The sequence below is a fragment of the Catharus ustulatus genome, chromosome 38 (assembly GCF_009819885.2).
Source record: "Catharus ustulatus isolate bCatUst1 chromosome 38, bCatUst1.pri.v2, whole genome shotgun sequence".
Classification (NCBI taxonomy): Eukaryota; Metazoa; Chordata; class Aves; order Passeriformes; family Turdidae; genus Catharus; species Catharus ustulatus.
Window position 1 is genome coordinate 458,392 of NC_046258.1, and position 497,455 is coordinate 955,846.

Here is a 497,455-nt window from a genome sequence, read left to right on the forward strand (position 1 = left end):
ATTTTTTCTAATTTTCCCCAATTTTCTCACCCCATTTTTCCCAATTTTTTTCCCAATTTTTCCCAATTTTCCCAGTTTTTTCTCTATTTTTCCCAATTTTTTCCATTTTTTTCCCAATTTTCCCAATTTCCCCCAATTTCCCCCATTTTTCCCAATTTTTTTTTCCATTTTTTTTCCCAATTTTTCCCATTTTTTTTCCCATTTTTTATGAATTTTTCCCAATTTCCCCCAATTTCCCCCCAATTCCCCCCGCCCCCCCCACCCCCCCAGGCCGCAGAAATCCCAATTTTGGTTAGAAAACCTTAAAAAAACGAGAATTTTATTGAACTTTTGGAAAAGAGCCGCGGGGGGAGGGGGGGGGGGGGAGGGGAAAACCCCAAAAAAGGGGAAAAAAAACCCCAAAATTTGGGGGGGGGGGAGGGGAATCCCCCCGGAAAAGCGGGGGGGACCCCCCCATAAATACAGAAATTAAAAAAAAAAAGAAAAAAAAGGGAAATTTTGGGGGATTTTGGGGTGAATTTTGGGGAATTTGGGGAAAAATCACAAATTTTGAGGAAAATTCCCCAAATTTTTAGGGGAAAACTCAAAATTTTGGGGAAAAAAACCCAAATTCTGAGGAAAAATTCCCAAAATCTGAGGAGAAAACCCCAAAATTTGGAGAAAAATCCCCAAAATCTGAGAGAAGAAACCCAAATTTTGGGGAAAAAAATCCAAAATTTTGAGGAAAAATCCCCAAAATCTGAGAGAAGAAACCCAAATTTTGGATAAAAAACCCCAAATTTTGGTGAAAATCCCCCAAAATCTGAGGGGCAAACCGAAAATTTTGGGGAAAAAATCCCAAATTTTGAGGAAAAATCCCCAAAATCTAAGAGAAGAAACCCAAATTTTGAGGAAAAATCCCCAAATTTTTAGGGGAAAACCCAAAATTTGAGGAAAAATCTCCAAAATTTGAGGGGAAAACTCAAAATTTTGGGGAAAAAATTCCAAATTTTGAGGAAAGTTCCCCAAATTTTTAGGGGAAAAATCAAAATTTTGAGGAAAAAATCCCCAAAATCTGAGGAAAAATCCCCAAAATCTGAGGGGAAAACTCAAATTTTGGGGAAAAAAATCCCAAATTTCAGGGAAAAATCCCCAAAATCTGAGGGGAAAACCCAAAATTTGGAGAGAAATCCCCAAAATCTGAGAGAAGAAACCCAAATTTTGGGGAAAAACCCAAATTTTGAGGAAAAATCTCCAAATTTTTAGGGGAAAACCCAAAATTTGGAGAAAAATCCCCAAAATCTGAGGAAAAATCCCCAAAATTTTGAGGAGAGACCCCAAATTTTGGATAAAAACCCCAAATTTTGGTGAAAATCCCCCAAATTCTGAGGAAAAATCTCCAAATTTTTAGGGGAAAACTCAAAATTTGGAGAAAAATCCCCAAAATCTGAGGGGAAAACCCAAAATTTCGGGGAAAAATCCCCAAAATCTGAGGAAAAATCCCCAAAATTTTGAGGGGAGACCCCGAAATCTGAGGGGAAATCCCAAATTTTGGGTAAAAACCCCCAAATTTTGGTGAAAATCCCCCCAAAATCAGTGAGAAAAACCCAAAAACCCCGAGGGGCCTCGCCCCCAAAATCCCAAAATTTTACCCCAAAAAAATAAAAACCAAAAAAACCCCAAAATTTTGGAAATCTCGGCGGGATCCCCCCCCATTCCCCCCCCCAAATCCCAAAATCCACGGGAATCACCCCAAAATTCCAAAAAAAAAAAAAAATAAAATTTGGGTGTTTCAGAAAAGGCAAAAAAAGGAAAAAAAAAAACCCCAAAAACACCAAAATTGGGGAAAACCCCCAAAATCCCCGCCCAAAATCCCAGAAAATTTGGGGGGAAAACCCCAAAATTCCCAAATTTGGGAATTTCCCCCCCTGGGTGCTGAAGAAAAGGAACAAAAATTGGGGTGAAAATCCCGGATTTGGGGATTTTTTGGGGATTTTTTTGGGATTTTTTGGGGATTTTTTTGGGGATTTTTTTGGGGATTTTGGGGTTTTTGGGGCGGGGTTTTTTTTTTGGGGTGAAAAAGGGGGGATTTGGGGGCGGGGGGAGGGGCGGCCCCGTCACTTCCTCTTCTTTTTGGGGGGGTGGGGGCGGCCCCGGCCGGGGGGACCCTTCCTCTTGCGGCCGCGCCCGCGCTCCTCCTCCTCCTCGTACTGGCTCTCGCGGTCGGCTGGGGGGAGAAAACGGGATTTGGGAAATTTATGGGTTTGGGGATTTTTTAAAATTTTTATGAGATTTTTTTCTGGTTTTTTTAGGGGTTTTTTGAGGGTTTTTGGGGATTTTTTTTGTGTTTTTTGGGGATTTTTTAGGGATTTTTGGGGATTTTTTTGGGTTTTTTGAGGGGGTTTTGGGGTTTTTTTCTGGATTTTTTTGGGGGGATTTTGGGGTTTTTTGGAATTTCTTTTGGTATTTTTTGGGGTTTTTTTCTGAATTTTTTTGGGATTTTTTCAGGTTTTTTGGGGGTTTTTCTTGGGATTGTTTTTGGGTTTTTAGGAATTTTTGAGGTTTTTTGGGGATTTTTTTTAGTTTTTTTGGGGGGATTTTTTTGGGTTTTTTTGGGGATTTTTTAGGATTTTTTGGGGGTTTTTTGGGAGATATTTTTGGGGATTTTTTTTGGGGGACTTGTTGGGATTTTTTGGGGGGGGATTTTTTTTGTTTTTTTGGGGCATTTTTAGGATTTTTTTTGGGATTTTTTTGGCATATTTTTGGGGATTTTTTTTGGTTTTTTGAGGATTTTTTGGGGGTTTTTTGGAGTGATTTTTTTTGGGTTTTTTTGGGGATTTTGTTTAGTTTTTTGGGGGGATTTTTTTTGGGTTTTTTTGGGGTTTTTTCGGTTTTTTGGGGGGATTTTTTGAGGGTTTTTTGAGGGTTTTCTTTGGGATTTTTTGGGTTTTTTCCAGTTTTTTTGAGGTTTTTTGGGGGTTGTTTTGGGGGTTTTTTTGCGTTTTTTGGGGATTTTTTGGGGTTTTTTTTTGGGCTGTTTTGGGGTTTTTTTGGAGGGCGTTTGTTTTTTATTTTTTGGGGATTTTGGGGGGTTTTTTTTGAGGGTTTTTTCTTTGGGGTTTTTTGGGGATTTTTTTGGTTTTTTTTGGTTTTTGGGGGCGGTTTTTTTGGGGAGTTTTGGGGTTTTTTTAGGGATTTTTGAGGGGTTCTTTTGGGGATTTTTTGGATGAGGTTTTCAGGTTTTTGGGGGTTTTTTTGGGGGGGGGGGTTGGGGTTTTTTGGAGAGGTTTTGGAGGGTTTTTCTTCTTATTTTTTGGTTTTTTTTGGGGGGATTTTCAGGGATTTTTTGGGGGTTTTTTTGGGTGTTTTTTTTGGTTTTTTTTTGGGGGGGGGTCTGGGGTTTTTTTGTGCTTTTTGGGGGGATTTTTAGGGGGATTTTGGGGGAGAGTTTGGGGGTTTTTTTTGGGTATTTTTTGGGTATTTTTGGGTGTTTTCTTTTGTGTTTTTCAGGGAATTTTTTTGGTATTTTTGGGTGGTTTTTTTGGGTGGTTTTTTTGGTTGTTTTTCAGGGATTTTTGGGTGGGATTTTTTGGTCTTTTTTTGGGTATTTTTGGGAGTTTTTTTGGGGTTTTTTTGTTTGTTTTTTGTGTGTTTTTTGGGGTGTTCTTTTGGGTTTTTTTGGGTGTTTTTGGGTATTTTTAGGTGTTTTTTGGGTGGAGTTTTTTTGGGTGTTTTTGGGGTTTTTGGGGTGTTTTTTTGGTTTTTTTGGTGTTTTTTTGGTGTTTTTCAGGGTTTTTTTTGGGTGTCATTTTTTGGTTTTTTTGGTGATTTTTTTTGGGCTGTTGGGGTGGTTTTTTGGGTGTTTTTTGGGGTGGTTTTCTGGTGTTTTTTGGGTGTTTTTTTGGCTATTTTTGGTGTTTTTTTGGTGTTTTTCAGGGGTTTTTTTGAGTGTCATTTTTTTGGTTTTTTTGGTGATTTTTTTTTTGGGTATTTTTGGGTGGTTTTTTGGGTGTTTTTTGGGTTTTTTGGTGTTTTTTTGGGTGTTTTTGGGGTGGTTTTTTTTGGGTTTTTTTGGGGTTTTTTTGGGTGTCATTTTTTGGTTTTTTGGGTGATTTTTTTTGGGCTGTTGGGGTGGTTTTTTGGTGTTTTTTTGGTGTTTATTTGGTGTTTTTTGGGGTGTTTTTGGTGTTTTTCAGGGGGTTTTTTTGGGTGTCATTTTTTGGTTTTTTTGGTGATTTTTTTTGGGCTGTTGGGGTGGTTTTTTGGTGTTTTTTGGGTGTTTTTTGGTATTTTTTGGTGTTTTTTTGGTGTTTTTCAGGGGGTTTTTTTGGGTGTCATTTTTTGGTTTTTTTGGTGATTTTTTTTGGCTATTTTTGGGTGTTTTTTGGGTTTGTTTTGGGTATTTTTTGGTGTTTTTGGTGTTTTTCAGTCCCCACCTTTCCGCGCCTCCTCCTCGAGCTCGTCCCAGTCCTTGCCGCTCTCCTCCTCACTGCCCAGAGAGTCCTTGGAGTACTCTGGGGGGAAAATGGGGAGAAAAAAATGGGGGGAAAAACGGGGAAATTGGGACAAAAAACGGGAATTGAGAAATGTGGGAAACATGGGGTGAAAAACGGGGAAATTGGGAAAATTGGGAATTGGGAAAAATGGGAAATGAGAAATAGGGGAAAAATGGGGGGAAAAATGGGGAAATTGGGGAAATTGGGAATTGGGAAATATGGGGGGAAAATGGGGTGAAAAATGGGGAAAACGGGAAAATTGGAAATTGAGAAATACAGGAAATGTGGGGGGAAAAACGGGGAAATTGGGAAAAGAGAAAAAATGGGGGGAAAATGGGGAAAGTGGGAAAAACAGAAAAAATGGGAATTCAGAAAAATGGGGTGAAAACGGGGAAATTGGGGAAAAGGGAAATAGAGAAAAATGGGGGGAAAAAAGGGAAAAAATGGAGGAAACCCAGGTGTGTCCCAGGTGTGTCCCAGATGTCTCCAGGTGTGTTCAGGTGTCCCCCAGGTGCACTCACCTGACTCCTCGGCCTCAGACGAATAATCTTCATCGCTGTCCCCAGGTGTGTCCCCAGGTATCCCCAGGTGTCCCCAGGTGTATCTCAGGTGTGTTCAGGTGTATCTCAGGTGTGTCCCAGGTGTCCCCAGGTGTGTCTCAGGTGTGTGGGTGTGTCCCAGGTGTCCCCAGGTGTCCCCAGGTGTATCTCAGATGTGTCCCAGGTGAGTTCAGGTGGGTCCCAGGTGTCCCCCAGATGTCCCCAGGTACCCCACGTGTCCCCCAGGTGTCCCCCAGGTGTGCCCAGGTGTTCCCCAGGTGTGTCTCACCTGACTCCTCAGCCTCAGATGAATAATCTTCATCGCTGTCCTCCTCCTCCTCCTCGTCCTCCTCCGAGGGGTTGAAGGTCTCGTCCTCCAGCTCCGACTCCGACTCACCTGGCTCCGCCTCCGAGCCCTGGCAGGTGACAGGGACAGGTGAGGGGACACAGGTGAGACAGGTGAGATGGGACAGGTGAGATACAGACAGGTGAGAGGGGACAGGTGAGAGGGACAGGTGAGACATGGACAGGTGAGACATGGACAGGTGAGATGGGACAGGTGAGATGGGACAGGTGACAGGGACAGGTGAGACAGGTGAGATGGGACAGGTGAGATACAGACAGGTGAGATGGGACAGGTGAGACATGGACAGGTGAGGGGACACAGGTGAGAACAGGTGGGACAGGTGAGACATGGACAGGTGAGATACAGACAGGTGAGACAGGTGAGATGGGACAGGTGAGACAGGTGAGACACAGGTGGGACAGGTGAGATGGGACAGGTGAGATGGGACAGGTGAGATGGGACAGGTGAGACAGGACAGGTGAGACAGGAACAGGTGAGGGAGGGAGGTGTCAGGTGTGACCTGGGTGTGCCCCAGGTGTGTGTGTGTACCCCCACGTGTGTCTCACCTGTCCCCAGGTGTGTCTCACCTGTCCCCAGGTGTGTGTGTGTACCCCCAGGTGTGTCTCACCTGTCCCCAGGTGTGCCTCACCTCTCCCTCGGGCTCCAGGAAGCTCCAGCCCCCCCGCTCGAAGAAGCCCAGGTGTGTCCCAGCTGTGTTCAGGTGTGTCCCAGCTATCCCAGGTGTGTCCCCAGGTGTGTTTAGGTGTACCCCAGCTGTATCCCAGCTGTACCCAGGTGTGTCCCAGGTGTACCCACCTGTCCCAGGTGTGCCTCACCTCTCCCTCGGGCTCCAGGAAGCTCCACCCCCCCTGCTCGAAGAAGCCCAGGTGTGTTCAGGTGTGTCCCAGGTGTGTTCAGGTGTATCCCAGCTGTACCCAGGTGTACCCAGGTGTGTCCCAGGTGTGCCCAGGTGTGCACAGGTGTGTCCCAGGTGTGCCTCACCTCTCCCTCAGGTTCCAGGAAGCTCCACCCCCCCTGCTCAAAGAAGCCCAGCTGTGTTCAGGTGTGTCCCAGGTGTACCCAGCTGTCCCCAGGTGTGTCCCAGGTGTGTCTCACCTGTCCCAGGTGTGTCCCCAGGTGTGTGGCTGTGTCCCAGGTGTATCACACCTGTCCCAGGTGTGTCCCCAGGTGTGTCTCACCTCTCCCTCGGGCTCCAGGAAGCTCCACCCCCCCTGCTCGAAGAAGCCCAGCTGTGTTCAGGTGTGTTCAGGTGTATCCCAGGTGTGTTTAGGTGTATCCCAGGTGTATCACACCTGTCCCAGGTGTACCCCAGGTGTGCCTCACCTCTCCCTCGGGCTCCAGGAAGCTCCACCCCCCCTGCTCGAAGAAGCCCTCGGGGTCGTCCACGATCGTTTTCATGATCTTGGTCCAGTTCAGCGACTGAACGCCCTCGGTGTACTTGAGGTCACACGAGCTGCAGGGGGGACAGGTGAGGGACAGGTGAGACATGGACAGGTGGGACAGGTGAGATATGGACAGGTGAGACAGGTGAGAGACAGGTGAGACACAGGTGGGACAGGTGAGGGATAAATGGGACAGGTGAGACAGGTGAGGGACAGGTGAGATGAGATACAGACAGGTGAGACAGGTGAGATACAGACAGGTGAGGGACAGGTGAGAGATAAATGGGACAGGTGAGACACAAATTGGACAGGTGAGACAGGTGAGACAGGTAAGACAGGTGAGAGACAGGTGAGAGATAAATGAGACAGGTGAGGGACAGGTGAGAGATGGGACAGGTGAGATACAGGTGAGACACGGACAGGTGAGACAGGTGAGACAGGTAAGACAGGTGAGAGACAGGTGAGAGATAAATGAGACAGGTGAGACACAGGTGAGAGATGAGATACAGGTGAGACAGGTGAGATGGGACAGGTGAGATGAGACAGGTGAGAGATGGACAGGTGAGACACAGGTGAGATAGGTGACAAAAAATTGGGACAGGTGAGACAGGTGAGACAGGTGAGATAAGAGTGAAATTTCAGAAAGTTAAAAAAAAGTCTTTAAAAAAATATAAAACCCCCCAAAATTAAAAACTTTAAAAAACCCCTTAAAAACCCTAAAAAATCCCCCAAAAATCCCCAAAAAAACCCCAAAAAATCCCCCAAAAAATCCCCCAAAAAATCCCCAAAAAAACCCCAAAAAAATCCTAAAAAAATCCCAAAAACATCCCCCCAAAAACCCAAAAGAAATCCCCAAAAATAAAAAAAAACTCCAAAAATTCCCAAAAAACCCCTAAAATACCCCAAAAAAATCCCCAAAAAATCCCCAAAAAATCCCCCCCCAAAAATCTTAAAAAATCCCCAAAAAACTCCAAAAAACTCCCCAAAAAAATCCCAAAAAATCCCCATAAAAATAAAAAAAAAATTCCCAAAAATCCCAAAAAACCCCGAAAAAAATCCTAAAAAATCCCCCAAAAAATCCTAAAAAATCCTAAAAAATAAAAAAAAAATCCTAAAAAAACCCCAAAAAATCCCTAAAAAAATCCCCCAAAACACCCCTAAAAAAACCCCAAAAAACCCCAAAAAAATCCCCAAAAAATCCCCCAAAAAATCCTAAAAAAATCCCAAAAAATCCCTAAAAAAACCCAAAAAATCCTAAAAAATCCCCCCAAAAAATCCCAAAAAAACCCCTAAAGAATCCTTAAAAAAATCCCCAAAAAATCCTAAAAAAATCCCCCCCAAAAATCCTAAAAAAATCCCAAAAAAATCCCCACAAATAAAAAAAAAATCTCAAAATTTTCCAAAAAATCCCCAAAAAATCATAAAAAATCCCCAAAAATCCCAAAAAAATCCCAAAAAACCCCCAAAAATCCTAAAAAAATCCCCAAAAAATCCCAAAAAATCCTTTAAAAAATCCTAAAAAAATCCCAAATAACCCCCCAAAAAATCCTAAAAAATCCCCGAAAATTAAAAAAAAAATCTCAAAAAATTCCCCCAAAAAATCCCGCAAAAAATCCTAAAAAATCCTTTAAAAATCCTAAAAAAAACCCCAAAAAATCCTACAAAAAACCCCAAAAAATCCTAAAAAAACCCCAAAAAAATCCCTAAAAAATCCTGAAAAATCCCAAAAAATTCCCAAAACCCCCCCAAAAAATCCCCCAAGAAACCCCTAAAAAATCCTAAAAAATTTCTAAAAAATAAAAAAAAATCCTAAAAAAACCCAAAAAAATTCCTAAAAAAATCCTAAAAAAATCCCCAAAAAATCCCAAAAATCCCCAAAAATTAAAATAAAGATCCCCAACCCCCCGTGCCGCGCTCACTTGAGCCACTCCTTGATGGGGTCGAGCGAGGCCACGGGGATGGCGTTGATCATGGTCACCTTGCGCGCGTAGTCCTTGTAGACGATCACCAGGTCGAAGTTCTTGAGGTGGAACTGCACGCGCTCAAAGTGGATCAGCTCCACCTCGTCCAGGGTCACCACAAACGGGGGCTGGAAACACACCTGGGGTTACCTGGGATACACCTGGATACACCTGAGTGCACCTGTGATACACCTGAGTTAACCTGGGTACACCTGAGTTACACCTGAGTTACACCTGGGGCAGGGGATCAGCTCCACCTCGTCCAGGGTCACCACGAATGGAGGCTAAAAACACACCTGGGGTCACCTGGGATACACCTGAGCACACCTGGATACACCTGAGTGCACCTGTGATACACCTGGGTACAGCTGAGTTACACCTGAGTTAACCTGGGTACACCTGAGTTACACCTGAGTTACACCTGGGGCAGGGGATCAGCTCCACCTCGTCCAGGGTCACCACAAATGGGGGCTGGGGGGACAGGGACACACCTGAGTTACACCTGAGCACACCTGGGCACACCTGAGCACACCTGGGCACACCTGAGATACACCTGAGTTACACCTGAGTTAACCTGGGTACACCTGAGTTACACCTGGGGCAGGGGATCAGCTCCACCTCGTCCAGGGTCACCACGAACGAGGGCTGGGGAGACACCTGGGTTACACCTGGGCACACCTGGGTACACCTGAGCACACCTGAGTGCACCTGGATATACCTGTGATACACCTGGGTACAGCTGAGTTACACCTGGGGCAGGGGATCAGCTCCACCTCGTCCAGGGTCACCACAAATGGAGGCTGGGGAGACACCTGAGTTACACCTGAGCACACCTGAGTGCACCTGAGCACACCTGGATACACCTGGGCACAGCTGAGTTACACCTGAGTGCACCTGGATATACCTGTGACACACCTGAGCACACCTGAGTTACACCTGAGTTACACCTGGGGCAGGGGATCAGCTCCACCTCGTCCAGGGTCACCACGAACGGGGGCTGGAAACACACCTGGGGTCACCTGAGATACACCTGGATACACCTGAGTGCACCTGGATACACCTGTGATACACCTGAGTTAACCTGTGATACACCTGGGTACACCTGAGTGCACCTGAGTTACACCTGGGGCAGGGGATCAGCTCCACCTCGTCCAGGGTCACCATGAACGGGGGCTGGGGAGACACCTGGGTTACACCTGAGCACACCTGGGTAACACCTGGATACACCTGAGTTACACCTGAGTTACACCTGGGGCCGGGGATCAGCTCCACCTCGTCCAGGGTCACCACGAATGGGGGCTGGAAACACACCTGGGGTCACCTGGGATACACCTGAGTATACCTGTGACACACCTGAGCACACCTGAGTAACACCTGAGTTAACCTGGGCACACCTGAGTTACACCTGAGTTACACCTGGGGCAGGGGATCAGCTCCACCTCGTCCAGGGTCACCACAAACGGGGGCTGAAACACACCTGGGGTCACCTGGGATACACTTGAGCACACCTGAGCACACCTGAGTGCACCTGAGTATACCTGTGATACACCTGGATACACCTGGGTACACCTGAGGTACACCTGAGTTACACCTGGGGCAGGGGATCAGCTCCACCTCGTCCAGGGTCACCACGAACGGGGGCTAAAAACACACCTGGGGTTACCTGGGATACACCTGAGTGCACCTGTGATACACCTGAGTGCACCTGAGTATACCTGTGATACACCTGGGTACACCTGAGTTACACCTGGGGCAGTGGATCAGCTCCACCTCGTCCAGGGTCACCACGAACGGGGGCTGGAAACACACCTGGGTTACACCTGAGTGCACCTGAGTATACCTGTGATACACCTGAGTGCACCTGAGTGCACCTGTGATACACCTGGATATACCTGAGTTACACCTGGGGCAGTGGATCAGCTCCACCTCGTCCAGGGTCACCACGAACGGAGGCTAAAAACACACCTGGGGTTACCTGGGATACACCTGAGCACACCTGAGCACACCTGAGTGCACCTGAGTGCACCTGGATATATCTGTGATACACCTGAGTGCACCTGAGTTACACCTGGGGCAGTGGATCAGCTCCACCTCGTCCAGGGTCACCACGAATGGGGGCTAAAAACACACCTGGGGTTACCTGGGATACACCTGAGTATACCTGTGACACACCTGAGCACACCTGAGTATACCTGAGTTAACCTGGGTACACCTGAGTTACACCTGGGGCCGGGGATCAGCTCCACCTCGTCCAGGGTCACCACGAACGGGGGCTGGGGAGACACCTGGGGTTACCTGGGATACACCTGGGGTCACCTGAGTGCACCTGGGCACACCTGGATACACCTGAGTGCACCTGGGTACACCTGTGATACACCTGGGGTCACCTGAGTGCACCTCTGATACACCTGAGTAACATCTGAGTGCACCAGGGCACACCTGTGGGTGTCTCAGGACACACCTGGGGGTCCCTATGACACACCTGAGCACACACCTGTGGGTACCTGTGACACACCTGGGGCTCTCTATGACACACCTGAGGGTACCTGTGACACACCTGAGCACACCTGAGCACACCTGTCCTATCACACCTGAGCACTCACCCACTCTGTGCAGTTGACCAGGACACACCTGTGGGTACCTGTGACACACCTGTCCCCACCTGAGCACACCTGAGCACTCACCCACTCGGTGCAGTTGACCAGGGCACACCTGTGAGTACCTGTCACACACCTGTGGGTGTCTCAGGACACACCTGTGGCTCTCTATGACACACCTGAGCACACACCTGTGACACACCTGAGCACACACCTGTCCTATCACACCTGTCCCCACCTGCACTCACCCACTCGGTGCAGTTGACCAGGGCGCTGCTGGTGGGTCCCTGTGACACACCTGAGCTCACCTGTGACACACCTGTCCCACACCTGTCCCCACCTGAGCACACCTGAGCACTCACCCACTCTGTGCAGTTGACCAGGGCACACCTGGGGGTGTCTCAGGACACACCTGTGGCTCTCTATGACACACCTGTGACACACCTGTCTCACCTGTCCCCACCTGCACTCACCCATTCCGTGCAGTTGACCAGGGCACACCTGAGCTCCCTGTGACACACCTGGGGGTACCTGTCCCACACCTGTCCCACACCTGAGGACACACCTGAGCACACCTGAGCACACCTGTCCTATCACACCTGCACTCACCCATTCCGTGCAGTTGACCAGGGCGCTGCTGGTGGCTCTCTATGACACACCTGGGGGTACCTGTGGCTCTCTCTATGACACACCTGAGCACACCTGAGGGTACCTGTCTCACACCTGTGACACACCTGTCCTATCACACCTGCACTCACCCATTCCGTGCAGTTGACCAGGGCGCTGCTGGTGGGCTGCAGCAGGCAGGTGCTGCGGTACGGGGCGCCGTTGAACCTGAGAGGAAACAAAAATTACACAAATTTTGGGGTGAAAAAACCAAAAATGGAGAAAAATCCCGAAAACACAGCAAAATCCCAAAAATCTGGGGGGAAAAAATCCCAAAAAATGGGGCAAAATCCCCCAAATGGAACAAAATTCCAAAAATGGAGAAAAATCCCCCAAAATTTGGAGGGAAAAATCCCCAAAATTGAGAAAAATCCCCCAAAATGGAACAAAACCCCCAAAATTTGGGGGAAAAAAATCCCAAAACTGGAGCAAAATCCCCCAAAATGGAGAAAAATCCCAAAAATGGAGCAAAATCCCCAAAATATTTGGGGGAGAAAAAAACCAAAAATGGAGAAAAATCCCCAAAACTGAGAAAAATCCCAAAAATTTGGGGGAAAAATCCCAAAAATGGAGAAAAATCCCAAAAAATGGAACAAAACCCCCAAAATTTGGGGGAGAAATCCCATTTTTCTCCCAGTTTTTTCCCATTTTCCTCCTCATTTTTTCCCCGTTTTTCCCATTTCTCCCCCATTTTTTTCCCCATTTTTTCCTGGTTTTTTTTCCCCATTTTTCTCCTTTATCCCCATTTTTCCCAATTTCCTGGTTTTTGGCCCCAAACTCACCCCAGCTCCCGGAAGGGCACCCCCTCATTTTTCCCACTTTCCCCTCATTTTTTCCCTATTTTTTCCCATTTTTCCTTGTTTTTTTCCCATTTTTTCCTGGTTTTTTCCCCCATTTTTGCAGTTTTTCTCCCCACTTTTCCCGATTTCCCCGTTTTTCCCCCCAAACTCACCCCAGCTCCCTGAAGGGCACCCCCCCAATTTCCCCTCATATTTCCCATTTTTCCCCCATTTTTTCCTGTCTTTTTTCCCCATTTTTAGCCCCATTTTCCCCATTTTTTCCCATTTTTTTCCCCATTTTTTCCCGTTTTTCTCCCCATTTTTTCCCTATTTTTTACCGTTTTCCCCGTTTTTCACCCCAAACTCACCCCAGCTCCCTGAAGGGCACCCCCCCCATTTTCCCCTCATTTTTCCCATTTTTCCCCATTTTTTCCTGTTTCTTTTCCCCATTTTTCTCTTTTTTCCCCATTTTTTCCCGTTTTTGCCATTTTTCTCCCCATTTTTACCGTTTTCCCGGTTTTTCCCCCCAAACTCACCCCAGCTCCCGGAAGGGCACCCCCACATTTCTCCCCATTTTTTCCCTCATTTTCCCATTTTTTTCCCCATTTTTTCCCCATTTTTTCTCATTTTTCCTGTTTTTTTTCCCCATTTTTTCCCCATTTTTTCCTGGTTTTTTCCCGTTTTTTTTTCCCGTTTTTCCCATTTTTCTCCCCATTTTTCCCAATTTCCCGGTTTTTCTCCCCAAACTCACCCCAGTTCTCTGAAGGGCACCTCGAACTCGAGCTCCTCCTTGGTCAGCGCCTCGACCTTCTCGATGAAATTCTTGAACGCGGTTTTCAGCTTGTGCCGCATCTCCCGCTCCATCTGGGACCCAAAATCCAGAGAATTTACCCCAAAAATTTAATGGGAATCATTGAAAAAAATCTCCTACTCCATCTGACCCAAAATCACGGGAATTTACCCCAAAAATTTAATGGGAATCATTGAAAAAATCTCCCGCTCCATCTGGGACCCAAAATCCACAGAATTTACCCCAAAAATTCATGGAAAACACACCAAAAAATCCAGGGATTCACCCCAAAAATTCCATGGAATTCACCTCAAAAAATCTCCCGCTCCATCTGACCCAAAATCACAGGAATTCAGCCCAAAAATTCATGGAAAAGGAACGGCAAAAAATCCCCATGGGAATGGCCCAAAAACCACGGAAATCGCCCCAAAAAATTCATGGAAATCACTCCAAAAATCTCCTGCTCCATCTGACCCAAAATCCCTGGAATTCACCCCAAAAATCCCGGGGATCCAGCCCAAAAAATCCCAGGAAATGACCCCAAAAAATCTGAGGAAGTGACCCCAAAAATCCCCCTGGAAATGACCCAAAATCCCCCCCCACCAAAAAAAACCCCAAAAATTTAAAACCTCTAAAAAAAACCTTAAAAAAACTTCAAAAAATTTAAAAAATTCCAAAAACCACCAGAATCACCAGAATGTGCTGCCCAGGAAGGTTCCAGAATGTTCCAAAATCCCCTTTTTCCCCAAAACCCCGATTTTTCCCAAAATCCCCATTTTTCCCCCCCAAAATCCCCATTTTTCCCCGAAATTTCCATTTTTCACCCCACAACCACACTCAGATTACCCAAAATCCCTGTTTTTCACCCCAAAAAATTCACCCCAAAATCCCATTTTTTACCCCAAAATCCCCTTTTTTTCCCAAAATCTCTGTTTTTCCCCCCAAATCCCCATTTTCCCCAAAACCCCGTTTTTCCCAAAATCCCGTTTTTCCCCCCAAACCCCTGTATTTCCCCAAACCCCCACATTTTCCCAAAATCCCATTTTTCCCAAAATCCCCGTTTTTCCCCCCAAACCCCATTTCCCCCAAATCCCCATTTTCCCCAAAACTGTGAATTTTCCCAAAATCCCCATTTTTCCCCCCAAACTCCCTGTATTTCCCCAAAACTGTGAATTTTCCCAAAACTGTGAATTTTCCCAAAATCCCGTTTTTTCCCAAAATCCCCATTTTTCCCCCCAAACCCCCACATTCCCCAAAACTGTGAATTTTCCCAAAATCTCCCTTTTTCCCCCCAAATCTCTGTATTTCCCAAAATCCCATTTTCCCCAAACTCCCGGTTTTTCCCCCCAAATCCCCATTTTTCCCCAAATCCCATTTTTCCCAAAATCCCATTTTTTTCCCAAAATCCCGTTTTTTCCCCCAAACTCCCATTTTCCCCAAAACTGTGAATTTTCCCAAAATCCCATTTTCCCCTCAAAATCCCATTTTTCCCAAAATCCCGTTTTTTCCCCCCAAACCCCCATTTTTCCCCAAACCCCCTGTTTTTTTCCCAAAATCCCGTTTTTCCCAAAATCCCGTTTTTTCCCCCCAAAATCCGCATTTTTCCCAAACTCCCTGTTTTTCCCCCAAACCCCCATTTTTCCCAAAATCCCCATTTTTTCCCAAAATCCCCATTTTTCCCAAAATCCCCATTTTTTCCCAAAATCCCCATTTTTTTTCCCAAATCCCCATTTTTTCCCAAAATCCCGGTTTTTCCCCCCAAATCCCCACATTCCCCAAAACTGTGAATTTTCCCAAAATCCCATTTTTCCCAAAATCCCCGTTTTTCCCTCCAAACCCCTGTATTTCCCAAACCCCTGTATTTCCCAAAATCCCGGTTTTTCCACCCATTTCTCCCAAATCCCCATTTTTCCCAAAATCCCCATTTCCCCCAAAACCCCACATTTCCCAAAATCCTGTTTTTCCCCCCAAAATCCCATTTTTTCCCAAACTCCCCATTTTTCCCCCCAAACTCCCACATTTTGCAAAATCCCATTTTTTACCCCAAAACCCCATTTTTCCCAAAATCCCCATTTTTCCCCCCAAATCCCCATTTTTCTCCCCAAAACCACACTCAGATTACCCAAAATCCCTGCTTTTCACCCCAAAAATCTCCATTTTCCCAAACCCCCATTTTCCCAAAATCCCCATTTTTCCCAAAATCTCCCTTTTTCCCCCCAAACCCCCACATTTCCCAAAATCCCCATATTTTCCCCAAAATCCCCATTTTTCCCAAAACCCCCATTTTTCCCCCCAAACTCCCACATTTCCCAAAATCCCCATTTTTCCCAAAATCCCCATTTTCCCCAAAACTGTGAATTTTCCCAAAATCCCGGTTTTTCCCCCCAAACCCCTGTATTTCCCCAAAACTGTGAATTTTCCCAAAACTGTGAATTTTCCCAATATCCCATTTTTCCCAAAATCCCCATTTTTCCCCCCAAACCTCCACATTTCCTGAAACCCCTGTATTTCCCCAAAATCCCATTTTTCCCAAAATCTCTGTTTTTCCCCCCAAACCCCCTGTATTTCCCCAAAACCCCATTTTTCCCAAAATCCCCATTTTTCCCCCCAAATCTCTGTATTTCCCCAAAATCCCCGTTTTTCCCCCCAAATCCCCACATTCCCCAAAATCCCCATTTTTCCCAAAATCCCATTTTTCCCCCCAAACCCCTGTATACTTCCCCAACTCCCCATTTTTTCCCAAAATCCCCATTTTATCCCCAAATCCCCACATTTCCCAAAATCCCGGTTTTTCCTCCCAAACCCCCCATTTTCCCCAATCCCCCATTTTTCCCAAAATCCCCGTTTTCCCCAAAACTGTGAATTTTCCCAAAATCCCCGTTTTTCCCCCCAAACCCCCACATTTCCCCAAATCCCTGTTTTCCCCCCAAATCCCCATTTTCCCCAAAATCCCTGTATTTTCCCAAAACTGTGAATTTTCCCAAAATCCCCGTTTTTCCCCCCAAATCCCTGTATTCCCCAAAATCCCCACATTTCCCAAAATCCCCGTTTTTCCCCCCAAAATTCCCATTTTTCTCCCCAAAACCACACTCAGATTACCCAAAATCCCTGTTTTTCACCCCAAATCCCCCATATTTCCAAAATCGCCATTTTTCGCCCCAAAATTTCCATTTTTCTCCCCAAAACCACAGATTACCCAAAACCCCCATTTTCCCCAAAACCGTGAATTTTCCCAAAATCCCCATTTTCACCCCAATCCCCCCATTTTCCCAAAATCCCCATTTTTCCCAAAATCCCGTTTTTTTCCCCCCAAAACTGTGAATTTTCCCAAAATCTCCGTTTTTCCCCCCAAAATCCCATTTTTCCCAAAATCCCCATTTTTCCCCCCAAACCCCCACATTCCCCAAAACTGTGAATTTTCCCAAAATCCCATGTTTTCCCCCCAACCCCGCACCTGCTCGGCGTAGAGGTCGTCGCGGTCGTGCATGTGCTGGTGCTTGCCCAGGTCCGTGGTGATCTCGCCCACCTCGGTGTAGAACTGCACGTCCGTGTGCCGCTTCTTGCCGAACATGATCGCGTTCTGGGCGGAAAAACCCGGATTTTGGGAAAATTCACAAGTTTGGGAAATTCAAAAATTTTGGGGAAATTCAAAAATTTGGGGAAATTCGCGATTTTGGGAGTGGGGTTTTTTGGGGGGGGGTTTGGGGAAATCTGGAAATTTGGGGTTGGAATTGTGGGGTTGGGCTCGAGGGGTTTGGGGTCAGGATTTTGGGTTTTGAACTGAGAGTTCTGACCCAAAATCGCCGAGTTTTCACCCAAAATTAATTTTGACACAAAACTGCTGAATTTTCACCCAAAACTTTCAAATTCTGACTCAAAACCTTCACATTTTTAACCCAAACCCACCAAGTTTTAACCCCAAATCAGTTCTGACCCAAACCCACCAATTTTCCGCCCAAAATGAGTTTTGACCCAAAATCGCCGGGTTTTCACCCAAAATCAGTTTTGACACAAAATCGCTAAATTTTCACCCAAAATTACCAAGTTTTTAGCCAAAACTTTCAAATTTTGACCCAAAACCATCAGATTTTCACCCAAACCTATCAAATTTTGAGGCCAAATCAGTTCTGACCCAAAATTGCCAAGTTTCCACCCAAAACTTCCAAGTTTCGACCCAAAATCGCCAAGTTTTCACCCAAAGTGAGTTTTCACCCAAAACTTTCAAATTTTGACCCAAACCCATCAGATTTCAAGCCAAACCTATCAACTTTAGATCCTGAATTTCAGGGTTTGACCCAAAACTTTTAAATTTTGACCCAAAATCGCCAAGTTTTCACCCAAAATGAGTTCTGACCCAAAACTTTCAAATTTCAACCCAAACCTACCAAATTTTGGAAATGGGGTTTTTTGGGGGGGTTTGACAAAAATCTGGAAATTTGGGCTCGGAGTTTTCATTGGGTTCAGGGGGTTTGGAGTTAAAATTTTGAGTTCTGAACTGAAATTGCCAAGTTTTGACCCAAAATCGCCAGGTTTTCACCCAAAATGAATTTTGATCCAAAACGGCCAAATTTTGACCCAAAAGCATCAATTCTTCACCGAAAACCATCAAATCTTGACCCAAAACTTTCAAATTTTGACCTAAAACTATCAGAATTGGACCCCAAATTTCAGGTTTGACCCAAAACTTTCAGATTTTGACCCAAAATCGCTGAGTTTTCACCCAAAATGAGTTTTGACACAAAATGGCCCAATTTTCACCCAAAACCATGAAAATTTCACTCAAAACTTTAAAATTCTGACCCAAAACTTTCAAATTTTGAACCCAAATGTCAGAGTCTGATCCAAAAGTTCGAAATTTTGACCCAAAATCACCAGGTTTTGACCCAAAATCAGTTTTGACCCAAAATGGCCAAATTTTGACCCAAAACCACCAATTTTTCACCCAAAACTTTCAAATTTTGACCCAAAACCATCAGATTTTCAACCCAGACCCACCAAGTTTTAACCCCAAATCAGTTCTGACCCAAAATTGTCAAATTTTGACCCAAAATTGCTGAGTTTTCACCCAAAATGAGTTTTGACACAAAATCGCTGAATTTTGACCCAAACCCATGGAAATTTCACCCAAAACTTTCAAATTTTGACCCAAAACTTTCAAATTTTGACCCAAAACTTTCAAATTTTGAACCCAAATGTCAGAGTCTGATCCAAAAGTTCGAAATTTTGACCCAAAATCGCCAGGTTTTGACCCAAAATCAGTTTTGACCCAAAACTGCTGAATTTTAACTCAAAACCACAAAAATTTCACTCCAAACTTTCAAATTTTGACCCAAAACCATCAGATTTTCACCCAAACCTATCAAATTTTGAGCCCAAATCAGTTCTGACCCAAAATTGCCGGGTTTTGACCCAAAATTAATTTTGATCCAAAACGGTCGAATTTTCAACCAAAACCATGAAAATTTCACCCAAAACTTTCAAATTCTGACTCAAACCCATCAGATTTTCACCCAAATCTATCAAATTTTGAGCCCAAATCAGTTCTGAACCAAAATCGCCGGGTTTTCACCCAAAATGAGTTTTGACCCAAAACTGCTGAATTTTGACCCAAAACTTTCAATTTTTCACCCAAAACCTTCAAATTTTAACCCAAACCCACCAAGATTTAACCCCTAAATCAATTCTTCCCCAAACCCATCCAATTCTGCCCCAACCCCCCCAAATTTCCCCCCAAAACTGAGAGGTTTTCACCCAAAACCCCAAACTTTACCAAAAACCCCAATTTTCCACCCAAAAAACTCCCCAAACCCGCAGAATCCCCCCCAAAATCCCACCCCAAACCCCAAACCCCAACCCCTGGTGTTCCACCCACCCCAAAATCACCGAGATTTTCCCCAAAATCGCCGGGATTTTCCCCGAAATCGCCGTTTTTTTGCGTTTTTTTAAGTTTTGCCCAAAATCGCCGTTTTTGGCCCCAAACCTTGAGGTGGAAGTGCAGCACGATGATCATCTCCCCGTCGCAGGGCTGGAACACGGCGTGCTTGATGTTGTTGTACAGGATGTCCACCTTGTCCCCCCGCACCGAGGTGAAGCGGAAACCTGGGGGGACCCGAAATCGGAGGGATTTCACCCAAAATGGGAACGGGATAAAAAACGGGGAATTCGCCCCAAAATTCACCCCAAAATCCAGCCCAAAATCCAAAATAAACCACACAGAAATCGGAGAGATTTCACCCAAAATGGGAATGGACAAAAAATGGGGAATTCACCCCAAAATTCACCCCAAAATCCAGCCCAAAATTCAAAATAAACCACACTGAAATCGGAGAGATTTCACCCAAAATGGGAATGGGACAAAAATCCAGAAAATCCAACCCAAAATCCACAAAAAACTGCCTTGAAATCGGAGAGAATTCACCCAAAATGGGAATGGGACAAAAAACAGGGAATTCGCCCCAAAATCCAGCCCAAAATTCAATTAAATTGCCTTGAAATCGGAGAGATTTCACCCAAAATGGGAATGGGACAAAAACCAGGAAATTCTCCCCAAAATTCACAAAAAATAACCCCAAAATCTGAGAGAATTGCCCCAAAATCCAGGAAATTCACCCCAAAATCCAGCCCAAAATCCACAAAAAACTGCCTTGAAATCGGAGGGAATTCACCCAAAATGGGAATGGGACAAAAAACGGGGAATTCACCCCAAAATCCAGCCCAAAATTCAATTAAACTGCCCTGAAATCTGAGAGAATTGACCCAAAATGGGAATGGAACAAAAAACAGGGAATTCACCCCAAAATTCGCCCCAAAATTCAAAATAAACCACACAGAAATCGGAGAGATTTCACCCAAAATGGGAATGGGATAAAAATCCAGAAAATCCACCCCAAAATCCACAAAAAACCGACCCAAAATCTGAGAGAATTGACCCAAAATGGGAATGGACCAAAAATCAGGGAATTCACCCCAAAATCCAGCCCAAAATTCAAAATAAACCACACTGAAATCGGAGAGATTTCACCCAAAATGGGAACGGGATAAAAAACGGGAAATTCGCCCCAAAATTCGCCCCAAAAAACATGGAATTCAGCCCAAAATCCACCCCAAAATTCACCCCAAAAACCAGGGAATTCAGCCCAAAATTCAAAATAAACCACACTGAAATCGGAGAGATTTCACCCAAAATGGGAATGGAACAAAAAACAGGGAATTCACCCCAAAATTCACAAAAACAACCCCAAAATCCAAAATAAACAACCCCAAAATACAGAAAATCCACCCCAAAATTCAAAATAAACCACACTGAAATAGGAGGGATTTCACCCAAAATGGGAACGGGATAAAAAACAGGGAATTCAGCCCAAAATTCGCCCCAAAATTCAAAATAAACCATCCTGAAATCGGAGCGATTTCACCCAAAATGGGAATGGAATAAAAAACAGGGAATTCAGCCCAAAATCCAGCCCAAAATTTAATTAAATTGCCTTAAAATTGGAGAGAATTCACTCAAAATGGGAATGGGATAAAAAACAGGGAATTCACCCCAAAATCCAAAATAAACCACCCTGAAATCGGAGAGATTTCACCCAAAATGGGAATGGGACAAAAATCAGGGAATTCACCCCAAAATCCAGCCCAAAATTCAAAATAAACCACACTGAAATCTGAGAGAATTCACCCAAAATGGGAATGGGCCAAAAAACAGGAAATTGGCCCCAAAATTCATCCCAGAATTCACAGAAAACTGCCCCTGCACACCCCCAATTTGGGGATTTTTTTTAGGATTTTTTAAATTTTTTTTTTTATTTTTAGGGATTATTTTTATGGGGTTTTTTTGCAGTTATTTTTTTGGGTTACATTCTGTAGATTTTGGGTTTTTTGCTGACCATTCACGTGCGCCTCGAGCGCCCCCTGCATGCACTGCACACACCCATTTTTTGGGGGATATTTCTGGGATTTTTTAGGATTTTTTTGGGATTTTTTTTTATTTTTTAGGGTTATTTTTATGGGATTTTTTTCAGGATTTTTTTTGGGTTAAATTCCGCAGATTTTGGTAAATTTCCCACCATTCACGTGCGCCTCGAGCGCCCCCTGCATGCACTGCACACCCCCATTTCTGGGGATTTTTCAGTGTATTTTTTAGGATTTTTTCAGGATTTTTTGTGGTTTTTTTCAGGGTTTTTTTGGGGATTTTTTTAAATAATTTTTTTGGGTTAAATTCTGTGTATTTTGGTAAATTTCTGACCGTTCACATGTGCCTCCAGCGCCCCCTGCATGCACTGCACACCCCCATTTTTGGGGATATTTCTGGGATTTTTTAGGATTTTTTTTAGATTTTTTGGGGTTATTTTTATGGGATTTTTTTGCAGTTATTTTTTTGGGTTGAAATCTGCAGATTTTGGTTAAATTTCCCACCATTCACATGCGCCTCGAGCGCCCCCTGCATGCACTGCACAGCCCCATTTCTGGGAATTTTTCAGTGGTTTTTTTAGGATTTTTTTAGGATTTTTTCGGATATTTTTATGGGATTTTTTTGCAGTAATTTTTTTGGGTTAAATTTTGCAGATTTTGGTTAAATTTCCCACCATTCACATGCGCCTCGAGCGCCCCCTGCATGCACTGTACACACCCATTTTTCACAGGATTTTTTAGTATTTTTTTTAGGATTTTTTCAGGATTTTTTGTGGTTTTTTCGGGTTTTTTTTGCAGATTTTTTTCGGGATTTTTTTTGGGTTAAATTCCTCAGATTTTGGTAAATTTCTGACCGTTCACATGTGCCTCGAGCGCCCCCTGCATTCTCTTCTGGGCGATGTTGGGGCGGATGTAGAGATCCTTCAGCTTGGGGTTGCTGCGGTTCAGGTTGATCACCAGCGAGTCCTGCTTCACTATGCCCTGCAGAGTGACCACAGAGTGACCAGAGTGACCACTGAGTGACCAGTGACCAGTGAGTGACCACTGACCACTGAGAGACCACAGAGAGACCAGTGACTGAATCCTGAGTGACCCTGAGAGAGCCCTGAGTGATCAACAATCACTGAGTGACCAGCGAGTCCTGCTTCACTATGCCCTGGGGAGTGACCACAGAGTGACCACTGAGTGACCACTGACCAGTGAGTGACCAGTGAGAGACCACTGAGTGATCAGCAATCCCTGAGTGACCACTGAGTGAGTCCTGAGTGAGCACTGATTGATTATCCGGCACTGAGTGACCAGAGAGTCCTGCTTCACTATGCCCTGGGGAGTGACCACAGAGTGACCACTGAGTGACCACTGACCACTGACTGACCAGTGACTGATCACTGAGTGATCAATGAGTGACCACAGAGTGACCCTGAGTGAGCACTGAGTGATCAACGATCACTGAGTGACCAGAGAGTCCTGCTTCACTATGCCCTGCAGAGTGACCAGAGTGACCACTGAGTGACCACTGAGTGACCACTGACCCCTGAGTGACCACTGAGTGACCACTGACCCCTGAGTGACCAGTGAGTGACCAGTGAGTGACCCCAGAGTGACCAGTGCCCACCTCCTTCTCCTTCTCCTCGGCCTCCCGGGTCTTGTAGCGCTTCTGCACCTCCCTGAGTGACCTCTGAATGACCACTGAATGACCCCTCCTGACACTCAGTGACCCCTCCTGACCTTTTAGTGATCCTGAGTGACCAGTGAGTGACCCCTGAGTGAACCCTGAGTGACCACAGAGTGACCAGTGAGTGACCAGTGCCCACCTCTTCTTCTCCTTGGTCTCGCGGGTCTTGTAGCGCTTCTGAGTGACCCGTCCTGACTCTGAATGACCACTAAGTGACCCCTCCTGATACAGAGTGACCAGTGAGTGACCAGTGAGTGACCACTGCCCACCTCTTTCTCCTTTTCCTTCGTCTCCCGGGTCTTGTAGCGCTTCTGCACCTCCTTGAGTGACCACTGAGTGACCATTTCTGACCTCCCCTGACCCTTCCAGCCCCTCAGTGACCCCAGAGTGACCCCAGAGTGACCAGTGAGTGACCAGTGCCCACCTCCTTCTCCTTCTCCTCGGCCTCCCGGGTCTTGTAGCACTTCCGAGTGACCCTTGAGTGACCATTCCTGACACTGAATGACCACTAAGTGACCTCCCCTGACTCTGAATGACCCCTGAGTGACCCCTCCTGATACAGAGTGACCCCTGAGTGACCCCAGAGTGACCCCAGAGTGACCCCTGAGTGACCAGTGAGTGACCAGTGACCACCTCTTTCTCCTTCTCCTCGGCCTCCCAGGTCTTGTAGCGCTTCTGCACCTCCTTGAGTGACCATTCCTGACTCTGAATGACCCCTGAGTGACCCCTCCTGACCTCCCCTGACCCTCAATGACCCCTGAGTGACCCTTCCTGACCCCTCCTGACCCTCAGTGACTCCTGAGTGACCCCTCAGTGACCACAGAGTGACCAGTGAGTGACCACTGCCCACCTCTTTCTCCTTTTCCTTGGTCTCGCGGGTCTTGTAGCGCTTCTGAGTGACCCGTCCTGACTCTGAATGACCACTAAGTGACCCCCCCAGACCCTCAGTGACCCCAGACTGACCAGTGAGTGACCCCAGAGTGACCAGTGCCCACCTCTTTCTCCTTCTCCTCGGCCTCCCGGGTCTTGTAGTGCTTCTGCACCTCCTTGAGTGACCCCTGAGTGACCATTCCTGACCTCCCCAGACCCTCAGTGACCCCAGACTGACCAGTGAGTGACCAGTGAGTGACCAGTGCCCACCTCCTTCTCCTTCTCCTCGGCCTCCCGGGTCTTGTAGTGCTTCTGCACCTCCTTGAGTGACCATTGAATGACCATTCCTGACCTCCCCTGACCCTCAGTGACATCTCCTGACCCCTGAGTGACCCCTCCTGACTCTGAGTGACCCCTCCTGACCCCTGAGTGACCAGTGAGTGACCACTGCCCACCTCTTTCTCCTTTTCCTTGGTCTCCCGGGTCTTGTAGCGCTTCTGATTGACCCCTCCTGACCACAGAGTAACCCCCCCTGACCCTGAATGACCACTGAGTGACCACAGAGTGACCCTTCCTGACCCCTCCTGACACTCAGTGACCCGACTGACCACAGAGTGAGCCCTGAGTGACCAGTGAGTGACCAGTGAGTAACCACTGCCCACCTCCTTCTCCTTCTCCTTGGTCTCGCAGGTCTTGAAGCGCTTCTGCACCTCCATGAATGACCAGTAAGTGACCCTTCCTGACCTTTAGTGACCTCTCCTGACCCCTGAGTGACCACAGAGTGACCCCTGAGTGACCAGTGCCCACCTCCTTCTCCTTCTCCTCGGCCTCCCGGGTCTTGTAGCGCTTCTGCACCTCCTTGATGATGCGGAAGGCGTTCTGCAGGTTGGACGCCGGCACCGTCTGCTCGCCCGGCGGCTTCAGGTTGGAGGCGCGGTACGTTCTGCGGGGAGTGACCGCCCTGAGTGACCACACTGACCGCTGGGTGACCGCACTGACCATCAGGGGGGTCACTCACATCTCCTTGACGAAGGTGGCCTCGGGGTTGGGGAAGATGTTGCCCTCGTTGCGGCCCAGGGCGCTGCCCGGGCAGAAGAAGTTGATGCGCAGGTAGGTGTAGTCGCCCTCCACGGACATGCTGATGTTCTGGGGTGAAATCCGGGGATTTTGGTAAATTTGGGGTGAAATCAGGGGATTTTGGGTGAGTTCTGGGGGTTTTGGGGTGAATTTTGGGGATTTTTGGGGGATTTCAGGGGGTTTTGGGGTGAGTTTTTTGGGGTTTGGGGCAGGTAGGTGTAGTCGCCCTCCACGGACATGCTGATGTTCTGGGGTGAAATCAGGAGATTTTGGTCAATTCGGGGTGAAATCCGGGGATTTTGGTCAATTTGAGAGAATTTTGGGGTGAATTCAGGGGATTTAGGGTGAGTTTGGGTGAGTTCAGGGGCTTTTTGGGGGATTTCAGGAGGTTTTGGGGTGAGTTTTTGGGGTTTGGGGCAGGTAGGTGTAGTCGCCCTCCACGGACATGCTGATGTTCTGGGGAGGAAATTTGGGGTGAATTCTGGGGATTTTGGTCAATTTGAGAAAATTCTTGGGGATTTTGGGGTGAGTTCTGGGGATTTCAGGGGTTTTTTTGGGGATTTCAGGGGGTTTTGGGGTGAGTTTCTGGGGTGTTTTTGGGGTTTGGGGCAGGTAGGTGCAGTCGCCCTCCATGGACATGCTGATGTTCTGGGGTGAAATCAGGGGATTTTGGTAAATTTGGGGTGAAATCAGGAGATTTTGGCTAATTTGAGAAAATTCTGGGGTGAATTTGGGGGATTCCCATTTTTTTGGGGCAGATCCTCATTTTTTTGGGTCGAATTCCCGGGGATTTTTTCAGGTCAAATTTCCTGGATTTCAGATCAAATTCCCAGGGTCTTTTTTGGGTCAAAATCCCGAATTTTTTTCAGCTCAAATCCCCATTTTTTCACCCCAAACCCCCTGGTTATTTTTCAGCCCAAATTCCCTGGATTTCACCCCAAACCCCAGGTCATTTTTTGGGCTGAATTCCCCTGATTTCAGTTCAAATTCCCAGTTTATTTTTTGGGCTGAATTCCCTGGATTTTGAGGCAGTTTCCCAGTTCACTTTTTGGGCCGAATTCCCCCATTTTCGGGTCCCCCCCCACCTTGATGGTGGCGATGTGGAAGGGCGTGGCGATGCCGAACACCGGCATGATGACGCTCTCGTACTTCTTGTCGATGTAGATCTTCATCTCGCGCACGTGCGGCTCCTTGGGCAGCAGCGCCGCGCTCTTGTACGACACGTTCGACTTGCGGGCCCTGGATTGGGGTGAGAAACCGGGATTTTGGGAAAAAATGGAAATTTGGGGAGTGGGGGAAAATCAGAGAAAAAATCTGGATGGGAATTGGGGTGGGAATTGGGGCAGGAATTGAGGATTTGGGGTAGGAATTTGGGGCAGCAGCGCCGCGCTCTTGTACGACACGTTGGATTTACGGGCCCTGGTTTGGGGGGAAAAACCGGGATTTTGGGAAAAAATGGAAATTTGAGAATTTGGGAAAAATCAGAGTGGGAATTGGAGTGAGAATTTAGGGAGGAATTTCGGATTGGGAATTGAGGAGTTGGGGCAGCAGCGCCGCGCTCTTGTACGACACGTTCGACTTGCGGGCCCTGGATTGGGGTAAAAACATGGGATTTTGGGAAAAAATGGGAATTTGGGGATTAGGGGAAAAATTCTGAATGGGATTTGGGGTGGGAATTGAGGCAGGGGTTTGGATTTGGGGCAGGAATTGAGGATTGGGGGATTGGGGATTGAGGAGTTGGGGCAGCAGTGCCGCGCTCTTGTACGACACATTCGACTTCCGGGCCCTGTTTGGGGGGAAAAACCGGGATTTTGGGAAAAAATGGGAATTTGGGACATTGGGGAAAAATTCTGAATGGGATTTGGGGTGGGAATTGGGGATTTAGGGAAGGAGTTGGGGCAGCAGCGCCGCGCTCTTGTACGACACGTTGGATTTACGGGTCCTGGATTGGGGGGAAAACACGGGATTTTGGGAAAAAATGGAAATTTGGGGATTTGGGGAAATTGGGAAAAAAATTGGGGAAAAAAATCTGAATGGGAATTGGGGCAGGAATTGGGGATTTGGGGCAGGAGTTGGGGCAGCAGCGCCGCGCTCTTGTACGACACGTTCGACTTCCGGGCCCTGTTTGGGGGGAAAAACCGGGATTTTGGGAAAAAATGGAAATTTGGGAATTGGGGGAAAATTCTGAGTGGGAATTGGGGTGGGAATTTGGGATTGGGGTGGGAATTGGGATGGGGGGATTGGGGAATTTGGGGATTGGGGCAGCAGCGCCGCGCTCTTGTACGACACGTTGGATTTACGGGCCCTGGGTTGGGGGGAAAAACCGGGATTTTGGGAAAAAATGGGAATTTGGGACATTGGGGAAATTGGGAAAAAAATCTGGGTGGGAATTCGGGTGGGAATTGGGGATTGGGAGTTTGGGATTGGGAATTGAGGAGTTGGGGCAGCAGCGCCGCGCTCTTGTACGACACGTTGGATTTACGGGCCCTGGATCGGGGGGAAAAAATGGGATTTTGGGAAAAAATGGAAATTTGGGACATTGGGGAAAAAATCTGAGTGGGATTTGGGGTGGGAGTTTGGGATTGGGGTGGGAATTTGGGGCTGGAATTGGGGCAGGAGTTGGGGCAGCAGCGCCGCGCTCTTGTACGACACGTTGGATTTACGGGCCCTGTTTGGGGGGAAAAACCGGGATTTTGGGAAAAAATGGAAATTTGGGAATTGGGGAAAATTCTGAATGGGAATTGGGGTGGGAATTTGGATTTGGGGTGGGATATTTGGGGTGGGGATTGGGGCAGCAGCGCCGCGCTCTTGTACGACACGTTGGATTTACGGGTCCTGTTTGGGGGGAAAACACGGGATTTTGGGAAAAAATGGAAATTTGGGACATTGGGGAAAAATTCTGAATGGGATTTGGGGTGGGAATTTGGGATTGGGGTGGGAATTGGGGTGGGAATTTGGGAATTGAGGGATTGGGGCAGCAGCGCCGCGCTCTTGTACGACACGTTGGATTTACGGGCCCTGTTTTGGGGGAAAAATCGGGATTTTGGGAAAAAATGGAAATTTGGGAACTGGGGAAAAATCAGAGAAAAATTCTGAGTGGGAATTGGGGATTGGGGTGGGAATTTGGGGCTGGAATTGGGGCTGGAGCTGGGGCAGCAGCGCCGCGCTCTTGTACGACACGTTGGATTTACGGGCCCTGAATCGGGGTAAAAACACGGGATTTTGGGAAAAAATGGAAATTTGGGACATTGGGGAGAAAAATCTGAGTGGGAATTGGGGTGGGAATTTGGGATTTGGGGCAGGAGTTGGGGCAGCAGCGCCGCGCTCTTGTACGACACGTTCGACTTACGGGCCCTGGATCGGGGGGAAAAACCGGGATTTTGGGAAAAAATGGAAATTTGGGGATTGGGGGAAAATCAGAGAAAAATTCTGGATGGGAATTGGGGTGGGAATTTGGGAATTGGGGCAGGAGTTGGGGCAGGAATTGGGAAGGAATTGCAGGACACGTTCGACTTGTGGGCCCTGGATTGGGGCGAGAAATCGGGATTTTGGGAAAAAATGGAAATTTGGGAAATGGGAGAAAAATCAGGGTTGGAATTGGGGCAGAAATTTGGGATTGGGGCAGGAATTTCTCCCCCAGACAATCCCAGACTGGGCCAGAGGAGCAGGACCGGGCACAAGACCCGGATTTGGGGTGAATTTGGGCAGTTTTGGGGTCAGATTTTGGGGTGAATTTGGGTACTCAGGACTCAGATTTTGGGGTGAATTCCTGCATTTTTGGGGTCAGATTTGGGGTGAATTTGGGTACTCAGGACTCAGATTTTGGGGTGAATTTGGTCATTTTTGGGGTGAATTCCCTCACTTTTGTGTCTGCTGCTCGCCCCGCTGCTCCGTCAGGCGCCGCCGCGCGTCCTCGTTGAGCTGCGTGGCCAATTCCTTCTGGTGCGCCCGGCGCTTCTCCTCGGCGGTCAGTTCATTCTGAAACGGACACTCAGGGGTCAGTGTGGTCACTCAGGGGTCAGTGTGGTCACTCAGGGGTCAGGGAATGGTCAGGGAACGGTCAGGGAATGGTCAGTGGGGTCAGTCAGGGAATGGTCAGTGCCCAGTTCCTTCTGGTGCGCCCGGCGCTTCTCCTCCGCGGTCAGCTCGTTCTGGAATGGACACTCAGGGGTCAGTGTGGTCAGTGTGGGGTCAGTGGGGTCAGTCAGGGGTCAGGGAATGGGCAGAGAATGGTCAGTGGGGTCAGGGAATGGTCAGTGGGGTCAGTCAGGGAATGGTCAGTGCCCAGTTCCTTCTGGTGCGCCCGGCGCTTCTCCTCCGCGGTCAGTTCATTCTGCAAGGACAGTGTGGTCACTCAGGGGTCAGTGGGGTCAGTGTGGTCACTCAGGGGTCACTCAGGGGTCAGGGAATGGTCAGTGGGGTCAGGGAATGGTCAGTGGCGATCAGGACAGGGTCAGCACTGGTCAGCAGCAGTCAGGGCAGGGTCAGTGATGGTCAGTGGTGGTCAGTACTCGTCAGCAGTGGTCAGTAGTGGTCAGCAATGGTCAGTGGTGGTCAGCAGTGGTGGTCAGTGACGCTCAGGACAGGTTTAGCACTGGTCAGCAGCAGTCAGGGCAAGGTCAGTGGTGGTCACTGCTGATCAGCAGTGGTCAGCACTGGTCAGCAGTGGGGGTCAGTGACGCTCAGGACAAGGTCAGCAGTGGTCAGTGGTGGTAAGCACTGGTCAGCAGCGGTCAGGGCAGGGTCAGTGGTGGTCACTGGTGGTCAGCACTGGTCAGTGACAGTCAGGGCAGGGTCAGCAGTGGTCAGCACTGGTCAGCAGCGGTCAGTGGCACTCAGGACAGGTTTAGCACTGGTCAGCAGTGGTCAGGGCAGGGTCACTGGTGGTCAGCACTGGTCAGTAGCGGTCAGCGCAGGGACCCACCCGCGTGCGCTCGGTCAGCAGGGCGGCGCGGGAGCTGCGCCCCAGGAGATCCTCGGCCGCGTCCTTGTCCGGCTCCTCCTCATCCTCGTCCTCGTTCTGGGGACAGAAACGGGGAATTTGGGAAAAAAACCTCGGGGAAAAACCCTCAGGGAATTTGGGGCAAAACCCTCAGGGAATTTGGGGTAAAACCCTCAGGGAATTCGGGGCAAAAACCCTCAGGGAATTTGGGGCAAAACCTCTGGGAATTTGGGTAAAAAACTGTGGGGAATTTGGGCAAAACCCTCAGGGAATTCAGGTCAGGAACGCCTGGAATCCCCAAACCCACCCAAAACCCCAGAGATCCCAAGCAATCCCGCCCCCAAACCCCCTCAAAACGCCCCAAAATGACCCAAAACCCCAAACCCTGAGGAGAAGCCCCCACCCAAATGGAGGAATTTCCCCAAATTTCGCCGTTTTGGCCCCAAACCCGGGCTCACCTTGAGGAAGATGCCGACGTTCTTCACCTTCTTCTTGACGGACGTCAGCACCACGGCCGGGCCGTCCTGCAGGGGGCGGCACCGAGCGACGCGATTGGCCGGCGGCGCGCCAAGGAGGGACGTGATTGGTGGAGGGGACGGGAGGGGAGAACGCGATTGGCTGAGGGGTGGGAGGGGAGGGGCCAATGCGTGAGGGGAGCAAGGACGTGATTGGCTGAGGGGAGGGAGGGGAGGGGCCACTGTGTGAGGGGAGCAAGGCTGTGATTGGCTGAGGAGCAGGAGGTCGTGATTGGCTGAGGTGCAGGAGGGGAGGAGCCATGGTGTGAGGGGAGCAAAGCCGTGACTGGCTGATGGGTGGGAGGGGAGGAGCCATGGTGTGAGGGGAGGGAGGCTGTGATTGGCTGAGGTGCAAGAGGGGAGGAGCCATGGTGTGAGGGGAGCAAAGCCGTGATTGGCTGATGGGTGGGAGGGGAGGAGCCATTTTCTGAGGGGAGCAAGAATGTGATTGGCTGAGGACAGTAAGGCCATGATTGGCTGAGGGAAGCAATGCCGTGATTGGCGGAGGGGTGGGAGGGGAGGAGCCATTTTCTGAGGGGAGCAAGATCGCGATTGGCTAAGGGCAGGAGGGGAGGAGCCATTTTGTGAGGGGAGCAAGGCCATGATTGTCTGAGGGGCGGAAATGGAGCCGCCATTTCCTGAGGGGAGCAAGATCGCGATTCACTGAGGGGCAGAAGCGGAGGAGCCATTTTCTGAGAGGAGCAAGGCCGTGATCGGCTGAGGAGAGCAAGGCCGTGATAGTCTGAGAGGTGGAAATGGAGCTGCCATTTCCTGAGGGGAGCAAGGCCGTGATTGGCTGACAGCAGGAGGGGAGGAGCCATTTTGTGAGGGGAGCAAGAATGTGATTGGCTGAGGCGCAGGAGGGGAGGAGCCACGGCCTGAGGGGAGCAAGGATGTGATTGGCTGACAGGAACAAGGCCGTGATTGGCTGACAGGAACAAGGCCGTGATTGGCTGAGAGGAGCAAGGCCGTGATTGGCTGAGGGCAGGAGGGGCGGAGCCAATGCGTGAGGGGAGGAAGGCCATGATTGGCTCAGGGCAGCAGAGGCGGAGCCATTTCCTGAGGAAAGCTGTGATTGGCTGAGGTGCACAAGGGGAGGAGCCATGGTGTGAGGGGAACAAGAATGTGATTGGCCGAGGGGAGCAGACGCAAGGCCACGATTGGTCGGCGCGCGCTCAGGGCCCCCCGCGATTGGCCGGCGCCGGCCCCGCCCACCTCGTCCACCATGACGGTGTCGCCGATGAAGAGCGCGTACGTCCGCTCCTCCGGCCGCTTGCCCTCCTTGTTGGGCAGGTCCGAGAGCCCCACGTTGATGCTGAAAACCATCCCTGGGCCGGGGAGAAAACGCGCGGTTTCGGTAAAAAATATTAAAAATTTAAAAAAAAAGGGGATTTTGGGGTGAAAAACGGGGATTTCGCGGCTCTCACCCTTCTTGAGGCGCTGCTGGTTCTTGCTGTTGATGACCAGGGAGCCCTCGCGGAACTCGATGCCCATGGCGAACCTGGGTGACCCCAGAGTGACCCCAAGTGACCACGCTGACCCCTGAGTGACCCCTGAGTGACCCCTGAGTGACCCCAGACCCAATCCCGGCCGTTCTCACCCCAAATTCTTGGTGATCTTGCCCAGCAGCTCCGGCCGCTGCTTCTTGACCACGTCCATGACGGCGGCGTAGACGTCGCAGAGCTTGGCACCTGGGGATTGGTCAGTCTGGTCACTCAGGGGTCACTCTGGGGTCAGTCTGGTCACTCAGGAGTCAGTCTGTTCACTCAGGAGTCAGCCTGGTCACTCAGGGGTCACTCTGGTCACTCAGGAGTCAGCCTGGTCACTCAGGGGTCACTCTGGTCACTCGGGTCACTTGGGGGGGATTGGGGTCACTCAGGGGTCAGTCTGGTCGCTCAGGGATCACTCTGGTCACTCGGTGGTCAGTCTGGTCACTCTGGAGTCAGTCTGGTCACTCAGGACACAGTCTGGTCACTAAGGGGTCACTTGGGGGGGATTGGGGTCACTCAGGGGTCACTGTAGTCACTCAGGAGTCAGTCTGGGGTCACTCTGGTCACTCAGGGGTCACTATGGTCACTCAGGGGTCACTATGGTCACTCAGGAGTCAGTCTGGTCACTCAGGAGTCACTGTGGTCACTCAGGGGTCAGTCTGGGGTCACTTGGGTCACTCAGGGGTCACTATGGTCACTCAGGGGTCACTGTGGTCACTCAGGGGTCAGTCTGGTCACTCTGGAGTCAGTCTGGTCACTAAGGGGTCACTTGGGGGGGATTGGGGTCACTCAGGGGTCACTCAGGGGTCACTCTGGTCACTCAGGAGTCAGTCTGGTCACTCTGGGGTCACTATGGTCACTCGGGGGTCACTCTGGTGTCACTCGGGGATCAGTCTGGTCGCTCGGGTCACTCAGGGGTCACTATGGTCACTCGGGGGTCACTCTGGTGTCACTCGGGGGTCAGTCTGGTCACTCTGGTCACTCAGGGGTCACTATGGTCACTCGGGGGTCACTCTGGTGTCACTTGGGGATCAGTCTGGTCGCTCGGGTCACTCAGGCGTCACTGTGGTCACTCTGGGGTCACTCTGGTCACTCAGGAATCAGTCTGATCACTCAGGGGTCAGTCTGGTCACTCAGGGGTCAGTCTGGTCACTCAGGGGTCACTCTGGTCACTCAGGAATCAGTCTGGTCACTCAGGGGTCAGTCTGGTCACTCAGGGGTCAGTCTGGTCACTCAGGGTCACTCGGGTCACTCAGGGGTCACTGTGGTCATTCAGGAGTCACTCTGGTCACTCAGGGGTCACTATGATCACTCAGGGGTCACTATGGTCACTTTGGGGTCACCGTGGGAGTTATTTTATGGGGTCGCTTAACGGTCATTGTGGTCACTCAGTGGTCATTGCCTCTGTAGTAATGGAGTCAGTATGGGATTGGTGACTGTGGTCACTGTGGTCACTCAGGAGTCACTCTGGTCACTCAGTGGTCACTGTGTGTGCAGTAATGGGCTCAGTGTGGGGTCAGTGTGGTGCGGTCAGTCTGTGGTCAGTCTGTGGTCACTCAGTGGTCACTCAGGGTCACTCACCGTGGCGCAGCTCGCGCAGCAGCGTCTCCTGCAGCTGCAGCAGGAAGCCGTGGGGGGGTCGGGGTGGGGTCAGTGTGGGGTCGGTGTGGTGTGGTCAGTCTGTGGTCACTCAGCGGTCACTGTGGTCACTCAGCGGTCACTCACCGTGGCGCAGCTCGCGCAGCAGCGTCTCCTGCAGCTGCAGCAGGAAGCCGTGGGGGGGTCGGGGTGGGGTCGGTGTGGTGTCAGTGTGGTGCGGTCAGTCCCTGGTCACTGTGGTCAGTCTGTGGTCACTCAGTGGTCACTCAGGGGTCACTCACCGTGTCGCAGCTCGCGCAGCAGCGTCTCCTGCAGCTGCAGCAGGAAGCCGTAGTGCTCCTGCATGTCCTGCGGCGGGTCCACCATCAGCGTGCGCACCAGGTTGGAGCAGTAGGATTTGTAGCGGATCCCCATGGAGCAGGTGATGGCCCCAAAGTGCATGTGGCTCTTGTCGCTGCGGGGAGGGGAAATTTGGGGTGAGAAATGGGGGAAATGGGAAAAATTGGGGTGAGAAATGGGGAAATTGGGAAAAAGGGGGTGAGGAATGGGTAAAATTGGAAAAAAAGCCAAAAATGGGTGAGAAATGGGGAAAAATGTGGGAGAAATGGGAAAAATGGGAAAAATGGGGTGAGAAATGGGGGAAATGGGAAAAAATGGGGTGTGAAATGGGGTGAGAAATGAGAAAAATGGGGTGAGAAATGGGGAAAATGGGGTGAGAAATGGGGAAAATGGGGTGAGAAATGGGGGAATTGGGAAAAAATGGGTGAGAAATAGGGTGAGAAATGGGGGAAATGGGGAAAAATGGAGAAAAATGGGGTGAGAAATGGGGTGAAAAATGGGTGAAAAATGAAAAAAACGGGGTGAGAAATGGGAAAAATGGGGTGAGAAATGGGGGAATGAAGAAAAATGGGAAATACAGGCAAAAAAGGGATTTAAGGTGCAGAAATAAAAAAAAAAGTCAAATTTTGGGATGGAAATTAAAATATCAAGGTGGCAAACACCAATTTTGGGTCCAACACCTCAATTTTGGGACGGAAAACCCCAATTCTGCACCAGAACCCCAAACTCTGGGTGAGAACAGAACCCAAACCCCAAATTTCCACCCTGAAAACACCAATTTCCATCACACAAACCCCATTTTTATTCATTTTTACCCACTCCAAGCAGGATTTTGGGTCAGTTTTGGTGTTTTTGGCTCACCTGACCACGCTGAATTTGAGGCTGTAGTTACCCCATCCCCCAGGCAGGATTTTGGGTCAGTTTTGGGGTTTTTATCTCACCTGACCACGCTGAATTTGAGGTTGTAGTTACCCCATTCCCAGCAGGATTTTGGGTCAGTTTTGGTGTTTTTATCTCACCTGACCACGCTGAATTTGAGGTTGTAGTTACCCCAGGCAGGATTTTGGGTCAGTTTTGGTGTTTTTATCTCACCTGACCACGCTGAATTTGAGGTTGTAGTTACCCCAGGCAGGATTTTGGGTCAGTTTTGGTGTTTTTGGCTCACCTGACCACGCTGAATTTGAGGCTGTAGTTACCCCAGGCAGGATTTTGGGTCAGTTTTGGTGTTTTTGGCTCACCTGACCACGCTGAATTTGAGGCTGTAGTTACCCCAGGCAGGACTTTGGGTCAGTTTTGGGGTTTCTATCTCACCTGACCACGCTGAATTTGAGGCTGTAGTTACCCCAGGCAGGATTTTGGGTCAGTTTTGGTGTTTTTGGCTCACCTGACCACGCTGAATTTGAGGCTGTAGTTACCCCACCCCAGGCAGGATTTTGGGTCAGTTTTGGTGTTTTTGGCTCCCCAAGCAGGATTTTGGGTCAGTTTTGGTGTTTCTATCTCACCTGACCACGCTGAATTTGAGGCTGTAGTTACCCCAGGCAGGATTTTGGGTCAGTTTTTGGGTTTTTGGCTCACCTGACCACGCTGAATTTGAGGCTGTAGTTACCCCATTCCCAGCAGGATTTTGGGTCAGTTTTGGTGGTTTTATCTCACCTGACCACGCTGAATTTGAGGCTGTAGTTACCCCAGGCAGGATTTTGGGTCAGTTTTGGTGTTTTTATCTCACCTGACCACGCTGAATTTGAGGCTGTAGTTACCCCATTCCCAGCAGGATTTTGGGTCAGTTTTGGTGTTTTTATCTCACCTGACCACGCTGAATTTGAGGCTGTAGTTACCCCAGGCAGGATTTTGGGTCAGTTTTGGTGTTTTTATCTCACCTGACCACGCTGAATTTGAGGCTGTAGTTACCCCATTCCCAGCAGGATTTTGGGTCAGTTTTGGTGTTTTTGGCTCACCTGACCACGCTGAATTTGAGGCTGTAGTTACCCCAGCAGGATTTTGGGTCAGTTTTGGTGTTTTTTCTCACCTGACCACGCTGAATTTGAGGCTGTAGTTACCCCAGGCAGGATTTTGGGTCAGTTTTGGTGTTTTTGGCTCCCCAAGCAGGATTTTGGGTCAGTTTTGGTGTTTTTATCTCACCTGACCACGCTGAATTTGAGGCTGTAGTTACCCCAGGCAGGATTTTGGGTCAGTTTTGGTGTTTTTGGCTCACCTGACCACGCTGAATTTGAGGCTGTAGTTACCCCAGGCAGGATTTTGGGTCAGTTTTGGTGTTTTTATCTCACCTGACCACGCTGAATTTGAGGCTGTAGTTACCCCAAGCAGGATTTTGGGTCAGTTTTGGTGTTTTTTATCTCACCTGACCACGCTGAATTTGAGGCTGTAGTTCCCCCATTCCCAGCAGGATTTTGGGTCAGTTTTGGTGTTTTTATCTCACCTGACCACGCTGAATTTGAGGCTGTAGTTACCCCAGGCAGGATTTTGGGTCAGTTTTGGTGTTTTTGGCTCCCCAGGCAGGATTTTGGGTCAGTTTTTGGGTTTTTACTCACCTGACCACGCTGAATTTGAGGCTGTAGTTACCCCAGGCAGGATTTTGGGTCAGTTTTGGTGTTTTTATCTCACCTGACCACGCTGAATTTGAGGCTGTAGTTACCCCAGGCAGGATTTTGGGTCAGTTTTGGGGTTTTTATCTCACCTGACCACGCTGAATTTGAGGCTGTAGTTACCCCATTCCCAGGCAGGATTTTGGGTCAGTTTTGGTGTTTCTATCTCACCTGACCACGCTGAATTTGAGGCTGTAGTTACCCCAGGCAGGATTTTGGGTCAGTTTTGGTGTTTCTATCTCACCTGACCACGCTGAATTTGAGGCTGTAGTTACCCCATTCCCAGCAGGATTTTGGGTCAGTTTTGGTGTTTTTATCTCACCTGACCACGCTGAATTTGAGGCTGTAGTTACCCCATTCCCAGCAGGATTTTGGGTCAGTTTTGGGGTTTTTTCTCACCTGACCACGCTGAATTTGAGGCTGTAGTTACCCCCATTCCCAGCAGGATTTTGGGTCAGTTTTGGTGTTTCTATCTCACCTGACCACGCTGAATTTGAGGCTGTAGTTACCCCATTCCAAGCAGGATTTTGGGTCAGTTTTGGTGTTTTTATCTCACCTGACCACGCTGAATTTGAGGTTGTAGTTGCCCCCACTCTGGATGATTGGAGGGTAGCACATCTCCACGGCCGAGGGGTCGGCGCCCGCCAGGAATTTCTTCTCCTCGATGGCTTTCTCCACCGCCTCGGCCAGCTTGCTGTGGCGCACCTTCTGCGTGGGGACGGCGCGGTGACGTCATTGTGATGTCATTGTGATGTCATTGTGACGTCATTGTGACGTCATGGTGACGTCATGGAAATGGGGACGGGGAAATCCGGCCCCAGAACGGCCGATTTTGGGAGAAAAACCCCCAAAAATGTGAGGGTTTGGGGTTCAAGTGGTCACATTTGGGCTTTATTTAGTCCATTTTTCAATTAAAAAAAATTATTAGGATTCTAATTGAATTTTTATTAAATTTTAAATCAAATTTGTATTAGATTTTTATCAGACTTCTATTAAATTTTTAAACAAATTTTTATATTTTTTTCAAATCTGTATTAAAATTCTTATTACCTTCTATTAAAATTTTTATGAATTTTTATCAGAATTTAAGTAAGTCAAGCTTTTATTAAATTTTTAATCAAAGTTTTATTAAATTTTAAATCTAATTTGTATTAAACTTATAATCAAACTTTTATCAAATTTTTTGCAAATCAAAATTAAAGTTATTATTACTTTATGTTAAATTTTTTATGAATTTTTATTGGAATTCAAATAAAGTTTTTATTAAAATTTTAATTGAACTTTTATTAGATTTTTATCAAATTTTTATTAATTTTTTTAAAATCTGTATTAAATTTTTTTCAAACCTGTATTAAAATTACCTTATATTAAAATTCTTTATGAATTTTTATTAGAACCTAAGTCAGATTTATATTAAAATTCTAACTGAATTTTTAATAAGCTTTTATTCTAATTTTTATTAGAGTTCAATCAAATTTTTATTAAATTTTTTTCAAGCCTGTATTAAAATTTTTATTCCTTTCTATTGAAATTTTTATGGTCTTTTACTAGAGTTTCAATCAAGGTTTTATTAAAACTTTAACTGAATTTTTATTAAAATTTGTATTAAAATTTTTATCTAATTCTTACTAAATTGTTAATCAAATTTTTATTAAAATCATCTTCTATTTTTTAATACAAATTGTTCTCAATTTTATATTAATTTTTTTATTGAATTGTTATGAAGATTTTTATCGCATCTGTATTAAAATTTTTCCATATTTTTACTAAAGTTTTCTTGAATTTTTATTAAATTTTTTATCGAATCCATATTAAAATTTTTATGGCATTTTTAACATAATTTTACCAAATTTTTATTAAAAAATTTAAACCAAATTTTTATCAGAATTTTATCAAATTTCTGTCAAAATTTTAATTGAAACTTTCGTATAAAGTTTAATTGAATTTTTATAGGAATTTAACCAAATTCCTATCAAATTTTTTATCAAAACTTTTGTAAAAAATTTAAATCAAAATCCTATCAGAAAACTTCCATTTTAACTCCAATCTAATGTCAAAAACTCCAATTTTTGGTCCAATTTTTAACCCAAAACTCCAATTTTTGACCCAACCCAACCCTAAACTGTGAATTTTGGCCCCGCCCCTTTCCCCGTGGCCCTGCCCCTTTCCCCGTGGCCCCGCCCCTTTCCCCGTGGCCCCGCCCCTTCCCCCGCGGCCCCGCCCCCACCTCGTCGGCGTCGACGATCTCCATGACGCGCTCCTTGAAGAACTTGGTGAAGACCTCGGAGGTGATGGCGGCCGCCTTGCGCATCAGCTGCAGCTCCCCCTCCTCCTTGGCCGCCATGGCCTGCGCCACGGCCGCGCTCACGTCCACCTGCGCCCCGCGGGGTGGGCGGCGGTCAGTGGTCAGCGCGGCGGGGCCGGAGCGGATCGGGCCCTTCCGACCCAACTCGGACCCTTCCGACCCAACTCGGACCCTTCCAACTCAACTCGAACCCTTCCAACCCAACATCAACTCTTCCAACACAACCCCAACTCTTCCAACCCAACTTGAACTCAACTTTGACTCTTCCAACCCAACTTAGACTCTTCCAAGCCAACTCCAACTCTTCCAACTCAACCCTGACCCTTCCAACCCAATTTTGACTCTTCCAACTCAACTCTAATTCTTCCAACCCAACTTTAATTCTTCCAACCCAACTTCAACCCTTCCAACCCAACTTTGACTCTTCCAACCCAACTTTGACTCTTCCAACCCAACTCTGACCCAACTGTGACCCTTTCAACTCAATGTCAACTCTTCCAACTCAACTTCAACCCTTCCAAAGCAACCCTGACCCTTCCAACCCAACTTTGACTCTTCCAACCCAACTTGCACTCAACTTTGACCTTTCCAACCCAACTTTGACTCTTCCAACTCAACTTTGACTCTTCCAACCCAACTTTGACTCTTCCAACCCAACTTTGACCCTTCCAACCCCACTTTGACTCTTCCAACCCAACTTGAACTCAACTTTGACTCTTCCAACCCAACTTTGACCCTTCCAACCCAACTTTGACCCTTCCAACCCAACTTGAACTCAACTTTGACTCTTCCAACCCAACTCTGACCCTTCCAACCCAACTTCAACTCTTCCAACCCAACTTTGACTCAACTTTGAGTCTTCCAACCAAACTCTGACTCTTCCAACCCAACTTCAACACTTCCAACTCAACTCCGACTCTTCCAACCCAACCCCAACTCTTCCAACCCAACTTTGACCCTTCCAACTCAACTTCAACTCTTCCAACCCAACTTCAACCCTTCCAACCCAACTTCAACTCAACTTTGCCAACGCAACTCCGACTCTTCCAACTCAACTCTGTCCCTTCCAACCCAACTTTGACTCTTCCAACCCAACTCCAGGTCTTCCAACCCAACTCCGACTCTTCCAAACCAACTTTGACCCTTCCAACACAACTTTGACTCTTCCAAGTCAACTCCAACTCTACCAACTCAACTTTGACTGTTCCAACCCAACTTTGACTCTTCCAACTCAACTCTGACCCTTCCAATCCAACTCTGACCCTTCCAACTCAACTTCAACTCTTCCAACCCAACTCTGACCCTTCCAACCCAACTCCAACTCTTCCAACCCAACCCTGACTCTTTCAACTCAACTCTGACCCTTCCAACCCAACTCTGACCCTTCCAACCCAACTTGAACTCAACTCTGACCCTTCCAAACCAACCCCAACTCTTCCAACCCAATCCCAACTCTTCCAACCCAACTTCAACCCAACTCCAACTCTTCCAACCCAACTCCAGCTCTCCCACCCCAACCCCAACCCAACTCTGACCCTCCCAACCCAACCCCAACCCAACTCTGCCCCTCCCAACCCCGCCCCACCCCTCCCCACCTTCTCGAAGCCCTCCTTGCTCAGCGCGTCGTTCCAGCTCTTCATGAACTCCCCGGGGAATTTGTCCTTGGCGAAGACGCCGAGGCGCCGCCCGCCCCGGCTGCCCTTGAGCGCCTCGATCAGCTTCTCGAAGTTGGCCTTGTTGCTCTCGTTCTGCGGGCGGGGAGGGGGGCGTGGCTGTGGGGGCGTGGCCGTGGGGGCGGGGCGGCCACGCCCAGCTCGGGGGTCCCAACCCAACTCCAGTCGCCCCAAATCCAATGAGGACCCCCCGAACCCAAACCCCAAAAAAATCTCCCTAAATCCAACCTTGACCCCAAAAGTGACCCCCAAAAACCCAACGAGGATCCCCCAAACCCAAATCCCAAATAAATCCCCTAAATCCAACCTTGACCCCAAAAGTGACCCCCAAAAACCCAACGAGGATCCCCCAAAAACCCAACGAGGATCCCCCAAAAACCCAACAAGGATCCCCCAAACCCAAATCCCAAAAAAACTCCCTAAATCCAACCCTGACCCCAAAAGTGACCCCCAGGACCCCCCAAAACCCAATGAGGATCCTCCAAACCCAAATAAATCCCCTAAATCCAACCCTGACCCCAAAAGTGACCCCCAAAAAACACAACGAGGATCTCACAAACCCAACTAGGATCCCCCAAACCCAAATCCCAAAAAAATCCCCCTAAATCCAATCCTGACCCCAAAAGTGACCCCCAAAAACCCAACGAGGATCCCCAAACCCAACCCCCAAAAAAATCTCCTTAAATCCAATCCTGACCCTAAAAGTCACCTCCAGGACCCCCTAAAACCCTAAAAGGACCCTAAATCCCACCCCCAGCACCCCAAAATCCCAAATCCCACACCAAATCCCACCCCAAATCCCACTCCCAGCACCCCAAATCCCAAATCCCACCCCAAATCCCCCATGGGACCCCCACCTTCTCCTGGACCAGAAGCCCCAGGACCCCCAAAACGACCCCAAATCCCATCCCAAATCCCAAATCCCACCTTCTCCCTGACGAGCAGCATGACTGCCAGCAGCCCCAGCACCCCAAAACCCCAAATCCCACCCCAAACCCCAAAAGGACCCCAAAAGGACCCCAAAGAATCCCCACCTTTTCCCTGACCAGCAGCGTGACCGCGGGCAGCCCCAGGGCCCCCAAAACCCCAAATCCCACCCCAAAACCCCAAATCCCACCCCAAATCCCACATGGGATCCCCACCTTTTCCCGGACCAGCAGCGTGACGGCCGGCAGCCCCAGCACCCCAAAACCCCAAACCCCAAATCCCAAACCCCACCTTTTCCCTGACGAGCAGCGTGACCGCCGGCAGCCCGTTGCCGCCGCCCTCGGCGCCCTTGCCCTGCGCCACCTGCTTGAGGAACTCGACCTTCTTGCGGCTGGCCAGGAAGAGCGCGCGCTCCTCGCAGAACAGCATCACCGTGTCGGTGAGCTCGTACCCGAACAGCCACGTCTGGGGGGACAGAGACCCCAAAATGGGACCCCAGAACCCAAAAATGGGATAGAGACCCCAAAAATGGGATATCCCACACGGGCGCGCTCCTCGCAGAACAGCATCACCGTGTCGGTGAGCTCGTACCCGAACAGCCACGTCTGGGGGGACAGGAACCCCAAAAATGGGACAGGGAACCCCAAAAATGGGATAGAGACCCCAAAAATGGGATATCCCACACGGGCGCGCTCCTCGCAGAACAGCATCACCGTGTCGGTGAGCTCGTACCCGAACAGCCACGTCTGGGGGGACAGGGACCCCAAAATGGGACAGGGACACCCCAAAAATGGGATAGAGACCCCAAAAATGGGATAGAGACCCCAAAAATGGGATATCCCACACGGGCGCGCTCCTCGCAGAACAGCATCACCGTGTCGGTGAGCTCGTACCCGAACAGCCACGTCTGGGGGGACAAAAACCCCAAAATGGGACAGGGACACCCCAAAATGGGACCCCAAAATGGGGACAGGGACCCCAAAAATGGGACAGGGGAACCCAAAATGGGACTGGGACACCCCAAAATGGGACAGAGGAACCCCAAAAATGGGACAGGGATCCCAAAATGGGACAGGGGAACCCAAAATGGGACATCCCAAAATGGGGCAGAGACACCCCAAAAATGGGACCCCAAAATGGGACATGGACACCAAAATGGGACAGGGGAACCCCAAAATGAGACCCCAAAGTGGGACAGAAACACCCCAAAATGGGACAGAAAACCCAAAATGGGGCATGGACACCCCAAAATGGGACAGGGGAACCCCAAAAATGGGACAGGGATCCCAAAACTGAGACCCCAAAACAGAAACACCCCAAAATGGGACAGGGACACCAAAATGGGGCACGGACACCCCAAAATGGGACAGGGGAACCCCAAAATGAAACCCCAAAATGGGACAGGGACACCCCAAAAATGGGACAGAGATCCCAAAACAGGACAGAGAACCCAAAATGGGACCCCAAAATGAGACAGGGGAACCCATTGTGGGACAGGGAAATCCAAAATGGGACCCCAAAATTGGGAAAAGGACACCAAAACTGAGACCCCAAAATGGGACACCCCAAAATGGGACAGGGACACCCCAAAATGGGACAGGGGAACCCCAAAATGGGACATCCCAAAATGGGACAGGGACCCCAAAACAGGAATACCCCAAAATGGGACTGGGACACCCCAAAATGGGACAGAGGAACCCCAAAAATGGGACAGGGATCCCAAAATGGGACAGGGGAACCCAAAATGAAACCCCAAAATGGGACAAAAACACCCCAAAATGAGACAGAGGAACCCAAAAATGGGACAGGGGAGCCCAAAATGAGACCCCAAAATAGGACAGAGACCCCAAAACAGGGACACCCCAAAATGGGACAGGGATCCCAAAATGAGACCCCAAAATGAGACAGAGGAACCCAAAATGGGGCAGGGACACCCAAAATGGGACCCCAAAATAGGACAGAGACCCCAAAACTGAGACCCCAAAACAGGGACACCCCAAAATGGGACAGGGACCCCCCAAAAGGAAATCCCAAAAGTGGAGGTGGTTGATAAAGGGGAGGGGGAGTTGCCTGGAAATGATGGGAATTGGTGGGAAGGGTCCCCAAAATCATGAGAATTCACCCCAAAAATGAGAAAATTAACTCAAAAAATGAGAGAATTCACCCCAAAAATGAGAGAATTAACTCCAAAAATGAGAGAAATCACCCCAAAAATAAAGAAAATTGATAAAAATTATGAGTGTTCCTGAAAGTAAAAAAAATGCACCCCAAAAACGAGAGAATTCACCCCAAAAAATCAGAATTTTCACCCCAAAAATGAGAGAATTCACCTCAAAAAATGAGAATTCACCTAAAAATAAGAACAATTTTTTTCATAAATGTTGAGACCCATCTAATAAAAACAAAGCAAATTCCCCTAAAAACAACACAAAAACATTAAAAACCTACAAAAAAACACTAAAAATTTATATAAATACATTTAAAAACCATGCAAAATCATAAAAATATAATGGAAATACATAAAAAAAAACTAAGGGAAAAAATTTAAAAACCACAGGAATGCATTAAAAAATTAAATGAGCATTTTAAAACCCTAAAAATATTCTGGGAACTCTCTCAAAATGACAAAAAATCCCCCAAATACGATGGGAGCCCCCCTAAAAATGGGGTTTCCCCTCAGGGATTAGGGATTTTCCTTCAGGAATTTTGGGATTTCCCCTCAGGAATTTTGGGGTTTTTCCCTCAGGAATTTTGGGGTCTCCCCTCAGGAATTTTGGGGGTTTCCCCTCAGGAATTTTGGGATTTTTCCCCTCAGGGATTTGGGTTTTCCCCTCAGGAATTTTGGGATTTTCCCTCAGAAATTTTGAGATTTTCCTTCAGGAATTTCGAGCTCTCCCTCAGGAATTTTGCGATTTTCCCCTCAGGAATTTTAGGATTTTCCCCTCAGGAATTTTGGGGTTTTCCCCTCAGGAATTTTGGGATTTCCCCTCAGGAATTTTGGGATTTCCCCTCAGGAATTTTGGGGTTTTCCCCTCAGGAATTTTGGGATTTTCCCCTCAGGGATTTTGGGATTTTTCTCTCAGAGATTTTGGGGTTCCCCCTCAGGAATTTTGAGCTCCCCCTCAGGAATTTTGGGGTTTTCCCCTCAGGAATTTTGGGATTTTTCCCCTCAGGAATTTTGGGATTTTCCCCTCAGGAATTTTGAGATTTCCACTCAGGAATTTTGGGGTTTCCCCTCAGGAATTTTGGGGTTCCCTCTCAGGTATTTTGGCACTCTCTCCTCATGGAATTTTGGGTTCCCCCTCAGGAATTTTGGGGTTTTCCCCTCAGGATTTTTGGGATTTCCCCTCAGGAATTTCGGGATTTTTTTTCCTTCAGGAATTTCGAGCTCTCCCTCAGGAATTTTGGAGTTTTCCCCTCAGGAATTCTGGGGTTTTCCCCTCAGGAATTTTGGAGTTTTTCCCTCAGGGATTTTGGGGTTTTTCCCCTCAGAGATTTTGGGGTTTTTCTCTCAGAGATTCTGGGGTTTCCCCTCAGGAATTTCAGGCTCCCCCTCAGGAATTTTGGGGTTTTTCCCTCAGGAATTTTGGGGTTTTCCCTCAGGATTTTTGTGCATTCCCCTCAGGAATTTTGGGGTTTTCCCCTCAGGAATATTGGGGTTTTTCCTTCAGGAATTTTGGGGTTTTCCCCTCAGGGATTTTGAGGTTTCCCCTCAGGAATTTTGGGATTTCCTCTCAGGAATTTTGGGGTCTCCCCTCAGGGATTTTTGGGGTCTCCCCTCAGGGATTTTTACCCCAGAGATTTTGAGATTTCCCCTCAGGAATTTTGGGATTTCCTCTCAGAAATTTTGGGGTCTCCCCTCAGGAATTGTGGGAATTTTGCCCTCAGGAGTTTTGGGATTTTCCCTCGGGAATTTCGGGGTCTCCCCTCAGGAATTTTGGGGTCTCCCCTCAGGGATTTTGGAATTTTTACCTCAGAAATTTTGGGGTCTCCCCTCAGGAATTTTGGGGTTTCCCCTCAGAAATTTCCCCCCCCTCACCTGCAGCGCCGTGGATTTGGCGTACACGATCTCCTCGTCCACCCCCACGGCCACCACGATGGCGTCGACGCCCCCGAACTCATCCTCGCCTTTCTGGGGGGTTACAGGGCAGGGTCAGACCCCTCCCCTCGAGGACCCCTCCCCAAATTACCCCCGATCCCCGCGGATAAACCCGAAACGGCCCCAAATTCCCCTCAGATTTATCCCGCACCCCGCCTCGAACTCGCCCTCCCCATCCTCCCCACGCCCCCTCCCCACATCCCCCCAAATTTACCTCAACTCCCAAAAAATGTCCCTCAGGCCCCTCCCCCACCGCGATCCCCCTCACAAACCCCCCCCCCTCCGCCCCCCCCCTACCTGCCAGCTCGCGTAGAGCCGCCGCAACCGCCGCGAAAAGGCCTCGCGGTCCAGGCTGAGCGCCATGAGGGGGCCCAGCCGGGGCGAGCGGCCCCCGGCACCCTCGGGCTCGTCCGGGATCCCCCGCCGGGACCCCCCCCCCGGGACCCCCCGAGTCGCCTCCGCCGCCGCCGCCGCCTCCTCCTCCTCCTCCCGCGCCGCGGCGTCCCCCCGGAAGTGCGGCCTGAGGGGAACTTCCGCTTCCGGGGCAGCGGAAAAAGGCGGGACGGGCGGGCTGAGGGGGGGCGCGCGTCACGTGATGCAAGGGGAGGCGGGAAACTGAGGGGGCGCTGTCACGTGACGGCGAGAGGCGGGAAACTGGGGAAGCGCCCGTGTGTGGGGAAGGGGGGAAAACGAGAAACAGAGGAAAGGAAAAACCGGGAAATAGCGGGGAGAAGGACGCCGAAACCGGGGGAGGAAACGGTTCCTTTCAAACGGGACGGCGGAGAGCCGGAAAAGTGGCGCTGAGGGGGCCGCGGTCACATGATACGGGAACACAGGAAAAAGGGAAAATGGCGCCGGTTCCCGCATCACGTGATCAAGAAGCGGAAGCCGTCGTCACATGACAGGAAAAGGCGGGGAAACCGTGAGGCGCCGGCATCACGTGAAGGAGGAAGGCCGGAAGTGGGGGGTAAAATGGCGCCGGTTCCCGCGTCACGTGATCAAGGAGCGGAAGTATCTGTCACATGACAGGAAAAGGCGGGGAAACAGTGAGGCGCCGGCATCACGTGAAGGAGGAAGGCCGGAAGTGGGGTAAAATGGCGCCGGTTCCTGCGTCACGTGATCAATGAGCGGAAGCATTCGTCACATGACAGGAAGAGGCGGGGAAACCGTGAGGCGCCGGCATCACGTGAAGGAGGAAGGCCGGAAGTGGGGGGGGTAAAATGGCGGCGTCCCTGATCCGCGGGACGGGAGAGGAGCGGGACTGCCGGGAAGGCGGAAAAATGATGGGGAGGAAGCGCAAGGATTCAGGAGAATGGGAGGAGAGGGAAATCACGGGGAAGAAGCGGTTCCGTTCTCCTGGCCCCGCGAAGGGAGGGAAAATAAAAAAGAACGGAGCGGGCCCGTCGTCACGTGATGCGGGAATGCAAAACAGAGGGGAAAAATGGCGCCGCTCCCGGGTCACGTGATGGGCGAGAGGCGGGAAAATCGTGAGGGGAGGGCACCACGTGACCAGAAAAGGGCGGGAAAAACAGGGGAGGGGTCACGTGATGGGCGAGAGGCGGGAAAATCGTGAGGGGAGGGCACCACGTGACCAAGAAAGGGCGGGAAAAACACGGGTGGGGTCACGTGATGGAGAAGAGGCGGGAAAATCGTGAGGGGAGGGCACCACGTGACCAGAAAAGGGCGGGAAAAACAGGGGAGGGGTCACGTGACGGGCGAGAGGCGGGAAAATCGTGAGGGGAGGAGATCACGTGACCAGGGAGAGGCGGGAAAACAAGGGGAAGGGTCACGTGATGGGCAAGAGGCGGGAAAATCGTGAGGGGAGGGCACCACGTGACCAGGAAAGGGCGGGAAAAACAGGGGAGGGGTCACGTGATGGGCGAGAGGCGGGAAAATCGTGAGGGGAGGGCACCACGTGACCAGGAAAGGGCGGGAAAAACAGGGGCGGAGTCACGTGACGGGCGAGAGGCGGGAAAATCGTGAGGGGAGATCACGTGACAGGAGGAGGCGGGAAAATCGTGAGGGGAGCTCGGCGGTGAGAGCGGGAAACGCGCGTGGGGATCGGTAATTAACAGCGGCCTTTAATTAACGTGTTTATTAGAGTGGGGGAGGCCCTTAATTAGCGCTCAATCACGGGAGAAAAAAAAAAAAAAAAAACCACTCTCAGCACTCCTCGCTCAGTTTGCAAACCTTTTATTAAAAAAAAAAAAACCCCCGCCGGGTCCCTCCCGTCCCGCCAGCCCTGCCCGCGCTCGGCCCCGCCCCGCTCGGCCCCGCCCCGCTCGGCCCCGCCCCTGCCCCGCCCCCCTATGACACAGAGACATTTTACATATTTATATAAATATGGGGAGGGGGCGTGGCCCCGCCAGGAGAGGGGGCGGGGCTCAATCCGAGTCGGAAGTGGGCGGCAACATGGGGTCGGCCAGCAGGGGGCAGCACCCACTTCCGGCTTCCGCCTCCTCCTCTTCCGCTTCCGGCCGGAAGCGCGGGGGCGGGGCCAGGGAGGGCGAGGCCCCGCCCCCCGCGCCGCCGGCTCCGCCCCCCATCAGCGCCACCATCTTGGAAAGGTCCAAACCTGAGGGGGGGGAGGGGAGGAACTGGGGGGAAAGAAAGAAAAAAAATTTAAATTTAGGGTGGGTGGGGCTTAAATGGGTGTGGTCAGCTCAAGCCACACCCCCACCCTTTAAAACTGCCCCAAAATTATGTTAAAAAATAAATAAATTTGAGGAGTGGGAGGAGCCAAGACCTCCCCCACACAAAATGAGGGGGACCCAGCCCCTCCCCCACCCCGATTTTGGGGAATTTTGGGGATTTTTGGGCCATTTTCGGTACCTTTTTCCGGTGCCACTTTTCTCGGCGCTGCTCCAGGAAGTGCGGGGGCGCGGGAGGCGAATTTGGGGCGAATCCCCGCGGGTTTGGGGCCGGGGTCGGGGTTGGGGCCGGCCCCGCGCTCTCGGGGCTCCCCGGGCGCAGCCGCGGCTCCAGCTCGGGGGGGGGCGGGGGAGGGGGAGGGGGTGGGGGAGGGGCCCCCACGGCGCCCTCGGGGTCCCCCCGGGGGTCCCGGAGCCCCTCGAGGCAGCGCAGCTCCAGCTTGGGGAGAGAAATGGGGAGATTGGGAAAAAGGGCAAAAATTGGGAAAAAAACCAAAAAAAACCACAAAAAAAAATCCTCGAAAATTGAGAGGAAAAACCCACAAAAAATCCCCAAAAAATCCCCAAAAAATCCCCAAAATTAGGGGGAAAACCCCCAAAAAAATCCCAAATAATTGGCGGAAAAAGCCCAAAAAAAAACCCAAAAAAACCCCACCAAAATATGGAAAAACAACCCCAAAAATTGGGAGAAAAAACCCCCAAAAAACCCCAAAAATCCCCCAAAAATCAGGGAAAATAACAAAAAAAAAATCCTCCATAATCCCCCAAAATCGGGGAAAAGAAACCCAGAAAATCCCCAAACATTGAAAGAAAAAGCCCAAAAAAATCCCTAAAAAATCCTCAATAATCAGGGAAAAAAACCCCAAAAATCGCCAAAAATTGGGGAAAAAAACCCCAAAAAAATACAAAAATACTGGGGGGAAAAACCCAAAAAAGCCCCCACCAAAAACCCTGCGAAAATACGGAAAAAAAACCCCAAAAATTGGGGGAAAAAACCCCAAAAAAACCCCAAAAAATCAGGGAAAAAGCCACCAAAAAAATGCCCAAACATTGAAGGAAAAAACAAAAAAAAATCCCCAAAAAATCCCCAAAAAATCAGGGAAAAAAACCAAAAAAATTCCCCAAAAATCAGGGAAAAAAACCAAAAAAATTCCCCAAACATTGAAGGAAAAAACAAAAAAAAAATCTCAAAAAAATCCAACCAAAATGGCGAAAAAAACCCTCAAAATTCCCTGAAAAAGTGGGGGAAAAACAAACAAAAAAACCCCAAAAAATAAGGGGGAAAAAACTCCAAAAAAATCCCAAAAATTGAGAAAACACCCCCCCAAAAAATCAGAAATTTTAACGGGGGAGGATCCAAAAATCCTAAAACCCCAAACCACCCAAAATTTGGAATTTTTTGCCCCAAACTCTGGGGGTTTTCCCCCAAAATTCAGAGCTTTTAACTCCAAAAATCAGATTTTTTGTCCCAAACTCTGGTGTTTTTACTTCAAAATTTGAGGATTTTAACTCCAAAAATCAGAATTTTTTTCCCAATCTCTGGCATTTTTCCCCCAAAATTCAGGGTTTTTAACCCCAAAAATCAGATTTTTTCCCCCAAACCCCAATCTTTTTTCCCAAAATCCCATTTTTCTGCCCCAAACTCTGGTGTTTTTCCCCCAAAATTCAGAGTTTTTAACCCCAAAAATCACATTTTTTTTCCCCAAAACCCTGAGGTTTTTCCCCCAAAATTCAGAGTTTTTAACTCCAAAAATCAATTTTTTTTTCCCAATCTCTGGCGTTTTTCCCCCAAAATTCTGGGTTTTTAACTCCAAAAATCAGATTTTTTGTCCCAAACTCTGGCATTTTTCCATAAAATTCAGAGATTTTAACTCCAAAAATCAGATTTTTTACCCCAAACTCTGGCATTTTTCCCCCAAAATTTGAGGATTTTAACCCCAAAAATCAGATTTTTTTTCCCCAAACCCCAGACTTTTCCTCCAAACTCCAAACTTCTGCCCAAAATCCCATTTTTTTTTCCCCAAACTCTGGTGTTTTTCCCCCAAAATTCATAGTTTTTAACCCCAAAAATCAGAATTTTTTACCCCAAACTCAGATTTTTCCCCCAAAAATTAAGGTTTTTAACCCCAAAAATCAGATTTTCCCCCCAAACCCCACACTTTTTCCCCAAATCCCATTTTTTCTCCCCAGAACTCCTCACCTCCACCAACTTTTTGCTGTTTTTCTTGCTGGGGGGCGACCCCCGCGCGGCGCCGTTGGGGCCCAGCCGATGTTTCTGGAAGGTCAGCTTGAGCCCCTCCTCCTGGGGGGGAAATTTTGGGGTGAAAAACGGTGAATTTGGTTAAAAACATCGATAAAAAATGGATAATTTAATATAAAACCCCCAAATTTGGGGTGAGAAATTCTGAATTTGGTTAAAAACATCAATAAAAAATGGATAATTTAATATAAAATCCCAAATTTGGGGTGAGAAATGGTGAATTTGGTTAAAAACATCAATAAAATATCGATAATTTAATATAAAATCCCAAATTTGGGGTGAGAAATGGTGAATTTGGTTAAAAACATCAATAAAAAATGGATAATTTAATATAAAATCCCAAATTTGGGGTGAGAAACGCTGAATTTGGTTAAAAACATCGATAAAAAATGGATAATTTAATATAAAATCCCAGATTTGGGGTGAGAAATTCTGAATTTGGTTAAAAACATCGATAAAATATCGATAATTTAATATAAAATCCCAAATTTGGGGTGAGAAATTCTGAATTTGGTTAAAAACATCAATAAAATATCGATAATTTAATATAAAATCCCAAATTTGGGGTGAGAAATGGTGAATTTGGTTAAAAACATCAATTAAAAATGGATAATTTAATATAAAATCCCCAAATTTGGGGTGAGAAATGGTGAATTGGGTTAAAAACATCAATAAAAAAATGGATAATTTAATATAAAACCCCAAATTGGGGTGAGAAATGGTGAATTTGGTCAAAAACATCGATAAAATATCAATAATTTAATATAAAGTCCCAAATTTGGGGTGAGAAATGGTGAATTTGGTTAAAAACATCAATAAAAAATCAATAATTTAATATAAAATCCCAAATTTGGGGTGAGAAATGGTGAATTTGGTTAAAAACATCGATAAAAAATGGATAATTTAATATAAAATCCCCAAATTTGGGGTGAGAAATTCTGAATTTGGTTAAAAACATCAATAAAAAATGGATAATTTAATATAAAATCCCCAATTTGGGGTGAGAAATTCTGAATTTGGTTAAAAACATCAATTAAAATATCGATAATTTAATATAAAATCCCCAAATTTGGGGTGAGAAATTCTGAATTTGGTTAAAAACATCAATAAAAATATCGATAATTTAATATAAAATCCCAAAATTGGGGTGAGAAATGGTGAATTTGGTCAAAAACATCGATAAAATATCGATAATTTAATATAAAACCCCCAAATTTGGGGTGAGAAACGGTGAATTTGGTTAAAAACATCGATAAAAAATGGATAATTTAATATAAAATCCCAAATTTGGGGTGAGAAATTCTGAATTTGGTTAAAAACATCAATAAAATATCGATAATTTAATATAAAATCCCAGATTTGGGGTGAGAAATGGTGAATTTGGTTAAAAACATCAATTAAAAATGGATAATTTAATATAAAATCACCAAATTTGGGGTGAGAAATTCTGAATTTGGTTAAAAACATCAATTAAAAATGGATAATTTAATATAAAATCCCCAAATTTGGGGTGAGAAATGGTGAATTTGGTTAAAAACATCAATTAAAAAATGGATAATTTAATATAAAATCCCAAATTTGGGGTGAGAAACGCTGAATTTGGTTAAAAACATCAATTAAAAATCAATAATTTAATATAAAATCCCAATTTTGGGGTGAAAAACGGTGAATTTGGTTAAAAACATCGATAAAAAATGGATATTTTAATATAAAATCCCCAAATTTGGGGTGAGAAACGCTGAATTTGGTTAAAAACATCGATAAAAAATCAATAATTTAATATAAAATCCCAGATTTGGGGTGAGAAACGGTGAATTTGGTTAAAAACATCAATTAAAAATGGATAATTTAATATAAAATCCCAGATTTGGGGTGAGAAATTCTGAATTTGGTTAAAAACATCGATAAAATATCGATAATTTAATATAAAATCCCCAAATTTGGGGTGAGAAATGGTGAATTTGGTTAAAAACATCGATAAAAAATGGATAATTTAATATAAAATCCCAAATTTGGGGTGAGAAATGGTGAATTTGGTTAAAAACATCAATTAAAAATGGATAATTTAATATAAAATCCCAAATTTGGGGTGAGAAATGGTGAATTTGGTTAAAAACATCGATAAAAAATGGATAATTTAATATAAAATCCCAAATTTGGGGTGAGAAATTCTGAATTTGGTTAAAAACATCAATAAAATATCGATAATTTAATATAAAATCCCAGATTTGGGGTGAGAAACGGTGAATTTGGTTAAAAACATCAATAAAAAATGGATAATTTAATATAAAACCCCAATTTGGGGTGAGAAATGGTGAATTTGGTTAAAAACATCAATTAAAATATCGATAATTTAATATAAAATCCCCAAATTTGGGGTGAGAAATTCTGAATTTGGTTAAAAACATCAATTAAAATATCGATAATTTAATATAAAATCCCCAAATTTGGGGTGAGAAATTCTGAATTTGGTTAAAAACATCAATAAAAAATGGATAATTTAATATAAAATCCCAAATTTGGGGTGAGAAACGCTGAATTTGGTTAAAAACATAAATAAAAAAATGGATAATTTAATATAAAATCCCAAATTTGGGGTGAGAAATGGTGAATTTGGTTAAAAACATCAATAAAATATCGATAATTTAATATAAAATCCCAAATTTGGGGTGAGAAATGGTGAATTTGGTTAAAAACATCAATAAAAAATGGATAATTTAATATAAAATCCCAAATTTGGGGTGAGAAACGCTGAATTTGGTTAAAAACATCGATAAAAAATGGATAATTTAATATAAAATCCCAGATTTGGGGTGAGAAATTCTGAATTTGGTTAAAAACATCGATAAAATATCGATAATTTAATATAAAATCCCAAATTTGGGGTGAGAAATTCTGAATTTGGTTAAAAACATCGATAAAATATCAATAATTTAATATAAAATCCCCAAATTTGGGGTGAGAAACGCTGAATTTGGTTAAAAACATCAATAAAAAAATGGATAATTTAATATAAAACCCCAAATTGGGGTGAGAAATGGTGAATTTGGTCAAAAACATCGATAAAATATCAATAATTTAATATAAAGTCCCAAATTTGGGGTGAGAAATGGTGAATTTGGTTAAAAACATCAATAAAAAATCAATAATTTAATATAAAATCCCAAATTTGGGGTGAGAAATGGTGAATTTGGTTAAAAACATCGATAAAAAATGGATAATTTAATATAAAATCCCCAAATTTGGGTGAGAAATTCTGAATTTGGTTAAAAACATCAATAAAATATCAATAATTTAATATAAAATCCCAAATTTGGGGTGAGAAATTCTGAATTTGGTTAAAAACATCAATAAAAAATGGATAATTTAATATAAAATCCCCAATTTGGGGTGAGAAATTCTGAATTTGGTTAAAAACATCAATTAAAATATCGATAATTTAATATAAAATCCCCAAATTTGGGGTGAGAAATTCTGAATTTGGTTAAAAACATCAATTAAAATATCGATAATTTAATATAAAATCCCCAAATTTGGGGTGAGAAATTCTGAATTTGGTTAAAAACATCAATAAAAAATGGATAATTTAATATAAAATCCCAAATTTGGGGTGAGAAACGCTGAATTTGGTTAAAAACATCAATAAAAAAATGGATAATTTAATATAAAATCCCAAATTTGGGGTGAGAAATGGTGAATTTGGTTAAAAACATCAATAAAATATCGATAATTTAATATAAAATCCCAAATTTGGGGTGAGAAATGGTGAATTTGGTTAAAAACATCAATAAAAAATGGATAATTTAATATAAAATCCCAAATTTGGGGTGAGAAACGCTGAATTTGGTTAAAAACATCGATAAAAAATGGATAATTTAATATAAAATCCCAGATTTGGGGTGAGAAATGGTGAATTTGGTTAAAAACATCGATAAAAAATGGATAATTTAATATAAAATCCCAAATTTGGGGTGAGAAATGGTGAATTTGGTTAAAAACATCGATAAAATATCGATAATTTAATATAAAATCCCAGATTTGGGGTGAGAAATGGTGAATTTGGTTAAAAACATCAATAAAATATCAATAATTTAATATAAAATCCCCAAATTTGGGGTGAGAAATGGTGAATTTGGTTAAAAACATCGATAAAATATCGATAATTTAATAAAAAATCCCAGATTTGGGGTGAGAAATTCTGAATTTGGTTAAAAACATCGATAAAAAATGGATAATTTAATATAAAATCCCCAAATTTGGGGTGAGAAGTGGTGAATTTGGTTAAAAACATCAATTAAAAAATGGATAATTTAATATAAAATCCCAGATTTGGGGTGAGAAATGGTGAATTTGGTTAAAAACATCAATTAAAAATGGATAATTTAATATAAAATCCCAAATTGGGGTGAGAAATGGTGAATTTGGTTAAAAACATCAATTAAAAAATGGATAATTTAATATAAAATCCCAAATTTGGGGTGAGAAATGGTGAATTTGGTTAAAAACATCGATAAAAAATGGATAATTTAATATAAAATCCCAGATTTGGGGTGAGAAATTCTGAATTTGGTTAAAAACATCAATTAAAAATGGATAATTTAATATAAAACCCCAAATTTGGGGTGAGAAATGGTGAATTTGGTTAAAAACATCAATAAAATATCGATAATTTAATATAAAATCCCCAAATTTGGGATGAGAAATTCTGAATTTGGTTAAAAACATCGATAAAAAATGGATAATTTAATATAAAATCCCAAATTTGGGGTGAGAAATTCTGAATTTGGTTAAAAACATGGATAAAAAATGGATAATTTAATATAAAATCCCAAATTTGGGGTGAGAAATGGTGAATTTGGTTAAAAACATCGATAAAATATCAATAATTTAATATAAAATCCCAGATTTGGGGTGAGAAATGGTGAATTTGGTTAAAAACATCAATAAAAAATCAATAATTTAATATAAAATCCCCAAATTTGGGGTGAGAAATGGTGAATTTGGTTAAAAACATCAATTAAAAATGGATAATTTAATATAAAACCCCAAATTTGGGGTGAGAAATGGTGAATTTGGTTAAAAACATCGATAAAAAATGGATAATTTAATATAAAATCCCAAATTTGGGGTGAGAAATGGTGAATTGGGTTAAAAACATCAATTAAAAATGGATAATTTAATATAAAATCCCCAAATTTGGGGTAAGAAATGCTGAATTTGGTTAAAAACATCAATTAAAAATGGATAATTTAATATAAAACCCCAAATTTGGGGTGAGAAATGGTGAATTTGGTTAAAAACATCGATAAAAAATGGATAATTTAATATAAAATCCCCAAATTTGGGGTGAGAAATGGTGAATTTGGTTAAAAACATCGATAAAAAATGGATAATTTAATATAAAATCCCCAAATTTGGGGTGAGAAATTCTGAATTTGGTTAAAAACATCAATAAAAAATGGATAATTTAATATAAAATCCCAAATTTGGGGTGAAAAACGCTGAATTTGGTTAAAAACATCGATAAAATATCAATAATTTAATATAAAATCCCAAATTTGGGGTGAGAAATGGTGAATTTGGTTAAAAACATCGATAAAATATCGATAATTTAATATAAAATCCCAAATTTGGGGTGAGAAATTCTGAATTTGGTTAAAAACATCGATAAAAAATGGATAATTTAATATAAAACCCCAAATTTGGGGTGAGAAATTCTGAATTTGGTTAAAAACATCAATAAAAAAATGGATAATTTAATATAAAATCCCCAATTTGGGGTGAGAAATTCTGAATTTGGTTAAAAACATCGATAAAAAATGGATAATTTAATATAAAACCCCAAATTTGGGGTGAGAAACGCTGAATTTGGTTAAAAACATCAATAAAAAATGGATAATTTAATATAAAATCCCAAATTTGGGGTGAGAAATTCTGAATTTGGTTAAAAACATCAATAAAAAATGGATAATTTAATATAAAACGCCAGATTTGGGGTGAGAAATGGTGAATTTGGTTAAAAACATCAATTAAAATATCAATAATTTAATATAAAATCCCAATTTTGGGCACTCACGTCCTTGATCTGCACCGTGAACTCCTTGTCCTGGTGGCGCCCGCGGGGGGGGGGGGAGGGGAAGGGGGGTGGGGGAGGGGCGGGCTCCGGGAGCCCCCCCCCGAAATCCTCCATGGGGGAGGGGAGAGGGCCCTGCCCCTCCCCCGCTGTCAGCACCGCCCGGCACAGCAGCTCCAGGCGCCGGATCAGCGCCCGCTCCTGGGGGGACAAAAAATGGGGGAATTTGGGGTTTTGGGGGTTTTTGGGATTTTTTGGGGTTTTTGGGATTTTTTTAGGGGATTTTTTTGGGGGATTTTTTGGGATTTTTTAGGATTTTTTTGGGGATTTTTTTGGGATTTTTTGGGGATTTTTTTGGGGATTTTTGGGGTTTTTTTGGGGGATTTTTTGGGGATTTTTTTGAGATTTTTTGGGATTTTTTAGGGGATTTTTTGGGATTTTTTGGGGATTTTTTTGGAATTTTTTTGGAGATTTTTTGGGATTTTTTTGGGGTTTTTTGCGGATTTTTTTTATTTTTTAGGGATTTTTTCAGGGTTTTTTGGGGATTTTTTGACAGTTTTTTAGGATTTTTTGGGGGGATTTTTGGGGATTTTTTGGGATTTTTTGGAGATTTTTTGAGGGTTTTTTGGATTTTTTGGGGTTTTTTTGGGGGTTTTTTTTGGGATTTTTTGAGGGATTATTGGAATTTTTGGCGGGATTTTTACAAGGATTTTTTCAGGGTTTTTTGGGGTATTTATTTCGGATTTTTGGGGATTTTTTTTGGGTTTTTTTCGATTTTTTGGGGATTTTTTTGGCGGTTTTTTGAGGGTTTTTTGGATTTTTTGGGGGTTTTTTTGGGGGATTTTTTGGGGTTTTTTGGGGGAATTTTTGGGTTTTTTTTGGGGATTATTTGGGGTTTTTTCAGGGATTTTTGGGGGGATTTTGGGGAATTTTTAGGGATTTTTTTGGTGGCTTTTTTGGGATTTCTTGGCGATTTTTCGAGAGATTTTTTTGGGGGTTTTTTGATTTTTTTGGGTTTTTTTTCCTGGACTTTTTGGGGAGTTTTTTGGGTTCTTTTTGTTTTTTGAGAAGAAGTTTTTGGGAAAATTATTTTGGTTTTTTGGGGATTTTCTTGCTTTTTTTCCGAGGTTTTTTGTGATTTTTTGGCGTGTTTTTGGGATTTTTTGGGTTTTTTTGGGATTTTTTTTTCGGGATTTTTTGGGGATTCTTTTGGGAATTTTTTTTGGTTTTTTTCAGGCAAGTTTTAAAATTTTTTTGGGCTTTTTTTGTTGGTTTTTTTTTCTATTTTTCTGTTGACTTTTTGGGGAATTTTTGGGGAATTTTTTAGGGGTTTTGGGGGGACTTTTTTGGGGTTTTTTTTTTGAGTTTTTTTGGGAAATTTTTTTTTGTTTTCTCGGGATTTTTTTTTGGTTTTTTGGGGGTATTTTTTTAGGGTTTTTGGAGAATTTTTTACGGGGATTTTTTGGGGATTTTTTTGGGGTTTTTTTGGGGATTTTTGTGAGAATTTTTAAATTATTTTGGGGTTTTCTGGTTTGTTGGGGTTACCTTGGGCCAGTACAGGAGATTTTGGATTTATTTTGGGTTTATTTTGGATATTTTTGGGTTTATTTTTTGTTTTTTTGGTTACCTTGGGCCAATAAAGGAGATTTTGGAATTTATTTTGGGTTTATTTTGGGAGATTTTGGGTTTATTTTGGGTATTTTTTGGTTACCTTGGGCCAGTACAGGAGATTTTGGGTTTAATTTGGGATATTTTGGATATTTTGGGTTTATTTTATGTTTTTTTGTTACCTTGGGCCAATAAGGGAGATTTTGGGATTTATTTTGGGTTTATTTTGGATATTTTGGGTTTATTTTGGATATTTTGGGTTTATTTTTGGGTATTTTGGGTTTATTTTGGGTTTATTTTGGGGTATTTTGGGTATTTTGGGTTTATTTTATGTTTTTTTGGTTACCTTGGGCCAATAAAGGAGATTTTGGGTTTATTTTGGATATTTTGGGTTCATTTTGGGTTTATTTTGGGTTCATTTTGGGTTTATTTTGGATATTTTTGGTTACCTTGGGCCAGTACAGGAGATTTTGGGATTTATTTTGGATATTTTGGGTTTATTTTGGGTTTATTTTGGGTTCATTTTGGGTTTATTTTGGATATTTTTGGTTACCTTGGGCCAGTACAGGAGATTTTGGGATTTATTTTGGGTTTATTTTGGGTTTATTTTGGGTATTTTGGGTTTATTTTTTGTTTTTTTGGTTACCTTGGGCCAGTACAGGAGATTTTGGATTTATTTTGGGTTTATTTTGGGTTTATTTTGGGTTTATTTTGGGTTTATTTTGGATATTTTGGGGTATTTTGGGTTTATTTTGGGTTTATTTTGGGTTTATTTTGGGTTCATTTTGGATATTTTTTGGTTACCTTGGGCCAATAAAGGAGATTTTGGGGCCCGGGGTGGGGGAGGGGCGCCTTGGGGGCGCCGCCCTCGCCGGGGGGGGGAGGGGAATCCTCGTCCTGCCCCTCCCCCTCCTCATCTTCCTCCTCCTCCTCATCCTCGTCCTCCACCCCCAGGGGCTCCGGGCCTGAGAGGGGGAAAAATCTGAATTTTCTCACCCAGAATTCCCATTTTTTACCCAGATTTTCTTACCCAAAATTCCCATTTTCTACCCAAATTTTCTCACCCAAAATTCCCATTTTTCACCCAAATTTTCTCACCCAAAATTCCCATTTTTTACCCAGATTTTCTCACCCAAAATTCCCATTTTTCACCCAAATTTTCTCACCCAAAATTCCCATTTTCCACCCAAATTTTCTCACCCAAAATTCCCATTTTTTACCCAAATTTTGTTACCCAAAATTCCCATTTTTTACCCAAATTTTCTTACCCAAAATTCCCATTTTTCACCCAGATTTCCTTACCCAAAATTCCCATTTTTTACCCAAATTTTCTTACCCAAAATTCCCATTTTTCACCCAGATTTTCTTACCCAAAATTCCCATTTTTCACCCAAATTTTCTCACCCAAAATTCCCATTTTTTACCCAGATTTTCTCACCCAAAATTCCCATTTTTCACCCAAATTTTCTCACCCAAAATTCCCATTTTCCACCCAAATTTTCTCACCCAAAATTCCCATTTTTTACCCAAATTTTGTTACCCAAAATTCCCATTTTTTACCCAAATTTTCTTACCCAAAATTCCCATTTTTCACCCAGATTTCCTTACCCAAAATTCCCATTTTTTACCCAAATTTTCTTACCCAAAATTCCCATTTTTCACCCAGATTTTCTTACCCAAAATTCCCATTTTTTACCCAAATTTTCTTTCCCAAAATTCCCATTTTTCACCCAAATTTTCTTACCCAAAATTCCCATTTTTAACCCGAATTTTCTCTCCCAAAATTCCCATTTTCCACCCAAATTTTCTCACCCAAAATTCCCATTTTTAACCCGAATTTTCTCTCCCAAAATTCCCATTTTCCACCCAGATTTTTTCACCCAAAATTCCCATTTTCACCCAAATTTTCTTACCCAAAATTCCCATTTTCCACCCAAATTTTCTCACCCAAAATTCCCATTTTTTCACCCAGATTTTGTTACCCAAAATTCCCATTTTTTACCCAGATTTTCTCACCCAAAATTCCCATTTTCCACCCAAATTTTCTCACCCAAAATTCCCATTTTCCACCCAAATTTTCTCACCCAAAATTCCCATTTTTTACCCAAATTTTCTCTCCCAAAATTCCCATTTTTTTACCCAAATTTTGTTACCCAAAATTCCCATTTTCCACCCAAATTTTCTCACCCAAAATTCCCATTTTTTTACCTGAATTTTCTCACCCAAAATTCCCATTTTCCACCCAGATTTTCTCACCCAAAATTCCCATTTTTTACCCAAATTTTCTCACCCAAAATTCCCATTTTTAACCCAAATTTTCTCACCCAAAATTCCCATTTTCCACCCAAATTTTCTCACCCAAAATTCCCATTTTTTACCCAAATTTTCTCACCCAAAATTCCCATTTTTTACTCAAATTTTCTCACCCAAAATTCCCATTTTTTACCCAGATTTTCTGACCCAAAATTCCCATTTTTCACCCAGATTTTCTCACCCAAAATTCCCATTTTCCACCCAGATTTTCTCACCCAAAATTCCCATTTTTCACCCAAATTTTGTTACCCAAAATTCCCATTTTCCACCCGAATTTTCTCACCCAAAATTCCCATTTTTTACCCAAATTTTCTCACCCAAAATTCCCATTTTCCACCCAAATTTTCTCACCCAAAATTCCCATTTTCCACCCAAATTTTGTTACCCAAAATTCCCATTTTCCACCCAGATTTTCTCACCCAAAATTCCCATTTTTCACCCAGATTTTCTTACCCAAAATTCCCATTTTCCACCCAGATTTTTGCTTTTTTCCCTCCAGTTTTTCCCATTTTTTTCCCCTTTTAAAATCAATTTTTTTCCCAAAAAATTTCCTGGTTTTTTCCTGATTTTTCCCAATTTTCCCCCTTTTTAAATCCAATTTTTTCCCCCCCAAATTTCCTATTCTTTTCCTGATTTTTCCCATTTTTCACCTCAATTTCCCCTGTTTTTCCCCACACAAAAATTCCACCATTTTTTTCAAAAATTCTCCCCATTTTCCCCCGAAAAATTTCTGTCATTTTTTCCCAAATCCCCATTTCCCCCCCCAAACTCACCTCCCTCCTCCTCCTCGCTCTCCCCTTCCCCTGAATTTTTAATTTTTTTTTCCCCCAATTTTTTACCCTTTTCCCCCCAAATTTTGGGATCACTTTTTCCCCAAAACCCCCAATTTTTAAGATCCCATTTTCCCATTTTTTTCCCCAAACCCCCATTTTTCCCCCCAAACTCACCTCCCTCCTCCTCCTCCTCTTCTTCCTCCCCTTCCTCCCCTTCCTCCTCCTCCTCCTCCTCTCCCAATTTTTTACCATTTCCCCCCAAATTTTTTACCTTTTCCCCCAAATTTTGGGACCCATTTTCCCCATTTTTTCCCCAAAACCCCAATTTTTTCACCCCAAAATCCCCATTTTTCCCCCAAACTCACCTCCCTCCTCCTCCTCCTCTTCCTCCCCTTCCCCTGAATTTTTGATTTTTTTTCTCCCAATTTTTTATCTTTTTCTCCCAATTTTTCAGCCTTTTCCCCCCAAATTTTGGGATCCATTTTTCCTTTTCCCCCAAATTTTGGGATCCATTTCCCCCCAAATCCCCCCCATTTTTCCCCCAAACTCACCTCCCTCCTCCTCCTCTTCTTCCTCCTTCTCCTCCTCCTCCTCTCCCAATTCTTTACCCTTTTTCCCTCAATTTTTAGGATCCATTTTCCCCCTTTTTTCCCAAATTTTTAATTCCCTTTTCCCACTCTCCCCCCGAATTTTAGGACCCATTTTCCCCATTTTTTCCCCCAAACTCACCTCCCTCCTCCTCCTCTTCACTCTCCCCTTCCTCCCCCTCCTCCTCCTCCTCCTCCTCTCCCCCCTGCCCGGCCCTGGGGGTGATGCCCCCGCGCAGCAGCGCCCCCCGCAGGCCGTGCCGGGCGGCCGCGCGCAGCAGCTCCGCGTCGTGCACCCCCCGCAGCCACCAGGGCGGCAGCAGCGCGCCGGGGGGCGGCGCCCGCGCCAGGAGCGAGCCCAGGGCCGGGTGGGGCAGGACGCGCTCGCGGAGGCAGCGCAGCAGCGCCAGGCGGCGCAGGCAGCGCAGGGCCAGGGACGGGGAGACAGGTAAGGGTGGAGGGGACAGCGGGGGTGGCACTGGAAGAGAGAAAAAACAGAAAAAACGGTTAAAAATGGTGAAAAAATGGTGAAAAATGGTGACAAAACGGTCAAAAACGGTATTAAAATGGGCTGGAAAGGGTTAAATTGGGGTAAATTGGATTAAATTGGGACAGGGACACTGGAAGGGGAGGTGGGAAGAGAGGTGGCGGCACTGGAAAAGAGAAAAAACAGAAAAAATGGTGAAAAAACGGTGAGAAACGGTGAAAAACGGTCAAAAATGGCATTAAAATGGGCTGGAAAGGGTTAAATTTGGGATAAATTTGGGTAAATTGGGGTTAAATTGGGTTGAACTGGGTTAAACTGGGACAGGGACACCGGTAATAGAGGGGAGTGGCACTGGAAAACAAAAAACAGTAAAAACAGTGAAAAAACGGTTAAAAAAGGTGAAAAAATGGTCAAAAACGGCATTAAAATGGGTTATAAAGGGTTAAATTTGGGTTAAATTGGGGTAAATTTGGGTGAAATTGGGACAGGGACACCAGGAGGGGACAGAGATGGTGGCAGTGGCACAGAGAATTTTCCCAAAATCCCAGGAATTCAGCCCGTTACTGTGCTGCTCACATTTTGGGTTAAAACCTCCCGAGTTTGGGTCAAAACCCCCAAATTTCCCCAAATTTTCCCAAAATCTGAAGAATTCTCCCCGTTACCGTCTGCAGGCATGGACATCAACTGCCACAGACCCCTGAACCTCTCTCAGTTTGGGTTCAAACCTCCAGATTTTGAGTTAAAACTACCCAATTTTGGGTTTAAATCCCCGATTTTGGGTCAAAACCTCCCAATCTTGGGTTAAAACCTCCTGATTTTGGGTTAAAACCTCCCCATTTTGGGTTAAAACCTCCCGATTTTAGGTTTAAATTTCCCGATTTTGGCTCAAACCACCCCAAAACCCCCAAATTTTCCCAAAATTTTTGGATTTCTCCCCGTTACCGTCTCCGGGCATGGACGTCAGCTGCCACAGACCCCTGAACCTCTCTCAGTTTGGGTTCAAACCACCCAATTTCGGGTTTAAATCCCCGATTTTGAGTTAAAACCTCCAAATTTTGGGTTAAAACCTTGCGATTTCGGCTCAAAATCCCCAAATTTCCCCAAATTTTCCCAAAATCTGAGGATTTCTCCCCGTTACCGTCTCCGGGCGCGGGCGGCAGCCGGCACAGACCCCTGAACCTCCTGAACCTCTCTTGGTTTGGGTTAAAACCCCCCTGATTTGGGTTAAAATCCCCAATTTTGGGCTAAACCCTCCCAATTTTGGGTTTAAATCCCTTATTTTGGGTTAAAACCTCCAAATTTTGAGTTAAAACCTCCCAATTTTGGGTTTAAATCCCCGATTTTGGGTTCAAACACCTCAATTTGAGTTAAAACCTCCCAATTTTGGGCTAAAACCTCCCAATTTCAGGTTTAAATTTCCCGATTTTGGCTCAAAACCCCCAAATTTCCCCAAATTTCCCCAAATTTTCCCCGAATTTTGGGATTTCTCCCTGTTACCGTCTCCGGGCATGGACATCAACTGCCACAGACCCCTGAACCTCTCTCAATTTGGGTTCAAACCTCCCAATTTTGAGTTAAAACCTCCCGATCTTAGGTTTAAATTTCCCGATTTCGGCTCAAACCGCCCCAAAACCCCCAAATTTCCCCAAATTTTCCCCAGATTTTGGGATAAAACCTCCAAATTTTGGATCAAAACCTCCCAATTTTGGGTTTAAATCCCTGATTTTGGGTTAAAACCTCCTGATTTCGGTTCAAACCGCCCCCAAACGCCCAAATTTCCCCAAATTTTCCCAAAATCTGAAGAATTGTCCCCGTTACCGTCTCCGGGCGCGGGCGGCAGCCGGCACAGACCCCTGAACCTCCTGAACCTCTCTCAGTTTGGGTTAAAACCTCCCAATTTTGGGCTAAAACCTCCCAATTTTGGGTTTAAATCCCCAATTTTGGGTTAAAACCTCCAAATTTTGGGTCAAAATCTCCCAATTTTGGGTTTAAATCCCTGATTTTGGGTTAAAACCTCCAAATTTTGGGTTTAAATCCCCGATTTTGGGTTCAAACACCTCAATTTGAGTTAAAACCTCCCAATTTTGGGCTAAAACCTCCCAATTTCAGGTTTAAATTTCCCGATTTTGGCTCAAAACCCCCAAATTTCCCCAAATTTCCCCAAATTTTCCCCGAATTTTGGGATTTCTCCCTGTTACCGTCTCCGGGCATGGACATCAACTGCCACAGACCCCTGAACCTCTCTCAATTTGGGTTCAAACCTCCCAATTTTGAGTTAAAACCTCCCGATCTTAGGTTTAAAATTTCCCGATTTCGGCTCAAACCGCCCCAAAACCCCCAAATTTCCCCAAATTTTTCCCCAGATTTTGGGATAAAAACCTCCAAATTTTGGATCAAAACCTCCCAATTTTGGGTTTAAATCCCTGATTTTGGGTTAAAACCTCCTGATTTCGGTTCAAACCGCCCCCAAACGCCCAAATTTCCCAAATTTTCCCAAAATCTGAAGAATTGTCCCCGTTACCGTCTCCGGGCGCGGGCGGCAGCCGGCACAGACCCCTGAACCTCCTGAACCTCTCTCAGTTTGGGTTAAAACCTCCCAATTTTGGGTTAAAATCCCCGATTTGGGCTTAAAACCTCCAAATTTTGAGTTAAAACCTCCCGATTTCGGATTTAAATTTCCCGATTTTGGCTCAAAACCCCCAAATTTCCCCAAATTTCCCCCAAATTTTAGAATTTCTCCCCGTTACCGTCTCCGGGCGCGGGCGGCAGCCGGCACACCTGCCGGCACATGGCCACGAAGCCGTGGTAGAAGCGCGTCAGCTCCTCGTCCGAGCGCCGCTCCAGGCTGGCCAAGGCCCGGAACCGCGCCCAGCGGAACCGGCCCGAGCCCGGCTCCAGCTCCACGCCGAAGGTGGAGGCCACGCGCAGGAAATCGGCCTGCTCCCGCCGGGTCCACCTGGGGTTGGGGGGAGAAACACAGAAATCAGGAAAAACTGTGAAAAAACGGGAAAAAACGGTGAAAAAACGGCTAAAAACGGTGAAAAAAATGGCGAAAAATGGTGAAAAAATGGCAAAAAAACACCCAAAATCACCCCAAAAGTGAGCTCATGATCAGGAATTCGGCCTGCTCATCCTGGGTCCAGCTGGGGTTGGGGTGAGAAACACAGATATTGGGAAAAAACGGTGAAAAAATGGGAAAAAACGGTGAAAAAAATGCAAAAAAACGAGGAAAAACCACCCAAAATCACCCAAAATCAACCCAAAAGTGAGGCCAGGAACAGGAAATCGGCCTGTTCATGCTGGGTCCAGCTGGGGTTGGGGAGAAAAACACAGATATTGGAAAAAACGGTGAAAAAACGGTGAAAAACCAGTAAAAAATGGTGAAAAATGGTTAAAAAATGGGAAAAAAATGGGAAAAATCGACCCAAAAACGCCCAAAATCAACCCAAAAGGGAGGGCACGAACAGGAAATCGACCTGTTCATGCTGGGTCCACCTGGATTTGGGGACAGAAGCGGAGAAATTTGGAAAAACGGTGAAAAAATGACAAAAAATGGCAAAAAAACGGTGAAAAAAACGGAGAAAAACAGTGATAAATGGGGAAAAACTACCCAGAAACACCCAAAACCACCCAAAATCAACCCAAAATAAACCCAAAAGTGAGGGCTCAAACAGGAAATCAACCTGTTCATGCTGGGTCCACCTGGATTGGGGAGAAAATCTGAGAAATTGGGAAAAAACACCAAAAAATGGTGAAAAATCAACCAAAAAACGCAAAAAAAAAAGGGTAAAAAATTACAAAAAATGACAAAAAAGGGGAAAAACCCCAAAGCGCTGCGGGAAAAGTCCTGACAGGACAAAACCCAAATTGTGACGGACCCAAAATTGTTTAAAATGAGAAATTTTGGGTGTCCCCAACCCCAAACTTTGACATTTTGGAACCCCAAACCGGCCGAATTTCAAAATTTAAAAATCCCAAAATTTCAATTTTTTCAACCCAAACTCCGCCAGGTCCTGGCAGCTCCATAAAAAAACAAAAAACCCAAAAAAAACCCCAAAATTTTCTCACCGCTGCTGCTTGTCCCGGCCCCGCCGCTGCCGCCGCCGCTCCCCGCTGGTTCTGCTTCCGCTTCCGGCGCCACTTCCGCTTCCGGCGCCACTTCCGGTTCCGGTTCTGTTCCCGGTTCCGGTTCCGGTCTCGGTGCCGGGGGGGTCCCGGGGCGGTTCCGGGGGGGGGTCCCGGCCCCCCTGGCAGGCCCCGAGCAGGCGGCGAAAGCGAGCGGTCAGTGCGGGCCCCGATGGCCACGGAGTGGACACTGAGCTGGACACTGAGCTGGACACTGAGCTGGACATCGGGCTGGACACTGGGGCTGAGGAGAGAATGGTCAGTGAGCGGTCAGTGAGGGGTCAGGGGTCACTCAGCGGTCAGTGCGGGCCCCGATGGCCACGGAGTGGACACTGAGCTGGACACTGAGCTGGACACTGGGGCTGGAGAGAGAGAATGGTCAGTGTGGGGTCAGTGAGGGGTCAGGGGTCACTCAGCGGTCAGTGCGGGCCCCGATGGCCACGGAGTGGACACTGAGCTGGACATCGGGCTGGACACTGGGGCTGGAGAGAGAGAATGGTCAGTGTGGGGTCAGTGAGGGGTCAGGGGTCACTCAGCGGTCAGTGCGGGCCCCGATGGCCACGGAGTGGACACTGAGCTGGACACTGAGCTGGACACTGAGCTGGACATCGGGCTGGACACTGGGGCTGGAGAGAGAATGGTCAGTGAGGGGTCAGAGGGGTCAGTGAGGGGTCAGGGGTCACTCAGGGGTCACTCAGGGGTCAGTGAGGGGTCAGCGCGGCCCCCGATGGCCACGGGATGGACACTGAGCTGGACACTGAGCTGGACACTGAGCTGGACACTGAGCTGGACACTGGGGCTGGAGAGAGAGAGTGGTCAGTGAGGGGTCAGTGAGGGGTCAGGGGTCACTCAGGGGAACTAAGGGATTTTTGGGATTTTTTGGGAATTTTTTTGAGAATTTTTTGGGTGAATTTTGAGAATTTCGAGGGATTTTAGGGGTAATTTCGGGTGGTTTTGGGGTGGGATTTTGGGGCAAATTTTGGGTGATTTTAGAAAATTTTTTTTGATTTTTCACTGATTTTTTAAATATATTTTTGGGGGTAATTTTCAGTGATTTTTCAGTGATTTTTCAGTGATTTTTCAGTGATTTTTGAGCGATTTTTAGTGATTTTTGGGGTAATTTTGAGGTGATTTTTGGGGGAATTTTTGGTGATTTTTGAGTGATTTTTTGATAATTTTTGGGATAATTTTTTGGTGATTTTTGGGTGATTTTGGGGTGAGATTCTTGGGATTTTTTTTGGTGATTTTGGGGCAATTTTGGGACGACTTTGTGTAATTTTTCAGGTGATTTTTGGGATGATTTTTTGTGATTTTTGGACGATTTTTAGGAATTTTTTTTGGGGTAATTTTGGGGGATTTTGGGATGAGATTTTTGGAACATTTTTAGGTGATTTTTGGGGATTTTTTTTGATGATTTTTAGGATTTTTTGGGGATTTTTTTGGGTTGATTTTGGGAGATTTTGGCTCCCCCTCCCCCTTACCTTCCTCCCCGTCCACCACCGAGATCTCCTCGTCCAGCCCGGCCAGGGGGTCACTCTGGGGGGGTCAAAGGTCAGAGGTCACACAGGTCACAGAGATAATTCCAGCATTATTTTTTGGGTTAAATTTGGGATATTTTGGGTTTTTTTTTTTTACCTCCTCTCCCCCCGGCTGCTCCTCGGCGTCCTCGGGGTCCCCGTCCAGCTCGGCCCTGGGGAGCCCAAAAACCCCAAAATTTACCCCAAAATTCACCCCAAAAATCCCAAAATTCACCCCAAAAACCCCAAATTCCTCTGAATTTACCCCAAAAATCCCAAATTCCCCCAAATTCAGCCCAAAATTCAGCCCCAAATCCCCCCCAGGTGCCTCAGCCCGGAGCTGAACTCAGCCCGGCCCGGGGCCGGTCGGTATTAGCATGGCTGGGTCATCAGGGGCACCAAAACGGGGTGAAAAAACGGGATTTTGGGTAAATAAACTGAATTTTGGGGGAAAAAATGGATTTTTGGGGGAAAAAACCCCAAATTTGGGGTAAAAAACTGAAATTTTGGGTAAAATAAATGGAATTTTGGGGGTGTTGGCATGGCTGGGTCATCAGGGGCACCTGAAATTGGGGTGAAAAAATGGGATTTTGGGTAAATAAATGGAATTTTGGGGAAAAAAAGCTGGATTTTGGGTAAAAAATAGAATTTTGGGAGGTGTTAGCATGGCTGGGTCATCAGGGGCACTAAAGTGGGGTGAAAAACCAAAATTTTGGGTAAAAATCCTGAATTTGGGGGAAGAAAACCTGGATTTGGGGGAAAAAAATCGGAATTTCTGGAGTTTGGGGTGTCCAGAGCTGCTCTGAACCCAAAATCCATCAAAGTGCCCCAAAACGGCTCAAAAATCCCCCCCAAAATCCAAAAAAATCCCCCCAAAAATCCCCTGCAAAAAATCCCAAAATAAAAAAAAATCCAACCAAAAAAATCCCCAAAAAACCACCCCAAAAATCTCCAATAAGCCCCCAAAAAATCCCCCCAAAAAATCTCCCCAAATAAATAAACCGCCAAAAATAAATCCCCAAAAGATCCCAAAAAATCCCCCAAAAATAAAACAAAAATCCCAAAATTAAATCCCCCAAAAAATCCCAAAAAAAATCCCCCCCCAAAAAAAATCCCCCAAAAAATCCCCCCAAAAAATCCTCCCAAGAAAACCCCAAAATCCCCCCAAAAAAAATCTCAAAAATCCCCCTAAAATAAAAAAAAACCTCCCCTAATACAAAAAAAAAATCCCCAAAAAAATCCCCCAAAATATCCCAAAAAATCTAAAAAAAATCCCAAAAAAATCTAAAAAAATCCCCAAAAACTCCTCCCAAGAAAACCCCAAAATCCCCAAAAAATCCCCAAAAAAATCCCAAAAAATCCCCCAAAAAACCCCCAAAAATCTAAAAAAAAATCTAAAAATATTAAAAAAAATCTCAAAAAAATCCCCAAAAAATCCCCAAAAAATCCTTCTAAGAAAACCTCAAAATCCCCCCAAAAATCTCAAAAAAATCCCCCAAAAAAATCCCAAAAAATCCCCCAAAAAATCCCCCAAAAAAATCCCCCAAACCCCCAAAAATAAATCCCCAATAAATCCCAAAAATCCCCCCAAAAATAAAAAAAAATACCAAAAATCCCCCTAAAAAATAAAAAAAAAAATCCAAAAAAATCCCCAAAAAATAAAAAAAATCCCCCCCCAAAAAAAAAATCCCCCAAAAAATCCTCCCTAGAAAAACCCAAAATCCCCCCAAAAATCTCAAAAAAAATCCAAAAAAATCCCCCAAAAAATAAAAAAAAAATCCCAAAAAATTCCAAAAAATCCCCAAAAAAATTCTAAAAAAAATCTAAAAAAAATCCCAAAAAAATCCCCAAAAATCCTCCCAAGAAAACCTCAAAATCCCCAAAAAATCCCCCAAAAAATCCCAAAAAATCCCCCAAAAAATCCCCCAAAAAATAAAAAAAAATCCCAAAAAAATAAAAAAAAATCCCCAAAAAAATCCCCAAAAAATCCCCAAAAAATCAAAAAAATTCCCAAAAAATCCCAAAAAAATCCCCAAACCCCCCAAAATTCCCCCAAACCCCCCCAGGCCCTCCCCGTGTCCCCTCTCACCCCTCGGCCGCCACGGCGGCGGCGTCGGGACCCCCGGCCCGGGCCAGGAAACACAGAGCGGGGTCAGCGCGCATCGTCTGGTACCATCTCGTACCCTGAAAATACAAAAATTAACCAAAAATATCATTAGTGAGCAAAAAAATATCAAAATACAGCAGAAATCAGCAAAAAACCAGAAAAAATCCCGGTTAAAATCACCCAAAATTCACTGAAATAACCCAAAATAACCCAAATTAACCCAAAATAACCCAAATTATCCCAAACTCAGGGCAGGGTTGGTGCCTCTCGTACCCTGAAACCAGAAAAATTAACCCAAAATATCATTAGTGAGCAAAAAAATATAAAAATACAGCAAAAATCAGCAAAAATACAGCAAAAATCCCGGTTAAAATAACCCAAAATTGACTGAAATAACCCAAAATAACCCAAAATAACCCAAATTATCCCAAACTCAGGGCAGGGTTGGTGCCTCTCGTACCCTGAAATCACAGAAATTAACCAAAAACATAATTAATGAGCAAAAAAAATACCAAAATACAGCAAAAAACAGCCAGAAAATAGAAAAAATCCCAGTTAAAATAACCCAAAATTGACTGAAATAACCCAAAATAAACCAAATTATCCCAAATTATCCCAAACTCAGGGCAGGGTTGGTGCCTCTCGTACCCTGAAAATACAAAATTCAACCCAAAATATCATTAATGAACAAAAATCAACAAAAATAAACACAGAAACAGCAAAAACCAGCAAAAATCCCCATTAAAATAACCCAAATTAAAGCTTAATAACCCAAAATAACCCAAAATAACCCAAATTATCCCAAATTATCCCAAACTCAGGGCAGGCTGTGCTACCTCTTGTACCCTAAAAACACAGAATTTAACCCAAACTATAATTAATGAACAAAAAACAGCAAAAATAAACAAGAAACAGCAAAAAAAATAGAAAAAAATCCCGGTTAAAATGACCCAAAATTGACTGAAATAACCCAAATTAACCCAAATTATCCCAAACTCAGGGCAGGCTGTGCTGCCTCTCGTACCCTAAAAACAGGAAATTTAACCCAAACTATAATTAATGAACAAAAAACAGCAAAAATAAACACAGAAACAACAAAAAAACCAGCAAAAATCCCGGTTAAAATAACCCAAAATTCACTGAAATAACCCAAAATAACCCAAAATAACCCAAATTATCCCAAATTATCCCAAACTCAGGGCAGGGCTGGTGCCTCTCGTACCCTGAAAATACAAAATTTAACCCAAAATATCATTAGTGAGCAAAAAATACCAAAATACAGCAAAAATCAGCAAAAAACAGCAAAAAAGCAGAAAAAATCCCGGTTAAAATCACCCAAAATTGACTGAAATAACCCAAAATAACCCAAATTATCCCAAACTCAGGGCAGGGTTGGTGCCTCTCGTACCCTGAAATCACAGAAATTAACCCAAAATATAATTAATGAACAAAAAAATATCAAAATACAGCAAAAATCAGCAAAAAAACAGAAAAAATCCCGGTTAAAATAACCCAAAATTGACTGAAATAACCCAAAATAACCCAAAATAACCCAAATTATCCCAAATTATCCCAAACTCAGGGCAGGGTTGGTGCCTCTCATACCCTAAAAACACAAAATTTAACCCAAAATGGGATTAGAGAACAAAAAATAACAAAAATAAACACAGAAACAGCAAAATATAGAAAAAATCCCGGTTAAAATACCCCAAAATTGACTGAAATAACCCAAAATAACCCAAATTATCCCAAATTATCCCAAACTCAGGGCAGGGCTGGTGCCTCTCGTACCCTGAAAACACAAAATTTAACCCAAACTATAATTAATGAACAAAAAACAACAAAAATAAACACAGAAACAGCAAAAAAATAGAAAAAATCCCGGTTAAAATAACCCAAAATTGACTGAAATAAACAAAATAACCCAAAATTACCCCCCAAAATCCCCAAATTTCCCCTTTTTTAACCCAAATTTTCCCCCATTTTTACCATGTTTGAAGACCCCCAGGAGCAGGAACTCCCCCCCAAATCCCTGAATTTCCATTTTTTAACCCAAATTTTCCCATTTTTGCCCGTTTTTAACCCATTTTTACCGTGTTTGAAGACCCCCAGGAGCAGGAACTCCCCCCCAGACCCCTCAATAACCCCAAATTTCCATTTTTTAACCCAAATTTCTCAGTTTTTAACCCAAATTTACCGTGTTTGAAGACCCCCAGGAGCAGAAACTCCCCCCCAAATCCCCATTTTTTATCATTTTTAACCCAAATTTTCCCATTTTTTACCGTGTTTGAAGACCCCCAGGAGCAGGAACTGCCCCCAATAACCCCAAATTTACCCAAATTTCCCCATTTTTTACCCCAAAATTTCATTTTTTACCATATTTGAAGACCCCCCACGAGCAGGAACCCCTCCCCAAATCCCCAAATTTCCATTTTTTAACCCAAATTTTCCCATTTTTTGTCAGTTTTTACCGTGTTTGAAGACCCCCAGGAGCAGGAACCCCTCCCCAAATTCCCATTTTTTATCATTTTTAACCAAATTTTCCCGAATTTCCCATGTTTGAAGACCCCCATGAGCAGGAACTGCCCCCCAGACCCCTCAATAACCCCAAATTTACCCAAATTTCCCGTTTTTACCCCAAATTTCCCATGTTTGAAGACCCCCAGGAGCAGGAACCCCTCCCCAAATCCCCATTTTTCCCATTTTTACCCTTTTTTAACCCATTTCTGTCAGTTTTTACCGTGTTTGAAGACCCCCAGGAGCAGGAACTCCCCCCCAAATCCCCATTTTTACCCAAATTTCCCCATTTTTACCCCAAAATTTGATTTTTTACCCTGTTTGAAGACCCCCAGGAGCAGGGACCCCTCCCCAAACCCCTGAATTTCCATTTTTTAACCCAAATTTCCCGTTTTTAACCCATTTTTACCGTGTTTGAAGACCCCCACGAGCAGGGACCCCTCCCCAAATCCCCATTTTTACCATTTTTTACCCAAATTTCCCCATTTTTACCCCAAATTTACCATGTTTGAAGACCCCCAGGAGCAGGAACTCCCCCCCAGACCCCTCAATAACCCCAAATTTCCCCATTTTTACCCCAAAATTTGATTTTTTACCGTGTTTGAAGACCCCCAGGAGCAGGAACCCCTCCCCAAACCCCTGAATTTCCATTTTTTAACCCAAATTTTCCCATTTTTTTACCATTTTTACCCCATTTTTACCGTGTTTGAAGACCCCCAGGAGCAGGAACTCCCCCCCAAATTCCCATTTTTACCATTTTTATCATTTTTTAACCCAAATTTCACTATTTTTACCGTGTTTGAAGACCCCCAGGAGCAGGCTCTTGTCGGCCTCGGGGTCCCACCACGGCGCCGGCGCCTCCGGCTGCTGCAGCAGCGGCACCAGGAGCTGCACGGAGCTGGGGAGGGGGGAAATACCAAAATTTTGGGGTCAGGGACACCAAAAATGGGATTGGGAACCCCAAAATGGGGTCAGGGACACAGAAATGGGGGAGAAAAATCCCAAAAATGGGATTGGAGACCCCAAAACTGGGCAAATCTGCCCCAAAACTGGGGGGAAAAATCCCAAAATTGGGGAGAAAAAAACCAAAATCAGCCAGAAAAATCCCGAAATCAGCGAGAAAAATCCCAAAATCAGCAAGAAAAATCCCAAAATCGGGGTCAGGGACACCAAAATGGGGGAGAAAAATCCCAAAAATGTGAACGGAGCTGGAGGGGGGAAAAAACCCCAAAATTGGGGAGAAAAATCCCCAAATCAGCCAGAAAAAAACCAAAATCAGCAAGAAAAATCCCCAAATTGGGGAGAAAAATCCCAAAATCAGCGAGAAAAATCCCAAAAATGGGGTCAGGAACACCAAAATGGGGGGAAAAACCCAAAATTGGGGAGAAAAAAACCAAAATTGGGGAGAAAAAAAACCAAAATGGGGGGAAAAACCCAAAATTGGGGAGAAAAAACCAAAATTGGGGAGAAAAAAACCAAAATTGGGGAGAAAAATCCCAAAATTGGGGAGAAAAAAACCAAAATTGGGGAGAAAAAACCAAAATCAGCCAGAAAAAACCAAAATTGGGGAGAAAAATCCCAAAATTGGGGAGAAAAATCCCAAAAATGGGGTCAGGGACACCAAAAATGGGATTGGAGACCCCAAAACTGGGGAAATCTGCCCCAAAATTGGAGGAAAAACCCAAAATCAGCGAGAAAAAAACCAAAATCAGCGAGAAAAATCCCAAAAACACCAAGAAAAATCCCAAAAACAGGGTCAGGGACACCAAAAATGGGGAAAATGACCCCAAAAATGGGATTGGAGACCCAAAACTGGGAAATCTGCCCCAAAATGGGGCAGAAAAACCCCAAAATCGGGGTCAGGGACCTCAAAATTGGGGTCAGGGACACCAAAATTGGGAACAAGGACACCAAAATTGGGGAAAAAAACCCAAAAATGGGATTGGGGACCCCGAAAATGGGATCAAGGGACACCGAAATAGGGGGAAAAAAACCAAAATCAGGGTCAGGAACTCCAAAAACGGGGAGAAAAACCCCCAAAATTGGGAGAATGACCCAAAAACAGGGTCAGGGACCCCAAAATGGGGAGAAAAACCCCAAAAATGGGGAAATCTGCCCCAAAATCAGGACCAGGGAACTCAAAATTGGGACTGGAGACCCCAAAAATGGGGAGAAAAACCCCAAAATCAGGGTCAGGGGACTCAGGGACCCCAAAATTGAAGAGAAAAAACCCAAAATCAGGGTCAGGGACCCAAAATTGGGGAGAAAAAACCTGAAAATGGGGAGAAAACCCCCCAAAATCTGGATTGGAGACCCCAAAATGGGGAGAATGACCCCAAAATCGGGGAGAAAAATCCCCAAAATGGGGAAAGCAGCCCCAAAATTGGGATTGAGGACACCAGAAATGGGGAAATCCCCCAAATTCCCCCAAATTTCATCTGAATCCCCCCAAATCTCCCCCAATTTCTGCCACAATTTCCCAAAATCCCCCAAATTTCCCTCAATTTCCCCCAAATTCCCCAAATCTCCCCCCAAATCCTCCCCAAATTTCCAAATTTCCCCAAATTTCCCCAAATTCTGCCCAATTTTCCAAATTTCCCCCCAAAATTCCCCAAAATTTCTCAGAATTTCCCCAAATTCCCCTCCAAATTTCCCCCAAAGTCACCAAATTTTGCCAAAAATCCCCCAAATTCCCCCCAAATTTCTCAGAATTTCCCCCAAATTTCCCCCAAAATCCCCAAATTTCCCCCAAATTTACCCAAATTTCTCAGAATTTCCCCAAATTCTCCCCAAATTCTCCCAAATTTCCTCACCTGGCGCTCGCCCCCCCCCAGGATTTTCTCGGCCTGGTCCCCGATGATTTCGTGGCGCAGGAAATAAAGAGTCCTGACCCTCAGGAGAATCCTAAAAACAGAGAATTTCACCCCAAAATTAACATCACAAAACTCTAAAAAAATTCTTAAAAAAAAAAAAAAAAAATCCTAAAAAGATCCCACGAAAATTCTAAAAAAATCCCCAAAAAATCCTTAAAAAATCCTAAAAAAATCTGCAAAAATCCCCAAAAATTCTAAAAAAATTCAAAAAAATCCTTAGAGAATCCCTAAAAAATTCTAAAAAACCCCTCCAAAAAAATTCTAAAAAAAATTTAAAAAAACCTAAAAAAATAAAAAAAAAATCCCTAAAAAATCCTAAAAAATTCTAAAAAATCCAAAAAAATTCCAAAAAAATTCTAAAAAATCTCAAAAAAATTCTAAAAAAAATCCAAAAAAATCCCAAAAAATCCCCAAACCCCCTGAGACCCCCCCAGCCCCCTCCCCCTGTCTCACTTGCTGGCCTGGTGCCGCAGGTGTTTCCTGTAGCCCTCGTCCTGCAGCAGCTCCCCAAAAAAACCCCAAAAAACCCCTGAAAAAATCCCCACAAAAATTCTGAAAAAATCCCCAAAAAATCCTTTAAAAATACCCAAAAAATCCCCCCAAAAAACCTGAAAAAAATCCTTAAAAAATCCCCAAAAATTCTAAAAAAATGCCTAAAAAATCCTAAAAAATCCTTTAAAATCTCAAAAAATATCCTTAAAAAATCCCCCAAAAATACTAAAAAAACCAAAAAAAATCCCAAAAAATAAAAAAAATCCAAAAAAAAATCAAAAAAATTCTAAAAAAAATCCCAAAAAATTATCAAAAGATCTTTAAAAAAATTAAAAGACATCCTTTAAAAATCTTTTAAAAATCCTTAAAACAATCCCAAAAAATTCTAAAAAAATCCCCAAAAAATCCTTAAAAATCCTTAAAAAAAACCCCAAAAACACTTAAAAAAATCCCTAAAAAATCCCAAAAAAATCCTAAAAAAATCCCAAAAAAATCCTAAAAAAATCCTAAAACAAACCTTAAAGAATCCCAAAAAAATCCTTTAAAAAAATCTCAAAAAGTCTAAAAAAAATTTTCAAAAAAATCCTAAAAAAATCCCTAAAAAATCCTAAAAAAAAAAAAAAAAAATCCTTAAAAAATACCTAAAAAATCCTTAAAAAAATCCCCAAAAATTCTAAAAAAATCCTAAAAAATCCCTCAAAAATTCTGAAAAAATCCTTAAAAAACCCCCCAAAAATCCTAAAAAAAATTTAAAAAAAAATTTTAAAAAAATCCCCAAAAAATCTGAAAAAATCCTAAAAAAATCCAAAAAAATTCTAAAAAAAATCCCAAAAAATCCCCAAAAAATCCCAAAAAAATTCTAAAAAAATCCCCAAAAAATCCCCAAAAATCCCAAACCCCCCAAATCCCCCAAATTGCCCAGCCCATCCTCACTTGCTGGCCTGGTGCCGCAGGTGTTTCCTGTAGCCCTCGTCCTGCAGCAGCTCCCAAAAAACTCCCAAAACCCCAAAAAACCTAAAAAAACCCTGAAAAAAATCCTCAAAACAACCCAGAAAAAACTCTCCCAAATATCCCCAAAAAAATCCTTTAAAAATACCAGAAAACCCCCCAAAACCCCTGAAAAAAATTCTAAAAAAATCCCAAAAAATCCTAAAAAATCCTAAAAAAATCCAAAAAAATTCTTAAATAATCTCTAAAAAATTAAAAAAATCCTTTAAAAATCCCAATAAATTCCCTTAAAAGTTACAAAAAATCCTTTAAAAATCCCCCAAAAATACTAAAAAAATACTTACAAAATCCTAAAAAAATCCCAAAAAATGCTAAAAAAATCCTAAAAAAATCCTACAAAAATTCCAAAAAAATCCCCAAAAAAATCCCAAAAAAATACCAAAAAATCCTAAAAAAAACCCTCAAAAAATCCCAAAAAATTCTTAAAAAATCCCTAAAAAATCCTAAAAAAATCCAAATAAATCCTAAAAAAATTCTTTAAAAATCCCCAAAAAATCTGAAAAAATTCTAAAAAAAATCCCAAAAATTTCTAAAAAAATCCCAAAAATTTCTAAAAAAATCCCAAAAACCCCAAAACCTCCCCAAATTCCCCTCCCCATCTCTCACTTGCTGGCCTGGTGCCGCAGGTGTTTCCTGTAGCCCTCGTCCTGCAGCAGCTCCCCAAAAAAACCCCAAAAAACCCCTGAAATAATCCCCACAAAAATTCTGAAAAAATCCCCAAAAAATCCTTTAAAAATACCCAAAAAAATCCCCCAAAAAACCTGAAAAAAATCCTAAAAAAATCCCCAAAAAATCCTTAAAAAATCCCAAAAAATTCTAAAAAAATGCCTAAAAAAACCTAAAAAAGTCCCAAAAAATTCTCAAAAAAATCCTTAAAAAATCCCAAAAAATTCTAAAAAAAATCCCAAAAAATTCTAAAAAAATCCCCAAAAAAATCTTCAAAGAATCCCACAAAAACTGTAAGAAAAATCCCACAAAAATTCTAAAAAAAAATCTCAAAAAATCCTAAAAAAATCCCTAAAAAATCCTAAAAAAATCCCCAAAAATTCTAAAAAAATCCCCAAAAAATCCTTTAAAAATCCCAAAGCAATCCTTAAAAAATCCCACAAAAATTCTAAAAAGATTCTCAAAAAAATCCTAAAAAAATCCCTAAAAAAATCCTAAAAGAATCAAAAAAAACTCAAAAAGTTCCAAAAAAAATCCCAAAAAATTCTAAAAAAAATCCTCAAAAATTCTAAAAAAATCTCCAAAAAATCATTTAAAAATCCTTAAAAAAACCCCCAAAAATACTTAAAAAAATCCCTAAAAAATCCCAAAAAAATCCTAAAAAAATCCAAAAAAATTCTAAAAAAATCCCCCAAAAATACTAAAAAATTTTTAAAAGAATCCTAAAAAGATCCCACAAAAATTCTAAAAAAACCCTCAAATTAGCCTAAAAAAATCCCAAAAGAATCCCGAAAAATTAATAAAAAATCCTAAAAAAAATCCAAAAAAATTCTAAAAAAAATCCCAAAAAATCCCAAAAAATCCCCAAACCCCCTGAGACCCCCCCAGCCCCCTCCCCATGTCTCACTTGCTGGCCTGGTGCCTGAGGTGTTTCCTGTAGCCCTCGTCCTGCAGCAACTCCCAAAAAAAACCCCAAAAAATCCCTGAAAAACCCAAAAAAATCCCAGAAAAAAACCCCAGAATTCCCAAAAATACCCTAAAAAATTGTTTTAATAATATGAAAAAAAATCCCTCAAATAACCTGAAGAAAACTCTAAAAAAATCATAAAAAATCACTAAAAAATCTAAAAAAATCCCCAAAAAAATTCTAAAAAAATCCCCCAAAATTCTCAAAAAATCTTTAAATATTGCCTAAGAAATCCTTTAAAAATCCCCCCAAAAAATCCTCCAAATATATGGAAAAAATCCTTGAAAAAACCTGAAAAAATCCTAAAAATATTCAAAAAAAATCCCCAAAAACTCTTAAAAAACCCCCAAAAAATACTAAAAAAATGCCCAAAAAAATAACTAAAAAATCCCAACAAAATCCTAAAAAGATCCCACGAAAATTCTAAAAAAAAGCCCCCAAAAATTCTAAAAAGATTTTAAAAAAATACTAAAAAAAATCCCCAAAAATCCTCAAAAAATCTTAAAAAATCCCAAAAAATCCAAAAAAATTCTAAAAAAAAATCCAAAAAAAATCCAAAAAAATTCTAAAAAAATCCCCAAAAATCCCCAAACCCCCTGAGACCCCCCCAGCCCCCTGCCCCTGTCTCACTTGCTGGCCTGGTGCCTGAGGTGTTTCCTGTAGCCCTCGTCCCGCAGCAGCTCCTCGGGGTTGTGGCGCCGCAGCCACTCGGCCCCGGGAGCTTCCGGAACCTTCGGCGGCTTCTTCCCCTTCCGGCCCCGGGGCAGAGCGGTCAGCGGGCCTGGGGACAAGGTCAGTGGTCACTCAGGGGTCACTGGGGTCACTAACAGGGGTTACAGGGGTCACAGGGGTCAGGGGCTCCTTCCCCTTCCGGCCCCGGGGCAGGGCGGCGGTCAGCGGGCCTGGGGACAAGGGCAGGGGTCAGTGGGGTCACTGGGGTCACTAACAGGGGTCACAGGGGTCAGGACAATGGTCACTGGGGTCAGGGGTCAGCAGCTTCTTCCCCTTCCGGCCCCGGGGCAGCGCAGCGGTCAGCGGGCCTGGGAACACGGACAATGGTCAGTGGGGTCACAGGGGTCACTAACAGGGGTCACAGGGGTCAGGACAATGGTCATTGGGGTCATTGGGGTCAGCAGCTCCTTCCCCTTCCGGCCCCGGGGCAGGGCGGTCAGCGGGCCTGGGGAGAGGTCAGGGGTCACTCAGGGGTCACTGGGGTCATTAACAGGGGTTACAGGGGTCAGGGGTCAGCAGCTTCTTCCCCTTCCGGCCCCGGGGCAGCGCGGTCAGCGGGCCTGGGGACACGGACAGTGGTCAGTGGGGACATTGGGGACAGCTCAGGGGTCACTGGGGTCACTGGGGTCACTAACAGGGGTCAGGGACAATGGTCATTAGGGTCAGGGGTCAGCGGCTTCTTCCCCTTCCGGCCCCGGGGCAGGGCGGTCAGCGGGCCTGGGGACAAGGTCAGGGGTCAGTGGGGTCACTGGGGTCACTGGGGTCATTAACAGGGGTCAGGGGTCAGCAGCTTCTTCCCCTTCCTGCCCCGGGGCAGCGCGGTCAGCGGGGCTGGGGACACGGACAGTGGTCACTGGGGTCATTGGGGACAGGTCAGGGGTCACTGGGGTCATTAACAGGGGTTACAGGGGTCAGGGACAATGGTCATTCGGGTCATTTGGTCACTGGGGACAGGTCAGGGGTCAGTGAGGTCACTGGGGTCACAAACAGGGGTCAGGGACAATGGTCAGTGAGGTCACTGGGGTCATGGGGACAGGGACAGGGGTCACTGGGGTCACTGGGGTCACAAACAGGGGTCAGGGACGATGGTCAGTGTGGCCAGGGGTCAGCAAGGTTTGGGGTCTCTGGGAGGGTCAGCGTGGTCAGTGTGGTCACTGACAATGGTCAGTGGGGTCAGAGATCAGTGGGGTCAGGGGTCAGCAGGGTTTGGTGATCCTGGGAGGGGTCAGCGTGGTCAGAGCGTGGATGGACAGCACCAGAATGACCCCAACTCCCCCTGGAGTGACCCCAACCCCCCAGAGTGACCCCAGGATGGGGCTGGACACTCCCAACCCCCCCCTGGAGTGACCCCAAACCTGTCAGGAGTGACCCCAACACCCCCAGGACACTCCCAACCCCCCTGGAGTGACCCCAACCCCCCTGGAGTGACCCCAACCCCTCAAAGTGACCCCAGGATGGGGCTGGACACTCCCAACCCCCCCTGGAGTGACCCCAACCCCCCTCCCCGTGCTGTGTCCGGCCCCAGGCCGTTCCCCTGCCCCTCACCGTGCTGTGTCCGGCCGTTGTCCACCCCGGGGGTCAGCAGGGCCCAGCCCAGCGCCCGGGCGCCCTCGTCCCCCCGGCAGTGCAGGAGGCAGAAGAGCAGGATGGCCCTGGCCAGGCCCTCCACGTCCCGCTCGGACAGGCGGCGCCTCGGCCGGCCCTGCGCGGTCAGCTCCCGCCACCGACCCCACCTGGGGGGGACACAGCGGTCAGTGCGGTCACTGAGGGATCAGTGTGCTCATTAAAGGGTTAACGGGGTCAGGAATGGTCACTAAAGGGTTAATAGGGTCACTGAATGGTCAGTGGGGTCACTGAAGGGTTAATGGGGTCATTAAAGGGTTAATGGGGTCAGTCAATGGTCACTGAATGGTCAGTGGGGTCAGGAATGGTCAGTGAATGGTCAGTGAGGGGTTAACGGGGTCACTAAAGGGTTAATGGGTCAGTCAATGGTCAGTGAATGGTCAATAGGGTCAGTGAATGGTCAGTGTGGTCACTTAAGGGTTAACGGGGTCAGGAATGGTCACTGAATGGTCAGTGGGGACAGGGAATGGTCAGAGCAGTCACTAAAGGGTTAATGTGGTCACTAAGAGGTCACTGAAGGGTTAATGGGGTCATTAAAGGGTTAACGGGTCAGGAATGGTCACTGAATGGTCAGTGGGGTCACTAAGGGGTCAGTGTGGTCACTAAAGGGTCACTCAGGGGTCACTGGCCCTGGCCAGCCCCTCCATGTCCCGCTCGGACAGGCGGCGCCTCGGCCGGCCCTGCGCGGTCAGCTCCCGCCAGCGACCCCACCTGGGGGGGGACACAGTGGTCAGTGGGGTCAGGAAATGGTCAGTGTGGTCACTGAAGGGTTAACGTGATCAGGGAATGGTCACTAAAGGGTTAACGGGGTCAGTCAATGGTCACTGAATGGTCACTGTGGTCACTGAAGGGTTAATGTGGTCACTAAAGGGTTAACGGGATCATTAAAGGGTTAATGGATTGGTCAATGGTCAGTGAATGGTCAGTGTGGTCACTGAAGGGTTAATGGGATCAGTGAATGGTCACTGAAGGGTCACTGGGGTCACTGAAGGGTCACTGGGGTCACTAAAGGGTCAGTGTGGTCACTGAAGGGTCACTGGGGTCACTCAGGGGTCACTGGGGTCACTGAAGGGTCACTGGCCCTGGCCAGCCCCTCCACGTCCCGCTCGGACAGGCGGCGCCTCGGCCGGCCCTGCGCGGTCAGCTCCCGCCAGCGACCCCACCTGGGCACAGGGGATGGACAGGGAATGGTCACTGAGCGGTCAGTGTGGTCATTGAAGGGTTAACGGGGTCATTAAAGGGTTAATGGGGTCATTAAAGGGTTAATGGGTTAGTCAATGGTCACTGAATGGTCAGTGTGGTCACTGAAGGGTCACTGGGGTCACTAAAGGGTCAGTGTGGTCACTGAAGGGTTAACGGGGTCAGGAATGGTCAGTGGGGCAGGGAATGGTCAGAGCAGTCACTAAAGGGTTAATGGGGTCATTAAAGGGTTAATGGGGTCACTCAATGGTCACTAAAGGGTTAATGGGATCAGGGAATGGTCACTAAAGGGTTAATGGGGTCACTGAAGGGTCAATTGGGTCACTAAAGGGTCACTAGGGTCAGTCAATGGTCACTGAAGGGTCAGTGTGGTCACTGAAGGGTTAATGGGGTCACTGAAGGGTCACTGGGGTCACTGAAGGGTCACTGGGGTCACTCAGGGGTCACTGGCCCTGGCCAGCCCCTCCACGTCCCGCTCAGACAGGCGGCGCCTCGGCCGGCCCTGCGCGGTCAGCTCCCGCCAGCGACCCCACCTGGGCACAGGGGATGGACAGGGAATGGTCACTGAGCGGTCAGTGTGGTCATTGAAGGGTTAACAGGGTCATTAAAGGGTTAACGGGATCAGGGATGGTCACTGAAGGGTTAACGGGGTCACTAAAGGGTCAATGGGGTCACTAAGGAGTCACTGAATGGTTAATGGGGTCAGGAATGGTCACTGAATGGTCAGTGTGGTCACTAAAGGGTTAATGGGATCACTGAACGGTCAGTGTGGTCACTGAAGGGTTAACATGATCAGGGAATGGTCACTGAAGGGTTAATGGGGTCAGGAATGGTCAGTGAATGGTCAGCGTGGTCACTGAAGGGTTAACGGGATCAGGGAATGGTCACTCAATGGTCAGTGTGGTCATTAAAGGGTTAATGTGGTCACTAAAGGGTTAATGGGGTCAGGAACGGTCACTGAAGGGTTAATGGGGTCATTACAGGGTTAACAGGTCAGTCAATGGTCACTGAATGGTCACTGTGGTCACTGAAGGGTTAATTGGTCACTAAAGGGTTAACGGGATCATTAAAGGGTTAATGGATTGGTCAATGGTCAGTGAATGGTCAGTCTGGTCACTGAAGGGTTAATGGGATCAGTGAATGGTCACTGAAGGGTCACTGGAGTCACTGAAGGGTCACTGGGGTCACTAAAGGGTCAGTGTGGTCACTGAAGGGTCACTGGGGTCACTAAAGGGTCACTCAGGGGTCACTGAAGGGTCACTGGCCCTGGCCAGGCCCTCCACGTCCCGCTCGGACAGGCGGCGCCTCGGCCGGCCCTGCGCGGTCAGCTCCCGCCAGCGACCCCACCTGGGCGGGACAGAGTGGTCAGTGCGGTCACTGAGGGGTCAGTGTGGTCACTAAAGGGTTAATGGGGGTCACTGAAGGGTCAGTGGGGTCAGGGAATGGTCAGTGTGGTCACTAAAGGGTTAATGGGGGTCACTGAAGGGTCAGTGGGGTCAGGGAATGGTCAGTGTGGTCACTGAAGGGTTAACGGGATCAGGGAATGGTCAGTGAAGGGTTAATGGGGTCACTGAAGGGTTAATGGGTCAGTCAATGGTCAGTGAATGGTCAGTGTGGTCACTGAAGGGTTAATGGGGTCAGGAATGGTCAGTGTGGTCACTGAAGGGTCACTGAATGGTCAGTGGCGTCACTCAGAGCTCAGGGAATGGTCACTGGGGTCACTGAAGGTCACTGAAGGGTCACTGCGGTCAGTGGGGTCACTCAGAGGTCACTAAAGGTCACTCAGTGGTCACTGAGGGGTCACTGTGGCCAGCAGAGCCGCTACGGCCAAGAGTGACCAATGAAAGCCCAAGGACAGGTGAGTGACCAACCCACGGCCAGGTGACCCCAGAGTGACCCCAGGTGCCCCCAGGTGTGCCCAGGTAACCCCCAGGTGTATCACAGGTGTGCCCAGGTGTGCCCAGGTGTGCCCAGGTGTGTCCCAGGTGTGCCCAGGTGTGCCCAGGTGTGCCCAGGTGTGTTCCCATCCCCCCCAGGTGACCCCAGGTGTGCCCAGGTGTGTCCCAGGTGTGTCCCTATCCCCCCCAGGTGTGCCCAGGTGTGCCCAGGTGTGTTCCCATCCCCCCCCAGGTGTGCCCAGGTGTGCCCCAGGTGTGTTCCCATCTCCCCCAGGTGTGTCCCAGGTGCCCCCAGGTGCCCCCAGGTGCCCCCAGGTGTCCCCAGGTGTGCCCAGGTGTGCCCAGGTGTGCCCAGGTGTTCCCAGGTGTGCCCAGGTGTGTTCCTATCCCCCCCAGATGTGCCCAGGTGCCCCCAGGTGAGCTCACCCAAACACCATCAGGTGTTTCTCCACCCTGCAGCACTCGCTCCTCCCGAAGGGCGGCGGCGTGGGCGGGGCCGGCTGACCGCCCTGCTGACCGCCCTGCTGACCGCCCTGGTGCTGACCGCCGTGGTGACCGCCGTGGTGACCGCCGTGGTGACCCCGGCGTGACCTCGTGGCGCGCTCCAGCCGCTCCAGGTCGTCGTCGCTGTCCAGGTCCGAGAAGTCCAGCAGGTCATCGTCCCTCAGCGTGGAGAAGTGGCGAGTCTGCTTCCGGACACGCGGCGTGTCGATGACCAGCGTGTTCTGGGGGAGTGGACAGTGGTCACTCAGTGGTCAGTGAGGTCAGTGAATGGTCAGTGTGGTCAGTGAATGGTCAGTGTGGTCACTGAGGTCACTGAGCACAGCCCAGTCTGCTTCCGGACACGCGGCGTGTCGATGACCAGTGTGTTCTGGGAGAGTGGACAGTGGTCAGTGTGGTCATTCAGTAATCACTTAAGGGTCAGTGGTCACTTAGGGGTCACTCAGTGCTCAATGAATGGTCAGTGGATGGTCAGTGAATGGTCAGTGTGGTCACTGAACGGTCACTCAATGGTCAGTGAGGTCACTCAGGAGACAGTGAATGGTCACTGAGATCACTCAGGGGTCACTCAAAAGTCACTGAATGGTCAGTGAGGTCACTCAGTGGTCACTCAGTGGTCAGTGAATGGTCAGTGAGGTCACTCAGTGGTCATTTAGTGGTCAGTGAATGGTCAGTGAGGTCACTCAGGGGTCACTCAAGGGTCACTGAATGGTCAGTGAGGTCACTGAATGGTCAGTCATCGACCAGTGTGGTCACTCAGTGGTCACTCAGTGGTCACTCAGCAGCGGGCACTGGTCAGTGACCCCACCCAGGTGTGTCACACCTGTGCCCAGGTGAGCTCACCTTGCTGCTGAGCAGCTCCAGGCCCAGGTAACCCCTCCCAGGTGTGTCACACCTGTCCAGGTGAGCTCACCTTGCTGTTGAGCAGCTCCAGGCCCAGGTAACCCCACCCAGGTGAGTGTCACACCTGTCCAGGTGAGCTCACCTTGCTGCTGAGCAGCTCCAGGCCCAGGTAACCCCACCCAGGTGTGTCACACCTGTGTCCAGGTGAGCTCACCTTGCTGTTGAGCAGCTCCAGGTCCAGGTGAGCTGTCCCCACCCCCACTCAGGTGTGTCACACCTGTCCAGGTGAGCTCACCTTGCTGTTGAGCAGCTCCAGGCCCAGGTGAGCTGTCCCCACCCCTCCCCAGGTGTGTCACACCTGTGTCCAGGTGAGCTCACCTTGCTGTTGAGCAGCTCCAGGCCCAGGTAACCCCTCCCAGGTGTGTCACACCTGTGCCCAGGTGAGCTCACCTTGCTGTTGAGCAGCTCCAGGTCCAGGTCCGCCTTCTTGGCCCACTTCTGCCAGAAGTTGGGGTCGTCCAGCGCGATGTCCGTGCGGTTCTCGGACGCCACGAAGCTGGCCTGGGGGGAGGGGACACAGGTGACACACCTGAGCACACCTGAGCTCACCTGAGCACACCTGAGCTCACCTGGAGCTGGATTTGGAAGCTGCACCTGAGCTGGGAAGGTTTGGAGTGAGCACTGAGCTCTACCTGAGCTCACCTGTGCCTCACCTGTCCTGCACCTGTCTCACCTGAGCGCACCTGAGCACACCTGAGTGCACCTGGAGCTGGATTTGGGGGCTACACCTGGGCTGAGAAGGTGTGGAGTGAGTGCTGAGCTCTACCTGAGCTCACCTGTCCCTCACCTGTCCTGTACCTGTCTCACCTGAGCTCACCTGAGCACACCTGAGCTCACCTGAGCACACCTGAGCACACCTGGAGCCTGTCCAGCCCCACCTGGAGCCGGGTTTGGGGGCTGCACCTGGGCTGGGAAGGTGTGGAGTGAGCGCTGAGCTCTACCTGGGCTCACCTGTGCCTCACCTGTCCTGTACCTGTCTCACCTGAGCACACCTGGAGCTGGATTTGGAGGCTGTACCTGGGCTGGGAAGGCCTGGAGTGAGCGCTGAGCTCTACCTGGGCTCACCTGTGCCTCACCTGTCCTGTACCTGTCTGTGCCTGTCTCACCTGAGCGCACCTGAGCTCACCTGGAGCTGGATTTGGGGGCTGCACCTGGGCTGGGAAGGTCTTGAGTGAGTGCTGAGCTCTACCTGAGCTCACCTGTGCCTCACCTGTCCTGTACCTGTCTGTACCTCTCTCACCTGAGCACACCTGGAGCCTGTCCAGCCCCACCTGGAGCCGGGTTTGGAGGTTGCACCTGGGCTGGGAAGGTGTGGAGTGAGTGCTGAGCTCTACCTGAGCTCACCTGTGCCTCACCTGTCCTGTACCTGTCTCACCTGAGCACACCTGAGGTTTTTACCTTTGCAAAGGTGGATCCCTTCCCCTCGCTCTCGATGGTTATTGTCGTGGTTCTCCTGAGCAGGATTTGCTCGATGTGGGGCTCACCTGTCCCTCACCTGTCTGTACCTGTCTGTACCTGTCTCACCTGAGCACACCTGTGGGTTTTACCTTTGCAAAGGTGGATCCTTTCCCTTCACTCTCGATGGTGATCGTGGTCGTTCTCCTGAGCAGGATTTGCTCGATGTGGGGCTCACCTGTCCCTCACCTGTCTGTACCTGTCTGTACCTGTCTCACCTGAGCACACCTGAGCTCACCTTTGCAAAGGTGGATCCCTTCCCCTCGCTCTCGATGGTGATCGTGGTCGTTCTCCTGAGCAGGATTTGCTCGATGTGGGGCTCACCTGTCCCTCACCTGTCTGTACCTGTCTGTACCTGTCTCACCTGAGCACACCTGAGCTCACCTTGGCGAAGGTGGATCCCTTCCCCTCGCTCTCGATGGTGATCGTGGTCGTTCTCCTGAGCAGGATTTGCTCGATGTGGGGCTCACCTGTCCCTCACTAACCCCTCACCTGTCTGTACCTGTCTCACCTGAGCACACCTGAGCACACCTGAGCTCACCTTTGCAAAGGTGGATCCCTTCCCCTCGCTCTCGATGGTGATGGTCGTGGTTCTCCTGAGCAGGATTTGCTCCATGTGGGGCTCACCTGTCCCTCACCTGTCTGTACCTGTCTCACCTGAGCACACCTGAGCACACCTGAGCTCACCTTGGCGAAGGTGGATCCCTTCCCCTCGCTCTCTATCGTGATTGTCGTGGTTCTCCTGAGCAGGATTTGCTCGATGTGGGGCTCACCTGTCCCTCACCTGTCTCACCTGTCTCACCTGAGCACACCTGAGCTCACCTTGGCGAAGGTGGATCCTTTCCCCTCGCTCTCGATGGTGATCGTGGTCGTTCTCCTGAGCAGGATTTGCTCGATGTGGGGCTCACCTGTCCCTCACCTGTCTGTACCTGTCTGTACCTGTCTCACCTGTCTGTACCTGTCTCACCTGAGCACACCTGAGCTCACCTTGGCGAAGGTGGATCCTTTCCCCTCGCTCTCTATCGTGATAGTCGTGGTTCTCCTGAGCAGGATTTGCTCGATGTGGGGCTCACCTGTCCCTCACCTGTCTCACCTGTCTCACCTGAGCACACCTGAGCACACCTGAGCTCACCTTGGCGAAGGTGGATCCCTTCCCCTCGCTCTCTATCGTGATCGTGGTCGTTCTCCTCAGCAGGATTTGCTCGATGTGGGGCTCACCTGTCCCTCACCTGTCCCTCACCTGTCTGTACCTGTCTGTACCTGTCTCACCTGAGCACACCTGAGCTCACCTTGGCGAAGGTGGATCCCTTCCCCTCGCTCTCGATGGTGATTGTCGTGGTTCTCCTGAGCAGGATTTGCTCGATGTGGGGCTCACCTGTCCCTCACCTGTCTGTACCTGTGTGTACCTGTCTCACCTGAGCACACCTGAGGTTTTTACCTTTGCAAAGGTGGATCCCTTCCCCTCGCTCTCTATCGTGATCGTCGTGGTTCTCCTGAGCAGGATTTGCTCGATGTCCTCCTCGCAGAACTTGGCGCCCTCGTCGTCCTCGTCCATGATGGCGGCGTAGGCGCCCTTGCGCAGCAGGTCCTCGATCTCCTTCTTGGAGAACTGCTGGATCTAGAACCCAAAAAAAACCTGATCTAGAACCTCAAAATGTGATCTAGAACCCCGACTGTCCTCGATCTCCTTCTTGGAGAACTGCTGGATCTAGAACCCAAAATACAGCCTAGAACCCTGAAACCTGATCTGGAACCTCAACTGTCCTCGATCTCCTTCTTAGAGAACTGCTGGATCTAGAACCCAAAACACAGCCTAGAACCTGAAATGTGACCTGGAACCCTAAAACACAACCTGGAACCCCAAAATGTGACCTGGGACCCCAAAATGTGATCTAGAACCCCGACTGTCCTCGATCTCCTTCTTGGAGAACTGCTGGATCTGGAACCCAAAAAATGGGATCCAGAACCCGGAAATGTGATCTAGAACCCAGAACAACAACCTGGAACCCCGAAATGTGATCTAGAACCCTGAAATGTGATCTGGAACCCCGACTGTCCTTGATCTCCTTCTTGGAGAACTGCTGGATCTAGAACAAAAAAAAAAAGTTATCTAGAGCCTCAGAACCTGATCTAGAACCTCAACATGTGACCTGGAACCCCGACTGTCCTCGATCTCCTTCCTGGAGAACTGCTGGATCTAGAACCCAAAAATCAGATCTAGAACCCAAAATGTGATCTGGAACCCCGAAATGTGACCTGGGACCCCAAAATGTGACCTAGAACCCCAACTGTCCTCGATCTCCTTCTTGGAGAACTGCTGGATCTGGAACCCAAAACAGGATCTAGAACCTCAAAAAATACAGCCCGGAACCCCAAAACTGTGATCTAGAACCCAAAACTACAGCCTAGAACCCAGCCTGGGCAACCCCCAGCTGTCCTCGATCTCCTTCTTGGAGAACTGCTAGAGCTAGAACTCGAAACCTGATCTAGAACCCCAAAACACAGCCTAGAACCCTGAAATGTGACCTGGAACCCCAACTGTCCTCGAGCTCCTTCTTGGAGAACTGCTGGATCTAGAACCCAAAAAAATCTGATCTAGAACCCAACACCCAGCCTAGAACCCAGCCTGAGAAACCCCCAACTGTCCTCGATCTCCTTCTTGGAGAACTGCTGGATCTAGAACCAAAATACAGTCTGGAACCCTGAAACCTGATCTAGAACCCTGAAATGTGACCTGAAACCCCAACATCTGATCTGGAACCCTGAAATGTTATCTAGAACCCCAGCTGTCCTCGATCTCCTTCTTGGAGAACTGCTGGATCTAGAACCAAAAAAATACAGCCTAGAACCTGAAATGTGATCTGGAACCCTAAAACACAACCTGGAACCCCAACATCTGATCTGGAACCCTGAAATGTTATCTAGAACCCCGACTGTCCTCGATCTCCTTCTTGGAGAACTGCTGGATCTGGAACCCAAAAAACCCGGATCTAGAACCCAAAATACAGTCTGGAAACCTGAAACCTGATCTGGAACCTCAAAACACAACCTGGAACCCCAAAATGTGATCTGGAACCCCGAGTGTCCTCGATCTCCTTCTTGGAGAACTGCTGGATCTGGAACCCCAAAATGTGATCTAGAACCCAACAGGGAGAACCCCAAGTCTGGAACTGAACTTGCAGAACCTCAACTTGGGGGTCTCCAAACCAAACCGGCTCCAGACTGACCAGTGCAGAACTGACCACACCCCAATGTCCACTCTGTGTCCATCCCACCCCAATGTCCACTCAGACTGACCCCAGCGATGTTCCCCTCGCGGCCGGACATCGACTGCAGCACGGCTTTGTCCAGCCCCAGTTTCAGGCTGACCAGTGCAGAACTGACCAAACCCCAATCCCAGTGATGTCCATCCCAGTGTCCATCCCACCCCAATGTCCACTCAGACTGACCCCAGCGATGCTCCCCTCGCGGCCGGACATCGACTGCAGCACGGCTTTGTCCAGCCCCAGTTTCAGACTCACCAGTGCAGCACTGACCATTCCCCAATCCCAGTGTCCATCCCAGTGTCCATCCCAGTGTCCATCCCACCCCAATGTCCACTCTGACTGACCCCAGCGATGTTCCCCTCGCGGCCGGACATCGACTGCAGCACGGCTTTGTCCAGCCCCAGTTTCAGGCTGACCAGTGCAGAACTGACCAAACCAAACCCCAATCCCAGTGATGTCCACCCCAGTGTCCACTCAGACTGACCCCAGCGATGTTCCCCTCGCGGCCGGACATCGACTGCAGCACGGCTTTGTCCAGCCCCAGTTTCAGGCTGGCCTTGTCGAACATTTCGCGCTCGTACGAGTTGCGGGTGATGAGCCGGTAAACCTTGACCGCCTTGCTCTGGCCGATGCGGTGACACCGGGCCTGGGCCTGGGGACAGAGATGGACAGGATGGACAGTGACCCCAGACCTCCCTGAGTGACCCCAGACCCACACTGTGACCCTAAACCCACACAGTGACCCCAAATCCATCCAGTGACCCCAAACCCCAATGACCCCCCTTGCTCTGGCCGATGCGGTGACACCGGGCCTGGGTCTGGCGACAGAGATGGACAATGACCCCAGACCTCCCTGAGTGACCCCAAACCCACAGCATGACCCCAAATCCCATCCCACTGACCACCCAAATCCATCCTGGGAGCCCAAATCCCACTGACCCCCCCTTGCTCTGGCCGATGCGGTGACAGCGGGCCTGGGCCTGGGGACAGAGATGGACAGGATGGACAATGACCCCAGACCTCCCTGAGTGACCCCAGACCACCTGAGTGACCCCAGACCCACACAGTGACCATAAACCCACACAGTGACCCCAAATCCCAGTGACCCCCCTTGCTCTGGTCGATGCGGTGACATCGGGCCTGGGCCTGGGGACAGGATGGACAGGATGGACAGTGACCCTAAAACCATCCAGTGACCCTAAATCCATCCCACTGACCACCCAAATCCATCACAGTGACCCCAAATCCCAATGACCCCCCTTGCTCTGGCCGATGCGGTGACACCGGGCCTGGGCCTGGGGACAGGATGGACAATGACCCCAGACCTCCCTGAGTGACCCCAGACCCACACTGTGACCATAAACCCACACAGTGACCCCAAACCCCAGTGCCCCCCTTGCTCTGACCGATGCGGTGACAGCGGGCCTGGGCCTGGGGACAGGATGGACAGGATGGACAATGACCCCAGACCTCCCTGAGTGACCCCAGACCCACCTGAGTGACCCCAGACCCACACAGTGACCATAAACCCACACAGTGACCCCAAATCCCAGTGACCCCCCTTGCTCTGGCCGATGCGGTGACACCGGGCCTGGGCCTGGGGACAGGATGGACAGGATGGACAATGACCCTAAAACCATCCAGTGACCCCACACCCCCCTGGCTGACCCCAGACCCACCTGTAAATCATTCTGGGGATTCCAGTCCGAGTCAAAGATGATGCATTCCTGACCCCAGACCCCAATAACTGACCCCAAACCCCATTCAAACCCCCTGACCCCATTTCCTGACTCACCTGGAGGTCATTCTGGGGGTTCCAATCCGAGTCAGAGATGATGCATTGCTGACCCCAGACCCCATTTAAACCCCCCAGAGTGACCCCAAACCCCTCTGACTGACCCCAAAGTCCATCCCAGTGACCCCAGACCCCCCTGGCTGACCCCAAACCCCTCTGACTGACCCCAGACCCACCTGTAGATCATTTTTGGGGTTCCAATCCGAGTCAAAGATGATGCATTCCTGACCCCACACCCCATTTAAACTCCCCAAACCCCATTTAAACCCCCCAGACCCCATTTAAACCCCTCTGACAGACCCCAGACCCACCTGTAAATCGTTTTGGGGGTTCCAGTCCGAGTCAAAGATGATGCATTCCTGACCCCAGACCCCATTAACTGACCCCAGACCCCATTTAAACCCCCCAGACCCCCCCATTTCTCACCTGTAAATCGTTTTGGGGGTTCCAATCCGAGTCAAAGATGATGCATTGCTGACCCCAGACCCCATTTAAACCCCCCAGACCCCATTTAAACCCCTCTCACTGACCCCAAACCCCTCTCACTGACCCTATATCTCACCTGTAGATCATTTTGAGGATTCCAATCCGAGTCAAAGATGATGCATTGCTGACCCCAGACCCCATTTAAACCCCCCAGACTCACCTGTAAATCATTTTGGGGGTTCCAGTCCGAATCAAAGATGATGCATTCCTGACCCCAGACCCCATTTAAACCCCCCAGACCCCATTTAAACCCCCCAAACTCACCTGTAGATCATTTTGTGGGTTCCAGTCCGAATCAAAGATGATGCATTCCTGCCCCCAGACCCCATTTCCTGACCCCAGACCCCTCTGGCTGACCCCAGACCCCTCTGACTGACCCCAGACCCACCTGTAGATCATTTTGTGGGTTCCAGTCCGAGTCGAAGATGATGCATTCCTGACCCCAGACCCCATTAACTGACCCCAGACCCCATTTAAACCCCCCTGGCTGACCCCAAACCCCTCTGACTGACCCCAAAGTCCATCCCAGTGACCCCAGACCCACCTGCAGGTCATTTTGTGGGTTCCAATCCGAATCGAAGATGATGCATTGCTGACCCCAGACCCCATTAACTGACCCCAGACCCCATTCAAACCCCCCAGACTCACCTGCAGGTCATTTTGTGGGTTCCAATCCGAGTCAAAGATGATGCATTGCTGACCCCAGACCCCATTTCCTGACCCCAGACCCCATTTAAACCCCCCAGACCCCAATAACTGACCCCAGACCCCATTTAAACCCCCCAGACCCCATTTAAACCCCCCATTTCTCACCTGTAAATCATTTTGAGGGTTCCAGTCCGAGTCAAAGATGATGCATTCCTGACCCCAGACCCCATTTAAACCCCCCAGACTCACCTGTAAATCATTTTGGGGGTTCCAATCCGAGTCAAAGATGATGCAGGTGTCGGCGGCCGTCAGGTTGATGCCCAGCCCCCCGGCGCGGGTGCAGAGCAGGAACACGAACCGGTCCGAGTCCGGCCGGCTGAAGCGGTCGATGGCGGCCTGGCGGAGATTGCCCCGCACCCGCCCGTCGATGCGCTCGTAGGGGTACCTGAAAACCCAAAATAAACCAATTTAAACCCAAAATTATAGAGATCTGACCCCAAAATTCACAGATTGCCGCGCACCCGCCCGTCGATGCGCTCGTAGGGGTACCTAAAAACCAAAATATCCCAATTTAAACCCAAAATTATAGAGATCTGACTCCAGAAATCCATGGGTTTAACCCCAAAATTCACAGATTGCCGCGCACCCGCCTGTCGATGCGCTCGTAGGGGTACCTGGAACCCCAAAATAAACCAATTTAACCCAAAATATCCATGAGTTTAATCCTAAAATCCTGAGATTTAACCCCAAAATTCACAGATTGCCGCGGACCCGCCCGTCGATGCGCTCGTACAGGTACCTGGAACCCAAAATAATTCAATTTAAACCCAAAATATCCATGAGTTTAACCCTAAAATTCACAGATTGCCCCGGACCCGCCCGTCGATGCGCTCGTAGGGGTACCTAAAAACCAAAATATCCCAATTTAAACCCAAAATATCCATGGGTTTAACCCCAAAATTACAGAGATCTGACCCTAAAAATCCTTGGGTTTGACCCTAAAATACCCAATAATTTAAGCCCAAAAATCCTGAGATTTAACCCCAAAAATACAGAGATCTGACCCCAAAAATCCACTGATTTAACCCCGAAATATCCATGGGTTTAACCCCAAAAATCCTGAGATTTAACCCCAAAAATCCTTTGGTTTGATCCTAAAATCCTGAGATTTAACCCCAAAAATCCCCAGGTTCCCCCGGACCCGCCCGTCGATGCGCTCGTAGGGGTACCTGAAAACCCCAAAACAGGTGAATTTAACCTCAAAAATCCACTGGTTTAACCTCAAAATATCCAGATATTTAACCCCAAAAATCCAGAGACCTGACCCCAAAAATTCACTGATTTGACCCTAAAAATCCTTGGGTTTGACCCTAAAATACCCAGTGATTTAACCCCAAAAATCCTGGGATTTAACCCCAAAATTACAGAGATCTGACCCCAAAAATCCAGGGGTTTAACCCCAAAATATCCATGGGTTTAACCCCAAAAATCCTGAGGTTTAACCTCAAAAATCCACTGATTTAACCCCAAAAATCCTCTGATTTAACCCCAAAATATCCATGGGTTTAATCACAAAATTCTGGGATTTAACCCCAAAATTCACAGATTGCCCCGCACCCGCCCGTCGATGCGCTCGTAGGGGTACCTGGAAACCCAAAACATCTCCATTTAAACCCAAAAATCCTGAGATTTAACCCCAAAAATCCGCAGGTTCCCGCGGACCCGCCCGTCGATGCGCTCGTAGGGGTACCTGAAACCCCAAAATATTTCAATTTAACCCCAAAAATACAGAGATCTGACCCCAAAATATCCATGGATTTAACCCCAAAAATCCACTGATTCAACCCCAAAATATCCATGGATTTAATCACAAAATCCTGGGATTTAACTCCAAAATTACAGAGATCTGACCCCAAAAATCCAGGGGTTTAATCACAAAAATTCCAGGAGTTAAACCCCAAAAATCCTGAGATTTAACACCGAAAATCCACTGATTTAACCCCAAAATATCCATGGGTTTAACCCTAAAATCCTGAGATTTAACCCCAAAATTCACAGATTGCCGCGGACCCGCCCGTCGATGCGCTCGTAGGGGTACCTGAAAACCCCAAAATATCCCAATTTAAACCCAAAATATCCAGGGGTTTAACCCCAAAATCCGCAGGTTCCCCCGCACCCGCCCGTCGATGCGCTCGTAGGGGTACCTGAAAACCAAAATAAACCAATTTAAACCCAAAATTACAGAGATCTGACCCCAAAATATCCATGGATTTAATCACAAAATTCTGGGATTTAAACCAAAAATCCCCAGGTTCCCCCGCACCCGCCCGTCGATGCGCTCGTAGGGGTACCTGGAAACCCAAAATCCAGGAGTTTAACCCCAAAATATCCATGGGTTTAACCCCAAAATTACAGAGATCTGACCCTAAAAATCCTTGGGTTTGACCCTAAAATACCCAATAATTTAACCCCAAAAGTCCTGAGATTTAACTCCAAAAATCCCGAGATCTGACCCCAGAAATCCACTGATTTAACCCCAAAATATCCATGGATTTAATCACAAAATTCTGGGATTTAACCCCAAAATCTCCAGGTTCCCCCGGACCCGCCCGTCGATGTGCTCATAGGGGTACCTGGAAACCCAAAATCCCAGAGTTTAACCCCAAAATTCCACTGATTTAAACCTAAAATATTCATGGGTTTAACCCCAAAATCCTGAGATTTAACCCCAAAATCCACAGATTGCCCCGGACCCGCCCGTCGATGCACTCGTAGGGGTACCTGGAACCCAAAATCCAGGGTTTAACCCCAAAAATCCAAGAGTATAATCCCAAAAATCCCAGGGTTTGACCCCAGAATTCCACTGGTTTAGCTCCAAAAATCCTGAGATCTGAACCCAAAAATTCCACTGATTTAACCCCAAAATGTCAAAGAGTTTAACCCCAAAATATCTAAGGGTTTAGACCCAAAATCCCACTTTTTTCCCCCAGAATCACCACTTCTGGATGACGTAATCCTCCAGGATGTCCCTGGATTTTCCTCCCATGTTTTTTTCATTTTTTCTCCATTTTTTTTCATTTTACCTCCATTTTTTTCCCATTTTTTTTCATTTTTTTTCATTTTTTCCCCGTTTTTTTCCCAAAACCCCATTTTTTGCCATTTTTTCCCCAGAATCACCATTTCTGTATGAGGTAATCCTCCAGGATGTCCTTGCCTTTTTCTTCCATTTTTTCTCTATTTTTCTCCATTTTTTTGTCATTTTTTTCCCAATTTTCGCACTTTTTAGCTCAAAATCCCATTTTTAAAAATTTTTTTTCCCAAAACTGCTGTTTTTCCCCCCAAATAACCGTTTCTGGATGAGGTAATCCTCCAGGATGTCCCTGGATTTTCCTCCCATTTTTCCCCATTTTAATCCATTTTTTTTTCATTTTTTTTCCAAAATTCCATTTTTTAACATTTTCTTTCCCCAAAACTCCATTTTTTTGCCGTTTTTTCCCCATTTTTCCCCCCAGAATCACCGTTTCTGTATGAGGTAGTCCTCCAGGATATCCTTTGTTTTTCCTCCCATTTTCCTCTATTTTTTTGGGTTTTTTTTCATTTTTCCTCCATTTTTTTGTCATTTTTTTCCCGATTTTTGCACTTTTTTCCCCTAAAACCCCATTTTTTTACAATTTTTTTCCCAAAATCCCATTTTTTCCCCCAGAATCACCGTTTCTGTATGAGGTAATCCTCCAGGATGTCCCTGGATTTCCCTCCCATTTTTCCCCATTTTAGTCCATTTTTTTCCCTATTTTTTTCATTTTTTCCCCATTTTTTTTCATTTTTTTTCCATTTTTTTCCCCAAAACTTCATTTTTTCGCAGTTTTTCCCCCAAAACCCTCATTCTTTCCCCATTTTCCCCCCCAACTGACCATTTCTGTATGAAGTAGTCCTCCAGGATGTCCCTAGCATTTAGTCCCATTTTTCCCCATTTTTGTCCATTTTTTTCTCTATTTTTTTTCATTTTTTTACAATTTTTTCCTATTTTTTTCCCAAAACCCCATTTTTTTACAGTTTTTTTCCCCAAAACTGCCTTTTTTCCCCCCAAATCACCGTTTCTGAATGAGGTAGTCCTCCAGGATGTCCCACTTTTTTTCTTCATTTTTACCTGATTTTCCTCATTTTTCCTCTGGTTTTTTTCACTTTTTTTTCATTTTTTTTCCATTTTTTCCCCCAAAACCCCATTTTTTTACAATTTTTTCCCCAAAACCCCATTTTTTCCCCCCAGAATCACCGTTTCTGTATGAGGTAGTCCTCCAGGATGTCTCTGGATTTCCCTCCCATTTTTCCTCTATTTTTTTTTATTTTTCCCCATTTTTTTCCCTATTTTTTTCATTTTTTTCCCAAAATTCCATTTTTTAACATTTTTTTTCCCAAAACCCCATTTTTTTGCCGTTTTTTTCCCCAGAATCACCGTTTCTGTATGAGGTAGTCCTCCAGGATGTCCAGGCACCGCACCATCTGCGAGAACACCAGCACCTTGTGGCCGCCGGCGCGCAGCCGCGGCAGCAGCTTGTCCAGCAGCACCAGCTTCCCTGCCGAGCGCACCAGGGCCTGCAGGGCCAGGTCTGGGGGCGGGGGGGACGGCAGGGAGTCACGGAGCTCGGCCACGATCTGTTCTTCTGCACCTGGGCAGGTAAAACAGGTGAGACAGGACAGGTGAGTATCGGTGATGTCATCAATAACCATCGCTGATCATCAATATCCATGGATATCCAGCACTGACCACTCACTGACCAGCACCACTGAACCCCCCCAGTGACCCCAGAGAGTCACAGAGCTCGGCCACGATCTGCTCCTCCGCACCTGGGCAGGTAAAACAGGTGAGATAGAACAGGTGAGCATCGCTGAGACCAGCACTGAGCGTCTCTGATCATCAATATCCATCCCTGATCATCAATATCCACTGATATTCAGCACTGACCACTCACTGACCACCCCTGACTGACCCCCCCAGTGACCCCAGGGAGTCACGGAGCTCGGCCACGATCTGCTCCTCTGCACCTGGGCAGGTAAAACAGGACAGGTGAGACAGGTGAGCATCACTGATAGCAGCTCTGAGCATCTCTGATCATCGATATCCATGGATATCCAGCACTGACCACTCACTGACCAGCACTACAGAACCCCCCCAGTGACCCCAGCGAGTCACGGAGCTCGGCCACGATCTGCTCCTCCGCACCTGGATGGACAGGTAACACAGGTGAGCATCGGTGACATCATCAATATCCATCACTGAGCACCACTGATCATCAATATCCAGCACTGACCACTCACTGACCATCACTACAGAACCCCCCCAGTGACCCCAGGGAGTCACGGAGCTCGGCCACGATCTGCTCCTCTGCACCTGGGCAGGTGAGACAGGTGAGATAGGACAGGTGAGCATCGCTGATACCAGTACTGAGCATCCCTGAGCAGCACTGACTGACACTGACCACTCACTGACCACTCACTGACCATCACTACTGAACCCCCCCAGTGACCCCAGGGAGTCACGGAGCTCGGCCACGATCTGCTCCTCTGCACCTGGGCAGGTGGGACAGGACAGGTAACACAGGTGAGCATCGCTGAGACCAGCACTGAGCATCTCTGATCATTGATATCCATTGATATTCAGCACTGACCAGCACTGACCACTCACTGACCAGCACTACTGAACCCCCCCAGTGACCCCAGGGAGTCACGGAGCTCGGCCACGATCTGCTCCTCTGCACCTGGGCAGGTAAAACAGGTGAGACAAGACAGGTGAGCATCGCTTACATCATCACTGACCATCACCGATCATCAATATCCATCGATATCCAGCACTGACCATCACTGACCACTGATAACCAGCACTGACCATCACTACTGAACCCCCCCAGTGACCCCAGCGAGTCACAGAGCTCGGCCACGATCTGCTCCTCCGCACCTGGGCAGGTGAGACAGGTGAGATGGGACAGGTGAGCATCAGTGACATCATCACTGATCATCAATATCCATTGATATCCAGCACTGACCACTCACTGACCATCACTGACCACTGATAACCAGCACTGACCAGCACTACAGAACCCCCCCAGTGACCCCAGCGAGTCACAGAGCTCGGCCACGATCTGCTCCTCTGCACCTGGGCAGGTGAGAGGGGACAGGTGAGACAGGTGAGCATCGGTGACATCATCAATATCCATCCCTGAGCACTGATAACCAGCACTGACCACTCACTGACCACTGATAACCAGCACTGACCACTCACTGACCACTGATAACCAGCACTGACCATCACTGACCAGCACTACAGAACCCCCCCAGTGACCCCAGGGAGTCACGGAGCTCGGCCACGATCTGCTCCTCCGCACCTGGGCAGGTGAGACAGGTGAGACAGGACAGGTGAGCATCAGTGACATCATCACTGACCATCACTGACCACCTGATGACCATCACTGACCATCACTGACCACCTGATGACCATCACTGACCACTCAGTGACCAGCACTGACCGTCGCTGAGCTCTGCAGGTGAGCACTGCGACCCTCCCATGGATCACAGGTGTGCTCAGGTGTGCACCCAAGTGTGTCTGTGTGTATCTGTGAGCGCCCAGGTGTGCTCAGGTGTGTCTGTGTCTATACAGGTGTGTCTGTGAGTGCTCAGGTGTGTTCCCAGGTGTGCCCAGGTGTGCCTGTGTGTATCTGCATGTACCCAGGTGTGTATGTATCTGTACTCAGGTGTGCTCAGGTGTGCTCAGGTGTGTCTCTAGGTGGTTCTATCTGTCTCTAGGTGTATCCAGGTGTACCCAGGTGCGTGTATCTGTACTCAGGTGTGCCCAGGTGTACCCACGTGTGCCCAGGTGTGTCTCTAGGTGTTCCCAGGTGCCCCCAGGTGCGCCCAGGTGCGCTCACTCACCGTTGATGAGGTAGGGGTGGTTGCAGCACTTGCGCAGCTCCATCATGGTGCTGAGCAGGTGTGGGTGTGCCCAGGTGTGCCCAGGTGTGCCCAGGTGCGTCTGTGAGTGCTCAGGTGTGTCTGTGAGTATCTGTATGTACCCAGGTGTGTCTGTATCTGTACTCAGGTGTGCTCAGGTGTGTGTGTGAGTGCCCAGGTGTGCCCAGGTGTGTCTGTGTGTATCTATGAGTGCCCAGGTGTGTGTGTACCTGTCCCCAGGTGTGCCCAGGTGCGCTCACTCACCGTTGATGAGGTAGGGGTGGTTGCAGCACTTGCGCAGCTCCATCATGGTGTTGAGCAGGTGTGGGTGTGCCCAGGTGTGCCCAGGTGTGTCTATACCTGCCCCCAGGTGTGCCCAGGTGTATCTGTATATATCTGTGAGTACCCAGGTGTGTCCCCAGGTGCCCCCAGCTGTGCCCAGGTGTGTCCCCAGGTGTACCTGTATGTACCCAGGTGTGTCTGTATCTATACTCAGGTGTGCTCAGGTGTGTCTGTGAGTGCTCAGGTGTGTCTGTATATACCCACGTGTGTCTGTATCTGTGCGCAGGTGTGCTCAGGTGTGCTCAGGTGTGTGTATCTGTACTGAGGTGTGTCTGTAGGTGTACACAGGTGTGCCCAGGTGCCCCCAGGTGTGTGTGTACCTGCCCCCAGGTGCGCTCACTCACCGTTGATGAGGTAGGGGTGGTTGCAGCACTTGCGCAGCTCCATCATGGTGTTGAGCAGGTGTGGGTGTGCCCAGGTGTGCCCAGGTGTGTCTGTACCTGTGCCCAGGTGCCCCCAGCAGCTCCATCATGGTGTTGAGCAGGTTGGGCACGTTGCCGTGCCCCGCCCCCCTGGCCAGGTAGGCGAAGTTGCGCTCCAGGATGGCGCGGTACAGGTGTGTGTGTGTGTGCTCAGGTGTGTCTGTACCTGTGCTCAGGTGTGTCTGTGAGCACTCAGGTGTGTCTGTATCTGTGCCCAGGTGTGTGTGTGTGTGCCCAGGTGTGTGTGTGTGCACTCAGGTGTGTCTGTGAGTGCTCAGGTGTGTCTGTGAGTGCTCAGGTGTGTCTCCAGGTGTATCTACGTGTCTGTAGGTGTATCCAGGTGGGCTCAGGTGTGTCTGTATGTACTCAGGTGTGTCTGTATCTATACTCAGGTGTGCTCAGGTGTACCCAGGTGTATCTGTGAGTGCTCAGGTGTGTCTGTGAGCGCTCAGGTGCGTCTCCAGGTGTATCTATGTGTCTGTAGGTGAATCCAGGTGTATCCAGGTGTGCCTAAGTGTGCTCAGGTGTGTCTCTAGGTGTACCCAGGTGTATCCAGGTGTGCCCAGGTGCGCCCAGGTGTGTCTGTGAGCGCTCAGGTGTGTTCCTAGGTGTATCCAGGTGTGCTCAGGTGTGTCTGTATGTGTCTCTATGTACCCAGGTGCGTCTGTATCTGTGCTCAGGTGTACCCAGGTGTACCCAGGTGTATCTCTATGTACTCAGGTGTGCCCAGGTGTGTGTGTATCTATACTCAGGTGTGCCCAGGTGTACTCAGGTGTGTGCCCAGGTGTGCCCAGGTGCGCCCAGGTGCGCTCACTCACCGTTGATGAGGTAGGGGTGGTTGCAGCACTTGCGCAGCTCCATCATGGTGTTGAGCAGGTGTGGGTGTGCCCAGGTGTGCCCAGGTGTGTCTGTGTGTATCTGTGAGTGCCCAGGTGTGTCTGTATCTGTACTCAGGTGTGTCTGTGTGTACCTGTATGTATCCAGGTGTGTCTCTATGTACTCAGGTGTGCTCAGGTGTGCCCAGGTGTGTCCCCAGGTGTGCCCAGGTGTCCCCAGGTGCGCTCGCTCACTGTTGATGAGGTAGGGGTGGTTGCAGCACTTGCGCAGCTCCATCATGGTGTTGAGCAGGTGTGGGTGTGCCCAGGTGTGCTCAGGTGTGTCTCTATGTGTCTGTATGTACCCAGGTGTTTCTGTATCTATACTCAGGTGTGCTCAGGTGTGCTCAGGTGTGTCTGTAGGTGCACACAGGTGCCCCCAGGTGTGCCCAGGTGCGCCCAGGTGCGCTCACTCACCGTTGATGAGGTAGGGGTGGTTGCAGCACTTGCGCAGCTCCATCATGGTGTTGAGCAGGTGTGGGTGTGCCCAGGTGTGCCCAGGTGTATCTCTGTGTACTGAGGTGCCCCCAGGTGTGTGTGTACCTGTGCCCAGGTGCGCTCACTCACCGTTGATGAGGTAGGGGTGGTTGCAGCACTTGCGCAGCTCCATCATGGTGTTGAGCAGGTTGGGCACGTTGCCGTGCCCCGCCCCCCTGGCCAGGTAGGCGAAGTTGCGCTCCAGGATGGCGCGGTAGAGCCGTTTCTGCGCGTTGGTCAGCTCCACCTCGATGATCGTCTCCTGTTTCGGGGCCAGGTTCTTCTCCACGTCCTCCTTGAGGCGCCGCAGCATCATCGGCTTCAGCAGCGCCTGCAGCTTCTGCACCTGGGCACGTGGGGGGGGGGGGGACAACACCTGTCACACCTGGGTACACCTGGGAGCACCCTGGGTGCACCTGGGTGTGCCCTGGATACATCCTGAGTGCACCTGGGAGCACCCTGGGTACACCTTGGTGTGCTCTGGATACACCTGGGTACACCTGGGTACACCTGGGTACACCTGGGTGTGCCCTGGATACACCCAGATACACCTGAGTATACCTAGGTACACCTGAATGTGCCCTGAGTACCCCTGGGTGCACCTGGGTACACCTGCATGAACCTAGGTGTACCCTGGGTACACCTGTGCATACCCTGGGTGCATCTGGGTGCACCCTGGATACACCTGGGTGTGCCCTGGATATACCTGGGTACACCTTGGTGTGCCCTGCATACACCTGTGTGCACCAGGGAACACCTGGATGTGCCCTGAGTACACTTCTGTACACGCTGTGTGTACCCATCGCACCTGGGCACACCTGGGCATGCCCTGGGTACACCTGGGTACACCTGGGATACACCTGGGTACACCTGGGCATGCCCTGGGTACACCTGGGTACACCTAGACACACCTGCAAGTACCTAGGTGTGCCCTGGATACACCTGGGAATGCCCTGGGTACACCTAGGTACACCTGGGTGCACCCTGGATGCACCTGGGTGTCTCCAGGTGTGCCCCAGACATTACCAGGTGTACCCCAGGTATATCCCAAGCACATCTCAGTGGTCCCAGGCATGCTCCCAGGTGTGCCCAGGTGCTCCCAGGTATACCCCAGGTGTGCTCAGGTGTTCCCAGATATATCCCAGTGCTGCCAGCTGTATCCCAGCACCCCCAGGTGTTCCCCCAGGTGTTCCCAGGTATACCCCAGTGGTCTCAGGTACATCCCAGTGTTCCCAGCTGTACCCCAGGTGTATCCCAGTGCTCCACATATATCCCAGGTGTGCCCAGGTGTTCCCAGGTACATCCCAGTGCCCCCAGGTGTATCCCAGATGTTCTCAGGTACATCCCAGTGCCCCCAGGTATGCCCAGGTATACCCCAGGTGTACCCCAGCAGCCCCAGGCGTATCCCAGGTGTGCCCAGGTGTTCCCACGTATACGCCAAGTATGTCACAGTGTTCACAGGTGTTCCCAGGTGTACCCCAGGTGTATCCCAGCAGTCCCAGGTGTCCCCCCAGGTGCGCCCAGGTCCCCCCAGGTGTACCCCAGGTACATCCCAGTAGTCCCAGGTATATCCCAGGTGTTCCCAGGTGTGCCCAGATGTCCCCCCAGGTACATCCCAGTAGTCCCAGGTATATCCCAGGTGTTCCCAGGTGCGCCCCAGGTGTATCCCAGCAGTCCCAACTGCCCCCCAGGTGTCCCCAGGTGTGCCCAGGTGTATCCCAGTGTTCCCAGCTGTACCCCAGGTGTATCCCAGGTGCCCCCAGGTGTATCCCAGCACCCCCAGGCGTATCCCAGCAACCCAAGGTGTATCCCAGCAGTCCCAGGTGTCCCCCCAGGTGCGCCCAGGTGCGCCCCTCACCTGCTCCTCGGTCTTGAGGTCTCCGAAGTCCTTGAGGAACTCGGCCTCGGACGGGAACTGCGACGGCTCCAGGAAGTGCAGGAGGCTGAAGAGCTCCTCGACGGTGTTCTGCAAAGGTGTGCCCGTCAGCAGCACCTTGTGCTCCTGCAGGTGAGACACAGGTGAGACAGGTGAGACAGGTGAGACAGGTGAGACAGGTGAGACAGGTGAGACAGGGACAGGTGAGACATGGACAGGTGAGGCTGAAGAGCTCCTCGACCGTGTTCTGCAAAGGTGTGCCCGTCAGCAGCACCTTGTGCTCCTGCAGGTGAGGTACAGACAGGTGAGACAGGTGAGACAGGTGAGATACAGACAGGTGAGATACAGACAGGTGAGACAGGTGAGACAGGTGAGACAGGTGAGACAGGGACAGGTGAGGCTGAAGAGCTCCTCGACCGTGTTCTGCAAAGGTGTGCCCGTCAGCAGCACCTTGTGCTCCTGCAGGTGAGACAGGTGAGACAGGTGAGACAGGTGAGGTACAGACAGGTGAGACAGGGACAGGTGAGGCTGAAGAGCTCCTCGACCGTGTTCTGCAAAGGTGTGCCCGTCAGCAGCACCTTGTGCTCCTGCAGGTGAGACAGGTGAGACAGGTGAGACAGGTGAGACAAGTGAGACAGGTGAGACAGGTGAGATACAGACAGGTGAGACAGGGACAGGTGAGGCTGAAGAGCTCCTCGACCGTGTTCTGCAAAGGTGTGCCCGTCAGCAGCACCTTGTGCTCCTGCAGGTGAGACAGGTGAGACAGGTGAGACAGGTGAGACAGGTGAGACAGGTGAGATACAGACAGGTGAGACAGGTGAGACAGGTGAGACAGGTGAGGCTGAAGAGCTCCTCGACCGTGTTCTGCAAAGGTGTGCCCGTCAGCAGCACCTTGTGCTCCTGCAGGTGGGACAGGTGAGACAGGTGAGACAGGTGAGACATGGACAGGTGAGACAGGTGAGACACAGACAGGTGAGACAGGTGAGACAGGTGAGACAGGTGAGATACAGACAGGTGAGACAGGTGAGACAGGTGAGACAGGTGAGATACAGACAGGTGAGACAGGGACAGGTGAGGCTGAAGAGCTCCTCGACCGTGTTCTGCAAAGGTGTGCCCGTCAGCAGCACCTTGTGCTCCTGCAGGTGAGGTACAGACAGGTGAGACAGGTGAGACAGGTGAGACACAGACAGGTGAGACACGTGAGACAGGGACAGGTGAGGCTGAAGAGCTCCTCGACCGTGTTCTGCAAAGGTGTGCCCGTCAGCAGCACCTTGTGCTCCTGCAGGTGAGGTACAGACAGGTGAGACAGGTGAGACAGGTGAGACAGGTGAGACAGGTGAGATACAGACAGGTGAGACAGGTGAGACAGGTGAGACAGGTGAGGCTGAAGAGCTCCTCGACCGTGTTCTGCAAAGGTGTGCCCGTCAGCAGCACCTTGTGCTCCTGCAGGTGAGACAGGTGAGACAGGTGAGACAGGTGAGACAGGTGAGATACAGACAGGTGAGACAGGTGAGATACAGACAGGTGAGACAGGTGGGACAGGTGAGACAGGTGAGATACAGACAGGTAACACAGGTGAGACAGGGACAGGTGAGACAGGTGAGACAGGCACAGGTGAGGCTGAAGAGCTCCTCAACCAGTGTGTGTGCCCAGGTGTGCTGTACCTGTCCCCAGGTGTGCTGTACCTGCCCCCAGGTGTGTGATACCTGTGCCCAGGTGTGTGATACCTGTCCCCAGGTGTGCTGTACCTGTCCCCAGGTGTGCTGTACCTGTCCCCAGGTGTCCCCAGGTGTGCCCAGGTGTGCCCAGGTGTGCCCCTCACCAGCTCCATGTGTTTCAGGCTGTCCAGCAGTTTGCAGTTCCGGTTTTTCAGCCGGTGTGTGTGCCCAGGTGTGCTGTACCTGTCCCCAGGTGTGCTGTACCTGTCCCCAGGTGTGCCCAGGTGTGCCCAGGTGCGCCCCTCACCAGCTCCATGTGTTTCAGGCTGTCCAGCAGTTTGCAGTTCCGGTTCTTGAGCCGGTGTGTGTGCCCAGGTGTGCTGTACCTGTGCCCAGGTGTGCTGTACCTGTGCCCAGGTGTGCCCAGGTGTGCCCAGGTGTGCTGTCCCTCACCAGCTCCATGTGTTTCAGGCTGTCCAGCAGTTTGCAGTTCCGGTTTTTCAGCCGGTGTGTGTGCCCAGGTGTGCTGTACCTGTCCCCAGGTGTGCTGTACCTGTCCCCAGGTGTGCCCAGGTGTGCCCAGGTGTGCCCAGGTGTGCCCCTCACCAGCTCCATGTGTTTCAGGCTGTCCAGCAGTTTGCAGTTCCGGTTCTTGAGCCGGTGTGTGTGCCCAGGTGTGCTGTACCTGTCCCCAGGTGTGCTGCACCTGTCCCCAGGTGTGCCCAGGTGTGCCCAGGTGTGCTGTACCTGTGCCCAGGTGTGCTGTACCTGTCCCCAGGTGTGCCCAGGTGCGCCCCTCACCAGCTCCATGTGTTTCAGGCTGTCCAGCAGTTTGCAGTTCCGGTTTTTCAGCCGGTGTGTGTGCCCAGGTGTGCTGTACCTGTCCCCAGGTGTGCCCAGGTGTGCCCAGGTGTGCTGTACCTGTCCCCAGGTGTGCCCAGGTGTGCCCAGGTGTGCCCAGGTGCGCCCCTCACCAGCTCCATGTGTTTCAGGCTGTCCAGCAGTTTGCAGTTCCGGTTTTTCAGCCGGTGTGTGTGCCCAGGTGTGCTGTACCTGTCCCCAGGTGTGCTGTACCTGTCCCCAGGTGTGCCCAGGTGTGCCCAGGTGTGCCCAGGTGTGTCCCTCACCAGCTCCATGTGTTTCAGGCTGTCCAGCAGTTTGCAGTTCCGGTTTTTCAGCCGGTGTGTGTGCCCAGGTGTGCTGTACCTGTCCCCAGGTGTGCTGTACCTGTGCCCAGGTGTGCTGTACCTGTCCCCAGGTGTGCCCAGGTGTGCCCAGGTGTGCTGTACCTGTCCCCAGGTGTGCCCAGGTGTGCCCAGGTGTGCCCAGGTGTGCCCCTCACCAGCTCCATGTGTTTCAGGCTGTCCAGCAGTTTGCAGTTCCGGTTTTTCAGCCGGTGTGTGTGCCCAGGTGTGCTGTACCTGTGCCCAGGTGTGCTGTACCTGTCCCCAGGTGTGCCCAGGTGTCCCCAGGTGTGCCCAGGTGTGCCCAGGTGTGTCCCTCACCAGCTCCATGTGTTTCAGGCTGTCCAGCAGTTTGCAGTTCCGGTTCTTGAGCCGGTGCGTGTGCCCAGGTGTGCTGTACCTGTCCCCAGGTGTGCTGTACCTGTCCCCAGGTGTGCCCAGGTGTGCCCAGGTGTGTCCCTCACCAGCTCCATGTGTTTCAGGCTGTCCAGCAGTTTGCAGTTCCGGTTCTTGAGCCGGTGCGTGTGCCCAGGTGTGCTGTACCTGTCCCCAGGTGTGCTGTACCTGTGCCCAGGTGTGCCCAGGTGTGCCCAGGTGTGCCCAGGTGTGTCCCTCACCAGCTCCATGTGTTTCAGGCTGTCCAGCAGTTTGCAGTTCCGGTTCTTGAGCCGGTGTGTGTGCCCAGGTGTGCTGTACCTGTCCCCAGGTGTGCTGTACCTGTGCCCAGGTGTGCTGTACCTGTCCCCAGGTGTGCCCAGGTGTGCCCAGGTGTGCCCAGGTGTGCCCCTCACCAGCTCCATGTGTTTCAGGCTGTCCAGCAGTTTGCAGTTCCGGTTCTTGAGCCGGTGCGCCTCGTCGATGACCACGCAGCGCCACTGGACCTCGCGCAGCTCCGGACAGTCGGACAGGATCATCTCGAAGGTCGTGATCAAAGCGTCGAACTTGTACGCACCTGGGATCAGACGGCCCTGCAGGTAAGGAACAGGTGAGACAGGTGAGGGACAGGTGAAACAGGTGGGACAGGTGAGATATGGACAGGTAACACAGGTGGGAAAGGTGAGAGACAGGTGTGACAGGATCATCTCGAAGGTGGTGATGAGCGCGTCGAACTTGTACGCACCTGGGATTAACTGGCCCTGGGGACAGGTAACAGGTGAGACACAGGTGAGACAAGTGAGACATGGACAGGTGAGACAGGTGAGACATGGACAGGTGAGACAAGTGAGACAGGTGAGATCGGATCACCAGAAATACTGTGTGCACCTGGGATTAACCAGCTGTGCACGTGAGACAGGTGAGACAGGTGAGACAGGTGAGAGAAGTGAGATAGCTGAGGAACAGGTGAGACAGGTGAGACAAGTGAGATAGGTGAGAGAGACAGGTGAGAGGTAACACAGGTGAGACATGTGAGACGTAGACAGGTGAGACAAGTGAGATATGGACAGGTAAGACAGGTGAGACAGGGACAGGTAAGACAGGTGAGACGGTGAGGCAGGTGAGACAGGTAAGAGAGATAAGACAGGTAATACAGATCAGGCTGTGTGTCACTGGGATCAGCCGGCCCTGCAGATGAAACAGGTGAGACAGGTGAGACAGGTGAGGGACAGGTGAGACATAGACAGGTGAGTGTGTGTGCGCCTGGGATCAGCCGGCCCTGCAAGTGAGACAAGTGAGATAGGTGAGACATGGACAGGTGGGACAGATGGGACAGGTGAGACAGGTGAGATGGGATCATCTCAAACACTGTGTGCACCTGTGATCAGCCGGCCCTGCAGGTGAGAAACAGGTGAGACAAGTGAGACAGGGACAGATAAGACAGGTGAGACAGGTGAGAGACAGGTAACACAGGTGAGACAAGTGAGTTTGTGTGTGCCTGGGATTAGCCGGTCCTGCAGGTGAGACAGGTAAGATATCATCTCACACTGTGAGTGTGTGTGCACCTGGGATCAGCTGGCCCTGGGGGGACAGGTAACACAGGTGACACAGGTGAGATGGAATAATCTCAAACACTGTGTGCACCTGGGATCAATCAGCCCTGCAGGTAACAGGCAAAACAGGTGAGGCACAAGTGAGACAGGTAAGACAAATGAGGGACAGGTGAGACACGTGAGAAACGTGAGGGACAGGTGTGAGGTGAGTCTGTGTGCACCTGGGATCAGCTGGCCCTGCAGATGAGACAGGTGTGTGTGTACAGGTGTGTAACCCCTTATAACCCATACAGGTGTGTACAGGTGAGCTCACCTTGCTGTCCTTGCAGTACACAATGGTGTCCAGGTGTGTACAGGTGTGTGTGTACAGATGCGTATGTACAGGTGTACACAGATGTATAACCCACACAGGTGTGTACAGGTGTGCACAGGTGAGCTCACCTTGCTGTCCTTGCAGTACATCTCGTACTGCTGGATCATCTGCCTCGAGGCCAGGTGCTCAGGTGTGTATGTACAGGTGTATAACCCATTCTAACCCACACAGGTGTGCACAGGTGAGCTCACCTTGCTGTCCTTGCAGTACATCTCGTACTGCTGGATCATCTGTCTCAATGCCAGGTGCTCAGGTGTGCTCAGGTGTGCTCAGGTGTGTACAGGTGTGCTCAGGTGTGTGTGTACAGGTGTATAACCCATTCTAACGCACACAGGTGTGCACAGGTGAGCTCACCTTGCTGTCCTTGCAGTACATCTCGTACTGCTGGATCATCTGCCGGGACGCCAGGCTGCCGTGGTACACGATGGTGTTCAGGTGTGCTCAGGTGTGCACAGGTGTGTCTGTACAGGTGTATAACCCACTCTAACCCATACAGGTGTATCACAGGTGTGCACAGGTGAGCTCACCTTGCTGTCCTTGCAGTACATCTCGTACTGCTGGATCATCTGTCTCGAGGCCAGGTGTTCAGGTGTGCACAGGTGTGCTCAGGTGTGTGTGTACAGATGTATAACCTATCCAGGTGTATCACAGGTGTGCACAGGTGTGCACAGGTGAGCTCACCTTGCTGTCCTTGCAGTACATCACGTATTGCTGGATCATCTGCCTCGAGGCCAGGTGTTCAGGTGTGCTCAGGTGTGTATGTACAGGTGTGTAACCCATTCTAACCCACACAGGTGCGCACAGGTGAGCTCACCTTGCTGTCCTTGCAGTACATCTCGTACTGCTGGATCATTTGTCTCGAGGCCAGGTGTTCAGGTGTGCTCAGGTGTGTATATACAGGTGTGTACAGGTGTGTAACCCATACAGGTGTATCACAGGTGTGCACAGGTGTGCACAGGTGAGCTCACCTTGCTGTCCTTGCAGTACATCTCGTACTGCTGGATCATCTGCCGCGACGCCAGGCTCCCGTGGTACACGATGGTGTTCAGGTGCGTCCAGGTGCCGAACTCGCGCTCCCAGTTGGCGATGGTGCTCAGCGGCGCGATCACCAGGTAAGGGCCGCGCACACCTGCGCCGTGCACCTCCTGCAGGAACGCGATCGACTGGATCGTCTTGCCCAGCCCCATCTCGTCCGCCAGGATGCAGTTCTGCCTGAGGGACAGGTGAGCGCAGGTGAGGCACGCCTGGGGCAGGTGAGGCACACCTGGGACAGGTGAGGCACACCTGGGGCAGGTCAGGCACACCTGAGACAGGTAATGCACACCTGGGACAGGTAATGCACACCTGGGACAGGTCAGGCACACCCGGGACAGGTAATGCACACCTGTTAAAGGTAACGTGCACGTGCAACAGGTAATGCACACCTGGACACAGGTAATGCACACCTAAGGCAAGGAACACACACCTGGGACAGATAATGCACACCTGGGACAGGTAATGCACACCTGAGCCAAGTAATGCACACCTGAGGCAGATAATGTGCACCTAAAACAGGTAACACATACCTGGGACAGGTAACGCACACCTGAGATGGGTAATGCACACCTGGGACAGGTAATGCACACCTGAGACAGGTAATGCACACCTGGGGCAGATAATGCACACCTGGGAGAGATAATGCACACCTACAGCAAGTAATGCACACCTGAGGCAGGTAATGCACAACTGGGGCAGGTGAGGCACACCTGAGACAGGTAATGCACACCTGGGGCAGGTAACTCACACCTGGGACAGGTGAAGCACACCTGGGATAGGGAACGCACACCTGGGACAAGTAATGCACACCTGGGATAGATAATGCACACCTGGGGCAGGTAATGCACACCTGAGACAGGTAAGGCGCACCTGAGACAGGTAATGCACACCTGGCACAAGTAATGCACACCTGCGGCAGGTAATGGACACCTGGGATAGATAATGCACACTTGGGACAGGTAATGCACACCTGGGGCAGGTAATGCACACCTGGAACAGGTAACACACATCTACCTCCCCAGCTGCTCTCACCTGTGCCCAGGTGTGCTCACCTGTCATACCAATTACTCTCACCCATTCCCAGGTGTCCTTACCTGTCCCAGGTGTCCTTACCTGTCCCAGGTGTGCTCTCACCTGTGCCCAGGTGTGCTGACCCATTACACCAATTACTCTCACCTGTGCTCAACTGTTTACCTGTCCCAGGTGTGTTTACCTGTCCCAGGTGTGTTGATCTCTGTACAGGTGTGTGTTACCTGTCCCAGGTGTGTGTTACCTGTCCCCAGGTGTGTTACCTGTGCCCAGGTGAGCTCACCTGTTGTACCAGTTGAAGAGCAGCCAGTTCACCCCCTCCAGTTGATATTCCCTCACCTGGCTGTGTTTACCTGTCCCAGGTGTGTTTATCCCTGTACAGGTGTGTGTTTATCCCTGTACAGGTGTGTGACCTGTGCCCAGGTGAGCTCACCTGTTGTACCAGTTGAACAGCAGCCAGTTCACCCCCTCCAGTTGATATTCCCTCAGCTGGTTGTGGTTACCTGTCCCAGGTGTGTTTATCTCTGTACAGGTGTGTGTTACCTGTCCCCAGGTGTGTTACCTGTGCCCAGGTGAGCTCACCTGTTGTACCAGTTGAAGAGCAGCCACTTCACCCCCTCCAGTTGATATTCCCTCACCTGGTTGTGTTTACCTGTCCCAGGTGTGTTTATCTCTGTACAGGTGTGTATTACCTGTACAGGTGTGTGTTACCTGTGCCCAGGTGAGCTCACCTGTTGTACCAGTTGAAGAGCAGCCAGTTCACCCCCTCCAGTTGATATTCCCTCACCTGGCTGTGTTTACCTGTCCCAGGTGTGTTTGTCTCTGTACAGGTGTGTGTTACCTGTTCTCAGGTGTGCCCAGGTGAGCTCACCTGTTGTACCAGTTGAAGAGCAGCCAGTTCACCCCCTCCAGTTGATATTCCCTCAGCTGGCTGTGTTTACCTGTCCCAGGTGTGTTTATCTCTGTACAGGTGTGTGTTACCTGTACAGGTGTGTGTTACCTGTGCCCAGGTGAGCTCACCTGTTGTACCAGTTGAAGAGCAGCCAGTTCACCCCCTCCAGTTGATATTCCCTCAGCTGATTGTGGTTCTTGTACTCGTGGGACGCCTCCAGCTTCTTCCAGGCGCCGGCCTGGGGGCGTGGCTGCGGACAGGTGAGACAGGTGAGACAGGTGAGCACAAAAATGATAAAAAACGAAATTAAAATGTCACTGAAATGATCAGAAATGACCCAAAATGACCCAAACTCATCAGGAATGTTCGATGGTGACCCCAAAGGGAGCTCAGGTGAGGCCAGGTGAGCTCACCTGTGCTGGGGTCACACCTGGCAGGGGGTGGGGCTCATCTGCCAGTCTCACCTGTGAGTGTCTCACCTGTATCTCACCTATGAGTGTTTTATCTGTCTCACCTGCCAATGTGTCTCACCTGTGTCTCACCTGTGTCTCACCTGTCTGTGAATCTCTCACCTGTCTCACCTGTCCGTGAGCATCTGTGTCTTACCTGTCTCACCTGTATAAGCCTCACCTGTCTGCAAATGTCTCACCTGTGTCTCACTTGTCTCTGAGAGCCTCACCTGTTTCACCTGTGAGTCTCTTACCTGTCTCACCTGTCTCACCTAAGAAAGCCTCACCTGTCTGACCTGAGTCTCCCACCTGTCTCACCTGTCTGAAACTCTCACCTGCGTCCCACCTGTCTCACCTGTCTGTGAGTGCCTCACCTGTCTCACCTGTGAGTCTCTCACCTGTCTCACCTGTCTGCCCTGACAAAGCCTCACCTGTCTGACCTATCTGTGTCTCACCTGAGTCTCACCTGTCTGAAAGTCTCACCTGTCTCACCTGTGTCCCATCTGTTTCACCTGTATGAGAGCCTCACCTGTCTGACCTGTGGGTCTCTCACCTGTCTGAAGGCCTCACCTGTCTGACCTGTGTCTCACCTGCCTGAGCTGTGTCTCACCTGTCTGTGGGTCTCTCACCTGTGTCTCATCTGTCTGAAACCCTCACCTGTGGGTCTCTCACCTGTCTCACCTGTCAGCCAGCCTCACCTGTCTCACCTGTGTCTCACCTGTCTATGAGTCTCTCACCTGTCCCACCTGTCTGAAAGCCTCACCTGTGGGTCTCTCACCTGTCTCACCTGTGTCCCACCTGTGTCTCACCTGCCTGTGGGTCTTTCACCTGTCTGAGAGCCCCACCTGTCTCAGCTGTCTGCCAGCCTCACCTGTCTGAGCTGTGTGAAAGTCTCACCTGTCTGTGAGTTTCTCACCTGTCTCACCTGTGTCTCACCTGTCTGCCAACCTCACCTGTGACTCTCTCACCTGTGTCACTTGTCTGTGGGTCTCTCACCTGTCTGTGGGTCTCTGACCTGTCTGACCTGTGGGTCTCTCACCTGTCTCACCTGTGAGTTTCTCACCAGTCTCACCTGTCTGAAAGCCTCACGTGTGGGTCCCTCACCTGTGTGAAAATCTCACCTGTTTCTCACCTGTCTCACCTATGTCTCACCTGTCTGCCAGCCTCACCTGTGACTCTCTCACCTGTGTCACCTGTCTGTGGGTCTCTCACCTGTCTGAAGGCCTCACCTGCCTCACCTGTGTGTCTCTCCCCTGTCTCACCTGTGAGTTTCTCACCGGTCCCACCTGTCTGAAAGCCTCACCTGTGGGTCTGTCACCTGTGGGCCTCTCACCTGTGTGAAAATCTCACCTGTCTGTGAGTTTCTCACCTGTCTCACTTGTGTCTCACCTGTCTGAGAGCCCCACCTGTGGCTCTCTCACCTGTCCCACCTGTCTGTGGGTCTCTCACCTGTCTCACCTGTCTGTGAGTCTCTCACCTGTCTCACCTGTCTGTGGGTCTCTCACCTGTGTCTTAGCTGAGAACCTCACCTGTCTCACCTGTGTGAGAGCCTCACCTGTCTGTGAGTTTCCCACCGGTTTCACCTGTGGGTCTCTCACCTGTCTGTGGGTCTCTGACCTGTCTGACCTGTGTGAGAACCTCACCTGTCTTAGCTGTGTCTCACCTGTGTCTCACCTGTCTGAAAGCCTCACCTGTGGGTCTCTCACCTGTCCCACCTGTGTCTCAACCTCATCTGTCAGTTTCTCACCTGTCCCACCTGAGAGCTTCACCTGTGAATTTCTCACCTGTCCAAAGGCCTCACCTGTCTGTGTTCCACCTGTCTCACCTGTGTGACAGCCTCACCTGTCTGTGTCTCACCTGTGTCTCACCTGTCTGAAAGCCTCACCTGTCTGACCTGTGTGTCTCTCACCTGTCTCACCTGCGAGTTTCTCACCGGTCCCACCTGTCTGAAAGCCTCACCTGTGGGTCTCTCACCTGTGTGAAAACCTCACCTGTCTGTGAATTTCTCACCTGTCTCACCTGTGTCTCACCTGTCTGTGGGTCTCTCACCTGTCTGTGAGTCTCTCACCTGTCCCATCTGTCTGAAAGCCTCACCTGTGGGTCTGTCACCTGTGGGCCTCTCACCTGTGTGAAAATCTCACCTGTGAGTTTCTGACCTGTCTCACTTGTGTCTCACCTGTCTGAGAGCCCCACCTGTGGGTCTCTCACCTGTCCCACCTGTCTGTGAGTCTCTCACCTGTCTCACCTGTGAATTTCTCACCTGTCTCACCTGTCTGTGAGTGTCTCACCTGTGTCTCACCTGTGTGCACACCTCACCTGTCTCTTGAGCTCGGGGTGCCGCGCCTGGATCCGTTTGAACTCGGCGATCTTGGCCTCGTCCACGTCCTCCTGCAGCTCCCAGGTGCTGTCCTCGTACGGGAGGGAGCACCACTTCACCAGGTAATACACCACGGGCTGGGGGAGGGGCAGCACACCTGTCAGCACACCTGGGACACACCTGGGACACACCTGGGACACGCCCTGACCACGCCCTCCTGCAGCTCCCAGGTGCTGTCCTCGTAGGGCAGCGAGCACCACTTCACCAGGTAATACACCACGGGCTGGGGGAGGGGGGGTCACACCTGTCAGCACACCTGGGGAACACCTGGGACACGCCCTGACCACGCCCTCCTGCAGCTCCCAGGTGCTGTCCTCGTACGGGAGGGAGCACCACTTCACCAGGTAATACACCACGGGCTGGGGAGGGGCAGCACACCTGGTGAACACCTGGGACACACCTGGGACACGCCCTGCACACCTGGGGCCACGCCCTCCTGCAGCTCCCAGGTGCTGTCCTCGTACGGGAGCGAGCACCACTTCACCAGGTAATACACCACGGGCTGGGGGAGGGGCAGCACACCTGTCAGCACACCTGAGACACACCTGGGCACACCTGGGGACACGCCCTGACCACGCCCTGCACACCTGGGACACGCCCTGACCACGCCCTCCTGCAGCTCCCAGGTGCTGTCCTCGTACGGGAGCGAGCACCACTTCACCAGGTAATACACCACGGGCTGGGGGAGGGGCAGCACACCTGTCAGAGTGACCCTGCACACCTGGGAACACCTGGGACACGCCCTGACCACCTGGGACACGCCCTGGCCACGCCCTCCTGCAGCTCCCAGGTGCTGTCCTCGTAGGGCAGCGAGCACCACTTCACCAGGTAATACACCACGGGCTGGGGGAGGGGCAGCACACCTGTCAGCACACCTGGGGACACCTGGGACACACCTGGGGACACCTGGGACACGCCCTGACCACGTCCTCCTGCAGCTCCCAGGTGCTGTCCTCGTAGGGCAGCGAGCACCACTTCACCAGGTAATACACCACGGGCTGGGGGAGGGGCAGCACACCTGTCAGCACACCTGAGACACACCTGGGACACACCTGGGACACACCCTGACCACGCCCTCCTGCAGCTCCCAGGTGCTGTCCTCGTAGGGCAGGGAGCACCACTTCACCAGGTAATACACCACGGGCTGGGGGAGGGGCAGCACACCTGTCAGCACACCTGGGAACACCTGGGAACACGCCCTGACCACACCCTGAACACCTGGGTACACCTGGGACACGCCCTGACCACGTCCTCCTGCAGCTCCCAGGTGCTGTCCTCGTACGGGAGCGAGCACCACTTCACCAGGTAATACACCACGGGCTGGGGGGGGGGGTTACACCTGTCAGCACACCTGGGGACACCTGGGGACACACCTGGGACACGCCCTGACCACGCCCTCCTGCAGCTCCCAGGTGCTGTCCTCGTACGGGAGCGAGCACCACTTCACCAGGTAATACACCACGGGCTGGGGGGGGGGGTTACACCTGTCAGCACACCTGGGGACACCTGGGGACACGCCCTGAACACCTGGGCACACCTGGGGCCACACCCTGAATACCTGGGCACACCAGGGGACATGCCCTGCACACCTGGGCACACCTGGGGCCACGCCCTGAACACCTGGGCACACCTGGGCACACCTGGGGCCACGCCCTGACCATGCCCTGAACACCTGAGACACGCCCTGACCACGCCCTGCACACCTGGGGACACCTGGAACACCTGGGCACACGCCCTGAACACCTGGGGACACGCCCTGACCACACTCTGAACACCTGGTGAACACCTGGGGACACCTGAGGCCACCTAGGGCCACACCCTGAACACCTGGGCACACCTGGTGAACACCTGGGGACACGCCCTGAACACCTGAGGACATCTGGGGACACGCCCTGACCACGCCCTGCACACCTGAGAACCTGAGGACACACCTTGACCACACCCTGAACACCTGGGGACACCTGGTGAACTCCTGGGGCCACGCCCTGCACACCTGGAGCCACGCCCTGACCACGCCCTGAGCACCTGGGGCACACCTGGAGACACCCTGAACACCTGTAAACACCTGGGGACACCTGGTGAACTCCTGGGGCCACGCCCTGAGCACCTGGGGCACACCTGGAGAACACCTGGGCACACCTGGGGACACACCCTGCACACCTGGGCCCACGCCCTGACCACGCTCTGAACACCTGGTGAACACCTGGGAACACCTGAGGCCACCTAGGGCCACACCCTGAACACCTGGGGACACCTGGGGACACCTGGGGACACACCCTGACCACGCCCTGAACACCTGGGGACACGCCCTGGTCCCCAATTTTGTGGTTTTTTTCTCTCAATAAAAATCACAGATTTTGGGTTTTTCACCTCAATAAAAATCCCCAATTTCATTTCCACCCCAAAATCCCAAATTTTGGCATTTCCCCCCAATAAAAATCCCAAATTTTGTTTTTTCTCCCTAATAAAAATTCCTAATTTCATTTTTCCCCCCAAACCCCAAAATTTGGTTTTCCCACCCCAATAAAATCCCCAGTTTTGGGTTTTCCCCCAAACCCCAAATTCTGATTTTTCACCCCAATAAAAATCTCAAATTTTGGGTTTTTCACCTCAATAAAAATCCCCAATTTTATTTCTCCACCCAAACCCCAAATTTTGGTCTTTCCCCCAAATTTTGTTTTTCCACCCCAACAAAAATCCCCAATTTTATTTTTTTCCCCCAATTAAAACCCCAAATTTTGTTTTTTATCCCCCAAAATTCAGCTTTTTCCCCCCAAATTTTGTTTTTCTACCCCAATAAAAACCCCAAAATTCAATTTTTTCCCCCCAAATTCTGGTTTTTCCACCCAAAAAAAAATCCCAAATTCAATTTTTCCCCCCAAATTTTGTTTTTTATCCTCCAAAATTCACTTTTTTCCCCAAATTTCAATTTTTCCCCCACAATAAAATCCCCACATTTTGTTTTTTTACCCCAATAAAAACCCCAAATTTTGTTTTTTTACCCCAATAAAATCCCCAAATTTTGTTTTTCCACCCCAATAAAAATCCCCAAATTTTCGGTTTTCCCCCCAAATTTTGGTTTTTCCCCCCAAAAAAAATCCCAAATTTTGGTTTTCCCCCTAATAAAATCCCCAAAACTCAATTTTTTCCCCCCAAATTTTGGTTTTTCCACCCCAATAAAAACCCCAAATTTTGTTTTTTTCCCCCAAAATCCATTTTTCTCCCCAAAATTCAGATTTTTTTCCCCACCTCCCCGTTGTCCTTGTCCACGCTGTGCGACTCGTCCAGGATCCGATCGACCTCCACGTAGTCGGGGTTGAACGGCTCCTCATCCTGCCAAAACACCCAAAATTGGCTTTTTTTTACCCAAAAAACCCAAAATTCACCTTTTTTCTACCCAAAATCCCTCTCCCAAAAAATTCCAATTTTTCCCCCAGAAAATTCCAATTTTTCCCCCAAAAATTCCAAATTTTTCCCCCAAAAAAATCCAATTTTTATCTCCCTAAAATCTCATTTTTCTCCCCAAAATGCCCAAATTTTACTTGCCAAAAATCCCAAATATTCCCCCCAAAAATTCCAAATTTTCTCCCAAAAAACCCCATTTTTTAACCCCCTAAAATCTCATTTTTTCCCCCTAAAATCCCATTTTTTCTGCCCTGTAACCTCTTTTTTTTCTCCCCAAAATTCCCAAATTTTACTTCCCAAAAACGCCCAATTTTACCCCCAAAAATCTCAAATTTTCTCCCCCAAAAATCACATTTTTTTCTCCCCTAAAATCTCATTTTTTCCCACTAAACAATATCAAATTTTACTCCTCAAAAATCTCCAATTTTCCCCCCAAAAATCGCAAATTTTCCTCCCAAAATCCCCAATTTTACCCTAAAAAATATCCCAAATTTTCCCTGAAAAAATCCCAAATTTTTCCCCCCTAAAAATCCCATTTCTCCCCCATAAAATCCAATTTTTTTCCCCTAAAATCTCATTTTTTCTCCCCTAAAAATATTATTTTTCTCCCCAAAATCCCCAAATTTTCCTTCCCAAAAATCCCAAATTTTCCCCCTAAAAAATCTCCAAATTTTCTCCCAAAAATTCCCATTTTACACCCCAAAATCCCCCAATTTGACCCCCAAAAATCCAATTTTTTCCCCCCTAAAATCCAATTTTTTCCCACTAAAAAAATCCCCAATTTTACTCCCCAAAAATCCAATTTTGTCTCTCCTATAATCTCATTTTTTCTCCCCAAAATCCCCAAATTTTCCTTCCCAAAAATCATCAATTTTATCCTAAAAGTCTCAAATTTTACTTCCTAAAAATTCCCATTTTACACCCCAAAATCCCCCAATTTTTCCCCAAAAAATCCTCATTTTTCCCCCTAAAAACCCTCCTTTTTTTTCTCCTAAAATCACATTTTTCTCCCGAAACCCCCCATTTTTGTTTTTTCCCAAAATCATCTTTTTTCCCCCCAAACCCCATATTTTTCATTTTTCCCAAATCCTCATTTTTCTCCCCAAACCCCAGATTTTAATTTTTTTCCCAAAATCTGTTTTTCTCCCCAAACCCCCCATTTTTTCACTTTTCCCAAAATCCCCATTTTTCCCCCCAAACCCCACATTTTTAATTTCCCCCAAACCCCCCATTTTTCCCAAAATTCACATTTTTACAATTTTTCCCCAAAATCCCCATTTTTATAATTTTTCCCCAAAATCCCCATTTTTTAAAATTTTTTCCCAAAATTAATATTTTCATAATTTTTTCCCAAACTCCCCATTTTTACAATTTTTCCCAAAGTCCCCATTTTTATAATTTTTTCCCAAAATCCCCATTTTTATTTTTCCCAAAATCCCCGTTTTTCTCCCCAAAATCCCCATTTTTAATTTTTTCCCAAAATCTCATTTTTGCCCCCAAACCCCACATTTTTCCCAAAATCTCCATTTTTAATTTTCCCCAAAATTTCCATTTTTATTTTCCTCAAAATTCATATTTTTAATTTTTCCCAAAATCCCCATTTTTAATTTTTTTCCCAAAATCCCCAATCTTTCATTTTTCCCAAAATTAATATTTTTAATTTTTCCCAAAATCGCCATTTTTAATTTCCCCCAAACCCCCCATTTTTAATTTTTCCCAAAATTTGTATTTTTACAATTTTTCCCTAAAATCCCCATTTTTATAATTTTTTCCCAAAATTAATATTTTTATTTTTTTCCCAAAATCTCAATTTTTCCCCCCAAACTTCATATTTTTATAATTTTTCCCAAAATTTGTATTTTTACAATTTTTCCCCAAAATCCCCATTTTTACAATTTTCCCCAAAATCCCCATTTTTATAAATTTCCCCAAACCCCACATTTTTAATTTTTCCCAAAATCCCCATTTTTCCCCCAAAATCCAGATTTTAATTTTTTTCCCAAAATCTCATTTTTTCCCCCCAAACTCCATATTTTTATTTTTCCCCAAAATCCCCATTTTTAATTTTTCCCAAAATCCCCATTTTTAATTTTTCCCAAAATCCCCATTTTTCCCCCCAAACCCCACATTTTTTCACAAATCCATAATTTAAATTTTTTCCCAAAATCTCCATTTTTCCCCCCAAACCCCTCATTTCCCCCAAAATCTCCATTTTTATAAATTTTTCCCAAAATCTCCATTTTTAATTTTTTCCCAAAATCCCCATTTTTAATTTTTCCCAAAATTAATATTTTCATAATTTTCCCCCCCAAAACCCCATTTTTATAATTTTTTCCCAAAATTAATACTTTTATAATTTTCCCCAAAATTCCCATTTTTACAATTTTCCCCAAAATCCCCATTTTTATAATTTTCCCCAAAATTCATATTTTTACAATTTTCCCCAAAATCCCCATTTTTACAATTTTTTCCCAAAATCCCCATTTATAATTTTTCCCCAAAATCCCCATTTTTATTTTCCCAAAATTTCCATTTTTAATTTTCCCCAAAATCTCATTTTTTCCCCCAAACCTCGTATTTCTGATTTTTCCCCAAATCCCTATTTTTAATTCTTCCCCAAAATCCTCATTTCTATTTTCCCCAAAATCTCCATTTTTATTCTCCCCAAAATCCCCATTTTTAATTTTTCCCAAAATCCCCACTTTCATTTTTCCCAAAATCTCCATTTTTATTCTCCCCAAAATCCCCATTTTTAATTTTTCCCAAAATCCCCACTTTCATTTTTCCCAAAATCTCCATTTTTATTCTCCCCAAAATCCCCATTTTTATTTTCCCCAAAATCCCCATTTCTATTTTTCCCAAAAATCCCCATTTTTAATTTTTCCCAAAATCCCCAATTTTTCATTTTTCCCAAAATTCCCATTTTTTCCCCCAAATCCCCAATTTTTTATTTTCCCCAAAATCTCATTTTTCCCCCCAAATCCCCATATATTTTTAATTTTCCCAAAATCTAATTTTTTCCCCCAAAATCCCCATTTTTAATTTTCCCCAAACCCCCCATATTTTTATAATTTTCCCCAAAATCTCGTTTTTTCCCCCCAAACCCCCAATATTTTTAATTTTCCCAAAATTAATATTTCATAATTTTCCCCAAACCCCATTCTTAATTTTCCCCAAATCCCCATTTTTACAATTTTTCCCAAAATCCCCAATTTTATTTTCCCCAAAATCCCCACATTTTTCATTTTTTCCCCAAATCCCCATTTTTATAATTTTCCCCAAAATCCCCATTTACAATTTTTTCCCAAAATCTCCATTTTTATTTTTCCCAAAATCCCCATTTTCATAATTTTTCCCCAAATCCCCATTTTTATAATTTTCCCCAAACTCCATATTTTTACAATTTTTTCCCAAAATCCCCGTTTTTATAATTTTTCCCCGCACCTCGTGGAAGAAATGCCGCATTTGGTTCATTTTGGTCTTGAACCGTTTGAGCTTCTGGTGAATCCTCTTGTCCTTCTCCAGCTGCGCGATCGTCGCCCACTCGCAGTGCAGGTAGGAACTGGGACAGGTGAGACACACCTGAGCACACCTGGGCACACCTGGGCCAGGTACAGACTCACCTGGGCCACGCCCACCCAGCCAAACCCCGCCCACTCGCAGTGCAGGTACGAGCTGGGACAGGTATGGACTCACCTGAGCCAGGTGAGACTCACCTGAGCACACCTGAGCTCACCTGAGCCAGGTATGAACTCACCTGGGCCAGGTATGAACTCACCTGGACAGGTACAGACACACCTGGGCCACGCCCACCCAGCCAAACCCCGCCCACTCGCAGTGCAGGTACGAGCTGGGACAGGTGAGACACACCTGAGCCAGGTATGGACACACCTGGACAGGTACAGACTCACCTGGGCCACGCCCACTCACCCAAACCCCGCCCACTCGCAGTGCAGGTACGAGCTGGGACAGGTGAGACACACCTGAGCCAGGTATGGACTCACCTGGACAGGTACAGACTCACCTGGGCCACACCCACCCACCCCAAACCCCGCCCACTCGCAGTGCAGGTACGAGCTGGGACAGGTGAGACTCACCTGAGCCAGGTATGGACACACCTGAGCTCACCTGGGCCACACCCACCCACCCAAACCCCGCCCACTCGCAGTGCAGGTAGGAACTGGGACAGGTGAGAGACACCTGAGCCAGGTAAGGACACACCTGGACAGGTATGGACTCACCTGGACAGGTACGGACTCACCTGGGCCACACCCACCCAGCCAAACCCCGCCCACTCGCAGTGCAGGTACGAGCTGGGACAGGTGAGAGACACACCTGAGCCAGGTATGAACTCACCTGGACAGGTACAGACACACCTGGACAGGTATGAACTCACCTGGGCCACGCCCACCCACCCAAACCCCGCCCACTCGCAGTGCAGGTACGAGCTGGGACAGGTACAGACACACCTGAGCTCACCTGGGCACACCTGAGCCAGGTATGGACTCACCTGGACAGGTATGAACTCACCTGGGCCAGGTATGGACACACCTGGACAGGTATGAACTCACCTGGGCCACACCCACCCAGCCAAACCCCGCCCACTCGCAGTGCAGGTACGAGCTGGGACAGGTGAGAGACACACCTGAGCTCACCTGGGCACACCTGGACAGGTATGAACTCACCTGGACCAGGTATGGACTCACCTGGGCTCACCTGGGCCAGGTATGGACTCACCTGGACAGGTACAGACTCACCTGGGCCACACCCACCCACCCAAACCCCGCCCACTCGCAGTGCAGGTACGAGCTGGGACAGGTGAGACACACCTGAGCCATGTAAGGACACACCTGGACAGGTACAGACACACCTGGGCCACGCCCACCCACCCAAACCCCGCCCACTCGCAGTGCAGGTACGAACTGGGACAGGTACAGACACACCTGAGCACACCTGAGCTCACCTGAGCTCACCTGGGCCACGCCCACCCACCCAAACCCCGCCCACTCGCAGTGCAGGTACGAGCTGGGACAGGTGAGACACACCTGAGCCAGGTATGGACTCACCTGGACTCACCTGAGCTCACCTGGGCACACCTGGGCACACCTGAGCTCACCCGGGCCACGCCCACCCAGCCAAACCCCGCCCACTCGCAGTGCAGGTACGAGCTGGGACAGGTGAGACACACCTGAGCCAGGTATGGACTCACCTGGACAGGTATGAACTCACCTGGGCCAGGTATGGACTCACCTGGACAGGTATGGACACACCTGGACAGGTATGAACTCACCTGGACAGGTACAGACACACCTGGACAGGTACAGACTCACCTGGGCCACGCCCACCCACCCAAGCCCCGCCCACTCGCAGTGCAGGTACGAGCTGGGGGCGTGGCCAGGTGACCCCCGAGTGACCCCTGAGTGACCCCTGAGTGACCCCTGAGTGACCCCACTGACCCCCGAGTGACCCCAGACTGACCCCTGAGTGACCCCCGAGTGACCCCCGAGTGACCCCGAGTGACCCCGAGTGACCCCGAGTGACCCCTGAGTGACCCCCGAGTGACCCCGAGTGACCCCTGACTGACCCCGAGTGACCCCTGAGTGACCACTCACTAGTTTTTGTACTTGACGAAGAACTCCTCGGACTCCACCACCTGTCCGGAGGGCAGCTGGGGAGAGAGGACAAATGACCGCTGAGTGACCACTGAGTGACCACTGAGTGACCACTGAGTGACCACCAAGTGACCAGCAGGTGACCACTGATCCCAGAATGACCATCAGGTGACCATCAGGTGACCACCAGGTGACCACACCCCCCAGGCCACCACCAAATGACCACTGACCCCAGGAGACCATCAGGTGACCATCAGGTGACCACCACACCCCCCCAGGTGACCACAGAACCCCCAGATGACCACCAAGTGACCACCACACCCCGTCAGGTGATCCCAGGTGACCACTGACCCCCGGTAACCTCCAGGTGACCAGCAGGTGACCACCAGGTGACCAGCAGGTGACCACAATCCCCAGGTCACCATCAAATGACCACTGACCCCTGGTGACCATCAGGTGACCATGAGGTGACCATCAGGTGACCACTATCAGGTGACCATCAGGTGACCACACCCCCCAGGCCACCACCACATGACCACTGACATCACATGACCACCAGGTCAGGTGACCATCAGGTGACCACTGACTCTAGGTGACCACACCCCCCAGATGACCATCAGGTGACCATCAGGTGACCACACCCTCCAGGCCACCACCACATGACCACTGACTCTGGGTGACCACTAGGTTAGGTGACCACTGACCCCAGGTGTCCACCAGGTGACCACTGACCCCCCAGGTGACCCCCAGACCTCCCCAGACCTCTCCAGATGACCACCAGGTGACCATCAAGTGACCACTGACCCCAGGAGACCACCAGGTGACCACCACACCCCACCAGGTAACCCCCAGACACCCTCAGGTGACCACCAAGTGACCACTGACCCCAGAGGATCCCAGGTGACCCCAGACCCCCCAGGTGACCCCCAGACCCCCCCAGACCCCCTTAGGTGACCCCAGGTGACCACCAGGTGACCACCACACCCCGTCAAGTGATCCCAGGTGACCACTGACCCCAGGAAACCCCCAGGTGACCACCAGGTGACCAGCACGTGAACATCAGGTGACCACAATCCCCAGGTCACCACCAAATGACCACTGACCCCTGCTGACCATCAGGCGACCATCAGGTGACCATCAGGTGACCATCAGGTGACCCAAGGTGACCACACCCCCCAGGCCACCACCACATGACCACTGACATCACGTGACCACCAGATCAGGTGACCATCAGGTGACCACTGAGTCCAGATCACCACCAAATGACCACTAACCCCAGGTGACCACCAGGTGACCTCAGACCCAACCAGGTGACCACCAGGTGACCCCCAGATAACCACCAGGTGACCACACCCCCCAGATGACCACCAGACCCCCCCAGATGACCCCCACACCCCCCTCGGTGACCTGAGATGACCCCAGATGACCACCAGGTAACCCCCAGGTGACCCCAGGCCTTCCCAGGTCACCACCAAATGACCACTGACCCCAGGAGACCATCAGGTGACCATTAGGTGACCACCACACCCCCCCAGGTGACCCCCAGACCCCCCCAGATGAGCCCCACACCCCCCTCGGTGACCTGAGATGACCCCAGATGACCCCCAGGTAACCCCCAGATGACCACAGCCCCCAGGCCACCACCAAATGACCACTAACCCCAGGAGACCCCCAGGTGACCAGCAGGTGACCCCACACCCCTCAGATGACCATCAGGTGACCCCAGACCCCGCCAGGTGACCCCAGATCCCCCCAAATGACCATGAGGTGACCCTCAGTTGACCACTGACCCCAGGCCACCACCAAATGACCACTAACCCCAGGAGACCCCCAGGTGACCACCAGGTGACCCCACACGCCTCAGATGACCATCAGGTGACCCCAGACCCCGCCAGGTGACCCCAGATCCCCCCAAATGACCATGAGGTGACCCTCAGTTGACCACTGACCCCAGGCCACCACCAAATGACCACTAACCCCAGGAGACCCCCCAGGTGACGCCCAGGTGACCACCAGGTGACCACTGACCCCAAGAGACCACCAGGTGACCCCAGGCCTTCCCAGGTCACCACCAAATGACCACTAACCCCAGGAGACCCCCAGCTGACCACCAGGTGACCCCACACCCCTCAGATGACCATCAGGTGACTCCAGACCTCCCCAGATGACCACCAAGTGACCACACCCCCCCAGGTCACCACCAAATGACCACTAACCCCAGGAGACCCCCAGGTGACCCCCAGGTGACCACCGACCCCAGGTCACCACCAAATGACCACTAACCCCAGGTAACCCCAGGTGACCCTAGATGACCCCAGCTGACCCCAGGTGACCCCAGCTGACCCCAGGTGACCCCAGCTGACCCCAGCTGACCACCAGGTGACCCCAGACCCCTCCCTGGTGACCCCAGGTGACCACACCCCCCAGGTGACCCCAGGTGACCCCAGCTGACCCCCAGGTGACCGCTGCCCTCACCTCCTTCTTGACCACGCGCATGGACAGCACCTTGTCCACGATGGCGGCGTCCTCCTCGCTCGGGTTCTCCTGCCGAGGAGGAGGAGGAGGGTGAGGAGGAAGGCTCAGGGTGAGGAGGAGGAGGAGGAGGAAGGCCAAGGGATGGAGAAAACGATGAAGATGATGATGAGGGTGATGAAGATGAAGGTGATGAAGATGATGATGGCGACGCAAATGCAAATGAGGAAGATGATGGACAAGGTGATGAAGACGATGAAGATGAAGACGATGAAAACGATGACAGTGATGAAGATGAGGATGACAAAATGAGGAAGGTCACTGGGATCGAGAAGATGAAGGTGATGAAGGTGATGAGGATGAAGGTGATGAAGATGAGGATGATGAAGAAGATGATGAAGGTCACACAGACCAAGAAGGTGACGATGACGATGATGAAGATGAAGGTCACGAAGATGACGGCGATGCAAACGGAAATGAGGAAGACGATGGAGAAGGAGATGAAGATGATGAAGATAAAGATGATGAAGATGATGAGGATGAAGGTGATGAAGATGAGAAACACAAGATGATGAAGGTCACAGGGATTGAGAGTGATGATGATGAAGGTGATGAAGACGATGGCGACGCAAATGGAAATGAGCAAGATGATGGACAAAGAGATGAAGATGATGAAGATGATGAGATTGATGAAGGTGATGAAGATGAGGATGACGAAGAAGATGATGAAGGTCACAGGGATCAAGAAGGTGATGAAGATGAAGATGATGAAGATGATGATGATGAAGGTGATGAAGGCCACTCACCACAAAGAACTGCACGGACGGCAGCAGCAGCGCGTCGCCGTCCGGCTCGGACGATGAAGATGATGAAGATGATGAAGGTCAGAATGATAAAGATGAGGATGAAGATGAAGGTGAGGATGATGACGATGATGATGAAGGTGGGGATGAAGGTCAGGATGATGAAGACAAAGGTGAGGATGATGATAAAGGATTGAGAATGGAGATGATGAAGATGAGGATGATGAAGATGAAGATAAAGGATTGAGAATGAAGATGATGAAGATGATAAAGATGAAGATGAAGATGATGAAGATGAAGTTGAGGATGATGACGATGAAGATGAGGGTGAGGATGAAGGTCAAGATGATGAAGACAAAGGTGAGGATGACGACAAAGGATTGAGAATGGAGATGATGAAGATGAGGATGATGAAGATGATGATAAAGGATTGAGAACAAAAATGAAGATGATGAAGATGAGGATGAAGATGATGAAGGTGATGAAGGTGATGAAGGTGAGGATGATGATGGTGATGAAGATGAGGATGAAGGTCAGGATGATGAAGATAAAGGTGAGGATAAAGGATTGAAAATGGAGATGATGAAGACGAAGATGACGAAGATGATGATGAAGATGAAGATAAGGATGAAGATGAAGATGATGATGATAAAGATAAGGATGAAGATGAAGATGATGAAGATGATGATGAAGGTGACGAAGGCCACTCACCACAAAGAACTGCACCGAGGGCAGCAGCAGCGCGTCGCCGTCCGGCTCGGACGATGAAGATGATGAAGATGAAGATGACGATAAAGATGAAGATGATAAAGATAAGGATGAAGATGAAGATGAAGGTGATGAAGATGATGAGGAGGATGATGAAGGCCACTCACCACAAAGAACTGCACCGAGGGCAGCGGCAGCGCGTCGCCGTCCGGCTCGGATGATGAAGATGATGAAGATGAAGATGACGATAAAGGATTGAAGATGAAGATAAGGATGAAGATGATGATGAAGATGATGATGATGAAGATGACGAAGGTGATGAAGGCCACTCACCACAAAGAACTGCACCGAGGGCAGCAGCAGCGCGTCGCCGTCCGGCTCGGACGATGAGGAAGATGAAGATGATGAAGATGACAATAAAGATGAAGATGACGATAAAGATAAGGACGAAGATGAAGATGATGATGATGAAGATGATGATGATAAAGGATTAAGGATGATGATGAAGATGATGATGATGAAGGTGATGAAGGCCACTCACCACAAAGAACTGCACGGACGGCAGCAGCAGCGCGTCGCCGTCCGGCTCGGATGATGAAGATGATGAAGATGAAGATGATGATAAAGATGAGGATGATGAAGATAACGATGACGATAAAGAATTGAGAATGAAGATGAGGATGATGACGATGATGATGAAGCTGAGGATGAAGGTCAGCATGACGAAGACAAAGGTGAGGATGATGATAAAGGATTGAGGATGGAGATGATGAAGATGATGATGATGAGAATGATGATAAAGGATTGAGAACGAAGATGAAGATGATAAAGATGAGGATGAAGATGAAGATGAAGGTGAGGATGATGATGATGATGAAGGTGAGGACGAAGGTCAGGATGACGAAGACAAAGGTGAGGATGATGATAAAGAATTGAGGATGGAGATTATGAAGATGACGAAGATGAAGATAACGATGAAGATAACGATGAAGATAAGGATGAAAATGAAGATGATGATGAAGATGATGATGAAGATAAAGACGATGATGAAGATGATGACGAAGGCCACTCACCACAAAGAACTGCACCGAGGGCAGCAGCAGCGCGTCGCCGTCCGGCTCGGATGATGAAGATGAAGATGAAGATGATGATAAAGATGAAGATGATGATAAAGGATTGAAGATGAAGATAAGGATGATGATGATGATGAAGATGACGATGATGAGGATGACGAAGGCCACTCACCACAAAGAACTGCACGGAGGGCAGCAGCAGCGCGTCGCCGTCCGGCTCGGATGATGAAGATGATGAAGATGAAGATGATGATAAAGGATTGAAGATGAAGATAAGGATGATGATGAAGATGATGAAGATGATGAAGATGAAGGCCACTCACCACAAAGAACTGCACGGACGGCAGCAGCAGCGCGTCGCCGTCCGGCTCGGACGATGAAGATGAAGATGAAGATGATGAAGATGATAAAGCATTGAAGATGAAGATGATGAAGATGATGAAGATGATGAAGATGATGATGAAGATGATGAGGAAGATGATGAAGGTGATGATGAAGGCCACTCACCACAAAGAACTGCACCGAGGGCAGCAGCAGCGCGTCGCCGTCCGGCTCGGCCGGGCTGGGCTGCGGCCGCTCCGGCCCCGGGGGCCCCTCCGGCCGCTCGGGCCCCTCCGGCCGCGCCGGCCCCGTCACGTCCAGCTCCTCGTCCTCCTCGTCGTCCGTCAGCTTGATGTCCAGGTCCTCCGTGTACTTCTTGCGCTTCACCTGCCGGTTCGAGCGCCGCTTCTGGGGGGGGGGAGACACACCTGAGCACACCTGGGCACACCTGGGAACTCACCTGGGCACACCTGAGCACACCTAGATACACACACCCACACCTGGACACACGCACACCTCACCTGGGCACACCTGAGCACACCTGGACACACCTGGACACACCTGGACACATCTCACCTGGGCACACCCACACCTCACACACCTGGACACAGCCACAGCTGGACACACCTGAGCACCTGAGCTCACCTGGGCACACCTGAGCACACCTGGGCACACCTGGGAACTCACCTGGGTACACCTGGGCACACACACACACACACACACACTTCTTGCGCTTCACCTGCCGGTTCGAGCGCCGCTTCTGGGACAGGTGAGACAGGTGAGACAGGTGGGACAGGTGAGGCACACCTGAGCACACCTGGGCACACCTGAGCACACCTGAGCTCACCTGGGAACTCACCTGAACACACACACCTTGACACAGCCACACCTGGACACACACACACGTCACCTGGGCACACCTGACAGCTCACCTGGGCACACCTGGGCACACCTGAGCACACCTGGACACACCTGAGCACACCTGGGCACACCTGGGCACACCTGGACACACCTGAGCTCACCTGGGCACACCTGGGCACACCTGAGCTCACCTGGGCACACCTGGGCACACACACACACACACACACACACACACTTCTTGCGCTTCACCTGGTGGTTCGAGCGCCGCTTCTGGGACAGGTGAGACACACCTGAGCACACCTGGACACACCTGAGCACACCTGGACACACCTGAGCTCACCTGGGCACACACACAGCTCACCTGGACACACCTCAGAACACCTGAGCTCACCTGAGCACACCTGGACACACCTGGGCACACACACACACACTTCTTGCGCTTCACCTGGCGGTTGGACCGCCGCTTCTGGGACAGGTGAGACAGGTGAGACACACCTGAGCACACCTGAGCACACCTGAGAGCTCACCTGGGCACACCTGAGCACACCTGGGCACACCTGGGCACACACACACACACACACTTCTTGCGCTTCACCTGGCGGTTCGAGCGCCGCTTCTGGGACAGGTGAGACACACCTGAGCACACCTGAGCACACCTGGGCACACCTGAGCACACCTGGGCACACCTAGAGCTCACCTAGATACACACACCCACACCTGGGCACACCTGGGAACTCACCTTGGCACACCTGGACACACCCACAGCTCACCTAGATACACACACCTCACCTGGGCACACCTGAGCACACCTGGACACACCTGAGACACACCTGGGCACACCTGGACACACCTGGACACACACACACACACACACACACACTTCCTGCGCTTCACCTGGCGGTTCGAGCGCCGCTTCTGGGACAGGTGAGACAGGTGAGACACACCTGAGCACACCTGGGCACTCACCTGGGCACTCACCTGGGCACACCTGAGCTCACTTGGGCACACCTGGACACACCTGAGACACACCTGGGCACACCTGAGCACACCTGGGCACACCTGGGCACACCTGGACACACCTGAGCACACCTGAGCACACCTGGACACACCTGGGCACACACACACACACACACACACACACACTTCTTGCGCTTCACCTGGCGGTTCGACCGCCGCTTCTGGGACAGGTGAGACAGGTGAGACAGGTGAGACAGGTGAGACAAGTGAGACGCACCTGAGCACACCTGGGAACTCACCTGGGCACACCTGGGCACACCCACAGCTCACCTGGACACACCTGAGCTCACCTGAGCTCACCTGGGCACACCTGAGAACACCTGGGCACACCTGGGCACACCTTGACACACACACTCCTCTCCTGCACACACCTGGGCACACCTGACCTCACCTGGGAACTCACCTGGGCACACCTGGGCACACACACACCTCACCTGGACACACCTGAGCACACCTGGGCACACACACACACACTTCTTGCACTTCACCTGGCGGTTGGAGTGCCACTTCTGGGGGGGACAGGTGAGACAGGTGAGACAGGTGAGACACGGACAGGTGAGACAGGTGAGACAGGGACAGGTGAGACAGGTGAGACAGGGACAGGTGAGACAGGGACAGGTGAGACACAGGTGAGACAGGTGAGACAGGGACAGGTGAGACAGGTGAGACATGGACAGGTGAGATGGGACAGGTGAGGGGACACAGGTGAGACAGGTGAGACACGGGTGACACAGGTGAGACAGGTAAGACACAGGTGAGACAGGTCAGACAGGTGAGACAGGTGAGACACAGGTGAGACAGGTGAGACACAGGTGAGACAGGTGAGACACACCTGAGAGCTCACCTGGACACACACACCTGGATAGAGCCTCATCTGACCACACTCAAACCTGACCACACCCACACCACACCTGGGCACACCTGAGAGCTCACCTGGGCACACACTCAAACCTGACCACACCCACACCTGACCACACCCATCTCACCTTGCTTCACCCATCTCACCTGGGCACATCCACACCTGCATACAGCCACACCTGGGCACACCTGAGAACTCACCTGACCACACCCACCTCACCTGGACACACCCACACCACACCTGACCACACCCACCTCACCTGGACACACCCACACCTGCCCCAGGTGCGCTCACCTGCCCTGGTGACCTCCCACCCCCGTCACCTGTCTCAGGTAACCCCACACCCCCCTCACCTGTCCCAGGTGCGCTCACCTGTCTGAGATGACCCCACCCGCCCCCCTCACCTGCCCAGGTAATCCCACCCCCCTCACCTGTCCCAGGTGCGCTCACCTGTCCCCTCCCCACCCCACCCCTCACCTGTCCCAGGTGCGCTCACCTGTCTCAGGTAACCCCTCCCACCCCTCACCTGTCCCAGGTGCGCTCACCTGGACGCCGCCGTCGTCGTCGCGCCGCGGGGACGGCGCCGGCAGCGCCTCCGAGTCGGAATTGTCCGAGCTGGCGTTGCGCTTGCGCTTCTTCCCCACCACGGGGGTGATGGTGCTGCGGACAGAGTGACCACTGAGTGACCACTGACCACTGAGTGACCACTGAGTGACCACAGTGATCCCTGAGTGACCACAGAGTGACCACAGTGCCCACCCTGCTCTCACTGCGCTTGCGCTTCTTCCCCACCACGGGGGTGATGGTGCTGCGGACAGAGTGACCAGTGAGTGACCAGTGAGTGACCACTGACCACTGAGTGACCACAGTGACCCCTGAGTGACCCCTGAGTGACCACAGTGCCCACCCTGCTCTCACTGCGCTTGCGCTTCTTCCCAACTACAGGGGTGATGGTGCTGCGGACAGAGTGACCAGTGAGTGACCACTGACCCCTGAGTGACCACTGAGTGACCACAGTGACCACAGAGTGACCACAGAGTGACCACAGTGCCCACCCTGCTCTCACTGCGCTTGCGCTTCTTCCCCACCACGGGGGTGATGGTGCTGCGGACAGAGTGACCACTGAGTGACCACTGACCCCTGAGTGACCACTGAGTGACCACAGTGATCCCTGAGTGACCCTGAGTGACCACAGTGCCCACCCTGCTCTCACTGCGCTTGCGCTTCTTCCCCACCACGGGGGTGATGGTGCTGCGGACAGAGTGACCACAGAGTGACCACTGAGTGACCAGTGACCAGTGAGTGACTACAGTGATCTCTGAGTGACCACAGAGTGACCACTGAGTGACCACAGTGCCCACCCTGCTCTCACTGCGCTTGCGCTTCTTCCCCACCACGGGGGTGATGGTGCTGCAGAGTGACCAGTGAGTGACCACTGACCACTGAGTGACCACTGAGTGACCACAGTGATCCCTGAGTGACCACTGAGTGACCCTGAGTGACCACAGAGTGCCCCACCCTCACCTGAGCTCCACCCTCACGTGTCCGTGTGCTCACCTGGCCTTGCCACACCCCTTGCTCTTGGCCCCCTGCCCTTTCCTCCGCGTCCTCTCCTCCTTGCTGACCACTGACTGACCAGTGAGTGACCACTGAGTGACTACAGTGACCAGTGAGTGAGCAGTGACCAGAGTGACTACTGAGTGACCCACAATGACCACACTGACCACTGAGTGAACAGTGACCAGAGAGTGACCAGTGAGTGATTAGAGTAACCGGTGACCACTGAGTGACCAGTGAGTGATCACTGACTGACCACAGTGACCAGTGAGCGACCACTGAGTGACTACACTGACCACCGAGTGAACACAGTGACCAGTGAGTGATCAGAGCAACCAGTGACCACTGAGCGACCAGTGAGTGACCACTGAGTGACAACTGAGTGACCACACTGACCACTGAGTGAACACAGTGACCAATGAGTGATCAGAGCAACCAGTGACCACTGAGCGACCACTGAGCGACCAGTGAGTGACCACTGAATGACCCGAGTGACTACAGTGACCAGTGAGTGAGCAGTGACCACTGAGTGACCACTGAGTGACTACAGTGACCACTGAGCGACTAGTGAGTGACTACTGAGTAACCAGTGAGTGCTACTGAGTGACCACAGTGACCAGAGAGTGATCAGTGAGTGAGCAGAGTAACCAGTGACCACTGAGTGACCCCTGAGTGCCACTGAGTGACCAGTCAGTGACCAGTGAGCGACCACTGAGTGACTACACTGACCACTGAGTGAACAGTGACCAGTGAGTGATCAGAGCAACCAGTGACCACTGAATAATCAATGAGTGCCACTGAGTGACCACTGAGTGACTACAGTGACCAGTGAGTGAGCAGTGACCACTGAGTGACCACTGAGTAACCACTGAGTGACCACTGAGTAACCAGTGAGTAAGCAGTGACCACTGAGTGACTACAGTGACCTGTGAGTAAGCAGTGACCACTGAGTAACCAATGAGTGCCACTGAGTGACCACTAAGTGACCACTGAGCGACCACTGAGTGACCCCTGAGTGACTACAGTGACCAGAGTAACCAGTGACCACTGAGTGACCACTGAGTGACTACAGTGACCAGTGAGTGAGCAGTGACCACTGAGTGACCACTGAGTGACTACAGTGACCAGTGAGTGACTAGTGACCACTGAGTGACCACTGAGTGACTACAGTGACCAGTAAGTGACCACAGAGTGACCAACTGACCACTGAGTGACCACAGTGACCACTGACCACTGAGTGACCACTGAGTGACCACAGTGACCAGAGTGACCAGAGTGACCAGAGTGGCCCAGAGTGACCACTGACTCCTGAGTGACCAGTGACTAGTGAGTGACCAGAGACCAGTAACCACTGAGTGACCACTGAGTGACCAGTGACCACAGAGTGACGAGTGAGTGATCAGAGTAACCAGTGACCACTGAGTGACCCCTGAGTGCCACTGAGTGCCCAGCGAGTGACCAGAGTAACCAGTGACCACTGAGCAACCACTGAGTGACCCAGAATGACCACACTGACCACTGAGTGAACAGTGACCACTGAGCGACCACTGAGTGACTACAGTGACCAGAGAGTGAGCAGTGACCACTGAGTGCCACTGAGTGACCAGCGAGTGACCAGAGTGCCCCGCCCTCACCTTTACCTGAGCCCCGCCCTCACCTGTCCGTGTGCTCACCTGGCCTTGCCACGCCCCTTGCTCTTGGCCCCCTGCCCTTTCCTCCTGCTCCTCTCCTCCTTGGCCGCCCGGTCGCCGTTGCCCTTCCTCCTCCTCCTCCTGTCCCCCTCGTCGTCCGGCCGGACGCTGGGCAGCGAGTGACCACAGAGTGCCCCACACCCTCACCTGTCCGTGTGCTCACCTGGCCTGGCCACGCCCCTTGCTCTTTGTCCCCTGCCCTTTCCTCCGCGTCCTCTGCTCCTTGCTGACCACTAACTGACCACTGAGTCACCAGTGAGCGACCCTGAGTGACCACTAACCCCTGAGTGACCACAGTGACCAGAGAGTGACCAGAGTGACCACTGAGTGACCACTTAGTGCCACTGAGTGACCATAGAGTGATCAACTGACCACTGAGTGACCATAGAGTGACCACTGACCCCTGAGTGACCAGTGACCAGTGAGTGACCACTGAGTGACTAGTGAGTGAACAGTGACCAGAGAGTGACCAGTGAGTAACCAGAGTAACCAGTGACCACTGAGTAACTAGTGAGTGCCACTGAGTGACCACTGAGTAACCACTGAGCAGCCACTGAGTGACCACTGTGTGCTCCACCCTCACCTTTACCTGAGCCCCGCCCTCACCTTTACCTGCACCACGCCCTTACCTGGCCTTGCCACGCCCCTTGCTCTTTGTCCCCTGCCCTTTCCTCCTGCTCCTCTCCTCCTTGGCCGCCCTGTCGCCGTTGCCCTTCCTCCTCCTCCTCCTGTCCCCCTCGTCGTCCGGCCGGACGCTGGGCAGCGAGTGACCACAGAGTGCCCCACACCCTCACCTGTCCGTGTGCTCACCTGGCCTGGCCACGCCCCTTGCCCTTTCCCCCTCTGTGTTCTCTCCTCCTTGCTGACCACTAACTGACCACTGAGTGACCACAGTGACCAGAATAACCAGTAACCACTGAGTGACCCCTGAGTGACTACAGTGACCAGTTACTGAGCAGTGACCACTGAGCGACCACTGAGTGACCCAGAATGACCACACTGACCACTAAGTGAGCAGTGACCACTGAGTGCCACTGAGCGACTACAGTGACCAGTGAGTGAGCAGTGACCACTGAGTGACCCCTGAGTGACTACAGTGACCAGTGAGTGAGCAGTGACCACTGAGCGACCACTGAGCAACCAGTAAGTGATCACAGAGTGACCAACTGACCACTGAGTGACCACAGTGACCACTGACCACTGAGTGACCACTGAGTGACCACAGTGACCAGAGTGACCAGAGTGGCCCGGAGTGACCACTGACTCCTGAGTGACCAGTGACTAGTGAGTGACCAGAGACCAGTAACCACTGAGTGACCACTGAGTGACCAGTGACCACAGAGTGACGAGTGAGTGATCAGAGTAACCAGTGACCACTGAGTGACCCCTGAGTGCCACTGAGTGCCCAGCGAGTGACCAGAGTAACCAGTGACCACTGAGCAACCACTGAGTGACCCAGAATGACCACACTGACCACTGAGTGAACAGTGACCAGAGAGTGATCAGTGAGAGACCAGAGTAACCAGTGACCACTGAGTGACCACAGTGACCAGAGTAACCGGTGACCAGAGAGTGACCAGTGAGTGATTAGAGTAACCAGAGCGACCAGAGAGTGACCAGTGAGTGACCAGAGTAACCAGTGACCACTGAGTGCCACTGAGTGACCACTAAGTGACGAGTGAGTGACAACTGAGTGACTACAGTGACCAGTGACTGAGCAGTGACCAGTGAGTGATAACTGAGTGACCAGTGACCACTGACTGCCCACTGAGTGACCCCTCAGTGCCCCGCCCCCACCTTTACCTGCGCCACGCCCTTACCTGGCCTTGCCACGCCCCTTGCTCTTGGCCCCCTGCCCTTTCCTCCTGCTCCTCTCCTCCTTGGCCGCCCTGTCGCCGTTGCCCTTCCTCCTCCTCCTCCTGTCCCCCTCATCGTCCGGCCGGACGCTGGGCAGCGAGTGACCCCAGAGTGCCCCACACCCTCACCTGTCCGTGTGCTCACCTGGCCTGGCCACGCCCTTTGCCCTTTGCTCCCTGCCCCTTCCTCTGCGTCCTCTCCTCCTTGCTGATCACTAACTGACCAGTTACCACTGAGTGACCACTGACCCCTGAGTGACTACAGTGACCACTGAGTGAGCAGCAACCACTGAGTGACCCCTGAGTGACTACAGTGACCAGTGAGTGACCAGTGACCACTGAGTGACCACTGAGTGACCCAAAACGACCACACTGACCACTGAGTTAACAGTGACCAGAGAGTGACCAGTGAGTAACCAGAGTAACCAGTGACCACTGAGTGACCCCTGAGTGCCACTGAGCAACCAGTCAGTGACCAGTGAGTGACCACTGAGTGACTACAGTGACCAGTGACCACTGAGTGACCACTGAGTAACCAGTGAGTGACTACAGTGACCAGTGAGTGAGCAGTGACCACTCAGTGACTAGCGACCAGTGAGTGAGCAGTGACCACTGAGTGACCGAGTGACCACTGACCCCTGAGTGACCAGTGACTAGTGAGTGACCAGAGACCAGTAACCGAGTGACCCCTGAGTGACTACAGTGACCAGTGAGCGACCAGTGACCACTGAGTGACCACAGTGACCAGAGAGAGACCAGTGAGTGGCCAGAGTAACCAGTGACCACTGAGTGACCCCTGAGTGACTACAGTGACCAGTGACCACTGAGTGACCACTGAGTAACCAGTGAGTGACTACAGTGACCAGAGAGCAAGCAGTGACCACTGAACGACCACTGACTGCCCAGTGAGTGACCACTGAGTGACTACAGAGTGCCCCACCTTTACCTGAGCCCCGCCCTCACCTGTCCATTGTCTCACCTGTCCATGCCACGCCCTTACCTGGCCTTGCCACGCCCCTTGCTCTTTGTCCCCTGCCCTTTCCTCCTGCTCCTCTCCTCCTTGGCCGCCCTGTCCGTGCTGCCCTTCCTCCTCCTCCTCCTGTCCCCGTCCTCGTCCGGCCGGACGCTGGGCAGCTCGTCCTCGTTGAGCACGCGCGGGATGTTCTGCTCGCCGCGGGCGCGGGCGCGGGCGATGGCCTCGGCCACGATCCTGTTCGCCTTCTCCTGCTTCTTCTGGTGCTCCAGCTTGCGGCTCTCGTCCGAGGGGCAGCGAGTGGTCAGCGGTGTGGTCGTAGTGGTCAGCGCGGTGGTCATCTCGGCGCCGCTGCTGCTCAGGACTTTGACCACGGAGAGGCCGGCGGAGGAGGCGGCGGCGGCGCCGGTGGAGGAGGCGGGCTGGGGGGAGGGGGAGTGGTCAGTTGGGGTGGGGAAGGGGTCTGGGATGGGTGACCAGTATGGGGGAGTGACCACCATGGTCATGGTTGGGTGACCACCATGGATGATTGACCACCAAGGCCATGGTTGAGTGACCAATATGGAGAATTGACCATCATGGTCATGGTTGAGTGACCAGTGTGGGGGAGTGGTCAGTAAGGTCAGGACTAAGTGACCACCATGGAGAACTGACCATCAAGGTCATGGTTGAGTGACCAACGTGGAGAATTGACCATCAAGGTCATGGTTGAGTGACCAGTATGGACAAGTGGCCACTGAGGTCAGGGTTGAGTGACCAATATGGGGGAGGGACCACCAAGGTCATGGTTGAGTGACCAGTGTGGGGGAGTGGTCATTGAGGTCAAGGTTGAGTGACCACCATGGATGATTGACCATCAAAGTCATGGTTGAGTGACCACCATGGTCATGGTGGAGTGACCAATATGGAGGATTGACCATCATGGTCTTGGTTGAGTGACCAATGTGGGGGATTGACCATCAAGGCCATGGTTGACTGACCAATGTGGGGGATTGACCATCAAGGTCATGGTTGGGTGACCAATATGGAGAATTGACCATCAAGGTCATGGTTGAGTGGCCACCACGGTCATGGTGGAGTGACCACCATGGATGATTGACCATCAAGGTCATGGTTGGATGACCACCATGCAAGAGTGGTCACAAGGTCATGGTTGAGTGACCACCATGGAGGTTTGACCATCAAGGCCATAATTGAGTGGCCACCATGGAGAAATGACCACCAAGGTCAGGGTTGAGTGACCACCATAGAGGAGTGGCTACTGAGGTCATGGTTGAGTGACCACCATGGGGGAGTGGTCACTACGGTCAGGACTAAGTGACCACCATGGAGAATTGACCATCAAGGTCATGACTGAGTGACCACCAAGGCCATGGTTGAATGGCCACCAAGGTCAGGGTTGGGTGACGAATGTTGGGGAGTGACCATCAAGGTCATGGCTGAGTGGCCACCATGGTCATGGTTGGGTGACCAGTATGGGGGAGTGACCACCATGGTCATGGTTGAGTGACCACCATGGTCATGGTTGAGTGACCATCATGGAGAATTGACCACCAAGGCCATGGTTGAGTGACCACCAAGGTCATGGTTGGGTGACCACCACAGAGAACTGACCATCAAGGTCATGGTTGCGTGACCACCATTGATAATTGACCACTAAGATCATGGTTGAATGACCAATATGGAGAACTGACCATCAAGGCCATGGTTGAGTGGCCATCAAGGTCATGGTTGAGTGACCAATGTGGGGGAGTGGTCATCAAGGTCACAGTTGAATGACCAATATGGAGAATTCACTATCAAGGTCATGGTTGAGTGACCACCATGGATAATTGACCATCAAGGCCATGGTTGAGTGACCACAATGGAAGACTGACCATCAAGGTCATGGTTGGGTGACCAATATGGAGGATTGAACATCAAGGTCATGGCTGAGTGACCACCAAGGCCATGAGTGAGTGGCCACCAAGGCCATGGGTGAGTGACCAATGTGGGGGAGTGACCACCATGGTCATGGTTGAGTGACCACCATGGATGATTGACCACCAAGGCCATGGTTGGGTGACCAATGTGGAGAATTGACCATCAAGGTCATGGTTGGGTGACCACCATGGAGGATTGACCATCAAGGTCATGGTTGCGTGACCACCATTGATAATTGACCACTAAGATCATGGTTGAATGACCAATATGGAGAACTGACCATCAAGGCCATGGTTGAGTGGCCATCAAGGTCATGGTTGAGTGACCAGCATGGGGGAGTGACCATCAAGGTCGTGGTTGAGTGACCACCATGGATGATTGACCATCAAGGTCATGGCTGAGTGACCACCATGGATGATTGACCATCAAGGCCATGGTTGAGTGGCCACCATGGTCAGGGTTGGGTGACCAATGTGGGAGAGTGGCCATCAAGGTCATGACTGAGTGACCATCAAGGCCATGGTTGAGTGACCACCATTGATAATTGACCATCGAGGTCATGGCTGAGTGACCAATACAGAGGATTAACCATCAAGGTCATGACTGAGTGACCACCATGGAGGTTTGACCATCAAGGTCATGGTTGGGTGACCAATACAGAGAACTGACCATGACAGCCATGGTTGAGCGACCACCAATGATTATTGACCATCAAGGTCATGGCTGAGTGACCAGTACGGAGGATTAACCATCAAGGTCATGACTGAGTGACCACCGTGGAGGAGTGACCACCAAGGTCAGGGTTGCATGACCACCATGGAGGAGTGGTCACCAAGGTCCTGGTTGAGTGACCAATACAGAGAACTGACCATCAAGGCCATGGTTGAGTGGCCACCATGGATGATTGACCACCAAGATCATGGTTGAGTGACCAACACGGAGAATTGACCATCAAGGCCATGGTTGAGTGACCATCATGGTCATGGTTGAGTGACCAATATGGAGAATTGACCACCAAGGCCATGGTTGGGTGACCAATGTGGAGAATTGACCATCAAGGTCAGGGCTGAGTGACCAGTATGGGGGAGTGACCACCATGGTCATGGTTGAGTGACCAATATGGAGAACTGACCATGACAGCCATGGTTGAGTGACCACCAATGATAATTGACCAGCAAGGTCAGGGTTGAGTGACCATCATGGAGGATTGACCATCAAGGTCAGGGTTGGGTGACCACCATTGATAATTGACCAGCAAAGTCAGGGTTGAGTGACCAACATGGAGAATTGACCATCAAGGTCATGGCTGAATGACCAATATGGAAAAATGACCATCAAGGTCATGGTTGAGTGGCCACTGAGGTCAAGGTTGAGTGACCACCATGGAGGAGTAGTCACTAAGGTCAGGACTAAGTGACCACCATGGAGGATTGACCATCAAGGCCATAATTGAGTGGCCACCATGGAGAAATGACCACCAAGGTCAGGGTTGAGTGACCACCATGGAGAATTGACCACTAAGGTCATGGCTCAATGACCACCATGGATGATTGACCATCAAGGTCATGGCTCAATGACCACCATGGATGATTGACCATCAAGGCCATGGTTGAGTGACCACCACGGTCACGGTTGAGTGACCAATATGGAGAATTAACCATCATGGTCATGGTTGAGTGACCAGTGTGGGGGAGTGGTCATTGAGGTAATGGTTGAGTGACCAACATGGAGAATTGACCATCAAGGTCATGGTTGGGTGACCAATATGGAGGATTGACCATCAAGGTCATGGCTGGGTGACCAGTGTGGGGGAGTGACCATCAAGGCCATGGCTGAGTGACCAATACGGAGGATTGACCATCAAAGTCACGACTGAGTGACCACCATGGAGGATTGACCATCAAGGTCATGGTTGGGTGACCAGTGTGGGGGAGTGACCATCAAGGCCATGATTAAGTGACCACCATCGAGGATTGGCCATCAAGGTCATGGTTGAGTGACCACCATTGATGATTGACCACCACAGTCATGGTTGGGTGACCACCACATAAAATTGACCATCAAAGCCATGGTTGAGTGACCAGTACAGAGAACTGACCATCAAGGCCATGGTTGAGTGACCACCACGGAGAAGTGACCACCAAGGTCACGGTTGAGTGGCCACCATGGTCGTGGTTGAATGACCACCACGGAGAATTGGCCATCAAGGCCATGGTTGAGTGACCAATGTGGGGGAGTGACCACCAAGGTCATGGTTGGGTGTCCATCATGGAGGAGCGACCATCAAGGTCATGGCTGAGTGACCAATACGGAGAATTGACCATCAAGGTCATGGCTGAGTGACCAATACGGAGAATTGACCATCAAGGTCATGGTTGAGTGACCAACATGAGGGATTGACCAACAAGGTCATGACTGAGTGACCACCAAGGTCATGGTTGAGTGACCAATGTGGGGGAGTGGCTACTGAGGTCATGGTTGAGTGACCACCATGTCATGGCTGGGCGACCACCATGGAGCATTGACCACCAAGGTCATGGCTGAGTGACCACTGTGGAGAAGTGACCATCAACATCAGGGTTGAGTGACCACCATGGAGAATTGAACATCAAGGCCATGGTTGAGTGACCATCAAGGTCACAGCTGGGTGACCAATGTTGGGGAGTGGTCATCAAGGTCATGGTTGAGTGACCAGTGTGGGGGAATGACCATCAAGGCCACAGTTGAGTGATCACCATGGGGGAGTGGTTACTGAGGTCAGGGTTGAGTGACCACCATGGAGAACTGACCATCAAGGTCATGGTTGAGTGACCACCATGGAGAACTGACCATCAAGGTCATGGTTGAGTGACCACCATGGAGAACTGACCATCAAGGTCAGGGTTGAGTGACCACCATGGAGGAGTGGCTACCAAGGTCATGGTTGAATGACCAATATGGAAAATTGACCATCAAGGTCATGGTTGAGTGACCAACATGAGGGACTGACCAACAAGGTCATGATTGAGTGACCACCAAGGCCATGGTTGAGTGACCAATGTGGGGGAGTGGCTACTGAGGTCATGGTTGAGTGACCACCATGTCATGGCTGGGCGACCACCATGGAGCATTGACCACCAAGGTCATGGCTGAGTGACCACTGTGGAGAAGTGACCATCAACGTCAGGGTTGAGTGACCACCATGGAGGATTGAACATCAAGGCCATGGTTGAGTGACCATCAAGGCCATGGTTGAGTGGCCACCATGGAGAAATGACCATCAAGGTCATGACTGAGTGACCATCAAGGCCATGGTTGACTGACCACCATTGATGATTGACCATCAAGGTCACGGTTGAATGACCAGTGTGTGGGAGTGACCACCAAGGTCATGGTTAAGTGACCACCATGGAGGACTGACCATCAAGGCCATCATTGGATGGTCACCATAGAGAAATGACCACCAAAGTCAGGTTTGAGTGACCACCACGGAGCATTGACCATCAAGGTCATGACTGAGTGACCCCCAGGTCATGGCTGAGTGACCACCCCCAACACTGAGTGACCACCATGGAGAAATGACCACCAAGGTCAGGGTTGAATGACCACCATGGAGCATTGACCATCAAGGCCATGACTGAATGACACCAAGGTCATGGCTGAGTGACCACCCCCAACACTGAGTGACCACCATGGAGAAATGACCACCAAGATCAGGGTTGAGTGACCCCAAGATCATGGTTAAATGACCATCCCCAACACTGAGTGACCACCATGACCACGGTTTGACTGACCCCCAAAGCCAAGTGACCACCATGACCGTGGCTTGACCGACCCCCAAAGCCAAGTGACCACCCCAAAGTTGAGTGACCACCATGACCATGGCTTGACTGACCCCCAAGACCGAGTGACCCTTCCCAACACTGACTGACCACCCCCAAATCCAAGTGACCACCCCCAAATCCGAGTGACCACCCCCAAATCTGACTGACCACCCCAAATCCAAGTGACCACCTGAAAGTTGAGTGACCACCCCAGTTCTAAGTGACCACCCCAAATCCGAGTGACCCCTCCCCACACCGACCACCCCAAATCTGACCACCTCCAAATCCAAGTGACCACCCCAAATCTGACTGACCACCCCAACACTGACCACCACCCCCAAATCCGAGTGACCCCTCCCAACTCTGACTGACCACCCCAAACCTGACTGACCACTCCCAACACTGATTGACCATCACCCCCACTGAATGACCACCCTCCCAAAGCCGAGTGACCCCTCCCAAGACTGAGTGACCGTCACCCCCACCGAGTGACCACTCCCAAATCTGACTGACCACCCCAAATCTGACCACCTCCAAATCCAACTGACCACCCCCAAAGCCGACTGACCACCCTAAATCTGACTGACCACCTCCAAATCTGACTGACCACCCCAACACCGAGTGACCCCTCCCAAATCCAAGTGACCCCTCCCAACACTAAGTGACCACTACCCCAATTCTGAGTGACCACTCCAAATCCAAGTGACCACCCCCAAAGCTGAATGACCCCTCCCCACACTGAATGACCACCACCCCAATTCTGAGTGACCACTCCAAATCCCAGTGATCGCTCCCAACACTAACTGACCACTCCCAACACTGACTGACCATCACCCCCACTGAATGACCACCCTCCCAAATCTGACTGCCCACCCCAACACCGAGTGACCCGTCCTCCCCAAACCCAACTGACCACCCTCCCCAACACCAACTGACCACTCCTGGTACCCACCTGCGGCTGCAGCACCACCTTGAGCGGCACGGTCAGTCTCTGGCCGGCCCCGCCCATCACCTGCGGCACCTGGGCCACGCCCAGCGGCCCCGCCCCGCCCGGCCCGTGCTGCACCAGCTGGATCTTCTGCGCCTGGCCGGGCTGCCCGGGCTGGCCGGCGGCCGGAGGCTGCACCTGCAGCTGGATGGTCACCACCTTGGCCGGAGCGCCGGGTGCCGCCTTGGCCGGAGTGGCCGTAGCCGTGGTGGCCCCCTGGAGGAGCAGCTTGCCCGGCAGAGTGCCCAGCACCACGTGGCGTTGGCCGGGCGCCGCGGCCGCGCCCGGGGGCTGCTGCAGGACCAGGGTGATGCGCTTGGACTCGCCCTGCGGACAGGGGACAGTGGTCAGTGAGGGGTCAGTGAGGGGATGGACATGGGGAGGGGTCAGTGAGGGGATGGACACACGGTCAGGGGTCAGTGAGGGGATGGACACACAGACAAGGGTCAGTGCTGCAGGACCACGGTGATGCGCTTGGACTCGCCCTGCAGACAGGGGGCAGTGGTCAGTGAGGGGAGTGGACACAGGGACAATGGTCAGTGAGGTGGGGATGGTCAGTGAGGGATGGTCAGTGAGGGATGGACACACAGACAGGGGTCAGTGCTGCAGGACCAGGGTGATGCGCTTGGACTCGCCCTGCGGACAGGGGACAGTGGTCAGTGGTGTGGGGATGGACACTGGGATGGTCAGTGAGGGGATGGACATGGGGAGGGGTCAGTGAGGGGTCAGTGAGGGGATGGACACACGGACAGGGGTCAGTGAGGGATGGACACACGGACAGGGGTCAGTGCTGCAGGACCAGGGTGATGCGCTTGGACTCGCCCTGGGGGGACAGAGGGCAGTGGTCAGTGAGGGGATGGACATGGGGAGGGGTCAGTGAGGGGTCAGTGAGCGGATGGACACATGGACAGGGGTCAGTGAAGGATGGACACACGGACAGGGGTCAGTGCTGCAGGACCAGGGTGATGCGCTTGGACTCGCCCTGGGGAGACAGTGGTCAGTGAGGGGTCAGTGAGGGGATGGACATGGGGAGGGGTCAGTGAGGGATGGACACACGGACAGGGGTCAGTGAGGTGGGGATGGTCAGTAAGGGAATGGACACACGGACAGGGGTCAGTGAGGGATGGACACATGGACAGGGGTCAGTGAGGGATGGACACACGGACAGGGGTCAGTGCTGCAGGACCAGGGTGATGCGCTTGGACTCGCCCTGCGGACAGAGGGCAGTGGTCAGTGAGGGGAGTGGACACAGGGACAATGGTCAGTGAGGTGGGGATGGTCAGTAAGGGATGGACACACGGACAGGGGTCAGTGAGGGATGGACACACGGACAGGGGTCAGTGCTGCAGGACCACGGTGATGCGCTTGGACTCGCCCTGCGGACAGGGGACAGTGGTCAGTGGTGTGGGGATGGACACACGGACAGGGGGATGGTCAGTGAGGGGTCAGTGAGGGGATGGACACACAGACAAGGGTCAGTGCTGCAGGACCAGGGTGATGCGCTTGGACTCGCCCTGCAGACAGGGGGCAGTGGTCAGTGAGGGGAGTGGACACAGGGACAATGGTCAGTGAGGTGGGGATGGTCAGTGAGGGATGGTCAGTGAGGGATGGACACAAGGACAGTGGTCAGTGAGGGGATGGACACACAGACAGGGATCAGTGAGGGGATGGACACACGGACAGGGGTCAGTGCTGCAGGAGCAGGGTGATGCGCTTGGACTCGCCCTGCGGACAGGGGACAGTGGTCAGTGAGGGGATGGACGTGGGGATGGTCAGTGAGGGGATTGACATAGGGAGGGGTCAGTAAGGCATGGACACAGGAATGGTCAGTGAGGGGATGGACACATGGACAGGGGTCAGTGAGGGATGGACACACGGACAGGGGTCAGTGAGGGATGGACACACGGACAGGGGTCAGTGAGGGGATGGACACATGGACAGGGGTCAGTGAGGGGATGGACACACGGACAGCGGTCAGTGAGGGATGGACACACGGACAGGGGTCAGTGAGGGATGGACACACGGACAGGGGTCAGTGTGGAGGTCAGTGGTGTGGGGATGGTCAGTCAGGGATGGACACACGGACAGGGGTCAGTGAGGGACACACAGACATGGGGACAATCAGGGGGGTCCCAGGTGAGGCCCCTCCCACCTTTACCTGTCCATCCAAGCCCCGCCCACCCCTCACCTGTCCATCCAAGCCCCGCCCACCCTCCCAAGCCCCACCCACCCCTCACCTGTCCATCCAAGCCCCGCCCCCTCTCACCTGAGCAGGTCCCAGGCTCAATCCAGGTTTCAGGGGGGTCCCAGGTGAGCCCCTCCCACCCTCCCAAGCCCCGCCCACCCCTCCCAAGCCCCGCCCACCCCTCCCAAGCCCCGCCCCCTCTCACCTGAGCGGGTCCCAGGCTCAGTCCCGGTTTCAGGGGGGTCCCAGGTGAGGCCCCTCCCCCCGCCTTGAGGGGCTGCAGCAGCAGCTGCTTCACCTGCCGGCCCTGCCCGGCCACGCCCCCTTTGGCCACGCCCCCCGCCAAGGTGAGCTTGCCGCCGTTGGGCGTGGCCAGAGGGGCGGGGCCTCCAGGGGTGGGGCCGGCGGGGGGAGGGGCTTTGAGGATGACGATTTTGGGGGGAGGGGCGGGGGCGGGTGGGGGAGGGGCGGAGACCCCCATGAAGGGATTTCCCTGACTCAGCACTTCTTGATCGGGTGGGGGTTGGGCTGAAGGGGGAGGGGCGGGATTTGGGGAGGGGTCCTGGGGGGGGTCTGGGGGTGGGGGAGGGTCCAGAGCCCCCGAGAGCCCCAAAGCTTCGGCCAGGGGGTCGCTGGGGGGAGGGGCGGGGGGCGTGACCAGCTCCTCGGGGGGGAGGGGGTCCAGCCCGAACAGGTTGGGGTCGTCGAAAAGGTCCATGATGGGGTCGGCCATGGTGGGGGGGAGGGGAGGGACCCCCGGAATGGGGGGGGTGGGGGGAGGGGAGCCTGAAAAATGGGGATTTGGGGGGGTCTGGGCCCCAAAAAATGGGAATTTAGGGGGGTCTTGAGGTAAAAAATAAAATTTGGGGGGGTCTTGACTCTTAAAAATGGAAATTTGGGGGGGTCTTGACCCTTAAAAATGGAAATTTGGGGGGGTCTTGACCCGAAAAATGGAAATTTAGGGGGGTCTTGACCCTTAAAAATCAAAATTTGGGGGGGTCTTGACCCTTAAAAATGAAAATTTGAGGGTCTTAAACTCAAAAAATGCAAATTCAGGAGGTCTTAAACTCAAAAAATGGAAATTTAGGGGGTCTTGACCCTTAAAAATAGAAATTTGGGAAACACTGACCCCAAAAAATGGAAATTTGGGGGCTCCTGACCCTTAAAAATCGGAATTGAGAAGGGTCTCGAGTCTAAAAAATGAAAATTTGGGGGGTCTTGGCCCAAGAAATGGAAATTTTGGGGGGGGTTTGGAGGGAAGGGACCCCCAAAAATGGGAATTTAGGGGGGTCTTGACCCCAAAAAAAGGAAATTTAGGGGAATCTTGAGTCCAAAAAATGGAAATTTGGGGAGGTCTCGAGTCTAAAAAATGAAAATTTGGGGGGTCCTGACCCTTAAAAATAGAAATTTGGGGAATGTTGACCCCAAAAATGGAAATTTGGGGGGTCTTGACCGCAAAAAATGGAAATTTTGGGGAGTCTGGGGAGTGGGGAACCCCAAAAGTGGAAATTTAGGGGATCTTGAACCCCAAAAATGGAAATTTAGTGAGTCCTGACCCTTAAAAATGGGAATTCAGGGGGTGCTGAAACTTAAAAAAGGAAATTTTGGGGATTCAGGGGGTCTTGGCCCCAAATAAAATGGAAATTTGGGGGGTCTTGACCCTTAAAAATGAAAATTTGGGGAGAGGTGACCCCAAAAAACTGAAATTTTGGGGATTCTGGGGGCCCACAACCCCAAAAAATGGAAATTTTGGGGGGTCCAGGGGAGGATTTGGGGGAATTTGGGGGGTCCTGGGTGGGATTTGGGGGGTCCTGGGAGGGATTTTGGGGGTCCTGGGAGGGATTTTGGGGGTCCCCAACCCCAAATTTTGGGGGCTGGGGAGTCCCTGGGGGTCTCTGGGGGGTTTTTGGGGGTCTCTGGGGTAATTTCGGGGGGATTTTGGGGGATTTTGGGGGATTTTTGGGGGGCTCTCCTCAGGCTGGGGGGGCTCCGGAGCTCCAGGCTGTGGGGAGAGAAAAGGGAGGGGGGGTCAGGGGGGGAGACCCCAAATTTGGGGATTTTTTACCCAAAAAAATGGAAAATAAAACACAAAAAACAAAAAAAAAAAAAACCCAAAAAAACTAAAAAAAAAAAAAAAAAAAAAAAAAAAACCAAAAATTTGGAGGAAAAAGATCCCCAAAACTGGGAGGACTGGGGGGAACTGGGGGTCCCAGTAAAGGGGAACTGGGAGCCCAAACTGGGGGGAACTGGGAGCCCAAACTGGGACCCCAATTTGAGGTAACTGGGAGCCCAGTCAGGCCCAAACTGGGACCCAAATCAGACCCAAACTGGGGGGAACTGGGAGCCCAAACAGACCCAAACTGGGACCCCAATTTGAGGTAACTGGGAGCGAAATGTGACCCAAACTGGGACCCCAATAAGCCCAAACTGGGAGCCCAGTCAGGCCCAAACTGGGAGCCCAGTCAGGCCCAAACTGGGAGCCCAAACTGGGGTAACTGGGACCCCAATATGGGACCCCAATTTGAGGTAACTGGGAGCCCAGTCAGGCCAAACTGGGACCCAAATCAGGCCCAAACTGGGAGCCCAATCTGGGGGAACTGGGACCCCAATAAGCCCAAACTGGGAGCCCAAATTGAGGTAACTGGGAGCCCAAAAAGCCCAAACTGGGAGCCCAATTTGATGTAACTGGGAGCCCAGTCAGGCCCAAACTGGGAGCCCAAACTGGGGTAACTGGGACCCAAATCAGGCCCAAACTGGGAGCCCAATCTGCTCCAAACTGGGAGCCAAGTCAGGCCCAAACTGGGACCCCAAACTGGGGTAACTGGGAGCCCAATATGGGACCCCAATTTGAGGTAACTGGGAGCCCAGTTAGGCCCAAACTGGGAGCCCAATCTGCCCAAACTGGGACTCCAATAAGCCCAAACTGGGACCCCAATTTGAGGTAACTGGGACCCCACTCAGGCCCAAACTGGGAGCCCAAACTGGGGTAACTGGGAGCCCAATTTGAGGTAACTGGGAGCCCAGTTAGGCCCCAACTGGGAGCCCAATCTGACCCAAACTGGGAGCCCAAACTGGGGTAACTGGGACCCCAAACTGGGAGTCCAATTTGAGGTAACTGGGACCCCACTCAGGCCCAAACTGGGACCCCAATTTGAGGTAACTGGGAGCCCACTCAGGCCCAAACTGGGAGCCCAAACTGGAACACCCGAAACCCCCACAGGGAAGATCCCGGCCCCCCCCCTGAGGGCCGATCCCCCCCCTCCCCCCCCTCCCCTCACGACCCCCTCCCCCTTTTCCCGCCTTACCTGTCCCGCCTGAGGGGAAAGGGAGGGGGAGGGGAAAAACGCGGAACCCCCTCGCTGCTCCGCGATATCTCGGGGGGTTCCCCCACACCGATTAAATTTTTTTTTGTTTAATTTGAGGGGGGGTTTCCCCTCAGGGAATGAGGGGGGGGGGGGGGGGCGCCGCTCGTGGCCCCCCCCGCGCGCGCGCGCCGAGCCCGGGGCGCCCTCACGGAGCGGCTGCGGCGCAACGCAACGCGCGCAGGCCCCGCCCACCCCCGGCCGCCGCGCCACGCCCCTCGGCCGCGCTCCCCATTGGCCGGAGCCCGCGCGAGCCGCGCGCTGATTGGACGGGAGAGACCAGCAAGGTGCGTTGCGCACGCCCACCCGGAAGCGCCGCCCCCCCGCCCCATCGCGGGGAGGGGTCCTTCGCTCGGGGGTGGCCGCGGCGCTGCCGGAGCGCGCGGGGCAGGCGGCGGCGAGGGCGGCCGCGCGGCGCCGCCATCTTGTCTCGCTGAGGGGGCCGCGGGGTCCTTGCGCGGTCGGAGGGATTTAAAAAAAAAAAAAAAAAGAAATAAAAAAATAAAAAAAAAACCAAATCCGGCGGATTTGAGCCCAAAAAAAGCGCCGGGAGCGGTGGGGAGGGCTGGGAAAGGCGCGGATTGGCCGCGGGCCGCTCGTTGCAGCAGCGGCGGCGTCGCTAAAATCGAGGCCGGGTTCGGAGCGAGCCCCGGGACGGCCTCAAAATCCGGCAAAAAAATTGGCAAAATTCTGCAAAAATTGGGCGAAATCGCGCAAAAAGAGCTCGGAATGAGGCGGATCCGGCTCAAAACCCTTTAGAAATCGGGGTTTGGGGGCAAAAAGGGCCAAAATCTGCGGGAAAATGCCCCAAATCCGCAGGAAATGGCCTCAAAAATCCCCTCAGGAATCTCAAAAGAGGCCTCAAAAGGGAGAAAAATCTGAATTAAAGCGTCCCAAACGGCGCTAAAGTCCACAAAAATTCACAGAGCGGTCCCGAAATAAATTAAAATGGTCCCAAAATAAATTAAAATAGTCCCAAATTGGGGTTTAAAAGGTCCAGGAGAGGATAAAATCAGAATTAAAGGTGGCAAAAGTGATAAAAAAGCACCGAGAGATCCCAAATTTCAATTAAAACCTCTTAAAATGGAATTAAAACAACTAAAATGGAATTAAAACACTCGAAAAAGGAATTAAAACAACCAAAATTGAATTAAAACATCCGAAAGTTGAATTGAAACACCAAAAAATTGAATTAAAACACGCAAAAATGGAATTAAAACATCTAAAAATGGAATTAAAACACCTAAAAATCGAATTTAAACACCTAAAAAGGATTTTAAAGGTCCCAAAATAAATTAAAATAACAACAAAACTTATAAAAGTGGCAGAAATTTGTCTTAAATCCACCCCAAATTCCTTTAAATTATTTTTTTTTAGCACCAGGACAAAATAAAATTCTCAACTTTTTCTTTTTAAAGGAAAATCGGCCCCAAATTCTGGGTAATTCCCCTCAAAATTCACATTTTAACCACAAAAAGTGAAAATTTCTCCCCAAATTTTCAATTTTTGTCACAAAAAGATTTTAAATGTCTCAATTCCCCGTTTTGGAGGAAATTTGGCTGCCAAAAAATTAAATTTCTACCCTCAAAAAGTGACAAAAATTTTGCTAAATTCAATTTTTTTGTGGATTTTTTAATGACCTACCAAAATATCACAATTGTTTCAATTTTAATTAATTTATATTGAATTAAAAATGCAAAAATTCCATAAAACTGTGTTAAAAATGGAAAATTTGGTTAAAAATTTAAATTTAGTAAGTAATAAGAAAAAAAAATAATAATTAATAACACATAATTTAATTAAAACTGATGTAATTCAGTGGAAGGTAGTAAAAATCAGTTAAAATTAATCCAATTAATTAAATTAAATTTACTTTTGGATGCAAATTAATTAAAATTCAGGACGAAATTTGGCCCAAAAATGAGAAAAAAATAAATCAAAATTTAGGGTCGGAAATTTTAAATTTGGGATTAAAAAAGTTGAATTTGGGGAAATAAAAATCTGAATTTTGGGGTTAAAATGCTGAGATTTGGGAAAGGAGATGGGAATTTGGGTGGAAAAAATGAAATTTTGGGTTCAAGTGTAAAATTTGGGTTGAAAAAACCAAAATTTGGGATCCAAGTCTAAATTTTGGGTCGAAAAATGGAAATTTTGGAATCCAAGCCCCAAATTTGGGTTAAAAACCCCAAAATTTGGGGTCCAAGTCTGAAATTTGGGGTGAAAAAACCAAAATTTGGGGGTGCCCACACCCGGGGCCGCCATCTTGAATCCGCCACTCACCTCTGATTGGTTCTGCCGCGATGACGTCACCGCCCACCGGCCAATGGGGAGCGCAGGGTCCTGGAAAGGGGCGGTGCTTCGTGAAATGGGGGCGTGGCTTCACTAATTGGGGCGTGGCTTCCCGAATTGGGGGCGGGGCTTCCCCAGTGACCCCAATACCCACTGGTTTGACCCCAAAATCCCAATTTAACCCCAAAATTTCCCAATTTCGTTTCAAAATTCGCCAATCTCACCTCAAAATCTCCAGATTTTGCCCAAAATTTTCCGATTTCACCCCAAAATCTGCCTGAAAACTCCAAATTTCCCCCAAATCTCCTCCCAGAGGGACCCAAATCCTCCAGATTTCCCCTAAATCCTTAAAAAACCTCCCAAATTTTCCCCAAAACCTCCCAAATCTCCCCTAAAAACTCTCAAATCGCCCCAAAACCTCCTGATTTTACCAAAATTTCCCCCAAAACCTCCTAAATTTTCACAAATTTCCCTCAAAACCTCCTAAATTTCTCCAAATTTTCCTCAAAACCTCCTGATTTTCCACAAATTTCCCCTAAACCTCCTGAATTCCCCCAAATCTCCCCTAAAATCTCATTAACTTCCCGAAATCTCCCCCAAAACCTCATTAATTTCCCTCAAAACCTCCTAAATTTCCCCAAATCTCCCTCAAAATCTCCTAAATTTCTACAAATCTCCCCCTAAACCTCCTAAATTTCCCTCAAAACCTCCTGAATTTCCCTCAAACCCACCTGAATTTCCCCAAATCTTCCCCAAAACCTCTAATTTTCCCCAAATCTCCCCCTAAACCTCCTAAATTTTTACAAATCTCCCCCAAAATCCCCTGATTTCCTCCAGATTTCCCCTAAAACCTCCTAAATTTCCACAAATTTCCCCCAAAACCTCCTGAATTTTCCCAAATTTCTCCTAAAACCTCAAGAATTTTCCCCAAAACCTCCTGAATTCCCCCAAAACCTCCTAAATTTCCACAAATCTCCCCCCAAACCCCCTGAATTTTTGCAAATCTCCCCTAAAACCTCATGAATTTCCCCCAAACCCTCCTGATTTTCCCCAAAACCTCCTAAATTTCCACAAATCTCACCAAAAACCTCCTGAATTTTCCCAAATTTTCCCCCAAAACCTCCCGAATTTCACTCAAACCCTCCTGAATTTCCCCAAATCTCCCTCAAAACTCCCAAATCTCTCCCTAAATCTCCCATATTCCCCCAAATCTCCCCCAAAACCTTTTGAATTTCCCCCAAAACCTCCTGAATTTATTCAAATCTCCCTCAAAACTTCATGAATTTCCCCCTAAACCTCCTGAATTTCCCTCAAACCCTCCTGAATTTCCACAAATCTCCCCCTAAACCTCCTAAATTTCCCTCAAATCCTCCTGAATTTATCCGAATCTCCCCCTAAACCTCCTGAATTTCCACAAATCTCCCCCAAATCTCCCTCAAAACCCCCCGAATTTCCCCAAGTCTCCCTCAAAACCTCCTAAATTCCTCCAAATTTCCCCCTAAACCTCCTAAATTTCCCCAAATCTCCCTCAAAACCCCCCGATTTCCCCCCTAAACCTCCTGAATTCCCCCAAATTTCCCCCTAAACCTCCTAAATTTCCACAAATCTCCCTCAGAACCCCCAAATTTCCCCCAACCCCCCCTAAATCTCCTGATTTCCTCTGAATTTCCCCCAAAATCTTCTGATTTTCTCCAAATCTCCCCTAAAACCTCATGAATTTCCCTCAAACCCTCCTGAATTCCCCCAAATTTCCTCCTAAACCTCCTAAATTTCCCCAAATCTCCCTCAAAACCCCCAAATCTCCCTCAAAACCCCCCGATTTCCCCCAAAACCTTCTAAATTTCCACAAATTTTTCCCTAAACCCCCCGATCTCCCCCTAAACCTCCTGAATTCCCTCAAAACCTCCTGATTCTCCCCCTAAACCTCCAGAATTTCCCCCAAACCCCCCGATTTTCCCTCAAATCTCCCAATTCTCCCCTCACCCTCCACCTCCCCTCACCCCCTCCCCTCACCCCCTCACCTCCCCCCCCCTCCCCCTCACGAACGCCCCCCCCACCCAAACCCCGTCCAGTTCCTCCCCCCCCCCGCCCTTCCCACCCCCCCCCTCCCCCAAACCCCCCCGGATCGCCCCCAAATCCGCCCGAATCTCCCCCAAATCTGCCCCGGCCCCCTCCCCCCCCCGTCCCCCCTCACGGCCCCCCCTCCCCCCCTCGCCCCCCCCGCCCCGCCCCCCCCCTCCCGTCGCTGCCGATGACGCACCGCCCGCGCCGCGCGCGCCCGCCGCTGGCGCCCCGCCCCTTCCGGCGGCGCTCCGCCCCTTCTCTATGGTTCCTCCCCACATCCTCCGTGCGCGCCCCGCCCTTCCGCTTCCGGTGCCGCTCTAGCTCGGTCCTCCAACGCCTTGTTGGTTCGCTTCTCCCTTTCTGCTCGGCTCGCAACGCACGGAAATCTTTGAGAACACGCCAAAATGTCCCTCTCGCTCCGTTTCTAGGGGTTTTACAGAGCCGGTTGCCCCCAAACCGCCCTTCCCGGGGGTTTCGTCTCTATGGTGGCGGCGGCGGAAGTGGCGGCGGAAGTGGCGGCTGAGGGAGGGGCGGGGCTTCCGGTTCGGCGCGCGGCGCCCGCTGGGGGGGGGAGCGGCGGCGCGATGGAGGTGAGGGGGGGGCGAGCGTGAGGGGAAAAGTGCGGGGAAATGGGGAAAAAATGGGAAAAAAGGGGAAAAATGGGTGGAAAAATGGAAAAGACGGGGCTGGGGTGAGCGGGGAGGGTGCGAGGTGGGAAAATGGGGGGGTCTGAGGGGGTGAGGGGAAGAGGGGGAGCGTGAGGGGAAAATGGGGGAAAAAAAGGGGGGAAAAAGGCGGGAAGGAGTTTGTGAGGGGAGGGGGGAGAGCGTGAGGGGAAAATGGGGGAAAAACGGGGAAAATTGGGGAAAAAGGATGGGAAGGAGTTTGTGAGGGGAGGGTGGAGAGCGTGAGGGGAAGTGTGAGGGGAAAACGGGGGAAAAAGGGAAAAAAGGAAAAAAAGAGAGAAATGAGGTGAGAATGGAGAAGTGTGAGGGGGAAAATGGGAGAAAATGGGAAAAAAAGGGGAAAAAAGGAAAATGGGATGAGGGTGGAGAAGTGTGAGGGGAAAAAAGACAAAAAAAAAGGAGAAAAATGGAAATAAAGGGGGAAATGGGATGGAGGGGTGAGGGCGGTGAAGCGTGAGGGGAAAATAGACAAAAAAAAAGGAGAAAAATGGAAATAAAGTGGGAAATGGGATTAAGGGGTGAGGGCGGCAAAGTGTGAGGGGAAAAAAGCGAAAAAAAAAGGAAAAAATGGAAATAAAGGGGGAAATGGGATGGAGGGCTGATGGTGGAGAGGTGTGAGGGGAAAAAGGGGAAAAATGAGGAAAAAAGAGGAAAAAAATGGGGAAAAAAGAGGGAAAACACGGGAAAAAGAGGGAATGGGATGAAGGAGTGAGGGTGGAGAAGTGTGAGGGGAAAAAAGACAAAAAAAAAGGAGAAAAATGGAAATAAAATGGGGAAATGAGGTGAAGGAGTGAGGGCGGAGAAGCGTGAGGGGAAAAAAGCGAAAAAAAAGGAAAAAAATGGAAATAAATGGGGAAATGGGGTGAAGGGGTGAGGGCGGCAAAGTGTGAGGGGAAAATGAGGAAAAAAATGGGAAAAAAGAGAAAAAAATGAGGAAAAAATGGAAATAAAGGGGGAAATGGGGTGAAGGGGTGAGGGCGGCAAAGTGTGAGGGGAAATGGGGGAGAAAAAAGGGAAAAAAGAGAAAAAAAAAGAGGAAAAAAATGAGAGAAAAAATGGGGGAAAAGAGAAAAAAATGAGGAAAAAAAAGGAAAAAATGAAGAAAAAAAAGACGTAAAAATGAGGAAAAAAGAGAAAAAATGAGGAAAAATATGAGAAAAAATAAGGGAAAAGTAAGGAAAAAATGAGGGAAAATATGAGGAAAAAAAGGAAAAATATGAGAAAAATGAGAAAAAAAGAGGAAAAAAATGAGGAAAAATGAGGAAAAAGCAGGAAAAATATTAGAAAAAATGAGAAAAAAAAGGAGAAAAATAAGGAAAAAAATGAGAAAAAATGTAAGAAAAAATGAGAAAAAATGTAAGAAAAAATGAGGAAAAAAAGTGGAAAAAATGAGGAAAAGAAAAGAGGGAAAATGAGGAAAAAAGGGTCTGGGGCAGCAAAGTGTGAGGGGAAAAGGGGGAGAAAAAAAGGAAAAAAAGAGGAATGAAGGTGAATAATGAGAATTCAAGTGGAATTTGGGTTGATTTTCTGAATTTTTGCAGTTCCCCGGAGGCAGCGACAATTACCTGGCCATCACTGGCACCTCCCACCCCTTCCTGAGCGGGGCTGAGGTAAAAAATAAAATATAAATTAAATTAAATTAAATAAAAATAAAATAAAAATGAAATAATGAGTATGTGGGGACAATGACCTGGCCATCACTGGCACCTCCCACCCATTCCTGAGCGGGGCTGAGGTAAAAAATAAAATAAAAATAAAAATAAATAAAATAAAATAAAATAAAAATAAAAATAATTATGTGGGGACAATGACCTGGCCATCACTGGCACCTCCCACCCCTTCCTGAGCGGGGTTGAGGTAAAAAATGAAATAAAAATAAAAATAAATAAAATAAAATAAAATAAAAATTAAAATAATTATGTGGGGACAATGACCTGGCCATCACTGGCACCTCCCACCCCTTCCTGAGCGGGGCTGAGGTAAAAAATAAAATATAAACTAAATTAAATTAAATTAAAATAAAATAAAATAAAATAGAAATTAAAATAATTATGTGGGGACAATGACCTGGCCATCACTGGCACCTCCCACCCATTCCTGAGCAGGGCTGAGGTAAAAAATGAAATAAAAAATAAAAATAAAATTAAAAATAAAAATTAAAATTAAAAAAATAAAATAAAAATAATCAATATTTGAGGACAATGACCTGGCCATCACTGGCACCTCCCATCCCTTCCTGAGCGGGGCTGAGGTAAAAAATAAAATAAAAATAAATAAAATAAAATAAAAATTAAAATAATTATGTGGGGACAATGACCTGGCCATCACTGGCACCTCCCACCCCTTCCTGAACGCGGCTGAGGTAAAAAATAAAATAAAAAATAAAATAAAAATAAAATAAAAATTTAAAAAAATAAAAACAAAATAATAATAAAAAATAAAATAAAAATAGTTAATGTGTGGGGACAATGACCTGGCCATCACTGGCACCTCCCATCCCTTCCTGAGCGGGGCTGAGGTAAAAAATAAAATAAAAAATACAGTAAAAATAAAATTAAAGTTTAAATTTCATTTTAAAAAGTAAAAATAAAATAATAATAAAAAAATAAAATAAGAATAATCAATGTGTGGGGACAATGACCTGGCCATCACTGGCACCTCCCACCCATTGCTGAGCGGGGCTGAGGTAAAAAATAAAAATAAAAATATAAATAAAAATAAAAATAAAAAAAAAAAAAAATAATCATTATGTGGGGACAATGACCTGGCCATCACTGGCACCTCCCACCCATTCCTGAGCGGGGCTGAGGTAAAAAATAAAATAAAAAATAAAATAAAAATAAAATTAAAATTTAAATTTAAATTTAAAAAATAAAAATAAAATAATAATAAAAAAATAAAATAAAAATAATCAATATTTGGGGACAATGACCTGGCCAGCACTGGCACCTCCCACCCATTCCTGAGCGGGGCTGAGGTAAAAAATTAAATAAAATAAAAATAAAATTAAAAATAAAAATAAAGATTAAAAAAATAAAATAAAAATTAAATAATTGTTTTGTGGGGAAAGCTCCAGTTCCTGAGCAGGGCTAAGGTAAGAAAATCAAATAAAAATAAAATAAAGATAAAATAAAAATAAAATGGTCATAAGGTGGAGAAAAAAATGGGAAATTGGGAAATAAAATAAAAATTATCATGAGAAATGGGCCCAAAAATGGGAAATAAAAATTAAAATCATCAAGAGAAATGAGCCCAAAAATGGGAAATAAAAATTAAAATCATCAAGAGAAATGGGCACAAAAATGGGAAATAAAAATTAAAATCATCAAGAGAAATGGGCACAAAAATGGGAAATAAAAATAAAAATCACCATGAGAAATGGGCACAGAATTGGGGAAAATGGGAAGAAAAATGAGATAAAATGTTATTAAAGTGAGGTAAATATTAAAGTCATGATTTTATTAATTATATATCAATTTTTTATTAAGTGTGTTAAGAATTTTGTATTAATTAGATTAAGAATTGTATATTAATTACAGTAAAAATTATATGAGAATGATGAATTAATTATATATTATTGGAAAAGGGTGATTTTGGGTTGCAAAAACTGAATTTTGGGTACAAACCTGAATTTTTGGGTTACAAACCCCAATTTTAGGTTACAAAACCCCAATTTTAGATTACAAAAACCCCAATATTTTATTTTAAATTCCCAATTATTAATTTATAAATTTAATTATTTTATATTTTCAGACATTCCACACGCCCAGCCTGGGTGACGAGGAGTTTGAGATCCCGGGGTACAAACCCCAATTTTAGGTTACAAACCCCCAATATTTTATTTTAAATTCCCAATTATTAATTTATAAATTTAATTATATTATATTTTCAGACATTCCACACCCCCAGCCTGGGTGACGAGGAGTTCGAGATCCTGGGGTACAAACCCCAATTTTGGGTCACAAAACCCCAATTTTAGATTACAAAACCCCAATATTTTATTTAAAAACCCCAATTATTAATTTATAAATTTAATTATTTTATATTTTCAGACATTCCACACGCCCAGCCTGGGTGACGAGGAGTTTGAGATCCTGGGTTACAAACCCCAATTTTTAATTAAAAAACTCCAATTTTAGATTACAAAAACCCCAATATTTTATTAAAAAACCCCAATATTTTATTTTAAATTCCCAATTATTAATTTATAAATTTAATTATTTTACATTTTCAGACATTCCACACCCCGAGCCTGGGTGACGAGGAGTTTGAGATCCCGGGGTACAAACCCCAATTTTGGGTTACAAACCCCAATTTTTAATTAAAAAACCCCAATATTTTATTAAAAATCCCAATATTTATTTAAAACCCCAATTATTAATTAATAAATTTAATTATTTTATATTTTCAGACATTCCACACCCCCAGTCTCGGTGACGAGGAGTTCGAGATCCCGGGGTACAAACCCCAATTTTGAGTTACAAAACCCCAATTTTAGATTACAAAACCCCAATATTTTATTTTAAATTCCCAATTATTAATTTATAAATTAAATTATTTTATATTTTCAGACATTCCACACGCCCAGCCTGGGTGACGAGGAGTTTGAGATCCCGGGTTACAAACCCCAATTTTTTATTAAAAAACTCCAATTTTAGATTACAAAACCCCAATATTTCATTTTAAATTCCCAATGATTAATTTATAAATTTAATTATTTATTATTTTCAGACATTCCACACCCCGAGTCTCGGTGAGGAGGAGTTTGAGATCCCGGGGTACAAACCCCAATTTTGGGTTACAAACCCCAATATTTATTTAAAAACCCAAATTTTAGATTACAAAACCCCAATATTTTATTTTAAATTCCCAATTATTAATTTATAAATTTAATTATTTTATATTTTCAGACATTCCACACCCCCAGCCTCGGTGACGAGGAGTTTGAGATCCCGGGGTACAAACCCCAATTTTGGGTTACAAACCCCCAATTTTTTAATTAAAAAAACCCCAATATTTCATTTTAAATTCCCAAATTTAATTTATAAATTTTAATTTATTATTTTCAGACATTCCACACCCCCAGTCTCGGTGACGAGGAGTTTGAGATCCCGGGGTACAAACCCCAATTTTTAATTAAAAAACTCCAATTTTAGATTACAAAAACCCCAATATTTTATTTTAAATTCCCAATTTAATTTATAAATTTAATTATTTTATATTTTCAGACATTCCACACGCCCAGTCTCGGTGACGAGGAGTTTGAGATCCTGGGGTACAAACCCCAACTTTGGGTTACAAAACCCCAATTTTTAATTAAAAAACCCCAATATTTTATTTTAAATTCCTAATTTTAATTTATAAATTTAATTATTTTATATTTTCAGACATTCCACACGCCCAGCCTGGGTGACGAGGAGTTTGAGATCCCGGGGTACAAACCCCAATTTTGGGTTACAAAACCCCAATTTTAAATTACAAAACCCCAATATTTTATTAAAAAACCCCAATTTTAGATTACAAAACCCCAATATTTTATTTTAAATTCCCAATTATTAATTTATAAATTTAATTATTTTGTACTTTCAGACATTCCACACGCCCAGTCTCGGTGACGAGGAGTTCGAGATCCCGGGGTACAAACCCCAATTTTTAATTAAAAAACCCCAATTTTTAATTAAAAAACCCCAATTTTAGATTACAAACCCCCAATATTTTATTTTAAATTCCCAATTATTAATTTATAAATTTAATTATTTTATATTTTCAGACATTCCACACCCCCAGCCTGGGTGACGAGGAGTTCGAGATCCCGGGGTACAAACCCCAATTTTGGGTTACAAACCCCCAATTTTTAATTAAAAAACCCCAATATTTTATTAAAAATTCCCAATTTTTTATTAAGAACCCCAATTATTAATTTATAAATTTAATTATTTTATATTTTCAGACATTCCACACCCCCAGCCTCGGTGACGAGGAGTTCGAGATCCCGGGGTACAAACCCCAATTTTGGGTTACAAACCCCCAATATTTTATTTAAAAATCCCAATTTTAGATTACAAAACCCCCAATATTTTATTAAAAAACCCCAGTATTTTATTTTAAATTCCTAATTTTAATTTATAAATTTTAATTTATTATTTTCAGACATTCCACACCCCCAGCCTCGGCGACGAGGAGTTTGAGATCCCGCCCATCCCGCTGGACACCGACCCCTCCCTGGCCGTGGTCGGGACCTTCGAGGAGCTGGGGGAGCCGGGGGGGCCGGGGGGCGAGCAGCCCTTTGGGACAGCGACCTACAGTGGGCTGGAGCTGCCTGTTGGGGGGCTACTGAACATGGTAATGGGCTACTAAATCTGTATGGGGCTAGGGAATCTACAATGGGCTAGTGAGTGTGGGAATGGGCTAGTGAACATCCCTGGGGGGCCGGGGGGCGAGCAGCCCTTTGGGACAGCGAGTTACACTGGGCTGGAGCTGCCTGTTGGGGGGCTACTGAACATGGTAATGGGCTACTGAACATGGTAATGGGCTAGTGAATCTGTATGGGGGCTACTGAATGTGTGTGGGGCTAGTGAGTGTGGGAATGGGCTAGTGAGTGTGGGAATGGGCTACTGAGTCTTTATGGGGCTAGGGAATGTGGTAATGGGCTACTGAATTCAGAATGGGCTACTGAACATAGTAATGGGCTAGTGAATGTGTATGGGGGCTACTGAATCTAGAATGGGCTAGTGAGTGTGTATGGGGCTAGTGACCATGGTAATGGGCTAGTCAATGTCTACGGGGCTAGTGAATCCAAAATGGGCTAGTGAACGTGGGAATGGGCTAGTGAATCCAGAGTAGGCTAGTGAACATGGGAATGGGCTAGTGAACATGGGAATGGGCTAGTGAATGTGTGTGGGGCTACTGAACATGGTAATGGGCTAGTGAATCTGTATGGGGGCTAGTGAGTGTGGGAATGGGCTAGTGAACATCCCATGGGGCTAGTGAATGTGTGTGGGGGCTACTGAATCCAGAATGGGCTAGTGAATCCTAAATGGGCTAGTGAACGTGGTAATGGGCTAGTGAATCCAAAATGGGCTAGTAAACATGGTAGTTGGCTACTGAATCTATTTGGGGCTAGTGAACATGGGAATGGGCTACTGAGTCTCTATGGGGCTAGGGAATCCAGAATGGGCTAGTGAATCCAAAATTGGGCTAGTTAGTGTCTATGGGGCTACTGAACATGGTAATGGGCTAGTGACCCTGGTAATGGGCTACTGAATTCACAGTGGGGCTAGTGAATCCACAATGGGCTAGGGAACATGGGAATGGGCTAGTGAACAGCCCCTGGGGGGCTGGGGGGCGAGCAGCCCTTTGGGACAGCGAGTTACAGCGGGCTGGAGCTGCCTGTTGGGGGGCTACTGAACATGGTAATGGGCTACTAAATCTGTATGGGGGCTAGGGAATGTGTATTGGGCTAGTGAGTGTGGGAATGGGCTAGTGGGTATGGTAATGGGCTACTGAATTCAGAATGGGCTACTGAACGTGGTAATGGGCTAGTGAATCCAAAATGGGGCTAGGGAATCTGTGGGGGGGCTAGTTAACATGGGAATGGGCTAGTGAGCATGGTAATGGGCTACTAAATCTGTATGGGGGCTAGTGAATGTGTGTGGGGGCTACTGAATGTGTATGGGCTAGTGAGCATGGGAATGGGCTACTGGATGTGTGTGGGGCTACTGAACATGGTAATGGGCTAGTGAGTGTGGGAATGGGCTACTGAACATCCCATGGGGCTAGTGAAGATGGTAATGGGCTAGTGAACATGGGAATGGGCTAGTGAATCTGTATGGGGGTAGTGAACATGGGAATGGGCTAGTGACCATGGGAATGGGCTAGTGAATCCAGAATGGGCTAGTGAGTGTCTATGGGGCTAGTGAATGTGGGAATGGGCTAGTGAATCCAAAATGGGGCTAGGGAATCCAGAATGGGCTAGTGAGTGTGTGTGGGGCTACTGAATCCAGAATGGGCTAGTAAACATGGTAATGGGCTAGTGACCCTGGTAATGGGCTAGTGAGTGTGCGTGGGGCTAGTAAATGTATATGGGACTAGTGAACGTGGGAATGGGCTAGTGAGCATGGGAATGGGCTCCTGGATGTGTGTGGGGCTACTGAATATGGTAATGGGCTAGTGAATTCACAATGGGGCTAGTGAGTGTGGGAATGGGCTAGTGAACATGGTAATGGGCTACTGAACATGGTAATGGGCTAGTGAACATCCCATGGGGCTAGTGAATGTGTGTGGGGGCTACTGAATCCAGAATGGGCTAGTGAGCATGGGAATGGGCTACTGGATGTGTGTGGGGCTAGTGAACATGGGAATGGGCTAGTGAATGTCTATGGGGCTAGTGAACATGGTAATGGGCTACTGAATCTGTGTGGGGACTACTGAATGTATATGGGGCTAGTGAATCCAGAATGGGGCTACTGAGTGTGTATGGGGCTAGTGAACATGGTAATGGGCTACTGAATTCAGAATGGGCTAGTAAACATGGTAATGGGCTAGCGAACATGGGAATGGGCTAGTGAATTCACATTGGGGCTAGTGAGTGTGTATGGGGCTAGTGAACATGGGAATGGGCTAGTGAGTGTGTGTGGTGCTACTGAATCCAGAATGGGCTACTGAACATGGTAATGGGCTACTGAATCTGTATGGGGGTTAGTGAATGTGTATGGGGCTAGTGAGTGTGGGAATGGGCTAGTGAATGTGGGAATGGGCTAGTGAACATGGGAATGGGGGCTAGTGAATGTGGTAATGGGCTACTGAATCTGTGTGGGGGCTAATGAATTCACAATGGGCTAGTGAATGTGGGAATGGGCTAGTGAATCCAAAATGGGCTAGTGAATCCAAAATGGGCTAGTGAATCCTAAATGGGCTAGTGGATGTGTATGGGGGCTACTGAATCCAGAATGGGCTAGTGAGTGTGTGTGGGGCTAGTAAACATGGTAATTGGCTACTGAATGTCTATGGGGCTAGTGAATCCACAATGGGCTAGTGAACATGGGAATGGGCTAGTGAGTCTCTATGGGGCTAGTGAATGTGGGAATGGGCTAGTGAATGTGTATGGGGGCTAGTGAATCTCTGTGGGAGCTAGTGAATGTGTATGGGGCTAGTGAACATGGTAATGGGCTACTGAATTCAGAATGGGCTAGTAAACATGGTAATGGGCTAGTGAATCCAAAATGGGGCTAGGGAATCTGTGTGGGGGCTAGTGAACATGGTAATGGGCTACTGAACATGGTAATGGGCTACTAAATCTGTATGGGGGCTACTGAATGTGTGTGGGGGCTACTGAATGTATATGGGGCTAGTGAATCCAGAATGGGCTAGTGAATGTGTGTGGGGCTAGTGAATCCAGAGTGGGCTACTGGACATGGTAATGGGCTACTAAATCTGTATGGGGGCTAGTGAACATGGGAATGGGCTAGTGAATCCAGAGTAGGCTAGTGAACGTGGGAATGGGCTAGTGAATGTGTGTGGGGCTACTGAACATGGTAATGGGCTAGTGAGTGTGGGAATGGGCTAGTGAATCCAAAATGGGGCTAGGGAATGTGTGTGGAGCTACTGAATCCAGAATGGGCTAGTGAACATGGTAATTGGCTAGTGAATCCAGAATGGGGCTAGGGAATGTGTGTGGGGCTAGTGAGCATGGGAATGGGCTACTGAACATGGGAATGGGCTAGTGAGTGTGGGAATAGGCTAGTGAGTGTGGGAATGGGCTAGTGAATGTGGGAATGGGCTACTGAGTGTGGTGTGGTGGCTAGTGACCCCAAAAATGGGAGAATTGACCCCAAAAATGGGGAAATTTAACCCAAAATTGGGGGGGTTTAATCTCTGATTTTTGGGGCCAATTTCTGGGATTTTTGGGGTTGATCTCTCTGATTTTTGGGGTCAAACTCTGGGATTTTGGGGCCAATTTCTGGGATTTTTGGGGTCAATCTCTCTGATTTTTGGGGTGAATCTCTGAGATTTTGGGATTTTTGGGGTCAGAGCTGGGGGTCACTGCCCAGATTTGGGGTTTCTCTGTAATTTTTGGGGTCAATCTCTGTAATTTTTGGGGCCAATTTCTGTGATTTTGGGGTTGATCCCTGTGATTTTTGGGGTCAATCTTTGGGATTTTGGGGTTTTAATCTCAGGGATTTTTGGGATTTTTGGGGTCAGAGCTGGGGGTCAGGGGTCAGAGGTCAGGGTCACGGTCCAGATTTTTGGGGGTTTTTGGGGTCAATCTCTGATTTTTGGGGTCAATCTCTCTGATTTTGGGGTTGATATTTTTTGGGATCAATCTCTGTGGTTTTGGGGTTTCTCTGAGATTTTTGGGGTCAATCTCTGTGATTTTTTGGGATTTTTGGGGTCAGAGCTCAGGGTCAGGGGTCACAGCTGGGGGTCAGGGGTCAGAGGTCAGGGGTCACTGCCCAGATTTGGGGTTTCCCTGTGATTTTTGGGGTTAATTTCTGTAATTTTGGGGTTTTTTAGGAGCTGGAATCTCAGTTCGCCCCCTCGGCCCCGGTGACCATCGAGGTTCCATTGGGGGCTCTGAGCGGGGTCAGGGGTCACAGCTGGGGGTCAGGGGTCACAGCTGGGGGTCAGAGGTCACAGCTCGGGGTCAGGCTGTACAATTTGGGGTTAATTTCTGTATTTTTGGGGTTTTTTAGGAGCTGGAATCTCAGTTCGCCCCCTCGGCCCCGGTGACCATCGAGGTTCCATTGGGGGCTCTGAGTCCGGCAGCGCTGCTGGCCACGCCCCTCGCCACGCCCCTCGCCACGCCCTTAGCCACGCCCCTCACCACCATCGACCAATCGGAGCTGAGCTCGCAGCTGGGGCTGGGCCTGGGCTCGGCCCCGCCCCCCGGGCCTGGCCCCGCCCCCTCGGCGCAGGCCCCGCCCAGCCCCGAGCGCGCGCTGGGCTCGCCCGGCCCCTCCCCCGGGGAGTCCCTGCACGAGGAGGAGATGGACGACTTCAGGAGGGTGAGGAAAGGGTTAAAAACATCCTAAAACATCCTTAAATCATCCCTAAAATATCCCCAAAAAATAAAAAAAAATTCAAAAAAAATCCCAAAAAAATCCCCCCAAAAAAATCCAAAATTATCTGAGATGGACGACTTCAGGAGGGTGAGAAAAATAAATAAAAACATCCAAAATCATCCCTAAAATATCCCAGAGTCACCCCAAAAAAATCTCAAAAAAATCTCAAAATATTTCAAAAAAAAATCCCAAAAAATCCCCCCAAAAAAATCCAAATTTATCTGAGATGGACGACTTCAGGAGGGTGAGAAAAATAAATAAAAACGTCCAAAATCATCCCTAAAATATTCCAGAGTCACCTCAAAAAAATCCCAAAAAAATCTCAAAATATTCCAAAAAAATTCCCAGAAAAATCCCAAAAAAATCCCCCCAAAAATCGCAAAAAAATCCAAAATTTTGTGTAATAATCTGAGGAGATGGACGACTTCAGGAGGGTGGGGAAAGGGTTAAAAATATCCTAAATCATCCTTAAATCATCCCTAAAATATCCCTAAAATATAAAACAAAAATTCCAAAAAAATCCTCAAAAAAATCCCCCCAAAAAAATCCAAATTTATCTGAGATGGAGGACTTCAGGAGGGTGAGGAAAGGGTTAAAAACATCCTGAATCATCCCTAAAATATCCCAGAGTCACCTCAAAAAAATCCCCCAAAAAAATCCCAAAAAAATCCAAAATTTTGTGTAATAATCTGAGGAGATGGACGACTTCAGGAGGGTGAGAAAAATAAATAAAAACGTCCAAAATCATCCCTAAAATATCCCAGAGTCACCTCAAAAAAACCTCAAAAAAATCCCCAAAAAAATCCCCCCAAAAATCCCCAAAAAATCCAAAATTTTGTGTGATAATCTGAGGAGATGGACGACTTCAGGAGGGTGAGAAAAATAAATAAAAATATCCAAAATCACCCAAAAATCATCCTTAAAATATCCTTAAAAAGTAAAAAAAAAATTCCAAAAAAATGCCAAAAAAATCCCCCAAAAAATCCCCAAAAAATCCAAAATTATCTGAGGAGATGGATGAGTTCAGGAGGGTGAGGAAAGGGTTAAAAACATCCAAAATCACCCAAAAATCATCCTTAAAATATCGTCAAAAATTCAAAAAAAATCCCAAAATAATCCCCAAAAACTCAGAAATAATTCTGAATAACCTGAGGAGAAGGACGAGTTCAGGAGGGTGAGAAAAATAAATAAAAATATCCAAAATCAACCCAAAATCATCCCCAAAATATCCCAAAATAATGCCAAAAAAATCCCTGAATAACCTGAGGAGACAGACAAGTTCAGGAGAGTGGGAAAAATAACCCAAAATGTCCTAAAATAACTCCAAAAACATCCCAAAATAATGTGAAATACCCTGAAATGCCCCACAAATCCCCCAAAATCCCCTCTCAAAACCCCAAAATCTCCCTCAAACCCCCAAAATCCTCCCTAAATTCACCCCAAATCCCCCTAAATTCCCCCAAAATCCCCCCAAAAATCCACTGCCACACCCCAAAATTTCCTCTAAATTCTGCCAAAATCCCCCCAAATCCCCTCCCACACCCCAAAATTCCCCCAAACTCCCCCCAAACGCCCAAATCCTCCCTAAATCCCCCCGAAACTCCCCCCAAAATCCCCCCAAATCCCCCCCAAAACCCCCCAATAACCCCCCAAATCTCCCCAAAATCCCCCTCAATTCCCCCTAAAATCCCCCAAAATCCCCTCCCAAACCCCAAAATACCCACTCAAACCCCCAAAATCCCCCCCAAAATCCCCCAAAATCCCCCCAAAACCCCTTCCCAAACCCCAAAATCCTCCCTAAATCCCCCAAAATCCCCCTCAAATCCCCCCCAATCCCCCAAAATCCCCTCTGAAACCATCCAAAATCCCCTCCCACACCCCAAACTCCCCCAAAATCCCCGCTGAATCCCCCCAAAATCCCTTCCCAGACCCCAAAATCTCCCTGAAATGCCCCAAAATCTCTCTCAAATCCCCCCAAATCCCCCCAAACCCCCTCAAATCTCCCCCAAAATCCCCCTCAAACCCCCAAAATCTCCCTCAAATCCCCCTAAATTCCCCCAAAAATCCGCCAAAATCCCCCCCAAACCCCCCAAAATTCCCAAAATCCCCCCCAAATCCCCCCAAAATCCCAAAACTCCCCCCAAAATTCCCCCCTAACCTCTCCTCTCTCTTTTCCCCCTTTTCAGCCTCCCGGCGCCGCCCCCTCCCCCCCCCCTCCCCCCTTCCCTCCCCCCCTCCGTCACCCCCTCCGTACCCCCCTCCCATCCCCCCACCCTGCCCCCTCTGGTGACCCCCCCCGTGCCCCCCACCCCTCCCCCAGACCCCCCCAGGCGCCCCAAGCCCCCCAAAAAAGCCAAGAAGAAGAAGGACCCCAACGAGCCGCAGAAGCCGGTGTCGGCCTACGCGCTCTTCTTCCGCGACACCCAGGCGGCCATCAAGGGGCAGAACCCCAACGCCACCTTCGGGGAGGTGTCCAAGATCGTGGCCTCCATGTGGGACTCCCTGGGGGAGGAGCAGAAACAGGTGAGGGACAAAAAAAACGGGGTGAAAAAATGAAAAAACGGTGAAAAACGGTGAAAAAACGGTAAAAACGGGCAAAAAACAGGGTCAAAAATCCCAAAAATGGGGTTAAAGGGATTGGAGGTGTCCAAGATCGTGGCCTCCATGTGGGACTCCCTGGGGGAGGAACAAAAACAGGTAAAAAACCAAAAAAAACGGGGTGAAAAACTGAAAAAATGGGAAAAAAACGGCACAAAATTCGCAAAAAACGGCGTAAAAAAAACCCCCAAAAATGGGGGAAAATGGAGTGAAAATGGGATAGAAAACCCAACAATGGGATTTGAGGTGTCCAAGATCGTGGCCTCCATGTGGGACTCCCTGGGGGAGGAGCAGAAACAGGTGAGAAATGGGGTTAAAAAATGAAAAAATGGGAAAAAACGGTGAAAAAATGGTGAAAAACAGGCAAAAAACAGTGAAAAAACCCCAAAATTGGGGTTAAAATGGGGATTTGGGGCCAGAACTTCAATGCACCTTCGGGGAGGTGTCCAAGATCGTGGCCTCCATGTGGGACTCCCTGGGGGAGGAGCAGAAACAGGTAAAAAATAAAAAAAATGGGAAAAAACGGTGAAAAAACGACCAAAAACGGGCAAAACATGGGGTAAAAATCGCTAAAATGGGCAAAAAATGGAGGAAAATGGGGTAAAAATGGGATAGAAAACCCAAAAATGGGATTGGAGGTGTCCAAGATCGTGGCCTCCATGTGGGACTCCCTGGGGGAGGAACAAAAACAGGTGAGGGACAAAAAAAACGGGGTGAAAAACCGAAAAAATGGGAAAAAACGGGCAAAAAATGGCATAAAAATCAAAAAAATGGGGTAAAACAGAGTGAAAATGGGGTAAAGAACCCAAAAATGGGATTGGAGGTGTCCAAGATCGTGGCCTCCATGTGGGACTCGCTGGGGGAGGAGCAGAAACAGGTAAAAAACCTGAAAAAACGGTCAAAAAATGTGAAAAAATGGTAAAAAACGGTGAAAAAACGGCCAAAAACGGTAAAAAACGGCCAAAAAATGGGCAAAATACAGGGTCAAAAATCCCAAAAATGGTGTTAAAGGGATTGGAGGTGTCCAAGATCGTGGCCTCCATGTGGGACTCCCTGGGGGAGGAGCAGAAACAGGTGAGGAACAAAAAAAACGGGGTGAAAAACCGAAAAAATGGGAAAAAACGGTGAAAAAATGGCCAAAAACGGTGAAAAAACGGCATAAAAATGGGCAAAAATGGCATAAAAATGGGGATTTGGGGCCAGAACCCCAATGCCACCTTCGGGGAGGTGTCCAAGATCGTGGCCTCCATGTGGGACTCGCTGGGGGAGGAGCAGAAACAGGTAAAAAATTGAGAAAATGGGAAAAAATGGGGTGAAAAAATGAAAAAACAGTGAAAAACGGTCAAAAAACGGTAAAAAAACAGTAAAAAACGGCATAAAAATGGGGTAAAAATGGGATAAAGAACCCAAAAATGGGATTTGAGGTGTCCAGGATCGTGGCCTCCATGTGGGACTCCCTGGGGGAGGAGCAGAAACAGGTAAAAAATAAAAAAAACGGGGTGAAAAAATGAAAAAATGGGAAAAAAACGGTGTAAAGATGGGGTAAAACAAGGGTAAAGAACCCAAAAATGGGATTTAAGTTTCCAAGATTGTGGCCTCCATGTGGGACTCCCTGGGGGAGGAACAAAAACAGGTGAGAAAACCAAAAAAACGGGAAAAAAATGTGAAAAAACAGTAAAAAACGGTGAAAAACGGTGAAAAAACGGCCAAAAACGGTAAAAACGGGCAAAAAACGGGGTCAAAAATCCCAAAAATGGGGTTAAAGGGATTGGAGGTGTCCAAGATCGTGGCCTCCATGTGGGACTCGCTGGGGGAGGAGCAGAAACAGGTAAAAAAACTGAAAAAATGGGAAAAAATGGGGTGAAAAAATGAAAAAACAGTGAAAAACGGTGAAAAAATGGGAAAAAAAATCAAAAAAATTGGGGTAAAAATGGGGATTTGGGGTCAGAACTCCAATTCACATTCGGGGAGGTGTCCAAGATCGTGGCCTCCATGTGGGACTCCCTGGGGGAGGAGCAGAAACAGGTAAAAAATAAAAAAAACGGGGTGAGAAACCGAAAAAATGGGAAAAAACGGTGAAAAAATCGCCAAAAACGGTGAAAAAATGGGGTAAAACCCATTGAAAAATGGGGTAAAGAAGCCAAAAATGGGATTGGAGGTGTCCAAGATCGTGGCCTCCATGTGGGACTCCCTGGGGGAGGAGCAGAAACAGGTAAAAAAAATGAAAAAACGGTCAAAAAATGTGAAAAAATGGTAAAAAACAGTGAAAAAACAATAAAAACGGGCAAAAAATGGGGTAAAAAACCCCAAAATTTGGGTTAAAATGGGATTGGAGGTGTCCAAGATCGTGGCCTCCATGTGGGACTCCCTGGGTAAGAACAAAACCAGGTAAAAAAACCAAAAAATTGGATTAAAACCCAAAAAAACCAGTAAAAAACGGCATAAAAAATCCAAAAAAAGGCGCAAAAATGAAAATAAAAAAGGAAAATTTTGGCATCTCAGATTCTGAAAAAGAGAAAAATTCCCCATTTTTTTACCAAATTCCCATTTTTTACCAATTTCCCATTTTTTACCAAAATCCAATTTTTATCAAATTCCAATTTTTTACCAATTTTTTTGTTTCTTTACCAATTTTTTTGGTTTTTTCCCCAATTTTTTGTTTTTTTTTTCCCCATTCCCAGGTGTACAAACGCAAGACAGAGGCGGCCAAGAAGGAATACCTGAAAGCTCTCACAGCCTACAAAGCCACTCTGGTAAGAAATTTATTCCAAAATATCAAATTATCCAAAATTTGGGATTTTCTCCTTTTTTATTTTTATTTTTGCATTTTTTTCCTCTTTTTTTTTCACTTTTTTTCTCCTTTTTTTTCACTTTTTTTTCTCCTTTTTTTCACTTTTTTTATCACTTTTTATCACTTTTTTTTTCACTTTTTTTCACTTTTTTTTTCTTTTTGTTCTTACTTTGTTTTCACTTTTTTCTCCTTATTTTCCACTTTTTGTTTTTTACTTTTTAAAAATTTTTCCCCACTTTTTTCCCTTTTTTTTTACATTTTTTTCACTTTTTTTTTTGCATTTTTTCACTTTTTTTCTCCTTTTTTTCACTTTTCCCTTTTTTTTAACTTTTCCCCATTTTTAACTTTTTCCCTTTTTTTGACTTTTCACTTTTCCCATTTTTTTAACTTTAAACTTTCCCCATTTTTAAATTTTCAACTTTCCTATTTTTTAAATTTTCCCATTTTTAACTTTTCCCCATTTTTAAATTTTCCCTTTTTTAACTTTTTATATTTTTTAACTTTTAAATTTTTTAAACTTTCCCCATTTTTAACTTTTCCCTTTTTTTTAACTTTTAACTTTTTTTTTTTTTAACTTTTCCCTTTTCCCCATTTTTTTAAATTTTTCCTTTTTAAACTTTTTATATTTTTTAACTTTTTATGTTTTTTAACTTTTAATTTTTCTTTACTTTTAAATTTTTCAACTTTTAAAATTTTTTAACTTTTAAGTTTTTTAACTTTTAAATTTTACTTTTAAATTTTTTTAACTTTCAAATTTTTTAACATTTTATATTTTCTAATTTTAAATTTAACTTTTAAATTTTACTTCTAAATTTTTTTTATTTTTATATTTTTTTAACTTTTGAATTTTTTTAACTTTAAAATTTTTTTAACTTTTCAATTTTTTTTTCTTTTTTTTAATTTTCCCATTTTTAAAATTTTTATGCTTTTTAACTTTTAAATTTTTTTACTTTTAGATTTTTTTAATTTTAAAATTTTTTTCACTTTTAATTTTTTTAACTTTTAAATTTTTTTAACATTTTATATTTTTAAAATTCTTTTAAATTTTAACTTTTAGATTTTTTTAGTTTTCTCCTTTTATAACTTTTTATATTTTTTAACTTTTAATTTTTTTTAACTTTTAATTTTTTTAACTTTTAATTTTTTTAACTTTTAATTTTTTTAACTTTTCCATTTTTAATTTTCTCGTTTTATAACTTTTTGTATTTTTTAACTTCTGATTTTTTTAACTTTTAAATTTTACTTTTAAATTTTTTTAAACTTTTAATCTTTTTAACTTTTAAACTTTTTTAACTTTTAAATTTTACTTTTAAATTTTTAAAATTTTTGTATTTTTTAACTTTTAAGTTTTTTTAACTTAAATTTTTTTAAATTTTAAATTTTTTAAATTTTTTCTTTTTTTTAATTTTCCCCTTTTTAAAATTTTTATGCTTTTTAACTTTTAAATTTTTTTACTTTTAAATTTTTTTAATTTTAAAATTTTTTTCATTTTTAATTTTTGTTAACTTTAAAATTTTTTTAACATTTTATGTTTTTTAACTTCTAAATTTTTTTAATTTCTAAATTTTTTTAACTTTTAAATTTATTTAACTTTTAAATTTTTTAACTTTTTTCCCTTTTTCCCCCCCAGACCTCCTCGGACCCCCCAGACCCCGACCCCTCCCCCACCCCCGCCCCTCCCCCACCCCCCACCCCCACCCCCCCCTCCCCTCCCCCCCCCTCCACCCCCTCCCCCCCCGCCCCTCCCCCCCCCCAAATCACCAAAATCATCATCCCCAAGCAGCTCCTGGCGGGTGGGGGAGGGGCGGGGCCCGCGGGGGTGGGTGGGGGAGGGGCGGGGGGGGGAGGGGTGGTGACCGTGATCCCCGCCCGCCCCTCCCCCCGCGCCCTCCTGGCCGCCCCTCCCCCCCCCCGCCTGCAGCCCCCCCCCCTGCAGCAGATGGGCGGTGGGGGGAGGGGCGGGGGGTGGGGGAGGGGCCGCGGGAGGGGGTGGGGGAGGGGCAGGAGGAGCTCCCAGCCCCCTCCCCCCTCCCCAAGCCCCTCCCCCTCTCCAAGGCCCCCCCAAAATGCGGGGACCCCCCCCCCTGCACATCAAGATCCTCCCCCCCCTGCACATCCTGCCCCAGCCCCTCCCCCACCCCGCCCCCCGCCCCTCCCCCACCCCCCCCGCCCAGCGCCGCCCCTCCCCCAGCGCAGGACGGGGACGCGGCGGGGGACATCGTGGTGCCCGAGGTGACAATTTGGGGAGGGGGGAAATTGGGGCTGGGGGTGTTAAATTGGGGCTGGGGGACATCGTGGTGCCCGAGGTGAGGGGGGGGAGGGGTTAAAATGGGGCTGGGGGCGTTAAATTGGGGCTGGGGGACATCGTGGTGCCTGAGGTGACAATTTGGGGAGGGGGGAAATTGGGTCTGGGGGCTTAAATTGGGGCTGGGGGAGATCGTGGTGCCCGAGGTGAGGATTTGGGGAGGGGGCTGGGGGGGTAAATTGGGGCTGGGGGAGATCGTGGTGCCCGAGGTGAGGGGGGGGAGGGGGGTTAAATTGGGTCTGGGGGCGTCTGGGGGGGTTCAGTTGGGGCTGGGGGAGGGGAAAATGGGGAGTGGGGGAGGGGGAAATCGGGTAAAATGGGGTTAAATTGGGTCTGGGGGAGATCGTGGTGCCCGAGGTGAGGGGTTAAATTGGGTCTGGGGTGTCTGGGGGGGTTAAATTGGGTCTGGGGGAGATCGTGGTGCCCGAGGTGAGGGGTTAAAATGGGTCTGGGGGCGTTAAATTGGGGCTGGGGGAGATCGTGGTGCCCGAGGTGAGGGGGAAATTGGGGCTGGGGGCGTTAAATTGGGGCTGGGGGAGATCGTGGTGCCGGAGGTGAGGGGGGAAAATGGGTCTGGGGGCGTTTGGGGGGCTTCAATTGGGGCTGGGGGAGATCGTGGTGCCCGAGGTGAGGGGGGAAAATGGGTCTGGGGGTGTCTGGGGGGCTTAAATTGGGGCTGGGGGAGGGGAAATGGGGCTGGGGGAGATCGTGGTGCCCGAGGTGAGGGGTTAAATTGGGGCTGGGGGCGTCTGGAGGGGTTAAATTGGGGCTGGGGGACATCGTGGTGCCCGAGGTGAGGGGGGGGAGGGGTTAAATTGGGGCTGGGGGCGTCTGGGGGGGTTCAATTGGGGCTGGGGGACATCGTGGTGCCCGAGGTGAGAATTTGGGGAGGGGGGAAATTGGGTCTGGGGGCGTCTGGGGGCATCTGGGGGAGGGGGAAATGGGGTACAAATGGGTCTGGGGGGTTAAATTGGGTCTGGGGGGGTTAAATTTGGTCTGGGGGAGGGGAAATGGGGGGTGGGGGAGGGGGGAAATGGGTCTGGGGGCATCTGGGGGTGTTGAATTTGGGGGGGATTTGGGGTTTGGGGGGGGTTAAATTGGGTCTGGGGGTGTCTGGGGGAGGGGAAAAATGGGGCTGGGGGCGTCTGGGGGGGTTAAATTGGGTCTGGGGGGGGGTAAAAAATGGAGGGTTGAAATTGGGTCTGGGGGCTTAAATTGGGTCTGGGGGTGTCTGGGGGAGGGGGAAAATGGGGCTGGGGGAGAGTAAAATGGGTCTGGGGGAGTAAAAAATGGGGAGTGGGAGGGGTTAAGTTGGGTCTGGGGGGTTAAATTGGGGCTGGGGGCTTAAATTGGGTCTGGGGGAGGGGGAAATTGGGTCTGGGGGCATAAAAATGGGGAGTGGGGAGAGGGGGAAATTGGGTTGTGGGGGGTTAAATTGGGGCTGGGGGAGATCGTGGTGCCCGAGGTGACGGGGGGGGAGGGGTTAAATTGGGGCTGGGGGTGTCTGGGGGGGTTCAATTGGGGCTGGGGGAGGGGAAAATGGGGAGTGGGGGAGGGGGAAATCGGGTAAAATGGGGTTAAAATGGGTCTGGGGGCGTTAAATTGGGTCTGGGGGCTTAAATTGGGGCTGGGGGAGATCGTGGTGCCCGAGGTGAGGGGTTAAAATGGGGCTGGGGGCGTTAAATTGGGTCTGGGGGAGATCGTGGTGCCCGAGGTGAGAATTTGGGGAGGGGGGCTGGGGGGGTAAATTGGGGCTGGGGGCATCTGGGGGGGTTAAATTGGGTCTGGGGGAGAGGGAAATGGGGGCTGGGGGAGGGGGAAATTGGGTAAAATGGGGGTAAAATGGGTCTGGGGGCTTAAATTGGGGCTGGGGGAGATCGTGGTGCCCGAGGTGAGGAATTGGGGAGGGGGCTGGGGGCGTTAAATTGGGGCTGGGGGCGTCTGGGGGAGGGGGGAAATTGGGTAAAATGGGGTTAAAATGGGTCTGGGGGGTTAAATTGGGGCTGGGGGAGCTGGGGATGCCTGAGGTGAGGATTTGGGGAGGGGGCTCTGGGGGGTTAAATTGGGGCTGGGGGAGGGGGAAATGGGGCTGGGGGGGATGGGGGAGGGGTTAAAATGAGTCTGGGGGCATCTAGGGGAGGGGGAAATGGGGTAAAAAATGGGTCTGGGGGGATAAAAATGGGGAGTGGGAGGGGTTAAAATGGGTCTGGGGGAGGGGAAATGGGGAGTGGGGGAGAGGGGAAATGGGTCTGGGGGCGTCTGGGGTGTTAAATTTGGGGGGGATTTGGGGTTTTGGGGGGGTTAAAAAAAAAATCCCCAAAAACTCTCGAAAAAATCCCCCAAAATTCTAAAACAATCCAAAAGAAATCCAAAGAATCCCCAAAAAATCTGAAAAAAATCCCCAAGAGTCTGGGAAAAAAACCCCAAAAGTGTCAAAAAAACTCCAAAAAAAAATGGAAAAAAACTGAAAAAAAATCTGAAAAACGTCCTAAAAACTTCCCCAAAGTAAAAAAACTATCTGAAAATATTCCCAAAAAATCTGGAAAAGAAATAAAAAAAAAATCCAAAGAAACATCTGAAAAAAAATCTGAAAAAATAAAAAAAGCAATCTGGAAAAAATCCAAAAATCCCCCCAAAAATCTGAAAAATAATCCAAAAAAAAACCAAAAACAAACCCTAAAAATCTGAAAAAATAATAAAAAAAAATTTGAAAAAATCTGAAAAAAAATCCCTAAAAAATCTGAAAAAAAAAAAATCTAAAAAAGTCCAAAAAAATCTAAAAAAAATTAATAAAAAAAACCTGAAAGAAAAACCGCAAAAAATTTGAAAAAAAATCCTAAAAAATCCAGAAAAAATGAAAAATCTGGAAAAAATCCTAAAAAATCCCCCAAAAATCTGAAAAAATAATCCAAAAACTTTTTAAAAATCTGAAAAAAATCCCCAAAAATCTGAACAAATTATTCCTAAAAAATTTACAAAAAACATCTTTAAAAAAAACCCCCAAAAAAATCTGAAAAAAAATCAAAATAATTAAAAAATCCCCTAAAAATCTGAAAAAATAATCCAAAAAAATTTTTTTAAAATCTGAAAAAAATCCCAAAAAATCTGAAAAAATAATCCAAAAAAATAAAAAAAAAAAATGTGGAAAATATCTCAAAAAAATCTGAAAAAAAACTCTGAAAAAATAAAACAAAAATCTGAAAAAAATCCCAAAAAAATCTGAAAAAAATCCGAAAATATCTGAAAAAAATCCCCTAAAAATCTGAAAAAATAGTCTAAAAAAATTTTTTAAAAATCTAAAAAAATAATCCAAAAAAATCTGAAAAAAATCCCCAAAAAACTGTAAAAAAAATCAAAAAAATATGAAAGAAAAACCTGAAAAAATTGAAAAAAAATCTGAAAAAAAAATCTGAAAAAATCTGGAAAAAATCCTAAAAAATCTCCCAAAAATCTGAAAAAATAATTCAAGAAATCCCCAAAAAATCTGAAAAATAATCCAAAAAAATCTGAAAATATCCCCAAAAAATCCGAAAAAATAATCCAAAAAATTTTTTTAAAAAATCTGAAAAAAAAATCTCAAAAAAATCCAAAAAAAAAACCGCAAAAAAAATCCAAAAAAAAAAAAAAATCCAAAAAAAATCTGAAAAATCCCCAAAAACTCCCCAAAAAACGTGAATAAAATTAAATAAAAATCCCCAAACCTCCTGAATAATCCCAAATCCCTTTCCAGGTGGAGTCCCCCCCCCATGTGGAGCTGGTGGCCGAGTCCCCTCCCCCCGCCCCCGCCCCGCCCGCGTCCCCCCCGCGCTGCGTCCGCGCCGGCTGCGCCAACGCCCCGGTGGCCAGCGGGGACTGGGACGAGGAGTTCTGCAGCAGCGAGTGCCTGGTGCGCCACTGCCGGTGAGACTGGGCTGAAAAAATCCAAAATTGGGATTTTATATCAAAAATTATTTATTTTTATTAAAAATCGCCATTTTTATATCAAAATCCTGCCCTAAAATCGCCATTTCTGGACCCTAAATTCTCATTTTTGTACCCAAATGTGACCCTGGGATCAGGAGTTCTGCAGCAGCGAGTGCCTGGTGCGCCACTGCCGGTCAGTTTGGGGTTAAAAAATTACATTTTAATTTTTTATATTAAAAAAATATCAATTTTTATCAAAAATCGCCATTTTTCTACCCAAAAATCGCCATTTTTTTGTACCCAAAAATCGCCATTTTGGGACCCAAATCCTGCCCTAAAATTCTCATTTCTGTTCCCAAATCCGTCACTGGAGTCCACTGCCACTGAGAATTTGGGAAAAAAAAATGAAAACTTAATTTTTTTATATCAAAAAAATGTCAATTTTTATCAAAAATCGCCATTTTTCATATGAAAATCCTGCCCCAAAATCGTCATTTCTAGACCCAAAATTCCCATTTTTGTACCCAATGTGACCCTGGGATCAGGAGTTCTGCAGCAGCGAGTGCCTGGTGCGCCAACTGCCGGTGAGACTGGGGTTAAAAACCCAAAATTTGGGTCAAAAAATCAAAAATTTGGGATTTTTATATCAAAAATTATTTATTTTTATCAAAAATCCGCCATTTTCGTACCCAAAATCGCCATTTTTGTACCCAAATTCTGCCCCTAAATCCCCATTTCTGTTCCCAAATCCAGCACTGGAGTCCACTGCGCTGAGATTTGGGCTGAAAAAATTAAATTTTAATTTTTTGTATCAAAAAAATGTCAATTTTTAGCAAAAATCGCCATTTCGTACCCAAAAATCGTCACTTTCTGTACCCAAATCCTGCCCTAAATTTCCCATTTTTGTACCCAAATCTCCCCCTGGGATCAGGAGTTCAGCAGCGAGTGCCTGGTGCGCCACTGCCGGTCAGTTTGGGGTTAAAAAATCAAATTTTAATTTTTTATATCAAAAATTGGGATTTTATATCAAAAAATTGTCAATTTTTAACAAAAAAAATCGTGATTTTCGTACCCAAAATCGTCATTTCTGTACCCAAAAATTCCCATTTCTGTTCCCATAATCCATCACTGGAGTCCACTGCCGGTGAGATTTGGGGGTTAAAAATGAAATTTGAATTTTTTATATTAAAAAAATGTCAATTTTTATCAAAAATCGCCATTTTCGTATCAAAATCCTGCCCCAACATCGCCATTTCTGGGCCCAAAAATTCCCATTTTTGTACCCAAAATCTGACCCTGGATCAGGAGTTCTGCAGCAGCGAGTGCCTGGTGCGCCCACTGCCGGTGAGATTTGGGGAAAAAAAATTAAATTTAAATTTTTATAGCAAAACTTGGATTTTTTATATCAAAAAAATGTCATTTTTTTATCAAAAATCGCCATTTTCGTACCCAAATTCTGCCCAAAATTCCCCATTTTTGTACCTAAATGTGGCTCTGACACCAGGAGTTCTGCAGCAGCACCACTGCCAGTGAGATTTGGGCTGAAAAAATTAAATTTTAATTTTTATATTAAAAAAATGTCAATTTTTAACAAAAATCGCCATTTTCTTACCCAAAAATCGTCATTTTTGTACCCAAATCCTGCCCTAAAAATTCTCATTTCTGTTCCCAAATCCATCACTGGAGTCCACTGCCGCTGAGATTGGGCTGAAAAAATTAAATTTTAATTTTTATTATCAAAAAAATGTCAATTTTTAACAAAAATCGCCATTTTTCGTATCAAAATCCTGCCCCAAAATCGCCATTTCTAGACCCAAAATTCTCATTTTTTGTACTCAAATCTGTCCCTGGGATCAGGAGTTCTGCAGCAGCGAGTGCCTGGTGAGATTTGGAAAGAAAAATTAAATTTAGGTTTTTATATCAAAAAAATGTCATTTTTTATCAAAAATCGCGATTTTCGTACTTAAAATCGCCATTTTGGGACCCAAATTCTGCCTAAAATCCCCATTTCTGTTCCCAAATCCATCACTGGAGTCCACTGCCACTGAGATTTGGGCTGAAAAAATTAAATTTTGGGTTTTTTGTTACAAAAAAATGTCAATTTTTAATAAAAATCACGATTTTTGTATCCAAAATCGCCATTTTTGTACCCAAATTCTGCCTAAAATTCCCATTTTTGTACCCAAATCTGATCTTGGGATCAGGAGTTCTGCAGCAGCGAGTGCCTGGTGAGATTTAGGCTGAAAAATATAAATTTTAGGATTTTTTAACAAAAAAATGTCAATTTTTATCAAAAATCGCCATTTTTGTACCCAAAAATCGCCATTTTTTGTACCCAAATCCTGCCCTAAAATTCTCATTTCTGTTCCCAAATCCAGCACTGGAGTCCACTGCCACTGAGATTTGGGCTGAAAAAATTAAATTTAAATTTTTTGTAACAAAAAAAATGTCAATTTTTATCAAAAATCGCCATTTTCGTACCCAAAATTCCCATTTTTTACCCAAATCTGGTTGTGGATCAGGAATTTTTCTCTGTTTTTCCCCATTTTAATCAAAATCCCATTTTTAGTTTCATTTTTAACCAAAATTTGATTTTTTCTCCCCATTTTTTCCCCCATAAATTCCATTTTTAATTTGATTTTTAACCAAAATTTGGATTTTTTCCCATTTTCCCCATAAATTCCTTTTTTTTTTACTATAAATTCAACTTTTAATCCAAATCTCATTTTTTAATTTAATTTTAAACCAAAATTTGATTTTTCTCCCCATTTTTCTGCCCATAAATTCCATTTTTAATTTGATTTTTAACCAAAATTTAAATTTTTTCTCCCATTTTATTCCATTTTTGACCAAATTTGGATTTTTTTCCCCATTTTTCCCCACAAATTCCATTTCTTTTCCATAAATTCAATTTTTTAACCCAAAATTTAATTTTTAATTTAATTTTTAACCCAAAATTTAATTTTTAATTTAATTTTTAACCCAAAATTTAATTTTTTATTCCATTTTTACCCAAAATTTGATTTTTCTCCCCATTTTTTCCCCCACAAATTCCATTTTTTTTCCTATAAATTCAATTTTTAATCCAAAATTTAATTTTTAATTTATTTTTAACCAAAATCTGATTTTTTAAATTTCATTTTTATTTAAAATTTTGATTTTTTTCTCCCTATTTTTCCCCCATAAATTCCATTTTTTTTACTATAAATTCAATTTTTAACCCAAAATTTCATTTTTAATTTAATTTTTAACCCAAAATTTCATTTTTTAATTTAATTTTTAACCAAATTTTAATTTTTTCTCCATTTTTAGGGACGTGTTCCTGGCCTGGCTCACTCCCATTTACCCAAAATTCCATTTTTAATTTAATTTTTAACCAAAATTTAATTTTTCTCCGTATTTTTTCCCCCATAAATCCCATTTTTTTTTCTATAAATTCAATTTTTAACCCAAATCTCATTTTTAATTTCATTTTTAACCACAATCTTATTTTTTAATTTCATTTTATTTGAAATTTTGATTTTTTTCCCCCATAAATTCCATTTTTAATTCCATTTTTAACCAAAATTTGATTTTTTCTCCCCATTTCTTTTCCCATAAATTCCATTTTTTTTACTATAAATTCAATTTTTAACCCAAAATTTAATTTTTAATTTAATTTTTAACCAAAATTTAATTTTTAATTCAATTTTAACCCAAAATCTCATTTTTAATTTAATTTTAACCCAAAATTTAATTTTTAATTTAACTTTTAACCAAAATTTAATTTTTTTTCAGGGACGTGTTCCTGGCCTGGCTCGCCGCCCGCGGCTCCGGCGTCGTTTTGTCAAGTGAGGATCCCGAATTTGGGGAATTTTGGGACATTTTGGACATTTTGGGGCATTTTGGGACAATTTGGGGACTTTTGGGGTGGGGGGAATTAAAGAATTCCTGCAGAACGTTTTTGGCTTTTTTTCGTTTTTTTAAACCCAAAAATTAATTTAAACAAGTTCAGAATTTGTAAAATTAAACTCAAAAAATTAATTAAAAAAAACTAAAAAAAAAATCCAGAATTCATAAAATAAAACCAAAAAAATTAATTAAAAAAATATTTGAGCCCCTCAAATTAAAAAAAAATAAATCTAGAATTTGTAAAAAAAACTGAAAAAAAATAAATTAAAAAAATAAAATACTTGAGTCCCTCAAAATTAAAAAATAAATTTCCAGGAAATTCCTAAAAATAAACCCAAAAAAATTGGTTTAAAAAATGAAATATTTGAGTCCCAAAATTTTCCATTTTAATCCCAAAAATTAAAGAAAAAAAAATCCAGAATTAGTAAAAATAAACCCAAAAAAATCAATTTAAAAAAATAAAATGAGCCCCCAAAAATAAAAGAATAAAAAATTCAGAATTCCTAAAAATAAACCCCAAAAAATTAATTTAAAAAATAATATTTGAGCCCCAAAAATTCCCATTTTTAACCCCAAAAAATATTAAAAAAAACCCCACAATTCATAAAATTAAACCCAAAAAAATAATTTAAAAAATAAAATATTTGGGCACCCCAAAATAAAAAAAAATCCAGAATTCCTAAAAATAACCCCAAAAAATTAATTTAAAAAATGAAATATTTGAGCCCAAAATTTTCCATTTTAATCCCAAAAATTAAAAAAAAACAGAATTCATAAAATAAAGCCCCAAAAAATTAATTTAATAAAATAAAATATTTGACTCCTAAAATTTCCCTTTTAACCCCAAAAATTATAAAAATAAAAACTCCAGAATTCCTAAAAATAAACCCAAAGAAATTAAAATTTTTGAGCCCAAAATTCCCCTTTTAACCCCCAAAAAATTTTAAAAACAAAAAAAAAGAAAATAAACAATTACAGGATTTATTTTTCAGGTTTTTTATTTTTTATTCCACTCCAAATGCCAAAAAAACCCCCAAAAAATCAGAAAAAATCCCCAAAAACCCCCAAAAAAACCCTAAAAAAATCCCAAAAAAAATCTGAAAAAATCATAAAATCCCCTAGAAATAAAATTAACAATTCCAGGATTTTTTTCCAAATTCTTTATTTTTTACCCCACTCCAAACCCCCAAAAAAACCCCAAAAAATCAGAAAAAACCCCAAAAAAATCACAAAAAAACCCTAAAAAAATCCCAAAAAATTCTGAAAAAATCAGAAAAAAATTCACCAAAACTATAAAAAACCAAATCCAGGTTTTCTTTCTAAAATTTTTATTTTTACCCCCCTATCCAAACCTCAAATAAATCACCAAAAAATCCCCAAAAAATCCCAAAAAAATCACAAAAAAATCCCAAAAAACCCCAAAAAAATCCCAAAAAATTCTGAAAAAATCAGAAATATCCCCAGAAATAAAACAAAACAATTTCAGGTTTTTTTTTCCAATTCTTTATTTTTACTCTCTCCAACCCCCCAAAAAACCCCAAAAAACCCCCAAAAAATCACCAAAAAAATCCCAAAAAATTCTGAAAAAATCCCTAAAAAATCCAAAAAAAATCCCCATAAATTCTGAAAAAAATCAGAAATATCCTCAGAAATAAAAACAAACAATTCCAGGGTTTTTTTTCCAAATTCTTTATTTTTAGTCCACTCCAAACCCCAAAAAAAACCCCCAAAAAATTACAAAAAACCCAAACCCCCAAAAAATCCCCCAAAAAATCCCAAAAAAATCCCAAAAAATCACCAAAAAAATTCCCAAAAATCCCCAAAAATTCTGAAAAAAATCAGAAATATCCTCAGAAATAAAAACAAACAATTCCAGGTTTTTTTTCCAAATTCTTTATTTTTTACCCCACTCCAAACCCCCAAAAAAACCCAAAAAAAATCCCCAAAATTCACCAAAAAAATCCCAAAAAAATCCCAAAAAAATCACCAAAAATTCTGAAAAAATCATAAAATACCCCAAAAAATTCCTAGAAACAAAAATTAACAATTCCAGGTTTTTGTTCCAAATTCTTTATTTTTTACCCCACTCCGAACCCCAAAAAAAATCCCAAAAAATCCCCAAAAAAATCACAAAAAATCCCCAAAAATTCTGAAAAAAACCAGAAATATCCCCAGAAATAAAAACAAACAATTCCAGGTTTTCTTTCCAAATTTTTTATTTTTACCCCAAAAAAAACCCCAAAAAAATCACAAAAAAACCCCAAAAAATCCCAAATAACCCCAAAAAAATCCCAAAAAATTCTGAAAAAAACCCCAAAAAATCCCCAAAATTCTGAAATTCCCCAAACCCCCCCAAATTTTCCCCAAGTCAGAGGTTTTTGGGTTGGAGATGATTCCATCAGGGTTAGTGCTGCTTGAACTGCGCCACCACGTCGGGGTCCAGCAGGTGAATCCCGTCCAGCTGATTGCCCAGCGTGATCCTGGGGGAAACAAAATATAAAATAAATTAAATAAAATAAAATAAATAAATTAAAAAATAAATAAAACCCCAGTTTGGGTTAAAACCCAAAAAAATAAAAATAAATAAAAACCCAAAAGTGGGTTTAAAAACCCAAAAAATAAAAATAAAAATAAATAAAACAATAAATAAATAAAACCCCAAATTTGGGTGAGAAACCCCAAAAATAAAAACAAATAAAAATAATAAAAACGAAATAAATCAAACCCCAAATTTGGGTGAAAACCCCAACAAAACCTCATTAAATAAAATAAATAAAAAAAATAAATAAACACCAAATTTGGGTTAAAAACCCCAAAATTGCCCAGAATAAAAATAAACAATTCCAGGTTTTTTCCTGAATTTTTTTATTTTTACCCCACTCCAAACCCAAAAAAAATCCCAAACAAACACCAAAAAATCCCAAAAAATCCCCAGAAAAGCATCAAAAAAATCTCCAGAAATTTCCAAAAAAATGCCCAAAAAATCACAAAAAATGAAAAATAAAATCCCCAAAAATCCCAAACAAATCCCAAAAAAAATCCCAAAAAATCCCAAAAAACCCCAAAAAATCCAAAAAAAATCCCAAAAAAATCCCAAAAAATAAAAAAAATCCAAAAAAATCACAAAAAAGTCCTAAAAAAATCCACAGAATCCAAAAAAAAAACCCAAAAAAATCCCCAAAAAATCCCAAAAATCACCAAAAAATTCCCAAAAAATCCCCGAAAAATCACAAAAAAATCCCAAAAATAAAAAAAAAATCCCAAAAAATTCCCAAAAAATCCTAAAAAATCCACAAAATATCCCAAAAAATTCCCCCAAAAGTTAAAAAAAATCCCAAAAAAAATCCCAAAAAATCCCAAAAAAATCCCCCAAAAAATCACCAAAAAATTCCGAAAAAATTCAAAAAAATCCTAAAAAAACCCAAAAAATCCCTAAAAAATCCAAAAAAATCCCGAAAAAATCCTGAAAAAATCCCCCAAAAAATAAAAACCCCAAAAAATCACAAAAAAAATCCCAAAAAATCCACAAAAATCCCCAAAAAAATCCCCAAAAATCCCAAAAAAATCTACAAAAAAACCCAAAAAAATCCCAAAAAATCCCCAAAAAATCCACAAAAATCCCAAAAAATCCCAAAAAAAATCCCCAAAATATCCCAAAAAATAAAAAAAATCCCAAAAAATCCCAAAAAAATCCCAAAAAACCCCAAAAAAACCCAAAAAAATCCCAAAAAAATCCCAAAAAATCCCAAAAATAATCCCTAAAAAATCCAAAAAAAATCCCAAAAAATCACAAAAAAATCCCCCAAAAAATCCCCAAAAAATCCCAAAAAATCCCAAAAAAATCCCAAAAAATCCAAAAAAAATCCAAAAAAAATCACAAAAAAATCCACAAAAAATCACAAAAAAATCACAAAAATCACAAAAAAATCCCAAAAAAATCACCAAAAAATCCACAAAAAAACCCAAAAATTTGCAAAAAAATCCCAAAAAATCCCAAAAATTCAAAAAAAATCCCAAAAAATCCCAAAAAATCCCCAAAAAATCCCCAAAAAATCCAAAAAAATCCCTAAAAAATCCCCAAAAAATCCCAAAAAAATCCAAAAAAATCCACAAAAAATCCCAAAAAAATCCCAAAAAATTCTGAAAACCCCAAAAATTTTAAAACCCCAAAATTCAGCTTTGGTACCAGTTGGGCTGCACGTTGTGGGGCCGCCCGAAGAGTTCGATTTTCCGCGTGCCGGGGGAGAGGCGCTCGATCATCCCGTAAATCTCGTCGGGTTTGTGGCTGGTGGAGCGAACCTGGGGGGGAAAAGAAGATTTAGGGGTTTGGAATTGTTTGGGGATTTTTTTTAGGATTTTTTTGGGATTTTTTTGGGGTTTTTTAGGATTTTTTTTGGGATTTTTTTGGGATTTTTTTTTGGATTTTTTTAAGATTTTTTTGGGATTTTTTTGGGATTTTTTTGGGGATTTTTTGGGATTTTTTTTTTGGTATTTTTTTTGGGATTTTTTGGGATTTTTTTAGGATTTTTTTCAGGGTTTTTTTTAAATTTTTTTTCAGGATATTTTGAGGGTATTTTTTTAGGATTTTTTGGGGATTTTTTTTGGGATTTTTTTAGGATTTTTTAGGATTTTTTGGGATTTTTTTGTGGATTTTTTTTGGATTTTTTTTGTGATTTTTTTCAGGTTTTTTGGGGGATTTTTTAGGATTTTTTAGGATTTTTTGGGGATTTTTTTGGGGGATTTTTTATGGATTTTTTAGGGTTTTTTTCTGAGACTTTTTTAAAATTTTTTACAAATTTTTTTAGATTTTTAAAGAATTTTTTAGGAGATATTTTTTATTTTTAGAATTTTTTATGGATTTTTTTTTGAGATTTTTTAGGATTTTTTTGGGATTTTTTGGGGGATTTTTTATGGATTTTTTAGGGTTTTTCTGAGACTTTTTAAAATTTTTTACAAATTTTTTTAGATTTTTAAAAGAATTTTTTAGGAGATATTTTTATTTTTTAGAATTTTTTATGGATTTTTTTTTGAGATTTTTTAGGATTTTTTGGGGATTTTTTTTCAGATTTTCTTAGGGGATTTTTTAGGATTTTTGGGGGATTTTTTTGAGATTTTTTTTAGGATTTTTTTTGGGATTTTTTAGGATTTTTTGGGGATTTTTTTTTTGAGATTCTTTAGGATTTTTTTGGGGGATTTTTTATGAATTTTTTGGGGATTTTTTAGGATTTTTTAGGATTTTTTTGAGATGTTTTAGGATTTTTTGGGATTTTTTTTTTGAGATTTTTTAGGGATTTTTGGGGGGATTTTTTATGAATTTTTTGGGATTTTTTTAGGATTTTTTTGGGGGGATTTTTTGGGGGTTTTTTAGGATTTTTTGGGATTTTTTTTGAGATTTTTTAGGATTTTTTTCAGGGGTTTTTTTTTTTAATTTTTTTGGGGATTTTTTTTCAGATATTTTGAGGGATTTTTTTAGGATTTTTTGGGGATTTTTTTTAGGATTTTTTTGTGATTTTTTTTGGGGATTTTTCAGGATTTTTTTGAAGTTTTTCAGGATTTTTAATCAGATTTTATGGGGATTTTTAAAGAATTTTTTCTAGCATTTTTTTGAGATTTTTTTAGGATTTTTTTTGGGATTTTTTTTGAGATTTTTTTAGGATTTTTAATCAGATTTTATGGGGATTTTTTAGGAAATTTTTAGGGGATTTTTAAAAGATTTTTTTAGGATTTTTAGGGATTTTCTTGGGGGGATTTTTTTGGGATTTTTTAATGAGATTTTTTAGGATTTTTTTAGGGTTTTTTTTAGGGGTTTTTTTTAGTTTTTTTATTTTTGGGGGATTTTTATTCAAATTTTTTTGTGATTTTTTTAGAGGATTTTTTAGGGGATTTTTTTGGGGATGTTTTTAAGTTTTTTGGGGGATGGTTTTCAGATTTTTGGGAGGATTTTTTTTTTATTTTTGGGGGTTTTTTGAGATTTTTTGAGATTTTTTTTTCTGAGATCTTTTTGGGGATTTTTTAGGATTTTTTAGGGGGATATTTTGGGATTTTTTTAGGATTTTTTTGAGATGTTTTAGGAATTTTTTTGGGATTTTTTTTTTTGAGATTTTTTAGGGATTTTTTTGGGGGATTTTGGGGTTTTTTTTTTAGGAATTTTTGGGGATTTTTTTAGGATTTTTTAGGGGGATTTTTCGGGGGTTTTTTTTTAGAATTTTTTTGGGGATTTTTTAGGATTTTTTGGGGATTTTTTTAGGTTTTTTTTGGGGATTTTTTTTGAGATTTTTTAGGGATTTTTTTTGGGGGGATTTTTGGGATTTTTTTAATGAAATTTTTGGGGATTTTTTAGGATTTTTTTGGGGATTTTTTTTTGAGATTTTTTTAGGGATTTTTTGGGGGATTTTGGGGATTTTTTTTTTGAGCTTTTTTAGGATTTTTTGGGGGGATTTTGGGGGATTTTTTACGAATTTTTGGGGATTTTTTATGGTTTTTTGGGGGGATTTTTTGGGATTTTTTTTAGGATTTTTTTGAGATGTTTTAGGTATTTTCTTGGGGATTTTTTTGAGATGTTTTACGATTTTTTGGGGGGATTTTGGGGTTTTTTTTTTTAGGATTCTTTGGGGATTTTTTTAGAATTTTTTTGGGGATTTTTTAGGATTTTTTGTGGGGATTTTTTTGAGATTTTTTAGGGATTTTTTTTGGTGAGGATTGTTTTGGATTTTTTTTAGGATTTTTTTTGAGGTTTTTAGATGAATTTTTTTGGGATTTTTTAGAATTTTTTGGGATTTTTTTTTTGAGATTTTTTAGGGAATTTTTGGGAGGATTTTTTTTGAGATTTTTTAGGATTTTTTGGGGGTTTTTTTATGAATTTTTGGGGATTTTTTAGGATTTTTTTGAGATGTTTTTAGGATTTTTTGGGGATTTTTTTTGAGATTTTTTAGGATTTTTTGGGGACTTTTTTGGAAGGATTTTTGGGATTTTTTTTTAGGATTTTTTTGGGATTTTTTAGGATTTTTTGGGGATTTTTTGGAGATTTTTTAGGAATTTTTTTGGGAGGATTTTTGGGATTTTTTTTAGGATTTTTTTAGGATTTTTCTGGGATTTTTTAGGATTTTTTTGGGGATTTTTTAGGATTTTTTGTGGGGATTTTTTTGAGATTTTTTAGGGAATTTTTGGGAGGATTTTTTTTGAGATTTTTTAGGATTTTTTGGGGGTTTTTTTATGAATTTTTTGGGGATTTTTTTTAGGATTTTTTAGGATTTTTTTGAGATGTTTTTAGGATTTTTTGGGGATTTTTTTAGGATTTTTTTGGGGGATATTTTGGGATTTTTTTTAGGATTTTTTTGAGATTTTTTAGGATTTTTTGGAGATTTTTTTTTAGGATTTTTTTTGGGATTTTTTTTTTTTATTTTTTCAGATTTTTTTGGGGGGATTTTTTGGGTTAAATCCCCTCAGATTTTTGGGTTAAATTCCCGGATTTTGGGTTAAATCCCTTTGAGATTTTGGGTTTAAATTCCTGGATTTTTTGGGTTAAATCCCCTCAGATTTTTGGGTTAAATTCCTGAATTTTGTGGGTTAAATCCCCTCAGATTTTTTGGGTTAAATTCCTGGATTTTTGGGGTTAAATCCCTTCGAGATTTTTTAGGAATTTTTGGGGATTTTTTAATGATTTTTAGATTTTTTAGGGGATTTTTGGGGTTTTTTTAGGATTTTTTGGGGTTTTTTTTTATGAATTTTTGGGGATTTTTTAGGATTTTTTTAGGGGGATTTTTCGGGGTTTTTTTAGAATTTTTTGGGGATTTTTTAGGATTTTTTTTAGGGATTTTTTGGGTGATTTTAAGGATTTTTGGGGATTTTTTTGGGGGGATTTGTTTGAATTTTTTTTAGGATTTTTTTGAGATTTTTAGGATTTTTTTAGGGGGATTTTTTTTTAAAGATTTTTTAGGGGTTTTTTTAATGAATTTTTGGGAATTTTTTAGGATTTTTTTGAGATTTTTTTTTTTATTTTTTCAGATTTTTTTGGGGGATTTTGGGTTAAATCCCCACAGATTTTTGAGGTTAAAATTCCTGGATTTTTGGGTTAAATCCCCACAGATTTTTTGGGTTAAATTCCTGGATTTTGGGTTAAATCCCCTCAGATTTTGGGGTTAAATTCCTGGATTTTTGGGTTAAATCCCTTCGAGATTTTTTAGGGAATTTTTGGGGATTTTTTATGAATTTTTAGGATTTTTTAGGGGGATTTTTGGGGTTTTTTTTTAGGATTTTTTGGGGATTTTTTTGAGATTTTTTAGAGATTTTTGGGGGGATTTTTTATGAATTTTTGGGGGATTTTTTATGGTTTTTTTGGGGGAATTTTTGGGATTTTTTTATGAATTTTTTGGGGATTTTTTAGGATTTTTTGGGGATTTTTTTTTGAGATTTTTTAGGGATTTTTTGGGGGTTTTTTTATTAATTTTGGGGGATTTTTTTAGGATTTTTGGGGAGATATTTTAGGATTTTTTTGGGGATTTTTTTTTTTGAGATTTTTTTAGGAATTTTTTGGAGTTTTTTTAATGAATTTTTTGGGATTTTTTAGGATTTTTTTGGGGGGATTTTTTTTGGGATTTTTTTAGGATTTTTTTTTTGAGATGTTTTAGGATTTTTTGGGGATTTTTTTTTTTGAGATTTTTTAGGATTTTTTGGGATTTTTGGGGATTTTTTTTAGGATTTTTTTGGGAGATGTTTTGGGGTTTTTTTTTAGGATTTTTTTGGGGGATTTTTTATGAATTTTTTTAAGGATTTTTGGGGATTTTTTGGGAGTTTTTTTGAGATTTTTTTATGATTTTTTGAGAAGTTTTTGGGGGATTTTTTATGAATTTTTTTGGGATTTTTTAGGATTTTTTTTGAGATTTTTTTGGGGATTTTTTTTTGAGATATTTTAGGGAATTTTTGGAGTTTTTTTTGGTTAAATCCCTTTGAGATTTGGGTTAAATTCCCAGGATTTTGGTCTCACCTCGGCCACGATGACGTCGCAGTCCAGGCCCCGGTTGAAGCCCCTGGGGGTTTCCCCTGACCCCAACCTGGGGGAGAGAAATTCGGGGGGTCCTGGAGCCCCAAAAATCCCAAAACTCACCCCAAAAATTCCTAAATCCCCAAAACTCACCCCAAAAATCCCAAAACTCACCCAAAAATCCCTAAATCCCCAAAAATCCCAAAATTCCCAAAACTCACCCCAAAAAACCCCAAAAAAATCCCCCAAAAATCCCATTCAGGACCCCCAAAATCCTCAAATCTCACCCCAAAATTCCCTTTAGAATCCCCCAAATCACCCCAAAATACCCAAAAAACAAAAAAAAAACCCAAAAAAATCCCCAAAAATATAAAAAAACTTTAAAAATCCCAAAAAACGCCCCAAAAATTTTTTAAAAAGTTAAAAATGTCTAAAATAAAAAAAAATCAAAAAAAGTCCAAAAAAAATCCAAAAAAAATAAAAAAATCCCAAAAAATCAAAAAAATTCAAAACAAGTATAATATAAAAAAACCCCAAAAATAAATAAAAAATCCCAAAAAATCCCCAAAAAATAAAAATAAAAATTTAAAAAAATCCCTAAAAAATCCCAAAAAAATCGCCAAAAAAATAATAAAAAATTCTAAAAAAAATTCCTAAAAAATCCAAATAAAATCCTAAAAAAACCAAAAAATAAAGAAAAAAAGTCCATTAAAAATCCCCAAAAACCCCTAAAAAAATCCAAAAAAACCCAAAAAAATCCAAAAAATTCCAAAAAAAATTTTAAAAATCCCCGAATTTTGGACACCCCAAATTTTAGATGTTTTTAGGATTTTTTGGGTACCAGGCAGTGCTCCTTGCCGTGGTTCAGCCAGTGCAAAACCCACAAAAAATCCCAAAAAAATCCCCAAAAATTCCCAAGTAAATAAAAAATCAAAAAAAATTTTAAAAACCCTCCCAAAAAATCCCCCAAAAAATAATAAAAATTCTAAAAAAATTCCTAAAAAATCCAAATAAATCCTAAAAAAATGAAAAAAATTAGAGAAAAAATCCATTAAAAATCCCCAAAAAAATTCAAAAAAAATCCAAAAAAATTCCAAAAAAATCCAAAAAAATCCCAAAAAATTCCCAAAAAATCCCCAAATTTTAAGACCCCAAATTTAGGATTTTTTAGGATTTTTGGGTACCAGGCAGTGCTCCTTGCCGTGGTTCAGCCAGTGCAAAACCCACAAAAAAATCCAAAAAAAATCCCAAAAAAATTTCCAAGTAAATAAAAAATCCAAAAAAATTTTTAAAAACCCTCCCAAAAAATCCCCCAAAAAATAATAAAAAATTCTAAAAAAAATTCCTAAAAATCCAAATAACATCCTAAAAAACCAAAAAAATTAAAAAAAAATCCATTAAAAATCAAAAAAAAACCCCAAAAAATAAAAAAAAATTCCAAAAAATCCGAAAAAAATCCAAAAAAATTCTTAAAAAATCCCCAATAATTCCCAGATTTTGGAGATCCCAAATTTAGGATTTTTTAGGATTTTTTTTGGGTACCAGGCAGTGCTCCTTGCCGTGGTTCAGCCAGTGCAAAACCCCAAAATCCACCCAAAAAACCCCAAAAATCTTCAAAAAATTCAAAAAATATTAAATAAATTTTTTAAAAATCCCAAAAAAACCTAAAAAAATCCCAAAAAATAAGAAAAAAATCTAAAAAAATTCCTTAAAAATCCAAATAAAATCCTTAAAAAAACAAAAAAAATAAAGAAAAAAATCCATTAAAAATCCTCAAAAAACCCAAAAAAAAATCCAAAAAATTCCAAAAAATTCCAAAAAAAATCCAAAAAATTTTTAAAAATCCCCAAATTTTAGGGACCCCAAATTTAGGATTTTTTAGGATTTTTTGGGTACCAGGCAGTGCTCCTTGCCGTGGTTCAGCCAGTGCAAAATCCACAAAAAATCCACTAAAAAACCCAAAAAAACCAAAAAATCCTAAAAAATTCAAAAAATATTAAAAAAAATGGTTTTAAAATCCCCAAAAAAATCCTAAAAAAACCCCAAAAAATAACAAATAATCCCCCAAAAAATTAAAAAAAATCCAAATAATCCCAAAAAAATTCAAAAAAAAATCAAAAAAAAAATCCGAAAAAAATCCAAAAAATTCCAAAAAAATCCAAAAAAATTTTAAAAAATCCCCACATTTTAGAGACCCCAAATTTAGGATTTTTTTAGGATTTTTGGGGTACCAGGCAGTGCTCCTGCCGTGGTTCAGCAGTGCAAAACCCCAAAAAAAATCTCAAAAAAACCCAAAAAATCTTAAAAAAATTCAAAAAATATTAAATAAAATTTTGTAAAAATCCCAAAAAAATCCCAAAAAAACAGGAAAAAAATTAGAAAATAATCCTTAAAAATCCCAAAAAAATCCAAAAAAATCCCAAAAATAACAAAATAATCCCCCAAAAAATTAAAAAAAATCCAAAACAATCCCCAAAAAAATTTAAAAACAATCCAAAAAATCCAAAAAAAATAAAAAAAAATCCAAATATATTCCAAAAAAAATTTTTAAAAAATCCCCAAATTTTAGGGCCCCAATTTTTAGATTTTTTAGGATTTTTTGGGTACCAGGCAGTGCTCCTGCCGTGGTCAGCCAGTGCAAAACCCACAAAAAATCCAAAAAACCCCAAAAAATCCTAAAAAAATTCAAAAAATATTAAAAAAATTTTAACAAAATTCAAAAAAACAAAAAAAAAATTAGAAAAATAATCCTTAAAAAATCCCAAAATCCCAAAAAATCCCAAAAAATAACAAAATAATCCCCAAAAAAATACGAAAAAATTCCAAAAAAATTCAAAAAATTCCAAAAAAAATCCAAAAAATTCCAAAAAATCCCGAAAAAAATCCCAAAAAAATTCCCAGATTTTGGAGACCCCAATTTTAAGATTTTTAGGATTTTTTGGGGTTACCAGGCAGTGCTCCTTGCCGTGGTTCAACCACTGCAAAACCCACAAAAAATCCCCAAAAAAATCCCAAATAAATAAAAAATCAAAAAAAATTCTAAAAAACCCCCCCAAAAAATCCCAAAAAATAATAAAAATTCTAAAAAAAATTCCTAAGAAATCCAAATAACATCCTAAAAAAAAACCAAAAAATAAAGAAAAAATCCATTAAAAATCAAAAAAACCAAAAAAAATCAAAAAAAAAATCCAAAAAAAATCCAAAAAAATTCCAAAAAAAATTTAAAAAATCCAAAAAATCCCCAAATTTTGGAGACCCAAATTAGGATTTTTAGGATTTTTTGGGTACCAGGCAGTGCTCCTTGCCGTGGTTCAGCCAGTGCCCCGTGCGCCCGTGCGGATGATTCGCTGCAGCTGATTCGTTTTCCCAGATGATCTCGTCCACGCGCTCGTACCTGAGGGGTTCCCAAATTTTTGGGGGGAATTTTGGGAAATTTGGACAATTTGGGATTTTTTTTTTTTTATTTTTAAAAACTCACCCCCAGAGGTTGAGGCATTCACGGCCCAGCTCCATGGCCTGCAAATTGGGGGAAAAAAATGAAAATTTGGGTTTTTTTTTTTTTGGGGAGAGGGAAAATTGGGATTTGGGGGAAAAAATTGGGATTTGGGGGAGAAAAATTGGGATTTTTGTGAAGAGGGAAAATTGGGATTTGGGGGAAAAAATTGGGATTTGGGGGAAAAAATTGGGATTTTTGTGAAGAGGAAAAATTGGGATTTGGGGGAAAAAATTGGGATTTTTGTGAAGAGGGAAAATTGGGATTTGGGGGAGAAAAATTGGGATTTTTGGAAGAGGAAAAGTTGGGATTTGGGGAAAAAATTGGGATTTTGGAGAGAAAAATTGGATTTTTGGGAAGAGGAAAAATTGGGATTTGGGGAAAAAAAATTGGGATTTGGGGGAAAAAATTGGGATTTTTGTGAAGAGAAAAGATTGGGATTTGGGGGAAAAAATTGGGATTTGGGAGAAAAATTGGGATTTGGGAGAGAAAAATTGGGATTTTTGTGAAGAGGAAAGTTGGGATTTGGGGGAAAAAATTGGATTTTTGTGAAGAGGGAAAATTGGATTTGGGGGAAAAAATTGGGATTTGGGGGGAAAATTGGTATTTTGTGAAGAGGAAAAGTTGGGATTTGGGGGAAAAAAATTGGGATTTTTGTGAAGAGAAAAGATTGGGATTTGGGGAAAAAATTGGGATTTTTGTGAAGAGGGAAAATTGGGATTTGGGGGAGAAAAATTGGGATTTGGGGGAAAAAATTGGGATTTTTGTGAAGAGGGAAAATTGGGATTTGGGGGGAAGAAATTGGGATTTTGGGGGAAAAAATTGGGATTTTTGGGAAGAGGAAAAGTTGGGATTTGGGGGGGAAAAATTGGGATTTGGGGGAAAAAATTGGATTTTTGGGAAGATCAAAATTGGGATTTGGGGGAAAAAATTGGGATTTTTGGAAGAGGAAAGTTGGGATTTGGGGAAAAAAATTGGGATTTGGGGGGAAAAATTGGGATTTTTATGAAGAGAGAAAATTGGGATTTGGGGGGAAAAATTGGGATTTTTGTGAAGAGGGAAAATTGGGATTTGGGGGAAAAAATTGGGATTTGTGGGAAAAAATTGGGATTTTTGTGAAGAGGAAAAATTGGGATTTGGGGGAAACATTGGGATTTGGGGGAAAAAATTGGGATTTGTGGGGGAAAAATTGGGATTTTTGTGAAGAGGAAAAATTGGGATTTGGGGGAAAAAATTGGGATTTGGGGGGAAAAATTGGGATTTTTGTGAAGAGGAAAAATTGGGATTTGGGGAAAAAAATTGGGATTTTTGTGAAGAGGAAAAGTTGGGATTTGGGGGAAAAAATTGGGATTTTTGTGAAGAGGGAAAGTTGTGATTTGGGGGAAAAAATTGTCATTTGGGGGAAAAAATTGGGATTTTTGGGAAGAGGAAAAATTGGGATTTGGGGGGAGAAAAATGGGATTTGGGGGAGAAAAATTGGGATTTTTGTGAAGAGGGAAAATTGGGATTTGGGAGGAAAAAATTGGGATTTTTGTGAAGAGGGAAAATTGGGATTTGGGGGAAAAAAATTGGGATTTTTGGGAAGAGGAAAGTTGGGATTTGGGGGGAAAAAATTGGGATTTTTGTGAAGAGGGAAAATTGGGATTTGGGGGGAAAAATTGGGATTTTTGGGAAGAGGAAAAGTTGGGATTTGGGGGAGAAAAATTGGGATTTTTGTGAAGAGGAAAAATTGGGATTTGGGGGAAAAAATTGGGATTTGGGGGAAAAAATTGGGATTTGTGGGGGAAAAAATTGGGATTTTTGGGAAGAGGGAAAATTGGGATTTGGGGGAAAAAATTGGGATTTTGGGGGGAAAAAATTGGATTTTTGGAAGAGGAAAATTGGGATTTGAGGAAAAAATTGGGATTGGGGAAAAAATTGGGATTTTGGGGGGATTAATCACTGTGGGATTGGGGTGAGTCCTCAGGGATTTTGGGGTGAATCCACAAGAATTTTTTGGGGTGAATTTCCATGAATTTTGGGGTGAATTCCCTGTGGATTTTGGGGATAATTCCCATGGATTTTGAGGTGAATCCCTGTGGATTTTGGGATTAATCCCTGTGGAATTTTGGGTAAATCCCTCATGGATTTTGGGGTGAATCCCCAAGATTTTGGGGCAAATCCCTGTAGATTTTTTGGGTGAACCCCCAATGGATTTTGGGATGACCCCTCCCTGGATTTTGGGGTGAACTCTTGTGGATTTTTGGGTAAATCCCTGTGGATTTTGGGATGAATCCCCCTGGATTTTGGGGTGACCCCTGTGGATTTTTGGGATGAATCCCCCTGGATTTTGGGTGACCCCCCTGTGGATTTTTGGGATGAATCTCCCTGGATTTTGGGGTGACCCCCCTGTGGATTTTTGGGTGAAACCCTTGTGGATTTTTGGGGTGAATTCCAAAGATTTGGGGTAAGAACCCCATGGTTTTGGGGTTAATCCCTGTGGATTTGGGGTGAGAATCCCCATGGATTTTGGGGTGAGCCCCTTGTGGATTTTGGGATGAATCCCTGTGGATTTTTGGGTTGAATCCCCAAGAATTTTGGGGCGAATTCCCGTGGATTTTGGGGTTAATCCCTGTGGATTTTTGGGGTTAATCCCTGTGGGTTTTGGGGTGGGAATGCTCGTGGTTTTGGGGTGAACTCTTGTGGATTTTGGGGTGAATCCTTGTGGATTTTTGGGTGAAACCCTTGTGGATTTTTGGGGTGAATTCCCAAGATTTTGGGGTAAGAATCCCCATGGTTTTGGGGTTAATCCCTGTGGATTTTGGGGTGAGAATCCCCATGGATTTTGGGGTGAGCCCCTTGTGGATTTTGGGGTGAATCCCCAAGAATTTGGGGTGAACCCTCGATGGATTTTGGGGTGAGAATCCCCTTGGATTTTGGGGCAAACTCTCAGGGTTTTGGGGTTAATCCCTGTGGATTTTTGGATGAATTCCTGGGATTTTGGGGTGAACTCCACCTGTGGATTTTGGGTTGAATCCCCAAGAATTTTGGGGCGAATTCCCGTGGATTTTGGGTTAATTCCTGTGGATTTTGGGGTGGGAATGTTCGTGGTTTTGGGGTGAACTCTTGTTGATTTTGGGGTGAATCCCCTGTGGATTTTGGGTGAAACCCTTGTGGATTTTCGGGGTGAATTCCCAAGATTTTGGGGTCAGAATCCCCATGGTTTTGGGGTGAACTCTTGTTGATTTGGGGTGAATCCCTGTGGATTTTGGGGCAAATCCCCCTGGATTTTGGGGTGAACTCCACCTGTGGATTTTGGGGTTAATCCCTGTGGAATTTTGGGTAAATCCCTCATGGATTTTGGGGTGAATCTTTAGGATTTTGGAGCAAATCTCTGTAGATTTTTTGGGTGAACCCTCAATGGATTTTGGGGTGACCCCCTGTGGATTTTTGGGATGAATCCCTGTGGATTTTTGGGTGAATCCCTGTGGATTTTGGGATGAATTCCTGTGGATTTTTGGGATGAATTCCTGTGGATTTTTGGGATGAATCCCCCTGGATTTTGGGCTGACCCTCCATGGATTTTGGGGTGACCTCTCTGGATTTTGGGGTGCCCCCACCTGCCGGTGACCCAGAGGAAGAGGAAGCCCTCGTCCTGCAGCACGGGGATGTTGAGGCGCCGCATCTCATCGTCCGTCAGCGTCCCGTAGGGCAGCTCCATGTGGATGTCCCAGGGCGGGTCGGCCATCACCACCGCGAACTTGCCCAGGATGGACACGTCCAGGTAGCGGATGTCGCAGCAGATCCACTGCAGAAACGGGAAAAATGGGGAAAAAATGGAAAAAACGGGGAGAAACGGGTCAAAAACGAGGGAAATCGGGGCAGAAACGGCAAAGGCGCCTCAGAAAAAGGCGGAAACCCCCTCAGAAAATGGCGGGAACCGGAAATCCCCTCAGAAAATGGGGGAACAGGAAGTCCCCTCAGAAAATGGCGGGAACCGGAAAGCCCCTCAGAAAGTTCCGGAAATCCCCCCAGAAAATGGCGGGAACAGGAAATGCCCTCAGAAAGTTCCGGAAATGCCCTCAGAAAATGGCAGGAACAGGAAATCCCCTCAGAAAGTTCCGGAAATGCCCTCAGAAAATGGCGGGAATAGGAAATTCCCTCAGAAAATTCCGGAAATCCCCTCAGAAAATGGCGGAAACCGGAAATCCCCTCAGAAAGTTCTGGAAATCCTCTCAGAAAATGGCAGAAATGCCTTCAGAAAATGGCGGGAACCGGAAATGCCCTCAGAAAATGGCGGGAACAGGAAATGCCCTCAGAAAATGGCGGGAACAGGAAGTCCCCTCAGAAAATGGCGGGAACGGAAATGCCCTCAGAAAGAACCGGAAATGCCCTCAGAAAATGGCGGGACAGGAAATCCCCTCAGAAAGTTCCGGAAATCCCCTCAGAAAATGGGGGAACAGGAAATGCCCTCAGAAAAAGGCGGGAACCGGAAATCCCCTCAGAAAGAACCGGAAATCCCCTCAGAAAATGGCGGGAACCGGAAATGCCCTCAAAATGGCGAGAACCGGAAATCCCCTCAGAAAGTTCCGGAAATGCCCTCAAAAAGAACCGGAAATGCCCTCAGAAAAAGGCGGGAACAGGAAATCCCCTCAGAAAATGGCGGGAACAGGAAGTCCCCTCAGAAAGTTCCGGAAATGGCCTCAGAAAAAGGCGGGAACAGGAAATCCCTTCACAAAGTTCTGGAGATCCCCTCAGAAAATGGCGGGAACAGGAAATGCCCTCAGAAAGTTCCGGAAATGCCCTCAGAAAATGGCGGGAACCGGAAATCCCTCAGAAAGAACCGGAAATCCCCTCAGAAAATGGTGGGAACAGGAAGTCCCCTCAGAAAATGGCGGGAACCAAAAATGCCCTCAGAAAATGGCAAGAACCGGAAATCCCCTCAGAAAGTTCCGGAAATGCCCTCAGGAAATGGCGGGAACAGGAAATCCCTCAGAAAGTTCTGGAAATGCCCTGAGAAAATGGCGGGAATAGGAAATTCCCTCAGAAAGTTCCGGAAGTGCCCTCAGAAAATGGCGGAAACAGGAAATCCCCTCAGAAAGAACCGGAAATGCCCTCAGAAAGGTGGGAACCGGAAACGCACTCAGAAAATGGCGGGAACCAAAAATGCCCTCAGAAAATGGCAAGAACCGGAAATCCTCTCAGAGAATTCCGGAAATGCCCTCAGAAAATGGCGGGAACCGGAAATGGCCTCAGAAAGAACCGGAAATGCCTTCAGAAAATGGCGGGAACAGGAAATGCCCTCAGAAAGTTCCGGAAATGCCCTCAGAAAATGGCGGGAACAGGAAATTCCCTCAGAAAATGGCGGGAACCGGAAATCCCCTCAGAAAATGGCGGGAACAGGAAATGCCCTCAGAAAGTTCCAGAAATGCCCTCAGAAAATGGTGGGAACAGGAAATGCCCTCAGAAAGTTCCGGAAATGCTCTCAGGAAATGGCGGGAACCGGAAATCCCTCAGAAAGGACTGGAAATGCCCTCAGAAAAAGGCGGGAACAGGAAATCCCCTCAGAAAGTTCCAGAAATGCCCTCAGAAAATGGCGGGACAGGAAATGCCCTCAGAAAATGGCAGTGGTGCCTCAGAAAATGGCAGGAACAGGAAATGCCCTCAGAAAGAACCAGAAATCCCCTCAGAAAATGGCAGAAATGCCTTCAGAAAATGGCGGGAACCGGAAATGGCCTCAGAAAATGGCGGGAACAGGAAATCCCCTCAGAAAGTTCCGGAAATGCCCTCAGAAAATGGCGGGAACAGGAAATCCCCTCAGAAAGTTCCGGAAATGCCCTCAGAAAATGGCGGGAACCGGAAATCCCCTCAGAAAATGGCGGGAACAGGAAATGCCCTCAGAAAATGGCAAGAACCGGAAATCCTCTCAGAGAATTCCGGAAATGCCCTCAGAAAATGGCGGGAACCGGAAATGGCCTCAGAAAGAACCGGAAATGCCTTCAGAAAATGGCGGGAACAGGAAATGCCCTCAGAAAGTTCCGGAAATGCCCTCAGAAAATGGCGGGAACAGGAAATTCCCTCAGAAAATGGCGGGAACCGGAAATCCCCTCAGAAAATGGCGGGAACAGGAAATGCCCTCAGAAAGTTCCAGAAATGCCCTCAGAAAATGGTGGGAACAGGAAATGCCCTCAGAAAGTTCCGGAAATGCTCTCAGGAAATGGCGGGAACCGGAAATCCCCTCAGAAAGGACTGGAAATGCCCTCAGAAAAAGGCGGGAACAGGAAATCCCCTCAGAAAGTTCCAGAAATGCCTCAGAAAATGGCGGGAACAGGAAATGCCCTCAGAAAATGGCAGTGGTGCCTCAGAAAATGGCAGGAACAGGAAATGCCCTCAGAAAGAACCAGAAATCCCCTCAGAAAATGGCAGAAATGCCTTCAGAAAATGGCGGGAACCGGAAATGGCCTCAGAAAATGGCGGGAACAGGAAATCCCCTCAGAAAGTTCCGGAAATGCCCTCAGAAAATGGCGGGAACAGGAAATCCCCTCAGAAAGTTCCGGAAATCCCCTCAGAAAATGGCAGGAACTGGAAATGCCCTCAGAAAATGGCGGAAACAGGAAATCCCCTCAGAAAGTTCTGGAAATCCCCTCAGGAAATGGCGGCGGTGCCTCAGAAAATGGCGGGAACCAAAAATGCCCTCAGGAAATGGCAAGAACCGGAAATCCCCTCAGAAAATTCTGGAAATGCCCTCAGAAAATGGCGGGAACAGGAAATCCCCTCAGAAAGAACCGGAAATCCCCTCAGAAAATGGCGGGAACAGGAAATGCCCTCAGAAAGTTCCGGAAATCCTCTCAGAAAATGGCGGGAACAGGAAATCCCTCAGAAAGAACCGGAAATCCCCTCAGAAAATGGCGGGAACAGGAAATGCCCTCAGAAAATGGCGGAAATCGCCTCAGAAATGGCAGGAACAGGAAATGCTCTCAGAAAGTTCCGCAAATGCCCTCAGAAAATGGCAGGAACAGGAAATGCCCTCAGAAAGTTCCGGAAGTGCCCTCAGAAAATGGCGGGACAGGAAATGCCCTCAGAAAAAAGCGGCGGGAACCGGAAACCCCCTCAGAAAAAGGCGGGAACAGGAAACCTCCTCAGAAAGTTCTGGAAATTCCCTCAGAAAATGGCGGGAACAGGAAATGCCCTCAGAAAGTTCTGGAAATTCCCTCAGAAAATGGCGGGAACAGGAAATGCCCTCAGAAAAAGGCGGGAACTGGAAATCCCCTCAGAAACTTCTAGAAATGCCCTCAGAAAATGGCGGGAACAGGAAATGCCCTCAGAAACTTCTGGAAATGCCCTCAGAAAATGGCGGCGGTGCCTCAGAAAATGGTGGAAATGCCTCAGGAAATGGCGGGAACAGGAAATGCCCTCAGAAAGTTCTGGAAATCCCCTCAGAAAATGGCGGAACAGGAAATGCCCTCAGAAAATGGCGGGAACCGGAAATCCCCTCAGAAAGTTCCGGAAATGCCCTCAAAAAGAACCGGAAATGCCCTCAGAAAAAGGCGGGAACAGGAAATCCCCTCAGAAAATGGCGGGAACAGGAAGTCCCTCAGAAAATGGCGGGAACTGGAAATGCCCTCAGAAAGTTCCAGAAATGCCCTCAGAAAATGGCGGGAACAGGAAATGCCCTCAGAAAATGGCGGGAACAGGAAATCCCCTCAGAAAGTTCCGGAAGTGCCCTCAGAAAATGGCGGGAACAGGAAATGCCCTCAAAAATGGCGGGAAACGCCTCAGAATTTTTTTTTTTTTTATGCAAAAATCCCCCCAAAAATCACAAAAAACCAGAAAATCACCAAAAATGAATCAAAAAATACTGGAAAAAACCCAAAAATTTATTATAAAAATTGAAAAAAATCTAAAAAATTAATTCCAAAAAAAAACAATAGAAAATCACTCAAAAAAATCATCAAAAAATAATTTAAAAAACCCAAAAAATTAATAAAAAAAATTGATAAAATCCCAAAAAAATTCTAATTGTGGCAGAAAGGAGCTTGGCCGTTACCTGTGGCGGGAAGAGTCGGTCGGCGCCGGCGTCGGGCGCGGCGCGCGGCAGCTCCGGGGGCGGGGAGCGCTCGCGGGGCCGCGCCCGGGTGGGGCTGCGCGGGGCGTGGCCGCGCAGGTGTCGATCTCGTAGTGCACGTACTTGCAGGTGTCCATGTGGAAACAGGTGTTGAGGAAGGAGCAGTCGCCCAGGGACTCGTCCGTGTGCTTGTTGATGATGCGGCTGCGGGGTGAAAAATGGGGATTTTGGGAAAAAATTGGATTTTTGAGGGAAAAAAATGGGATTTTTTGGGGGGCAAATGGGATTTTTTGGGGAAAAATGCAAATTTTGGAGGGGAAAAAAGTGGTTTTTTGGGAGGAAAATGGGATTTTTGGGGGAAAAATTGGATTTTTGGGGAAAAATAAGATTCGGGGAAAATTGGATTTTTGGGAGGAAAAAAGGTATTTTTAAGGGAAAAATTGATTTTTGGGAGGAAAAACGGGAGTTTTAGGGGAAATACTGGATTTTTTTTGGAAAAAATGAGACTTTTTTGGGGAAAAGTGTTTTTTTTTTGTGGGGAAATGGATTTTTTGGGGAAAAAGGAGATTTTTTGGGGGAAAATTGGATTTTTAGGGAGGAAAAATGAGAATTTTAGGGGGAAATGGGATTTTTTGGGGAAAATTGGATTTTTAGGGAGGAAAAATGGGATTTTTAGGGGGGAAATGAGATTTTTGGGAAGAAAAATTGGATTTTTTGGGGAAATTGGATTTTTAGGCAGGAAAAAGATTTTTTTGGGGGAAATGGGATTTTTGGAGGAAAATTTGTTATTTAGGGGAAAAATGAGATTTTTGTGGGGAAAATTGGATTTTTAGGGAGGATAAATGGGATTTTTAGAGGGAAATGAGATTTTTGGGAAGAAAAATTGGATTTTTTTGGGAAATTGGATTTTTAGGGAGGACAAAAGATTTTTTGGGGGGAAATGGGATTTTTGGAGGAAAATTTGTTTTTTAGGGAAAAATGAGATTTTTGTGGGGAAAATTGGGTTTTTAGGGAGGAAAAATGGGATTTTTTGGGGAAATGGGCTTTTTAGGGGAAAAATATGGAATTTTTTTTGGGAAATGGATTTTTGGGGAGAAAATAGAATTTTTGTGAAGAAAAAAATTGAGATTTTAGGAGGGGTTTGGGTGAACGCCCAGAACTGCAAATGCAACAAAATCTGAGAATAAACAGCCGAAAATCTCAGATAAACACCTGAAAATCCCAATTAAACCCCAATTAAACCCCAAAAATCCCAATTAAATCCAAAAAAAACCAATTAGCCCCCAAAATCCTAAATAAACACCCAAATATCTCAAATAAACACCCCAAAACCCCAATTAAACCCCAAAATACCTCAATTAAAACCCCCAAAATCCCAATTAAACCCTAATTAAAACCCCAAAAATCCCAACTAAACACCACAAAACTCCAATTAAACCCTAATTAAAACCCCAAATTTTGGGTTTAACCCCCTAAAACCCAGACCGGAAGTGGAGTTCGCGGCAGGGCCGCTCGGCGCCCGAGGCCTTGACGCATTCCTCCTTGGTGCCACAAATTAAACACCCAAAAACCCCAATTAAACCCCAATTAAACCCTAATTAAAACCCAAAAAATCCAAATTAAACCCTAATTACACCCCAAATTTTGGGTTTAACCCCCTAAAACCCAGACCGGAAGTGGAGTTCGCGGCAGGGCCGCTCGGCGCCCGAGGCCGTGACGCATTCCTCCTTGGTGCCACAAATAAACACCCAAAATCCCAAATAAACAACCCCAAAATCCCAATTAAACCCCAATTAAAACCCCAAATTTTGGGTTTAACCCCCTAAAATCCAGACCGGAAGTGGAATTTGCGGCAGGGCCGCTCGGCGCCCGAGGCCTTGACGCATTCCTCCTTGGTGCCACAAATAAACACCCCAAAATCCTAATTAAACCCCAATTAAACCCTAATTAAAACCCAAAAAATCCAAATTAAAACCTAATTAAAACCCCAAATTTTGGGTTTAACCCCCTAAAATCCAGACCGGAAGTGGAGTTTGGGGCAGGGCCGCTCGGCGCCCGAGGCCTTGACGCATTCCTCCTTGGTGCCACAAATAAACACCCAAAAACCCCAATTAAACCCCAATTAAACCCTAATTAAAACCCAAAAATCCAAATTAAACCCTAATTAAACCCCAAATTTTGGGTTTAACCCCTAAAATCCAGACCGGAAGTGGAGTTTGAGGCAGGGCCGCTCGGCACCCGAGGCCTTGACGCATTCCTCCTTGGTGCCACAAATAAACACCCCAAAATCCCAAATAAACAACCCCAAAATCCCAATTAAACCCCAATTAAAACCCAAAAAACCCCAACTTAAAACCACAAAATCCTAATTAAAACCCCAATTAAACCCTAATTAAACCCCAATTAACCCCAAATCCAGACCGGAAGTGGAGTTTGCGGCAGGGCCGCTCGGCGCCCGAGGCCTTGACGCATTCCTCCTTGGTGCCACAAATTAAACACCCCAAAATCCCAAATAAACAACCCCAAAATCCTAAATAAACCCCAATTAAAACCCCAAAATTTGTGTTTAACCCCCTAAAATCCAGACCGGAAGTGGAGTTTGCGGCAGGGCCGCTCGGCGCCCGAGGCCTTGACGCATTCCTCCTTGGTGCCACAAATAAACACCCAAAAACCCAAATTAAACCCCAATTAAACCCTAATTAAAACCCAAAAAATCCAAATTAAACCCTAATTAAAACCCCAAATTTTGGGTTTAACCCCCTAAAACCCAGACCGGAAGTGGAGTTCGCGGCAGGGCCGCTCGGCGCCCGAGGCCGTGACGCATTCCTCCTTGGTGCCACAAATAAACACCCCAAAATCCCAAATAAACAACCCCAAAATCCCAATTAAACCCCAATTAAAACCCCAAATTTTGGGTTTAACCCCCTAAAATCCAGACCGGAAGTGGAATTTGCGGCAGGGCCGCTCGGCGCCCGAGGCCTTGACGCATTCCTCCTTGGTGCCACAAATAAACACCCCAAAATCCTAATTAAACCCCAATTAAACCCTAATTAAAACCCAAAAAATCCAAATTAAAACCTAATTAAAACCCCAAATTTTGGGTTTAACCCCCTAAAATCCAGACCGGAAGTGGAGTTTGGGGCAGGGCCGCTCGGCGCCCGAGGCCTTGACGCATTCCTCCTTGGTGCCACAAATAAACACCCAAAAACCCCAATTAAACCCCAATTAAACCCTAATTAAAACCCAAAAAATCCAAATTAAACCCTAATTAAACCCCAAATTTTGGGTTTAACCCCCTAAAACCCAGACCGGAAGTGGAGTTTGAGGCAGGGCCGCTCGGCACCCGAGGCCTTGACGCATTCCTCCTTGGTGCCACAAATAAACACCCCAAAATCCCAAATAAACAACCCCAAAATCCCAATTAAACCCCAATTAAAACCCAAAAACCCCAACTTAAAACCACAAAATCCTAATTAAAACCCCAATTAAACCCTAATTAAACCCCAATTAACCCCAAATCCAGACCGGAAGTGGAGTTTGCGGCAGGGCCGCTCGGCGCCCGAGGCCTTGACGCATTCCTCCTTGGTGCCACAAATTAAACACCCCAAAATCCCAAATAAACAACCCCAAAATCCTAAATAAACCCCAATTAAAACCCCAAAATTTGTGTTTAACCCCCTAAAATCCAGACCGGAAGTGGAGTTTGCGGCAGGGCCGCTCGGCGCCCGAGGCCTTGACGCATTCCTCCTTGGTGCCACAAATAAACACCCAAAACCCCAATTAAACCCCAATTAAACCCTAATTAAAACCCAAAAAATCCAAATTAAACCCTAATTAAAACCCCAAATTTTGGGTTTAACCCCCGAAAATCCAGACCGGAAGTGCAGTTTGCGGCAGGGCCGCTCGGCGCCCGAGGCCTTGACGCATTCCTCCTTGGTGCCACAAATAAACACCCCAAAATCCCAAATAAACAACCCCAAAATCCTAATTAAAACCCCAATTAAACCCTAATTAAACCCCAATTAACCCCCTAAAATCCAGACCGGAAGTGGAGTTTGCGGCAGGGCCGCTCGGCGCCCGAGGCCTTGACGCATTCCTCCTTGGTGCCGTGGTCGCAGAACTCCTGCACCTGCGCGCGGCCGCGCGAGCGGAACTTCTCCACGATCGACTGCTCCTTGGCCGTCGTGGTGTTGAGCAGCTCCAGGATCTCCTGGCTCACCTGAAAAATGCCGCCATCTTGAAACGACACCATCTTGAAAGGTGGCCATCTTGAAAGGTGGCCATTTTGAAATGTGGCCATCTTGAAACAGTGCCATTTCGAAATGCCGCCATTTTGAAATGCGGCCATTTTGAAATGCGGCCATTTTGAACTCCCACCATTTTGAACTGCTGCCATTTTGAAATACGGCCATCTTGAAATGCGGCCATCTTGAACTGCCTCCATTTTGAAACTCAGCCATTTTGAATTGCCACCATTTTAAAATGTAGCATTTTGAAGGCCTCCATTTTGAAATGCGGTCATCTTGAAATGCCGCCATTTTGAAATGAGGCCATTTTGAGTGCCACCATTTTGAAATGTGGCCATTTTGAAACAGTGCCATTTTGAAATGCGGCCATTTTGAAACCCCACCATCTTGAACTGCCTCCATTTTAAAATGCCACTATTTTGAAATGCAACCATTTTGAAATGCGGCCATTTTGAAACCCCACCATTTTGAGCGTCGCCATTTTGAACCGCCACCATTTTGAAATGCGGCCATTTTGAAATGGCGCCATCTTGAATTGCGGCCATCTTGAACCACCTCCATTTTGCACCGCCACCATTTTGAAATGCGGCCATTTTGAAATGCGGCCATTTTGAAATGCAACCATTTTGAAACTCTGCCATTTTGAACCCCCACCATTTTGCCCCGCCGCCATCTTGAACCTACTCCCCAAAACTCCAACCCCACCCCTCCCTAAGCCCCTCCCACCCCCCAACCCCCCCAAACCCCCTCTCACCTTCTTGCTCTGCTGCTCCTTGGTGCTCTGCTGGCTCAGCAAACTCTCGATCTCCAGGTCCACGTCCGACGCCGCCGCCCGCCGGCACCGCTTCGCCTCCTTCCCCTCCCCCGCCAGCCCCGCCCCCCCCCCGGCCCCGCCCCTCCCATCGTCCCCGCCCCCGCCGGCTCCGCCCGGCCGCGCCCCGCCGCGACCACGCCCGTCATGGCCGACAGCTTGGAGTGGTCGGCGCAGGTGACCAAGGTGGGGCCGTCCTGGAGCAGCCCCCGGCGCACCTCGATCAGCTCCTGCGCCGCAAACTTGTGCAGGAGGCTCTCGACGGCCTGCAGGGTCACCTGGGAGTCGCCCTGCGGGGAGACAGGTGCACCTGAGCGCACCTGAGTGCACCTGGGGACAGCTGGGGACACACCTGAGCGCACCTGGGTAGAGCTGGGGACACACCTGAGTGCACCTGGACACACCTGGGGACACCTGGGCACACCTATGGGGCACCTGAGCGCACCTGGGGACAGCTGGGGACAGCTGGGGACACACCTGGGCACACCTGGGGGCAGCTGGAGACAGCTAGGGACACACCTGGGTACACGTGAGCGCACCTGGGAACACCTGGGCACAGCTACAGAGCACTTGAGCACACCTGGGGACAGCTGGGGACATACCTGGACACACCTGGGCACACCTACAGGGCATCTGATCACACCTGGACACACATGAGCACACCTGGGCACACCTGGGGGCAGCTGGGGACAGCTAGGGACACACCTGGGTACACGTGAGCGCACCTGGGGACACCTGGGCACAGCTACGGAGCACCTGAGCACACCTAGGGGCAGCTGGGGACACACCTGAGTGCACCTGGACACACCTGAGCACAGCTGGGTACAGCTGGGGACACACCTGAGCGCACCTGAGCACACCTGGGCACACCTACAGAGCATCTGAGCACACCTGGGGACAGCTGGGGTCACACCTGAGTGCACCTGGGCACACCTGGGCACACCTGGGGGTAGCTGGAGACAGCTAGGGACACACCTGGGTACACCTGAGCGCACCTGAGTGCACCTGGGCACATCTGGGGGCACCTGGAGACACACCTGAGCACACCTGGGGACACCTAAGCACACCTGGGGACACCTGAGTGCACCTGGGCACACCTGGGGACACACCTGAGTGCACCTGGGCACACCTGGGGACACCTGGGCACACCTATGGGGCACCTGAGCGCACCTGGGGGCAGCTGGGGACACACCTGAGTGCACCTGGGTACACCTGAGTGCACCTGGGCACACCTGGAGACACCTGGGGACACCTACAGAGCACTTGAACACACCTGGGGACAGCTGGGGACACACCTGAGCACACCTGGGCAGACCTACAGGGTACCTGAACACACCTGGGCACACCTGGGGGCAGCTAGGGACACACCTGGGCCCACCTGGGCACACCTGAGCACACCTGGGGACACACCTGGGCACACCTGGGGACACACCTGGGGACACCTGGGGACACCTGAGCACACCTGGGGGCATCTCGGACACACCTGGGATTTACCTGGGTACACCTGGAGGTACTTCAGGTGTGTGCCCCTCCCCCCCAGGTGTGTCCCAGGTGTGCCCCAGGTGTGTCCCCTCCCCTCAGGTGTGTCCCAGGTGTGTCCCCTCCCCTCAGGTGTGTCCCAGGTGTATCCCCTCCCCCCAGGTGTGTCCCAGGTGTGCTCAGGTGTGTCCCAGGTGTGTCCCCTCCCCACTCAGGTGTGCCCCAGGTGTGTCCCAGGTGTGCTCAGGTGTGTTCCCTCCCCCCAGGTGTGTCCCCAGGTGTGTCCTCTCCCCCCAGGTGTATCCCAGGTGTGTCCTAGGTGTGTTCCCTCCCCCTCAGGTGTGTCCCCAGGTGTGTCCCCCCCCCCAGGTATATCCCAGGTGTGTCCCAGGTGTGTCTCCTCCCACTCAGGTGTATCCCAGGTGTGTCCCCTCCCCCTCCCCCTCAGGTGTATCCCAGGTGTCCCAGGTGTGTCCCCTCCCCCCAGGTGTGTCCCAGGTTTGTCCCCAGGTGTGTCCCCACCCCCTCAGGTGTGTCCCAGGTGTGTCCCCTCCCCCCCAGGTGTGTCCCAGGTGTGTCCCCTCCCCCCCAGGTGTGTCCCAGGTGTGTCCCCTCCCCCCAGGTGTGTCCCCTCCCCACCCAGGTGTGTCCCCTCCCCCCAGGTGTGTCCCAGGTGTGTGTCCCCTTCCCCCAGCTGTGTCCCAGGTGTGTCCCAGGTGCGTCCCCTCCCGATCAGGTGTGTCCCAGGTGTGTCCCCTCCCCCCAGGTGTGTCCCAGGTGTGTTCCAGGTGAGTGTCCCTCCCCTAGGTGTGTTCCAGGTGTGTCCCCTCCCCACTCAGGTGTGCCCCAGGTGTGCTCAGGTGTGTCCCCTCCCCCCCAGGTGTATCCCAGGTGTGTCCCCTCCCCCCAGGTGTGTCTCCTCCCCACCCAGGTGCATCCCCTCCCCCCCAGGCGCGCCGTACCTGCGCGATGGCGTCGCGGATGGCGCGGGCGTCGGCCGGCAGGGGCGTGGCCAGGTCGGACAGGTGCAGCAGCAGCCGCCGCTCCAGGGCCGGGTCCGGCTCCGGGGGCTCCCCCGGGACCCCCTCGGGACCCCCGGGCGGGGAGGGGGCTCCGGGGGGGGCGGGGCCCAGCGTGGTCACGCCCCCCGGGGTGGGGCCGGAAGGGGCGGGGCCGGAGGGGGCGGGGCTGCCGGTGCGGGGGGGCGTGGCCAGGTCATGGCGGGGGTCTGCTGTAATTAACAGCGAGTTATTAATTAATGGCTGCTATTAGCCCTGATGATTAACGTCCATTTTTAATTAATCCCTCATTCTTAATTAATCCCCAATTCTTAATTAACTCCTCATTCTTAATTAACCTCCCATTATTAAATAGTCCCTAATTTCTAATTAACCCCTCATTCTTAATTAACCCTAAATTCCTAATTAACGCCTCATTCTTAATTAACACCCATTATTAAATAAACCCCAGTTCTTAATTAACTCCTCATTCTTAATTAACCCCTCATTCTTAATTAACCTCCATTATTAAATAATCTCTAATTCTTAATTAACTCCTCATTCTTAATTAATCTCTCACTCTTAGTTCCCTATTTCCCGGGTCCCTAATTAACCCCCTAATTAATTCCTTCACCCCTCTTAACCCTTCTAATTAACTCCTGCCCCCTAATTAACCCCATAATTAACTCCTGCCCACCACTTAACCCTTCTAATTAACTCCTGCCCCCTAATTAACCCCGTGATTACCCCCTGTCCCTTTATTAACCCCTCTAATTAAGACCTGGTCCCTTGTTAACCCCTAATTAACCCCTCTAATTAACACCTGTCCCCTTGTTAACCCCTAATTAATCCCTCTAATTAACACCTGCCCCCTTGTTAACCCCTCTAATTAATACCTGCCCCCCACTAATGAACCTCTTGCCCCTCAGTGACCCCCCAAATTAACCTCTCACCCCTAATTAACCCCTCTAATTAACCCCTGTCCCCTAATTAACCCCATAATTACCCCCTGTCCCTTTATTAACCCCTCTAATTAAGACCTGGCCCCTTGTTAACCCCTAATTAACCCCTCTAATTAACATCTGCCCCCCACTAATGAACCCCTTACTCCACAGTAATCCCCCTAATTAACCCCTCACCCCTAATTAACCCCTCTAATTAACACCTGCCCCCCTAATGAACCCCTTGCCTCTCAGTAACCCCCCTAATTAACCCCATAATTACCCCTTACCCCTCATTAACCCCCCTAACGAACCGCTTTACCCCTAATTAACCCCCCTAATTAACCCCTCACCCCTAATTAACCCCTCACCCCTAATTAACCCCTCACCCCTAATTAACCCCCTAATTACCGCCGGTCCCGAGCGGGTCCTGCTTCCTGCGGCGCTGCAGCCGCTCCCGCAGCGAGTCCAGCTGCTTCTTGTGCGCCTGGATCGAGCTCCACGTGTCCGACATTGCTGGGGAGGGGCCCCGATCGCGATTCTGTCGCGACAGGACCCTCCCGTTACCCGCGCCGGGCGCGCGCCGCCTCACGGCGCCGGAAGCGGAAATGGCCGGAAGCGGAAAATACGTGACCTGAGGCCGCAGCCGCCATTTTGGGAACTGGCAAACCCTGCTGTTTCTATGGAGACCGCCGCCATTTTGAGTACTGGCAAACCGCGTTGTTTCCATGGAGACCGCCGCCATTTTGAGCACGGGTAACCCCTCCCGAGCGCGTTTCCATGGCGACCGCCGCCATCTTGAGTACGCGCGCCCCCCTCCCCATTATTCCCACGCCGTTTTGAGGGCCGGACCACCCCCCCAACCACATCATTTCCAGGGCAACCGCCGGATTTTTAAAACCGGAATGCGGAGGCGGTCCCGCCGCGCCGTTTCCATGGAAACCGCGCTTTTACCGGCGGCATTTTGAGCTCCGGAGCGGCGGCCGCCGCCATTTTGACGCCGGGCACTTCCGGCGTGCCGTTGCCACGGCAACGCGCGCCGTTTCCGGCGCAGGCCCCGCCCCCTTGAGGGCACGCCGCCGCCGCCATCTTTGTTGAGGGCGCCGCCATTTTGCCAGGGGGGAAATTTTGGGGCGAATTCTTCGGATTTTGGGGTCCCAATTTCCCCCTCACCCCCAAATCACACACGGGAGGCGGCGGGGGGGAAGCACGGGGCTTTAATCCGCTGCTGTGCGGGAGGTTTGGGGGGTTTTGCGGGAATTTTGGGACTCCAGGAGGGGATTTTGGACTCCCCAATTCCTAAACTACACCCCCGAATTTTGGGGGTCGCCAGCGGGGGTCGGGTCCGGTTCGGAGCACCTGAGGGCAAGAAAAAAAAATAATGAGGTGAATGTCTTCAAAAATCACATTTTGGGTTTCCCCCGAATTTTGGGGAATTTTGGGAATTTTTGGGGATTTTTTTGGGATTTTTGGGAATTTTTTGGGAATTTTGGGGGATTTTTTGGGGAATTTTGGGGAATTTTTTGGGGGTCTCACCTCCTCGGGGTTTTGGGGCTCTCCCCGAATTCCAGGGTCTTCTTCCTCCTCCTCCTCCTCTTGTGGCTCCCCCGGATTTGGGGGATTTTGGGGATTTTGGGGAGCGCGGCCACGCCCGCACACCTGGCGCAGGTGAGGCCCGGAAAGGGGGCAAATCCCGCCCGGAATCACGGAATTCCCACCCAAAATTGAGGAATTCCCGCCCAAAATCAGGGAATTCCCACCTGGAATTGGGGAATTACCACCCAAAATCCCAGAATTCCCACCCAAAACTTTGGAATTCCCTCCCGAAATCACTGAATTTCCACCAGGAATCCCAGAATTCCCACCCAAATTTGAGGAATTCCCACCCAAATTTGAGGAATTCCCACCCAGAATCATGGAATTCCCACCTGGATTTGAGGAATTCTCGCCCAAATTTGAGGAATTCCCCGCCCAAAATCGAGGAATTCCCACCTGAAATCACCGAATTCCCACCTAAATTTGAGGATTCCCAGCTGGAATTGAAGAATTCCCACCCAAATTTTGAGGAATTCCCACCTGAAATCCCGGAATTCCCGCCCGAAATTAGGGAATTCCCACCCAAATCCCGGAATTCCCACTGGGAATTGAAGAATTTCCACCCAAATTTGAGGAATTCCACCCAAAATCGAGGAATTACCACCCAAATCCCCGAATTTCCACTGAAATATCTGGGAATTCCCACCCAAATTTGAGGAATTTCCACCTGAATTCCCAGAATTCCACCCAAATTTGAGGATTCCCACCCAAAATCTGGGAATTTCCGCCAATTCCCGGAATTCCCAGAATTCCCGCCCGGAACGTTCCGGAGGCCGCCCTGGCCGGAGGGGGCGGGGCTGGAAACGTTCCGGAAATTCCAACTTTTCCACCAATTCCTGGAGCTTGGAGGTCTCGGAGGGGGCGGGGCCAGGAGGGGCCGGGGGGAGCGGGCTTGGGGAGAGGGGGCGTGGCCGGAGGTTTGGGGGGCGTGGTCCACTTCCGGGGAGACCTGTGGGGTGAGCAGAGTGACCGAGTGACCATGAGTGACCACCCAGAGTGACCACCATGAGTGACCACCCAGTGACCAGCTGACCATGAGTGACCAATTGACCATCAGTGACCACCCAGAGTGACCAACTGACCATGAGTGACCAACTGACCATGAGTGACCTCCCAGTGACCAACTGACCATGAGTAACCATGCAGAGTGACCAACTGACCATGAGTGACCAACTGACCATGAGTGACCACCCAGAGTGACCACCCAGAGTGACCAACTGACCACGAGTGCCCACCCAGAGTGACCAACTGACCATGAGTGACCAACTGACCATGAGTGACCACCCAGAGTGACCAAGTGACCATGAGTGACCATGAGTGACCAGAGTGACCAAGTGACCATGAGTGACCACCCAGAGTGACCACTCAGAGTGATCAACTGACCGTGAGAGACCAACTGACCATGAGTGACAAGAGTGACCACCCAGAGTGACCAGCTGACCATGAGTGGACCTCCCGTGACCCACTGACCATGAATGACCACCTAGAGTGACCCACTGACCACCCAGACACCTCTTGACCCCCACCTTGACCCCATCACTGACCCCTTGACCCCAACATTGACCACAGGACCACTCTCCACCTCTTGACCCCATCTCTGACCCCTTGACCTTCACCTTGACCACGTGACCCCCACCTTGACCACGTGACCTTCACCTTGACCCCATCACTGACCCCCCTGACCACAACCCTGACCCCTTGACCCCCACCTTGATCCCATCACTGACCCCATTGACCCCAACACTGACCCCATCACCAACCCCTGACCCCATCACTGACCCATTGACCACCACCCTGACCACATGACCCCCCTTGACCCTCACCTTGACCCATCCCTGACCCCTTGACCCCAAGCCTTGACCACTTGACCCCAGTCTTGACCCCATCACTGACCCCTTCACCCCAACCCTGACCCCACCACTGACCCTTTGACCCCATCACTGACCCCTTGACCCCCACCTTGACCACAGGACCACTCTCCACCTCTTGACCCCATTAGGGACCCCTTGACCCCATTAGTGACCCCTTGACCTCATCACTGACCCCTTGACCCCAACATTGACCCCATCAGTGACCCCTTGACCCCTCACCTTGACCCCCACCTTGACCCCCATCACTGACCCCTTGACCCCAACACTGACGCCTTTGACCCCCACCTTGACCCCTTGACCGCTCGCCCTCTCACCTCGGCCGCCCTCTCCCGTCCGCGTCCATCCCCGCGTCCATGCCTTGCGTCCGTCCCCGCGCCCGTCCCCGCGTCCCCGCTGGGCCAGCCGCGGTGGCGCCGCAGGTGCACCTTGAGGTTGCCGCGGGTGGTGAAGCGGCCGCCGCAGAGCTCGCAGCGGAACGGGCCCGCTCCCCGGTGTGCGAGCGCAGGTGGATCTGCCGCGCGCTGGCGCTGCCGAACGGCTTCCCGCAGAACCCGCAGCCGTGCCGCGGCGGGGCGGGGCCGGCCGAGGGGCGGGGCGGGGCGCGGGGAGGGGGCGGGCCAGCGGGGAGGGCGGGGTTAGCGTTGAGGGAACCCAACGATGAACCCAACGATGGAGAAGAACCCAAACGTTGAACCCAACGATGGAGAAGAACCCAACGTTGATGAAGAACCCAACGAAGAACCCCAACGTTGAACCCAACATTGATGAAGAACCCACGTTGACCTCAGCGACGGCCCCAGCGTTGACCCCGTTGACCCCAGGGATGACCCCAGCGAGGCCGCCGACCTGAACGGCGACGAGGAACCCAGCGACGGTCAAGAACCCGACGTTGGATGAAGAACCCAACGATGACCCCAACGGTGATGAGAAACCCAACGTTGACCCCAATGATCCCAACATTGACCCCAATGACCCCAACTCTGACCTCAGTGACCCCAACAATGACCAAGAACCCAACAATGACCCCAACATTGACCCCAATGACCCCAACATTGACCCCAACAACCCCAACATTGACCCCAACAACCCAACCTTGACCCCAACAATGACCAAGAACCCAATGATGACCCAACATTGACCCAATGACCCCAACGATGACCAAGAACCCAATGACGACCCCAACATTGACCCCAATGAGCCCAATGTTGACCCCAACGATGACCAAGAACCCAACATTGACCCAACAATGACCAAGAACCCAACGAGGACCCCAACAATGACCCAATGACCCCAACATTGACCCCAATAACCCAATGTTGACCCTGACTATGACCAAGAACCCAACGTTGAACCCAACATTGACCCAACAACCCCCAACGATGACCAAGAACCCAATGATGACCCCAACATTGACCCAACGACCCCAACCTTGACCCCAACGATGACCAAGAACCCAATGATGACCCCAACATTGACCAACAACCCCAACCTTGACCCCAACGATGACCAAGAACCCAACATTGACCCCAACAACCCAACCTTGACACCAACAATGACCAAGAACCCAACACTGACCCCAACCCTCACCTCAACGCCGCCGCTGGCCCCAAGGCCGACCCCAGGCTGGACGCCAACGACGACACCGAGCCCAGCGTGGACGCCAAGGCCACGGCGATGCCGGAGCGCGGCGGCTTGGCCAAGGGCGGCAGCAGCAGGAAGTGGTGGGGGCCCGCCGGGGGCTTCTGGGGGGGCTTTGGGGGCGGCTCCAGCGCCCCCAGCAGCAGCAGCTGCCGGCAGATGTCCTGGGTCAGCTGCATCTGCAGAAGTTGCCGCTGGTGCAGCTGCCGCAGCTCCTCCAGGATCAGCCGCAATTCCGGCGGCGACGCCGGGGCGGGCGCGGGGGGGGGGAGGGGGAGGGTGGGGAGGGGGCGGCGGGGGCTGTGGGGGGAGAGAGAGGAGGAGTTAGGGGGGGTGTGCTCACGAAATCGGTGTTTTTCAACCCGAAATTGCAATTTTTCAACCCAAAATTGGTATTTTTTACCCCAAAATTGGTGTTTTTCATCCAAAATTGGCGTTTTTTCACCCCAAAAATTGCCATTTTTAACCCAAAATCAGTGTTTTTTCAACCCAGAATTGACATTTTTCACCCCCCAAATTGTCGTTTTTTTCACCCGAAAATATGCATTTTTTCACCCTAAATTGCCATTTTCAACCCAAAATCGGTGTTTTTCAACCTGAAATTGCCATTTTACCCCAAAATTGTAATTTTCAACCCAAAAATTATCATTTTTCACCTCAAAATTGGCATTTTTCACCCCAAAATCTGCCATTTTTACCCCAAAATTGTCATTTTCTACCCAATATTAGTGTTTTTTCAACCCAAAATTGCCATTTTCACCCCAAATTCGCTGTTTTTCAACCCAAAATTGACATTTTTCACCCTAAAATTGCCATTTTCAACCCAAAATCGGTGCTTCTCACCCCAATATCAGCGTTTTTTCACCCCAAAATTCGTGTTTTCTCACCCTAAAATTGCAATTTTTACCCCAAAATTTCCATTTGTCACACCAAAATTGCCATTTTCACCCCAAAATTGTAATTTTCAACCCAAAATTATCATTTCTCACCACAAAATTGGCATTTTTTACCCCATAATTTGTATTTTTCACCCTAAAGTTGTTATTTTTTCACCCCAAAATTTGCATTTGTCACCCCTAAAATTACAATTTTCACCCCAAAATTGGCATTTCCACCCCAATATTTGTGTTATTTACCCCAAAATTGGCATTTTCACCCCAAAATTGGCTTTTTTTCTCCCCAAAATTGCCATTTCCACCCCAAATTTGCCGTTTTTTCAACCCAAAATTGTAATTTTCACCCCAAAATTTGCGTTTTTCACCCTAAAATTGTAATTTTTACCCAAAATTGGCATTTTTTACCCCATAATTTGTGTTTTTTCACCCCATAATTGCAATTTTTACCCCAAATTGTCATTTTCACCCCCAAAATTATCATTTTTCACCCCAAATTGTCATTTTCACCCTAAAATTGCTATTTTTCACCCCAAAATTCACCCCAGGTTTGCCATTTTCTCCCTTTTCCCCAAAAAATCTCAATTTTTTCCCCCAAATCCTCATTTTTCCCCAAAAAAATCTCAGTCTTTTCCCAAAATCCTTATTTCCCCAAAAATTCCCTTTTTTCCTCCAACAAAAAATTCCTCATTTACCCCCTTCCCAAAATCCCAGATTTTAACCCCAAAAATCCCAAGTTTTAATCCCAAAATTCCAGGTTTTAACCCCAAAAATCCCAAGTTTTAACCCCCAAAATCTCGAGTTTTAACCCCAAAAATCCCAGATTTTAATCCCAAAAATTCCAGGTTTTAACCCCCAAAATACCAGATTTTAACCCCAAAAATCTCGGGGTTTAACCCCAAAATTCCCACTTCCGCCCCCCACCCCAAAATCCCCGTTTTTTTCCCCAAAATCCCCTTTTTTCCCCCCAAAATCCCATTTTTCCCAAAATCCCCATTTTTCCCCCCAAACCCCATTTTTCCCAAATCCCCCATTTTTTCCTCCCAATTCCATTTTTCCCAAATCCCCATTTTTTTCCCCAAATCCCCATATTTCCCAAAATCCCCGTTTTTCCCCCCAAATCCCATTTTAACCAAAATCCCCATTTTTTTCCCAAACCCCGTTTTTACCAAAATCCCCATTTTTCCCCCAAATCCCATTTTACCCAAAATCCCCGTTTTTCCCCCCAAAACTCCATTTTTTCCCCAAATCCCATTTATCCCAAAATCCCTGTTTTTCCCCCAAACCCCATTTTACCCAAAATCCCCATTTTTTTCCCCAAAACCCATTTTTTCCCCCAAAATCCCATTTAACCAAAATCCCCATTTTCCCCCCAAAACCCCATTTTTACCAAATTCCCCGTTTCCCCCCAAACCCCATATTTCCCAAAATCCCTTTTTTTTCTCCCCAAACCCCATTTTTACCCAAAACCCGATTTTTTTCCCCAAACCCCATTTTTCCCAAAATCCCATTTTTCCCAAAATCCCCATTTTTCCCAAAATCCCATTTTTTCCTCCAAAACCCCATATTTCCCAAAATCCCCTTTTTTCCCCCAAAATCCCATTTTAAACCAAAATCCCCGTTTTTTCCCCCCAAAATCCCGTTTATCCCAAAATCCCATTTTTCCCAAAATCCCCGTTTTCCCCAAACCCCATTTTTCCCAAAATCCCCGTTTTTCCCCCCAAACCCCCATATTTCCCAAAATCCCCATTTTTTTCCCAAAATCCCATTTTCCCCAAAAATCCCATTTTCCCCAAAATCCCATTTTTTTCCCCCCAAATCCCTTTTATCCCAAAATCCCCATTTTTCCCAAAACCCCATATTTCCCAAAATCCCCATTTTTCCCCCAATTCTCATTTTTACCAAAACCCCCATTTTTTACCCAAAACCCGATTTTTCCCCCAAAATCCCATTTTTCCCAAAATCTCCGTTTTCCCCCCAAATCCCATATTACCCAAAACCCCATTTTTTTCCCCAAACCCCATTTTTCCCAAAATCCCCATTTTTACCAAAATCCCCGTTTTTCCCCCCAAAATCCCTTTTATCCCAAAATCCCATTTTTACCAAAATCCCCATTTTTACCCAAAATCCCTTTTTTTCCCCAAATCCCCATTTTACCCAAAATCCCCATTTTTACCCAAAAACCCCATATTTCCCAAAATCCCATTTTTTCCACCAAAATCCCATTTTTACCAAAATCCCCATTTTTCCCCCAAATCCCCATTTTTCCCCCCAAATCCCATTTTTACCAAAATCCCATTTTTCCCCCAAAATCCCATTTTTCCCAAAATCCCCATTTTTTTTCCCCAAACCCCATTTTTACCAAAATCCCCGTTTTTCCCCCAAAATCCCTTTTATCCCAAAACCCCTTTTTTCCTCCCAAAATCCCATTTTTACCAAATCCCCCCGTTTTTCCCCCCAAACCCCATTTTTACCAAAATCCCCATTTTTCCTCCAAACCCCATTTTCCCCAAAATCCCATTTTTCCTCCAAATCCCATTTTTCCCAAATTCCCCTTTTTTACCCCAAAACCCCATTTTTACCAAAATCCCATTTTTTCCCCCAAAATCCCCGTTTTTCCCCCAAATCCCATATTTCCCAAAATCCCCATTTTTCCCCCAAAAAATCCCATTTTTCCCCAAACCCCATTTTTCCCAAAATCCCCATTTTTCCCAAAATCCCCGTTTTCCCCCCAAATCCCGTATTTCCCAAATCCCCCGTTTTTACCAAAATCCCCATTTTTTCCCCCCAAAATCACTTTTATCCCCAAAACCCCATTTTTACCAAATTCCCCTTTTTTCCCAAAACCCCATTTTTTCCCCAAAATCCCTTTTTTATCCCCAAATCCCCGTTTTTTTCCCCCCAAACCCCATTTATCCCAAATCCCCATTTTTCCGCCAAAACCCCATATTTCCCAAAATCCCCATTTTTTTCCCCAAACCCCATTTTACCCCAAATTCCCCATTTCCCCCCCCCAAATCCTATTTTACCAAAATCCCATTTTTCCCCAAAACCCCATTTTTCCCAAATCCCCATTTTTCCCCCCAAAATCCCATTTTTCCCAAATCCCCATTTTATCCCCAAATCCCCATTTTTCCCAAAATCCCCATTTTTCCCGAAAAATCCCATTTTCCCCAAAACCCCATTTTATCCCCAAAACCCCATTTATCCCAAAATCCCCGTTTTTCCCCCAAACCCCATTTTTCCCAAAATCCCCATTTTTCCCCCCAAATCCCACATTTTTCCCCAAAATCCCCATTTTTACCAAATTCCCATTTTTTTCCCCAATTCTCATTTTTCCCCAAATCCCCGTTTTTCCCCCCAAATCCTATTTTTCCCAAAACCCCATTTTTTCCTCCAAATCCCATATTTCCCAAAATCCCATTTTTCCCCCCAAACCCCATTTTTTTCCTCCAAACCCCATTTTACCAAAATCCCGTTTTTCCCCCCAAAATCCCATTTTTCCCTCCAAAACCCCATTTTTCCCCAAATCCCCTTTTTTCCCAAAATCCCATTTTCCCCAAAATCCCCATTTTTCCCCCCAAAATCCCCATTTTTTCCCCCCAAAAACCCCATTTTTACCAAATTCCCCATTTTTATCTCCAAATCTCGTTTTTTCCCAAAATCCCCATTTTCCCCCCAAAAATCCCCTTTTTTCCCCAAAATCCCATTTTACCCCAAAATCCCCATTTTCCCCCCAAAATCCCCATTTTTCCCCCCAAATCCCTTTTATCCCAAAAATCCCATTTTTCCCCAAATCCCCATTTTTCCCAAAATCCCCATTTTTTTTCCCAAAATCCCATATTTCCCAAAACCCCATTTTTACCAAAATCCCCATTTTTTTCCTCCAAATCCCATTTTTCCCAAAACCCCCGTTTTTACCCAAATCCCCATTTTCCCCAAATCCCCGTTTTTACCAAAATCCCCGTTTTTCCCCCCAAACCCCATTTTCCCCAAATCCCCATTTTTCCCCCAAAATCCCATTTTAACCAATACTCCCGTTTTCCCCCCCAAAACCTCATTTTACCCAAAATCCCATTTTTCCCAAATTCCCCCTTTTTCCCCAAAAAAATCCCTTTTATCCCAAAATCCCTATTTTTCCCCAAAATCCCCGTTTTTCCCCCCAAACCCCATTTTTACCCAAAACCCGATTTTTTACCCCAAAACCCCGTTTTTCCAAATCCCCCATTTTTCCCAAAATCCCTTTTTTTCCCCCCAAAATCCCATATTTCCCAAAATCCCCGTTTTTCCCCCCAAACCCCATTTTTACCCAAAACCCGATTTTTTTCCCCAAATCCCATATTTCCCCAAAATCCCTTTTTTTTTTCCCCAAAATCCCCATTTTACCAAATTCCCCGTTTTTCCCCCAAAATCCCATTTTTACCAAATCCCCGTTTTTTCCCCCAAAACCCCCATTTTTACCCAAATCCCCATTTTTCCCAAAAAATCCCATTTTAACCAAAATCCCCCTTTTTTCCCAAAATCCCCATTTTTCCCCAAAACCCCATTTTTACCAAAATCCCCGTTTTTTTTCCCCAAACCCCATTTTTCCCAAAATCCCCGTTTTTCCCCCCAAACCCCCATATTTCCCAAAATCCCCATTTTTTTCCCCAAATCCCGTTTTTACCAAAATCCCCGTTTTTACCCCCAAAATCCCATTTTCCCAAAATCCCATTTTTTTCCCCAAAAATCCCTTTTATCCCCAAAATCCCTTTTTTCCCAAAAATCCCATTTCCCCCAAAATCCCCATTTTTCCCCAAAATCCCATTTTTCCCAAAATCCCATTTTTCCCAAAATCCCATTTTTTCCCCCAATTCTCATTTTTCCCAATACCCCCATTTTTTCCCCAAAATCCCTTTTATCCCAAAATCCCCATTTTTACCCAAAACCCGATTTTTTTCCCCAATATCCCATATTTCCCAAAATCCCATTTTTCCCCCCAAATCCCATATTTCCCAAATCCCGATTTTTTCCCCCAAATCCCATTTTTCCCATTTTTTCCCCCGCCGCTTTCGGGTCCCTCCCGCACCTCCGGGCTCGGCCATGGCCGGGGGAAGGGGAGGGGGAGGGGAAATGACGTCACCGAGGGGGGGAGGGGGCGACTGTCGCGACAGCGGGTGACGTCACCGCCGGGGGAGGGGCGGAGGGGGGGTTTGGGGGGGTTTGGGGGGGATTTTTGGGGATTTTGGGGATTTTGGGGGGATTTTCGGGGGGATTTTGGGGAAATTTTGGAGAATTTTGGGAGGATTTTCGGGGATTTTGGGGGGAATTTGGGGGATTTTGGGGCTTTTTGGGGATTTTGGGGCGATTTGGGGGAGAATTTGGGGAATTTTGGGGGAGATTTTGGGGAATTTTGGGGATTTTTGGGGGGGAATTTGGGGATTTTGGGGGGGAATTTGGAGGGAATTTCGGGGGGATTTGGGGGAATTTCGGGGATTTTTGGGGGAATTTAAGGGGTCCTGGTGGGATTTGGGGGGATTTTCGGGAGGATTTTTGTGAATTTTCGGGGATTTTGAGGGGAAATTTGGGGATTTTGGGGGGGATTTTGGGCAAGTCGGGGGGATTTGGGTCAAATTTGGGGAATTTTCGGGGGGATTTGGGGGATTTGGGGGATTTTGGGGGTCCTGGTGGAATTTGGGAGGATTTTCGGGGGGATTTTGGGGAAATTCGGAGGGATTTGGGGTGAAATTTTGGGGATTTTGGGGAAATTTTCGGGGTCCTGGTGGGATATTGGGGGATTTTCGGGGGGATTTTGGGGAATTTCGGGGATTTTGGGGAGAATTTGGGGATTTTGGGGGGATTTTGGGGCAAGTCGGGGGGATTTGGGTCAAATTTGGGGAATTTTCGGGGGGATTTGGGGATTTTGGGGGTCCTGGTGGAATTTGGGAGGATTTTCGGGGGATTTTGGGGAAATTCGGGGGATTTGGGGGGAATTTGGGAGATTTTTGGGGGGAATTTGGGGGTCCTGGTGGGATATTGGGGGATTTTCGGGGGGATATTGGGGAAAATTTCGGGGATATTGGGGGGAATTTCGGGGATTTTGGGAAGAATTTGGGGATTTTGGGGAATTTCGGGGGGATTTGGGGGGAATTTCGGGGATTTTGGGGAGAATTTGGGGGTCCTGGTGGGATTTGGGGGGGGTTTTCGGGGGGATTTTGGGGAATTTTGGGGAATTTCGGGGGAATTTGGGGGAAATTTCGGGGATTTTGGGGAGAATTTGGGGATTTGGGGGGAATTTCGGGGGGATTTGGGGGGAATTTTGGGATTTTTGGGGGGAAATTTGGGGATTTTGGGGGGATTTTGGGGGGATTTTGGGGATTTGGGGGGGAATTTGGAGGGAATTTCGGGGGGATTTGGGGCAATTTTGGGAATTTTGGGGGTCCTGGGGGAATTTTGGGGGGAATTTTTGGGATTTGGGGGATTTTGGGGGGGTCTCAGAGGGGTTTTGGGGGATTTTAGGGGGATTTTGTGAGGATTTTGGGGAAATTTCGGGGATTTTGGGGGGGTTTGAGGGGAATTTTGGGGATTTTGGGGAGAAATTCGGGGATTATGGGGAGAATTTGGCGATTTTGGGGGGATTTTCGGGGGGATTTGGGGGGAATTTGGGAGATTTTGGGGGGAATTTGGGGGTCCTGGTGGGATTATGGGGGATTTTCGGAGAGATTTTGGGGAAATTTTGGGAATTTTGGGGATTTTGGGGGGATTTTGGGGCAATTCGGGGGGATTTGGGGGAAATTTCGGGGATTTTGGGAGGTTTGGGGAAATTTTGGGGGGAATTTGGGGATTTTTGGGGGAAATTTCGGGGATTTTGGGGAGATTTTCGGGGGTCCTGGGGGGATTTTGGGGATTTTCGGGGAGATTTTGGGAAAATTTCGGGGATTTTGGGGGGGTTTGGGGGAATTTTGGGGATTTTGGGGAGAATTTGGGGGATTTTGGGGGGATTTTGGGGCATTTCGGGAGGATTTGGAGAAAATTTCGGGGATTTTGGGGGGAATTTGGGGATTTGGGGGGAATTTGGGGGGGATTTGGGGGGAATTTTGGGATTTTTGGGGGGAAATTTGGGGATTTTGGGGGGATTTTGGGGGGATTTTGGGGATTTGGGGGGGAATTTGGAGGGAATTTCGGGGGGATTTGGGGCAATTTTGGGAATTTTGGGGGTCCTGGGGGAATTTTGGGGGGAATTTTTGGGATTTGGGGGATTTTGGGGGGGTCTCAGAGGGGTTTTGGGGGATTTTAGGGGGATTTTGTGAGGATTTTGGGGAAATTTCGGGGATTTTGGGGGGGTTTGAGGGGAATTTTGGGGATTTTGGGGAGAAATTCGGGGATTATGGGGAGAATTTGGCGATTTTGGGGGGATTTTCGGGGGGATTTGGGGGGAATTTGGGAGATTTTGGGGGGAATTTGGGGGTCCTGGTGGGATTATGGGGGATTTTCGGAGAGATTTTGGGGAAATTTTGGGAATTTTGGGGATTTTGGGGGGATTTTGGGGCAATTCGGGGGGATTTGGGGGAAATTTCGGGGATTTTGGGAGGTTTGGGGAAATTTTGGGGGGATTTTGGGGATTTTTGGGGGAAATTTCGGGGATTTTGGGGAGATTTTCGGGGGTCCTGGGGGGATTTTGGGGATTTTCGGGGAGATTTTGGGAAAATTTCGGGGATTTTGGGGGGGTTTGGGGGAATTTTGGGGATTTTGGGGAGAATTTGGGGGATTTTGGGGGGATTTTGGGGCATTTCGGGAGGATTTGGAGAAAATTTCGGGGATTTTGGGGGGAATTTGGGGATTTGGGGGGAATTTGGGGGATTTTGGGGGGAATATCGGGGATTTTGGAGGAAATATCGGGGATTTTGGGGAGAATTTGGGGAAATTTGGGGGATTTTGGGGGGTCCCAGAGGGGTTTGGGTCATTTTTGGGGAATTTTCGGGGGGATTTTGGGGATTTGAGGGGAAATTTTGGAGGTTCTGGTGGGATTTGGGGCGATTTTCGGGCGATTTTGGGGATTTTGGGACGATCCCAGGATGATTTTGGGGCAGATTTGGGAATTTTGGGGGTGCTCGAGTGAAATTTTTGAGATTTTGGGGGAGATTTTGGGGTAAATTTGGGGCTTTTCGAGGAGGTTTGTGGTTCCTGAATGAGATTTTTGCTTTTTTTGGGAGGGATTTTGGGTGGATTTTGGGATTTTAGGGGTCCTGAGTGGAATTTGGGGATTTTTTGAGGGGGATTTTGGGATTATTTTGGTGTTCCATGAGGGGATTTTGGGGTCCCTGATGGAATTTAAGGAAGATTTTGGGGAGAATTTTGTATTTTTGGGGCGATTTCGGTACCTGAGGAGATTTCGGGGCTCCCTGAGGGGATTTTGGGGCTCCCTGAGGGAATTTTGGGGAGAATTTTGGAATTTTCGGGTTCTTTAGGAGATTTTGGGGCTCCCTGAGGGGATTTTGGGGTCCCTGAGTGAATTTAAGGAAGATTTTGGGAATAATTTTGGGGTTTTGGGGCGATTTCGGTACCTGAGGTGATTTTGGGGCTCCTTGAGGGAATTTTGGGGTTCCCTGAGAGAATTTTGGGGAGAATTTGGGGATTTTCGGGTTCTTTAGGAGATTTTGGGGTTCCTGAAGGGATTTTTGGGGACCATGAGGGATTTTGGGGTCCCTGAGAGAATTTAAGGAAGATTTTGGGGATAATTCTGTGATTTTAGGGCAATTTCGGTACCTGAGATTTTGGAGCTCCTTGAGGGAATTTTGGGGAGAATTTTGGGATTTTCGGGTTCTTTAGGAGATTTTGGGGTTCCCTGAGAGGATTTTGGGGTCCCTGAGAGAATTTAAGGAAGATTTTGGGGAGAATTTTGTGTTTTTAGGGCGATTTCGGTACCTGAGGAGATTTCGGGGCTCCCTGAGGGAATTTTTGGGTCCCTGAGGGAATTTAGGGCAGAATTTTGGGATTTTTGGATTCTTTAGGAGATTTTGGGGCTCCCTGAGGGGATTTTGGGGTTCCCTGAGGGAATTTTGGGGAGAATTTTGGACTTTTCGGGTTCTTTAGGGGATTTTGGGGTTCCCTGAGGGAATTTTGGGGTTCCCTGATGGAATTTAAGGAAGATTTTGGGGATAATTCTGTGCTTTTAGGGCAATTTCGGTACCTGAGATTTTGGGGCTCCCTGAGGGAATTTTGGGGTTTCTGAGGGAATTTTGGGGAGAATTTTGGAATTTTCGGGTTCTTTAGGAGATTTTGGGGCTCCCTGAGGGGATTTTGGGGTCCCTGATGGAATTTAAGGAAGATTTTGGGGATAATTTTGTATTTTTGGGGCAATTTCGGCACCTGAGGCGATTTCGGGGCCCCCTGAGGGAATTTTCGGGTTCCCTGAGGGAATTTGGGGATAATTTTGGGATTTTCGGGTTCTTTAGGAGATTTTGGGGTTCCCTGAAAGGATTTTGGGGTCCCTGAGGGAATTTAAGGAAGATTTTGGGGAGAATTTTGTGATTTTAGGGCAATTTCGGTACCTGAGGCGATTTGGGGCTCCCTGAGGGGATTTTGGGGTTTCTGAGGGGATTTTGGGGAGAATTTGGGGATTTTCGGGTTCTTTAGGGGATTTTGGGGTTCCCTGAGAGGATTTTGGGGTCCCTGAGTGAATTTAAAGAAGATTTTGGGGATAATTTTGTGGTTTTGGGGCGATTTCGGTACCTGAGGAGATTTCGGGTTCCCTGGGGAAATTTAGGGCAGAATTTTGGGATTTTCGGGTTCTTTAGGAAATTTTGGGGCTCCCTGAGGGAATTTTGGGGAAAATTTTGGGAATTTTCGGATTCTTTAGGGGATTTTGGGGTTCCTGAGGGGATTTTGGGGTCCCTGATGGAATTTAAGGAAGATTTCGGGGAGAATTTTGGGGTTTTGGGGCGATTTCGGTACCTGAGGAGATTTCGGGGATCCCTGAGGAGATTTTGGGGAGGATTTTGGAATTTTCGGGTTCCTTAGGGAATTTTGGGGTTCCCTGAGGGAATTTTGGGTTCCCTGAGGGAATTTGGGGAGGATTTTGGGATTTTCGGGTTCTTTAGGGGATTTTGGGGTTCCCTGAGGGAATTTTGGGTCCCTGAGTGAATTTAAAGAAGATTTTGCGGATAATTTTGTGGTTTTAGGGCAATTTCGGTACCTGAGGAGATTTCGGGGTTCCCTGAGGGAATTTTGGGGAGAATTTTGGGGATTTTCGGGTTCTTTAGGAGATTTTGGGGTTCCCTGTGGGGATTTTTGGGTCCCTGAGTGAATTTAAGGAAGATTTTGGGGAGAATTTTGTGGTTTTAGAGCAATTTCGGTACCTGAGGGGATTTTGGGGTCTCTGAGGGAATTTGGGGAGAATTTGGGGATTTTCGGGTTCTTTAGGAGATTTTGGGGTTCCCTGAGGGGATTTTGGGGTCCCTGAGTGACTCTAAAGAAGATTTTGGGGATAATTTTGTGACTTTTGGTGCAATTTCGGTACCTGAGGGGATTTGGGGCTCCCTGAGGGGACCGGGGGGTCCCGGAGCGTCCTTGTCGCTGATTGGCTCCCGCGGAGCCGCTCAGCCAATCAGAGCGCGTTGCTGGGCAGATCAGCCCGCGCTTCCCGCGCCCGCCGCTGATTGGTTCCCGCCCTTTCCGCTCGACCAATCAGCGCCCGCCACTCGGCGGGAAATGGCGGCGCGGATTTGGAATTATTTTTATTAATTTTTAATTTTAATAAATTTATTCGGTTTTTTTCCCCTGTTTATTTTATTTTCTGGCGTCGCGGCTTTTATTTCATCCCGCTGAATTTGTTTAATTGAAATTTATTTTGGTTTTATTTAATAGGGGTTTGTTTGCTGTAATTAATTTAATTTAACAGAGTCTAAATTTAAATTTATTTAATATGAATTTAATTTTAATTCTTCAATTTATTTTTTTCTAAACTAATCCGTGTTTCTTTTCTTTTATAAAATTTTGGGGTTTATTTAAAGGGTTATCAACCACTCCTTTAATTAATTTCGTTTTATTCCGTTTATTTTAATTAATTTCATCAATTAAATTAATTTATCGGCATTAATTTATTTTTATTTCTTTTATCCCGCCCATTTCCTCTTTAATTTGCATCGATTTCCTGTCTCTGTTTTCTCCATTTTCTGTTATTTTCATTTAATTTTCATTATCTTTAATTTAAATATTCCACTTCAATTAATTAATTTAATTCCATTTATATAATTTTTAAATTCCAATTACTAATTCAATTTATTGGCTTCTTTCTTTCCTTTATTTCCCCTTATATTTACTTTATTTAATTTTTATTTTATTTCTTCTCTTTTTCATTTTATTTCCTTTATTTTCCCAATTATTTTTATCACGTTTAAATTTATTTTTAATTTCAATTTTATTTAATTTTATTTATTATTAAATTTTAATTCATTTATTCAACTGTCACTCTTAATTCCATTTATTTTCCCTTATTCGATTTCCTTTTATTTAATTATTAAATAATAAATTATAAATAAATGTATTTTATATCAATTAATTAATTACAAAATTTGTGATGATAAATTTTTTATCATTTTAATTTCCTTTTATTTTTAATTCAATTTTTTATTCCGTTTCATTTTTAAAATTCATATTAAATTGGGATAAAATAAAATAAAATAAAATAAATAAAAATAAAATAAAATAAAGTAAAATAAAGTAAAATAAAATAATAAAATAAAATTAAATTACATTACATTAAATTAAATTACATTAAACTAAATTTAAAAATAAAAATAAAAATTAAAATAAAAATTAAAAATATAAAAAATAAAATGAAATTTAAAAATAAAATTAAATAAAATAGAATTTTAAAATAAAATAAAACACACGTGTTGAATATTTTATTTCACTTCATTTTTAATTTTATTTGATTATTTAATTGTTTAATTACAATTATTTAATTCCATTTAATTCCTTTTTATTTCACTTTATCACCAAAAACTCCAAACAATTGCAAAGGTAAAAAATAAAAGAAAATAAAACCAAATAAAACCGAGAAGAAAATGAAATTATTTATTTTGTAATTGAAATAAGAGTTTTATTAATGATAATTAAAACTTAATTAAATTTAATTAACTTTAATCGGTGTTAATAAACAATAATAACCGGGTAAAATATTAAAGGATAATGAAATAAATAAAAAATATTTTAAAACAAAATAAAAATAATGAATAATAATAAAGAGAAATATCTTAAAAGAAAAATAATCCGAACAAAATAAAAAAAATTAAAGTCATTAATAAACCTCAAAAAACCAAAGTTAACAAATTAATGATTAAAGTAATTTATCTGTAATTAAATTAAAATTAAATGAAATAAATTAAAATAGAAATTGCAGAACAAAAATGAAGTTCCACGATTGGCAAAGAATTAATTAATTTCAGGATTAAATCAGCGATTAAGAGCAATTAAAAATTGACAATTTAATTAATAAAAGGAAATTAAATTATTAATGGAAGGAAAACAAAAATTTAAGGGCAGGAAAATCAATAAATAAAATAAAATAAAATAAAATAAAATAAAATAAAATAAAATAAAATAAAATAAAATAAACGAAAATAAAATAAAATAAAATAAAACAAAAGAAAATTAAATTAAATTAAAATACAAAAATAAAAATGAAATAAAACTCAAATAAAATAAATAAATACAAATAAAAATGAAATAAAACTAATATAAAACAAAATTAAAAACTGTTAATTAAACTCAATTAAATTATTTTAAGTTAGAAATGACGAAATCAAAAAACTAAAATTTGAAATTAATTTAAAATAAATAAATAAAATAAATTTAAAATAAAAATAATAACAGGAGATCAATAATTTGATCAATTGAAGCAAAATAATGAAAATAATCACAATTAAAATTATTAGGAAATATAGAAAATAATTAAAGATAATAAACACCGATTAAAATTAACAAATATCAAAGAAAATTAATAATTAACAAGAGTAATTAATGAGAAATAATTAAGATAAGAATCGAGATAAAGGAAAAGAATCCTGTGAAAAAAAGAAAATGAATAGAAATAATAAATATTATTAATAACGTTATTGAAATAAAAATAAAAATAAAATAAAAATAATAAAACGACGCTAATAGCAAATACTAACCAAATTTAAGGACAATAATTACAATAAAATAAAATAAAATAGGATAAAATAGAATAAAATAAAATAAAATAAAATAAAATAAAATAAAATAAAATAAAATAAAATAAAATAAAATAAAATGAAAAAAATTAATTTAATTTAATTTATTTAAAATAAAATGAAATAAAAAATTAAATTAAATTAAAATAAATAAATAAATAAAAATAGATATAAAACCATATTAAAAATATATATATATAAAATAAAATAAAAATAAATAATTAAAAATATAATTAAAATATTATTCAATAACATAAAAATATAATTAATATAAAATAAATAAAATTAAAATTAAAATTAAATTAAAATTAAATTAAATTAAATTAAATTAAATTAAAAAATAAAATAAAATAAAATAAAATAAAATAAAATAAAATAAAATAAAATAAAATAAATGCCCAAAATCCGATAAATTGACGAAAACCCGAATTAAAAATCACAGAAAATAATAGAAATAAATTCAATTAACACACAATTAATGAAATGAACCCAAACCCTCCTGGCTCAGGTTTTTCTGCTCTCAGGGTCGGATCCGCCCCTTTGGGGACTTCCCCAAAAAACCACAAAAAGGCCCAAAATGGCCCCAAATTTCGGGTTTTGCTTTCAGTGCAGCAGCAGCTGCTGGCACCTGCTGGGGGCCGTAATTAGTGCAGTTAATTAGAGTTACTAGGGATGAAAAGTAAGGCCAACCCTAGATAAACCTCCTAAATCAGTAGGAATAATTAAATTCAAGTGTTTCACTTTTTTCATTTATATTTTTTTCATTCCATTGATTTTTCTCAGGGTTATTTATTATTGGCAATCAGAGTTACAATAAAACTTTATTAGGATTAATGACTGTCACCCTAAGGACTAACAATGGAATATTTCGGTTCAAAGTCAATTTAAACCCAACACGCCCGGATCCGGCGCCTCATCCCCATCTCCCCTTGTTCCCGCAGGGCTCCGGGCGGCCGTGACCCTGCTGGAGTGCGGGGGGGACCTCCAGCCCCCCGGGGGGTCCCTGACTCTGCTCTGCCACGCCTCCGGGTTCGATTTTGGGAGTTCCTACATGGGCTGGGTTCGGCAGAGCTTCGGGAAGGCGCTGGAATTTGTCGCAGAGATCAGCTACGGTGGTGGCAACACCTGGTACGCGCCATCGGTCAAGGGCCGGTTCTCGATCTCCAGGGACAACGGGCAGAGCTCGGTGACGCTGACCATGAACAACCTCAAGGACGAGGATTCCGGCGTTTATTTCTGTGCCAAGGCTGCTGGTGGTTATGCTGATTGGGCTGGTGCTTATGGTGATGGTTTTGGCCCCATCCCTGTCACTGCATCCCCACTGTTCCCCAAATGTCCCCAAATGTCCCCAGACCTTTTCCTCACACCCCAAACCTTGACCCCTTTATTTGGTCAGGTGCAGTTCAGGTGTGGGAGGACATGTCTGAGACGAGTTCCTCTGGGAAACAGATTCCAGCAGATACAAATCTTAACTTTGGGCCCAGTACTAAAGACTCAGGGTCAGTGTTCAAGGTCACAGTCAAGACCGGCCCTTGATCGACATTGGGTAGCAGGTGCTGCTGCCATCGCTCCTGATCCCTGCGAGCCATTCCAGCGCCTTCCCGGGGCTTTGCCGAACCCAGGCCATGTCGTAACTCCCAAAAGTGAACCCGGAGGTGCGGCAGAGCAGAGTCAGGGACCCCCCGGGGGGCTGGAGGTCCCCCCCACACTCCAGCAGGGTCACAGCCGCCCGGAGCCTTGCAGGAACAAGGGGAGATGGGGATGAGGCGCCGGATCCGGGCGTGGCCCGGGCTGGGCGTGGCACTCTGGGGTCCCTGGGGATGCAGAAACAAAGAGTCTGTGCCCAGTCCCAGTCACAAAGTGTTCATTGGGATATTTGTGTTTATCTTGGTTTGGCGACCGTGACCCTGCTGGAGTGCGGGGGGGACCTCCAACCCTCGGGGGATCCCTGTCTCTGCTCTGCCGCACGTCTGGATACGATTTTGGGAGTTACTCCATTGGTTGGGTTCGGCAGAGCCCTGGGAAAGCTCTGGAATGGGTCGCAGGGATCGCCACCAACACTGGCAGCACCTACTACGCGCCGTCAGTCAAGGGCCGGTTCACGATCTCCAAGGACAACGGGCAGAGCTCGGTGACTCTGACCATGAACAACCTCAAGGACGAGGATTCCGCCGTTTATTTCTGTGCCAGGGGTGGTGGTTTTGCTGCTGGTGCTGATGATGCTGCTGGTAATGATGCTGTTTGTCCCTGTCCCCATCACTGTGCCCCCGTCGTCTCCACACCTTAAGTCTTGACTCTGACCTTGAACACTGACCCTGAGTCTTTAGTGCTGGGCCCAAAGTTAAGATTTATATCTGTCAGAGTCTTTTGGAATCTGCTGGAATATCTTTCCCAGAGGAACTCATCTCAGATGTATCCTCCCACATCTGACTCAACCTGAGCAAATAAAGGGGTCAGGGGTTGGGGTGTGAGGAATGGGTCTGGGGACAACTGAGGAACGGCGGGAATGCAGGGAGGGGAATGGGGCCAAAACCATCAACATTAGCAGCGCCACTAGCATCAGCAGTCCAACCAGCACCAGCAGTTTTGGCACAGAAATAAACAGCGGAATCCTCGTCCTTGAGGTTGTTCATGGTCAGCGTCACCGAGCTCTGCCCGTTGTCCCTGGAGATCGTGAACCGGCCCTGCACCGATGGCGCGTAGTAGGTGCTGCCACCGCTGCTGCTGATATAAGCGACGAATTCCAGTGCCTTCCCGGGGCTCTGGCGATTCCACATCATGGCAAAACTCCCAAAATCGAATCCATTCCCGTGGCAGAGCAGAGTCAGGGAGCCCCGGGGGGCTGGAGCCGAGATAAACACAAATATCCCAACAAACACTTTGTAACGGGGACTGGGCACAGACTCTTTGTTTCTGCATCCCCAGGGGCCCCAGAGCGCCACGCCCAGCCCGGGCCACGCCCGGATCCGGCGCCTCATCCCCATCTCCCCTTGTTCCCGCAGGGCTCCGGGCAGCCGTGACCCTGCTGGAGTGCGGGGGGGACCTCCAGTCCCCCGGGGGGTCCCTGACTCTGCTCTGCAGTGGGAATGGATTCGATTTTGGGGATTATGGAATGTTCTGGGTCCGTCAGAGTCCCGGGAAGGGGCTGGAAGTCATTGCGAGTATTGACAATGGTGGTTACACCCGGTACGTACATCGGTGCAGGGCCGGTTCTCGATGTCCAGGGACAACGGGCAGAGCTCGGTGACGCTGACCATGAACAACCTCAAGGACGAGGATTCCGCCGTTTATTTCTGTGCCAAAAATGCTGATGGTTATGGTGGTTGGGCTGGTGGTTTTTTTGTAGTTGGTTTTGGTTGAAACCATATCACTGTGTCCCCACCGGTCCCCAAATGTCCCCAGACCCTTCCCCCAAACCTCAACCCTTGACCCCGCCTTTCAGATCGGACCACAAGTCTTTAGCACTGTCCCAAATTTGAACTTTAGCCCAAAGTCTTTAAGATTAACGGTTGGGTCCAGGGCCGAGTGCTGAGGTTTGGGGCGCAGAGTTCAAAGCTTTGGAGGAACGGCCAAGAGTTGGGTCAGGGGTTGGGATTGGCAGAAAAGGTCAGGGGTGGAGATTTCGGGCTGAACCAGTTCTGGGCTGAGTCGCAGGCACAGGAATGGAGTCAGCAGTTGGGTTAGTGGGAAGGGTCTGGGGACATTTGGGGACAGGTGGGGCCGTGGCCCTGCACCGTCAATATGACAAGCAGTACAACCAGAGCCCTAACAAGCTCCAGCATTTCTGGCACAGAAATAAACGGCGGAATCCTCGTCCTTGAGGTTGTTCATGGTCAGCGTCAGCGAGCTCTGCCCGTTGTCCCTGGAGATCGAGAACCGACCCTGCACCGAGAGCCCGAACCAGGTGGTGCTACCAGCGCTGCTGATCGCCGCGACCAATTCCAGCGCCTTCCCAGAGCTCTGCTGGATCCAGTACATCCCATAATCCCCGAGAGTGAAACCGGAGGTGCGACAAACAAGGGTCAAAGATGCCCCGGGCGGCTGGAGGTCCCCCCCGGACTCCAGCAGGGTCACGGCGCCAATTTCTGTGCCAAAACTCCGGATGGTTGCTGTGCTGATCCTGTTCCTCATCCTGACCATGGTGGTTTCGGTCCTGCCCCCATCGTTGTGTCCCCACCTGTCCCCTCACCCCAAATCTCAGCCCTTGGCCCAACCCCGACCCTTTGCTGCACACCTGGATGGGCTCTGCCCCGAATTCTCAGCTCTTTGTGTCAAATCCTCAACTCTGGGCTGCTGAGTGCGGGGGGGACCTCCCACCCCCCGGGGGGTCCTTGACTGTGCTCTGCCACGGGAATGGATTCGATTTCGGGCATTCCTCCATGGTCTGGGTTCGCCAGAGCCTCGGGAAGGCGCTGGAATATGTGGCAGCGATTGACTATGATGGAGACACTCGGGATCCACCATCAGTCAAGGGTCGGTTCAGGATCTCCAGGGACAACGGGCAGAGCTCGGAGACGCTGACCATGAACAGCCTCAAGGACGAGGATTCCGCCGTTTATTTCTGCGTCAGATATTTTGATGATTGCTGTGCTGTTGATGGTCATGTTGATGATTTTGGACGCATCCTGGTAACCTTGTCACCCCCTTGTCCCCACCTCTCTGTAGTTGTCCCGAGACCCTTCCTCCAAACCCCAACCCCTCACACCATTCCTTTTCCCGGGATCCAACCTGGAACTGGTTCTGCTGCAAATCTGACCCCCCCGACCTTTTCTGCCAATCCCAACCCCTGACCCAGCTCTTGACCGTTCCTCCAAAGCTTTGAGCTCTGCGCCCCAAACCTCAACACTCGGCCCTGGATCCAAACTTTGGTCTTAAAATCGTTGCGTTAATGCCTCGGGATCAGTGCTCAATGCTGAGGTGACAGCTTGGGATTTTGGAGAGGTATCCGAGGACATTTGGGTTCAGGTGGACACCCAGTGATCGGGGTGGGGGTTGGAAACTGTCAACATTATTAATATTAAGAGTATCACCATAATCTCCAGCATTTTTGGCACAGAAATAAACGGCGGAATCCTCGTCCTTGAGGTTGTTCATGGTCAGCGTCACCGAGCTCTGCCCGTTGTCCCTGGAGATCGAGAACCGTCCCTTGACTGAGGACGCGTAGGCGGTTCTGCCATCATTGGTGTTGATCCCTACAACCCATTCCAGTGCATTGCGGGGTCTTTGGCGGATCCAGTACATTTCGTAACTCCCAAAATTGAACCCGGAGGCACGGCAGAGCAGAGTCAGGGATGCCCCGGGGGGTTGGAGGTCTGCCCTGCACTCCAGCAGGGTCACGGTCGCCCGGAGCCCTGCGGGAACAAGGGGAGATGGGGATGAGGCACCGGTTCCTGTTTCAGTGCCGAACGTGCCGGTGGTGTTGGTGATGACGCTGGCACTCGTTACGTTGATGATTTTCACTCGTAGCCGTCATCCGATCCGCACCAGTCCCCAAATGAAGACAAAAGACGCTCCAAACAATCCCCAAACTGGAGATGCAGAACTCCCAAGGCTGTTACAGCTTGGGCCCAGTGCTGAAGATTCGGGGTTGGTGCTCAAGGTGGGGGTGAAGGGTTGGGATTTGGGGAAGGGTCTGGGGACATTTGGGGACATTTGGGGATGGGGTCTTAACGGTCAATTTCACCAGCATCATAACCATCAGCACCATCAGCATCTTTAGCGCAGAAATAAACGGCGGAATCCTCGTCCTTGAGGTTGTTCATGGTCAGCGTCACCGAGCTCTGCCCGTTGTCCCTGGAGATCGAGAACCGGCCCTTGACCGACGGCGCGTAACCGGTGCTGACACCATCGTCGTTGATCCATGCGACGAATTCCAGCACCTTCCCAGGTCTTTGCCGGACCCAGTACATGTCAAAACTCTCGAAACTGAATTCATTCCCGCGGCAGAGCAGAGTCAGGGACCCCCCGGGGGGCTGGAGGTCCCCCCCGCACTCCAGCAGGGTCACGGCGGCCCGGAGCCCTGCGGGAACAAGGGGAGATGGGGATGAGGCACCGGATCCGGGCGTGGCCCGGGCTGGGCGTGGCGCTCCGGAGGCGCCCGGGACCCACCTGGCAGGGCCAGCAGGGCCAGGAGGGCGAGGAGCGGGAGGGAGCTCGAGGCCATGGCCGGGATTTGCCGGGTACGGGGTCCTGGGTGGTTTGGGGCAGAACTGGTGAAGATTTGGGGCTGGGATGAGGCGGCCGTGACCCTGCTGGAGTGCGGGGGGGACCTCCAGCCCCCCGGGGGGTCCCTGACTCTGCTCTGCCATGGGTCTGGGTTCACGTTTGGGAGTTTTGGCATGTACTGGGTCCGCCAGAGCCCCGGGAAGGCGCTGGAATGGCTCGCAGGGATCAGCAGCAGTGGCAGCACCTACTACGCGCCATCAGTCAAGGGCCGGTTCACGATCTCCAGGGACAACGGGCAGAGCTCGGTGACACTGACCATGAACAACCTCAAGGACGAGGATTCCGCCGTTTATTTCTGTGCCAAAGATGCTTACGGTGGTGGTGGTCCTGCTGGTGCTGCTTATGCTGTTTGGTTGGCTGTTTCACGTTCATGCCAAATCCCAGCACCCAGTCCCACCTGTCCCTAAATGTCCCCAGATCCTTCCCCCAGCCCTCAGCCTCTGCCCCAGTCCTGCCCCTTTGTCCCCAGTCTCCCCCGGCTTCCCCAATGGTCACATCTGGCCCCAAACCCTCCCCTGGTTCTGCCCCAAATCTCAACCCAAAAATCAGAAATTCAGGGATTTGGGCAAAGACTCCGACCCAGCCCCAGACCCGGCACCGAACCGCTTCTGCCGGCGTCGGCTCCGTGTCAGCTCGGCCAATCAGGGGAGGGGGAGCCGGGGGAGATTTGGGCCAAAATTGAGAATTGGGGCCACGATGGAGGAGTCTTGGTGAGTAGCTGAAGTATGGGATCAATATCTGGCATTTGGGGGAAAATTTGGGGATTTTTAGGACATATGGTGAGCCAGCTCTTCCCGCATTGGGCCACAACCGGCACCATGTGCGAAATCAACAACAGCAGAAGCCGCCCATTCACAGTTATTGGTGTAACATCTGGCGCAGAAATAAACGCCGGAATCCTCGTCCTTGAGGCTGTTCATGGTCAGCGTCACCGAGCTCTGCCCGTTGTCCCTGGAGAGCGAGAACCGGCCCTTGACCGACGGCGCGTACTCGGAGTTGTCACCAGCGCTGTTGATCTGTGCGATCCATTCCAGCACCTGCCCAGGGCTCTGGCGGATCCAGTAGATTTCGTAGTTCCCAAAATCAAACCCAGATCCATGGCAGAGCAGAGTCAGGGACCCCCCGGGGGGCTGGAGGTCCCCCCCGCACTCCAGCAGGGTCACGGCCGCCTGGAGCCCTGCGGGAACAAGGGGAGATGGGGATGAGGCGCCGGATCCGGGCGTGGCCCGGGCTGGGCGTGGCGCTCTGGGGCCCCTGGGGATGCAGAAACAAAGAGTCTGTGCCCAGTCCCAGTTACAAAGTGTTCATTGGGATATTTGTGTTTATCTCGGCTCCAGCCCCCGGGGGGTCCCTGACTCTGCTCTGCCATGGGAATGGATTCGATTTTGGGAATTATGGAATGCTGTGGATCCGCCAGAGCCCCGGGAAGGTGCTGGAATTCGTTGCGAGTATCGACAATGATGACTCCTACGACCTCGCTCCGTCGGTGCAGGGCCCGTTCTCGATCTCCAGGGACAACGGGCAGAGCTCGGTGACGCTGACCATGAACAACCTCAAGGACGAGGATTCCGCCGTTTATTTCTGTATCAAATGTTATGACAGTGGTTGTTACAGCGGTGGTGTTGCTGGTGCTGCTGCTCATGCAGGTTATATTGACAATGCCGGGTCTGGTCCCAAGCCCTCATTGACAAGTCCCCAAATATCCCATAATTCCCACATTCTTCCCCAAATCCCAACTCTTTCCCTCAAATCTCGGCCCTTTTACCCCAAACACCTCCCGCACTGTCCTTAATCTCCACTTCCCCCTAGGTTGGGACCATTCCCCCAAATCTCCACCTTTCACCCCAGATTTCCTTTCCCTTCCCTCGCGGGCGTTTCCCTGAGGATTCCCCTGGGTCACCTCAAATCTCAGTCACCGCCACCAAACCCTGAGGGAATCCCCCGAAATCAGAAGCGAGGGTCAGGACGTGGGACCAAGAGTGGAGATCGGGGTCAGGGCAGAGATACGGGGCAGAACCAGTTGCAGACTGGGCCAGGGGGACAGGAATGGGGTCAGGGGTTGGGGTTTGGGGGCAGGGTCTGGGGACACTTGGGGACAGGTGGGGACATGGTGACGGAGACATGCCCAGAACCTGCAATATCACCACCAGCAGCGCTATACCCATAATAATTTTTGGTGCAGAAATAAACGCCGGAATCCTCGTCCTTGAGATTGTTCATGGTCAGCGTCACCGAGCTCTGCCCGTTGTCCCTGGAGATCGAGAACCGGCCCCGCACTGACAGTGCGTAGGAAATTTCTGAACTGTTGAAGCTGATATAGGCGACCTTTTCCAGCACCTTCCCGGGGCTCTGCCGCATCCACATCATGGCGTAATTCCCAAAATCGAATCCATTCCCGCGGCAGAGCAGAGTCAGGGACCCCCCGGGGGGCTGGAGGTCCCCCCCGCACTCCAGCAGGGTCACGGCCGCCCGGAGCCCTGCGGGAACAAGGGGAGATGGGGATGAGGCGCCGGATCCGGGCACGGTGTGGTGAAATTGACTTTGAACCCAATTATATTCCATTATTAGCTCTGATGATGACAGTCATTAACCCCAGTGAAGTATTATTATAACCCTGATTGCCAATAATTAATAACCCTGAGAAAAATCAATTAAATGAAAATAATATAAATGAAAAAATTAAACACTTGAATTTAATTATTCCTTCTGATTTAGGGGGTTTATCTAGAGTTGCCCTTAGTTGTCATCCCTAGTAACTCTAATTAACTGCACTAATTACGGCCCCCAGCAGGTGCCAGCAGCTGCAGCTGCACTGAAAGCAAAACCTGAAATTTGGGGCCATTTTGGGTCTTTTGTGGCTTTTTGGGGAAGTCCCCAAAGGGGTGAATCCAGCCCTGAGAGCAGAAAAACCTGAACCAGGAGGGTTTGGGTTCATTTCATTAAGTTATTATAAATTGCAGATATTTCCATTATTTTCAGTGATTATTTAATTCAGGAAAATTCTGGGGGAGATTTAGATCAAACCAGTGGAGTCTGGGGAAGAACCCGTGAAGATTTGGGGCTGGGATGAGGCGGCCATGACCCTGGAGGAGTGCGGGGGGAACCTCCAGCCCCCGGGGCGTCCCTGACTCTGCTCTGCTATGGAAATGGATTCTCTTTCGGGGATTATGGAATGTTCTGGACTCGCCAGAGCCCCGGGAAGGCGCTGGAATGGATCGCAGGGATCAAGAACGATGGCAGTTACACCCGGTACGCGCCGTCGGTGCAGGGTCGGTTCACGATCTCCAGGGACAACGGGCAGAGCTCGGTGACGCTGACCATGAACAACCTCAAGGACGAGGATTCCGCCGTTTATTTCTGCGACAAAAGTGCTGGTGCTGCTGGTGATCACGCTGTTGCTTTATCTGCTGATGGTGTCGACCCCTTCCCGGTCGCTGTGCCCTGTCCCTGTCCCCAAATGTCCCCAGACCCGTCCCCCAAACCCCACATGGTGCTGATGTGTGGGGAACAGACACTGATGCTGTCCCCACCTTGGCCTCGGTCGGAGGAAGGGGGGATGGACAGGGACAGGAGAGGGGTCTGGGGACAGCTGGGGACAGAGCAGCAGCCCAACCACCACCAGGATTTCTGGCACAGAAATAAACGCCGGAATCCTCGTCCTTGAGGTCGTTCATGGTCAGTGTCACCGAGCTCTGCCCGTTGTCCCTGGAGATCGAGAACCGGCCCTTGGCTGATGGTGCGTATGCGGAGTATTCACTATTAGGGTAGATCCCTACGACGAATTCCAGCGCCCTCCCAGGGCTCTGGCGGACCCAGGTCATCCAGTGACTCCCAAAATTGAATCCAGAGGCGCGGCACACAAGGGCCAGAGACGCCCCGGGGGGCTGGAGGTCCCCCCAAGACTCCAGCAGGGTCACGACCACCCAAAGATGATATAAATGTGAATAACAATCACAATAAACACCTTTGTAACTTGAACAGAGTACTGAGTCTTTGTTTCTGCATCCCCGGGTGCCTCCGGAGCGCCACGCCCAGCCCGGGCCACGCCCGGATCCAGCGCCTCATCCCCATCTCCCCTTGTTCCCGCAGGGCTCCGGGCGGCCGTGACCCTGCTGGAGTGCGGGGGGGAGCTCCAGCCCCCCGGGGGGTCCCTGACTCTGCTCTGCCGCACGTCTGGGTTTGATTTCGGGAGTTATGGATTGGGTTGGATCCGCCAGAGCCCCAGGAAGGGGTTGGAAATCATTGCAGGACGGAGTAGGAAATCTGGAAAAACCTTCTATGCATCATCGGTCAAGGGCCGGTTCACGTTGACCACTGACGACGGGCAGAGCTCGGTGACGCTGACCATGAACAACCTCAAGGACGAGGATTCCGCCGTTTATTTCTGTGTCAGATGTTACAGCAGCGCTTGGACTCCTGACTCTGGTTTTGTTGGTTTTGCAGACGATTCCAGCTGTGACCGAATGCCCGCAGTTCTGGGTTCCCAAATGTCCCAAAATCCCCAAATCCTTCTCTGAAATCCCAACCACTGATTCCCTCCTTCACGTCCTCCCCCAAAATCTTCCGTACTCGTCCCAACTCTTAAATTTCCCCCCAATTTTGACAATTTTGCCCAAATCTTTTCCAGCTCCCCCGGTGTCTGGCTGAGCCGATGCGGAGCCGGCACCAAGGGAATCGGTTCGGTGCCGGATCTGGGAATGGAATTGGCAGTTGGGTTTCGGTGGAAGAATCTGGGGAATTTGGGATATTTGGGTGTGAGAATCCTTAAAATCCGAGGGTTTGGGACAGCTGCAATGGGCAGGAGTCAGGGAGAGCAATCTGCAGTCAGAGCTGAGTTAAAAGATGAAGGTTTGTCCGCAGAAAAGTTCAGAGAGATGTAAAAATAAAGGAGAAATGGGACAATGGTCTGAGCATCGACACTGGGCTGGAACAACGCTCTGAGCAGCAGAAAATTCATCCAGCAAGAGATCCCCAGGGTCTGGGGACATCTGGGGACGTTTAAGGACACAGCAAGAGGGACAGGGCCAGAACCCAAAAAACCAACCCAGCCACCACAACCACCAAAACCAGCAATAGCACTGCCCCAGCCACCATCAGCATTTTTGGCACAGAAATAAACGGCGGAATCCTCGTCCTTGAGGCTGTTCATGGTCAGCGTCACCGAGCTCTGCCCGTTGTCCCTGGAGATAGAGAACCGGTGCCGCACCGACGGTGCGTAGCCGGTGCTGTCACCGTTGGAGTTCATCCCTGCGACGAATTCCAGAGTCTTCCCCGGGCTCTGGCGGATCCAGGACATTCCGTGACTCCCAAAATTGAACCCGGAGGCGCGGCACACGAGGGCCAGGAGGGCCCCGGGGGGCTGGAGGTCCCCCCCGGACTCCAGGAGGGTCACGGTCGTCCCAGATTGAGATAAACACAAATATCCCAATGAACACTTTGTAACTGGGACTGGGCACAGACTCTTTGTTTCTGCATCCCCAGGGGCCCCAGAGCGCCACGCCCAGCCCGGACCACGCCCGGATCGGGCGCCTCATCCCCATCTCCCCTTGTTCCCGCAGGACTCCGGGCGGCCGTGACCCTGCTGGAGTGCGGGGGGGACCTCCAGCCCCCAGGGGGTCCCTGACTATGCTCTGCCGCGGGTCTGGGTTCAATTTTGGGAGTTTCAATATGATGTGGGCCCGCCAGAGCCCCGGGAAGGCGCTGGAATTTGTCGCAGAGATCAGCTACGGTGGTGGCAGCACCTGGTACGCGCCATCGTTCAAGGGCCGGTTCACGATCTCCAGGGACAACGGGCAGAGCTCGGTGACGCTGACCATGAACAGCCTCAAGGACGAGGATTCCGCCGTTTATTTCTGTGCCAAGGCTGCTGGTGGTTATGCTGATTGGGCTGGTGCTTATGGTGATGGTTTTGGCCCCATCCCTGTCACTGCATCCCCACCGTTCCCCAAATGTCCCCAAATGTCCCCAGACCTTTTCCTCACACCCCAAACCTTGACCCCTTTATTTGGTCAGGTGCAGTTCAGGTGTGGGAGGACACGTCTGAGATGAGTTCCTCTGGGAAACAGATTCCAGCAGATATAAATCTTAACTTTAGGCCCAGTACTAAAGACTCAGGCTCAGTGTTCAAGTTCAGAGTCAAGACCTGAGGTGTGGAGACGACGGGGGCACAGTGATGGGGACAGGGAAAAAACAGCATCATTAGCACGAGCATCATTAGCACGAGCATCATTAGCACGAGCATCATTAGCATAACCCCTGGCACAGAAATAAACAGCGGAATCCTCGTCCTTGAGGTTGTTCATGGTCAGCGTCACCGAGCTCTGCCCGTTGTCCCTGGAGATCGAGAACCGGCCCTTGACCGACGGCGCGTACTCGGTGCTGCTGCCATCGCTCCTGATCCCTGCCAGCCATTCCAGCGCCTTCCCGGGGCTTTGCCGAACCCAGGTCATGTCGTAACTCCCAAAAGTGAACCCAGACCCACGGCAGAGCAGAGTCAGGGACCCCCCGGGGGGCTGGAGGTCCCCCCTCGCACTCCAGCAGGGTCACGGCTGCCTCATCCCATCCCCAAATCTTCACCGGTTCAGCCCCAGACTCCACTGGTTTGATCTAAATCTCCCTCAGAATTTTCCTGAATTTAAAAATCACAGAAAATAATGAAAATATCTTCAATTAACAAACAATTAATGAAATGAACCCAAACCCTCCTGGCTCAGGTTTTTCTGCTTTCAGGGCCGGATCCGCCCCTTTGGGGACTTCCCCAAAAAGCCACAAAAAGGCCCAAAATGGCCCCAAATTTCAGGTTTTGCTTTCAGTGCAGCTGCAGCTGCTGGCACCTGCTGGGGGCCATAATTAGCGCTGTTAATAAGAGTTACTAGGGATGACAACTAAGGGCAACTCTAGATAAACCTCCTAAATCTGTAGGAATAATTAAATTCTAGGGTTTCAATTTTTTAATTTATATTTTTTTTCATTTAATTGATTTTTCTCAGGGTGATTAATTATTGGCAATCAGGGTTATAATACAACTTTATGCCGTTAATGACTGTCACACTCAGGGGTAGGAACGGAATATTTTGGGTTCAAAATCAATTTAACCCTAACGTACCCGGATCCGGCGCCTCATCCCCATCTCCCCTTGTTCCCGCAGGGCTCCGGGCGGCCGTGACCCTGCTGGAGTGCAGGGGGGGACCTGCAGCCCCCGGGGGGTCCCTGACTCTGCTCTGCCGTGGATCTGGATTTGATTTTGGGAGTTACTACATGCAGTGGGTTCGCCAGAGCCCAGGGAATGCGCTGGAATGGATCGCAGGGATCAGCAGCAATGGTGGGACCACCAACTACGCGCCGTCGGTCAAGGGCCGGATCACGATCTCCAGGGACAACGGGCAGAGCTCGGTGACGCTGACCATGAACAACCTCAAGGACGAGGATTCCGCCGTTTATTTCTGCGCTAAAACTTCCTGTTCTAATTGCTGGGCTGCTGCTGGTTATGCTGACCGTGCTGGTCATGACCACCTGTCCCAAAACACCTAAGACCCCAAAACACCGAATTTTAACCCCAGCCCTTGCTCCAGTCCTGACCCTTTGTCCCCAGTCTCCCTTGGCTGCCCCGATAGTCACCACTGACCCCAAACCCTCCCCTGGTTCTGCCCCAAATCTCAACCCAAAAATCAGAAATTCAGGGATTTGGGCAAAGGCTCCGGCCCGACCCCAGACCCGGCACCGAACCGCTTCTGCCGGCGTCGGCTCCGCGTCACCTCGACCAGTCAGGGGAGGGGGAGCCGGGGGAGATTTGGGCCAAAATTGGGGCAAAAATTGAGAATTGGGGTCACGATGGAGGAGTCTTGGTGAGTAGCTGAAGTATGGGATCAATGTCTGGCATTTGGGGGAAAATTTGGGGATTTCTAGGACATATGGTGAGCCAGCTCTTCCCGCATTGGGCCACAGCCAGCACCATGTGCGAAATCAAAAACAGCAGAAGCCGCCCATTCACAGTTATTGGTGTAACATCTGGAGCAGAAATAAACGGCGGAATCCTCGTCCTTGAGGTTGTTCATGGTCAGCGTCACCGAGCTCTGCCCGTTGTCCCTGGAGAGCGAGAACCGGCCCTTGACCGACGGCGCGTACTCGGAGTTGTCACCAGCGCTGTTGATCTGTGCGATCCATTCCAGTCCCTTCCCAGGGCTCTGACGGATCCAGTAGATTTCGTAGTTCCCAAAATCGAACCCAGACCCACGGCAGAGCAGAGTCAGGGACCCCCCGGGGGGCTGGAGGTCCCCCCCGCACTCCAGCAGGGTCACGGCCGCCTCATCCCAGTCCCAAATCTTCACTGTTTTTGCCCCAAAGCCCCCAGGACCCCGTACCCAGCACATCCCGGCCATGGCCTCGAGCTCCCTCCCGCTCCTCGCCCTCCTGGCCCTGCTGGCCCTGCCAGGTGGGTACCGGGCGCCTCCGGAGTGCCACGCCCAGCCCAGGCCACGCCCGGATCCGGCGCCTCATCCCCATCTCCCCTTGTTCCCGCAGGGCTCCGGGCGGCCGTGACCCTGTTGGAGTGCGGGTGGGACCTCCAGCCCCCCGGGGGGTCCCTGACTCTGCTCTGCCGCGGAAATGGATTCACATTCTGGAGTTTCACCATGTTCTGGATCCGACAACGACTCGGGAAGGCGCTGGAATTCGTTGCAATGATCAGCAGCAGTGGTAGCACCAACTACGCGCCGTCGGTCAAGGGTCGGTTCAGGATCTCCAGGGACAACGGGCAGAGCTCGGTGACGCTGACCATGAACAACCTCAAGGGCGAGGATTCCGCCGTTTATTTCTGTGTGAAACTTTTGGGCAGTGTTTCCGGTTTTGCTGCTGATGGTTGGGCTGTTGCTGATGGAATTGGAGGGTTTGACTGTGTCCCCATCACAGCTTCCCCTCTACCCCCCATGCCCCAGACCCTTCCCCCAAATTTCAACCCTTCACCCTTTTATTTTTTTTTGGGTTCATTTCCAATTTGGGAGGACACCTCACAGCGGGGCTCCTCTAGGGAACAGATTCCAACAGATTCAAATGGACTCAACTTTGGGCCCAGCACTAAAGACTGCGGGATAATGTTGGAGGTTGGGATGAAGGTTTGGGGCTTGGGGGAAGGGTCTGGGGACATTTGGGGAGGAGTGGAGACACAGTGACGAGGATGAGGTTGAAGCCGCCAACTTCACTAGACCAAGCAACATTTCCATAGGGATCAGAATTTTTGGCACAGAAATAAACGGCGGAATCCTCGTCCTTGAGGTTGTTCATGGTCAGCGTCACTGAGCTCTGCCCGTTGTCCCTGGAGAGCGAGAACCGGCCCTTGACTGACGGTGTGTAGAAGGCACCGCCACTGTTGTCGATCCCTGTGAGCCATTCCAGCGCCTTCCCGGGGCTCTGGCGGATCCAGAATATTCCGTAACTGCTAAACGTGAACCCATTACCACGGTAGAGCAGAGTCAGGGACTCCCCGGGGGGCTGGAGGTCCCCCCCGCACTCCAGCAGGGTCACGGCCGCCCGGAGTGGAGATGAACACAAATATCCCAATGAACTATTTGTAACGGGGACTGGGTACAGATTCTTTGTTTCTACACACCCGGGCGCCTCCGGAGCGCCACGCCCAGCCCGGGCCACGCCCGGATCCGGCGCCTCATCCCCATCTCCCCTTGTTCCCGCAGGACTCCGGGCGGCCGTGACCCTGCTGGAGTGCGGGGGGGACCTCCAGCCCCCCAGGGGGTCCCTGACTCTGCTCTGCCACGGGAATGGATTTGATTTTGGGGATTATGGAATGTTCTGGATCCGTCAGAGTCCTGGGAAGGGACTGGAAGTCGTTGCGAGTATCGACAATGGTGGTTACACCCGGTACGTGACATCGGTGCAGGGCCAGTTCACGATCTCCAGGGACAACGGGCAGAGCTCGGTGACGCTGACCATGAACAACCTCAAGGGCGAGGATTCCGCCGTTTATTTCTGTGCCAAAAATGCTGATGGTTATGGTGGTTGGGCTGGTGGTTTTTTTGTAGTTGGTTTTGGTTGAAACCATATCACTGTGTCCCCACCGGTCCCCAAATGTCCCCAGACCCTTCCCCGAAACCCCAACCCTTGACCCGACCTTGAACACTGAGCCCGTGTCATTAGTGCTGTTCCAAAGTTGATCTTTACCCCAAAGATTTTTGGACGAAGCTTTGGATCCAGGGCCGAGTGCTGAGGTTTGGGGCGCAGAGCTCAAAGCTTTGGAGGAACGGCCAAGAGTTGGGTCAGGGGTTGGGATTGGCAGAGAAGGTCAGGGGAGGGGATTTGGGGCTGAACCAGTTCCAGCTGGGTCGCAGGCACAGGAATGGAGTCAGCAGTTGGGTTACTGGAAAGGCTCTGGGGACATTTGGGGACAAGTGAGGCTGTGGCCCTGCACCGTCAATATGACAAGCAGTACAACCAGAGCCTGAACAAGCTCCAGCATTTCTGGCACAGAAATAAACGGCGGAATCCTCGTCCTTGAGGTTGTTCATGGTCAGCGTCACCGAGCTCTGCCCGTTGTCCCTGGAGATCGTGACACGGCCCTGCACCGAGAGCCCGAACCAGGTGGTGCTGCCAGCACTGCTGATCGCTGCCACCAATTCCAGCGCCTTCCCAGAGCTCTGCCGGATCCAGTACATCCCATAATCCCCGAGAGTGAAACCGGAGGTGCGGCAAACAAGGGCCAAAGATGCCCCAGGGGGCTGGAGGTCCCCCCCGGACTCCAGCAGGGTCACGGCACCAATTTCTGTGCCAAAACTCCGGATGGTTGCTGTGCTGATCTTGTTCCTCATCCTGGTCATGCTGGTTTTGGCCCTGCCCCCATCGTTGTGTCCCCACCTGTCCCCACACCCCAAATCTCAGCCCTTGGCCCAACCCCCACCCTTTGCTGCACCCCTGGATCAGCTCTGCTCTGCATTCTCAGCTCTTTGTGTCAAATCCTCAGCTCTGGGCTGCTGAGTGTGGGGGGGACCTCCAGCCCTCCGGGGGGTCCCTGTCTCTGCTCTGCCGCGGCAATGGATTCAATTTTGGCAGTCATGGAATGATGTGGATCCGTCAGAGCCCTGGGACGGCGCTGAGATGGGTTGCACAGATCCGCAGTGATGGCCAATACACCAACTACACACCGTCCGTGCAGGGCCGGTTCTCGATCTCCAGGGACAACGGGCAGAGCTCGGTGACGCTGACCATGAACAACCTCAAGGACGAGGATTCCGCCGTTTATTTCTGCGCCAGATCTGCTTATGCTGACGGCAGTCCTCATGCTGAACATGGTGGCGGTTTCAACCCCTTCCCTGTCACCGTGTCCCCAGCTGTCCCCAAATGTCCCCAGACCCTCCCCAGCGCTCAGCCCTGCCCCAACTCTGTCCCCGTCCCTCAGCCGTGTCACACGCACACATGAACACAATCACCATGCCGCCCCTTTGCTCTGCGCCCTCTCCAGTTCATTCCCTCGGCACAAAGCGCGATCCTCAGTCCCTGACGGCACCACAGGCACCGATGGCACTGATGGAAGGGGGGGTCTGGGGACATCTGGGTACAGGAGGAGGGACGGGGACGAGGCCAGGAACATCAATATACTGAGCACGACCACCACCCCAACCACTACCAGAATATTTGGCACAGAAATAAACGGCGGAATCCTCGTCCTTGAGGCTGTTCATGGTCAGCGTCACCGAGCTCTGCCCGTATTGCACATATCAGTCCCAATGGAGCTCTGCCCGTATTGCACATATCAGTCCCAATGGAGCCAACACCATCTATGCGCCGTCAGTCAAGGGCCGGTTCACGATCTCCAGGGACAACGGGCAGAGCTCGGTGACACTGACCATGAACAACCTCAAGGACGAGGATTCCGCCGTTTATTTCTGTGCCAAACGTGACAGTGGTTATGCTTATAATGCTGATGCCAGTGCTGGTTCCATCCCAGCCCAGCTGCTCTGACCCCCCCTGACCTTTCCTGCCAATCTCAACCCCTGACCCAACTCTTGGCCGATCCTCCAAAGCTTTGAGCTCTGCGCCCCAAACCTCAGCACTCGGCCCTGGATCCAAAATTTGCTCTTAAAGACTTTGAATCAAAACTCAACTTTGGGACAGCACTGAAGACTCGGGGCCAGTGCTCAAGGTCAGGTCAAGGGTTGGGATTCGGGGGAAGGGTCTGGGGACAATTGGGGACAGGTGGGGACGAAGTGACCGGGACAAGAATCTTGCCAAAACCATCAGAATAACCAGCAGCAGAACCACAACCACTGCTGTAACTTCTGCCGCAGAAATAAACGGCGGAATCCTCGTCCTTGAGGTTGTTCATGGTCAGCGTCACCGAGCTCTGCCCGTTGTCCCTGGAGATCGTGACCCGACCCTTGAACGACGGCGCGTAGTAGGTGCTGCCACCATTGTTGATACATCCAACGTATTCCAGCCCCTTCCTGGGGCTCTGGCGAACCCAATTCATTCCATAACTCCCGAAATCGAATCCACTCCCGCGGCAGAGCAGAGTCAGGGACCCCCCGGGGGGCTGGAGGTCCCCCCCGCACTCCAGCAGGGTCACGGCCGCCCGGAGCCCTGCGGGAACAAGGGGAGATGGGGATGAGGCGCCGGATCCGGGCGTGGCCCGGGCTGGGCGTGGCGCTCCGGAGGCGCCCGGGACCCACCTGGCAGGGCCAGCAGGGCCAGGAGGGTGAGGAGCGGGAGGCAGCTCGAGGCCATGGCCGGGATGTGCCGGGTACGGGGTCCTGGGGGGGTTTGGGGCTTAACCGTGGAAGATTTGGGGCTGGGATGAGGCGGCCGTGACCCTGCTGGAGTGCGGGGGGGACCTCCAGCCCCCCGGGGGGCCCTGACTCTGCTCTGCCGCGGGAATGGATTCGATTTTGGCCCTTATGGATTTCTGTGGGTCCACCAGAGCCCTGGGAAGGGGTTGGAATTTGTCACAGGGATCAACAGCAATGGTTACACCTGGTACGCACCATCGGTCCAGGGCCGGTTCTCGATCTCCAGGGACAACGGGCAGAGCTCGGTGACGCTGACCATGAACAACCTCAAGGACGAGGATTCTGGCGTTTATTTCTGTGCCAAATGGGTTGATGGTAATGGTTGGGGTGCTGTTGCCGCCCCTTCAGCTGCTTTGACCAACCCTGACCTTTTCTGCCAATCCCAACCCTTGACCCAACTCTTAGCCGTTCCTCCAAAGCTTTCACCACCTCCCCCTTGGTTTGGTTTTCCCAATTCCACTGCTCTCAGTTCCTGCCGTGGGGTCAGATAAGAATGAAAAGCAGGGTAGGGTTGAAACATAAAGTGTTTAATGATATCTGTATTAAAAACATAAAGAAAGAATAAATTCAGGTTCAGTAGATGGAGCAGGGGCAGGAGAAGCTGTACCATGAATTAATTAACAGATGGAGACTAATTGCCGGCTGTGGGCTCAGCCCAAACTCGCGGCGTCTCCTCCTTCCCTTCCCTCTGGACCCCGACTCCTGCTCCCCCGCCCTCGGGGTCTCCTCCCCGCTCTTTGTGCTCTCCCCCCGTGCAGGATTGAAGGATTGCCGGTTTTATCTGAGCCTGGACAAACGCTGTGCCGGGGCCGGGCCCTGCTCCCTGCGCTCCTGCAGGGACACAAAAGGGCCCTTCCAGGTTTGCTCCTCCAGAACAGGAATGCACAGAGCAGGAACAAATCCTCCCGTTGGTTTCCAGGCTGCCAAAAACCAAACCGGGCTCCGACAATTTGGGGACAGGTGGAGACCTGAGGAGGGGGACGGGGCTGAAACCATCAACAAAACCAGCACCAGCGCCATCAGCACCCCAACCAGCAACAGCACTTTTGGCACAGAAATAAACGGCGGAATCCTCGTCCTTGAGGTCGTTCATGGTCAGCGTCACCGAGCTCTGCCCGTTGTCCCTGGAGATCGAGAACCGGCCCTGCACCGACGACGCGTAGTAAGTGTCGTCATCATAGTCAATCTCTGCAACATATTCCAATCCCTTTCCGGGTCTTTGGCGGATCCAGATCATTCCATAACCCCCAAAATCGAATCCAGATCCACGGCAGAGCAGAGTCAGGGACCCCCCGGGGGGCTGGAGGTCCCCCCCGGACTCCAGCAGGGTCACGGCTGCCCAAAGATGATAAGAATGTAAATAATAATCAAAATAAACACCTTTGTAACTGGGACTGGGCACAGACTCTTTGTTTCTGCATCCCCAGGGGCCCCAGAGTGCCACGCCCATCCCAGGCCACGCCCGGATCTGGCGCCTCGTCCCCATCTCCCCTTGTTCCCGCAGGGCTCCGGGCGGCCGTGACCCTGCTGGAGTGCGGGGGGGACCTCCAGCCCCCCGGGGGGTCCCTGACTCTGCTCTGCCGGGGGAATGGATTCACATTTGGGAGTTATGACATGTACTGGATCCGTCAGAGTCCCGGGAAGGCGCTGGAATGGATCGCAGGGATCAGCAGCAACGGTGGCAGCACCTACTACGCGCCGTCGTTCAAGGGCCGGGTCACGATCTCCAGGGACAACGGGCAGAGCTCGGTGACGCTGACCATGAACAACCTCAAGGACGAGGATTCCGCCGTTTATTTCTGCGCCAAAGATTCTGGTGCTTGTGGTGCTGCTTGTGCTGCTTGTATTGATGTTTGCAATCCCTTACCCGTCACTGCATTCCCACCTGTCCCCAGCCCCTTCCCCAGACCCCTGCCCCCCCCCGCCCCAGTTCTGGCCCCTCCCTCCAGCTGGGGACAAGGTGGGGACAACTCCAGAGTCATTGTCCAACACATCCGCTCAAATCCTGGCACCAAAATCACCAAAACCAATTCATGGCATCGACCTCCAACGGATTTGGGGCAGAAATCAGTGCTGGAATCCTCGTCCTGGAGACTGAGATGGGAAAAGATCAAACCCCTGGCCCAACTCTTGGCCGTTCCTGCAAAGCTCTGAGCTCTGCGCCCCAAACCTCAGCACTCGGCCCTGGATCCAAACTTTGGTCTTAAAGACTTTGAATCAAAGCTCAACTTTGGGTCCAGCGCTGAAGATTTCGGTTCAGTGCTCAGGGTTGGGGTCGAGGGTTGGCGTTTGGGGGAAGGGTCTGGGACATTTGGGGAAAGGTGGGAACAAAACCATCAATATAATGAACACCATGAGCAGCATAAAAAACATCAGCACCCTTGGCGCAGAAATAAACGGCGGAATCCTCGTCCTTGAGGTTGTTCATGGTCAGCGTCACCGAGCTCTGCCCGTTGTCCCTGGAGATCGTGAACTGACCCTTGACTGACGGTGAGTGCCAGGTGCTGCCACCACTGTCGCTGATCTGTGCGACGAATTCCAGTCCCTTCCCGGGGCCCTGGCGGACCCACGCCATGTAGTAACTCCAGAAATCAAACCCGGAGGCGCGGCAGAGCAGAGTCAGGGACCCCCCGGGGGGCTGGAGGTCCCCCCCGCACTCCAGCAGGATCACGGCCGCCCGGAGCCCTGCGGGAACAAGGGGAGATGGGGATGAGGCGCCGGATCTGGGCGTGGCCCGGGCTGGGCGTGGCGCTCCGGAGGTGCCCGGGACCCACCTGGCAGGGCCAGCAGGGCCAGGAGGGTGAGGAGGGGATGGTGAGATCCTGGGGTAATGAAAATAACTGCACATAACAAGCAATTAATGAATTCAACTCAAACCCTCCTGGCTCAGGTTTTTCTGCTCTCAGGGCCGGATCCGCCCCTTTGGGGACTTCCTCAAAAAGCCACAAAAGGCCCAAAATGGCCCCAAATTTCAGGTTTTGCTTTCAGTGCAGCTGCAGCTGCTGGCACCTGCTGGGGGCCGTAATTAGCGCAGTTAATTAGAGTTACTATGGATGACAACTAAGGGTAACTCTAGATAAACCGCCTAGATCAGTAGGAATAATTAAATTCAACTGTTTTAATTTTTTCATTTATATTTTTTTCATTTAATTGATTTTTCTCAGGGTTATTAATGATTGGAAATCAGGGTAATAATAAAAACTTATTGAGATTAATGACTGTCATCATCAGGGCTAACTATGGAATATTTTTGGGTTCAAAGTCAATTTAACCCCACACGCCCGGATCCGGCGCCTCATCCCCATCTCCCCTTGTTCCTGCAGGGCTCCGGGTGGCCGTGACCCTGCTGGAGTGCGGGGGGGACCTCCAGCCCCCTGGGGGGTCCCTGACTCTGCTCTGCCGCGGGTCTGGGTTCACGTTTGGGAGTTACGCCATGCACTGGATCCGCCAAAGACCCGGAAAGGGGTTGGAATACGTTGCAGAGATCGGCAACAATGGCGGTTCCATCCACTACGCGTCGTCAGTCAAGGACCGGTTCACGATCTCCAGGGACAACGGGCAGAGTTCGGTGACGCTGACCATGAACAACCTCAAGGACGAGGATTCCGCCATTTATTTCTGCGCCAAAAGTGCTGGTGCTGGTTGTTCTGCTTCTTGTGCTGGTTGTATTGATGGTTGCAATGCCTTACCCATCATTGTGTCCCACCTGTCCGCAAATGTCCCCAGATCCTCCACCCAAACCCGAACCCTTGATCACAACCTTGAGCTCTGACCCCGAGTCTTTAGTGCTGTCCCAAAGTTGAGTTTTGATTTAAAGTCTTTAAGACCAAATTTGGGATCCAGGGCCGAGTGCTGAGGGTTGGGGTGCAGAGCTCAAAGCTTTGGAGGAACGGCCAAGAGTTGGGTCAGAGGTTGGGATTGGCAGAAAAGGTCAGGGGTGGAGATTTGGAGCTGAACCAGTTCCAGGCTGGGTCGCGGGCACAGGAATGGAGTCAGCAGTTGGGTTACTGGAAAGGCTCTGGGGACATTTGGGGACAAGTGAGGCTGTGGCCCTGCACCGTCAATATGACAAGCAGTACAACCAAAGCCTGAACAAGCTCCAGCATTTCTGGCACAGAAATAAACGGCGGAATCCTCGTCCTTGAGGCTGTTCATGGTCAGCGTCACTGAGCTCTGCCCATTGTCCCTGGAGATCGAGAACCGACCCTGCACCGAGAGCCCGAACCAGGTGGTGCTGCCAGCACTGCTGATCGCTGCCACCAATTCCAGCGCCTTCCCAGAGCTCTGCCGGATCCAGTACATCCCATAATCCCCGAGAGTGAAACCGGAGGTGCGGCAAACAAGGGCCAAAGATGCCCCAGGGGGCTGGAGGTCCCCCCCGGACTCCAGCAGGGTCACGGCACCAATTTCTGTGCCAAAACTCCGTGTGGTTTCTGTGCTGATGCTCTTCCTCATCCTGGTCATGGTGGCCTTCGGCCCTGCCCCAATCCTTGTGTCCCCACCTGTCCCCACACCCCAAATCTCAGCCCTTGGCCCAACCCCGACCCTTTGCTGCACCCCTGGATCGGCTCTGCCCTGAATTCTCAGCTCTTTGTGTCAAATCCTCAGCTCTGGGTTGCTGAGTGTGGGGGGGACCTCCAGCCTGCCGGGGGGTCCCTGACTCTGCTCTCCCACGGCAATGGATTCGATTTTGGGAGTGTTGGAATGGGGTGGATGCGGCAGAGCCCCGGGAAGGCGCTGGAATACGTCGCCAGTATCAGCAATGATGGAGGCAGCACCGGTTACGCGCCGTCCCTCAGGGACCGGATCTCAATCTCCAGGGACAACGGGCAGAGCTCGGTGACGCTGACCATGAACAGCCTCAAGGTTGAGGATTCCGCCGTTTATTTCTGTGCCGAAAGTGCACGCACTGGCGCTACTACTGGTGCTGGTTTTGTTGACGGTTCTGGCCCCATCCCTGTCACTTTTTCCCCAGCTTTCCCCAATCTGTCCCCAGACCCCTCCCCCAAACCCCAACCCCTGACCCCATTCCTGCACCCCTGGCCCAGACTGGAACTGGTTCTGCCCCAACTGCCCTCCCCTGACCCCCATCTCGACTCTCGACCCCACGCCCTGACCGTGATTGGCTCTGGATCGGTGCAGGGCCGGGTCTGGATCTCCAGGCCGAGGATTCCAGTGCCAATTTCTGTGCCCAACGGCACAATGGTGCTGGTGCTGGTTATGCTGGTGCTGGTTCTGTCCCACCCTGGCTGCTCTGACCCCCCCTGACCTTTTCTACCAATCCCCACCCCTGACCCAACTCTTGGCCGTTCCTCCAAAGCTTTGAGCTCTGCGCCCCAAACCTCAGCACTCGGCCCTGGATCCAAACTTTGGTCTTAAAGACTTTGGGCTAAAGCTCAACTTTGGGACAGCACTAAAGACTCGGGGTCAGTGCTCAAGGGTGGGGTCAAGGGTTGGGGTTTGGGGGAAGGGTCTGGGGACATTTGGGGGTTGGTGGGGACACAGTGACTGGGTAAGGGATGAAACCATCAATATAATGAGCATCAGCATAGTAACCACCAGCACCATAAGCATCCTTGGCGCAGAAATAAATGGCGGAATCCTCGTCCTTGAGGTTGTTCATGGTCAGCGTCACCGAGTTCTGCCCGTTGTCCCTGGAGATCGTGAACCGGCCCTTGACCGACGGCGCATACCAGGTGCTGCCACCACTGCTACTGATCATTCCAAGCCATTCCAACGCCTTCCCGGGGCTCTGCCGAACCCAGTGCATGTAATAACTCCCAAAATTGAACCCAGAGGCACGGCAGAGCAGAGTCAGGGACCCCCCGGGGGGCTGGAGGTCCCCCCCGCACTCCAGCACGGTCACGACCGCCTCATCCCAGCCCCAAATCTTCACCGGTTCTGCCCCAAACCCCGCAGGACCCCGTACCCGGCACATCCTGGCCATGGCCTCGAGCTCCCTCCCGCTCCTCGCCCTCCTGGTCCTGCTGGCCCTGTCAGGTGGGTCCCGGGTGCCTCCGGAGCGCCACGCCCAGCCCGGACCACGCCCAGATCCGGCGCCTCATCCCCATCTCCCCTTGTTCCCGCAGGGCTCCGGGCGGCCGTGACCCTGCTGGAGTGTGGGGGGGACCTCCAGCCCCCCGGAGGGTCCCTGGCTCTGCTCTGCCGCGAGTCTGGGTTCACGTTTGGGAGTTTCGGAATGAGCTGGGTCCGACAGAGCCCCGGGAAGGCGCTGGATTTCGTTGCGAGTATCCACAACGATGGCAGCACCTGGTACACAGCATCAGTCAAGGGCCAGTTCACGATCTCCAGGGACAACAGGCAGAGCTCGGTGACGCTGACCATGAACAACCTCAAGGACGAGGATTCCGCCGTTTATTTCTGCGCCAAATCTGCTGATAGTGGCAGAGGCACTGCTGCTAATTATGTTGATGTTTAAGGCCCCATCCCTCTCACCCGTCCCCAAATGTCCCCAGACCCTTCCCCAAATCCCAACCCTTCACCCCCACCTTGAGCACCAACCCCGAATCTTCAGCGCTGGGCCCAAGCTGTAACAGCCCTGGGAGTTCTGCATCTCCAGTGTGGGGATTGTTTGGAGCCTCTTTTGTCTTCGTTTGGGGACTGATGGGGATTGGATGACGGCTACGGGTGAAAATCATCAACGTAACGAGCACCGGGGTCATCACCAACACCACCGGTACGTTCGGCACTGAAACAGGAACTGGAATTTTGGGGGAATTTTGGGAAATTTGGGGACCCAGCAATGGGGACTTGGATGTGAATCGGCTCTGGCAACACACTGAGCACAAGCGTTGTAATCACCCTCGTTGGCATAGTAAGATTTGGTGCAGAAATAAATGCCGGAATCCTCGTCCTTGAGGCTGTTCATGGTCAGCGTCACCGAGCTCTGCCCGTTGTCCCTGGAGATCGAGAACCGGCCCTTGACTGACGATGCGTAGTACTTGCTGCCGCCACCGCTGTGGATCCCTGCGACCCATTCCAGCGCCTTCCCGGGGCTCTGCCGGACCCACAGGACAGAGAAACTCCCGAAATCAAATCCAGAAGTGCGACACACAAGGGCCATGGAACCCCCGGGGGGCTGGAGGTCCCCCCCGCACTCCAGCAGGGTCACGGCCGCCCGGAGCCCTGCGGGAACAAGGGGAGATGGGGATGAGGCGCCGGATCCGGGCGTGGTCCGGGCTGGGCGTGGCACTCCGGAGGCGCCCGGGACCCACCTGGCAGGACCAGCAGGGCCAGGAGGGCGAGGAGCGGGAGGGAGCTCGAGGCCATGGCCGGGATGTGCCGGGTACGGGGTCCTGGGGGGATTGGGGGGTGTTAATGAATTGTTAATTGGTCTGGACTACAGAGTGTCTCTTTAAATCCCTGTTTATTGTATGCAGATGATTCAATCATTTATTTAGTATTTAAATTCCTGTTTATTGTATCCTGATGATTCAATCATTTATTTATTATTTCACATGTTGTTTATTGCATTCAGATGAGTCAATCTTTTATTTATTATTTTAAATGCTGTTTAACAATCACAGAAAATAATGAAAATAACTGCAATTAACAAGAAATTAATGAAATGATCCCAAACTCTTCTGGCTCAGGTTTTTCTGCTTTCAGGGCCAGATCCGCCCCTTTGGGGACTTCCCCAAAAAACCACAAAAAGACCCAAAATGGCCCCAAATTTCGGATTTTGTTTCAGTGCAGCTGCAACTGCTGGCACCTGCTGGGGGCCGTAATTAGTGCAGTTAATTAGAGTTACTAGGGATGACAACTAAGGGCAACTGTAGATAAACCTCCTAAATCAGTAGGAATAATTAAATTCAACTGTTTCACTTTTTTCATTTATATTTTTTTCATTTCATTGATTTTTCTCAGGGTTATTAATTATCGGTAATCAGGGTTATAATAAAAATCTATGGGGTTAACGACTGTCATCAACAGGGCTAATAACGCAATATATTTGGGTTCAAACTCAATTTAACCCCAACACGCCCGGATCCGGCGCCTCATCCCCATCTCCCCTTGTTCCCGCAGGGCTCCGGGCGACCGTGACCCTGCTGGAGTGCGGGGGGGACCTCCAGCCCCCCGGGGGGTCCCTGACTCTGCTCTGCCACGGGAATGGATTCGATTTTGGGAGCTTTGGAATGTTCTGGATCCGCCAGAGCCCCGGGAAAGGACTGGAATACATTGGGAGTATCAACAGCAATGGTGGCACCGACTACGCGCCGTCGGTCAAGGGTCGCTTCACGATCTCCAGGGACAACGGGCAGAGCTCAGTGACGCTGACCATGAACAGCCTCAAGGACGAAGATTCCGGCGTTTATTTCTGCGCCAAAAGTGCTGGTGCTGGTGTTGTTGGTGCTAATTTTGTTAATCGTTTTGATTGCAACTGTGTCACAGTGTCCCCAACTTTCCCCAGACCCCTCCCCCAAATCCCAGCCCCTTTCCCAGTCCTGCCCCTTAGTCCTAAACCTCCCCCGTTGGCATCAGTGCCACCATCGACCCCAAATCCCAACTGGGCCTGGCCCAAACTCAACTCTGGGCTCTGAATCCGAACCTTGGCCCCCAAAATATCCCAAACAGTCGAGATTTGAGGTTTGGGTGTGCGACTGTTTCTTGGGGAACAAAGTGGGGATTTGGCTGAAAGGGATCAAGTTTGGGGCAGAACCAACCAGGTTGTTCAGGTCAGGGATTGGTGTTGGTGCAAACGGGGCAGATCTGTGGGCAAGGGCCAGGATTGAAATCTGAATGGAGATTTCAGGGAAGGAGGAGAGGGTTCTGGGACACTTGGGCATCATGCAGGGGCAGCTTCGGGCCATGATGTGCATCAACAACAGCAGCATTGCAACATTTATTTCTGTTATCCTTGGTACAGAAATAAACGGCGGAATCCTGGTCCTTGAGGTTGTTCATGGTCAGCGTCACCGAGCTCTGCCCGTTGTCCCTGGAGATCGTGAACCGGCCCTTCACTGATGGTGCATAGTGGGTGTAACTGTCACCGGTGTACATCCCTGAGAGCCATTCCAGCGCCCTCCCGGGCCTCTGACGGATCCAGTACATGCTGGAACTCCGAAAATCGAACCCAGACCCGCGGCAGAGCAGAGTCAGGGACCCCCCGGGGGGCTGGAGGTCCCCCCCGCACTCCAGCAGGGTCACGGCCGCCCGGAGCCCTGCGGGAACAAGGGGAGATGGGGATGAGGCGCCGGATCCGGGCGTGGCCCGGGCTGGGCGTGGTGCTCCGGAGGCGCCCGGGACCCACCTGGCAGGGCCAGCAGGACCAGGAGGGCGAGGAGCAGGAGGGAGCTCGAGGCCATGGCTGGGATGTGCTGGGTACGGGGTCCTGGGGGGGTTTGGGGCAGAACCGGTGAAGATTTGGGGCTGGGATGAGGCGGCCGTGACCCTGCTGGAGTCCGGGGGGGACCTCCAGCCCCCCGGGGGGTCCCTGACTCTGCTCTGCCGTGGCTCTGGATTCAGTTTCGAGAGTTTTGACATGTACTGGGTCCGGCAATGACCCGGGGAGGCGCTGGAATTCGTCGCATGGATCAACGACGATGGTGACAGCACCGGTTACGCGCCGTCGGTCAAGGGTCGGTTCTCGATCTCCAGGGACAACGGGCAGAGCTCTGTGACGCTGACCATGAACAGCCTCAAGGACGAGGATTCTGCTGTTTATTTCTGTGCCACGGGTGCTTTTTCTGGTGCGACTTCTTATTACGCTGGTGTTCGTTTTGTTGATGGTTTTGGCCCCATCCCAGTCACTACATCCCCACCTGTTCCCCAAATGTCCCCAGACCCTTTCCCCAAACCCCAACGCTTGACCCCGTCCTTGAGCACTGACCCCGAGTCTTTAGCGCTGGGCCCAAAGTTGAGCTTTGATTCAAAGCCTTTCAGACCAAATTTGGGATCCAGGACCGAGTGCTGAGGTTTGGGGCGCAGAGCTCAAAGCTTTGGAGGAACGGCCAAGAGTTGGGTCAGGGGTTGGGATTGGCAGAAAAGGTCAGGGGGGGTCAGAGCAGCTGGGGTGGGACAGAAGCAGCACCAGCATAACCAGCACCAGCACCATTGTGCCGTTGGGCACAGAAATTGGCGCCGGAATCCTCGGCCTGGAGATCCAGACCCGGCCCTGCACCGACCCAGAGCCAATCACGGTCAGGAGGTGGGGTCTGGAGTGGAGATCGCGGTCAGGGGAGGGGATTTGGGGCAGAACCAGTTCCAGGCTGGGCCACAGGGTCAGGAATGGGGTCAGGAGTTGGGGTTTTCTGGGGACAAGTGGGGACAGGTGGGGACGCCCTAATGGGGATGGGGCCCAATCTATCAATATAAGCAGTAGCAGCAGCAACATAAGCACCACTATAAGCATGTTTGGCACAGAAATAAACGGCGGAATCCTCATCCTTGAGGTTGTTCATGGTCAGCATCACCGAGCTCTGCCCGTTGTCCCTGGAGATCGTGAACCGGCCCCGCACCGAGGGCGCGTAGTAGGTGGTGCCACCATTGCTGTTGATACTTGCAACGTATTCCAGCACTTTCCGGGGGCTCTGCCGCATCCAGCCCATTCCGTAACTCCCAAAATCAAATCCATTCCCGCGGCAGAGCAGAGTCAGGGACCCCCCGGGGGGCTGGAGGTCCCCCCCGCACTCCAGCAGGGTCACGGCCGCCCGGAGCCCTGCGGGAACAAGGGGAGATGGGGATGAGGCGCCGGATCCGGGCATGGCCCGGGCTGGGCGTGGCGCTCTGGGGTCCCTGGGGATGCAGAAACAAAGAGTCTGTGCCCAGCCCCAGTTACAAAGTGTTCATTGGGATATTTGTGTTCATCTCGGCTCCAGCCCCGGGGGTCCCTGACTCTCCTCTGCCGCGCCTCCGGGTTCAATTTCGGGAGTTCCCACATGTGCTGGGTTCGTCAGAGTCCCGGGAAGATGTTGGAATTCATCGCACAGATCCACACCAATGGTGACAGCGCTTTTTATGCGCCGTCGTTCAAGGGCCGGTTCTCGATCTCGAGGGACAACGGGCAGAGCTCGGTGACGCTGACCATGAACAACCTCAAGGACGAGGATTCCGCCGTTTATTTCTGTGCCAAGAGTCCTGATTCTCGTTATGGTTTTGCTGCTAATGGTGGTTTTGGTTCTTGTTTCGACCTTTTGGGTTTTTGGCCCTGTCTCCGTCACCCTGTCCACAGCTGTCCCCAGACCCCTCCCCCAATCCCAGCCTCTGTCCCAGTCCTGCCCCTTTGTCCCAAACCTCCCCCGTTGGCTTCAGTACCGTCATCGACCCCAAACCCCAGCTGGGCCTGACCCAAACTCAACTCTGGGCTCTGAATCCCAAACTCGGTCCCCAAAATATCCCAAACAGTCGAGATTTGAGGTTTGGGTGTGCGACTGTTTCTTGGGGAACAAAGTGGGGATTTGGGGTGAAAGGGATCAAGTTTGGGGCAGAACCAACCGGGTTGTTCGGGTCAGGGATTGGTGTTGGTGCAAACGGGGCAGATCTGGGGCAAAGGGCCAGGATTGAAATGTGAATGGAGATTTCAGGGAAGGAGGAGAGGGTTCTGGGACACTTGGGCACCATGCAGGGGCAGCTTCGGGTCATGATGAGCATCAACAACAGCAGCATTGCAACATTTATTTCTGTTATCCTTGGTACAGAAATAAACGGCGGAATCCTCGTCCTTGAGGCTGTTCATGGTCAGCGTCACCGAGCTCTGCCCGTTGTCCCTGGAGATCGAGAACCGACCCCGCACCGACGGCGTGTAGTATGTCACTCCATCATTCCTGATCCCTGCGAGCCATTCCAGCGCCTTCCCGGGGCTCTGGCGAACCCAGTTCATTCCGTAATTCCCAAACGTGAACCCAGAGCCGCGGCATAGCAGAGTCAGGGACCCCCCGGGGGGCTGGAGGGCCCCCCAGACTCCAGCAGGGTCACGGCCGCCCAAAGATGATATAAATGTAAATAATAATCACAATAAACGCCTGTTAACTTGGACTGGGCACAGACTCTTTGTTTCTGCATCCCCAGGGGCCCCAGAGCGCCACGCCCAGCCCAGGCCATGCCCGGATCCGGCGCCTCATCCCCATCTCCCCTTGTTCCCGCAGGGCTCCGGGCGGCCGTGACCCTGCTGGAGTGCGGGGGGGACCTCCAGCCCCCCGGCGGGTCCCTGACTCTGCTTTGCCGCACATCTGGGCTCAATTTCGGAAACTCCTACATGTGCTGGGTTCGCCAGAGCCCCGGAAAGGTGCTGGAATCTGTCGCAGAGATCAGCAATAGTGGCAGCACCTTCTACGCACCGTCGGTGCAGGGCCGGTTCTCGATCTCCAGGGACAATGGGCAGAGCTCGGTGACGCTGACCATGAACAACCTCAAGGACGAGGATTCCGCCGTTTATTTCTGTGCCACAAACACTGGTGGTTATGCTGGTGCTTATGCTATTGGTGGTTTTGCCCCCGTCCCCTTCCCCAGGTCCCCAAATGTCCCCAAACTCCAACCCTTGACTGTGACCTTGGGCACTGACCCTGATTCTTCAGCCCTGGTCCCAAAGTTGAGCTGTGAATCTTTTTGGGTTCGTTTGAATTTACTGGAATCTGTTTCCTTGTGGGACACCATGAGGACAGGACCTCCCAAATTTGTCCTAAACCAAAACAAACAATGGGGTGAAGGGTTGGGGTTTGAGACAAGGATCTGGGGCACAGGGACAGGTGGGGACGGTGCCAAAATCAGCAACATCATCAACAGCAGCAATACCGGCGCAGCAACTGTCGACAGATTTGGCACAGAAATAAACGCCGGAATCCTCGTCCTTGAGGCTGTTCATGGTCAGTGTCACCGAGCTCTGCCCGTTGTCCCTGGAGATCCAGAACCGGCCCCGCACCGAGGCCCCATAGAAGGTGTAACCTCCATCGCTGCTGATCAGTGCCACGAATTCAAGCCCCTTCCCGAAGCTCTGCCGGACCCATCTCATTTCGTAACCCCCAAAACTGAATCCAGAGCCGCGGCAAACGAGGGCCAAGGTGGCCCCAGGGGGCTGGAGGTCCCTCCCGGACTCCAGCAGGGTCACGGCTGCCCAAAAATGATATAAATTTAAATAATAATCACAATAAACACCTGTTAACTGGTACTGGGTATTGAGTCTTTGTTTCTGCATCCCCAGGGGCCCCAGAGCGCCACGCCCAGCCCAGGCCACGCCCGGATCCGGCACCTCATCCCCATCTCCCCTTGTTCCCGCAGGGCTCCGGGCGGCCGTGACCCTGCTGGAGTGCGGGGGGGACCTCCAGCCCCCCGGGGGGTCCCTGACTCTGCTCTGCCGCACCTCTGGGTTCGATTTTGGGAGTTACAGCATGTACTGGATCCGCCAGAGCCCCGGGAAGGCGCTGGAATGGATCGCAGGGATCAGTCGCAGCAGTGGCAAAATCTACTACGCACCATCGTTCCAGGGCCGGTTCACGATGGCGAGTGACAACGGGCAGAGCTCGGTGACGCTGACCATGAACAACCTCAAGGACGAGGATTCCGCCGTTTATTTCTGCGCTAAGCATACTAGCAATAGTTGTTGTGGTGCTGCTGCTGCCCATGACCCGAAGCTGCCCGTGCATGATGCCCAAGTGTCCCAGAACCCTCTCTTCCTTCCCTGAAATCTCAATTCACATCTCAATCCTGACCCATTGCCCACAGATCTGCCCCGTTTGGCCCAAGACAAACCCCTGCCCCAAAACCCCCAACTGCTTCTGCCCCAAACTCGACCCCTTTCACCCCAAATCCCCACTTGGGGACCACACCCGTAGTTCTGGTCTCAAACTTCAACCATGACCCCAAATCTCAACCTCTGAACAGTTTTGGGAACTGAGGTCGGGATTCAGAGCCCAGAGTTGAGTTTGGGCCAGGCCCAGTTGAGGTTTGGGGTCCATGGTGGTGCTGGTGCCAACGGGGGAGGTTTGGGACAAAGGGGCAGGACTGGGACAGGGGCTGGGATTTGGGGGAGGGGTCTGGGGACAGCTGGGGACACAGTGACACAGTTGCAATCAAAACTATCAACAAAATTAGCACCAGCACCAGTACCAGCATATTTGGCACAGAAATAAACGGCGAAATCCTCGTCCTTGAGGTTGTTCATGGTCAGCGTCACCGAGCTCTGCCCGTTGTCCCTGGAGATCCTGAACCGGCCCTTGACTGACGGCGCGTAGTAGGTGTAACCGCTATCGCTCTTGATCTGTGCGATCCATTCTAGACCTTTCCCGGGTCTTTGGCGGACCCAGTACGTGTCGTAACTTCTAAACGTGAACCCAGACCCACGGCAGAGCAGAGTCAGGGACCCCCGGGGGGCTGGAGGTCCCCCCCGCACTCCAGCAGGGTCACGGCCGCCCGGAGCCCTGCGGGAACAAGGGGAGATGGGGATGAGGCGCCGGATCCGGGCGTGGCCCGGGCTGGGCGTGGCGCTCCGGAGGCGCCCGGGACCCACCTGGCAGGGCCAGCAGGGCCAGGAGGGCGAGGAGCGGGAGGGAGCTCGAGGCCATGGCCGGGATGTGCTGGGTACGGGGTCCTGGGTGGGTTTGGGACAGAACCGGTGAAGATTTGGGGATGGGGTGAGGCGGCCGTGACCCTGCTGGAGTGCGGGGGGGACCTCCAGCCCCCCGGGGGGTCCCTGACTCTGCTCTGCCGCGCCTCCGGGTTCGGATTCTCGAGTTATGGAATGTTGTGGATCCGCCAGAACCCTGGGAAAGCGCTGCAATTTGTTGCAAGTATCAGTAATGCCGGCACCAGTTACTACTCCTCATCGCTCAAGGGCCGCGTCATGATCTCCAGGGACAACGGGCAGAGCTCGGTGACGCTGACCATGAACAACCTCAAGGACGAGGATTCCGCCGTTTATTTCTGTGCCAAATCTGCTTATGGAGGCACTGGTACTGGAGTTTATTATGTTGATGTTTAAGGCCCCTCCACATCAGTGTGACCCCACCCGTCCTCAGGTGTCCTCAGACCCTTCCCCCAGCCCTCAGCCCCTGCCCCAGTCCTGACCCTTTGTCCCCACCCTCCCTTGGTTGCCCCAATGGTCACCACTGACCCCAAACCCTCCCCTGGCTCTGCCCCAAATCTCAACCCAATAATCAGAAATTCAGGGATTTGGGCAAAGGCTCCGGCCTGGCCCCAGACCCGGCACCGAACCGCTTCTGCCGGCGTCGGCTCCGCGTCAGCTCGGCCAATCAGGGGAGGGGGAGCCGGGGGAGATTTGTGGGAGATGGGAACAACTGGGGGGAAAGTTGAGAGTTGGGGCAAGGATGGAGGAGTGTGGAGGAAGAAGATTGAGGATGGGATCAATGGTGGGGATTTGGGGAACGGATTTGGAGATTCTGGGACATTTCAGGACCCAGCAATGGGGACCTGGGGCAACAACCGACATTGTCACCAAAACCAACATGACCAGCACCAGTATTACTACAACAACCATCGTTGTAACATTTGACACAGAAATAAACGGCGGAATCCTCGTCCTTGAGGTTGTTCATGGTCAGCGTCACCGAGCTCTGCCCGTTGTCCCTGGAGATCAAGAACCGGCCCTTGACTGACGAAGCGTACCCAGTGCTGTCGCCATTGCCGTTGGTCGCTGCGACCAATTCCGGCGCCTTCCCGGGCCTCTGGCGGATCCAAAACATTCCATAACTCCCGAAATTGAACCCTTTCCCGCGGCAGAGCAGAGTCAGGGACCCCCCGGGGGGCTGGAGGTCCCCCCCGCACTCCAGCAGGGTCACGGCCGCCCGGAGCCCTGCGGGAACAAGGGGAGATGGGGATGAGGCGCCGGATCCGGGCGTGGCCCGGGTTGGGCGTGGCGCTCTGGGGCCCCTGGGGATGCAGAAACAAAGAGTCTGTGCCCAGTCCCAGTTACAAAGTGTTCATTGGGATATTTGTGTTCATCTCGGCTCCAACCCCCGGGGGATCCCTGACTCTGCTCTGCCGCGGAAAAGGTTTCAATTTTGGGAGTTACGCCTTGATCTGGATCCGCCAAAGACCAGGGAAAGGACTGGAATGGCTCGCAGGGATCACCAATGGTGGCAGCGGCTACTATGCGCCCTCCATCAAGGGCCGGTTCACGATCTCGAGGGACAACGGGCAGAGCTCGGTGACGCTGACCATGAACAACCTCAAGGACGAGGATTCCGCCATTTATTTCTGTGCCAAAAATATTTATAGTGATGGTTGGGGCAGTGCTGCTACTTATCGTAGTTGGTTTTGTATTTCGGGTTCTTGCCCAATTCCAGAGTGCACTCCCACCTCTCCCCCAATGTCCCCAGACCCTTCCCCCAGTCCTCAGCCCCTGCCCCAGTCCTGTCCCTTTGTCCCCAGTCTCCCCCGTTTGCCCCAATGGTCACCACTGACCCCAAACCCTCCCCTGGTTCTGCCCCAAATCTCAACCCAAAAATCAGAAATTCAGGGATTTGGGCAAAGGCTCCGGCCTGGCCCCAGACCCGGCACCGAACCGCTTCTGCCGGCGTCGGCTCCGCGTCAGCTCGGCCAGTCAGGGGAGGGGGAGCCGGGGGAGATTTGGGGGAAATGGGAACAACTGGGGGGAAAGTTGAGAGTTGGGGCGAGGATGGGGGCGTGTGGAGGAAGAAGATTGAGGATGGGATCAATGGTGGGGATTTGGGGAACGGATTTGGAGATTCTGGGACATTTGGGGACCGAGCAATGGGGACCTGGGGCAACAACCGACATTGTCACCAAAACCAACATGACCAGCACCAGTATTACTACAACAACCATCGTTGTAACGTTTGACACAGAAATAAACGGCGGAATCCTCGTCCTTGAGGTTGTTCATGGTCAGCGTCACCGAGTTCTGCCCGTTGTCCCTGGAGATCAAGAACCGGCCCTTGACTGACGAAGCGTACCCAGTGCTGTCGCCATTGCCGTTCATCGCTGCGACCAATTCCGGCGCCTTCCCGGGCCTCTGGCGGATCCAAAACATTCCATAACTCCCGAAATTGAACCCTTTCCCGCGGCAGAGCAGAGTCAGGGACCCCGTGGGGGCTGGAGGTCCCCCCCGCACTCCAGCAGGGTCACGGCCGCCCGGAGCCCTGCGGGAACAAGGGGAGATGGGGATGAGGCGCCGGATCCGGGCATGGCCCGGGCTGGGCGTGGCACTCTGGGGCCCCTGGGGATGCAGAAACAAAGACTCAGTACCCAGTACCAGTTAACAGGTGTTTATTGTGGTTATTATTTAAATTTATATCATTTTTGGGCGGTCGTGACCCTGCTGGAGTCCGGAGGGGACCTCCAGCCCCCCGGGGCCACCTTGGCCCTCCTGTGCCGCGGCTCTGGATTCAGTTTTGGGGGTTACGAAATGAGATGGGTCCGCCAGAGCTTCGGGAAGGGGCTTGAATTCGTGACACTGATCAGCGGCGATGGAGGTTACACCTTCTATGGGGCCTCGGTGCGGGGCCGGTTCTCGATCTCCAGGGACAACGGGCAGAGCTCGGTGACGCTGACCATGAACAGCCTCAAGGACGAGGATTCCGCCGTTTATTTCTGTGCCAAATCTGTCGACAGTTGCTGCGCTGGTATTGCTGCTGTTGATGATGTTGCTGATTTTGGCACCTTCCCCACCTGTCCCTGTGCCCCAGATCCTTGTCTCAAACCCCAACCCTTCACCCCATTGTTTGTTTTGGTTTGGGACAAATTTGGGAGGTCCTGTCCTCATGGTGTCCCACTAGGAAAAGATTCCAACAAATTCGAACGGATCCAAAAAGATTCAGAGCTCAACTTTGGGCTCAGGGCTGAAGAATTCGGGGTCTGTGCTCAAGGTCACAGTCAAGGGTTGGAGTTTGGGGACATTTGGGGACCTGGGGAAGGGGACGGGGCCAAAGCCACCAATACCATAAGCATGAGCAGAACCACCAGCGCCGTGTTTGGCACAGAAATAAATGGCGGAATCCTCATCCTTGAGGTTGTTCATGGTCAGCGTCACCGAGCTCTGCCCGTTGTCCCGGGTGATTGTGACCCGGTCCTTGACTGATGACGCGTAGTAGGTGCTGCTGCCACTGTTGTGGATCCCTGCGACCCATTCCAGCGCCTTCCCGGGACTTTGCCGAATCCAACTCATCGTGTAACTCCCAAAATCGAACCCGGAGGCGCGGCAGAGCAGAGTCAGGGACCCCCCGGGGGGCTGGAGGTCCCCCCCACACTCCAGCAGGGTCACGGCCGCCCGGAGCCCTGCGGGAACAAGGGGAGATGGGGATGAGGCGCCAGATCCGGGCGTGGCCCGGGCTGGGCGTGGCGCTCCGGAGGCGCCCGGGACCCACCTGGCAGGGCCAGCAGGGCCAGGAGGGCGAGGAGCGGGTGGGAGCTCGAGGCCATGGCCGGGATGTGCCGGGTACGGGGTCCTGGGGGGGTTTGGGGCAGAACCGGTGAAGATTTGGGGCTGGGATGAGGCGGCCGTGACCCTGCTGGAGTGCGGGGGGGGACCTCCAGTCCCCCGGGGGGTCCCTGACTCTGCTCTGCCACGCCTCCGGGTTCAGTTTTGGGAGTTATGGAATTAATTGGGTTCGGCAGAGCCCCGGGAAGGTTCTGGAATATGTCGGGTGTATCACCAGTGATGGCAGCACCTTCTATGCATTGTCGGTGCAGGGTCGGTTCACGATCTCCAGGGACAACGGGCAGAGCTCGGTGACGCTGACCATGAACAGCCTCAAGGACGAGGATTCCGCCGTTTATTTCTGTGCCAAATATGCTGGCGGTGGTTGTGGTGCTGCGTATGTTGTTGGTTATGGCAAGATCCTTGTCCCGGACACTGTGTCCCCACCTGTCCCCAAGTGTCCCCAGACCCTTTTTCCAAACCACAACCCTTGATCACAGTCTTGAACCCTGACCCCAAGTCTTTAGAGCGGGGTCCAAACCTGATCTTTACCACCAAGTTTTAAGACCAAATTTCAGATCAAGGTCGAGTGCTGAGGTTTGGGGCGCAGAGCTCAAAACTTTGGAGGAACGGCCAAGAGTTGGGTCAGGGGTTGGGATTGGCAGGAAAGGTCAGGGGGGATCAGAGCAGTTGGACAGGCAGCAGCACCAGCATAACCATCGTGCCATTTGGCACAGATATAAACGGCGGAATCCTCGTCCTTGAGGTTGTTCATGGTCAGCGTCACCGAGCTCTGTCCGTTGTCCCTGGAGATCGAGAACCGACCCTTGACCGACGGCGCATAATCAATGTAACCACCATTGGGGTTGATCCCTGCGACGAATTCCAGCGCCTTCCCGGGGCTCTGGCGGAACCAGGCCATCCAGTGACTCCCGAAATTGAATCCAGAGGCGCGGCACACAAGGGCCAGAGACGCCCCGGGGGGCTGGAGGTCCCCCCCGGACTCCAGCAGGGTCACGGTCTCCCAAAGATGATATAAATGTAAATAATAATCACCTTTAAACTTGGACTGGGCACAGACTCTTTGTTTCTGCATCCCTGGGCACCTCCGGAGCGCCACGCCCAACCCGGGACACGCCCGGATCCGGCGCCTCATCCCCATCTCCCCTTGTTCCCGCAGGGCTCCGGGTGGCCGTGACCCTGCTGGAGCGTGGGGGGGACCTCCAGCCCCCGGGGGGTCCCTGACTCTGCTCTGCCGCACCTCCGGGTTTGAATTTGGCAGTTATGGAATGATCTGGTTCCGCCAGAGCCCTGGGAAGGCACTGGAATGGCTCGTAGGGGTCAGGAATGAAGGCAGGGCTGACTACGCGCCGTCGGTCAAGGGTCGGTTCTCGATCTCCAGGGACAACGGGCAGAGCTCGATGTCGCTGACCATGAGCGACCTCAAGGAGGAGGATTCCGCCGTTTATTTCTGTGCCAGAAGTGGTGGTGATGGTTGGGCTGCTGCCCAACCCCGTGCCTCTGTCCCCAGCTGTCCCCAGACCCCTCTCCTGTCCCTGTCCATTCCCCCTCCCTCCGGTCGGGCCCAAGGCGGGGACAGTTCCAGAGTCTGTGCCTGACACATCAGCACCATGTGGGGTTTGGGGGACGGGTCTGGGGACATTTGGGGACAGGGAGAGGGCACAGTGACCAGGAAGGGATCGACACCATCACCAGATTCAGCAACAGCGTGGTCACCAGCAGTACCAGCACTTTTACCGCAGAAATAAACGGCGGAATCCTCGTCCTTGAGGCTGTTCATGGTCAGCGTCACCGAGCTCTGCCCGTTGTCCCTGGAGATCGAGAAGCGACCCTGCACCGACGGCGCGTACCGGGTGTAACTGCCATCGTTCTTGATCCCTGCGACCCATTCCAGCGCCTTCCCGGGGCTCTGGCGAGTCCAGAACATTCCATAATCCCCGAAAGAGAATCCATTCCCACGGCAGAGCAGAGTCAGGGACCCCCCGGGGGGCTGGAGGTTCCCCCCGCACTCCAGCAGGGTCACGGCCGCCTCGTCCCATCCCCAAATCTTCACTGGTTCTGCCCCAAACTCCACTGGTTTGATCTAAATCTCCCCCAGAATTTTCCTCAATTAAATAATCACTGAAAATAATGGAAATATCTGCAATTTATAATAACTTAATGAAATGAACCCAAACCCTCCTGGTTCAGGTTTTTCTGCTCTCAGGGCTGGATTCACCCCTTTGGGGACTTCCCCAAAAAGCCACAAAAGACCCAAAATGGCCCCAAATTTCAGGTTTTGCTTTCAGTGCAGCTGCAGCTGCTGGCACCTGCTGGGGGCCGTAATTAGTGCAGTTAATTAGAGTAATTAGGGATGACGACTAAGGGCAACGCTAGATAAACCTCCTAAATCAGTAGGAATAATTAAATTCAACTGTTTTAATTATTTCATTTCTAGTTTTTTTCATTTAATTGATTTTTCTCAGGGTTATTAATTATTGGCAATCAGGGTTATAATAAAAATTTATTAGGGTTAACAACTGTCATCATCAGAGTTAATTATGGAATATTATTTGGTTCAAAGTCAATTTAACCCCAACACGCCCGGATCAGGCGCCTCATCCCCATCTCCCCTTGTTCCCGCAGGGCTCCGGGCGGCCGTGACCCTGCTGGAGTGCGGGGGGGACCTCCAGCCCCCCGGGGGGTCCCTGACTCTGCTCTGCCACGGGAATGGATTCGATTTTGGAAGTTACGACATGATGTGGGCTCGTCAGAGCCCCGGGAAGGTGCTGGAATGGCTCGCAGGGATCGACAGCAGTGGCAGTAGCACCCGGTATGCGCCGTCGGTCAAGGGCCGGTTCTCGATCTCCAGGGACAACGGGCAGAACTCAGTGACACTGACCTTGAACAACCTCAAGGACGAGGATTCCGCCGTTTATTTCTGCGTCAGAGCTGCGTATGGTTGGGCTGCTTATATTTATGTTGGTGGTTTCGACATCCATCACTGCATCCCCACCTGTCCCCAAATGTCCCCAGACGCTTCCCCCAAATCCCAACACCTGACCCCAACCTTGAACACTTACCCCGATTTAACCCAAAGTTTTTAAGACCAAAGTTGGGATCAATGCCGAGTGTTGAGGTTTGGGGAGCAGAGATCAAAGCTTTGGAGGAACGGCCAAGAGTTGGGTCAGGGGTTGGGGTTTGGGGGCAGGAAAAGTCAGCGGGGGTCAGAGAAACTGGGGGTGGGGACGGAACCAGCAGCAGCATCACCACCCCAATAACCACTGTCACGTTTTGCACAGAAATAAACGCCGGAATCCTCGTCCTTGAGGTTGTTCATGGTCAGCGTCACCGAGCTCTGCCCGTTGTCCCTGGAGATCGAGAACCGGCCCTTGACTGACGGCGCGTAGTTGGTACTGCCACCGTAGCTGATCCCTGCGATGTATTCCAGCGCCTTCCCGGGTCTTTGGCGGACCCACAACATTGTGAAACTCCCAAAATCGAATCCAGACCCGCGGCAGAGCAGAGTCAGGGACCCCCCGGGGGGCTGGAGGTCCCCCCCACACTCCAACAGGGTCACGGCCGCCCGGAGCCCTGCGGGAACAAGGGGAGATGGGGACGGGCACAGCTCAAACCCCTGACCCCAAATCTCAACCCTGTGCCCCAAACGAAGCACAGAACACAAAGGACTCTGCACCATTCCATGTCAATCACCCAGAACCGTTCACTGTGCCTGTAAACATTGTTTATTTTTATTAATTATCTCTGATTTCAGTCACTCTTTATTCCATTGGTGGTCCCGCTCTGGCCCTCGAGACGAGCGCGCATCTTTGTTCGTCACCTCCTTGGTTGATTGGTGGAGCCTTCATCTGGTTGGGCGATCCCATTTTTGGTGCCCCTGAGTTCCATCAGTGACTTTCTGCTTCTCCTTCTCTCCCTGCGCCGTCGGCTGTTTGACGGCGGATTTGAGCTGGTTCAGAAAGTCGGGTCGGTTAGTTTGGAACATTTTCAATTTCCTGTAGATGTGATCCTGCAGCAAATTCTGACCCCGGCACGGCCGGGTCCGGCGCCTCATCCCCATCTCCCCTTGTTCCCGCAGGGCTCCGGGCGGCCGTGACCCTGCTGGAGTGCGGGGGGGACCTCCAGCCCCCCAGGGGGTCCCTGACTCTGCTCTGCCGCGGGAATGGATTCGATTTTGGGAGTTTTGACATGGGTTGGATCCGCCAAAGACCAGGAAAGGCGCTGGAATGGGTCACACAGATCAAGAGCGATAGCGGTTACACCTACTACGCATCGTCAGTCAAGGGCCGGTTCTCGATCTCCAGGGACAACGGGCAGAGCTCGGTGACGCTGACCATGAACAACCTCAAGGACGAGGATTCCGCCGTTTATTTCTGTGCCAAATATTCTGGTAGTGGTTGGGGTGGTGGTCGTGCTCAGTATATTGATGTTGCTGGCCTCGTCCCTGTCCCTCCTCCTGTCCCCAGATGTCCCCAGACCCCCCTCCCATCAATGCCATCGGTGTCTGTGGCGCCGTCAGGGACTGAGGATCGCGCTTTGTGCCGAGGGAATGAACTGGAGAGGGTGCAGAGCAAAGGGGCGGCGCCGTGATTGCGTTCGTGTGCGTGTGACACGACCGAGGGACGGTGACAGAGCCGGGGCAGGGCTGAGTGCTGGGGAGTGTCTGGGGACATTTGGGGACAGCTGAGGTCAGGTGGGGGCAGGAGGGGACAAGTGGTGATGCAGTGACAGGGATGGAGTAAAATCCATCAACATAACCAACACCAGCGATCCAGGCAGGGCCACCAGGACTTTTGGCACAGAAATAAACGGCGGAATCCTCGTCCTTGAGGTTGTTCATGGTCAGCGTCACCGAGCTCTGCCCGTTGTCCCTGGAGATCGAGAACCGACCCTGCACCGACGGCGCGTAGTGGATGTTGGCACCATTGTAGCCGATCTGTGCAACGTATTCCAACGCCTTCCCGGGGCTCTGACGGATCCAGAACATTCCATAATCTCCGAGATTGAACCCAGAGGCGCGGCAGAGCAGAGTCAGGGACCCCCCGGGGGCTGGAGGTCCCCCTTGGACTCCAGCAGGGTCACGGATGCCCTATCCCTGCCCCAGATCTTCACCGGTTCTGCCCCAAACTCCACTGGTTTGATCTAAATCTTCACCAGAATTTTCCTGAATTAAAATATCACAGACAATAATGAAAATAACTGCAATTAACAAACAATTAACGAAATGAACCCAAACCCTCCTGGCTCAGGTTTTTCTACTTTCAGGGCCGGATCCGCCCCTTTGGGTACTTCCTCAAAAAGCCACAAAAAGACCCAAAATGGCCCCAAATTTCCGGTTTTGCTTTCAGTGCAGCTGTAGCTGCTGGCACCTGCTGGGGGCTCTAATGAGTGCAATTAATTGAAGTTATTAGAGCAGATTTAAGGCAAATACCCTTAAAAAAACCACCTGAAATAACAGGAATAATTAAAATAAATAGTTTTATTTGTTCCATTTCAGTCTTTATTCATTTAATTGGCTTTTATTGAGTCTAATAATTATCAGCATACAGGGTTAAAATTAATGTTTATTGGGGTTAATGAGTGTCATCATCAGAGCTAATAACGGAATATAATTGGGTTCAAACTCAATTTAACCCCAACACACCCAGATCCGGCGCCTCATCCCCATCTCCCCTTGTTCCTACAGGGCTCCGGGCGGCCGTGACCCTGCTGGAGTGCGGGGGGGACCTCCAGCCCCCCGGGGGGTCCCTGACTCTGCTCTGCCGCGGGAATGGGTTCGATTTCGGGAGTTACAACATGATGTGGGCCCGTCAGAGCCCCGGGAAAGGGCTGGAATACGTCGCAGAGATCAACGGTGGTGGCAGCAGCACCAACTACTCGCCGTCAGTCAAGGGCCGGTTCTCGATCTCCAGGGACAACGGGCAGAGCTCAGTGACGCTGACCATGAACAGCCTCAAGGACGAGGATTCCGCCGTTTATTTCTGCATCAAGAATAGTGGCACTAGTTGTTGTTACGGTGCTTATGTTATTTTGGCGCTCATCACGGCCCCCAGTGTCCCCTGCATGGTCCCCAAATGTCACAGGATCCTCTCGCCCTTCCCCAAAATCTCAACTAATTTCCTAGTGCTGACCCATTGCCCCAGATCTGCCCCGATTGAACTAAAACCAACCCGTGCCTCAAAACCCCCGAATGGTTCTGCCCCAAACTCCTCCCCTTTAACCCCAAATCCCCACTTTGGAACCATACCCGTAGTTTGGGTCTCAAACCTCAACCATGGCCCCAAATGTCAACCCTTTGGGCACCTGTGGGGGCTAAGCTTGGGATTCAGAGCCCAGAGTTGAGTTTGGACCACGTCCAGTTGGGTTTGGGGTCGATGGGTGTGCTGGTGTCAACAAGGCAGATTTGGGATACAGGGGCTCTGCCGAAACCAGCACATGTGGGAAATCGTGAAATCGAACCCAGACCCGTGGTAGAACAGAGTCAGGGACCCCTCAGGGGCTGGAGCCGAGATAAACACAAATATCCCAATGAACACTTTGTAACTGGGGCTGGGCACAGACTCTTTGTTTCTGCATCCCCAGGGGCCCCAGAGTGCCACGCCCAGCCCGGGCCACGCCCGGATCCGGCACCTCATCCCCATCTCCCCTTGTTCCCGCAGGGCTCCAGGTGGCCGTGACCCTGCTGGAGTGCGGGGGGGACCTCCAGCCCCCCGGGGGGTCCCTGACTCTGCTCTGCCGCACCTCCGGGTTTGATTTTGGCAGTTATGGAATGATCTGGTTCCGCCAGAGCCCTGAGAAGGCGCTGGAATGGCTCGTAGGGGTCAGGAATGAAGGCAGGGCCGACTACACGCCGTTGGTCAAGGGCCGGTTCTCCAGTTCCAGGGACAACGGGCAGAGCTCGATGTCGCTGACCATGAACGACCTCAAGGACGAGGATTCCGCCGTTTATTTCTGTGCCAGAAGTGGTGGTGATGGTTGGGCTGCTTCTCAACCCCGTGCCTCTGTCCCCAGCTGTCCCCAGACCCCTCTCCTGTCCCTGTCCATTCCCCCTCCCTCCGGCCAGGCCCAGGCGGGGAGAGCTCCAGAGTCTGTGCCCGACACATCAGCACCATGTGGGGTTTGGGGGACGGGTCTGGGGACATTTGGGGACAGGGGCAGGGCACAGTGACTGGGAAGGGATCGACACCATCACCAGATTCAGCAACAGCGTGATCACCAGCAGCACCAGCACTTTTGCCGCAGAAATAAATGGCGGAATCCTCGTCCTTGAGGTTGTTCATGGTCAACGTCACCGAGCTCTGCCCGTTGTCCCTGGAGATCGTGAACCGGCCCTGCACGGACGGCGCGTACCGGGTGTAACTGCCATCATTCTTGATTCCTGCGACCCATTCCAGCGCCTTCCCAGGGCTCTGGCGAGTCCAGAACATTCCATAATCCCCGAAAGTGAATCCATTCCCATGGCAGAGCAGAGTCAGGGACGCCCCGGGGAGCTGGAGGTCCCCCCCGCACTCCAACAGGGTCATGACCATCCGGAGATGAAATAAATGTAAATAATAATCACAACAAACACTTTGTAACTTGGACTGGGTACTGTGTCTTTCTTTCTCCATGCCCCAGAGCGCCACGCCCAGCCCAGGCCACGCCCGGATCCGGCGCCTCATCCCCATCTCCCCTTGTTCCCGCAGGGCTCCGGGCGGTCGTGACCCTGCTGGAGTGCGGGGGGGACCTCCAGTCCCCCGGGGGGTCCCTGACTCTGCTCTGCCGCGGATCTGGGTTCACGTTTGGGAGTTTCGGAATGACCTGGGCTCGACAGAGCTCCGGGAAGGCGCTGGATTTCGTCGCGAGTATCCACAAGGATGGCAGCACCATGTACTCATTGTCAGTCAAGAGCCGGTTCAGGATCTCCAGGGACAACGGGCAGAGCTCGGTGACGCTGACCATGAACAACCTCAAGGACGAGGATTCCGCCGTTTATTTCTGTGCCAGAAATGCTGATAGTGGCAGAGGCACTGCTGCTAATTATGTTGATGGGTAAGGCCCCATCCCTCCCACCTGTCCCCAAATGTCCCCAAATGTCCCCAGACCCTTCCCCAAATCCCAACCCTTCACCCCCACCTTGAACACCGACCCTGAATCTTCAGCGCTGGGCCCAAGCTGTAACAGCCCTGGGAGTTCTGCATCTCCAATTTGGGGATTGTTTGGAGCCTCTTTTGCCTTCATTTGGGGACTGGTGGGGATTGGATGACGGCTACGGGTGGAAATCATCAACGTAACGAGCGCCAGCGTCATCACCAACACCACCGGTACGTTTGGCACTGAAACAGGAACTGGAATTTTGGGGGAATTTTGGGAGATTTGGGGACCCAGCAATGGGGGGTAGGATGAGAACCAGCATTGGCAACACAGTGAGCACAAGCGTTATCATCACCCCCGTTGGCATAGTAAGATTTGCCACAGAAATAAACGGCGGAATCCTCGTCCTTGAGGTTGTTCATGGTCAGATCTGCTGCTAGTTGTTGTGCTGATGCTGATGATATTCATGGGTTTGGTCCCGTCCCCTTCACCCATTCCCCTGTTGTCCCCAAATGTCCCAGACCCTTCCCCCAGCCCTCAGCCCTGTCCCCAGTCCTCACCCTTTGTCCCCACTCTCGCCCGGCTGACCCAATGGTCACCACTGACCCCAAACCCTCCCCTGGTTCTGCCCCAAATCTCAACCCAAAAATCAGAAATTCAGGGATTTGGGCAAAGGCTCCGGCCCAGCCCCAGACCCGGCACCGAACCGCTTCTGCCGGCGTCGGCTCCATGACAGCGTGGTCAGTCAGGGCAGGGGGAGATTTGGAGGAAAATGGCAAAATTGGGGGAAAGTCAAGAGTGACATGGACGGGCCAGAAACCGTCAACACGATAAGCATTACTATAACCATCAGAAGCATCCTTGGCACAGAAATAAATGCCGGAATCCTCTTCCTTGAGGTTGTTCATGGTCAGCGTCACCGAGCTCTGCCCGTTGTTCCTCAAGATCGAGAACCGGCCCTTGACTGACGATGCATAACCGGTGTAACTGCCATCGTTGTAGATCCCTGCGACCCATTCTAGCGCCTTCCTGGGGCTCTGGCGTCTCCAGTACATGTCGTGGCTCCCAAAATCGAACCCAGACCCGCGGCAGAGCAGAGTCAGGGATCCCCCGGGGGGCTGGAGGTCCCCCCCGCACTCCAGCAGGGTCACGGCCGCCCGGAGCCCTGCGGGAACAAGGGGAGATGGGGATGAGGCGCCGGATCTGGGCGTGGCCCGGGCTGGGCGTGGCGCTCTGGGGCCCCTGGGGATGCAGAAACAAAGAGTCTGTGCCCAACCCCAGTTACAAAGTGTTCATTGGGATATTTGTGTTTATCTCGGCTCCAACCGCCCTGAGGATCCCTGACTCTGCTCTGCCACGGGAATGGATTCGATTTTGGGAGCCACGACATGTTCTGGGTCCGCCAAAAACCTGGAAAGGGGCTGGAATTTGTTGCATGGATCTACAACACTGGTGGCAGCACCGAGTACGCGTCGTCGGTCAAGGGCCGGTTCTCGATCTCCAGGGACAACGGGCAGAGCTCGGTGACGCTGACCATGAACAGCCTCAAGGACGAGGATTCCGCCGTTTATTTCTGTGCCAGATGTTACAGCAGTGGTTGTGGTGCTCTGTTTTCTGCTGTTGTTGGTCTCGGAGACGATTCCAACTGTGGCCAAATGCTCAAAGTACTGAGCCCCCAAATGTCCCGAAATCCCTCAATCCTTTCCCCATAGGCCAACCATTGGCTTCCCCCATCACATCCTCCATCAAACTCCTCCAGGCTCGTCCAAACTATCAACTTTCCCCCTATTTGTTCCCATTTCCCCCAAATCTCCCCCAGCTCCCCCTCCCCTGATTGGCCGAGCTGACGCGGAGCCGACGCCGGCAGAAGCGGTTCGGTGCCGGGTCTGGGGCCGGGCCGGAGCCTTTGCCCAAATCCCTGAATTTCTGATTTTTGGGTTGAGATTTGGGGCAGAACCAGGGGAGGGTTTGGGGTCAGTGGTGACCATTGGGGCAACTGGGGGAGACTGGGGGCAAAGGGTCAGGACTGGGGCAGGGGCTGAGGGCTGGGGAAGGGTCTGGGGACATCTGGGGACAGGTGGGACTGAATAGGAGAGAAGTGGCCAGAAGTTGAAATACAAACCCAAGCACAATAAAAAGCACCACTGTAGCAATAACCATCAAGATTTTTGGCACAGAAATAAACACCGGCATCCTCATCCTTCAGGCTGTTCATGAACAGCCTCATCGAGCTCTGCCCATCATCAGTGGATAATATGAACCGGCCCTTGACCGATGGTTCGTAGTAGATTTTTCCAGTTTTCCGACTCACTCCTGCAACGAATTCCAGCTCCTTCCCATGGCTCTGGCAGATCCAGCCCATTCCAAAGCTCTCAAAATTGAATCCAGACCCACGGCAGAGGAGAGTCATCGAAGACCCATGGGATTGTCGCTCGCCCCCAGACTCCAGCAGGGTCACGGCCGCCCGGAGCCCTGCGGGAACAAGGGGAGATGGGGATGAGACGCCGGATCCGGGCGTGGCCCCGGCTGGGCGTGGCGCTCCGGAGGCGCCCGGGACCCACCTGGCAGGGCCAGCAGGGCCAGGAGGGTGAGGAGCGGGAGGGAGCTCGAGGCCATGGCCGGGATGTGCTATGTACGGGGTCCTGGGGGCTTTGGGGCAAAAACAGTGAAGATTTGGGACTGGGATGAGGCGGCTGTGACCCTGCTGGAGTGCGGGGGGGACCTCCAGCCCCCCGGGGGGTCCCTGACTCTGCTCTGCCGTGGGTCTGGATTCGATTTCGGGCGTTCCTCCTTGGTCTGGGCCCGCCAGAGCCCTGGGAAGGCGCTGGAATATGTGGCAGGGATTGACTATGATGGAGACACCCGGTACTCACCGTCAGTCAAGGGCCGGTTCACGATCTCCAGGGACAACGGGCAGAGCTCGGTGACGCTGACCATGAACAACCTCAGGGACGAGGATTCCGCCGTTTATTTCTGTGCCAGAAATGTTGGTGGTTATGCTGCTTGGGCTAGTAATGTTGATGGTTTTGGCCCCATCCCTGTCACTGCATTCCCACCGTTCCCCAAATGTCCCCAGACCTTTTCCTCACACCCCAAACCTTGACCCCTTTATTTGGTCAGGTGCAGTTCAGGTGTGGGAGGACACGTCTGAGACGAGTTCCTCTGGGAAACAGATTCCAGCAGATACAAATCTTAACTTTGGGCCCAGTACTAAAGACTCAGGTTCAGTCATCAAGATCAGAGTCAAGACTTGAGATGTGGAGACGACAGGGGCACAGTGATGGGGACAGGGAAAAAAACAGCATCATTAGCACGAGCATCATTAGCACCAGCAGCACCACCACCCCTGGCACAGAAATAAATGGCGGAATCCTCGTCCTTGAGGCTGTTCATGGTCAGCGTCACCGAGCTCTGCCCGTTGTCCCTGGAGATCGAGAACCGACCCTTGACTGACGGCGAGTACCAGGTTCTGCCATCACTGTTGTGGATACTCACGACCCATTCCAGTCCCTTCCCGGGTCTCTGACGCATCCAACCCATTCCAAAAGTCCCGAAATCGAACCCAGAGGCGCGGCAGAGCAGAGTCAGGGACCCCCCGGGGGGCTGGAAGTCCCCCCCGCTCTCCAGCAGGGTCACGGCCGCTCGGAGCCCTGCGGGAACAAGGGGAGATGGGGATGAGGCGCCGGATCCGGGCGTGGCCCGGGCTGGGCGTGGCGCTCTGGGGCCCCTGGGGATGCAGAAACAAAGAGTCTGTGCCCAGTCCCAGTTACAAAGTGTTAGTTGGGACATTTGTGTTCATCTCAGCTCCAGCCCCTGGGGGGTCCCTGACTCTGCTCTGCCGCGGGAATGGATTCGATTTCGGAAAATTCGGGATGGGCTGGATGCGCCAGAGTCCCGGGAAGGGACTGGAATTCGTGGCAAGGATCAGTAACAGTGGTGGCTACACCGAGTACGCGCCGTCGGTCAAGGACCGGTTCTCGATCTCCAGGGACAACGGGCAGAGCTCGGTGACGCTGACCATGAACAGCCTCAAGGACGAGGATTCCGGTGTTTATTTCTGTGCCAAATCTGATGGTACTGCTGCTCCTGCTCCTGAGTATGTTGACAATGCTCATGTGGGCCCTGCTGTGAGTGATCACCTGAACCCAAATGTCCCCAAATCTCCCCCCAGCCCCCAAACCCAGCCCCAACTCTTGACCATTGATCTCAACTATACCCTGTTCTGCTCCCAGACCCCAAATCACAACTCCTGACCTCAAAACTCGACTTTGTTCCCCTGAACTCTGCCCTGAAGCAGTGGATTTGGGTCAGCACTGGTGGTCGGTGCCAACCCTGGTGGATTTGGGTCAATCCCAGAGAACTGGGGAGAGCTGGTCAAGTTTTGGACCAGTGATCCCATTAGAGGGGCAAGGTCCAGTTCGGGAGCCCAAATGGTGTTTGGGCCCTGGGGCCACCTTAACCCCCCTCACAAGCACCAGTGAAACATCGGGCACAGAAATCAGCGCTGGAATCCTCGTCCTGGAGGGTGAGATGGGAAAAACTCAAATCCCGGACCCAACTCTTGGCCGTTCCTCCAAAGCTTTGAGCTCTGCGCCCCAACCCTCAGCACTCGGCCCTGGATCCCAACTTTGGTCTTAAAGACTTTGGGCTAAAGTCAAACTTTGGGACAGCACTAAAGACTCGGGAACAGCGTTCAACTTCAGGATAAAGTACTGGGATTTGGGGGAAGGGTCTGGGGACATTTGGGGATCGGTAGGGACACAGTGGTGGGTAAGGGATGAAACCATCAACATAATGAGCATCAGCATAGTAACCACCAGCACCATAAGCATCCTTGGCACAGAAATAAACGGCGGAATCCTCGTCCTTGAGGCTGTTCATGGTCAGCGTCACCGAACTCTGCCCGTTGTCCCTGGAGATCGTGAACCGACCCTTGACTGATGGCGCGTAGTAGGTGCTGCCACCACTGCTGTTGATCTCTGCGAGCCATTCCAGCGCCTTCCCGGGACTCTGCCGAACCCAGCTCATGTAGGACCATCCGAAATTGAACCCGGAGGCACGGCAGAGCAGAGTCAGGGACCCCCCGGGGGGCTGGAGGTCCCCCCCGCACTCCAGCAGGGTCACGGCCGCCCGGAGCCCTGCGGGAACAAGGGGAGATGGGGATGAGGCGCCGGATCCAGGCGTGGCCCGGGCTGGGCGTGGCGCTCCGGAGGCGCCCGGGACCCACCTGGCAGGGCCAGCAGGGCCAGGAGGGCGAGGAGCGGGAGGGAGCTCGAGGCCATGGCCGGGATGTGCAGGGTACGGGGTCCTGGGGGGGTTTGGGGCAGAACTGGTGAAGATTTGGGGCTGGGATGAGGCGGCCGTGACCCTGCTGGAGCGCGGGGGGGACCTCCAGCCCCCTGGGGGGGTCCCTGACTCTGCTCTGCCGCGCCTCTGGGTTCGATTTAGGGAGTTATGGAATGCTCTGGATCCGCCAAAGACCTGGGAAGGCGCTGGAATGGGTTGCACAGATTGGAAACAATGGCGGTTACATCTACTACGCGCCGTCGGTCAAGGGCCGGTTCTGGATCTCCAGGGACAACGGGCAGAGCTCGGTGACGCTGACCATGAACAACCTCAAGGACGAGGATTCCGCCGTTTATTTCTGTGCCAAAGATTACAGCGATTATTGGGTTGCTGCTGCTGCTGCTTTTGGTAATCACGGTTATTTTGACGATGTTGCTTGTTCTCTGAAACTCCAATTCTTGTGTCCCCAAACATCCCATAATTTCCGCTTTTGTCCCCCAAATCCACACCCTTTCCATCAGTTCTTGCCCGTTTTGCCCCAAACTGCTCCAGCACGGCCCCAGCTCTCGACTTCCCCCAGCTGGGCCCAAATCTCCACCTTTCACCCCTGATTTCTGCTCCCTTCTCTTGTGTCCACTGCCCTCAGGATTCCTCCGGGTCACCCCAAATCTCAACAAGGATCAACAAACCCAAACCTCCCCTGCGGGCACCAAACTGCTCTAAATACCAGCACCAGGAGCACCCCAATAAGCATCAGTAGAAGGGGATTTGGAACAGAAATAAACGGCGGAATCCTCGTCCCTGAGGTTGTTCATGGTCAGCGTCACCAAGCTCTGCCCGTTGTCCCTGGAGATCGAGAACCGGCCCTTGACCGACGGCGCGTACTCGGTGTAAGCACCATCCTTGCTGATCCCTGCGACCCATTCCAGCGCCTTCCCAGGGCTCTGGCGGATCCAGAACATGTAGGAACTCCCAAAATTGAACCCAGAGGTGCGGCAGAGCAGAGTCAGGGACCCCCCGGGGGCTGGAGGGCCCCCCCGCACTCCAGCAGGGTCACGGCCGCCTCATCCCATCCCCAAATCTTCACCGGTTCTGTCCCAGACTCCACTGGTTTGATCTAAATCTCCACCAGAATTTTCCTGAATTAAAAAATCACAGAAAATAATGGAAATAACTGCAATTAATAAACAATTAATGAAATGAACCCAAACCCTCCTGGTTCAGGTTTTTCTGCTTTCAGGGTCGGATCCGCCCCTTTCCGGACTTCCTCAAAAAGCCACAAAAAGGCCCAAAATGGCCCCAAATTTCGGGTTTACTTTCAGTGCAGCTGCAGCTGCTGGCACCTGCTGGGGTCTGTAATTCCAGCAGTTAATTAGAGTTATTAGGGATGACAACTAAGGGTAACTCTAGAAAAACCTCCTAAATCAGTAGGAATAATTAAATTCAAGTGTTCAATTTTTTCATTTATATTATTTCCATTTAATTGATTTTTCTAAGGGTTATTAATTATAGGCAATCAGGGTTATAATAAAAGTTTATTAGGGTAAACGACTGTCATCATCAGAGCTAATTATGGATTATAATTGTGTTCAAAGTCAATTTAACCCCAACACGCCCGGATCCGGCGCCTCATCCCCATCTCCCCTTGTTCCCGCAGGGCTCCGGGCGGCCGTGACCCTGCTGGAGTGCGGGGGGGACCTCCAGCCCCCGGGGGGTCCCTGACTCTGCTCTGCCACGGATCTGGGTTCACATTTGGGAGTTTTGGAATGTACTGGGTTCGGCAGAGCCCAGGGAAGGCGCTGGAATTGGTCGCAGGGATCAGCAGCAGTGGTGGCAGCACCTACTACCCGCCATCGGTCAAGGGCCGGTTCACGATCTCCAGGGACAACGGGCAGAGCTCGGTGACGCTGACCATGAACAACCTCAAGGACGAGGATTCCGCCGTTTATTTCTGTGTCAAAGCTTCCTGTTCTAATTGTTGGGCTGCAGCGGGTTATGTTGACCGTGCTGATCACAGCCGCCTGTCTCGAACCATTGAGATCCCAAAACACAGAATTTTAACCCCAGCTCTCAGTCCCTGTCCCCAGTCCTGACCCTTTCTCCCCAGTCTCCCGCGGTTACCCCAATGGTCACCACTGACCCCAAACCCTCCCCTGGTTCTGCCCAAAAAAACCTGGAGAGGGCGCAGAGCAAAGAGGCCGCATCATTATTGTGTTTGTGTGTGTGTGTATGATACGGCCAAGGGACAGTGACAGAGCCGGGGCAGGGGCTGAGGTCTGGGGAAGGGAATGGCGACATTTGGGGAGAGCTTGGAATGAGGGGAGAATCAAAGAGGGGAACACGACCACCACCACCTGCGTCGTCACCATCCTGAGCAGCAGCATTACCCGTTCCAGCAATTTTAGCGCAGAAATAAACGGCGGAATCCTCGTCCTTGAGGCTGCTCATGGTCAGTGTCACCGAGCTCTGCCCAAGGTCCCTGGAGATCGAGAACCGGCCCTGCACTGAGGGTACAACGTAACTGACGCCCTTGCTGTTGATCCCTCCGATGTATTCCGGTGCCTTCCCGGGGCTCTGGCGGATCCACAACATGGCATAATCTCCGAGATTGAACCCGGAGGCGCGGCAGAGCAGAGTCAGGGACCCCCCGGGGGGCTGGAGGTCCCCCCCGCACTCCAGCAGGGTCACGGCCGCCTCATCCCAGCCCCAAATCTTCACCGGTTCTGCCCCAACCCGCCCAGGACCCCGTACCCGGCACATCCCGGCCATGGCCTCGAGCTCCCTCCCGCTCCTCGCCCTCCTGGCCCTGCTGACCCTGCCAGGTGGGTCCCGGGCGCCTCCGGAGCGCCACGCCCAGCCCGGGCCACCCCCGGATCCGGCGCCTCATCCCCATCTCCCCTTGTTCCCGCAGGGCTCCGGGCGGCCGTGACCCTGCTGGAGTGCGGGGGGGACCTCCAGCCCCCCGGGGGGTCCCTGACTCTGCTCTGCCGCGGGAATGGATTCACTTTTGGGAGTTTCAACATGATATGGGCCCGCCAGAGCCCCGGGAAGGCGCTGGAATTTGTCACAGAGATCAGCTACGGTGGTGGTAGCACCTGGTACGCGCCGTCGGTCAAGGGCCGGTTCTCGATCTCCAGGGACAACGGGCAGAGCTCGGTGACGCTGACCATGAACAACCTCAAGGACGAGGATTCCGCCGTTTATTTCTGTGTCAAGGCTGCTGGTGGTTATGGTGATTGGGCTGGTGCTTATGGTGATGGTTTTGGCCCCATCCCTGTCACTGCATTCCCACCGTTCCCCAAATGTCCCCAAATGTCCCCAGACCTTTTCCTCACACCCCAAACCTTGACCCCTTTATTTGGTCAGGTGCAGTTCAGGTGTGGGAGGACACGTCTGAGATGAGTTCCTCTGAAAAACTGATTCCAGCAGATACAAATCTGAACTTTGGGCCCAGTACTAAAGACTCAGGGTCAGTGCTCAAGATCAGAGTCAAGACTTGAGGTGTGGAGACGACGGGGACACAGTGATGGGGACAGGGAAAAACAACATCATTAGCACCAGCATCATTAGCACGAGCATCATTAGCATAACCCCTGGCACAGAAATAAATGGCGGAATCCTCATCCTTGAGGTTGTTCATGGTCAGCGTCACCGAGCTCTGCCCGTTGTCCCTGGAGATCGTGAACTGGCCCTTGAACGATGGCGCGTAGTAGGTGCTGCTGCCATCGCTCCTGATCCCTGCGATCCATTCCAGCGCCTTCCCGGGGCTTTGCCGTACCCAGGCCACGTCGTAACTCCCAAAAGTGAACCCGGAGGCGCGGCACAGCAGAGTCAGGGACCCCCCGGGGGGCTGGAGGTTCCCCCCGCACTCCAGCAGGGTCACGGCCGCCTCATCCCATCCCCAAATCTTAACTGGTTCTGTCCCAAACTCCCCTGGTTTGATCTAAATCTCCCTCAGAATTTTCCTGAATTTAAAAATCACAGAAAATAATGAAAATATCTTCAATTAACAAACAATTAATGAAATGAACCCAAACCCTCCTGGCTCAGGTTTTTCTGCTTTCAGGGCCGGATCCGCCCCTTTGGGGACTTCCCCAAAAAGCCACAAAAAGGCCCAAAATGGCCCCAAATTTCAGGTTTTGCTTTCAGTGCAGCTGCAGCTGCTGGCACCTGCTGGGGGCCATAATTAGCGCTGTTAATAAGAGTTACTAGGGATGACAACTAAGGGCAACTCTAGATAAACCTCCTAAATCTGTAGGAATAATTAAATTCTAGGGTTTCAATTTTTTAATTTATATTTTTTTTCATTTAATTGATTTTTCTCAGGGTGATTAATTATTGGCAATCAGGGTTATAATACAACTTTATGCCGTTAATGACTGTCACACTCAGGGGTAGGAACGGAATATTTTGGGTTCAAAATCAATTTAACCCTAACGTACCCGGATCCGGCGCCTCATCCCCATCTCCCCTTGTTCCCGCAGGGCTCCGGGCGGCCGTGACCCTGCTGGAGTGCAGGGGGGGACCTGCAGCCCCCGGGGGGTCCCTGACTCTGCTCTGCCGCGCCTCCGGGTTTGATTTTGGGAGTTACGCCATGCACTGGATCCGCCAGAGCCCCGGGAAGGCGCTGGAATTCGTCGCAGGGATTGACAACAGTGGCAGCAGCACCTACTACGCGCCGTCGGTGCAGGGCCGGTTCACGATCTCCAGGGACAACGGGCAGAGCTCGGTGACGCTGACCATGAACAGCCTCAAGGACGAGGATTCCGCCGTTTATTTCTGTGCCAAAGATGCTTATAGTGGTGGTGGTACTGCTGGTGCTGCTGATGCTTATGCTGTTTGGTTGGGTATTTCAGATTCATGCCCAATCACAGCACACAGTCCCACCTGTCCCCAAATGTCCCCAGACCCTTCCCCCAGCCCTCAACCCAGTCCCCCGTCCTGTCCCTTCGTCCCCACTCTCCCCCAGTTGCCCCAATGGCCACCACTGACCACAAACCCTCCCCTGGTTCTGTCTCAAATCTCAACCCAAAAATCAGAAATTCAGGGATTAGGACAAAGGCTCCGGCCCAACCCCAGACCCGGCACCGAACCGCTTCTGCCGGCGTCGGCTCCGCGTCACCTCGACCAGTCAGGGGAGGGGGAGCCGGGGGAGATTTGGGCCAAAATTGGGGCAAAAATTGAGAATTGGGGCCACGATGGAGGAGTCTTGGTGAGTAGCTGAAGTATGGGATCAATATCTGGCATTTGGGGGAAAATTTGGGGATTTTTAGGACATATGGTGAGCCAGCTCTTCCCGCATTGGGCCACAGCCGACACCATGTGCGAAATCAAAAACAGCAGAAGCCGCCCATTCACAGTTATTGGTGTAACATCTGGCGCAGAAGTAAACGGCGGAATCCTCGTCCTTGAGGTTGTTCATGGTCAGCGTCACCGAGCTCTGCCCGTTGTCCCTGGAGATCGAGAACCGACCCTTGACTGACGGCGCGTACTCGGAGTTGTCACCAGCGCTGTTGATCTGTGCGATCCATTCCAGCACCTGCCCAGGGCTCTGGCGGATCCAGTAGATTTCGTAGTTCCCAAAATCGAACCCAGATCCATGGCAGAGCAGAGTCAGGGACCCCCCGGGGGCTGGAGGTCCCCCCGCACTCCAGCAGGGTCACGGCCGCCAGGAGCCCTGCGGGAACAAGGGGAGATGGGGATGAGGCGCCGGATCCGGGCGTGGCCCGGGCTGGGCGTGGCGCTCTGGGGCCCCTGGGGATGCATAAACAAAGAGTCTGTGCCCAGTCCCAGTTACAAAGTGTTCATCGGGATATTTGTGTTTATCTCGACTCCAGCCCCCGGGGGGTCCCTGACTCTGCTCTGCCATGGGAATGGATTCGATTTTGGGAATTATGGAATGCTGTGGATCCGCCAGAGCCCCGGGAAGGTGCTGGAATTCGTTGCGAGTATCGACAATGATGACTCCTACGACCTCGCTCCGTCGGTGCAGGACCCGTTCTCGATCTCCAGGGACAACGGGCAGAGCTCGGTGACGCTGACCATGAACAACCTCAAGGACGAGGATTCCGCCGTTTATTTCTGTATCAAATGTTATGACAGTGGTTGTTACAGCGGTGGTGTTGCTGGTGCTGCTGCTCATGCAGGTTATATTGACAATGCCGGGTCTGGTCCCAAGCCCTCATTGACAAGTCCCCAAATATCCCATAATTCCCACATTCTTCCCCAAATCCCAACTCTTTCCCTCAAATCTCGGCCCTTTTACCCCAAACACCTCCCGCACTGTCCTTAATCTCCACTTCCCCCTAGGTTGGGACCATTCCCCCAAATCTCCACCTTTCACCCCAGATTTCCTTTCCCTTCCCTCGCAGGCGTTTCCCTGAGGATTCCCCTGGGTCACCTCAAATCTCAGTCACCGCCACCAAACCCTGAGGGAATCCCCCGAAATCAGAAGCGAGGGTCAGGACGTGGGACCAAGAGTGGAGATCGGGGTCAGGGCAGAGATACGGGGCAGAACCAGTTGCAGACTGGGCCAGGGGGACAGGAATGGGGTCAGGGGTTGGGGTTTGGGGGCAGGGTCTGGGGACACTTGGGGACAGGTGGGGACATGGTGACGGAGACATGCCCAGAACCTGCAATATCACCACCAGCAGCGCTATACCCATAATAATTTTTGGTGCAGAAAATAAACGCCGGAATCCTCGTCCTTGAGATTGTTCATGGTCAGCGTCACCGAGCTCTGCCCGTTGTCCCTGGAGATCGAGAACCGGCCCCGCACTGACAGTGCGTAGGAAATTTCTGAACTGTTGAAGCTGATATAGGCGACCTTTTCCAGCACCTTCCCGGGGCTCTGCCGCATCCACATCATGGCGTAATTCCCAAAATCGAATCCATTCCCGCGGCAGAGCAGAGTCAGGGACCCCCCGGGGGGCTGGAGGTCCCCCCCGCACTCCAGCAGGGTCACGGCCGCCCGGAGCCCTGCGGGAACAAGGGGAGATGGGGATGAGGCGCCGGATCCGGGCACGGTGTGGTGAAATTGACTTTGAACCCAATTATATTCCATTATTAGCTCTGATGATGACAGTCATTAACCCCAATGAAGTATTATTATAACCCTGATTGCCAATAATTAATAACCCTGAGAAAAATCAATTAAATGAAAATAATATAAATGAAAAAATTAAACACTTGAATTTAATTATTCCTTCTGATTTAGGGGGTTTATCTAGAGTTGCCCTTAGTTGTCATCCCTAGTAACTCTAATTAACTGCACTAATTACGGCCCCCAGCAGGTGCCAGCAGCTGCAGCTGCACTGAAAGCAAAACCCGAAATTTGAGGCCATTTTGGGCCTTTTTGTGGCTTTTTGAGGAAGTCCCCAAAGGGACGGATCCGACCCTGAAAGCAGAAAAACCTGAGCCAGGAGGGTTTGGGCTCATTTCATTAATTTATTGTTAATTGCAGTTATCTTAATTATTTTCTGTGATTTTTTAATTGTGGAAAATTCTGGTGTAGAGTTAGATCAAACCAGTGGAGTCTGGGACAGAACCGGTAAAATTTGGGGCTGGGATGAGGTGGCTGTGACCCTGCTGGAGTGCGGGGGGGACCTCCAGCCCCCCGGGGGTCCCTGACTCTGCTCTGCCGCACGTCTGGGTTCAGTTTTGGGAGTTATGGATTGGGCTGGATCCGCCAGAGTCCCGGGAAGGCGCTGGAATTTGTTGCAGGACGGAGTTGGAAATCTGGAAACACCTTCTATGCATCATCAGTCAAGGACCGGTTCACGTTGACCACTGACAACGGGCAGAGCTCGGTGACGCTGACCATGAACAACCTCAAAGACGAGGATTCCGCCGTTTATTTCTGTGCCAAATCTTCTGATAATGGTTGGGGTGTTGATGCTGGTTATGGTGGTTGGTTTGGTGTTTCAAGTCCTTGCCAAATCCCAGCACTCAGTCCCGCCTGTCCGCAAATGTCCCCAGACCCTTTGACCAAAACCAAAACCTCGACCCGACCTTGAGCTCTGACCCCGAGTCTTTAGTGCTGTCCCAAAGTTGAGCTTTAGCTCAAAGTCTTTAAGACCAAAGTTGGGATCCAGGGCCGAGTGCTGAGGTTTGGGGCACAGAGCTCAAAGCTTTGGAGGAACGGACAAGAGTTGGGTCAGGGGTTGGGATTGGTAGAAAAGGTCAGGAGGGGTCAGAGCAGCTGGGGTGGGTCGGAACCAGCAATGGCATCAGCACCAGCATTACCATTATCACGTTTGCCGCAGAAATAAACGGCGGAATCCTCGTCCTTGAGGTTGTTCATGGTCAGCGTCACCGAGCTCTGCCCGTTGTCCCTGGAGATCGTGAACCGGCCCTTGACCGACGGTGCATAGTACATGCTGCCACCATTGCTGTTGATACTCCCAACGTATTCCAGTGGCTTCCCAGGGCTCTGGCGGATCCAGAACATTCCGTAACTCCCAAAATCGAACCCAGACCCGCGGCAGAGCAGAGTCAGGGACCCCCCCGGGGGGCTGGAGGTCCCCCCCGCACTCCAACAGGGTCACGACCGCCCGGAGCCCTGCGGGAACAAGGGGAGATGGGGATGAGGCACCGGATCCGGGCGTGTTTGGGTTAAATTTTACATCCAAGTACAATTTTCCATTGCTACGGTTAGGACCTAAAGCAGGGCAGTCCTCAAACTGAATTGGTGGAAAGAAACTGGACTAAAACGAAAAGAAATAATAAATTCAGGAGCATTCAATGGAGCAGGGGCAGGATCAGCTGTGCCATGAATTAATTAACAGATGGAGACTAATTTCAGGCTCTGGACTCAGCCCAAACTCGCGGCGTCTCCTCCTTCCCTTCCCTCTGGACCCCGACTCCTGCTCCCCTGCCCTCGGGGTCTCCTCCCTGCTCTTTGTGCTCTCCTCCCGTGCAGGATTGAAGGATTGCCGGTTTTATCTGAGCCTGGACAAACGCTGTGCTGGGACCGGGCCCTGCTCCCTGCACTCCTGCAGGGACACAAAAGGGCCCTTCCAGGTTTGCTCCTCCAGAACGGGAATGCACAGAGCGGGAACAAATCCTCCCGTTGGTTTCCAGGCGGCCAAAAACCAAACCAGGCTCCAAAAATTTGGAGAATTGTCTGGGGACCTGAGGAGGGAAACAGGGCTGAAACCATCAATAAAAACAGCACCAGCACCATCAGCACCCCAACCAGCAACAGCACTTTTGGCACAGAAATAAACGGCGGAATCCTCGTCCTTGAGGCTGTTCATGGTCAGCGTCACCGAGCTCTGCCCGTTGTCCCTGGAGATCGAGAACCGGCCCTTGACTGACGGTGCATAGTCGGTGCCGCCACTGCTGCTGATCCCCGCGACGTATTCCAGTGCCTTCCCAGGGCTCTGACGCATCCAGAACATGGCAAAACTGCCAAAATTGAATCCATTCCCACGGCAGAGCAGAGTCAGGGACCCCCCGGGGGGCTGGAGGTCCCCCCCGCACTCCAGCAGGGTCACGGCCGCCTCATCCCAGCCCCAAATCTTCACCGGTTCTGCCCCAAACCCCCCCAGGACTCCGTACCCGGCACATCCCGGCCATGGCCTCGAGTTCCCTCCCGCTCCTCGCCCTCCTGGCCCTGCTGGCCCTGCCAGGTGGGTCCCGGGCGCCTCCGGAGCGCCACGCCCAGCCCGGGCCACGCCCGGATCCGGCGCCTCATCCCCATCTCCCCTTGTTTCCGCAGGGCTCCGGGCAGCCGTGACCCTGCTGGAGTGTGGGGGGGACCTCCAGCCCCCCGGGGGGTTCCTGACTCTGCTCTGCCGCGGTTCTGGGTCCAATTTTGGGAATTATGGTATTTACTGGATCCGCCAGAGCCCTGGGAAGGCGCTGGAATACATTGGCAGTATCAACAGCAATGGTGGCAGCATCCAGTGCGCGCTGTCGCTGCAGGACCGGTTCAGGATCTCCAGGGACAACGGGCAGAACTCGGTGACGCTGACCATGAACAACCTCAAGGACGAGGATTCCGCCGTTTATTTCTGCGCCAAACGTGTTGATGATGGTGGTGGTCCTGGTGCCGGTGCTGCTTTTATCCCACCCCAGCTGCTCTGACCCCCCCTGACCTTTTCTGCCAATCCCAACCCCTGACCCAACTCTTGGCCGTTCCTCCAAAGCTTTGAGCTCTGCGCCCCAAACCTCAGCACTCAGCCCTGGAACCAAACTTTGATCTTTAAAACTTCCAATCAAAGGTCATATTTGGGTCCAGCACTAAAGACTCGGGGTCAGTGCTCAAGGTTGTGGTCAAGGGTTGGGGTTTGGGGGAAGGGTCTGGGGGCGTTTTGGACAGGTGGGGACACAGTGACAGGAACAGGGCCAAATCCATCAACGTATTCAGCATCAAGAGCAACACCCACACCAGCACTCTTGGCGCAGAAATAAACGGTGGAATCCTCGTCCTTGAGGTTGTTCATGGTCAGCGTCACCGAGCTCTGCCCGTTGTCCCTGGAGAGCGAGAACCGGCCCTTGACTGACTCTGTGTACCAGGTGCTGCCATCCTTGTGGATACTGGCAACGAACTGCAACGCCTTCCCAGGGCTCTGGCGGATCCAGATCATTCCGAAACTCCCAAACGTGAACCCAGACCCGCGGCAGAGCAGAGCCAGGGACCCCCCGGGGGGCTGGAGGTCCCCCCCGCACTCCAGCAGGGTCACGGCCGCCCGGAGCCCTGCGGGAACAAGGGGAGATGAGGATGAGGCGCCGGATCCGGGCGTGGCCCGGGCTGGGCGTGGCCCTCCGGAGGCGCGCAGGGATGCAGAAACAAAGAGTCTGTGCCCAGTCCAAGTTAACAGGTGTTTTTTGTGATTATTATTCACATTTATATCATCTTTGGGCGCTCGTGACCCTGTTGGAGTCCGGGGGGGACCTCCAGCCCCCGGGGCGTCTCTGGCCCTCGTGTGCCGCGCCTCTGGATTCAATTTTGGGAGTCACTACATGGCCTGGGTCCGCCAGAGCCCCGGGAAGGCGCTGGAATTCGTCGCAGGGATCCACCCCAGTGGTGGCAGCACCTGGTACGCGCCATCGGTCAAGGGTCGGTTCTCGATCTCCAGGGACAACGGGCAGAGCTCGGTGACGCTGACCATGAACAACCTCAAGGACGAGGATTCCGCCGTTTATTTCTGTGTCAAAAATCCTGGTGGTGGTTGGGCTGCTGCTCTGTCCCCAGCTGTCCCCAGACCCCTCCCACCCATCCCAGCTCTTGTCCCAGTCTTCCCCTTTGTCCCAAACCTCCCCCGTTGGCTCCAGCGCCACCATCGACCCCAAACCTCAACTGGGCCTGGCCCAAACTCAACTCTGGGCTCTGAATCCCAACCTCGGTTCCCAAAACTGTTCAGAGGCTGAGATTTGGGGCCATGGTTGAAGTTTGAGACCCGAACTACAGATGTGGTCCCCAAGTGAGGATTTGGAGTGAAAGGGGTTGAGTTTGGGGCAGAAGCAGATGGGGATTTTGGGGCAGGGATTGGTGTTGGTGCAAAAGGGGCAGATCTGTGGGCAAGGGCCAGGATTGAGATGCGAGTTGAGATTTCAGGGAAGGAGGAGAGGGTTCTGGGACACTTGGGCACCATGCAGGGGCAGCTTCGGGTCATGATGAGCATCAACAACAGCAGCATTGCAACATTTATTTCTGTTATCCTTGGTACAGAAATAAACGGCGGAATCCTCGTCCTTGAGGCTGTTCATGGTCAGCGTCACCGAGCTCTACCCGTTGTCCCTGGAGATCGAGAACCGACCCCGCACCGACGGCGCGTAGTATGTCACTCCATCATTCCTTATCCCTGCGAGCCATTCCAGCGCCTTCCCGGGGCTCTGGCGAACACAGTTCATTCCGTAATTCCCAAACGTGAACCCAGACGCGCGGCAGAGCAGAGTCAGGGACCCCCCGGGGGGCTGGAGGGCCCCTCAGACTCCAGCAGGGTCACGGCCGCCAAAAGATGCTATAAATGTAAATAATAATCACAATAAACGCCTGTTAACTTGGACTGGGCACAGACTCTTTGTTTTTGCATCCCCAGGGGCCCCAGAGCGCCACGTCCAGCCCAGGCCATGCCCGGATCCGGCGCCTCATCCCCATCTCCCCTTGTTCCCGCAGGGCTCCGGGCGGCCGTGACCCTGCTGGAGTGCGGGGGGGACCTCCAGCCCCCCGGGGGGTCCCTGACTCTGCTTTGCCGCACATCTGGGCTCAATTTCGGAAACTCCTACATGTGCTGGGTTCGCCAGAGCCCCGGAAAGGTGCTGGAATCTGTCGCAGAGATCAGCAGTAGTGGCAGCACCTTCTACGCACCGTCGGTGCAGGGCCGGTTCTCGATCTCCAGGGACAATGGGCAGAGCTCGGTGACGCTGACCATGAACAACCTCAAGGACGAGGATTCCGCCGTTTATTTCTGTGCCACAAACACTGGTGGTTATGCTGGTGCTTATGCTATTGGTGGTTTTGCCCCCGTCCCCTTCCCCAGGTCCCCAAATGTCCCCAAACTCCAACCCTTGACTGTGACCTTGGGCACTGACCCTGATTCTTCAGCCCTGGTCCCAAAGTTGAGCTGTGAATCTTTTTGGGTTCGTTTGAATTTACTGGAATCTGTTTCCTTGTGGGACACCATGAGGACAGGACCTCCCAAATTTGTCCTAAACCAAAACAAACAATGGGGTGAAGGGTTGGGGTTTGAGACAAGGATCTGGGGCACAGGGACAGGTGGGGACGGTGCCAAAATCAGCAACATCATCAACAGCAGCAATACCAGCGCAGCAACTGTCGACAGATTTGGCGCAGAAATAAACGCCGGAATCCTCGTCCTTGAGGTTGCTCATGGTCAGCGTCACCGAGCTCTGCCCGTTGTCCCTGGAGATCGTGAACCGGCCCTTGACTGACGGCGCGTACCAGGTGCTGCCACCACTGCTGCTGATCATTGCAACCCATTCCAGCGCCTTCCCAGGGCTCTGGCGAACCCAGTGCATGTAATAACTCCCAAAATTGAACCCGGAGGTGCGGTAGAGCAGAGTCAGGGACCCCCCGGGGGGCTGGAGGTCCCCCCCACACTCCAGCAGGGTCACGGCTGCCTCATCCCAGCCCCAAATCTTCACCAGTTCTGCCCCAAACCCCCCAGGACCCCGTACCCAGCACATCCCGGCCATGGCCTCGAGCTCCCTCCCGCTCCTCGCCCTCCTGGCCCTGCTGGCCCTGCCAGGTGGGTCCCGGGCGCCTCCGGAGCGCCACGCCCAGCCCGGGCCACGCCCGGATCCGGCGCCTCATCCCCATCTCCCCTTGTTCCCGCAGGGCTCCGGGCGGCCGTGACCCTGCTGGAGTGCGGGGGGGACCTCCAGCCCCCGGGGGGTCCCTGACTCTGCTCTGCCGTGGGTCTGGATTCGATTTTGGGAGTTCCTCCTTGGTCTGGGCCCGCCAGAGCCCTGGGAAGGTGCTGGAATACATCGCAGGGATTGACTATGATGGAGACACCCGGTACTCACCGTCAGTCAAGGGCCGGGTCACGATCTCCAGGGACAACGGGCAGAGCTCGGTGACGCTGACCATGAACAACCTCAAGGACGAGGATTCCGTCGTTTATTTCTGTGCCAAAAATGTTGGTGGTTATGCTGCTTGGGCTAGTAATGTTGATGGTTTTGGTCCCATCCCTGTCACTGCATTCCCACCGTTCCCCAAATGTCCCCAGACCTTTTCCTCACACCCCAAACCTTGACCCCTTTATTTGGTCAGGTGCAGTTCAGGTGTGGGAGGACACGTCTGAGATGAGTTCCTCTGGGAAAGAGATTCCAGCAGATATAAATCTTAACTTTGGGCCCAGTACTAAAGACTCAGGTTCAGTGTTCAAGATCAGAGTCAAGACCTCAGGTGTGGAGACGACGGGGGCACAGTGATGGGGACAGGGAAAAACAGCATCATTAGCACGAGCATCATTAGCATAACCCCTGGCACAGAAATAAACGGCGGAGTCCTCGTCCTTGAGGCTGTTCATGGTCAGCGTCACCGAGCTCTGCCCGTTGTCCCTCGAGATCGAGAACCGGCCCTTGATCGACATTGGGTAGTAGGTGCTGCTGCCATCGCTCCTGATCCCTGCGAGCCATTCCAGCACCTTCCCGGGGCTTTGCCGAACCCAGGCCATGTCGTAACTCCCCAAAGTGAACCCGGAGGTGCGGCAGAGCAGAGTCAGGGCCCCCCCGGGGGGCTGGAGGTCACCCCCGCACTCCAGCAGGGTCACGGCCGCCCGGAGCCCTGCAGGAACAAGGGGAGATGGGGATGAGGCGCCGGATCCGGGCGTGGCCCGGGCTGGGCGTGGCACTCTGGGGTCCCTGGGGATGCAGAAACAAAGAGTCTGTGCCCAGTCCCAGTCACAAAGTGTTCATTGGGATATTTGTGTTTATCTCGGTTTGGCGGCCGTGACCCTGCTGGAGTGCGGGGGGGACCTCCAACCCTCGGGGGATCCCTGTCTCTGCTCTGCCGCACGTCTGGATACGATTTTGGGAGTTACTCCATTGGTTGGGTTCGGCAGAGCCCTGGGAAAGCTCTGGAATGGGTCGCAGGGATCGCCACCAACACTGGCAGCACCTACTACGCGCCGTCAGTCAAGGGCCGGTTCACGATCTCCAAGGACAACGGGCAGAGCTCGGTGACGCTGACCATGAACAACCTTAAGGACGAGGATTCCGCCGTTTATTTCTGTGCCAGGGGTGGTGGTGGTGCTGCTGGTGCTGATGATGCTGCTGGTAATGATGCTGTTTGTCCCTGTCCCCATCACTGTGCCCCCGTCGTCTCCACACCTTAAGTCTTGACTCTGACCTTAACACTGACCCTGAGTCTTTAGTGCTGGGCCCAAAGTTAAGATTTATATCTGTCAGAATCTTTTGGAATCTGCTGGAATATCTTTCCCAGAGGAACTCATCTCAGATGTATCCTCCCACATCTGACTCAACCTGAGCAAATAAAGGGGTCAGGGGTTGGGGTGTGAGGAATGGGTCTGGGGACAACTGAGGAACGGCGGGAATGCAGGGAGGGGAATGGGGCCAAAACCATCAATATTAGCAGCGCCAGTAGCATCAGCAGTCCAACCAGCACCAGCACTTTTGACACAGAAATAAACGGCGGAATCCTCGTCCTTGAGGTTGTTCATGGTCAGCGTCACCGAGCTCTGCCCGTTGTCCCTGGAGATCGTGAACCGGCCCTGCACCGATGGCGCGTAGTAGGTGCTGCCACCGCTGCTGCTGATATAAGCGACGAATTCCAGTGCCTTCCCGGGGCTCTGGCGATTCCACATCATGGCAAAACTCCCAAAATCGAATCCATTCCCGTGGCAGAGCAGAGTCAGGGACCCCCCGGGGGGCTGGAGCCGAGATAAACACAAATATCCCAACAAACACTTTGTAACGGGGACTGGGCACAGACTCTTTGTTTCTGCATCCCCAGGGGCTCCAGAGCGCCACGCCCAGCCCGGGTCACGTCCGGATCCGGCGCCTCATCCCCATCTCCCCTTGTTCCCGCAGGGCTCCGGGCGGCCGTGACCCTGCTGGAGTGCGGGGGGGACCTCCAGCCCCCCGGGGGGTCCCTGACTCTGCTCTGCCGCGCCTCCGGGTTTGATTTTGGAAGCTCCTACATGAGCTGGGTTCGGCAGAGCACCGGCAAGGCGCTGGAATACCTTGGCTATATCAGTAGCAATGGTGGCAACACCTACTACGCGCCGTCGGTCAAGGGCCGGTTCTCGATCTCCAGGGACAACGGGCAGAGCTCGGTGACGCTGACCATGAACAACCTCAAGGACGAGGATTCTGCCGTTTATTTCTGTGCCAAAGATGCAAGTGGTTATGGTGGTTGGGTTGGTGATTTTTTTGTGGTTGATTTTGCTCCCATCCATATCACTGTGTCCCCACGCGTCCCCAAATGTCCCCAGACCCTTTCCCCAAACCCCAACTCTCGACCCGACCCTGAGCACTGACCCCGAGTCTTTAGTGCTGTCCCAAAGTTGAGCTTTGATTCAAAGTCTGTAAGACCAAAGTTTGGATCCAGGGCTGAGTGCTGAGGTTTGGGACGCAGAGCTCAAAGCTTTGGAGGAACGGCCAAGAGTTGGGTCAGGGGTTGGGATTGGCAGAAAAGGTCAGGGGGGTTTGGAGCAGCTGGGGTGTCACGGAACCAGCACTGGCACCAGCATTATAAGCATAACCATTATCACGTTTGGCACAGAAATAAACGGCGGAATCCTCGTCCTTGAGGCTGTTCATGGTCAGTGTCACCGAGCTCTGCCCGTTGTCCCTGGAGATCGTGAACTGACCCTGCACTGACGGCGCGTAGTAGGTGTTGGCTCCATTGGGACTGATGTGTGCAACGAATTCCAGCGATTTCCCAGGGCTCTGGTGGATCGAGAACATTCCGAAACTTGCAAAACTGAACCCAGACCCGTGGCAGAGCAGAGTCAGGGACCCCCCGGGGGGCTGGAGGTCCCCCCCACACTCAGCAGCCCAGAGCTGAGAATTTGACACAAAGAGCTGAGAATTCGGGGCTGAGTCGATCCAGGGGTGCAGCAAAGGGTCGGGGTTGGGCCAAGGGCTGAGATTTGGGGTGTGGGGACAGGTGGGGACACAACGATGGGGGCAGGACCGAAAACACTGCAGCCAACATCAGCAACAGCATCAGTGAAACAACTGCAGAGAGTTTTGGAACAGAGATTGGTGTCGTGACCCTGCTGGAGTGCGGGGGGGACCTCCAGCCCCCCAGGGGGTCCCCGACTCTTCTCTACCACTCCTCCGGGTTCAATCTCGGAGATTATGGAATGTTCTGGATCCGCCAGAGCCCTGGGAAGGTGCTGGAATACCTTGCACAGATTGGTTACAATGGTGCCAACATCCACTACGCGCCCTCGGTCAAGGGTCGGTTCTCGATCTCCAGGGACAACGGGCAGAGCTCGGTGACGCTGACCATGAACAACCTCAAGGACGAGGATTCCGGCGTTTCTTTCTGTGCCAAAAGTCCTGGTGGCCCTGCCTGGATCTCTGGTGTTGGTTATGTTGATGGGTTTTACTCCATCCCTGTCACTGCATCCCCACCTGTCCCGTCCTGCCCCCACCTGACCTCAGCTGTCCCCAGCTGTCCCCAAATGTCCCCAGACCCTCCCCAGCTCTCAGCTCTGCCCCGGCTCTGTCACCGTCCCTCGACCGTGTCACACACACACATGAACACAATCACCACGCCGTCCCTTTGCTCTGTGCCCTCTCCGGTTCATTCCCTCGGCACAAACGCGATCCTCAGTCCCTGATGGCACCACAGGCACCGATGGCATTGATGGCAGGAGGGGTCTGGGGACATCTGGGGACAGGAGGAGGGACAGGGACGAGGCCAGGAACATCAATATACTGAGCACGACCACCACCCCAACCACTACCAGAATATTTGGCACAGAAATAAACGCCGGAATCCTCGTCCTTGAGGTTGTTCATGGTCAGCGTCACCGAGCTCTGCCCGTTGTCCCTGGAGATCCAGAACCGGCCCTTGACTGACGGTGGGTACCGGGTGCTGCCACTGCTGTAGATCCCTGCGACCCATTCCAGCGCCTTCCCGGGGCTCTGGCGGACCCAGTACATGCCAAAACTCCCAAACATGAATCTAGACCCGTGGCAGAGCAGAGTCAGGGACCCCCCGGGGGGCTGGAGGTCCCCCCCGCACTCCAGCAGGGTCACGGCCGCCCGGAGCCCTGCGGGAACAAGGGGAGATGGGGATGAGGCACCGGATCCGGGCGTGGCCCGGGCTGGGCGTGGCGCTCTGGGGCCCCTGGGGATGCAGAAACAAAGACTCAGTACCCAGTCCAAGTTAACAGGTGTTTATTGTGATTATTATTTGCATTTATATCGTCTTTGGGCGCTCGTGACCCTGTTGGAGTCCGGGGGGGACCTCCAGCCCCCTGGGGCCTCTCTGGCCCTCGTGTGCCGCGCCTCTGGATTCAATTTTGGGAGTCACTACATGGCCTGGTTCCGCCAGAGCCCCGGGAAGGCGCTGGAATTCGTCGCAGGGATCAACCCCAGTGGTGGTTACACCGAGTACGCGCCGTCGGTGCGGGGCCGGTTCTCGATCTCCAGGGACAACGGGCAGAGCTCGGTGACGCTGACCATGAACAGCCTCAAGGACGAGGATTCCGCCGTTTATTTCTGTGTCAAAAATCCTGGTGGTGGTTGGGCTGCTGCTCTGTCCCCAGCTGTCCCCAGACCCCTCCCCCAAATCCCAGCCCCTCTCCCAGCCCTGCCCCTTTGTCCCAAACCTCCCCCGTTGGCCCCAGCGTCGCCATCGACCCCAAACCCCAACTGGGTCTGGCCCAAACTCAGCTCTGGGCTCTGAATCCCACCCTCAGTTCCCAAAACTGTTCAGAGGCTGAGATTTGGGGCCATGGTTGAAGTTTGAGACCCGAACTATAGATGTGGTCCCCAAGTGGGGATTTGGAGTGAAAGGGGTTGAGTTTGGGGCAGAAGCAGATGGGGGTTTTGGGGCAGGGATTGGTGTTGGTGCAAAAGGGGCAGATCTGTGGGCAAGGGCCAGGATTGAGATGCGAGTTGAGATTTCAGGGAAGGAGGAGAGGGTTCTGGGACACTTGGGCGTCGTACAGGGGCAGCTTCGGGTCATGATGAGCATCAACAACAGCAGCATTGCAACATTTATTTCTGTTATCCTTGGTACAGAAATAAACAGCGGAATCCCCGTCCTTGAGGTTGTTCATGGTCAGCGTCACCGAGCTCTGCCCGTTGTCCCTGGAGATCGAGAACCGGTGCTTGACCAACGGCGCGTAGTATGTCACTCCATCATTCCTGATCCCTGCGAGCCATTCCAGCGCCTTCCCGGGGCTCTGGCGAACCCAGTTCATTCTGTAATTCCCAAACGTGAACCCAGACGCGCGGCAGAGCAGAGTCAGGGACCCCCCGGGGGGCTGGAGGGCCCCCCAGACTCCAGCAGGGTCACGGCCGCCAAAAGATGATATAAATGTAAATAATAATCACAATAAACGCCTGTTAACTTGGACTGGGCACAGACTCTTTGTTTTTGCATCCCCAGGGGCCCCAGAGCGCCACGCCCAGCCCAGGCCACGCCCGGATCCGGCGCCTCATCCCCATCTCCCCTTGTTCCCGCAGGGCTCCGGGCGGCCGTGACCCTGCTGGAGTGCGGGGGGGACCTCCAGCCCCCCGGGGGGTCCCTGACTCTGCTCTGCCGCACATCTGGATTTGATTTTGGGAGTTACACCATGAGTTGGATTCGGCAGAGCCCCGGGAAGGCGCTGGAATACGTTGCAGGGATCCACAACAATGGTGGCAGCACCTACTACGCGCCATCAGTCAAGGGCCGGTTCTCGATCTCCAGGGACAACGGGCAGAGCTCGGTGACGCTGACCATGAACAGTCTCAAGGACGAGGATTCCGCCGTTTATTTCTGTGCCAAACACGGCGCTGGTGGTTCTGCTCATGCTTATGGTATTGATGGCTTTGGCCCCGTCCCCTTCCCCAGGTCCCCAAATGTCCCCAAACTCCAACCCTTGACTGTGACCTTGAGCACTGACCCCGAGTGCTCAGCCCTGGGCCCAAAGTTGAACTGTGAATCTTTTTGGGTCCGTTTGAATTTTTTGGAATCTTTTCCTAGTGGGATCCCATGAGGACAGGACCTCCCAAATTTATTCTAAACCAAAACAAACAATGGGGTGAAGGGTTGGGGTTTGAGACAAGGATCTGGGGCACAGGGACAGGTGGGGACGGTGCCAAAATCAGCAACATCATCAACAGCAGCAATACCAGCGCAGCAACTGTCGGCAGATTTGGCACAGAAATAAACGGCGGAATCCTCGTCCTTGAGGTCGTTCATGGTCAGTGTCACCGAGCTCTGTCCGTTGTCCCTGGAGATCCAGAACCGGCCCCGCACCGAGGCCCCATAGAAGGTGTAACCTCCATCGCCGCTGATCAGTGCCACGAATTCAAGCCCCTTCCCGAAGCTCTGCCGGACGCATCTCATTTCGTAACCGCCAAAACTGAATCCAGAGCCGCGGCAAACCAGAGCCAAGGTGGCCCCGGGGGGCTGGAGGTCACCCCCGCACTCCAGCAGGGTCACGGCAGCCTCATCCCAGCCCCAAATCTTCACCGGTTCTGCCCCAAACCCCCCCAGGACCCCGTACCCAGCACATCCCGGCCATGGCCTCGAGCTCCCTCCCGCTCCTCGCCCTCCTGGCCCTGCTGGCCCTGCCAGGTGGGTCCCGGGCGCCTCCGGAGCGCCACGCCCAGCCCGGGCCACGCCCGGATCCGGCGCCTCATCCCCATCTCCCCTTGTTCCCGCAGGGCTCCGGGCGGCCATGACCCTGCTGGAGTGCGGGGGGGACCTCCAGCCCCCCGGGGGGTCCCTGACTCTGCTCTGCCGCGGGAATGGGTTCGATTTTGGGAGTTACAGCATGATGTGGACCCGCCAGAGCCCCGGGAAAGGGCTGGAATACGTCGCAGAGATCAACAGCGGTGGCAGCAGCACCAACTATGCGCCTTCAGTCAAGGGTTGGTTCACGATCTCCAGGGACAACAGGCAGAGCTCGGTGACGCTGACCATGAACAACCTCAAGGACGAGGATTCCGGTGTTTATTTCTGCATCAAGAATAGTGGCAGTAGTTGTTGTTATGGTGCTTATGTTATTTTGGCGCTCATCACGGCCCCCAGTGTCCCCTGCATGGTCCCCAAATGTCACAGGATCCTCTCGCCCTTCCCCAAAATCTCAACTCATTTCCTAGTCCTGACCCATTGCCCCAGATCTGCCCCGATTGAACCAAAACCAACCCCTGCCCCTAAACAAACCCCCGACTGGTTCTGCCCCAAACTCTACTCCCTTCAGCCCAAATCCCCACTTGGTTCCCCAAGAAACAGCCCCAGACACAAATCTCAAGTCTTGACCATTTGGGCAATTTTGTGAACCAAGGTTGGGATTCAGAGCCCAGAGTTGAGTTTCAGAGTTGGGGTTTGGGGTCCATGGCGGTGCCGGTGCCAACGGGGGAGGTTTGGGACAAAGGGGCAGGACTGGGACAGGGGTTGGGATTTGGGGGAGGGGTCTGGGGACAGCTGGGGACACAGAGACACAGTTGCAATCAAAACGATCAACAAAATTAGCACCAACAACACCAGCACCAGCACTTTTGGCACAGAAATAAACGGCGGAATCCTCGTCCTTGAGGTTGTTCATGGTCAGCGTCACCGAGCTCTGCCCGTTGTCCCTGGAGATCGTGAACCGGCCCTTGACTGACGGCGCATAGAAGGTGCTGGCACCATTGGCATAGATCCCTGCGACCCATTCCAGCGCCTCCCCAGGCGTCTGACGGGCCCACATCATGTCGTAACGCTCGAAATCGAATCCATTCCCGTGGCAGAGCAGAGTCAGGGACCCCCCGGGGGGCTGGAGGTCCCCCCTGCACTCCAGCAGGGTCACGGCCGCCTGGAGCCCTGCGGGAACAAGGGGAGATGGGGATGAGGCGCCGGATCTGGGCGTGGCCCGGGCTGGTTGTGGCGCTTCGGAAGTGCCCGGGACCCACCTGGTAGGGTCAGCAGGGCCAGGAGGTCGAGGGGGAAACAGGCAGGTCCTGGGGACAGAATTCAAGTCAGAGAGTTGGGATTTGGGATCAATGGTTTCGGTGCCTCATCCCCTCAGGATATAGGATCGGCAGAAAAGGTCAGGGGAGGTCAGAGCAGCTGGGGGGGCAGCAGCAGCACCAGGAAAATTAGGACCAACATAACCATCAGCAACTTGGTGCAGAAATAAACGCCGGAATCCTCGTCCTTGAGGTTGTTCATGGTCAGCGTCACCGAGCTCTGCCCGTTGTCCCTGGAGGTCGTGAACCGACCCTTGACCGACGGCGCGTAGTAGGTGCTGCTGCCACTGCTGTAGATCCCTGCGACCCATTCCAGCGCCTTTCTGGGACTCTGGCGAACCCAGCTCATGTCAGAGCTTCCGAAATCGAACCCGGAGGCGCGACAGAGCAGAGTCAGGGACCCCCCGGGGTCTGGAGGTCCCCCCCGCACTCCAGCAGGGTCACGGCCGCCCGGAGCCCTGCGGGAACAAGGGGAGATGGGGATGAGGCGCCGGATCCAGGCGTGGCCTGGGCTGGGCGTGGCGCTCCGGAGGCGCCCGGGACCCACCTGGCAGGGCCAGCAGGGCCAGGAGGGCGAGGAGCGGGAGGGAGCTCGAGGCCATGGTTGGGATGTGCCGGGTACGGGGTCCTGGGGGGGTTTGGGGCAGAACCGGTGAAGATTTGGGGCTGGAATGAGGTGACCGTGACCCTGCTGGAGTGCGGGGGGGACCTCCAGCCCCCCGGGGGGTCCCTGACTCTGCTCTGCCGCGCCTCCGGGTTCGATTTTGAGGATTATGGCATGTTCTGGATCCGCCAAAGACACGGAAAGGGACTGGAATACGTCGCAGGGATTGACAGTGATGAAGACACTGCCTACGCGCCCTCGGTGCAGGACCGGTTCTTGATCTCCAGGGACAACGGGCAGAGCTCTGTGACGCTGACCATGAACCGCCTCAAGGACGAGGATTCCGGCATTTATTTCTGTGCCAAATCTGGTGATGGTTTTGTTGCTTGGTCTGGTGCTTATTTTGTTGATGGTTTTAGCCCCATCCCTCTCACCTGTCCCCAAATGTCCCAGACCCTTCCCCCAGCCCTCAGTCCTTGCCCCAGTCCTGACCCTTTGTCCCCACTCTCCCCCGGTTGCCCCAATGGTCACCACTGACCCCAAACCCTCCCCTGGTTCTGCCCCAAATCTCAACCCAAAAATCAGAAATTCAGGGATTTGGGCAAAGGCTCCGGCCCGGCCCCAGACCCGGCACCGAACCGCTTCTGCCGGCGTCGGCTCCGCGTCAGCTCGGCCAGTCAGGGGAGGGGGAGTCAGGGGAGATTTGGGGGAAATGGGAACAACTGGGGGGGAAAATCGAGAGTGACGGGGACAGGCCAGAAACCGTCAACGTGTTGAGCGTAACCATAAGCACCAGCACCATCCTTGGCACAGAAATAAACGGCGGAATCCTCGTCCTTGAGGTTGTTCATGGTCAGCGTCACCGAGCTCTGCCCGTTGTCCCTGGAGATCGAGAACCGGCCCTTGACTGACGGCGTGTACCAGGTGCTGCCACTGCTGCTGATCTCTGCGACAGATTCCAGCACCTTCCCGGGGCTCTGGCGAACCCAGCTCATATAGGAGCTTCCAAAATCAAACCCGGAGGCGCGGCAGAGCAGAGTCAGGGACCCCCCCGGGGGGCTGGAGGTCCCCCCCACACTCCAGTAGGGTCACGGCCGCCCGGAGCCCTGCGGGAACAAGGGGAGATGGGGATGAGGCGCCGGATCCGGGCGTGGCCCGGGCTGGGCGTGGCACTCTGGGGCCCCTGGGGATGCAGAAACAAAGAGTCTGTGCCCAGTCCCGGTTACAAAGTGTTCATTGGGATATTTGTGTTCATCTCGGCTCCAGCGCCTCGGGGGGTCCCTGACTCTGCTCTGCCGTGGGTCTGGGTTCGATTTCGGGAGTTATGACATGTTCTGGATCCGGCAAAAACGTGGAACAGAGCTCGAATGGCTCGGGGGGATCAACAGTGGTGGTGAAGGCACCTTATACGCGCCATCGGTCAAGGGCCGGTTCAGGATCTCCAGGGACAACGGGCAGAGCTCGGTGACGCTGACCATGAACAACCTCAAGGACGAGGATTCCGCCGTTTATTTCTGTGCCAAATGTTCCAGCAATTGGTGTTATGGTGATGATGCTGCTTCTACCGCCAATCCTGGTTATATCAACGATATCAGTTGTGGTCTCAAGCCCGCATTGCTGGTCCCCCAAATATCCTAAATTCCCACATTCTTTCCCAGAATTCCAACCCTTTCTCTCAAATCTTGACCATTTTGCCCCAAACTCCTCCGTTACTGCCCCAACTCTCGACATTCCCCCATTTTGGGACCCTTTCCCCCAAATCTCCGCCTTTCACCCCAGATTTCCGCTCCCTTCCCTCGTGGCCGCTGCCCTGAGGATTCCCCTGGGTCACCCCAAATCTCAACAAGGGTCAGCAAACCCAAACCTCCCCCACTGGCCCCAAACCCTGAGGGATCCCCCCAGAATCAGCAGCGAGGGTCAGGACGTGGGGCCAAGAGTGGAGATCGGGGTCAGGGCAGAGATTTGGGGCAGAACCCAAAAGAACCCCCAGGTTGGGTTAGGAGGGCAGGAATGGGGCAGGGGTTGGGGTTTGGGTGCAGGGTATGGGGACAGGTGGGGACAGGTGGGGACAGGGATGACCCCAAAATCATCCATGCAATTAGCACAAGGATTGCCATTAGCACCAGATTCTTTGGCGCAGAAATAAACGGCGGAATCCTCGTCCTTGAGGTTGTTCATGGTCAGCGTCACCGAGCTCTGCCCGTCATCCCTGGAGATCGAGAACCGGCCCTTGACCGATGGCGCAAAGTTTGTGTAACGACCCCCGGTGCTGATCTGTGCCACCCATTCCAGCCCCTTCCCGGGGCTCTGGCGGATCCACATGATTCCGTTATTGCCAAACGTGAATCCAGAGGCACGGCACACCAAAGCCATCGATGCCCCGGGGGTTTGGAGGTCCCCCCCGGACTCCAGCAGGGTCACGGCCGCCCGGAGCCCTGCGGGAACAAGGGGAGATGGGGATGAGGCGCCGGATCTGGGCATGTTGGGGTTAAATTCTCTTTGAACCCAAAATATTCCATTATTAGCCCTGATGATAACAGTCATTAACCTCAATAAACTTTTATTTTTACCCTGATTGCCAATAATTAATAACCCTGAGAAAAATCAATAAAATTAAAAAAATATAAATGAAAAAAGAAAAACAGTCGAATTTAATTATTCCTATTGATTTAGGAGGTTTTTCTGGGGTTGCCCTTAGTTGTCATCCCTAGTAACTCTAATTAACTGCACTAATTATGGCCTCCATCAGGTGCCAGCAGCTGCAGTTGCACTGAAAGCAAAACCCGAAATGTGGAGCCATTTTGGGCCTTTTTGTGACTTTTTGAGGAAGTCCCCAAAGGGGCGGATCCGGCCCTGAGAGCAGAAAAACCTGAGCCAGGATTGTTTGGGTTCATTTAATTAATTGCTTGTTAATTGCAGTTATTTTCATTATTTTTTGTGATTTTTAAATTCAGTAAAATTCTGGGGGGGATTTAGATCAAACCAGTGGAGTCTGGGGCACAACTGGTGAGGATTTGGGGATGGGATGAGGCAACTGTGACCCTGCTGGAGACTGGGGGGGACCTCCAACCCCCGGGGGGTCCCTGACTCTGCTCTGCCGCGGGTCAGGATTCAATTTTGGGAATTTCTACATGCACTGGATCCGCCAGAGCCCTGGAAAGGGGCTGGAATGGGTTGCGGAGATCAGTTTCAACAGTTCGCAAATTTACTACGCGTCGTCGGTGCAGGGCCGGTTCTCGATCTCCAGGGACAACGGGCAGAGCTCGGTGACGCTGACCATGAACAACCTCAAGGACGAAGATTCCGGCGTTTATTTCTGTGCCAAAAATTTTTATGGCTATAACACTAATGCTTATGATACTGTTCGTTTTGGCCATGTCCCCATCACCGTGTCCCCACCTGTCCCCAGACCCTTCCCCCAAACCCCAACCCCTGACCCCATTCCTGTCCCCCTGGCCCAGACTGGAACTGGTTCTGCCCCAAATCCCCACCCCTGACCCCGATCTCCACTCTTGGTCCCACGTCCTGACCCTCGCTGCTGATTTATGGGGGATCCCTCAGGGTTTGATACCGGTGGTTGAGACTTGGGGTGACCCAGGTGAATCCTCAGGGCAACGGTCACGAGTGAAAGGAGAGGAAATCTTGGGTGAAAGGCGGAGATTTGGGGGAATGGTCTCAAAATGGTGGAAAGTGGAGAGCTGGGGTGGTGCTGGAGCAGTTTTAGGGTAAAATGCCCGAGATTTGAGGGAAAAGGATGGGATTTGGGGAACAAAAGTGGAAATTCTGGTTTGTTTGGGGACACAGGGATGGGAGTTTGCGACCACAAACGGCATCGTTGAAAAAACCGCCATTACCAGCAGCAGTAGCAGTAGCACCATAGTAATTGCCGTAATCTTTGGAGCAGAAGTAAACGGCGGAATCCTCGTCCTTGAGGTTGTTCATGGTCAGCGTCACCGAGCTCTGCCCGTTGTCCCAGGAGATCGAGAACCGGCCCTTGAACGACGACGCGTAGTAGGTGCTGCTGCCACTGCTGCTGATACTCGCGACCCATTCCAGCGCCTTCCCGGGGCTCTGACGAACCCACTGCATGCTGTAACTCCCGAAATTGAATCCAGATCCGCGGCAGAGCAGAGTCAGGGACCCTCCGGGGGGCTGGAGGTCCCCCCCGCACTCCAGCAGGGTCACGGCCGCCCGGAGCCCTGCGGGAACAAGGGGAGATGGGGATGAGGCGCCGGATCCGGGCGTGGCCTGGGCTGGGCGTGGCGCTCCGGAGGCGCCCGGGACCCACCTGGCAGGGTCAGCAGGGCCAGGAGGGCGCGGAGCGGGAGGGAGCTCGAGGCCATGGCCGGGATGTGCCGGGTACGGGGTCCTGGGGTGGTTTGGGGCAGAACCGGTGAAGATTTGGGGCTGGGATGAGGCAGTTCAGGTTAGGACCCTGCATTTAGCCACAATACAATAATTAATTAATGGCACGTAACTCAACTAAATGCTCTGGGTCAGTGCTCAAGGTCAGTGTCAACAGTTGGGGTTTGGGAACATCGATGGGGACAGGTCAAAAACAGCATCGTTATCAGCAGCATGACCAGCAGCACCCTTGGCACAGAAATAAACACCAGAATCCTCGTCCTTGAGGCTGTTCATGGTCAGCGTCACCGAGCTCTGCCCGTTGTCCCTGGAGATCCAGAACCGGCCCCGAACCGATGGCGCGTAGGCGATGCTGGCACCATTGGCGTGGATCCCGGCCACCCATTCCAACGGCTTCCCGGGGCTCTGCCGAACCCAGCACATTCCAAAACTCCCGAAATTGAATCCGGAGGCGCGGCACACAAGGGCCAGGGACCCCCCGGGGGGCTGGAGCGGAGACAAACACAAATATCCCAATGAACACTTTGGAACTGGGACTGGGCACAGACTCTTTGTTTCTGCATCCCCAGGGGCCCCAGAGCGCCACGCCCAGCCCGGGCCATGCCCGGATCCGGCGCCTCATCCCCATCTCCCCTTGTTCCCGCAGGGCTCCGGGCGGCCGTGACCCTGCTGGAGTGCGGGGGGGACCTCCAGCCCCCCGGGTGGTCCCTGACTCTGCTCTGCCGCGGGAATGGATTCGATTTTGGGAGTTATGGAATGAATTGGGTTCGCCAGAGCCCCGGGAAGGTGCTGGAATACGTTGGGTGTATCAACAATGGTGGCAGCACCGGATACGCGCCCTCGCTCAAGGGTCGGGTCACGATCTCCAGGGACAACGGGCAGAGCTCGGTGACGCTGACCATGAACAGCCTCAAGGACGAGGATTCCGCCGTTTATTTCTGCGGTAGAAGTTACAGTAGTGGTTGTGGGTCTGCTGCGGGTTATGCTGATGGTTTTGGCAGGATTCTTGTCCCGGTCACTTCGTTCCCACCTGTCCCCAAATGTCCCCAGACCCTTTCCCCAAACCCCAACGCTTGACATGACCTTGCGCACTGACCCTGAGTCTTTAGTACTGTCCCAAAGTTGAGCTTTACCCCAAAGTCTTTAAGACCAAAGTTTGGATCCAGGGCCGAGTGCTGAGGGTTGGGGCGCAGAGCTCAAAGCTTTGGAGGAACGGCCAAGAGTTGGGTCAGGGGTTGGGATTGGTAGAAAAGGTCAGGGGGGGTCAGAGCAGCTGGGCTGGGACAGAACCAGCGCCAGCAAAACCAGCACCAGCACCATTGTGCCGTTGGGCACAGAAATTGGCACCGGAATCCTCGACCTGGAGATCCAGACCCGGCCCTGCACCGACCCAGAGCCAATCACGGTCAGGGCGTGGGGTCGAGAGTCGAGATGGGGGTCAGGGGAGGGGATTTGGGGCAGAATCAGTTCCAGCTGGGCCAGGGGGACAGGAATGTGGTCAGGAGTTGGTGTTTTCTGGGGACAAGTGGGAACAGATGGGGACACCCTGATGGGGATGGGGCCCAATCCATCAATATAAGCAGCAGCAGCAGCAACATGAGCATCAGTATAAGCACGTTTGGCGCAGAAATAAACGGCGGAATCCTCGTCCTTGAGGTTGTTCATGGTCAGTGTCACTGAGCTCTGCCCGTTGTCCCTGGAGATCGAGAACCGGCCCTTGACCGAGGGCGCGTACACGGTGCTACCACCATTGCTGTTGATACTTGCAACGTATTCCAGCGCTTTCCCGGGGCTCTGCCGCATCCAGCCCATTCCAAAACTCCCAAAATTGAATCCATTCCCGCGGCAGAGCAGAGTCAGGGACCCCCCGGGGGACTGGAGGTCCCCCCCGCACTCCAGCAGGGTCATGGCCTCCCAGAGCCCTGTGGGAACAAGGGGAGATGGGGACAGGCACAGCTCAAACTCCTGACCCCAAATCCCGACCCTGTGCCCCAAACGAAGCACAGAACACAAAGGACTCTGCACCATTCCTTGTCAATCACCCAGAGCCGTTCACTCTGCCTCTAAACATTGTTTATTTTTATTAATTATCTCTTATTTCAATCACTCTTTATTCCATTGGTGGCCCCGCTCTGGCCCTCGAGACGAACGCGCGTCTTTATTCGTCACCTCATTGGTTGATTGGTGGAGCCTTCATCTGATTGGGCGATCCCATTTTTGGTGCCCCTGAGTTCCATCAGTGACTTTCTGCTTCTCCTTCTCTCCCTGCGCCGTCGGATGTTTGACCACGGACTTGAGCTGGTTCAGGAGGTCAGGTCGGTTCGTTTGGAACATTTCCAATTCCCTGAAATTGGGATCCTGCAGCGAATTGTGACCCCAGCACGGACGGATCCGGCGCCTCATCCCCATCTCCCCTTGTTCCCGCAGGGCTCCGGGCGGCCGTGATCCTGCTGGAGTGCGGGGGGGACCTCCAGCCCCCCGGGGGGTCCCTGACTCTGCTCTGCCGCGGGAATGGATTCGATTTCGGGAGTTTTGACATGGGTTGGATCCGCCAAAGACCAGGAAAGGCGCTGGAATGGGTCACACAGATCAAGAGCGATAGCGGTTACACCTACTACGCATCATCAGTCAAGGGCCGGTTCACGATCACCCGGGACAACGGGCAGAGCTCGGTGACACTGACCATGAACAACCTCAAGGACGAGGATTCCGCTGTTTATTTCTGCGCCAAATATTCTGGTAGTGGTTGGGGTGGTGGTCGTGCTCAGTATATTGATGTTCCTGGCCTCGTCCCTGTCCCTTTTCCTGTCCCCAGAATGAACTGGAGAGGGCGCAGAGCAAAGGGGCGGCGTGGTGATTGTGTTCGTGTGTGTGTGTGACATGGTCGAGGTACGGTGACAGAGCCGGGGCAGGGCTGAGCGCTGGGGAGGGTCTGGGGACATCTGGGGACATTTAGGGACAGTTAGGGACAGCTGAGGTCAGGTGGGGGCAGGAGGGGACAGGTGGTGATGCAGTGACAGGGATGGAGTAAAATCCATCAACATAACCAACACCAGCGATCCAGGCAGGGCCACCAGGACTTTTGGCACAGAAATAAACGGCGGAATCCTCGTCCTTGAGGCTGTTCATGGTCAGCGTCACCGAGCTCTGCACATTGTCCCTGGAGATCGAGAACCAACCCTTGACTGACGACGCGTAGTGGATGTTGGCACCATTGTAACCAATCTGTGCAACGTATTCCAGCGCCTTCCTGGGGCTCTGGCGGATCCAGAACATTCCATAATCTCCGAGATTGAACCCAGAGGTGCGGCAGAGCAGAGTCAGGGAACCCCGGGGGGTTGGAGATACCCCCAAAACTCCAGCAGGGTCACGACACCAGTCTCTGTTCCAAAACTCTCTGCAGTTGTTTCACTGATGCTGTTGCTGATGTTGGCTCTGGTGTTTTCAGTCCTGTCCCCATCATTGTGCCCCCACCTGTCCCCACACCCCAAATCTCAGCCCTTGGCCCAACCCCGACCCTTTGCTGCACCCCTGGATCGGCTCAGCCCTGAATTCTCAGCTCTTTGTGTCAAATCCTCAGCTCTGGGCTACTGAGTGTGGGGGGGACCTCCAGCCCCCCGGGGGGTCCCTGACACTGCTGTGCCACGGGTCTGGGTTCAGTTTTGCGAGCTTTGGAATGTTCTGGATCTGTCAGAGCCCTGGGAAGGAGCTGGAATTCGTTGCACACATGAGCCCCAATGGTGCCAACACCAACTATGCGCTGTCAGTCAAGGGCCGGTTCTCGATCTCCAGGGACAACGGGCAGAGCTCGGTGACGCTGACCATGAACAGCCTCAAGGACGAGGATTCCGCCGTTTATTTCTGCGCCAAACGTTTTGATGGTTATGCTTATAATGCTGATGCCAGTGCTGGTTCCGTGACAGCCTAGCTGCTCTGACCCCCCCTGACCTTTCCTGCCAATCCCAACCCCTGACCCAACTCTTGGCCGTTCCTCCCAAGCTTTGAGCTCTGCGCCCCAAACCTCAGCACTCGGCCCTGGATCCCAACTTTGGTCTTAAAAACTTTGGGCTAAAGCTCAACTTTGAGCCCAGCACTAAAGACTCGGGGTCAGTGCTCAAGGTCGGGTCAAGGGTTGGGGTTTGGGGAAAGGGTCTGGGGACATTTGGGGACAGGTGGGGATGCAGTGATGGGGATGGGACCAAAATCATCAACATTAGCAACAAGAGCAGCATAACCAGTACGAGCAGCCTTGGCACAGAAATAAATGGCGGAATCCTCGTCCTTGAGGTTGTTCATGGTCAGCGTCACCGAGCTCTGCCCGTTGTCCCGGGAGATCGTGAAGCGACCCTTGACCGACAGCGTGTAGCCGGCGAAGCCATCGTCGCTGATGTCTGCGACGTATTCTAGACCCTTCCCAGGGTTCTGACGGGCCCACATCATGTTGAAACTCCCAAAATTGAACCCGGAGGCGCGGCAGAGCAGAGTCAGGGACCCCCCGGGGCGCTGGAGGTCCCCCCCGCACTCCAGCAGGGTCACGGCCGCCCGGAGCCCTGCGGGAACAAGGGGAGATGGGGATGAGGCGCCGGATCCGGGCGTGGCCCGGGCTGGGTGTGGCGCTCTGGGGCCCCTGGGGATGCAGAAACAAAGAGTCTGTGCCCAGTCCCAGTTACAAAGTGTTCATTGGGATATTTGTGTTTATCTCGGCTCCAACCGCCCTGAGGATCCCTGACTCTGCTCTGTCGAGGCTCTGGGTTCAGTTTTGGGGATTATGGAATGCTGTGGATCCGCCAGAGCCCCGGGAAGGGGCTGGAATGGGTTACACAGATCAGCAAGGACGGCAGTTACACCGGCTACGCGTCGTCAGTGCTGGACCGGGTCATGATCTCCAGGGACAACGGGCAGAGCTCGGTGACGCTGACCATGAACAACCTCAAGGACGAGGATTCTGCCGTTTATTTCTGTGCCAAGGGTGCTACTGCTGGTGGTAATCCTGATGCTGAACATGTTGATGGTTTTCACCCCTTCCCCTCACTGTGTCCCCACATCCCCAAATGTCCCCAGATCCTTCCCCCAAACCCCAACCCATGACTGTGACCTTGAGCACTGACCCCAAGTGTTCAGCCCTGGGCCCAAAGTTGAGCTGTGAATCTTTTTGGGTCCGTTTGAATTTGTTGGAATCTTTTCCTAGTGGGATCCCATGAGGAAAGGTCCTCCCAAATTTGTCCTGAACAAAAACAAACAATGGGGTCAAGGGTTGGGGTTTGAGACAAGGATCTGGGGCACAGGGACAGGTGGGGACGGTGCCAAAGCCACCAACATCATCAACAGCAGCAATACCAGCGCAGCAACTGTCAACAGATTTGGCGCAGAAATAAACGACGGAATCCTCGTCCTTGAGGTCGTTCATGGTCAGCGTCACCGAGCTCTGCCCGTTGTCCCTGGAGATCGAGAACCGGCCCTTGACCGACGGCGCGTACCAGGTGCTGCCACCGGTGTTGCTGATACTCACAACCCATTCCAGTTCCTGTTTCAGTGCCGAACATGCCGGTGGTGTTGGTGATGACGCTGGTGCTCGTTACATTGATGATTTCCACCCGTAGCCGTCATCCAATCCCCACCAGTCCCCAAATGAAGACAAAAGAGGCTCCAAACAATCCCCAAACTGGAGATGCAGAACTCCCAGGATTGTTACAGCTTGGGCCCAGCGCTGAAGATTCGGGGTCAGTGTTCAAGTCTGTGTAAGGGGTTGGGTTTGGGAGAAAGGTCTGGGATCATTTGGGGACAGGTAGGAAAAAAACCACCAACAAAGGCAGCAGCAGCAGCAGCATAATGACCACCAGGAGCCTTGGCACAAAAATAAACACCAGAATCCTCGTCCTTGAGGTTATTCATGGTCAGCGTCACCGAGCTCTGCCCGTTGTCCCTCGAGATCGAGAACCGACCCTTGACCGACGGCGCGTAGTAAGTGTTGCTGCCACTGCTGTGGATCCCTGCGACCCATTCCAGCACCTTCCCAGGACTCTGGCGAACCCAGCTCATGTCAGAGCTTCCAAAATAAAACCCGGAGGTGCGGCAGAGGAGAGTCAGGGACCCCCCGGGGGGCTGGAGGTCGCCCCCGCACTCCAGCAGGGTCACGGCCGCCCGGAGCCCTGCGGGAACAAGGGGAGATGGGGATGAGGCGCCGGATCCGGGCGTGGCCCAGGCTGGATGATTCAATTCCTCCAAAACCATCTTCCCCTGGCCCCTGGAACTTGCTATAATAGATAAGGAATCCTAGATGCCAAGTTTGAGCCAAATTCCTTTAGAATTTGGTCACACTCCTAACACTTTGGAAGATAATTGGTTAGAATTAGTTTGTGTAATTGGTCAGTTCACCTTTGGAACTTCTCACTTAGATTGGACGCTGTTCTTTGAATAAATTTTCATTGGCTGTAGTTTGAATCCTCCCTGAACTTATAAATACGACTGTCTGCCCTTTGTTCTGGGCGAATCCTGCTAGACACACCTCACATGAAATAAAGTTTCTTGTGGAACGCGTCAAGTAAGGCCTCAGGTCTTTCTCTGCTGGCTAAATGTGAGCTTCTGAGAGACTGCTAAATGTTAGCACTCTCTGGTCCTGGCAAATACCAGCAGGGACCAAAAAGGAAAGCCACACGGCCCCAGATTCAGAACCAAACCGCTTCTGTCGGCGTTGAATCCGCGTCAGCTCGGCCAATCAGGAGAGGGGGAGATATGGGGAAATTTGGGGAAAATGGGAAAAATTGGGAGGAGAGTCAAGAGTTGGGGGAAGGATGGAGGAGCTTGGGGGAGAAGCTCGAGGATGAGGTTGGGAATTCAGAGAAGGATTTGGAGATTTTGGGACATTTGGGGACGCAGCAATGAGGCCTTGAAGTCACAACCGGCAGTGTCAAACAAACCAACACGACCAGCAACAGCAGCAGAACCCCAACCACTGTTGTAACGCTTAGCGCAGAAATAAATGCCGGAATCCTCGTCCTTGAGGTTGTTCATGGTCAGCGTCACTGAGCTCTGCCCGTTGTCCCTGGAGATCGAGAACCGGTCCTTGACTGACGATGCGTAGTCTGTGGAGCCACCATTGCTGTTGATACTGGCAACGTATTCCAGCTCCTTCCCGGGGCTCTGGCGGATCCAGTGCATGGCGTGACTCCCAAAATTGAACCCGGAGGTGTGGCAGAGCAGAGTCAGGGACCCCCCAGGGGGCTGGAGGTCCCCCCCAAACTCCAGTAGGGTCATGGCTACCTGGAGCTGAGATGAACACAAATATCCCAATGAACACTTTGTGACTGGGACTGGGCGCAGACTCTTTGTTTCTGCATCCCCAGGGGCCCCAGAGCGCCACGCCCAGCCCGGGCCACGCCCGGATCCGGCGCCTCATCCCCATCTCCCCTTGTTCCCGCAGGGCTCCGGGCGGCCGTGACCCTGCTGGAGTGCGGGGGGGGACCTCCAGCCCCCCGGGGGGTCCCTGACTCTGCTCTGCCGTGGGAATGGATTCACGTTCGGGAATTTCGGAATGTCCTGGATCCGCCAGAGCCCCGGGAAGGCGCTGGAATGGGTTGCGAGTATCAGCAAGAGTGGAAGTACCTGGTACGCGCCGTCGGTCAAGGGCCGGTTCAGGATCTCGAGGGACAACGGGCAGAGCTCGGTGACGCTGACCATGAACGACCTCAAGGACGAGGATTCCGCCGTTTATTTCTGTGTCAAAGCTTCCTGTTCTAATTGTTGGGCTGCAGCGGGTTATGTTGACCATGCTGATCACGGCCGCCTGTCTCAAACCATTGAGATCCCAAAACACAGAATTTTAACCCCAGCCCGCAACCCTGTCCCCAGTCCTGACCCTTTGTCCCCACCCTCCCCCGGTTGCCCCAATGGTCACCACTGACCCCAAACCCTCCCCTGGTTCTGACCCAAATCTCAACCCAAAAATCAGAAATTCGGGGATTTGGGCAAAGGCTCCGGCCCGGCCCCAGACCCGGCACCGAACCGCTTCTGCCGGCGTCGGCTCTGCGTCAGCTTGGCCAATCAGGGGAGGGGGAGATTTGGGGGAAATGGGAACAACTGGGGGGAAAGTCAAGAGTGACATGGACGGGCCAGAAACCGTCAACACGGTAAGCAAAACTATAAGCACCATCAGCATTTTTGGCACAGAAATAAATGGCGGAATCCTCGTCCTTGAGGTTGTTCATGGTCAGCGTCACCGAGCTCTGCCCGTTGTCCCTGGAGATCCTGAACCGACCCTTGACTGAGGGTGCGTACCGGGTGCTGCCACTGCTGTAGATCCCTGTGAGCAATTCCAGCGCCTTCCCGGGGCTCTGGTGGACCCAGTACATGCCAAAACTCCCAAACGTGAACCCAGATCCGCGGCAGAGCAGAGTCAGGGACCCCCCAGGGGACTGGAGGTCCCCCCCGCACTCCAGCAGGGTCACGGCCGCCCGGAGCCCTGCGGGAACAAGGGGAGATGGGGATGAGGCGCCGGATCCGGGCGTGTTGGGTTTAAATTGACTTTGAACCCAATTATATTCCATAATTAGCTCTGATGATGACACTCATTAACCCTAAAAAACTTTTATTATAGCCCTGTATGCGGATAATTATTACACTCAATAAAAACCAATTAAATGAATAAAGACTATAATGAATCAAATAAATCTATATATTTTATTTATTCCTATTAATTCAGGAGGTTTTTAAAGGATATTGGCCTTAAATTTCTACTCAAATAACTCTAATTAACTGCACTCATTACGACCCCCAGCAGGTGCCAGCAGCTGCAGCTGCACTGAAAGCAAAACCCGAAATTTGGAGCCATTTTGGGCCTTTTTGTGGTTTTTTGGGGAAGTCCCCAAAGGGGCGGATCTGGCCCTGAAAGCAGAAAAACCTGAGCCAGAAGAGTTTGGGATCATTTCATTAATTTCTTGTTAATTGCAGTTATTTTCATTATTTTCTGTGATTGTTAAACAGCATTTAAAATAATAAATAAAAGATTGACTCATCTGAATGGAATAAACAGCATATGAAATAATAAATAAATGATTGAATCATCTGGATACAATAAACAGGGATTTAAAGAGATACTCTGGAATCCAGACCAATTAACAATTCATTAACACCCCCCAAACCCCCCAGGACCCCGTACCCGGCACATCCCGGCCAGGACCTCGAGTTCCCTCCCGCTCCTCGCCCTCCTGGCCCTGCTGGCCCTGCCAGGTGGGTCCTGGGCGTCTCTGGAGTGCCACGCCCAGCCCGGGCCACGCCCGGATCCGGCGCCTCATCCCCATCTCCCCTTGTTCCCGCAGGGCTCCGGGCGGCCGTGACCCTGCTGGAGTGCGGGGGGGACCTCCAGCCCCCCGGGGGGTCCCTGACTCTGCTCTGCCGCGGGAGTGGATTCAGTTTCGGGAGTTTCGCCATTACCTGGATCCGCCAAAATCCTCAGAAGGCACCGGAATGGCTCGGGAGCGTCAACAGTGGGGGCAGCTCCGTGTATGCGCCATCGGTCAAGGGTCGGTTCTCGATCTCCAGGGACAACGGGCAGAGCTCGGTGACGCTGACCATGAACAGCCTCAAGGACGAGGATTCCGCCGTTTATTTCTGCGGCAAAAGTGCTGGTGCTGGTGCTTATGTTACTGCTACTGCTGCTTATATTGATGGATTGGGTCCCATCACTGTCACTGTTTCCCCAACTGTCCCCAATCTGTCCCCAGACCCTCCCCCCCAATCTCCAACCCCTGACCCCATTCCTGACCCCTGGCCCAGCCTGGAACTGGTTCTGCCCCAAATCCCCTCTCCTGACCCCGATCTCCACTCTCAGCCCCACGCCCTGACCGTGATTGGCTCTGGGTCGGTGCAGGGCCGGGTCTGGATCTCCAGACTGAGGATTCCAGTGCCAATTTCTGTGCCCAACGGCACAATGGTGCTGGTGCTGGTTATGCTGGTGCTGGTTCTGTCCCAGCCCAGCTGCTCTGACCCCCCCTGACCTTTTCTGCCAATCCCAACCCCTGACCCAACTCTTGGCCGTTCCTCCAAAGCTTTGAGCTCTGCCCCCCAAACCTCAGCAATCGGCCCTGGATCCAAAGTTTGGTCTTAAAAGCTTTGGGCTAAAGCTCAAATTTGGGACAGCGCTAAAGAGTCGGGGTTAGTGCTCAAAGTTGAATTCGAGGGTTGGGATTTGGGGGAAGGGTCTGGGGACATTTGGGGACAGGTGGGGATGCAGTGACTGGGATGGGGCCAAAACCATCAACATAACGAACACCAGCGTAATAAGAAGTTGCGCCAGAAAAAGCACCCGTGGCGCAGAAATAAACGGCGGAATCCTCGTCCTTGAGGTTGTTCATGGTCAGCGTCACCGAGCTCTGCCCGTTGTCCCTGGAGATCGTGAACCGGTCCTTGACCAACGGCGCGTAACCGGTGCTGTCACCATCGTCGTTGATCCTTGTGACGAATTCCAGCGCCTTCCCAGGTCTTTGCCGGACCCAGTACATGTCAAAACTCTCAAAACTGAACCCGGAGGCGCGGCAGAGCAGAGTCAGGGACCCCCCGGGGGGTTGGAGGTCCCCCCCAGACTCCAGTAGGGTCACAGCAGCCCAAAGATGATATAAATGTAAATAATAATCACAATAAACACCTGCTAACTTGGACTGGGCACAGACTCTTTGTTTCTGCATCCCCAGGGGTCTCCGGAGCGCCACGCCCAACCCGGGCCACACCCGGATCCGGCGCCTCATCCCCATCTCCCCTTGTTCCCGCAGGGCTCCGGGCGGCCGTGACCCTGCTGGAGTGCGGGGGGGACCTCCAGCCCCCCGGGGGGTCCCTGACTCTGCTCTGCCGCGCCTCCGGGTTCAATTTCGGAAGCTCTGACATGAGCTGGGTTCGCCAGAGTCACGGGAAGGCGCTGGAATGGGTCGCAGAGATCAGCAGCAGTGGCAGCAGCACCTACTACGCGCCATCAGTGCGGGGCCGGTTCTCGATCTCCAGGGACAACGGGCAGAGCTCGGTGACGCTGACCATGAACAACCTCAAGGACGAGGATTCCGCCATTTATTTCTGTGCCAAAGATGCTTACGGTGGTGGTGGTCGTGCTGGTGCTGCTTATGCTGTTTGGTTGGGTGTTTCACGTTCATGCCAAATCCCAGCACACAGTCCCACCTGTCCCTAAATGTCCCCAGACCCTTCCCCCAGCCCTCGACCCTTGCCCCAGTCCTGACCCTTTGTCCCCAGTCTCCCCCGGTTGCCCCAATGGTCACCACTTACCCCAAACCCTCCCCTGGTTCTGCCCCAAATCTCAACCCAAAAATCAGAAATTCAGGGATTTGGGCAAAGGCTCTGGCCCGGCCCCAGACCCGGCACCGAACCGCTTCTGCCGGCGTCGGCTCCGCGTCAGCTCGGCCACTCAGGGGAGGGGGAGCCGGGGGAGATTTGGGGGAAATGGGAACAACGGGGGGGAAAGTCAAGATTTGAGGCAAGGATGGAGGAGTGTGGAGGAAGAAGATTCAGGATGGGACCAATGGTGGGGATTTGGGGAACGGATTTGGAGATTCTGGGGCATTTGGGGACCGAGGAATGGGGGCCTGGGCGTACAACCGACATTGTCACCAAAACCAACATGACCAGCAATATATTCAGTACTACAACAACCATCGTTGTAACGTTTGGCACAGAAATAAACGGCGGAATCTTCGTCCTTGAGGTTGTTCATGGTCAGCGTCACCGAGCTCTGCCCATTGTCCCTGGAGATCGAGAACCGACCCTTGACCAACGATGCGTAGTCCGTGCTCCCACTGGTGCTGATAGCGGCAATGTATTCCGGCGCCTTCCCGGGGCTCTGGCGGATCCAGTACAGGGTGAAACTCCCAAAATCGAATCCAGATCCATGGCAGAGCAGAGTCAGGGACCCCCCGGGGGGCTGGAGGTCCCCCCCGCACTCCAGCAGGGTCACGGCCGCCCGGAGCCCTGCGGGAACAAGGGGAGATGGGGATGAGGCGCCGGATCTGGGCGTGGCCCGGGTTGGGCGTGGCGCTCTGGGGCCCCTGGGGATGCAGAAACAAAGAGTCTGTGCCCAGTCCCAGTTACAAAGTGTTCGTTGGGATATTTGTGTTCATCTGGGCTCCAGCCCCCGGGGGGTCCCTGACTCTGCTCTGCCGTGGGAATGGATTCAATTTTGGGGATTATGGAATGCTGTGGATCCGCCAGAGCCCTGGGAAGGGCCTGGAATTCATTGCGAGTATCGACAATGATGACACCTACGACCTCGCGCCGTCGGTCAAGGGCCGGTTCTCGATCTCGAGGGACAACGGGCAGAACTCGGTGACGCTGACCATGAAAGACCTCAAGGACGAGGATTCTGGCGTCTATTTCTGTGCCAAACATGCCTCCAATTACGTCGATGCTTTAATTGATGCTGCTGCTGGTTCCGACCCACCCCAGCTGCTCTGACCCCCCCTGACCTTTCCTGCCAGTCCCAACCCCTGACCCAACTCTTGGCCGTTCCTCCAAAGCCTTGAGCTCTGCGCCCCAAACCTCAGCACTCGGCCCTGGATCCCAACTTTGGTCTTTAAAACTTCTAATCAAAGGTCAACTTTGGGACAGCACTAAAGACTCAGGGTCAGAGCTCAAGGTCAGGTCAAGGTTTGGGGTTTGGTGGAAGGGGTTGGGGACATTTGGGGTCAGGTAGGGACGCAGTGACCGGGACAAGGATCTTGTCAAAACCATCAGCATAAGCAGCAGCACCACAACTACTACCAGCATATTTGGCACAGAAATACACGCCGGAATCCCCGTCCTTGAGGTTGTTCATGGTCAGTGTCACCGAGCTCTACCCGTTGTCCCTTGAGATCCTGAAGCGGCTCTTGACCGACGGCGCGTACCAGGTACTGCCATCATAGGTGATACACGCAATGTAATCCGGAGAGTTCCCGGGTCTCTGGCGGATCCAGATCATTCCATAACCCCCAAAATCGAATCCATTCCCGCGGCAGAGCAGAGTCAGGGACCCCCCGGGGGGCTGGAGGTCCCCCCCGCACTCCAGCAGGGTCACGGTAGCCCGGAACCCTGCGGGAACAAGGGGAGATAGGGATGAGGCGCCGGATCCGGGCGTGGCCCGGGCTGGGTGTGGTCCTGGAGGTTTTGGGGCAGAACTGGTGAAGATTTGGGGCTGGGATGAGGCAGTTCGGGTTAGGACCCTGCAATTAACCACAATACAGAAATTAATTAATGGCACATAACTCAATGCTCAGGGACAATGTTAAAGGTCAGTGTCAACAGCTGGGGACATCGATGGGGACAGGTCAAAAACAGCATCGTTATCAGCAGCATGACCAGCAGCACCCTTGGCACAGAAATAAACACCGGAATCCTCGTCCTTGAGGCTGTTCATGGTCAGCGTCACCGAGCTCTGCCCGTTGTCCCTGGAGATCGAGAACCGGCCCTTGACCGACGGCGCGTAGGCGGTGCTGGCACCATTGGCGTGGATCCCGGCCACCCATTCCAGCGCCTTCCCGGGGCTCTGCCGAACCCAGCACATTCCAAAACTCCCGAAATTGAATCCAGAGGCGCGGCACACAAGGACCAGGGACCCCCCGGGGGGCCGGAACCAAGATGAACACAAATATCCCAATGAACACTTTGTAACAGGGACTGGGCACAGACTCTTTGTTTCTGCATCCCCAGGGGTCCCAGAGCGCCACGCCCAGCCCGGACCACGCCCAGATCCGGCGCCTCATCCCCATCTCCCCTTGTTCCCGCAGGGCTCCGGGCGGCCGTGACCCTGCTGGAGGGCGGGGGGGACCTCCAGCCCCCCGGGGACACCTTGGCCTTGGTTTGTCGCGGATCCGGATTCAATTTTGGGGGTTACGAAATCAGCTGGATCCGCCAGAGCCCCAGGACGGGACTGGAATTCGTTGCGAGTATTTACAGCGGTGGTAGCACCGCATACGCGCCGTCGGTCAAGGGTCGGTTCAGGATCTCGACGGACAACGGGCAGAGCTCGGTGACGCTGGCCATGAACAGCCTTAAGGACGAGGATTCCGCCGTTTATTTCTGTGCCAGACATTTTGATGATTGCTGTGCTGTTGATGGTCATGTTGATGATTTTGGACGCATCCCGGTAACCGTGTCATCCCCTTGTCCCCACCTTTCTGCAGATGTCCCCAGACCCTTCCACTAAACCCCAACCCCTCACACCATTCCTTTTCCCGGGATCCAGCTTGGAACTGGTTCTGCTGCAAATCTGACCCCCCCCGACCTTCTCTGCCAATCCCAACCCCTGACCCAACTCTTGGCCGTTCCTCCAAAGCTTTGAGCTCTGTGCCCCAAACCTCAGCACTCGGCCCTGGATCCCAACTTGATCTTAAAGACTTTGGGGTAAAGCTCAACTTTGGGACAGAACTAAAGACTCGGGGTCAGTGCTCAGGGTCAGGTCGAGGGTTGGCGTTTGGGGAAAGGGTCTGGGGACATTTGGGGGCCGGTGGGGATGGGGTCCAATCCATCAACACGTTCACCAGAAGCAGTAACATAAGCTCCAGCATTTTTGGCGCAGAAATAAACGGCGGAATCCTCGTCCTTGAGGTTGTTCATGGTCAGCGTCACCGAGCTCTGCCCGTCGTCCCTGGAGATCGTGAACCGACCCTTGAAGGATGGTGGGTACCGGGTCTCTCCATCATTGTCAATGCCTGCAACATATTCCAGCGCCTTCCCAGGCTGCTGGCGGATCCAGTGCATGGTGTGACTCCCAAAATCAAACCCGGAGGCGCGGCAGAGCAGAGTCAGGGACCCCCCGGGGGGCTGGAGGTCCCCCCCGCACTCCAGCAGGGTCACGGCCGCCTCATCCCAGCCCCAAATCTTCACCGGTTCTGCCCCAAACCCCCCCAGGACCCCGTACCCGGCACATCCCGGCCATGGCCTCGAGTTCCCTCCCGCTCCTCGCCCTCCTGGCCCTGCTGGCCCTGCCAGGTGGGTCCCGGGCGCCTCCGGAGCGCCACGCCCAGCCCGGGCCACGCCCGGATCCGGCGCCTCATCCCCATCTCCCCTTGTTCCCGCAGGGCTCCGGGCGGCCGTGACCCTGCTGGAGTGTGGGGGGGACCTCCAGCCCCCCGGGGGGTCCCTGACTCTGCTCTGCCGCGGGTCTAGATTCAATTTTGGGGATTATGGAATGTTCTGGATCTGTCAGAGTCCCGGGAAGGGGCTGGAAGTCGTTGCAAGTATCGACAATGGTGATTACACCCGGTACGTGACATCGGTGCAGGACCGGTTCTGGATCTCCAAGGACAACGGGCAGAGCTCGGTGACGCTGACCATGAACAACCCCAGGGACGAGGATTCCGCCGTTTATTTCTGTGCCAAAAATGCTGATGGTTATGGTGGTTGGGCTGGTGGTTTTTTTGTAGGTGGTTTTGGTTGAAACCATATCACTGTGTCCCCACCCATCCCCAAATGTCCCCAGACCCTTCCCCCAAACCCCACCACTTGACCCGACATTGAGCACTGACCCCGAGTCTTTAGTGCTGGGCCCAAAGTTGAGTTTTGATTCCAAGTCTTTAAGACCAAATTTGGGATCCAGGGCCGAGTGCTGAGGTTTGGGGCGCAGAGCTCAAAGCTTTGGAGGAACGGCCAGGAGTTGGGTCAGGGGTTGGGATTGGCAGAAAAGGTCGGGGGGGTCAGAGCAACTGGGGTGGGACGGAACCAGAACGAGCACCAGGTGCAGCCCCAGAACCATCCCAAGCAAAACCATCTTGATCTTTGGCGCAGAAATAAACGCCGGAATCCTCGTCGTTGAGGTTGTTCATGGTCAGCGTCACCGAGCTCTGCCCGTTGTCCCTGGAGATCGAGGACCGGCCCTTGACTGACGACGCGTAGTGGGTGCCTCCATTGCTGTTGATACTCGCTACGTACTCCAGTCCCTTCCCCGGGCTCTGCCGGATCCACCACATTCCAAAACTCCCGAAATTGAATCCAGAGCCGCGGCACACCAGGGCCATCGACACCCCAGGGGGCTGGAGGTCCCCCCCAGACTCCAGCAGGGTCACGGCCGCCTCATCCCATCCCCAAATCTTCACCAAAACTGTTACAAACTGTGCTGGGTTGGTATCAAATCTCTACCTGATGTTTCCAGGGAATGAAAACCCCTCAAACCGCTCAAAAATCCCTGATTCATTCATGAAATGATTACCTCACCCTGTATAATTGATTCCCTAATTAACAACTCATTGAAAACCCCTAAACCCAACAGAACCAGCACCGAACCGCTTCTGCCAGCGTCGGTTACGCGTCAGCTCGGCCAGTCGGGGAGGGGGAGCCGGTGGAGATTCGGGGGAAATGGGAACAACTGGGGGGGAATGTCGAGAGTGACGGAGACGAGTCAGAAACCGTCAACACTGAAAGCATCACCATAAGCACCAGCAGCACTCTTGGCACAGAAATAAACGGCGGAATCCTCGTCCCTGAGGTTGTTCATGGTCAGTGTCACCGAGCTCTGCCCGTTGTCCCTGGAGATCGAGAACCGGCCCTTGACTGATGGCGAGTAGCCGGTGTAACTGCCATCGTTGTAGATCCCTGCGAGCCATTCCAGGACTTCCTGGGGCTCTGCCGAACCCACATCATTCCATAACTCCCGAAACTGAACCCAGACCCGCGGCAGAGCAGAGTCAGGGATCCCCCGGGGCGTTGGAGGTCTCCCCCGCACTCCAGCACGGTCACAGCGCCAATTTCTGTGCCAAAACTCCGTGTGGTTTCTGTGCTGATCCTGTTCCTCATCCTGGCCATGGTGGTTTCGGTCCTGCCCCCATCGTTGTGTCCCCACCTGTTCCCACACCCCAAATCTCAGCCCTTGGCCCAACCCCGACCCTTTGCTGCACCCCTGGATCGGCTCAGCCCCGAATTCTCAGCTCTTTGTGTCAAATCCTCAACTCTGGGCTGCTGAGTGTGGGGGGGACCTCCCACCCCCCAGGGGGTCCTTGACTCTGCTCTGCCACGGGAATGGATTTGATTTCGGGCATTCCTCCATGGCCTGGGTTCGCCAGAGCCTCGGGAAGGCGCTGGAATATGTGGCAGCGATTGACTATGATGGAGACGCTTGGTATCCACCATCAGTCAAGGGCCGATTCACGATCTCCAGGGACAACGGGCAGAGCTCGGTGACGCTGTCCATGAACAACCTCAAGGACGAGGATTCCGCCGTTTATTTCTGCGGCAAGACTCCTGGTGGTAATTTTGCTAGTACTGCTGCTGCTTATGTTGATGGTTTTGTTCCCACCTGTATCCAGACCCTTCCCCCAAACCCCAAACCTTGACCATGACCTTGCGCACTGACCCCAAGTCTTTAGTGCTGTCCCAAAGTTGAGCTTTATCCCAAAGTCTTTAAGACCAAAGTTTGGATCCAGGGCCGAGTGCTGAGGTTTGGGGCGCAGAGCTCAAAGCTTTGGAGGAACGGCCAAGAGTTGGGTCAGGGGTTGGGATTGGCAGAAAAGGTCAGGGGCAGGGATTTGGGGCTGAACCAGTTCCGGGTTGGATCCTGGGGAAAGGAATGGTGTGAGGGGTTGGGGTTTGGGGGAAGGGTCAGAGGATAACTGCAGAGAGGTGGGGACAAGGGGGTGACACGGTTACCGGGATGCGTCCAAAATCATCAACATGACCATCAACGGCACAGCAATCATCAAAATGTCTGGCACAGAAATAAACGGCAGAATCCTCGTCCTTGAGGCTGTTCATGGTCAGCGTCACCGAGCTCTGCCCGTTGTCCCTGGAGATCGTGAACCGGCCCTGCACCGACGGCGCGTATGCGGTGCTGCCACCGCTGTAAATACTCGCAACAAATTCCAGCCCCGTCCTGGGGCTCTGGCGGATCCAGCTGATTTCGAAACCCCTGAAATTGAATCTGGATCCGCGACAAACAAGGGCCAAGGTGGCCCCGGGGGGCTGGAGGTCCCCCCCGCACTCCAGCAGGGTCACGGCCGCCCGGAGCCCTGCGGGAACAAGGGGAGATGGGGATGAGGCGCCGGATCCGGGCGTGTTGGGGTTAAATTGAGTTTGAACCCAAAAATATTCCATAATTAACTCTGATGACGACAGTCATTAACCCCAATAAAGTTTTATTATAACCCTGATTTCCAATAATTAATAACCCTGAGAAAAATCAATTAAATTAAAAAAATATAAATGAAAAAATTAAAACAGTTTAATTTAATTATTCCTACTGATTTAGGAGGTTTTTCTAGAGTTGCCCTTAGTTGTCATCCATAGTAACTCTAATTAACTGCACTAATTACGGTCCCCAGCAGGTGCCAGCAGCTGCAGCTGCACTGAAAGCAAAACCCAAAATTTGGGGCCATTTTGGGCCTTTTTGTGGCTTTTTGGGGAAGTCCCCAAAGGGGCGGATCCGGCCCTGAAAGCAGAAAAACCTGAACCAGGAGAGTTTGGGTTCATTTCATTAATTGTTTTTTAATTGAAGATATTTTCATTATTTTCTGTGATTTTTAAATTCAGGAAAATTCTGGGGGAGATTTAGATCATACCAGGGGAGTTTGGGACACAACCAGTGAAGATTTGGGGATGGGATGAGGCGGCCGTGACCCTGCTGGAGTGCGGGGGGGACCTCCAGCCCCCCAGGGGCGTCCCTGACTCTGCTCTGCCGCGCCTCCGGATTCAGTTTCGGGAGTTTTGGAATGATCTGGATCCGTCACAGCCCGGGGAAGGGACTGGAATACGTCGCAAGTATCGACCCCAATGGTGGCAGCAGTGACTACGCTTCGTCAGTCAAGGGCCGGTTCTCGATCTCCAGGGACAACGGGCAGAGCTCGGTGACGCTGACCATGAACAGCCTCAAGGACGAGGATTCCGCCGTTTATTTCTGTGCCAAATGTTCCTGCACTGGTTACAGTGGTGCTACTGCTGGTCTTGTTGTTTTTGGTGACAATAGCATTTGAGACTCCAAGGCCCTATTGCTGGGTCCCCAAATGTCACAAAATCTCAAGAACCTTCTCTGAATTCCCAACCTCATCCTTGAGCTTCTCCCTCAAACTCCTCCATCCTTGCCCCAACTCTCGACTTTGCCCCCAGTTGTTCCCAGTTCCCCCAAATTTCCCTCGGCTCCCCCTGCCCCTGACTGGCCGAACTGACTGGGGATCAGTGCCCAAGGTTGGGTCAAAGGCTGGGATTTGGGTGAAGGGTGTGGGGACGGGTGGGGACAGGTGATGATACAGTGATGGGACAGGGGCCAAAATTGCCAACATAACCAGCATCAAGAGGATCATCATAACCACCATGATGTTTAGCACAGAAATAAACGGCGGAATCCTCGTCCTTGAGGCTGTTCATGGTCAGCATCACCGAGCTCTGCCCGTTGTTCCTGGAGATCGAGAACCGACCCTTGACCGACGACGCGTAGTAGGCGCTGCCACCACTGGTGACCCCTCCGAGCCATTCCAGTCCCTTCTGGGGACTCTGGCGGATCCAGATCATGGCGAAACTCCCAAAATCAAACCCGCAGGCGCGGCAGAGCAGAGTCAGGGACCCCCCGGGGGGCTGGAGGTCCCCCCCGCACTCCAGCAGGGTCACGGCCGCCCGGAACCCTGCGGGAACAAGGGGAGATGGGGATGAGGCGCCGGATCCGGGCGTGGCCCGGGCTGGGCGTGGCGCTCCGGAGGCGCCCGGGGATTCAAAAACAAAGACTCGGTACCTAGTCCAAGTTAAAAGGTGTGTATTGTGATTATTATTTACATTTATATCATCTTTGGGCGGCCGTGACCCTGCTGAAGTCCAGAGGAGACCTCAAGCCCCCCGGGGCGTCCCTGACTCTACTCTGCCGCGCCACCGGGTTCAATTTCGGGAGTTTTGGAATGATCTGGTTCCGTCACAGCCCAGGGAAGAGACTGGAATACGTCGCAGGTATCGACAGCAATGGTGGCAGCAGTGACTACGCTTCGTCAGTGCAGGGCCGGTTCTCGATCTCCAGGGACAACGGGCAGAGCTCGGTGACGCTGACCATGAACAACCTCAAGGACGAGGATTCCGCCGTTTATTTCTGTGTCAAATGTTCCTGCACTGGTTATAGTGGTGCTACTGCTGGTCATGTTGTTTTTGGTGACAATGCCGGTTGTGACTCCAAGGCCCTATTGCTGGGTCCCCAAATGTCACAAAATCTCAAGAGCCTTCTCTGAATTCCCAACCTCATCCTTGAGCTTCTCCCTCAAACTCCTCCATCCTTGCCCCAACTCCTGACTTTCCCTCCCAGTTGTTCCCATTTCCCCCAAATCTCCCCCGGCTCCCCCTCCCCTGACTGGCCGAGCTGACGCGGAGCCGACGCCGGCAGAAGCGGTTCGGTGCCGGGTCTGGGACCGGGCCGGAGCCTTTGCCCAAATCCCTGAATTTCTGATTTTTGGGTTGAGATTTGGGGCAGAACCAGGGGAGGGTTTGGGGTCAGTGGTGACCATTGGGGCAGCTGAGGGAGACTGGGGACAAAGCGTCAGGACTGGGTAAAGGGCTGAGGGCTGGGGGAAGGGTCTGGGGACATTTGGGGAGAGGTGGGACTGCACTCTGGGATGGGGCAAGAACCCGAAATACAAAACCAACCACGATAAGTAGCAGCAGTACCCCAACCATCACTATAAATATTTTTGGCACAGAAATAAACGGCAGAATCCTCGTCCTTGAGGTTATTCATGGTCAGCGTCACCGAGCTCTGCCCGTTGTCCCTGGAGATCGTGAACCGGCCCTTGATGGAGGGCGCATAGTAGCCGCTGCCACCATTGGTGATCCCTGCGAGCCATTCCAGTCCTTTCCCTGGTCTTTGGCGGATCCAGATCAAGGCGTAACTCCCAAAATTGAAACCTTTTCCGCGGCAGAGCAGAGTCAGGGACCCCCCGGGGGGCTGGAACCGAGATAAACTCAAATATCCCAATGAACACTTTGTAACTGGGACTGGGCACAGACTCTTTGTTTCTGCATCCCCAGGGGCCCCAGAGCGCCACGCCCAGCCCGGGCCACGCCCGGATCCGGCGCCTCATCCCCATCTCCCCTTGTTCCCGCAGGGCTCCGGGCGGCCGTGACCCTGCTGGAGTGCGGGGGGGACCTCCAGCCCCCCGGGGGGTCCCTGACTCTGCTCTGCCGTGCCTCTGGATATGATTTCGGGAGTTATGCCTTGATGTGGATCCGTCAGAGCCCTGGGAAGGCGCTGGAATGGGTAGCGGGGATCAGCCGGAAAAGTGGCAACATCTTCTACGCGTCATCAGTCGAGGGCCGGTTCACGATGGCGAGTGACAACGGGCAGAGCTCGGTGACGCTGACCATGAACAACCTCAAGGACGAGGATTCTGGTGTTTATTTCTGTGTCAAATCTAATGGTAATGGTTGTTGTGGTGGTGCTGCTGGTCGTTTTGGCGCAGCTTGTGGTCCCCAGTGCTCTCACTCCTCTCATCCCTCTCTGAAATCTCGATTCACATTTCAGTCCTGACCCTTTCCCACAGATCTGCCCTGTTTACACCAATCCCTGCCCCAAAACCCCTGGTTGGTTCTGCGTAATCTCGACCCCTTTCACCCCAAATCCCGTTTTTGTTCCCAAAGCTGCAGCTTTAGACCCAAACCTCAAATCTCGGCCGTTTGGGCCCCTTAGGGGGCTGAGGTTGGGATTTAGAGCCCAGAGTTGAGTTTGGACCAGGCCCAGTTGAGGTTTGGGGTCCATGGCGGTGCGGTGCCAACGGGGGAGGTTTGGGACAAAGGGACAGGATTGGGACAGAGGCTGGGATTTAGGGGAGGGGTCTGGGGAAAGCTGGGGACACAGTGACACAGTTGCAATCAAAACGATCAACAAAATTAGCACCAACAACACCAGCACCAGCACTTTTGGCGCAGAAATAAACGGCGGAATCCTCGTCCTTGAGGTTGTTCATGGTCAGCGTCACCGAGCTCTGCCCGTTGTCCCTCGAGATCGAGAACCGGTCCTTGACTGACGGCGCGTACCAGGTGCTGCCACCATTGGCATAGATCCCTGCGACCCATTCCAGCGCCTCCCCAGGGCTCTGGCGGGCCCACATCATGTCAAAGCTCTCAAAATCGAATCCATTCCCGTGGCAGAGCAGAGTCAGGGACCCCCCGGGGGGCTGGAGGTCCCCCCCGCACTCCAGCAGGGTCACGGCCGCCCGGAGCCCTGCGGGAACAAGGGGAGATGGGGATGAGGCGCTGGATCCGAGCGTGGCCACAATCCAGACCAGAACCAGGAAAAACCAATCCTGTGCCACCTCCAGAACCAAGGACATCGCCGCATCCCCAGCTCCAAAAAGAGTAAACATCAGCGATTGGAGGAGAGAATCAGGGGGGATGGGACGGCAGAGCCTGAGTTGTGATTGGACAATGAACCCCAAAATGGAAATGGAGCTGAACTTATAAAATTGCCGAAACTTGTGATCTGAATCCATCCTGTGTCCATCATGTGTCCACCTGGAACGCAATCACCACACTGCCCCTTTGCTCTGCGCCCTCTCCAGTTCATTCCCTCGGCACAAAGCGCGATCCTCAGTCGCTGACGGCACCACAGGCACCGATGGCATTGATGGGAGGAGGGGTCTGGGGACATCTGGGGACAACAGGGGACAGAGGGACAGAGGGAGGGGTCCAGGAACATCAACACATTTAGCACGAGCACCGCTCCAACCACCATTAACATTCTTGGCACAGAAATAAACGGCGGAATCCTCGTCCTTGAGGTTGTTCATGGTCAGCGTCACCGAGCTCTGCCCGTTGTCCCTGGAGATCGTGAAACAACCCTTGATTGACGGCGCGTAGTAGGTGCTACTGCCACTGCTGTGGATCCCTGCGAGCCATTCCAGCGCCTTCCCAGGGCTCTGATGCACCCACTACATTCCGAAACTCCCAAACGTGAATCCATTCCCGTGGCAGAGCAGAGTCAGGGACCCCTGGGGGGCTGGAGGTCCCCCCCGCACTCCAGCAGGGTCACGGCCGCCCGGAGCCCTGCGGGAACAAGGGGAGATGGGGATGAGGCGCCGGATCCGGGCGTGACCCGGGCTGGTTGTGGCGCTCTGGGGCCCCTGGGGATGCAGAAACAAAGAGTCTGTGCCCAGTCCCAGTTACAAAGTGTCCATTGGGATATTTGTGTTCATCTCAGCTCCAGCTCCCCGGGGGGTCCCTGACACTGCTCTGCCGCGGGAATGGATTCGATTTCGGAAAATTCGGGATGGGCTGGATGCGCCAGAGTCCCGGGAAGGGACTGGAATTCGTGGCAAGGATCAGTAACAGTGGTGGCTACACCGAGTACGCGCCGTCAGTCAAGGGCCGGTTCTCGATCTCCAGGGACAACGGGCAGAGCTCGGTGACGCTGACCATGAACAGCCTCAAGGACGAGGATTCCGCCGTTTATTTCTGTGCCAAATCTGATGGTACTGCTGCTCCTGCTCCTGAGTATGTTGACAATGCTCATGTGCGCCCTGCTGTGAGTGATCACCTGAACCCAAATGTCCCCAGATCTCCCCCCAGCCCCCAAACCCCGCCCCAGCTCTTGACCATTGATCTCAACTATACCCTGTTCTGCTCCCAGACCCCAAATCACAACTCCTGACCTCAAAATTCGACTTTGTTCCCCTGAACTTTGCCCTGAAGCAGTGGATTTGTGTCAACACTGGTGGTCGGTGCCAGCCCTGGTGGATTTGGGTCAATCCCAGAGAACTGGGGAGAATTGGCCGAGTTTTGGGCCAGTGATCCTGTTAGAGGGGCAAGGTCCAGTTCAGGAATCCAAACGGTGTTTGGGGCCTGGGGCCACCTTAACCCCCCTCACAAGCACCCGTGAAACATCTGGCACAGAAATTGGCACTGGAATCCTCGTACTGGAGGCTGAGATGGGAAAAGGTCAAACCCCTGACCCAACTCTTGGCCGTTCCTGCAAAGCTTTGAGCTCTGCGCCCCAAACCTCAGCACTCGGCCCTGGATCCAAAGTTTGGTCTTAAAGACTTTGGGCTAAAGTCCAACTTTGGGACAGCACTAAAGACTCGGGGTCAGTGCTCAGGGTCGGGTCGAGGGTTGGGGTTTGGGGGAAGTGTCTGGGGACATTTTGGGACAGGTGGGGATGCAGTGACTGGGATGAGGCCAAAATAATCAACATAACGAACACCAGCGTAATAAGAAGTCGCGCCAGAAAAAGCACCCGTGGCACAGAAATAAACGGCGGAATCCTCGTCCTTGAGGCTGTTCATGGTCAGCGTCACCGAGCTCTGCCCGTTGTCCCTGGAGATTGAGAACCGGCCCTTGACCGACGGTGCGTAGTTGGTGTAGCCACCACTGTAGTTGATCCATGCGACGAATTCCAGCGCCTTCCCAGGTCTTTGCCGGACCCAGTACATGTCAAAACTCTCGAAACTGAACCCAGACCCGCGGCAGAGCAGAGTCAGGGACCCCCCGGGGGGCTGGAGGTCCCCCCCGCACTCCAGCAGGGTCACGGCCGCCCGGAGCCCTGCGGGAACAAGGGGAGATGGGGATGAGGCGCCGGATCCGGGCGTGGTCCGGGCTGGGTGTGGCGCTCTGGGGCCCCTGTGGATGCAGAAACAAAGAGTCTGTGCCCAGTCCAAGTTAAAAGGTGTTTATTGTGATTATTATTTACATTTATATCATCTTTGGGTGGCCATGACCCTGCTGGAGTCCAGGGGGGACCTCCAGCCCCCCGGGACCTCCTTGGCCCTCGTGTGCCGCGCCTCTGGATTCAATTTTGGGAGTCACTGGATGGTCTGGTTCCGCCAGAGCCCCGGGAAGGCCCTGGAATTTGTCGCAGGGATCAATCCCAGTGGTGGTTACACCGAGTACGTGCCGTCAGTGCAGGGTCGGTTCTCGATCTCCAGGGACAACGGGCAGAGCTCGGTGACGCTGACCATGAACAACCTCAAGGACGAGGATTCCGCCGTTTATTTCTGTGCCAAAGATGCCGTTGGTGACAGTTGGAATATTGCTGTCCCCAACTGTCCCCAGCCCCTTCCCCCACTCCCTCCCCTGCCCCAGTCCTGGCCCCTTCCTCCAACTGGGGACAAGGTGGGGACATCTCCAGAGTCATTGTCCGACACACCAGCTCCAATCCCAGCACCAAAATCACCAAAATCAATTCATGGCATTGACCTGCAGAGGATTTGGGGCAGAAATCGGCACTGGAATCCTCGTCCTGGAGGCTGAGACGGGAAAAGCTCAAACCCCTGACCCAACTCTTGGTCGTTCCTGCAAAGCCTTGAGCTCTGCACCCCAAACCTCAGCACTCGACCCTGGATCCCAACTTTGGTCTTAAAGACTTTGGGGTAAAGATCAGGTGTGGGCCCCGCTCAAAAGACTGGGGGTCAGGGTTCAACATTGTGATAAAGGGTTGTGGTTTGGGAAAAGGGTCTGGGGACAGTTGGGGACAGGTGGGGACACAGTGTCCGGGACAAGGATCTTGCTAAAACCAACAGCATATGCAGCACCACAACCATCGCCAGCATATTTGGTGCAGAAATAAACGGTGGAATCCTCGTCCTTGAGGCTGTTCATGGTCAGTGTCACCGAGCTCTGCCCGTTGTCCCTGGAGATCGAGAACCGGCCCTTGACCGACGACGCGTACCAGGTGCTGCCATCATTGGTGATACACCCGACGTATTCCAGCGCCTTCCCGGGGCTCTGGCGAACACAATTCATTCCATAACTCCCAAAATCGAACCCGGAGGCGCGGCAGAGCAGAGTCAGGGACCCCCCGGGGGGCTGGAGGTCCCCCCCGCGCTCCAGCAGGGTCACGGCTGCCTCATCCCATCCCCAAATCTTCACCGGTTCTGCCCCAAACCCCCCCAGGTCCCTGTACCCGGCACATCCCGGCCATGGCCTCGAGCTCCCTCCCGCTCCTCACCCTCCTGGTCCTGCTGACCCCGCCAGGTGGGTCCCGGGCGCCTCCGGAGCGCCACGCCCAGCCCGGGCCACGCCCGGATCCGGCGCCTCATCCCCATCTCCCCTTGTTCCCGCAGGGCTCCGGGCGGCCGTGACCCTGCTGGAGTGTGGGGGGGACCTCCAGCCCCCCGGGGGGTCCCTGACTCTGCTGTGCCGCGGCAATGGATTCAATTTTGGGAGTTTCACCATGTTCTGGATCCGCCAAAGACCTGGGAAGGGACTGGAATTGCTCGCAGGGATCTGGACTGACAGCGGCACCGAGTACGCGCCGTCGGTCAAGGGCCGGTTCTCGATCTCCAGGGACAACGGGCAGAACTCGGTGACGCTGACCATGAAAGACCTCAAGGACGAGGATTCCGCCGTTTATTTCTGCGGCAAATGTACTGATGCTAGTTGTTACTGGGCTCATGTTGCTCGTGGTATTTATGGTGGTTTGGTGCCCACTGGGGAGGTTTGGGTTTGCTGACCCTTGTTGTGGTTTGGGGTGACCCAGGGGAATCCTCAGGGCAACGGCCACGAGGGAAGGGAGCAGAAATCTGGGGTGAAAGACGGAGATTTGGGGGAATGGTCTCAAAATGGTGGAAAGTGGAGAGCTGGGGTGGTGCTGGAGCAGTTTTGGGGTAAAATGCCCGAGATTTGAGGGAAAAGGTTGGGATTTGGGGAACAAAAGTGGAAATTCTGGGATGTTTGGGGACACAAGGATGGGAGTTTGCGACCACAAACGGCATCGTTGAAAAAACCGCCATTACCAGCAGCAGTAGCAGCACCATAGTAATTGCTGTAATCTTTGGCGCAGAAATAAACGGCGGAATCCTCGTCCTTGAGGTTGTTCATGGTCAGCGTCACCGAGCTCTGCCCGTTGTCCCTGGAGATCGTGAACCGACCCTTCACCGACGGCGCATAGTAGATGTAACCACCATTGTAGCCGATCTGTGCAACGAATTCCAACCACTTCCCAGGTCTTTGGCGGACCCAGTTCATGGCAAAACTCCCAAAATCGAACCCGGAGGCACGGCAGAGCAGAGTCAGGGACCCCCCGGGGGGCTGGAGGGACCCCCCGGGGGGCTGGAGGTCCCCCCCGCACTCCAGCAGGGTCACGGCCGTCCGGAGCCCTGCGGGAACAAGGGGAGATGGGGATGAGGCGCCGGATCCAGGTAAATTAGGGTTAAATTGATTTTGAACCCAAAATATTCCGTTCCTAGCCCTGAGTGTGACAGTCATTAACGGCATAAAGTTATATTATAACCCTGATTGCCAATAATTAATCACCCTGAGAAAAATGAATTAAATGAAAAAAATATAAATGAAAAAAGTGAAACACTTGAATTTAATTATTCCTACTGATTTAGGAGGTTTATCTAGAGTTGCCCTTAGTCGTCATCCCTAGTAACTCTAATTAACTGCTCTAATTACAGTCCCCAGCAGGTGCCAGCACCTGCTGCTGCACTGAAAGCAAAACCCGAGATTTGGGACCATTTTGGGCCTTTTTGTGGCTTTTTGAGGAAGTCCCCAAAGGGGCGGATCCGGCCCTGAGAGCAGAAAAACCTGAGCCAGGAGGGTTTGGGTTAATTTCATTAATTGTTTGTTAATTGAAGATATTTTCATTATTTTCTGTGATTTTTAAACACAATTTTAAATAATAATTAAATTATGGATTCATCTGGATACAATAAACAGCAATTTAAAAATTAAGGAAATTACTGAATCACCTGGATACAATAAACAGGAATTTAAATAATAAATAAATTATTGATTCATATGGATACAATAAACAGGGATTTAAAGAGCAACTCTGGACTCCAGACCAATTAACACCCTCATTAACAACCTGCAAACCCCCCCAGGACCCCGTACCCGGCACATCCCGGCCATGACCACGAGTTCCCTCCCGCTCCTCGCCCTCCTGGCCCTGCTGGCCCTGCCAGGTGGGTCCCGGGCGCCTCCGGAGCGCCACGCCCAGCCCGGGCCACGCCCGGATCCGGCGCCTCATCCCCATCTCCCCTTGTTCCCGCAGGGCTCCGGGCGGCCGTGACCCTGCTGGAGTGCGGGGGGGACCTCCAGCCCCCCGGGGGGTCCCTGACTCTGCTCTGCCGCGCCTCTGGGTTTGATTTTGGGAGTTTCGCCATGATCTGGATCCGCCAGAGTCCCCAGAAGGGACTGGAATGGCTCGGAGGGGTCACCAGTGGTGGCAGTGCCTACTACGCGCCCTCGGTCAAGGGTCGGTTCTCGATCTCCAGGGACAACGGGCAGAGCTCGGTGACGCTGACCATGAACAACCTCAAGGACGAGGATTCCGCCGTTTATTTCTGTGCTAAACATCATGGTGGTTATGATGATCCTCTTGATGCTGGTTATGTTGGCAATTTTGGCCCCTGTCCCATCACTGCATCATCACCTGTCCCCACCCATCCCCACACCCTTCCCCCAAATCCCAGCCCTTGACCCAACCTTGGGCACTGATCCCCAGTCAGCTCGGCCAATCAGGGGCAGTGGGAGCCAAGGGAAATTTGGGGGAACTGGGAACAACTGGGGGCAAAGTCGAGAGTTGGGGCAAGGATGGAGGAGTTTGAGGGAGAAGCTCAAGGATGAGGTTGGGAATTCAGAGAAGGCTCTTCAGATTTTGTGACATATGGGGACCCAGCAATAGGGCCTTGGAGTCTCAAATGCTATTGTCACCAAAAACAACAAGACCAGCAGTAGCACCACTATAACCAGTGCAGGAACATTTGGCACAGAAATAAACGGCGGAATCCTCGTCCTTGAGGCTGTTCATGGTCAGCGTCACCGAGCTCTGCCCGTTGTCCCTGGAGATCAAGAACCGGCCCTGCACTGACGAAGCGTAGTCACTGCTGCCACCATTGGGGTCGATACTTGCGACGTATTCCAGTCCCTTCCCCGGGCTGTGACGGATCCAGATCATTCCAAAACTCCCGAAACTGAATCCGGAGGCGCGGCAGAGCAGAGTCAGGGACCCCCCGGGGGGCTGGAGGTCCCCCCCAGTCTCCAGCAGGGTCACAGCCGCCTCATCCCAGCCCCAAATCTTCACCGGTTCTGCCCCAAACTCCCCTGGTTTGATCTAAATCTTCACCAGAATTTTCCTGAATTTAAAAATCACAGAAAATAATGAAAATATCTTCAATTAACAAACAATTAATGAAATGAACCCAAACTCTCCTGTTTCAGGTTTTTCTGCTTTCAGGGTCGGATCCGCCCCTTTGGGGACTTCCTCAAAAAACCACAAAAAGGCCCAAAATGGCCCCAAATTTTGGGTTTTGCTTTCAGTGCAGCAGCAGGTGCTGGCACCTGCTGGGGGCCGTAATTAGTGCAGTTAATTAGAGTTACTAGGGATGACAAATAAGGGCAACTCTAGATAAACCTCCTAAATCAGTAGGAATAATTAAATTCAAGTGTTTCACTTTTTTCATTTATATTTTTTTCATTTAATTGATTTTTCTCAGGGTGATTAATTATTGGCAATCACGGTTATAATATAACTTTATGCCGTTAATGACTGTCACACTCAGGGCTAGGAATGGAATATTTTGTGTTCAAAATCAATTTTACCCTAACGTACCCGGATCCGGCGCCTCATCCCCATCTCCCCTTGTTCCCGCAGGGCTCCGGGCGGCCGTGACCCTGCTGGAGTGCGGGGGGGACCTCCAGCCCCCCGGGGGGTCCCTGACTCTGCTCTGCCTCGGGTCTGGGTTCAATTTCGGGAGTTTCAACATGATGTGGGCCCGTCAGAGCCCCGGGAAGGCGCTGGAATTTGTCACAGAGATAAGCTACGGTGGTGGCAGCACCTACTACGCGCCGTCGGTGCAGGGCCGGTTCACGATCTCCAGGGACAACGGGCAGAGCTCGGTGACGCTGACCATGAACACCCTCAAGGACGAGGATTCCGCCGTTTATTTCTGTGCCAAGGCTGCTGGTGGTTATGCTGATTGGACTGGTGCTTATGGTGATGCTTTTGACTTCATCCCTGTCAATGCGTCCCCATCGTTCCCCAAATGTCCCCAAATGTCCCAGACCCTTTCCTCACACCCCAAACCTTGACCCCTTTATTTGGTCAGGTGCAGTTCAGGTGTGGGAGGACACGTCTGAGATGAGTTCCTCTGGGAAACAGATTCCAGCAGATACAAATCTTAACTTTGGGCCCAGTACTAAAGACTCAGGTTCAGTGTTCAAGGTCAGAGTCAAGAGCTGAGGTGTGGAGACAACGGGGGCACAGTGATGGGGACAGGGAAAAAACAGCATCATTAGCAAGAGCATCATTAACACGAGCATCATTAGCACCAGCATCATTAGCATAACCCCTGGCACAGAAATAAACGGCGGAGTCCTCGTCCTTGAGGTTGTTCATGGTCAGCGTCACCGAGCTCTGCCCGTTGTCCCTGGAGATCGAGAACCGGCCCTTGATCGACATTGGGTAGTAGGTGCTGCTGTCATCGCTCCTGATCCCTGCGAGCCATTCCAGCGCCTTCCCGGGGCTTTGCCAAACCCAGGCCATGTCGTAACTCCCAAAAGTGAACCCGGAGGTGCGGCAGAGCAGAGTCAGGGACCCCCCGGGGGGCTGGAGGTCCCCCCCACACTCCAGCAGGGTCACGACCGCCCGGAGCCTTGCAGGAACGAGGGGAGATGGGGATGAGGCGCCGGATCCGGGCATGGCCCGGGCTGGGCGTGGCACTCTGGGGTCCCTGGGGATGCAGAAACAAAGAGTCTGTGCCCAGTCCCAGTCACAAAGTGTTCATTGGGATATTTGTGTTTATCTTGGTTTGGCGGCCGTGACCCTGCTGGAGTGCGGGGGGGACCTCCAACCCTCGGGGGATCCCTGTCTCTGCTCTGCCGCACGTCTGGATACGATTTTGGGAGTTACTCCATTGGTTGGGTTCGGCAGAGCCCTGGGAAAGCTCTGGAATGGGTCGCAGGGATCGCCACCAACACTGGCAGCACCTACTACGCGCCGTCAGTCAAGGGCCGGTTCACGATCTCCAAGGACAACGGGCAGAGCTCGGTGACGCTGACCATGAACAACCTCAAGGACGAGGATTCCGCCGTTTATTTCTGTGCCAGGGGTGGTGGTGGTGCTACTGGTGCTGATGATGCTGCTGGTAATGATGCTGTTTGTCCCTGTCCCCATCACTGTGCCCCCGTCGTCTCCACACCTTAAGTCTTGACTCTGACCTTGAACACTGACCCTGAGTCTTTAGTGCTGGGCCCAAAGTTAAGATTTATATCTGTCAGAGTCTTTTGGAATCTGCTGGAATATCTTTCCCAGAGGAACTCATCTCAGATGTATCCTCCCACATCTGACTCAACCTGAGCAAATAAAGGGGTCAGGGGTTGGGGTGTGAGGAATGGGTCTGGGGACAACTGAGGAACGGCGGGAATGCAGGGAGGGGAATGGGGCCAAAACCATCAACATTAGCAGCGCCACTAGCATCAGCAGTCCAACCAGCACCAGCAGTTTTGGCACAGAAATAAACAGCGGAATCCTCGTCCTTGAGGTTGTTCATGGTCAGCGTCACCGAGCTCTGCCCGTTGTCCCTGGAGATCGTGAACCGGCCCTGCACCGATGGCGCGTAGTAGGTGCTGCCACCGCTGCTGCTGATATAAGCGACGAATTCCAGTGCCTTCCCGGGGCTCTGGCGATTCCACATCATGGCAAAACTCCCAAAATCGAATCCATTCCCGTGGCAGAGCAGAGTCAGGGACCCCCCGGGGGGCTGGAGCCGAGATAAACACAAATATCCCAACAAACACTTTGTAACGGGGACTGGGCACAGACTCTTTGTTTCTGTATCCCCAGGGGCTCCAGAGCGCCACGCCCAGCCTGGGCCACGCCCGGATCCGGCGCCTCATCCCCATCTCCCCTTGTTCCCTCAGGGCTCCGGGCGGCCGTGACCCTGCTGGAGTGCGGGGGGGACCTCCAGCCCCCCGGGGGGTCCCTGACTCTGCTCTGCCGCGCCTCCGGGTTTGATTTTGGAAGCTCCTACATGAGCTGGGTTCGGCAGAGCACCGGCAAGGCGCTGGAATACCTTGGCTATATCAGCAGCAATGGTGGCAACACCTACTACGCGCCGTCCGTCAAGGGCCGGTTCTCGATCTCCAGGGACAACGGGCAGAGCTCGGTGACACTGACCATGAACAACCTCAAGGACGAGGATTCCGCCGTTTATTTCTGTGCCAAAGATGCAAGTGGTTATGGTGGTTGGGTTGGTGATTTTTTTGTGGTTGATTTTGCTCCCATCCATATCACTGTGTCCCCACGCGTCCCCAAATGTCCCCAGACCCTTTCCCCAAACCCCAACTCTCGACCCGACCCTGAGCACTGACCCCGAGTCTTTAGTGCTGTCCCAAAGTTGAGCTTTGATTCATAGTCTGTAAGACCAAAGTTTGGGATCCAGGGCTGAGTGCTGAGGTTTGGGGCGCAGAGCTCAAAGCTTTGGAGGAACGGCCAAGAGTTGGGTCAGGGGTTGGGATTGGCAGAAAAGTTCAGGGGGGGTCGGAGCAGCCGCGGTGTCACAGAACCAGCACTGGCATCAGCATTATAAGCATAACCATCGTCACGTTTGGTGCAGAAATAAACGGTAGAATCCTCGTCCTTCAGGTTGTTCATGGTCAGCGTCACCGAGCTCTGCCCGTTGTCCCTGGAGATCGTGAACCGACCCTTGACTGACGGCGCGTAGATGGTGTTGGTTCCATTGGGACTGATCCATGCAACGAATTCCAGCGACTTCCCGGAGCTCTGGCGGATCCAGAACATTCCGAATCTCGCAAAACTGAACGCAGACCCTCGGCAGATCAAAGTCACGGACCCCCCGGCAGACTGGAGGTCCACCCCACACTCAGCAAGCCAGAGCTGAGGATTTGACACAAAGAGCTGAGAATTCGGGGCAGAGTCGATCCAGGGGTGCAGCAAAGGGTCGGGGTTGGGCCAAGGGCTGAGATTTGGGGTGTGGGGACAGGTGGGGACACAACGATGGGGGCAGGGCCGAAAACACCGCAGCCAACATCAGCAACAGCATCAGTGAAACAACTGTAGAGAGTTTTGGAACAGGGATTGGTGCCGTGACCCTGCTGGAGTTTCGGGGGGGACCTCCAGCCCCCTGGGGATTCCCTGACTCTGCTCTGCCGCCCCTCCGGGTTCAATCTCGGAGATTATGGAATGTTCTGGATCCGCCAAAGACCCGGGAAGGCGCTGGAATACGTTGCACAGATTGGCTACAATGGTGCCAACATCCACTACGCGCCGTCGTTCAAGGGCCGGTTCACGATCTCCAGGGACAACGGGCAGAGCTCGGTGACGCTGACCATGAACAGCCTCAAGGACGAGGATTCCGCCGTTTATTTCTGTGCCAGGGGTGGTGCTGCTGCTGGTGCTAATGATGCTGCTGGTAATGATGCTGTTTTTTCCCTGTCCCCATCACTGTGCCCCCGTCGTCTCCACACCTCAAGTCTGGACTCTGACCTTGAACACTGACCCTGAGTCTTTAGTACTGGGCCCAAAGTTAAGATTTGTATCTGCTGGGATCTGTTTCCCAGAGGAACTCGTCTCAGACGTGTCCTCCCACACCTGAACTGCACCTGACCAAATAAAGGGGTCAAGGTTTGGGGTGTGAGGAAAAGGTCTGGGACATTTGGGGACATTTGGGGAACGATGGGGACGCATTGACAGGGATGAAGTCAAAAGCATCACCATAGGTACCAGCCCAATCAGCATAACCACCAGCAGCCTTGGCACAGAAATAAACGGCGGAATCCTCGTCCTTGAGGCTGTTCATGGTCAGCGTCACCGAGCTCTGCCCGTTGTCCCTGGAGATCGTGAACCGGCCCTTGACCGATGGCGCGTAGTAGGTGCTGCCACCACCGTAGCTGATCTCTGCGACAAATTCCAGCGCCTTCCCGGGGCTCTGACGGGCTCACATCATGTTGAAACTCCCAAAATTGAACCCAGGCCCGAGGCAGAGCAGAGTCAGGGACCCCCCGGGGGGGCTGGAGGTCCCCCCCGCACTCCAGCAGGGTCACGGCCGCCCGGAGCCCTGCGGGAACAAGGGGAGATGGGGATGAGGCGCCGGATCCGGTCGTGCCGGGGTCACAATTCGCTGCAGGATCCCAATTTCAGGAAATTGGAAATGTTCCGAACAAATCGACCCAACCTTCTGAACCAGCTCAAATCTGCGGTCAAACAGCCGACGGCGCAGGGAGAGAAGGAGAAGTAGAAAGTCGCTGACAGAACTCGGGGGCACCAAAAATGGGATCGCCCAATCAGATGAAGGCTCCACCAATCAACCAATGAGGTGACGAACAAAGACGCGCGCTCGTCTCGAGGGCCAGACCGGGACCACCAATGGAATAAAGAGTGACAGAAATCAGAGATAATTAATAAAAATAAACAATGTTTGGAGGCAGAGTGAATGGCGCTGGGTGATTGGTGTGGAATGGTGCAGAGTCCTTTGTGTTCTGTGCTTCGTTTGGGGCACAGGGTTGGGATTTGGGGTCAGGGGTTTGAGCCGTGCCCATTCCCATCTCCCCTTGTTCCCGCAGGGCTCCGGGCGGCCGTGAACCTGCTGGAGTGCGGGGGGGACCTCCAGCCCCCCGGGGGGTCCCTGACTCTGCTCTGCCGCGCCTCCGGGTTCAATTTTGGGAGTTTCAACATGATGTGGGCCCGTCAGAGCCCTGGGAAGGGTCTAGAATACGTCGCAGAGATCAGCGACGATGGCTTCGCCGGCTACGCGCTGTCGGTCAAGGGTCGCTTCACGATCTCCAGGGACAACAGGCAGAGCTCGGTGACGCTGACCATGAACAACCTCAAGGACGAGGATTCCGCCGTTTATTTCTGTGCCAAGGCTGCTAGTACTGGTTATGCTGCTCTTGTTGCTAATGTTGATGGTTTTGGCCCCATCCCCGTCAGTGCATCCCCACCTGTCCCCAAATGTCCCCAAATGTCCCCAGACCCTTCCCCCAAACCCCAACCGTTGACCCGACCTTGAGCACTGACCCTGAGACTTTAGTGCTGTCCCAAAGTTGAGCTTTGATTCAAAGTCTTTAAGACCAAAGTTTGGATCCATGGTCGAGTGCTGAGGTTTGGGGCACAGAGCTCAAAGCTTTGGAGGAACGGCCAAGAGTTGGGTCAGGGGTTGGGATTGGCAGGAAATGTCATGGGGGGAGATTTTGGGCTGAACCAGTTCCAGGCTGGATCTCGGGAAAAGGAATGGTGTGAGGGGTTGGGGTTTGGAGGAAGTGTCTGGGGACAACTGCAGAGAGGTGGGGACATAGGGGTGACACAGTTACTGGGATGCGTCCAAAATCATCAACATGACCATCAACGGCACAGCAATCATCAAAATGTCTGGCGCAGAAATAAACACCGGAATCCTCATCCTTGAGGCTGTTCATGGTCAGCGTCACCGAGCTCTGCCCGTTGTCCCTGGAGATCGAGAACCGACCCTTGACTGACGGCGCGTAGTAGGTGCTGCCACCACCGTAGCTGATCTCTGTGACAAATTCCAGTGCCTTCCCGGGGCTCTGACGGACCCACATCATGTTGAAACTCCCAAACGTGAATCCAGACCCGCGGCAGAGCAGAGTCAGGGACCCCCCAGGGGGCTGGAGGTCCCCCCCGCACTCCAGCAGGGTCACGGCCGCCCGGAGCCCTGCGGGAACAAGGGGAGATGGGGATGAGGCGCCGGATCCGGGCGTGTTGGGGTTAAATTGAGTTTGAACCCAAATATATTCCGTTATTAGTTCTGATGATGACAGTCATTAACCCTAATATACTTTTATTATAACCCTGTATGCCGATAATTATTACACTGAATAAAAACCAATTAAATGAAAAAAGACTATAATGAAACAAATAAAACTATTTATTGTAATTGCTTCTATTAATTCAGGAGGTTTTTTAATGGTATTGCCCTTAAATTTCTGCTCAAATAACTCTAATTAACTGCTCTCATTACAGTCCCCAGCAGGTGCCAGCAGCTACAGCTGCACTGAAAGCAAAACCCGAAATTTGGAGCCATTTTGGGCCTTTTTGTGGCTTTTTGGGGAAGTCCCCAAAGGGGCGGATCCAACCCTGAGAGCAGAAAAACCTGAGCCAGGAGGGTTTGGGTTAATTTTATTGATTTATTGTTAATTGCAGTTATTTCCATTATTTTCTGTGATTTTTTAATTCAGGAAAATTCTGGTGGAGATTTAGATCAAACCAGGGGAGTTTGGAACTGAACCGGTGAAGATTTGGGGATGGGATGAGGCGGCCGTGACCCTGCTGGAGTGCGAGGGGGACCTCCAGCCCCCCGGGGGGTCCCTGACTCTGCTCTGCCGTGGATCTGGGTTCACGTTTGGGAGTTTCGGAATGACCTGGGCTCGGCAGAGCCCCGGGAAGGCGCTGGATTTTGTCGCAAGTATCCACAAGGATGGCAGCACGGCCTACGCGCCATCGGTCAAGGGTCGGTTCACGATCTCCAGGGACAACGGGCAGAGCTCGGTGACGCTGACCATGAACAGCCTCAAGGACGAGGATTCCGCTGTTTATTTCTGCGTCAAATCTGCTGATAGTGGCAGAGACACTGCTGCTAATTATGTTGATGTTTAAGGTCCCATCTCTCTCACCTGTCCCCAAATGTCCCCAGACCCTTCCCCAAATCCCAACCCTTCACCCCCACCTTGAACACCAACCCCGAATCTTCAGCGCTGGGCCCAAGCTGTAACAGCCCTGGGAGTTCTGCATCTCCAGTCTGGGGATTGTTTGGAGCCTCTTTTGTCTTCATTTGAGGACTGGTGTGGATTGGATTGGCTACGGGTGAAAATCATCAACGTAACGAGCACCAACGTCATCACCAACACCAGCGATACGTTCTGCACTGAAACAGGAACTGGAATTTTGGGGGAAATTTGGGAGATTTGGGGACCCAGCAATGGGGGGTAGGATGAGAACCAGCATTGGCAATACAATGAGCACAAGCGTTATCATCACCCCCGTTGGCATAGTAAGATTTGCCACAGAAATAAACGGCGGAATCCTAGTCCTTGAGGTTGTTCATGGTCAGATCTGCTGCTAGTTGTTGTGCTGATGCTGATGATATTCATGGGTTTGGTCCCGTCCCCTTCACCCATTCCCCTGTTGTCCCCAAATGTCCCAGACCCTTCCCCCAGCCCTCAGCCCCTGCCCCAGTCCTGACCCTTTGTCCCCAGTCTCCCCCGGTTGCCCCAATGGTCACCACTGACCCCAAACCCTCCCCAGGTTCTGCCCCAAATCTCAACCCAAGAATCAGAAATTCAGGGATTTGGGCAAAGGCTCCGGCCCAGCCCCAGACCCGGCACCGAACCGCTTCTGCCGGCGTCATCTCTGCGTCAGCTCGGCCAGTCAGGGGAGGGGGAGCCGGGGGAGATTTGGGGGAACTGTGCAAAATTGGGGGAAAGTCAAGAGTGACATGGACGGGCCAGAAACCGTCAACACGATAAGCATTACTATAACCATCAGAAGCATCCTTGGCACAGAAATAAATGCCGGAATCCTCTTCCTTGAGGTTGTTCATGGTCAGCGTCACCGAGCTCTGCCCGTTGTTCCTCAAGATCGAGAACCGGCCCTTGACTGACGATGCGTAACCGGTGTAACTGCCATCGTTGTAGATCCCTGCGACCCATTCTAGCGCCTTCCTGGGGCTCTGGCGTATCCAGTACATGTCGTGGCTCCCAAAATTGAACCCAGACCCGCGGCAGAGCAGAGTCAGGGACCCCCCGGGGGACTGGAGGTCCCCCCCGCACTCCAGCAGGGTCACGGCCGCCCGGAGCCCTGCGGGAACAAGGGGAGATGGGGATGAGGCGCCGGATCCGGGCGTGGCCCGGGCTGGGCGTGGCGCTCCGGAGGCGCCCGGGACCCACCTGGCAGGGCCAGCAGGGCCAGGAGGGCGAGGAGCGGGAGGGAACTCAAGGCCATGGCCGGGATGTGCCGGGTACGGGGTCCTGGGGGGTTTGGGGCAGAACCGGTGAAGATTTGGGGCTGGGATGAGGCGGCCGTGACCCTGCTGGAGTGCGGGGGGGACCTCCAGCCCCCTGGGGGGTCCCTGACTCTGCTCTGCCGCGGGAATGGATTCAATTTTGGAGAATTCGGGATGGGCTGGTACCGCCAGAGTCCCGGGAAGGCGCTGGATGCTGTTGCACGTATCAGCAAGGATGGCAGCGCCTACTACTCGCCGTCAGTCAAGGGCCGGGTCACGATCTCCAGGGACAATGGGCAGAGCTCGGTGACGCTGACCATGAACAGCCTCAAGGACGAGGATTCCGCCATTTATTTCTGTGTTAAATCTGTTAATACTGGTACTCCTGCTGCTGCTGGTTATGTTGATGACTTTGGTGTTGGCCCCGCCCCCATATTTGAGTCTCCACTCTTCCCCAAATCTCCCCAAATCTCCCCCCAACCCCCAAACCCAGCCCCAGCTCTTGACCGTTGATCCCAACCTTGCTTTGTTCTGCTCCTACATCCCAAACCACAACTGTCCACCCCAAAGCTCGACTTTTTTCCCCTGAACTTTTCCCTGAAGGATCCGATTTGGGTCAGCACTGGGGATCGGTGTCAACCCGGGCGGCTTTGGGCCAACACCACGGATTTGGCCGAGTTTTGGGCCAGTGATCCCATTAGAGGGCAAGGTCCAGCTCAGGAGTCCAAATGGTGTTTGGGGCCTGGGACCACCTTAACCCCCTCACAAGCACCGATGAAAGATCTGGCACAGAAATCTGCGCTGGAATCCTCGTCCTGGAGGCTGAGATGGGAAAAACTCAAACCCCTGACCCAACTCTTGGCCGTTCCTCCAAAGCTTTGAGCTCTGCGCCCCAAACCTCAGCACTCGGCCCTGGATCCCAAATTTGATCTTTAAAGACTTTGGGCTAAAGTCCAACTTTGGGACAGCACTAAAGACTCGGGGTCAGTGCTCAGGGGCAGGGTCATGGGTTGGGGTATGGGGGAAGGGTCTGGGGACATTTGGGGACAGGTGGGGATGCCGTGACTGGGATGGGGTCAAAACCATCAACATAACGAGCAACAGCATAAAAAGCAGTCAAAGGAGAAAAGGCACTCTTGGCGCAGAAATAAACGCCGGAATCCTCGTCCTTGAGGTTGTTCATGGTCAGCGTCACCGAGCTCTGCCCGTTGTCCATGGAGATCGTGAACCGGCCCTGCACCGACGGCGCGTAGTTGGTGTAGCCACCACGGTAGCTGATCCATGCGACGAATTCCAGCGCCTCCCCAGGTCTTTGCCGGACCCAGTACATGTCAAAATACTCGAAACCGAATCCAGATCCGTGGCAGAGCAGAGTCAGGGACCCCCCGGGAGGCTGGAGGTCCCCCCCGCACTCCAGCAGGGTCACGGTCGCCCGGAGCCCTGCGGGAACAAGGGGAGATGGGGATGAGGTGCCGGATCCGGGCGTGGCCCGGGCTGGGCGTGGCGCTCCGGAGGCGCCCGGGACCCACCTGGCAGGACCAGCAGGGCCAGGAGGGCGAGGAGCGGGAGGGAACTCGTGGTCATGGCCGGGATGTGCCGGGTACGGGGTCCTGGGGGGGGTTTGCAGGTTGTTAATGAGGGTGTTAATTGGTCTGGAGTCCAGAGTTGCTCTTTAAATCCCTGTTTATTGTATCCATATGAATCAATAATTTATTTATTATTTAAATTCCTGTTTATTGTATCCAGGTGATTCAGTAATTTCCTTATTATTTAAATTGCTGTTTATTGTATCCAGATGAATCCATAATTTAATTATTATTTAAAATTGTGTTTAAAAATCACAGAAAATAATGAAAATATCTTCAATTAACAAACAATTAATGAAATTAACCCAAACCCTCCTGGCTCAGGTTTTTCTGCTCTCAGGGCCGGATCCACCCCTTTGAGGACTTCCTCAAAAAGCCACAAAAAGGCCCAAAATGGTCCCAAGTCTCGGGTTTTGCTTTCAGTGCAGCAGCAGGTGCTGGCACCTGCTGGGGGCCGTTAATTAGTGCAGTTAATTAGAGTTACTAGGGATGACAACTAAGGGCAACTCTAGAAAAATCTCCTAAATCAGTAGGAATAATTAAATTCTAGTGTTTCAATTTTTTAATTTATATTTTTTTCATTTAATTGATTTTTCTAAGGCTTATGAATTATTGGAAATCAGGGTTATAATAAAAACTTATTGAGGTTAATGACTGTCATCATCAGAGCTAATTATGGAATATAATTGGGTTCAAACTCCATTTAACCCCAACACGCCCGGATCCGGCGCCTCATCCCCATCTCCCCTTGTTCCCGCAGGGCTCCGGGCGGCCGTGACCCTGCTGGAGTGCGGGGAGGACCTCCAGCCACCCGGGGGGTCCCTGACTCTGCTCTGCCGTGGGAACGGATTCAATTTTGGGGGCTACGGAATGAGCTGGGTGCGTCAGAGCCCTGGGAAGGCGCTGGAATTAATTGCATGGATCGACAGCAATGGTGGCAGCACCTACTACGTGTCATCGGTCAAGGGCCGGTTCTCGATCTCCAGGGACAACGGGCAGAGCTCGGTGACGCTGACCATGAACAACCTCAAGGACGAGGATTCCGCCGTTTATTTCTGTGCCAAATGTGCTGACAGTTGTTGTTGCAGTGCTGCTGCTGCTGGTAGTGCTGGTTATATTGACGACGCCAGTTACTATCCCAAGTCCGCATTGCTGGGTTCCCCAATACCCCAGAATTCGCAAATTCTTACCTTCATATCTTGACCATTTTATCCCACACTTTCCCAGTGCTGCCCAGTTGGGATCATTCCCCCCAAATCTCCACCTTTCATCCCAGATTTCCGCTCCCTTCCCACGTGCCCGTTGCCCTGAGGATTCCCCTGGGTCACCCCAGATCTCAACAAGGGTCAGCAAACCCAAACCTCCCCGGTGGGCACCAAACCAACATAAATAACACCAGTAACATCAGCCCAGTAACAGCTGGCATCAGTACATTTGCGTCAGAAATAAACGGCGGAATCCTCGTCCTTTAGGCTGTTCATGGTCAGCGTCACCGAGCTCTGCCCGTTGTCCCTGGAGATCCTGAACCGACCCTTGACTGACGGCGCGTACTCGGTGCTGCCGTCACTCCAGATCGCTGCGAGCATTTCCAGCCCCTTCCCAGGTCTTTGGCGGATCCAGTACATGCTGAAACTCCCAAAATCGAACCAAAACCCGTGGCAGAGCAGAGCCAGGGACCCCCCGGGGGGCTGGAGGTCCCCCCCGGACTCCAGCAGGGTCACGGCCGCCCGGAGCCCTGCGGGAACAAGGGGAGATGGGGATGAGGCGTCGGATCCGGGCGTGTCCCGGGTTGGGCGTGGCGCTCCGGAGGTGCCCAGGGATGCAGAAACAAAGAGTCTGTGCCCAGTCCAAGTTAAAAGGTGATTATTATTTAGATTTATATCATCTTTGGGAGGCCGTGACCCTGCTGGAGTCCGGGGGGGACCTCCAGCCCCCCGGGGCGTCTCTGGCCCTTGTGTGCCGCGCCTCTGGATTCAATTTCGGGAGTCACTGGATGGCCTGGTTCCGCCAGAGCCCCGGGAAGGCACTGGAATTCGTCGCAGGGATCAACCCCAATGGTGGTTACATTGATTATGCGCCGTCGGTCAAGGGTCGGTTCTCGATCTCCAGGGACAACGGGCAGAGCTCGGTGACGCTGACCATGAACAACCTCAACGACGAGGATTCCGCCGTTTATTTCTGTGCCAAAGATGCCGTTGGTGACAGTTGGAATATTGCTGTCCCCAACTGTCCCCAGCCCCTTCTCCCACCCCGTCTCCTGCCCCAGTCCTGGCCCCTCCCTCCAGCTGGGGACAATGTGGGGACAACTCCAAAGTCAATGTCCGACACACCAGCTCCAATCCCAGCACCAAAATCACCAAAACCAATTCATGGCGTTGACCTCCAGTAGATTTGGGGCAGAAATCAGCGCTGGAATCCTCGTCCTGGAGGCTGAGACGGGAAAAGCTCAAACCCCTGACCCAACTCTTGGCTGTTCCTCCAAAGCTTTGAGCTCTGCGCCCCAAACCTCAGCACTCGGCCCTGGATCCCAAATTTGATCTTTAAAGACTTTGGGCTAAAGTCCAACTTTGGGACAGCACTAAAGACTCGGGGTCAGTGCTCAGGGGCAGGGTCAAGGGTTGGGGTTTGGGGGAAGTGTCTGGGGACATTTGGGGACAGGTGGGGATGCCGTGACTGGGATGGGGTCAAAACCATCAACATAACGAGCAACAGCATAAAAAGCAGTCAAAGGAGAAAAGGCACTCTTGGCACAGAAATAAACGCCGGAATCCTCGTCCTTGAGGTTGTTCATGGTCAGCGTCACCGAGCTCTGCCCGTTGTCCATGGAGATCGTGAACCGGCCCTGCACCGACGGCGCGTAGTTGGTGTAGCCACCACGGTAGCTGATCCATGCGACGAATTCCAGCGCCTCCCCAGGTCTTTGCCGGACCCAGTACATGTCAAAACTCTCGAAACTGAATCCATTCCAACGGCAGAGCAGAGTCAGGGACCCCCCGGGGGCCTTGAGGTCACCCCCGCACTCCAGCAGGGTCACGGCCGCCCGGAGCCCTGCGGGAACAAGGGGAGATGGGGATGAGGCGCCGGATCTGGGCGTGGTTCAGGCTGGGCGTGGCGCTCTGGAGGCGCCCGGGACCCACCTGGCAGGGCCAGCAGGGCCAGGAGGGCGAGGAACAGGAGGGAGCTCGAGGTCATGGCCGGGATGTGCCGGGTACGGGGTCCTGGGGGGGTTTGGGTCAGAACCGGTGAAGATTTGGGGCTGGGATGAGGCGACCGTGACCCTGTTGGAGTGCGGGGGGGAGCTCCAGCCCCCCGGGGGGTCCCTGACTCTGCTCTGCCGCACCTCCGGATATGATTTCGGGAGTTATGCCTTGTTATGGATCCGGCAAAGACCTGGGAAGTCACTGGAATGGGTCGCGGGGATCAGCCGGAATAGTGGCAACATCTTCTACGCGTCATCGGTCAAGGGCCGGTTCACGATGGCGAGTGACAACGGGCAGAGCTCGGTGACCCTGACCATGAACAACCTCAAGGACGAGGATTCCGCCGTTTATTTCTGTGCCAAGAGTGCTGGTAAAGCTTGTTGTGCTGGAGCTGCTGGTGGTTTTGCGGCTCCTCTTGGCTCCCAGGTCCCTCTGCACGGTCCCCAAATGTCCCTCAATCCCCGCGTCCCTCCCTGAAATCTCAGGTCGTGTCTCAATCCTGGCCCATTCCCACAGATCTGTCCTGTTTGCATCAATGCCACCCCCTCATCAATCCACGCCTGGTTCTGCCCCAAAACTCAACTGCTTTGACCCCAATTCCCAGTTTGTTCCCCAACCCACGACCCAGGACACAAACCTCAACCATGGCCCACAAATCTCGGCACTTTGGGCAATTCTGCGAGCCGAGGTTGGGATTAAAAGCCCAGAGTTGAGTTTGGGCCAGGTCCAGTTGGGGTTTGGGGTCGATGGCTGCGCTGGAGCAAACAGGGGAGGTTTGGGACAAAGGGACAGGACTGGGACAGGGGCTGGGATTTGGGGGAGGGGTCTGGGGAAAGCTGGGGAGAAAGTGACAGAGTTGCAATCGAAACAATCAACAAAATTAGCACCAGCACCAGTACCAGCAGATTTGGCACAGAAATAAATGGCGGAATCCTCGTCCTTGAGGCTGTTCATGGTCAGTGTCACCGAGCTCTGCCCATTGTCCCTGGAGATCGAGAACCGGCCCTTGACCGACGGCGCGTAGTAGGTGCTGCCACCATTGCTGCTGATCTCTGCGAGCCATTCCAGCGCCTTCCCGTGACTCTGCCGAACCCAGCTCATGTAGGAGCTTCCGAAAGTGAACCCGGAGGTGCGGTAGAGCAGAGTCAGGGACCCCCCGGGGCACTGGAGGTCCCCCCCGCACTCCAGCAGGGTCACGGCCGCCCGGAGCCCTGAGGGAACAAGGGGAGATGGGGATGAGGCGCCGGATCCGGGCATGGCCAGCGCTGGGAGTGGCGCTCTGGGGCCCCTGGGGATGCAGAAACAAAGAGTCTGTGCCCAGCCCCAGTTACAAAGTGTTCACTGGGATATTTGTGTTTATCTCAGCTCCAGCCCCCCGGGGGGTCCCTGACTCTGCTCTGCCGTGGGTCTGGATTCAGTTTCGAGAGTTTTGACATGTACTGGGTCCGGCAAAGACCTGGGGAGGCGTTGGAATTCATCGCATGGATCAACGACGATGGTGACAGCACCAGTTACGCGTCGTTGGTCAAGGACCGGTTCACGATCTCCAGGGACAACGGGCAGAGCTCGGTGACGCTGACCATGAACAACCTCAAGGACGAGGATTCCGCCGTTTATTTCTGTGCCACGGGTGCTTTTTCTGGTGCCACTTCTTATTATGCTGGTGTTCGTTATGTTGATGGTTTTGCCCCCATCCCAGTCACTGCATCCCCACCTGTTCCCAAATGTCCCCAGACCCTTCACCCGACCTTGAGCTCTGACCCCGACTCTTTCGTGCTGTCCCAAAGTTGAGCTTTGGTTCAAAGTCTTTAAGACCAAAGTTTGGGATCCAGGACCAAGTGCTGAGGTTTGGGGCGCAGAGCTCAAAGCTTTGGAGGAACGGCCAAGAGTTGGGTCAGGGGTTTGAGCTTTTCCCATCTCAGCCTCCAGGACGAGGATTCCAGCGCCGATTTCTGTGCCAGATCTTTCATCGGTGCTTGTGAGGGGGTTAAGGTGGTCCGAGGCCCCAAACACCATTTGGGCTCCTGAGCTGGACCTTGCCCTCTAATGGGATCACTGGCCCAAAACTCGGCCAAATCCGTGGTGTTGACCCAAAGCCGCCCGGGTTGACACCGATCCCCAGTGCTGACCCAAATCGGATCCTTCAGGGAAAAGTTCAGGGGAAAAAAGTCGAGCTTTGGGGTGGACAGTTGTGGTTTGGGATGTAGGAGCAGAACAAAGCAAGGTTGGGATCAACGGTCAAGAGCTGGGGCTGGGTTTGGGGGCTGGGGGGAGATTTGGGGACATTTGGGTTCAGGTGATCACTCACAACAGCGCCCACAAGAGCATTTTCAACATACTCAGGAGCAGGAGCAGCAGTACCATCAGATTTGGCGCAGAAATAAACGGCGGAATCCTCGTCCTTGAGGCTGTTCATGGTCAGCGTCACCGAGCTCTGCCCGTTGTCCCTGGAGATCGTGAACCGGCCCTGCACCGACGGCGCGTACCAGGAGTTCCCATCACTCCTGTGAATAGTGGTAAGCCATTCCGGTGGCTTCCCGGCACTCTGGTGGATGCAGAACATTCCATAACTCCCAAAATTGAATCCAGAGGAGTGACACACAAGGGCCAGGGAGGCCCCGGGGGGCTGGAGGTCCCCCCCGCACTCCAGCAGGGTCACGGCCACCCGGAGCCCTGCGGGAACAAGGGGAGATGGGGATGAGGCGCCGGATCTGGGCATGTTGGGGTTAAATTGACTTTGAACCCAAATATATTCCGTTATTAGCCCTGATGATGACAGTCATTGACCCTAAAAATTTTTTATTATAACCCTGTATGCTGATAAATATTACACTCAATAAAAACCAATTAAGTGAATAAAGACTATAATGAATCAAATAAAACTATTTATTTTATTTATTCCTATTAATTCAGGAGGTTTTTTAAGTATATGTGCCTTAAATTTCCACTCAAATAACTCTAATTCACTGCACTAATTACGGCCCCCAGCAGGTGCCAGCAGCTGCAGCTGCACTGAAAGCAAAACCCGAAATTTGGGGCCATTTTGGGCCTTTTTGTGGCTTTTTGTGGAAGTCCCCAAAGGGGCGGATCCTGCCCTGAGAGCAGAAAAACCTGAGCCAGGAGGGCTTGGGTTGAATTCCTTAATTGCTTGTTAATTCCAGTTATTTCCATTATTTTCTGTGATTTTTAAATTCGGGTTTCTGTAAATTTAGGATTTGGTGGATTTATTGATTTTATTTTATTCTATTTTCATTATTTTCATTAATTTTGGTTTGTATTTGTCACCAGAGTTGTTTCATTATTTTTCAGAAAATCATCAAGTCCAATTCTGTCACACCCAACCCGTGAAGTGCTGAATACAATAACCAGGAATTTAAATAATAAATAAATTATTGAATGATCTGGATACAACAAACAGTATTTCAACAACAAGTCTGGAGTTCTGTCCCCCTCGTTTTGGCTCTTCAGTCAGGGTCAGTGCTCAAGGTCGGGGTCAAGGGTTGGGGTCTGGTGACATTTGGGGACCGGTGGCGATGCCAAGATGGGGATGGGATAAAAACCAGCAACAGCACCGCCAACTTCAACCCAATGACCACCGGCATTTCTGGCACAGAAATAAACGCTGGAATCCTCGTCCTTGAGGTTGTTCATGGTCAGCGTCACCGAGCTCTGCCCGTTGTCCCTGGAGATCGTGAAGCGGCCCTTGACCGACGGCGCGTACCAGGTGGTGCCCCCGATGCTGATCTCCCCAATCCATTCCAGCGCCTTCCCAGGGCTTTGGCGAACCCAGCCCAGGTTGTAACCGGTGAAACTGAACCCGGAGGCGCGGCAGAGCAGAGTCAGGGACCCCCCGGGGGGCTGGAGGTCCCCCCCGCACTCCAGCAGGGTCACGGCCGCCCGGAGCCCTGCGGGAACAAGGGGAGATGGGGATGAGGCGCCGGAGCCGGGCGTGGCCAGGGCTGGGCGTGGCGCTCTGGGGCCCCTGGGGATGCAGAAACAAAGAGTCTGTGCCCAGTCCCCGTTACAAAGTGTTCGTTGGGATATTTGTGTTTATCTCGACTCCAACCCCCCGGGGCTCCCTGACTCTGCTCTGCCATGGGAATGGATTCGATTTCGGGAGTTTTGCCATGATGTGGAATCGTCAGAGCCCCGAGAAGGCGCTGGAATTCGTCGCTTATATCAGCAGCAATGGTGGCAGCACCTACTACGCTTCGTCAGTCAAGGGCCGGTTCAGGATCTCCAGGGACAACGGGCAGAGCTCGGTGACACTGACCATGAACAACCTCAAGGACGAGGATTCCGCTGTTTATTTCTGTGCCAAGGCTGCTGGTGCTGGTTGGAATGCTGATGCTACTGGCGCTGTTAATGTTGATGGTTTTGGCCCCATCCCCATCCCTGCGTCCCCACTGTTCCCCAAATGTCCCCAGAACTTTTGCTCACACCCCAACCCCTGAACACTTTGTTTGCTCAGGTTCAGTTGAGATGTGGGAGGACACATCTGAGGCGAGTTCTTCAGGGAAACGGATTCTAGCAGATTCCCACAGATACAAATCTCAAGTTTGCGCCCAGTACTAAAGACTCAGGGGCTCTGTTAAAGGTCTGAACCAATACCTGCGGTTTGGGGATAAGGGGAACACAGTGATGGGGACAGGGAAAAACACCATCATAATCACCAGCACCATCATAAGCACCAGATCTGGCACAGAAATAAATGGCGGAATCCTCGTCCTTGAGGTTGTTCATGGTCAGCGTCACCGAGCTCTGCCCGTTGTCCCTGGAGATCGAGAACCGACCCTTGACTGACGGCGCGTAAACGGTGCTGCCATCACTGGGATGGATCCCCGCGAGCCATTCCAGCGCCTTCCCAGGGCTCTGGCGGATCCAGAGCATTCTGTAACTCCCGAAATCAAATCCAGACCCGCGGCAGAGCAGAGTCAGGGACCCCCCGGGGGGCTGGAGGTCCCCCCCGCACTCCAGCAGGGTCATGGCCGCCCGGAGCCCTGCGGGAACAAGGGGAGATGGGGATGAGGCGCCGATTCCGGCTGTGCCAGGATCACAATTCTCTGCAGGATCACATTTTGATCTCTGCCCTCGGTGAAGCCTCCCAAGTTCCCGTGCTGCCGTTGGGATCGTGGGTGCGCAGTTAGAACAGTCGTGTGCGGTTCCACGCGATGGAGGGTTCAAATTTGGGTTTTTTATAAACCAGCAATTGGTGTGGGGCAGGATGGGGGATTTTGGACGGGGTCTCTCTGGGTGCTCGTCTTTGACCGCAGTTTCAGGGAGCGGTTTCTGATTGGTCACTCAGGGTCACGCTGAAGGTCACTGCAATTCAGTTACTGGGGTAAAAAGGTAAATAATAAATGATAACGTGTAAATAATAAATGATAACATGTAAACAACAAATAATAAATTACAAATAATAAATAATAAATTGTAAAAAATAAATAATAAAGTGTAAATAATAAATGATAACGTGTAAACAACAAATAGTAAAGTGCAAATAATAAATAATAAAGTGCAAATAATAAATAATATAGTGCAAATAATACATAATAAAATGTAAATAATAAATAATAAAGGCTAAATAATAATTCTCCATTGCACTGCTCACATTCAGGAGCCCCTGTAGGTAACTCGGCTCAGCTCCACTTTGCTCGGTTTTAGCTGATGGTTGAAGAGCTGCAGAACTTTCTGAACTTTGGATTACATTTATTAAACCAGCCCCAAACCAAGAAAATTCATTTCCTTTGAATATTTTTTAATCCTGGCTCTGAGTGAAGACAAAAGAGGTCCCAAACAATCCCCAAATTGGAGATGCAGAACTCCCAGGGCTGTTACAGCTTGGGCCCAGCGCTGAAGATTCGGGGTTGTTGTTCAAGGTGGGGGTGAAGGGTTGGGATTTGGAGAAGGGTCTGGGGACATTTGGGGACAGGTGAGAGAGATGGGACCTTAAACATCAACATACTTAGCACCATCACCAGCACTACCATCAGCACTTTTGGCGCAGAAATAAACGGCGGAATCCTCGTCCTTGAGGTTGTTCATGGTCAGCGTCACCGAGCTCTGCCCGTTGTCCCTGGAGATCGTGAACCGACCCTTGACAGACGGCGCGTACCAGGTGCTGCCACTCTTGCTGATACTCGCAACCCATTCCAGGGCCTTCCTGGGGCTCTGGCGGATCCAGAACATTCCGAAATTCCCGAACGTGAATCCATTTCCACGGCAGAGCAGAGTCAGGGACCCCCCGGGGGGCTGGAGGTCCCCCCCGCACTCCAGCAGGGTCACGGCCGCCCGGAGCCCTGCGGGAACAAGGGGAGATGGGGATGAGGCGCCGGATCCGGGCGTGGCCCGGGTTGGGCGTGGCGCTCTGGGGCCCCTGGGGATGCAGAAACAAAGAGTCTGTGCCCAGTCCCAGTTACAAAGTGTTCATTGGGATATTTGCGTTCATCTCAGGTCCAGCCCCCCAGGGGGTCCCTGACTCTGCTCTGCCGCGGGTCTGGGTTCGATTTCGGGAGTTTCGGAATGTGGTGGATCCGCCAAAAACCTGGGAAGGCGCTGGAATACGTTGCGAGTATCAACAGCGATGGTGACTACACCAACTACGCACCGTCATTCAAGGGCCGGTTCTCGATCTCCAGGGACAACGGGCAGAGCTCGGTGACGCTGACCATGAACAACCTCAAGGACGAGGATTCCGCCGTTTATTTCTGCACCAAATGGCACGATGGTCATGCTGGTGCTGGTGCTGCTGCCCGTCCAGATGCTCTGACCCCCATTGACCTTTTCTGCCAATCCCAACCCCTGACCCAACTCTTGGCTGTTCCTCCAAAGCTTTGAGCTCTGCGCCCCAAACCTCAGCACTCGGCCCTGGATCCAAACTTTGGTCTTAAAGACTTTGGGCTAAAGCTCAACTTTGGGACAGCACCAAAGAGTTGGGGTCAGAGCTCAAGGTTGTGATCAAGGGTTGGGGTTTGGGGAAGGGGTCTGGGGACATTTGGGGATCGGTGGGGACACAATGATGGGTAAGGGATGAAACCATCAACATAATGAGCATCAGCATAATAACCACCAGCAACATCCTTGGCACAGAAATAAACGGCGGAATCCTCGTCCTTGAGGTTGTTCATGGTCAGTGTCACCGAGCTCTGCCCGTTGTCCCTGGAGATCGTGAACCGGCCCTGCACCGACGGCGCGTAGCTGGTGCTGCCACCACTGCTGCTGATCCCTGCGAGCCATTCCAGCGCCTTCCTGGGGCTCTGGCGGACCCAGTACATGCCAAAACTCCCAAACGTGAACCCAGACCCGCGGCAGAGCAGAGTCAGGGACCCCCTGGGGGGCTGGAGGTCCCCCCGCACTCCAGCAGGGTCACGGCTGCCCGGAGCCCTGCGGGAACAAGGGGAGATGGGGATGAGGCGCCGGATCCGGGCACGTTGGGGTTAAATTCTCTTTGAACCCAAAATATATTGCGTTATTAGCCCTGATGATGAAAGTTATTAACCGTAAAAAACTTTTATTATAGCCCTGTATGCTGATTATTATTACACTCAATAAAAACCAATTAAATGAATAAAGACTATAATGAAACAAATAAAACTATTTATTGTAATTGCTCCTATTAATTCAGGAGGCTTTTTGACGGTATTGACCTTAAATTTCTGCTCAAATAACTCTAATTAACTGCGCTAATTACGACGCCCAGCAGGTGCCAGCAGCTACAGCTGCACTGAAAGCACAACCCGAAATTTGGGGCCATTTTGGGCCTTTTTGTGGCTTTTTGGTGAAGGCCCCAAAGGGGCGGATCCGGTCCTGAGAGCAGAAAAACCTGAACCAGTATGGTTTGGGTTCATTTCATTAATGTTTTGTTAATTGCAGTTGTTTCCATTATTTTCTGTGATTTTTGAATTTGATTTTAGTAAATTTACAGGCTATGGAGGATTTATTGATTTTATTTTATTGTGTTTTCATTATTTTTATTATTTTTGGTTTGTATTTGTTACCACTATTGTTTTATTATTTTTCAGAAAATCTCCAGGTCCAAATCTGTCACCCCCAGCCCGTGAATTCCTGAATACAATAAACAGGAATTTAAATAATAAATAAATTATTGAATGATCTGGATACTACAAACAGTATTTCAACACCAAGTCTGGAGTTCTGTCCCCCTCGTTTTTGCTCTTCAGTCAGGGTCAGTGCTCAAGGTCGGGGTCAAGGGTTGGGGTCTGGTGACATTTGGGGATCAGTGGCAATGCCAAGATGGGGGTGGGATAAAAACCAGCAGCAGCACCGCCAACTTCAACCCAATGACCACCAGCATTTCTGGCACAGAAATAAACGGCGGAATCCTCGTCCTTGAGGTTGTTCATGGTCAGCGTCACCGAGCTCTGCCCGTTGTCCCTGGAGATCGAGAACCGACCCTGCACTGACGGCGCGTACCAGGTGGTGCCCCCGATGCTGATCTGCCCAATCCATTCCAGCGCCTTCCCAGGGCTCTGGTGGATCCAGATCATGGTGTAACTCCCAAAATCGAACCCAGAGGTGCGGCAGAGCAGAGTCAGGGACCCCCCGGGGGGCTGGAGGTCCCCCCCGCACTCCAGCAGGGTCACGGCCGCCCGGAGCCCTGCGGGAACAAGGGGAGATGGGGATGAGGCGCCGGATCCGGGCGTGGCCTGGGCTGGGCGTGGCGCTCTGGGGCCCCTGGGGATGCAGAAACAAAGAGTCTGTGCCCAGTCCCAGTTACAAAGTGTTCGTTGGGATATTTGTGTTCATCTTGGCTCCAGCCCCCCGGGGGGTCCCTGACACTGATCTGCCGTGGGAATGGATTCAATTTTGGGGATTACGGAATGCTGTGGATCCGCCAGAGCCCTGGGAAGGGCCTGGAATTCATTGCGAGTATCGACAATGGTGACACCTACGACCTCGCGCTGTTGGTCAAGGGCCGGTTCTCGATCTCGAGGGACAACGGGCAGAGCTCGGTGACGCTGACCATGAACAACCTCAAGGAGGAGGATTCCGCCGTTTATTTCCGTGCCAAACATGCCACCAATTACGTCGATGCTTTAATTGATGCTGCTGCTGTTTCCGACCCCCCCCATCTGCTCTGACCCCCTCTGACCTTTCCTGCCGGTCCCAACCCCTGACCCAACTCTTGGTCGTTCCTCCAAAGCTTTGAGCTCTGCGCCCCAAACCTCAGCAATCGGCCCCGGATGCAAAGTTTTTTCTTTAAAACTTCTAATCAAAGGTCAACTTTGGGACAGCACTAAAGACTCAGGACCAGAGCTCAAGGTCAGGTCAAGGGTCGGGGTTTGGTGGAAGGGGTTGGGGACATTTGGGGATCGGTGGGGACGCAGTGACCGGGACAAGGATCTTGTCAAAACCATCAGCATAAGCAGCAGCACCACAACTACTACCAGCATATTTGGCACAGAAATACACGCCGGAATCCTCGTCCTTGAGGTTGTTCATGGTCAGTGTCACCGAGCTCTGCCCGTTGTCCCTTGAGATCCTGAAGCGGCCCTTGACCGACGATTCGTACCAGGTGCTGCCATCATAGGTGATACACGCAATGTAATCCGGAGAGTTCCCGGGCCTCTGGCGGATCCAGATCATTCCATAACCCCCAAAATTGAATCCATTCCCGTGGCAGAGCAGAGTCAGGGACCCCCCGCGGGGCTGGAGGTCCCCCCTGCACTCCAGCAGGGTCACGGCTGCCCGGAGCCCTGCGGGAACAAGGGGAGATGGGGATGAGGCGCCAGATCCGGGCGTGTCCTGGGTTGGGTGTGGTCCTGGAGGTTTTGGGGCAGAAACGGTGAAGATTTGGGGTTGGGATGAGGCAGCTTGGGTTAGGACCCTGCAATTAATCACAATACAGTAATTAATTAATGGCACATAACTCAACTAAATGCTCAGGGTCAATGTTAAAGGTCAGTGTCAACAGTTGGGGTTTGGGGACATCGATGGGGACAGGTCAAAAACAGCATCGTTATCAGCGGCATGACCAGCAGCACCCTTGGCACAGAAATAAACGCCGGAATCCTCGTCCTTGAGGTTGTTCATGGTCAGCGTCACCGAGCTCTGCCCGTTGTCCCTGGAGATCAAGAACCGGCCCCGAACCGAGGGCGCGTAGGCGATGCTGGCACCATTGGCGTGGATCCCGGCCACCCATTCCAGTGGCTTCCCAGGGCTCTGGCGAACCCAGCACATTCCAAAACTCCCGAAATTGAATCCAGAGGCGCGGCACACAAGGGCCAGGGACCCCCCGTGGGGTTGGAGCGGAGACAAAAACAAATATTCCAATGAACACTTTGTAACTGGGACTGGGCACAGACTCTTTGTTTCTGCATCCCCAGGGGCCCCAGAGCGCCACGCCCAGCCCGGGCCATGCCCAGATCCGGCGCCTCATCCCCATCTCCCCTTGTTCCCGCAGGGCTCCGGGCGGCCGTGACCCTGCTGGAGTGCGGGGGGGACCTCCAGCCCCCCGGGGGGTCCCTGACTCTGCTCTGCCGTGGGAATGGATTCGATTTTGGCAGTTTTGCCATGTTCTGGATGCGTCAGAGCCCTGGGAAGGCACTGGAATACGTCGCGGGGATCAGCAGTAGTGGCGGCACTGACTACGCACCCTCAGCCAAGGGTCGGTTCACGATCTCCAGGGACAACGGGCAGAGCTCGGTGACGCTGACCATGAACAACCTCAAGGACGAGGATTCCGCCGTTTATTTCTGTGCCAAAAGTGCTGTTGCTGGTTGGGGTGCTGATGGTGCTGGTGGTGCTGGTTTTATTGATGGTTTCAGCCCTGTCCCCCTCCTCAGGTCACCAGACCCTTCCCCAAATTGTTGGAGCCTGGTTTGGTTTTTGGCAGCCTGGAAACCAACGGGAGGATTTGTTCCCGCTCTGTGCATTCCCGTTCTGGAGGAGCAAACCTGGAAGGGCCCTTTTGTGTCCCTGCAGGAGCGCAGGGAGCAGGGCCCGGCCCCAGCACAGCGTTTGTCCAGGCTCAGATAAAACCGGCAATCCTTCAATCCTGCACGGGGGGAGAGCACAAAGAGCAGGGAGGAGACGCCGAGGGCAGGGGACCAGGAGTCGGGGTCCAGAGGGAAGAGAAGGAGGAGACGCCGTGAGTTTGGGCTGAGCCCAGAGCCTGCAATTAGTGTCCATCTGTTAATTAATTCATGGCACAGCTGATCCTGCCCCTGTTCCATCGACTGAACCTGAATTTATTATTTCTTTATGTTATTAATACAGATATCATTAAACACTTTATGTTTCAACCCTACCCTGCTTTTCATTCTAATCTGACCTCACGACAGGAACTGAGAGCAGTGGAATTGGGAAAACCAAACAAGGGGAAGGTGGTGAAAGCTTTGGAGGAACGGCCAAGAGTTGAGTCAAGGGTTGGGATTGGCAGAAAAGGTCAGGGTTGGTCAAAGCAGCTGAAGGGGCGGCAACAGCACCCCAACCATTACCATCAACCCATTTGGCACAGAAATAAACAGCGGAATCCTCGTCCTTGAGGTTGTTCATGGTCAGCATCACCGAGCTCTGCCCGTTGTCCCTGGAGATCGAGAACCGGCCCTTGACTGACGGCGCGTACCAGGTGTAACAATTGCTGTTGATCCCTGCGACGAATTCCAGTCCCTTCCCAGGGCTCTGGTGGACCCAGAGAAATCCATAAGGGCCAAAATCAAATCCATTCCCGCGGCAGAGCAGAGTCAGGGACCCCCCGGGGGGCTGGAGGTCCCCCCCGCACTCCAGCAGGGTCACGGTCGCCTCATCCCAGCCCCAAATCTTCACCGGTTCTGCCCCAAACCCCCCAGGACCCCGTACCCGGCACATCCCGGCCATTGCCTCGAGCTCCCTCCCGCTCCTTGCCCTCCTGGCCCTGCTGGCCCTGCCAGGTGGGTCCCGGGTGCTTCCGGAGCGCCACGCCCAGCCCGGGCCACGCCCGGATCCGGCGCCTCATCCCCATCTCCCCTTGTTCCCGCAGGGCTCCGGGCGGCCGTGACCCTGCTGGAGTGCGGGGGGACCTCCAGCCCCCTGGGGGGTCCCTGACTCTGCTCTGCCACGGCAACGGATTCGATTTTGGACAATTTGGGATGGGCTGGTATCGCCAGAGCACCCAGAAAGGCCTGGAATGGGTTGGAGAGATCAGCACCAGTGGCAGCACGTGGTACGCACCTTCGTTCAAGGGTCGGTTCTCAATCTCCAGGGACAATGGGCAGAGCTCGGTGACGCTGACCATGAACAACCTCAAGGACGAGGATTCCGCCGTTTATTTCTGCGTCAAAGCTTCCTGTTCTGGTTGTACTCCTGAAGCTGGTTATGGTGACAGCCTCGAGCCCTGTGCCCCTTCCTCATTGGGACCCCAAGTGTCCCCAGACCCTTCCCCCAGCCCTCAGCCCTGTCCCCAGTCCTCACCCTTTGTCCCCAGTCTCTCCAATTGCCCCAATGGTCACCACTGACCCCAAACCCTCCCCTGGTTCTGCCCCAAATCTCAACCCAAAAATCAGAAATTCAGGGATTTGGGCAAAGGCTCCGGCCCGGTCCCAGACCCGACACCGAACCGCTTCTGCCGGCGTCGGCTCCGCGTCAGCTCGGTCAATCAGGGGAGGGGGAGCCGGGGGAGATTTGGGTCAAGATTGGGTGAAAATCGGGAAGTGGGTCCAGGATGGAGGAGTCTTGGTGAGTAGCTGAAGTATGGGACCAATGTCTGGCATTTGGGGGAAAATTTGGGGATTTTTAGGACATATGGTGAGCCAGTTCTTCCCGCATTGGGACACAGCCAGCACCATGTGCGAAATCAACAACAGCAGAAGCCGCCCATTCACAGTTATTGGTGTAACATCTGGCGCAGAAGTAAACGGCGGAATCCTCGTCCTTGAGGTTGTTCATGGTCAGCGTCACCGAGCTCTGCCCGTTGTCCCTGGAGAGCGAGAACCGGCCCTTGACCGAGGGGGCATACTCGGAGTTGTCACCAGCGCTGTTGATCTGTGCAATCCATTCCAGCACCTTCCCAGGGCTCTGGCGGATCCAGTAGATTTCGTAGTTCCCAAAATCGAACCCAGATCCATGGCAGAGCAGAGTCAGGGATCGCCCGGGGGGCTGGAGGTCCCCCCCGCACTCCAGCAGGGTCACGGTCGCCCGGAGCCCTGCGGGAACAAGGGGAGATGGGGATGAGGCGCCGGATCTGGGCGCGGCCCGGGCTGGGCGTGGCGCTCTGGGGCCCCTGGGGATGCAGAAACAAAGAGTCTGTGCCCAGCCCCAGTTACAAAGTGTTCATTGGGATGTTTGTGTTCATCTTGGCTCCAGCGCCTCGGGGGGTCCCTGACTCTGCTCTGCCGTGGGTCTGGGTTCGATTTCGGGAGTTATGACATGTTCTGGATCCGGCAAAAACGTGGAACAGAGCTCGAATGGCTCGGGGGGATCAACAGTGGTGGTGAAGGCACCTTATACGCGCCGTCAGTCAAGGGCCGGTTCACGATCTCCAGGGACAATGGGCACAGCTCGGTGACGCTGACCATGAACAACCTCAAGGTCGAGGATTCCGCCGTTTATTTCTGCGGCAAATGTTCCAGCAATTGGTGTTATGGTGATGCTACTGCTTCTGCCGCCAATCCTGGTTATATCAACGATGCCAGTTGTGGTCTCAAGCCCCCATTGCTGGGCCCCAAACAATCAAAAAATTCCCACATTCTTTACCCAAATCCCAGTCCTACCTTTAAATCTTGACTATTTTGTCCCCAAATCCTCCATCACAGCCCCAACTCTCGACTTTCCTCCATTTTAGGATCATTTCCCCCAAATCTCCGCCTTTCACCCCAGATTTCCGCTCCCTTCCCTCGTCGCCTTTGCCCTGAGGATTCCCCTGGGTCACCCCCAAATCTCAACAAGGGTCAGCAAACCCAAACCTCCCCCACTGGCCCCAAACCCTGAGGGATCCCCCCAGAATCAGCAGCGAGGGTCAGGACGTGGGACCAAGAGTGGAGATCGGGGTCAGGGCAGAGATTTGGGGCAGAACCCAAAAGAACCCCCAGGTTGGGTTAGGGGGGCAGGAATGGGGTCAGGGGTTGGCGTTTGAGAGAAGGGTGTGGGGACAGGTGGGGACAGGGATGAGGCCAAAATCATCCACACAATTAGCACAAGGATTGCCATTAGCACCAGATTCTTTGGCACAGAAATAAACGCCGGAATCCTCGTCCTTGAGGTTGTTCATGGTCAGCGTCACCGAGCTCTGCCCGTCGTCCCTGGAGATCGAGAACCGGCCCTGGACTGATGGCGCAAAGTTTGTGTAACGACCCCCAGTGCTGATCTGTGCCACCCATTCCAGCCCCTTCCTGGGGCTCTGGCGGATCCACATGATTCCGTTATTGCCAAACGTGAATCCAGAGCCACGACACACCAAAGCCATCGAACTCCCGGGGGGCTGGAGGTCACCCCCGGACTCCAGCAGGGTCACGGCTGCCCGGAGCCCTGCGGGAACAAGGGGAGATGGGGATGAGGCGCCAGATCCGGGCATGTTGGGTTTAAATTGACTTTGAACACAAATTATTCCATTGTTAGTCCTTAGGGTGACAGTCATTAACCCCAATAAAGTTTTATTATAACCCTGATTGCCAATAATCAATAACCCTGAGAAAAATCAATTAAATGAAAAAAATATAAATTAAAAAATTAAGACAGTTGAATTTAATTATTCCTGGTGATTTAGGAGGTTTTTCTAGGGTTGGCCTTGGTTGTCATCCCTAGTAACTCTAATTAACTGCACTAATTACGACCCCCAGCAGGTGCCAGCAGCTGCAGCTGCACTGAAAGCAAAACCCGAAATTTGGGGCCATTTTGGGCCTTTTTGTGGTTTTTTGGGGAATTCCCCAAAGGGGTGGATCCGACCCTGAGAGCAGAAAAACCTGAACCAGGAGGGTTTGGGTTCATTTCATTAATTTATTGTTAATTGCAGTTATTTCCATTATTTTCTGTGATTTTTCAATTTGACTTTTAGTACACTCACAGGATGTGGGGGATTTATTGATTTTATTTTATTCTATTTTCATTATTTTCATTAATTTTGGTTTGTATTTGTCACCAGAGTTGTTTCATTATTTTTCAGAAAATCTCCAGGTCCAAATCTGTCACCCCCAGGCCGTGAAATGTTGAATACAATAAACAGGAATTTAAATAATAAATAAATTATTGAATGATCTGGATACAACAAACAGCATTTCAGCAGCAAGTCTGGAGTTCTGTCCCCCTCGTTTTGGCTCTTCAGTCAGGGTCAGTGCTCAAGGTCGGGGTCAACGGTTGGGGTCTGGTGACATTTGGGGACCGGTGGCAATGCCAAGATGGGGATGGGATAAAAACCAGCAGCAGCACCGCCAACTTCAACCCAATGACCACCAGCATTTCTGGCACAGAAATAAACGGCGGAATCCTCGTCCTTGAGGCTGTTCATGGTCAGCGTCACCGAGCTCTGCCCGTTGTCCCTGGAGATCGTGAACCGGCCCTTGACCGATGGCGCGTACCAGGTGCTGCCACCACTGTAGCTGATCTCTGCGACAAATTCCAGCGCCTTCCCGAAGCTCTGGCGGGCCCACATCATGTTGAAACTCCCAAACGTGAATCCAGACCCGCGGCAGAGCAGATTCAGGGACCCCCCGGGGGGCTGGAGGTCCCCCCCGCACTCCAGCAGGGTCACGGCCGCCCGGAGCCCTGCGGGAACAAGGGGAGATGGGGATGAGGCACCGGATCCGGGCGTGGCCCGGGCTGGGCGTGGCGCTCTGGGGTCCCTGATGGATGCAGAAACAAAGAGTCTGTGCCCAGTCCCAGTTACAACGTGTTCATTGGGATATTTGTGTTTATCTCGGTTCCAACCCACGGGGGATCCCTGACTCTGCTCTGCCGTGGGTCTGGGTTCGATTTCGGGAGTTTCGGAATGTGGTGGATCTGCCAAAAACCTGGGAAGGCGCTGGAATACATTGCGAGTATCAACAGCGATGGTGACTACACCAATTACGCATCGTCGGTTCGGGGTCGGTTCTCGATCTCCAGGGACAACGGGCAGAGCTCGGTGACGCTGACCATGAACAACCTCAAGGACGAGGATTCCGCCGTTTATTTCTGTGCCAAACGTTTTGATGGTTATGCTTATAATGCTCATGCCAGTGCTGGTTCCATCCCAGTCAAGCTGTTCCAAACCCCCCCTGACCTTTTCTGCCAATCCCAACCCCTGACCCAACTCTTGGCCGTTCCTCCAAAGCTTTGAGCTCTGCTCCCCAAACCTCAACACTCGGCCCTGGATCCAAACTTTGGTCTTAAAGACTTTGAATCAAAGCTCACCTTTGGGACAGCACTAAAGACTCGGGGTCAGTGCTCAAGGTCAGGTGAAGGGTTGGGGTTTGGGGGAAGGGTCTGGGGACATTTGGGGACAGGTGGGAACAAAACCAGGAACATTAGCAAACATAGAATCCCAATAAGCACCAGCATATTTGGCGCAGAAATAAACGGCGGAATCCTCGTCCTTGAGGTTGTTCATGGTCAGCGTCACCGAGCTCTGTCCGTTGTCCCTGGAGATCGAGAACCGGCCCTTGACTGAGGGTGCGTACCGGGTGATGCCACCGCTGCTGATATCTGCGACGAATTCCAGCGCCTTCCCAGGGCTCTGACGGAACCAGCCCAGCCCGAATTGTCCGAAATCGAATCCATTGCCGCGGCAGAGCAGAGTCAGGGACCCCCCGGTGGGCTGGAGGTTCCCCCCACACTCCAGCAGGGTCACGGCCGCCCGGAGCCCTGTGGGAACAAGGGGAGATGGGGATGAGGCGCCGGATTTTGGCTGTGCCAGGATCACAATTCTCTGCAGGATCACATTTTGATCTCAGCCCTCGGTGAAGCCTCCCAAATTCCCGTGTTGTCGTTGGGGTTGCGGGTGTGCAGTTGGAACAGACGTGTGCGGTTCCACTTGTGGGAGGGTTCAAATTTGGGGATTTTATAAACCAGCAATTGGTGTGGGGCAGGATGGGGGATTTTGGACGGGGTCTCTCTGGGTGCTCATCTTTGTCCGCGGTTTCAGGGAGCGGTTTCTGATTGGTCACTCAGGGTCACGCTGAGGGTCACTGCAATTCAATTACTGGGGTAAAAAGGTAAATAATAAATAATAAAGTGTAAATAATAAATGATAACGTGTAAACAACGAATAATAAAGTGCAAATAATAAATAATAAAGTGCAAATAATAAATAAAAAAGTGCAAATAATAAATAATAAAGTGTAAATAATAAATAATAAAGTGTAAATAATAAATAATGAAAGATAAATAATAATTAATGTACTGCTCAGGTTCAGGAGCCCCTACAGGTAACTCAGTTCAGCTCCACTTTGCTCGGATTTAGTTGATGGCTGAAGAGCTGCGGAACTTTCTGAACTTTGGATTACATTGATTAAACGAGCCCCAAACCAAGAAAATTCATTTCCTTTGAATATTTTTTAATCCTGGCTCTGAGTGAAGACAAAAGAGGTCCCAAACAATCCCCAAATTGGAGATGCAGAACTCCCAGGGCTGTTACAGCTCGGGCCCAGCGCTGAAGATTCGGGGTCGGTGCTCAAGGTGGGGGAGAAGGGTTGGGATTTGGGGAAGGGTCTGGGGACATTTGGGGACATTTGGGGACAGGTGGGAGGGATGGGGCCTTACCCATCAACATAATTAGCAGCAGTGCCTCTGCCACTATCAGCATTTTTGGCACAGAAATAAACGGCGGAATCCTCGTCCTTGAGATCGAGAACCGGCCCTTGACTGATAATGAGTACATGGTGCTGCCATCCTTGTGGATACTTGCAACAAAATCCAGCGCCTTCCCGGGGCTCTGTCGAGCCCAGGTCATTCCAAAACTCCCAAATGTGAATCCAGACGTGCGGCAGAGCAGAGTCAGGGACCCCCCGGGGGGCTGGAGGTCCCCCCCGCACTCCAGCAGGGTCACGACCACCTCATCCCAACCCCAAATCTTCACCGGTTCTGTCCCAGACTCCACTGGTTTGATCTAAATCTCCACCAGAATTTTCCTGAATTAAAAAATCATAGAAAATACTGAAAATATCTTCAATTAACAAACAATTAATGAAATTAACCCAAACCCTCCTGGCTCAGGTTTTTCTGCTTTCAGGGCCGGATCTGCCCCTTTGGGGACTTCCCCAAAAAGCCACAAAAAGGCCCAAAATGGCTCCAAATTTCGGGTTTTGCTTTCAGTGCAGCTGCAGCTGCTGACACCTACTGGGGGCTGTAATGAGAGCAGTTAATTAGAGTTATTTGAGCAGAAATTTAAGGCCAATACCGTTAAAAAACCTCCTGAATTAATAGGAGCAATTACAATAAATAGTTTTATTTGTTTCATTATAGTCTTTATTTATTTAATTGGTTTTTACTAAATGTATTAATTATCAGCATACAGGGCTGAAATAAAAGTTTATTCGGGTTAATGACTGTCATCATCAGAGCTAATAACGGAATATTTCTCAGTTCAAAGTCAATTTAACCCCAACACGCTCGGATCCGGCGCCTCATCCCCATCTCCCCTTGTTCCCGCAGGGCTCCGGGCGGCCGTGACCCTGCTGGACTGCGGGGGGGACCTCCAGCCCCCCGGGGGGTCCCTGACTCTGCTCTGCCGCGGGAATGGATTCGATTTTGGGAGTTACAACATGTACTGGATCCGTCAAAGATCTGGGAAGGTGCTGCAATGGGTTGCACAGATCACCAAGACTGGCGGCTACAGTTACGCATCTTCAGTTGTGGGTCGTTTCACGATCTCCAGGGACAACGGGCAGAGCTCAGTGATGCTGACCATGAACAACCTCAAGGACGAGGATTCCGGCGTTTATTTCTGCGCTAAAGATGCTGGTTCTTGTGCTGGTGTTTGTGCTGCTTATCTTGATGGTTTTGACCTCTTCCCCTACATGTTCCCAAGTGGCCCCAGACCCTTCCCCCAAATCACATCTCATGATCCAGACCTCGAACCCTCGCCCTGCATCTTTAGTGCTGTCCCAAAGTAGAGCTTTAGCCCAAAGTCTTTAAGACCAAACTTTGGATCCAGGGCCGATTGCTGAGGTTTGGGTCGCAGAGCTCAAAGCTTTGGAGGAACGACCAAGAGTTGGGTCAGGGGTTGGGATTGGCAGGAAAGGTCAGGGGTGGAGATTTGGGGCTGAACCAGTTCCAGGCTGGATCTCGGGAAAGAAATAATTTGAGGGGTTGGGGTTTGGGGAAAGGGTCTGGGGACAACTGCGGACAGGTGGGGACAAAGGGGCGACACGGTGACAGCGATGCGTCCAAAATCATCAACATGACCATCAACAGCACAGCAATCATCAAAATGTCTGGCACAGAAATAAACGCCGGAATCCTCGTCCTTGAGGTTGTTCATGGTCAGCGTCACCGAGCTCTGCCCGTTGTCCCTGGAGATCAAGAACCGGCCCTTGACCGATGGCGCGTATCCGGTGCTACCACCGCTGTAAATACTCGCAACGAATTCCAGCCCCGTCCTGGGGCTCTGGCGGATCCAGCTGATTTTGTAACCCCCGAAATTGAATCCAGATCCGCGACAAACCAGGGCCAAGGTGGCCCCGGGGGGCTGGAGGTCCCCCCCGCACTCCAGCAGGGTCACAGCCGCCCGGAGCCCTGCGGGAACAAGGGGAGATGGGGATGAGGCGCCGGATCCTGGCGTGACCCGGGCTGGGCGTGGCGTTCTGGGGCCCCCGGGGATGCAGAAACAAAGAGTCTGTGCCCAGTCCCAGTTACAAAGTGTTCATTGGGATATTTGTGGTTATCTCGGCTCCAGCCCCCCGGGGGGTCCCTGACTCTGCTCTGCCGTGGCAATGGATTTGATTTTGGGAATTTCTCCATGTACTGGATCTGCCAGAGCCCCAGAAAGGGTTTGGAATACGTCGCAGGGGTCAGCACCAATGGTGCCAACACCGACTACGCAGCCTCGGTGCAGGGCCGGTTCTCGATCTCCAGGGACAACGGGCAGAGCTCGGTGACGCTGACCATGAACAGCCTCAAGGATGAGGATTCCGGCGTTTATTTCTGTGCCAGATGTTACAGCGGGTATTGGGCTCCTGGTGGTGTTCATGCTAATCTTGTTGGTTTTTCTGATCATGCTGCTCCTGGCTGCAATTCCCCATTACTGGGCCCCCAAATGTCCCAAAATCCAGAAATCATTCCCTGAAATTGCAAACATTGGTCGTGTCCTTAAATTTCTGCCTCAAACTCCTCCATGCTTGCCCCAACTCTTGAATTTGCCCCCCAGTTGTTCCCATTTCCACCCACATCACTCCACCAGCTCCCCCTCCCCTGAGTGGCTGAGTTGACGTGGAGCCGACGCTGGTAGAAGTGTTTCGGTGCCAGTTCTGTTGGCTTTAGGGGTGTTTAAGGAGTTGTTAATTAGAAAAAAATTATAGAGGGTGAGGTAATCATTTCATAAATGAATCAGGGATTTTTGAGTGACTTGAGGGGTTTTGAAGGCCTGGAAACCTCAGGTGGAGATTTGAGATCAACCTAGCAGAGTTTGTAACAGCTTTGGTGAAGATTTGGGGCGGGGGCGGCCGTAACCCTGCTGGAGCGCGGGGGGGACCTCCAACCCCCCGGGGTGTCGATGGCCCTGGTGTGCCGCAGGTCTGGATTCAATTTCGGGAGTTTTGGAATGTGGTGAATCCGCCAGAGCCCGGGGAAGGGACTGGAGTACGTAGCGAGTATCAACAGCAATGGTGGCACCGCCTATGCGTCATCGGTCAAGGGTCGGTTCTCGATCTCCAGGGACAACGGGCAGAGCTCGGTGACGCTGACCATGAACAACCTCAAGGACGAGGATTCCGGCGTTTATTTCTGCGCCAAAGATCAAGATGGTTTTGCTTGGGATGGTTATGGGGCTGCACCTGGTGCTGCTTCCGTCCCACCCCAGCTGCTCTGACCCCCTCCTGACCTTTTCTGCCAATCCCAACCCCTGACCCAACTCTTGGCTGTTCCTCCAAAGCTTTGAGCTCTGCGCCCCAAACCTCAGCACTCGGCCCTGGATCCAAACTTTGGTCTTAAAAACTTTGGGCTAAAGCTCAACTTTGGGACAGCACTAAAGTTTCGGGGTCAGTGGTCAAAGTTGGATTCGAGGGTTGGGATTTGAGGGAAGCGTCTGGGGACATTTGGGGACAGGTGGGGATGCAGTGATGGGTGTCGAAACCACCAACATAAACATAAGCAGCCCAACCATACGCAGCTCTGGCGCAGAAATAAACGGCGGAATCCTCGTCCTTGAGGTTGTTCATGGTCAGCGTCACCGAGCTCTGCCCGTTGTCCCTGGAGATCCAGAACCGGCCCTTGACCGACGGCGCGTAACGGGTGCTGCTGCCACTGCTGTCGATCCCTGCGAGCCATTCCAGCGCCTTCCCGGCACTCTGGCGGGCCCACATCATGTCGTAATTCCCAAAATCGAATCCATTCCCGTGGCAGAGCAGAGTCAGGGACCCCCCGGGGGGCTGGAGGTCCCCCCCTGCACTCCAGCAGGGTCACGACCGCCTCATCCCATCCCCAAATCTTCACCGGTTCTGCCCCAAACCCCCCCAGGACCCCGTACCCGGCACATCCCGGCCATGGCCTCGAGCTCCCTCCCACTCCTCGCCCTCCTGGCCCTGCTGGCCCTGCCAGGTGGGTCCCAGGCGCCTCCGGAGAGCCACGCCCAGCCCGGGCCACGCCCGGATCCGGCGCCTCATCCCCATCTCCCCTTGTTCCCGCAGGGCTCCGGGCGGCCGTGACCCTGCTGGAGTGTGGGGGGGACCTCCAGCCCCCCGGGGGATCCCTGACTCTGCTCTGCCGCGGGTCTGGGTTCGATTTTGGGAGCCACGACATGTACTGGATACGCCAGAGCCCCAGGAAGGCGCTAGAATGGGTCGCAGGGATCTACAACGATGGCAGTTACACCGGTTACGCATCGTCAGTCAAGGGCCGGTTCTCGATCTTGAGGAACAACGGGCAGAGCTCGGTGACGCTGACCATGAACAACCTCAAGGAAGAGGATTCCGGCATTTATTTCTGTGCCAAGGATGCTTCTGATGGTTATAGTAATGCTTATCGTGTTGACGGTTTCTGGCCCGTCCATGTCACTCTTGACTTTCCCCCAATTTTGCCATTTTCCTCCAAATCTCCCCCTGCCCTGACTGACCACGCTGTCATGGAGCCGACGCCGGCAGAAGCGGTTCGGTGCCGGGTCTGGGGCTGGGCCGGAGCCTTTGCCCAAATCCCTGAATTTCTGATTTTTGGGTTGAGATTTGGGTCAGAACCAGGGGAGGGTTTGGGGTCAGTGGTGACCATTGGGTCAGCCGGGGGAGACTGGGGACAAAGGGTCAGGACTGGGGCAGGGGCTGAGGGCTGGGGGAAGGGTCTGGGACATTTGGGGACAACAGGGGAATGGGTGAAGGGGACGGGACCAAACCCATGAATATCATCAGCATCAGCACAACAACTAGCAGCAGATCTGACCATGAACAACCTCAAGGACGAGGATTCCGCCGTTTATTTCTGTGGCAAATCTTACTATGCCAACGGGGGTGATGATAACGCTTGTGCTCAGTGTGTTGCCAATGCTGGTTCTCATCCTACCCCCCATTGCTGGGTCCCCAAATCTCCCAAAATTCCCCCAAAATTCCGGTTCCTGTTTCAGTGCCGAACACGCCAGTGGTGTTGGTGATGACGCTGGCGCTCGTTACGTTGATGATTTTCACCCGTAGCCGTCATCCAATCCCCGCCAGTCTCCAAATGAAGACAAAAGAGGCTCCAAACAATCCCCACACTGGAGATGCAGAACTCCCAGGGCTGTTACAGCTTGGGCCCAGCACTGAAGATTCGGGGTTGTTGTTCAAGGTGGGGGTGAAGGGTTGGGATTTGGAGAAGGGTCTGGGGACATTTGGGGACAGGTGAGAGAGATGGGACCTTAAACATCAACATACTTAGCACCATCACCAGCACTACCATCAGCACTTTTGGCGCAGAAATAAACACCGGAATCCTCGTCCTTGAGGTTGTTCATGGTCAGCGTCACCGAGCTCTGCCCGTTGTCCCTGGAGATCGTGAACCGACCCTTGACAGACGGCGCGTACCAGGTGCTGCCACTCTTGCTGATACTCGCAACCCATTCCAGTGCCTTCCCGGGGCTCTGGCGGATCCAGAACATTCCGAAATTCCCGAACGTGAATCCATTCCCACGGCAGAGCAGAGTCAGGGACCCCCCGGGGGGCTGGAGGTCCCCCCCGCACTCCAGCAGGGTCACGGCCGCCCGGAGCCCTGCGGGAACAAGGGGAGATGGGGATGAGGCGCCGGATCCGGGCGTGGCCCGGGTTGGGCGTGGCACTCTGGGGCCCCTGGGGATGCAGAAACAAAGAGTCTGTGCCCAGCCCCAATTACAAAGTGTTCATTGGGATATTTGCGTTCATCTCAGGTCCAGCCCCCCAGGGGGTCCCTGACTCTGCTCTGCCGCGGGTCTGGGTTCGATTTCGGGAGTTTCGGAATGTGGTGGATCCGCCAAAAACCTGGGAAGGCGCTGGAATACGTTGCGAGTATCAACAGCGATGGTGACTACACCAACTACGCACCGTCGTTCAAGGGCCGGTTCTCGATCTCCAGGGACAACGGGCAGAGCTCGGTGACGCTGACCATGAACAACCTCAAGGACGAGGATTCCGCCGTTTATTTCTGTGCAAAACGTTTTGATGGTTCTGCTCATAATGCTGATGCCAGTGCTGGTTCCATCCCACCCCCGCTGCTCTGACCCCCCCTGACCTTTTCTGCCAATCCCAACCCCTGACCCAACTCTTGGTCGTTCCTCCAAAGTTTTGAGCTCTGCGCCCCAACCTCAGCACTCAGCCATGGATCCAAATTTTGGTGTTAAAAACTTTTAATGAAAGTTGAACTTTGGGACAGCACTAAAGGCTTGGGGTCAGTGCTCATGGTTGGGGTCAAGATTTGGGTTTGGGGGAAGGGCCTGGGGACACTTGGGGACAGGTGGGGACACAGTGACAGGGAAGGAATTGCAAGCAACAATACAAGCCGCACAATCAGCACCACAAGCACCACAAGCACCAGAATCTTTGCCGCAGAAATAAACGCCGGAATCCTCGTCCTTGAGGTTGTTCATGGTCAGCGTCACCGAGCTCTGCCCGTTGTCCCTGGAGATCGAGAACCGGCCCTTGACTGACGGCGCGTACCGGGTGCTGCCACTGCTGTAGATCCCGGCGATCCATTCCAGCGCCTTCCCGGGGCTCTGGCGGACCCAGTACATGCCAAAACTCCCAAACGTGAACCCAGACCCGCGGCAGAGCAGAGTCAGGGACCCCCTGGGGGGCTGGAGGTCCCCCCGCACTCCAGCAGGGTCACGGCTGCCCGGAGCCCTGCGGGAACAAGGGGAGATGGGGATGAGGCGCCGGATCCGGGCGTGTTGGGGTTAAATTCTCTTTGAACCCAAAATATATTGCGTTATTAGCCCTGATGATGAAAGTTATTAACCGTAAAAAACTTTTATTATAGCCCTGTATGCTGATTATTATTACACTCAATAAAAACCAATTAAATGAATAAAGACTATAATGAAACAAATAAAACTATTTATTGTAATTGCTCCTATTAATTCAGGAGGCTTTTTGACGGTATTGACCTTAAATTTCTGCTCAAATAACTCTAATTAACTGCGCTAATTACGACGCCCAGCAGGTGCCAGTAGCTACAGCTGCACTGAAAGCACAACCCAAAATTTGGAGCCATTTTGGGCCTTTTTGTGGCTTTTTGGTGAAGGCCCCAAAGGGGCGGATCCGGTCCTGAGAGCAGAAAAACCTGAACCAGTATGGTTTGGGTTCATTTCATTAATGTTTTGTTAATTGCAGTTGTTTCCATTATTTTCTGTGATTTTTGAATTTGATTTTAGTAAATTTACAGGCTATGGAGGATTTATTGATTTTATTTTATTGTGTTTTCATTATTTTTATTATTTTTGGTTTGTATTTGTTACCACTATTGTTTTATTATTTTTCAGAAAATCTCCAGGTCCAAATCTGTCACCCCCAGCCCGTGAATTCCTGAATACAATAAACAGGAATTTAAATCATAAATAAATTATTGAATGATCTGGATACTACAAACAGTATTTCAACACCAAGTCTGGAGTTCTGTCCCCCTCGTTTTTGCTCTTCAGTCAGGGTCAGTGCTCAAGGTCGGGGTCAAGGGTTGGGGTCTGGTGACATTTGGGGATCAGTGGCGATGCCAAGACGGGGATGGGATAAAAACCAGCAGCAGCACCACCAACTTCAACCCAATGACCACCGGCATTTCTGGCACAGAAATAAACGCTGGAATCCTCGTCCTTGAGGTTGTTCATGGTCAGCGTCACCGAGCTCTGCCCGTTGTCCCTGGAGATCGTGAAGCGGCCCTTGACCGACGGCGCGTACCAGGTGGTGCCCCCGATGCTGATCTCCCCAATCCATTCCAGCGCCTTCCCAGGGCTTTGGCGAACCCAGCCCAGGTTGTAACCGGTGAAACTGAACCCAGAGGCGCGGCAGAGCAGAGTCAGGGACCCCCCGGGGGGCTGGAGGTCCCCCCCGCACTCCAGCAGGGTCACGGTCGCCCGGAGCCCTGCAGGAACAAGGGGAGATGGGGATGAGGAACCGGATCCGGGCGTGGCCCGGGCTGGGCGTGGTGCTCCTGAGGTGCCCGGGACCCACATGGCAGGGCCAGCAGGGTCAGGAGGGGATAGGGAGGTGCTGGGGTCACAATTTTGGGCCAGCAGTCGAGATTTGGCGTTTATGGTTCGAGCTTTTCCCATCCCCACCTCTCCTCATTCCCACAGGGCTCCGGACGGTCGTGACCCTGCTGGAGTCCGGGGGGGACCTCCAGCCTCCCGGGGGTTCAATGGCCCTCGTGTGTCGCGCCTCTGGATTTGATTTTGGGAGTTTCTCCGTGCTGTGGGTCCGGCAGAGCCCCGGCAAGGCGCTGGAGTGGGTCGCAGGGATCCACAGCGGTGGCGGCAGCAAGTACTACGCATCGTCGGTCAAGGGCCGGTTCTCGATCTCCAGGGACAACGGGCAGAACTCGGTGACGCTGACCATGAACAGCCTCAAGGACGAGGATTCCGGCATTTATTTCTGCACCAAATCTTACTATGCCAACGAGGGTGATTACAACGCTTGTGCTCAGTGTGTTGCCAGAGCCGATTCACATCCAAGTCCCCATTGCTGGGTCCCCAAATTTCCCAAAATTCCCCCAAAATTCCAGTTCCTGTTTCAGTGCCGAACGTACCGGTGGTGTTGGTGATGACCCCGGTGCTCGTTACGTTGATGATTTTCACCCGTAGCCGTCATCCAATCCCCACCAGTCCCCAAACGAAGACAAAAGAGGCTCCAAACAATCCCCAGATTGGAGACCCAGAACTCCCAGGGCTGTTACAGCTTGGGCCCAGCGCTGAAGACTCGGGGTTGGTGTTCAAGGTGGGGGTGAAGGGTTGGGATTTGGGGAAGGGTCTGGGGACATTTGGGGACAGGTGAGAGAGATGGGACCTTAAACATCAACATAATTAGCAGCAGTGTCTCTGCCACTATCAGCAGATTTGGCGCAGAAATAAATGGCGGAATCCTCGTCCTTGAGGTTGTTCATGGTCAGCGTCACCGAGCTCTGCCCGTTGTCCCTGGAGATCGTGAACCGGCCCTTGACCGATGGCACGTAGGCCGTGCTGCCATCCTTGTGGATACTTGTGACAAAATCCAGCGCCTTCCCGGGGCTCTGCCGAGCCCAGGTCATTCCGAAACTCCCAAACGTGAACCCAGATCCACGGCAGAGCAGAGTCAGGGACCCCCCCGGGGGGCTGGAGGTTCCCCCCGCACTCCAGCAGGGTCACGGTCGCCTCATCCCATCCCCAAATCTTCACCGGTTCAGCCCCAAACTCCACTGGTTTGATCTAAATCTCCACCAGAATTTTCCTGAATTAAAAAATCACAGAAAATAATGGAAATAACTGCAATTTACAATAAATCAATGAAATGAACCCAAACCCTCCTGGCTCAGGTTTTTTGCTCTCAGGGTCGGATCCGCCCCTTTGAGGACTTCCCCAAAAAGCCACAAAAAGACCCAAAATGGCCCCAAATTTCGGGTTTTGCTTTCAGCGCAGTTGCAACTGCTGGCACCTTCTGGGGGTAGTAATTAGTGCAGTTAATTAGAGTTACTAGAGTGGATATTCAAGGCCAATACCTTAAAAAAACCTCCAAAATAATAGGAATAATTAAAATAAATAGTTTCATTTATTTTTTATTCATGAAATTGATTTTTATCAGTGATAATATTTATCAGCATACAGGTTTTTAATTAATGTTTATTAGGGTTAACGTCTGTCACCATCAGGGCTAACAAGGGAAAATATCTGGGTTCAAACTCAATTTAACCACAACATGCCCGGATCCAACGCCTCATCCCCATCTCCCCTTGTTCCCGCAGGGCTCCGGGCGGCCGTGACCCTGCTGGAGTGCGGGGGGGACCTCCAGCCCCCCGGGGGGTCCCTGACTCTGCTCTGCCGCGGGAGTGGATTCGATTTCAGGAATTATGGAATGTTCTGGACCCGCCAGAGCCCCGGGAAGGGCCTGGAGTTCGTGGCGAGTATCTACAACGATGGTGACACCACCCACTACTCACCGTCGGTGCAGGGCCAGTTCTCGATCTCCAGGGACAACGGGCAGAACTCGGTGACGCTGACCATGAACAACCTCAAGGACGAGGATTCCGCCGTTTATTTCTGTGCCAAAAATGCCCGTCCTGATGCAAACGTTGGTGCTGTTGAAGATTTGGGTCAGCACTGGGGGTTGTTTTCAGCCCGGGCGGATTTGGCGGGACAATGTGGATTTCAGACGAGCTGGCTGAGTTCTGGGGCCAATGATTGCTTTAGAGGGGCAAGGTCAGGATGAGGAACCAAAAAGGTGAGGACTGGGGGCAGGAGGTGAGAACTTGGAGAAGAAATTCAGGGCACAGTGACAAGTTAGAACCGGGTCATGGCAACAGGGCCAAAACTATAAACTGGAGCAGTAGCAGCATCCCAACCACCATCAGTGTGAGCAGATTTGGCACAGAAATAAACGGCGGAATCCTCGTTCTTGAGGTTGTTCATGGTCAGCGTCACCGAGCTCTGCCCGTCGTCGGTGGCCAACGTGAACCGGCCCTTGACTGACGGCGCGTAGTAAATGCCACTCTTCCGGCTCACCCGCGCAACGAGTTCCGGTGACTTCCTGGGGCTCTGGCGGATCCAACCCATTGCAAATTTCCCAAAATCAAACCCGGAGGCACGGCAGAGCAGAGTCAGGGACCCCCCGGGGGGCTGGAGGTCCCCCCCGCACTCCAGCAGGGTCACGGCCACCCGGAGCCTTGCGGGAACAAGGGGAGATGGGGATGAGGCGCCAGATCCGGGCGTGGCCTGGGCTGGGCGTGGCGCTCTGGGGCCCCTGGGGATGCAGAAAAAAAGAGTCTGTGCCCAGTCCAAGTTAAAAGGTGTTTATTGTGATTATTATTTACATTTATATCATCTTTGGGCGGCCGTGACCCTGCTGAAGTCCAGAGGAGACCTCCAGCCCCCCGGGGCGTCCCTGACTCTACTCTGCCGCGCCACCGGGTTCAATTTCGGGAGTTTTGGAATGATCTGGTTCCGTCACAGCCCAGGGAAGAGACTGGAATACGTCGCAGGTATCGGCAGCAATGGTGGCAGCAGTGACTACGCTTCGTCAGTCAAGGGCCGGTTCTCGATCTCCAGGGACAACGGGCAGAGCTCGGTGACGCTGACCATGAACAACCTCAAGGACGAGGATTCCGCCGTTTATTTCTGTGCCAAATGTTCCTGCACTGGTTATAGTGGTGCTACTGCTGGTCTTGTTGTTTTTGGTGACAATAGCATTTGTGACTCCAAGGTCCTATTGCTGGGTCCTCAAATGTCACAAAATCTCAAGAGCCTTCTCTGAATTCCCAACCTCATCCTTGAGCTTCTCCCTCAAACTCCCGCATCCTTGCCCCAACTCTCAACTTTGCCCCCAGTTATTCCCATTTCCCCAAATCTCCCCCGGCTCCCCCTGCCCCTGATTGGCCGAGCTGACTGGGGATCAGCGCCCAAGGTTGGGTCAAGGGCTGGGATTTGGGGGAAGGGTGTGGGGACGGGTGGGGACAGGTGATGATACAGTGATGGGACAGGGGGCAAAATTGCCAACATAACCAGCATCAAGAGGATCATCATAACCACCATGATGTTTGGCACAGAAATAAACGGCGGAATCCTCGTCCTTGAGGTTGTTCATGGTCAGCGTCACCGAGCTCTGCCCATTGTCCCTGGAGATCGTGAACCGGCCCTTGACTGACGGTGCGTAGTAGGGGCTGCCACCACTGGTGACCCCTCCGAGCCATTCCAGCGCCTTCCCGGGACTCTGGCGGATCCAGATCAGGGCGAAACTCCCAAAATCAAACCCAGAGGCTCGGCAGAGCAGAGTCAGGGACCCCCCGGGGGGCTGGAGGTCCCCCCCGCACTCCAGCAGGGTCACGGCCGCCCGGAGTCCTGCGGGAACAAGGGGAGATGGGGATGAGGCACCGGATCCGGGTGTGGCCCGGGCTGGGTGTGGCGCTCTGGGGCCCCTGGGGATGCAGAAACAAAGACTCAGTACCCAGTCCAAGTTAAAAGGTGTCTATTGTGATTATTATTTACATTTATATCATCTTTGGGTGGTCGTGACCCTGCTGGAGTGCGGGGGGGACCTCCAGCCCCCCGGGGGGACCCTGACTCTGCTCTGCCGCGGGTCTGGGTTCAATTTCGGAGACTTCGGAATGGGCTGGTATCGCCAGAGCCCCGGGAAGGCACCGGAATGGATTGCGAGTATCAGCAACAGTGGCAGCAGTTCCTGGTACGCGTCATCGCTCAAGGGCCGGTTCTCGATCTCCAGGGACAACGGGCAGAGCTCGGTGACGCTGACCATGAACAGCCTCAAGGACGAGGATTCCGCCGTTTATTTCTGTGCCAAATCTATTAATACTGCTGACCCTGCTGCTGGGTATGTTGACAATTTTGGTGCTGGCCCCGCCCCGATATTTGAGTCCCCACCCTTCCCCAAATCTCCCCAAATCTCCCCAAATCTCCCCCCAGTCCCCAAACCTAGCCCCAGCTCTTGACCATTGATCCCAACCTTGCCCAGCTCTGCTCCCAGTTCCCAAACCACATCTGCCAACCCCAAATCTCGACTTTGTTCCCTTGAACTTTGCCCTGAAGCAGTGGATTTGGGTCAGCACTAGTGGTCGGTTTCAGCCGTGGTGGATTTGGGCCAATCCCACAGAACAGGGGAGAGTTGGCCGAGTTTTGGGTTAGTGATCCCATTAGAGGGACAAGGTCCAGTTCAGGAGCCCAAATGATGTTTGGGGCCTGGGGCCACCTTAACCCCCATCACAAGCACCGGGGAAACATCTGACACAGAAATCAGCGTGGGAATCCTCGTCCTGGAGGCTGAGATGGGAAAAGGTCAAACCCCTGACCCAACTCTTGGCCTTTCCTCCAAAGCTTTGAGCTCTGCGCCCCAAACCTCAGCACTCGGCCCTGGATCCAAAGTTTGGTCTTAAAGACTTTGGGGTAAAGCTCAACTTTGGGACAGCAATAAAGACTCAGGAACAGCGTTCAAGTTCAGGATAAAGTATTGGGATTTGGGGGAAGGGTCTGGGGACATTTGAGGACAGGTGGGCCACAGAGTCAGATGGGGTGAAAACCATGAACGTGTTTAGCACCAGCCCAACCAGTACCACTACCAGTAGATTTGGCGCAGAAATAAACGGCGGAATCCTCGTCCTTGAGGTTGTTCATGGTCAGCGTCACCGAGCTCTGCCCGTTGTCCCTGGAGATCGAGAACCGGCCCCGCACTGATGGCGCGTAGCCGGTGTAGCCCCTGTTGCTGTAGATCTCTGCAACCCATTCCAGAGTCTTCTCGTGGCTCTGGCGGATCCACATCATATTGTAACTCCTGAAATTGAACCCAGATGTGCGGCAGAGCAGAGTCAGGGACCCCCCGGGGGGCTGGAGGTCCCCCCCGCACTCCAGCAGGGTCACGGCCGCCCGGAGCCCTGCGGGAACAAGGGGAGATGGGGATGAGGCACCGGATCCGGGTATGGCCCAGGCTGGGTGTGGCGCTCTGGAGGCGCCCGGGGATGTAAAAACAAAGACTCAGTACTCTGTTCAAGTTAAAAGGTGTTTATTGTGATTATTATTTACATTTACATCATCTTTGGGCGCTCGTGACCCTGCTGGAGTCTGGGGAGGACCTCCAGCCCCCCGGGGGGTCCCTGACTCTGCTCTGCAGCGCGTCTGGGTTCACGTTTGGGAATTACGGAATGAACTGGGTTCGCCAGAGCCCCGGGAAGGCGCTGGAATGGATCGCAGGGATCAGGAATGATGGAGTGACATACTACGCGCCGTCGGTGCGGGGCCGGTTCACGATCTCCAGGGACAACGGGCAGAGCTCGGTGACGCTGACCATGAACGACCTCAAGGACGGGGATTCCGCCGTTTATTTCTGTACCAAGGATAACAGAAAGAAATGTTGCAATGCTGCTGTTGTTGATGCTCATCATGACCCCAAACTGCCCCTGCATGATGCCCAAGTGTCCCAGAACCCTCTCCTCCTTCCCTGAAATCTCAATTCACATCTCAATCCTGGCCCTTGCCCACAGATCTGCCCCGTTTGGCCCAAGACAAACCCCTGCCCCAAAACCCCCAACTGCTTCTGCCCCAAACTCGACCCCTTTCACCCCAAATCCCCACTTGGGGACCACACCCGTAGTTCTGGTCTCAAACTTCAACCATGACCCCAAATCTCAACCTCTGAACAGTTTTGGGAACTGAGGTCGGGATTCAGAGCCCAGAGTTGAGTTTGGGCCAGACCCAGTTGGGGTTTGGGGTCGATGACGGTGCTGGAGCCAACGGGGGAGGTTTGGGACAAAGGGGCAGGACTGGGACAGGGGTTGGGATTGAGGGAGGGGTCTGGGGACAGCTGGGGACAGGGTGACGGAGACAGGGCCAAAACCCGAAAGACCGAAACAAGAACCAAAACCAGCATTAGCAGCAAAACCATAACGAGAATCAGGACTCTTGGCACAGAAATAAACGGCGGAATCCTCGTCCTTGAGGTTGTTCATGGTCAGCGTCACCGAGCTCTGCCCGTTGTCCCTGGAGATCGTGAACCGGCTCTTGAACGACGGCGCATAAAAAGCGCTGGCACCGTTGGTGTGGATCTGTGCAATGAATTCCAACATCTTCCCGGGGCTCTGCCGAACCCAGCACACGTGGGAACTCCCAAAATTGAATCCATTCCCGCGGCAGAGCAGAGTCAGGGACCCCCCGGGGGGTGGAGCCGAGATAAACACAAATATCCCAACGAACACTTTGTAACTGGGACTGGGCACAGACTCTTTGGTTCTGCATCCCCAGGGGCCCCAGAGCGCCACGCCCAGCCCGGGCCACGCCCGGATCCGGCGCCTCATCCCCATCTCCCCTTGTTCCCGCAGGGCTCCGGGCGGCCGTGACCCTGCTGGAGTGCGGGGGGGACCTCCAGTCCCCCGGGGGGTCCCTGACTCTGCTCTGCCGCACATCTGGGTTCAGTTTCAGGAGTTATGGAATGATGTGGGTCCGCCAAAGACCCGGGAAGGGCCTGGAATGGGTCGCAGGGATCGATGAGGATGGAGACACCCGGTACCCACCGTCCTTCAAGGGCCGGGTCACGATCTCCAGGGACAACAGGCAGAGCTCGGTGACACTGACCATGAACAACCTCAAGGACGAGGATTCCGCCGTTTATTTCTGCGCCAAAGCTGATAGTACTGATGGAAATATTGTTGGTGCTATTGAAGTTGACGGTTTCATTCTCATCCCCGTCACTGTTCCCCCAACCCTCCCCAAATGTCCCCAGACCCTTCCCCCAGACCTCACCCCTTGATCCCGACCTTCAACATTATCCCGGAGTCTTTAAGTTGAGTCCATTTGAATCTGTTGGAATCTGTTTACTAGAGAACCCCGCTGCGAGATGTCATCCCAAATTTGCCCTGAATAAAAAAAATAGAGGGGGGAAGGGTTGAGATTTAGGGGAAATGTCTGGGGCACTGGGACCAGAGGGGACGCAGTGATGTGGATGAGACCAAACCCACCAATTCCATCAGCACCAACCCAACCATCAGCACCAGCACCAGAACCACTATCAAAACGTTTGGCGCAGAAATAAACGGCAGAATCCTCGTCCTTGAGGTTGTTCATGGTCAGTGTCACTGAGCTCTGCCTGTTGTCCCTGGAGATCGTGACCCGGCCCTGCAAGTACGGCGCGTACTCCGTGTTGGAACCGTTGCCGCTGATACTCGCTTGGAACTCCAGCGGCTTCCCGGGGCTTTGGCGAATCCAGAACATTCTGTAATTCCCAAAATCAAATCCATTCCCGCGGCAGAGCAGAGTCAGGGACCCCCCGGGGGGCTGGAGGTCCCCCCCGCACTCCAGCAGGGTCACGGCCTCCCGGAGCCCTGCGGGAACAAGGGGAGATGGGGATGAGGCGCCGGATCCGGGCGTGGCCCGGGCTGGGCGTGGCACTCAGGAGGCGCCCGGGACCCACCTGGCAGGGCCAGCAGGGCCAGGAGGGTGAGGAGCGGGAGGGAGCTCGAGGTCATGGCCGGGATGTGCCGGGTACGGGGTCCTGGGGGGTTTGGGGCAGAACCAGTGAAGATTTGGGGTTGGGATGAGGCAGCCGTGACCCTGTTGGAGTGCGGGGGGACCTCCAGCCCCCTGGGGGGTCCCTGACTCTGCTCTACCGCGCCTCCGGGTTCGATTTTGGGAGTTATGGAATGAATTGGGTTCGCCAAAGACCCGGGAAGGCGTTGGAATACGTCGGGTGTATCACCAGTGATGGCAGCACTTTCTACGCATCATCGGTGCAGGGCCGGTTCTCGATCTCCAGGGACAACGGGCAGAGCTCGGTGACGCTGACCATGAACAGCCTCAAGGACGAGGATTCTGCCGTTTATTTCTGTGCCAAATATGCTGGCGGTGGTTGTGGTGCTGCTTATGCTGATGGTTTTGGCAAGATCCTTGTCCCGGACACTGCGTCCCCACCTGTCACCAAATGTCCCCAGACCCTTCCCCCAAACCCCAACCCTTTGACGCCGTCCTTCAGCACTGACCCAAGTCCTCAGTGCTGGGCTCAAAGTTGAGATGTACCCCAAAGCTTTCAAGACCAAGGTTTGGATCCAGGTCCGAGTGCTGAGGTTTGGGGCGCAGAGCTCAAAGCTTTGGAGGAATGGCCAAGAGTTGGGTCAGGGGTTGGGATTGGCAGAAAAGGTCAGGGAGGGTCAGAGCAGTCGGGGTGGGACAGAACCAGCAAGAGCATCAGTAAAACCATCAACGTAATTGGAGGCATGTTTGGCGCAGAAATAGGCGCCAGAATCCTCGTCCTTGAGGTAGTTCATGGTCAGCGTCACCGAGCTCTGCCCGTTGTCCCTGGAGATCCTGAACCGACCCTTGACCGACGGCGCGAGGTCGTAGGTGTCATCATTGTCGATACTCGCAATGAATTCCAGGCCCTTCCCAGGACTCTGGCGGATCCACAGCATTCCGTAATCCCCAAAATCGAATCCATTCCTGCAGCAGAGCAGAGTCAGGGACCCCCCGGGGGGCTGGAGCCGAGATAAATACAAATGTCCCAATGAACACTTTGTAACTGGGGCTGGGCACAGACTCTTTGTTTCTGCATCCCCAGGGGCCCCAGAGTGCCACGCCCAGCCCGGGCCACGCCCGGATCCGGCGCCTCATCCCCATCTCCCCTTGTTCCCGCAGGGCTCCGGGCGGCCGTGACCCTACTGGAGTGCGGGGGGCACCTCCAGCCCCCCGGGGGGTCCCTGGCTCTGCTCTGCCATGGGTCTGGGTTCAGTTTCACGGGTTACAACCTGGGCTGGGTTCGCCAAAGCCCCGGGAAGGCACTGGAATGGATTGGGGAGATCGCCATTGGGGGCACCACCTGGTACACGCCGTCGGTCGAGGGTCGGTTCACGATCTCGAGGGACAACGGGCAGAGCTCGGTGACACTGACCATGAACAACCTCAAGGACGAGGATTCCGCCGTTTATTTCTGTGCCAGAAATGCTGGTGGTCATTGGGTTGAAGTTGGCGCTGCTGCTGCTGTTTTTTATCCCATCCTCATCTTGGCATCGCCACCGGTCCCCAAATGTCCCCAGACCCCAACCCTTGACCCCGACCTTGAGCACTGACCCTGACTGAAGAGCCAAAACGAGGGGGACAGAACTCCAGACTTGCTGTTGAAACACTGTTTGTTGTATCCAGATGATTCAATAATTTATTTATTATTTAAATTCCTGGTTATTGTATTCAGCACTTCACGGGTTGGGTGTGACAGAATTGGACTTGATGATTTTCTGAAAAATAATGAAACAACTCTGGTGACAAATACAAACCAAAATTAATGAAAATAATGAAAATAGAATAAAATAAAATCAATAAATCCACCAAATCCTAAATTTACAGAAACCCGAATTTAAAAATCACAGAAAATAATGGAAATAACTGGAATTAACAAGCAATTAAGGAATTCAACCCAAGCCCTCCTGGCTCAGGTTTTTCTGCTCTCAGGGCAGGATCCGCCCCTTTGGGGACTTCCCCAAAAAGCCACAAAAAGGCCCAAAATGGCCCCAAATTTCGGGTTTTGCTTTCAGTGCAGCTGCAGCTGCTGGCACCTGCTGGGGGTCGTAATTAGTGCAGTTAATTAGAGTTATTTGAGTGGAAATTTAAGGCACATATACTTAAAAAACCTCCTGAATTAATAGGAATAAATAAAATAAATAGTTTTATTTGTTTCATTATAGTCTTTATTCATTTAATTGGTTTTTATTGAGTGTAATAATTACCAGCATACAGGGCTATAATAAAAGTTTATTAGGGTTAATGACTGTCATCTTTAGGGCTAATTATGGAATATATTTGGGTTCAAAGTCAATTTAACTCCAACACGTCCGGATCCGGCACCTCATCCCCATCTCCCCTTGTTCCCGCAGGGCTCCGGGCGGCCGTGACCCGGCTGGAGTGTGGGGGGGACCTCCAGCCCCCCGGGGGGTCCCTGACTCTGCTCTGCCGCGCCTCCGGGTTTGATTTTGGGAGTTACTACATGCAGTGGGTTCGACAGAGCCCCGGGAAGGCGCTGGAATGGATTGCAGGGATCACCAGCAGTGGCAGCACCTACTACGCGCCGTCGGTCAAGGACCGGTTCTCGATCTCCAGGGACAATGGGCAGAGCTCGGTGACGCTGACCATGAACAGCCTCAAGGACGAGGATTCCGCCATTTATTTCTGTGTTAAAAGTGCTGGTGCTGCTAGTGCTCATGCTGGTGCTAATGATATTGATGATTTCAACCCCTTCCCTTCACAGTGTCCCCACGTGTCCCCAAATGTCACACGACCCTTCCACTAAATCCCAAGCCTTGACGCCAACCATGAGCATTGGCCCTGAGTCTTCACCGCTAGGTCCAAAGTGGAGAATTAAGTCCTTTGGAATCCGTTGGGATTTGTTTCCTGGAGGAACCTCATGAGGACGAGTCCTCCCCAATTTGCCCAAAATGCACACAAATAACGGGGTGAAAAGTTGATGTTTGTGGGAAGGGTCGGGGGTACAAGGACAGCGCAGGACCCGGTGATGGGGACGAGGTCAAAACCATAGAAAGTGTAAAAAACACAAGTGAAATCTGAACAAGCACCATCATATTTAGCACAGAAATAAACGGCAGAATCCTCGTCCCTGAGGTTGTTCATGGTCAGCGTCACCGAGCTCTGCCCGTTGTCCCTGGAGATCGAGAACCGACCCTGCACCGATGACTCGTAATAGGTGTAGCCACCGGTGCTGCTGATCTCTGCGACCGTTTCCAGCGCCTTCCCAGGGCTCTGCCGAACCCAGCCCATGTAGGAACTCCCAAAATCGAACCCGGAGGCGTGACAGAGCAGAGTCAGGGGCCCCCCGGGGGGCTGGAGGTCCCCCCCGCACTCCAGCAGGGTCACGGCCGCCCGGAGCCCTGCGGGAACAAGGGGAGATGGGGATGAGGCGCCGGATCCGGGCGTGGCCCGGGCTGGGCGTGGCGCTCTGGGGCCCCTGGGGATGCAAAAACAAAGCGTCTCTGCCCAGACCAAGTTGACAGGTGTTTATTGTGATTATTAGTTACATTTATATCATCTTTGGGCGACCGTGACCCTGCTGGAGTGCGGGGGGGACCTCCAGCCCCCCGGGGGGTCCCTGACTCTTCTCTGCAGCACCTCCGGATTTGATTTTGGGAGTTACACCATGAGCTGGATTCGACAAAGCCCAGGGAAGGCGCTGGAATGGGTCGCAGGGATCCACAACAATGGTGGCAGCACCTACTACGCGTCAACAGTCAAGGACCGGGCCACGATCACCCGGGACAACGGGCAGAGCTCGGTGACGCTGACCATGAACAACCTCAAGGACGAGGATTCCGCCGTTTATTTCTGTGCCAAACACGGCGCTGGTGGTTCTGCTCATGCTTATGGTATTGATGGCTTTGGCCCCGTCCCCTTCCCCAGGTCCCCAAATGTCCCCAAACCCCAACCCTTGACCCCGACCTTGAGCACTGATCCCGATTCTTTAGCCCTGGGTCCAAAGTTGAGCTCTGAATCTTTTTGGGTCCGTTTGAATTTTTTTGAATCTTTTCCTAGTGGGATCCCATGAGGACAGGACCTCCCAAATTTGCTCTAAACCAAAACAAACAATGGGGTGAAGGGTTGGGGTTTGAGACAAGGATCTGGGGCACAGGGAAAGGTGGGGACGGTGCCAAAATCAGCAACATCATCAACAGCAGCAATACCAGCGCAGCAAATGTCGACAGATTTGGCGCAGAAATAAACGGCGGAATCCTCGTCCTTGAGGTTGTTCATGGTCAGTGTCACCGAGCTCTGCCCGTTGTCCCTGGAGATCCAGAACCGGCCCCGCACCGAGGCCCCATAGAAGGTGTAACCTCCATCGCCGCTGATCAGTGCCACGAATTCAAGCCCCTTCCCGAAGCTCTGCCGGACCCATCTCATTTCGTAACCGCCAAAACTGAATCCAGAGCCGCGCCAAACGAGGGCCAAGGTGGCCCCAGGGGGCTGGAGGTCCCCCCCACACTCCAGCAGGGTCACAGCTGCCTCATCCCAGCCCCAAATCTTCACCGGTTCTGCCCCAAACCCCCCCAGGACCCCGTACCCGGCACATCCCGGCCATGGCCTCGAGCTCCCTCCCGCTCCTCGCCCTCCTGGCCCTGCTGACCCTGCCAGGTGGGTCCCGGGCGCCTCCAGAGCGCCACACCCAGCCCGGGCCACGCCCGGATCCGGCGCCTCATCCCCATCTCCCCTTGTTCCCGCAGGGCTCCGGGCGGCCGTGACCCTGCTGGAGTCCGGGGGGGACCTCAAGGCCCCCGGAGGGTCCCTGACTCTGCTCTGCCACGGATCTGTATTCGGTTTCGAGTATTTTGACATGTACTGGGTCCGGCAAAGACCTGGGGAGGCGCTGGAATTCGTCGCATGGATCAGCTACAGTGGTGGCTACACCAACTACGCGCCGTTTGTCAAGGGTCGGTTCTCGATCTCCAGGGACAACGGGCAGAGCTCGGTGACGCTGACCATGAACAACCTCAAGGACGAGGATTCCGGCGTTTATTTCTGCGCCAAGAGTACTGCTGGTGCTATTTTTGATTACCGTGTTGACGGTTTCTGGTCTGTCCCCGTCACTCTCAACTTTCCCCCCAGTTGTTCCCATTTCCCCCAAATCTCCCCCGGCTCCCCCTCCCCTGACTGGCCGAGCTGATGCGGAGCCGACGCCGGCAGAAGCGGTTCGGTGCCGGGTCTGGGGGCGGGCCGGAGCCTTTGCCCAAATCCCTGAATTTCTGATTTTTGGGTTGAGATTTGGGTCAGAACCAGGGGAGGGTTTGGGGTCAGTGGTGACCATTGGGGAAACCGGGGGAGACTGGGGACAAATGGCCAGGACTGGGGCAGGGGCTGAGGGCTGGGGTAGAACCCGGGGGTTTGAGGTCCCAATGATGAGGGGGGAACAAAAGCAGGGGCAGGTGGCCGTGGCCAGCAGCGTCACCATTGTAAGCAGCACCCCAACAAGCAGAGCAGTGCGCTCTGGCACAGAAATAAACGGCGGAATCCTCGTCCTTGAGGTTGTTCATGGTCAGCGTCACCGAGCTCTGCCCGTTGTCCCTGGAGATCGTGAACCGACCCTTGACTGACGGCGTGTACCAGGTTCTACCGTCACTGCTGTGGATACTCCCAACCCATTCCAGCACCTTCCCAGGGCTCTGCCGAACCCAGCTCATTCTGAAACTCCCGAAATCGAACCCAGACCCGCGGCAGAGCAGAGTCATGGACCCCCCGGGGGCTGGACCCGAGATGAACACAAATATCCCAATGAACACTTTGTAACTGGGACTGGGCACAGACTCTTTGTTTCTGCATCCCCAGGGGCCCCAGAGCGCCACGCCCAGCCCGGGCCACACCTGGATCCGACGCCTCATCCCCATCTCCCCTTGTTCCCACAGGGCTCCGGGCGGCCGTGACCCTGCTGGAGTGCGGGGGGGACCTCCAGCCCCCCGGGGGGTCCCTGACTCTGCTCTGCCACGGATCTGGGTTCAATTTTGGGGGTTACGCCATGTTCTGGCTCCGCCAGAGGCCCGGGATGGGACTGGAATACGTCGCAGCGATCGGCTATGATGAAGAGCCCTACTACTCATTGTCTGTCCAGGGCCGGTTCAGGATCTCCAGGGACAACAGGCAGAGCTCGGTGACGCTGACCATGAACAGCCCCAAGGACGAGGATTCCGCCTTTTATTTCTGCGGCAAATGTGTTTATGGTGGTGGATGGGCTGTTTATGCTGTTGGTGCTGGTTTTGTTGATGGTTTCATCCCCAACCCACTCACTGCATCCCCACCTGTCCCCAAATGTTCGCAGACCCTTTCCCCAAACCCCAACCCTTGACCCTGACCTTGCGCACTGACACTGAGTCTTTAGTGCTGTCCCAAAGTTGAGCTTTGAGTCAAAGATTTTAAGACCAAATTTGGGATCCAGGGCCGAGTGCTGAGGTTTGGGGCGCAGAGCTCAAAGCTTTGGAGGAACGGTCAAGAGTTGGGTCAGGGGTTGGGATTGGCAGAAAAGGTCAGGGGGGGTCAGAGCAGCTGGGCTGGGACGGAACCAGCACCAGCATAACCAGCACCAGCACCATTGTGCCGTTGGGCACAGAAATTGGCTCCGGAATCCTCGGTCTGGAGATCCAGACCCGGCCCTGCACCGACCCAGAGCCAATCACGGTCAGGGCGTGGGACCAGGAGTGGAGATCGGGGTCAGGGGAGGGGATTTGGGGCAGAACCAGTTCCAGTCTGGGTCACGGGGGCAGGAATGGGGTCAGGAGTTGGGGATTGGGGGAAGGGTGTGGGGAGAGTTGGGGACAGCTGGGGACGCCCTGATGGGGATGGGGTCCAATCCATCAATATAAGCAGCAGCAGCAGCAACATGAGCATCAGTATAAGCACGTTTGGCGCAGAAATAAACGGCAGAATCCTCGTCCTTGAGGTTGTTCATGGTCAGCGTCACCGAGCTCTGCCCGTTGTCCCTGGAGATCGAGAACCGGCCCTTGACCGAGGGCGCGTACACGGTGCTGCCACCATTGCTGTTGATACTTGCAAAGTATTCCAGCGCTTTCCCGGGGCTCTGCCGCATCCAGCCCATTCCAAAACTCCCAAAATCGAATCCATTCCCACGGCAGAGCAGAGTCAGGGACCCCCCGGGGGGCTGGAGGTCCCCCCCGCACTCCAGCAGGGTCACGGCCGCCCGGAGCCCTGCGGGAACAAGGGGAGATGGGGACGGGCACAGCTCAAACCCCTGACCCCAAATCCCAACCCTGTGCCCCAAACGAAGCACAGAACACAAAGGACTCTGCACCATTCCACACCAATCACCCAGAGCCGTTCACTGTGCTTGTAAACATTGTTTATTTTTATTAATTATCTCTGATTTCAGTCACTCTTTATTCCATTGGTGGCCCCGCTCTGGCCCTCGAGACGAGCGCGCGTCTTTGTTCGTCACCTCATTGGTTGATTGGTGGAGCCTTCATCTGATTGGGCGATCCCATTTTTGGTGCCTCTGAGTTCTGTCAGTGACTTTCTACTTCTTCTCTCCCTGCGCCGTCGGCTGTTTGCCCGCGGATTTGAGCTGGTTCAGAAGGTCGGGCCGGTTCGTTTGGAACATTTCCAATTCCCTGAAATTGGGATCCTGCAGCGAATTGTGACCCCGGCACGGACGGATCCGGCGCCTCATCCCCATCTCCCCTTGTTCCCGCAGGGCTCCGGGCGGCCGTGACCCTGCTGGAGTGCGGGGGGACCTCCAGCCCCTGAGGGGTCCCTGACTCTGCTCTGCCGCACCTCCGGGTTCAATTTCGGGAGTTACGACATGTACTGGGTCCGCCAGAGCCCCGGGAAGGCGCTGGAATGGCTCGCAGGAATCTACAGCAGTGGCAGCACCTACTACGCGCCATCGGTCAAGGGCCGGTTCTCGATCTCCAGGGACAACGGGCAGAGTTCGGTGACGCTGACCATGAACAGCCTCAAGGACGAGGATTCCGCCGTTTATTTCTGTGCCAGAAATGCTGGAGCTTGTTCGGGCTCTGGTTGTACTGCTTGTCATATTGACGGTGCAGGGTCACGGCCCCACCCGTCCCAAAATGTCCCCAGACCCTTCCCACCAACCCAACTGCTGACTCCATTCCTGTGCCTGCGACCCAGCTGGAACTGGTTCAGCCCCAAATCTCCACCCCTGACCTTCTCTGCCAATTCCAACCCCTGACCCAACTCTTGACCGTTCCTCCAAAGCTTTGAGCTCTGCACCCCAAACCTCAGCACTCGGCCCTGGATCCAAACTTTGGTCTTAAAGATTTTGAATCAAAGCTCAACTTTGGGACAGCACTAAAGACTCGGGGTCAGAGTTCAAGGTTGTGATCAAGGGTTGGGGTTTGGGTGGAGGATCTGGGGACATTTGCGGACAGGTGGGACACAATGATGGGTAATGCATTGCAACCATCAATACAACCAGCACAAGAAGCAGAACAACCAGCACTAGCACTTTTGGCGCAGAAATAAACGGCGGAATCCTCGTCCTTGAGGTTGTTCATGGTCAGTGTCACCGAGCTCTGCCCGTTGTCCCTGGAGATCGTGAACCGACCCTTGACTGACGGCGCGTAGTGGATGGAACCCCCATTGTTGCCGATCTCTGCAACGTATTCCAACCCCTTTCCGGGTCTTTGGCGGATCCAGTGCATGGCGTAACTCCCAAACGTGAACCCAGACCCGTGGCAGAGCAGAGTCAGGGACCCCCCGGGGGGCTGGAGGTCCCCCCCGCACTCCAGCAGGGTCACGGCCGCCCGGAGCCCTGCGGGAACAAGGGGAGATGGGGATGAGGCGCCGGATCCGGGCGTAGCCCGTGCTGGGCGTGGCGCTCCGGAGGCGCCCGGGACCCACCTGGCAGGGCCAGCAGGGCCAGGAGGGTGAGGAGCGGGAGGGAGCTCGAGGCCATGGCCGGGATGTGCCGGGTACGGGGTCCTGGGGGGGTTTGGGGCAGAACCGGTGAAGATTTGGGGCTGGGATGAGGCGGCCGTGACCCTGCTGGAGTCCGGGGGGGACCTCCAGCCCCCTGGGGCCACCTTGGCTCTCGTTTGCCGCGGCTCTGGATTCAGTTTTGGGGGTTACAAAATGAGATGGGTCCGGCAGAGCTTCGGGAAGGGGCTTGAATTCGTGGCACTGATCAGCGGCGATGGAGGTTACACCTTCTATGGGGCCTCGGTGCGGGGTTGGTTCTGGATCTCCAGGGACAACGGGCAGAGCTCGGTGACGCTGACCATGAACGACCTCAAGGACGAGGATTCCGTTGTTTATTTCTGTGCCAAATCTGTCGACAGTTGCTGCGCTGGTATTGCTGCTGTTGATGATGTTGCTGATTTTGGCACCGTCCCCACCTGTCCCTGTGCCCCAGGTCCTTCTCACAAACCCCAACCCTTCACCCCATTGTTTGTTTAGGTTTAGAACAAATTTGGGAGGTCCTGTCCTCATGGGATCCCACTAGGAAAAAGATTCCAACAAATTCAAACGGAACCAAAAAGATTCAGAGCTCAACTTTGGGCCCAGGGCTGAAGAATCGGGGTCAGTGCCCAAGGTCACAGTCAAGGGTTGGAGTTTGGGGACATTTGGGGACCTGGGGAAGGGGACGGGGCCGAAACCATCAACACCATATGCATCAGCATAACCAGCACCAGTGTTTGTGGCACAGAAATAAACGGCGGAATCCTCGTCCTTGAGGCTGTTCATGGTCAGCGTCACCGAGCTCTGCCCGTTGTCCCTGGAGATCGTGAACCGGCCCTGCACCGACGGCGCATAGGCGGTGCTGCCACCGCTGCTGCTGATCTCTGCGAGCCATTCCAGCGCCCTCCCGGGGCTCTGGCGAACCCAGCACATGTAGGAGTTTCTGAAATTGAACCCGGAGGCGCGGCAGAGCAGAGTCAGGGACCCCCCGGGGGGCTGGAGGTCCCCCCCGCACTCCAGCGGGGTCACGGTCGCCCGGAGCCCTGCGGGAACAAGGGGAGATGGGGATGAGGCGCCAGATCCGGGCGTGTTGGGGTTAAATTGTCTTTGAACCCAAATATATTCAGTTATTAGCCCTGATGATTACAGTCATTAACTCCAATAAACATTAATGATAATCCTGTTTACCAAAAAATATTGGCACTTATAAAAACCAAATTAATGAATAAAAAATAGAGTAAACAAATGAAATAATTTAGTTTAATTATTCCTATGAATTTCAGAGGTTTTTTTGGGTTATTTGCCTTAAATCTCCGCTCTTATAACTCTTATTAACTGTGCTAATTACAACCCCCAGCAGGTGCCAGCAGCTGCAGCTGCACTGAAAGCAAAACCCGAAATTTGGGGCCATTTTGGGCCTTTTTGTGGCTTTTTGGGGAAGTCCCCAAAGGGGTGGATCCGGCCCTGAAAGCAGAAAAACCTGAGCCAGGAGGGTTTGGGTTCATTTCATTAATTGTTTGGTAATTGTTTGTTAATTGCAGTTATCTTCATTATTTTCTCTGTTTGTTAAACAACATTTAAAATAATAAATAAATTATTGAATCATCTGGACAAAATAAACAGAAATTTAAATGATAAATGAATTACTGAATCATCAGGCTACAATAAAAAGGGTTTTAAACAGCAGCTCTGGAGTCCAACCCAATTAATAATTCATTAACAACCTCCAAACCCCCCAGGACCCCGTACCCGGCACATCCCGGCCATGGCCTCGAGCTCCCTCCCGCTCCTCGCCCTCCTGGCCCTGCTGGCCCTGCCAGGTGGGTCCCGGGCGCCTCCGGAGCGCCACGCCCAGCCCGGGCCACGCCCGGATCCGGCGCCTCATCCCCATCTCCCCTTGTTCCCGCAGGGCTCCGGGCGACCATGACCCCGCTGGAGTGCGGGGGGGACCTCCAGCCCCCCGGGGGGTCCCTGACTCTGCTCTGCCGCGGCAATGGATTCAATTTTGGAAGTCACGACATGTACTGGGTCCGTCAGAGCCCCGGAAAGGCGCTGGAATGGCTCGCAGGAATCTACAGCACTGGTGGCAGCACCTACTACGCGCCATCGGTCAAGGGCCGGTTCACGATCTCCCGGGACAACGGGCAGAGTTCGGTGACCCTGACCATGAACAGCCTCAAGGACGAGGATTCCGGCGTTTATTTCTGTGCCAGATGTTACAGCAGTGGTTATACTACTGCTGGTGCTGGTCTTGCTGGTCTCGGAGATGATTCCAGCTATGGTAGAATGCTCGAAGTGCTGGGCTCCCCTGACCCAACTCTTGGCCGTTCCTCCAAAGCTTTGAGCTCTGCGCCCCAACCTCAGCACTCGACCCTGGATCCAAACTTTGGTGTTAAAAACTTTTAACGAAAGCTGAACTTTGGGACAGCACTAAAGGCTTGGGGTCAGTGCTCATGGTCGGGGTCAAGATTTGGGTTTGGGGGAAGGGTCTGGGGACACTTGGGGACAGGTGGGGACACAGTGACAGGGAAGGAATTGCAAGCATCAATACAAGCAGCACAATCAGTACCACAAGCACCACAAGCACCAGAATCTTTGGCGCAGAAACAAACGGCGGAATCCTCGTCCCTGAGGTTGTTCATGGTCAGCATCACCGAGCTCTGCCCGTTGTCCCTGGAGATTGAGAACCGGCCCTTGACTGACGGCGCGTACCGGGTGCTGCCACCGCTGTAGATCCCGGCGATCCATTCCAGCGCCCTCCCGGGGCTCTGGCGGACCCAGTACATGCCAAAACTCCCAAAATCGAACCCAGACCCGCGGCAGAGCAGAGTCAGGGACCCCCCGGGGGGCTGGAGGTCCCCCCCGCACTCCAGCACGGTCACGGTCGCCCGGAGCCCTGCGGGAACAAGGGGAGATGGGGATGAGGCGCCGGATCCGGGCGTGTTGGGGTTAAATTCTCTTTGAACCCAAAATATATTGCGTTATTCGCCCTGATGATGAAAGTTATTAACCGTAAAATCTTTTATTATAGCCCTGTATGCTGATAATTATTACACTCAATAAAAACCAATTAAATGAATAAAGACTATAATGAAACAAATAAAACTATTTATTGTAATTGCTCCTATTAATTCAGGAGGCTTTTTGACGGTATTGACCTTAAATTTCTGCTCAAATAACTCTAATTAACTGCGCTAATTACGACCCCCAGCAGGTGCCAGCAGCTACAGCTGCACTGAAAGCAAAACCCGAAATTTGGGGCCATTTTGGGCCTTTTTGTGGCTTTTTGGGGAAGTCCCCAAAGCAGGGGATCCGGCCTTGAGAGCAGAAAAACCTGAACCAGTATGGTTTGGGTTCATTTCATTAATGTTTTGTTAATTGCAGTTGTTTCCATTATTTTCTGTGATTTTTGAATTTGATTTTAGTACATTTACAGGCTATGGAGGATTTATTGATTTTATTTTATTGTGTTTTCATTATTTTTATTATTTTTGGTTTGTATTTGTTACCACTATTGTTTTATTATTTTTCAGAAAATCTCCAGGTCCAATTCTGTCACCCCCAGCCTGTGAATTCCTGAATACAATAAATAGGAATTTAAATAATAAATAAATTATTGAATCATCTGGATACAACAAACAGTGTTTCAACAGCAAGTCTGGAGTTCTGTCCCCCTCGTTTTGGCTCTTCAGTCAGGGTCAGTGCTCAAGGTCGGGGTCAAAGTTCGGGGTCTGGGGACATTTGGGGACTGGTGGTGATGCCAAGATGGGGATGGGATAAAAACCAGCAGCAGCACCACCAACTTCAACCCAATGACCACCAGCATTTCTGGCACAGAAATAAACGGCGGAATCCTCGTCCTTGAGGCTGTTCATGGTCAGCGTCACCGAGCTCTGCCCGTTGTCCCTCGAGATCGAGAACCGACCCTCGACCGACGGCGTGTACCAGGTGGTGCCCCCGATGGCGATCTCCCCAATCCATTCCAGCGCCTTCCCGGGGCTTTGGCGAACCCAGCCCAGGTTGTAACCAGTGAAACTGAACCCGGAGGCGCGGCAGAGCAGAGTCAGGGACCCCCCGGGGGGCTGGAGGTCCCCCCCTCACTCCAGCAGGGTCACGGCCGCCCGGAGCCCTGCGGGAACAAGGGGAGATGGGGATGAGGCGCCGGATCCGGGTGTGGTCCGGGCTGGGCCTGGCACTCCAGAGGTGCCCGGGGATGCAGAAACAAAGAGTCTGTGCCCAGTCCCTGTTACAAAGTGTTCATTGGGATATTTGTGTTTATCTCTACTCGGGGCAACCGTGACCCTGCTGGAGTGCGGGGGGGACCTCCAGCCCCCCGGGGGGTCCCTGACTCTGCTCTGCCGCGGGTCTGGGTTCAATTTCGGGAGCCACGACTTGTACTGGATCCGCCAAAAACCTGGGAAGGAGCTGGAATTTGTCGCCAGTATCACCAGCAGTGGCAGTTACACCTACTACGCGTCGTCGCTGCAGGGCCGGTTCTCGATCTCCAGGGACAACGGGCAGAGCTCGGTGACGCTGACCATGAACAGCCTCAAGGACGAGGATTCCGCCGTTTATTTCTGTGCCAGATGTTACAGCAGTGGTTGTGGTGCTCCTGCTGCTGGTCTTGTTGGTCTCGGAGATGATTCTAGCTGTGGCTAAATGCTCGAAGTGCTGGGCCCCCAAATGTCCCGAAATCCCTCAATCCTTTCCCCGTAGACCAACCATTGGTTCCCTCCCTCACGTCCTCCCTCAAACTCCTCTATGCTCATCCCAACTCCTGACTTTCCCCCCCAATTTTGCCCATTTCCCCCAAATCTCCCCCGGCTCCCCCTCCCCTGATTGGTCGAGCTGAGGCGGAGCCGACGCCGGCAGAAGCGGTTCGGTGCCGGGTCTGGGGCCGGGCCGGAGCCTTTGCCCAAATCCCTGAATTTCTGATTTTTGGGTTGAGATTTGGGGCAGAACCTGGGGAGGGTTTGGGGTCAGTGGTGACCATTGGGGCAACCGGGGGAGACTGGGGACAAAGGGTCAGGACTGGGGCAAGGGCTGAGGGCTGGGGGAAGGGTCTGGAGACATTTGGGGTCCCAATGAGGAAGGGGCACAGGGTTGGGGGCTGTCACCATAACCAGCTTCAGGAGTACAACCAGAACAGGAAGCTTTGACGCAGAAATAAACGGCGGAATCCTCTTCCTTGAGGTTGTTCATGGTCAGCGTCACCGAGCTCTGCGTGTTGTCCCTGGAGATCGAGAACCGGCCCTTGACAGACGGCGCGTAGAAGGTGCTGCCACTGCTGTAGATCCCTGTGACATATTCCAGCGCCTTCCCGGGGCTCTGACGGATCCAGTACATGCCATTATTCCCAAATGTGAACCCGGAGGGGCGACAGAGCAGAGTCAGGGACCCCCCGGGGGGCTGGAGGTCCCTCCCGCACTCCAGCGGGGTCACGGCCGCCCGGAGCCCTGCGGGAACAAGGGGAGATGGGGATGAGGCGCCGGATCCGGGCGTGGTCCGGGTTGGGTGTGGTCCTGGAGGGTTTAGGGCAGAACCGGTGAAGATTTGGGGTTGGAATGAGGCAGTGAGGGTTAGCACCCTGCAATTAACCACAATACAGTAATTAATTAATGGCACATAACTCAACTATATGCTCAGGGTCAGTGTTCAAGGTCAGTGTCAAATGTTGGGGTTTGGGGACATCGAAGGGGACAGGTCAAAAACAGCATCGTTATCAGCGGCATGACCAGCAGCACCCTTGGCACAGAAATAAACGGCGGAATCCTCGTCCTTGAGGTTGTTCATGGTCAGCGTCACCGAGCTCTGCCCGTTGTCCCTGGAGATCGAGAACCGGCCCCGAACCGATGGCGCGTAGGCGATGCTGGCACCATTGGCGTGGATCCCGGTCACCCATTCCAGCGCATTCCCGGGGCTCTGCCGAACCCAGCACATTCCAAAACTCCCGAAATTGAATCCAGAGGCGCGGCACACTAGGGTCAGGGACCCCCCGGGGGGCTGGAGCGGAGACAAAAAGAAATATCCCAATGAACACGTTGGAACTGGGACTGGGCACAGACTCTTTGTTTCTGCATCCCCAGGGGCCCCAGAGCGCCACGCCCAGCCTGGGCCACGCCCGGATCCGGCGCCTCATCCCCATCTCCCCTTGTTCCCGCAGGGCTCCGGGCGGCCGTGACCCTGCTGGAGTGCGGGGGGGACCTCCAGCCCCCCGGGGGGTCCCTGACTCTGCTCTGCCGCGGGAACGGATTCGATTTCGGACAATTTGGGATGGGCTGGTATCGCCAGAGCACCCAGAAAGGCCTGGAATGGGTTGGAGAGATCAGCACCAGTGGCAGCACCTACTACGCACCGTCAGTCAAGGGCCGGTTCACGATTTCAAGGGACAACGGGCAGAGCTCGGTGACGCTGACCATGAACAACCTCAAGTACGAGGATTCCGCCGTTTATTTCTGCGGCAAAGCTTCCTGTTCTGGTTGTAATCCTCAAGCTGGTTATGGTGACGGCCTCCAGTCCTGTCCGCCTTCCTCACTGGGACCCTAACTCCCAGCCCTGTCCCCAGTCCTGCCCCTTTGTCCCCACTCTCCCCCGGTTGCCCCAATGGTATCCACTGACCCCAAACCCTCCCCAGGTTCTGCCCCAAATCTCCACCCAAAAATCAGAAATTCAGGGATTTGGGCAAAGGCTCCGGCCCGGCCCCAGACCCGGCACCGAACCGCTTCTGCCGGCGTCGGCTCCGCGTCAGCTCGGCCAATCAGGGGAGGGGGAGCCGGGGGGATTTGGGGGAAATGGGAACAACTGGGTGGGAAATTCGAGAGTTGAGATGAGGATGCAGTTGATGAAGGACACGCCAAGGACGGCATCAATGGTTGAGATTTCTCAGAAGATTTTGGGGATTTTGCGTCTTTTGGGGACCCAACAATGACATCATTGGGCCACAACCGACATGGTCACGAAGAGAACAAGACCAGCAGTTTAACCAGCAGCATTCCAATTACTGGTGTAAGACTTGGCACAGAAATAAACGGCGGAATCCTCGTCCCTGAGGCTGTTCATGGTCAGCGTCACCGAGCTCTGCCCGTTGTCCCCGGAGATCGAGAACCGGCCCTTGACTGACGGTGCGTATTCAGTGCTGCCACTCTTGCTGTAGATACTTGCGACGCATTCCAGTGCCTTCCCGGGGCTCTGGCGGATCCAGAACATGACAACACTCCCAAAATCGAACCCAGAGGTGCGGCAGAGCAGAGTCAGGGATCCCCCGGGGGGCTGGAGGTCCCCCCCGCACTCCAGCAGGGTCACGGCCGCCCGGAGCCCTGCGGGAACAAGGGGAGATGGGGATGAGGCGCCGGATCCGGGCCTGGCCCGGGCTGGGCGTGGCACTCTGGAGGCGCCCGGGACCCACCTGGCAGGGCCAGCAGGACCAGGAGGGCGAGGAGCGGGAGGGAGCTCGAGGCCATGGCCAGGATGTGCCGGGTACGGGGTCCTGGTGGGGTTTGGGGCAGAACCGGAGAAGATTTGGGGTTGGGATGAGGCGGTCGTGACCCTGCTGGAGTCTGGGGGGGACCTCCAGCCCCCCGGGGGGGCCCTGACTCTGCTCTGTCGCGCCTCCGGGTTCGATTTTGGGAGTTATGGAATGCTCTGGATCCGCCAAAGACCTGGGAGGGCACTGGAATACGTTGCACAGATCGGAAACAATGGCGGTTACATCTACTACGCGCCGTCGGTGCAGGGTCGGTTCACGATCTCCAGGGACAACGGGCAGAGCTCGGTGACGCTGACCATGAACAACCTCAAGGACGAGGATTCCGCCGTTTATTTCTGTGCCAAAGATTACAGCAATTATTGGGGTCCTGCTGCTGCTGCTTTTGGTAATCACGGTTATTTTGACGATGTTGCTTGTTCTCTGAAACTCCAATTCTTGTGTCCCCAAACATCCCATAATTTCCTCTTTTGTCCCCCAAATCCACACCCTTTCCATCAATTCTTGCCCGTTTTGCCCCAAACTGCTCCAGCACGGCCCCAGCTCTCGACTTCCCCCAGCTGGGCCCAAATCTCCGCCTTTCACCCCTGATTTCTGCTCCCTTCTCTTGTGTCCACTGCCCTCAGGATTCCTCCGGGTCACCCCAAATCTCAACAAGGATCAACAAACCCAAACAGCCCCTGCGGGCACCAAACTGCCCTAAATACCAGCACCAGGAGCACCCCAATAAGCATCAGTAGAAGGGGATTTGGAACAGAAATAAATGGCGGAATCCTCCTCCCTGAGGTTGTTCATGGTCAGTGTCACCGAGCTCTGCCCGTTGTCCCTGGAGATCGTGAACCGGCCCTTGACCGACGGCGCATACTCGGTGTAGGCACCATCCTTGCTGATCCCTGTGACGAATTCCAGCGCCTTCCCGGGGCTCTGGCGGACCCAGGCCATGTAGGAACTCCCAAAATCAAACCCGGAGGCGCGGCAGAGCAGAGTCAGGGACCCCCCGGGGGGCTGGAGGTCCCCCCCACACTCCAGCAGGGTCACAGCCGCCCGGAGCCCTGCGGGAACAAGGGGAGATGGGGATGAGGCGCCGGATCTGGGCGTGGCCCGGGCTGGGCGTGGCGCTCCGGAGGCGCCCGGGACCCACCTGGCAGGGCCAGCAGGGCCAGGAGGGCGAGGAGCGGGAGGGAGCTCGAGGCCATGGCCGGGATGTGCCGGGTACGGGGTCCTGGGGGATTTTGGGGCAGAACCGGTGAAGATTTGGGGCTGGGATGAGGCGACCGTGACCCTGCTGGAGTGCGGGGGGGACCTCCAGCCCCCCGGGGGGTCCCTGACTCTGCTCTGCCGCGCCTCGGGGTTCAGTTTCAGAAGTTATGGAATGATGTGGGTCCGCCAGAGCATTGGGAAGGGGCTGGAATGGGTCGCAGGGATTGACAATGATGCAGACACCCGGTACGCGCCGTCGGTCAAGGGCCGGTTCTCGATCTCCAGGGACAACGGGCAGAGTTCGGTGACGCTGACCATGAACAACCTCAAGGACGAGGATTCCGCCGTTTATTTCTGCGCCAAAGCTGATAGTACTGATGGAAATATTGTTGGTGCTATTGAAGTTGACGGTGCCATTCTCATCCCCGTCACTGTTCCCCCAACCCTCCCCAAATGTCCCCAGACCCTTCCCCCAGACCTCACCCCTTGATCCCGACCTTCAACATTATCCTGAAGTCTTTAAGTTGAGTCCATTTGAATCTGTTGGAATCTGTTTACTAGAGAACCCCGCTGCGAGATGTCATCCCAAATTTGCCCTGAATAAAAAAAACAGAGGGGGGAAGGGTTGAGCTTTAGAGGAAAGGTCTGGGGCACTGGGACCAGAGGGGACGCAGTGACGTGAATGGGACCAAACCCACCAATTCCATCAGCACCAACCCAACCATCAGCACCAGCACCAGAACCACTATCAAAACGTTTGGCGCAAAAATAAACGGCGGAATCCTCGTCCTTGAGGTTGTTCATGGTCAGCGTCACCGAGCTCTGCCCGTTGTCCCTGGAAATCGAGAACCGGCCCTGCACGGACAGCGCGTACTCGGTGTTGGAACCATTGCCGCTGATACTCGCTTGGAACTCCAGTGGTTTCCCGGGGCTCTGGCGAATCCAGAACATTCTGTAATCCCCAAAATCAAATCCATTTCCACGGCAGAGCAGAGTCAGGGACCCCCCGGGGGGCTGGAGGTCCGCCCCGCACTCCAGCAGGGTCACGGCCGCCTGGAGCCCTGCGGGAACAAGGGGAGATGGGGATGAGGCGCCGGATCCGGGCGTGGCCCGGGCTGGGCGTGGCACTCTGGAGGCGCCCGGGACCCACCTGACAGGGCCAGCAGGGCCAGGGGGGCGAGGAGCAGGAGGGAGCTCGAGGCCACGGCCGGGATGTGCCGGGTACGGGGTCCTGGGGGGGTTTGGGGCAGAACCGGTGAAGATTTGGGGCTGGGATGAGGCGACTGTGACCCTGCTGGAGTGCGGGGGGGACCTCCAGCCCCCTGGGGGGTCCCTGACTCTGCTCTGCCGCGGGAATGGATTCGATTTCGGAAGCTATGCAATGTTCTGGATGCGCCAAAGACCAGGGAAGGCTCTGGAAGTTGTCGCCAGTATCACCTCATTTGGCAGGAAAGGAGCCCACACCTGGTACCTGCCCTCGGTGCAGGGCCGGTTCTCGATCTCCAGGGACAACGGGCAGAGCTCGGTGACGCTGACCGTGAACAACCTCAAGGACGAGGATTCCGCCATTTATTTCTGCGCCAAATCTGCTGCTAGTTGTTGTGCTGATGCTGGTGATATTCATGGGTTTGGCCCCGTCCCTTTCACCCATTCCCCTGTTGTCCCCACATGTCCCCAGACCCTTCCCCCAGCCGTCAGCCCCTGCCCCAGTCCTGCCCCTTTGTCCCCAGTCTCCCCCGGTTGCCCCAATGGTCACCACTGACCCCAAAACCTCCCCTGGTTCTGACCCAAATCTCAACCCAAAAATCAGAAATTCAGGGATTTGGGCAAAGGCTCCGGCCCGGCCCCAGACCCGGCACCGAACCGCTTCTGCCGGCGTCGGCTCCGTGTCAGCTCGGCCAGTCAGGGGAGGGGGAGCCGGGGGAGATTTGGGGAAATGGGGAAAATTGGGGGAAAAGGCGAGAGTGACGGGGGTGGGCCAGAAACCGTCAACACGGTAAGCAAAACTGTAAGCACCATCAGCATTTTTGGCACAGAAATAAACGGCGGAATCCTCGTCCTTGAGGTTGTTCATGGTCAGCGTCACCGAGCTCTGCCCGTTGTCCCTGGAGATCGAGAACCGGCCCGTGACTGACGGCGCGAAGTCGGTGCTGCCAGTACTGCTGATCTCTGCGACGTATTCCAGCGCCTTCCCGGGGCTCTGGCGGATCCAGCCTATTCCAAAACTCCCAAAATTGAACCCAGACCCGCGGCAGAGCAGAGTCAGGGACCCCCCGGGGGGCTGGAAGTCCCCCCCGCACTCCAGCAGGGTCACGACCTCCCGGAGCCCTGCGGGAGCAAGGGGAGATGGGGATGAGGCGCCGGATCCGGGTGTGGCCCGGGCTGGGCGTGGCGCTCTGGGGAACCTGGGGATGCAGAAACAAAGAGTCTGTGCCCAGCCCCAGTTACAAAGTGTTCATTGGGATATTTGTGTTTATCTCGGCTCCAGCCCCCCGGGGGGTCCCTGACTCTGCTCTGCCGTGGGAATGGATTCAATTTTGGGGATTATGGAATGCTGTGGATCCGCCAGAGCCCTGGGAAGGGCCTGGAATTCATTGCGAGTATCGACAATGATGACACCTACGACCTCGCGCCGTCGGTCAAGGGCCGGTTCTCGATCTCGAGGGACAACGGGCAGAACTCGGTGACGCTGACCATGAAAGACCTCAAGGACGAGGATTCTGGCGTCTATTTCTGTGCCAAACATGCCTCTAATTACGTCGATGCTTTAATTGATGCTGCTGCTGGTTCCGACCCACCCCAGCTGCTCTGACCCCCCCTGACCTTTCCTGCCAGTCCCAACCCCTGACCCAACTCTTGGCCGTTCCTCCAAAGCTTTGAGCTCTGCGCCCCAAACCTCAGCACTCGGCCCTGGATCCCAACTTTGGTCTTTAAAACTTCTAATCAAAGGTCAACTTTGGGACAGCACTAAAGACTCAGGGTCAGAGCTCAAGGTCAGGTCAAGGTTTGGGGTTTGGTGGAAGGGGTTGGGGACATTTGGGGTCAGGTAGGGACGCAGTGACCGGGACAAGGATCTTGTCAAAACCATCAGCATAAGCAGCAGCACCACAACTACTACCAGCATATTTGGCACAGAAATACACGCCGGAATCCCCGTCCTTGAGGTTGTTCATGGTCAGTGTCACCGAGCTCTGCCCGTTGTCCCTTGAGATCCTGAAGCGGCTCTTGACCGACGATTCGTACCAGGTGCTGCCATCATAGGTGATACACGCAATGTAATCCGGAGAGTTCCCGGGTCTCTGGCGGATCCAGATCATTCCATAACCCCCAAAATCGAATCCATTCCCGCAGCAGAGCAGAGTCAGGGACCCCCCGGGGGGCTGGAGGTCCCCCCAGCACTCCAGCAGGGTCACGGTAGCCCGGAGCCCTGCGGGAACAAGGGGAGATGGGGATGAGGCGCCGGATCCGGGCGTGGCCCGGGTTGGGTGTGGTCCTGGAGGTTTTGGGGCAGAACTGGTGAAGATTTGGGGCTGGGATGAGGCAGTTCGGGTTAGGACCCTGCAATTAACCACAATACAGAAATTAATTAATGGCACATAACTCAATGCTCAGGGTCAATGTTAAAGGTCAGTGTCAACAGTTGGGGTTTGGGGACATCGATGGGGACAGGTCAAAAACAGCATCGTTATCAGCAGCATGACCAGCAGCACCCTTGGTACAGAAATAAACACCGGAATCCTCGTCCTTGAGGCTGTTCATGGTCAGCGTCACCGAGCTCTGCCCGTTGTCCCTGGAGATCGTGAACCGGCCCTTGACCGACGGCGCGTAGGCGATGCTGGCACCATTGGCGTGGATCCCGGCCACCCATTCCAGCGCCTTCCCGGGGCTCTGTCGAACCCAGCACATTCCAAAACTCCCAAAATTGAATCCAGAGGCGCGGCACACAAGGGCCAGGGACCCCCCGGGGGGCTGGAGCGGAGATAAACACAAATATCCCAATGAACACTTTGTAACTGGGACTGGGCACAGACTCTTTGTTTCTGCATCCCCAGGGGCCCCAGAGCGCCACGCCCAGCCCGGGCCACGCCCGGATCCGGCGCCTCATCCCCATCTCCCCTTGTTCCCGCAGGGCTCCGGGCGGCCGTGACCCTGCTGGAGTGCGGGGGGGACCTCCAGCCCCCCGGGGGGTCCCTGACTCTGCTCTGCCGTGGATATGGGTTTACATTTGGGAGTTACAGAATGCACTGGATCTGCCAGAGGCCTGGAAAGGTGCTGGAATACGTTGGGAGTATCAACAGCAATGGTGGCAGCAGCGACTACGCTTCGTCGGTCAAGGACCGGTTCAGGATCTCCAGGGACAACGGGCAGAGCTCGGTGACACTGACCATGAATGACCTCAAGGACGAGGATTCCGGCGTTTATTTCTGCACCAAATCTACCGACCGTTGCTGCGCTGGTGTTGCCACTGCTGATGATGTTTGTGGCTTTGGCCCCGTCCACACCTGTCCCTGTGCCCCAGGCCGTTCCCCCACACCCCAATCCCTGTTACCTTTATTTGTTTTTTTGGGCAAATTTGTGTGTACCCCCCAATAGGGTCAACATTTGGTCCAGCACTGAAGACTCAGGGTCAGTGTTCAAGGCCAGATTCAAGGGTTGGGGATTGGGAGAGGGGACTGGGAACATTTGGGTACAGGTGGGCATGCACAGATGGGGTTGACGGCAAATCCATGAGCACCAACAGCCCAAGGAGAATTAGCACCAGTACTGGCAGCCTTGGCACAGAAATAAACGCCGGAATCCTCGTCCTTGAGGTTGTTCATGGTCAGCGTCACCGAGCTCTGCCCGTTGTCCCTGGAGATCGTGACCCGGCCCTTGACTGACGGCGCATAGAAGGTGCTGCCATCTTTGGGGTGGATCTGCGCAACCCATTCCAGCGCCTTGCCCGGGCTCTGGCGGATCCACAGCATGTCATAAGTGCCAAAACTGAACCCGGAGGTGCGGCAGAGCAGAGTCAGGGACCCCCCGGGGGGCTGGAGGTCCCCCCCGCACTCCAGCAGGGTCATGGCCGCCCGGAGCCCTGCGGGAACAAGGGGAGATGGGGATGAGGCGCCGGATCCGGGCCTGGCCCGGGCTGGGCGTGGCGCTCTGGAGGTGTCCGGGACCCACCTGGCAGGGCCAGCAGGGCCAGGAGGGCGAGGAGCGGGAGGGAGCTCGAGGTCATGACCGGGATGTGCCGGGTACGGGGTCCTGGGGGGGTTTGGAGCAGAACTGGTGAAGATTTGGGGCTGGGATGAGGCGACCGTGACCCTGCTGGAGTGCGGGGGGGACCTCCAGCCCCCCGGGGGGTCCCTGACTCTGCTCTGCCACGGGTTTTGGTTCGATTTTGGGAGTTTCACCATGTTCTGGATCCGCCAAAGACCTGGGAAGGTGCTGGAATTGCTCGCAGGGATCTGGACTGACGGTGGCACCCAGTAGGCGTCATCAGTCAAGGGCCGGTTCTCGATCTCCAGGGACAACGGGCAGAGCTCGGTGACGCTGACCATGAACAACCTCAAGGACGAGGATTCCGCCGTTTATTTCTGTGCCAAATGTACTAATGCTGGTTGTTACTGGGGTGCTGCTGCTGGTGCTATTTATGGTGGTTTGGTGGCGGTGGCTGAGATCTGGGGTGACCCAGAGCAATCCTCAGGGCAGCGGCTACAAGGGAAGGGAGCGGAAATCTGGGGTGAAAAGCGGAAATTTGGGGGAAATTCCCCACTTGGTCAGCACTGGGAGAATTTGGAGCATAATGGACGAGACTTCAGGATAAGGGTTGGGATTTGCAGGATAAAAATGAGAAGTTTGGGACATTTGGAGACCCAGCAATGGGGGCTTGACACCAGAACGCGCATCGTCAATATAACCAGGATTGCCAGCAGCAGTATAACCGCTGTAACAACCACTGGTGTAACATTTGGCACAGAAATAAACGGCGGAATCCTCGTCCTTGAGGCTGTTCATGGTCAGCGTCACCGAGCTCTGCCCGTTGTCCCTGGAGATCGAGAACCGGCCCTTGACCGACGGCGCGTACACGGTGGTGCCACCGCTGTAGCTGATCCGTGCGACGAATTCCAGCGCTGTCCCAGGTTTTTGCCGGATCCAGAACATATCAACACTCCCAAAATCGAACCCAGAGGCGCGGCAGAGCAGAGTCAGGGACCCCCGGGGGGCTGGAGGTCCCCCCCGCACTCCAGCAGGGTCACGACCGCCCGGAGCCCTGTGGGAACAAGGGGAGATGGGGATGAGGCGCCGGATCCGGGCGTGGTCCGGGCTGGGCGTGGCACTCCGGAGGTGCCCAGGGATGCAGAAACAAAGAGTCTGTGCCCAGTCCAAGTTAAAAGGTGATTATTGTGATTATTATTTACATTTATATCAGCTTTGGGAGGCCGTGACCCTGCTGGAGTCCGGGGGGGACCTCCAGCCCCCCGGGGGGTCCTTGGTCCTTGTGTGCCACGCCTCTGGATTCAATTTTGGGAGTCACTGGATGGCCTGGTTCCGCCAGAGCCCCGGGAAGGCGCTGGAATTTGTCGCAGGGATCAACCCCAGTGGTGGTTACACTCAGTACGCGCCGTCGTTGCAGGGCCGGTTCTCGATCTCCAGGGACAACGGGCAGAGCTCGGTGACGCTGACCATGAACAACCTCAAGGACGAGGATTCCGCCGTTTATTTCTGTGCCAAAGAGGCTGGTGGTAGCTGGGGTATTGCCTCACCCCGTGGCTCTGACCCCACCTGTTCCCATCCCCTTCCCCACCCCCTCTCCCCTGCCCCAGTCCTGGTCCCTCCCTCCAGCTGGGGACAACTCCAGAGTCAATCTCAGACAGAGCAGCTCCAATCCTGGCACCAAAATCACCAAAACCAATTCATGGCATCAAACTCCAGTGGATTTGGGGCAGAAATCAGGCTGGAATCCTCGTCCTGGAGGCTGAGATGGGAAAAGCTCAAACCCCTGACCCAACTCTTGGCCGTTCCTCCAAAGCTTTGAGCTCTGCGCCCCAAACCTCAGCACTCGGCCCTGGATCCAAAGCTTGGTCTTGAAAGCTTTAGGGTACAGCTCAACTTTGGGACAGCACTAAAGACTCAGAAACAGTGTTCAAGGTCAGGATCAAGTATAGGGATTTGGGGGAAGGGTCTGGGGACATTTGGGGACAGGTGGGGACCCAGAGTCAGATGGGGTGAAAATCATGAACGTGTTTAACACCAGCCCAAGTAACACCAGTACCAGCATATTTGGCGCAGAAATAAACGGCGGAATCCTCGACCTTGAGGCTGTTCATGGTCAGCGTCACCGAGCTCTGCCCGTTGTCCCTGGAGATCGAGAACCGACCCTTGAACGACGGTGCGTAGTAGGTGCTGCTGCCACTGCTGCTGATCCCTGCGACCCATTCCAGTGCCTTCCCAGGGCTCTGGCGGACCCACTGCATGTAGTAATTCCCAAAATCAAATCCAGAGGCACGGCAGAGCAGAGTCAGGGACCCCCCGGGGGGCTGGAGGTCCCCCCCGCACTCCAGCAGGGTCACGACCGCCCGGAGCCCTGCGGGAACAAGGGGAGATGGGGATGAGGCGCCGGATCCGGGCGTGGCCCGGGTTGGGCGTGGCACTCCGGAGGCGCCCGGGACCCACCTGGCAGGGCCAGCAGGGCCAGGAGGGCGAGGAGGGGATGGTGAGATCCTGGGGTAATGAAAATAACAGCAATTAACAAACAATTAATGAATTCAACCCAAACCCTCCTGGCTCAGGTTTTTCTACTCTCAGGGTCGGATCTGCCCCTTTGGGGACTTCCCCAAAAAGCCACAAAAAGGCCCAAAATTGCCCCAAATTTCGGGTTTTGCTTTCAGTGCAGCTGCAGCTGCTGGCACCTGCTGGGGGCCATAATTAGAGCAGTTAATTAGAGTTACTAGGGATGACAACTAAGGGCAACTCTAGATAAACCTCCTAAATCAGTAGGAATAATTAATTCTACTGTTTTTCTTTTTTCATTTATATTTTTTTATTTTAATTGATTTTTCTAACGGTTATTAATTATAGGCAATCAGGGTTTTAAAAAAACTTTATTGTGGTTAATGACTGTCATCATCAGAGCTAATTATGGAATATAATTGGGTTCAAAGTCAATTTAACCCCAACACGCCCGGATCCGGCGCCTCATCCCCATCTCCCCTTGTTCCCGCAGGGCTCCGGGCGGCCGTGACCCTGCTGGAGTGCGGGGGGGACCTCCAGCCCCCCGGGGGGTCCCTGACTCTGCTCTGCCAGGGGAATGGATTCGATTTCGGGGGTTCCTCCATGGTCTGGGCTCGCCAGAGCCCCGGGAATGTGCTGGAACATGTGGCAAGGATGGACTATGATGGAGACACCTACTACGCGCCGTCTGTCAAGGGCTTATGGTGGTGCTGACCGTTTTGACCGTTTCTGGTCTGTCCCCGTCACTCTCGACTTTTCCCCCCCAGTTGTTCCCATTTCCCCCAAATCTCCCCCAGCTCCCCCTCCCCTGATTGGCCGAGCTGACGCGGAGCCGACGCCGGCAGAAGCGGTTCGGTGCCGGGTCTGGGGCCGGGCCGGAGCCTTTGTCCAAATCCCTGAATTTCTGATTTTTGGGTTGAGATTTGGGGCAGAACCAGGGGAGGGTTTGGGGTCAGTGGTGACCACTGGGGCAACCGGGGGAGACTGGGGACAAAGGGCCAGGACTGGGGCAGGGGCTGAGGGCTGGGGGAAGGGTCTGGTGACATTTGGGGACAGGTGAGAGGGATGGGGCTAAAACCATCAACAAAATAAGCACCAGACCAAGCAACAAAACCATCACCAGATTTGGCACAGAAATAAATGCCGGAATCCTCGTCCTTGAGGCTGTTCATGGTCAGCATCACCGAGCTCTGCCTGTTGTCCCTGGAGATCGAGAACCGGCCCTGCACCGAGGGCGCGTAGGCGGTGTCTTCATCACTGTCAATCCCTGCAACGTATTCCAGTCCCTTTCCGTGTCTTTGGCGGATCCAGAACATTCCATAATCCTCAAAATCGAACCCGGAGGCGCGGCAGAGCAGAGTCAGGGACCCCCCGGGGGGCTGGAGGTCCCCCCGCACTCCAGCAGGGTCACGGCCGCCCGGAGCCCTGCGGGAACAAGGGGAGATGGGGATGAGGCGCCAGATCCGGGCGTGTTGGAGTTAATTTTTACTTCAAAGTATAGTTTTCCATTATTAGTGTCAGGAACCAAAGCAAGGCAAGCGTCGTACCTAACAGGTGTAAAAAAAATAAAGAAATAATAAATTCAGGGCCAGTCAATGGAGCAGGGGCAGGATCAGCTGTGCCATGAATTAATTAACAGATGGAGACTAATTGCCGGCTCTGGGCTCAGCCCAAACTCGCGGCGTCTCCTCCTTCTCTTCCCTCTGGACCCCGACTCCTGCTCCCCTGCCCTCGGGGTCTCCTCCCTGCTCTTTGTGCTCTCCCCCCGTGCAGGATTGAAGGATTGCCGGTTTTATCTGAGCCTGGACAAACGCTGTGCCGGGCCAGGCCCTGCTCCCTGCGCTCCTGCAGGGACACAAAAGGGCCCTTCCAGGTTTGCTCCTCCAGAACGGGAATGCACAGAGCGGGAACAAATCCTCCCGTTGGTTTCCAGGCGGCCAAAATCCAAACTGGGCTCCAACAATTTGGGGAAGGGTCTGGGGACCTGAGGAGGGGGACGGGGCTGAAACCATCAACAAAACTAGCACCAGCGCCATCAGCACCCCAACCAGCAACAGCACTTTTGGCACAGAAATAAACGGCGGAATCCTCGTCCTTGAGGTTGTTCATGGTCAGCGTCACCGAGCTCTGCCCGTTGTCCCTGGAGATCGAGAACCGGCCCTGCACCGACGGCGCGTAGTAAGTGTCGCCATCATAGTCAATCTCTGCAACATATTCCAATCCCTTTCCGGGTCTTTGGCGGATCCAGATCATTCCATAACCCCCAAAATCGAATCCAGATCCACGGCAGAGCAGAGTCAGGGAGCCCCCGGGGGGCTGGAGGTCCCCCCCGCACTCCAGCAGGGTCACGGTCGCCCGGAGCCCTGCGGGAACAAGGGGAGATGGGGATGAGGCGCCGGATCCGGGCGTGGCCCGGGTTGGGCGTGGCGCTCCGGAGGTGCCCAGGGATGCAGAAACAAAGAGTCTGTGCCCAGTCCAAGTTAAAAGGTGTTTATTGTGATTATTATTTACCTTTATATCATCTTTGGGAAGCCGTGACCCTGCTGGAGTCCGGGGGGGACCTCCAGCCCCCCGGGACGTCTCTGGCCCTTGTGTGCCGCGCCTCTGGATTCAATTTTGGGAGTCACTGGATGGCCTGGTTCCGCCAGAGCCCCGGGAAGGCGCTGGAATTCGTCGCAGGGATCCACCCCAGTGGTGGTTACACCGAGTACGCGCCGTCCGTCAAGGACCGGTTCTCGATCTCCAGGGACAACGGGCAGAGCTCGGTGACGCTGACCATGAACAACCTCAAGGACGAGGATTCCGCCCTTTATTTCTGTGCCAAAGATACCGTTGGTGACAGTTGGAATATTGCTGTCCCCAGCTGTCCCCAGCCCCTTCTCCCACCCCCTCTCCTACCCCAGTCCTGGCCCCTCCCTCCAGCTGGGGACAAGGTGGGGACATCTCCAGAGCCAATGTCCGACACACCAGCTCCAATCCCAGCACCAAAATCACAGAAAACATTTCATGGCATCGACCTGTGGTGCATTTGGGGCAGAAATCAGCACTGGAATCCTCGTCCTGGAGGCTGAGATGGGAAAAGCTCCAACCCCTGACCCAACTCTTGGCCGTTCCTGCAAAGCTTTGAGCTCTGGGGCCCAAACCTCAGCACTCGACCCTGGATCCAAAGTTTGGTCTTAAAGACTTTGAATCAAAGCTCAACTTTGGGACAGCGCTAAAGACTCAGGAACAGTGTTCAAGGTCAGGATCAAGTATTGGGATTTGGGGGAAGGGTCTGGGGACATTTGAGGACAGGTGGGGACCCAGAGTCAGATGGGGTGAAAATCATGAACGTGTTTAACACCAGCCCAATCAGCACCACCGCCAGCATATTTGGCGCAGAAATAAACGGCGGAATCCTCGTCCTTGAGGCTGTTCATGGTCAGCGTCACCGAGCTCTGCCCATTGTCCCTGGAGATCGTGAACCGGCCCTTGACTGACGGCGCGTAGTAGGTGCTGCCACTGCTGCTGATCTCTGCGACAGATTCCAGCGCCTTCCCGTGGCTCTGGCGAACCCAGTGCATGTAGGAACTTCCAAAATTGAACCCGGAGGCGCGGCAGAGCAGAGTCAGGGACCCCCCGGGGGGCTGGAGGTCCCCCCCGCACTCCAGCAGGGTCACGGTTGCCCCGAGTAGAGATAAACACAAATATCCCAATGAACACTTTGTAACTGGGACTGGGCACAGACTCTTTGTTTCTGCATCCCCAGGGGCCCCAGAGCACCACGCCCAACCCGGGCCACGCCCGGATCCGGCGCCTCATCCCCATCTCCCCTTGTTCCCGCAGGGCTCCGGGTGGCCGTGACCCTGCTGGAGTGCAGGGGGGACCTCCAACCCCCTGGGGGGTCCCTGACTCTCCTCTGCCGTGGATCTGGGTTCAATTTTGGGAGCCACGCCATTTTCTGGATGCGCCAGAAACCCGGGAAGACTCTGGAATCGCTTGCAGCCATCAAGAGCGATGACAGCACCTCCTACGCAGAGTCCGTCAAGGGCCGGTTCACGATCTCCAGGGACAACGGGCAGAGCTCGGTGACGCTGACCATGAACAGCCTCAAGGACGAGGATTCCGCCGTTTATTTCTGTGCCAGATGTGATGATGGCACTTGTGGTTCTGATGCTGTTGCTTGGATTGGTGATGCAGGTTTTGGTTCAAGCCCCTACTTCTTTACCCGCAAATATCCCATAATTCCGTCATTACTCCTGCAAATGTCAATCCTTCCCCTCAAATTTTGACCTTTTATCCACAAATTCCCCAAGCTCCTTCCCGGTTCTCGTCTTTCCCACCGTTTGGAATTATTTCCCCCAAGTCTCCGCCTTTCACCCAAGATTTCCTTTCCTTTCCCTCCTGACCATTGCCCTGAGGATTCCCCTGGGTCACTCCAGATCTCAACAAGGGTCAGCAAACCCAAACCTGCCCTGTGGGCACCGAACCGCCATAAATACCACCAGCAACAGCACCCCAATAACCACCAGCACCAGTTTCAGCATATTTGCCGCAGAAATAAACGCCGGAATCCTCGTCCTTGAGGTTGTTCATGGTCAGCGTCACCGAGCTCTGCCCGTTGTCCCTGGAGATCGAGAACCGGCCCTTGACTGATGGCGCGTAGGCCGTGCTGCCATCCTTGTGGATACTTGCGACAAAATCCAACGCCTTCCCGGGGCTCTGCCGAGCCCAGGTCATTCCGAAACTCCCAAACGTGAACCCAGATCCACGGCAGAGCAGAGTCAGGGACCCCCCGGGGGGCTGGAGGTCCCCCTCGCACTCCAGCAGGGTCACGGTCGCCTCATCCCATCCCCAAATCATCACCAGTTCTCCCCCAAACTCCCCTGGTTTGATCTAAATCTCCACCCGAATTTTCCTGAATTAAAAAATCACAGAAAATAATGGAAATAACTGCAATTAACAATAAATCAATAAAATTAACCCAAACCCTCCTGGCTCAGGTTTTTCTGCTCTCAGGTCCGGATCCGCCCCTTTGGGGACTTCCCCAAAAAGCCACAAAAAGGCCCAAAATGGCCCCAAATTTCGGGTTTTGCTTTCAGTGCAGCTGCAGCTGCTGGCACCTGCTGGTGGTTGTAATTAGAGTGGTTAATTAGAGTTATTTGAGCAGAAATTTAAGGCCAATACAGTTAAAAAACCTCCTGAATTAATAGGAGCAATTACAATAAATAGTTTTATTTGTTTCATTATAGTCTTTTTTCATTTAATTGGTTTTTATTGAGTGTAATATTTATCAGCATACAGGGTTATAATAAAAGTTTTTTAGGGTTAATGACTGTCGTCACCAGGGCTAATAATGGAATATTTTTGGGTTCAAACTCAATTTAACCCCAACACGCCCGGATCCGGCGCCTCATCCCCATCTCCCCTTGTTCCCGCAGGGCTCCGGGCGGTCGTGACCCTGCTGGAGTGTGGGGGGGACCTCCAGCCCCCGGGGGGTCCCTGACTCTGCTCTGCCGCGCCTCCGGGTTTGATTTTGGGAGTTACTACATGCAGTGGGTTCGACAGAGCCCTGGGAAGGCGCTGGAATGGATTGCAGGGATCACCAGCAGTGGCAGCACCTACTACGTGCCATCGGTCAAGGGCCGGTTCTCGATCTCCAGGGACAACAGGCAGAGCTCGGTGACGCTGACCATGAACAACCTCAAGGACGAGGATTCCGCCATTTATTTCTGTGTTAAAAGTGCTGGTGCTGCTAGTGCTCATGCTGGTGCTAATGATATTGATGATTTCAACCCCTCCCCTTCACAGCGTCCCCACGTGTCCCCAAATGCAACACGACCCTTCCACTAAATCCCAAGCCTTGACGCCAACCATGAGCATTGGCCCTGAGTCTTCACCGCTACGTCCAAAGTGCAGAATTAAGTCCTTTGGAATCCGTTGGGATTTGTTTCCTGGAGGAACCTCATGAGGACGAGTCCTCCCCAATTTGCCCAAAATGCACACAAATATTGGGGTGAAAAGTTGATGCTTGTGGAAAGGGTCGGGGGTACAAGGACAGCGCAGGACGCGATGATGGGGACGAGGTCAAAACCGTAGAAAGTGTAAGAAACACAAGTGAAACCCAAACAAGCACCATCATATTTGGCGCAGAAATAAACGGCGGAATCCTCGTCCTTGAGGTTGTTCATGGTCAGCGTCACCGAGCTCTGCCCATTGTCCCTGGAGATCGAGAACCGACCCTGCACTGATGACGCGTAGTAGGTGTAGCCACCGGTGCTGCTGATCTCTGCGACCGTTTCCAGCGCCTTCCCGGGGCTCTGCTGAACCCAGCCCATGTAGGAACTCCCAAAATTGAACCCATTCCCGCGGCAGAGCAGAGTCAGGGACCCCCGGGGGGCTGGAGGTCCCCCCCGCACTCCAGCAGGGTCACGGCCGCCCAGAGCCCTGCGGGAACAAGGGGAGATGGGGATGAGGCGCCGGATCCGGGCGTGGCCCGGGCTGGGCGTGGCGCTCCAGAGGCACCCGGGACCCACCTGGCAGGGCCAGCAGGGCCAGGAGGGCGAGGAGTGGGGGGGAGCTCGAGGCCATGGCCGGGATGTGCCGGGTACGGGGTCCTGGGGGGGTTGGGGCAGAACCGGTGAAGATTTGGAGCTGGGATGAGGCGACCGTGACCCTGCTGGATTGCGGGGGGGAGCTCCAGCCCCCCGGGGGGTCCCTGACTCTGCTCTGTCGTGGAAATGGATTCAATTTTGGGAGTTTTGAAATGTTCTGGATACGTCAGAGCCCCGGGAAGGCGCTGGAATGGGTTGCGAGTATCAGCAAGAGTGGCAACACCTACTACGCGCCGTCAGTCAAGGGCCGGTTCACGATCTCGAGGGACAACGGGCAGAACTTGGTGACGCTGACCATGAACAACCTCAAGGACGAGGATTCCGACGTTTATTTCTGTGCCAAATCTGCTGCTAGTTGTTGTGCTGATGCTGATGATATTCATGGGTTTGGCCCCGTCCCCTTCACCCATTCCCCTGTTGTCCCCACATATCCCCTGACCCTTCCCCCAGCCCTCAGCCCTTGCCCCAGTCCTGACTCTTCGCCCCCAGTCTCCCCCGGTTGCCCCAATGGTCACCACTGACCCCAAACCCTCCCCTGGTTCTACCCCAAATCTCAACCCAAAAATCAGAAATTCAGGGATTGGGGCAAAGGCTCCGGTCCGGCCCCAGACCCGGCACCGAACCGCTTCTGCCGGCGTCGGCTCCGCGTCAGCTCGGCCAATCAGGGGAGGGGGAGATTTGGGGGAAATGGGAACAACTTGGGGGGGAAATTCGAGTGTTGGGACAAGAATGGAGGAGTTTGAGGGAGGACGTGAGGGAGGAAACCAAAGGTTGGTCTATGGGGGAAGGACTGAGGGATTTCGGGACATTTGGGAGCCCAGCACTTTGAGCATTCGGCTACAGTTGGAATCGTCTCCGAGACCAACAACAGCAGAAAATACAGCACCACAGCCACTGCTGTAACATCTGGCACAGAAATAAATGCTGGAATCCTCGTCCTTGAGGTTGTTCATGGTCAACGTCACCGAGCTCTGCCCGTTGTCCCTGGAGATCGTGAACCGGTCCTTGACCGACGGTGCGTAATCGGTGCTGTCACCAGTGTTGTAGATCCATGCAACAAATTCCAGCCCCTTTCCACGTTTTTGGCGGAACCAGAAAATGTCGTGGATCCCAAAATCGAATCCATTCCCACGGCAGAGCAGAGTCAGGGACCCCCCGGGGAGCTGGAGGTCCCCCCCGCACTCCAGCAGGGTCACGGCCGCCCGGAGCCCTGCGGGAACAAGGGGAGATGGGGATGAGGCGCCGGATCCGGGCGTGACCCGGGCTGGGCGTGGCGCTCTGGAGGCGCCCGGGACCCACCTGGCAGGGCCAGCAGGGCCAGGAGGGCGAGGAGTGGGAGGGAGCTCGAGGCCATGGCCGGGATGTGCCGGGTACGGGGTCCTGGGGGGTTTGGGGCAGAACCGGTGAAGATTTGGGGCTGGGATGAGGCGGCCGTGACCCTGCTGGAGTGCGGGGGGGACCTCCAGCCCCCCGGGGGGTCCCTGGCGTTGCTGTGCCGTGGCTCTGGATTTGATATTGGGAGTTTCACCATGTTCTGGATCCGCCAAATGACCGGGAAGGGGCTGGAATTGGTCGCGGGGATCTGGACTGACGGTGGCACCCAGTACGCGCCATCGGTCAAGGGCCGGTTCTCGATCTCCAGGGACAACGGGCAGAGCTCGGTGACGCTGACCATGAACAACCTCAAGGACGAGGATTCCGCCGTTTATTTCTGCGCCAAATGTACTAATGGTGGTTGTTACTGGGGTGCTGCTGCTGGTGGTATTTATGGTGGTTTGGTGGTGGTGGCTGAGATTTGGGGTGACCCAGAGGAATCCTCAGGGCAACGACCACGAGGGCAGGGAGAGGAAATCTGGGGTGAAAGGCGGAGATTTAGGGGGAATGATCCCAGATGGGGGGAAGTTGAGATTAAGGACAGGGCTGGATGAGTTTGGTCAAAAATGGCTGAGATTTGAGGGGAAGCCTTTTGATTTGGGGGAAGAATGTGGGAAATATGGGAGATTTCGGCATCAAACAGTGGAGACTTGGGACCAGAAACGGCATCGCCAATATGACCAACAGAAGCACCACCATAACTGCTGTAACAACCACTAGTGGAACATTTGGCACAGAAATAAATGCTGGAATCCTCGACCTTGAGGTTGTTCATGGTCAGCGTCACCAAGCTCTGCCCGTTGTCCCTGGAGATCGAGAACCGACCCTGCGCTGACGACGCATACCGGGTGGTGCCACCATTGGTGTTGATACTTGCGACAAATTCCAGCGCCGTCCCAGGTCTTTGGCGGATCCAGAACATGTCGTAATTCCCAAAACTGAACCCAGACCCGCGGCAGAGCAGAGTCAGGGACCCCCCGGGGGGTTGGAGTTCCCCCCCGCACTCCAGCAGGGTCATGGCGGCCCGGAGCCCTGCGGGAACAAGGGGAGATGGGGATGAGGCGCCGGATCCGGGCGTGGCCCGGGCTGGGCGTGGCGCTCTGGGGCCCCTGGGGATGCAGAAACAAAGAGTCTGTGCCCAGACCCAGATGCAAAGTGTTCGTTGGGATATTTGTGTTTATCTCGATCCGGGCGATCGTGACCCTGCTGGAGTCCGGGGGGGACCTCCAGCCCCCCGGGGTGTCGATGGCTTTGGTGTGCCGCGCCTCCGGGTTTAATTTTGGGAGTTTTGGAATGGGCTGGTACCGCCAGAGTCCCGGCAAGGGACTGGAATTTGTAGCGAGTATCCACAGCAACGGTGGCGCCACGCGGTACGCGCCGTCTGTGCAGGGCCGGTTCTCGATCTCCAGGGACAACGGGCAGAGCTCGGTGACGCTGACCATGAACAGCCTCAAGGACGAGGATTCTGGTGTTTATTTCTGCGGCAAAACTTACGATGGCGCTGAACCTTTTACTGCTGATGTTGCTCATTCCGGCGCTCGGGGTGGGTTTGGTTCCATCCCTGAAATCCGGGCTCAGTTCCCAAACCCTTCCCCCAAACCTCAACCCTTGGCCAATCCCAAACCATGTCCTGCAACTCTGAACAGGCACTACCAAAACTTTTCAGCTCTTGTCACCAAATTTTCCAGTATTTCTCCCAGATTCTCAGCCCTTGGCCCTCAGTCAGGACCATTTGGTCTCCTGAGCTGGACCTTGCCCCTCTAACGGGATCACTGGCCCAACTCTCCCCAAATCCGTGGTGTTGGCCCAAAGCCGCCTGGGTTGACACCGATCCCCAGTGCTGACCCAAATCGGATCCTTCAGGGTAGAGTTCAGGGGAACAAAGTTGAGATTTGGGGTCGGCAGTTGTGATTTGGGAACTGGGAGCAGAGGAGGGCAAGGTTGGGATCAATGGTCAAGAACTGGGACTGGGTTTGGGGGCTGGGGGGAAATTTGGGGACATTTGGGTTCAGGTGATCACTCACAGCAGTGCCCACATGAGCATTGTCAACATACTCAGGAGCAGGAGCAGCAGTACCATCAGATTTGGCACAGAAATAAACGGCGGAATCCTCGTCCTTGAGGCTGTTCATGGTCAGCGTCACCGAGCTCTGCCCGTTGTCCCTGGAGATCGTGAACCGGCCCTTGACTGACGGCGCGTACTCGGTGTAGCCACCACTGTTACTGATCCTTGCCACGAATTCCAGTCCCTCCCCGGGACTCTGGCGCATCCAGCCCATCCCGAATTTTCCGAAATCGAATCCATTGCCGCGGCAGAGCAGAGTCAGGAACCCCCCGGGGGCTGGAGCCGAGATAAACACAAATATCCCAATGAACACTTTGTAACTGGGGCTGGGCACAGACTCTTTGTTTCTGCATCCCCAGGGGCCCCAGAGCGCCATGCCCAGCCCGGGCCACGCCCGGATCCGGCGCCTCATCCCCATCTCCCCTTGTTCCCGCAGGGCTCCGGGCGGCCGTGACCCTGCTGGAGTGCGGGGGGGACCTCCAGCCCCCCGGGGGGTCCCTGACTCTGCTCTGCAGAGCCTCTGGGTTTGATTTTGGGAGTTTCACAATGTTGTGGGTCCGCCAAAGACCCGGGAAGTCGCTGGAATACATCGCAGGGATCAGCTATGGTGGCAGTACCAACTACGCGCCATCGGTCAAGGGCCGGTTCTCGATCTCCAGGGACAACGGGCAGAGCTCGGTGACGCTGACCATGAACAACCTCAAGGACGAGGATTCCGCCGTTTATTTCTGTGCCAAATATGCTGGTACTGGTGCTACTTGGGCTGGTGTTAAACATGTTCATGATTTTCACCCCATCTGACTCTGGGTCCCCACCTGTCCTCAAATGTCCCCGGACCCTTCCCCCAAACCCCAACCCCTGACCCCATTCCTGCACCCCTGGCCCAGTCTGGAACTGGTTCTGCACCAAATCTCTGCCCTGACCCTGATCTCCACTCTTGGCCCCACGTCCTGACCCTCGCTTCTGATTTTGGGGGATTCCCTCAGGGTTTGGTGGCGGTGGCTGAGATTTGAGGTGACACAGGGGAATCCTCAGGGCTGAACACTCCGGGTTGGTGCTCAAGGTCACAGTCAAGGGTTGGAGTTTGGGGACATTTGGGGACCTGGGAAAGGGGATGGGGCCAAAGCCATCAATACCATAAGCATGAGCAGAACCACCAGCGCCGTGTTTGGCACAGAAATAAACGGCGGAATCCTCGTCCTTGAGGTTGTTCATGGTCAGCGTCACCGAGCTCTGCCCGTTGTCCCTGGAGATCGAGAACCGGCCCTTGACTGATGGCGCGTAGTAGGTGCTGCCACCATTGTTGTGGATCCCAGCGACCCATTCCAGCCCCTTCCCGGGGCTCTGGCGAATCCAACTCATGGTGTAACTTCCAAAATCAAAACCGGAGGTGCGGCAGAGCAGAGTCAGGGACCCCCCGGGGGGCTGGAGGTCCCCCCTGCACTCCAGCAGGGTCACGGCCGCCCAGAGCCCTGCGGGAACAGGGGAGATGGGGATGAGGCGCCGGATCCGGCCGTGCCGGGGTCACAATTCGCTGCAGGATCCCAATTTCAGGAAATTGGAAATGTTCCAAACAAACCGACCCAACCTTCTGAACCAGCTCAAATCCGCGGTCAAACAGCCGACGGCGCAGGGAGAGAAGGTGAAGCAGAAAGTCACTGACAGAACTCAGAGGCACCAAAAATGGGATCGACCAATCAGATGAAGGCTCCACCAATCAACCAAGGAGGTGACGAATAAAGACGCGCGTTCGTCTCAAGGGCCAGAGCGGATCACCAATGGAACAAAGAGTGACTGAAATCAGAGATAATTAATAAAAATAAACAATGTTTAGAGGCAGAGTGAATGGCGCTGGGTGATTGGCATGGAATGGTGCAGAGTCCTTGGTGTTCTGTGCTTCGTTTGGGGCACAGAGTCGGGATTGGGGGTCAGGGGTTTGAGCCGTGCCTGTCCCCATCTCCCCTTGTTCCCGCAGGGCTCTGGGAGGCCATGACCCTGCTGGAGTGTGGGGGGGACCTCCAGCCCCCCGGGGGGTCCCTGACTCTGCTCTGCCGCGGGAATGGATTCGATTTCGGGAGTTTTGGAATGGGTTGGATGCGACAGAGTCCCGGGAAAGCGCTGGAATACGTTGCAAGTATCAACAGCAATGGTGGTAGCACCGTGTACGCGCCCTCGGTCAAGGGCCGGTTCTCGATCTCCAGGGACAACGGGCAGAGCTCGGTGACGCTGACCATGAACAACCTCAAGGACGAGGATTCCGCCGTTTATTTCTGCGCCAAACGTGCTTATAGTGGTGCTTATGTTGCTGCTGCTGCTGCTTATATTGATGGATTGGGCCCCATCCCCATCAGGGTGTCCCCATCTGTTCCCACTTGCCCCAGGACCCCTCCCCCAAACCCCAACCCCTGACCCCATTCCTGCCCCCGTGGCCCAGACTGGAACTGGTTCTGCCCCAACTGCCCTCCCCTGACCCCCATCTCGACTCTCGACCCCACGCCCTGACCGTGATGGGCTCTGGGTCGGTGCAGGGCCGGGTCTGGATCTCCAGGTCGAGGATTCCAGTGCCAATTTCTGTGCCCAACGGCACAATGGTGCTGGTGCTGGTTATGCTGGTGCTGGTTCCGTCCCACCCCGGCTGCTCTGACCCCCCCTGACCTTTTCTGCCAATCCCAACCCCTGACCCAACTCTTGGCCGTTCCTGCAAAGCTTTGAGCTCTGCTCCCCAAACCTCAGCACTCGGCCCTGGATCCAAACTTTGGTCTTAACGACTTTGAATCAATGCTCAACTTTGGGACAGCACTAAAGACTCGGGGTCAATGTTCAAGGTCAGGTCAAGGGTTGGGGTTTGGGGGAAGGGTCTGGGGACATTTGGGGATTGGTGGGGATGCAGTGACTGGGTTGGGGATGAAACCATCAACAAAACCAGCACCAACCGCATAAACAGCCCATCCACCACCATAAACACATTTGCCGCAGAAATAAACGGCGGAATCCTCGTCCTTGGGGCTGTTCATGGTTAGCGTCACCGAGCTCTGCCCGTTGTCCCTGGAGATCCTGAACCGGCCCTGGACAGACGATGAGTAGTAGGGCTCTTCATCATAGCCGATCGCTGCGACGTATTCCAGTCCCATCCCAGGCCTCTGGCGGAGCCAGAACATGGCATAACTCCCAAAATTGAACCCAGATCCGTGGCAGAGCAGAGTCAGGGACCCCCCGGGGGGCTGGAGGTCCCCCCCGCACTCCAGCAGGGTCACGGTCGCCTCATCCCAGCCCCAAATTTTCACCGGTTCTGCCCCAAACCCCCCCAGGACCCCGTACCCGGCACATCCCGGCCATGGCCTCGAGCTCCCTCCCGCTCCTCACCCTCCTGGCCCTGCTGGCCCTGCCAGGTGGGTCCCGGGCGCCTCCGGAGCGCCACGCCCAGCCCGGGCCACGCCCGGATCCGGCGCCTCATCCCCATCTCCCCTTGTTCCCGCAGGGCTCTGGGCGGCCGTGACCCTGCTGGAGTGCGGGGGGGACCTCCAGCCCCCCGGGGGGTCCCTGACTCTGCTCTGCCGCGGGTCTGGGTTCACGTTTAGAAGTTACGACATGTACTGGGTCCGCCAAAGACCCGGGAAAGGTCTGGAATGGATCGCACAGATCAACAGCGATGGCCGTTACACCAACTACGCGTCGTCGGTCAAGGGCCGGTTCACGATCTCCAGGGACAACGGGCAGAGCTCGGTGACGCTGACCATGAACAGCCTCAAGGTCGAGGATTCCGCCATTTATTTCTGTGCCAAATGTTCCACCAATTGGTGTTATGGTTATGTTGCTGCTTCTACCGCCAATCCTGGTTATATCAACGACGCCAGTTGTGGTCTCAAGCCCCCATTGCTGGTCCCCCAAATATCCTAAATTCCCATATTCTTTCCCAGAATCCCAGTCCTTTCTCTCAAATCTTGGCCATTTTGCCCCAAACTCCTCCGTTACTGCCCCAACTCTTGACATTCCCCCAATTTGGGACCCTTTCCCCCAAATCTCCGCCTTTCACCCCAGATTTCCGCTCCCTTCCCTCGTCGCCTTTGCCCTGAGGATTCCCCTGGGTCACCCCAAATCTCAACAAGGGTCAGCAAACCCAAACCTCCCCCACTGGCCCCAAACCCTGAGGGATCCCCCCAGAATCAGCAGCGAGGGTCAGGACGTGGGGCCAAGAGTGGAGATCGGGGTCAGGGCAGAGATTTGGGGCAGAACCCAAAAGAACCCCCAGGTTGGGTTAGGGGGGCAGGAATGGGGCAGGGGTTGGGGTTTGGGTGCAGGGTATGGGGACAGGTGGGGACAGGTGGGGACAGGGATGACCCCAAAATCATCCATGCAATTAGCACAAGGATTGCCATTAGCACCAGATTCTTTGGCGCAGAAATAAACAGCGGAATCCTCGTCCTTGAGGTTGTTCATGGTCAGCGTCACCGAGCTCTGCCCGTCGTCCCTGGAGATCGAGAACCGGCCCTTGACTGATGGCGCAAAGTTTGTGTAACGACCCCCAGTGCTGATCTGTGCCACCCATTCCAGCCCCTTCCTGGGGCTCTGGCGGATCCACATGATTCCATTATTCCCAAACGTGAATCCAGAGCCACGACACACCAAAGCCATCGAACTCCCGGGGGGCTGGAGGTCACCCCCGGACTCCAGAAGGGTCACGGCCGCCCGGAGCACTGCAGGAACAAGGGGAGATGGGGATGAGGCGCCGGATCTGGGCATGTTGGGTTTAAATTGACTTTGAACACAAATTATTCCATTGTTAGTCCTTAGGGTGACAGTCATTAACCCCAATAAAGTTTTATTATAACCCTGATTGCCAATAATCAATAACCCTGAGAAAAATCAATTAAATGAAAAAAATATAAATGAAAAAAATATAAATGAAAAAAGCAAAACAGTTGAATTTAATTATTCCTACTGATTTAGGAGGTTTATCTAGAGTTGCCCTTAGTTGTCATCCCTAGTAACTCTAATTAACTGCTCTAATTACGGCCCCCAGCAGGTGCCAGCAGCTGCAGCTGCCCTGAAAGCAAAACCCGAAATTTGGGGCCATTTTGGGCCTTTTTGTGGCTTTTTGAGGAAGTCCCCAAAGGGGCGGATCCGGCCCTGACAGCAGAAAAACCTGAGCCAGGAGGGTTTGGGTTCATTTCATTAATTGTTTGTTAATTGAAGACATTTTCATTATTTTCCATGATTTTTAAATTCAGAAAAATTCTGGGGGAGATTTAGATCAAACCAGGGGAGTCTGGGGCTGAACCGGTGAAGATTTGGGGATGGGATGAGGCGACCGTGACCCTGCTGGAGTGCGGGGGGGACCTCCAGCCCCCCGGGAGGGTCCCTGACTCTGCTCTGCCGTGGATCTGGGTTCATGTTTGGGAGTTTCGGAATGACCTGGGCTCGGCAGAGCCCCGGGAAGGCGCTGGATTTTGTCGCAAGTATCCACAAGGATGGCAGCACGGCCTACGCGCCATCGGTCAAGGGTCGGTTCACGATCTCCAGGGACAACGGGCAGAGCTCGGTGACGCTGACCATGAACAACCTCAAGGACGAGGATTCCGCCGTTTATTTCTGCGCCAAATCTGATGATAGTGGCAGAGACACTGCTGCTAATTATGTTGATGTTTAAGGTCCCATCTCTCTCACCTGTCCCCAAATGTCCCCAAATGTCCCCAGACCCTTCCCCAAATCCCAACCCTTCACCCCCACCTTGAGCACCAACCCCGAATCTTCAGCACTGGGCCCAAGCTGTAACAGCCCTGGGAGTTCTGGGTCTCCAGTTTGGGGATTGTTTGGAGCCTCTTTTTTCTTCATTTGGGGACTGGTGCGGATCGGATGACGGCTACGGGTGGAAATCATCAACGTAAGGAGCGCCAGGATCATCACCAACACCACTGACAAGTTCGGCACTGAAACAGGAACTGGAATTTTGGGGGAATTTTGGGAGATTTGGGGACCCAGCAATGAGGACTTGCATGTGAATCGGCATTGGCAACACAATGAGCACAAGCGTTGTAATCACCCTCGTTGGCATAGTAAGATTTGGTGCAGAAATAAACGGCGGAATCCTCGTCCTTGAGGTTGTTCATGGTCAGCGTCACCGAGCTCTGCCCGTTGTCCCTGGAGATCGAGAACCGGCCCTTGACAGACGCTGCGTAGTACTTGCTGCCGCCACCGCTGTGGATCCCTGCGACCCATTCCAGCGCATTCCCGGGGCTCTGCCGGACCCACAGGACAGAGAAACTCCCGAAATCAAATCCAGAAGTGCGACACACAAGGGCCATGGAACCCCTGGGGGGTTGGAGGTCTCCCCCGCACTCCAGCAGGGTCACGGCTGCCTGGAGCCATGCGGGAACAAGGGGAGATGGGGATGAGGCGCCGGATCCGGGCGTGGCCCGGGCTGGGCGTGGCGCTCTGGGGCCCCTGGGGATGCAGAAACAAAGAGTCTGTGCCCAGCCCCAGCGACAAAGTTTCACTGGGATTTTTATTAACATTTATTTCATCTCCAGGCAGTCGTGACCCTGCTGGAGTACGGGGGGGACCTCCAGCCCCCCGGGGGTTCCCTGACTCTGCTCTGCCGTGGCTCTGGATTTGATATTGGGAGCTTCACCATGTTCTGGATCCGCCAAAGACCTGGGAAGGCGCTGGAATTGCTGGCAGGGATCTGGACTGACGGCGGCACCGAGTACGCGCCGTCGGTCAAGGGTCGGTTCTCGATCTCCAGGGACAACGGGCAGAGCTCGGTGACGCTGACCATGAACAACCTCAAGGACGAGGATTCCGGTGTTTATTTCTGCGGCAAATGTACTAATGCTGGTTGTTACTGGGGTGCTGCTGCTGGTGGTATTTATGTTGGTTTGGTGCCCACTGGGGAGGTTTGGGTTTGCTGACCCTTTTTGAGATTTTTCTTGACCCAGGGGAATCCCCAGGGCAATGGTCACGAGGGAAGGGAGTGGAAATCTGGGATGAAAGGTGGAGATTCGGGGCACAAGGACCCAACTGGGGGAAAGATGAATTTTGAGGGAGCGCTGGAAGAATTTGGAGTAAAATGACCGAGATTTGGAATGTAGGGCTTGGATTTGGGTAAACAGTGTGGGAAATTTGGGACATTTGGGGACCCAACAATGAGGGCTTGGGACCACAAACAGCATTGTCGATATAACAGCGATTACCAAGAACAGCAGCAGCAGTTACAACGTAGTAACAATTCCAACTGAAACATTTGGCACAGAAATAAACGCCGGAATCCTCGTCCTTGAGGTTGTTCATGGTCAGCGTCACCGAGCTCTGCCCGTTGTCCCTGGAGATCCTGAACCGGTCCTGCACCCACAGCGCATAGGACGTGCTTCCACCAGTGTCGATACTGCCGACATATTCCAGTCCCTTTCCAGATTTTTGGCGGATCCAGAACATTCCATAACTCCTGAAACTGAAACCGTAGGCGCGGCAGAGCAGAGTCAGGGACCCCCCGGGGGGCTGGAGGTCCCCCCCGCACTCCAGCAGGGTCACGGCCGCCCGGAGCCCAGCGGGAACAAGGGGAGATGGGGATGAGGCGCCGGATCCGGGCGTGACCCGGGCTGGGCGTGGCGCTCTGGAGGTGCCCGGGACCCACCTGGCAGGGCCAGCAGGGCCAGGAGGGCGAGGAGCGGGAGGGAGCTCGAGGCCATGGCCGGGATGTGCCGGGTACGGGGTCCTGGGGAGTTTGGGGGGTGTTAATGAATTTTTAATTGGGCTGGACTCCAGAGTGTCTCTTTAAATCCCTGTTTATGGTGTCCAGATGTTTCAATAACTTATTTATTGTTTTAAATGCTTTTTAACAATCACAGAAAATAATGAAAATAACTGCAATTAACAATAACTTAATGAAATGATCCCAAACCCTCCTGGCTCAGGTTTTTCTGCTTTCAGGGCCGGATCCGCCCCTTTGGGGACTTCCACAAAAAGCCACAAAATAGCCCAAAATGGCCCCAAATTTCGGGTTTTGCTTTCAGTGCAGCTGCAGCTGCTGGCAGCTGCTGGGGGTCGTAATTAGTGCAGTTAATTAGAGTTACTAGGGATGACAATTAAGGGCAACTCTAGAAAAACCTCCTAAATCAGTAGGAATAATTAAATTCAAGTGTTACACTTTTTTAACTTATATTTTTTTCATTTAATTGATTTTTCTAAGGCTTATGAATTATTGGAAATCAGGGTAATAATAAAAACTTATTGAGGTTAATGACTGTCATCATCAGAGCTAATAACGGAATATATTTGGGTTCAAAGTCAATTTAACCCCAACACACCCGGATCCGGCGCCTCATCCCCATCTCCCCTTGTTCCCGCAGGGCTCCGGGCGGCCGTGACCCTGCTGGAGTGCGGGGGGGACCTCCAGCCCCCCGGGGGGTCCCTGACTCTGCTCTGCCAGGGGAATGGATTCAATTTTGGGAATTATGGAATGTTCTGGACCCGCCAGAGCCCTGGGAAGGCACTGGAATTCGTGGCGAGTATCTACAACGATGGTGACACCACCCACTACTCACCGTCGGTCAAGGACCGGTTCTCGATCTCCAGGGACAACGGGCAGAGCTCGGTGACGCTGACCATGAACAACCTCAAGGACGAGGATTCCGCCGTTTATTTCTGTGCCAAAAATGCCCGTCCTGATGCAAACGCTGGTGCTGTTGAAGATTTGGGTCAGCACTGGGGGCTGGTGTCAGCCCGGGTGGCTTTGGCGGGACAATGTGGATTTCAGATGAACTGGCTGAGTTCTGGGGCAAGTGATTACTTTAGAGGGGCAAGGTCAGGATGAGGAACCAAAAAGGTGGGGACTGGGGGGCCAGGAGGTGAGAATTTGGGGAAGGAATTCAGGGCACAGTGACAAGTTAGGACCAGGTCATGGCAACAGGGCCAAAACCATAAACTGGAGCAGTAGCAGCATCCCAACCACCATCAGTGTGAGCAGATTTGGCACAGAAATAAACGGCGGAATCCTCGTCCTTGAGGTTGTTCATGGTCAGCGTCACCGAGCTCTGTCCGTCATCGGTGGCCAACGTGAACCGGCCCTTGACTGACGGCGCGTAGTAAATGCCACTCTTCCAGCTCACCCGCGCAACGAGTTCCGGTGACTTCCTGGGGCTCTGGCGGATCCAACCCATTGCAAATTTCCCAAAATCGAACCCAGAGGCACGGCAGAGCAGAGTCAGGGACCCCCCGGGGGGCTGGAGGTCCCCCCCACACTCCAGAAGGGTCACGGCCGCCCGGAGCCCTGCGGGAACAAGGGGAGATGGGGATGAGGCGCCGGATCCGGGCGTGGCGCTCTGGGGCCCCTGGGGATGCAGAAACAAAGAGTCTGTGCCCAGTCCAAGTTAAAAGGTGTTTATTGTGATTATTATTTACATTTATATCATCTTTGGGCGGCCGTGACCCTGCTGAAGTCCAGAGGAGACCTCCAGCCCCCCGGGGGGTCCCTGACTCTGCTCTGCCGCGCCTCCGGGTTCAATTTCGGAAGCTCCTACATGCAGTGGGTCCGCCAGAGTCCCGGGAAGGCGCTGGAATGGGTTGGAATGATCAGCAGCAGTGGCAGCAGTACCTGGTACGCGCCGTCATTCAAGGGCCGGTTCTCGATCTCCAGGGACAACGGGCAGAGCTCGGTGACGCTGACCATGAACAGCCTCAAGGACGAGGATTCCGCCGTTTATTTCTGTGCCACAAACACTGGTGCTGGTTATGCTGATGCTTATGCTGTTGATGGATTTGGTCCCGTCCCCTTCCCCAGGTCCCCAAATGTCCCCAAACTCCAACCCTTGACTGTGACCTTGGGCACTGACCCCGATTCTACAGCCCTGGGTCCAAAGTTGAGCTGTGAATCTTTTTGGGTCCATTTGAATTTACTGGAATCTGTTTCCTTGTGGGACACCATGAGTGCAGGACCTCCCAAATTTGTCCTAAACCAAAACAAACAATGGGGTGAAGGGTTGGGGTTTGAGACAAGGATCTGGGGCACAGGGACAGGTGGGGACGGAGCCAAAGCCACCAACATCATCAACAGCAGCAATACCAGCGCAGCAACTGTCGACAGATTTGGCACAGAAATAAACGGCGGAATCCTCGTCCTTGAGGTCGTTCATGGTCAGCGTCACCGAGCTCTGCCCGTTGTCCCTGGAGATCCAGAACCGGCCCCGCACCGAGGCCCCATAGAAGGTGTAACCTCCATCGCCGCTGATCAGTGCCACGAATTCAAACCCTTCCCGAAGCTCTGCCGGACCCATCTCATTTCGTAACCCCCAAAACTGAATCCAGAGCCGCGGCAAACCAGGGCCAAGGTGGCCCCGGGGGGCTGGAGATCCCCCCCGCACTCCAGCAGGGTCACAGCCGCCTCATCCCAGCCCCAAATCTTCACCGGTTCTGCCCCAAACCTCCCCCAGGACCCCGTACCCGGCACATCCCAGCCATGGCCTCGAGCTCCCTCCCGCTCCTCGCCCTCCTGGCTGTGCTGGCCCTGCCAGGTGGGTCCCGGGCGCCTCCGGAGCGCCACGCCCAGCCCGGGCCACGCCCGGATCCAGCGCCTCATCCCCATCTCCCCTTGTTCCCGCAGGGCTCCGGGCGGCCGTGACCCTGCTGGAGTGCGGGGGGGACCTCCAGCCCCCCGGGGGGTCCCTGACTCTGCTCTGCCGCGGGTCTGGGTTCGATTTTGGGAACTACGAAATCTACTGGATCCGTCAGAGCCCTGGGAAGGGACTGGAATGGATCGCACAGATCAACAGCGCTGGTGACAACTCCGAGTACGCGCCGTCGGTCAAGGGCCGGTTCTCGCTCTCCAGGGACAACGGGCAGAGCTCGGTGACGCTGACCATGAACAGCCTCAAGGACGAGGATTCCGGCGTTTATTTCTGCGCCAGATGTTACACCAATAACTGTGAATGGGCGGCTTCTGCTGTTGTTGATTTCGCACATGGTGCTGGCTGTGGCCCAATGCGGGAAGAGCTGGCTCACCATATGTCCTAAAAATCCCCAAATTTTCCCCCAAATGCCAGATATTGATCCCATACTTCAGCTACTCACCAAGACTCCTCCATCGTGGCCCCAATTCTCAATTTTTGCCCCAATTTTGGCCCAAATCTCCCCCGGCTCCCCCTCCCCTGACTGGTCGAGGTGACGCGGAGCCGACGCCGGCAGAAGCGGTTCGGTGCCGGGTCTGGGGTCGGGCCGGAGCCTTTGTCCTAATCCCTGAATTTCTGATTTTTGGGTTGAGATTTGAGACAGAACCAGGGGAGGGTTTGTGGTCAGTGGTGGCCATTGGGGCAACTGGGGGAGAGTGGGGACGAAGGGACAGGACGGGGGACTGGGTTGAGGGCTGGGGGAAGGGTCTGGGGACATTTGGGGACAGTTGGGACTGTGCGCTGTGATTGGGCATGAATCTGAAATACCCAACCAAACAGCATAAGCATCAGCAGCACCAGCAGTACCACCACCACTATAAGCATCTTTGGCACAGAAATAAACGGCGGAATCCTCGTCCTTGAGGCTGTTCATGGTCAGCGTCACCGAGCTCTGCCCGTTGTCCCTGGAGAGCGAGAACCGGCCCTTGACCGATGGAGCGTATGCTGTGCTGCTGCCACTGCTGCTGATCCCTGCGAGCCATTCCAGCGCCTTCCCGGGGCTCTGGCGGACCCAGTACATGCCAAAACTCCCGAACGTGAATCCAGACCCACGGTAGAGCAGAGTCAGAGACCCCCCGGGGGGCTGGAGCCGAGATAACCACAAATATGCCAATGAACACTTTGGAACTGGGACTGGGCACAGACTCTTTGTTTCTGCATCCCCAGGGGCCCCAGAGTGCCACGCCCAGCCCGGGCCATGCCCGGATCCGGCGCCTCATCCCCATCTCCCCTTGTTCCCGCAGGGCTCCGGGCGGCCGTGACCCTGCTGGAGTGTGGGGGGGACCTCCAGCCCCCCGGGGGGGTCCCTGACTCTGCTCTGCCGCACGTCTGGATTCAATTTTGGCAATGTTATCATGTTCTGGATACGCCAGAGCCCTGGGAAGGCGCTGGAGTTCGTAGCTGGTATTGAGAGCAAGAGTTCCAGCACTGCCTACGCGCCGTCGGTCAAGGGCCGGTTCAGGATCTCCAGGGACAACAGGCAGAGCTCGGTGACGCTGACCATGAACAACCTCAAGGATGAGGATTCCGCCGTTTATTTCTGCGCCAAGGGTGCTGATGGTTATGTTGGTGCTAATTTTCCTGGTGCTACTGCTGCTCCTCCAGCTGCTCTGACCCACCCTGACCTTTTCTGCCAATCCCAACCCCTGACCCAACTCTTGGTCGTTCCTCCAAAGCTTTGAGCTCTGCGCCCCAAACCTCAGCACTCGGCCCTGGATCCAAACTTTGGTCTTAAAGACTTTGAATCAAAGCTCAACTATGGGACAGCACTAAAGACTCAGGGTCAGTGCTCAAGGTCGTGATCAAGGATTGGGGTTTGGGCGAAGGGTCTGGGGACATTTGGGGAAAGGTGCGGACACAGTGACCGGGATCAGGCCATAACCATGAACATAACGAGCACCAGCAGCATCAGCAGTCCAACCAGCATAAGCACCCTTGGCACAGAAATAAACGGCGGAATCCTCGTCCTTGAGGTTGTTCATGGTCAACGTCACCGAGCTCTGCCCGTTGTCCCTGGAGATCGAGAACCGGCCCTACACCGAAAGCCCGAACCAGGTGGTGCTGCCAGCGCTGCTGATCGCCGCGACCAATTCCAGCGCCTTCCCAGAGCTCTGCCGGATCCAGTACATCCCATAATCCCCTAGAGTGAAACCGGAGGTGCGGCAAACAAGGGCCAAAGATGCCCCAGGGGGCTGGAGGTCCCCCCCGCACTCCAGCAGGGTCACAGCGCCACTTTCTGTGCCAAAACTCCGTGTGGTTTCTGTGCTGATGCTGTTCCTCATCCTGGTCATGGTGGTTTTGGCCCTGCCCCCATCATTGTGTCCCCACCTGTCCCCTCACCCCAAATCTCAGCCCTTGGCCCGACCCCGACCCTTTGCTGCACCCCTGAATCGTCTCTGCCCCGATTTCTCAGCTCTTTGTGTCAAATCCTCAGCTCTGGGCTGCTGAGTGTGGGGGGGACCTCCCACCCCCCGGGGGGTCCCTGACTCTGCTCTGCCACGGGAATGGATTTGATTTCGGGCATTCCTCCATGGCCTGGGTTCGCCAGAGCCTCGGGAAGGCGCTGGAATACGTGGCAGCGATTGACTATGATGGAGACACTTGGTATCCACCATCAGTCAAGGGTCGGTTCTCGATCTCCAGGGACAACGGGCAGAGCTCGGTGACGCTGACCATGAACAACCTCAAGGACGAGGATTCCGCCGTTTATTTCTGCGGCAAGCCTCCTGGTGATAATTATGCTACTCCTGCTGCTGCTTATGTTGATGGTTTTGTTCCCACCTGTATCCAGACCCTTCCCCCAAACCCCAAACCTTGACCCTGACCTTGAGCACTGACCCCAAGTCTTTAGTGCTGTCCCAAAGTTGAGCTTTGATTCAAAGTCTTTAAGACCAAAGTTGGGATCCAGGGCCGAGTGCTGAGGTTTGGGGTGCAGAGCTCAAAGCTTTGCAGGAACGGCCAAGAGTTGGGTCAGGGGTTGGGATTGGCAGGAAAGGTCAGGGGGGGTCAGAGCAGCTATAGGGGGGACGGAACCAGCACCAGCACAACCAGCACCAGCACCATTGTGCCGTTGGGCACAGAAATTGGCACCAGAATCCTCGGCCTGGAGATCCAGGACCGACCCTGCACCGACCCAGAGCCAATCACGGTCAGGACGTGGGACCTGGAGTGGAGATCGGGGTCTGGGGAGGGGATTTGGGGCAGAACCAGTTCCAGGCTGGGTCAGGGGGACAGGAATGGGGTCAGGGGTTGGGGTTTGGGGGAAGGGTGTGGGGACATTTGGGGACAGGGATGAGGCTGAAATCATCCACGCAATCAGCACAAGGGTTGCCATTAGCACCAGATTCTTTGGCGCAGAAATAAACACCGGAATCCTCTTCCTTGAGGTTGTTCATGGTCAGTATCACCGAGCTCTGCCCGTCGTCCCTGGAGATCGAGAACCGGCCCTTGACTGATGGCGCAAAGTTTGTGTAACGACCCCCGGTGCTGATTTGTGCCACCCATTCCAGCCCCTTCCCGGGGCTCTGGCGGATCCACATGATTCCGTTATTCCCAAACGTGAATCCAGAACCACGACACACCAAAGCCATCGAACTCCCGGGGGACTGGAGGTCACCCCCAGACTCCAGCAGGGTCACGGCCGCCCAGAGCCCTGCGGGAACAAGGGGAGATGGGGATGAGGTGCCGGATCCGGGCATGTTGGGTTTAAATTGACTTTGAACACAAATTATTCCATTGTTAGTCCTTAGGGTGACAGTCATTAACCCCAATAAAGTTTTATTGTAACTCTGATTGCCAATAATAAATAACCCTGAGAAAAATCAATGAAATGAAAAAAATATAAATTAAAAAATTAAGACAGTTGAATTTAATTATTCCTGGTGATTTAGGAGGTTTTTCTAGGGTTGGCCTTGGTTGTCATCCCTAGTAACTCTAATTAACTGCACTAATTACGGCCCCCAGCAGGTGCCAGCAGCTGCAGCTGCACTGAAAGCACAACCCGAAATTTGGGGCCATTTTGGGCCTTTTTGTGGCTTTTTGGTGAAGGCCCCAAAGGGGCGGATCCGGTCCTGAGAGGAGAAAAACCTGAGTCAGGAGGGCTTGGGTTGAATTCCTTAATTGCTTGTTAATTGCAGTTATTTCCATTATTTTCTGTGATTTTTAAACTCGGGTTTAGTACACTGACAGGATGTAGGGGATTTACTGATTTTATTTTATTCTATTTTCATTATTTTCATTAATTTTGGTTTGTATTTGTTACCAGAGTTGTTTCATTATTTTTCAGAAAATCTCCAGGTCCAAATCTGTCACCCCCAGCCCATGAAATGCTGAATACAATAAACAGGAATTTAAATAATAAATAAATTATTGAATGATCTGGATACTACAAACAGTGTTTCAACAGCAAGTCTGGAGTTCTGTCCCCCTCGTTTTGGCTCTTCAGTCAGGGTCAGTGCTCAAGGTCGGGGTCAAGGGTTGGGGTCTGGTGACATTTGGGGATCGGTGGCGATGCCAAGATGGGGATGGGATAAAAACCAGCAGCAGCACCGCCAACTTCAACCCAATGACCGCCAGCATTTCTGACACAGAAATAAACGGCAGAATCCTCGTCCTTGAGGCTGTTCATGGTCAGCGTCACCGAGCTCTGCCCGTTGTCCCTGGAGATCGTGAACCGGCCCTGCACCGACGGCGCGTACCAGGTGGTGCCCCCGATGCTGATCTCCCCAATCCATTCCAGCGCCTTCCCAGGGCTTTGGCGAACCCAGCCCAGGTTGTAACCGGTGAAACTGAACCCGGAGGCGCAGCAGAGCAGAGTCAGGGACCCCCCGGGGGGCTGGAGGTCCCCCCCACACTCCAGCAGGGTCACGACCGCCCGGAGCCCTGCGGGAACAAGGGGAGATGGGGATGAGGCGCTGGATCCGGGCATGGCCCGGGCTGGGCGTGGTGCTCTGGGGCCCCTGGGGATGCAAAAACAAAGAGTCTGTGCCCAGTCCCAGTTACAAAGTGTTCGTTGGGATATTTGTGTTTATCTCAGCTCCAGCTCCCCGAGGGGTCCCTGACTCTGTTCTGCCGCGGGAATGGATTTGATTTTGGGAGTTTTGCCATGTTATGGGTGCGGCAGAGCCCTGGGAAGGCACTGGAATGGCTCGCAGGGATCAGCAATGATGGTGGCAGAACCTTCTATGCCTCGTATATCAAGGGCCGGTTCTCGATCTCCAGGGACAACGGGCAGAGCTCGGTGACACTGACCATGAACAGCCTCAAGGACGAGGATTCCGCCGTTTATTTCTGTGCCAAATCTGCTTATGGTGGTGGTTATTGGGGTGCTGTTGCTGGTGGTGTTTAAGGTGATTTGGTGCCCACTGGGGAGGTTTGGGTTTGCTGACCCTTGTTGAGATTTGGGTCGACCCAGGGGAATCCTCAGGGCAATGACCACGAGGGAAGAGAGCGGAAATCTGCGGTGAAAGGCGGAGATTTGGGGGAAAGGGTCCCAAACTGGGGGAATGTCGAGAGTTGGGGCAGTAACGGAGGAGTTTGGGGCAAAATGGCGGAGATTTGAGAGAAAGGGCTGGAATTCTGGGAAAGAATGTGGGAATTTAGGATATTTGGGGGACCAGCAATAGGGGCTTGAGACCACAACTGACATCATGGATATAACCAGGATTGGCGGTAGAAGCAGCAGCATAACCATAACACCAATTGGTGGAACATATGGCACAGAAATAAATGGCGGAATCAACAGTTCACAAATTTCTTATGCGCCATCGGTCAAGGACCGGTTCTCGATCTCCAGGAACAACGGGCAGAGCTCGGTGACGCTGACCATGAACAACCTCAAGGACGAGGATTCCGTCGTTTATTTCTGCGCCAAGGGTGCTGATGGTTATGTTGGTCCTAATTTTCCTGGTGCTGCTGCTGCCCCCCCAGCTGCTCTGACCTCCCCTGACCTTTTCTGTCGATCCTATCCCCTGAGGAGATGAGACACAGAAACCAATGATCCCAAATCCCAACTCTCTGATCAAAATTTTGTCCCCAGGACCTCCCTGTATCCTCCTCGCCCTCCTGGCCCTGCTGGTCCTGCCAGGTGGGTCCCGGGTGCCTCTGGAGCGCCACGCCCAACCCGGGCCACACCCGGATCCGGCGCCTCATCCCCATCTCCGCTTGTTCCCGCAGGGCTCCGGGCGGCCGTGACCCTGCTGGAGTGTGGGGGGGACCTCCAGCCCCCCGGGGGGTCCCTGACTCTGCTCTGCCGCGCCTCCGGATTTGATTTCGGGCGTTCCTCCATGGTCTGGGTTCGCCAGAGCCCCGGGAATGTGCTGGAACACGTGGCAAGGATTGACTATGATGGAGACACCTACTACGCGCCGTCAGTCAAGGACCGGTTCACGATCTCCAGGGACAACGGGCAGAGCTCGGTGACGCTGACCATGAACAGCCTCAAGGACGAGGATTCCGCCATTTATTTCTGTGCCAAGAGTCCTGATGGTGGTTATGGTGTTGCTGACCGTGTTGACGGTTTCTGGCCTGTCCCCGTCACTCTCGAATTTTTCCCCCAAATTGTTCCCATTTCCCCCAAATCTCCCCCGGCTCCCCCTCCCCTGACTGGTCGAGCTGACGCGGAGCCGACGCCGGCAGAAGCGGTTCGGTGCCGGGTCTGGGGCCGGGCCGGAGCCTTTGCCCAAATCCCTGAATTTCTGATTTTTACTCGTGTATTTATGTGGTTTTGGGACATCTGTGTTTGGGATTTCTCTGTGTGCCAGAGCTGAGGAAAGGAGCTTCATTTTAGCCCCTGCATCTCCTGTGCGGAGTTTGGGACACAAATGGCACTTTGGGACAATCACTTTTGGGCAGCGGTGGAGACCACAGGTGAAGGTTTGGGTCAGATGGTTGAGTTTTGGTGTGGAACCGGTGACAGTTTGGGGTCGGTGGTGACCATTGTTGGAATTGAGGGAGACTGGGGACAAAGGGTCAGGATTGGGTAAAGGGCTGAGGGATGGGGGAAGGATCTGGGGAATCTGAGGCTGAGTACGAGAGACGTGGCCAGAAGCCGAGACATCAACCACCATAACCAGCACCAGCAGCAGCATTCCAATCAGCACCACCACCATAAGCGGATTTGGCACAGAAATAAACGGCGGAATCCTCGACCTTGAGGTTGTTCATGGTCAGCGTCACCGAGCTCTGCCTGTTGTCCCTGGAGATCGTGACCCGACCCTTGAAGGATGGTGGGTACCGGGTGTAGCCATCATTGTCAACCCCTGCGACAAATTCCAGCGCCTTCCCGGGGCTCTGGCGGACCCAGTACATGCCAAAACTCCCAAACGTGAACCCAGACCCGCGGCAGAGCAGAGTCAGGGACCCCCCGGGGGGACTGGAGGTCCCCCCCGCACTCCAACAGGGTCACGGCCGCCCGGAGCCCTGCGGGAACAAGGGGAGATGGGGATGGGCACGGCTCAAACCCCTGACCCCAAATCCCAACCCTGTGCCCCAAACGAAGCACAGAACACAAAGGACTCTGCACCATTCCATGTCAATCACCCAGAGCCGTTCACTGTGCCTGTAAACATTGTTTATTTTCATTAATTATCTCAGATTTCTGTCACTCTTTATTCTATGGGTGGCCCTGCTCTTGCCCTCGAGACGAGCGCGCGTCTTTGTTCGTCACGTCATTGGTTGATTGGTGGAGCCTTCATCTGATTGGGCGATCCCATTTTTGGTGCCTCTGAGTTCTGTCAGCGACTTTCTACTTCTCCTTCTCTCCCTGCGCCGTCGGCTGTTTGACCGCGGATTTGAGCTGGTTCAGAAGGTCAGGTCGGTTCGTTTGGAACATTTCCAATTGCCGGAAATTGGGATCCTGCAGCGAATTGTGACCCCAGCATGGCCGGATCCGGCACCTCATCCCCATCTCCCCTTGTTCCCGCAGGGCTCCGGGCGGCCGTGACCCTGCTGGAGTGCGGGGGGGACCTCCAGCCCCCCGGGGGGTCCCTGACTCTGCTCTGCCGCGCCTCCGGGTTCAATTTCGGGAGTTACGACATGTACTGGGTCCACCAGAGCCCCGGGAAGGCACTGGAATGGCTCGCAGGGATCACCAGCAGTGGCAGCAGCACCTACTACGCGCCATCGGTCAAGGGCCGGTTCACGATCTCCAGGGACAACGGGCAGAGCTCGGTGACGCTGACCATGAACAGCCTCAAGGACGAGGATTCCGCCGTTTATTTCTGTGCCAAAAATGCTGGTAGTGCTTGTACTGCTATTTGTGCTGGTTATATTGATGTTTGCAATTCCTTACCCATCACTGCATCCCCACCTGTCCCCAAATGTCCCCAGATCCTTCCCCCCAAATCACAACCTCTGGCCCTGCCTTTCACCACTGACCCTGAGCCCCAAAGTCGAGCTTTAGCCCAAAGTCTTTAAGAGCAAAATTTGGATCCGGGGCCGAGTGCTGAGGTTTGGGGCGCAGAGCTCAAAGCTTTGGAGGAACGGCCAAGAGTTGGGTCAGGGGTTGGGATTGGCAGGAAAGGTCAGGGGGGGTCAGAGCAGCTGGGGTGGGTCGGAACCAGCACTGGCATCAGCACCAGCATTACCATTATCACGTTTGCCGCAGAAATAAACGGCGGAATCCTCGTCCTTGAGGTTGTTCATGGTCAGCGTCACCGAGCTCTGCCCGTTGTCCCTGGAGATCCTGAACCGGCCCTTGACAGGCGGTGCATAGTACATGCTGCCACCATTGCTGTTGATACTCCCGACGTATTCCAGTGGCTTCCCAGGGCTCTGGCGGATCCAGAACATTCCGTAGCTCCCAAAATTGAACCCGGAGGTGCGGCAGAGCAGAGTCAGGGACCCCCCGGGGGGCTGGAGGTTGCCCCCGCACTCCAGCAGGGTCACGGCAGCCCGGAGCCCTGCGGGAACAAGGGGAGATGGGGATGAGGCGCCGGATCCGGTCATGGCCCGGGTTGGGAGTGGTCCTGGAGGTTTTGGGGCAGAACCGGTGAAGATTTGGGGTTGGAATGAGGCAGCTTGGGTTAGGACCCTGCAATTAATCACAATACAGTAATTAATTAATGGTACATAACTCAACTAAATGCTCAGGGTCAATCTTAAAGGTCAGTATCAACAGTTGCGGTTTGGGGACATAGATGGGGACAGGTCAAAAACAGCATCGTTATCAGCGGCATGACCAGCAGCACCCTTGGCGCAGAAATAAACACCGGAATCCTCGTCCTTGAGGTCGTTCATGGTCAGCGTCACCGAGCTCTGCCCGTTGTCCCTGGAGATCGAGAACCGGCCCCGCACCGACAGCGCGTAGGCGATGCCAGCACCATTGGCGTGGATCCCGGCCACCCATTCCAGCGGCTTCCCAGAGCTCTGGTGAACCCAGCACATTCCAAAACTCCCGAAATTGAATCCAGAGGCGTGGCACACAAGGGCCAGGGACCCCCCGGGGGGCTGGAGCGGAGACGAAAACAAATATCCCAATGAACACTTTGGAACTGGGACTGGGCACAGACTCTTTGTTTCTGCATCCCCAGGGACCCCAGAGGGCCACGCCCAGCCCGGACCACGCCCAGATCCGGCGCCTCATCCCCATCTCCCCTTGTTCCCGCAGGGCTCCGGGCGGCCGTGACCCTGCTGGAGTGCGGGGGGGACCTCCAGCCCCCCGGGGTGTCCCTGACTCTGCTCTGCCGCGGGAATGGATTCACGTTTGGAAGTTATGATATGATGTGGGCCCGTCAGAGCCCCGGGAAGGTGCTGGAATGGCTCGCAGGGATCGACAGCAGTGGCAGCAGCACCCGGTACGCGCCGTCAGTCAAGGGTCGGTTCAGGATCTCCAGGGACAACGGGCAGAGCTCGGTGACGCTGACCATGAACAACCTCAAGGACGAGGATTCCGCCGTTTATTTCTGCGCCAGAGCTGCGTATGGTTGGGCTGGTTATGTTTATGTTGGTGGTTTCGACACCCATCACTGCATCCCCACCTGTCCCCAAATGTCCCCAGATGCTTCCCCCAAATCCCAACACCTGACCCCAACCTTGAATACTGACCCCGACTTATCCCAAAGTTTTTAAGACCAAAGTTGGGATCAATGCCGAGTGTTGAGGTTTGGGACACAGAGATCAAAGCTTTGGAGGAACGGCCAAGAGTTGGGTCAGGGGTTGGGGTTTGGGGGCAGGAAAAGTCAGTGGGGGTCAGAGAAACTGGGGGTGGGGACGGAACTAGCAGCAGCATCACCACCCCAATATCCACTGTCACGTTTTGCACAGAAATAAACGGCGGAATCCTCGTCCTTGAGGTTGTTCATGGTCAGCGTCACCGAGCTCTGCCCGTTGTCCCTGGAGATCGAGAACCGGCCCTTGACCGATGGCGCGTAGTTGGTACTGCCACCGTAGCTGATCCCTGCGATGTATTCCAGCGACTTCCCGGGTCTTTGGCGGACCCACAACATTGTGAAACTCCCAAAATCGAATCCATTCCCACGGCAGAGCAGAGTCAGGGACCCCCTGAGGGACTGGAGGTCCCCCCCACACTCCAGCAGGGTCATGGCCTCCCGGAGCCCTGCGGGAACAAGGGGAGATGGGGACGGGCACAGCTCAAACCCCTGACCCCAAATCCCAACCCTGTGCCCCAAACGAGGCACAGAACACAAAGGACTCTGCACCATTCCACGCCAATCACCCAGCGCCGTTCACTCTGCCTCCAAACATTGTTTATTTTTATTAATTATCTCTGATTTCAGTCACTCTTTATTCCATTGGTGGCCCCGCTCTGGCCCTCGAGGCGAGCGCGCGTCTTTGTTCGTCACCTCATTGGTTGATTGGTGGAGCCTTCATCTGATTGGTCGATCCCATTTTTGGTGCCCCTGAGTTCTGTCAGTGACTTTCTACTTCTCCTTCTCTCCCTGCGCTGTCGGCTGTTTGACCGCGGATTTGAGCTGGTTGAGAAGGTCAGGCCGGTTCGTTTGGAACATTTCCAATTGCCGGAAATTGGGATCCTGCAGCGAATTGTGACCCCGGCACGGACGGATCCGGCGCCTCATCCCCATCTCCCCTTGTTCCCGCAGGGCTCCAGGCGGCCGTGACCCTGCTGGAGTCTGGGGGGGACCTCCAACCCCCCCGGGGGGTCCCTGACTCTGCTCTGCCGTGGGTCTGGGTTCAATTTTGGAGACTTCGGGATAGGCTGGTATCGCCAGAGCCCCGGGAAGGCACCGGAATGGGTTGCGAGTATCAGCAACAGTGGCAGCAGTTCCTGGTACGCGTCATCAGCAAAGGGCCGGTTCACGATCTCCAGGGACAACGGGCAGAGCTCGGTGACGCTGACCATGAACAGCCTCAAGGACGAGGATTCCGCCGTTTATTTCTGCACCAAATGTATTAATACTGCTGGTCCTGCTGCTGGTTATGTTGACGATTTTGGTGTTTGCCCCGCCCCGATATTTGAGTCTCCACTCTTCCCCAAATCTCCCCAAATCTCCCCCCAACCCCCAAACCCAGCCCCAGCTCTTGACCATTGATCCCAACCTTGCCCTGCTCTGCTCCCAGTTCCCAAACCACAACTGCCAACCCCAAAGCTCGACTTTGTTCCCTTGAATTTTGCCGTGTAGGATCCGATTTGGGTCAGCACTGGGGATCGGTGCCAGCCTGGGTGGTTTTGGGTCAATCCCGTGGATTTGGGGAGAGTTGGCCGAGTTTTGGGCCAGTGATCCCGTTAGAGGGACAAGGGCCAGTTCAGGAATCCAAACGGTGTTTGGGGCCTGGGGCCACCTTAACGCCCCTCACAAGCACCAGTGAAACATCTGGCACAGAAATCAGCGCTGGAATCCTCGTACTGGAGGCTGAGATGGGAAAAGGTCAAACCCCTGACCCAACTCTTGGCCGTTCCTGCAAAGCTTTGAGCTCTACGCCCCAAACCTCAGCACTCAGCCCTGGATCCCAAATTTGGTCTTAAAGACTTTGAATCAAAGCTCAACTTTGGGACAGCACTAAAGACTCGGGGTCAGTGCTCAAGGTTGTGATCAAGGGTTGGGGTTTGGGGGAGGGGTCTGGGGACATTTGGGGATTGGTGGGGACACAATGATGGGTAAGGGATGAAACCATCAACATAATGAGCACCAGCATAGTAACCACCAGCACCATAAGCATCCTTGGCACAGAAATAAACGGCGGAATCCTCGTCCTTGAGGTTGTTCATGGTCAGCGTCACCGAACTCTGCCCGTTGTCCCTGGAGATCGTGAACCGACCCTTGACTGATGGCGCATAGGCGGTGCTGCCACCACTGCTGCTGATCTCTGCGAGCCATTCCAGCGCCTTTCCGGGACTCTGCCGAACCCAGCTCATGTAGGAGCTTCCGAAATTGAACCCGGAGGCGCGGCAGAGCAGAGTCAGGGACCCCCCAGGGGGCTGGAGGTCCCCCCCGCACTCCAGCAGGGTCACGGCCGCCCGGAGCCCTGCGGGAACAAGGGGAGATGGGGATGAGGTGCCAGATCCGGGCGTGGCCCGGGCTGGGCGTGGCGCTCTGGAGGCGCCCGGGACCCACCTGGCAGGGCCAGCAGGGCCAGGAGGGCGAGGAGCGGGAGGGAGCTCGAGGCCATGGCCGGGATGTGCCGGGTACGGGGTCCTGGGGGGTTTGGGGAAGAACCGGTGAAGATTTGGGGCTGGGATGAGGCGGCCGTGACCCTGCTGGAGTGCGGGGGGGACCTCCAGCCCCCCGGGGGGTCCCTGACTCTGCTCTGCCGCGCCTCCGGCTTCGATTTTGGGAGTTATGGAATGCTCTGGATCCACCAAAGACCTGGGAAGGCGCTGGAATACGTTGCACAGATCGGAAACAATGGCGGTTACATCTACTACGCGCCATCGGTGCAGGGTCGGTTCACGATCTCCAGGGACAACGGGCAGAGCTCGGTGACGCTGACCATGAACAACCTCAAGGACGAGGATTCCGCCGTTTATTTCTGTGCCAAAGATTACAGCGATTATTGGGTTGCTGCTGGTGCTGCTTTTGGTAATCACGGTTATTTTGACGATGTTGCTTGTTCTCTGAAACTCCAATTCTTGTGTCCCCAAACATCCCATAATTTCCGCTTTTGTCCCCCAAATCCACACCCTTTCCATCAAATCTTGCCTGTTTTGCCCCAAACTGCTCCAGCACGGCCCCAGCTCTCGACTTCCCCCAGCTGGGCCCAAATCTCCGCCTTTCACCCCTGATTTCTGCTCCCTTCTCTTGTGTCCACTGCCCTCAGGATTCCTCCGGGTCACCCCAAATCTCAACAAGGATCAGCAAACCCAAACAGCCCCTGCGGGCACCAAACTGCCCTAAATACCAGCACCAGGAGCACCCCAATAAGCATCAGTAGAAGGGGATTTGGAACAGAAATAAACGGCGGAATCCTCCTCCCTGAGGTTGTTCATGGTCAGCGTCACCAAGCTCTGCCCGTTGTCCCTGGAGATCGTGAACCGGCCCTTGACCGACGGCGCGTACCAGGTGTAGGCACCATCCTTGCTGATCCCTGTGACCAATTCCAGCGCCTTCCCGGGGCTCTGGCGGACCCAGGCCATGTAGGAACTCCCAAAATTGAACCCGGAGGCGCGGCAGAGCAGAGTCAGGGACCCCCCGGGGGGCTGGAGGTCCCCCCCACACTCCAGCAGGGTCACGGCCGCCCGGAGCCCTGCGGGAACAAGCGGAGATGGGGATGAGGCGCCGAATCCGGGCGTGGCCCGGGCTGGGTGTGGCGCTCCGGAGGTGCCCGGGACCCACCTGGCAGGGCCAGCAGGGCCAGGAGGGCGAGGAGTGGGAGGGAGCTCGAGGCCATGGCCGGGATGTGCCGGGTATGGGGTCCTGGGGGGGTTTGGGGCTGAACTGGGGAAGATTTGGGGCTGGGATGAGGTGACGGTGACCCTGCTGGAGTGCGGGGGGGACCTCCAGCCCCCCGGGGGGTCCCTGACTCTGCTCTGCCGCGGGAATGGATTTGATTTTGGCCCTTATGGATTTCTGTGGGTCCACCAGAGCATTGGGAAGGGGCTGGAATTTATCACAGGGATCAACAGCAATGGTTACACCTGGTACGCGCCGTCAGTCCAGGGCCGGTTCTCGATCTCCAGGGACAACGGGCAGAGCTCGGTGATGCTGACCATGAACAGCCTCAAGGACGAGGATTCCGGCGTTTATTTCTGTGCCAAATGGGTTGATGGTAATGGTTGGGGTGCTGTTGCCGCCCCTTCAGCTGCTTTGACCAACCCTGACCTTTTCTGCCAATCCCAACCCTTGACCCAACTCTTAGTCATTTCTCCCACTCTTTCACCACCTCCTCCTTGTTTGGTTTTCCCAATTCCACTGCTCTCAGTTCCTGCCGTGGGGTCAGATTAGAATGAAAAGCAGGGTAGGGTTGAAACATAAAGTGTTTAATGAAATCTGTATTAATAACATAAAGAAATGATAAATTCAGGGCCAGTTGATGGTGCAGGGGCAGGAACAGCTGTGCCATGAATTAATTAACAGATGGAGACTAATTGCCGGTTCTGGGTTCAACCCAAACTCGCAGCGTCTCCTCCTTCTCTTCCCTCTGGACCCCGACTCCTGCTCCCCCGCCCTCGGGGTCTCCTCCCTGCTCTTTGTGCTCTCCCCCCGTGCAGGATTGAAGGATTGCCGGTTTTATCTGAGCCTGGACAAACGCTGTGCTGGGGCCGGGCCCTGCTCCCTGCGCTCCTGCAGGGACACAAAAGGGCCCTTCCAGGTTTGCTCCTCCAGAACGGGAACGCACAGAGCGGGAACAAATCCTCCCGTTGGTTTCCAGGCTGCCAAAAACCAAACCGGGCTCCAACAATTTGGGGAAGGGTCTGGGGACCTGAGGAGGGGGAAGGGGCTGAAACCATCAACAAAAACCCCGCCAACAGCACCAGCACCCCAACCAGCACCAGCACTAGCACTTTTGGCACAGAAATAAACGGCGGAATCCTCGTCCTTGAGGCTGTTCATGGTCAGCGTCACCGAGCTCTGCCCGTTGTCCCTGGAGATCGTGAACCGACCCTTGACTGATGGCGCGTAGTAGGTGGTGCTACCATTGCTGCTGATCCCTGCGACAGATTCCAGCGCCTTCCCGGGGCTCTGGCGGACCCAGTACATGCCAAAACTCCCAAACGTGAATCCAGACCCACGGCAGAGCAGAGTCAGGGACCCCCCGGGGGGCTGGAGGTCCCCCCCACACTCCAGCAGGGTCACGGCCGCCCGGAGCCCTGCGGGAACAAGGGCAGATGGGGATGAGGCGCCGGATCCGGGCGTGGCCCGGGCTGGGCGTGGCGCTCTGGGGCCCCTGGGGATGCAGAAACAAAGAGTCTGTGCCCAGTCCCAGTTACAAAGTGTTCATTGGGATATTTGTGTTTATCTCGGCTCCAGTCCCCCGGGGTTCCCTGACTCTGCTCTGCCGCGGGAATGGATTCGATTTCGGGAGTTTCGGAATGAGCTGGGTTCGCCAGAGCCCTGGGAAGGCGCTGGAATGGGTCGGGAGTATCCACAGCAGTGATGGCAGAACCTGGTACGCGTCGTCTGTCAAGGGTCGGTTTACGATCTCCAGGGACAACGGGCAGAGCTCGGTGACGCTGACCATGAACAACCTCAAGGACGAGGATTCCGCCGTTTATTTCTGTGCCAGAGCGCACTGCTCTGCTTGTTGGGGAGTTGCTTTTGATGGTGACGGTGCTGGCCACGACAATCTGCCCCTGGTTTTGTTCCCCCCTCATCATTGGGACCTCAAACCCCCGGGTTCTACCACAACCCTCAGCCCTTGCCCCAGTCCTGACCCTTTGTCCCCAGTCTCCCCCAGTTGCCCCAATGGTCACCACTGACCCCAAACCCTCCCCTCGTTCTGCCCCAAATCTCAACCCAAAAATCAGAAATTCAGGGATTTGGACAAAGGCTCCGACCCGGCCCCAGACCCGGCACCGAACCGCTTCTGCCGGCGTCGGCTCCGCGTCAGCTCGGCCAATCCGGGGAGGGGGAGCCGGGGGAGATTTGGGGGAAATGGGGAAAACTGGGAGGGAAAGTCGAGACTTGGGGCAGGATTGAGGAGCTTGGGGAAGAAGCTCAAGGATGAGGTTGGGAATTCAGAGAAGGATTTGGACATTTTGCAGCATTTGGGGACCCAACAATGGGGTCTTGGAGTCACAACCGGCATTGTCACCAAAACCAACAAGAGTAGCACCAGCAGCAACATAACCACTGTTGTAACGTTTGGCACAGAAATAAACGGCGGAATCCTCGTCCTTGAGGTTGTTCATGGTCAGCGTCACCGAGCTCTGCCCATTGTCCCTGGAGATTGTGAAACGACCCTTGACAGACGGTGCGTAGCTGGTGCTGCTGCCACTGCTGCTGATCCCCGCGACGTATTCCAGCGCCTTCCCGGGGCTCTGGCGGATCCAACCCATTCCAAAACTCCCAAAATCGAATCCAGACCCGCGGCAGAGCAGAGTCAGGGACCCCCCGGGGGTCTGGAGGTCCCCCCCGCACTCCAGCAGGGTCACGGCCGCCCGGAGCCCTGCGGGAACAAGGGGAGATGGGGATGAGGCGCCGGATCCGGGTGTGGCCCGGGCTGGGCGTGGCGCTCTGGGGCCCCTGGGGATGCAGAAACAAAGAGTCTGTGCCCAGTCCCAGTTACAAAGTGTTCATTGGGATATTTGTGTTCATCTCAGCTCCAGCCCCCCGGGGGGTCCCTGACTCTGCTCTGCCGCGGGAATGGATTCAATTTTGGGAATTATGGAATGCTGTGGATCCGCCAGAGCACTGGGAAGGGGCTGGAATTCATTGCGAGTATCGACAATGATGACACCTACGACCTCGTGCCGTCAGTCAAGAGTCTCTTCTCGATCTCCAGGGACAACGGGCAGAGCTCGGTGACGCTGACCATGAACAACCTCAAGGACGAGGATTCTGCCGTTTATTTCTGTGCCAAACATGCCTCCAATTACGTCGATGCTTCTGTTAATGCTGCTGCTGGTTCCGACCCCACCCCGACTGCTCTGACCCCCCCCTGACCTTTTCTGCCAATCCCAACCCCTGACCCAACTCTTGGCCGTTCCTCCAAAGCTTTGAGCTCTGCACCCCAAACCTCAGCACTCAGCCCTGGATCCCAAACTTTGGTCTTAAAGACTTTGACTCAAAGCTCAACTTTGGGACAGCACTAAAGACTCAGGGTCAGTGCTCAAGGTCGGGTCAAGGGTTGGGGTTTGGGGGAAGTGTCTGTGGACATTTGGGGACAGGTGGGGACACAGTGATATGGATGGGAGCAAAATCAACCACAAAAATATCACCAACCCAACCACCATAACCACTTGCATCTTTGGCACAGAAATAAACGGCGGAATCCTCGTCCTTGAGGTTGTTCATGGTCAGCGTCACCGAGCTCTGCCCGTTGTCCCTGGAGATCGAGAACCGGCCCTTGACTGACGGCGCGTAGTAGGTGTTGCCACCATTGCTGCTGATATAGCCAAGGTATTCCAGCGCCTTGCCGGTGCTCTGCCGAACCCAGTTCATGTAGGAGCTTCCAAAATCGAATCCAGAGGCACGGTAGAGCAGAGTCAGGGACCCCCCGGGGGGTGGGAGGTCCCCCCCACACCCAGCAGCCCAGAGCTGAGGATTTGACACAAAGAGCTGAGAATTCGGGGCTGAGCCAATCCAGGGGTGCAGCAAAGGGTCAGGGTTGGGCCAAGGGCTGAGATTTGGGGTGGGGGACAGGTGGGGACACAACGATGGGGGCAGGGCCAAAACCAGCATGACCAGGATGAGGAAGAGCATCAGCACAGAAACCATACAGAGTTTTGGCACAGAAATTGGTGCTGTGACCCTACTGGAGTCCGGGGGGGACCTCCAGCCCCCCGGGGCATCTTTGGCCCTTGTTTTTCGCACCTCTGGTTTCACTCTAGGGAATTATGGGATGTACTGGATCCGGCAGAGCTCTGGGAAGGCGCTGGAATTGGTCGCGGCGATCAGCAGCGCTGGCAGCACCACCTGGTTCGGGCTCTCGGTGCAGGGCCGGTTCTCGATCTCCAGGGACAACGGGCAGAGCTCGGTGACGCTGACCATGAACAACCTCAAGGACGAGGATTCCGCCGTTTATTTCTGTGCCAGAAATGCTGGAGCTTGTTCAGGCTCTGGTTGTACTGCTTGTCATATTGACGGTGCAGGGCCACAGCCTCACTTGTCCCCAAATGTCCCCAGACCCTTTCCACTAACCCAACCCCTGACTCCATTCCTGTGCCTGCAAACCAGCCTGGAACTGGTTCAGCCCCAAATCTCTACCCCTGACCTTTTCTGCCAATCCCAACCCCTGACCCAACTCTTGGCCGTTCCTCCAAAGCTTTGAGCTCTGCGCCCCAAACCTCAGCACTCAACCCTGGATCCAAACTTTGGTCTTAAAGACTTTGAATCGAAACTCAACTCGGGACAGCACTAAAGACTCGGGGTCAGAGCTCAAGGTCGGGGTCAAGGGTTGGGGATTTGAGTGGAGGATCTGGGGACATTTGCGGACAGGTGGGACACAGTGATGGGTAAGGCATTGCAACCATCAATACAACCAGTACAAGAAGCAGAACAACCAGCACCAGCACTTTTGGCGCAGAAATAAACGGCAGAATCCTCGTCCTTGAGGTTGTTCATGGTCAGCGTCACCGAGCTCTGCCCGTTGTCCCTGGAGATCGTGAACCGGCCCTCGACCGACGGCGCGTAGTGGATGGAACCGCCATTGTTGCCGATCTCTGCAACGTATTCCAACCCCTTTCCGGGTCTTTGGCGGATCCAGTGCATGGCGTAACTCCCAAACGTGAACCCAGACCCGCGGCAGAGCAGAGTCAGGGACCCCCCGTGGGGCTGGAGGTCCCCCCCGCACTCCAGCAGGGTCACGGCCGCCCGGAGCCCTGCGGGAACAAGGGGAGATGGGGATGAGGCGCCGGATCCGGGCGTGGCCCGGGTTGGGCGTGGCGCTCTGGGGCCCCTGGGGATGCAGAAACAAAGAGTCTGTGCCCAGTCCCAGTTACAAAGTGTTCATTGGGATATTTGCGTTCATCTCAGGTCCAGCCCCCCAGGGGGTCCCTGACTCTGCTCTGCCGCGGGTCTGGGTTTGATTTCGGGAGTTACGGAATGTGGTGGATCCGCCAAAAACCTGGGAAGGCGCTGGAATACGTTGCGAGTATCAACAGCAATGGTGACTACACCAACTACGCACCGTCGGTCAAGGGCCGGTTCTCGATCTCCAGGGACAACGGGCAGAGCTCGGTGACGCTGACCATGAACAGCCTCAAGGACGAGGATTCCGCCGTTTATTTCTCCGCCAAATGGCACGATGGTCATGCTGGTGCTGGTGCTGCTTCCCGTCCAGATGCTCTGACCCCCATTGACCTTTTCTGCCAATCCCAACCCCTGACCCAACTCTTGGCCGTTCCTCCAAAGCTTTGAGCTCTGCGCCCCAAACCTCAGCACTCGGCCCTGGATCCAAACTTTGGTCTTAAAGACTTTGGGCTAAAGCTCAACTTTGGGATAGCACCAAAGAGTTGGGGTCAGAGCTCAAGGTTGTGATCAAGGGCTGGGGTTTGGGGAAGGGGTCTGGGGACATTTGGGGATCGGTGGGGACACAATGATGGGTAAGGGATGAAACCATCAACATAATGAGCATCAGCATAATAACCACCAGCAACATCCTTGGCACAGAAATAAACGGCGGAATCCTCGTCCTTGAGGTTGTTCATGGTCAGCGTCACCGAGCTCTGCCCGTTGTCCCTGGAGATCGTGAACCGGCCCTGCACCGACGGCGCGTAGCTGGTGCTGCCACCATTGCTGCTGATCCCTGCGAGCCATTCCAGCGCCTTCCTGGGGCTCTGGCGAACCCAGTGCATGTAGTAACTCCCAAAATTGAATCCGGAGGCGCGGCAGAGCAGAGTCAGGGACCCCCTGGGGTGCTGGAGGTCCCCCCCACACTCCAGCAGGGTCACGACCGCCCGGAGCCCTGCGGGAACAAGGGGAGATGGGGATGAGGCGCCGGGTCCGGGCCTGACCGGGGCTGGGCGTGGCGCTCTGGGGCCCCTGGGGATGCAGAAACAAAGAGTCTGTGCCCAGTCCCAGTTACAAAGTGTTCGTTGGGATATTTGTGTGTGTCTCGGTCCGGGCGACCGTGACCTTGCTGGAGTCCGAGGGGGACCTCCAGTCCCCCGGGGTGTCAATGGCTTTGGTGTGCCGTGGGTCTGGATTCAATTTTGGCCCTTATGGATTTCTGTGGGTCCGCCAGAGCCCTGGGAAGGGGCTCGAATTTGTGGCAGGGATCAACAGCAATGGTTACACCTGGTACGCGCCGTCAGTCCAGGGCCGGTTCTCGATCTCCAGGGACAACGGGCAGAGCTCGGTGACGCTGACCACGAACAGCCTCAAGGACGAGGATTCCGCCATTTATTTCTGTGCCAAATGGGTTGATGGTAATGGTTGGGGTGCTGTTGCCGCCCCTTCAGTTGCTCTGTACCCCCCTGACCTTTTCTCCACATCCCAACCCTTGACTCAACTCTTGGCCGTTCCTCCCACTCTTTCACCACCTCCTCCTTGTTTGGTTTTCCCAATTCCACTGCTCTCAGTTCCTGTCGTGAGGTCAGATTAAAATGAAAAGCAGGGTAGGGTTGAAACATAAAGTGTTTAATGATATTTGTATTAATAACATAAAGAAATAATAAATTCAGGGTTAGTCAATGGAGCAGGGGCAGGATCAGCTGTGCCATGAATTAATTAACACATGGAGACTAATTGCAGGCTCTGGGCTCAGCCCAAACTCGCGGCGTCTCCTCCTTCCCTCCCCTCTGGACCCCGACTCCTGCTCCCCCGCCCTCGGGGTCTCCTCCCTGCTCTTTGTGCTCTCCCCCCGTGCAGGATTGAAGGATTGCCGGTTTTATCTGAGCCTGGACAAACGCTGTGCTGGGGCCAGGCCCTGCTCCCTGCGCTCCTGCAGGGACACAAAAGGGCCCTTCCAGGTTTGCTCCTGCAGAACGGGAATGCACAGAGCGGGAACAAATCCTCCCGTTGGTTTCCAGGCTGCCAAAATCCAAATCGGGCTCCAACAATTTGGGGACAGGTGGGGACCTGAGGAGGGGGACGGGGCTGAAAACATCAACCAAACCAGCACCAGCGCCATCAGCACCCCAACCAGCAACAGCACTTTTGGCACAGAAATAAACGGCGGAATCCTCGTCCTTGAGGCTGTTCATGGTCAGCGTCACCGAGCTCTGCCCGTTGTCCCTGGAGATCGAGAACCGACCCTGCACCGACGGCGCGTAGTAAGTGTCGTCATCATAGTCAATCTCTGCAACATATTCCAATCCCTTTCCGGGTCTTTGGCGGATCCAGATCATTCCATAACCCCCAAAATCGAATCCAGATCCACGGCAGAGCAGAGTCAGGGACCCCCCGGGGGGCTGGAGGTCCCCCCCGCACTCCAGCAGGGTCACGGCCGCCCGGAGCCCTGCGGGAACAAGGGGAGATGGGGATGAAGCGCCGGATCCGGGCGTGGCCCGGGCTGGACGTGGCGCTCTGGAGGCGCCCGGGGATGTAAAAACAAAGACTCAGTACCCAGTCCAAGTTAAAAGGTGTTTATTGGGATTATTAATTACATTTATATCATCTTTGGGCGCTCGTGACCCTGTTGGAGTCCGGGGGGGACCTCCAGCCCCCTGGGGTCTCTCTGACCCTCGTGTGCCGTGCCTCTAGATTCAATTTTGGGAGTCACGGAATGTCCTGGATCCGGCAGAGCCCGGGGAAGGCGCTGGAATTCGTCGCAGGGATCAACCCCAGTGGTGGTTACACTCAGTACGCGCCGTCCGTCAAGGGTCGGTTCTCGATCTCCAGGGACAACGGGCAGAGCTCGGTGACGCTGACCATGAACAACCTCAAGGACGAGGATTCCGCCGTTTATTTCTGTGCCAAAGAGGCTGGTGGCAGTTGGGGTATTGCCTGACCCCGTGGCTCTGACCCCACCTGTTCCCAGCCCCTTCCTCTACCCCCTCTCCCCTGCCCCAGTCCTGACCTCTCCCTCCAGCTGGGGACAACTCCAGAGTCAATCTCAGACGCACCAGCTCCAATCCTGGCACCAAAATCATCAAAACCAATTCATGGCATCGACCTCCAGTGGATTTGGGGCAGGAATCGGCGCTGGAATCCTCGTCCTGGAGGCTGAGACGGGAAAAGTTCAAACCCCTGACCCAACTCTTGGTGGTTCCTCCAAAGCTTTGAGCTCCGCGCCCCAAACCTCAGCACTCGCCCATAGATCCGAAGCTTGGTCTTAAAATCGTTGCGTTAATGCCTTGGGATCAGTGCTCAATGCTGAGGCGACGGCTTGGGGTTTTGGAGAGGGATCCGGGGACATTTGGGGTCAGGTGGACACACAGTGACTGGAGGGGGGGATCGAAACTTTCAACATTATTAATATTAACAGCATCACCATTATCTCCAGCATTTTTGGCACAGAAATAAACGGCGGAATCCTCGGCCTTGAGGTTGTTCATGGTCAGCGTCACCGAGCTCTGCCCGTTGTCCCTGGAGATCCTGAACCGGCCCTTGACTGAGGACGCGTAGGCAGTTCTGCCATCATTGGTGTTGATCCCTGCAACGTATTCCAGCGCATTGCGGGGTCTCTGGCGGATCCAGTACATTTCGTAACTCCCAAAATTGAACCCGGAGGCGCGGCAGAGCAGAGTCAGGGATGCCCTGGGGGGCTGGAGGTCCCCCCCGCACTCCAGCAGGGTCACGGTCGCCCGGAGCCCTGCGGGAACAAGGGGAGATGGGGATGAGGCGCCGGTTCCTGTTTCAGTGCCGAACGTGCCGATGGTGTTGGTGATGACACTGGCGCTCGTTACGTTGATGATTTTCATCGGTAGCCGTCATCCAATCCGCACCAGTCCTCAAATGAAGACAAAAGAGGCTCCAAACAATCCCCAAACTGGAGATGCAGAACTCCCAAGGCTGTTACAGCTTGGGCCCAGTGCTGAAGATTCGGGGTTGGTGCTCAAGGTGGGGGTGAAGGGTTGGGATTTGGGGAAGGGTCTGGGGACATTTGGGGACATGGCCTTAAACGTCAATTTCACCAGCATCAAAACCATCAGCACCATCAGCATCTTTAGCGCAGAAATAAACGGCGGAATCCTCGTCCTTGAGGCTGTTCAGGGTCAGCGTCACCGAGCTCTGCCCGTTGTCCCTGGAGATCGAGAACCGACCCTTGACCGATGACGCGTAGCTGGTGCTGCTGCCACTGTTGCTGATCCCTGCGACGTATTCCAGCACCTTCCCGGGGCTCTGGCGCATCCAGTACATTCCGAAATTCCCAAACGTGAATCCTTTGCCACGGCAGAGCAGAGTCAGGGACCCCCCGGGGGGCTGGAGGTCCCCCCCGCACTCCAGCAGGGTCACGGCCGCCCGGAGCCCTGCGGGAACAAGGGGAGATGGGGATGAGGCGCCGGATCCGGGCGTGGCTCGGGCTGGGCGTGGCGCTCTGGGGCCCCTGGGGATGCAGAAACAAAGAGTCTGTGCCCAGTCCCAGTTACAAAGTGTTCATTGGGATATTTGTGTTCATCTCGGTTCCAGGCCCCCGGGGGGTCCCTGACTCTGCTCTGCCGCGGGTCTGGGTTCGATTTTGGGAGTTTTGGAATGAGCTGGGTTCGCCAGAGCCCCGGGAAGGCGCTGGAATGGGTCGGGAGTATCCACAGCAGTGACGGCAGAACCTGGTACGCTCCATCAGTCAAGGGCCGGTTCTTGATCTCCAGGGACAACGGGCAGAGCTCGGTGACGCTGACCATGAACAACCTCAAGGACGAGGATTCCGCCGTTTATTTCTGTGCCAAAGTGCACTGCTCTGCTTGTTGGGGTGCTGCTTATGATGGTGACGCTGCTGGCCATGGTCGCCTGCCCCTGCTTTTTTGCCCCCTCATCATGGGGACCTCAAACCCCCGGGTTCTACCCCAGCCCTCAGTCCCGTCCCCAGTCCTGACCCTTTGTCCCCAGTCTCCCCCGGTTGCCCCAATGGTCACCACTGACCCCAAACCCTCCCCTGGTTCTACCCCAAATCTCAACCCAAAAATCAGAAATTCAGTGATTGGGACAAAGGCTCCGGCCCGGCCCCAGACCCGGCACCGAACCGCTTCTGCCGGCGTCGGCTCCGCGTCAGCTCGGCCAGTCAGGGGAGGGGGAGCCGGGGGAGATTTGGGGGAAATGGGAACAACTGGGGGGAAAACTGAGAGTTCGGGCAAGGATGGAGGAGTGTGGAGGAAGAAGATTGAGGATGGGACAAATGATGGGGATTTGGGGAACGGATTTGGAGATTCTGGGACATTTGGGGACCGACCAATGGGGGCCTGGGCCTACAACCGACATTGTCACCAAAACCAACACGACCAGCAGCAGCATTAGTACAACAACCATCGTTGTAACGTTTGGCACAGAAATAAACGCCGGAATCCTCGTCCTTGAGGTTGTTCATGGTCAGCGTCACCGAGCTCTGCCTGTTGTCCCTGGAGATCGAGAATCGGCCCTTGACTGACGGTGCGTAGGTGGTGCTGCCACTGGTGCTGATTGCGCCGACGTATTCCGGCGCCTTCCCGGGGCTCTGGCGGATCCAGTACATGGTGAAACTCCCAAAATCGAATCCAGATCCATGGCAGAGCAGAGTCAGGGACCCCTCGGGGGGCTGGAGGTCCCCCCCGGACTCCAACAGGGTCACGACTGCCCAGGTAGAGATAAACACAAATATCCCAATGAACACTTTGTAACTGGGGCTGGGCACAGACTCTTTGTTTCTGCATCCCCAGGTGCCTCTGGAGGGCCACGCCCAGCCCGGGCCACACCCGGATCGGGCGCCTCATCCCCATCTCCCCTTGTTCCCGCAAGACTCCGGGCGGCCGTGACCCTGCTGGAGTGCGGGGGGGACCTCCAGCCCCCCGGGGGGTCCCTGACTCTGCTCTGCCGCGCCTCCGGGTTCAGTTTCAAGAGTTTTGACATGTACTGGGTCCGGCAAAGACCTGGGAAGGCGTTGGAATTCGTTGCATGGATCAACGACGATGGTGACAGCACCGGTTACGCGCCGTCGGTCAAGGGCCGGTTCTCGATCTCCAGGGACAACGGGCAGAGCTCGGTGACGCTGACCATGAACAACCTCAAGGACGAGGATTCCGCCGTTTATTTCTGTGCCAAGGGTGCTTATGGTGCTGGTGGTTACTATGCTGGTGCTCATTATGTTGATGGTTTCATCCATTACCCACCACTCGTGTCCCTACCGATCCCCAAATGTCCCCAGACCCTCTTCCCAAACCCCAACCCTCGACCCGAGCTTGAGCACTGACCCCGAGTCTTTAGTGCTGTCCCAAAGTTGAGCTTTGATTCAAAGTCGTTAAGATCAAATTTGGGATCCAGGGTCGAGTGCTGAGGTTTGGGGCGCAGAGCTCAAAGCTTTGGGGGAACGGCCAAGAGTTGGGTCAGGGGTTGGGATTGGCAGGAAAGGTCAGGGGGGGTCAGAGCAGCTGGGGTGGGACAGAACCAGCTCTGGCATCAGCACCAGCATTACCATTATCACGTTTGCCACAGAAATAAACACCGGAATCCTCGTCCTTGAGGTTGTTCATGGTCAGCGTCACCGAGCTCTGCCCGTTGTCCCTGGAGATCGTGAACCGGCCCTGCACCGACGGTGCATAGTACATGCTGCCACCACTGCTGCTGATCCCTGCAATCCATTCCAGCGCCTTCCCGGGGCTCCGGCGAACCCACTGCATGTAGTAACTCCCAAAATTGAACCCAGACCCTCGGCAGAGCAGAGTCAGGGACCCCCCGGGGGGCTGAAGGTCTCCCCCGCACTCCAGCAGGGTCACGGCTGCCCGGAGCCCTGCGGGAACAAGGGGAGATGGGGATGAGACGCCGGATCTGGGCATGTTGGGGTTAAACTCTCTTTGAACCCAAAATATTCCATTATTAGCCCTGATGATAACAGTCATTAGCCTCAATAAAGTTTTATTTTTACCCTGATTTCCAATAATTCATAACCCATAGAAAAGTCAATTAAATGAAAAAATTAAAATTAAAAAATTGAAACACTAGAATTTAATTATTCCTGGTGATTTAGGAGGTTTATCTAGAGTTGCCCTTAGTTGTCATCCCTAATTACTCTAATTAACTGCACTAATTACGGCCCCCAGCAGGTGCCAGCACCTGCTGCTGCACTGAAAGCAAAACCCGAAATTTGGGGCCATTTTGGGTCTTTTTGTGGCTTTTTGGGGGAGTCCCCAAAGGGCGGATCCGACCCTGAGAGCAGAAAATCCTGAGCCAGGAGGGTTTGGGTTCATTTCATTAATTGCTTGTTAATTGCAGTTATTTCCATTATTTTCTGGGATTATTTAATTCAGGAAAATTCTGGGGGTGATTTAGATCAAACCAGTGGAGTCTGGGACAGAACGGGTGAAGATTTGGGGCTGGGATGAGGTGACCGTGACCCTGCTGGAGTCTGGGGGGGACCTCCAGCCCCCCGGAGGGTCCCTGACTCTGCTCTGCCGTGGATCTGGGTTCACGTTTGGGAGTTTCGGAATGACCTGGGCTCGGCAGAGCCCCGGGAAGGCGCTGGATTTTGTCGCAAGTATCCACAAGGATGGCAGCACGGCCTACGCGCCATCGGTCAAGGGTCGGTTCACGATCTCCAGGGACAACGGGCAGAGCTCGGTGACGCTGACCATGAACAACCTCAAGGACGAGGATTCCGCCGTTTATTTCTGCGCCAAATCTGATGATAGTGGAAGAGACACTGCTGCTAATTATGTTGATGTTTAAGGTCCCATCTCTCTCACCTGTCCCCAAATGTCCCCAAATGTCCCCAGACCCTTCCCCAAATCCCAACCCTTCACCCCCACCTTGAGCACCAACCCCGAATCTTCAGCACTGGGCCCAAGCTGTAACAGCCCTGAGAGTTCTGGGTCTCCAATTTGGGGATTGTTTGGAGCCTCTTTTGTCTTCATTTGGGGACTGGTGGGGATTGGATGACGGCTACGGGTGAAAATCATCAACGTAACGAGCACCAGCGTCATCACCAACACCACCGGCGTGTTGGGCACTGAAACAGGAACTGGAATTTTGGGGGAATTTTGGGAGATTTGGGAACCCAGCAATGGGGGTTTGGATGTGAACCGGCATTGGCAACACAATGAGCACAAGCGTTATCATCAACCCCGTTGGCAAAGTAAGATTTGGTGCGGAAATAAACAGCGGAATCCTCGTCCTTGAGGCTGTTCATGGTCAGTGTCACCGAGCTCTGCCCGTTGTCCCTGGAGATCGTGAACCGGCCCTTGACCGACGGCGCGTAGTCGGTGCTGCCACCAGTGTTGTAGATCCATGCAACATATTCCAGCCCCTTTCCAGGTTTTTGGCGGACCCAGAACATGTCGTGGCTCCCAAAATCAAATCCATTCCCATGGCAGAGCAGAGTCAGGGACCCCCCGGGGGGCTGGAGCCGAGATGAACACAAATATCCCAATGAACACTTTGTAACTGGGGCTGGGCACAGACTCTTTGTTTCTGCATCCCCAGGGGCCCCAGAGCGCCACGCCCAGTCCAGGCCACGCCCGGATCCGGCGCCTCATCCCCATCTCCCCTTGTTCCCGCAGGGCTCCGGGCGGCCGTGACCCTGCTGGAGTCTGGGGGGGACCTCCAGCCCCCCAATGCAACAATGGCTTTGGTGTGCCGGGCCTCGGGGTTTGATTTCGCATATTTTGGAATGTTCTGGATCCGCCAAACTCCTGGGGAGGCGCTGGAATGCGTTGCACAAATTGACGATGATGGAGATGCCTACTATGTGCCGTCGGTGCAGGGTCGGTTCTCGATCTCCAGGGACAACGGGCAGAGCTCGGTGACGATGACCATGAACAGCCTGATGTTGGAGGATTCCGGCGTTTATTTCTGTGCCAAATGTGCTTACAGTGATTGTGCTGCAAATGTTGAATATATTGATGGTTGCACCCCCATCCCTGTCACCGTGTCCCCAACTCCCCCAAACTCCAACCCCTGACCCCATTCCTGTCCCCCTGGCCCAGCCTGGAACTGGTTCTGCCCCAAATCTCTGCCCTGACCCCGATCTCCACTCTTGACCCCACGTCCTGACCTTCGCTGCTGATTTGGTGGAATCCCTCAGGGTTTGGGGCCAACAGGGGAGGTCTGGGGTGACCCAGTGGAATCCTCAGGGCAACGACCACGAGGGAAGGGAGAGGAAATCTGGGTTGAAAGGTGGAGATTTGGGGGAATGGTCCCAAGTGGGGCGAAGTCAAGAGTTGGGGCATTGCTGGTAAGGATTGGGACAAAATGGCCAAGATTTGACGGAAACTCTTGGGACTTGGGTTATAATTGTGGGAATTTTGGAATATCTGGGGACTGAGACTACGACTGGCATCGTCGATAAGACCAGCAAAAACTGCAGCAGTACCATACCAACTGCTGTAACAACCACTGCCATCACATTTGGCACAGAAATAAACGGCGGAATCCTCGTCCTTGAGGTTGTTCATGGTCAGTGTCACCGAGCTCTGCCCGTTGTCCCTGGAGATCGTGAACCTGCCCTTGACCGACGGCGCGTAGTAGGTGCTGCCACTGCTGGTGATCAGTGCAACGTATTCCAGTCCCTTCCCGGGTTGTTGTCGGATCCAGAACATGGCGTAAGACCCGAAATTGAACCCAGAGGCGCGGCAGAGCAGAGTCAGGGACCCCCCGGGGGGCTGGAGGTCCCCCCCGCACTCCAGCAGGGTCACGGCCGCCCGGAGCCCTGCGGGAACAAGGGGAGATGGGGATGAGGCGCCGGATCCGGGCGTGGCCCGGGCTGGGTGTGGCGCTCTGGAGGCGCCCGGGACCCACCTGGCAGGGCCAGCAGGGTCAGGAGGGCGAGGAGCGGGAGGGAGCTGGAGGCCATGGCCGGGATGTGCCGGGTACGGGGTCCTGGGGGGGTTTGGGGCAGAACCGGTGAAGATTTGGGGCTGGGATGAGGTGGCCATGACCCTGCTGGAATGCGGGGGGGACCTCCAGCCCTCCGGGGGGTCCCTGACTCTGCTCTGTCGCGGGTCTGGGTTCGATTTTGGGAGTTATGGAATGAATTGGGTTCGCCAGAGCCCCGGGAAGGCGCTGGAATACATCAGTTGTATCACCAGCAGTGGCAGCACCGATTATGCACCGTCGGTGCAGGGCCGGTTCTGGATCTCCAGGGACAACGGGCAGAGCTCGGTGACGCTGACCATGAACAACCTCAAGGACGAGGATTCCGCCATTTATTTCTGTGCCAAAACTGCTGGTGGTTATGCTACTCGTGTTGCTTATGTTGATGGTTTTGGCCCCATCCCAGTCCCTGTGTCCCCTCCATTCCCCAAATGTCCCCACACGTTTTTCTCTCACCCCAAACCTTGACCTCTTTATTTGGTCACGTTCAGTTCAGTTGCAGGAGAACACAGCTGAGATGAGTTCCCCTGGGAAACAGATTCCAACAGATTCCAGAAGATGCAGATCTCAAATTTGGACCCTGTACTAAAGACTCAGGATCAGTACTCAAGGCCAGAGTCAAGGTTTGGGGTTTGGGGACAAGGGAAACCTGGTGATGGGGAAAGGGTAAAAGCCACGATTATTAGCATCAGCAGTACCAGCACAATCTCTGGCACAGAAATAAACAGCGGAATCCTCGTCCTTGAGGCTGTTCATGGTCAGCGTCACCGAGCTCTGCCCGTTGTCCCTGGAGATCGTGAATCGACCCTTGACCGATGGCGCGTACCAGGTACTGCTGCCACTGTAGCCGATCCCTGCAAACCATTCCAGCGCCTTCCCGGAGCTCTGGCGGACCCAGCACATGCTGTAACTCCCAAAACTGAACCCGGAGGCACGGCAGAGCAGAGTCAGGGAGCCCCTGGGGGGTTGGAGGTCCCCCCCGCACTCCAGCAGGGTCACGGCCGCCCGGAGCCCTGCGGGAACAAGGGGAGATGGGGATGAGGCGCCGGATCTGGGTGTGGTCCGGGCTGGGCGTGGTGCTCCGGAGGCGCCCGGGACCCACCTGGCAGGGTCAGCAGGACCAGGAGGGAGAGGTGCGGGAGGGAGCTGGAGGCCATGGCCGGGATGTGCTGGGTACGGGGTCCTGGGGGGGTTGGGGGCAGAACCGGTGAAGATTTGGGGATGGGATGAGGCGGCCGTGCTCAAGGACAAGGACTCCATCGTTTATTTCTGCGCCAAATCCTCGATAGTTGCTGCACTGGTATTGCTGCTGTTGATGATGTTGCTGATTTTGGCACCGTCCCCACCTGTCCCTGCGCCCCAGATCCTTGTCTCAAACCCCAACCCTTCACCCCATTGTTTGTTTTGGTTCAGGACAAATTTGGGAGGTCCTGCCCTCATGGGATCCCTCCATGAGACAGATTCCAACAGATTCAAACCGACCCAAAAAGATTCACAGCTCAACTTTGGGCCCATGGCTGAAGAATCGGGGTCAGTGCTCAAGGTCACACTCAAGGGTTGGAGTTTGGGGACATTTGGGGACCTGAGGAAGGGGACGGGGCCAAAACCATCAATACCATAAGCATGAGCAGAACCACCAGCGCCGTGTTTGGCACAGAAATAAACGGCGGAATCCTCGTCCTTGAAGCTGTTCATGGTCAGCGTCACCGAGCTCTGCCCGTTGTCCCGGGTGATCGTGACCCGGTCCTTGACGGATGGCGAGTAGTAGGTGCTGCCACCATTGTTGTGGATCCCTGCGACCCATTCCAACACCTTCCTGGGACTTTGCCGAATCCAACTCATGGTGTAACTCCCAAAATCGAACCCGGAGGCGCGGCAGAGCAGAGTCAGGGACCCCCTGGGGGGCTGGAGGTCCCCCCCGCACTCCAGCAGGGTCACGGCCGCCCGGAGCCCTGCGGGAACAAGGGGAGATGGGGATGAGGCGCCGGATCTGGGCGTGTTGGGGTTAAATTGAGTTTGAACCCAATTATATTCCATAATTAGCTCTGATGATGACAGTCATTAACCCAAATAAAGTTTTATTAAAACCCTGTTTGCCAATAATTAATAACCCTGAGAAAAATCATTTAAATGAAAGAAATAAAAATTAAAATATTTAAACAGTTGAATTTAATTATTCCTGCTGATTTAGGAGGTTTTTCTAGAGTTGCCCTTAGTTGTCATCCCTAGTAACTCTAATTAACTGCACTAATTACGACCCCCAGCAGGTGCCAGCAGTTGCAGTCGCACTGAAAACAAAACCCGAAATTTGGGGCCATTTTGGGCCTTTTTGTGGCTTTTTGGGGAAGTCCCCAAAGGGGCGGATCCGGCCCTGAGAGCAGAAAAACATGAGCCAGGAGTGTTTGGGTTCATTTTATTAATTCCTTGTTAATTGCAGTTATTTTCATTATTTTCTGTGATTGTTAAACAGCATTTAAAATAATAAATAAAAGATTGACTCATCTGAATGCAATAAACAGCATATGAAATAATAAATAAATGATTGAATCATCAGGATACAATAAACAGGAATTTAAATACTAAATAAATTATTGAATCATCTGGATACAATAAACAGGGATTTAAAGAGATACTCTGGAATCCAGACCAATTAACAACTCATTAACACCCCCCCAAACCCCCCCAGGACCCCGTACCCGGCACATCCCGGCCATGGCCTCGAGCTCCCTCCCGCTCCTCGCCCTCCTGACCCTGCTGGCCCTGCCAGGTGGGTCCCGGGCGCCTCCAGAATGCCACGCCCAGCCCGGGCCACGCCCGGATCCGGTGCCTCATCCCCATCTCCCCTTGTTCCCGCAGGGCTCCGGGCGGCCGTGACCCTGCTGGAGTGCGGGGGGGACCTCCAGCCCCCCGGGGGGTCCCTGACTCTGCTCTGCCGCGCCTCCGCGTTTGATTTTGGGAGTCATGCCATGCACTGGATCCGTCAGAGCCCTGGTAAGCCACTGGAATACGTTGGGAGTATCAACAGCAATGGTGGCACCACCCAGTACGCACCATCGGTCAAGGGTCGGGTCACGATCTCCAGGGACAACGGGCAGAGCTCGGTGACGCTGACCATGAACAGCCTCAAGGACGAGGATTCCGCCGTTTATTTCTGCGGCAAACGTGATAATGGTAATGCTGGTGCTGATGCCAGTGCTGGTTCCGTCCCACCCCCAGTTTCTCTGACCCCCCCTCACCTTTTCTGCCACTCCCAACCCCTGACCCAACTCTTGGCCGTTCCTCCAAAGCTTTGAGCTCTGCGCCCCAAACCTCAGCACTCGGCCCTGGATCCAAACTTTGGTCTTAAAGACTTTGGGCTAAAGCTCGAATTTGGGACAGCACTAAAGACTCAGGGTCAGTGCTCAATGTCGGGTCAAGGGTTGGGGTTTAGGGGAAGGGTCTGGGGACATTTGGGGACAGGTACGGACAAAACCATCACCATAAACAGCAGTACCATAACCATAAGCACCAGTAGCCTTGGCACAGAAATAAACGCTGGAATCCTCGTCCTTGAGGTTGTTCATGGTCAGCGTCACCGAGCTCTGCCCGTTGTCCCTGGAGATCGTGAACCGACCCTTGACCAACGGTGCATAGTTGGTGCTGCCACTGCTGCTGATATCTCCGACGTATTCCAGTGCCTTCCCAGGGCCCTGGCGATACCAGCCCATCCCAAATTGTCCGAAATCAAATCCATTCCCACGGCAGAGCAGAGTCAGGGACCCCCCGGGGGGGCTGGAGCCGAGATGAACACAAATATCCCAACGAACACTTCGTAACTGGGACTGGGCACAGACTCTTTGTTTCTGCATCCCCAAGGGCCCCAGAGCGCCACGCCCAACCCGGGCCACGCCCGGATCCGGCGCCTCATCCCCATCTCCCCTTGTTCCCGCAGGGCTCCGGGCGGCCGTGACCCTGCTGGAGTGCGGGGGCGACCTCCAGCCCCCCGGCGGGTCCCTGACTCTGCTCTGCCGTGGAAATGGATTCACGTTTGGGAATTTCGGAATGTACTGGATGCGCCAGAGCCCCGGGAAGGCGCTGGAATACGTCGCAGGGATCAGCAACAGTGGCAGCAGCACCTGGTACGCGCCATCGGTCAAGGACCGGTTCTCGATCTCCAGGTACAACGGGCAGAGCTCGGTGACGCTGACCATGAACAGCCTCAAGGACGAGGATTCCGGCGTTTATTTCTGCGCTAAAGATGCTGATGGTGCTGATGGTTATGATGCTGGTGAAATTGACATTTAAGGCCCCATCCCCAAACGTCCCCAAATGTCCCCAGACCCTTCCCCAAATCCCAACCCTTCACCCCCACGTTGAGCACCAACCCCGAATCTTCAGCGCTGGGCCCAAGCTGTAACAGTCCTGGGAGTTCTGCATCTCCAGTTTGGGGATTGTTTGGAGCCTCTTTTGTCTTCATTTGGGGACTGGTGCGGATCGGATGACGGCTACGGGTGAAAATCATCAACGTAACGAGCGCCAGCGTCATCACCAACACCACCGGCACGTTCGGCACTGAAACAGGAACCGGCGCCTCATCCCCATCTCCCCTTGTTCCCGCAGGGCTCCGGGCGACCGTGACCCTGCTGGAGTGCGGGGTGACCTCCAGCCCCCCGGGGGGTCCCTGACTCTGCTCTGCCGCACCTCCGGGTTCAATTTCGGAAGCTCCTACATGCAGTGGGTTCGCCAGAGCCCCGGGAAGGCACTGGAATGGATTGCAGGGATCAGCAGCAGTGACGGTAGAACCTGGTACGCGCCATCGTTCAAGGGCCGGGTCACAATCTCCAGGGACAACGGGCAGAGCTCGGTGACGCTGACCATGAACAGCCTCAAGGACGAGGATTCCGCCGTTTATTTCTGTGCCACAAACACTGGTGCTGGTTATGCTGATGCATATGCTGTTGATGGTTTTGGCCCCGTCCCCTTTCCCAGGTCCCCAAATGTCCCCAAACTCCAACCCTTGACTGTGACCTTGGGCACTGACCCCGATTCTTCAACCCTGGGCCCAAAATTGAGCTGTGAATCTTTTTGGGTCCGTTTGAATTTGTTGGAATCTGTTTCCTAGTGGGATCCCATGAGGACTGGACCTCCCAAATTTGTCCCAAACCAAAACAAACAATGGGGTGAAGGGTTGGGGTTTGAGAAAAAGGATCTGGGGCACAGGGACAGGTGGGGACGGTGCCAAAATCAGCAACATCATCAACAGCAGCAATACCAGCGCAGCAACTGTCGGCAGATTTGGCACAGAAATAAACGGCGGAATCCTCGTCCTTGAGGTCGTTCATGGTCAGCGTCACCGAGCTCTGCCCGTTGTCCCTGGAGATCCAGAACCGGCCCCGCACCGAGGCCCCATAGAAGGTGTAACCTCCATCGCCGCTGATCAGTGCCACGAATTCAAGCCCCTTCCCGAAGCTCTGCCGGACCCATCTCATTTCGTAACCCCCAAAACTGAATCCAGAGCCGCGGCAAACGAGGGCCAAGGCGGCCCCGGGAGGCTGGAGGTCCCCCCCTGGACTCCAGCAGGGTCACGGCCGCCTCATCCCAGCCCCAAATCTTCACCGGTTCTGCCCCAAACCCCCCAGGACCCCGTACCCGGCACATCCCAGCCATGGCCTCGAGCTCCCTCCCGCTCCTCGCCCTCCTGGCCCTGCTGGCCCTGCCAGGTGGGTCCCGGGTGCCTCCAGAGCGCCACGCCCAGCCCGGATCGCGCCCAGATCCGGCGCCTCATCCCCATCTCCCCTTGTTCCCACAGGGCTCCGGGCGGCCGTGACCCTGTTGGAGTGCGGGGGGGACCTCCAGCCCCCCGGGGGGTCCCTGACTCTGCTCTGCCGTGGGTCTGGATTCAGTTTCGAGAGTTTTGACATGTACTGGGTCCGACAAAGACCTGGGAAGGCGTTGGAATTCGTTGCATGGATCAACGACGATGGTGACAGCACCGGTTACGCGCCGTCGGTCAAGGGTTCGTTCTCGATCTCCAGGGACAACGGGCAGAGCTCGGTGACGCTGACCATGAACAACCTTAAGGACGAGGATTCCGCCATTTATTTCTGTGCCACGGGTGCTTTTTCTGGCGCGACTTCTTATTATGCTGGTGTTCATTTTGTTGATGGTTTTGGCCCCATCCCAGTCACGGCATCCCCACTTGTCTCCAAATGTCCCCAGACCCTTCCCCCAAATCCCAACCCTCGAATCCAATTTTAAGCACTGACCCCGAGTCTTTAGTGCTGTCCCAAATTGAGCTTTACCCCAAAGTTTTCAAGACCAAAGTTGGGATCCAGGGCCGAGTGCTGAGGGTTGGGGCGCAGAGCTCAAAGCTTTGGAGGAATGGCCAAGAGTTGGGTCAGGGGTTGGGATTGGCAGGAAAGGTCAGGGGGGGTCAGAGCAGCTGGGGTGGGATGGAACCAGCACCAGCAGCAACATAATGAGCAGAACCATCAAAACGTTTTGCACAGAAATAAACGGCGGAATCCTCGTCCTTGAGGTTGTTCATGGTCAGGGTCACCGAGCTCTGCCCGTTGTCCCTGGAGATCGAGAACCGACCCTGCACAGACGGCGCGTAGTTGGTGTAGTCACCATCGCTGTTGATACTCGCAACGTATTCCAGTCCCTTCCCAGGTTTTTGGTGGATCCACCATATTCCAAAACTCCCAAAATCGAATCCATTCCCGCGGCAGAGCAGAGTCAGGGACCCCCCGGGGGCTGGAGCTGAGATAAACACAAATATCCCAATGAACAGTTTGTAACTGGGGCTGGGCACAGACTCTTTGTTTCTGCATCCCCAGGGGTCCCAGAGCGCCACGCCCAACCCGGGCCACGCCCGGATCCGGCGCCTCATCCCCATCTCCCTTTGTTCCCGCAGGGCTCCGGGCGGCCGTGACCCTGCTGGAGTGCGGGGGGGACCTCCAGCCCCCCGGGGGGTCCCTGACTCTGCTCTGCCGTGGGTCTGGGTTCACGTTTGGGAGCTACGGAATGTACTGGATCCGCCAGAGACCTGGGAAGGCGCTGGAATGGGTCGCAGGGATCCGCCGGAGCAGTGGCACAATCTACTATGCACCGTCGGTCAAGGGCCGGTTCACCCTCGTGAGTGACAACGGGCAGAGCTCAGTGACGCTGACCATGAACAACCTCAAGGACGAGGATTCCGCCGTTTATTTCTGTGCCAAAAATGCTAATGCTGGTGGTGATCATGCTGATGCTGAATCTGTTGATGGTGTCGACCGCGTCCCAGTCACTTTGTCCCAACCTGTCCTCAAATGTCCCCAGACCCTTCCCCCAAACCCCAACCCCTGACCCCATTCCTGTCCCCCTGGCCCAGCCTGGAACTGGTTCTGCCCCAAATCTCTGCCCTGACCCCCATCTCCGCTCTTGGCCCCATGTCCTGACCCTCAGGGCTGATTTTGGGGGGATCCCTCAGAGTTTGGTGGCGGTGGCTGAGATTTGAGGTGACACAGGGGAATCCTCAGGGCTGAACACTCCGGGTTGGTGCTCAAGGTCACAGTCAAGGGTTGGAGTTTGGGGACATTTGGGGACCTGGGGAAGGGGACGGGGTCAAAGCCATCAATACCATAAGCATGAGCAGAACCACCAGCGCCGTCTTTGGCACAGAAATAAACGGCGGAATCCTCGTCCTTGAGGCTGTTCATGGTCAGTGTCACCGAGCCCTGCCCGTTGTCCCTGGAGATCGTGACCTGGCCCTTGACTGACGGTGCGTAGTTGGTGGTCCCACCACTGCTGCTGATCCCTGCAATCCATTCCAGCGCATTCCCTGGGCTCTGGCGAACCCACTGCATGTAGTAACTCCCAAAATCAAATCCATTCCCACGGCAGAGCAGAGTCAGGGACCCCCCGGGGGGCTGGAGGTCCCCCCCGCACTCCAGCAGGGTCACGGCCGCCCGGAGCCCTGCGGGAACAAGGGGAGATGGGGATGAGGCGCCGGATCCGGGTGTGACCCGGGCTGGGCGTGGCGCTCTGGGGCCCCTGGGGATGCAGAAACAAAGAGTCTGTGCCCAGTCCCAGTTACAAAGTGTTCATTGGGATATTTGAGTTTATCTCGGCTCCAGCCCCCCGGGGGGGTCCCTGACTCTGCTCTGCCGCGGGTCTGGATTCGATTTTGGGAGTTATGGAATGCTCTGGATCCGCCAGAGCCCTGGGAAGGCGCTGGAATTCGTCACCATGATCACCACTGATGGTGGCAGCACCTGGTACCTGCCATCGGTGCAGGGCCGGTTCTCGATCTCCAGGGACAACGGGCAGAGCTCGGTGACGCTGACCATGAACAGCCTCAAGGACGAGGATTCCGCCGTTTATTTCTGCGCCAAACATTCCAACCATGGTTGGCCTTCTGATGGTGCTGCTGTTGGTTTGGGTGACAATGCCCATCGTGGTCCCCAGCCCCCTTTACTGCAGCCCCAAATGTCGTAAAATTCCCACAATTTTTCCCCAAATTCCAGCCCTTGATGATTTCTACACCAAATTCTCCAGTGGTTGTTGGGTTGCTGCTTGTGCTGCCGCTCGTGCCGTTGGTAGATTTTGGCCCATCACAGCAACCAGACACCTGCACCAGGAGAAGGGTCTGGGAATATTTGGGGACATTTGGGGACCTTTGGGGACATTTGGGGCTGGTGGGAATTGAATGATGGCAATGGGCTTGGAATGATCAGCATAACGAGCACCAACATCATCACCAACACCATCGGCATGTTCAGCAGTCAAATAGGAACTGGAATTTTGGAGGAATTTTTGGGGAATTTTCGGAGATTTGGGGACCCAGCAATGGGGGTTTGGGAAAAGCACCAGCGCCAATACCAGAAGCAGCACCGATACCAGCTCCACCATTCCAACCATAACGACCACTGCCGAAACACCTGGCACAGAAATAAACGGCGGAATCCTCGTCCTTGAGGCTGTTCATGGTCAGCGTCACCGAGCTCTGCCCGTTGTCCCTGGAGATCGAGAACCGGCCCTGCACCGAGGGCAGGTACCAGGTGTGGGCTCCTTTCCTGCCAAATGAGGTGATACTGGCGACAACTTCCAGAGCCTTCCCTGGTCTTTGGCGCATCCAGAACATTGCATAGCTTCCGAAATCGAATCCATTCCCGTGGCAGAGCAGAGTCAGGGACCCCCCCAGGGGGCTGGAGGTCCCCCCCGCACTCCAGCAGGGTCACGGCCGCCTCATCCCAGCCCCAAATCTTCACCGGTTCTGCCCCAAACCCCACCAGGACCCCGTACCCGGCACATCCCGACCATGGCCTCGAGCTCCCTCCCGCTCCTCGCCCTCCTGGCCCTGCTGGCCCTGCCAGGTGGGTCCCGGGCGCCTCCAGAGTGCCACGCCCAGCCCGGGCCACGCCCGGATCCGGCGCCTCATCCCCATCTCCCCTTGTTCCCGCAGGGCTCCGGGCGGCCGTGACCCTGCTGGAGTGCGGGGGGGACCTCCAGCCCCCCGGGGGATCCCTGACTCTGCTCTGCCGCACCTCCGGGTTCAATTTTGGGAGTGTTGTCATGTTCTGGATCCACCAGAGCCCCGGGAAGGCACTGGAATGCGTCGCAAGTATCTACAGCAAGAGTGGCAGCACTGAATACGCACCGTCAGTCAAGGGCCGGTTCTCGATCTCCAGGGACAACGGGCAGAGCTCGGTGACACTGACCATGAACAGCCTCAGGGATGAGGATTCCGCCGTTTATTTCTGTGCCAAGTCTTACACCAGTAATTGGAATGCTGCTGGTTAAACTGCTGGTCTTGTTCTTTTCGTGACCATGTCGGTTGTGGCCCAATGATGTCATTGTTGGGTCCCCAAACGACGCAAAATCCCCAAAATCTTCTGAGAAATCTCAACCGTTGATGCCGTCCTTGGCGTGTCCTTCATCAACTGCATCCTCATCTCAACTCTCGAATTTCCCCCCCAGTTGTTCCCATTTCCCCCAAATCTCCCCCGGCTCCCCCTCCCCTGATTGGCTGAGCTGACGCGGAGCCGACGCCGGCAGAAGCGGTTCGGTGCCGGGTCTGGGGCCGGGCCGGAGCCTTTGCCCAAATCCCTGAATTTCTGATTTTTGGGTGGAGATTTGGGGCAGAACCTGGGGAGGGTTTGGGGTCAGTGGAGACCATTGGGGCAACCGGGGGAGAGTGGGGACAAAGGGGCAGGACTGGGGACAGGGCTGGGAGTTAGGGTCCCAGTGAGGAAGGCGGACAGGACTGGAGGCCGTCACCATAACCAGCTTGAGGATTACAACCAGAACAGGAAGCTTTGCTGCAGAAATAAACGGCGGAATCCTCGTCCTTGAGGTTGTTCATGGTCAGCGTCACCGAGCTCTGCCCGTTGTCCCTGGAGATCGTGAACCGGCCCTTGACTGACGGTGCGTAGTAGGTGCTGCCACTGGTGCTGATCTCTCCAACCCATTCCAGGCCTTTCTGGGTGCTCTGGCGATACCAGCCCATCCCAAATTGTCCGAAATCGAATCCATTCCCGCGGCAGAGCAGAGTCAGGGACCCCCCGGGGGGCTGGAGGTCCCCCCCGCACTCCAGCAGGGTCACGGCCGCCCGGAGCCCTGCGGGAACAAGGGGAGATGGGGATGAGGCGCCGGATCCGAGCGTGGTCCGGGCTGGGCGTGGCGCTCTGGGGCCCCTGGGGATGCAGAAACAAAGAGTCTGTGCCCAGTCCCAGTTCCAAAGTGTTCATTGGGATATTTCTTTTTGTCTCCGCTCCAGCCCCCCGGAGGGTCCCTGACCCTTGTGTGCCGCGCCTCTGGATTCAATTTCGGGAGTTTTGGAATGTGCTGGGTTCGGCAGAGCCCCGGGAAGCCGCTGGAATGGGTGGCCGGGATCCACGCCAATGGTGCCAGCATCGCCTACGCGCCATCGGTTCGGGGTCGGTTCTCGATCTCCAGGGACAACGGGCAGAGCTCGGTGACGCTGACCATGAACAGCCTCAAGGACGAGGATTCCGCCGTTTATTTCTGTGCCAAGGGTGCTGCTGGTCATGCCGCTGATAACGATGCTGTTTTTGACCTGTCCCCATCGATGTCCCCAAACCCCAACATTTGACACTGACCTTGAACACTGACCCTGAGCATATAGTTGAGTTATGTGCCATTAATTAATTACTGTATTGTGGTTAATTGCAGGGTCCTAACACTCACTACCTCATTCTAACCCCAAAACTTCACCGGTTCTGCCCTAAACCCTCCAGGACCACTCCCAGGCTGGGCTACACCCGGATCCGGCGCCTCATCCCCATCTCCCCTTGTTCCCGCAGGGCTCCGGGTGGCCGTGACCCTGCTGGAGTGCGGGGGGGACCTCCAGCCCCCGGGGGGTTCCTGACTCTGCTCTGCCGCGCCTCCGGGTTTGATTTTGGACAGTTTGGGATGGGCTGGTATCGTCAGGGCCCCGGGAAGGCGCTGGAATACGTCGCTGATATCAGCAGCAGTGGCAGCACCTACTACGCGCCGTCAGTCAAGGGCCGGTTCACGATCTCCAGGGACAACGGGCAGAGCTCGGTGACGCTGACCATGAACAACCTCAGGGACGAGGATTCCGGCGTTTATTTCTGTGCCAAATGTTCCTGCACTGGTTATAATTGTGCTACTGCTGGTCTTGTTGTTTTTGGTGACAATAGCATTTGTGACTCCAAGGCCCTATTGCTGGGTCCTCAAATGTCACAAAATCTCAAAAGCCTTCTCTGAATTCCCGACCTCATCCTTGAGCTTCTCCCTCAAACTCCTCCATCCTTGCCCCAACTCTCGACTTTCCCCCCCAGTTGTTCCCATTTCCCCCAAATCTCCCCCGGCTCCCCCTCCCCTGACTGGCCGAGCTGATGCGGAGCCGACGCCGGCAGAAGCGGTTCGGTGCCGGGTCTGGGGCCGGGCCGGAGCCTTTGCCCAAATCCCTGAATTTCTGATTTTTGGGTTGAGATTTGGGGCAGAACCAGGGGAGGGTTTGGGGTCAGTGGTGACCATTGGGGCAACCGGGGGAGACTGGGGACAAAGGGACAGGACTGGGGCAAGGGCTGAGGGCTGGGGGAAGGGTCTGGGGACATTTGGGGACAGGTGGGGTCACAGTGACGTGGATGGGGCCTTAAACATCAACATAATAAGCTCCAGTACCAGTGCCTCCATAAGCAGATTTGGCACAGAAATAAACGGCGGAATCCTCGTCCTTGAGGTTGTTCATGGTCAGCGTCACCGAGCTCTGCCCGTTGTCCCTGGAGATCGTGACGCGACCCTTCAGTGATGAGGAGTAGTAACTGGTGCCGGCATTACTCACACTTGCAACAAATTCCAGCCCTTTCCCAGGGTTCTGGCGGATCCACAACATTCCATAACTCGAGAATGCGAACCCGGAGGCGTGGCAGAGCTCCCTCCCGCTCCTCGCCCTCCTGGCCCTGCTGGCCCTGCCAGGTGGGTCCCGGGCGCCTCCGGAGCGCCACGCCCTGCCTGGGCCATGCCCGGATCCGGCGCCTCATCCCCATCTCCCCTTGTTCCCACAGGGCTCCGGGTGGCCGTGACCCTGCTGGAGTGCGGGGGGGACCTCCAGCCCCCTGGGGGGTCCCTGACTCTGCTCTGCCGCGCCTCTGGGTTCAATTTCAGGAGTTACAATATGATGTGGATCCGCCAGAGCCACGAGAAGACTCTGGAATGGGTTGCAGAGATCTACAGCAACAGGGGCTACACCGGCTACGCGTCATCAGTGCAGGGCCGGTTCTCGATCTCCAGGGACAACGAGGATTCGGCCGTTTATTTCTGTGCCAAGGGTGCTTATGGTGCTTGGAGTGCTCATGCTGCTGCTGCTCATTATGTTGATGGTTATGACCTGATCCCAGTCACTGTGTCCCCATCTGTCCCCAAATGTCCCCAGACCCTTCCCCCAAACCCCAACCCTCGACCCGACCTTGAGCACTGACCCCGAGTCTTTAGTGCTGTCCCAAAGTTGAGCTTTAGCCCAAAGTCTTTAAGACCAAACTTTGGATCCAGGGTCGAGTGCTGAGGTTTGGGGCGCAGAGCTCAAAGCTTTGGAGGAACGGCCAAGAGTTGGGTCAGGGGTTTGAGCTTTTCCCATCTCAGCCTCCAGGACGAGGATTCCAGCGCTGATTTCTGTGCCAGATGTTTCACGGGTGCTTGTGAGGGGGGTTAAGGTGGTCCCAGGCCCCAAACACCATTTGGGCTCCTGAGCTGGACCTTGCCCTCTAATGGGATCACTGGCCCAAAACTCGGTCAAATCCGTGGTGTTGGCCCAAAGCCACCCGGGTTGACACCGACCCCCAGAGCTGACCCAAAACTGATCCTTCAGGGCAGAGTTCAGGGGAAAAAAGTCGAGCTTTGGGGTGGACAGTTGTGGTTTGGGATGTAGGAGCAGAACAAAGCAAGGTTGGGATCAACGGTCAAGAGCTGGGGCCGGGTTTGGGGGCTGGGGGGAGATTTGGGGAAGGGTGGGGACTCAAATATGGGGCGGGGCAAACACCAAAATTGTCAACATAACCAGCAGCAGGACCAGCAGTATTAATACATTTGGCACAGAAATAAATGCCAGAATCCTCGTCCTTGAGGTCGTTCATGGTCAGCGTCACCGAGCTCTGCCCGTTGTCCCTGGAGATCGAGAACCGGCCCTTGGCTGATGACGCGTACCAGGAACTGCTGCCACTGTTGCTGATACTCGCAACCCATTCCGGTGCCTTCCCGGGGCTCTGGCGATACCAGCCCATCCCGAAGTCTCCAAAATTGAACCCAGACCCGCGGCAGAGCAGAGTCAGGGTCCCCCCGGGGCTGGAGCTCCCCCCTGCACTCCAGCAGGGTCACGGCCGCCTGGAGCCTGCGGGAACAATGGGAGATGGGGATGAGGCGCTGGATCCGGCCATGCTGGGGTCACAATTCGCTGCAGGATCCCAATTTCCGGCAATTGGAAATGTTCCAAACGAACAGGCCTGACCTTCTGAACCAACTCAAATCCGCGGTCAAACAACCGACGGCGCAGGGAGAGAAGGAGAAGCAGAAAGTCACTGATGGAACTCAGGGGCACCAAAAATGGGATCGACCAATCAGATGAAGGCTCCACCAATCAACCAATGAGCTGACAAACAAAGACGCGCACTCAACATGAGGGCCTGAGTGCGGCCACCAATGGGATAAAGAGTGACTGAAATCAGAGATAATTAATAAAAATAAACAATGTTTGGAGGCAGAGTGAACAGCTTTGGTTGATTGACAGGGAATGGTGCAGAGTCCTTTGTGTTCTGTGCTTCATTTGGGGCACAGAGTCGGGATTGGGGGTCTGGGGTTTGAGCTGTGCCCGTCCCCATCTCCCCTTGTTCCCACAGGGCTCCGGGTGTCCCTGACCATGCTGGAGTGCGGGGGGGACCTCCAGCCCCCCGGGGGGTCCCTGACTCTGCTCTGCCGCGCCTCCGGGTTCAGTTTTGGGAGTTATGGAATGAATTGGGTTCGCCAGAGCCCCGGGAAGGCGCTGGAATACATCGGGTGTATCAACAGTGATGGCAGCACCTGGTACGCGTCGTTGGTCAAGGACCGGGTCACGATCTCCAGGGACAACGGGCAGAGCTCGGTGACGCTGACCATGAACAACCTCAAGGACGAGGATTCCGGCGTTTATTTCTGTGCCAAACATGCTGGCAGTGGTTGTGGTGCTGCTTATGCTGATGGTTTTGGCAAGATCCTTGTCCCTGTCATTGTGTCCCCACCTGTCACCAAATGTCCCCAGACCCTTCCCCCAAACCCCAACCCTTTGACGCCGTCCTTCAGCACTGACCCAAGTCCTCAGCGCTGGACCCAAAGTTGAGATGTACCCCAAAGCTTTCAAGACCAAGGTTTGGATCCAGGACCGAGTGCTGAGGTTTGGGGCGCAGAGCTCAAAGCTTTGGAGGAACGGCCAAGAGTTGGGTCAGGGGTTGGGATTGGCAGAAAAGGTCAGGGGGGGTCAGAGCAACCGGGGTGCGACAGAACCAGCACCAGCATCAGTAAAACCATCAACGTAATTGGAGGCATGTTTGGCACAGAAATAAACGGCGGAATCCTCGTCCTTGAGGTTGTTCATGGTCAGCGTCACCGAACTCTGCCCGTTGTCCCTCGAAATCGTGAACCGGCCCTTGACCGACGGCGCAAGGTCGTAGGTGTCATCATTGTCGATACTCGCAATGAATTCCAGGCCCCTCCCAGGGCTCTGGCGGATCCACAGCATTCCATAATCCGCAAAATTGAATCCATTCCCACGGCAGAGCAGAGTCAGGGACCCCCCGGGGGGGTTGGAGCCGAGATGAACACAAATATCCCAATGAACATTTTGTAACTGGGACTGGGCACAGACTCTTTGTTTCTGCATCCCCAGGGGTCACAGAGCGCCACGCCCAGCCCGGGCCACGCCCAGATCCGGCGCCTCATCCCCATCTCCCCTTGTTCCCGCAGGGCTCCGGGCGGCCGTGACCCTGCTGGAGTGCGGGGGGGACCTCCAGCCCCCCGGGGGGTCCCTGACTCTGCTCTGCTGCACCTCCGGGTTCAGTTTCACCGGTTACAACCTGGGCTGGGTTCGCCAAAGCCCCGGGAAGGCGCTGGAATGGATTGGGGAGATCAGCATCGGGGGCACCACCTACTACGCACCGTCGGTGCAGGGCCGGTTCTCGATCTCCAGGAGCAACGGGCAGAGCTCGGTGACGCTGACCATGAACAGTCTCAAGGACGAGGATTCCGCCGCTTATTTCTGTGCCAGAAATGCTGGTGGTCATTGGGTTGAAGTTGGCGGTGCTGCTGCTGGTTTTTATCCCATCCCCATCTTGGCATCGCCACCGGTCCCCAAATGTCACCAGACCCCAACCCCTGACCCCGACCTTGAGCACTGACCCTGACTGAAGAGCCAAAACGAGGGGGACAGAACTCCAGACTTGCTGTTGAAACACTGTTTGTTGTATCCAGATCATTCAATAATTTATTTATTATTTAAATTCATGTTTATTGTATTCACTATTTCACGGGCTGGGGGTGACAGAGCTGGACCGTGAGATTGTCTGAAAAATAATAAAACAACTCTGGTAACAAATACAAAAAAAAATTAATGAAAATAATGAAAATACAATAAAATAAAATCAATAAATCCCCCATATCCAGTAAACTAACCAAAACCCGAATTTAAAAATAACAGAAAATAATGCAAATAACTGCTATTAACAATAAATCAATGAAATGAACCCGAACCCTCCTGGCTCACATTTCTCTGCTCTCAGGGCCAGATCCGCCCCTTTGGGGACTTCCTCAAAAAGCCACAAAAGGCCCCAAATGGCCCCAAATTTCGGGTTTTGCTTTCAGTGCAACTGCATCTGCTGGCACCTGCTGGGGGTCGTAATTAGTGCAGTTAATTAGAGTTACTAGGGATGAAAAGTAAGGCCAACCCTAGATAAACCTCCTAAATCAGTAGGAATAATTAAATTCAAGTGTTTCACTTTTTTCATTTATATTTTTTTCATTCCATTGATTTTTCTCAGGGTTATTTATTATTGGCAATCAGAGTTACAATAAAACTTTATTAGGATTAATGACTGTCACCCTAAGGACTAACAATGGAATATTTCGGTTCAAAGTCAATTTAAACCCAACACGCCCGGATCCGGCGCCTCATCCCCATCTCCCCTTGTTCCCGCAGGGCTCCGGGCGGCCGTGACCCTGCTGGAGTGCGGGGGGGACCTCCAGCCCCCCGGGGGGTCCCTGACTCTGCTCTGCCGTGGGTCTGGATTCACGTTCAGCAGTTTTGGAATGGGCTGGATGCGCCAGAGCCCCGGGAAGGGACTGGAATACGTCGCGAGTATCAACACTGGTGGCAGCACCAGCTACGCTCCATCGGTCAAGGGCCGGTTCTCGATCTCCAGGGACAACGGGCAGAGCTCGGTGACGCTGACCATGAACAGCCTCAAGGACGAGGATTCCGCCGTTTATTTCTGTGCCAGAAGTTTCAACAGTGGTAGGGGTGCTGCTGTTGCTGGTCGTGTTGGTTTTGGTGACAATGCCTCTTGTGACTCCAAGGCTCCATTGTTGGGTCCCCAAATGTCGCAAAATCTCCAAATGCTTCTTTGAAATCCGAACCATTGATCTCTTCCTTTACTATCTTTACCAAACTCCTCCATCCTCGTCCGAACTCTCGACTTTCCCCCCCAGTTGTTCCCATTTCCCCCAAATCTCCCCTGACTCCCCCTCCCCTGACTGGCCGAGCTGACGCGGAGCCGACGCCGGCAGAAGCGGTTCGGTGCCGGGTCTGGGGCCGGGCCAGAGCCTTTGCCCAAATCCCTGAATTTCTGATTTTTGGGTTGAGATTTGGGTCAGAACCAGGGGAGGGTTTGGGGTCAGTGGTGACCATTGGGGCAACCGGGGGAGACTGGGGACAAAGGGTCAGGACTGGGGCAAGGGTCGAGGGCTGGGGGAAGGGTCTGGAGACATTTGGGGACAGGGGGGACTGGGTGCTGGGATTGGGCAAGAACCCGAAATACAAAACCAACCACGATAAGTAGCAGTAGTACCCCAACCATCACTATAAATATTTTTGGCACAGAAATAAACGGCGGAATCCTCGTCCTTGAGGTTGTTCATGGTCAGCGTCACCGAGCTCTGCCCGTTGTCCCTCGAGATCGTGAACCGGCCCTTGATGGAGGGCGCATAGTAGCCGCTGCCACCATTGGTGATCCCTGCGAGCCATTCCAGTCCTTTCCCTGGTCTTTGACGGATCCAGCTCAAGGCGTAACTCCCAAAATTGAAACCTTTTCCGCGGCAGAGCAGAGTCAGGGACCCCCCGGGGGACTGGAGCTGAGATAAACACAAATATCCCAATGAACACTTTGTGACTGGGACTGGGCACAGACTCTTTGTTTCTGCATCCCCAGGGGCCCCAGAGCGCCACACCCAGCCCGGGCCACGCCCGGATCCGGCGCCTCATCCCCATCTCCCCTTGTTCCCGCAGGGCTCCGGGCGGCCGTGACCCTGCTGGAGTGTGGGGGGGACCTCCAACCCCCCGGGGGGTCCCTGACTCTGTTCTGCCGCGGGAATGGATTCAGTTTTGGGAGTTTCACCATGTTGTGGATCCGCCAAAGACCTGGGAAGGGACTGGAATAGCTTGCAGGGATCTGGACTGATGACGGCACCCAGTACGCGCCGTCAGTCAAGGGCCGATTCTCGATCTCCAGGGACAACGGGCGGAGCTCAGTGACGCTGACCATGTAAGACCTCAAGGATGAGGATTCCGGCGTTTATTTCTGCGGCAAATGTACTGATGCTAGTTGTTACTCGGCTCATGTTGCTCGTGGTATTTATGGCGGTTTGGTGCCCACAGTGGAGGTTTGGGTTTGCTGACCCTTGTTGTGGTTTGGGGTGACCCAGGGGAATCCTCAGGGCAACGGTGATGAGGGAAGGGAGTGGAAATCTGGGATGAAAGGCGGAGATTTGGGGGTATTACGAATTACCAACCCAAGGACCATAACTACCATAACTAGCACCAAGATAACGACTAGAATTACAACAATAAATATCTTTGGCGCAGAAATAAACACCGGAATCCTCGTCCTTGAGGTTGTTCATGGTCAGCGTCACCGAGCTCTGCCCGTTGTCCCTGGAGATCGAGAATCGACCCTGCACCGACGGTGCGTAGAAGGTGCTGCCACCAGTGTTGATCATTGCAACCCATTCCAATCCCTTCCTGGGGTTCTGACGGATCCAGTGCATGGCACGGTGCACAAAATTGTTCTCGGAGTCACGGCAGAGCAGAGTCAGGGACCCCCCGGGGGGTTGGAGGTCCCCCCCGCACTCCAGCAGGGTCACGGCCACCCGGAGCCCTGCGGGAACAAGGGGAGATGGGGATGAGGCGCCGGATCCGGGCGTGGTCCGGGCTGGGCGTGGCGCTCCGGAGGCGCCCGGGACCCACCTGGCAGGGCCAGCAGGGCCAGGAGGGCGAGGAGCGGGAGGGAGCTCGAGGCCATGGCCGGGATGTGCCGGGTACGGGGTCCTGGGGGGGGTTGGGGCAGAACCGGTGAAGATTTGGGGCGGGGATGAGGCGACCGTGACCCTGCTGGAGTGCGGGGGGGACCTCCAGCCCCTCGGGGGGTCCCTGACTCTGCTCTGCCATGGGAACGGATTCACTTTCGGGAATTTCGGAATGTTCTGACTCGCCAGAGCCCCGGGAAGGCGCTGGAATGGGTCGCAGGGATCAAGAACGATGGCAGTTACACCCGGTACGCGCCGTCTGTGCAGGTCCGGATCTCGATCTCCAGGGACAACGGGCAGAGCTTGGTGACGCTGACCATGAACAACCTCAAGGACGAGGATTCCGCCGTTTATTTCTGCGGCAAAAGTGCTGGTGTTACTGGTGATCACGCTGTTGCTGAATCTGGTGATGGTGTCGACCCCTTCCCGGTCGCTGTGCCCTGCCCCTGTCCCCAAATGTCCCCAGACCCGTCCCCCAAACCCCACATGGTGCTGATGTGTTGGGCACAGACACTGGAGCTGTCCCCGCCTGGGCCTGGCCGGAGGGAGGGGCAATGGACAGGGACAGGAGAGGGGTCTGGGGACAGCTGGGAACAGAGGCACGGGGTTGAGCAGCAGCCCAACCATCACCACCACTTCTGGCACAGAAATAAACGGCGGAATCCTCGTCCTTGAGGTCATTCATGGTCAGCGACATTGAGCTCTGCCCGTTGTCCCTGGAGCTGGAGAACCGGCCCTTGACCGACGGCGCGTAGTCGGCCCTGCCTTCATTCCTGACCCCTACGAGCCATTCCAGCGCCTTCCCAGGGCTCTGACGGAACCAGATCATTCCATAACTCACAAAGTCGAACCCGGAGGCACGGCAGAGCAGAGTCAGGGACCCCCCGGGGGGCTGGAGGTCCTGCTCGCACTCCAACAGGGTCACGACCGCCCGGAGCCCTGCGGGAACAAGGGGAGATGGGGATGAGGCGCCGGATCCGGGCGTGGCCCGGGCTGGGCGTGGCACTCCGGAGGTGCCCAGGGATGCAGAAACAAAGAGTCTGTGCCCAGTCCAAGTTAAAAGGTGATTATTGTGATTATTATTTACATTTATATCATCTTTGGGTGGCCGTGACTCTGCTGGAGTCCAGGGGGGACCTCCAGCCCCCTGGGGCCTCCTTGACCCTCGTGTGCCACGCCTCTGGATTCAATTTTGGGAGTCACTGGATGGCCTGGGTCCGCCAGAGCCCCGGGAAGGTGCTGGAATTTGTCGCAGGGATCCACCCCAGTGGTGGTTACACTCAGTACGCGCCGTCGGTCAAGGGCCGGTTCTCGATCTCCAGGGACAACGGGCAGAGCTCGGTGACGCTGACCATGAACAACCTCAAGGACGAGGATTCCGCTGTTTATTTCTGTGCCAAAGATGCCGTTGGTGACAGTTGGAATATTGCTGTCCCCAGCTGTCCCCAGCCCCTTCTCCCACCCCCTCTCCTGCCCCAGTCCTGGCCCCTCTATCCAGCTGGGGACAATGTGGGGACATCTCCAGAGTCATTGTCTGACACACCAGCTCCAATACTGGCACCAGAATCACCAAAACCAATTCATGGCGTCGACCTCCAGTAGATTTGGGGCAGAAATCAGCGCTGGAATCCTCGTCCTGGAGGCTGAGACGGGAAAAGCTCAAACCCCTGACCCAACTCTTGGTCGTTCCTCCAAAGCTTTGAGCTCTGCGCCCCAAACCTCAGCACTCGGCCCTGGATCCAAACTTTGGTCTGTAAGACTTTCAATCAAATCTGAACTTTGGGACAGCACTAAAGACTCGGGGTCAGGACTCAAGGTTGGATTCGAGGGTTGGGGTTTGGGGGAAAATCTGGGGACATTATGAGACAAGTGTGGACAAAACCATCAACATAAGCAGCACCAGCAGCATAATAAGCATCAGCCCAATAACCACCAGCAGATCTGGCACAGAAATAAACGGCGGAATCCTCGTCCTTGAGGTTGTTCATGGTCAGCGTCACCGAGCTCTGCCCGTTGTCCCTGGAGATCCTGAACCGACCCTTGACAGACGGTGCGTAGTAGGTGCTGCTGCCACTGGGGTTGCTGATCTCTGCAACAAATTCCAGCCCCTTCCTGGGGCTCTGACGGGCCCACAACATGTTGAAACTCCCGAAACTGAATCCATTGCCGTGGCAGAGCAGAGTCAGGGACCCCCCGGGGGGCTGGAGGTCCCCCCCGCACTCCAGCAGGGTCACGGCCGCCCAGAGCCCTGCGGGAACAAGGGGAGATGGGGATGAGGCGCCGGATCCGGGCGTGGCCCGCGCTGGGCGTGGCGCTCCGGAGGTGCCTGGGACCCACCTGGCAGGGCCAGCAGGGCCAGGAGGGCGAGGAGCGGGAGGGAGCTCGAGGCCATGGCCGGGATGTGCCGGGTACGGGGTCCTGGGGGGGTTTGGGGCAGAACCGGTGAAGATTTGGGGCTGGGATGAGGCGACCGTGACCCTGCTGGAGTGCGGGTGGGACCTCCAGCCCTCCGGTTCATCCCTGGCATTGCTGTGCCGTGGCTCTGGATTTGATATTGGGAGATTCACCATGTTCTGGATCCGCCAAAGGCCCGGGAAGGCGCTGGAATTGCTCGCAGGGATCTGGACTGACGGCAGCACCCAGTACGCGCCGTCGGTCAAGGGTCGGTTCTCGATCTCCAGGGACAACGGGCAGAGCTCGGTGACACTGACCATGAAAGACCTCAAGGACGAGGATTCCGGCGTTTATTTCTGCGGCAAATGTACTGATGCTAGTTGTTACTGGGCTCATGTTGCTCGTGGTATTTATGGTGGTTTGGTGCCCACAGGGCAGGTTTGGGTTTGCTGACCCTTGTTGAGATCTGGAGTGACCCAGGGGAATCCTCAGGGCAGTGACCATGTGGGAAAGGAAAGGAAATCTTGGGTGAAAGGCGGAGATTTGGGGGAAATAATTCCAAACGGTGGGAAAGAAGAGAACCGGGAAGGAGCTTGGGGAATTTGTGGATAAAAGGTCGAAATCTGAGGGGAAGGATTGACATTTGCAGGAGCAATGATGGAATTATGGGATATTTGTGGGTAAAGAAGTAGGGGCTTCAACCAAAACCTGCATCACCAATCCAAGCAACAGCATCAGTACCACAAGTGCCATCATCACATCTGGCACAGAAATAAATGGCGGAATCCTCGTCCTTGAGGCTGTTCATGGTCAGCGTCACCGAGCTCTGCCCGTTGTCCCTGGAGATTGAGAACCGGCCCTGCACCATTGTGGCGTAGTCAGTGTAACCACCACTGGGGTGGATCCCTGCGACGAATTGCAGCGCCTTCCCAGCGCTCTGGCGGAACCACATCATTCCGTAACTCCCAAACGTGAACCCAGAAACGCAGTAGAGCAGAGTCAGGGACCCCCCGGGGGGCTGGAGGTCACCCCCGCACTCCAGCAGGGTCACAGCCGCCTCATCTCAGCCCCAAATTTTCACCGGTTCTGCCCCAAAATCCCCCAGGACCCCGTACCCGGCACATCCCGGCCATGGCCTCGAGCTCCCTCCCGCTCCTCGCCCTCCTGGCCCTGCTGGCCCTGCCAGGTGGGTCCCGGGCACCTCCGGAGTGCCACGCCCAGCCCGGGCCACGCCCGGATCCGGCGCCTCATCCCCATCTCCCCTTGTTCCCGCAGGGCTCCGGGCGGCCGTGACCCTGCTGGAGTGCGGGGGGGACCTCCAGCCCCCCGGGGCATCGATGGCTTTGGTTTGCAGCACCTCGGGTTTCGATTTTGGAAAATTTGGAATGTTCTGGATCCGCCAAAGTCCTGCGAAGGCACTGGAATACATCGCACATATTGAGGATGATGGAGACGCCTACTACTCGCCATCAGTGCAGGGTCGGTTCTCGATCTCCAAGGACAACGGGCAGAGCTCGGTGACGCTGACCATGAACAGCCTCAAGGACGAGGATTCCGGCGTTTATTTCTGTGCCAGATATGGTGCTTATGATAATGCTGCTGATAATGAAGCTTTTTTTCCCTGTCCCCATCACTGTGTCCCCCTCAACCCCAAACCGCAACTACTGTCTCAGACCTTTTACAAAGTCCATGAGTGTTTAGTACTGGGCCCAAAGTGGAGATTTGTATCAGCTGGGATGTGCTACAATCTGTTTCCCAGCGGTGCTCGTCTCAGACGCATCCTCCCACACCTGAAAAGAACCTGAGCAGAGCAAGGGGTCAAAGGTTGGGGTGTGAGGAAGAGGTCTGGGGACATTTGGGGACATTTGGGGAATGGTGGGGACGCAGTGACTGTGATGGGGCCAAAACCATCAATATAACCAGCAAGAGTAGTACCAGTAGTAGCAGCCTTGGCACAGAAATAAACGGCGGAATCCTCGTCCTTGAGGCTGTTCATGGTCAGCGTCACCGAGCTCTGCCCGTTGTCCCTGGAGATCCTGAACCGACCCTTGACTGACGGTGCATAGTCAGTGTAACCACTGTTGCTGTAGATCTCTGCAACCCATTCCAGAGCCTTCCCGTGGCTCTGGCGGATCCACATCATGTTGTAACTCCCAAAATTGAACCCGGAGGCGCGGCAGAGCAGAGTCAGGGACCCCCCGGGGGGCTGGAGGTCCCCCCCGCACTCCAGCAGGGTCACGGCCGCCCGGAGCCCTGCGGGAACAAGGGGAGATGGGGATGAGGCGCCGGATCCGGGCGTGGCCCGGGCTGGGCGTGGCGCTCCGGAGGCGCCCGGGACCCACCTGGCAGGGCCAGCAGGGCCAAGAGGGCGAGGAGCGGGAGGGAGCTCGAGGCCATGGCCGGGATGTGCCGGGTACGGGGTCCTGGGGGGCTTGGGGCAGAACCGGTGAAGATTTGGGGCCAGCAGGGCCAGGAGTGCGAGGAGGGGATGGTGAGATCCTGGGGTAATGAAAATAACGGCAATTAACAAACAATTAATGAATTCAACCCAAACTCTCCTGTTTCAGGTTTTTCTGCTTTCAGGGCCGGATCCACCCCTTTGGGGACTTCCCCAAAAAGCCACAAAAAGGCCCAAAATGGTCCCAAATTTCGGGTTTTGCTTTCAGTGTAGCTGCAGCTGCTGGCACCTGCTGGGGGCTGTAATTAGAGCAGTTAATTAGAGTTTTTTGAGCAGAAATTTAGGACCAACATCCTTAAAGAACCTCCTCAATTAATAGGAATAATTAAAATAAATAGTTTTATTTGTTTCATTATAGTCTTTTTTCATTTAATTGGTTTTTATTGAGTGTAATAATTACCAGCATACAGGGTTATAATAAAAGTTCATGAGGGTTAATGACTGTCAGCATCAGAGCTAATTATGAAATATATTTGGGTTCAAAGTCAATTTAACCCCAACACGCCCGGATCCGGCGCCTCATCCCCATCTCCCCTTGTTCCCGCAGGGCTCCGGGCGGCCGTGACCCTGTTGGAGTGCAGGGGGGACCTCCAGCCCCCGGAGGGTCCCCCTGACTCTGCTCTGCCGCGCTTCCGGGTTCACATTTGGGAGTTACGGAATGCACTGGATCCGCCAGAGGCCTGGGAAGGCGTTGGAATACGTTGGGAGTATCAACAGCAATGGTGGCAGCACCGACTACACGTCATCGGTCAAGGGCCGGTTCTCGATCTCCAGGGACAACGGGCAGAGCTCGGTGACGCTGACCATGAACAGCCTCAAGGACGAGGATTCCGCCGTTTATTTCTGCGCCAAATCTGCCGACAGTTGCTGTGCTGGTGTTGCCGCTGTTGATGATGTTGGTGGCTTTGGCCCCGTCCCCACCTGCCCCTGGGCCCCAGGTCGTTCCCCCACACCCCAATCCCTGTTGCCTTTATTTATTTTTTCAGGCAAATTTGTGTGTACCCCACTCAATAGGACCAACATTTGGTCCAGCACTGAAGACGCAGGGTCAGTGTTCAAGGTCAGATTCAAGGGTTGGGGATTGGGAGAGGGGACAGGGGACATTCCGGGACAGGTGGGCATGCACAGATGTGGTTGGCGTCAAATCCATGAGCACCAACAGCCCAAGCATAACTAGCACCAGCAGTATCACCCTTGGCGCAGAAATAAACGGCGGAATCCTCGTCCTTGAGGTTGTTCATGGTCAGCGTCACCGAGCTCTGCCCGTTGTCCCTGGAGATCGAGAACCGGCCCTGCACCGACAGCGGATACCAGGTGCTGCCACCATCCTTCTTGATCTGTGCAACCCATTCCAGCCCCCTCCCGGGCCTCTGGCGGATCCACAGCATGTCATAAGTGCCAAAACTGAACCCGGAGGCGCGGCAGAGCAGAGTCGGGGACCCCCCGGGGGCTGGAGGTCCCCCCCGCACTCCAGCAGGGTCACGGCCGCCCGGAGCCCTGCGGGAACAAGGGGAGATGGGGATGAGGCGCCGGATCCGGGCGTGGCCCGGGCTGGGCGTGGCGCTCTGGAGGCGCCCGGGACCCACCTGGCAGGGCCAGCAGGGCCAGGAGGGCGAGGAGCGGGAGGGAGCTCGAGGCCATGGCCGGGATGTGCCGGGTACGGGGTCCTGGGGGGGTTCGGGGCAGAACCGGTGAAGATTTGGGGCTGGGATGAGGGGGCCGTGACCCTGTTGGAGTGCGGGGGGCACCTCAAGCCCCCCGGTTCGTCCCTGGCGTTGCTGTGCCGCGGCTCTGGATTTGATATTGGGAGTTTCACCATGTTCTGGATCCGCCAAATGACCGGGAAGGCGCTGGAATTGCTCGCAGGGATCTGGACTGATGGTGGCACCCAGTACGCACCATCGGTCAAGGGTCGGTTCACGATCTCCAGGGACAACGGGCAGAGCTCGGTGACGCTGACCATGAACAGCCTCAAGGACGAGGATTCCGCCGTTTATTTCTGCGCCAAATGTACTAATGCTGGTTGTTACTGGGGTGCTGCTGCTGGTGGTATTTATGGTGGTTTGGTGGCGGTGGTTGAGATTTGCGGTGACCCAGAGCAATCCTCAGGGCAGCGGCCACGAGGGAAGGGAGCGGAAATCTGGGTTGAAAAGCGGAGATTTGGGGGAAATTCCCCACTTGGTCAGCACTGGGAGAATTTGGAGCATAATGGACGAGACTTCAGGATAAGGGTTGGGATTTGCAGGATAAAAATGAGAAGTTTGGGACATTTGGAGAGCCAGCAATGGGGGCTTGACACCAGAACGCGCATCGTCAATATAACCAGGATTGCCAGCAGCAGTATAACCACTGTAACAACCACTGGTGTAACATTTGCCGCAGAAATAAACGGCGGAATCCTCGTCCTTGAGGCTGTTCATGGTCAGCGTCACCGAGCTCTGCCCGTTGTCCCTGGAGATTGAGAACCGACCCTTGACCGACGGAGCGTATTCGGTGCTGCTGCCACTGCTGCTGATCCGTGCGACGAATTCCAGCGCTGTCCCAGGTTTTTGCCGGATCCAGAACATATCAACACTCCCAAAATCGAACCCCGAGGCGCGGCAGAGCAGAGTCAGGGACCCCCCGGGGGGCTGGAGGTCCCCCCCGCACTCCAGCAGGGTCACGGCCACCTCATCCCAGCCCCAAATCTTCACAGATTCAACCCCAAACTCCTCTGGTTTGGTCTCAAATCTCCACCAGAACTTTCCAGTCCTGTAACAGCCCAAGGACCCTGAAATTATCATCAATACAGTGATTAATTGAGAACGATCGTGCAGAATTGTGTCATTGATCAATTAATAATCGGGGTTAATTGAAGAGTTACTAACCTCTATTTATTGTGAATAAATTGTGAACAACCAGGCAGAAATGTGTCATTAATTAATTAAAAAGTACAGTTAATTGATGAGTTATTAATTGTCAATGATTGGGCAATTAATGGAGAATGGCCACGCAGAAATGTGTCATTAATTAATTAATAATCAAAGTTAATTGTCGGATTATTAACCATAATGAGGTGTCAATAAATTGAGAGCAATCGCAGAGAAATGTGTCATTAATTAATTAAAAATCAGTGTTAATTGGAGGGTTGTTTACCTCTATTTATTGTGAATAAATTGTGAACAACCAGAGAAAAATGTGTCATTAATTAATTAAAAATCAGGGTTAATTGTGGGGTTATTAACGCTCCATTAATTGTGAATAAATTGAGAATGATCGTGCAGAATTGTGTCATTAATTAATTAAAACTCTCTGTTAATTGATGAGTTATTAACTGTCAATAATTGGGCAATTAATGGAGAATGACCAGGAAGAGAAGTGTCATTAATTAATTAATAATCAGGGTTAACTGCTGGGTTATTAACGCTCCATTAATTGTGAATAAATTGAGAATGATCATGTAGAATTGTGTCATTAATTAATTAATATCAGGGTTTATTGGGGGGTTTTTAACCATAATTAATTGTCAATAAATAGAGAACAATCACACATAAATGTGTCATTATTTAATTAAAAATCAAGGTTAATTGCTGGGTTATTAGCACTCTATTAATTGTGAATAAATTGTGAACAACCAGGCAGAAATGTGTCATTAATTAATTAAAACTCTCTGTTAATTGATGAGTTATTAACTGTCAATAATTGGGCAATTAATGGAGAATGGCCTGGAAGAGATGTGTCATTAATTAATTAATAATCAGGGTTAATTGCTGGGTTATTAACGCTCCATTAATTGTGAATAAATTGAGAACGATCGTTCAGAATTTCCCGTTTTTTCCCTCAAAATTTTCGCGGTTTTTTTTTTTTTTTTTTTAATTTTTTTTGGCGTTTGGCGCCCCCTGGTGGGCAATCCGCGTTCGGGTTTTTCCCGCCAAAAAGAAGCGGTGACGTCATCTCTAATTAAGGCGGATTAATCGCAATTAATTTATTTATTCCGTCATTAATTAATTAATATCGAGAGTTATTTATTTAATGGGGAATTATTGATTTATTACCTTTAATCAATTAATTAATTGGACGGCTGTTCTATTAATTAATCCCTGTTGAATTAATTAATTGTGCACCTGCTGTAATTTCCGTGGTTCATTAATTAATTTAATTAATTAATTGCATCAATACCCGCCACGATTTCACCGTTATTAATTTTATCATTTTAATAATTTGATTAACTTCAGGTTAATAAAATATCTTTATTAATTAATTAATCGGATGCCTGTGATTGCTTTTGATTAATTAATTAATTAATCAGACCCTTGTGGTAGATCCTGATTCATCCTTTAATTAATTATTTGCCCTGTGATTATCCTCCACTTATTAATTAATTAATTCAACTTCCGTGCTTGATTCCAATTAATTAATTAATCGTGTGCCTGTGATTGCTCCTGATTATTAATTAATTGGATATCTGTTCTTAGATTAATTAATTAGGTTCTTGCAATTAACTCTGACCTATTAATTAATAAATTGGAAGTCTCTAATTAGTATCCAACCTATTAATTAATGAGTTGGGATCCTGACATTAACACTGGACCTATTAATTAATTAATTGGGCTCTTGCAATTAACCTGGACCTATTAATTAATTAATTGGAGTCTTGAAATTAACTCAGACACGTTAATTAATTATTTTGCATTTTGCAATTAACTGAGGAGTAATAATTAATGGATTCGGTTCTTTAAATTAACTCGGACTTATTAATTAATTAATTGGACTCCTGTAATTGATCTGGGCCTATTAATTAATTAATTGGACGCCTGTAATCACGTGGGACTGATTAATTAATGAATTGGCCTCTTACAATTAATACCGGACACATTAATTATTAATTGGCGCTCCTGAAATTAATCTGGGCCTATTAATTAATTAATTGGGCTCTTAAAAATCAAACAGAGCAATTAATTAATAATTTGGGCCCTTGAAATTAACTTGCACCCATTAATTAATGATTTGGGCCCCTACAATTAATACCGGACCCATTAATTAATTATTTGGGCTCTTGCAATTAACACTGGACGCATTAATTAACTATTTTCCCTCTTGCAATTAACACTGAGCTATTAATTAATTATTTGGGCTCCTGAGGTTAACATGGGCACATTAATTATTTTGGGTCTTGCAATTAACGCTGAGCTACTAATTATCTATTAACTGAATTAATTACTATTAACTGAATTAAATATTAATGGAAGTTAACTCGGACATGTTAATTAATTAATTTGGCTCCTGCAATTAACACAGGACATGTTAATTAACTATTTGGGGTCGTGCAATTAACTCGGACTTTGTAATTAATTATTTGGGTGTTTGAAATTAACTCAGACGTTGTAATTAATTATTTGAGCTCTTACAATTAACTCAGACTTTATAATTAATTATTTGGGCTCTTATAATTAAATCACATTTTATAATTAATTATTTTGGGTTGTGCAATTAACTCGGACTTTATAATTAATTTTTTGAGCTCTTGCAATCAAATCAGATTTTATAATTAATTATTTGGGGTCATGCAATTAACTCGGCCTTTAAAATTAATTATTTGAGCTCTTACAATAAACTCGGACTTAATAATTAATTATTTGGGGTTGTGCAATTAACACGGACTTTATAATTAATTATTTGAGCTCTTACAATAAACTCGGACTTAATAATTAATTATTTGGGGTCGTGCAATTAACACGGACTTTATAATTAATTGTTTGAGCCCTTACAATTAACTCAGACTTTATAATTAATTATTTGGGCTCGTGCAATTAACTCGGACTTTGTAATTAATTATTTGAGCTCTTACAATTAACTTGGCCTTTAAAATTAATTATTTGAGCTCTTACAATCAAATCAGATTTTAAAATTAATTATTTGAGCTCTTACAATTAACTCAGACTTGGTAATTAATTATTTGAGCTCTTACAATCAAATCAGACTTTGTAATTAATTATTTGGGCTCTTACAATTAACTCAGATTTTACAATTAATTATTTTGGCGCCTGAAATCAACTAAGACTCGTTAATTTACAAACAGAACTCTTGCAATTACCGCCAACCCCGCTAATTACCGCCGAGCGCCGACTCCATTCGCCAACGCTTTCCCGCCAAAACCCCGCCCCTCCCCAAACCACGCCCCCTTTTCCCACCAAACCCCGCCCCTTTCCCCCATAAAAACCCCGCGGGGACCCCGTACCCGGCACATCCCGGCCATGGCCTCGAGCTCCCTCCCGCTCCTCGCCCTCCTGGCCCTGCTGGCCCTGCCAGGTGGGTCCCGGGCGCCTCCGGAGCGCCACGCCCAGCCCAGGCCACGCCCGGATCCGACTCCTCATCCCCATCTCCCTTTTTTTCCCGCAGGGCTCCGGGCCGCCGTGACCTTGGTGGAGTCCGGGGGTGACCTCAAGGCCCCCGGGGGGTCCCTGACTCTGCTCTGCCGCGCCTCCGGCCTCGACTCGCGACCCCAGCCCCAAATCCTGTGGGTCCGGCAGAAGAACGGCGGCGGCGGCGGCGGGCTGGAGGCGGTGGCGGCCGTCGGGCGCGGGGCGTCGTCGGGGAGGGGCCGGTTCTGGATCTCCAGGGACGATGGGCAGAGCTCGGTGACGCTGACCATGAACGACCTCGAGGACGAGGATTCCGGCGTTTATTTCTGCGCCGCTCACGGCGGTGCCGGAGATGGGGACGGGTGGAGGAAAACCTCGGTGGGGATCCCTGGGGGGTGCGAGGGGGTTGGGGTGAAGAGGAGGAGGGGGGTTGGGTTGGGTTGAGTTGGGTTGTGTTGGTCATGGTTGGGTGGAAGAGGAAGAGCGGTCATGGTTGAGTTGAGTTGAGTTGAGTTGACTTGAAAGGAAGAGGAAGAGGCGTCATGGTTGAGTTGAGTTGGGTTGGGTTGAGTTGAGTTGAACAGAAGAGGAAGAGGAGTCATGGTTGAGTTGAGTCTAATGGAAGAGGAGGAGGGGGTTGGGTTGGGTTGGATTGAGTTGGGTTGGTCATGGTTGGATGGAAGAGGAAGAGGAGACGTGGTTGAGTTGAGTTGAGTTGAGTTGAGTTGAGTTGAATTGAGTTGGGTTGGATTGACTTGAACACAAAAGGAAGAGGGGGTTGGGTTGAGTTGAGTTGAGTTGGTCATGGTTGGGTGGAAGAGGAAGAGGAGACGTGCTTGAGTTGGGTTGAGTTGAGTTGAGTTGAGTTGAATGGAAAAGGAAGAGGAGGGTTGGGTTGGTCATGGTTGGGTGGAAGAGGAAGAGGAGACGTGCTTGAGTTGGGTTTGGTTGAGCTGGGTTGAGTTGAATAGAAGAGGAAGAGGAGGTTGGGTTGGTCATGGTTGGGTTGAGTTGAGTTGAGTTGAGTTGAGTTGGGTTGATTTGACTTGAATGTTAAGAGCAAGAGGGGGTTGGGTTGGTCATGGTTGGGTGGAAGAGGAAGACCGGTCATGGTTGAGTTGAGTTGGGTTGGGTTGAGTTGAGTTGAGTTGAGTTGAGTTGGGTTGATTTGACTTGACTGTTAAGAGCAAGAGGGGGTTGGGTTGGTCATGGTTGGGTGGAAGAGGAAGAGCGGGTCATGGTTGAGTTGAGTTGAGTTGAGTTGGATTGAACACAAAAGGAAGAGGGGTCATGGTTGAGTAGAGTTGAGTTGGGTTGAGTTGAACAGAAAAGAAAGAGGGAGTTGGGTTGGTCATGGTTGAATTGGATTGGTCATGGTTGGGTGGAAGAGGAAGAGGAGTCATGTTTGAGTTGGGTTGGGTTGTGTTGAGTTGAGTTGAGTTGAATGGAAGAGGAAGAGGGGGTTGGGGTTGAGTTGGTCATGGTTGAGTTGAACAGAAGAGAAAGAGAGGTCATGGTTGAGTTGACTTGGGTTGAGTTGAGTTGAGTTGAGTTGTGATGAGTTGAACAGAAAAGGAAGAGGGGGTTGGGTTGGGTTGAGTTGCATTGAGTTGGTCATGGTTGGGTGGAAGAGGAAGAGTTGAGTTGAACAGAAAAGGAAGAGGGGTCATGGTTGAGTTGAGTTCAGTTGGGTTGAGTTGAGTTGAGTTGGATGGAAGAGGAAGAGGAGGTTGGGTTGAGTTGAATTGAGTTGAGTTGAGTAGAATGGAAGAGGAAGAGGGGGTTGGGTTCATCATCGTTGAGTTGGGTTGAATTGAACGGAAGAGGAAGAGGAGTCATGGCTGAGTTGAGTTGAGTTGGGTTGTGTTGGGTTGAGTTGAGTTGAATGTTAAGAGCAAGAAGGGGTTGGGTTGGTCATGGTTGAGTTGGGTTGGTCATGGTTGGGTGGAAGAGGAAGAGCAGTCATGGTTGAGTTGAGTTGAGTTGAGTTGAGTTGAGTTGGGTTGGGTTGAGTTGAGTTGGGTTGAGTTGGGTTGGGTTGAGTTGATCATGGTTGAGTTGAGTTGAGTTGAGTTGAGTTGAGTAGAGTTGAGTTGGGTTGGGTTCCATTGACCTTGGGACTCTTCCATTGACCTTGGACACCCTCGAATAAAGGCTTGACCCAAACCGGGACCGACTTTGTCTCTTTCATTCATTTATTTATTTATTTATTTATTCTTTTTATTTTATTTTATTTTATTTTATTTTATTTTATTTTATTTTATTTTATTTTATTTTATTTTATTTTATTTTATTTTATTTATTTTAACCCAACTTCGGGCTCATTTTCCTCTTTTTTTCCCATTTTCCCACATTTTTTCCCATTTTTCACTTTTCCCCCAAAAATAAAATAAAATAAAATAAAATAAATTAAAACAAAACAAAACAAAACAAAACAAAACAAAACAAAATAAAATAAAATAAAATAAAATAAAATAATATAAAATAAAATAAAATAAAATAAAATAAAATAAAAACAAAAAAATAAAACAAAACAAAATAAAATAAAATAAAATAAAATAAAAACAAAAAAATAAAACAAAACAAAACAAAAAAATCAAAATAAAATAAAATGCAAGGAAATGAAATAAAAGGAAATAAAATAAAATAAAAAGGAAAGCAAAAATAAAATAAAATAAAATAAAATAAAATTTTAAAAAATAAAAACGAAAATAAAATAAAATAAAATAAAATAAAATAAAATAAACCAAAATAAAATAAAATAAAACAAAACAAAATAAAATAAAACAAAACAAAACAAAATAAAATAAAATAAAACTAAAAAAAACCAAAATAAAAACAAAATAAAATCAATTAAAAACAAACCAAAACAAAATAAAATAAAACGAAAAAGAACAAAATAAAAACAAAATAAAATCAAATATAAGCAAAACAAAATAAAATAAAAGAACACAAAATAAAATAAAGTAAAACAAAACAAAATAAAATAAAATAAAATGAAAATGAAAATGAACAAAATAAAAACAAAATAAAATCAAATAAAAGCAAAACAAAACAAAATAAAACAACAAAAAATAAAATAAAATTTAAAAAAATAAAATAAAATAAATAAAATAAAATTGAAATTTTTTTGTTTTTTGTGTCCCTGGCGATGGGGGAGGGGAATTTTGGGTGAAATTCGGGTTGTTTTGGGGTTTTTTTGTGCCCCGAGGGAATTTTGGGTGAAATTTCTGCGTTTTTGGGTTTTTTCCCTCCCCGGTGCCGCCGTGGGAGCGGCCGCGGCTCCGCTGCTGCTCCCGGGGGCTCGCGCGGCCCCAAAAACCCAAAATCGGCGGAATTTCACCCAAAATTCAATTCCTCGTTCTAGGGAACATAAAAAACCCAAAATCACCCGAATTTCACCCAAAATTCAACCCAAAAAACCCAAAATCGTCCAAATTTCACCCAAAATTCAACTCAAAAATCCCAAAATCGCCCAAATTTCACCCAAAATTCAACTTAAAAAAACCCAAAATCGTCCGAATTTCACCCAAAATTCAACCCCAAAAACCCAAAATCGCCCAAATTTCACCCAAAATTCAACCTAAAAACCCAAAAATCGTCCAAATTTCACCCAAAATTCAACCCCAAAAACCCAAAAATTGTCCAAATTTCACCCAAAATTCAACTCAAAAAACCCAAAATCATCCGAATTTCACCCAAAATTCAATTCCCCGTTCTAGGGAACACAAAAAACCCAAAAACCGCCCAAATTTCACCCAAAATCCAACCCAAAAAACCCAAAAATCGTCCGAATTTCACCCAAAATTCAATTCCCCGATGTAGGGAACACAAAAAACCCAAAATCGCCCGAATTTCACCCAAAATTCAAACCAAAAACCCAAAATTTTCCAAATTTCACCCAAAATTCAACCCAAAAACCCGAATTCGCTCGAATTTTACCCAAAATCCAACCCAAAAAACCCAAAATTTTCCGAATTTCACCCAAAATTCAACACAAAAAACCCAAAAATCGTCCGAATTTCACCCAAAATTCAACCCAAAAAACCCAAAATCGCCCAAATTTCACCCAAAATTCAACGCAAAAAACCCAAAATCACCCGAATTTCACCCAAAATTCAACACAAAAAACCCAAAATCGCCCGAATTTCACCCAAAATTCAACGCAAAAAACCCAAAAATCGCCCAAATTTCACCCAAAATTCAACCCAAAAACCCAAAATCGCCCGAATTTCACCCAAAAAATCCCAAAATCACCCAAATTTCACCCAAAATTCAACCCAAAAAACCCAAAATCGCCCGAATTTCACCCAAAATTCAACGCAAAAAAACCAAAATTGTCCAAATTTTACCCAAAATTCAACACAAAAACCTAAAATCGACCGAATTTCACCCAAAATTCAACTCAAAAAACCCAAAAATCGCCCAAATTTCACTCAAAATTCACCCTAAAAACCCAAAAATCGTCCAAATTTCACCCAAAATTAAACCTAAAAAAACCCAAAATCGCCCAAATTTCACCCAAAATTCAATTCCCCGTTCTAGGGAACACAAAAAACCCAAAAATCGTCTGAATTTCACCCAAAATTCAACCCCAAAAATCCAAAATCGCCCGAATTTCACCCAAAATCCAACACAAAAAACCAAAATTTTCCAAATTTCACCCAAAATGCAACCCCAAAAAAACCAAATTTAATTTATTTTTATTTTTATCTTTATTTAACTTAATTTAATTTAATTTTTATCTTTATTTTATTTTTAAATTTTAATTTAATTTAATTTAATTTTTATCTATATTTTATTTTTATTTTTATTTTTATTTTTATTTTTATTTTTATTTTTATTTTATTTTTATAGTTTAGAATTTATTTTAAATTGTATTTTTATTTTTATTTTATTTTTATTTCTATTTCTATTTCTATTTTTATTTTTATTTTTATTTCTATTTCTATTTTTATTTTTATTTTTATTTTTATTTTTATTTTTATTTCTATTTTTATTTTTATTTTTATTTTTATTTTTATTTTTATTTTTATTTATTCTTATTGTTATTGATATTGTCATTTTTATTTCTTTTTATTTGATGTATTTTATTTTATTTTTATTTATTTTTATTTTAATTTTTAATTTAACTTCATTTCATTTTTATCTTTATTTTATTTTTCAAATTTTATTTTATTTTATTTTATCTTTATTCATTTTTATTTTTGCTTTTATTTTTGTTTTTATTTTTGTTTTTATTTAATTTAATATCACTTTTTATCTTTATTTTATTTTTAAACTTTAATTTCATTTAATTTTGGGGTTTTTAATTTTATTTTTATTTTTTATTTTTATTTTTTATTTCTTTTTATTTTATGTATTCCATTTATTATCATGGAAAAATCACAAAAAAATCACAAAAATCACCTAAAAAATCACAAAAATCCACAAAATTTACAACAATCATCAAAAATCATCAAAAAGTCACAAAAAAGTTACAAAAAAAATCACAAAAATCACAAAAAAACCACAAAAAAAACCCAAAAAATTCAATTTTTTCACCCATTTTTCCCCTTAAAATGACAAAAATCACCATTTTTAACCATTTTTCCATTTTTTCCTTTTTTTACCCCAAATTTCCACCCTCTCTTTTTACCCCTCTCCACCCACCCCCAAAAAAATCCCAAAAAACACCAAAAAAACCCCAAAAAAATCCCAAAAAATTCAATTTTTTCACCCATTTTTTCCAATAAAATCACAAAAATCGCCATTTTTTCCGTTTTTCCCCCAAAATTTCCTCATTTTTTCCTTTCCCTCCCCCCTCTCTTTTCTTCTTCTTTCCCTCCCTAAAAAATCCCAAAAAACTCCGCTCAATAAAACCCAAAATTCGGGTTTTTTTCCAAAAAAATTCACATTTTTGTTAACAAAAATCCCCATTTTTAATTTTTTTCACCCCGAAATTCGGATGTTTTCCATCCCCAAAATCGAGAATTTTTTTTCATCCAAAATTCTATTTATTTTCACCTAAAATTCGCCTTTTCAACCCCGTTTTTTCCCCAAAAAATTCGTTTTTTATCCCCAAAAATTCACATTTTTGTCAACGAAAACCCAAAAAATCCGCGTTTTGTACCCCAAAATTTGATTTTTTTCAGCCCAAAAATTAATCTTTTTTTCACCCCAAAATCAAGATTTTTTTCCTATATTTTTTCCGCATTTTTCCCGCCGTTTTTTCCCCAAAAATTCGGTTTTTTCCCCCAAAAATTCCCATTTTTTTTACCAAAACTCCCAATTTTTGTCTTTTTCACCCCAAAATTTGATTTTTTTCACCCCAAAATCGGATATTTTTTCACCCAAAATCCTTTTTTTCCCCAAAAAATATTCGCCATTTTTTACCATTTTTTTCCCAAAAAAATCCGATTTTTTTCCCAAAAATTCACATTTTTATTACCAAAAATCCCAATTTTTAGGTTTTTCCCCCAAAATTTGATTTTTTTTCAACTCAAAACTCCTTGGGATTTTTAAATCCCACACTTTAGACACTTTCAAATTCCAAAATCCATTTTTTTTCACCCAAAAATCGCCATTTTTCCCCCAAAAAATCCGATTTTTTCCACAAAAATTCCCATTTTTATTACCAAAACCCCCGAATCCCTATTTTTCACCCCAAAATTTAAATTATTTTCACCTCAATATTCGGATTATTTTTCATCCAAAATCCTTTTTTTCCCCAAAAAAAAAATTCGCCATTTTTTACCATTTTTTCCCCAAAAAATCCGATTTTTTCCCCAAAAATTCACATTTTTATTACCGAAAATCCCAATTTTTGGTTTTTTCACCCCAAAATTTTATTTTCTTCACTCAAAAAATTCGTCTATTTTTTAACCCCTCAAATTCACGATTTTTTCCACCCAAAATTCGACATTTTTTGCCATTTTTTCCCCAAAAAATCCGATTTTTTCCCCAAAAATTCACATTTTTATTAACGAAAATCCCAATTTTTGTGTTTTCCACCCCAAATCTTTATTTTTTTCACCCCCAAATTTTGTGTGTTTTAAATCCCAAACTTTGGACACTTTCAAATTCCAAAATCCATTTTTTTTCCACCATAAAATCACCATTTTTTCCCCAAAAAATCCGATTTTTTTCCCCAAAAATTCACATTTTTATTAACGAAAATCCCAATTTTTGTGTTTTTCACCCCAGATTTTTATTTTTTTCACCCCCAAATTTCGGGTTTTTTTAAATCCCAACCTCTGCACATTTTTTCACTCCAAAATCCATTTTTTTTCACCCAAAAATCGCCATTTTTCCCAAAAAAATCCGATTTTTTCCCCCAAAATTCCCATTTTTGTTACCAAAACTCCCAATTTTTGTGTTTTTCCCTCCAAAATTTAAATTATTTTCACCTCAATATTCGGATTATTTTTCACCCAAAATCCTTTTTTTCCCCAAAAAAAAATTCGCCATTTTTTTGCCATTTTTCCCCAAAAAATCCGATTTTTTCCCCAAAAATTCCCATTTTTATTACCAAAAAACCCCAAAATCCGCTTTTTTCACCCCAAAATTTTATTTCCTTCACCCAAAAAATTCGGGTTTTTTTTAATCCCAACCTCTGCACATTTTTAAATTCCAAAATTCATTTTTTTTTCACCCAAAAATCGCCATTTTTCCCAAAAAAAATCCGATTTTTCCCCCCAAAATTCACATTTTTGTTAACAAAAATCCCCATTTTTAGGTTTTTCACCCCAAAATTTAAATTATTTTCACCTCAATATTCGGATTATTTTTCATCCAAAATCCTTTTTTTCCCCCCAAAAAAATTCGCCATTTTTTACCATTTTTTCCTCCCAAAAATCCGATTTTTTCCCCAAAATTCACATTTTTATTACCAAAACCCCCAATTTTTGTGTTTTTCACCCCAGATTTTTATTTTTTTCACCCCCAAATTTCGGGTTTTTTTTTAATCCCAAACTTGAGGCATTTTTTCACTGCAAAATCCATTTTTTTTTCACCCAAAAATCGCCATTTTTCCCCAAAAAAATCCGATTTTTTCCCCAAAAATTCACATTTTTATTAACGAAAATCCCAATTTTTTGGTTTTTCTCCCCAATTTGAGGTTTTTTGCGCGGCTCCTTCGCCTCCCCCGCCCACCGTGGGTGCTGCTATTGACGCCTGGGGCAGCGGCACCACCGTCACCGTCTCCAGCGGTGAGTTCCGACCCGAAATTCGGGATTTTCCACTCGAAATTCGGGAATTCCGACCCCAAATTCGCGTTTTTCGACCCAAAATTCGGGTGGGGGACCTCAAAATTCGCGTTTTTTCGACCCAAAATTTGGGTGGGGGACCCCAAAATTCGATTTTTTGACCTCAAAAATTCGATTTTTTTCCCTGAAAATTTGATTTTTTTCCCCCGAAAATTTGATTTTTAGA

General features: G+C 51.5%; 10 protein-coding genes, 2 long non-coding RNA genes, 22 pseudogenes and 129 gene segments (V, D, J or C); 68 read left to right on the forward strand and 95 right to left on the reverse strand.

The window, feature by feature from the left end:
* Nucleotides 1-2,081: 2,081 nt before the first annotated feature.
* SUPT16H (SPT16 homolog, facilitates chromatin remodeling subunit) lies at nucleotides 2,082-46,012 on the reverse strand. Its single transcript, XM_033084394.1, has 26 exons — nucleotides 45,879-46,012; nucleotides 45,522-45,614; nucleotides 41,774-41,947; nucleotides 40,478-40,630; nucleotides 38,805-38,951; nucleotides 37,134-37,285; nucleotides 33,917-34,089; nucleotides 32,147-32,237; nucleotides 31,974-32,047; nucleotides 31,762-31,874; nucleotides 30,490-30,555; nucleotides 30,014-30,109; nucleotides 28,952-29,067; nucleotides 26,175-26,328; nucleotides 25,031-25,158; nucleotides 24,820-24,955; nucleotides 22,322-22,448; nucleotides 19,537-19,655; nucleotides 17,011-17,136; nucleotides 13,518-13,630; nucleotides 12,080-12,155; nucleotides 8,683-8,852; nucleotides 6,705-6,834; nucleotides 5,304-5,430; nucleotides 4,416-4,493; nucleotides 2,082-2,206 (listed from the first exon to the last, which is right to left on the reverse strand). The coding sequence occupies exons 1-26, from the start codon at nucleotides 45,942-45,944 to the stop codon at nucleotides 2,097-2,099; spliced, it is 3,108 nt and encodes a 1,035-aa protein (XP_032940285.1). The 5' UTR covers nucleotides 45,945-46,012; the 3' UTR covers nucleotides 2,082-2,096.
* A 16,013-nt stretch (nucleotides 46,013-62,025) lies between these two features.
* Nucleotides 62,026-147,840, reverse strand: CHD8 (chromodomain helicase DNA binding protein 8; the record flags this gene model as incomplete). The annotated part of the gene is made up of 35 exons (XM_033084351.1): nucleotides 147,284-147,840; nucleotides 144,858-145,220; nucleotides 138,207-138,601; nucleotides 132,648-132,762; nucleotides 129,552-129,773; nucleotides 126,464-126,532; nucleotides 123,989-124,044; nucleotides 121,821-121,938; nucleotides 118,221-118,304; nucleotides 114,911-115,048; nucleotides 112,274-112,395; nucleotides 110,158-110,401; nucleotides 107,680-107,856; nucleotides 104,029-104,172; nucleotides 102,261-102,516; nucleotides 97,566-97,779; nucleotides 93,362-93,557; nucleotides 90,668-90,835; nucleotides 88,356-88,535; nucleotides 85,853-85,963; nucleotides 84,618-84,783; nucleotides 84,485-84,536; nucleotides 80,883-81,070; nucleotides 79,574-79,645; nucleotides 79,236-79,326; nucleotides 75,424-75,503; nucleotides 73,394-73,507; nucleotides 70,919-70,928; nucleotides 70,065-70,151; nucleotides 68,094-68,148; nucleotides 67,940-67,994; nucleotides 66,991-67,084; nucleotides 66,402-66,734; nucleotides 65,081-65,289; nucleotides 62,026-62,324 (listed from the first exon to the last, which is right to left on the reverse strand). Coding segments are annotated over exons 1-35 (5,805 nt in total), but the record flags the coding sequence as incomplete, so codon positions are not given.
* A 1,199-nt stretch (nucleotides 147,841-149,039) lies between these two features.
* On the reverse strand, nucleotides 149,040-154,303 carry LOC117010136. Its single transcript, XR_004420573.1, has 3 exons — nucleotides 153,684-154,303; nucleotides 152,721-153,580; nucleotides 149,040-149,080 (listed from the first exon to the last, which is right to left on the reverse strand). It is a non-coding gene; the product is annotated as an uncharacterized LOC117010136 (long non-coding RNA).
* Nucleotides 154,304-155,329: 1,026 nt separating this feature from the next.
* Nucleotides 155,330-184,071, forward strand: TOX4 (TOX high mobility group box family member 4). The gene is made up of 13 exons (XM_033084352.1): nucleotides 155,330-155,383; nucleotides 157,021-157,089; nucleotides 161,630-161,821; nucleotides 161,852-161,983; nucleotides 165,992-166,076; nucleotides 166,295-166,486; nucleotides 168,836-169,062; nucleotides 171,819-171,890; nucleotides 173,559-173,591; nucleotides 174,083-174,160; nucleotides 177,964-178,133; nucleotides 181,914-182,075; nucleotides 184,059-184,071. Exons 1-13 carry the CDS (start codon nucleotides 155,378-155,380, stop codon nucleotides 184,069-184,071), a joined length of 1,431 nt encoding a protein of 476 aa, XP_032940243.1. The 5' UTR covers nucleotides 155,330-155,377.
* Nucleotides 169,728-170,213, forward strand: LOC122149476. The gene is made up of 2 exons (XR_006163144.1): nucleotides 169,728-169,775; nucleotides 170,158-170,213. It is a non-coding gene; the product is annotated as an uncharacterized LOC122149476 (long non-coding RNA).
* Nucleotides 184,072-184,377: 306 nt separating the features above from the next.
* Nucleotides 184,378-211,645, reverse strand: METTL3 (methyltransferase 3, N6-adenosine-methyltransferase complex catalytic subunit). Its single transcript, XM_042780130.1, is given in 16 exon segments — nucleotides 184,378-184,507; nucleotides 186,214-186,326; nucleotides 191,011-191,052; nucleotides 191,054-191,077; nucleotides 194,296-194,342; nucleotides 194,345-194,373; nucleotides 194,375-194,401; nucleotides 194,486-194,524; nucleotides 198,100-198,287; nucleotides 202,527-202,580; nucleotides 202,583-202,748; nucleotides 206,588-206,763; nucleotides 207,546-207,700; nucleotides 207,703-207,892; nucleotides 210,044-210,309; nucleotides 211,432-211,645. Coding segments are annotated over 16 exon segments (1,695 nt in total). The 5' UTR covers nucleotides 211,535-211,645; the 3' UTR covers nucleotides 184,378-184,431.
* Nucleotides 211,646-231,163: 19,518 nt separating this feature from the next.
* On the forward strand, nucleotides 231,164-234,199 carry LOC117009968 (the record flags this gene model as incomplete). The annotated part of the segment is given in 3 exon segments: nucleotides 231,164-231,497; nucleotides 232,260-232,345; nucleotides 234,083-234,199. Coding segments are annotated over 3 exon segments (537 nt in total), but the record flags the coding sequence as incomplete, so codon positions are not given.
* A 1,681-nt stretch (nucleotides 234,200-235,880) lies between these two features.
* LOC117009969 lies at nucleotides 235,881-236,225 on the reverse strand (the record flags this gene model as incomplete). The annotated part of the segment is given in 1 exon segment: nucleotides 235,881-236,225. A coding segment is annotated over 1 exon segment (345 nt), but the record flags the coding sequence as incomplete, so codon positions are not given.
* A 150-nt stretch (nucleotides 236,226-236,375) lies between these two features.
* Nucleotides 236,376-236,846, forward strand: LOC117009970. The segment is given in 1 exon segment: nucleotides 236,376-236,846. A coding segment is annotated over 1 exon segment (471 nt).
* A 360-nt stretch (nucleotides 236,847-237,206) lies between these two features.
* LOC117009971 lies at nucleotides 237,207-237,617 on the reverse strand (the record flags this gene model as incomplete). The annotated part of the segment is given in 1 exon segment: nucleotides 237,207-237,617. A coding segment is annotated over 1 exon segment (411 nt), but the record flags the coding sequence as incomplete, so codon positions are not given.
* A 289-nt stretch (nucleotides 237,618-237,906) lies between these two features.
* On the reverse strand, nucleotides 237,907-240,260 carry LOC117009972. The segment is given in 3 exon segments: nucleotides 237,907-237,945; nucleotides 238,537-238,910; nucleotides 240,053-240,260. Coding segments are annotated over 3 exon segments (621 nt in total).
* A 455-nt stretch (nucleotides 240,261-240,715) lies between these two features.
* Nucleotides 240,716-242,194, reverse strand: LOC117009973. The segment is given in 4 exon segments: nucleotides 240,716-240,779; nucleotides 241,009-241,130; nucleotides 241,484-241,881; nucleotides 242,188-242,194. Coding segments are annotated over 4 exon segments (591 nt in total).
* A 361-nt stretch (nucleotides 242,195-242,555) lies between these two features.
* Nucleotides 242,556-243,568, reverse strand: LOC117009974 (annotated as a pseudogene).
* A 17-nt stretch (nucleotides 243,569-243,585) lies between these two features.
* On the forward strand, nucleotides 243,586-244,312 carry LOC117009976 (the record flags this gene model as incomplete). The annotated part of the segment is given in 2 exon segments: nucleotides 243,586-243,890; nucleotides 244,294-244,312. Coding segments are annotated over 2 exon segments (324 nt in total), but the record flags the coding sequence as incomplete, so codon positions are not given.
* Nucleotides 244,313-244,340: 28 nt separating this feature from the next.
* On the reverse strand, nucleotides 244,341-244,817 carry LOC117009977. The segment is given in 1 exon segment: nucleotides 244,341-244,817. A coding segment is annotated over 1 exon segment (477 nt).
* Nucleotides 244,818-246,704: 1,887 nt separating this feature from the next.
* On the reverse strand, nucleotides 246,705-247,262 carry LOC117009978. The segment is given in 1 exon segment: nucleotides 246,705-247,262. A coding segment is annotated over 1 exon segment (558 nt).
* A 1,328-nt stretch (nucleotides 247,263-248,590) lies between these two features.
* On the reverse strand, nucleotides 248,591-249,028 carry LOC117009979 (the record flags this gene model as incomplete). The annotated part of the segment is given in 1 exon segment: nucleotides 248,591-249,028. A coding segment is annotated over 1 exon segment (438 nt), but the record flags the coding sequence as incomplete, so codon positions are not given.
* Nucleotides 249,029-249,858: 830 nt separating this feature from the next.
* LOC117009980 lies at nucleotides 249,859-250,713 on the reverse strand. The gene has a single exon (XM_033084356.1). The coding sequence runs from the start codon at nucleotides 250,711-250,713 to the stop codon at nucleotides 249,859-249,861; it is 855 nt and encodes a 284-aa protein (XP_032940247.1).
* A 5-nt stretch (nucleotides 250,714-250,718) lies between these two features.
* LOC117009981 (immunoglobulin alpha-2 heavy chain-like) lies at nucleotides 250,719-251,381 on the forward strand (the record flags this gene model as incomplete). The annotated part of the gene is made up of 1 exon (XM_033084357.1): nucleotides 250,719-251,381. A coding segment is annotated over one exon (663 nt), but the record flags the coding sequence as incomplete, so codon positions are not given.
* Nucleotides 251,382-251,490: 109 nt separating this feature from the next.
* On the reverse strand, nucleotides 251,491-252,358 carry LOC117009982. The segment is given in 3 exon segments: nucleotides 251,491-251,912; nucleotides 252,002-252,067; nucleotides 252,310-252,358. Coding segments are annotated over 3 exon segments (537 nt in total).
* Nucleotides 252,359-252,399: 41 nt separating this feature from the next.
* LOC117009983 lies at nucleotides 252,400-253,536 on the forward strand. The segment is given in 3 exon segments: nucleotides 252,400-252,415; nucleotides 252,551-252,939; nucleotides 253,420-253,536. Coding segments are annotated over 3 exon segments (522 nt in total).
* A 1,137-nt stretch (nucleotides 253,537-254,673) lies between these two features.
* On the reverse strand, nucleotides 254,674-255,174 carry LOC117009984. The segment is given in 1 exon segment: nucleotides 254,674-255,174. A coding segment is annotated over 1 exon segment (501 nt).
* Nucleotides 255,175-255,324: 150 nt separating this feature from the next.
* On the forward strand, nucleotides 255,325-255,666 carry LOC117009985 (the record flags this gene model as incomplete). The annotated part of the segment is given in 1 exon segment: nucleotides 255,325-255,666. A coding segment is annotated over 1 exon segment (342 nt), but the record flags the coding sequence as incomplete, so codon positions are not given.
* A 203-nt stretch (nucleotides 255,667-255,869) lies between these two features.
* On the reverse strand, nucleotides 255,870-256,380 carry LOC117009987 (the record flags this gene model as incomplete). The annotated part of the segment is given in 2 exon segments: nucleotides 255,870-255,936; nucleotides 256,028-256,380. Coding segments are annotated over 2 exon segments (420 nt in total), but the record flags the coding sequence as incomplete, so codon positions are not given.
* A 135-nt stretch (nucleotides 256,381-256,515) lies between these two features.
* On the forward strand, nucleotides 256,516-258,222 carry LOC117009988. The segment is given in 3 exon segments: nucleotides 256,516-256,533; nucleotides 257,279-257,632; nucleotides 258,190-258,222. Coding segments are annotated over 3 exon segments (405 nt in total).
* Nucleotides 258,223-259,246: 1,024 nt separating this feature from the next.
* LOC117009989 lies at nucleotides 259,247-262,194 on the reverse strand. The segment is given in 3 exon segments: nucleotides 259,247-259,362; nucleotides 259,588-259,912; nucleotides 262,105-262,194. Coding segments are annotated over 3 exon segments (531 nt in total).
* A 271-nt stretch (nucleotides 262,195-262,465) lies between these two features.
* On the forward strand, nucleotides 262,466-262,864 carry LOC117009990 (the record flags this gene model as incomplete). The annotated part of the segment is given in 1 exon segment: nucleotides 262,466-262,864. A coding segment is annotated over 1 exon segment (399 nt), but the record flags the coding sequence as incomplete, so codon positions are not given.
* A 158-nt stretch (nucleotides 262,865-263,022) lies between these two features.
* LOC117009991 lies at nucleotides 263,023-263,606 on the reverse strand (annotated as a pseudogene).
* Nucleotides 263,607-263,741: 135 nt separating this feature from the next.
* LOC117009992 lies at nucleotides 263,742-264,159 on the forward strand. The segment is given in 2 exon segments: nucleotides 263,742-263,759; nucleotides 263,818-264,159. Coding segments are annotated over 2 exon segments (360 nt in total).
* A 175-nt stretch (nucleotides 264,160-264,334) lies between these two features.
* On the reverse strand, nucleotides 264,335-264,985 carry LOC117009993 (the record flags this gene model as incomplete). The annotated part of the segment is given in 2 exon segments: nucleotides 264,335-264,421; nucleotides 264,644-264,985. Coding segments are annotated over 2 exon segments (429 nt in total), but the record flags the coding sequence as incomplete, so codon positions are not given.
* A 1,397-nt stretch (nucleotides 264,986-266,382) lies between these two features.
* On the forward strand, nucleotides 266,383-266,935 carry LOC117009994. The segment is given in 2 exon segments: nucleotides 266,383-266,782; nucleotides 266,910-266,935. Coding segments are annotated over 2 exon segments (426 nt in total).
* Nucleotides 266,936-267,032: 97 nt separating this feature from the next.
* LOC117009995 lies at nucleotides 267,033-267,578 on the reverse strand (annotated as a pseudogene).
* A 611-nt stretch (nucleotides 267,579-268,189) lies between these two features.
* LOC117009996 lies at nucleotides 268,190-268,732 on the reverse strand. The segment is given in 1 exon segment: nucleotides 268,190-268,732. A coding segment is annotated over 1 exon segment (543 nt).
* A 207-nt stretch (nucleotides 268,733-268,939) lies between these two features.
* LOC117009998 lies at nucleotides 268,940-270,204 on the reverse strand. The segment is given in 3 exon segments: nucleotides 268,940-269,018; nucleotides 269,238-269,655; nucleotides 270,171-270,204. Coding segments are annotated over 3 exon segments (531 nt in total).
* Nucleotides 270,205-270,227: 23 nt separating this feature from the next.
* Nucleotides 270,228-270,763, forward strand: LOC117010137 (the record flags this gene model as incomplete). The annotated part of the segment is given in 1 exon segment: nucleotides 270,228-270,763. A coding segment is annotated over 1 exon segment (456 nt), but the record flags the coding sequence as incomplete, so codon positions are not given.
* Nucleotides 270,764-270,793: 30 nt separating this feature from the next.
* LOC117009999 lies at nucleotides 270,794-271,463 on the reverse strand. The segment is given in 2 exon segments: nucleotides 270,794-271,170; nucleotides 271,418-271,463. Coding segments are annotated over 2 exon segments (423 nt in total).
* Nucleotides 271,464-271,680: 217 nt separating this feature from the next.
* Nucleotides 271,681-272,187, forward strand: LOC117010000 (the record flags this gene model as incomplete). The annotated part of the segment is given in 1 exon segment: nucleotides 271,681-272,187. A coding segment is annotated over 1 exon segment (507 nt), but the record flags the coding sequence as incomplete, so codon positions are not given.
* Nucleotides 272,188-272,344: 157 nt separating this feature from the next.
* Nucleotides 272,345-273,265, reverse strand: LOC117010001 (annotated as a pseudogene).
* A 23-nt stretch (nucleotides 273,266-273,288) lies between these two features.
* On the forward strand, nucleotides 273,289-273,913 carry LOC117010002 (the record flags this gene model as incomplete). The annotated part of the segment is given in 2 exon segments: nucleotides 273,289-273,663; nucleotides 273,851-273,913. Coding segments are annotated over 2 exon segments (438 nt in total), but the record flags the coding sequence as incomplete, so codon positions are not given.
* Nucleotides 273,914-274,440: 527 nt separating this feature from the next.
* Nucleotides 274,441-275,258, reverse strand: LOC117010003. The segment is given in 2 exon segments: nucleotides 274,441-274,519; nucleotides 274,738-275,258. Coding segments are annotated over 2 exon segments (600 nt in total).
* Nucleotides 275,259-275,845: 587 nt separating this feature from the next.
* LOC117010004 lies at nucleotides 275,846-276,830 on the reverse strand (the record flags this gene model as incomplete). The annotated part of the segment is given in 2 exon segments: nucleotides 275,846-275,912; nucleotides 276,373-276,830. Coding segments are annotated over 2 exon segments (525 nt in total), but the record flags the coding sequence as incomplete, so codon positions are not given.
* A 2,780-nt stretch (nucleotides 276,831-279,610) lies between these two features.
* LOC117010006 lies at nucleotides 279,611-280,815 on the reverse strand (the record flags this gene model as incomplete). The annotated part of the segment is given in 2 exon segments: nucleotides 279,611-279,652; nucleotides 280,384-280,815. Coding segments are annotated over 2 exon segments (474 nt in total), but the record flags the coding sequence as incomplete, so codon positions are not given.
* Nucleotides 280,816-281,038: 223 nt separating this feature from the next.
* On the forward strand, nucleotides 281,039-281,679 carry LOC117010007 (annotated as a pseudogene).
* LOC117010008 lies at nucleotides 281,676-283,725 on the reverse strand (annotated as a pseudogene).
* A 150-nt stretch (nucleotides 283,726-283,875) lies between these two features.
* LOC117010009 lies at nucleotides 283,876-284,305 on the forward strand (the record flags this gene model as incomplete). The annotated part of the segment is given in 2 exon segments: nucleotides 283,876-284,232; nucleotides 284,279-284,305. Coding segments are annotated over 2 exon segments (384 nt in total), but the record flags the coding sequence as incomplete, so codon positions are not given.
* Nucleotides 284,306-284,329: 24 nt separating this feature from the next.
* Nucleotides 284,330-285,422, reverse strand: LOC117010010. The segment is given in 2 exon segments: nucleotides 284,330-284,899; nucleotides 285,399-285,422. Coding segments are annotated over 2 exon segments (594 nt in total).
* Nucleotides 285,423-285,442: 20 nt separating this feature from the next.
* Nucleotides 285,443-285,947, forward strand: LOC117010011 (the record flags this gene model as incomplete). The annotated part of the segment is given in 2 exon segments: nucleotides 285,443-285,798; nucleotides 285,926-285,947. Coding segments are annotated over 2 exon segments (378 nt in total), but the record flags the coding sequence as incomplete, so codon positions are not given.
* A 278-nt stretch (nucleotides 285,948-286,225) lies between these two features.
* On the reverse strand, nucleotides 286,226-287,821 carry LOC117010012. The segment is given in 2 exon segments: nucleotides 286,226-286,594; nucleotides 287,735-287,821. Coding segments are annotated over 2 exon segments (456 nt in total).
* A 1,326-nt stretch (nucleotides 287,822-289,147) lies between these two features.
* Nucleotides 289,148-290,348, reverse strand: LOC117010013. The segment is given in 2 exon segments: nucleotides 289,148-289,487; nucleotides 290,275-290,348. Coding segments are annotated over 2 exon segments (414 nt in total).
* An 867-nt stretch (nucleotides 290,349-291,215) lies between these two features.
* LOC117010014 lies at nucleotides 291,216-291,653 on the reverse strand (the record flags this gene model as incomplete). The annotated part of the segment is given in 1 exon segment: nucleotides 291,216-291,653. A coding segment is annotated over 1 exon segment (438 nt), but the record flags the coding sequence as incomplete, so codon positions are not given.
* Nucleotides 291,654-291,742: 89 nt separating this feature from the next.
* Nucleotides 291,743-293,476, forward strand: LOC117010015 (annotated as a pseudogene).
* A 234-nt stretch (nucleotides 293,477-293,710) lies between these two features.
* On the reverse strand, nucleotides 293,711-294,120 carry LOC117010017 (annotated as a pseudogene).
* Nucleotides 294,121-294,707: 587 nt separating this feature from the next.
* Nucleotides 294,708-295,223, reverse strand: LOC117010018 (the record flags this gene model as incomplete). The annotated part of the segment is given in 1 exon segment: nucleotides 294,708-295,223. A coding segment is annotated over 1 exon segment (516 nt), but the record flags the coding sequence as incomplete, so codon positions are not given.
* Nucleotides 295,224-296,109: 886 nt separating this feature from the next.
* LOC117010019 lies at nucleotides 296,110-296,930 on the forward strand (the record flags this gene model as incomplete). The annotated part of the segment is given in 2 exon segments: nucleotides 296,110-296,126; nucleotides 296,480-296,930. Coding segments are annotated over 2 exon segments (468 nt in total), but the record flags the coding sequence as incomplete, so codon positions are not given.
* A 1,303-nt stretch (nucleotides 296,931-298,233) lies between these two features.
* On the reverse strand, nucleotides 298,234-298,671 carry LOC117010020 (the record flags this gene model as incomplete). The annotated part of the segment is given in 1 exon segment: nucleotides 298,234-298,671. A coding segment is annotated over 1 exon segment (438 nt), but the record flags the coding sequence as incomplete, so codon positions are not given.
* A 91-nt stretch (nucleotides 298,672-298,762) lies between these two features.
* Nucleotides 298,763-300,504, forward strand: LOC117010021 (Ig heavy chain Mem5-like). The gene is given in 5 exon segments (XM_033084361.1): nucleotides 298,763-299,169; nucleotides 299,259-299,287; nucleotides 299,621-299,654; nucleotides 300,101-300,410; nucleotides 300,412-300,504. Coding segments are annotated over 5 exon segments (873 nt in total).
* A 794-nt stretch (nucleotides 300,505-301,298) lies between these two features.
* LOC117010022 lies at nucleotides 301,299-301,887 on the forward strand (the record flags this gene model as incomplete). The annotated part of the segment is given in 2 exon segments: nucleotides 301,299-301,605; nucleotides 301,856-301,887. Coding segments are annotated over 2 exon segments (339 nt in total), but the record flags the coding sequence as incomplete, so codon positions are not given.
* A 34-nt stretch (nucleotides 301,888-301,921) lies between these two features.
* Nucleotides 301,922-302,426, reverse strand: LOC117010023 (the record flags this gene model as incomplete). The annotated part of the segment is given in 2 exon segments: nucleotides 301,922-302,011; nucleotides 302,070-302,426. Coding segments are annotated over 2 exon segments (447 nt in total), but the record flags the coding sequence as incomplete, so codon positions are not given.
* Nucleotides 302,427-302,546: 120 nt separating this feature from the next.
* On the reverse strand, nucleotides 302,547-303,027 carry LOC117010142 (annotated as a pseudogene).
* Nucleotides 303,028-303,053: 26 nt separating this feature from the next.
* LOC117010024 lies at nucleotides 303,054-303,672 on the forward strand. The segment is given in 3 exon segments: nucleotides 303,054-303,188; nucleotides 303,266-303,551; nucleotides 303,635-303,672. Coding segments are annotated over 3 exon segments (459 nt in total).
* Nucleotides 303,673-303,873: 201 nt separating this feature from the next.
* On the reverse strand, nucleotides 303,874-304,294 carry LOC117010025 (annotated as a pseudogene).
* Nucleotides 304,295-304,432: 138 nt separating this feature from the next.
* Nucleotides 304,433-306,065, reverse strand: LOC117010026 (the record flags this gene model as incomplete). The annotated part of the segment is given in 3 exon segments: nucleotides 304,433-304,584; nucleotides 305,287-305,627; nucleotides 306,037-306,065. Coding segments are annotated over 3 exon segments (522 nt in total), but the record flags the coding sequence as incomplete, so codon positions are not given.
* A 324-nt stretch (nucleotides 306,066-306,389) lies between these two features.
* On the reverse strand, nucleotides 306,390-307,524 carry LOC117010028. The segment is given in 3 exon segments: nucleotides 306,390-306,422; nucleotides 307,010-307,380; nucleotides 307,470-307,524. Coding segments are annotated over 3 exon segments (459 nt in total).
* On the forward strand, nucleotides 307,523-308,623 carry LOC117010029. The segment is given in 2 exon segments: nucleotides 307,523-307,540; nucleotides 308,201-308,623. Coding segments are annotated over 2 exon segments (441 nt in total).
* Nucleotides 308,624-309,978: 1,355 nt separating this feature from the next.
* On the forward strand, nucleotides 309,979-310,829 carry LOC117010030 (the record flags this gene model as incomplete). The annotated part of the segment is given in 2 exon segments: nucleotides 309,979-310,313; nucleotides 310,790-310,829. Coding segments are annotated over 2 exon segments (375 nt in total), but the record flags the coding sequence as incomplete, so codon positions are not given.
* A 470-nt stretch (nucleotides 310,830-311,299) lies between these two features.
* On the reverse strand, nucleotides 311,300-312,091 carry LOC117010031 (the record flags this gene model as incomplete). The annotated part of the segment is given in 2 exon segments: nucleotides 311,300-311,332; nucleotides 311,759-312,091. Coding segments are annotated over 2 exon segments (366 nt in total), but the record flags the coding sequence as incomplete, so codon positions are not given.
* Nucleotides 312,092-312,396: 305 nt separating this feature from the next.
* Nucleotides 312,397-313,675, reverse strand: LOC117010032 (the record flags this gene model as incomplete). The annotated part of the segment is given in 3 exon segments: nucleotides 312,397-312,429; nucleotides 312,864-313,070; nucleotides 313,556-313,675. Coding segments are annotated over 3 exon segments (360 nt in total), but the record flags the coding sequence as incomplete, so codon positions are not given.
* Nucleotides 313,676-314,139: 464 nt separating this feature from the next.
* LOC117010033 lies at nucleotides 314,140-314,883 on the reverse strand. The segment is given in 3 exon segments: nucleotides 314,140-314,162; nucleotides 314,497-314,812; nucleotides 314,869-314,883. Coding segments are annotated over 3 exon segments (354 nt in total).
* A 91-nt stretch (nucleotides 314,884-314,974) lies between these two features.
* On the forward strand, nucleotides 314,975-315,446 carry LOC117010034 (annotated as a pseudogene).
* A 1,922-nt stretch (nucleotides 315,447-317,368) lies between these two features.
* Nucleotides 317,369-318,291, reverse strand: LOC117010035. The segment is given in 3 exon segments: nucleotides 317,369-317,454; nucleotides 317,565-317,633; nucleotides 317,850-318,291. Coding segments are annotated over 3 exon segments (597 nt in total).
* Nucleotides 318,292-321,970: 3,679 nt separating this feature from the next.
* Nucleotides 321,971-322,372, reverse strand: LOC117010036 (the record flags this gene model as incomplete). The annotated part of the segment is given in 1 exon segment: nucleotides 321,971-322,372. A coding segment is annotated over 1 exon segment (402 nt), but the record flags the coding sequence as incomplete, so codon positions are not given.
* An 839-nt stretch (nucleotides 322,373-323,211) lies between these two features.
* LOC117010037 lies at nucleotides 323,212-323,580 on the reverse strand (the record flags this gene model as incomplete). The annotated part of the segment is given in 1 exon segment: nucleotides 323,212-323,580. A coding segment is annotated over 1 exon segment (369 nt), but the record flags the coding sequence as incomplete, so codon positions are not given.
* A 3,112-nt stretch (nucleotides 323,581-326,692) lies between these two features.
* On the reverse strand, nucleotides 326,693-327,109 carry LOC117010038 (the record flags this gene model as incomplete). The annotated part of the segment is given in 1 exon segment: nucleotides 326,693-327,109. A coding segment is annotated over 1 exon segment (417 nt), but the record flags the coding sequence as incomplete, so codon positions are not given.
* Nucleotides 327,110-328,586: 1,477 nt separating this feature from the next.
* Nucleotides 328,587-329,000, forward strand: LOC117010039 (the record flags this gene model as incomplete). The annotated part of the segment is given in 1 exon segment: nucleotides 328,587-329,000. A coding segment is annotated over 1 exon segment (414 nt), but the record flags the coding sequence as incomplete, so codon positions are not given.
* A 292-nt stretch (nucleotides 329,001-329,292) lies between these two features.
* Nucleotides 329,293-329,688, reverse strand: LOC117010040 (the record flags this gene model as incomplete). The annotated part of the segment is given in 1 exon segment: nucleotides 329,293-329,688. A coding segment is annotated over 1 exon segment (396 nt), but the record flags the coding sequence as incomplete, so codon positions are not given.
* A 1,117-nt stretch (nucleotides 329,689-330,805) lies between these two features.
* Nucleotides 330,806-332,007, reverse strand: LOC117010041 (the record flags this gene model as incomplete). The annotated part of the segment is given in 2 exon segments: nucleotides 330,806-330,847; nucleotides 331,633-332,007. Coding segments are annotated over 2 exon segments (417 nt in total), but the record flags the coding sequence as incomplete, so codon positions are not given.
* A 169-nt stretch (nucleotides 332,008-332,176) lies between these two features.
* LOC117010042 lies at nucleotides 332,177-333,212 on the forward strand. The segment is given in 2 exon segments: nucleotides 332,177-332,473; nucleotides 333,099-333,212. Coding segments are annotated over 2 exon segments (411 nt in total).
* A 115-nt stretch (nucleotides 333,213-333,327) lies between these two features.
* LOC117010043 lies at nucleotides 333,328-334,540 on the reverse strand (the record flags this gene model as incomplete). The annotated part of the segment is given in 3 exon segments: nucleotides 333,328-333,336; nucleotides 333,635-333,742; nucleotides 334,172-334,540. Coding segments are annotated over 3 exon segments (486 nt in total), but the record flags the coding sequence as incomplete, so codon positions are not given.
* Nucleotides 334,541-335,455: 915 nt separating this feature from the next.
* LOC117010044 lies at nucleotides 335,456-335,890 on the forward strand (the record flags this gene model as incomplete). The annotated part of the segment is given in 1 exon segment: nucleotides 335,456-335,890. A coding segment is annotated over 1 exon segment (435 nt), but the record flags the coding sequence as incomplete, so codon positions are not given.
* A 1,167-nt stretch (nucleotides 335,891-337,057) lies between these two features.
* LOC117010045 lies at nucleotides 337,058-337,501 on the forward strand (the record flags this gene model as incomplete). The annotated part of the segment is given in 1 exon segment: nucleotides 337,058-337,501. A coding segment is annotated over 1 exon segment (444 nt), but the record flags the coding sequence as incomplete, so codon positions are not given.
* A 49-nt stretch (nucleotides 337,502-337,550) lies between these two features.
* LOC117010046 lies at nucleotides 337,551-339,780 on the forward strand. The segment is given in 3 exon segments: nucleotides 337,551-337,634; nucleotides 338,343-338,459; nucleotides 339,337-339,780. Coding segments are annotated over 3 exon segments (645 nt in total).
* Nucleotides 339,781-341,997: 2,217 nt separating this feature from the next.
* Nucleotides 341,998-342,529, forward strand: LOC117010047 (the record flags this gene model as incomplete). The annotated part of the segment is given in 2 exon segments: nucleotides 341,998-342,354; nucleotides 342,473-342,529. Coding segments are annotated over 2 exon segments (414 nt in total), but the record flags the coding sequence as incomplete, so codon positions are not given.
* Nucleotides 342,530-342,546: 17 nt separating this feature from the next.
* Nucleotides 342,547-343,189, reverse strand: LOC117010048 (the record flags this gene model as incomplete). The annotated part of the segment is given in 2 exon segments: nucleotides 342,547-342,552; nucleotides 342,740-343,189. Coding segments are annotated over 2 exon segments (456 nt in total), but the record flags the coding sequence as incomplete, so codon positions are not given.
* A 520-nt stretch (nucleotides 343,190-343,709) lies between these two features.
* LOC117010049 lies at nucleotides 343,710-344,042 on the forward strand (the record flags this gene model as incomplete). The annotated part of the segment is given in 1 exon segment: nucleotides 343,710-344,042. A coding segment is annotated over 1 exon segment (333 nt), but the record flags the coding sequence as incomplete, so codon positions are not given.
* Nucleotides 344,043-344,243: 201 nt separating this feature from the next.
* LOC117010050 lies at nucleotides 344,244-345,386 on the reverse strand. The segment is given in 3 exon segments: nucleotides 344,244-344,310; nucleotides 344,771-345,242; nucleotides 345,332-345,386. Coding segments are annotated over 3 exon segments (594 nt in total).
* Nucleotides 345,387-345,468: 82 nt separating this feature from the next.
* LOC117010051 lies at nucleotides 345,469-346,269 on the forward strand (the record flags this gene model as incomplete). The annotated part of the segment is given in 2 exon segments: nucleotides 345,469-345,766; nucleotides 346,157-346,269. Coding segments are annotated over 2 exon segments (411 nt in total), but the record flags the coding sequence as incomplete, so codon positions are not given.
* Nucleotides 346,270-346,390: 121 nt separating this feature from the next.
* LOC117010052 lies at nucleotides 346,391-346,801 on the reverse strand (the record flags this gene model as incomplete). The annotated part of the segment is given in 1 exon segment: nucleotides 346,391-346,801. A coding segment is annotated over 1 exon segment (411 nt), but the record flags the coding sequence as incomplete, so codon positions are not given.
* A 168-nt stretch (nucleotides 346,802-346,969) lies between these two features.
* LOC117010053 lies at nucleotides 346,970-348,176 on the forward strand. The segment is given in 2 exon segments: nucleotides 346,970-346,987; nucleotides 347,739-348,176. Coding segments are annotated over 2 exon segments (456 nt in total).
* Nucleotides 348,177-348,726: 550 nt separating this feature from the next.
* Nucleotides 348,727-349,362, forward strand: LOC117010054 (Ig heavy chain Mem5-like). The gene has a single exon (XM_033084367.1). It carries the CDS (start codon nucleotides 348,727-348,729, stop codon nucleotides 349,360-349,362), a length of 636 nt encoding a protein of 211 aa, XP_032940258.1.
* A 14-nt stretch (nucleotides 349,363-349,376) lies between these two features.
* LOC117010055 lies at nucleotides 349,377-350,165 on the reverse strand. The segment is given in 3 exon segments: nucleotides 349,377-349,396; nucleotides 349,716-350,006; nucleotides 350,111-350,165. Coding segments are annotated over 3 exon segments (366 nt in total).
* Nucleotides 350,166-350,334: 169 nt separating this feature from the next.
* Nucleotides 350,335-351,391, reverse strand: LOC117010056 (the record flags this gene model as incomplete). The annotated part of the segment is given in 2 exon segments: nucleotides 350,335-350,363; nucleotides 351,061-351,391. Coding segments are annotated over 2 exon segments (360 nt in total), but the record flags the coding sequence as incomplete, so codon positions are not given.
* Nucleotides 351,392-353,647: 2,256 nt separating this feature from the next.
* Nucleotides 353,648-354,085, reverse strand: LOC117010057 (the record flags this gene model as incomplete). The annotated part of the segment is given in 1 exon segment: nucleotides 353,648-354,085. A coding segment is annotated over 1 exon segment (438 nt), but the record flags the coding sequence as incomplete, so codon positions are not given.
* Nucleotides 354,086-354,764: 679 nt separating this feature from the next.
* LOC117010058 lies at nucleotides 354,765-355,165 on the reverse strand. The segment is given in 2 exon segments: nucleotides 354,765-354,784; nucleotides 354,847-355,165. Coding segments are annotated over 2 exon segments (333 nt in total).
* A 283-nt stretch (nucleotides 355,166-355,448) lies between these two features.
* LOC117010059 lies at nucleotides 355,449-356,479 on the reverse strand (annotated as a pseudogene).
* A 1,880-nt stretch (nucleotides 356,480-358,359) lies between these two features.
* LOC117010060 lies at nucleotides 358,360-359,779 on the reverse strand. The segment is given in 2 exon segments: nucleotides 358,360-358,785; nucleotides 359,648-359,779. Coding segments are annotated over 2 exon segments (558 nt in total).
* An 822-nt stretch (nucleotides 359,780-360,601) lies between these two features.
* On the forward strand, nucleotides 360,602-361,287 carry LOC117010061 (the record flags this gene model as incomplete). The annotated part of the segment is given in 2 exon segments: nucleotides 360,602-360,911; nucleotides 361,118-361,287. Coding segments are annotated over 2 exon segments (480 nt in total), but the record flags the coding sequence as incomplete, so codon positions are not given.
* A 1,618-nt stretch (nucleotides 361,288-362,905) lies between these two features.
* On the reverse strand, nucleotides 362,906-363,687 carry LOC117010062. The segment is given in 2 exon segments: nucleotides 362,906-363,316; nucleotides 363,613-363,687. Coding segments are annotated over 2 exon segments (486 nt in total).
* A 1,748-nt stretch (nucleotides 363,688-365,435) lies between these two features.
* On the reverse strand, nucleotides 365,436-366,241 carry LOC117010063 (the record flags this gene model as incomplete). The annotated part of the segment is given in 2 exon segments: nucleotides 365,436-365,871; nucleotides 366,225-366,241. Coding segments are annotated over 2 exon segments (453 nt in total), but the record flags the coding sequence as incomplete, so codon positions are not given.
* A 244-nt stretch (nucleotides 366,242-366,485) lies between these two features.
* Nucleotides 366,486-366,938, reverse strand: LOC117010064 (the record flags this gene model as incomplete). The annotated part of the segment is given in 2 exon segments: nucleotides 366,486-366,496; nucleotides 366,638-366,938. Coding segments are annotated over 2 exon segments (312 nt in total), but the record flags the coding sequence as incomplete, so codon positions are not given.
* Nucleotides 366,939-370,915: 3,977 nt separating this feature from the next.
* LOC117010065 lies at nucleotides 370,916-371,783 on the reverse strand. The segment is given in 3 exon segments: nucleotides 370,916-370,948; nucleotides 371,380-371,673; nucleotides 371,766-371,783. Coding segments are annotated over 3 exon segments (345 nt in total).
* LOC117010066 lies at nucleotides 371,782-372,915 on the forward strand. The segment is given in 3 exon segments: nucleotides 371,782-371,836; nucleotides 371,926-372,388; nucleotides 372,849-372,915. Coding segments are annotated over 3 exon segments (585 nt in total).
* A 3-nt stretch (nucleotides 372,916-372,918) lies between these two features.
* Nucleotides 372,919-373,463, reverse strand: LOC117010067 (annotated as a pseudogene).
* Nucleotides 373,464-375,374: 1,911 nt separating this feature from the next.
* On the reverse strand, nucleotides 375,375-375,818 carry LOC117010068 (the record flags this gene model as incomplete). The annotated part of the segment is given in 1 exon segment: nucleotides 375,375-375,818. A coding segment is annotated over 1 exon segment (444 nt), but the record flags the coding sequence as incomplete, so codon positions are not given.
* Nucleotides 375,819-375,894: 76 nt separating this feature from the next.
* On the forward strand, nucleotides 375,895-376,523 carry LOC117010069. The segment is given in 3 exon segments: nucleotides 375,895-375,930; nucleotides 375,986-376,365; nucleotides 376,457-376,523. Coding segments are annotated over 3 exon segments (483 nt in total).
* Nucleotides 376,524-377,661: 1,138 nt separating this feature from the next.
* LOC117010070 lies at nucleotides 377,662-378,390 on the forward strand (the record flags this gene model as incomplete). The annotated part of the segment is given in 2 exon segments: nucleotides 377,662-378,110; nucleotides 378,327-378,390. Coding segments are annotated over 2 exon segments (513 nt in total), but the record flags the coding sequence as incomplete, so codon positions are not given.
* Nucleotides 378,391-380,921: 2,531 nt separating this feature from the next.
* On the reverse strand, nucleotides 380,922-381,296 carry LOC117010072 (the record flags this gene model as incomplete). The annotated part of the segment is given in 1 exon segment: nucleotides 380,922-381,296. A coding segment is annotated over 1 exon segment (375 nt), but the record flags the coding sequence as incomplete, so codon positions are not given.
* A 5,426-nt stretch (nucleotides 381,297-386,722) lies between these two features.
* On the reverse strand, nucleotides 386,723-387,281 carry LOC117010073 (the record flags this gene model as incomplete). The annotated part of the segment is given in 2 exon segments: nucleotides 386,723-386,728; nucleotides 386,880-387,281. Coding segments are annotated over 2 exon segments (408 nt in total), but the record flags the coding sequence as incomplete, so codon positions are not given.
* A 76-nt stretch (nucleotides 387,282-387,357) lies between these two features.
* Nucleotides 387,358-388,221, forward strand: LOC117010074 (annotated as a pseudogene).
* A 396-nt stretch (nucleotides 388,222-388,617) lies between these two features.
* LOC117010075 lies at nucleotides 388,618-389,058 on the forward strand (the record flags this gene model as incomplete). The annotated part of the segment is given in 1 exon segment: nucleotides 388,618-389,058. A coding segment is annotated over 1 exon segment (441 nt), but the record flags the coding sequence as incomplete, so codon positions are not given.
* A 1,596-nt stretch (nucleotides 389,059-390,654) lies between these two features.
* On the reverse strand, nucleotides 390,655-391,083 carry LOC117010076 (the record flags this gene model as incomplete). The annotated part of the segment is given in 1 exon segment: nucleotides 390,655-391,083. A coding segment is annotated over 1 exon segment (429 nt), but the record flags the coding sequence as incomplete, so codon positions are not given.
* Nucleotides 391,084-392,224: 1,141 nt separating this feature from the next.
* On the reverse strand, nucleotides 392,225-392,817 carry LOC117010077. The segment is given in 2 exon segments: nucleotides 392,225-392,673; nucleotides 392,763-392,817. Coding segments are annotated over 2 exon segments (504 nt in total).
* A 542-nt stretch (nucleotides 392,818-393,359) lies between these two features.
* On the reverse strand, nucleotides 393,360-394,586 carry LOC117010078. The segment is given in 2 exon segments: nucleotides 393,360-393,862; nucleotides 394,544-394,586. Coding segments are annotated over 2 exon segments (546 nt in total).
* A 147-nt stretch (nucleotides 394,587-394,733) lies between these two features.
* Nucleotides 394,734-395,225, forward strand: LOC117010079. The segment is given in 1 exon segment: nucleotides 394,734-395,225. A coding segment is annotated over 1 exon segment (483 nt).
* A 1,741-nt stretch (nucleotides 395,226-396,966) lies between these two features.
* On the forward strand, nucleotides 396,967-397,478 carry LOC117010080. The segment is given in 2 exon segments: nucleotides 396,967-396,990; nucleotides 397,074-397,478. Coding segments are annotated over 2 exon segments (429 nt in total).
* Nucleotides 397,479-397,798: 320 nt separating this feature from the next.
* LOC117010081 lies at nucleotides 397,799-398,721 on the reverse strand. The segment is given in 3 exon segments: nucleotides 397,799-397,830; nucleotides 397,937-398,275; nucleotides 398,670-398,721. Coding segments are annotated over 3 exon segments (423 nt in total).
* Nucleotides 398,722-398,990: 269 nt separating this feature from the next.
* Nucleotides 398,991-399,365, forward strand: LOC117010082 (the record flags this gene model as incomplete). The annotated part of the segment is given in 1 exon segment: nucleotides 398,991-399,365. A coding segment is annotated over 1 exon segment (375 nt), but the record flags the coding sequence as incomplete, so codon positions are not given.
* Nucleotides 399,366-399,743: 378 nt separating this feature from the next.
* On the forward strand, nucleotides 399,744-400,893 carry LOC117010083. The segment is given in 4 exon segments: nucleotides 399,744-399,824; nucleotides 399,916-399,940; nucleotides 400,325-400,690; nucleotides 400,835-400,893. Coding segments are annotated over 4 exon segments (531 nt in total).
* A 69-nt stretch (nucleotides 400,894-400,962) lies between these two features.
* On the reverse strand, nucleotides 400,963-401,498 carry LOC117010084 (annotated as a pseudogene).
* An 86-nt stretch (nucleotides 401,499-401,584) lies between these two features.
* LOC117010085 lies at nucleotides 401,585-401,992 on the forward strand (the record flags this gene model as incomplete). The annotated part of the segment is given in 1 exon segment: nucleotides 401,585-401,992. A coding segment is annotated over 1 exon segment (408 nt), but the record flags the coding sequence as incomplete, so codon positions are not given.
* Nucleotides 401,993-405,135: 3,143 nt separating this feature from the next.
* On the reverse strand, nucleotides 405,136-406,723 carry LOC117010086 (Ig heavy chain Mem5-like). Its single transcript, XM_033084372.1, has 3 exons — nucleotides 406,669-406,723; nucleotides 406,194-406,579; nucleotides 405,136-405,471 (listed from the first exon to the last, which is right to left on the reverse strand). The coding sequence occupies exons 1-3, from the start codon at nucleotides 406,721-406,723 to the stop codon at nucleotides 405,136-405,138; spliced, it is 777 nt and encodes a 258-aa protein (XP_032940263.1).
* A 476-nt stretch (nucleotides 406,724-407,199) lies between these two features.
* Nucleotides 407,200-407,756, reverse strand: LOC117010087 (annotated as a pseudogene).
* Nucleotides 407,757-407,776: 20 nt separating this feature from the next.
* Nucleotides 407,777-408,576, forward strand: LOC117010088. The segment is given in 2 exon segments: nucleotides 407,777-408,239; nucleotides 408,518-408,576. Coding segments are annotated over 2 exon segments (522 nt in total).
* Nucleotides 408,577-408,704: 128 nt separating this feature from the next.
* LOC117010089 (Ig heavy chain Mem5-like) lies at nucleotides 408,705-411,576 on the reverse strand (the record flags this gene model as incomplete). The annotated part of the gene is made up of 3 exons (XM_033084374.1): nucleotides 408,705-409,072; nucleotides 409,162-409,209; nucleotides 411,246-411,576. Coding segments are annotated over 3 exons (747 nt in total), but the record flags the coding sequence as incomplete, so codon positions are not given.
* Nucleotides 411,577-412,526: 950 nt separating this feature from the next.
* On the reverse strand, nucleotides 412,527-412,883 carry LOC117010090 (the record flags this gene model as incomplete). The annotated part of the segment is given in 1 exon segment: nucleotides 412,527-412,883. A coding segment is annotated over 1 exon segment (357 nt), but the record flags the coding sequence as incomplete, so codon positions are not given.
* A 29-nt stretch (nucleotides 412,884-412,912) lies between these two features.
* Nucleotides 412,913-413,489, forward strand: LOC117010091. The segment is given in 2 exon segments: nucleotides 412,913-412,923; nucleotides 413,078-413,489. Coding segments are annotated over 2 exon segments (423 nt in total).
* A 651-nt stretch (nucleotides 413,490-414,140) lies between these two features.
* LOC117010092 lies at nucleotides 414,141-415,050 on the forward strand (annotated as a pseudogene).
* Nucleotides 415,051-415,118: 68 nt separating this feature from the next.
* Nucleotides 415,119-415,618, reverse strand: LOC117010093 (annotated as a pseudogene).
* Nucleotides 415,619-417,804: 2,186 nt separating this feature from the next.
* On the forward strand, nucleotides 417,805-419,396 carry LOC117010094. The segment is given in 4 exon segments: nucleotides 417,805-417,891; nucleotides 417,998-418,110; nucleotides 418,334-418,706; nucleotides 419,355-419,396. Coding segments are annotated over 4 exon segments (615 nt in total).
* Nucleotides 419,397-419,870: 474 nt separating this feature from the next.
* On the reverse strand, nucleotides 419,871-420,774 carry LOC117010095 (the record flags this gene model as incomplete). The annotated part of the segment is given in 2 exon segments: nucleotides 419,871-419,903; nucleotides 420,319-420,774. Coding segments are annotated over 2 exon segments (489 nt in total), but the record flags the coding sequence as incomplete, so codon positions are not given.
* Nucleotides 420,775-420,814: 40 nt separating this feature from the next.
* Nucleotides 420,815-421,659, forward strand: LOC117010096. The segment is given in 2 exon segments: nucleotides 420,815-420,892; nucleotides 421,237-421,659. Coding segments are annotated over 2 exon segments (501 nt in total).
* A 925-nt stretch (nucleotides 421,660-422,584) lies between these two features.
* On the forward strand, nucleotides 422,585-423,323 carry LOC117010097 (annotated as a pseudogene).
* Nucleotides 423,324-424,731: 1,408 nt separating this feature from the next.
* On the reverse strand, nucleotides 424,732-425,762 carry LOC117010098. The segment is given in 3 exon segments: nucleotides 424,732-424,764; nucleotides 425,244-425,606; nucleotides 425,745-425,762. Coding segments are annotated over 3 exon segments (414 nt in total).
* A 15-nt stretch (nucleotides 425,763-425,777) lies between these two features.
* On the forward strand, nucleotides 425,778-426,289 carry LOC117010099 (the record flags this gene model as incomplete). The annotated part of the segment is given in 2 exon segments: nucleotides 425,778-426,072; nucleotides 426,186-426,289. Coding segments are annotated over 2 exon segments (399 nt in total), but the record flags the coding sequence as incomplete, so codon positions are not given.
* A 2,293-nt stretch (nucleotides 426,290-428,582) lies between these two features.
* Nucleotides 428,583-429,530, forward strand: LOC117010100. The segment is given in 2 exon segments: nucleotides 428,583-429,006; nucleotides 429,415-429,530. Coding segments are annotated over 2 exon segments (540 nt in total).
* Nucleotides 429,531-429,843: 313 nt separating this feature from the next.
* Nucleotides 429,844-430,254, forward strand: LOC117010101 (the record flags this gene model as incomplete). The annotated part of the segment is given in 1 exon segment: nucleotides 429,844-430,254. A coding segment is annotated over 1 exon segment (411 nt), but the record flags the coding sequence as incomplete, so codon positions are not given.
* Nucleotides 430,255-434,358: 4,104 nt separating this feature from the next.
* LOC117010102 lies at nucleotides 434,359-436,064 on the reverse strand. The segment is given in 2 exon segments: nucleotides 434,359-434,796; nucleotides 435,921-436,064. Coding segments are annotated over 2 exon segments (582 nt in total).
* A 44-nt stretch (nucleotides 436,065-436,108) lies between these two features.
* Nucleotides 436,109-437,151, forward strand: LOC117010103 (the record flags this gene model as incomplete). The annotated part of the segment is given in 2 exon segments: nucleotides 436,109-436,441; nucleotides 437,110-437,151. Coding segments are annotated over 2 exon segments (375 nt in total), but the record flags the coding sequence as incomplete, so codon positions are not given.
* Nucleotides 437,152-437,786: 635 nt separating this feature from the next.
* On the forward strand, nucleotides 437,787-439,215 carry LOC117010104. The segment is given in 2 exon segments: nucleotides 437,787-438,182; nucleotides 439,183-439,215. Coding segments are annotated over 2 exon segments (429 nt in total).
* A 299-nt stretch (nucleotides 439,216-439,514) lies between these two features.
* On the forward strand, nucleotides 439,515-440,007 carry LOC117010105 (the record flags this gene model as incomplete). The annotated part of the segment is given in 2 exon segments: nucleotides 439,515-439,839; nucleotides 439,970-440,007. Coding segments are annotated over 2 exon segments (363 nt in total), but the record flags the coding sequence as incomplete, so codon positions are not given.
* An 89-nt stretch (nucleotides 440,008-440,096) lies between these two features.
* Nucleotides 440,097-442,496, reverse strand: LOC117010106. The segment is given in 4 exon segments: nucleotides 440,097-440,105; nucleotides 440,267-440,463; nucleotides 441,999-442,352; nucleotides 442,442-442,496. Coding segments are annotated over 4 exon segments (615 nt in total).
* On the forward strand, nucleotides 442,495-443,109 carry LOC117010107. The segment is given in 2 exon segments: nucleotides 442,495-442,512; nucleotides 442,576-443,109. Coding segments are annotated over 2 exon segments (552 nt in total).
* A 69-nt stretch (nucleotides 443,110-443,178) lies between these two features.
* LOC117010108 lies at nucleotides 443,179-443,714 on the reverse strand (annotated as a pseudogene).
* Nucleotides 443,715-443,955: 241 nt separating this feature from the next.
* Nucleotides 443,956-445,147, reverse strand: LOC117010109 (the record flags this gene model as incomplete). The annotated part of the segment is given in 2 exon segments: nucleotides 443,956-443,997; nucleotides 444,794-445,147. Coding segments are annotated over 2 exon segments (396 nt in total), but the record flags the coding sequence as incomplete, so codon positions are not given.
* An 854-nt stretch (nucleotides 445,148-446,001) lies between these two features.
* Nucleotides 446,002-446,439, reverse strand: LOC117010110 (the record flags this gene model as incomplete). The annotated part of the segment is given in 1 exon segment: nucleotides 446,002-446,439. A coding segment is annotated over 1 exon segment (438 nt), but the record flags the coding sequence as incomplete, so codon positions are not given.
* Nucleotides 446,440-446,723: 284 nt separating this feature from the next.
* On the reverse strand, nucleotides 446,724-447,703 carry LOC117010111. The segment is given in 2 exon segments: nucleotides 446,724-446,762; nucleotides 447,209-447,703. Coding segments are annotated over 2 exon segments (534 nt in total).
* A 117-nt stretch (nucleotides 447,704-447,820) lies between these two features.
* On the reverse strand, nucleotides 447,821-449,184 carry LOC117010112 (the record flags this gene model as incomplete). The annotated part of the segment is given in 3 exon segments: nucleotides 447,821-447,937; nucleotides 448,418-448,808; nucleotides 449,162-449,184. Coding segments are annotated over 3 exon segments (531 nt in total), but the record flags the coding sequence as incomplete, so codon positions are not given.
* Nucleotides 449,185-449,445: 261 nt separating this feature from the next.
* LOC117010113 lies at nucleotides 449,446-450,314 on the reverse strand (the record flags this gene model as incomplete). The annotated part of the segment is given in 2 exon segments: nucleotides 449,446-449,891; nucleotides 450,296-450,314. Coding segments are annotated over 2 exon segments (465 nt in total), but the record flags the coding sequence as incomplete, so codon positions are not given.
* A 119-nt stretch (nucleotides 450,315-450,433) lies between these two features.
* On the reverse strand, nucleotides 450,434-451,380 carry LOC117010114 (the record flags this gene model as incomplete). The annotated part of the segment is given in 2 exon segments: nucleotides 450,434-450,510; nucleotides 451,071-451,380. Coding segments are annotated over 2 exon segments (387 nt in total), but the record flags the coding sequence as incomplete, so codon positions are not given.
* An 849-nt stretch (nucleotides 451,381-452,229) lies between these two features.
* On the reverse strand, nucleotides 452,230-452,643 carry LOC117010115 (the record flags this gene model as incomplete). The annotated part of the segment is given in 1 exon segment: nucleotides 452,230-452,643. A coding segment is annotated over 1 exon segment (414 nt), but the record flags the coding sequence as incomplete, so codon positions are not given.
* Nucleotides 452,644-452,986: 343 nt separating this feature from the next.
* Nucleotides 452,987-453,340, reverse strand: LOC117010116 (the record flags this gene model as incomplete). The annotated part of the segment is given in 1 exon segment: nucleotides 452,987-453,340. A coding segment is annotated over 1 exon segment (354 nt), but the record flags the coding sequence as incomplete, so codon positions are not given.
* Nucleotides 453,341-454,805: 1,465 nt separating this feature from the next.
* LOC117010117 lies at nucleotides 454,806-455,249 on the forward strand (the record flags this gene model as incomplete). The annotated part of the segment is given in 1 exon segment: nucleotides 454,806-455,249. A coding segment is annotated over 1 exon segment (444 nt), but the record flags the coding sequence as incomplete, so codon positions are not given.
* Nucleotides 455,250-455,418: 169 nt separating this feature from the next.
* On the reverse strand, nucleotides 455,419-455,778 carry LOC117010118 (the record flags this gene model as incomplete). The annotated part of the segment is given in 1 exon segment: nucleotides 455,419-455,778. A coding segment is annotated over 1 exon segment (360 nt), but the record flags the coding sequence as incomplete, so codon positions are not given.
* A 610-nt stretch (nucleotides 455,779-456,388) lies between these two features.
* On the forward strand, nucleotides 456,389-456,721 carry LOC117010120 (the record flags this gene model as incomplete). The annotated part of the segment is given in 1 exon segment: nucleotides 456,389-456,721. A coding segment is annotated over 1 exon segment (333 nt), but the record flags the coding sequence as incomplete, so codon positions are not given.
* A 1,483-nt stretch (nucleotides 456,722-458,204) lies between these two features.
* Nucleotides 458,205-458,706, reverse strand: LOC117010121 (annotated as a pseudogene).
* Nucleotides 458,707-459,336: 630 nt separating this feature from the next.
* LOC117010122 lies at nucleotides 459,337-461,577 on the reverse strand. The segment is given in 4 exon segments: nucleotides 459,337-459,390; nucleotides 459,677-459,782; nucleotides 460,446-460,810; nucleotides 461,560-461,577. Coding segments are annotated over 4 exon segments (543 nt in total).
* Nucleotides 461,576-462,156, forward strand: LOC117010123. The segment is given in 2 exon segments: nucleotides 461,576-461,630; nucleotides 461,720-462,156. Coding segments are annotated over 2 exon segments (492 nt in total).
* Nucleotides 462,157-462,802: 646 nt separating this feature from the next.
* Nucleotides 462,803-463,147, forward strand: LOC117010124 (the record flags this gene model as incomplete). The annotated part of the segment is given in 1 exon segment: nucleotides 462,803-463,147. A coding segment is annotated over 1 exon segment (345 nt), but the record flags the coding sequence as incomplete, so codon positions are not given.
* Nucleotides 463,148-464,507: 1,360 nt separating this feature from the next.
* LOC117010125 lies at nucleotides 464,508-465,100 on the forward strand. The segment is given in 2 exon segments: nucleotides 464,508-464,562; nucleotides 464,652-465,100. Coding segments are annotated over 2 exon segments (504 nt in total).
* Nucleotides 465,101-465,763: 663 nt separating this feature from the next.
* On the forward strand, nucleotides 465,764-467,973 carry LOC117010126 (the record flags this gene model as incomplete). The annotated part of the segment is given in 2 exon segments: nucleotides 465,764-466,126; nucleotides 467,848-467,973. Coding segments are annotated over 2 exon segments (489 nt in total), but the record flags the coding sequence as incomplete, so codon positions are not given.
* Nucleotides 467,974-474,294: 6,321 nt separating this feature from the next.
* Nucleotides 474,295-474,732, forward strand: LOC117010127 (the record flags this gene model as incomplete). The annotated part of the segment is given in 1 exon segment: nucleotides 474,295-474,732. A coding segment is annotated over 1 exon segment (438 nt), but the record flags the coding sequence as incomplete, so codon positions are not given.
* A 7,239-nt stretch (nucleotides 474,733-481,971) lies between these two features.
* On the reverse strand, nucleotides 481,972-482,504 carry LOC117010128 (the record flags this gene model as incomplete). The annotated part of the segment is given in 2 exon segments: nucleotides 481,972-482,045; nucleotides 482,165-482,504. Coding segments are annotated over 2 exon segments (414 nt in total), but the record flags the coding sequence as incomplete, so codon positions are not given.
* A 135-nt stretch (nucleotides 482,505-482,639) lies between these two features.
* Nucleotides 482,640-483,740, forward strand: LOC117010129. The segment is given in 3 exon segments: nucleotides 482,640-482,748; nucleotides 483,284-483,597; nucleotides 483,717-483,740. Coding segments are annotated over 3 exon segments (447 nt in total).
* A 29-nt stretch (nucleotides 483,741-483,769) lies between these two features.
* Nucleotides 483,770-484,194, reverse strand: LOC117010130 (annotated as a pseudogene).
* Between the last annotated feature and the right edge of the window lie 13,261 nt (nucleotides 484,195-497,455).

Bases quoted from the DNA above. Each gene is read 5' to 3' on its own strand.
- LOC117010054 (XM_033084367.1), top strand. From the start codon at position 348,727: ATGGGGATGAGGCGTCGGATCCGGGCGTGTCCCGGGTTGGGCGTGGCG.
- LOC117010086 (XM_033084372.1), bottom strand. From the start codon at position 406,723: ATGACCTCGAGCTCCCTCCCGCTCCTCGCCCTCCTGGCCCTGCTGGCC. The intron at 406,580-406,668 runs GTGGGTCCCGGA...TTGTTCCCGCAG, and splicing joins GGCCCTGCTGGCCCTGCCAG to GGCTCCGGGCGGCCATGACC. The intron at 405,472-406,193 runs GTACCCAAATGT...TCTCCGCTCCAG, and splicing joins CCATCTGTGCATGCCCACCT to CCCCCCGGGGGGTCCCTGGC.
- SUPT16H (XM_033084394.1), bottom strand. From the start codon at position 45,944: ATGGCGCTCAGCCTGGACCGCGAGGCCTTTTCGCGGCGGTTGCGGCGG. The intron at 41,948-45,521 runs GTGAGGGGGGGG...CTGTCCCCCCAG, and splicing joins CCAAATCCACGGCGCTGCAG to ACGTGGCTGTTCGGGTACGA. The intron at 32,048-32,146 runs GTGAGAACGGCC...GGGGTCACCCAG, and splicing joins AAGATCACCAAGAATTTGGG to GTTCGCCATGGGCATCGAGT.
- TOX4 (XM_033084352.1), top strand. The intron at 157,090-161,629 runs GTAAAAAATAAA...TATTATTTTCAG, and splicing joins CCTTCCTGAGCGGGGCTGAG to ACATTCCACACCCCCAGCCT. The intron at 173,592-174,082 runs CCCACCCCCGCC...CCCCCCGCCCCT, and splicing joins CCCCAGACCCCGACCCCTCC to CCCCCACCCCCCCCGCCCAG.
- LOC117009980 (XM_033084356.1), bottom strand. From the start codon at position 250,713: ATGGGGACGAGGCGCCAGATCCGGGCGTGGCCTGGGATGGGCGTGGCA.